This window comes from Planococcus citri, chromosome 4 (genome assembly GCF_950023065.1).
Source record: "Planococcus citri chromosome 4, ihPlaCitr1.1, whole genome shotgun sequence".
Taxonomy (NCBI): Eukaryota; Metazoa; Arthropoda; class Insecta; order Hemiptera; family Pseudococcidae; genus Planococcus; species Planococcus citri.
Window position 1 is genome coordinate 29654070 of NC_088680.1, and position 572784 is coordinate 30226853.

A 572784-nucleotide genomic window follows, 5' to 3' on the forward strand; every position below is an offset into this window, starting at 1 on the left:
CCATAAATGTTTTCACCAACTCTGATCAATCTTCTACAAATAATTACTCGGGTTGTTATTACTTTTAAAAGTATGTTTCGCGAAGGTTGAAAACTCGTAAAACAATGACCATTGCAAGGTTCAAACTTTAACATTCAGTTTCGAGGTTTCCATTCGTGCCAAAATGACACCCAGCATTATGAAAATAGGTTTAGCATTTCAAATAATAAAAATTGTCGAGCTGGCTGTAGCCTGAAAGGCGATGGATGAGAGTAGAGCTAAATTGGACTTCATATTCGTGTTCAGGGTATTCGACTCATATAGAACCGATACCAACATTATGAAAATAGCTCAATATTTAATATAGTAGAAATTGAGGTGGGGGCTAAGGCACTGGAGGGGTGTGGATGAGGGTAGCGTAAAATTGGACGTCATATTCGTGTTCGGGGCCGGGTTCGATCCATATAGAAACAATCCCAACATTACGAAAATAGCTCAACTTTTAATACTCGTATAGTAAAAATTGGGAAGGGGGCAGAGGCGCTGGAGGGGTGTGGATGAGGGTAGCATAAAATTGGACGTCATATTCGTGTTCAGGGGGTTCGATTCATTTGGAAACGACACCAATATTACGAAAATAGCTCAACTTTTGATATAGTAAAAATTGAGAAGGGGGCAGAGGCGCTGGAGGGGTGTGGATGAGGGTAGCATAAGATTGGGCGTCATATTCGTGTTCAGGGGGTTCGATTCATTTGGAAACGACACCAATATTACGAAAATAGCTCAACTTTTGATATAGTAAAAATTGAGAAGGGGGCAGAGGCGCTGGAGGGGTGTGGATGAGGGTAGCATAAGATTGGGCGTCATATTCGTGTTCGGGGGGTTCGATGCATATGGAAACGACACCTTGTTTACCAAAAACAATGATTTACACCAGAATCCATTTTTAACCCCCTCTGTTGGTTTTTTCAATTTTTGACCACGGCCCACCACAATTTTTTTTTTGAAAAAAATATATGTTTTGTAGGAGTCAAAAATACATTTAGAAATGCTATTCGCATTTTTGTGCCGAATCATGATCATTGCTAAAACGGGCAAACAAAACTAAAAAACCCCATTTTGAGGGGAAAATATGGGGGGAGGGGGTTGAAATTTTTTGTGGGGATGCCTCTTATGGATGTTTACAACATACCAAAAAATTAAAAAAATCGGTTCACATGGGGCTGAGAAAAAAATTTTTATTGTAATTTTAGAAAAGGGGGGGGGTTCTCAAAAACGGGGGGAGGGGTCTGGGGGTCTGAAACTTTCGTGACGGAAGGTGCTCAAGGGTACCAACCTTCCATGCAAATATCAACCCTGAAGCTCTCGGGGGCAAATTCACCATACTTATCCACCTATAGCCTTACTAAAAAATCTTGCTTTTCTACATAAAACTGCCAAAAATTGCGAGTGTCACTTTTTTTTTGCAAAAAATTGCCAATTTTCATTTTGTTGCTATAAATTACTGAAAATTGTCGCTTTTTCAAAAAATCTCAAGTTTTAATTTTTTTACATTAAAAGTTTCGCTTTTTGACCAAAAAATGGCGAAACAGCCACTTTTCTGAGAAAAATGTGAAAAAAGTATCATTTTTTTGCCATTACTTGCCAAAAAGTCATTTTTTCTCATTTAAATTTTGGCTTTTTTTGTGATTTTTTTCTACGCCAATTTTTTTTGCTCACGTCTCATAAGTTGTAACTTTTATAGCTACTGTTTTGAACCTTTTTGGATATTAAAGTTACTTTTTTTTAAAATGAATTGAGTACAAATGCTGGAAAAAAGAAAAAAAATTGAAAAGTTTTCAACACCATTTGACCCCAAACTCGATACTGCCCCCCCCCCCCCACAGGGAGGTTGAATTTCTTCATACCCATACTGCACTTTTTAAAATTTTTGGGTCTCGACTTCTTTGGAGGGTTCATTTTCATTGGGGGGAAGGGGGTGGTTATCCGATCAATTACCATCTGTGAAAGCCTAAAATTTTCAAAATTTTGGACTTCAGCCCTTTTCCCTCTGGTCCAATCTGAGGGCTTATTTTTCAATTTTCGAATTAAACTAATGATTTGAATTTTTTTTTGTTTTTTCTCCTTCACGGTTCAGCTTTTCCAATTTATTTTTGAGTTTTGATTCAACCCTTTGGCAAAAGCTCAGACTTTCAAAATTTTGAATTTTATTTCGCACTTTGGCTCAGATCGTGCTGGAAAAATTTAGAAATCGACTCCACTTAATATTCACACATTTTTCACCCAGAAGGTTTTTCATGTTATGCAAATTACTTCAAAAAAATGACCATAAACTCCACCTAGCTCGAAACAATCGTCGATACAATTTGGTTAAATCGTATCAATAATATTTCCCATAATAAGCGCATAGTTTGGACGGGTTTTCTGGCATTTGTTGAAATATATGCGTATAAATCGTCGTCGCGGTGGCGTTTAAATAGGTCACGGACCATGTAGTTTTTGTTTTGGTGTGCGCCCTGCAAAGCGAGAGAACAACACGAGGAGGAGGATACAAGAGAAGGGTAAAAAACTAATTACTCGTCGAATGGATAATGGCGAACGACGACGACGAGCTCGCAAAAAACCCCTGTTGATATTTTGTCAGCCAAATGGTGAATTTTTCGTCGAGAGAGAGTCGACTTTCTTCAATATTTCTTCGCGCCACGTTTCGTTTAGAAAAATTGAAAATATTTCCCGTCAAATGAGATGGTTTTTGTTTTTTAACGTCGGTCGGGTCGGGTCGGGTAGGGGTATATAGCGCTTGAGAAAGGTAATCAGGGTAAAGAGGGAGGTTTTTCTAGCTCTCTGGTATACGCGATTTACGTGCTGATGGTAGGAATTTGAAAAAGAGTATAATTTTTGAACTACTTTTTATTCACAATGGGAATAATACGCAAGATACAGGGATGGCTTTTTGCGCCCTTACATCAAAATTAAAACGTTGCTAGACGAAAATCTTTTCATGAAGTACGTGATACGCTTCGGGACAGATTAAAAAAAAATATTTCCTTTTTTTCTTTCTTTTTTTTTTTTTTTTAATACATCAGAAGCATCGCATCGAGGAGAAAAAAATGTCGTTGAACAGAACAGAACAGAGTAGAGCAGAGTAAACTACATAGAGAGAATACGATGTTGATGTAGTCGAAGCGCGGTCGTTAAACAATTCATGAAAAGCTGTCTTTTTCAACTTTTCAGCAATCATGTGCTTTTGTGTGTATTACAGAACAGCTGGACGAATTAATTTTGTTTTAATTTTACGCATCGTTAAGCTCACGGAACCTTGTATTGTTGTATTGCGAGGTGTAAATGTATCTGCTGAGATGAACGTGTACAATTTCACAACTCAGCTCGCGAATAATCGTATTTTGTAACGTTTTATAATACGTAATGTACCTTAGCCTAGAGTTTACGTGTAGAATCTACCTATAATACGAGTATATTGTGTAATATTACTTGTATTTTCTGATATTTTGCCTTATTTAATAGTTTGGTTTAGATGTGAAGTAGAATATTGTAAAATTATGTTCGAGAAAAGCTGGTTTATAATTTTGTATCCTCCATGATCATTCTTCATCCTGTGTTTGTTTCATTACTGGACGGAGAACTGATTCTGGCTGGTACAAATATGTTCCACTGTGGTCTCAAGAAGAATTTTCGGATTCTAGTTGAAATATGATGTGTTTTTTTGTGTGTTTTTAACTCGAATATGTTTCAGTGCTGAGAGGATCGGTTCGAAATTAATGTGGTGATTTTCAACTGCAGTGTGCATCCCCTAAAAATCAAGCAAAGTGTAAGTCATACAAATTTTTCAATTTTTTTCAAAATTTTGGCCCTTTCATGGAGCTTATAGGGAGCTCAAATCAAAAAAGTTAGCTTAAATTTGAAATTAGCATCTGTGAAAACCCAACAAACCATAGGTCACACGATTTTTCAATTTTTTTCAAATTTGGGATCTTATGGTAGGGGGTTAATCTTCAAGTTTTTCACTTTCTATTATAAAATTCTAAAAGTACGTACTTTGATTTCAACTCTTTTATTCAAAATTCGTCAACTTTTCAGAACTGTCCATTTAACGAATGGAAAATTATCAACTTTTTCTGAAAATTTTCATTTCTTTCGTCTTTTATAAAAGTTACGTTTGAAGAACAATTTTTAAAAATGAACATAGTTTTGAAGTTTGGTAATCTAAAAATTTTCCAAAATGGTAAGTCCTCGTTCTGCTTGGGTAAAAATATATTCTCTCTTTTTTTTCAGAAGTATAATTTTCAAAAAATTCGAACCCATTTTAATGTTTTTTTATTCTTCTTCAGAGTTGATTAAACACGTTGAAAAAGTAAGACGAAAATTCCATTATAAACGTTCGATGAAGTTTGAAAATTTGAAAAACGAAAAAGTGAAGCTATAAAGGTAATTTTTATACACCCATTCCTCCGAAATTTTTTTGGAATGTACAAAGACGTTGGGAAAGCGAAAAATTGGCACGTAAATTTTTAGCACCTTCCCTCTCCCTCTATCCCTCCATCAGAAAAAAAGAGTCGTCAAGTATTTGCAAAGCTCCTACTCGATTATTTTTCATGTAACCAACTGAACATAACTTTCGTCTAATTTTTTAAAATTTTGGTTGCTTGGATTATTTTTTGAAAAAAAAAAAATCAAAAATTTAATTTTTCTGAAATTTTGGCTTGACTTAATTTTTTGAAAAAAAAAGAAAGGAAAAAATTATAACAAATATCAACAAGTATAGTGTTATTCTGGAGTACATTTTTTTACTGTTTTTTAATTGACTACACTGCCTTTTCAACGTTTTCTCTCGCCTCGCTTTTTGCTTAAATCGTCAAGGTCTTGCTTTCTGTCAAAAAATACTAAAAACTTTCATTACCTATTTGGCAAAAAATTTCAAAAGTTTTGCTTTGTGTCAGTAATTGCCGAAAATTCTCATTTTATTGCCAAAAATCTGCAAAAAGTGCAAAAAACTTGTTTGCCAAAAATTTACAAAAATTCTCTCTTTATTGCGCCAAAAATGTTGTAAAGTTTCTCTTTTTGGCAAAAAATGCTAAAAAAAAACTCGCCCATTTGTTGAACTTGTCAGTATAGATTTCTGCCAAAAGCAACAAAAAGTTTCACCTAGGTATTGTCTAGAGTATCAGGAAGTGTCGTTTTCTCGTAAAACTGCAGAAGCTTAACACCCTCTGGCATACATTGCAAAAGTTACTTCTAAAAATTGTCAAAAAAAACTCATTTTTCGCCACGAAGCTGCGAAAGATTTACTTTTTCGACAAAAGGTGCAAAAAAACACGTTTTGTTTGCCAGTAATCAACAAAAAATTCTCTTTGTGGCTAACAATTGCTAGAAATTGGTACATACTCGTATTTTGCAAAAAGAGCACCTTTTGCTGGAGTAGTTTTCTGCCAAAAATAGCAAAAAGTTTGACTTTTTGTTAAAATTGCCAAAAATCTGTTTTTTTTTTTGGCTAAAATTGACGGTTCCTTGCGAAAAATTTTAAAAAGTTCAAATTTTTCCCAAAAGTTTTAGAAGGGTTGCTTTTTGCCAGAAATTCTCGAAATTTCCATAATTCTTTATTTTTGTACAATTTTGACCAACTCTTGATCGAGTTTATTTTATGATGACTAAATTTTAGTTGGAAATTGAGATATTTTTTTGGTACGTTTTTTTACGTCAAGTTTAATTGAAAGGTTCTGTTTTTTTGCCAATTTTCCTGCATTATAATGTTTTGCTCACGTTTTGTTTATTCAAAGTTACTTTTTTTTTTTAGAAGATGAATTGAGTCGAATCCTGTATTCGAAAAAAGTCTTGTCCAAGGTTTGCATCTTCGTTTTTAAATTCTATTAATAGACACCTTGAATAACCCGATAATTTCAAATTTCTACTTACTTCTTTGATTTCAGTTCCTTGAGCCTCATATCAAGTCCTCAGATTTCTTGCGTGATTTATTCCACTTCTTTTTGCAATGTGAGCCTCCAAATTTCATGAAGTTGAAAAAGATCTGGCGATAATTTAAACGTTGTTGTTGAAAACCTAACAAATCATGCATCTTATGAATTCAAATTTGAATTTTTTTTGACAGTTGATTTTTTGAATTTTTATATTGAACGCAACATAAGTTGAGGTGAAAGAATACTATTTTTAGGAATAAGCTACTATAATAAGTATGTTATGATGGACTATGTTTGTAAAAAAAGAAATAAAAAAATTAAATTTTGTGTAGATTTTTAATTTTTTTCTTTTTTTTTGTAAGTCGCTGGTCCAATTTTTTAACTAGGTACATGTTTCTGGCACACGTTGATTGTTCAGTTTTTTTCCATATTTTGAAATGCGATAGTAAATGGCAACACTGCGCGAAAAACTAATTTTATTTTCATTTTTGGATTGTTCATTTTCACTTTGGTGGAAAAAATAATATTAAATGAAGAGCAATTACCTACCGATAAGGATAGAAAACAAGTTTTTGACAGCAGGTTGGTATCCTTGATGTGAAGAAAATTGTGAATTTTAACTGGACTGGGTTTGTCAGTTTGAAATTGAAATATACCTTAAAAATGTATTTCATATTCAGTCGGTTACCAAAAAAATTTGGATAAAAATGAAACATGAAAAATTAAAAAAGAATGCAGATATAATACTATTTTTATCGTCTATATTCGAAGTTTCAATTTTCAGGTCCATTTATAAGCATTCAAAGGGTCCAAAATGTCAAAATTCACTTGGCCAGATCGTTATGAATGTTACTCAAGCAACGAAACTCCAATTCGACCTCACTGATCAAGTGATCACCAATCATCTCGAAAAAGCGATCACATTACTTGTGTTACTAAAGAAAGATAGAAAAAAAACGAGTACGAAATTTTTAGTTCTAATTAACGAATAATGAACTGGTTAATTCAATTAATTAAATTCAAAATTGAACTACCGAAATAAATAAATTCAAAAATAGGTTTTACGGATCTAAATACCTATCCTAATTCAATCCCATCACCTGTATTGTATCCACTGAAATAATAAATTACCGAAAATAATCTAGAGTACTGTTATCATGAAAAATATAGATTTTTGAAACAAAAGCACTCAAAGAATGGGTTATACGAGTTCAAAACCTATTTCAGGATACTTTACTGGACTCTATCCCTTCCATATCGTTGAAAATAATATTGATTAATAATTACGAATAATTAAAATGATCAACTTTATCATTATCAAATAAAATTAAATTCGAAAAACTACGAGTTTTAATTCTACATGGACGTTTAGCGCCATCTCACGAAATATTAACAAACCATCAATTGTTTCATTCCGAAATTTAATTTCACAAACGTGAGCTTAGCGTCATCTTCTGGTATATTGGTAAACTACCAACTCAGTCTAATATTTCGGAGTTGAAAGACCTGTTAAGATCTCATATTCTCCTAATAGAATAACCGGCTTTTCGGGCCAAATTGACGCTGTTTCAATCATTTTGACATATCGAATGAGTTGCGTATCTAGTCCGTGTTAAGGCGAACCAATGAACCATGGAGAAAATTTCCCAAAGAGATTCAAAGACCTGCTAATATTTCATATTCTCCTAATAACATAACGCATTCTCGGGACCATTTTGTTCGAGCCGGTATCGGTGATCTGTGTGATCTGGCTTCGTTGAACGTTCGCACATCTTCAAGACTTTACGTAAAAAAGCGCTAGGAAGATTTTACTAATTATAATTATTATTCGATTATTTTAAAAGTTGAGCCGAATAAAATACGAGGTAAAATCCCAGATTTAATTTAGGGAGGTTTTCGATGGCGCTGAATTCGTATCTGAGGTCATTCTTCGAGGAAAAGAGAGGAAAAATTTGAACATGAGCTTGAAATTCGTAAAATTAGGTATGTTTTGAACCTTCCAAACACGAATTAAATAAGCATTATTTCGTAAATTAAACCAAGAAAGGGCTGGAATCTTTGAATATATAATATTGCAACAACGAAAATAAAACAAACTGCAATAAGTCCAAAGAATTTATTCGCAAAAACAAATCTTTAAAACATGAGAAAAAGAGGGAAAAAACTGAAAAATAACAAAAACCGAATTTCCAAAACGGGTAAAAAATACTTGAAAAAAATGGTAAAATTAAAAAGACAAAAATCATACAAAAATCATAATAAAAATCAAACACCAAAAAGTTTTCAAAAATTAAAAATCGAATCATTGCTTTACATCATCAATTCGCATTGGAAAACTTATTTTTAGAAAAAAATCATCGATACATTTTTTTCAATGTAGCCCTAGACAAGTATGAAACTTTCTCCTGGGGCGAAAAAAGGGAAGATACTTACTGAAAATTATTAACATCTACAAATACATACATAAAATTTGTGCTCGACGTACCTATTTTCGTTTCCTTCTCAATTATACCTACTTAATCATAACCTATAATTAGTTTGAAATCTAGTAATTTGAAATTATAAAATAAAATAAAGTGACTAGAATAATTTGTACTTCGTACTCCAATAAAAACGAAAAATTTTTCTCAGTCATCTTAATGGAAGGAATGGAAAAAATACGTGTAACAAATACATATATAAATAATATGTATAGCGTACAACTATCATGTTTAAAATATTTTTAATAAGAGGGAAAAAGTGGAAGCTAATGTGGTAACCTAAAAATTATAGCAACTCGGCTTCCGTCGCCGTTTTCAATGACGCGGTTTTCTTTTCATATTTTCGTATTCAAGATCACGATTAATTGGCGAAAAACAAACGATGATAATCGTTCGCTCCGAAAGTTGCATTACACTTGGGGCATTTACGTTGTCTGGTTTCGTATCGTGTCCGTAGACATTCCCAGCAAAATACGTGGAAACATTTAGTCAACACGGCGTCTTTTCTGCGTACTTTGCACGATTGACAAGTCAGCATTTCCTTGTACTCGCGAACCTGTTCGACTAACACGACATCGGGTGTTTCGGGAGCTTCGTTTTTTCGAATTCTTTCTAATTTACGACGCAGTGAACTCAATTCTTCCTGTAAATTGAAAAAAATCTTGATAAGATGGACCGAAATCGTATCTACTAAAAAAAAAAAATAGGTTGAGGTACTAACGTGCAATCGATTGTGTTTGAATGTTTCAGCATCGCAAGCGCTCGATTTTTCTGAGATTTGTTGTCGCGATTCTTTGACCTCGTTCAAGTATTTTTCTAGCAAAAAGGAATAGTAAATTATGAAATTAGGGAATGCACCACTGGTTTGAATTTTATTATCGATGATTAGAAAAGTTACCTAGAGCAATTTTCATTTCGGAAGAACGTTGAGCGTATTCGAAAGCTTTTTTTCTATGCAAATCTAAAGCCTGTTGCCTTAAATTAATTTCTTTCTCGACGTTGTTGATGGCTGTTTGATAGACTAGTTCTTTTTCTTCTAGTTCTTTCATTACCGTCGTTACAGAATCCAACTGTTTTGAAGTTGCAGTAATCTGTGGAATATTTTCAGGATTTTATTTCAATTCTAATTACTTTCTAATTTAATTTCAAAATTAATTTTATTATCTATCCTATTTAATTTATGAGTGAATTCAATTTTAAATCAATTAAATATTACTTTATTTCAATTTTATAATCATTATTCATTGATTTAATTGTTAAATTATTGAGCTTTATCATTATTGTCTACTACATACTTTGTTTTTTTACTTAAAAATAATAAAATAATTTAATTCAAATTAATGAATTATTTTGATGTGATAGGTATTATTCAAGTGGGTACCTATCTTCTTCTTAAAAATCCATTCAATTTTCAGTTGATAATTTGGTAAGCAGAGCTCGTACTTACTCAATTTTTTTCAACAAAAAAGAGTAACTTTAATACCCAAAAAACCTTTAAAAAGTAGAAAAAAGTAACAAAATATTTTTTAATTCATAAAGAATTACAAGAAAAAACAAAGAACATTTTTACAAAATGAAGCAAAAATTGTAACTATTTCCTTCAAAACATGTTGGTAAAAATGCATAATTTTTTTTGACAGTTTTAGCCAAAGAAAAGGGGTTTCTGACAATTTCTGGCTAAAAAATAGACTTCTAATCAATTTTTTTTAAAAAGTGGAACTTTGAAATATTTTGCTAAAAAAAACAAACACTTTTGACAATGTTTTGCTAAAAAGCAAAAATTATTGCAAATTTTTGAAAAAAGGAAAATTTTGTAATTTTTATTATTATTTCATTTTTAGCAAAAAGAGAACTTTGAGGATTCAGCAAAAAACAGGATTTTAAAAATTATTGGCAAAAACTTGATACTTTTTGGCTATTTCTGGCAAAGAATCAAGACTTTTGGGTAATTTTTGAAAAAAAGTAAAAATCGTTGATAATTTTTGCTAAAAAGTAAAAGTTTTTATCAAAATGCAAACATTTTGACAATTTGAAGAAAAAAGGGGCTTCTTTGGGCAAGACTGGCCAAAAAAATGGAACTTTTTCGAAATTTTAACGAAAGTAGCCAGACTTAAATTTTGTAATAAAAAGTGAACCATTTGGCATTTTTTGGCAAAAAAACGAGACTTCGATAATTTAAAATAAATAAAACTTTTTGGAATAGGTATTTTCTAATTTTTAGCAAAAAGGAGGAAGGCAACAAAAAAATACTTTTAGGAAAATTCAAGGCAAAGAAGTGAAATTTTTGAGCAATTTTTGGTAAACAGCATAATTTTTTGAAATTTTTGGCGAAAAATGAGACTGTGACAATTTTAGCAAAAGATCGTCTTTTCAATAATTTTTTATTAATGAAAAAGCTAACCTATTAGTAATTTTTTTTTCAAGTGAGAATTTTTGGTAGATAATTGTTTTTGGGGAAAAAACAAAATTTTTTGGCAATTTTCGTAAAAATCGAGAATTGTTTCAATTTTTGGCAAAAAACAAGACTGAACATTTTTAGCAAAGAACATAAATTTTTGACAATTTTTGGCCAAAAGCAGAAGTTTTTAGCAATTTCTGGAAAAAAGCGAGGCTTTCAAACTGTGATCTTTTGCAATTTTTGAGTAAAAACGAAACTTGACAATTTTAGCAGAACTTTAGGTTTTTTGGTGATTTTTCGCGAAAAAGTGAGTTTTTTTCACTATTTTCAACAAAAAAGGCAAGTCTTCTTGGCAATTGTTGGAAAAAATGGATGTAAAGTCTCCTTTCTTAGGAAAGTTTTTAATCAAACAACTTTTTCGAATAATTTGAATTTTCAATTTTTTTGGGAGGGGGAGGGGGAGGTGATAGAATGGTGGAAAAGACCAGAAAAGTCAAAAGTATAATTGATGGATACAAAATCAAAAGTTGTTCAACATATCCAAAAAATCAGCCTATTGGAGCAATTTTTGAGGACAGCAGATTATTTCCTGTTCTTGGTCCTCTTGGACCTTGAAATACCTCGTGTCACACTCCACAACTTTTCTCAAAATTGACCCAGGAAGGTGAAATTTGGCATGTGCATTCGGAAGGTGCTTTAAATGTGCTCCTTGGGGGGGGGGCGGGTTGATAGTTTCAGAAAAGGGTAAAATCACCTAACTGATTGGACTAGAAGAGAGCCTTTACCTAATCAGCTTTAATCCTTTTTTTCAAGTCCAAATAATCTAATCGCATATGATAATGTATTCAACTCACCAGCGCTTGCAGGTTCTCTTTTTCGTCGCAGGTGATATCGTACAATAAAGTAGACTTCATACTTTCTGCGATCAGCTTGCTGTTGGCGTTGCCTTTTTCTCGAAGCTGTTGAATGAGACGTGAATTTTGCTCCTGCATGTCTTCGAATGCCTGATTAGTCACCTCCATTTCGCTGAGTAATGCTTCCTCTTCCTGTAACGCATCATCGACGTAATTTATTTCACGTTACAATTCGAATAAATAGGTAAGTTTAAAAGTACCTGTTTATGAACGTTGATTTGTCTCAAGAGCGAAAAATTCTGCTCCTCTAAATATTTAATTTTACGAAGGGCGTCTTCATCGGCTAATTTCTTTCTGTTTTCGCGTTTAATTTCCTATATTTAAATCATCATTATTAGTCAAGTACTTATTGAATGTGTTTGTTCTGCGTAACAAATAAAAGTAGGTATAAAATCAAGTAGGTAGGTACCAAAATTCGTTTCATTTGATTTTTAGCTTCATCAATATCCGATTTCAGTTTCTTTTCTGCTATTGCTAACTGATGTTTTTCTCGTTTATCTCGATTAACGCTTTTGTACATGTCGAGTAGCAACTTCAATTCCTTTTGCTCGGTTTCTGTTTTCCTAAAAAATAATTTTTTCGAAAAGTTTGTCAGTTTCAACTTTTGAATAGTTACAAGGTATTTCTAATTTTATAATCGAAAATTAGGAGTTTACTTCAATTGATTCTTCAAATCTTGAACATATTCGTCTTCGAATATTTTTTCATCTTCCAGTTCTTCCACTTCTAGCAATTCTTGTAATTCCTTAGATCTGTTCAGAACTTCTTTGCATTCTTGTAATGCATCGTGTTGACGTTTCTTCGATTTTGAGCACGTTTTCGAAGGTCCAGGTACAGGGGGCGGTGATTCCGGTGAACAGATTTCTGGTTCTTGTTTGATAGCTATGGCCACAATTGGCCTATCGTATAAACTCAATGAAGAATCCTACCAAAAAAAAAAAAAAAAATACACACACACATTCAGTGGCAGATTGGAACAATATCTTCGTATAAAATAATCAGATTTATCATCAGACCAATTTAAAATATTTCAAGGATCAAGTTCTCCAATTATTGTAGATGGGATAGGTAATGAACCTACCAGTAAATCATCGAAAGCAGAATCCAGTTTTTCATTTTTCACTTCAACGATAGCGTCATCTTTAACGGGGACATCTATGAAATCATCACTGACATCGAACCCGAAATCGGTTTCATCGAAATCCGAACTGTTACTGCCTTCGTTTTCCAACTTGTATTTGGAATCTGCGTAACTTTGCTTACTCAGCTAAAAACATAAAATTCTAATATCATTTGAAATTCGCCACGAAAAACACCTCATCAAACCTAGCATAGCTTACCAAATTCAATTCGGTACTCAGTTCTTTGTATTTTCGTTTATAACGCTGAGCTTCGTGCTTCAAATGTTTGGTATGTTTTTGCAGTCGTATTAATAAATGTCTCATTTCTTTATTTAAAGGACCAGTTTGCTCGTTGATGGTGGTATGAAATTCGAAATCATTTTTTAGTCGTTCGTATTGCTCACGTAAACCCGAGTTTTTCTGCTGTACTTGGAGAAGGTCGGTTTGTAGCTTTCTCAGGGTCATTAAATCTTCAGTCTAAAATGATTACGTAAATAATAAAAAAAAATTAGAATTGCTTCTGTGAAATTTACTTTTAAGCAGAACAAATAAAAAACAAAAAATAAAGTTCAATTTAAAAATCAAACCAGTATAATAATTAGAAGCCATAGAAGCACTTCATATATACCTCAGTCATTTCCATTTTATTGACAAAAGTAGCATTCAACGTTTGTATATGCGAATGATATTCTTCAATTTGATCCTTTACTAGAATTGTTTCATTATGCAGAACAGAAAATTGCGATTGCAAGCATTTGTATTCGGTAGTTTCTTCGATAACTTCGTCCGGTATATCATTCAACTGTAAAACGATGTAGAATGATTACCATTTCAGATCGTATACTGAACTCATTCAATGATTAAAAAATTCGTTACTTTTTTTTCTAGCTCTTCAATTGCATCCAGACTATTTTGATATTTGACTCGTAACCTTTCAAGTTCTTCTGCTCTATTATTTGTTATTTCTTTCTGCAATTCTAGTTCTTCTTCGAATTCTTCATTCTAAAAAAAAAAAGAATTACCAAGATTATAATTGAAACGAACGATTTCTTAAAAACTAAACAAAAAATCACAAGAACGTACTTTTTTACCACCCGAAACAGAAGAATCGCTCTTTGTTCGGTTTCGTTTTCGAACTTTCAATTTCTCGAGTGTTTCGGCAGCTTCGCTCAAATGACGTTCGATTTTAAATTTTTTACATTTCAGTTTTTCGTTTTCATATTCTTTGTCATCGACACGTGACTTCCATTCCTCGTATTCTTTCATTTTAATGCTTAAATCATCGTCGATTTTTTGTTCCTATTAAAAAAAATAATAATAAAAATTAGAATATGTTGCTAGATGCTTATTTCAAAAATGAAAATGAAAAATTATAATCACATTGGCTAAAATTTTCTGCTGATGGTTCTGAAAAGCGCTGATGATATTCTGCAGTCTAACATTATCGTGAGTAATTTCGACGCAAATATTCTTCAATTCTTTATCGCATACTGCTTCTTGTTCGTCTCGAAAAACCGAATCTTTATCTCTTCTAGCCTTTTGTTCGTTAACGTAAGCTCTAATTTCGTCATCGTCGCCGAAAAAAACCTGTTTGACGGGAGCCTTTGACTGATGTGCTACTTTATCTACGATTTCCGAAACAACGGCTTTGACTTCGGGACTGATGTTGGTTTTCTTATGGGCGATATCGTCGTTTAATTTACCATTGCAGACGATACCGGGATCGTGATTATGGGCTGAATTATCACTACGATTTGAAGCTCTTTCTTTGTATGATTCATGATTATGATAAGAATCACAGGTAACTTTATTGGAGCTAGTTGAATGCCTATTAGAAAAAGTTTTGGTAAATGAGGTAGTTTCTTTTTTACTCTCGGTAACTATATCCGAATCAGTTTGATCGATTTGTTTGGTTTCGCTGGACGATTCTAGTTTCATTCGTTTTCTATCGTGTTTATCCAAAGAGCCGGAGTCGTGGTTGTTCAATTTCGATGGCCTTTTATCGTGGTTATCGAAGTTGAGCTTGTGTTTGATTTTGGAATCGGTGTATTCGATATCGTTGGTTGGATCGATCGAGGTATCTGTTGAAATAGAATAGTTGTTAAAATAAGCCAATATACCTACAGTATGTCGTAGGTGTATCGTATTAATAAGGTAAAGGTGTCACTCTTATGTACCTTCTCCAGCTAGTAATTTCAACGACGAAAGTATCTTGTAATTTTTCGATAACATGTGATCGTAGGCTCGAATAATCTTGGCCATAGCTGAAGTAGATATCTGAACACTGTTCATGAGTTTTTCGTCAATCTGCGTTTCATCCCAACTTGTCATCTCGTTGATGAAATTCAAAGCAGTTTCGCTTTCAACTGAAACAATCCCATCGATTATTAAATCAAACTCGAAACTCGATCGCTACAAATAAATAAATTGTTTACTTTGATCAGTATCGTATTCATCATCTACATCTAACAATATAGCTCCAACATCGTCATTCAATTGATTCCAGTACGTATTAACTATATTCAAAACAGTCTCGTCTTGACTCTGTCGTTTTTCCAGCTGCTGGATACGTTGTTGTAATTCATTCTCGACTCTTTGATACTCTTCCATTTTCTAAACCAAAGTACAAATTAGAGGAATACACTCGAATGAAGATTGAGTTATGTTTACTCCGAAGATCAAGCACACTAACCATCTCGAGTTTTTTATTTTGAAATTGCAACACTTTGTTATCCATTTCATCGAGGGTTGATATCGGACCTATACGTATAGGCTCGAATATCACCTTTTTATAAACTTCGCCGTTCTCTTTACACTGATATTCCATTTTATCCATGTTGCTGATCTCACTACTAAACGTAGAATTCTCCATAGGTAAATTCAGCCTTTTTATTCGACAGATTTATCACAGATCGGTGTAACAATGTGTCTAAAAAGAAAACAAAAAAAACTTATCACGTTAGCTTGTCTGATTAAACACGCTGGAATAAACAAGTGAAATATATCGATTACCTCATCATGGTTTAGGTTCGTGTTTATTTCCATTACAAATGTCGTTAGTGAAATAACGCATTATTCTATTCGTACCGAATCACAGAACTAAAACATTTTTGCAAGCTTACTAAATAAATAAAAGTAAAACGTATACTCGTATCGTGAAATTTCTGCATTTAGGTATATCCACCATGTTTGAGATAAGAGAGACCACCGAACCTGGAGCATTTTTATTCGCGAAAAGATTAACTTGCGCACTTATCATTTTGAAAATCGAACAGGGTAGGTTTTCAAAAGGGTGAGAAATTACCGCTATTACGTAACGTACGAAATTACGGACTGAAAGCTACCGAAAGTTTGAACTTTACGTTTGGTTTTGCACTTTTTTGACCACCTGAACGAACCGGGAACCGTAGAAAACCTGTACCTAATCTATGTGCGAGTATTTATTATCATGTAAACAAATAAAACGTGTATAGATAACAAGGTGTCAATGAACCTTTATTCAGTGGGTTAAAAACCCGATGCGGCGATGTGTTTGTTTTGAAAAGAATTCTTCAATATTTATTTTTATTTTATAAATAGAAAGTTATAATTTTTTCTGGCTTCTGGAGAGTAAAAATGTATACTTTGAAATGTTCTACGTTGAATGAATTGAATTTGCATAATAAAGGAGGAACTGTAAACTTGAACCTTGAATACCTAATTACCTATAGATAGAGGCAGACGAAAAATCAGAAAAATGAGCCCCTTTTCCCTCGGCCCTCATAATAATTCAGTGTACCTATTTGATTTTTTTTCATCCATCAAAGTACCGTAGAAGCAGCTCTTCGAAAAACAGCACTGAATCGAATTTTGAAATGCCTCTAATAATTAAAAAAAACATCAAAATATATTTAACAAATCCATACTTTCTGGTCTGCATTCTTTTTTCAAAAATCAGATAAAATGACAAAATATTTACAACTTTTTTGTCTCCATCCTCAATCATACATTTTTCTGGATAGAAGATTTTATTTTATTAAAAACCTTTCACGTGATAAGAACTCGTTAAAATGATGTAAAAAGTGTCAAAAACGCATCAAAAATAATTGAAAATTACCACAAACTGTACAAAATTCAAGTGAAAGTTACCCAATTGCCAAAATGCATAATAGGTAAAAGTGTTGAAAATGTATCTAACTAAATTATGTAAAACCACTCAGAAAAGTTTCAAATCACTAAAAATTTCCCATCGGCCATCACTGATGAAATGAATAGATGTGTTTTTTACACGGATTTTGACAGATTGAAAGATTTTCGAGAATCTGGATTATAGACGTTTTTTTAAATCTCTTTTTTTCTAACATTTCTGAGAGTACCTACCTACTTTCACCAATCTTTGAACCCCCCCCCCCCCCCCAAGTCTCCTTTTCCTAAGTAAAATCCAAAATCCACTTTCAAAATCTGGTACCCTAGCAGATTCTTGAGGATTTATAAATTTGCCAAAATCCAGAATTCCAGATTCTCAAAAATCTGCCAAAATCCTTGTAAAAAGAACACATGTGAGAAAAATTGGGCAAAAATAAAAAGACTCACACATTTAGCGTGAGAAGACCGACTTTTCTCTGAATAAAAATATTTTATGAACGAATTGATTCGCTTTTTAAGACACTTTACAGAAATTGATCTGTTTACAATTGAATAGAATCATTTACGAACGATTGGCGATTGAACAAATTGATTGATTTCTCGGTGAATCATTCGCGAATGAGTTGATCAATAGTTACTGAATCATTCGCGAACGAATTGATTCGTTCAACTCGTACTGGTGACTCGTTCGCGAACGAATCGATTCGTATAAGTGACTCGTTCGCGAATGAATCGATTCATACAAGTGACTTGTTCGCGAACGAATCGATTCGTATAAGTGACTCGTTCGTGAACGAATCGATTCATTTACTCAATTTTTGATGAATCATTCGCGAACGAATTGATTTGTATGAGTGACTCGTTCGCGACCGAATCGATTCATTCACTCAATTTTTGATGAATCATTCGCGAACGAATAGATTCGTATAGTGACTCGTTCGCGAACGAATCCATTCATTAAATTTCATTTACTCAATTTTTGATGAATCATTCGCGGACGAATTGATTCGTATAATAAGTGACTCGTTCGCGAACGAATCGATTCATTCACTCAATTTTTGGTGAATCATTCACGAACGAATTGAATTATTTTTTGTGAATTATTCGCGAACGAATTGATTCATAAATTATGAATCATTGATTCATTGGCGAACGAATCGATTCATATGAATAATTTTTGGTAAATCATTCACGAACGAATTTATCAGTTGTTAGTAAATCATTCGCGAACGAATATTGTTGATGAATTATTCGCGAATGACTCGATTCATTGAATTATTTTTCGTGGATCATTCACGAACGAATCGATTCATTCACTCAATTTTTGGCGAATCATTCACGAACGAATTGATTCATTAATAATGAATCATTGGCGAACGACTCGATTTATTCAATTTATTTTCGGTGAATTGTTCACGAACGAAACGAATTGACGAACCTATTAATCAATTGTCAATGAGTCAATCATTCGTGAACGAATTGACGAACAAAATTAATCAATTGTTAATAAATCATTCGCGAACGAATCGAATTATTCGATTAATTTTTGGTAAATTATACACGAACGAATTGAAATGAGCGTATCGTGATCCCAGACCCTCAAAACGCAAAGAAAAGTCACTCCCCGGCCCAACTCTCACTATCGCAACAAATACAGTGGGTACTTTACTTTTTTAAAGAAAAGTCGGTAAAATGTATGAAAAAAGGTCGAAAATCTTTCAAAATACGGTACCTAGTCTACCTACCTGTAAAACTGATGAAAGCAACTCACTGAAAATTGCCGAAAAAAAGTGATGATATTAACTTTTATATTCAATAACATTTTTGCAAAAAAATTCACGAAAAAATGTTGAAAATGCGTTAAAATCGATGTAATAAAAAGTTTAAAAAGCATTATAATCACTAAAAGTTACCAAAAATTAATAAAACTAAATTTCACTGAAATATGCCAAAATTTTTCGTGTACCTACTTCTACTTCTGACCATTAATTTCCATTAAATTTTGTCATGCATTTGCCAACTCTATTTTCAGTGATTTTCAATGGATTTTTTTTGTGTTTTTACATAATTTCAATACATTCTAAACATTTTTTACGTAGGTATTTTTGGCAAATGGGCTTGAAACTTCATAGTTTTTTAAAAATTTATTAAGAGCTTTATTTTTTATCTATTTTTTTTTACAACATTAGGTATATTGTTTTTAAAATTCTGTCCATTGCAGTAGTTCTAACTCTAGAAAAAAGGAGCAGAACAAATCTTGAGGTTTCAAGCTCAAATTAGACGATTTCAGGCAAGTCACATAATTCACATTATAAATTAGTACCTGAGGTATCAACGTTTAAAAAGTGGGCTTCTCACATAAAAAATTAGAGAATTCAATTTCCTAAATATTTCACAGTACTTGCTCAGGCTAATCAGAATTATTTCCAAAAATGTAAGATTGTAATATGGTTAATGTGAACTGGAATAAAGTAATACGAGTACTTGAAAATGTAATACCTATAAGTAAAATAACATTGAATTAAATCATGACTCATGAGTTCTGTTTCTACAGCTTCTCATCTAATTATTACATTGCAAAGTACTTTAGAAGTATTAATTTAAAATGAAAAACAAATATTGTCGTTGGGGTCGTTTAACCTTTTATTATCATAAATTTTGTTCATTCCTAGAAAATAAATACGAATAACTATTTGTGTGGTTTGGTCATTTACTTCATTATACCCTATTTGTTTATTTAAGGACAATTGGAGATGACTTTTTTTCAATATTGTGAAATAACAACCATTTATTCGACCAAGAACTTGAAGCTGGTATCATATGTTCGTAACTAGTGTAATAACCACGTTATACGCATTCGTATTACAATAGTGATAAAGCTGTTTCGAAACGAACGCGTTTTTTCCCTCAAAGAATGGTCCATACTGAAATTATTTATTCCTATAACGGTATAAGAAGTGGGTCAAACTTTTCAACGATGAAATTTTCTACTCTAAAAAACTTTTCTAATATTTGTTTAAATAGAAATAAGACGATATTAAAATTCTTTTTGAGAACATCACCGTATAGTAAAAGTTGGCCGATAAGTATTTTAATAATAATTTAATTGTCAATAAAAAAGAAGCCAACTCGACGAATATAATTGAAACTACAACCCTCTCGCCTTGCTTTCACTTCCCAGTTCCCTTCTACATTTTTATCGACTTAATTTTCACACGACCGAATCCAGACCAAAATTCCAAGTTGGTACAACTTGAAATTCCAACGTTAGCTTTCAACAAGTTATTCGTCTGCCTTTAAAGATATAGAATATGCAATTGTCACGTCGTCGGTGTAGCACTGCCAACATCATTTTACTCGTAGGCATTTTCATTATCGATTTTTTCGTTCACAGTTCATTGGCAAATTGATTGAGAGTTTGAACACGAGTATTTAAAATTGACCAGTATAGCGTTTGGTAATTGCAGACCGATATACGTGCATTTTATCGCTGACCTTGAAATTACTAAAACATGGAATGAAAATAGCAATTACATATGTAGAAGTTGGAGCCATAGGTAGGTAGTAGGTACCAGCATGAAGAGTCTTTCTACAATTATAACCCTTTTATCTTATACTCGTATTCATAACGCGGCTTGTTCCCATTTTTACGACACCTCCGGTCGTACTTTTGTTTACCTGATTAAACATTAAACGTTTTCTAAAAATAACGCATAACACGTACAATGCGCTTTAAAATGGTAACACTGGGTGCGGGTGTTTTCCTCACCTAACTTTAGAAAGAGGTACACATAGACCGTTATCTGAGCTGAAGGGTTTATTGGCCCCTTCGCACCGAAAACTATAAGTTAACTAAAGCTGCGTAGTGAGTAACGTTTATTCCTCAGAATTGCTTTTCAATTTATCAATCAAGACACACCTTTTATTCTTTTCAAACTGCTCTACGGTAAGTATAACTCGTTTTATGGCTTTACCTACCAAAAAAAAAAAAAGAATAACCAAAAATTTAATCAGCTGATGTCGCAAAATTCGCCGGTTCGATAGAATTTTTCTATTTTAAATTTACTTTTCTCTTTTTCGATTTAATTTAATTTAATTTAATTTATTCGCTTTCGAGTAACGCTTTAAATTAAATCGATATCACTTCGCGAAATGTTACGCGTTCGTTGAAAAAAAAATTTGGGGCGTATTACACATTCTACCATCTACCATATGGTAATTATTTAATCGTTCAACTGGTTAAAATCGTAGATTTTGTAATAAAAATCCCACAAGTTGTAATGTTGAACGTTTTAGTTCTAGAATTAGAACCAGCTGCGATAATTTTATTGATGAAATTTTTTTGAAAATTAATTTTTTTTCGTCTTTCTTTTTTTTTTAGAGTGTTTCTATTCTGGCAGCTGGAATTTTTTAATAGCGATATTGAAAAATCGAATGTTACCAGAATATACATCGGAACATGTCGATAAGTACAATGTTATTTTAATACATTAGACTTAACGTACATGTTTCTATGTAAATTCTGTTTTTCCATTATTTTTCTCATCAGCTGCTATCAACAGTTATTTCAAGAAGTTCCCTGTTAACGTTTAATTTCGCTTCTTTTATTATCTTTCTTTTGTTCAGAATGAAAAAAATATCGGCCTATGAATTCGAAAAAAATTTAGGCTTTAATTTTTTTATTTTATTTTTTCAGTTTCCATTCACAAAATGTGTTAATAAGTAGGCTATTATGTTTATGCTGTAAATCTAATTAAGTAATTTATTTTTAATTATAATTTTTATATATTTAAAAAAAAATCGATGAAACTTATACAAGCAACATTCACTGTACAAGAAATCTATTATACTATTTCAATTTCCTAAAAACTGGGCTAAAAAAAATAAATATAGGCATGGTTTACGTAAGATAGGTCGATGAAAAAATTCACCCAAGTTTTAATTTACAAGAAAATTCGCGATTGATTGAAAAGGCGAAAAAAATCGAAGAAAAAACATTCCGCAAGGGATACCGCGTCGAATATAGCTGAAAAAGGGTGTTGAGAAATTCCTTAGCGAAACAATATCCGCATAAATAATTGTCAAAAGCCTGTCAAACCGTTGGCGAAATAAAAACAATTTAGAAAATGTTAGAAAATTTACATTTGGGTGGAGCTGAATTCCGGGTCAAGAGGACGGCATGTGGAAATACCAAGGCTATAATATTTAATTTATTTACTTTACTTAGTGAATGAAAAGTGCGGTGGTGAAAATAGGGGTTTTACTAGAATGAAATGATGGAAAACTGACACTATCGGTGAGATAAAGACAGACGGGCAACGAGAGGATAACTTATTCCCGGTACCTGATTCTGGGTTAGTAACGACGAGCTCCACCTTAATATTGATTTCTTGTTTTCGTGTTGCTTTTATAAAAACCAACAGAGAAAAATAATCTGGTTTTTTGTACATTTTTTTTTGGTGATTAGATATTATACATTGAAAGATAAGTGTTAATAGATATTAATTTTTCTAACCAGTGCTACCAATTGTTAAAGTTTTTTCGATTTATGAACTTTCTTTGAACTTGGGGTAATCTTGACTTGACATTTTGTTGTATAACGTTTTGCATGTACCATTTTGTAAGGCGCGACTTGTTACGAAAACGGACATTTCGGTGGACCGTTTTCGCTCTTTATTCGATATATATTGCAATAAAAACTCAATAACGGTTGTTTTATTCATTTCTTTTTTTCCTTTTTTTTTCTTTTTTACTTTTTAATATGTTTAAGATTTTTTTTCATTTTAATTTAATTAAGTGCAAGCATTTTAGAGCTATTGCCTAATATCACACACAGTAATTTATTAGTTTTATGTTGGAACTTTGTAGTTGAACTTATCGTATGGTATATTAAGATCGCTTCTAAGGTAATAAATTTATTGAAATTTTATTATTATCCATTCGTAAATGCATATTGCAACGGCGCATGAGCAAAGCTTTATAGTTTGTAATGATATAAATTTTTACAACTATATTGTTTTTCTCACGTGCATCGTTGTGAAAGAATCCGCTTAACAGGCTTCGCGTCGACCACTCAAGTAATTTGCTTTTATTCATCATTTCGCCGGGTAGAACATAGAGAGTAATAATAAAAAGAATGAAACGCTAAATTAGATCAATTAATGATTATTTATGGTAACATTTTAAATAATTTTAATGGTTAAAAATAAAATAAAAATAATAATACTATTTAGTTTAGCTTTATTAGAATGTAATTTTTATAATTAAATTATTTAAAAAAATATAAATTAAACATTTTTTAAAGAATGCTTAAATAAGACAATATTGCCTTAATTATATCGCTTTTTAATTTAATTACCGCTTATTTGAAAGCTGGATTAAGTATCTTTGAAAAAATATAGTTTGCCCTATACTTATACCTATACGTATAGTTTTTTTTTCTCGAAATAAATACCTACTTCACTTTTCATTTTGTTTTATAAATTAATTTTAATATACCAACATTCCGCAGTCGTTTAATTCAACTACCCCCATATTAAAATTCTCGTGAGAATACAAAGCAAATGAGACGTTAAAAGTTGTACAATTTAGAAAAAGGGGATGAATTTCACACATAAAACTTTACGACTTTATAAAATGAACAAGTTGATAAGGTAAAATTCATTAAAAATGATGTTTGAATGGAGATACGAAGAGCCATAAAATCTGTATTTTAATAAAAGCATCGCGTCATTTTTTCACGCGAAAATATTGTCTATGTAACCCTTTTCCATTACATAAACCACCAACCCTTGTACCGTTCGATAAAGGCCTACGCTTGAATATCTTGTAATAAAATTATTCGCATAAAAAGATTTACCCGACGTTGAAAAACCTGTGCCAATCATGTATTTATACGACATGTCAGAGGGACCCCGATTTTTTACATTTTGCAAAATATGCTGATGAAATTTTTTTTATCCTGTACTTTTTTTCTGTTACGAGATGACTTCTTTATACATACCTACCTAGTCGATAATATTGTAAAATGTTGTACTAGATTCGATAATACGTATGAGTAGGCCTAGGTATATAAGTTCCACATTTTTAAGCTGGGTTTCAATAGGCCTAACATCGCCGATTTGAGGTCGAGAAACTGTAATGGCTGAGGTAAGTTATTATTTTATTTCAATTTTTATACATTTCACTTCCATCATCGATTGCAGAGCAATTGTTGTGTTTTACACATGTAAGTTTTCAACACGAAAAATATCTATGACTACACCCATCAAATGCACGCATATAGTACAAACAAAATACAAAATCCAAGCGTACAATTTTTCATGATTTACATTCTCACACACGATCATTTTTTTTTTGCCATTAATCATGGTGAGATACCTAAATGAAATTCAAATGCTACATGAACATTAATTAAACATAGTACGATCAACAATGATATGCCTATGGACTTTATTCATTCTGAATTCTATTTTTCTCACTAGGCATTTCTCCAGACAATTTAACACACCCTTATCTCAGAAATCTAAATCATTGAATAGAAAGAAACATATTGTAAAAATGTGGGTCATGCTGTGTTCTTGTTTTCGGACAATAATTTCAAATTCAATTCATATTTCAAAAAAATAGATTACTTTATATTTTTCATCTTTCGTAAATTTTTACCATATGGTAGAGTAGAGTAGGGTAGAGGTGATGAGATCAAAAGTTGAAAATAAAAATACATAGGCTGTTCATTATTTTTTTAAGATTTCGTAAATCACTTCAATTTAGAACCCAGAAGTTCAGAATCAAACCTAATTAGACATCAGTGTTCCCTTGCTGACTTGAGAGTTGACTTTCTAATTTTCAGGGTTTTCAAGTTTTCATTTTTCAACTGTTCATCGTTAATTCGTTATCGTTATCGATTATTTTTTCGCTTACTGGCTTACTATTTCTATTTGATTGTCTTAATATTGTATTTCTATTTTATATTTCATTTTCTTTTAATTCTTTTCTATTTAAAGTCCAGAATTATTTTTGATGATGAATTGAAATTTAAAATTAAATTAAAATTAAATTTTGAAAATGAACCAAGGTTTGATAATTAAGGTTGTTGTATCCTAGAATTATAATTGTACAAAATCGTTCGATATGAAAGCCAAAAACGAATGAACATTCCTTGCTACTTTCTATGTTAACCTTGGATTAAATTTTTATTGATAAGATTTGAAAAAAATTTAATGAATATCAAGTAATTTTACGCCTGTAGCCTTCACAATCAATTGACGTGTCTTTATTTAAAAAATGATAGTAATTTGAACAGAACGAAATATGAATTCTTCGTATTGCCTGTCACTCTCAGACAACCCTCTGAGGTTCGAACCTTTGAGGAAAATGACTTCTGTATTCTACGACTACGAATCCAAAGAAGTAAGCATTCTAAAATTCACTTTTTTTCTCTCGAACCCTACGTGTATTTTAATATAATATTTTGCCATAGATTTTTACAATTATCCATTCCGACGAAGTTATGCAAATTATTGTTGAAAACACTACCACTAGAAAGAAGACCATATATTACGTGAAACACATAAGACGTGTGATATCTTTGAAATTTTCCCCTGATCAAAAAATCTTAGCCATTCAACACGATAGTACTTCAGTAGTAAGGAACATTGCTTGCTTATTCGTTTACGTATCATTTCAAAGCACCGTAATTCTATTTCGATTCCGTTGCAGGATTTTATTACTTTTCATAATGGCACACAAGCGTCGTCGTTTACACAGTCTTCCAAAATCAACAATACAGAGATATTGGGATTTATATGGGTCAATGGATCTGAAGTTTTATTCGTTACCAAATTAAGCTTAGAATTATATCAGGTAAACGATTGCAAATTTACAATGTTAATAAATTATTCAAAAAACTTATGTATATGATTCGATTTCAGGTTGAATTCGGGAAAAGAACGTTGAAGTATTTAAAATGCGTCAACATGAATATCCTGTGGTTTTTATACCATCCTAAGACGAATTTAATCCTTTTAAGTATCGGTAGTACTAATTTACAACCATTTTATGTAACCGATGGAAATTTCAACAAGTTACCTAAGCTAGAAAGTGAGTTTATTATTCGTTTTTGACTTTTATGTGCAAATAGGATGTTCAACTATTGATTTTTTTTTTTTGTTTGAAACTTTCAGTCGAATACTCGCCGTTTCAAAAGCAAATTAAACCGAGTACGATTCATCAGAAAGATGTGATTTTGACTTCGTGTTATAGTCATACTCGTGTAATGATTTTTCAACATTCTCAAGGAGGATCGTTTCCTGGAACTGATATTGTTATTTATACGATCAGCAAGTATGTTTGAAAAATATAATATCGAATCTGTAAGAATGATAATTTTGAAACTTGAAATTATTTTCTTCTTTAGAACAGCGCCTCCGAAAAAAACGCACGTTTTAAAACTGAATTTATGTGGACGGTTTGCTGTGAACATAGTTGACGATTTAATCGTAGTTCATCATCAAGTTTCCAAAGTAATTTTCGTTTTAATTTTTCCATTCTGCGTATTCTCATTACTAATCGTGTGTTTATTGCAGACTTCGTTTTTATTCGACATTGGTTTATCAATCAGAGAAGAAGATTCGGTTTCTACATTAAAGCCTATCATCGAAGCCATGTCCATTGAACCACCTACTGATATCGAATCCGAATTGTGTATCCTTTTGTTTCGTGTTTAATCAAAGTAATCCGCGTAGTATTAGAATTTGATCTTTAAATATGACTATATTTCTCTTGACTAATGTTTAGATTCTTCTCACTGGGTGACTTTTCAACCGAATATTATAATAGATGTAGGAATAGGTGCATTTTGGTGAGTATCTGAAATAATTTAAAATGTGAAATTCAATATTTTATCTAACGTTGATTGTTTAAATAGGTATTTGAACCTAAACTTGTCAACGTTTTTAAATCTAATGAAAGATAAATGCATACTGACGGATTTTCTCCTGCAAAGAACTTCTGGAAAAGAATACCTCATCAAAGTAATATATTTCCTTTTTTTATAAAAATTCAATCTCTTCGATTTTTTCACTAATCAGTGTTTTTTACAACAGATGTTGAATGACGTAATGATAAACGAAAACAGAAATCTAGAGGAAATAGCCACGCTATTCAATCGCCTGAACCTCGTTTATAAAGATAAATTAGAGCTAGAATTCCAAAGTCAAGTCGGTTTGCCCGTTTCATCTTCAGTTACCGTACAAATTTATAAGCCTTTGAAAACAGTCAAAATTGTGCTGAATCAATTGGACATGTACTCTAATGTATTTTCCAGATTCGCTGATTACGCTTATAAATCCACTCCAAGTAATTATTTGGTCAACGTAAACAAACCATACTCAAATAATAACCAATCTAATGTTGAAATTTCATCTTTTTTTTTTACAGAGAATCGTAAAATATTTATATGGATACTGCTCGAATATATAAGATCGTTGACAGATCATAACGTTTCGGTTCAACATTGCATTAACGAATTACTTATCAATACTCTGGTGCTGAATAAATGCTTTAATGAGCTTCATCAAATACTACAATATCATGTTATTTCGGATTCAAAGCCCTTAGTAAGTTTTCGTTATTATTTTCCAATGTTCAAAATCTTTTTTGTATTTCAATTTGATGTTTTTACAGGCGTGTTTATTACTCTCGTTGGAAAACGTTTATCCTCCAGCTCATCAATTAGCATTAGATATGTTGCATCGAATGGCCAACGCTACCGAAGAAATAACCGAAGTTTTACTTTCCAAACAACAAGTGATTTCAGCCTTGAGGTAGTTTAAATTTCTTTTCATCGATAAACTCAAAATACATGTAGGAATAAAATTAAGCATATTTTACGTTTAGGTATAGTGACACTTACGGTACCGAAAGCGAAATTTCATTTAGAAAATACCTCGATGTCGCTCATTCTGTAGACGATCCGGATGTATTTTATTCGATATTCGTCGAGCTAGAAAATCGCGATAAAACAAGAACGAAAAATGTATGCCAATTATCGAGCGGTAGGTGTGCGTTGATTTATTGTTATAATACATATACGCACCAGTCGACATTTAATAATGATCGGTTATTTTTCATAGGAGGCCATTGCGACGTTTACGTTAAAGCTTTCCAAGACCGTTATCGAAAAAATGCCATTAATACGGAAAATTAATAACGAAAGGACGCTTTTTACCATATAAGCTTTCGTTTCCAATTTATAACATAAATTACTAGACTATTAAATTCAAATATTATGCATAGAACATTGTATCCAATTTGACTGAATTATTTTATAATTTCTCAATTTCATATGTCATATTTTTTTTTCATTTATTATAAATAAAATCTTTCATACTTGTTTGTGATACATAAACCTATATATTGTTTTATCAATTACGAAACAACGTAGAAAATCTATTCGTTTGTTAATCAATGACCTTATAACACCGTTAAAAAGTTATAATTTGTAATTGTTGACCTTGTAACCCGCGATTCACCCGTGTAATGCCCTGATTAGCCATCCTGTGCTGCGTTTATTTTATTTACTATGCTCATCCATCAATTTAAATACCTAAGATCCTACTCCAGTTACCGGATAAGCCTAGCAACTCGTAAAAATTAGCGAAAAAAAAATCCAAGAATCCTCTGTATCCGTTTCGAAGTTATACGTTGTCGAATGAAAACCAAGATATGAAAGAATTATGTAAATAGTATCAAACTTTTCACAAAGAATTATGTCGACGAATCATACGTGACTTAGTTTAAACGGCGAATCTCTTAATTGATACAAAACATTGTAAGGGACTACTATTTATTATTTCAATGGAATTTAATACGAAGGCGGTAATGGACTGAAATTGATTCAACACCATGATAAATCCGGTTCGCCAACCTTTTAGTATAGTTTTTACAAAAAATATCTACTACTAGTGAAGTTTGAAGCATTTTTTTTCCATTTTTTCAAAATGCATTATATTACTTGGATCGATTTCGTGGCTTTTTTCGGTATGCTAATTGTGTCGGCAGTTATCGGAGTTTATTTCGCGTATTTCGCTGCTGAAAAACAAAATACTGTGGGTCAGTACTTGATGGGTGGAAAAACCATGGGTGTGTTTCCTATATCGATGTCTTTAATTGCCAGGTAATTTACGAAGATTTTTAATTACTTTTGGATGATTGGTCTATGAACGAGTATCTTTATAATTAATCTAGTTTTATATCTGGGATTTCTATACTTGGATTTCCTGCTGAAATGTACGTGTATGGAACCCAATTTTCGTTAGCTGCGTTTTCTTGGGCTGCTGCCTGTATTCCTTTGTCAATTATTTATCTTCCAGTGTACTTCAAATTGCAAATTACTTCTTCATACGATGTACGTGTGATAAGTTTTTATCTAGAATGGAAGTTATGTTTTGGAAAAATAACTTTATGAGCATTTACCTATTTTATTCGTTTGGGTTTGTTTTTAGTATTTACACAAACGATTTGGATATTCTGTCAAATTTTTGGGAGCTGTGTTGTTTATCATAAAACAGGTAATTTTAATTGACAAAGGGTAATCATTCTAAATCTGAAAAAAAATCAATCGGAGTATTTTTGCAGATGCTATACATTCCTATTGTGATTTATGTACCAGCTCTAGCTTTTAATCAAGGTAGGTAAGCATTTGTAATACATATGTACATTTTGGAAATTAAATATCTACTTCAAATCATGCATGAATTCGAATACTTACAATGCTAATGCTCTTGCTCAAAACCTTCTCAAAACCTAATCAACTTAGGTACTTTTTCATTTTTTTTTTTTTTTTTTTTTTTTGTTAGTCACTGGAATGAATTTACATTTGGTTACGCCGATAGTTTGTGCAATTTGTATTTTTTATACGTGTGTGGTACGTATGAAGAAAACTTAGATTTCATATTGTAATTTGCATCACACATCATCATATTTTTTCTCAATCAAGACGAATGATTTCAGGGTGGAATAAAAGCAGTTGTATGGACGGATACATTTCAAATTCTCATAATGATGTTAGGATTAATTGTGGTTCTATTGATCGGTATCAACAATTTACCTAGTACTGAGATAATTTTTGAAAGAGCTGCTGAAACTGGTAGATTAGAGTTTTTCAAGTAAGAATATTGCAAATTGAGAAACCTCATCGGTATCATTATTCTAGTTTCAGTAACAGCGTTATTTACTAAATATACCTGCCTGTACCTACTTGTATGATTATACAGCATGAGTCTAGATCTTCGCACAAGGGTGACTTTTTGGAATACACTGATAGGCGATTTCTTCCTTATCACTGCCGGATGCTCGGTAAATCAAGCTATCGTGCAAAGATGTCTGTGTTTGCCAAACATACGTCAAGCTAGATTGTAAGATATTGTGTCAACTCATACTATACCTAGCTGTGTAAGTATAAAAATGTCAAATAATGAATCTGAAAAAAATTTGTTGCACAGAGCTCTGAAAATATTTGCCTTAGGACAAATGGTGATCGTAACACTGTGTTGTTTCACTGGACTCGTCATTTTCGCAACTTTCTATCGCTGCGACCCACTAATCACGAAAGTAAGCCTAATTATTAGTAATATCTGTTAGAATACGATCATTTTTCGTAGATGTTTTTTTATGTTTAGGGTATACAGAAGGCTGATCAGCTACTTCCCTTATACGTGTCGAAAATTGCTCCTGGGAAAATCCCTGGTCTCGCTGGTATATTTTTATCTGGGGTATTCAGCGCTTCTTTAAGGTATAAAGCAGATACTTACCTATACCTACCTACCTATATTTTTAGATCATGATTTTCTGACTTAAGCACTGATAAATTTTGTTTTATTTCGACAGTACGATGTCAACTGGTTTAAACTCGATGACCGGGGTCATATACGAAGACATGATAAAAGTATTTTATAAAAAAGAATTATCCGAAGCTGAAGCTAGTAACTTAATGAAAGTCATTGTGATATTACTTGGACTGATATGTGTGATTTTAGTGTTCGTAATTGAACAACTGGGCACATTAATTGAAGTAATAAATTCGCGATGGTAATTTTTTTGCATCAATGTTCTACAGTGTTGATTGTGAATTAATATTTTACATTCGCAGATTGCAACTAGTTTAGGTGGTGTTACCAGCGGAGCTTTATTGGGTATATTTACCCTGGGAATGTTTCTTCCATGGGTCAATGAGAAAGTAAATCAAATCTTCAATTTTGCTTATCCATAATGGCTCAATTCTTTACTGTTTCTAATGTTTTTTTTTTTTTTTTGTGATGTTCACAGGGTGTATTATGTGGTGGAATTAGTAGCTTGTTAATCATGGCTTGGATAACAATCAATAATCAAATTCAAATCAACTTAGGTAATATCGTTCATCCTAAAAAACCTGTATCTATTGTAGGCTGTAATCAAGACGAGCTGAGTGATCCTTCGATTGAAATCACGGTGAAGTAGGTATGAAACTTTCCCTTAGAATCAAATAAATGCGAAATGTCACTATGAATTTTCTTTCCTATACCTGCAGTGAAGTAAAATCCGAAGCTATGTATTTGTACGCGATATCGTACTTTTGGTTCACGTTTTTGGGTGCTATTATTACTGGGATTGTTGGCGTGGCAGCCAGTTACTTTTTTGGATTCAATAATCCAAAATGTATCGATAAAGATTTACTGACGCCGATCGTTCATCGTTTTTTGCCACAGACTGAGAAAGTGGTAAAGTTCTGAAAAAATTTCTATTGCATTTTTTTTTTTTTTTTTTAAATGGGAAAATATTATTTACAGGAAATGTCTGAGATTGAGGCAAAAGGCTATACTCCGAAGAGCGATCCGGACTGTATTCAAATCAATCATACGTCGTAATGACTGAGAGGAAGAAAAAATGGAAATTTTTCCAATAACAGCACTTGCACAATCACTCGACAAATTACTTGCCATTGTTAAGATTATTCAGGAGACGGAAATTACCTATTACAATTTTTCTTTTCTGGAAATAAATGTTTTATACAAAATAATTCTCGCATAATGGAATCAAATATTTACCATTTTATATGAATACAGATCTGCAGATTTAAATCAAACACAGTAATTTGATTTAAAGGGTATCAAACTTATATACGACTCTATTTCTAAAAATATATTGGCTTCAGACACGAGCTCTGTAAATCTAATTCGTAATTTGATTAAAGCGGTGGATTGTCGAATAAAAATCAATATTAAATGCCAGACGAACCATCATTTTTGCTTAAATTCTAAAAATAACGAAATAGAGGTAGGTAGGTATTTTGTAGTGATGCCATTTTATACACCGTAGGTCGATAAGTTGACTGAATATTGAGACTATGAAAAATTATGAAATTTTTTCATCAACATTTTTCCATGGAAGGGGGTGACAGGTGACATGTGAATTTTTTCCAGAATTCGATGAATACCTTTACCTACCCAAGTATAACATACATTTTTTCCAAAGTCTGCATGAAAAGTGGGAAAACTTTACTCATCACCCTCCACTTCTGTTTTTTTTTTTTTTTTTTTTTTTTACTAATCTACCTATCTGAATGGGCATAGATAAATAAATTTGGGGATGAGCGAACGTATATTCTTGACTCTTGATGAGAAATTCTTCATAGATGATTGGGAGAAGAATTTTAAAAAAGGAAAAGTTGTGAAAATAAATAGGCTAGGTAAGATTTTATTGTTTTCTTTTAAGTGTTGACACTGGAAATGAGGCTTTCCTTCAATTTCAAATTGCAGTGCTCCTTCTCTCAAATTCTTACATATACAATACCTACCTATTATTAATAATAATTTTTTCGATTTCAACATTACATGGGGGAAGGTCCAGCTTCAAAATTCAAACAAGAGAAATGGAAACTTAGGTAAATATAGTCCTATCAACCCCAATGAAAATTGAGAAATTGCTCGTGTCTCAAATAGCCTATAGCATCCAGTGCATTTATGTATATGTTTGATTTATCTACTGAATTTTTTGATATTTTTTTAATGGGAATTAATTAGAGAAACTTTCTATTGAAACCTAACTATCAGCGAAATGAAAGAATTCAGCACACGTCCTCGTTTTATTTTTCTACCGCATTATGTGCATATTCGTCAATGTCTGTCTTTTTCGCTGCCTTTTTTCCCTGTTGGCTGTTTTTCCCTCTCTCATTGCATCAATATCTACTTACAATTAGATGGAAGTCTTCTGGAGCTGTTTTAACGACGTCTGCGCAAATTGTGTAAGGCAAGGGTTAAAATTTTTCATATTTTCTTCTCAGCCTCAGCGTTCATTGGTAATAAAAGTTCCACTTTTTCGTTCTTTGCTCCATCCTAACCACCCTATACTTACATGAAATAATAGGTCAAGTGTAGGTATAAACCGCGAAGTTAGAAATGCATAGGAGCACATAGGAGATGTAATGTCTACGAGCATGAGGAAATGGAATAAAACTCTATAAACGAATGAAACGAACTGACTGAAGTGGATGCTACTTCAAGTTTCGAAATGAGTAGTTTCTATTTTTAGTTTTAAACGTCTTTCACAGGTACTGAGGTACCTGCTTTGCTAATGCCAGGCCATTAATCAAGGTGGATTTTTTCAGAATCTGTAGAAAATATATGACCGACAGCAGCAATGCTGAGAGAGCGAAAAACTAAAATACAGCAAAACATCTACTAGTCGAGATGTCGAGACAGACAGAGACAGAGACGCTGAGTAATCGATTTCAACATTCAATTAAGAACCGACTAGGAGCGCTAGCATCAAAAACTTCCCCTTTTTTCTCGACGAAAACCTACGAAAACTGTACCACCAAACGAAGCAAAAAATTCGAAACACCCTGTGAAAACCGTAAAAGCTCTTGATACTAGCGCTTTCCGCGTTTCCGGAATTTCCCTGGAAAGCTCGCGAGCTGATAAGATCATGAAAAAATAATTTTTAAAGTTCAATCAATACGAAAGGTTACACGGTTCTGTAATAATACTCAATTAACGTAATTTATGATCTCATGACTGCTGAAAATTTCTACCCAGACCCACTTACATTTTACATCATGAGCTAGTTGTTAAGTGCTTCTTTTGTTTCTGCGTTATACTCGAGCCGAATCTAACTAAGGAACAAGTCTTATACTTTTCGACTTCCATATGAATGAAATATGTCATACGATGAAACCATATTGCTGCTGTGCGGAAATTTCAATCCGATTGGTAACATGCATCTCAGGATGTTCGGTGAGTTTTGCTAACATACGTTTTAGATATTTTTAATTTAATTATATTAACGCATATGGTTTTTCATTTAGAAATTGCTCGTGACCATCTTATCGATTTGGGCTACTCTATCTATAAAGGCGTAGTGGTGCCTTTTGACGAAGATATCGATGGACAGAATTTGGTGTCGATGGATCATCGTTTGGCTATGATTAAATACGCTTTGAATTCGTCGGATTGGATTCAGCTGTCGACGAAACAATGCAGGAAATTGAATACGAGTTTTCTTATTGATATTCTACAGCATCACCAAGTAAATTTATCATTTTTAAGTAACTGGGGACTAGCAAGTGTGTTCATTTGAGAGTTCTGATACATATTTGTATTGATTTCAGACCAGTTTCGATTTCATTTATAAAAACAGCAGCTTAGATAGCGATGAATGTAAGACGATCGAAGACTTTACCTCGAAAAAATGTCGTATTATGGTTAAACTACTTTGTGGCGCTGATTTCATGATGTTTTTGAGAGATAGCGAAGAAAAGGAAGAGGTGAGTGACTCGTTTGTTAAATTTTCGATTTCCAACGTATTTTGAAAAAATTATCTCTACATTCTTCATCATTTCAGGTCCAAAAAATCCTGATCAACTACGGCGTCGTTGTTATTTCTCGCGAAGGATACGATATCGATAGTATCGTTTATGAAAATGACTTATTCTGGACGCATCGAGTACGTTAATTGTATTTTAAATTAATATCTCTATCAAATTCAACTTAATTCAATGGTGTAATTTTGACAGAAAAACATTATGATAATAAAGGATCAAATAGAGAATCAAATAACTTGTAGCAAAATCCGAAAAGCCATTTCAAGAGGTCGTAGTATCAAGTACTTGGTTAACGATGCTGTAGAAAGATACATATGCTTACATAACTTATACATTATTCCAGACTGGTACGTATACCTATTTCATGCATTACATTTTAAAACACCATTTTATACCTATACCGTTATTGAGAGTAAATTTTTATATTTCTTCGCTGACCGTTGGATTAACGCAGTGAGTATAAAAACATAAACACGATTAAAACCGTCGATAGCTCATCTTACGAAGTGCTCGACTCGTTCCAAGAGTTCACTTGGCATTCCCAGTCAAAATGTTCGAGCGCAGATACGCTTACCAATACGACAGCAAAGAAATCCAAATTATCTCTCAAAAGTAAAACAAACCGGTGCAAAAAAGAACCACATTTTAAAAACGTAGATAAATCGAAACTAATCGAGATACCATTAACCGAAGACGGAGTCATTCAGATTATCGCCGATAGAGAAACAAATCTATAGTATTGAATATTTACATTCAGAACATATCACATTCTTTTTGAAAAAATATGCTTCCTCAAATGCACAGCGTCTCTGTTAGCTCTTCCAGTGATTATTTTTTTTGTTAAATTGCTTCCAATTTTCACACAAAAATAATATCTTAGGTGATTCGTACGTAGATATGTTCACCTTAGACAATAATTCGCTGCACAATGAAATTGTATCGTTATCGTAGTTCTTTTCTGTCAGACAAGGTTGTGACTAATATGTTCTTTTGCACAATGAGTCTTATCGTCTTTATTTAAAAAGCACATGTACTTGAAATTGATAATAATACACGTAAGTTCATTAATAATACTCGTGGCATTGATGAGAGTGGTTCTTTTCTGAATTTTTGAATTTGATTACACGGATTAGGTCGAGTTTCGACGTTTACGAATGTTTCTGAAGGGGATGTATACCTAAAGTCTTAAATTTTCTATTTTATAAACAACTGTGATCTAAACCATTCTCATTGTTAATGATTCATTTTACGTCATTATACGATAGTTAATTTTTTTGTTATCGTGTTGTTACTCATTTTACTTTTTAGTTCGATTCAAAATGTGATAGCGTCTTTTTAGTTGTTTCTTTTTAATAAATACGCTTATGTAATTGTTCGTAAAGTTGTTGATTTTGAACTGCGTGCTTTAGTCGGAGTATTTTCATATTTCTGCGAGCATTTCTGATGCTGGCAGGTTGATCGAGAATTCGAGAGGTGATTTTTAACATGTTTTTGAGAAAAATTACATCGATTTGAGTTCTGAAGATTTGAAAATATTGTATGGGGTTCTTGAACATCTTTCAAGTAAACTACTCGAATTGGCCGATTTGGAATGGAATGAAAAGTTGAATTTTCGAATGAACACGTCGAAAAACAATCGTGAACAAAATTTAAGGCTGCTCGTGTTGATTTTTGATGAATTTTAAAATTTCTATTTTGGCTAAAATTGATGAATACTTTTATGTTTTCCCAGTAGCAGAATAAAAAATTACGTCCAGATCTTGTGGTGCCCCTCAAATTGGATTTCGTCATTTCCTGTCCTTCCAGCGTCGTCTTCTGCTGTATAGATTTGTCAAATAATACATCTAACAAGGGAGCCTCTTGAGGTGTCACACTCCGATTTGAACGGGACCGCGATTTTTGGGAAGAGGATAGTCTGAAATCCCCAAAACCAAATTTTCAGCTGCCCAAGTTCATTTCTCGATTTTTGGCTAATTTTTGAAAATTCAAAATTGACTGTTTTTGGCGATTTATGCTTTTTTTTCAAAAGTACGAACTTGATCAGTAAAAATGGTCAAAATAAGTCTCAAAACTAATATTAATTACCCAAATCCAGATTTTACCATTTCCAGCCATTCTGGAGCCTCCAGTGCGATTTTTCAATTTCTCCAGAATTTTGAATTTGATCCAGAAGGCGTGAATATGAAGTTGGGCAGCTAAAAATCGAGTTGAGTATTATACTCTACCTGTTCAACGAGTTTAATTTCCAGCCATTCTGGAGCCTCCAGTGCGATTTTTCAATTTCTCCAGAGTTTTGAATTTGCTCCAGAAGGCGTGAATATGCAGTTGGGCAGCTAAAAGTCGAGTTGTCTATTATACTCGACCTGTTTAACGAGTTTATCTACATTTGATCCGATTTCGGAAGTGACACCACAAGAGTGGTTTTTTGACCAGCTTTTTTCAAAATTAAAAATCCAAAAAATCAAAAGATAACCGTTTGTGAGGACATTTTTTGAAATTTGTGCGAATCGCTGTACTTCTTTAAGAACTAACCCCCGGAGCGCAAACTCTACCATTTCCAGCCGTTTTGGAGCGAGATTGACACCTCAAAAAACCACTCTTGAGGTATCACTCTCAAAATCGGCTCAAACGTGGATAAACTCGTTAAACAGCTAGGTTAAGTGTAATATACAACTCGATCTTTAGCTGCCTAACTTTATATTCACGCCTTCTGGAGCAAATTCAAAATTCTGGAGAAATTGAAAATCACGCTAGAACTAGAAGCTCCACAATGGCTGGAAATTGTAAAATTTTGATTGGGGGGGGGGGGCTTTAGTTACGGACAAAATACAGCGATTCGCGTGGATTTCAAAAATTTCCACACAAACGGGAAACTTTTGATTTTTTATTTTGAAAAAAGCTGGTCAAAAAACCACTTTTGAGGTGTCACTCCCAAAATCGGTTCAAACGTGGATAAACTCGTTAAACAGGTCTAGTGTAATATACAACTCGATTTTTAGCTACCCAACATCATATTCACGCCTTCTGGAGAAATTGAAAATCGCGCTGGAAGCTCCAGAATGGCTGGAAATTGTGAATTTTTGATTTAGGGGGTTAGTTATGGACAAAATACAGCGATTCGCGCAAATTTCAAAAATTTCCTCACAAAAGGGAAACTTGATTTTTTGGATTTTTAATTTTGAAAAACGCTGGTCAGAAAACCAGTTTTGAGATGTCACTCCCAAAATCGGCTCAAATGTGGATAAACTCATTAAACAGGTCGAGTATAATACACAACTCGATTTTTAGCTGTCCAACTTCATATTCACGTCTTCTGAAGCAAATTCAAAATTCTGGAGAAATTGAAAAATCGCGTTGGAGGCTCCAGAATGGCTGGAAATGGTAAAATCTGGATCTGGGTAATTAATATTAGTTTTGGGACTTATTTTGACCATTTTTACTGATCAAGTTCGTACTTTTTTAAAAAAAAAGCATGAATCGCCAAAAACAGCTAGTCAATTTTGAATTTTCAAAAATTCGCCAAAAATCAAAATATGAACTTGGGCAGCTGAAAATTTGGTTTTGGGGGTTTTAAACTGTGCTCTTTCCAAAAATCGCGGTCCCGTTCAAATCGGAGTGTTACACCTCAAGAGGTTCCCTTCTAAGACTGGAAATTGATTTGAGCAGCTGTGGTTCGTCTGAGCGAATAGTCGGCGAGTTCGAGTATAGGTTATCTTGACCATTTTTTTGAATTGAAAAAAAAAGAACCAAATGAGCCTAGAATTTCCTTAAAAAGGGTTAAAGGAACGACGAATAAGAAGACCTCCCCTCCTTGGTTCCAGTTGAAAATGCTGCGTTTTCATTCGTTCATTTTGAAAAAAAAAATTTGCTGACGTTGAGGTCGAGACTTGAAAAAAATTTGATTACTGTGCTGAATTTATTCAAGATGTTATGTAATTTAGTCATCATATGAGGCCGAGAATCCTCTCAAGGTTCGCGAAACAACCAAACAGCAACACGTTCCTTATTTGGCACCCATACGGAATTCAATCGCTTCGAAACCGTTACATAACGAGCTAGAGAATCCGATCCTATTCTAATTTCACATCATCGTAACATCATAGCCATGCAAATAGAAAACTTATAGACTAAAAAATCACACCATACCGCGAGCTCCGCATCCACTCCTCAAGAATCGGCAAGATTTTCCTCTTCAAAAGGAACTTTCTCACGTCTCACAGACCACAAACTGTCAAGTCAAAATGGGCATTGTACATAAAAGCATATAAAAGTAATGACCGCACAAAAAGCAAAGCCCAACTTCATCAGTCACACTTTGCAATGTTCACCTCGAGTCGACTCGATGTAACCAACAGCGACAACCGGTTCTTTGATTCTGTTATGTGTGTACCTCTCTTGCCACCTTCCTCTCGCCTCTTGGTCATTCCATTGTTCGTGCTATGTTACCTGGTCGGCTCGACGGCGTTCGTTACTCTCACAGGTTAAACACAGGTAAGATCGAGTGGGAGGAAATGTACAACTAGCGACGGCGACGTCATTAAACACAACTGGAAGAACCATCAAGGCTACGCCTCGCTAAAACGCCTCTGTTTTCGAGTATTTTTTATTGCATTTTGTCAATTACGTCAGTTTTTATGCATCTTTAGTCGGTAAAGAGCCAAGTATCGTGACGTTATGTGTAGCTTTTGCTAGAAATGTAGATTGAAAGTTGCCGCGATCATAAGGTAGAGTTTTGGACTTTGGTGTTCACCACTGTGATAAGAGAAACTTTATGCGAAATGGTGTTGTTTTAATTAACTTTAAGTAAATGTTTGCGTTTTTCTCTTTTTTGTTTCAGTACAAAATGTGGGTGTTCAAAGTGATTGCTTGTGTAACGGTAAGATAACTTTGCATTTTCAGTTACCTACCTAAGTACTATTTTATTGCAAAAGTGGGTGATTGAGGTGATTGGATGAAGATGGATTCTGATGAGGTTGGAGATTTCATCAAGATGACTCAGACTTCAGTTCCCAGAAGTTGAGGTCATTACTAGTAATTTAGTAACTTGTGCTCAAATTGAAGTGACCATCGTCGGATGTGAACATTTCCTATCTCATGGACCATTATACTGTTAAGATAACGATACACTCGAGGGAGATCTTCAAAAATAAGTAGGGCAGCTACATAAAATAAGCAGAAATGACTCTTTTCATGTAATTTGATGGACATATCGTCGATAAAATAGCAAAAGTGAACTCTCATATGTGCGAAAAATTGCACTAAATTTGTTTCAATAGCAAACTGAGATCCTAACTACCTAGCTCATGCGGTTCGCCATTTAGTTTGCATTATTTCTGCGCCAAGATGTTTGGTTATCTCCTACTGTGTCATCAGAGGTGTCCATTTTACCGATTCACTTTTCACCATTCACTATTCTTTTCATCGCTTCGTCTTAGGTTTTAAATATTATATGTGTATTTGATAAAAATATCACTCGCCTGGTATCTGGAATACCTTAAATTTGGGTATTTATCTATGATTTTCTGGTACCTATGGTATTTAGGTGAAGTTCGTGATATACTTTCTACTCGTCTTAATTTTGTTCAGGTGGACGATGAGACTGATAAGAGTTGGATATAAATATCGATTAATTATAGAATTCATCTTTGGTTGAATTTGAATTCGAGTATTTTTATTATTTTTATAGATTTTGGGACTCAATTCCATCCAAGGAAACCAGATCCCGGATAATTTTATTGAAGATGATGGTGAGTTTTTTTATTTTTTTTTTACCTCGTATGTATGTATTTTGAATATTTGCTGACATCGTCTGAAGCGTGGGGGTTATCCAAGTTCAGTTTTATTCGAATAATTCTTGAAAGTTAAAGCTCTAAGCCTCTAAAAAAAAGTTAAAGAATCCAAAAAATTGAGATTCTGAGTATAAAAGCAAAAAGATATGTAGCCTGTCTAATTAGTAAGAATATACTCGATATTCCTCTTCGTTGTTTTAACAAAAAGTCGTTCATTGATGAAAAATGATCGATTGTTGATTTTTTATGTTATATTCATACTGAAATCCCACGTTTTTTATGTACCTACTCGGAATGAATAATTAAAATCATAATTTCTTCCATTTTAGAACATAAAATCCGAATGAATTACTTTTTTAAAATCCGATTCAAGTTTTGAAAAATATCACATACCTAAATTTTCAGATGCTGCAAAGTTTGCATTTGAACAAATCGGAAAAATCTTGAATCTGTTTTCAAACTTGTAACATTATTTACCTACTGAAAAGAAATCAAGTTTTTTGCTTAAGTAAGAAAGCTGTGAAAAATTCTGTTTTATAAATCATCTTACGAAATTGAAAAAAAAAAAAAAACGTTGTGCTTATCGAAAGGAAGTGTTAAGAGAGAGGGGAGGGGGTGAAAACCATGAAATTTTGTGCTCAAGGTCTTACAGACACTTTCAAAAGATCCAACAAAAGTCCTGTATTTTGAAACGAAGATCTGGTACTGGTTAATTCGTACTACGATGTGTGGTTTTTGCATTTGTTTTTTTTCGAATTTTGACAATCAGTGATGACCAAATGAGTTCAAATGTACATGTTGTATAAATTTTCAGATTATCAGTCTTTGGAAATTTAGATCAGTTCCTTGCAAAATTCGAAAAATTTCAGTTTTGATGATTTAAAATATTTTTATTGATATTGTAGCCAATTTGTAGGTCAAAAAAGTTGGAAAAAGAAGACAAAGAGGAAATTAGTACTAAAAATTTGACCATAAAATGTCCAAGATGGTGGCTAATGGTATAAAAATTAAATTTTTCGAGATTATCCTCCCCCCCCCACCACTTTAAGGATGGTAGGATTGTAAACTTGAGATGAGTTCTGAAAATTATTTTTTTTTACCATCACAAAAGACTGCAGAAAAATTGACTTTGAACTGATTCACCTATCTCACCCTGATTGAGCCTTTTGTGTATTGTGAGCCTTGAAATAATTCAATCACGTATTTTCAAAATCTCAAGTAATGTTTTTGTTTGTTTTTTTTTTTTTGATTCGTCAAGACTATGATCACTTTTCGAAGGACTGAAGGGGAGCCTTTCAACATTTTAAACTCACAAGGAAACCTCCTGAGGTGTCACACTCCGATTTGAACGAGACCGCGATTTTTGGAAAGAGCATAGTCTAAAACCCTCAAAACCAAATTTTCAGCTGCCCAAGTTCATTTTTCGATTTTTGGCGAATTTTTGAAAATTCTAAATTGACTGTTTTTGGCGATTTATGCTTTTTTTTAAAAGTACGTACTTGATCAGTACAAATGGTCAAAATAAGTCCCAAAACTCATATTAATTACCCAAATCCAAGTTTTACCATTTCCAGCCATTCTGGAGCCTCCAGCATGATTTTTCAATTTCTCCAGAATTTTGAATTTGCTCCAGAAGGCGTGAATATGAAGTTGGGCAGCTAAAAATCGAGTTGTGTATTATACTCGACCTGTTTAACGAGTTAATCCACATTTGAGCCGATTTTGAGAGTGACACCTCAAAAGTGGCTTTTTGATCGACCAGCTTTTTTCAAAATTGAAAAATCCAAAAAATCAAAAGTTTCCAGTTTGGGTGGAAATTTTCGAAATTCACGCGAATCGCTGTATTTTCTCCAAAACTAACCCCCATAATCCAAATTTCACAATTTCCAGCCATTCTAGAGCCTCCAGCACGACTTTTCAATGTCTCCAGAATTTTGAATTTGCTCCAGAAGGTGTGAATATGCAGTTGGGCAGCTAAAAATCGAGTTGTGTATTGAACTCGACCTGTTTAACGAGTTTATCTACATCTGAGCGGATTTTGGGAGTTACACTTCAAGAGTGGTTTTTTGACCAGCTTTTTTCAAAATTAAACTAGACAGCTAAGCAAAGCTTAGCTGCAAAGTGTGCGTAGCTAGCTGCCTTTTCTACAGCTATAACCGTTATTACATCTAGGTAGTGCATAAGTGAATCAACCATGTCACAGTGATGAGAATTTTTGAAACTCTCACTGCTTCAAAATAATAATTGTTTTTCAGTGTTTTCATATTTTCCAAATTACAATAGGTATTTCAGAATAATTTATAAGCTTGTATTGCTTCTAAATTAAGAAATTTCTAGTTGTTTTTCATAGTTTGCATTGTTTTAAAATTTACAAAATTTCAAATCGATTTCCCGAATTCCCCATCGCTACAATTTCATAAAGTTTTCAATAAATTTTCAGAATTTTGCATTGCTGCTGAGTTAGGAAATTTGCAATCAATTTTTAGAATTCACATTGCCTCTAAATAGTCAAATTTTGAATAATTTTTCAGAATTCTTATTGTCTTTAAATTAAAAAATTTCAAATTCAATTTTCAAGTTCATATTGTTCACAAATTGTAAAACGTTTACTCAATTTTTGGAATTTACATTGCCTCCAATTTTTCAGAATTCTCATCTTGTTCATAAATATTACAATACTTATTTTATATAATTTTCAAGTTCACATTATCTGCAACTTACAGAACTTTTAATCAATTTTTGGAATTCTCAGCGTCTCTAAATACAAATTTTCATACTATTTTTTTTAGAATTTCCATTGTCTTCAAATTTATAAATTTTCAAACCAATTTTCAGAACTTGCTTTTTATTCTAAATTAAGAATTAAATCTTATAAAATATGTTAAGAATTTGAATTGCCTCTAAATTACACAAAAAAAAATATGGGTAATTTTTACAAAAAAATTTAACTAAATACTGGTATTTAGCACAATTAAGTACCAGATCCCATTTAATAATTTTTACTGTAATCATTTAGTAAAAATTATCATGTTAATAAATTTTGCTATAGGTACCTACCAATAGTAAAAATCATTTTGTTTTAATAATTTTTACTAAATCATGATAATAAAAATTTCATGTTTCAATTGTACAAAAATTAGTTTAATTACTCATTTTGAAGTAATTTTTAAATTATAAGTAAAAAGTTAAAAATTATTCATGTCAAGGTAATTCTTTTAAGAATTAAATCTTATAAAATATGTTAAGAATTTGAATTGCCTCTAAATTACACAAAAAAAATATGGGTAATTTTTACAAAAAAATTTAACTAAATACTAGTATTTAGCACAATTAAGTACCAGATCCCATTTAATAATTTTTACTGTAATCATTTAGTAAAAATTATCATTTTAATAAATTTTGCTATAGGTACCTACCAATAGTAAAAATCATTTTGTTTTAATAATTTTTACTAAATCATGATAATAAAAATTTCATGTTTCAATTGTACAAAAATTAGTTTAATTACTCATTTTGAAGTAATTTTTAAATTATAAGTAAAAAGTTAAAAATTATTCATGTCAAGGTAATTCTTTTAAGAATTAAATCTTATAAAATATGTTAAGAATTTGAATTGCCTCTAAATTACACAAAAAAAATATGGGTAATTTTTACAAAAAAATTTAACTAAATACTGGTATTTAGCACAATTAAGTACCAGATCCCATTTAATAATTTTTACTGTAATCATTTAGTAAAAATTATCATTTTAATAAATTTTGCTATAGGTACCTACCAATAGTAAAAATCATTTTGTTTTAATAATTTTTACTAAATCATGATAATAAAAATTTCATGTTTCAATTGTACAAAAATTAGTTTAATTACTCATTTTGAAGTAATTTTTAAATTATAAGTAAAAAGTTAAAAATTATTCACGTCAAGGTAATTCTTACTATACTTATGGCTATAGGTAGATAGAAAATTAATGAAATGAATTTTTAGTTAGCAAATGATATCATAATTCATAACTCAATTTCAGCATTATTTTTGCCCCATTATCATGTACTACGTAGGTAGTAAACTCCAAAGCATTTACCTATCCGATTTTCCTATGAAAAATCTGTCACCTACCTACTTACCTCACGGGGATTCGAACGTGGGTCCCTAAATTTCCTATTCCTACCTACATGCCCTATCCACTCAGCCACCACATCACTACGAAGGTTTCGGCATTAAAATAATATATTTGTTTGGTAAACACCCCACCAAGCCTCTCCCACTTGAAATACACAGCTGGCAGACTGGGGGTGTAACAGGGTACAATGCAACGCAGCTGTTTATAAAATGATGAAAGGATAAGGCTGGGGGTATAGCAGGGTACAATGAGCGGCAGGTGGTTTACAAGTCCCCTTTCTCCTTTTTTAGGATTTAATGCATTAAAATAATGAACTAAAATTGCAATTACTCAGCAATTACCCATCCGAATTGAATGAAAATTAATCTATTCCCTCCGCCTTAATGATTCTCAAATGGTGTCCAATAGGTACAAAAAACGGTTGGATAGCTTAAGAGAACATTCAGTTCCAATAAAATTTCATTTCTCAAAGCGAAACCAATAGTGTGCTACGCACACTAAAAATCCAAAAAATCAAAAGATAACCGTTTGTGAGGAAATTTTTGAAATTTGTGCGAATCGCTGTATTTTTTCAAGAACTAACCCCCGGAACGCAAATTCTACCATTTCCAGCCGTTTTGGAGCGAGAGTGACACCTCAAAAAACTACTCTTGAGGTGTCACTCTCAAAATCGGCTCAAATGTGGATAAACTCGTTAAACAGGTCAAGTATAATATACAACTCAATTTTCAGCTGCCCAACTTCATATTCACGCCTTCTGGAGCAAATTCAAAATTCTGGAGAAATTAAAAAATCGCATTGGAGGCTCCAGAATGGCTAGAAATTGTGAAATTTGGATTTGGGTTATTGATATTAGTTTTGGGACTTATTTTCACCATTTTTACTGATCAAGTACTCGTAAATCGCCAAAAACAGTCCATTTTGAATTTTCAAAAATTCGCCAAAAATCAAAAAATGAACTTTGGCAGCTGAAAATTTGGTTTTGGGGGTTTTAGACTATGCTCTTTCTAAAAATCGCGGTCCCGTTCGAATCGGAGTGTGATACCTCAAGAGATTCCCTTGTCAGATTCGATTCTAAAAATTGAGAAAAAATCGAGAAACAAAATATGTATCATAAATGAACAATTATCTGAAATTTTGACGTGCAAATTCGCCTCTATACGAGTATATTATAGTATGAGGATTAGTCTAAAAATTTTGGCCGGTTGTTTGTTTTTTGTTTTTTTTTACAAAATTTGGATTTGGGTAAAATGCAAAAATATGACTCACCTGATTAGTAGACAGGCTCGGAGTCAAAATTGAGATCTGAATATTGTAAAATTTCAAACATCTCTCTGGATATTGAATGTTGTAGATATTTAAATTGAACAGTTAAATTGTAGGATTATAGTTATACCAGACAGACCCAATTAAGTAGGTACCTATTTATTTTAGAAAATTTGTTTATCGTTTTTCCTCCTTTCTTTCTTGATGATTTTGACGGATATTAAAATTATTTTAAATCTTATGTTCGTTGAAAGTAAAATTCAATTTTTGCAAATGATTCGAAATTAAAAACTACAAACAAACCTAAGTACGAGTAATTAGTAAAAATATTTTAAAAATTTATTCTCTTGGTACAAAAATTATGACTAAAAAAGGCAGTAAAATGAAGAATGAAATTCAAGCATCTTGTTGCGAAGTTGAAGGAACGATCATTTTTTTCATGCCTTCGCAGAATTTTTCATAGTTCTGCAAATTATTAAAAATAATTATTATTGAATAAATCAGACCATGATTAATTTTAGCAATAATTTTGGGAATTGGGAATTTAAAGTGAGATTGAAAATTATTACTTACCGGTGATGACAATTTCATTATTTCTTTAAGAGCATCGATTACTTCTCCGTTTAATGAACCAGTTTCGATCTTTTTCACGATCATCTCTGATAAATCTTCATCAACGTATCTGTCAGCTATGCTCATTAATTCTAAAGAACGAAACAAAGAGCAGGAAAAATATAATTTCAAATACTGAAGCGAATTATAATTCATCGCAAAAGATGAAATGTTTACTTACCGAAAACATTTTCAGAGGTTATATCAATTTCTCCAGTGTATAGATATAATAGAAAATTCCTGTAGGTTTCATAACTGTAATCGTCCACTTTCAGTACGCTTTGAAATCAAAAATGTGCATTTGTGTCAAGTATTATCACACGAGGCAATACAGATAGGTATTTAAATCTTACTTATTGTCGTTTTCTTTCCATTGATTGGTGAACATTGCTTGAAAATATTTAGATCTCGCTTTGAGAATGATTTTATGGACATAGATATTCTGATTTCTAACGTTTATTATTAGATCGCTATCGTCCTGAAAATCAAAATCAAAAGTTTTATAATATTTTATTTTCACGCCTTTTTTTTTTTTTTTTTTTTTTGTAAAACTATGATATTGAGAATTTGAAGTGTGCTCACTTTTTCGTCAAAAATTGATTCTAACGCGCCAGTTTTAAGAGATCTGTTTTGCTCTGCCGGTTTAAAAGTAATAAAACCTAGTGACAGGTTTGGATCAGAAAGATTTGTGAAAACTTCTTGGAATGAGCGAAACGATGTTACACAAGGCTGTGAAAAAGTTCCACCTGCATAGGAAAAAAAAGAAAAAATGAATTAAAAAGGTACTTGCTATTTACGAAAGAATAGCCTGAAATGTGTTCATTGGTCTTTCAGACAAACAATGATTTTAAGTCTTGATTTTTAGGCTTAATAATCGTTCGTATACATAGGTAATTAATTAAGAGGCGAAATCCAAGAAATTATATAGGTAAATGTACATCTTATGCCTACCTTTATATCCTCCCCAAACGTATATTTTAGACCTTCTACTCAATGCTGCGGATAAAATACTTTGTGAATCAGCTGCTATGTCGATAATTCTGCGAACAGTTTTTACACATTTTAGCAAATTTATTACCCTCTTGTATTACCTATATTATTATTAGCCCATTTAAACGAATTTTAATGCATATACCTTAAGTGTTCTTACTTTTCATTAATAATTGAAACTTTAATCGGTTCCCTGGGACTGTATGTTGAATCTTGGCCACCTAATTGTCCATTTTGATTACATCCCCAAGCGTGTACAACTCCTTCATTATCTAGCGCTACTAAATGATGTTTCCCGCAAGCTATTTTCTTGATCTTATTTTTGAAAGGGAGTTTCACCCAAACACCAGTTTGAACCCAACCACTGACACCACCAGGATTTTTATCGCGATTGACTTCTTCAAACTGATATCTAAGATTGCTACTGTCAAGACGAATTTCTGCCAATGTGCCCGATCCAAATACCTGTTGAACAAAATCAACACCTTGTTGAACATAAACCATAGATATAAGGTAGCCTACCTACGTTGATAACTACAGGGTGCACTAAAATATTGAGTGCTCCATAGAAAGTTTTTTTTTTAAATTAAAAATATAGGTTGGCAATATGAAATAGATACGTATGATGATTAGTGGAATGTTATCACATCATCGTCCAACAACCAAATACCAATCTTGTGCTATCATTATTATCATTCATTGTGACCAGCCGAAACGTTTAGCAAAAATCCATTTTGGGGGTACTCGACATTTCTGCGCACCCTGTACCTATCTTAAGCATGTACCTCGCCTTTTGAAGTTAAATAGAAAGACGCATGCATACTGCACGCTATCCCAACTGCGTTTGTTGCCATGAGTGTAGGACTAGTATACTGATATTTTGCACATTTGCCCCAAGAGTATATCTGAAAATGATTTTGAAGATTGGTATTCAAATAAATATGTATACCTACTTACTAAAGTGTAGGTAGTGTGACGCTAAAGCTCGAATGGACTAACCTTTTGATCTTTACACAGTACTGTTACATGCTGAGATCCACAGGCAACGTCGATCACCCTTTTATCCGCAAATGGAGGGATCATGGTCGGTACACCTATTTTTTTGCTATGGCCGAATCCTAACCTACAATCATTATTTTCACCCCAGCTGAACATTTCGCCTTTTTCTGTCAAAGCTAAGACGAAATTTTCACCGAAAACGAATTCTGTGAACATAATGTAAGACACGTTGTAATTCATGAAAAAATCCCAACTTTTAGAAATTTCACTAGTGTATCTTGATTCTAGTCTATTTATAATTTTTTTAGACCTTTCTTTTCTTTTTCAAAATTAACATCTTAAAAAAATCATTCAAATTCCAAAATTTTAAAATTCACATTCTTTTTTTTAGTTTTTTTTCTTTGAATTTTTGAAAAACTGGAAAATCTAAACATTTTTTAGAAGTTTTTGAATGGGTATAATTAGAATATCGCTATCAATGAATGTTGGGGGAGGAGGGGGGGGGGTAAAAATAAGATCTTCTTCAGTTTTTTGAAAATCGTTCTCATTTGCTGGAATGAATTTTGCTCTTTTCAAGACACAACTGTCGAATATCTCAAGGTCATTGCAATTTGTAACTCCGCCCAAACTATGAATTTTTCAAAATATGGCCTGGGATCTAGGTTATCTCTACATACCCGCTCCTTTTCAGCCCCCCCCCCCCAATGTATCGCAACATACGTTTTCAAAGCAGCGATAAGCAAATTACGTTGGTATACAAATGTTATTCGAATTTCTTACTTTTTATCTTCTTCTCGTCCAGTTGATTTAGTCGTCTTGGTTCGAAAATATTCGCGTACATTTCAGAATCCGGCAGTGGACCTAATCCATAAACTTCATACGACTTCGTAATGATTAGCATTTTTGGACCTTTTAAAAATATTATCAAACTTGATTATGGAAAGTTGACTTGATTAATTCGTGGAGAAAAAAGGTACCAATATTTTACCTGAAAAACACATCATTTTGATATCGTCGACGAAGTTTTCCGCCAATAAACCAATATGTGGTAAGTGAACTGGGCATTGGTCTAGTCTTCCGTAGGAAGGCGAATCTAATTCAAACATGGAAATGTAGCGAATAGGTATACATATAAATTCGATCATTTTAGTGTTTCAACATCAACATTTTTATTTATGTACTAACGAACGTTCTTGATTAAAAACATGTGTTACAAAATGAGTTCTCCCATCTGAGAAATTAGTAGGTAGGTACTTGTGTACATAATACGTTTACGTACCTATGTATGTACCTAATGTCTTTCTGAAATGGGAAATAATACTCAAGTTGATAAATAAAATATTCCATCAATACTACTTACCTTCATAACAACCGCAACACAAATATTTGAAACACCCGGACATTTCTTAAATTGAAACATAAAACTGAATGACTTGCTTACAAATTATGATGAAGATAACTATAATTCAACCGGATTCTGACCAAACCTTCATCCATTACACGTTTGTGTTTCACTGCATTGAATCAAATACAGTCGTACTGTTCGAGACTTCGAGTGTTCGAGTTCGAGGTTCGAGTGGTCTGTGCGTCTGTGGTTGTGGCAGTGGGAAAGAGAAGCATTAGGTTAGGTTATGCCAGAATTTAAACTGACGCATGCGTATGAACATAAGTCTGCTAGAAACAGCCTCCTCAGAGAACTCTTCACTAAAAATGTTGAATTACTACGTGGGCTATTTATAAACAGACAGTAACACACGAGTGAAAAAATTATCACCGTTAGGCGTTAAGCCAATTTCCTGGCAGATATTGGAACGATTTTTTGACCAAAAATTCAACAAATTGAAAATTTTCTGTTTTGTGGGGAAAATTTTAAAATTTGAACAAATGACTTTATTTTGTCTAAAATCAACGCCTCGTAACCGAATTTTACAAATTTCAGCCATCCTTAACTTCTTTAGTCTCTAATGCAATTTTTAATTTCTCTAGAACTTCAAAATTTTTCCATAAGTCTCGGAAAGTTAATTTGAATAGCTAAAAATCGAGTTGAGGCTTATTCTCGACGTATTTAACCAGTTTATCCAAATTTGAACCAATTTCCAGGCGGACACTTCGAGTGTGTGTGTGTTTTTTTAGAGTAGGTTTTCTATTTTTTTTTTTTTTTTGATGAATATGCTGCTTAAAAACACTTTTGAAGAGTCCGCCTGGAAATTGACTCAAATATGGATTAGCTCGTTAAACAGGTTGAGAAAAGGTCTCAACTCGATTTTCAGCTGCCCTTATTATTTTTGAACTTTCTGGAAAAATCTAAATTCGCACTGGAGGCTCCAGAATGGCTCAAAACGAAAAAATTCGGTTATCCAGAATTAATATTAGTTTCAAGACTACTTTTCATCATATTTTTTACTGAAAACATACATTAAAAAAAAAATGTAAGTAAATCGCTGAAATTGGTCAATTTTGGATTTTCAAAAATTCTCCCAAAAATCGAAAAATTAATTAGGGTAGCTAAAATTTTGATTGTGGAATTTCAGGCCATGCTCTTTCCAAAAATCGCAGTACTGTTCAAATTGGAGACAAACACTTTAAAGGGTTTCCTTGTAAGTGAAGGTCGAGTTGGTCTACAACAGGTACCTATCTACTCTCGCGTTCAAACAGGGATGAAAAGCCTTAAAATTAAACTTCAGCTTTTGGCTTTTAGCTTGAAATTTCAAAATTAAAACTTTTGGCTTTAGCTTTTGGCTATCTCGATTTATACGGCTTGCTTTAGCCAAACGTTCGGTTCCAATGGTCCCTTATATTTTCAGTTTTACAGCTTTATATATTTCATTAAGCTTTTAGCTTTAAACTTTTGGCTTAAAGCTTTTGACTTTAAACTTTTAGCTGATACACCATCAATTTACAAAAAAAGGGGATTAAAAATGAGATCAGGTACATCGATTTCATAATTAGTGATAGTAGAGAACATTCATTGCTAGAATTATTTTCTTTTTTTTTCATTTCATTAAATCGCATTAAAATAAAATTGAATGAAATTTTCATTTTTTTGTTTCTTCTGAATTTAGAGAATTCAATTCGGCAAAAAAGCCTTTGAAAAAGCCAAAAAAAAAAAAAAATGAAACTTGGCTAGCTTTTAGCTAGGAAAAAATTAAACTTGGAAACTTTTAGCTTTTGGCTTAGTGCAAAAATCTGCTCGTCTTTAAGCTTTCGGCTAGCTTTGCATCCCTTCGTTCAAAATATTTGGTTTTTGCCTCATTTTTGCGTATAAAGACATTCGGCCCATTGAAAATAAACTACCTACTTGAAATTTGGCAAGATATCATTTTCTTCCTTATCTGGATTCATTTTGTCATGCGCTGTTATCTTAATTTTATATTGTAATTATTCCGCTGATAAAGGAATAATTATAACATACATTGTAGCATTGGTAGCTTATCTGAATCTGAAGATTGCAAGGGCACAGGGTGTCTCATCATTTTTGTAAATTTTGCCAAGAAGGTCAAGTTGGTAACGTCTAACTGAAAATTAAACTATAGAGTGATTAGATTAGTAAATATCTTGAAAACTGAATATTTGTTTCACAATTTCATGAATTTTAATTTTCTTCTATACTTAATATAGTCTAAACTATTGATGATTTTGAAGATTTTTTTCTCAATTTTTAATTGCTTCATGGCTCAGATTTTTTTCAAATTCATTTTTCATTTAAAAAGTGAGAAAATTATTGTGTACATACTTAATTGAAACCACGTATTCTACTCGACATCAATTGGAGAAAAAAATGTGTAGGTATACTTACATGATGGTCCCTAACCTCTGTTTTACCAACTTGGGCGCCATTTTAGGGGGGGGGGGGCAGTTGAAAAAAGTGGCCATTTTGGCTTACGAGATGAAAATTTCTTATTGGGAAGTGGTGTAAATTGTGAAGTGAGGTCCAGTTTTAAAAATTTTGGAAATTAAAAAAATGTTGAGATAAACACAGGTTAATGAAATTTTTCTCTGGAATTTTTTTCATTTAAAAATGTTTGTTTGGCATAAAAAATGAAAATTTCCTCAAGAAATCTGATTTTTCTCAACCAAATGTATTCATTTTAGCAACTCAGCAAATTTTACGACTTTTTTTTAAAATGCTGAATAAATTGTAGGTATTTTTGGAAACTGGGGCGATGAAAATGAAAAAAATATTTTTTGTAGCCCACTATAATTTTGTAAAAATCAAGAATATTACAAATTCTCAGTTTCTCGATATTTTAACGTAGTTGCCTACTTAATTTGCTAATTTAAGTGTACTACTTTTATTGTTCAGCTTATTTTATTGTCTTTTTAAATAGAACGAATCTTTGTTGTTCAAAAACATACATATCTACACATTCCTAGGTATAAGTACACTTATGTACATCACTTTACAATATTTATGCAAGTCAAAATCCTAATTCTAAAAAGTCTTATCAATCGATTCAATGGTTATCTTGATCGTCACTTTCTTCTTCTAGTGCTTCAAAAGTTACACATTCATATGTCATGTTCGGATCAGAAAAATTGGTGAAAGCTTCATTGAAAGAAGTAAACGATGTCAAATAAGGCTTCGAAAAGTATCCTCCTAAAATGTGGAAGAAAAATCAGTCTTGTAGTCATTTAGTTATTTTTGATCATTTTTCATCTTTATCCCATGCAGTTTGTTGGTATAGCATTAAAAAACGTCGATTTTGTGCTCGATGATGTAATTATCATAGCAGATCGACATATTTTTATATTTTTTCAAACATAGTTGCTTTATGGGTAAAGATAAGTAAGTTAAGTATGTATTTTTTAAACAGATTACCTGGGTAAGCTCCCCATACGTATAATTTCGAACTTTGAGTTATAGCTGCAGATAAATCACTTTGAGAATTGGCTGCTATATCAATGATTCTGTGCAAAAAAAAGGTCCACAATTATATTTTACTCAACAGCATTATAATTGATGGGAAGTGATCAAACAAAACGTACTTTTCAGAAATCCCTGAAAATTTAACTGGAGTCGGTTGATTTGTCGGTATACAAAATCCTAATTGCCCTTTCCCATTATCTCCCCAAACAAATACGTAACCATCGTTATTCAGAGCCATGATGTGATGTTTTCCTCCGACAATTTTTTTAATATTACTTAAGTTATCAATTTGTGTCCAAATCGTAACAGGAGCATTAGTGTAGCCATTCCCAAGGGAGTAAGTTGGAGAATGATACGTCTTACTGCAAACGTATCCCATTCCATATACCTGTGTTCATCAAATTTAGAATCAGTGTTATAGGTTAATAGCCGAATACCTACATTTCTATTTTATTTGGAAAAAAGATAAGGTTCACCTCGCCCTTTGTGGTCACATAAAAAACTCCTTCATCGGTGCTAGTTATTGCTATCGTGTTCGGTTCAGAGTATCCTGGATGTACTGATATACCTTTACCCCAAAAATAAATCTGAAAATATAATTTTAAAATATCCTACCCAAAAATAATTTTTAAAGTTGATAGGTATAAAAGATTAACCTGATTATCACTGCATCGTGCTATTGCATGAGTCGATCCGCAAGCTACATCGATAACTTTTTTCGACGCAAGTGTAGAAATTACAATCGGTGTACTTATCTCGTTAATATAACCTACTCCTAATTGACCTTTTTCATTTTCACCCCAACTGAATACTGTTCCTTTCGAGGTTAAAACAATGACAAAATTTTTTCCAAAAAGTATTTCTGAAAATGAAAATAATATGTATGTGTTAGGTACAAAATGAACTAAACCGTCTATACTATTTAGAATGTAAATTGAAAATGTATTTATCGTAGCCTACTTTTTATTTTTATGCCATTCAATTGTGGAATTTGTCTTAGTTGTAAATCATCGGGATATGTTTCAGAATCCGGGAGTGGACCTAATCCATAAACTTCATCTGATTTCGTTATGATTATCATTTTTGGACCTTTGAAATACAAAAAACTTGTCGTAAAATCTGTGTTAATAGTGTGAATTAATGTTTACGAAAATCAATCTTACCTGAGAAGAACAGCCTTTTGATTTCTTTGATAAAATTTTTCTCAATTAAACTAAAAAATGGTACGCGAATGGAAGTGGAAATGGACTCCATTTTTTTGTTCTTTCGGTACTTTAATTAATTAATACTTTTCTACTCGTAGAACTATTCTCTATTATGAGATATTTTTCGACACTGTAGCTACGTGAACGTCTTTGAATAGTTCATGTTGAAAAAACACTGTTGAGAAAGTACATACTCGTATTCAACCACCTTCACATTAGAACGGTTTGATTTAGAGTACGATATATCGACGACGACGTAGGTACTCGTAATTTTCCATTTAAATTGGTAATTGGTTGTGAAATGAGTAAGCTCACTTGTGCATATTGATAGGAGATAATTATCAAAATTAACATACTACCGAATCGGTAATATTCCGTAATTATTATTTAATGAGAAAATTTTTCTTAAAATAGGTATAAACTTACGTTTTATCAGAGAGTTCGCGTATAAAAAATTATGTAGCTAGGCAATTTTAACCTAATGAGAGTTCTATTTTGCAGACTAGACATTTGATGTGATAAAAGGACGGTTTTAGTCGTCTACATTTAAAATTGCTCATTGTATTCGCGATTGGATATAGCCTAGTGGTTTAGTTAAGCAGCGGAGAGGTTTGGCCGAGTGACGATATTTTGACTGGAAAATGGTAAATATTCAGGAGTGCAATGTACATATTTTGTTCAATGAGAAAAATTAACTAGGTTGGTATTGAAAAAAAAATATATTGCTCTGGTCCTATTTACCTAAAGGTACTTGAAAAACTCTTGACCTTGAGTATCTTTAATGTGAATGAAGATCTTCGAAACTCTCGAAATAAAGTAAACAAAATTACTTTTGTATTGATATTATTGGAGCAATTTTCGAATAAATTTTTCAACATTGAACATTGACTTTTTGCTATCGGAATTTGGAAAAAATATTTCGAATCGAAAATATTTGAAAAAGTTTCTTTTTGTGTGCTTTGATATTATTCAACTCTTTTTTCTATTTCCAGTTCTTTTTTCCTCAATTTGAAAATTGCTTCTTGTTCAATTTACGTACTCAATATTATAGTTCATTTTTTTTTTTAAATTTGCCTTAAAATCTGAATTAATTTCCAAAATTATATTATAAAACTGAAAAGTTGCTCTTTTTGTGATTTTAGTTGACCAAAATGTGGAAATTTTGATCAAGAAAAGTTGTCATTCTATCAAGATTAGAAATAGATTTGTTCACAATTTCTTAATTTTCCACAATTTTTCTGGGACAGTTACGTCCAACGTTTTGTTTTTTTGAGTACAAAATTGGAATTTGATTTTGGTGAATTTTTGAAAATTCGAAATAAAATTCCCCCCCCCTCGGAATTATGATTTTTAATAAAATATGTGTAATTTATTCAGTAAAAATGAGGATAATTGGTTCTGAAACTATAATACGAACTTCTACGAAAAGAATTTCAATATTTCCAGTCATTCTGGAGCCACCAGCGTGATTTTTTGATTTCTCTAAAATTATAAAATTTTCCTAGAAAACGTGGAAACCAATTGGCCGTTTTGAAAATTGTATCCTCTTTCGGCCCAAATGCAAGGCGGGCATCTCGTATATTGTTTTTTTTATCCAACGTTGTAAATTAAAGGAGCCACGTGCTTCGCAAAACTCAAAATTTTTGAAAAAAATTATCAAAAACAAGAAAATGTTTGAATCATATTTTAAATGATGCCCATTGCCCATGGACGAACAAAAAATGTCATCATGACAAATCGTTCATTTTCAAAATTAAATAAGCAAACGTGATTCACAATTTTCAAATTTTGGGGAGGGGGGGTGTTTATAATTACTTACTAGATTATTACATCTTATGTGAGACGGTTTATATTGAGTTTGCGAGGTTGTATTTTTTAATTAAAGCGATTAATTTTTCTATTTTAGAGGGGTTGTCTGGAATGAACGGAGAGTTTTCATCTGTTTGAAGAGTTCATCGGTTTAAAACCAGAGTTTGTGACAGACACTATTTAAATCGGTGGTAGTTTTCAAACCCAAGTGAAAAACCAGTGGTAGTGACAGACACTGTTTGAAACCAGTGTTTGTGACAGACACTGTTTAAAACCAGTGTTTGCGACAGACACTGTTTAAATCAGTGGTAGTGTTCAAACCCAAGTAAAAACTGGTGGTAGAGACTCACACCATTTAAATCAGTGGGTTTGTGTTAAAACGCAAGTAAAAAACCAGTGGTAGTGACAGACACCATTCAAATCAGTGGTAGTGTCCAAAACCAAGTAAAAACCAGTGGTAAAGACTCACACCATTTAAACCAGTGGTTGTGTGTTCGAACTGTAGTAAAAATGACCAGTGGTAGTGACAGGCACCATTTAAATCAGTTGTAGTTTTCAAACCCAAGTGAAAAACCAGTGGTAGTGACAGACACCATTCAAATCAGTGGTAGTGTCCAAAACCAAGTAAAAACCAGTGGTAAAGACTCACACCATTTAAACCAGTGGGTGTGTGTTCGAACTGTAGTAAAAATGACCAGTGGTAGTGACAGGCACCATTTAAATCAGTGGTAGTTTTCAAACCCAAGTGAAAAACCAGTGGTAGTGACAGACACTGTTTAAAATCTGTGTTTGTGACTGACACTTTTCAAAACTATAGTGTTTGTGACAGACACTGTTTAAAACCAGTGTTTGTGACAGACACCCTTTTAAACCAGTGTTTGAGACAGACACTGCTAAAACCAGTGTATGTGACAGACACTGTTTAAAACCAGTGTTTGTGACTCAAATTTTGAAATTGTGTTTGTGCCTTCAATTTTGAAAAATATAGACAAATTTGTCATATCAACATTTTTTGTTCGCCCATTTGAGCACTATGGGTTAATGAAGTCAATTCAATGATGCAAATATTTTCTTACTATTTGTGAATTGAAGAAGTTACACCATTTTTGGGCAAAAATTTATCAATATTTTGAAAAATTCGCCGAAAATGAACAGATGTTTAGATCATTTAAGTGACTTTACCAACTCATAGTATTTGAGTGGACGAACAAAAAAAGTCTTTATGACAAATTATCCATCTTCAAAATTCAAGGTGCAAATACAATTTGCAAATTCAAAATTTTCAAAATCTAGGACACAACAAATTTGGAAATTTTGAATCAAGTTTGTCCCTTCAATTTTGAAGATGAGTAATTATTTGTCATGATAACATTTTTTTGTTCGTCCACTCGAGTATGCACTATGCAGGTACATACTGGGTTATGGGCGTCGTTTGAATGTTTCAAATATTTTCTTATTTTTGATGATTTTTCTCAGAATTAATAAATTTTGAATTTTGCGAAGCACGTGACTCCTTCAATTCACAAAATAGGCAACCAGTCATAATAACGTTTTTTGATAAATCTCCTCGAGTAGGTAGAGGTACTAATCTACAGTTGTATTTGCATTTTGCACGAATGACTGTATCTTGTCTAAATAAAACGAACTTCTCGAATACGAATTTCACAATTTCGAGCTATCTGGATCTTTCAGTGCGATTTTCGATTCCTTCTGAATTTCAAAATGTCTAGAAGGCGTGGAAGTCAATTTCTGCAGCCAAAAATTGAGTTGTGGTTTTTTCTCGACCTATTTAACGAGTTTATCCACATTTAGTCCGACTTCCAGGTTTTTTACCAAAATGATTTTTAATGATGAATTGATGACTGAAGAAGGTTGATCAAAAAAACGCACTCGAGTTGATCATTTGTGGATGAAGTTTTAACCTTTTGAACAACTCGAGAATAAGTTGAGCAAAAATTCGATTTTTTGTTTTTTTAGCTGCCTAAATTAATTTCTGCTACTTCTGAAGAAATTTTTAAATTCTGTAAAAATCGAAAATCGTTCTGGAGACTCCAGAATGACGAGAAGTGGTGAAATTCGCTTCGATAAAAGATTACAAATTGTAATCATTTTTACTGGATTAATTGTATAATACCTTCAATAAAAATGCATAAATCGCCGAAAATGGTCAATTTTAATTTTTCAAAAATTCGTTAATATGTACTTTGTAGACGTTTCAACATGATTTATTCATTTATTTATGTGTACCACAATATGGTCTTCTTGTTTCGTTCATCTTATTCAGTATTACTTTTACATAGAATGGAATGAATCTCAGTTCAAAAAACATACTCGTACATCTGCATCAGATTACAATTCCAGCCAAAATCCTCGTAAATCTGGTACCTATCTGATCAATCGATTCAAAAGTTATCTTAACCATCCATTATGTCTTGTCTCACTGTTCAAAAGTTATACAATCATGGGTCATGTTTGGATCAGAGAAATTGGCGAAAGCTTCATTGAAAGAAGTGAACGATGTCAAATAGGGCTTCGAGAAGTGTCCTCCTAAAATGTGGAAGAGAAATGAGTTTCGTATAGTCATTTAGTCATTTTTGGTCATTTTTCATCTTCATCCCGTGTAGCATGTGCGACCGTAAAATGGGGGAAATTTTTACCAAATTTAGTGGAGACTGGAGACCTTTATTTTGAATTGAAAATTGCACAAAAAAATTTTTAGCTCTGGAGATGCCTCTTGAGGGTAGATATGGACTCTAAAAAAGGCAGCATTTTCGAAAATATCGTAGTTTTTTCGCTCCAGCCTTGCGCCTTGCCGAGCCTGTTTTGATGGAAAATGCCCCAGTTCTAAAACATAGTATTTGAGATTCTGCTTCGATCGAGGCCATAATTGAAATCAAAATCCAAGCCATTTTGTTGAAAATTTGCAAATCGCTTATTTTAGGGTTAATACTTACGTGTTTTAAAATTTAAAAAAAAACCAGAATATTTCGCAATAATGATGCCAGAATATTGAAAGATATAATTTCTGAAATTGGGAAAATATTTTGGAACGCATTAGTGCCAATTTTTTTGGTCATTATTGCTAATTTCAGAAATGGAGAAAAATACCCAAAAACATGAAATTTTTTTGGTTTTGTGAAAATTGGCAACAGCGACTATAAAATTGGGACTACTGTGTTCTAAAACATTTCACTAGTTTCAGAAATGATGCCCTAGCTTTCGCAAAATATTCTCACCCTAAAATAAGAAGCGATTTGCAAATTTTCAACCTCGTCCATTTTCCCTAAAAGAGGTTGGGTAGGGGAAAGAGCGAAAAAACCACGTTTTTTTGAAAATGCTTCTTCTTTGATGGACTGATACATTTTTTATGAGTAACATTCAACTCAAAATAAGGATTTCTACTGAATTTGGTCGAAATCACCCGCCATTTTTTTCACGTCTCCCCCCCCCCTAATACTGAGTCCTACAATGAATATGCAATGTAATTTCCAACTTCATTACCTGGGTAAGCTCCCCATACGTATAATTTCGAACTTTGAGTCATGGCTGCAGATAAATCACTTTGAGAATTGGCTGCAATATCAATAATCCTGTGCAAAAAAAAGTCTGCAATTAAATTTCATTCAACTGCATTAGGTAGTCTACTTATTAAAAGGAAGAACTTTTATAGCTGCATACTTTTCAGAAATACTCGAGAATTCGATCGGAGTCGCGTTGTTTTTCGGAATTTTCACACCTAATTGCCCTTTCTGATTATCTCCCCAAATAAATGCAACGCCGTCGTTATTTAAAGCTATGATGTGATGTTTTCCTCCGGCAATTTTTTTAATATTACTCAGATCAGAAATTTTTGTCCAAATAGTAACTGGAGCATTGGTGTAGCCGTTTCCAATGGAGTAAGTTGGAGAATGAATCGTCCTGGTGCAAACGTATCCCATTCCATATACCTGTGTTTATCAAATTAAGAATCAGTAGGTTATTAGCCAAATCCATTTTTGTTTTATTCGAATGAAATAAAATGATTTACCTCGCCCTTTGTAGTCACATAGAAAACTCCCTCAGCGGTGCTAGTAATCGCTATAGCGTTTGTTTCTCTGTATCCTGGTTTAGCTGATATGCCTTTACCCCAAAAATAAATCTATAGAAAGACAAATTTGTTGGTGTGAATGATTTAAAAATATCTAAGCTTTTGGAAATTTAATTGGCACAAAAAGGTTACCTGATTATCACTGCATCGTACTACTGCATGGGTCGATCCGCAAGCTACATCGATAACTTTTTTCGACTCGAGTGTAGAAATTATAACCGGTGTAGGTGTACTTATCTGGTCGTAATTACCTACTCCTAATTGATAACTTTCATTTTCACCCCAACTGAACACTTTGCCTTCTGAGGTTAAAATAACAATGAAATTATTTCCAAATACTATTTCTGAAATTCAAGTAAAATAAACCACCTAAGCAAACATTTAAAACCGAGCTTGAAAATTGAAAATACATATTTGCAAAATGATGCAATATTATCGCACTTTTTACTTTTTTTCCATCCAGTTGATGAATTCGTCTTGGTTCTAAATTATCAGAGTGTATTTCAGAACATGGTAGTGGACCTAATCCAAAAACTTCATCTGATCTGGTTACCATTAACATTTTTGTACCTTTTAATAATACAAATTGCTGATAGAATCTGTACCTATTAGAGTATTGAATCAATGTTTACAAAAGTTTATCTTACCTGAGAAGGCCACCATTTTTATTTTTTTGATGAAACTTTCCTCGAGTAAACTAAAAAACGGTATACCGGTGGAAATGGAGATGGAATCCATTTTTTTTCTTTCAGTGAGTACTTCAATCAGGTACCTACCTATTTAATTCTTATGGATATTCTTTGTTTTGAGATATTTTTCGACTCCACGGCTACATAAACGCCCCCGAATTGTTCATGTTGAAAAAACTTCATAAAAAGCACTGTTGAGAAATGTTTCGATATGTAGGTATAATGAATTCAATCACGTTCACACTACAACTGTTGGATTTAGAGTGTTGACTGTTGATGTACATATTTTTCATTTACATTGGTAATGGGCTGTGAAATGGGTGAGCTTGCTTTTGCATATCGATAAGAGATAATTATCAGAATTTACATAGTATTACGAATAGATGAAGATTTTGTGATCATTATGAAATAAGAAAAATTTTTTTGAAATGAGTGTAAACCTTACGTTATCAAAGTTCGAGTATAAAAAATATAGCTGGGTAATTTTAATCTGATAAAGAGTTCCATTTTATAGACTAGAAATTTTTTTTGATCTTAGTCACAGCTTAGATGCATTTAAATTTGCTCGTTGTATAGGTATTTCATGGTTGGTGATTGATTTTTATTTTACAGATATTCAATACGATATCGAACCTCCTCAAGATATCAGAGTCCAGTGTAACAGCAATGAAATACTAGTGCATGTTGATACCGTACATAATGTATTCAGTGGCATGATATACCCGATGGGATTGTCCAAGAACTCCTCATGTATGGCAGAATTCAGTCATAACTATGGCCCTGTTAAATATCGCCTACCTTTAAGATCATGTAATACGATGAGTACTCAATTGGTAAGTTGATATGTACCTATTTGTATTTTACATGTTGAAATAATTACCGGTGTATATTGTATTAGAAAATTGAAGCATTATTTTTAATTCAACTTTTTTCATTGGACAGTAAATCAAAAAACAGGAATAATAATCCTTCCTATAAAAATATCAGAAAAATTATTTTCGATTTTCGATTTTCACAGTCCCTCCAATTTGGAGTAAAAATTAACTGTTGTAGAATTATTCAAAACTGGCCTTGTGACCTTTCAAAATGGGTTAAAATTTTACAAGAGATTCAAAATATATTTCGACAAAAATATTTTTTGAAAATTTTTTATGAATCTTTTGTCCAAAATTGGGCCATGACTTCTGAGATTTTCAAAAAAATCTCATGCGATCTATCAAAATGGAACTCTTATAAAGAGAAAGTCTAGTGTATTGTAATCTATCAACGGCGAGCTGCGCTGCGATGAGCCAATTTTAGGCTCAAAAATTCTTCAAAACTCCTCAAAAAAACATTTTTGCCAAAACATTTGCATTTTTTACGAAATTTTAACCCATTTGGATAGATTGCATCATGCATGACATGTTTTCAAAAATCTCCAAAATCATGACTCAATTTTGAGGTTAAAATTTTTCAAAACTACTTCAGAACGTTTGTGTCGAAATATTCGAATTTTTCGAAAAATTTTAATACATTTTGATAGATTGGATTACATTTTTTCAGAAGCTCCAAAAATCATGACCAGCTCATAGTTTTGTAAAAAATGCTCAAAGAAATATCTTCGTCAGAATATTTTGAGCTTTTCAGAAACTTTTAATCCATTTTGACAGGTCACATGATATTTGTTTTTAAATACCAAGCTCAAAAAAGTTTTTGTTGAATTTTTCGCAACATTTTAAACCATTTTGACAGATCACATGACATTTTTTACAAAAACTCCAAAACAGTGAATCAATTTTTGGCGCTAATTTCTTCAAAACTGCTCAAAAAACATTTTCGTCCGGATATTTGATTTTTTTTGGAAAATTTTAACCCATTTTGATGGATCACATGACATATTTTCAAAAATCCCAAAAACCGTCAAAGAAGTTTTTGGGCCCAAAATTGTGCTAAAAAAATTCTCCGAAATTTAGACCTATTTTGAAAGGTCACATGGCACCTTTTTCAAAAGTTCCAAAAATCAGAACTCAATTTTGTGCTCAAAATTCTCCAAAAGTGCTCAAAAAACATTTTTGAAAAATATTTGAATTTCTCGCGAAATTTTGATTCATTTTGATGGGTCACATGACATCTTTTCAAAAACTCCAAAAACCAACACAATGTTTTGGTCTCAAAATTGTGCTAAAAAAAATTCCAATTTAAATTTGAAACCATTTTGATAGGTCGCATGGCATTTGTTTCAGAAGTACCAAAAATCAAAACTAAATTTTGAGCTCAAATTCATTCTCCAAAAATGTTCAAAAAACATTTTTGAGGAAATATTTGAATTTCTTGCCAAATTTTAACCTATTTTGAAAGATGCTTCTCTGCTCATTTAGTGTATTAGGATCGAAATATTTCCAAATTTATTCCACGCATGGGCAATATACCTAGCTTATAAGTACATAAATATTTTTTTACAGGAAAATGGTGCCATAGAATACTACAACACAATTGTTGTCCAGCCACATCGAAAATTAGTCACAAATAAAGGACGAGGTTTCCACGTAAGATGTCGTTATCAACCGAAAGAGAACCTCTCATCATCGCCCTCCTCCGAAAAGTGAGTTATTCAAAATCTATTTTCGTACATATTGACTCATTGGACCTCTTCCATGAGATTAAAATACAAAATAAAAATAATTCATTTTCAGCACAACGGAAACATCAGCATCGATTTTCGCTGCCAAAATGCCCATCGTGACGATGAAAATCTACTACGGCGAATCTTCTAACGTCGAGGTGGCTGAAAATGTCAAAATCGGTGACCCGTTGAATTTGGTGATCAACATCAACGATTCAAACAACGTTTACGGTTTGTACGTTACTGATTGTTTGGTCCAAGATGGTCTAGGCTGGAGCGAGCAACGTTTAGTTGACGGAGATGGGTGAGTTGTGCTTAGTCAGCGTTATTTTCAATTTTCTTTTTTCAATTTTTATTTGAGGCAATCGTCACAATTGTTCGTTTTCTTTGCAGATGCCCCATGGATCAAGAAATTATGGGACCATTCAAATACAACGATCAATTAACCAAAGCTGTGGTTCGTTTCCAAGCTCATAAATTCCCATATACTGCTTCGGTGTACTACCAGTGCAGTGTACATTTATGTATGCATGAGAATGAAGGTTGCAAGCATGTGGTGAGTGTAGTTATAATTTCTGTTTCATTAAACGCTGTCCGTTCAAAATTCTAACTGTACTGTCGTATTTCCAGCCTCCAACTTGCAATAGCGATAAGAAACGTAGAAGTCGTAGAGACGATAGGCAAAAACATAACCCAGAAGATGGTAGCGAAGCCATGATCGAAGTATACAGCGGATTATACGTAAACGAAGCCAACGATGTGAACAAACCCGAACAAATGGATCAAGTTATGGAAAAGGTACCTATCAATCTATAACTTGAAATATTCCTTCAGCTTTTTATTTACTAATTAGCTTAAATTTTCAAACTCATTTTTTAATATCATTGTGTACTTTTTCCCTTCCAGGCTTTAGACGATCCTTACAACATCTGCGTATCTCAACGTAGCTTCGCCGTTGGAATCGCCATCGCTGGTTTGGTTCTAATGTTATTAACAATCATCGCAGTTATGATTATACTAACGAAAAAGAGGAGCCCAAGGAAAGATATCTCAACCACCGGAAGCTCTATTTACAGCGGACCTTATACCAACACTGCCTTTGTTCCAGAATCTCGCTAAATGATGTGTTTTTTCAAAACCACTCTTAACTCAAATGCATTTGTGATGATACTTTCCAAAGAAAGTTCAACGAAATTTACATATCTCTCGGTGTGTTGTTAATTCTAATTTATTGAAATAAGATTCGATTTTTTTTTGTTTTGTATAATTTTTAACTTTGGTGGAGTCCTATTGTCCATTTTTGTTTTTTTAACAATTGTGATTTATTTTTTAATTTTGTTATGTTTGTGGTGTAAGGTCAATATATGATCGTTGTTGGGTATCCAACATTAAAAAATTAACGCACGAGCATAATAACTTTAAAAAAGTGTAATAAATTTTTTTATATGTAATTGGTTTGTTAATTTCGATCGATGATTCTTTTTTTGGTATGATTTATGAAATAGCAAATTTACGCATTTGTTTGATTTTTATCTTCATAAATTAAATTTTGGTTTCCTGGGTCTCCTCCCTTTCCTAATCGCTTTCAAGTTATACTTGGGCCTTCTATTGCCCGGTCTTTGGACATGATCGTCAATCCCAGCCAAGAATTCAAGATCGTGAACTATTGTCTTGATTTTAGGTAGGTATGGAAATTTTGCAACAAATCAGTAAAATATGCAAACGTATGACATCAGCGTAGGGTGCCAATTGCATGCAGCTCCATATCTCATCTTGACAAATTTTCAGTAAATTAATTCACGTCCTCTTTTTTTTTATGATGACTTACTTATACACAAAATACTTATTCTATGAAATACACCGGCACCAGACAGGCACTCGTATCTTCAGTCAGAAAATGTGCCACCAAATTTTTTGGCGAGATAAAATTTTCAAAATGTCGAATGATGGGCACATTTTGTATCTTTCGATGAGTATACATGCAAAATTAATTGGGAAACTTGTTCGAACACTAGCAACACTGTGTGTTAATCAAAACACTTTTCGCTTCGTGCGACGTTTTTTTTTTTTTTTTAGTTATGCCGATGACAAGAGATCTACTCGTACTCATTCACCATTCTTCTTTCGCTCGAAATCATCAGGTGCTGTAAAATCTGTTATCAATATTCCAAGAAATTCGAAGCTCGTCGCGTCGTCGTCACCTACAGCCTACACCAACAATTCACGTTTGCCAAAATATTTATCACGAATTTATAATAACTTACGTCAGCTGTCTGCTATACCTACATACAAATTACAAATTCTGATCTGAACATTTCATTCTTATTTCATGTCTTATGGCGTGGAACTATCAAAAAAGTTATCATTTTTTTTGTTTTTCTTGTTTCTCATATTCTTCACATCTTCACCATCAACAGGTTCCGACTATTTTGAAAGATCAGGTTCGGGTTGTTCGGGCCTTTTCGGCTTCCGTATAGCCTATAGGAGGTTGCGTCAGCGAGGTGTGAGGGCAAAGGGGCAGTACAAGAGTTCTTCCGAGTTCCGACTTCCGAAATTAAGTTCTCTTTCTTTCTCATGTCATGTCATTCTCATTGTATTGTATTCGTTCAACTTAACTAACGTGTTCGGATAATCAATCACAATCAGCTTAGGGTGAAAACGTGGTTTATGTTCGCGTTGCGTTTGATGAAATTAATTGCAGATTCGTAGTGTCATCCTTAACCTTGTCTGTGAGAATTTACAGTAGGTAAAGTAATAATTCGTTTCGCTTTCAGTTTCAAGTTTTAAATTTTAATTCAATCCGTATATACCTATAGTCGTAGTCTCGTGGTCAAGTGAAGTGTTGTTGACGCTAGCATTCACAATGGGCAGCGAATGTTGTGAAGTAGTAGGCGTAATGGAGTCACATGGCAGTGATTTTACTGTCGCCGAGGGTGAAATCTGCGTACTGAACTTACCAACGGCGCAATCTATCACAGATAGGCCTACGTCTGATTCAACGTTATACGATGTATTTAAAAATATGGTTCAAGATGCTGAGAACTTGGTTGTATTGCTTACTTTCTGGAAACCTGAAGAAAGCGAGGAGATTCGAGCCGTCGCTCTGCAGTTTCCAATTCTATTCCGGTTCAAATCCAGAAGTGCAAGTTTATGTTTGGAGAAATACGTACCGGACAAATATCCGCGTTGTTTCAAGTCGGTTTTTAATTACGTAAGTATCTACTTACTTGAACTTATAGTCTTACATATATCATGAAAACGTGTGAGTAATATTTTCAGCACTGGTATACCTACGATCGTCAATTGGATTTCGTCTCATATCGGATGTTTCAGGATTGATCGTGGTAGCTAAGCATTCTCGAATACGGGAATACATCTACAGGGTGCCCGGAATTATCGCGAACCCCAAAGAAAGTTTTTTATTAAAAATATAGGTTGGCAACGTGAAATAAATACAATATATGATTGGTGGAATGTTAACATCTCAGTCTAACAATCAATCATGTGCTATCATTATTATCATACTCTTATCATTCACTGTGACCAACGAAATATTTAGCGGAAAACTTTGTTAGAATATCACGATATTTCTGGGCACTCTGTACTTTCTGATTACCTATAATATCTAGTACAGGGTGCCCAGAAATATCGAGTACCTCTAAAAAAGTTTTTTACTAAAATAGGTACTTCGGTTGGTCACAGCGAATGATGGGGTACTCGATATTTCTGGGCACCCTGTACATAGGCATGTGTTTAGGTAATAGGTATCTTCATTCGAATCATTCCTCATGTGTTAATTCTTTTCGTGTACCTACTTTTAGTTGCAAATACGTTCCAAGTTGACAGTGGTCAACGAGTACACTCTGATGAATACGATGGCGGAACTGCATGGAGTTACTCTAGCTACTTTATGGAATAAATCCGAAGATGATATTCGTGCCTTACAAGTACCAGAGTCTCGAGCGTTTTTACAGTCAAATAATCGACGTGACTCGGAATCCGATGAACCTTTTCGAATGTTAGAAGAAGATTTCAAAGAAAAATTGAGCCAAATAGAGGACGAGAAAGTTCAAATCGAATTACCATTATTGAAGCGGAAAAGCATTATGCTTGGTGAAATGAAATACCACGAATATGGCATGAAATATCACGAATTCGCCATGAATATTCTTTCTACGACAATTTCGAAGTAATCGCTGTTTTTTCCCTTAAAACTGCATGTTCTTGTTAAATACTTTTAATATGATGTGCAATTAAATAAGTATAGTTTAACAAATATTATATACTTACCTAGGTATTATTTTGAAATATGGAGTCAAATAGTTGGATCATTTTTCAATTTTTACACCGTCGTTGTTCACAGGCATCCGGAACCAGATTTGAGTCCACAAAAAAACGAAGAAATAGTTGACCAATCGAAGAATTTAAAAATTGTACTTAAAAACAATTCTCCAGACTTAGTTTCCAAAACTGAAAAAACTACATGCAAACGGAAAGTCAATAAAGTTTTGAAAGAGCAGTCGGATTTGGATTTGAAAGTAAAAGAGGAACGTAAGTGAAATGGTATTTTATTTGTTATTTAGGTACCTAATTACTTACGACTAATCTAGTTGACGGGTAGTTGGTGAGGAGTGAGGATTAACAAAAACTCAGAATTCCTTGAAGTATACGGGTAGATATCATGTACCTATCTACTTACCTAACAAGGGAAGCCCCCTCATGAGAATCTCCAATTTGAATGAAACTTGGACTGTTGGAAAGAGGACCTCAAAAAACACCCATCCCCCAATTTTCAGCTGCTCAAGTTGATTTTTCGATTTTTGGCGAATTTTTGAAGTTTTGTGTACGCAGGAAAAGCTGTTCAACTCACAAAATGGGAAAAACTACAAATATCTATCTCTCCCGCGTATCAACTTCTTGAGCTCAAATTTGGGCGAAAGGTAGTATTTTAGATACCAGATACCTGATCGACTCATACTACCATTGGCCTTCCGGTCAGAAAACAGAATTTTTTTACTTTTTTTCTCATATTTTCGGTGAATTCGAAAAATGACCGTTTCTCACCACCACATGAATTTGAGCAGCTAAAATTTTGGCCGAAGGGTTTACGCTTGATACCTAATCGATTAATACTACCGTCGGCCGGATCTGGAATTTACATCAGAATAAAGCATATTTTTTGTCCATCTGGTTTTTTATGCCGAGGTCAACAATTCTGTTTTCTGACCGGAAGGCCGGATCCGGCCAATGGTAGCATGGGTCGATTTGGTATCTAGCACAGATCGTTTGACCAAAATTTGAGCCCTGGAAGTGCATTAGATGAGCTGCTCTAACAGGTTTTTCAATTTTTCCAATGACTGCAGGCATAAAAAACCAGAATATGGTTTTTGATGTAAATTCCAGATCCGGCCGACGGTAGTATTAATCGATTAGGTATCAAGCATTAACCCTTCGGCCAAAATTTTAGCTGCTCAAATTCATGTGGTGGGGAGAAACGGTCATTTTTCGAATTCACCGAAAATATGAGAAAAAAAGTAAAAAAATTCTGTTTTCTGACCGGAAGGCCGGATCCGGCCAATGGTAGTATGAGTCGATCAGGTATCTGGTATCTAAAAGACTACCTTTGGCCCAAATTTGAGCTCCGGAGGTTGATACGCGGGAGAGATGGATATTTGTAGTTTTTCCCATTTTGTGAGTTGAACAGCTTTTCCTGTGTACACAAAACTTCAAAAATTCGCCAAAAATCGAAAAATCAACTTGAGCAGCTGAAAATTGGGGGATGGGTGTTTTTTGAGGTCCTCTTTCCAACAGTCCAAGTTTCATTCAAATCGGAGATTCTCATGTGGGGGGCTTCCCTTGTAAGCACGATTATTCGCATTTGATTCGATATTTTTCATCCGTATCTCGTTTGATACAAATATGTACAAATAATACGTTCCGATATCGATGCTGGTGTACGATAAACGTGTTAAGAGATTTATCTTTTATCATTTCAGTCACAACTTTAATATCGGTGAACCCATTTCAGTGGAAATGCACAAAAGAGTCTGATATCCTGCGGCCTCCAATTTTCAGTACCGATCGACCCCTTAAAGATCGGTATAATTTATTGACGAAACAATATGCGAGCGCGAACATCACAGAGATTGATTATCAGGGTAGAACTTTCAAAATCGAAATCGATAGTCGTTTTGCAGTTTGGAATTGTCGGAGAGAACCAAAACCAAAGCAACTGATGGAACCGTATGATAAAGTAACGTTAAAAAGTAAGGTTTAGATGTCTACCTACATATAAGTCATAAACAAACATTGATGACGTTATACCTAGCTAGGTATTGATATTTTGTATTATTTCAGAATACTTGCAAGATCCGAATTCTAATACGCCTCCACTATTGCCTCACAGCGGTATATTTTTAGTTCCTTTCTTTTATGGTCTATTTTTGGGCTACGCATGTAGAAGGCCATGTTGCGGTAAAGTATGGAGAGCGCGATCAAAACGTGACCAGTCAGTATAATTTCGATGATTTTATTCAAAATATGATATCTTGTGATTGACATTATTATATTTTTTGTAGGCATGAAAGAGGAAAAGATGATGCGAATAGAACAGATTGTCATTTTAGTTATTCCAGAGTTGTGCACGACTGGGACAGATTGGAAAGAAAATTAACTTCGGCTCCGCTGGTTGATACCAAACATGTTCCTAAATTCTTCGAGTTCGAAAAACTCTTTCAAAAGGTCATTTTCGAGTCAGATGATGACAGCGGTGGACCTCGCAATAAAATTGCGAAGAGAAAACCTATCAAGCGTTCTTCTTTTATTTTGTGACGTATCCTTGTTTAAGTTTGTGATTTGTGTTGTCTTCTTTTTTCCTTGGCTTTGTTCAACTGCCGTACCCTGTGTTCCGGTGTATATTTTTAAATTATTATAGATATAGTTAGTTTTTTAAATTGAAAATGTACATTGATATTTTCTTCAAACAAAATGTTTTTTAAAAAATTTTTTTAGGTACTTAACCTATAAATCCATAACGTTAAGTAGATTGCTTTGCAGTCGTTCATTACTCGGCTGTTTCTTATTTCGTGCATTTGTACCTATTTGTAATTGTATACTTGCTTTTGTGAAATAATATTTCGGTAGTTTTATGATTCTATTGTATTGGTGTTGATGTTTGAACAGAAATTCTATCTGAGCGAAATCAGAACGAATGACCCGATTTTATTTCTGGTTTCATTTTATAGGATAGAGAAGTCAATATGGTGTTATAGAGTTGCATACTTCGTTCGCCGTAAATACGCGTAACGTTTACTTTGTTCAACTCACAACTCTGAATAAATCTGTCAGCGAGGTTTTTAAGGAATAAGATACCCACGAGATTCGAATTTAACGATAAAATTGAATTTTCTACGGAAAAGCTCAACTTTTCATAATGAGTGCGACAACTAAAAACTACATTGTGAAATTTCTATTTCAGATTACCTACCTCAATAAAATCGAAAGTAAGTAACAGAAAATTCCATCATTATACATCGTATATTTTTTCACAATTTCAACATCACTAAAAAGTATGATTATTGGAAATTCATCGATTATTTGTAGTTGACCAATAGCGTTTTAAAACTGATATTTGTTAAAAATAGGTATGGGGTGCCTCATTCATCGAAGAAAAATAATAAATTTCTGGAAACATAATCTTCAAAATGTGGAATGATAGGCACATTTATGTTTGTATCTTTTGATGAGTGAATGCAAATTGGGATGCTTATTTGAAAATTAACAACTTTGTACGTTAATTAAAACTAATCAAAACAATTTCGCTTCATGCGACTTTTTTTTTTTTTTTAACTACGCCGATGAGAATAGCCCTTGAGAGCTGACATCACTGAGGAAACCTCCGGCTCAAACCCGGAGGTTTCCTCAGCGATGTCAGCATAAAATTGAGTCATCGCTTAAGGGATACATAAAGTTATTCATTCTCAATTCTTTTTTCGTTCGAGATCATCAGGTATAGTCCGGCATATGACAATAGGAGTAATTGCACCCCCCCCCCCCCGCCGATCCTCCGGGACAACTTTTTTCTTAAAGGGGACATCCTAAGGAACATTTTAAAGCAAAGTTGCCAAAAAAAAGTTGGCTTTACTTATAAAATGGCGGCCATTTTGATTGACAGGTCAGCCGAAATCGCAGATTTTGCGTTTTAACATAGGACTTGCACGAACTTTTTCAAACTTTTCAAAGGTAGATCGAAAGATCATGCAAAAATTTATCACCTGTCAAAATTTCAAGTGCTAAAGTGCGTTTTTCGATTTTTGGTGAATTTTTGAAAATCGAATTTAGGCCAAAAATGAGGGAAAAAATCAAAATTTTACCAAATTGACCGAGAAAGCTGAAATTTGGGATATACCCTATTTTCGACATGCCAAATCGATTGGAAACGGTTTCGACCCGTTTTGAGCAGTTCTGGAGCCTCCAGCAGATTTTTGAAACTCGAAATTCCCACAAAATTCCATCAGATTGGAGTTGTAAAGCTAAAATTTATTCTAAAAACTAATTTCATTACGCTACGAAGTACTGCAGTTGAATTTCAAGTCGTTTTGGAGCCTCCAGCGACTTTTTGAATTTCCTGAAACCTCCAGCAGATTTTTGAAACTTTAAATTTTCACAAAATTTCATCAAATGGAGATGGAAAGCTGAAATTTACTCTACACTCCAATTTTAACTCCTTCTGAAGACGACTTCAGGTAAGTTCAAGTAATTGTAGGGCCTCCAGCGACTTTTTTTGAAAATTAGTGGAGCCTCCAGCAGATTTTTGAAACTTTAAATTTTCACAAAATTTCATCAAATGGAGATGGAAAGTTGATAATTTCAATACGCTACGAAGTTGACTGCTGGTAAATTTCAAGTCGTTTTGGAGCCTCCAGCAACTTTTTGAAAGGTTGTATGACGTTTTGTTGAAATATTGAAATTTCCTAAAAGTAGCTGCAAGCTTCAAAACCATTTGAAACCACCATGCAGTCTGCCAGTCTGCGAAGTAAATTTCAGCTTGCCAACTCCATTTGATAAATTGATGTTGGGGAAATTTCAAGTTTCGAAAATCTACTGGAGGCTCCAGTAATTTTCAAAAAAGTCGCTGGAGGCTCTAAAATGACTTGAACCCACCTGAAGTCGTCTTCAGAGGGTGTTAAAATTGAAGTGTAGAGTAAATTTCAGATTTCCATCTCCATTTGATGAAATTTTGTGAAAATTTAAAGTTTCAAAAATCTGCTGGAGGCTTCAGGAATTTTCAAAAAGTCGCTGGAGGATCCAAAACGACTTGAAATTCACCTGCAGTACTTCGTAGCGTATTGAAATTAGTTTTTAGAATAAATTTTAGCTTTACAACTCCAATTTGATGGAATTTTGTGGGAATTTCGAGTTTCAAAAATCTGCTGGAAGCTCCAGAACTGCTCAAAACGGGTTGAAACCATTTCCAATCGATTTGGCATGTCGAAAATAGGGTATATCCCAAATTTCAGCTTTCTCGGCCAATTTGGTAAAATTTTGATTTTTCCCCTCATTTTTGGCCTAAATTCGATTTTCAAAAATTCACCAAAAATCGAAAAACGCACTTCAGCACTTGAAATTTTGACAGGTGATAAATTTTTGCATGATCTTCTATCTACCTTTGAAAAGTTTGAAAAAGTTCGTGCAAGTCCTATGTTAAAACGCAAAATCTGCGATTTCGGCTGACCTGTCAATCAAAATGGCCGCCATTTTGTAAGTAAGGCCAACTTTTTTTTTGGCAACTTTGCTTTAAAATGTTCCTTAGGATGTCCCCTTTAAGAAAAAAGATGTCCCGGAGGATCGGCGGGGGGGGTGCAATTACTCCTATTGTCATATGCCGGACTAGTAGGTTGGTAAGTAAAATCTGTTATCGATATTCCAAGAAATACGATAACACATTAGCCGCCAGCTCGTCGCGTCGTCGCCAAGGCCAACAATAATTCGTACACTGCCGAAAAAAACGAGCTTAACCTGCGCCAGCTGCTTCTGGAGATCTGTACAGTGTACATTTTATTCAATTTCATGCTATGGAACTAACTGTAAAAATTGAATTCGAAACAATGTAAAATGTTTGATGACTCATGTTAAGATAGGCAAGTACCTACTTACAGTACAGCTATCGTAATCGATCTACTACACATCAGTTTCACCAATTTCTTCCCCCATTTCACTCTAATTCGTGAAGTTTTCATATTTCTGGGTTCTTCTGGAGTTTACATATCACTACCGGGTGCCCAGAAATATCGAACACCCCTAAAAAAGTTTTCTACCAAATACTTTGGTTGGTCACAGTGAATGATAATAATGATAGCACATGATTGGTTGTTGGACTGGAGAGATAACATTCCACCAATCATATGCATCTATTTCACCTCACGTTGCCAACCAATATTTTTAATGAAAAACTTTTTTAGGGGTGCTCGATATTTCTGGGCACCCTGTAGTTACCACTTTTGAGTTTTGATGAAGACCGAAACCGTTTGCGCATTGTGCCTTACAAAGTATACGCCTATAAGTAACATAGGTATGGCTTATTAGCTTATCTATTGTATCTCATCGCAATCAGCATCAGCTATCAACGTTTCAAACGTTTCGATTGTTCCGACCGATAGTCGGGTTGTTCCAGTCCCAGTCATTTCGGCTTCGAATTAGGAGGGGGTTAGGAGGTCAGTTAGGTGCGTGGACAGAAGAGGAGATCTTGTTTTGTTTAACGTCAGTCGTCAATCGTAATACGTCAACGTGTTCGCAATTCGGATTTCGGATGATCATCTGAGGGTGAAAACGTGATTTATGTTTGCGTTGCATTTTGTTGATTAAATCGATTGCAGTTTCTTGGTGTCATCCTTAACCTTGCCTGTGAGAATTTACAAGTAGTACCTAATTTGTTTCTCTTTCAAGTTTTATTCCAATCCGTATCTAGTCGTGGTTTTGTGGTCAAGTGAAGTGTCGTTTTCGCCAGCATCCATAATGGGCAGCGAATGTTGTGAAGTAGTAGGCGTAATGGAGTCACATGGCAGTGATTTTACTGTCGCCGAGGGCGAAATCTGCGTGTTGAACTTACCAACGGCGCAATCTATCACAGATAGGCCTACATCTGATTCAACGTTATACGATGTATTTAAAAATATGGTTCAAGATGCTGAGAACTTGGTTGTATTACTTACGTTCTGGAAACCTGAAGAAAGCGAAGAGATTCGAGCCGTTGCTCTGCAGTTTCCAATTCTATTCCGGTTCAAATCCAGGAGCGCAAATTTATGTTTGGAAAAATATGTACCGGACAAATATCCACGTTGTTTCAAATCGGTTTTTAATTACGTAAGTACATATCTTCTTACTTGAACTTATCATGAAAAGGTGTAAATTATATTTTCAGCACTGGACTGGTATACACCTACGATCGTCAACTGAATTTCGTCTCATCGGACGTTTCAGGGTTGATCGTGGTAGCTACGCATTCTCCAATACATCTACTGTGTACTTTCTGATTACCGATTACCTATAATAGTAGGCACATGCTTATAGGTATCTTCATTCGAATCATTCCTCGTATGTTGATTCTTTTTGTGTACTTTCAGTTGCAAATACGTTCCAAGTTGACAGTGGTCAACGAGTATACTCTGATGAATGCGATGGCGGAACTGCATGGAGTTACTCTTGCCACTTTATGGAATAAATCCGAAGATGATATTCGTGCCTTACAAGTACCAGAGTCTCGAGCGTTTTTACAGTCAAATAATCGACGTGACTCGGAATCCGATGAACCTTTTCGAATATTAGAAGAAGATTTTAAAGAAAAGTTGAGCCAAATAGAGGACGAGAAAGTTCAAATCGAATTACCATTATTGAAGCGGAAAAGCATTATGCTGGGCGAAATGAAATATCACGAATATGGCATGAAATATCACGAATTCGCCAAGAACATTCTTTCTACGACAATTTCGAAGTAATCGTTGTTTTTTCCCCTAAAACTTCGCCTGTTACTTTTAATATCATGTTCAGTTAGGTAAATAGTTTAATAAATATAGGTATTATTTTGAAATATGGAGTCAACTGTCAAATAGATCATTTTTTAATTATTTCACCGTCATTGTTCACAGGCATCCGGAACCAGATTTGAGTCCACAAAAAATCGAAGAAATAGTTGACCAATCGAAGCATTTGAAAATTGTACTCTCAAAAAATTCTCTAGATCTTGTTTCTAAAACTAAAAATACAACTCGTAGTCGTACAAGCAAAAATTCTCCAGATCTTGTTTCTAAAACTGAAAATAGTACCACTCGTAGTCGTACAAGCAAAGGGCAATTCAAGAAAGGTTTGCGAGAGCGGTCGGATTTGGATTTGAAAATAAAAGAAGAACGTAAGTGAAATGGTATTTTATTTGTTAGGTACTTAATTACACCTAATCTAGTTGAAGCACTGGGTAGCAGCTACCAATTACCTGCCAACTCATGTTCGAGTATACCGACCTACCTAAACACACTAGTAATCAACATCGTATTTGGTTTGATTTGATTAAATTCGATATGAATATGATATTTTGCATCCACATCTAGTTAGTCTGATGCAAATATGTAATAAAAGTATCGTTCTGAAGTGGTGTGAAGTACGACAAACGTGTTGGTATTGGTATTGCAAATTAAGAGATTTGTCTTTTATCATTTCAGTCACAACTTTAATATCTGTGAATCCATTTGTTTGGAAAAACACTAACGAGATCCTTCGGCCTCCAATTTTCTGTACTAATCGACCTCTTGGAGAGAGGTATAATTTATTGACGAAACAATACGGAAGTGGAACCATAACGAACATAAATTATCAAAATAAAACTTACAAAATCGAAATCGATAGTCGTTTTGTAGTTTGGAATTGTCGGAGAGAACCAAAACCAAAGCAACTGATGGAACCGTATGATAAAGCATCATTAAAAAGTAAGATTTAGAATTTAGATAGGTACCTACCAAAGTCATAAACAAACATTAATGATGGTGTTGTACCTATTGATATTTTGTATTATTTCAGAATACTTGCAAAATCCGGATTCTAGTACGCCTCCTTCATTACGCCACAACGGTGCGTTTTTAATTCCTTTCTTTTATGGTCTGTTTCTGAGTTACGTATGTAGAAGGCCATGTTGCGGTAAAGTATGGAGATCGCGATCAACACGTGACCTGTCAGTATACTTTGGATGATTTTATTCGAATTATGATATCCTGTGATTGATATTATTATTTGTATTATTTTATGTAGGCATGAAAGAGGAAAAGGTGATACAGATTGTCATTTTAGTTACGCTGGTGTTCTCGATGACTGGGATAAATTAGAGAAAAAATCATCTTCGGCTCCGATGGTTGAGAACAGACATTTTCCTAAATTCTACGACTTCGAAACATCTTTTGAAAAAATCATTTTCAATTCAGACGATGACAGTGACGAAGCTCCTAGAAAAATTGCGAAGAAAAAACCTATCAACCGCTCTTAGTATTTTAATGGCACCCTTGCTTAAGTATGTGATTGTGTTCCGGTGCATTTTTTAAGTATAAGATATCGTTTTTAAAAATTTTATTTTCAATTGAAAAAAATATGTAAAATGATATTTTCTTGATTCGAAAATTTTTAAAACTAAATACTTCATCTTAATTGCGTTGCCCGTTCGGCTGTCTCTTAATTTAGTGCATTTGTATACTTACTTTTGTGAAATAATATTTCGATAGTTTTATAATACATATATTGTACCTATTGGTTTTGATGTTTAAACAGAAATTCTATCTGAACGAAATCAGATCGAAAGACCTGATTTCACTTCTGGTTCCAGTTTATAGAATGGATTTGAAGGGAATCTGTCCGAATCTGATGATGTTAATAGAGTTGCATACTTAGTTCGCCGTAAGTAGGTACGCGTAATGTTTACTTGTTCAAATCTGTCGTCGAGGTTTTTAAGGAAATAGGAGTAAGATACCTACGAAATTCAAATTTAATAATAAAATTTAAAAAACTTTCAAAACAGAATTTTCTACGTAAAAGCTCAACTTTTCATGATAAGTGCGACAACTAAAAACTATTACCTTGTAAAATTTCTATTTTGGATTACCTCAATGAAATCAAAAGTAACAAAAAATTCCATCATTACACAGTATATTTTTTCACGATTTCAACATCACTAAAAAGTATCTCATCATTACCTATAATCTGGTAATTTTCATGCCCTTTACCAGCAATCACTAAGATATCGTTTAGTTGTAAATTATTCACACCGTGTTTAATAGCTTCTTCTCTGTTACCTATTTCAATATAATTCCCTCCGTCAATACCACTTATAATCTCTTGTCTGATCAACGCAGGATCTTCGAGACGAGGATTATCATCGGTAACAATGACGCTATCAGCCAGTTTCCCAGCAATTTTGCCCATTTGATTTCGTTTTATTCTATCACGATTACCTCCACAGCCAAAAATCACTACTAATTTTGCACCCTGTAGTTTTATGCTATTCAATTCTTTCAGAACTTTTTCAAGAGCATCGGGAGTATGCGCATAATCGACGAAAATATTACCACCAGTGCTTTCTACTCGTTCCATTCTACCTTTAACTGACTCAATCTTTGGCAAAACGCTGATAATTTTGTCAAAGGTGAAACTCGTATTATTGGTGTAATGAACACTGGAAGCAGCAATCAATAAATTGATAGCTTGGAAGCTTCCAATAATCGAGGTATTGAAGGTATAATTTGAAGATCCAAACTCGAAGAAGATATTTTGCTCGTGCAAAGAACTAGTAATTTTAGTAATCTTCAAATTTCCTTCTCCGTTATCTTTTTCGCCAACCGTCATAAATCTGACATTATGCTTATTTAAGCACGCTCGGATAAATTCTATTTCTTTAATACCAGAACTTAAAATCGCAATACCATCAACTAACAGATGATGAGTAAATAACTTCACCTTGGCTTGTAAATAATTCTCGCTGTTCAGATGATAGTCTAAATGATCCTGGCTAAAGCTAGTGAAACACGCCACGTCCACTTTAATTTCTCCAAGTCTTCCTTGATCAAGACCATGGCTGGAAGCCTCAAAAGCCAAGTATTCAACACCCGCTTCGGTTAAATTATAAGCAATTTTTCTGAAACTCAAATAATCAAGTGTTGTAAATTGTAGTTCATCTTTATTAGATATTTCTGGCGCATCTTTCATTGTCGAGTTATCGCATTCAAAAACTTGTACACCTATTGTGCCAATGGATGCTGATTTTTTTCCCAATGATGAATAAAGTTGAGCTATGTAGGATACCACTGAAGTTTTTCCATTAGTACCAGTAACGGCGATTAAGATCCTTGGTTTTTTAGGATAGAAAATTTCTATAGCTTTGTATAAAGCTTTTTGAACATTTTTCACGAAAATTATTTTATCTGGATCGATTTTGATGCTTTTTTCATCGTCGGTGATGACTACAACTGCGCCTTTGTTTAGAGCATCGATAATGTAATCATTTCCATCTGTATTTAGTCCTTTGAGTGCGAAAAACGCATCGCCATGATTGACCATTTTAGAATTGATTGATAAACTTTTAACATGATGCTTTTGAAATAAAATTGATGTGATTTCTTCAACGCGAGTATTTTGAATAGTAGGGGTGTCTGTTTTATTGATGGCAGGACTTGCAGTGGTCGTTCCTGAAGTGAATGCATTCCCAAGAGTTGTCTCATAAGCATGGATGCAAAATGTTGCATGTTGAAAAGTTGATAAAACGTGGTAGAAAATGAATAATTTATTTACTTTGGGATTAACTGCAACATACAAAATTTTAAATCATGTAATAGGTGATTAGAGCTTTAACCCTTCATCGAATCCAAACAAGCCACATATCATATCAACGTTTTTAATCGTAGGTAATCAATATTCTCCTTTTGAGAACGTAGGTATTAAATTAAATTAAATTATTATATTATGCAACAATGAAGTTTCCGAATTTAGGAAATTTCCAGTGAAAATTATATCAATATTTTAAATTTAATTCACAGTAAGACGCTAAGTACATGTATAACTAGGCAAGTGCTGGTGACAGCGAATAAATTGTTACAAAAATGATAGAATTTCAACTTGTTCTCGTACAAATTGAACCGAAAGCAGATTGATGCGTAAAATATTTGATTACTCACTCGACTTCATTATTCAGAAATTACGACTTCCTACAAACATTCGTGTCTTTTTTTTAAATCAATGCTTGTTTATAGCATTCGAAATGTGAGTAAATGAATACCCTACACCAAAGCATAGAAAAAACGTACGCGAAATTCATAGTTCGATACCAAGATATGTTTCATCATTACTGATGGATAAAGTAATAAATTGAAGTCGAAGTGATAAGAATAAATAGAAATCTTTGAATCGATAAATTTATACATAAGTCTATAGTGAAGATGGTGATCGATTCAGATAAAAAAAAATAAATTTGCCTGTCTTTCCCTTCATGTTTTTCGGTATGCAATTTATTCTACTTCTGCGAAAATATGTTTGCTGAAACAAAAAATACGGAATTAACTTCCACGATTAAAGACGAAGGAAAATAAAATACTTAATGTTGAAAAATTCCAAAGTTGGGAATCTACCTATGATTCGAAATATGTACATACTTATTTTGAACACAAATTTGAAAAATTTTCTAACTCTGGTTCCAAATGTTTTTAAACGTTATCGGAAATTCTTTTTTGAAAAAATAATTTTTTCTTACCTACTGACCAGAAAATTTTCGGGTTAGTTGATTTTATTATCTGGAATTGCCACATGAAGACATCAGATTACAGGTAGACAGATGTACGTCGTATCGTAGTTCGTCAGATTCAATCATTCAAAACTATAGTTACGTAATAAAAAGTCAAGAGGTATAAGTTGAAACTTTTATTAATTTTTTTTTTCCTATTTGATTTTCAGACAAAATTATGTCATGACTGATAAATAAAACGTGAGTGATAATGAGCATAAAATAACATTTATAAGTACGAGACGACTTATGATCTCTTTAATTTATCATTCTACGATAATTTTTTTTCTTCTCCTATCACGTTTACATTTTTCTATATAAAATTAAACACGGTAATATAAATTTAACAGAATTATCAACAATTATAAATTTTCTCTCCTTGTCTCAAACACGAAGCTAAAATTAGAAAATAACATCGAGTAGGTACATCACACATGTGAGATAGAACATAATACATGAAAAAAATACCAATAAGTTGATTTTTGAAAAATAACGTTGCAATGTACCCTGAGCTAGTAGGTACATGCTTCTACCTCGTCATCTTCGAATTTAATTATTTCTAGGCTATAGAATTCTTCTTATACTGCTTAAAAACCGAGTCCCCCAAAAAAATCATAACGATGAGCTTACATAATTAAATACAAGTAGAAAGGTACAAGACGAGGTAATAACTTCAGAAGTTCAGAACAAGCTTGAAATTCCGGTAGCTGTTTCGAATTATTTCAGGTGGTCGAATTTTTCAAATTTCGAATCCGAGTGGACTTTCATTGGCGAAATGATGGCTGGATTTTTGAACGTGATGGTACGTTCGTGTTTGATTATTTTCTTATCGGTGCTGTCGTTTTTCGCTTGGGTTACTCTCCAGTAGACGGTTTTGATGGCTCTTTTGCCATTCACCATACGACTCGTTGATCCTATAAGCATTTTGGCTACTTCCTGAAATAAAATGAATAAAAGCAATAATGAGTTTAATTTTTTTGGAATTATCAAGGTTGTGTTTATTTTTTAATATTTTTTTGACAAAATAATTTGAGGAACTTTAATATTTTTGAGGTACAAAAATAATTAAAGTGGACAATTTAACTTGAGTAGGTACCTATCTTTTTGTGTATTCAGGTTTCTACCTACCAAATATTTTTCGTCAAGTTCAAAAAATAGGTAAATTGAATTTGAAAAAAAAAACTTTAATTGAATGAAATGTGAGGATTGCTGATTTTTGTAGAACGTAACTGTAGGGTAATACAGTTTTCTTCGAAAATAAATCCAGACTAATTCAAATTTTTTTCAAAATGATTTTTTAATTTCGAAGCTGAAATGAGCTGCACATTCAAGCTTATAACACAGAATTCAAAAGTAATCGATTACAATCAGAACGAGGGGTAATGTCAAATGTCAATTTTTTTTCAAACACACGATTATGATAAGGTACCTATCTAGGTGAAATTATTTTCAAAAATAATACCCACCTCAATGTACAAAAAATGCAAAATTTCAAAAAAAAAATAAAAAGGAATTAAGGCATCTAATTTGAAAAATACATGTGCGAAAAGTCGTATTTCTGTCCAAGAGTAGGTCTAAATTTACAAAATCCACTAGTAAATAAAGGACAGTCGTAGAAAATGCACTTTTTTCAGGATTATGATCAAGTAAGTAGGTACATATTTTGAAAAAATCGTTTGAATTGAAAAAAAAAAAAAAAAAATAGATAATCACCAAAATTCTATAGTAAGTACTAAAAACATGCTATATAAATATAAAAATAAAAACGAAAAAAAAGTTCAACTAACCTTTTACAAATATTTATATCGAGGAAGAACTCCAAAAGTATAAAATCGCTTTTCAAAAATTTAAATTTAAAACAGTATTAACACGATCATCACCAAAACAGTAGTAATAAGTCTGCCTAGGACAAATTTTTATTTATGTTGAATTTTTATCTTCCTTTTACACACCTCCCGTTGACGATATTTGTTCACACCATTCCATCATCGTTCGCCATTTTGTTATCTATATCAAAGTTCAGCTTTTAATTCGAAGATATTATTTACGGTGTCGTTGATAATAATTCATGAAATTTTTTCGTGTAAACTTGAGTTGCGTATGTAATCGTCAGCATATCGATATCTCATACGTTTTTAATCCGTATATAAGTTAACTAGGTACACTGTGTTCATAAACTTCGCAATGTGTAGGTTCAGGTAGGTACCTATAATTTATCTGTACAATTTGATGTTTTCATATCAAAGTTCAGGAACATTATTCAGTTCATCTTCGCTTCGTATGCGTAAATAAACACCTTCATTTTAAATATAGGTACGAGTAGGTAGGTATTTTCATTTTCAGACTGGCTCGTACACGGTCATCTCATCGCATTGTCATTTAATCTATGAATCACATTGCAAATTTTTCTTTTTCAAACACCCTGTACCACTAGAACAAAATCCAAGCGATTAGACTGAATCATCCATTACGACAATGATTTCCATCACATGAACGAAAAGCCTCGCTAATACTTTGCACTCTCATAAGGCGTAAAATTTGCGATTATACAACATTTTTTGAAATTTTTACAAAATAATGAGCATCGCGAAACAAAACCATACGTAAGACTTACGTCAGTTGGAGGTATTTTCGATAATTAAACAGACTAATATTTGTTTTAGGTGGTAAACAGGGTTATTAACAATGTTTTGGTTTTATTCCATTGAAGTAAATGGTAGGGTTAGGTGCGTCTTATGTTCACTTGCTTATCAGTTTCAATGTCACCGCTGCGTCTGTCAAATTTGACGTAGAAAAATCTGTTCTAATTCCATTTTTTATTGCAATTTTTTTTTCGAAACGTAGTTCGGATAGTGTGTCTGATGGTTATGTAATTGTAAGTAGGTACATATTAGGTATGAAAAATCCACTTAAGTTCTGAAAATCTTTCATGCTCAGGCTACAAGGGAAACTTTTAAATTGATGCTTTCCAATTTGAACGAAACCGAATTGGATTGAAATAACATACCCTAAAAGGCTTATAATCAAAAATTCCAATGGCTAAATTCATTTTTGAGCCATTGGAAAAATTGTTGAAAAATTTTAAAAATTGCAATATGCTGTTTCTACTTTTCATTCTAGAGCCTCCAGCAAGTGTTTAAGTCTTTCAGAATTTCCAAGTAGGTCTGTTGGAAGCTTCAAAATGTTATAAAAGCGTTTTTTTGGTTTTCAAGTCAGGCAATTATATAGACAGAGACACATCACTGCATCATCAGTTCAATTTGGAATTTCCTGAAACTGGTAGGTAGGTAGGTCTAGGTAGGTACCCATGGTTTTAGAATTAGAGAGGGAAAGGAGATCGAAATGAAGTACTTGTTCGTGCTGGTTCATTTTGTTTGTGAAAAACATTTATGAAAGTCAAAAAATTATCACGAATGACGAATACAGCTTTCTTAAACTTTTTGAGTTTTTAAAATTCGCTAAAAATCCATGAGTGAACTTGAAATGCTCATTAGATCTAGTCTAGCTTGGTTTAGTTTGAATAGAAGAGTGTCTGTTGGAAAGAGGAGGGCAAAGTGCCTATATATCAAATATTGATCTGCTTAATTAATCGATTTTTTTCACGACTGTTGACTGGGTCAGGAATTAATTTTCCCAAGAAATGTAAAATGATTAATGAAAAACTTTCAAATGTCTTTTTTTTAATCCCTTAGAAAAAAATGTAGGTAAGTATTTTTTTTGGAAAAACTTGCTGAAAAGTCCTGTTTTCCAGCAATAGCAAAATTAAACAATAGGTACTGTACTTGAAAATTTCAAAAAAAGTTTTATTTTCTTTCAGTTAGGTATCCTAAAAATGCATTTTTTGGCCATTACTTTCTAAAATTGATTTTTTTTTTTGGTTAATCTTTCTCAGAAACCCTTTTTGTAGAGAAATTGTCTAAAATATACTTTTTTTGGAAAAACTTTCCAAGAACACAGGTTTTGATCCAAAATTAGCAAATTACACAAAAAGTCAACGTTTCATTTTTTTGTTCAAAATTTGCAAAAAATTAAACAGTTTTGTTTTATAGTTGCAATATGTTTTTTCAAGTTGGAGAACAGATCAGAAATACGATGATTTGATCCCAAACATAACAAAAATTGAAAAATCTGTTTTCTAGGATAACTTTTTGAAATTTAAAAATCCTTACTGTTCTGATTTTTGTCAAACTTGCAATAAAACTTTTTAGTTTTTTTTTAGGATGAATTTCTAAAAATCGTTTTTCTGGAAAAACTTTTTATCGTTGCCAAACATGTAAAAGTCCCTTTTTTTTAGTTTTTTTAGGACTAACTTTCGAAAAGTCCTGTTCTTACTTCTTACTACTTTGCCAATTCCAAACGTGAAAGAAACACTGAAACAGAAAGTCCTCTTGTGACAAAAACTGCGAACATTTTTTTTTGAAGTGTCGTAATTGTATTGTAAGAAAAGTTTTGTTTTGTCTCCATCCAAAATTTAAAATGTTATGGTTTTTACTTTTTTCGGTTTTCCCCCTAAAAGTCAAAATTTAAAAAAACTTCGATGTTTAGTTAGGTACCTACTACCTACCTACAGGGTGGACAGAAATATCGGGTACCCCTAAAAAAGTTTTCTGCTAAATACTTCGGTTGGTCACAGTGAATGATAATAATGGTAGCACATGATTGGTTGTTAGACTGGAGAGATAACATTTCACCAATCATATGCATCTATTTCACGTTGCCAACCTATATTTTTAATGAAAAACTTTCTTAGGGGTACCCGATATTTCTGTCCACCCTGTATAGTTAGTTTTTGTAATTTGTTCATTTTGGAGTTATCGAGTTGATTATGATGTTGGAAAGTGGAAACTGGGAATAAATTAAAATTCGTTCTTGTTGTCGTTTAAAAAATGACTCTAGATTATAAAAATTTTTAAAAATCTCGAAAATCAAATCTTAAAATCCTAGAGAAAAATTCAAAATCAAAATCTTGCAAAAAATGCGAAAAAATGAAAAAATCTTAAAAAGTATAACGACTCTAGCGAACAAATTTATAACCAACTTGCCGGTCATTTTTTCCAGCGTTCCGATTGGTGATTGTTATCAGTGTATTTTTTTATCAATCTCATGGAAATTTTGAAAAAAATGATGAAATCCTGAAAATTCATGAAAATATAAGAATTTCATCTCCTAGTTGTAGTGATTTTGAAAAGCATACAAAAATTATTACAATTGCATTTCCAAAATGTTACTGTTTAGATCAAATTTAAAATTTCTTCATAATTCCAATAACTTTAGATATTTATTGCAGCCCTCCAATGTGAACTCAAAATGTGGTTGTTTTTCCAAAGTAAGTTCTTATATTGTTACACTTTCATAAATCTCATAACCATGACGAATTTATTCGAATTTTCTGTATTTTGTTTCAGTTCCACAGTTTGAAAGCACCAAGAGGAAATTCGGCTAGTTTCTCGTCGCTCTTGAAATTACCTAACACGGTAAGCACATGATTCGAAATGATAATATTTCAGTAATGAATTCTAATTCAAGATTCTTTCGCAGAAAAATCTGATCAATTTCAAAAGGAATCTCTCTTCGGGTGAAAAATTTACCATAGCGAGAAGTCAAAAGCAAGTTGGATACTGGTTACTAACATGCAGTGGAATGGTGTTCGGAGCTGTGGCATTAGGTACATAGAAACCGAATTATTCTCCATTCGTGTTTTTCAACGTGTTAATTTCAATTTTATGTTGAAACAGGAGGTATCACTCGACTGACAGAATCTGGATTATCCATGGTTACTTGGAAGTTATTTGGAGAAACTCCTCCGTTTTCTGAAACACAGTGGGAAGAAGAATTTGCAAAATATAAACAGTATCCCGAATTCCAAATGTGAGCTTTACTCGATTGTTTCTTTCTATTGTTTTTTTGTTTTACTATTGATCTAATGTGATTCGATTTACAGTAAAAATAAAGAAATGACGTTAGCGGAATTCAAATGGATTTGGTGGATGGAGTATATTCATAGGATGTGGGGTCGTTGTATCGGAGCTGTATATTTCGTTCCTGCTGTGATATTTCTAGCTCAAAAGAAACTCGATAGTCGTCTCAAGAAACGAGTAGCTTTTATGGGTGTTTTATTATTATGCCAAGTAATGTGACATGATTCGTTTTTCAGCTTGTTTGTATTACCCTTTCTTATGTGGTGATATTTTGCGCAGGGCTTAATGGGATGGTATATGGTGAAATCGGGATTAGAAGATCGTTTCGATGGACCTAACGATGTGCCTCGAGTTTCACAATATAGATTAGCTGCGCATTTAACTTTAGCTTTCGTATTGTACGCTTCTATGTTGCGGTCAGCTTTAGAACAGCTATCACCGGCATTACACTGGCCTGTAATGAATAATATTCGATCTTTTAAAATATTAGCTCATTCTTGTAAAGGACTGGTGTATTTTACTGCCATATCTGGTATGTTTTCCATATAAAACTTACGTTCAAGTAGGACTCTGTAATTTGTAACAATTTTATTACGTTTTTAGGAGCCTTTGTAGCTGGTTTAGATGCTGGTTTGATTTATAACTCATTTCCAAAAATGGCCGATCGATGGATTCCGTCTGATATTCTGGCGTTGACTCCTGCCTTTAAGAACTTCACCGAAAATCCGACTACAGTTCAGTTTGATCATCGAGTATTGGTAATTATCTCTAGTGTTACTTTTTCGATCACTGAGAATGAAAAAAGTCGTGAAACTTATTCGTTTGCTTTTAAATCAATCACTCTATGAATGAATCATTCTTCATTCGAGCAAAATATAGACCACAAGTAAACAGCATCCTTGACATTGAACATGATTACGGTTAATTTTACGCTTTGATTCTATGCCATAATCACGTTCGTCGAGGTCTTTAGCTTTAGCTTCGACTCAATAGTCAAAACACGTGTTTTTATTTTCTAGGGTACAACCACCTTATGTCTAACGACTGCTCTATGGTTATGGTCATTCAGATTCAAACTTCCTCCTGGAGCCAAAGTAGCTGCAAATGCTTTTGGCATTATGGCCTACGCTCAGGTTTGTTTCGTAATTAAATGAATATCACAGATTCGAAATGATCACTCATCTTATTAATCTGCGATTTGTTTACAGGTTGCTATGGGTATAACGACCTTACTCACGTATGTTCCTGTTTATTTGGCCGCTATGCATCAAAGCGGATCATTAATTTTACTTAGCTTGGCTACCTGGTTAACTCACGAAATCAAATACATCAAGAAAATCGCCAAATAAATGTTTCCTCAACAAATGAAGCAAGCGCTTATTGTGAAAAGATGATAAAAACGAACATTAGAAATAAATATAATATGATGTTATAGTCTTAAAGATAATAACAACTTTCATTTTGTACCGCAGTTTTCTAAGATAGACAAAAAAAAAAGAAGATAAATAAACAACAAAGTAAAGGAAAAAAGTATAACAATAATGAGAAAACTGAAAAAATAAAAGAAAACAAATATATACGTTAGAACGATATCGAAATATTTGACTTGACATATACATACATATACACGTTGTTTGATTCACTTATATTGTTCGGAATTTATAATCACTTGTATTACATATCCTGGTAATACTTTGATCTCATCTATGTGAACTTTATCCCCAAGTAATTTACCGCCGAAAAACCATCTTTGCGTGCACGGATCAATGCCTTCTTTAATCTGAAATTTATTCAAAATGTTAAAAACATGGTACGAAGTTGGTTTATTTGCGTTAGAAGTACCGACTTGTAATTTTTTCTTAGCAACTGCAATGGTATCTGTAGTTAACAATGTCAATTTGACATCATGACTATTATGAGACAGTCTTATCTTGAGTGGAATTTCTTTACCTTCAACGGCTGATTCTGAAACGTAATAAACGTTATCAAGGTGATATATATTTTTTTGTTACAGAATGCGAAAGCCACAAATCAAAGTGCAATACCGATTAATTCAGACGGGGAATCTCTTCCACTACCTTCTTTAACAATATTCAAAGGATATGAAAGACAATACACAGGCACTTGATATCGGGTTCCCAATTCATCGTAACATTCGGTCAAAAAACCTGTCAGAAAATGAAGCAAATTTTGATCATTCTAAATTATCGATATTCAACGTCTCTCAGTTTAGACTACTTACCATTAGGTACCGAAATACCAGCACCATCGAGAATCGCTTGAGCTAACTGGTAATCGGCGACTTCGAGGGCGACGGAAGCGGCTCGTAAAGCATCCCAGATTTCTTTACGGCCTTCAAAAGCGGGAGCTGTATCCCAAAATTCATCACGTTTACTACGTAACTGGCCTTCAGTTAATGGCACATCGGATTTCCAACGAATAACCTCGTGACACAGAGGGTGATTTTTTCGAGCAGAAGCTGCAACACACGAACACGATGCATATTTAATTACGCAGTTGTCGAAATTGCGACGTAGTTTTTTTATTTATTTTTATCAAGATACAGCCACTCACCGGAATTTGGTCGAGATCCATTTTCAGTGGAATTCGCGTTTTCCGCGCTTTCTCGTCGATTAGAACCTAGGCATCCTCCCATTCTGAATCGCAGATTCCTGCGACATCGCAGAACGTCGTGCGGAATTCAATGAGTACTATTACTGCTTCGAAGTGTATACGTACTCGAGTCCGGGGTTACATTATTCGATACGATGAATTTTAACACAAAAATCAGTCAATTTGCACGAAATTCATATCACTAGAATATTGATTTGAAGTATAAAACACAGGTACATTGAACTTCGGTATGCGGTAAACAGTGTTGTGGAACTTGGTAAGCAATTTTTAGAGGCGCTGTGAGGGAAGGAACGAGTAACGAGAGGCAATTTATGGGAGTAAATTTATGAAATAAGAAGAAATTTGTCCAAGGAAAACGTAGGGAGGCGAAGAGCGATAGACTACTTCAAATAGAATTCATAATCAACGACTTACAGAGAAATTATCGTAAGTTGGTAAACATATCAAAATTTTAATCAATTTATTGTTCATTTTTTATAAACAATAGAAAATAGATCGGACATTGATAAAGAAGGTGGTGAAAATGGGAAGGAAATTAAACGTTTGATGAAGTCGAGCACAGCATTGGAAACGTAATTAGATCGTAATTAATTAATGAAATATCAAATTAAAAATTTTTATATCATTTTTATCACGAAAAAATTGAAAATAAAAAAAAATTTTGGACTTCATTTTCACTGTCTGACTGTTATTTTTGGTCTGTGAAAATTGATCGCGTTTGCCTATCTTTTTACCTATTTACATCCGATGGGTGAAAAATTTGTTTTTAAAGATGTTTTGTGAGAAAAGGTGAAATTTTTTACGTAATTTTATTACAAAATTTCCATTTTAAAGCTTTGAAATGGTCATAAATTTCTTTTGTTCAGTTTAATACGCTCAAATTTGAATGTAAGCTCATGTGAAATTCGGTTCATTAACCACCATTGTTTACTTTGAAGTTTGAACACGCCTTGATCAGAAGAATGTTGCGCGTGCGCGAATCAATCCATTTTTCGATGCAATTTTTTATTTCAAGGAGAAGGAGAAAACAATTTATGGATGTGAGAATAATAAAATGCGCATTTACTTATTTATTTATTAACTTATTGTGAGTTTTTTTAATTAGAATGTGGACTAGTGCTTTCGTAAATTGCTGCAATGAATATACGGTAGTTGATAATTTGCTGTTACAGTGTTGTTTCATCTTGCTGTAGAACTCAGTTTTTTGATCGTGGTTTGCTGTATTTACATTCGTACACATGGCGAAGCGACGGATTGATATAATTGACCCGTATATTACGAAGAAACAGTAAGATTCATTAGTTTTTATCGTTTCCCTTCTATCTATGTCACTGATACAGTCATTCATAGATATATTAACGCGATTTTCTGTTTCACAGGAGTAAATCTTTTGAACTCGGAGAAGCCAGTGGGTAAGTGTTTATTTTCTGTTTGTGAGTCATTCGATTTAATAATCAAATCATTTTCTGATAAAATTTTGTTATGTAGGTCGAGTAGATTTCAAAAACCTTCGCTCTCCGTCCAGACAAATCCGTTTACTGGTCTACCTTATACACCGAGGTGAGTGAATTTGTAATGATATGTGTTATGTTTACTGTACTTCGATATTTTTTTTTCAATGTCTGACGATATTTTCATAGATACTATGAATTCCTTAAGAAACGATTGTCATTGCCAGTTTTCGAATACCGTGAAGAGTTTATGAGATTGCTCGCTCAAAACCAAGTTATCGTATTGGTCGGTGAAACTGGTTCTGGTAAAACAACTCAAATACCACAATGGTAAGTTACCGAAATTGAATACACTCTGGTTGAGAATTTCACTAACAGAATCGTTCTAGGTGCGTGGAATTCTCTCGATCTATGGGCAAAAAATCGGTAGCATGTACACAACCGAGAAGAGTAGCTGCTATGTCGGTAGCTCAACGTGTATCCGAAGAAATGGACGTGTGTTTGGGTCAAGAAGTCGGTTATTGTATCAGATTTGAAGATTGCTCATCAGCCAAGACTTGTTTAAAGTATGTTTCTTTCCTTTTTTTTTTTGGTAATAATTCAGTTGATGTTTCTGTGGTGTAACGTGGATTATTGATTTTAGGTACATGACTGATGGTATGTTACTTCGTGAAGGCATGTCAGATCCTATGCTCGAAAACTATCAAGTTATATTACTCGACGAAGCTCACGAAAGAACTTTGGCTACCGATATACTTATGGGTGTTTTGAAAGAGATTATTAAACAAAGAGCTGATTTGAAATTGGTTATTATGTCTGCTACTTTGGATGCTGGTAAATTTCAAGTACGTTGATGGATTCTTCATTACCCCTGTGTAGCAATTGTTTTGTTTATTTTTCGTATATTAATCGAGATTATTTTTCTGTAGCAATATTTTGATAACGCTCCTCTTATGAACGTACCCGGACGAACCCATCCTGTAGAAATCTTCTACACACCCGAACCAGAACGTGATTATTTAGAAGCTGCGATCAGAACAGTAATACAAATCCATATGTGCGAAGAAGTTGCCGGTGATGTGTTGCTTTTCTTAACTGGACAAGAAGTAATGCTCAGTTCACCCCTTCCTAAGAACAGTGTTTATTTTTTCAAGGTACTAACTCTCCTATTGTTTTGTACAGGAAATTGAAGAAGCTTGTAAACGAATAAAACGCGAAATTGATAATCTTGGGCCGGATGTCGGTGATTTAAAATGTATCCCGTTGTATTCGACATTGCCACCGAATCTACAACAACGTATTTTTGAGCCAGCACCTCCGAATAAATCGAACGGTGCTATTGGAAGGAAAGTGGTAGTATCAACCAATATCGCCGAAACATCTCTAACCATCGATGGTGTCGTGTTTGTAATTGATCCAGGATTCGCTAAACAAAAAGTAAGGTTTCATAATCATTTTTTGGCACTGCTACGATATACCTCTGTGTAACGAGTCGTTTCTCTCAACAGGTGTATAATCCCAGAATTCGAGTAGAGTCTTTGCTCGTGTCACCGATTAGTAAAGCTTCTGCGCAACAAAGAGCCGGTCGTGCTGGACGTACCAGGCCAGGAAAATGTTTCAGATTGTATACGGAAAAAGCGTACAAAAACGAGATGCAAGATAACACGTATCCTGAAATTTTAAGATCGAATTTGGGATCAGTGGTGCTTCAATTGAAAAAACTCGGAATCGACGACCTGGTTCATTTTGATTTCATGGATCCTCCTGGTAAATTGTTTGCTCTTCGATGTGTGTGTCTTGATTTCACGAGCTTCAATTTAATCATTTTATTTTTTTATCACAGCTCCAGAAACTTTGATGAGAGCTTTGGAATTACTGAATTATCTCGCAGCCTTGGACGACGATGGTAACTTGACCGATTTAGGATCAGTTATGGCAGAATTTCCGCTAGATCCACAGCTGGCTAAAATGTTGATTGCATCTTGCACCTTGAATTGTTCCAACGAAATATTATCCATCACAGCCATGTTGTCAGGTAATGCTCGTGATTAGAAGTTTTACTTCGAGTAAAAACAATCAGAAAAATTATCCCTATCGCGTCATATTTCCCCTTTGAGATTATCAGAATCTTGCTACTATTTAAAATTTTCGCTTCCAATTTCGATATCGTTAGTATTTTTTAATTTAAATATTAACCATATAGTAGCAAGATTCTAATTTAGTGTTAGGTGATGTAGGTTTGTTGGTAGCGGTTTATTAAAAGTGGACGGATGGCTGGGATCTGCTCCCGTCCTTTCCCCCACTCTTATTTAGTTCCACAGTGTTTCGTCAGACCCAATGAAGCGAAAAAACCAGCCGATGATGCTAAAATGAGATTCGCTCATATCGACGGTGATCATCTGACGTTGCTGAATGTGTATCACGCTTTCAAACAGAGTAAGTGTACAGTTCATATTTTTATGCTGTATTATGGGGTATTAAGGTGTGATGTTTTTGCTGAGAATTTCTATAGTTGATCAAATTATCACCAGGTAATCATTTTACAGAATCTCGGTGTCCAGGCCACTGAGTTCATAATGATCGAGATCTCTTATTGATCTGAGACTTTTCTAAGTTTGTGTAATTTGAAATTTATCGAAGACGATTCTAATATGCTGGATTGTTTACTTTAGATGCCGAAGACCCTCAATGGTGTTACGATAATTTCATTAATTATCGGTCTCTCAAATCGGGAGATAACGTTAGACAACAGTTATCACGTATTATGGATCGGTTCAAGTTACGAAGAACGTCGACCGATTTCACATCCAAAGATTACTACGTCAACATTAGGAAAGCTTTGGTGACCGGATTCTTCATGCAGGTAATGTGTCTTTTGAAAAAATATTAGTGCAAATTTTGAGATAGGGTTATTTTATGTAATTTTTTTGGGTCTACAGGTCGCACATTTAGAACGTGCTGGACACTATTTGACCATCAAAGATAATCAAGTTGTACAGCTGCATCCATCCACCTGTTTGGATCATAAGCCCGAATGGGTTATTTATAACGAATTCGTATTAACGACCAAAAACTACATTAGAACTGTGACCGATGTCAAACGTAAGCACATCTTTTTCTTTCATCATCGATAATCTAAATAGATTGAATTTTTGCTTAATATGAATTTTTTTCTACCATGTTGCAGCTGAATGGCTATTAAAACAAGCTCCTCAGTACTACGATCTCGATAATTTCCCAACTTGCGAAGCAAAAAAACAGCTGGACCAGATTCGAGACCGAATGGAATCGAGACAGTATCAAGAGAAATTTTAAATAGCGTTATCCATCGTCGATGTATTGTTTGTATTCGTGTTTAGGTTATTATTTATTGTTTATGGAATCGAAAAAGGTCCTTGGAGTAGGACCTTGGACGTAAAAGACCCTTCTTGTTCACGACGCGAGTTCAGTAGGAACACTGTTCAGTTACATGAGAGAAATTCAAAGTATTTTTGGTGTTTCAAGCGAGATTTTCCATTTTGTATTTTTTATTTTTCTGAACGAAGCTTCACGAGTCACCACACGTGGTTTTTCTTGTTTTTATGTCACGCCCAGCACTTAATTTTTTCAACTCTTTATTCCGATCGTAGAAATGAAATTTTCTGTGTTCGTGTGACGAGGATTTTCGGTGTATTACTTCATGAAATATTTTATCGGTTTAATGATTCGTTTATGTTCCTACTTGGCGCGTTGTTTTCATGGTTTCAGTTAAAGAATAGGTATAATAAGGATGTAATTGTGTAATTTTCATTTTGTACACATTGATTTAATAGTAAGAAATGCTTTAATATAATGTTTCCATATTTAAATGCGTACCGAGTGTTTTCTGTATCGTTTTGTCGAGTGAAATTGTTACACCGTATTATGGTGTTTCATTTCTCTTTTCATTACATTTCGTAGGTTTTAATTTTTCGAAAAACGAACTGACTGATACGACCTTTCTTCAAAATAATTTATTCTGGTAATTGATAAGTTTTCTTGAGACACAAAAGGCATAAAAATCATTCAAAATAAATACGACCACTAAAAAACTCGAATATGTATGTTCCAGCATTACGTAACATAAAACCATCCAACATTTGTACACATTTTACGTAATCCTTAGAATAAAAAATCCTGGAATATTAACTAGGTAGGGAACGTTCCTCAAGTTGCCAACGTAAATTTTCACTTCGACACTCCAACCAAGGCAGGTCGTATCACTCTCTCGTGCAATTTGTATCCGGTTTTTGAGACTACCACAACGGTTCCGGCTGGTTTACCTTCGACTTCCTATAAAGCAGAAGAAATAAAAAATAAATAAATGATGGAGACATTTTTTAAAAAAAATAAGATCATCGTACTTGTTCGAATAGGGCTTCGTGGTAATTAGGATTGAATTTTTCATCGAGTGGGTTGACCACTTCTAGACCATGTCGAGTGAAAACCTAATAAAATCGAGAATGATTAGATAAGGGAAGAATTGTTCTAGAGATTACAGTTAATGAACTGCTACTTACACTTTTCAAAATCGTTTCTGTCATCGTTAGTCCTTCGTAGAGGTTCTTTAAATGCGGATTATTATCGGTTACTTCTTCCTTAGGTACACATTCGGTGGCTTTATTTAAAACATCGGCTACCTACGGATTCCATCGACACAGATTAGATTAGATAAACGAATGAAGCCAGAGCTGGATTTTTTCAACGAGGAGAAATAAGAAGATTTACGTTTCTAGGGAGATAATCCGCTACATTATCTCCCGCTCGCTAATCGCTCGGTGGATAAACTAGCGATTTTCTCCCTTAAAAACGTAAAATATATTATGGAACAAGGGAAATAATGTGATCTTCAACCATTTTGAGTTACTTCCCTCGCTTCGCTCGGGAAATAAACCTCAAAATTTGTTGAAAATCACATTATCTCCCTAGTTGCATAATCTACTATTATTTACCTCTAGTAAATCTTTACAGAAACCTTGGATACCGAATAATTTAGCTTCCTCGACTTGTTTCTGGAATCGTTTACGAATATTTTCATTCTCGGCTAAAGCCCGTCGGTATTTATCCTGCGAAATGATCACACCCTCAGTTAACAGATACTCATCAATGTAACGAGATACATTCAATACTTACATTGATTTCATCACGATTCTGTTGCATTTCTTGTAAAGCTTTGAGCAAGTCGTCGACTTCTTTTTTAGCAGGACTATCGGATTCTGCAGCTTGTGCCGATGAATCGTTCTGTGATTCTGCTTGTGCTTCTTTACGACGAGTCAACGAACTCCATATACTTCGGAAACTCGAATAAGTAGGATACCTGGAAAAATTTTGGTCGATAAGAGAGTAATTTCGAGAAGTGATGAAAATGAAATAAGTACCTGGTTATCGAAGTGGTTTTTACGTTCAGTACACTGTTATCCACCAGAAGAATGCGGCCAGCTCGTAGGATTAATGGTAACGAAGACATCTTAATGTGAAAAAATCATATAAATTTAACGCACTGAGGAATATAATTAAATGAAATGAAACACTCGAAACTGTAAAGTGTAGATTGTAATTTTTACTCAACCTTGCAACATCCGAAATTGAACATTATTTTTTTTACTGTACGAATTTTGTTGATTTGCAAGAAGAAATTTTTGAGCAGCGTTGGTTTGAAAAAGTAAGAATCAGTGTGGCCTGACGTAAGATGAAAAATTTTCAACAAAAGTCATCAAAACTCAAGCAACTCAAAAGTCAAAACTCAAAACTTCAAAAGTCAAAAATACAAAATATTCAAAATGGAAAGTCAGACTTAGTCAGACCGAAGGTCAAGACTGTCAAGAGTCAAGAGGTCAACTCAAAAGTCAAAACCAAAACTTCAAAAAGCACTTGGAATCAGCCAATCAGAAACGAGTTCAAAGCAGATTTTCAAAAGAATCGGGAATCTGGATTTTATTTTGGAAGTGTTTACTGTTTTTTAAAATCTCTTTTTTAGTTTTTTTCATTTTTTCAACACTTTTGAGATAAGATAATGAGATAACATTCACCAATTTTTCAAAACCGCAAGCCTTCTTTTTCGAAGTAAAATCCAAAATCCAATTCTCTAAAATCTGCCAAAATCCGCGTTAAATAAAAGAACACATCTTCGGAATTCTGATGTTGCAAGTTGCAACTTACAACTTGCAAGTTGCAAAAGGTTGGGTTGAGTAAAATTACAATTTTACAGTTTCGATTTCGATGGTTTCATTCTTTCATTTCATTTTAATTATTAATTATTAACTCAAAATATTCAAAATGAAAAGTCAGAAGGTCAAGAGGTCAACTCAAAACCAAAACTTCAAAAAGCACTTGAGAATCAGCCAATCAGAAACGAGTTCAAAACATCAAAACTTCAAACTTCAAAATGTTCAAATCTCAAAATAAATTTTAAAAATTCCAACAGAAAAAAAAAGTTCAATAATTTCGGAATTCGGATGTTGCAACTCGCAAAGCTGCAAAAGGTTGGTTGGGTTGAGTAAAATTACAGTTTTATTTTACAGTTTCGATTTCGATGGTTTCATTTCATTTTAATTATTTATTATTTATTCATTCACACTTCGAACAGATCCCTTAGGATTATTTAAAAGTGCATAAAGAGATAACTTGAGATGAGACTGAAATACAAATTGAAATTACAAAATAGTTTGTTGAATCCCCGTTTTGCCTAATGCCTTTTTACGTTCGGTTCGAACACAATTTATTCGAATGTGTCAGAGAAGTTGCCTACTTTCAAGTTTCAACGCATAAAAATTACTCGAAATGTTGGGGTTTTTCATTTCAATAAAAATTTCATTTTGATTTTTAAAGGTTATTTATTTTATTATCGATTTAAATTGACTCAATTCGAGATTGCTGTTGGTGAGTTTGATATTATGAATCAACTATGTTCACTTTCCTCCCACTCAAATTACATTTTCAGCAATTCGTACGTATTTCAACTTTCAAGTTAAAATTTGGTAAGTTAGCATCCCTGACTGAAATAAATTGAGATGAATTGTAAATTTTGTAATCATCATCGATTGAAATTGATTCAGTTTGAGATTACTGCTGGTAAATTTGATATTTATTTAAGTTCGCCCCTACTTCTTTCTCCTCTCTCAAACACTTCGAATATTGAGATATTGACACGTATGTAGAAGAAACATTGATTAAGGAATATAATTTTGATGTTGAGCTTTAAATTTTTTTTTTCTTCTTTTGAAAAGAATTAGTTTTTAACGATAAAATTTATTTAATTCGAGATTGCTCCAGGTGAATTTCATGTTCAAGAGTTTCAAAAACATACACTTTGGTATGTCGCCAGTCGCATGACATTTGAGTTTATTTTTGAATTTTGTTGCTCCCCCCCTCCTCAACCCATCGAATGCCATATTTAATGGCGAAATCGTCATTTATAATGCGAAATTATTGTTGTTTTTTTTTGTTATTTAAGGACTATGAGTAGTTTTCGAGGGGAAAATGAACTACGTATACCTACCAACCTACCTACACACTACACATGAATCACATGATTTAAACTGTAGAATTGATCAATTTTGACTCGTGGTGTACTTTTTGATGATTTTTTGAATTTTTTTTGTTCGAATAAAATATTATTGTGTTAATTTCGGTACTTACCTTTACTCATTAAGAAGTTTCCAGTTCAGTGAAAGTATCGGTGAGCTTGATCTGCATCAGTGATTCATTTTTCACTAATTACGTTGGAAATACTTACTTTTTGGAAATTAATGAAATAAAATGTATGAATAATTTTAGGTATCAGAAATTAAATGCTTACATTGTCAGCATATGCCCAGACTTTTTTTTTTTTTTTTTTTTTTTTTTGAAGAAAAATCCCAAACAAACAGGTAGGTAAGTAAGTATACATACCTATTTTATTCTCACAACACGTTCACTTTCAAATTTTCAATTCACTCAACAAAATTCATTCCGCCGAATAAAATTAACTCAAGGATTAAGATTCAAAAACAAATTCTCATCGCAATATTATTATTCGAATAATGGTCACAGCACACTGGTTATTTACTCTATTTCATAACTTTTCTGCGAACTGCATCTTATTCTCTTATGGAAGTATAAATTTGATCCAGGTACCGATAAAACACAATCAATTGCTCTTCATGCAATGAATACAAATAGACTTAATCTACCATCTTTATACGCGTTATGACTCGTCTAAGCTTTCATTTATAAAAACCAATATCTCCATCGAACAGTAACAGTACCTACCTAGATTTGCTAAATACGTAATGGAGCCAATAAACATTAAACCATGTAGGGTTCATCCGACTCGCGAGGACGCAGGAATAAAATTTCAATCTGTTAAAATTACGTAATGTTTACCTTCGAAGAAAGTAAGTGAAAGTTCAAAAGCGGTAGAATATCCTCGTACCTTGACAGAGTTTATATAATGAATTTGGTCGCGTGTACAGCTCGTTGGTGTATTCTTTGGTTTTAAATTAGTTGGGCTGGATGCCAGGCGGTTCGATGAATCAATAGGACATTGTGTGATGCCATTTGCTTCCATATATAAGAACGAATAAGTATCATATGAGATGGTTATTAGTCTACGAGTACGTAACTGTAACAATTGACCGATCAAATTAATACCTATCTACTTCGATATGTTTCGCGTTACTTCTTTCATCGTTGTAAGTATTTTAAAATTCGGACTTTCATAATTCGTACGATAAAATATTTTTCTAATTTTTATTTCTCGTAAATTTACAGCTGTGTTTGTTATTTTCACTATGCCACTGTGTGCATCAACCTTACCAACAACTGGGCCCTCAAAGATACGAAATAGAAGAAGATCCAGCCAAACAATCCGTACCAGCTTCCTATCATAGAACTATACTAGCTCCTAAACAAGCTTACGACCAGAATCAACTCAACCAATACTACCAATTACAGCAATTAAACCAACTAAATCAACTCCAACAACAACAAGCAGCTGCTGCAGCTGGTAATCCGCAGAATCATCAGTATCTGGCATCTTTGCAACAATTCTACGCTGCTTCGAAACAACCTCAGAATGCTTATTCGGCTGCTCCGGCTGCTCAGTCTCAATACGTTCCTCAGCAAGCTGCTCAACAGCAAGGGTATCCTCAGCCTTTAGGAGTGCTCTATTCGGCCGCATCTGATGTGTCGCAGTTTCAATTTAGCGGTAATGGTGTTAATTATTCTTTCTAATGTGATCTACACTCGACTAATATTAACTAATTAATTAATTGATTTTTTATACTTTTTTATAATTAAACGATATTTTTTTAAATGGTTTTTTTTTTTCGTATTCCGACTTACTTTTTAAATTCAGTTTAAATATTCGATCGTATAAAAACAAATTAAAAACAGAATTGCTTCAGTGATTTTGAAAATTCGATGCAAACTACCTACCTAACTGCAATAAAAAAATACCACTCTTTTTGTTCAAGTAAGAAAATTAATTTTATACGAGTACTTTTTTATTCCTCAAAAAAATCGTTCATTTTTTTTAATATAAAAAAAATTAGCCATTTTTTGCTGAAATAAATTGCATAGCGCAAATTGTCTTTACGTGTCACTAAAACGAAATACGTCAATTTTGCCGGACGTTTCCTTCAGTAGAAAGTAATTTTGCACCCAAGAAAAGAAATTTGTCAAGAATAAGGTTATTATTTTTTTACAACCTTTTCACTTCGTATTTCAATATTACATTCGCCTGCGAAAACCTACTAGGTAGTTGTAAAACTTGATGCATTTTTATCCATAAAAAATCTACTTTTATCGTATTTTCTTCCCCTATTCGTTGCATCGTATTGTGAAAACTTGGCTCGACTTCGATACGTTACCTTTGCAGGAAGAAAAAATGTTATTTATTAAATGTTTATAATGTGCAATTTGTCGAAAACTCACTAGACGCTTATTATATAGTTACTCGATATTGAATACGGATTTTATCGTTTTGAATTGTTGAAGACGAATAGGTACCTATTTAAAAAATGAATCGAAATTCCAATTCTACGAATTAAAGTTTTAATTTATGATAGAGGTGCTCAAAGGCAACACTGAGAATTCTAAATCGGTAATTTGGAACATGGGGCCTTCTTCTGATGACTCAAGAACAACAAAAAAAAATCAATAACATCAACAAGCAAAAAATTATTTATTTTAATTATACGATCACACATAACTGCAGAGACGCATTCGAGATTTCAGAATAAGGAGGGAGGAGGAGATGGTGTTCAAAAATTTCAAATAGGTTGGGTAAGTAGATTGCACCAAATTTGTTAAGAAATGGATAAAAAAATTAAACAGAAGAGTATGTAAGTAAATTTATTTGTACGTACTTCCAACTTCTGAATATATTATATCTAAAGCTGATACCCACCCCCACCCCCACTCCAACCCCATCCCCCTTCATTTTGTACCATTAGAAAATAATCTTGTGTCATTTTTCAATCGTTTAGAGATGGTTTCGAGTCGCTCTGAAGCTTTTGTAGTAAAATTTCCAATTTCTTGGTTCTGAAAAAATCTCATTAAAAAGAGCTCAGAAAATACAAATTTGGCATCATGTTGAATAAATAAATCAAAATTTACTCGAATTTGAGACAAAACACGAATGAAATTTTCATCCCCAAAAAAATCTTATCGCAATTTCGACGCATTCCGAAGCCATCAGCAGATTTTGAAATACATATCAGGATTTCGAAAAATTAATAAAGATAGCACAAAAATTACATTTTGAACCATTTTTCATTTCAAAAAAAAAAAAAAAAAAAAAAAAAAATAGACAGAGAAAAGTTGACTTTCGAGATACGAGTAGATTGATCGCAATTTCAACTCCTTTGCTCATTTAGCAGATTTGCAGATTTTTCTAATTTTTAAACAATCTTCCAATACACAAAATAAAATGGTAAAATTTCATCACATTGAGGCGAAAACCGAAATTTTGACCTACAAAATCCATTTGTCGTAATTTCAAGCCATTTTACAATTTTAAAGATTTTTCGGATTTTCCAATTTTTTCAAAATTTTATAAAAGGGCCCGAAAAAAATCATAATTTCTTGCTTCGTTTCCCATGCAAAAAATAATATGATGAAATTTAAACAAATTAGGACCAATAAACTGAAATTTTTTCATCTGAAATCTACTGATCGCAATTTTGAAGCATTTTGGGTTCCTCAGCAGGTTTCTTAGGCATCATAATTGTCAAAATTTGATCAAATTGTAGTGGAAAACTGAAATTCTGTCTTCTAAGATCGATTCGATGGTCTCTATTATGAGACATTCTGGAGCTTGCAGTGAATTTTTGTAATTCTCAAGTTTCAAAATATTTTATGATAAAAGAAGCTTCGAAATTCAAAATTGCTTCAATTGCCAGAAAAAAAGTTGATAAAAATCACTTTCGGTATAAGGCCTCTAAAATCAATTAATCGCAATTGCGAACTATTCCGAAGCTTGAGGCAGATTTTTGGAAATTCCAGTTTTCGATAATTTAATAAAAATGACATAAAATAATAATTCAAATTGAACCCATTTTTCATTTAAAAAAAAATTAATATTATAAGCCAAAATGAAGAAAGTAATGAAATTTTGAACAACGAAATCAATTATAAAAAAAATACTAAAAATATCAACATTTGACCGATGCCCACGAGAGAGAAATTTGAACGGATCCGAGATAAAAAAATTGAAATATTTACCTCCAAAATTGATTGGTCGCAATTTTGAGACATTCTGGGGCCTGCAGCAGATTTTTGAGTTCACAAATTTTCAATAAAAAATCTTCAAAATTTGTTTCATTTCATTTAAAAAAATTTAAAAAAGTTGAAAAATTCAAATTCGACTTCATTTTTTATACAAACTCAAAATTTCATTAAATTTAGGAATAAAACTGAAATTTCGAACTCCAAAATCGATTATTCACACTTTCGAATAATTTTGAAACGTTGATCAGATTTTGGGATTTTCTGGTTTCCAAAGAATCCCATAAAAATGACCAAGAAATTCAAAATTTGGTTCGTTTCCCACACCGGTTTTCCAAAAAAAAAATCTCGTAGAAAGGACCTAAACGTTTAGATTCATTTTGTACGAAACGTTAAAAAATCAATCAAAGTGAGCTAAAAAAACCAAAATTTTGCCCCCAAAAATCACTTCGATTTTTAAATTATTCAGTTTTCATAAAATCCTATCAAAAATGCTCAAAATTAATCCAAGTTCCATAAAGTAATTTGAAATTAGATCACATCACATTAGAAACTGAAACGTTGACTTTAAAAAATTATTTTCCTTCGTTTCGAACCGTTTTGAAGACTCACAAAAAATTTGTCAATTTTCATGTTCCCAAAAAATCATAAAAAAAGGCTTCAAACTTCTTTGACTCATTTCTCAGTTGTCTCTGCTGAATTTAAATTCTCAGGTATTTAAATTCAATACATAAACTGAGACAGAAAATTGAACCTTCACAATCGATTAGTAGCTTTTGGATTTTCTGTACTTTCAAAAATTTAATACAAATGAGTCAAAAATTCAGATTCCACTCATTTAATATAAATGAATCCAAATTTCATCAAATTATCTAAAATATAGGTAAAATTAGTACATCTGTGAATTTTCTAATTTCTAAAGAAAGACTTCAAAAATTCCAATCTAGCACATTTACTACAAAACAATTCAAGTTTTTAATTTTAATGTCGTTAGTATTTACGGATTTGACCCCATAAAGATTTATTTCAAAAAATACACTTCAACTCTATCGAATTTCGAAGATCAAAAATGACTAATGAACCAAATTTCAACTTCAAATTTCCAAAAATTCTCTAGAAATAAATCGAAAAATGAAATCCAACACATTACAAAGGTCGCAGATGCTGGTTGTTGAACATTCAACCGCTTCCATTCAGAGAGGGGGGGAGAAAAGGGTATGCAAAATTATTATATTGTTCATTTTTCAAATTAACTCAAAAAAAAAGCACAAATTTAGCAATACGTAAAGGTTCAAAGAGAGAGGGGCAACATTTGTCCGTACTTCTCGAACACGTCGCTGCGCAACTGGATATTTTATCACAATTACAAACACTTTTGATAATTCCATCGATCACACCAAAAAACCAGAACTCTTCGTAACGAATAAGTACAATTATTAGTACAAATATCAAATACGTATGATAAAATGCTCGTTATACAAACATTAGCAAGCACACTTAAAAAGACCATAATTTCAATATTATACAAATTCCCATTCAGAATGGTACTAAAAAAAAGTGTATAAACACAAAAAAAAATTACATCAAAAGGTAAAAGCTGTAGTAAGTAGGTAATAACATCGAATAATAAAAATACAAAAGTGGGTATTGGCATTTAGGTAGTACGAGTAGTATTTTGTGCTCGAGATATCTCAGAAACTGAATTTCGACAAAATAAGACCATCCATCCATTTCGACTATTCTCGCGATGAGAGATTGAATAGCGTCGAAATTAATAATCAGCTCTCTCAGGGAACCTTTATTCAGTTAGTAATTTATAATGACGATATTTTAGAGATATTTTTTTTTTGTTTTTTGTTTTTCGAAAGAGACCTTTTGTTACGTACACCAACACCTTTAGGATAATTTCGATAAAAAAAAAAAACATTTCTAATTTGTAATTCCTATGGCTCTCTAATTAGCGCAGTCGAATCGATAATCCGTACTCTTTCGAAAGGGGTTTCGAATACACCGAGCGTATAATTATTGTAACCTTGCCACGGCTCATTAAAAATTGACACTTTGGCGCGTAAAAAAATTACAAACCTCGATGATGACGGCGATATCCACGTGAAAAAACCGAGACCAAGACGAGAATACTGAAACACGACGAGATGGACATACATAAATTAATACGTAAATCAACGATTCAATCGCAGAATTCACTCTCTCGATTTACTTACCTTTCTATTTCAATTTCGAGTTTTCAAATATGGTCGATCTCGATCAGACTGTGCACCGACTTCGGTAGATAAAGTAGTCGCGCTCGGATGCGAAATGTAAGCAACGTTCGCGAAATTCTCCTCCAATTCGAAACTCCTGTCGTACACGCTGCTTCGTCTTTTGCACAGGTTTAAATAACTCTTCAAAATATTTTTATCTTCGCTGAAAAAAACAAAAAAACAAAAGGGGTTAATTTGATTTCCAGTATTAAATACGTAGGTAGAGGTACGTTCGAAATGAACATTTTAATCATCGTAAGTATGTATTTGTACGACTATACGATCCCAAATAAGGGCGTTTCTCTCTTTGGCAACTTTCCACAACGCGATAATTTAATTCGAGGGTATAACTAGAAAAAAAAATCGGAAACCATATTAAAAACTTTTAAAAAATGAAATTACTTTTTACTTCCTTCTGGTTATTATTTTTTTCTTTGTTTTCATAAAAAAAAGAATCACTGCTCAGTGCTCATTCGTGCATAAAGCGTTCGTAAAAAAAAATTGTAGAAATCAGTTTTTTAAATGAAAAGTTTTCCAGTTTTTTTCCTTATGAATATTTTGATTGAGAACAATTCGTAATCGAGGGGAAAGAAAGGAGTCTGGCAGAATAATTTTTAGAACGTAATGAAAAAAATTAAAAGATAATGCAAAAAAACACCACCGAGAAAAAAATTGCAGGTATATTGATCTAAATTTTCAATTTTGGAGGAACTTTTAAAAATTCATAGTCGACTCATTTTACGAGAAAAAAAATCAAAATTTGATTTCCGATGATGAAAGTATAAATTTGGTCAAATCACAACATTTTCACGAACATTAAAAAAAAATGTTCATCATATTTTTAATCAATTTTTCACGTTGCACTTTTTCCAAATTTCCACTACTTTCCCATCAGAGTGGTAAAAAATCACAACTTTTTCACTACTTCACTACCGACTTTCAAAATCATCACCTATTGGACAACGTGTTGAAGCAGGACAAAATCAGGGCTTCTGATAAAAGGACAGTTTTTCAAATGTTTCAATTTGATGGAAGGGAAGGGAGGGTCTAAATTAATTCAAGTTGTAATTCTTCCCAATCAATCCATTTTCAAAGAGAACTGGAAAAAATTGGGGGAAAAATTCAATAAAGAATAATTGAAAAATTACAAAATTGGATTTCAAAAATGGAAAACTGGAAAAAAGCAAGACTTCTATGAAAATTTTGGTTAAAAAACGAGACTTTTTTCAGTCAATTTCTGCAAAAAAGGGATTTTTTGATAACTTTGGCAAAACTACCTATAGGAATTCTTTTTAGTATATTTGACAAAAAATAGGACTTTTTGATAATTTTTGCGAAAAACTGGACTTCTCTATGAATTTTGTTGAAAGCATGACTTTTTTCTGACAATTTTTGACAGAAACAGGACCATCTTGACAATTTTAGCAAGAAATAGAACTTGAAAATTTGAACGAAAACAGAAACTTTTTGACAATGGAGGCACAAAATTTGAACGAAAACAAAAACTTTTTGACAATGGAGGCACAAATCAAAATTTTTCTGGATAACTTTGACAGTAAAAAGACTATTCTTTGACAATATCTGACAAAAAACAGGATTTTGGAATTTTTTAAAAATTTTTGGCAAAAAGAACAGGATTTAAAATTTTGAAAAAAAATGACATTTCTGACAAATTTTGGTAATAAAATAAAACCTTTTTGGCAATCTTGGCAAAAAAAAGATTTTCTTGATCATTTTTCTAGAAAAAAGCAAATCTGGTTTGACAATTTTGCTAAAAAACGAAGACGAGACCTTGACAATTTTACGTAGAAAAAACAAAACCTCTTGAAAATTCAGGTAAAAAGCTAGATATTTCGGCAATTTTGACAAAAATAGGACTTTTTTAAGAATAAAGACACAAAACGAAACTTTTTTTTGACAACTTTGGCAAATTTTTGAGAGCAGAAATTTATAGGACTTTTATTGAAATTTTTGACCAAAAAAACAGATTGGCAAAAATGTGACTTCTGACAATTTTAGGTAAAAAACAGAACCTTTTTGGTAATATTGGCAAAAAAATGATTTTCTTGATAATTTTGCTTAAAAAAAAGCAGGACTGTTTGACAATTTCAGCAAACTAGCAGGACTTTTTGAAAATTTAAGTAAAAATCTGGACATTTTGGCAATCAATTTTTGACAAAAATAGGACTTTTCTGAAAATAAAGACACAAAACGAAACGTTTTTGGATAACTTTGGCAAAAAAAAAGTATATTTTTTGGCAATAGAAATTTATAGGACTTTTATTGAAATTTTTTACAAAAAGAACAGGATTGGCAAAAATGTGACTTCTGACAATTTTGTCTAAAAAACAAACTTTTTGGCAATTTCGGTAAAAAAAAAGGATTTTTAAATAGCAATTATTGACAAAAAACAGGATGTTGCGAAAGGTTTTGTTACAAATATGATACTTTGAAAATTTTAGCAAAAATGCAAGACTTTTTGACAAAAAAATTAGTTTTTTTTTGACAATTAAGTATCTTGGCAAAAACAAGAAAATTTTTGGCAATCTTTGAAAAAGAAACAATACTTTTTAATGACTTTTTTGACAGTTTCGACGACAAAAAAAACAGAGCTTCAGCCATTTTGGCATAAAACATCACCCTTTTTTTTGACAATTTTGGTAAAAACTAAGATTTTTGACGATTGCAGCAAAAGTTGGACTTTTTAAAAACTTTGCTTAAAAACAAGACTTTTTTTTGACAATTTTGGTAAAAAAAATTAGGACTTTGAGGATAAATTGGCAGAAGCAGGACATCTTTGACAATAAATAGAACCTTTTTTTCTCATAATTTTGGCATAAAACTGGGAATTTTTGGCAATTCTGTTAAAGAAACAGGTCTTTTAAAAAAAAATTGGCATAGGCAGAATTTTTTGAAAATTTTGACAGAAAACAAGACTTTTTTTGACAACTTTGACAAAAAACTGCACCTATTTTTTTAGACTTTATTTATTGCGTTTTTCAAATTTTTCATTTTTCCAAAAAAAAAATCAAAATTGTGTTTTTCCACTCATCAAAGGTCACTGAGTTTGGATCCATTGTCATGTTTTTTTTTGAGCTGATCTCTTCATCACTGATAAATAACAATTTCTTTCTGAAAAATTTAAGATGGTCTCGAATTGGTCATAAAACGACACAAAAACGTGTCTATTCGAGTCGATTTTGAGCTAAAAAATGAGCCATTTCTCTGAGAAAAATTAATACTTATCTTTGGTAAAAATTTGATCCACGACAATAAATTCCCCAATATAAATTTAAATCAAAATTTTCTACTCAAAAAATGAGGAGATGGAGACTATTTTTCCCATGTGTTTTTACGATTTTTCCAATTTCAAAACAAAAAAACAACAATAACAACAACAACAACAATGGGGATTTCAAATTAATTTGAGGTCGCTGAATTTGAATCCGGCATTTGTTTTCAACTTTTGTTATTTCGTCATCAAAAGAAGACTACTTTTCTTTTTAAAATCTGATCACCTCATAAAACAGCAAGCTGATGACGTATCTTTGCAAAAAAAAATGGCTCAAAGTTCTGCTAAAACATGGTCTATTTTCAGATGAATGCAGCGCCAGAGTTCGTCAGCCGAAAAATTCCCATAACCAAAATTTCAAATCGACTTGCAGCCGAAAGTTTTTCCTCATGAAAGATGAGAACAGTACCCACTTTTTTTACCCTTTGTATTTCTGCATTTTCAAAAAATTCGTGATAAGTTCACGAACGATTCACCTCAATAAGACTCAACACTGATTCGCTCAAATAGAGTGCATTCGTTTACAAAATATTCAATGCACAATAAATAAAATCTCATAAGATCACCATTTTTTAAAAAATCATCAAAAACTCTTTCTGTAGGTATCTACCAGAAAAAAATTTCAATCTAAATTCAACGAAATCGATTCACTGAAATGAAATAAATAGCTTCCAAACGCACAGGTACATATTTTCATCAACATTCGATACACTTTAAATATTTACCAATTCGTTTATCTAAATCGTCCTTCAAAACATGCCTTTTGCAGCAACAGAAAGCTTATAAACGTCGCAATACCTCGCCAAATTATCAACACTTTGAAAACGTCGCGTCGCTTCGTAGTATAATCAAATAAACAGCCAAGTTGTTACCTTTTCGCCCCATCCCTATATTTACAAGTAGTGTTTTGTAAGATAAAAAGCACAATTTCAAAGAAGCCTATAAAACGCCCACAATAACAAAGTCTGATTTATTGCTCATCCTTTCGGTATTTATTTACTTGTTTGCCTTTTTTTTTCGCTCGGTTTTGTTTCAGTGTTTTCAATAAGTTATGCTCGAGCTCGAACTCGGCGCGAATCACTGGCTTCGTTCACGAGCTAGGTATGGATTGGGTAGGCGTAGTAGGTAATAGTTTGCTCAAATTACTCGTGTTTTTTTCACCTGAATTATCCGCTAAATATAGAATCGATTCGAGGTAAAAATTCTCCACTATTATAGCACGAGCCTTTTTCAAATTGGAAAAAATCTACCTACCTATCGAATTTGCATTTCGCAATTTTTTCCTCTCTCGTACACTCGAAAACAGAGCAGAAACCACTCGAACCGTAAACAAATTTTGATTAAATTGCGGACCCCTTACGAGAGGCATCTGCGAACCTTTTTTTTTTTTTTTACTCTGGTCGCAATTGAAAGCGTGTGTAGGTAATTTTTTAACGTTGACTTTATTTTTATTAATTTCGCGACGCGACGCCGACACTCTTTCGGTATTATAGTCGCACCTCTTTTTGCATTGTATTCGCGTATATTATTAATACACTCGTGCACCGTGGCGTGTACACAAAGAAAAACAACACTTACTCGTTCATAATCATGGAGAAAACCAACAATGGAGTAATAATGGTTGAAAGGAACGCGATCCAGCAAAAGATTACGAACAGTTTATCCAGTTGCGAGGCCATGTCGTACGTCTCGTACAAGTTCGGATATATCGTCTTGCTGCAAAAACATTTCACGCGTTAATAACACGCCCTTTTTATTACCGTATTATACTCTTTACTCTTTAGGAACTATAGATACCTAGTACAGTAAGTAGACGAATAAAATGAAGATTTTTTTTTACAATTTAACGATCTTCTTACATGACGAAGTCGTCTAATGAAATTCCCCTCGTCGCACCTGGACTCGTCGAGTGCATTATTCGAGTCAATCGAGGGATATTTGTCAACAGTTGCCCACGCTTGGAATGGCCCTTTTGTATTTCATTCTGAAGGTAAAAAGACGTTGGGGGGGGGGGGGGGTCCAGTGAATTTTCTTCCATAATGCTCAAAACAGAAAAAAAATATTCATTAAATTTTTCCCCCCTTCTTCATCCCAAATTGAGCAACAAAAAAAAATATTTTGAAAGCCAAATTTCATTTTTAAAATTTTTCCCTCAAAATAAAAATTTAAAATTTATACCCATTTCCCGTGAAAAAATCTTGAATCGAAACCCCCAAAAGGAACATCTGGGGCACCCTCAGGGTGTAAGTGCCAAATTTCAGCCTCCTAAGTCAATTTGGTGGGATAGGAGGCGTGATAAAATTTTCCAAGGTCAAAAAACACAAAAAAACTGATTTTCTCCTCTACAAATAGCTCTAGAAAGCTGATTTTTGGATATGTTATATTATGTAAAACTTTTGATTTCCTATCGATTGGTGCCTAGTTTGACTTTGTTTGACCTTTTTTTACCCCCTTCACCGTCTCCTAATAATATTGACATCAGTGAATTTTGAGATCAAATAAAAAATATAGGTATACACCTGCAAAATCAATTAAAATGGGCTTCTGGGATCCCAAAAGGGTTTTTTGCGAGTAGTTCCAACCCCCAGAATCATGATAGACCGTATAGGTCTTATTTTATCTTTGTTTCAAGAAAAATCAGGCAAATTACAGCTCGTGTTCCGCGGTACAATAATCACAGGTGCAAGATGGAAAACTCAATTTAGAATACTAGGGTGAGCTGTTTTTCATTTATTTTTTTTTTGGAAAGAACTAAACAAAAGATCATGGTCAAAAGACCACAAAAATGCGTACTTACCTAGATAGAAATCTCAAACTTTTGAACAAAAAAAAATTTGGAAATTATTATTTTTTTGAAATAAGGTTTAGACATTAACCTGTAAATTCGAAATTGTCTTGTTGAGGTCATTGGCCATAATTATTTACAAAGGCTCCATCAAATTCCAAAAAAATTAAAAAACGACCGACCCGACCCTAGCATCCATGTAGGTACGTTATTTTCAACCTTCCAAATCGATTGGTTATATGACTTTGAGTTATTTTGGAATTTTTGGAATTTCTCAAGAAATCTGACCGAGATGAGTGAGATCAACTATTCTGGCGATTATATTGTTGAATCAGTAAACATGTAGAGAGTAAATTAAAATCAATTTTTGACCAACCCTTTCAAAAAATGGGAGTAAACGATTGTTCTCATATTGGGAGAGGCAGTGTTGCGGAGCGGAATGAATTTCGTTCCGGGTTCAGGGTTCCGCTCCAGCATGAAAAATAATTCTGTTCCGGTTTCTTATATCGTTCCGCTCCGCTCAAAAATATCGTTCCGTTCCGAGTTAGCGTTCCATTCCGCTCCGACTTTTTTTTTTTGTTTTAGAGGAGGTTGCATTCAAAGTACATCAGAATTTTCATGTCCGGAGCAAAAATTGAAGTTGAAATACCCAAAATTTTGAAAAAATGGTTGAATTTAGAGTGTTTTAACAAAATTTAAAGTCCATTTCACATAAAAGTAGCACCAAAAACACCCAATGAAATTTGGAAGGTTTTACTCGGTGTTTTGACTGTTCTGAATTTGAATTTTGATGAACTGAAAATGGTCTATTTCATGTCATTTACCATGTTTTGTTCTAATTTTCTGGTTCATTGAGGTAAAATTTCAGCAAAAACACGTGTTCTTACACTACAATCTTGCAAAACATTCATTAAACGTCAAAAAATTTTGTGAGGTTGGAGCGTTAAAAACCCATATTTTTGTTCCGGTTCAGTTCCCGTTTCGCTCCTGTAAATTTTTTGTAAGTTGGTCCGGGTTCCATTCCGCTTTGCAGAAATTCTCCAAAAAGTAAGGGGTTCAGCGTTCCGGTTCGGTTCGGTTCCGCTCCGCAACACTGGGGAGAGGAGGAATCAGAAATTGAGTAAAAAAAAAACAACAAGTTAACATTCAAACTAAGCACCTTCAAATTATTCAGGTTGTCTAACAAAATTTCAAAAACCCAAATGCATGACTTTGCATGACATTTTCTCCTGACAGAACATGCATACCAAAGTGAAGCTGCCCACAAGAAAAGGAGAAGTGGAATACCATATATGCGAAGAAAAGAAGGAAAGTACTGTGTTAACAATCAAGAAACTGAGGAGGTCCGCGAATTGTATGGAGTTGATACACGTCTGGCTCAAATAGGTTTCATCCACAGAGGAGGCGCCACAAATTGAAATGTGGGAGCTGAGGAATATGAAACCCACAAAGCAGTGAGGAAGATCTCATACCAGTAGACTTGATTAAACTTAAACATGTAACACCAGAGTATGAAAAGGTGCTGTTGAAGATAATCAGGCTTGGACCCACCCACCAAGTTACCAAGAAAATCTCAGTGGGCCGAGATGTATTTGGGCTAATGAGGTAAGAACTGGGCCGCTTAAAAAATTTGTGAATGAATTTTTATACTCAAGTGTCCTGCACTTTGAAAAATGGGAGAAAAAAATTTGGTTGATCGAGGAGCCCAAAATCAAGGGCGCTAAAATGGGATATGTTGGTGGACCACGTGTTTTTGGGTCCGGCCCTGAAGATAATAAATGAAATATATGATGAAGGTACGCTGCCTAAGGACTTCAAAGCTGTAAATTTTGTACCAATACCAAAAAAGAACAACTGGCAAAAATGCTCCGAATATAGAACCATCGCATTAATGAGCCACACATTGAAGCTACAACTACTCTTCATCATAAATGCCAGAATTGAAAAGTAGATAGATGAAAATCTAAGTGAAACGCAATATGGCTTTGTAGAGAAGAAAGGGACGAGAGACGATTTGAGCTTATATTGATATTTTTGATATATCGAAATGATCTTACATCGATGTACATTGAAATTCAAAAGTGATGTTTTTTTAGAGGGAAAATCTGGGGAAATTGGGCATGTTTTACAGATGAAACAAGGTAATTTGTAAAATACTAGCAAAGCTGCATTTTTCTAGCTGTTTTCATGAGGCAGGTACAATTTTTCTACAACGCAGTCGGGTTTTTGTAAAATTGAGTCCAAATTTTGTTGTTCAAAAACCCGGGTTTTCAACAAATTTTTGCAATTTTGATGTGCATTGATGATTGAAATGTTACATCGATGCACATCATTATCTTCTTGAATCGATGTACATTGATGTATATTGATAACTTTGCACCACTACCAAAGAGCACTGAATGTAAATAGGGAAATCATTGCCTGTTTCGTCGATTATGAGAAAGCATTTTTGATAGTGTCAACCATGAAAAGATTGTCAAGTTTCCATCACAATAAAAAACCATGATATTGCTTCCAAGCTAAGTTATTTTCATCATTTTCTGTTTCAGAATTCAAAATTAAATTTGAAACAGCTAAAATGAAAAAATTGATATAAGGTTATTCAAATTATGTTTCATGATTTTTATGACTTTTTGTTTTTTTTTTCTTAAATCTTATGGCAAATAGGTACCTGACTTTTGCATGGCTTGTTAAACACCCTGTGATTAGTAACAATCAATATACATGTACCTACATATCACTTCAATTCAAAAGAATAACTTGTATTTCGATCAAAATTGTTTTAAATTTTTTCGAATTTTCAAAAGTCCACAAAAATGAACTTTAGTAAGTCACACCTAAATTCCGATTACTCCTTTTTCGATCTAGTACGATTTCCTGTCAATCAGAGAGTTCCAGTTCAAAAGGTTTCTCAGCCTTGTGAGCATAAATCTACATTCAGATAATTCACAATTTTTTCAAAATTTTCTTTTCACAATCAGCTCTAAAACTTGAAAAAACACTCGTAGAATAATTTCTCCAGTTGTTGTATGTACCTTAAAGGTAAGTTTGAAACGACGAATTTGAATTTCTCAGTTCCTGTAGCAGCAACATCAATTTTTTCACACAAACCATTCTCACAAGAGACTCTCATCATCAATAATGGCTTTCTACTTTCTAGTCTTTCGTACTGATAAAAGTGACCTGTGAAGAGGAAGGGGGCGGGAAAAAGACAAGATTATACGTTTCCATCGTAACAAAGACGTAGAATATTTTGCATATTCCGACACCACATCGTGTCTCGTAGCGCAGTTAACACGGTTCGGCTTTTTAGGCGACTATTTAGGCAATTTATTCGACTTATATGCGACTACATGTACTATATAAGGCGCGAGCTTATGCAATTTAACACACGCGAGTGTTTATTATGTAAATTAAAGACGCCTTTATCCGCGTAAAAATCATTTTCCTTTTTGACAGACGCCGGCAAGTTCATTACCAGAGCGACAAATTAACTCTTCGTCAAAAACCTAGCAAAGCGGCAACCACGTAGGTATTTATTTCAATTTAGCGCATCGGCTTAGACGATTTCCTCGTACACTGCTGAACCACACCGTACGAAACCGTATACCTTGGATGGGTTAATTTAGACAAGCCAGATTATCCTCTTGACTGACATTTCAGAAAACGATAACATACACGTGAGCCTTAATCTCGAACGCTGGGCTTTAATTAATTAAACCTTTCCTAACTCGGTGCAACTTGAATTTAGACAGCACTTACGCCTTTTTTCTCTCTCCCTGTCCCTGTCTACCCTTTTTCGTCATTCTTCTGCACAACATTCTGTTTGAATGATGAGGAAAGAACACAAGGATTCTACCGAATCGAATCGAATGCTCTCAAAAATACATTACCATACTAACTCAAATAATAGAAGGTATAGACCTCGTTCGGCAAATATCATTCAATCCGTCATGCGAAATTTTAATAATAAATCAGCGCAGCAGCGCGGCGTCAAAATTCAATGTATATTTTCTCACCTATTCATTAGTCTTATCTAAGCGTAGAAATCTCTACATCTTACGGTAAAATTTCAATATTCTTCGTCTCATCGTACCTTCCGCCATTACGCGCTGAAAAACACCTAAAGGAAATTGAAGATAAATTCCATCGCAACACTGCCATCGAAAGGAAACCCGTTTCCAAATGCTAAAAGAACCGAAACAATTCGAATAAGAAGAACAAAGATTCCTCCACCGTGCTTTTACGCGCCTTCGCCTCGATCGAACGCAGTAGCTTACAAAGCGACGTCTAACTAAAATGATATATGATTCGTATTTCTCGTTTCCCTTCCACCCTCCTCTTCATCGTTGAATGAAAAGCTTTCCCATAGCACGGGCGAACATTGTGGCGTGCTTTTATCCTCGCTTTCTAATTTTATTATACGTTCAACTTTTTTTTTATTGCCTTCGTGGCGAAAGTTGCCTCGCTTGACGCGATCTTTTCGCCAGTCGCAGCCACAGTCGAGTCACCCGCTTATTATTTATTTTCACCTTAGAACCGGCTAAAAACTATTTCGATTTATCGATGTGTGCTGCGACATCCTTTGGATGTGGCTTACTAAACTTTTTCTCTTTCTGAACGCTCTATGCAATCCGCAAAGCTGCCTAGGTCCCGAGTTGGAAATTTTTTCAAAATTCAATTCGAAGCGGTTAGGAAAAAATCGACCTTTATTGTGCTTCTAAGTTTTACCAGCAGCGTGAAAAATAACGAGAGAGTTTTCCAAAAACACATCGAGTATACGGTGTGTTCTTTTAATAATACCGCAGAGACCGATATATTGCATAATTGAATGTCTGATTTTCTTCTAAATTGTGTTTTTCATAGACTACAGATAAACGAATAAGCTGCAGATTGGTTTGAAACGAGCTCAAACCTACTGATAAGATCAATATCAACGTTGAAAAATGATTTTAAAAGTTTTTAAATGCTCATCTTCTCTGCGTTACCGCTTCTTTCCTCGTAGAAAAATTTGCGTGAAAATTCAATAGGTACTTACAAAATGTATGAAATCGAGTTAGCGTCTCACGTACGTATCTACGTACGTTTGGAGAAAAAGAGGCTATAATCTACAGTGTGTTTCATCAAGAATATTCCACCCTCAAACAGTTGATGAAGAAATCAACAGAATATCCTCATGACCCTAGAAATTTTTCAAAGGCCCTGAGGACATTCTGGTGATTTTTCCATCATAAATTCACCTTGAAAAATACAAAAAATCCACTTGGTGACATCTGGAGAATCTGTCACCAGAACTCAAGAACTCATCAGAATTCACACAGAAGTCGACAGACATTTAAAAAAAATTCCTCGGGCCATGAGGACATTCTAGTGGTTTTTCCATCTTTGATTCGTCTTGAAAAAGACAAAAGATCCACTTGGTGACTTCTGGTGAATCTGTTACCAGAACTCACCAGAATTCACCAAGGAGTCTCAGGAAATTCAAAAAAAATTTCCAGGGCCCTGAGGACATTCTGATGAGTTTTCAATCATAAATTCACTTTGAAAAAGACAAATAATCCACTTGTTGACTTCCAGTGAATCGGTCACCAGAATGCACCAATGAGTCGCCAGACATTCAAAAAATCTTTTTAGGGCCCTGAGGACATTCTGTTGAGTTTTCCATCATAAAATCACCTTGAAAAAGACAAAACATCCACTTGGTGACTCCTAGTGAATCTGTTACCAGAACTCACCACAATTCACCAAGGTGCCCCCAGACATTCAAAAAAATTTCTAGGGCCCTGAGGACAATCTGGTGAGTTTTCCATTATGAATTCACCTTGAAAAAGGCAAAACATCCACTTGGTGACTTCTGGTGAATCTGTCACCAGAACTCACCACAATTCACCATGAAGCCTCCAGACATTCAAAAACATTAATTCTAGGGCCCTGAGGACAATCTGGTGTGTTTTCCATTATAAATTCACCTTGAAAAAACACCAAAAACCCACTTGGTGACTTCTGGTGAATCTGTTACCAAATTTCACCAAGGAGGTACCTGACTTTCGAAAAAATTTCCCAAAGCCCTGAGGACACTCTGGTGATTTGTTCACCAACAATTCGCCATAAAAATGACCAGAAATCCACTTGGCAACTTCTGGTGAAACTGTCACCAGAACTCACCAGAATTCACCAAGGAGTCGCCAGGCATTCAAAAAAAATTCTGGGACCATGAGGACATTCTGACGATTTTTCCACTATAAATTCATCTTGAAAAAGACAAAAAATCCACTTGGTGACTTCTGGTGAATTTGTCACCAGAACTCACCAGAATTCACCAAAGAGTCTCCGGACATTCAAAAAATCTTTTTAGGGCCCTGAGGCGTTCTGGTGAGTTTTCCATCATAAAATCATCTTGAAAAAGACAAAACATCCACTTGCTGACTTCTGGTGAATCTGTCACCAGAACTCACCAGAATGCACCAAGGATTCGCCAGACACTCCAAAAAAAATTCTAGGACCCTGAGGACATTCTGGTGGGTTTTCCATCATAAAATCACCTTGAAAAAGACAAAACATCCACTTGGTGACTTCTGGTGAATCTGTCACCAGAACTCACCACAATTCACCATGGAGCCTCCAGACATTCAAAAACATTTCTAGGGCCCTGAGGACAATCTGGCGTGTTTTCCATTATAAATTCACCTTGAAAAACACCAAAAACCCACTTGGTGACTTCTGGTGAATCTGTTACCAGATTACACCAGGGAGGTACCTGACTTTCGAAAAAATTTCCCAAAGCCCTGAGGACACTCTGGTGATTTGTTCACCAACAATTCGCAATAAAAATGACCAGAAATCCACTTGGCGACTTCTGGTGAAACTGTCACCAGAACTCATCAGAATTCACCGAGGAGTCGCCAGGCATTCAAAAAAAATTCTGGGATCATGAGGACATTCTGATGATTTTTCCACCATAAATTCATCTTGAAAAAGACAAAAAATCCACTTGGTGACTTCTGGTGAATCTGACACCAGAGCGCACCAGAATTCACCAAAGAGTCTCCGGAGAATAAAACAATTTCTAGGGCCCTGAGGACGTTCTGGTGAGTTTTCAATCATAAATTCACATTGAAAAAGACAGAAAATCCACTTGGTGACTTCTGGTAAATTGGTCACCAGAACTCACCAGAATTCATCAAGGAGTCACCAGACATTCAAAAAAGAATTCTAGGGCCTTGAGAGGACCATCTGGTGAGTTTTCCATCATAAATTCACCTTGAAAAAGACAAAACATCCACTTGGTGACTTCTGGTGAATCTGTCACCAGAACTCACCACAATTCACCAGGGAGCCTCCAGACATTCATAAAAATTTCTAGGGCCCTGAGGACATTCTGGTGATTTTTCAATCATAAATTCACCTTGAAAAAGACAAAAAATCCACTTGGTGACTTCTGGTAAATCGGTCACCAGAACTCACCAGGGAGGTACCTGACTTTCGAAAAAAATTCCCAAAGCCCTGAGGACATTCTGGTGATCTGTTCACCAACAATTCGCCATAGAAATGGCCAGAAATCCACTTGGCGACTTCTGGCGAAACTGTCACCAGAATTCATCAAGGAGTCGCCAGACATTCAAAAAAAATTCTGGGATCATGAGGACATTCTGATGATTTTTCCACCATAAATTCATCTTGAAAAAGACAAAAAATCCACTTGGTGACTTCTGGTGAATCTGACACCAGAGCGCACCAGAATTCACCAAAGAGTCTCCGGAGAATAAAACAATTTCTAGGGCCCTGAGGACGTTCTGGTGAGTTTTCAATCATAAATTCACCTTGAAATAGACAAAAAATCCACTTGGTGACTTCTGGTAAATCGGTCACCAGAACTCACCAGAATTCATCAAGGAGTCACCAGACATTCAAAAAAAAAATTATAGGGCCTTGAGAGGACAATCTGGTGAGTTTTCCATCATAAATTCACCTTGAAAAAGACAAAACATCCACTTGTTGACTTCTGATGAATCTGTCACCAGAACTCACCACAATTAACCAGGGAGCCTCCAGACATTCAAAAAAATTTCTAGAGCCCTGAGGACATTCTGGTGAGTTTTCAATCATAAATTCACCTTGAAAAAGACAAAAAATCCACTTGGTGACTTCTGGTAAATCGGTCACCAGAACTCCCCAGGGAGGTACCTGACTTTCAAAAAAATTTCCCAAAGCCCTGAGGACATTCTGGTGATTTGTTCACCAACAATTTGCCATAAAAATGACCAAAAATCCACTCGGTGACTTCTGGTGAAACTGTCACCAGAATTCACCCAGGAGTCGCCAGACATTCAAGAAAAATTTCCAGGACCCTGAGGACAGTCTGGTGATTATTTTATCATGAAGTCACCTAAATAAAATGTCGAAAACTCACTGGGTGACTTTCGGTGAATCTTTCTCTAAGAAGTCACCAGGATTCACCAATGTAAGTACCAAACATTCAAAAAAATTGTCAAATGCCGTGAGAATATTCTGGTGGTTTTTTCACCAACAATTCGATTAAAATGACTGCACTGCAATCATATCAAAATTTTGTTTCAAAAATCCATTTTGGCTCTTTTTCATACGAGGTCACACTTACAACAATGACTGGGACCTCCTCTCAAAAATTTTTGTTTTTCTGAATAAATTAATGTTAACACGCCCTTTGATTTTAAAAAAAAATTATGTAATTTCCCCTCATTTGTCTCTTTCACTCCTACAAGCTTTTTAAAATTGACCATACAAAATCAATGAGGCATTGTAAGTTTTTGAACGAATCTTCAAAGACCAACTTCCTCAAGTCACCCTTGAGATTCACTCATAGCATCGATGGTCTTTTTTTTTAATTATCCCGGATTATTTTTTAGAGAACAAAAAAAAATCTAATAAAACAAACAAGTTGCATCCGAGCTTTAATACGATGAACCCAGACATCGACATTTGCCCACGATACCGTCGAGTAAAATAAAATTAATTCAAATGCCAAAGCGTTTTGTTGCTTAAAACGTGTTAAAATTTTAATGTATTTTCAACAATAGGATCTCCAGCAGAGCTCATGAATTGGTAAAAAGGATATTTACGGCGATATATAGGTACGTAGGCAAGCAAACTGTACCATTGCAACCTCCCTTTTTTCATTACTCCGCTACCTATTACTATGTACTGTAGTTCCAGCATAAGCTTTTTTATTGGTTCGAAAACTTGGTTAAAAATCAATTTGAATTTATCGACGAGGATGATATTTACGATACTCGGGTCTTCAGTACATAGTTCTCAACTGCGACTGTCCGTTTGTAGAAATTATGTTTGCCTTTCGTCGGGTCTCGAATTCCAATTCTACAGCAAAAGAGTTGAAACATAAATTGAACCTAATGAGCCGTATTGCCATACAAAAGCTCCTTAGTTGTTATTTATGTGAGGGAAAACTTCTCCCGTTTTTTTTTCTCTGTCTCGCTTTCCCTCGCAGACTTGATGCGAGATTCGAGTAAACGAATTCATATAGTACCGCAGGCTACATCTTACATCGCCCATCGGTGATAAAGGATTTTGTGCGAGGATGTCCAATTGCGCGAGTCGTTATTCGCGAAATTAAATTTCTTAGCGCGTTTTTATTGTGACATTATGAGCGACGAGACGACCAATTTGTATTTTCACGCGTGCTGTAAACGTGTAATTTCCTGCTTATATTTGGTTTTGCTTGCGCGAAAATGTTTACAACGTTTTGAGAACGTTTGCGTGTCAAGATGAAGAGTTACTAGATATTTTGGAATTTGATTCGATTATTTCTTTTTAAATAAGACGTGTAATATGTAATAATGAATTGGCGAAAGATTATGAGTTTTTTCCAGGAGAAGGGAACTGAGAAAATCCGGAATTGTTTGATAAGTTTGAAATTCATAAAGTGAATCAAAATTAATGTGAAATGAAAATTTTTCATACAGGGCTACGTCTTTCTAAAACTATTCAAATTTTTTTTTTAAAAATCGATTTTTTTTCCATTTGGTCTAATTCTTGGAATTTTTAATTTCATTTTTGGTTTTCGGTACTATTGTCAGTTTTAGTTTAGGTTTTATATTCTTTTTCAGAGTTTCAAATTTTACTTTCATTTTTTTGATTTTTTTCAAGTTTTTGTTAAAATTTCAATTTTTGCCAAAAAAGTTCAACTACAAAATATTTGGCAACTTTTGGTAATTTTAGACCAAAAATTGAGAATTTTTGCGATTTCTGGCAATGAATACGAGACTTTTGACAATTTCAACAAAAGAAAAGATGATTTTTTTTTTTAGCAATTTCTGGCGAAAAAATGACCCACGAGCCCTTCATGGCTAATCTCTACTATCTTGTTGGTTTTACAGCCCTCAGAAGGAGAAGGGAGAGGCCATTCATTCACAATAGTTAAGAAATAAATAAGAATAAATACAGATCATGAAATCAACAATGAAGTACGTTTACCTGCTTAAAATATATTTGAAAGTTTCAAACATACCTGAATATATTCAATGGACCAAAACAAGCGGTAAATGAGCCCACCATCGACCATAAAAACATTTGCACTCGTTTCTCCTCTTCTTTAGGATCTATTTCGAATTGATCAGCAATACTGCTATCTTCCGTTCGCATCTGGCCACTGCATGGTCTATTGATCAAATTTTGATTCGATAAAATACCTCTGCACACAGAACAAAAATTACAAACAACGATTAACTTCGTTCGAAAAATTTAATGCACGTTTCAGAAGCTACGAAACTATTCCATTAGTTGGAGAATATTTTATAAGTCAAGCTATTACAAGGAACTATTTTGATGAAATTGACTGCGAATACGGTGTTTTAGGTATCGTAAGCTCTAACAGCCTATGAACATTAATTCCAGATAATCCCTAATAATTCCTTATCTGCTTTCTACCTCACCTTTTTGACCTGTTTATGTACACGGTTGAACAATTCAACCCTTATGAAGTAAATGAACAGTCATCAGAAGGACTTTAGACTCAGGCTCTAAGGAGATAATCTCTTACTAACTTCTCGTGTTCTTGAAAATACGAGGGTACTTCGGTCAAATTGCCAAAAAAAACTGCACTTTTTCGAATAAAATTTCTCATATCGTGAAAACCATCTGGTTTCCCCTTTCGTCAACGCACTGCAAATTCACTCAGAATGCGCTGGTTGCAATATTTATGTCGTTTATTTCATCGAATAGCAACCCTTGTTGATAGATTAGTGAAATATGTGAGGGTAAAATCGTATTTTTTCATCCAAACGTAACGCAGCTTTTCCAATGAAGCCATTCCAGTATCGAATAAAAGACCCCCATAATCAACAGGTGAACATCGATGAATCATCTACGAGTAGGTACTACACAGTTCGATGTTATTTACAAATAAATTGAAATTTAGTTCCGCGTTTCTTACAATATTACAGACGCATTAAATCGAACAAAAAGGGTTTCTCGTGTTTCCGTTTCCGTATTTTGTACCCTTTTTACACCGCTATTCATCTAATTTACTAATGTCTTTTGTCAACATTGCTACCTGAAAATGCCAATTAGAATAAAAATTCGTACGACTTTTTCTCGGAAATTATCGCGTCTGAATTTCGGTATTTTTCGTCTACATTTCTTTTTCAACTGCTCGAAACCGTTGACCTTACTTTTTATAGGCTTATTTTGCCTTTATATATAATTTCACACATTCGGTTATCTTCCTTCTTATGTATAGGCTCACTCCAGTAATCGTTTCTATTTCTATGCTTATCTCAGCAAAACTGCGACGAAAAATAGTGCCTAAGCTTTCGAATAAATTACTCAACGAGTCAGCACGAGTGTTTTTTTCTTATTTTTTTTACTTTAATTCATCATTAGGTATCTTCAAAGTGGAATAAAATACGTCGTAGGTTGTCTCTCCTTTGTCACATATTAATTCCAAGAATATTTCAAATTCGAAGTACAAACGCCACAAACGGTTTTTAAATTTATTCACACTGGAATTTCACCGGCTAAAAAAATTCCTGAGAAAAAAACAAACGACTGAGAAAACGTTGTAAATCACCAAGCACAAACGTCGACTTTAGATAAAAGAACGCATTGTTTTTGAATATTTTAAAGCTTATAAAAAAAACTTGTAAGCTTATGTTATGAAAAAAAAAATGTCTGCAAATATTAAAAAAATTTCATAATGGTTCATTTTGCGAAATATTTTCAAGATTCGATATAACTTTTGAGAGCATTGCTTTGAAAACACGAGTATACTTTGAGGCGGGTTGAATGAAAGGTTTACAAAACGAATAAGTAACTTTCTTTGAAACAGTATTGTGATACGTCTTTTAATAAATACTGAAGCTAAGAAATGAGAATGACACAGTAGAAATTTAAAGAGAGATGTTTCTAGCTACGTTTAGAAGCGTATTTTTTTCAAATAGGTACCTCTACCTATCTATAAGACAATAATGAATCTCTTTTACTTATTGATATTTTCTTATACCTGTAATGAAAGTTTTGCATATGAAATCGTTCGAAAGTTTCGATATGATTCGACTTCAACCCTCCTCTCACCATGAAAACTTCGCCAATTGAAGGACAAAATATTACTAAATTTTTCTACCTAGTATCTCTAGCCCGATTCCTCCTTTCAACCTAAGAAAAAAAATCTAAAAATTAGAGAAAGTAATCTAGGCAATTCAGCCTCCTCTTCTGACTTCCAAGGGGTCGAAAATTATTTACGATCAACATTTCTGATTTTTTCCTCGCAGATCACAATATCAAATTATATACTTTTCTTTCAGAAATACACTCCCAGCTTTGGTACAAATATAAAAAATCGAAAAAAAGTTTAGAAATTAGTGATTTTTTTAGATTTGGGATTCAACCCACTGTACTTAGCCTCAATCTGATTTACACTTTCTCAAATTCTATAAGTTTTTGATTTCAAAAATAAAAAACTAAATTTATTGAAAGAAGAGCCTGTTGACCTATTCAGGTGTATTTTGAGACCTCTTTGGGGTAAATCTCATCAAGGTTTCTTCTTCAAGTTGATATGTACTTTTATCTCAAAAAACCGTGCTCAGAGCAAAAATCAAGCTCTCCCCTTCTTCGCAACGACTTGACTCGCAATAAAATTTGTAAATCAGAGTTTTTTCATTGTATTTTTTAATGAACAGAAATTGTGAAAATTTTCTAAAGAATTTCTAAAGTACAAATATAACACTTTCACAGCAATTCATCATTTATCTTGAGCGTTTCAATTTTTAAATTATTCAGGAAATTGATCCTAAGGCAAATATAACTCTTTACCTTTTCTGTCTCCAAGGCCCTGATCAAATCACGAGATTCAGAATAAGCCCAGAAATTTTTGAAGTTTTCAGAATAAGGATTTCCATCCCTCCTGATTTATCTACAAATTCGAGAATAAACCACAACTAGTTTTTCACTCACCCAAATTTATTTCCACACCTTCTGGAGAAATTAAAATTTTTTGAAGAAATCTAAAATCACATTGGAGGCTACAGAGTGCCTCGAAAATAATGATAAAATTTGCACCAGGAGAAGAAGGGGGTCACTTTTAAACAAATTAGCCTTTCGTAGGAATAACGTTTAAAAATTTTCCTTACGAAAAAAAAATTTCCTGCGCCTTCTAGAGAAATTGAAAATTGCACTGGAGGCTACAGAACGACCGAAAATGACGAAATTCGGTTTAGAGGAGTGGATATCATTTTTAGAATCAATTTTCATATTTTTATTGAGTAAATACGAGATGCATTTTTTCTTTTTTTAAAGTATAAATCACCAAAAATGGACAATATTTTAAAAATTCTCTAAAAATCGAAAAATCAATCTTAGCGCGATCGTTCCAAAAATCGTGGAACAGTTCAAATCGGAGCGGACGCCTCGAGAGGTTCATTTGTAAGACTTCACGAATACTTTGTCTTTTCCAGACACAGACAATCACTTTTTTCAAATGTTCAATGGGTTTCTTTTCATTAGTAACCAAAATAATTTTTTTGGAACAGAATTTCAAAAAAATTATACAAAAAATTTGAAAACTGACCTCAAAACATTGGGAAAAATGAATTGGTACTCAAAATTTTTTTTAGTCAACCTCATTAAGAAGAAATTTAAAGACCGCATTTCAGTTTTAGATTTCTGGCGAATTTCTGAAAATCTTAATCAGGTTTATTCCCCCCTCCCCCTCCCATCCCCTCCACTAAAATCGATGCAATTAAAGTTGAAAGCTAAAATATTACTCTAGAGCCTTTAACGGATCTTTAAATTTCATAGTTTTAAAAAAGCCCCGCATGAAAAGACCCTCAACAAAATTTACTGATCTATGAATTGAGCACCTGATTCATTGAGATACATGTTTCGAAATTATTGTTTATGTCTGTTCAAATCAAATCTTCGTTTGAAAATCGTAGGTATTTTTCAAAATTCCAAAATCAAAAATACGTTGGGTAGCTGAAAATCAGTTCCAATTGATTCTTGGAGGGGAAGGAGGAGGGGGTAAAAAAGGGTAGAAATCAACATCCAGCTATCAATTCAATTGATTCGGGGAGGGGGAAAAGGAGGGCTCAAAACAGGGTAAAAATCAACTTCCAACTTTCTACTTCAATTTGGTCAAATTTTGAGTATTTTCGAGAACAAATCACCAAATTTGAATTTTCAAGACCTTGCCATATATTGACATTTTTTCTGAAGATCCATTTTCAGAGGCTCCTCGATTTTTTGCCGGATCCAAAAATAGGTAAAAGTTTTCGAAGCGTGATCATTCATAATATCGCTGCAGTCAAACTCTAAAAAAAATCCATTTTACAGTTTATTTTAAGCACAGTGCGATAAAGATGAAAAATATTAAATGACATTTTTATAGGTCAATTTTTGTTGTTCCCCTCCCATCAAATATCAAATCACACTGGGCAATTAACTCTTGACAAAATGTTCCTCGATTCTCAGCAAAATATAATATACTGGAGGACGGAGGTGATCAATTTCTCGCCACTTTTCACAAGAACGGGTCCCTAAAAACACCTGCATAATTACTCATCCCGGAAAGTGGGCCCCAAATTGCATTTTGAACCTCTGGACTCCGAATTTGGAACTGAACGGTTCCTCTGACCCGAAAACAGGCAGATTCAAATCCAAATCAAAGCTAACATCAAGACTGAAAATAAAATTAAAATACTTCATTTTTGTAAAAAAAAATCAATTTCTATCCCATAGTAAAATCTTATTCGTATCATTTATTTAGTTTCCCTAAAATTGACGCCAATTTCGACATTAGATGAAAGACGCTACTTCAAAATAGGTACCGATAAAAATAACGTTATCAAGGTCAGGGTCACATGGTCGCACCGATATTAACACCAAGCTAGTAAAATACTACACTTTTATCTCGTGCTACTGGAACTCCATTAAAATGAAGAAATCGATATAACCTTGAAATTTATTAAAACCTTTAGTGTCAGCAAAGTAATCCAAAAGGATATTACACCTATGTTTAGAAGCATTTTTCACGTCAATACAACGTGTTCAAACAATAACCGAGCTTTTATCTAAAAACAGCAGGCCACGTCTCCGTTGTTATATATTTTGGCACCCGAACGCGTACACCAAAAAAGAGAATACCTAGTTACCTACCTAGTACATAGAAGAGCAGCAAGGGTTGAAAAAAGACAAAAAAAATTCGATCCCATATCAAATATCATTAAATCAGTCAGGGGTGTCGCAAACCACACCGTGTTGGTTACAATGGAACGAAATGTTATCTAATTTGTCGCATTTTTTATTAGCAACGTCATCTCGTTTATTTATTTACCTTTACTTCGCACCAAAAATCGCAAGCTAGCGTTTTGTACGGTAGTATATGACGTTCTACTAGACACCTCCTCCTCTACCTACCTATCCTCTAACACAGCACCACCATCGTCAACAATGAACTGACGAAAATAAAATCATTTATCACGATGAAAAAACACAACAAAAGTTTCTCGTTTGAAAAACGACCCCGCGTCGATTTTTTCGCACTTTACAAATAAAAAAGTAAATTAAAAATTGCGCGGCAACTTGCTAGACACGGTTTAATGATGCGATTAATGTCTACGTTTAATACCGCGCGCGCTTTCCTCCCCCCTTTCCTGCCCTCTCTACCAGTAGGAATTCAAGGCGCGAAAAAATTCAACGTTTATGAGATGGCAGCTTTTTCAAAGCTTTTGCGAACTTGAAACGACGATGGGAAAACAGAGCAGGAGAGGGGTTTTCGAGACACTAGAATTTTTTTTTTTTTTTTCGTATTTGTATAGTTTGTCTGTATATGGAATGCTTATTGGTTACGTGATTCGAAGCTTATTGTGCAGTGTTCCGAAGGGATCGAGAATCTCGAAAGTTCATCGTTCATTTTCACATACGCATAAGTTACATTTTATTGTCATAATAAAACGCCTACGATACAAATACGCGAAAAGAAATATGATCAAAATTTCATCGACGACGTTAATTTGTATTTTCTGCGAGAGAACGAATATTTGCTATAAGTTCTCTTGGGATTGCCATTCGTATAGTTCTACATACGCAATAAGATGGATCTGTGAAGGTGGAAAGTACCTACGAGGTATAGGTATAGGAACGACTTTCATTTCTATTGAACATTGACCCGAGTGTAGTTGGCGCGTATCAATAAATTATCGATAAGAAAACGAAATATTTATGATGAATAATTTCGTGGTTAACGAGAGTAAATTGACCGTTAAATTGGAATATTTATCAACAAACAACACGTTAAATACTTAGTCATCAATGTTCGACATGAATCATCGTGACTTTTAAAAATAATACAATTACGAATTTTTAACCATTCTTTGAGCATTAAAAAGAAATAGGATAAGACTTTAAATATGTACTTGGGTACGTATCTATTTATTCAGATGAATTGCACAAAAATTTTTGTTGGAAAATTTTGATAAATTCAGTGGAGACCTTCATTTCGAGCTGAAAGTCACTCAGAAAAACTTTTAGTTCCGGAGATGCCACTGAAGGAAAGATATGATATGGGTCCTCAAAGAGGAGGCATTTTCAGAAAAATCGTGGTGTTTTTCGCTCGAGCTCCTACTCAACTTGTATTGGAAAGAAAGGCCAAGTTTCAAAAGATAGCAGTTGAGATGCTGCGTTGACCCAGGCCGTTCCCATCAAAATCCAAGACCTCTTTTAAAGTTCTAAGTATGTAGTGATCGAAAATTTTCAAAACACTCATTTTTGGGCCAACTTGAGTTTTGAAAACGAAATATTTCACACCAATTAAGCCAAAACATTAAAAAACAACATCTCTGAAACCGGAGTACCTAATATTTTGGAACGCAGTGGTGCTAAATGTTTGGTCAAAATCGGAAATCTGAAAAATCCAAAAAAATTGATAATATTTTGGCAATTTCGCTCGTTTTTAAAAAAAAATCGAAATTACCAAAAATTGGCACAACTGCGTTCCAAAATATTATTTCCTCGGTTTCAAAAATGATATTTTTCGAAGTAGAAAGTCTCTAAAATGAGTGATTGAAGGTATGCTAATTAAAGGAAACATTATACGATGAAAAGTAGTTCCAATCCATTAAGGTTACTACCGTTTGCAACTCTAGAAAAAATCTCAAATAAAAAACATCTTGTTCTGTTAACGACTTACGAGTACTAACATAGGTATTTAGATAAGATTTTACAGTATTAATCACGTACCTATGCCAATTTGAAGATAAAGTCAAGGCGCAAACTTACTTCGATTCATTACAAATAAATTTTCAATGGTCACGATACCATCATAAAAAACCTGATAATAATTTGATTCATTTTTAAACAAGACGATGATTGACCACGTAAGAGAAAGCAGTATCGCATTTTTAAAATTCAGTCGCTTTTTTCGTTACGACTGAGATGTTACATTTTTTTTTGAACCGTTCTGTGCATTTATTTGAAACGTTTCAAAATCATATTTAGATCTAGTTAGTAGTTATCAGTGATATCATACTAGCAAAAAAGCAATGAAGCTTTCCAAAATTATAATATCGTTTGCTTTCGTGGTGGCGGTGAACATGGAAGTTCATCCAAATACCAGAAGTCTTCGCAGTGTTTTAGCACAGCTGAAAACCATACGAGGTGTTTCAGGCCATTCTGGAGGCTCTCATGGTAATTCAGGCGGATCTCAAGGAGGTTCGGGACATTCTGGTGGATCAGGGCACTCTGGAAGCTCTCATGGTAATTCCGGCGGATCTCAAGGAGGTTCGGGACATTCTGGTGGACCAGGTCACTCTGGAAGCTCTCATGGTAATTCAGACGGATCTCAAGGAGGTTCTGGACACTCTGGTGGATCGGGACATTCCGAAGTCTCGCATGGTAATTCAGGCAGTCAAGGAGGTTTGGGACATTCAACTGGAAATTCGCAACATTCTAGTACACAAAACCAAGGTTCACACAGCGGTTCAGCAAAGTCAGGAAACGCTCATAATATCGGAAGCAGTTCTCAAAAGTAAAAACCTACCGTACTAATCCTCACTTTATTTATAATTTATGTACATATCATAAAATGAGATAATTTTTAATAGTTCAAACAATAATGATCAAAAAACTTCATCACATACAAAAAACTCACAGTCACAAGGAAATATCAACGTGAATGCGGAAGTTAGCAAAGTATCTGATGCTAAAAGTCAAAATACAATCGGAATCAGCGGCTCTCTAAGGTGAGTTCGTAGTACAGTAAAGTAAGCGAAATCAACTTCTGAGAGATATTGCATTGATAATTTTCAGCAGATAGACGAATAAAATAAATAACTTTCTCTGAAATATTATTAATTTAGAAGTAAAGATGGAACTGCTCAAATCAGTGGCACAGCAAAACAAGATGACAAGAAGTCATCGATCAATGTGGATGCTTCAAAACAAATCTCCTTTAATGAACATGCCAATGTCAACATCAACGGAGGTATCAAAAAAGAATCAAGCAGTAAAACCCAAAATCACATTGGTGTCGACGGCTCTATAAAGTAAGCAAAATGTAGTCAGATTTCAAATATCAGGGCTCCTACTCAATATTTTGAGAATTCCTGGCAAAAGTAAATGTGACACAGCTTCTTTTGACAATTTTTGGCGAAAAAAGATACGTTTTCGTAATCCTATTACCTAAAAAAGCAAAATTTTCAGTACCTACCTAATTTTTTGAAAAGTGATGATGTTTTTCAATTTTTGGCAAAAATCAAGACTTTTTGCAACTTTTTAGTAAACGAGTTATTTTTTCAGAAAATGTTTGTTAAAAGCACCACTTCGATAATTTTAGCAAAGAGGCAAGGCTTTTTGACAATAATTTCTGATAACAAAAAAAGACTTTTGGGAAAATATGTTTGGAAGAAAAGATAAATACGTATTTGGAATTTATTGCAAACAAGCGAAAATTTTTAGAAATTTTTGGCAAGAAAGAACACTTTTTGGAATTTTTTTTTACAAAGCCAGTACCCCCACCACAATAAATCATTTGTCTACATGAACAAAAAATTTATGAAAAGTTTTGACTATTATATAAAAAAAAATAACATTATTGCAATATTAATTTAGAAGCAAAGATGGAACTGGAAAAATCAGTGGGGCAGCGAAACAAGAAGATGGAAAATCATCGATCAATGCGGATGCTTCAAAGCAAGTTTCCATCGGTAAAAATACCAATATCAATATCAATGGAGGAGTTAGTAAGGAATCCAGCGGCAAAACTCAGGATCATTTCAGCGTTGAAGGAACCATACAGTACGAACATACAATATTTCCATTACACTATCTTTATTTAAACCGCATTTAAAAAATCCATATCAAACTTTTTGACGAATCCTTAAAAATTATTAAACAGTAAAACAAGTAAAAGGGCTCATTCCAAACTACGCATTTCAGATCTAAAGACAAAACAGGTCAAATCAGTGGTAAAGTCGTACAAACCAATGATGGAAATTCTTTCAACGTTAAAGCTGAAAAAAACATTGTAAATGGCGAACGAGGTAGTTTGCATTTCAATGCTGAAGCTAGTCGACAACCTGGAGGCAAAATTCAAGAAACCGTGGGGATAGATGGGACTTTGAAGTAAGCTTTCACAAATTAAATTTATTACTCGTACACGTAAAATGGTAAAATAATCATAAAACATTCCGTAGTTCCAAAGATGGCACTGGAAAATTGAGTGCTGGAGTAAGCCATGAAGCAGGAAAAAATGCATGGCACGTTGAAGCATCAAAAAATCTGTACAGTGATAACAGTATCACCGTCGATGCTAAAGCTGGAGTTAAACAAACAGAAGGTGGAAAACCCGAAGGATATGCTGAGTTTGAAATACGAGGATAGAAATTCCGTTAAGCAATTTTGAAAATAGCAATTTTTCATAAATTGTGTCTAAACATTTGTACAAAACAAAATTTTAACGAGTCATTGTTCCTATGACGAAATAATACCTATCTATTGTACCTACCTAATTGAAAAATAATAACTAATAGATATCAATAATTTTTATTTCTCGTTTTTATTTTTTTTTCAACCTCCAAATCAGTGAATTAATCTCAGAACTTCACGAGTCTCATTTTTCGTCAAATTAAATGGCGTAATGTTCCGCAGAGATCGTCATTTATTGTTAAACGAACGAAACATGAGAACAGAAGAGAAAAAGAAAAAAATACGTAAGTACAAAACAGACGTAATAGGCCTACTTCACGGACGATTTTCACTCTTTTGAGGTATAGACACAAGCAAAATACGCAGATACACAGAAAGGTATTATTAATCAATTTTCATCAATATACTTTTTCCCCTTACGAATTAAAATAGTCAAAATCTTATCTATACAATGTTTAGCCCCAAATGTGCCGCTAAAGGGAAGATATGGATCTTCAAAGAGGGAGCATGTTTTAAAAAATCGTGTTTTTTCGCTCGACCTCCTACTCAACTTGTTTCCGAAAAAATGGCCAAGTTCCAAAAGATAGCATCAGAGATTCTACTTTGACCCATCAAAATGCAAAGATCTCTTTGAGAGTTCTACATGACTGGTTGAAAATTATCAAAGCGCTCATCATTTTTGGGCAAACTCGTGTTTAGAAAATTTTTCATCTCAAAAGATAACATTTCTGAAACTGGGGCAATAGGTATTTTGAAACACAGTAGTGCCAATTTTTTGGTCAAAGTTGCGAATTTAAAAATTTGATAAGATTTTGGCTATTTCGCAGATTTTGCTTTCCTTTTTTTTTAAAAATTATAATAATGATTAAAAACGAAGACCACTGCGTAACAAAATTTTTCCTCCGTTTCAGAAATGATATTTTTTGAAAAAGAAAGTCTCCAAAATGAAGTACTAAATTTTCAGCTGTTTTAAATCTATCTCCAAACTTACTACAGGATAAATCCAAAAATGATGAAAATAAACCGAATTCTGAGGCTTTAAATTTTATTTAGAAAATGACAAAGCACCATAAGTTTTAAGAAATTCAAAACCAAGAAGGGCAGAGAGTGAAAATTTGTCAATAGAAGCCTTCAGTCGAAAATAATTTCTCTCTGCGAAAAAAGAGGAGACGACGAGAGTTGAAAAATGAAGGTATGCTGATTGAAGAAAACATTATACGAGGGAAAACCTGTTTCAATCCATCACTACCTAGTACCTACCTACTATTTTGTAATTTTATAAATGACGTATGCTAATGAAAGAAAACATCACGGAGAAAATTTGCTTCGATTCATTACTAATCAATGTTCATTGTTCAATTGCGAAAAACCCGATGATTTGATTCATTTTTAAATAAAAAGATAATCGATCGTATAAAAGAAGCGGTTATCACAATTTTAAAATTCAGTCGCGTTTTTCGATACGATTGAGATCGTGAATTTTTTTCTGAAACATTCTGTGTATTTATTTGAAGAGTTTCAAAAACATATTCAGACCTACGTAGTTAGTAGTTTACCAGTGATATCGTACGAATAAAAAAGCAATGAAGCTTTTCAAAATTATAATATCGCTTGCTTTTGTGGTGGTGGTGAACACGGAAGTTCATCCAAAAACTAAAAGTATTCGGAGTGTTTCAGCACAGCTGAAAACCATACGAGGTGTTTCAGCAGTACATTCAAGTGGATCCCACAGTGGAGGATTTGGAGGTTCTCGTGGAAGCTCCGCGCATTCAGGAAGTTCTCATGGTGGATCAGGACATTCTGGAAGCTCTCATGGTAATTCAGGCGGATCTCGAGGAGGTTCTGGACACTCGGGTGGATCCGGTCATTCTGGAGGCTCTCATGGTAATTCAGGCGGTTCTCGAGGAGGTTCTGGACATTCTGGTGGATCAGGTCACTCTGGACACTCTGGTGGATCAGGCCATTCTGGAAGCTCTCATGGTCATTCAGGCGGATCTCGAGGAGGTTCGGGGCACTCTGGTGGATTAGGACATTCTGGGGGCTCTCATGGTCATTCAGGCGGATCTCGAGGAGGTTTGGGACACTCCGGTGGATCAGAACATTCTGGAGGCTCTCATGGTCATTCAGGCGGATCTCGAGGAGGTTCGGGGCACTCTGGTGGATTAGGACATTCTGGGGGCTCTCATGGTCATTCAGGCGGATCTCGAGGAGGTTTGGGGCACTCTGGTGGATTGGGACATTCCGGAGGCTCTCATGGAGGTTTGGGACATTCAAATGGAAATTCGCAACATTCCAGTACACAAAACCAAGGTTCGCACAGTGGTTCAGCAAAGTCAGGAAATGCTCATAATACCGGAAGCAGTTCTCAAAAGTAAAAACCTACATTACTAACCCTCACTCTATTTATAATATACCTACATATCATAAAATGAGATAATTTTTAATAGTTCAAACAATGATCAAAAAACTTCATCACATGGAAATGTCAACGTGAATGCAGGAATTAGCAAAGCATCTGGCGCTAAAAGTCAAAATTCACTCGGAATCAGCGGTTCTCTCAGGTGAGTTCGTAGTACTTGCTCGCATAAATTTTTTTTTTCTTACTCGTTTCAAACAATTAAATTTCAAACGAAATGAATCACTAAAATATAATGAAAGATAATAACTAACATTCTTCCAATTTCTTCAGTTCAAAAGATAATACCGCACATATAAGTGGAAAAGCGAATACAGTGAATGGAAAATCATCCGGGAGCATCGAAGGATCAAAGGTAATTCACAATGATGGGCAGAGCAAAGCAAGTGTTTTTGGAGGTGCTAGCAAAGCGTCTGGTAGTAAAACTCACAATCATATAGGCATTGAAGGATCTTTCAAGTAGGTTTCATTACATATCGCAAATATGGTAGTTTTATTTATTTTTGTATGTTTTCATTGACTATGTTGAACTCATATTTACAGAAGCAAAGATGGAAGTGGAAAAATTAGCGGTACAGCGAAACAAGAAGGAAGAAAATCATCGATCAATGCGGAAGCTTCGAAACACATTTCTGTTAATCAACATACCAATATCAATATCAACGGAGGAATTAGTAAGGAATCTAGTAGCAAAACTCAACATCATTTTGGAGTCGAAGGAACAGTAAAGTAAGCGAAATCAACTTCTGAGAGTGTAATATTATTGCACTGATAACTTTCAGCAGAAGTGAATAACTTTCTTTATAATATTATTAATTTAGAAGTAAAGATGGAACTGGTCAAATCAGTGGCACAGCAAAACAAGATGGCAGGAAGTCATCGATCAATGTGGACGGCTCAAAACAAATCTCTGTTAATGAACATGCCAATATCAACATCAACGGAGGTATCAACAAAGAATCAAGCAGTAAAACTCAAAATCACATTGGTGTCGAAGGTTCTATAAAGTAAGCAAAACGTAGTCAGATTTCAAATATCGGGGCTCGTACTCAATTATTCCCCCCTCCCCCCCAAAATAGGCACTGTTACATTTATCGGAGCGAGAACAAAATTTGAAAATTAACTTTATTTATAAAAAATACAAAAGAGAAAAAATTGTTTTTTTTTTGGAAATTCCTGGCAAAAACAAACGTGGCACAGCTTCTTTTGACAATTTTTGACGAAAAAAGATATGTACGTTTTATAAATTCTTTGACAACAACAATTTTTGGCAAGATTTTTAGTACCTACCTAATTTTTTGAAAAGCGACGACGTTTTTAAATTTTTGGCAAAAAGCAAGACGTTTTTCAACTTTTTAGTAAACAAGTTATTTTTTCAGAAAATGTTTGTTAAAAGCACCACTTCGATACTTTTAGCAAAGAGGCAAGGTTTTTTGACAATTTCTGACAACAAAAAAAAGGCTTTTGGGAAATGTTTGGAAGAAAAGAGAGATACGTACTTGAAATTTACTACAAACAAGCAACATTTTTTTAGAAATTTTTGGTAAGAAAGAAAACTTTCTGGAAATTTTTTTACAACGCCAGTACGCCTCCCTCCCTCCTCCCAATAAATCATTCGTCTACATGAACTTAAAATTCATTAAAAGTGCTGACTTATTGATGTAAAAATAACATAACGTATTGCAATGTTAATTTAGAAGCAAGGATGGAACTGGAAAAATCAGTGGGGCAGCGAAACAAGAAGGTAGAAAATCATCGATCAATGCGGATGCTTCAAAGCAAGTTTCCATCGGTAAAAATACCAATATCAATATCAATGGAGGAGTTAGCAAGGAATCCAGCGGCAAAACTCAGCATCATGTCGGTGTTGAAGGAACCATACAGTACGAACATACAATATTTTGATTAGACTATCTTTATTTAAACCCCATTTAAAAAATCAATATCAAATTTTTTGACGAATCGCAATCGTTAAAAATCATAAAACACTAAAACAAGTAAAAGACTCATTCCAAACTTCGCATTTCAGATCTAAAGACAAAACAGGTCAAATCAGTGGTAAAGTCGAACGAACTAATGACGGAAATTCTTTCAACGTTAAAGCTGAAAAAAGTCTTGTAAATGGCGAACGAGGTAGTTTGAGTGTCAATGCTGAAGCTAGTCGACAACCTGGAGGCAAAACTCAAACAAACGTGGGAATAGAAGGAACTTTGAAGTAAGCTTTCGCACACGAAATTTATTACTCGTACAAGTAACTAAATGGTAAAATAATCATAAAAAATTCCTTAGTTCCAAAGATGGCACTGGAAAATTGAGTGCTGGAGTAAGCAGTGAAGCAGGAAAAGGTGCATGGCACGTTGAAGGATCGAAAAATCTGTACAGCGATAACAGTATCACCGTCGATGCTAAAGCTGGAGTTAAACAAACAGCAGGTGGAAAACCCGAAGGATACGGTGGTATTGAAATAGGAAAGAAATTCCGTTAAGCAATTTTGAAAATAGAAATTATTCATAAATTGTGTCTAAACATGTACAAAAACAAAATTTTAATGAGTCATTGTTCCTATGACGAAATAATACCTATCTATTGTACCTACCTAATTGAAAAATAATAACGAATATAATTATACGTATCAATAATTTTTATTCCTCGTTTTTATTTTTTTTTCAACCTCCAAATCAGTGAATTAATCTCACAAGGGAACCTCTTGAGGTGTCACACTCTAATTTGAACGGGACCGCGATTTTTGGAAAGAGCATAGTCTAAAACTCCCAAATCCAAATTTTCAGCTGCCTAAGTTCATTTTTCGATTTTTGGCGAATTTTTGAAAATTCAAAATTGACTGTTTCTGGCGATTTCTGCTTTTTTTTTTTAAAAGTACGTACTTGATCAATAAAAATGGCCAAAATAAGTCCCAAAACTAATATTAATTATTCAAATAGAAGAAGTCTCTTTTCTTATTAATTACCCAAATCCAGATTTCACCATTTCCAGCCATTCTGGAGCCTCCAGCGCGATTTTTTCAATTTCTCCAGAATTTTGAATTTGCTGCAGAAGACTTGAATATACAGTTGGGCAGCTAATAATCGAGTTGTGTATTATACTCGACCTGTTTAACGAGTTAATCTACATTTGAGCCGATTTTGGGAGTGACACCTCAAAAGTGGTTTTTCGACCAGCTTCATTCAAAATTAAAAAATCAAAAAAATCAAAAGATAACCATTTGTAAGGAAATTTTTGAAATTTGCACGAATCGCTGTATTTCTTCAAGAACTAACCCCCGGAGCGCAAATTCTACCATTTTCAGGCGTTTTAGAGCGAGAGTGAGACCTCAAAAAACCACTCCTGAGGTGTCACTCTCAAAATCGGCTCAAATGTAGATAAACTCGTTAAACAGGTCGAGTGTAATATACAACTCGATTTTTAGCTGCCCAACTTCATATTCGCGCCTTCTGGAGCAAATTCAAAATTCTGGAGAAATTGAAAAATCGCGCTGGAGGCTCCAGAATGACTGGAAATGGTGAAATTTGGATTTGGGTAATTAATATTAGTTTTGGGACTTATTTTGTACTTTTTAAAAAAAAGCATAAATCGCCAAAAACAGTCAATTTTGAATTTTCAAAAATTCGCCAAAAATCGAAAAATGAACTTGGGCAGCTGAAAATTTGGATTTGGGGGTTTTAGGCTATGCTCTTTCCAAAAATCGCGATCCCATTAAAATTAAAGTGTGACACCTCAAAAGGTTCCTTGTCAGAACTTCACGAGTCTCATTTTTCATCTTATTTATGGAAATTATAACGACCGAATGCTCCGCAGAGATCGTCATTTGTTACCTATTAAACGAACGAAACATGAGAGAAGGAGAGAAAAAGAAAAAAATACGTACAAAACAGACGTATAAGCCTACTTCACGGACGATTTTCACTCTATCAAGGTACTAGACACAAGGAAAATACACAAATATACAGAGAAAGGCATTATTAATCAATTTTCATCAATATACTCCCCCCCTCACGAATTAAAATATAGTCGAAATCTTATCTACGTGCGGAACAAAACGGACACGTAGATACACTGTGTAAGTAAACTGGTTGTTTATGTTTTGTATACACTTTAACTTCACTGATAAGGAAAATTATTACGTAAATTCCGCTACACATCTTAATAAGCATCGCAAATCAATAACGGGTCAATTCGAACGCGCAGAATCCGATTTTAAACAAATTCATACGTTATATTTTGTGCGTGAAAATTAAGTACACTTGTGTTTCCATACATATAGATAAGTATAGCTCTGATATATCGACATTTATTCGTATTATTATAAACAAAGTTTCCGACAGTAAGTAACGTGGTAACGTAAATACCGAAATAATGAAGTTCTTACAGCTTTTATTATTGTTTTCTTTCGTGATGGCGATAACTGTGGGGGTTGATTCGAGAATTCGAGGTATTAAGAGTGGAGGTGGCGGTGCGATCCGTGTAGGTGGATCTCGCACTGGAAGCTCCTCAAGATCAGGATCGTCTGGAACCTCTGTTGGAACAGGAAACTCAAGGAGTACTTCGGGAAATTCGGGTTCAGATGCTGTACAGATACAGTCAAATACAGGGAACCACGGTTCAACTTCTGATGTGCATACACAGACCAATGGAGGTAACCGAGTAGGTTCAACTTCAAACGTACAGACACAAACCAATGTTGGGAGCAAAGGTTCAACTGCAGATGTACAGACACAGACCAATGTAGGGAGCAAAGTTTCAACTGCAGATGCACAGACACAAACCAATATAGGCAAACAAGGAGGTCTCGACACTGTTGTACAAAATTCGGGTAGCACCAATCAGCAAATCGGCGGCGGTAGTTTATCCAAGTAAGAGTATTGATTTATTACCTATTCAGTGCAAAAACGAATTAAAACTCGCGCAAAATTCAACTACGTATTAGATTCACAATCAGAAGTTTTTTTTTCGTAATGTGATTGATTAGGTAATGGATATGTACAATTGCACCAAATTATTTAAAAAAAAAAAAATTATAATACTCGTAGACGAATTTTTGAAATCCAAAGCTGTATGTGTATCCAAATTTTGAAGAAAAAAATTAATGAATAGTGATCAAGAAAAAATAACGATTTTGATATTTTAACGAAATACAGTAATGAAACAAATCTCAATTTTTCGGATAGATATGACGTAGTGATGCTTACTTACTCGTATTAAAAAAATATTCTCCCTGATTTAGGTACTTATTATACATTTATGATTTATTTTCTCACCGTACCTAAATTTAAATTTGTTCATCAAATGAATTTTATGTTTCCATTATTTTAGCACCAACACCAATACTGGATTTGGACTTGGCCAAACTGGTGGCTTAACATCAGGACAACAAACTGGACTGGGAGTTGCTGGATTAGGTTACATGAATACGCATGGACATAGCAATTATAATAATAGAAACAGAATCGATCAGAAAAAATCCAACGGTACTGACACCAGCAACAGCACCAGTACTAGTACCAGTACCAGCACAACAGCAAAACCTAAATGAGTTACCAATGTTAAATTTAATTAGTAAATTAATAATTTTTCAAAATTTATTTAAATTTTATAGGATAAGCTGTTTCATTTGTAATGAACCAATAGATAGATTATTAAAAAAATTCGAGAAATCGTCAATTTGTCACAAGTGGATTTCATAAAGTTTTTTGGGGTCAGAAAATGTTGCTAAATTTCAATACAATTATGCAGTAAAATATGAGAACTAGGTACCTACAAGAATATAATTTTTTGATACTAGTTTGCACAATGGGACGTGTGTCGTGTAGTTTTTTATTTCTTTTTTCTGGAAAGGTTGGGAGGGAGGGAGGGGGGAGGGGGGTGATGTCAAAAACTCATATATGAAAGAAAAATTGTTGGTATTTCATATTTTATTTTGACTCGAAATGTCATACGTCTGCTGAGGTTTTAAATTTTAAAATGTTCAATGAAAATCGAAAGAAATATATTTTTTTTTTTTTGGAGAAACATCGATCGTTTATTTGGTCAAAGTAAAAATGAAAGTTCTAGAGAATTTTTCGGTTTTTAAGGGGTTTTGCATCATTTTACATAGAAAACACCTAAAACAGAATGATGATTTTTTTTTTTTAATTCACTTTCAAATAGGAATTTGTACGATGTTTATAGTAAATTTTAAAATTTGAAACATCATCAGACAAATGAGAGTTTGATCCTTTGAATAAGAGATTACATTCCGTACTTACTTTTTTGACATCGCCCACAACTTTTTTTCGAGTAGGTTAGGTTCCCTCCAACTTTTTGAAAAAAGTCGATCATTCGCTATATTGCAACAATAGGAGGAATCAGTGTGGATTTAGCATTTTCGTGCTCCTAAGCAGAATAAAAATTGCCAATCCTCCCCCCCTCCTCTTCGTCATTTAAAAAATTGGTTCACGTGTTTTTTGCTTTTGTTTTTGCTTTCATTTTCATTTTAGAATGTACCTCAAGAACTTTTAAAACAATATTAATTATTAGTTTTTTTCAAACTTTTTTTTACATTTTTGAAAAAAAGTTTTTTAAAAATAAATTTTATAGAAGATGGGTATTCTTATTCGACAAGATCATCAAGAGCGATTTTCACCGTCACGTTTCCATTTTTGAATTCTAATGGATGTTAAATTTTGAAGAAATAGTTTGGATAACATTTTCAAGGATCTGAACACAATTTTTAATCATTTTTTTGCAAATATTTGGTTCCCAAAAAAATTGTGGTTGCGATGAAGCCTTTCATTTTTACGATCAGGCAAATGAACAGGTAATTTCAAAAGTTGACCCTATCGAAATTCAGAAGCAAAGGCGGTTTGAACCATTCTGTTTGAGTGAGGAGGAGGAGGAGGAGGAGGAGGAGGAGGAGGAACTGTCCGGAACCAAAATACTAGATGAAACTTTAAAAAATACCGAATAATTTCAAAATCTTGAAAATGGTGGTTTAATACAAAAAAATTATAAGTTCACAATCAAGTAGATACCAGATATTATTGATTTGGTGCAGTTACTAGAATTTCTCAAGCTCAATTTTCCTCACCATTAAAAATCTTCGACAATTTTATAACATTAGAACTTGAATCAGCACAAAAGAGCAAAAGCAGCGGGAAATTTATACTTGAATTTTATATTTTTCCAACAGCTGATATTTTTGAAAGTTTGAATCACACAATAAAATCATGCAAAAAACATTTTTTTTAGTCCGAGCGAAGCGAAGGCGAAAACTTTTGAAAAGTCGTCATCAAACGTGTTTTTATACACAGAGGCAACTATTCAAATTTTATTTTTTTTTCTCATGCAAAAATGAACTTTTTTTTTTTGTTGAAAATCAAGCTTAAAAATTGCCATCTCATAAAATTTGCCACTAGGTGGAGGAGGAGGGGGGAGTTAGAACCCTCATTTTCTCAACTTGGAGGAGGAAGAAAAAAAACAACAATTAATTAACGAAATTTCAATCTACTTCAGTAAGTTGAAAAAAGTGGTCGTTAGTGTATTTTAATTTGAATGATTTAAATTTTTTTCTGGACAGTAGTGGATTCCCACAACATTTAAACCAATACTGCAAAATATTTTCAAAATTAGGGTTCACTGAACTCGTAACAAAACACAGAATTACACACGTTGATGGGTTTTTCTGCTCCGCCACCCCTTCCAATGGTAAATTTTTGAGTCACGACGTAATCAGAAAAAAAACACTGCTAAGAATGCTCAAAAATTACGTGTGAAAGTTTTTCATACTTAATGAATCGAGATTACATTTTATGAGAGAGGCTAGTTTTATAAATTGAAATTAAGCAGATAAATAAATGCAAAAATTCATTAAATAGTCACAAAAATTAATTCAATGGAGAAGGATGAATTCAAAATAATAAATAAACAAAAAACAGAAACGCAAAATCTTCATTACCGAAATAGAAACCGGAAGTAAAAGAACGAGGTCAACACGATGGGACGTAAGTATATCTTTTATTTTGTCATTTTCAATCCTTATATTTACATTTTCATCTCGTATCTTCGCATTACACCTACTCTCATTTATTGGGCAATCAAGTGTGACACCAATTTCGATAAATTTTTACAAACCGCCCACAACATAAAACAGAACCGGCGCGGCGATCATCTCAATACCCCCAACACACAACCAGAATTCTCTAAAATTCTCCAAATATTTTTTGTAAATTTCAAACATTCCATTTCGAAGCACTTAATCGACCTCGAGTACGTACGTAATTGTTTATAGGTAGACATACGAAAAACTCGAACAAATCGTCTTCATTTCCTCCCTCATTAAGCTCTTCATTTTGAAGCACGTTCGTGGGAGGAAGGAGGAAGATGATTATTATCTTATAAAATTGAAACCCCCATCGCGATGAATTGCTTTTTCGCACCTTAACGTTTATAAATTAATCGTAAACAGTATTGAAACAGCGTTTAAATTTTATTGAACGGATAATTTATAGCAAAGGTGGTTGTAAAACGGTGCCACAACAGAAAGCAATTTCTTAAATTACTTCCGGCCCATGAACCCCCTCTCTTCTCGTAATCCCCGCCGCTAATTTCGCTTATGAAATTTACGACGTCTTGTACACTTATCAAAATAATATATCGATTTCGAGTATTAAAAAAAAAACTACGCATATAATATACTACATATTTTTTATGTTTTCTCCAACACCCAAACATAAACACAACACGAGACTCGTTCAAAGGGGGAAAACTGTATTTCTTAATAAATCAACCAAAAACACGGATTTTAAACGTCAATCTAAACCGCTAATTACCCTAATCAAAAATTTAATCGCCGTGAAATTTCAATCATAATGTTGACACGGAAGGACAACGAAAAAAATACTCGAGGGTTAACTCGCGTGCTTTTCTTACCATTTCGACTCCCAAAGTTTGGTACTTCTTTGCGTAATAATTATTAATTATTTAATTTTGTTTTAAATTTTAATCCGAGATTAGTTACGGTATTACGAAATACGAGCGTCGTCGTCTTTGCCAAGATAATTTACCATGTATTTCGCAAAATAATAAATTTTTAAAACGCTTTTATTTTTTAATACGTTTCTAACTTACTTTCTTGGGTGACTGACTACCGGAGGCAGGAAGTGCCGGGTTTAAATTAAACAACCAAATTATTCTATACCGCTGCGGAATTCGCGACTAAATCGAAAACTTATTAATTCCTTTTTCTGTACAGTAACTTTCGAGCATTATAATTAAATTTTTTACCAACGTTTCCCTACCTACTTTTTTTTGCCATTGTGTATTTTTCGCTGCTAATTTTAATGTCACCGTTGCGAAAAAAAAGATTGGAATCGAAAAAATTCCAAGTTGGGGAAAGAACACGTGTTGTTGAAATTGAGTGGATTTTTCCATTTCCAAAATTAATCGAAGAATTGAAATATTAATCTGAATACATCGTGATTGATGGAAAGATATGTGCTTCGACGCGACTGTTTGCACGTCTGAAAAAATTTCCACTTAGTTTTATTAATTTTTTTTACAATTTTTAGGAACATTTTTTAAGCTTAAAATTGTTGAAGGTTTGTTGAAGCTACCCAAATACATATAAAAATTTGCTATTTTGATCAAACTGTCATTTAACTCCATAAACAATCATCCAGAATGAGTTTTTACACGTGTTTACTGCAAAAGTTTGGTAAATACGGTAAATTACAATTACAGAGAACATTGAAAAATAATTCGACATTACTTTCAAGTAAAATTACGGTAATTTACCCGTATTTACCATTACGAACGGTATTTGGGGGGCAGGATTACGGTAAATACCGTAAATTACAACCAATTGCGTAAATTTGGAGCAAAATGTTAAAAAAAAATTAGAATCTTGAAAAATGATTTTACATTATTTTCAAGTAAAATTACAGTAATTTTCCTGTATTAACGGTCACACGAGACACTGGGGGCAGCATTACGGTTAATACTGTAAATTACAAAGAAACGTGTAAATTTGGAGCAAAATGATTTTCAAAAATTAGAATCTTGAAAAATAATTTCACATTATTTTCAAGTAAAATTACGGTAATTTACCGTACCATCACGAGCTGTATTTGGGGGCAGCATTACAGTAAATACCGTAAATCAGAAGAAATTGTGTAAATTTGGAGCAAAATGTTTTTCAAAAACTAGAATCTTGAAAAATGATTCGGATTGATTCCACATTATTTTCAAGTAAAATTACGGTAATTTACCGGTATTTACCATCACGAGCTGTATTTGGAGGCAGCATTACAGTAAATACCGTAAATTACAACAAATTGTGTAAATTTGGAGCAAAACGTTTTTCAAAAATTAGAATCTTGAAAAATGATTCCACAATATTTTCAAGCGAAATTACAGTAATTTACCCGTATTTACCATTACACTAGATATTGAGGGCATCCTTATGGTAAATACCGTAAATTACAACAAATTGTGTAAATTGGAGCAAAAATGTTTTTCTTTTTCAAAAATCAAAACCTTGCAAAAGTGCAAAATGATTCGACCTTATTTTTTTCAAGTAAAATTACGGTAATTTACCATTACTTACCATCACACAATTTGGGGGTCAACATTACGGTAAATACCGTAAACTAAAACAAATTGTTTAAATTTGGAGCAAAATGTATTTCAAAAATAATAACCTTGAAAAGCGATTCAACGTTATTCGGCGTTAACATCTCGTGGCGGCGCCACCATCGACTTGCTGAAAGGGGGACTTTTTGCAGAGAATCACATTCATTCGCATCTCGACAAGTCGTGTGTGCGCGTGTGTAAGCGTGCGTGAGTATGGAAATGTCCCCCTTTCAGCATGATAACATGTGTTTCATGCATTTCACCGCCTGAGTGCAACACATGTTCGTTGACTCCGAATTTTAAAGTACCTAAAATTACAGTAATTTACCCGTATTTACCGTCACACGAGGTATTTTGGGTCAATCCTGTGGTAAGTATCGTAAATCACGACAAATTGAGTGACTAAATGGGTGGAATAACTTCTCAAAAATTGGGTGCCCGAAAAATAATTCAATATTTTTCTAGAAGAAATTACGGTAATTTACCCATAATTACCGCTGTGCGAGGTATTTTCAGGTAAAATTAACATAAATGTTGTATGTATATTATCCACGATAAACTAACAAAAGGGATATTTCAACCAGCAGCATTTTTTTTTTGAAATGAATAAAGCGAAAGTTTTTTTGTCGTCTTTATGATGAATATTTTTTACAAATATTTGGGGCAAGACTGCAAAACAATCAAAATTTCACAAAAATGATCTAAAAGGTTGACATTATCAGTATGTACTCTATTTTAGAACCCTCCAAATCGATTTAAAGCGGTTTCGAACCATTTTGAGCAGTTCTGAGGCCTTCAGCAGGGTTTTGAAAGCTGAAATTTCCACAAAATTTTACCCAATGCAGTTGAAAAGCCAAAATTTATGTACTTTCTACCTTAATTTCACCAGACCGAGTCGACTGGAGGTGATTTCAAGTCGTCAAGGAGCCTCCAGCCAACTTTTGAAAATTCGAGTTTTTGAAAAAACACCCGTTCAGTGATTACAAAGGTACCATTTTTCCAAAATGGAAATTTTTTGAAAATATAGAACTTCTATATTAAGGTTGAAGGCTCCAGAATGGCTAGAAACCTCCAATCGACTCAGCATGCTGAAATTGGGGTTTGAAGTAAAGTTAAGATTTTCAATTTCATTGGGTACCTAAAATTTTGTGGATCTTCCAGAAAATTTGCTGGAAACTCAGAACTACTCAAAGGTAGGGTACATAACAAATCCTAGCTTTCTACATCAATTGAGTGAAATTTCGATTTTTTTGACATTTTTGGCTGAAAATTTTTCTATAATTCACCAAAATTCAGCATTCAAAATTTTCTGGGTGATAATGTAAATTTGCACCATCTTTCAATATTTATCTCTTTGTTTGATTCCACAAAGTAAATAGGTATAAAAAAATATTAAAATCAAAACTCTTCGACTCACCTATTGAATTTATGAATACTGTAATATCTCCTGAACGTCGCCCTTAGCCTTATTTCATTTCCTTCGACGACGATAGGCTGATCTTGTTCCTCCAGCTTTTGATATATTTGGTAAAAGATAAACACAATTACAGCCAAAGGAATAGCGAACCTGGAACAAAAAATCAGATTACCATTTAAGAAAACTTTCAAACGTTCGTTCACGAAATCTCGATAATACATATTTAAATTAGATTCTCAAACGCGAACGCTGAATAAGCATCGACTTCGCAAGACTATGCTTTTCATCGACGCGCCAATGTCGAGAAAAAGGGAAAACTTCAATACATACTTTTAATTTATTATATCTTTTAATACGAAATTTTGCGGTTTCACTCGATATAGTCTCCCTTATACTTTTTTAACATCTCTAAAGGAAAAGTTTGAAAATTAAGTTAAAATAATACAGGAAAGTAGCCAAAGATCGGTTCTTTCGCTTTCAAGGTTGCCAATCAGCACGAAAAGGGTAATTGATAAAGTTACCAAGGATAAAGGATCGATGTCGTTTTGACATTTCAACCCGTTAAAGTAGGGGTATTTCCATCTATAGACCGATAACGTGATAGATGACGACGATATTTCGATAAGTTTTTTTCCCCTTTTTCATGCTTTCTCAAGTGTTTGTCGTCGAGTTACACTTCCTTCAAAAATTTTACGCCGCGATACGTGTATTTGTATTTTTAGCATTATTTTTCCCTGTTCTATATTTTCTTTTTGTAACGCTTTTCTTTCCTCTTTCTGTGTGTTAAATTCAGACGGCGACGATATTTTTCCATTTTTGACATTTATTAAAAAAATTTATCGCATCGTTTATTTCGGTTTGGGATATTGTCAAAACAAAAAGAAAAATTCTGCTTACTGGGGTCAATTTTTCATTTCTATGGCAGCTTCCTATAGCGTGCGATAACGCGTATGGTTTGTTGGTTACATTGGAAAATATTTTCGATATCATTAGATATCGTTTTAGAAAGTATTGTTGATCGTGTGTACTTATAAACGCACCATTAATCAATTTTTTTCCTTTGCGAGAAAGTAAAGCAAGCCGCGTTCAAATGTTACCCTTCAAGCATTGAAAAAAAAATTGGAATTATGTAAAATATCGTATTAATAAGCGTAATTGACACCTCGAAAGTTCAACAGTCTCTGAAAAAAAAATGTACAAATTCCCCCTCTCAAATATAAAGCTCATCAGATAAGCATAGTAGATTTTGATGCATTTCACTGTCACTATAATATATTTTCGAGGATCGTTTACAAATTTTTTTTTTCACTCTGACCCTGAAAACCGAGGGTATTATTTTCATACAGAGCCTTCGGAAATCCTTGGCTAGAAAAAAATAAACAACTCGAAAGTTGGTTCTGTTTTCGTTCGTTAATGAAATTCGCCCAAGAAATATTTTAATTTAGAGGTAAACTAAACGTATAATGTCGTTTCAGCAGTATTACGTCGTGTCCTAAAAAATTCAAACAAACGAAAAAAAACCACCCCAGAAATGTGGCAGCCGGCATAACATTGAAAGTTGGAAAATTCCCACCGACCGTACAAAACTTTCACAACGCATCGCGTAATTTGACAATAAAAAATTCATTGCTGCGAGAGAAAAGTCATTTGTCCCTTTATAGCCGAAATATTTTTGCAAACCGTTTCGCAGCCGACAAAGTTGAGATTTTCTACGGTCTACTGCCGCTATATTTTATTACAATATTAAAACACTCGACATATTTTCGTGTTAAAATTCAACCATTCATGTAATCCTTATCGCCAAATGTTGCCGTGACGGGAAACTAGTAAACCTGTAATTTTACCTATGCTAAATTTACCCCTCCTCTCATTTCCCTAACCGTGGCCTTTCCTATAGTACTTATTTTACTTTATATTTTCTGGTTTAATGTATTGCTCGTTTTGTTTTGTTCTCAGCCATTTTCGTTTGTAATTGTAATTATATTGTCAAACGTTATTATGATTTTTCTTTCAACATTTTTTTTATTGCTGTCGAAAAATTTTTTCATGATTAGTCAAAATTTCTCTTTTAAACGATGGTAATTAATAATAAATGTCGAAAAAAAATCCGAGTGGGAAAGTTCCCCCGTTAGCGGAAGGAAAACGAGAAGGGGGAGGGGGTGAAATTATTGGATAAATGTAGCATATTGTCGTGCAGAACTGTAGATGTAAAGATTGCACGAGTAGCAGAAATCGAGATTTTTCCCACTAATAACTGTAATTAGAGTTTTTTTTATTTGAAATAAAATTTTTAAACATCAGTTCAAATTATGTATGCACATATTTTTTTCAGCAATTGAGAAAAAATCACTTGATAAAAATTTTTCAACTTAAATTTGATGCCTCAAAATACTTATCAAAGCAGCATAGGTATAAATTCATCATTGCAATTATTTTTCAAAACAAGATTACAAAAATTCTAGGGGTGGCGGGAGCAAGAATAAATAGTAATTTTGGGCCCAAACGGTCGACTAGGATGAGAAAAAATGATGATGAAAAGTTCGGATTCTTCATCCCTCCCCCCACAACTATTTTGCGAGTGGAGGCCAAAATGTGATTTTTATGGCAAATTTTTCCATTTTTCGCCAAATTGTGATGAAAAACTCGTGTTTTTGGAATATGTTTCCAGCAGCGAGGGGAACCTATGAAACTTTTTTCAATTTTTTTAAATGATCTTTCACTGACTTATTGTATTTTAAAATATGCAAGTGGTAATTTGGAGTAAAGTTTTAGAACTGTAATCACCATCTTTTCATAGAATATGCTTCAAATATCCTAAATTATCTCATCAAAATTTTGAATGATTCTGAATTTTATTCAGTTATTTTTAACGTTGCATCAAGTTTTGATCGTTTTATTTTTTTATGTGATTCTAACAACTTTTTACGATGTTTTGAGCAAGTTCCAAAGTTTTGCGAAATTGACATAAATTCTATCAATTTTTGGTATTATTTTGAAGTAATTTATTTAAGCCAATTTTACAGTTTTAATGATAAGTTGAGAGATTTTTTTCACAATTTCATTTGACTTCAATAATATTAGATGAATTTTTCCAAATTTTGATACATTTTTTTAAAATCAAGTATTTTAGCGATTCTTTGCTCAATTTTCACAAAGTCTCATCAATTTTCAGACAATTATAACTATTTTTACGACACTTTAACTTACGCAATTTTGATAACTTTGCCCGGCCAACTATGCGAATTTTTAATCAATTTTCGGTCATTCTGAACTTCTGGAAGGTCAATTTAACAATTTTTATTATACCTACTCTCAGCATTTTTGACAAATTAAAATTCAATTTTGAGAATATTTAATCAAATTTTGGTAATTTTCAATAATCAGACAAGGTTCATGAAAAATCTCACACAAACATGAAAACTTTTGATCGTTTTTTAATACATACGAGAATTACGAGTATTCCATCAATTTTTGGTCTATGAGTGATTTTAAGCAAATTTTTCAATTTTATTTCTTGCTTTTTATTAAACGTCGATTGAAATAAGTAGGTATAAATAAGTACCGAATTTTGAAGGAATTTTACCAACTTCCCCTCCCTAGTTTGCTCCAGGCATCTGATGTTAAAAACATTCAATTCCAACAATTCCATCTAAATGAAATGGGTTTTAACGAGGTCAGGGAGAAAGGGAGAAAGCCTGAAAAATTGAGATGGGGAGGGGGTTCCATTGATGATACAGAAACGTTTTTTCGTCAGTTTTTTAAAAATATTTTTCAACGCAAATTAAAAATCTCCATTTTCATTGAAAAAAAACGTATATAGGTAGAAATAACTACATTTTATTACAATTTTCCGCAATTTTTGACTCTTAGGACAATAAATTACAAAAACCGAATCGCAGAGATTCTACATTCAAAGAAAAGCTTTTTCTGGTGGACTAATTTTACAAAAATGGATAGCTCTTTGCTTTATCTGAGTTCTGTAAGTTTGAAAATTTCCAATAACGAAAAAACCACGAAAATCAGACCTGAAAATTATAAAATATCAGAACATCCTTTAGGAAATGTACGTAACTTTATGCAAAGAATGAAAATAATCCTTCATTTTTTCAAGAACGAATTTCCATTAAATACTTAGAACAACGTAATAAAATGGATAAAAACACAAGAAGGAGTGGAAAGGGGGTCAACAATTTTTCGAGAATTTTTTCTCATCAAATGAAAAGACATAATTTGAGCTCTTTAGAAAGAAAACCTAAATCAAGGCCAATTTCACCCCTTCAATCGACGAGTTTCATCTTTTTATCCCAGTTTTGTTTTGAAATCTGTCAAAGGCTGATTCGATTATCTTGACCAGCTACACCCTTTTGCACAAATAATAAAACCACACACAGCACACGAAATTAGAAGTAGACAATTTCAAGTTGACCCCATTTTTCCTGAATAAAATTTCAAGTCGTGTCTTATAAATGAAAAAAACCTCGTACACAAATTTCAATCAAACCTAAGAGCCTGAATGATGCAATCAAATTTTTCAAATTCCATCTGTCAGATTTTTTCCATGTGAATATTCCCTTTAGATTTCCCTTTTTATCAAACATTCGTGCACCCGCATGCATTTCAAATTAATGAAATTGTACTTAAAATTTGACTCGAAACATATTCACGTCGGATGTTTTTCAATTGAAACGAAGCGAGTGTTTTTTTTTATTTATTTTTTTTTATCAAAGTTACTTCAATAAAATCTAGCATGCATGGGTCGTCTCTATGTAATTATAGAATACACTCACACGTCATTTCCCTATTCATTTTAGCTGTTTTTTCACATCACTGGTCAATAAATTATGCAAAAAGTCACAAAATGAACTCCACATACGAAGCATCGTCTCCTGTATTACCTCGACACCAGTCATCGTCGTGTCACCTGCAGCTACAGGGCCACGGATAGTCGCCGGTTATCCAAGGAAAACATGGATGTCATTCCATGGCAAGGCAAAACATAAATGTAGCTATAACGTTGTTTAATTTTGTCACTCGAATCATATCCACGACATCAGCAACGTAATAAAGATTCGCCTTTTGCAAGATGAGTATTTTGATATCGTGAAATATTAATTTCGCTAACATCATCGGGTTTCGCTTGTAACACAAAATGTATACTTTTCGTCGCTCTCGTCGCGAAATACGATGAAGATACGAATGGAATTACATTTACGTTTGTAAAAATTAACAATACTCTGGTGACATGAATAACCCGACGATGCATGTACAATGTACATATGCAAACATAGTACTTACACATATTCGAATAAAATGAATTTTTAAAAGCGTACAGAGACTTTGATAAAAAAAAACAGCGAGTTTTAGGGTACCGAGCAAAAAAAGGCTTGGAGCTTTTTTTAATTTTTTGCACAGCTTATGGCACGTGTACATGAGCTGATGGAGGATTCGTATGCATAAACCACGGTTAAAAGGTGAAGTTTGTAGGTACAAGAGTTCAACTCGTGATTTATATGCTCGAATGTACATAATTATTTTGCATCTTATACGTATATACCAGAATGTAATGTTTGTATAGATTCGATGAATTCGCCTAATAAATTGCGGCTTGTTGTTAAATTACACCGAGAAGATCCCTTCTTTTTGCCATGAAATTCGTTTACAATTGCCTCGAGTCAGTTAATATTAATTTTAAAATTTTACCATATAACATGGAACTCAATAAATAGCAAAATTCGAGTCTACGTTGTTTGGATAATTTTTCCAAAGAATTTATTAAATTTTCGGAACGAGACAGTATAGACTCGTGTCGAAGGAGGAGAAGAGGCAGACCATGGGTTTGATGGGTTATCGTGGGACGTTTAGAAATTGATTTTATTTTTGACTCTAGGGATTGATAAGTATATTTTGCACGTTCAGTACATATCTTGACCGCAAACACGAACACCACTTTGTCAAATTAATGCGCCATGGGTTTTATACAAAGTTGAGGATGTTGTCTTACTACCACAATACGAAATAAGAATAATGCAAAAAAAGTACTCACATTCCAACAAAAATGCCTCTAGAATACTCCTTCATGGCTTTATCGATACCGAATACACAAATGCCAGCTCCAACAGCATGCGAAACGTTGACATGCTCCTGTAAATCAACACAAAAATCTAAGTATATATTATAAAAACACAAACGAACAAACAATACAGGTAGGCACTAGGTTCCTATTTATTCCGACATACTCGTGCGACAAATCGTCGCAAATCTGTAAAGTAAATAAGACCGCCAAATAATTCTTTTAAAAGGTTTCAAACGTTCGTCGTTTACATTTGTTAAATCTCTAAAAAGTTTATTTTTATAGCTGACGTGCCTTTTGTTTATCGTTCGATGTCTTCGACGCAACAAATGTAACGTAACATGACTTTGCAGAAAACTTCGCACGAGCTCAACTCGCGCGTACATAAATAAAACGACCATCTCGCGGATTGCGGTTTTAAATATGTGTATTCCCAATGGACGATAAAATACCGAATAAACTGTCTTCAAAAGGCCATAAATCTCGGCTACGATTTTTTACAACTTATTTTAAATGTCGTTAATTTTATTTAACGTTTGATTTATTTTTGGTACTTTATTTTTTAAAAGACTATATTGTCGAGACAGAGGTTATGATAGTTTGAGAAACAATTCGACATTTAGAATCTGCAACTGCGTCGAATGACCAGAAATTAATAATGATAATACTTTGAAGGAGGGAGGGTTGAGTTTACTTTCAGCCCTTTGAGATTCGATTCTCTAATAATTCCGGAAGTAAATCCGAAAAGTTCCATAAAATGAACCACAATCAGAATGGAATTAAAATGTCAAAATTCAAAAAATTAACACTGTGTTCAATTTTTTTTTTTTTTTTTTTTTTTTTTTTGAACAATCCTCATTTTACTAAAAAAAAGTGACCAAAAGCGACCAAAACTTGTTCTTCTTACAGGAAAACAGCAATAAAAAAGCTATGAATTTCTCAGCCTTTTTTCGTTTCAGTTTTTCAGCTTTCTGCCACCTCCCTTCCCCGAGTTGGCTCTTCCTTTCCAAGAAAAATTGACTGCATTTTTATTGCTCCAGTGTAACGATTGTGTAACAGTAGGGTTAGACGGGACTGCTAGAAGAATGGATTATGATAATTTTCTCCTAAGGTGGTTTTCTGAGAAATATTCCTTTGAGAAGGAACATTTTCCAAATAAATATTACCTGGCTAGCTCTAGAATGAGTCCCTCGGTGGCGTAGTAGGTAGAGCCGCGGACCTCCGTTCACGAGGTACCCGGTTCAAACCCAGCTACAGAGGCAAGCTTGTGCGTGTAATTAAAAATCTTTCGTGCAATTATCAACATTACACGCCAAGTACCGGGGGACTACCAGTTTAGCCGAGCTAACAGATAATGCACGCCATCTGTTAGCAGAATCAAAAAGCTGAAACTGGTTCGAGCGTCTATAGAGGTCAACACTGAGGAGCTCAGGGTCTCTAAACTACCCGGCTAGCTCCAAGGTGCTTGTGTAGATGTCACTAGAAAGCAACGGGAAACTACTAGTGGAAGCTCGAAACAACGTCGATTCCCCAGAATAATCGCAGTGGCAATAGGCATTCGCTTCGCCCTGTTAGGGTACCACAAAAATGCGATTTCCAATGTCCTGTAAAGGACAAGGAACCACGACGACGACGAGCTCTAGAATAGGCAATCCTTTCTACCTCAATGTACATAGTGAGAAGTTACTATACTATAAATAAAGAAAGCCTTCTTGTACCAATTACTTATGGTTTTTATTTACAGATGTTAGTGTAAAACAAGTAATTGAGCATAGTATACCAACTAATTACAAGTAAACTTATAATTAATCTGTGTGTGAGATAGGTACACAATACAAACTACCTATCTTCTGACTCTATGAGTAGGTGATTTAAAATACACACAGGTAGAACCTGGCAACTTATGATAAAGCAATTGTAAACAAAAGAATATGATGAAGTTGTATTCTTTCCATTTTGAATGCTGAGGTGATTAACACATCATCACCTAGCACTCGGAAGATTAGATTAATAATCAAAAGCAGGGTAGACAACACTAGTGTGAATACAGCATACTCGACAATGGTATACTTCGTAACATAAAAATAAGGAAAGTATTCAGATGACATTTATGATGTCATCCCCATACTTCCTTGATGGCACTATGTAAGGGCGAACACAACCCCGGTAGAAGAATTAAACAATAATTTACCTTAGATGATGAAACATAATTTTACTGTACAAGTTGCCTGCCTCTCCCTGACGACTCCAATACTAGTCGCATCGGCAGGTATGATTAGTAGCTCCATTTTTGTAGGGTTATCCACTCAATTGTCCAGATTATCAATCAGAGATGGGCCAATTAAGTACCGCGATTTTACGAGGAAATTAACGAAGTATTGTGTTATAGAAACAAATCAAAGATACCACTTTGAGTTGGGTACATCATCTAGATCTTGTAAAAAACGCAAATGGCCTAACTCAAAATCTCAACAACATTGCAAGTTGTTTGGAGTTATAAGGGTACATCTCAAAAAACTCCACCTTTTTTGAGCAAATTTTGTACATACAAAGTGTTAACAAATAGTTTTGATTGTTTTGAATGTTTGTCAGTTAGAAATAGTCACAAGGAGTGCATTTTTTATTGGTTTGTACCAAATGGAATTTTTTTTAAATTGATCACTTTTCAGAAAAATGAATTTGCACAAATCATGAAATTTTAGTTTTTTGAGAAAAACTCAAAAACTAAACACTCTAGAAAAAAACTAAAGACATTATGTCGATTGGAAATTTAATTCTCTACAACTTTGTTGCCAAGAAATGTTTTTTGGACGCTTCCTTTCGCCTCCACTTTCACATCAACTTTAATGAAAGGTTATAACTCAAAATGTTTTCCAAACATTGAAATATTTCCTCTTTAAGATTTTATTTTTCAAAGTGTTCTTATGCTAAATGAAGGTAGGATACCAGATCTTTAAAATGAGGTTAGGTTACATCACTCTCCTGTAAAATTTCACTTTTTTGAGATGTGACCTTATTACTCTCGAGGTGCGATATCTGCTCATCACAATTGCGTGAAATTTTTGAAACTGTTTATTGTAAATTAGCTTCCATTTTGTACATATAAAATTTTCAATTTTTTTCAAAAAAAAGTAACCAAAATAATTACAAGACGCAAGAGCAAAGCGTAAAAAAATCACTAGCAAAAATTATACCTTTTCTAAATTTTTATCGCTAAAGTGAGATTTGGCAATTCTTGACATAAAAAAGAGATTTTTTGGCAATTTCAGGAGGAAAAGCAAGCTTTACACAATTTTAATAAAAGGCAGATTTTTTTCAAAAATTTTTTTAGCAAAAAAACGAGACTTTCGAGCAATTTTTGAAAAAAAAGAGAATACATATTGAAATTTTGTAAAAAAACGCAACAATTTTCAGCGATTTTTGGCAAAAAAGTAAAACATTTTGCAATTTTTAGCAAAAAAGTGATTTTTTTGGCAATTTTAAGCATTTTTCGTAAAAAAATTGAGATTTGTCAATTTCTGAACAAAAGTAAGACTTTTTGAAAATACTGGAAAAATAGGTAAGTAGTGATACATTCTCGCAATTTTTGCCCAAGAAGGTCACACTTTTCTTTTGCACTTTTTAGGTACCTAAATAACTAAGTAAATTTTTTTTTCGGAAAATGTTGGTAAAAAGGGAGATTTGGACGATTAATTTATCACAAAAAAACAAAACTTTTTGGGCTATTTTTGGCTACAAAGAAGACTTTTGGGCAATTTTTGTAACAAATGAGAGACTTTTGGCATTTTTTCAACAAAAGCGACAATTTTTAGTAATATTTAGCAGGAAACCACACATTTTGGTAATTTTGACAGAAGTCAAGACTTTTTGCTATTTTTGCGCAAAAACTAGAATATTAGACTATTTTAGCCAAATTACATTATGTTTTAATTTTTATGTTTTAAATGATTTCTTTGAGAGTGGAAACCAAAAGATGACCTGAGCCAAAAAAATTTCAAATTTTTTTTTCGAAACGAATGAAAAATGTATAAATTTTTAAATCTTTGGGCTCTCGTCAGAGCAGCTTGGCTTCGGCTTAAAAATTTGAAATTTTTTAACGACCAGTTAGAGTCATTTGATCATGATTTTTTTCTACGCTCCATCTAATTTTGAAAAAAAAAAAATCAAAAAACGATCATTCCTACTTATAGTTTCTTTAAGTAGGTATAGTTCCAAAAAGAAAATTTGTCAACTTTTCAGCGTTTTTTTCTCAAATTTTTTTTAGTGTCGTTTTTCAAAATGTGAAATTTTTAATTTAAAAATGTACCTACTTAATAACATTTAAAAATTAATTTCGTCCATAAGAAAATGAGTAAACTTTTGAGATGACGTCCCTAAAAAATACTGGTGGAGGTTTTAAGAAAGTTTGTTTCAGAGTCTGGCATTTTATTAAATATGTATTTTGAACATTCGCGATTAAAATCATGAAAATACAGTTTCAAATCGAATAACTGGTCTCAAAAACTAAAAAGCACAAGAATTTTTGAAAAAATAAACGAAAAACCAACGAATCCATGGATTGAAAAATTTTCCACTCTTGGAAAGTCAAAAAACACCTTTTGAATGCGTGATTCGTGAAAATTGAAAAAAATTATTTTTCACAAACGTTATTCTCGCTTGCTCTCATTTTATATTTTTGGCTCGGTTATTTCGAATTTGGCTGATATACATTTAAAACAATTTCAGATCATTTTCACAAGATGGGAAGACAGGTTTCATAAAAATTTACTTACTTTTACCAAAAAAAAATTTAGATTTTTTTCTTTTTGAAATACATCGTACCTAGATGCTTCGAAAACGATTCAGTAATAGGCAGGTGTCTGAATATTTATTTCAATCGAGCTTACTTCTCCCTCTTCCCTCCTTTTCTAACACGAGCAATCGATTTCTTGTACATATAATAGGCGTTTCCAATGAAATTACATTACAACAATTACATATTATTGCTTCGAAATTTGACTCAAACAGACTTTAAAGGTACGAGGACCAAAAGGCAATTAAATCTCATCTCTCAAGTGTTTGGCTCGAGCACAATAGCTGCAAAAAAATATTAATCTACGACAGAAAATTCGACTAAAAAAAAGTGATATTAAACGAGGTGATTTAAATTTTAAAAAATCGTCGTCGTTAGAAAAGAAAAAGATAATACGGCGAAATTACCGCTTAGCTTTTCCCCTCTTTTTGCAAGGGCATCTCTTTTGAAAGGACGTCGCGTCCTTTCCAATTTGGTACATTTATCAAGGTAGGTAATTTTTATTGGAAAACGAGCTATATAGAAATTACAGTCTTTTTCTGGTCGGTGTTGATCCATTAATTAAAATATTACGTCTCATCATTACTCGGGGTGTTTAGTAGCTCGGTTTTAAGGATGTGTTTTCATTGTAATCGCCTACGTAACCGTAGCACCAAGATTACACGAAAAACGGCTTAGCGTTTACAGAACAAGAGTACCTCTACCTCTAGCCAAGCCAAGGCAGGCGAAGTGGTAGAGAAAGAGAGGCGAATCGTCAATCGTAAAAGTACTACGAAAAAGTAAACAATGCTGCGAGAAGAAGCGAAATTATATACCCATCGTGTTTAATTTATACGCTGCGAGTAAATTCTACGTTTTATTAGCGTTTATGCAAACAATGTATACCGACGAGCGTAATACCTTAATATACTCGGCATTAAAGGGGATGAAATTAATCATGTTATTATTTTTTTTCTCCTTTTGCATTTACGCCCGGTCGATGTGACGCGGCGATACACGGTACCAGGCCTGGTAATCTGGCCTTATGTGAAGGGTATTGATAGGTTTTTGAACGGATGCCAGCCCAGGTATTGACATTAGTTAGCTGAACCGAGCCGATTAATATGTATGCGATGTTTATTTGGTCGACTTGAAAAATGCCTATACCTATACGTGGTAAAGGTAAATGCGTTTGACGTGTACGCCTCTTAATTATTAAAACCTCGACCACATTTACATGGGGGCTCGATTTCGCTAAAAAGAACGACAGCGTGCTTTTCAACGCTTCGTGGGTCATCAACGGATACTTTATAGGCTATGTGGTTTGCTGATTATACGTAAATTAGACCCCGTGTGGTTGCCTAATTTACCTCGATGTAAAGTAATCTAACCGGAATGTTTTAAAATAACTTCTCCATGCGGTGTGTTTGGGTTGATACTGAACCCCGTTATCGAATTGCAGGGTATGCAATACTTTGATACGTGAATTTTGTCTCGAGGAATGTTTCAGTGTAAAATTCGTTGCATGTTTTGAGCTTGCTTTGAACTGTGATTTGGGTGCACGTGTTTCAAATCAGGCTAAAATGGAATTACGTTGCCTTTCAAATTTGAAAATAATCATTATGTGCCAAATCGCAGTAGGTAATGACTGAATAGATTGTATTTTTAAAAAGACCTCAAAAAATACCACCAGCAAAAATTTCAAGTGTCGAAATTCACTTTTCGATTTTTGGAGAATTTTTAAAAATTCAAATTCGGCCCATTTCACACGAAAAAAAATCAAAATTTGATCAAATAAGCCTTAAACGCTGAAATTTGGTTTGCATCCTATTTTTGATCTCTCGAGTCGATTGATGATGGTTTCGAACCGTTCTGGAGCCTCCAGTGGATCTTTGGATTAATCAGTTTTCGTAGAAACGCTGTAAGTAGTGTGAAAATTAATTTCAATACAAACAAACTAGAATTTGCCATCTTGTGACATTTTCGATCAATATTCACGAGTATTTCTAAAAACCATTTGCGTTAGTTCAAATAAAAAATCTTTTTCACTAAAAATTTTTTTGGATTTGAACCGGCACCAAAAGAACTTGAAAATATGTGCCTAAATTAATCAAAAGAGTCATAAAGAAAGTAAATCATATGTGCCTAAATTAATCAAAAGAGTCATAAAGAAAGTAAATCCAAGATTATAGGTGTTAAATTCCATTTTCAGCCTATTTACATGGTTTTTTTCGAAAACTGAAAAATCCGAGAAACTGCTGGAGGCTCCATAATGGTTCGAAAACCATCACCAATCGACTCGAGAGGTCAAAAATTAGATTCAAACCAATCAAGTTTCTTATCTCTCGAGTCGATTGACGACAGTTTCGAAATGTTCTGGAACCTCCAGTGGATCTTTGGATTATTTAATTTTCGTAGAAACGATGTCAGTGGTGTGAAAATCAATTTCAATACAAACAAACCAGAATTTGCCATCTTGAGGCCCTTTTGATCAATATTCACGCATATTTCTAAAAACCATTTGCGTTAGTTCAAATAAAAAATCTTTTTCACTAAAAATTTTTTTGGATTTGAACCGGCACCAAAAGAACTTGAAAATATGTGCTTAAATTGATCAAAAGGGTCATAAAGAAAGTAAATCCAAGCTTATGGAAGTTGAATTTCATTTTCAGCCTATTTACATGTTTTTTTTTCGAAAACTGGAAAATCCGAAAAACTGCTGGAGGCTCCACAATGGTTCGAGAGGTCAAAAATGAGATACAAACCAATCAAGTTTCCTGTATCAAATACGTAGAATGTAATAATTTTGAAAAAAGCACATAAAGTATCAAATGCAAAATTAGCAACTACCGTAATTCATCATAAAATGACTGCAAAAAATGACAAAATTCGGTAAAAATTTTACAAAAATTGCTAAAAAATTTGTTAAAATGGCAAAAAATACCTGAAAAGATGAAAAAATTAATCAAAAATATTATCAACATAGAAAAAATCTCGTAAATATTACAAAGAATGTAGGTACCTAATAAAATTAGTAAGATCAGCACAAAGAGCACTGAAAATTATCAAAGAATTGATGAAATTTCCGCAAAATAGATACAATATTTGACAAAAATCGAAAAAAATGTCATTCAACTTCATTGAAACGCCATAAAAACAATTTAAAACGCTCAAAAATCGATAAAATATTCAGTAAAATGAGCAAAAAACAGCAAATCTACATTCAAGCTAAGATTTTCCATTTAGCAAACACTATAAGTCATAATTTGAAGCAACTCCAACATGCGCTATATATTTGACTAAACTTTAAAATTGTTAAATATTTTTTGGCCATTTTTATTCTAGAGGGAAGAAGAGGTAAGTAGTTAGTGGCACGTTTACTTTACGTCTATTTAATGCAGCCTTTACCGAAGTGAATAATAATAATAATAATAATAAGTACCTATGTATTATTTATCATTCGTAAATTTGTAAAACAGAAAACGTTTCTTCTGAAAGAAATGAGCAGAAGAGGGGTTGAAAAAACTGAATATTTTTAAAAAACATTTTTCAGTCATGTCTTTATATCCAGCCCATGGAGCTTTAAAAAGCAAAATAAAAGTATTTTCATTTTTCACGCATATTTTCGCAAAGTTTTGACGTTTTACTCAATGTTAAGTTTTTTTGTGTGAAAAATCTACTTAATCCAGTTTAGGTAATAATATTTATTTTTGTTGCCAAACTTGACGCAAAATCAGAGTATTTCAAGTGAAAAGAAATTTTCTTCTTTATTCCTAACTTGAGCTGAGAATGAGCAAGGAGACACAGAAAATACGAACATAAATATAGGATTGAAAAAATGTCCACAAAAACCATACCAATTCGATAACTGCGAACAAGAAATTCGGTCAAAATGAAATAATATCTCCAAAAGCTATACATTCCTTTGACCTTTTTTTTTTTTTTTTTGCAGGAGAATAAAAAATGAGAGTTTAATTATAGTAATTAAATCGTAAAATGAGTTCGAACGGCCAGTTAAAATTGGCCCAATACGTATTCATATGGTTTACAAAGCTCTTTCGTAATTAATCCGAGAACGTCTCTGTTCGAGAGAAAAAGTCTAAATGAGGTCGATTTTTTCTCCTCTTTTGCCAATTTTAATTAAAACGTCAAAGATAAGTCATTTCAAAACGAGAAATTTCTCAAACGTCTCGGAAACATTTTCGAATCACTATAGAATAATATGACATTGAAAGCGTCGAAAGAACGCGAGATGTATTAAAATTCATTGAAAATTTTAATAACTCGAAAATTATAATTTAAATATCCTTCCTGGTTACCCTGCGGGGCTCACTTTGCTTTTCAAAAGACTTTCTCGAGTCGTGGGCGAATTTAATCCAATTCTAATATCCATACATAGTAAGTAGTTCCTTATCATTTTTTAGGCAAGAAATTAGGTTAGATATTCTTTTCAGAAAACGGGACGGTTCGATAAATCAAGCGCGAATTCGACAAAAGTTACCTATCTCATAACATCGAACAGGAAAACTAACACGATAATATAGGAGAAAAGATGCTAAAAATAAAATAAAATAATCATCTCATTGTATCGGTTTCCATCTTATATACACGTGGAAAATTCATCGGAATGTTCCATTTAGATGAGAAAAATCCCCCTACCAGTTTACTCAATTTCCATAAAAATTAACAACTTATTCCCAACGATGAAAAAAAACTTCGAGCTTCCGCGTTTCTCGCCTCATCCTGCTCAACTTAATTGAAAACCAGGCGAGTTAATTTCAAGCTAAAAAAAATATTCTCCACTTATTATAAAAAGGCAACTTTTCGACATACTTGGCGAAGGCGTAAATTACCATTTTTCCTTCACTCCCAAAGGCACTTAAAGCTTACTTACCTCTAAACTAACGTACGTTGTGTAAATGGGATACGGTAGAGCGATACAAATAGCCGTCAGCCAAGCTCCGGTGCTGAAGATGAACCCTGGTAATCGAGCTTTTGCTGGGTTTCGTACGAATAGGTACCTATCGAAGGCAATCATCAAAAACGTCAGTATGGTTACATGCGCTGGAACATCCTGCGAACAGAAAAAAAACACACCAATAAATTACCATAATATTAATTAATTCGGGTTTCGTGTACTTTTTTTTCCTAGTCTGTTTCAGTCGTAAATGTACATAGGTACAGCTAGGTGAAGAAAAAAAACGCAAGCTCGCGAGTTTTTACGCCGATAAATCCCGCAAATAACAGCTTGAAAAATATTCTACCTGCCGAAATAAGCTGCGTATAAAGCGAGAAAAAAAGTAGTTTAGGATGCTTTATTATTAGATTACCGCGACAAGACACATTACTGAAATGGATCTCGGTGAAATTGTTATCTTCACTTGCGCCAACGTTTTTCATTACCCACAGCAAGGGGTTCGTAAACGTACCTAGAAATTCTTCGCCCTTCGGTTTCTTTTTCTCATAAACCATAAAAGCATTCCTTCTATACGAGTATGCACATAATAATGTACGTCTATAGAGGAGGAAATATAAAGAAATAGTTTACGCAACGATAGCGCACTTTAGATAAACGAGTATGTCTATGTGTATAACGTGTGTTTGCATGAAAACTGCGGAATTTTCTTTAACATGTCGAATAAGTTGCCTAACCAGGCTCCCCTTTCTTTCTTTAACAATGTGTTCAAATAAGGAAACAAAATAGGCATGTTGTACCACACGAGTGTTGTTGAGATACCAAATCGTAACATAAAGGTATACGATTAGAAGTCAACCTGAATTAAACGAATACTTCCGCTTATCACCTCATCCCACCCATTTATACGTAGTTGCACAAGGTATTTTCGAGTATGTTTGCAATAATTTTGAAACATCGTTCAGTTGAATTTCGAAATTTGAAAGGAATTCCAATTTCCAGTATTTCTCGAAAATGGGAAATAGTCACATAAAAAAAAAATGAAAGAAAAATTGGCTAGGCAATTCTCTTTAAGTTTTAATGAGAAAAATGAACAAAATCGTCTTACGAGTCAGAATCAGTCAAATTTACTGAAATGATGCGTTAAGGTTTAGTTTCGAGGTAGATTTAAAGGGAAAGGGGTTTCAAGAGGGGATTGGACTAGAACTGAAATTCATGCTTTTAGAAGGGGAGGAGGTGAAATATTATGGAAAAAATCAAGAAGAATTTGTTGATGGAAAATCCGGTGTCCATTGTTCAACATTCTAAAAAATCAGAGTTACTGGGTAGATTTTTTCCTTTCGCCATTTTCAATATTTTTGTTTTGAAATTTTAAATCAAGTCGAGAGATATTCAGCTGAAATACTCTGAAATAGTAGTTTTGTTTAGGTTGGATACCACAAAAGCTCATCAAAATTTAATTTTAAGATTCTCATTCATTTTTGCGTCTTCAATTTCAAAAATGTGTAGAAAAAATCAAATTTTCCCGAAGATTTTACTTGGTGAACTCTGGTGACTTCTAGTGAAAGATCCACCAGAAGTCACCAAGTCAGTTTTCGACTTTTTTCAGGTGAATTTACTGCTAGATGACTCCTGGTGACTGCTTGGTGACAGATTCACCAGAAGTCACCAACTGAGTTTTTGACTTTTTTTCAGCTGAATTTATGGTGAAAAAATCACCAGAATGCCCTAATGAGACTAGAATTAGTTTTAGAATATCTGGTGACTCATTGGTGAATCCTGGTGACTTCTGGTGATAGATTCACCAGAGATCACCAAGTGAGTTTTCAACTTTTTTTTCAGCTGAATTTATGCTGAAAAAATTGACTCAAGGTAATGCCCTCATGACCCTAGAATTAGTTTTCGAATATCTGGTAACTCCTGGTGACTTCTGGTGACAGACTCACCAGAAGTCACCAAGTGAGTTCTCGACTATTTTAAAGGTGACTTTATGATGAAAAATCATCACAATATCCTCCTGACCAGAATAAGTTGTTTTCAAAGATCTGGCGACTCCTTGGTGAATCTAGGTGACTTCTGGTGACCGACTTACCAGAAGTCACCGAGTGAGTTTTCGACTTTTTTTCTGCTGAATTTATGGTGAAAAAATCACCAGAATGCCATAATGACCCTACATATAGTTTTTGAATACCCGGTGACTCCTTAATGAATCCTGGTGACAGACTCACCAGAAGTCACCAAGTGAGTTTTTGACTTTTTTAAAGGTGACTTTATGATGAAAAAATCACCACAATATCATCCTCCTGACCCAAGAAGTTGTTTTCAAAGATCTGGTGATGCATTGGTGAATTCTGGTGACTTCTGGTGAACGAAGTGAGTTTTAGACTTTTTTTCAGCTGAATTTATGGCGAAAAAAAGCACCTTGAGAACCGGGACAATGACCGCAATAGGACAAGGAGGTACTGGTACACAAACGAATTTGTTAGAAAGCCAAACAAGCACACAGACAATCTTGAAACGTCAGACAAACCGTTAATGACCTTAAATTTTTCAATTTTTGATGCAATTCACCAATTTTTTACACAACTTTTGATAAATTTCTTGGTAGTTTTGAATTTTTTCTGTCTTTCAACTGTTTTCTCGAATTCTTTACTCAATTTTTGAATTATTTTATACATTTTATTTACATTTTTCACCCATTTTGACATGATACGTATTCAATGATTTTTTAAAATAATTTTGGTAGGTACATACATTCCATTTTAATAAAAAGTATTTCATCGAATTTTACATGTAAATTTTCAACAATTTATATGCATATTTCAGCAATTTAAAGCTCAAAAAAGTTTTTTTCTCATGAAAATTGACTAAAATCTATAAAAATTGCAGTGAGTATGTACTTATGTAGGTACTTAGGGGTAGGTACCTGAATTTTTTACTAATGTTATTATAGTAACTATACTGTTTCATGATTTTTTTTTCAATCTTGATGAAAAAAAAAATTCCAAATTGTTTTAAGAGTGATTTTTCGAAATTCAAACACTCGCAACTCAACTAATCAAGATATAAAAGTGAAAATTTCGCCATCAGAAAGATAAAACTTTTTTTTTTAAGGAAACATCAACAATAATGACACGTGAAGACATTTTTTTTGAAATTTTCAAGAAAAATGATTAGAATAAGTAATCAATTTTTGAACTCTTTTTCAGATTTTTCGACCTATACAGTCCTTCCGGATCAAATAGAATGATCGAGCACATGGAAAAATTCTAGACAAAATGAGCAATTAAAGACAGCAAATCGCAAATTTCCACCCACAATCGTTCTTAAACGATGCAAAGTAAAATTTACCTTGTGAAATCGACAACAAAAAATTTTCTCACGAGCCTTACTCAGCTCCTTGAAATACCAGGCTAGGCACATTATGCATACTTGTATTTTGGATAAGTAGCCTATGGTACTGGTGAAAGGGGGATTATTCTAGCGGGACACCCTGTATAAGTAAGTATCTACATACACTGTATCATTCTTTCATTCAATTTACACAAAACAATGTTACACGTAATTTTCAAGATTTTAAAAGTTTTCAATAATTATGAGGCAAAATAATTAAAATTGCTATTTTTATCGCTTCATTTTTAAAAATAATTCAAGGATGGCGATGGCGACGTGACTGATCATTATCAAATTAGGTACTTCTCAATTTTAACCAATTTATGCGTATTATTCCCTCCCCCTCCCCATCATTTCAATCTCTTATTATACCCACTCACTAACCACTTACTTCCACACAATGTATCCCACGCGTAGGTATACCATACTCGATAAACGACTCGAAAATCGAAACATCAAGAGAAAAAAACGATAGGTAGTTAGATACACAAATATCAACAAACACTCTTCACATTAGGTAGTATGGAAAATAGTAGTTACTAAAGCCAACAGTTCGTTCGCACGAACGCCTACAACGTTTAAAATTCACCCAACATAATTTTTCTGATAACAGAGGAGGGAATTCCTCCGCAGCAGTCTACTTAGCACGCCATATAACAGCGTATTTCAAGAAAAAGTCGGCGTAGGTCTATATAAGCATAGGTATACCTTTTGGGCGACGCGACGGTGGCATTTGCAAAAAGGTAAATATTGTTTTCTTCGTGATTCGACGAACAATGTTGCTTTTAGCTGGCGGATGTTGAACATATATCATAAAAGTATACCGTGTACAAGAGTGTATATTATCGTTAATGACCTAGAGCACGTTCCCGAGCTTACAAATCATTGGCACGGTGCATTTAGAGAGAAAAACAGCAAAAAACACCATCCCAAGTTCTGAAAATAAGCTCATAGTTTCCTCCTCCTCCTCCTCCTCCTCGTCTCGCAACCGAAGTCTAGATTACCACTGGTATTATTGGGGTAACTATTTTCTTCGGCTAGAATATTATGGTAGATTAGATACATATCTGATACGAGCAATGTGTATAGAGCTTCGCATGTACTACAAATACACGAGGTAAATTTACGACACGATGTGTTGTTTTTATTTCAACAGCATTTGCAAAGGTATCATCTCATCGTAAACATTTACTATATTTTGTATTCATAAGACCTTTACCATATACGTTTCTGTATCCTGGCTTATACGTTAGTTAACAACTCCAGGGAAATCTTCGACTCATATTCGTGGTTCCTTATCAGTGTACATAATATAAGGTTCAACTTTCGACTTAATATAACTTCTTCTTTATAGGTATCATATTGGTAAAACTTCACTTCTTCCGTAGCATATTGAATTTTTCTACGTGTAATTTTACGCTTCAACTAATCTAAAATAAGCCTACACAAATACGAGTCTATTCATGTGTCAAGGGATGTTAACAACTTTTAATCCTTTTCGTATTTACAATATGTGTAGGTATGAAATTTGCATACAAAAATGTTCAAATATTGTATGCTTACTTCAAGTTTGACAAAACTTATTCATAAGTGTGATTGGAATAACTAGCAATAGATCTTCGAGACCAAATTGTAAGCTTGAATTACAATACTTATTACTAAGCAAGGTAGAATGCGAACTTACACAACAGGGAAATGTATGTAGTACGAAGATGAAAATATAACGAAGTACCTACTTAAGTGTACGGTTATAGTGAAGCAGAGCCGCGCAGAGCCAAGCAAAGTCACCAAGCTAGAAACACCGAAAAAAGGTGGAAGGACGAGCCTAGCAGAGCCGTCGAGCCGCGCTGTAAAGAATAGCGATTGCCATTCTTGAAAGCGTGGCTATGCGTTGGTGAAAGGTCTCGTCAACCTTTTTATCCATGTTTCAACGTTAGTGACTTTGCTTGGCTCGGCGCGGCTCTGCTTCACTATAACCGTACACTAGTTAAGAATTAAGCAATGAAGGAAAGGAATTCTCGTACACACATAGTAAAACATAATTTTTCTGCATGAAAAACGTGTTTTCCCAAAAATTAAACCGATTTCTAGAATTTTCACCTGAACGAGCGCTGAAGTAATTGTTTCACCTTCACAGCATCATCGATAGCAAACATATGTGCTTTTCACAAACTTAATTACGATTCGCAAGCTCTTCAAAAAAATATATCCGTAACAATAATTCGTTAACGAGAAACAAACGTGGTACGTAGTACGTACATATGTAACCAACAGTGACAGCCATTATGTTGTACTTTGAGTAATTATGATAACACGGGATCTATACAATTGATCTAGGTATGTACTCGTAGTTAGTGGAACAGTTGTAAAAGTGAAATCAGCAAAGATGCCATCATACTTGTATTTGATATTTTTCATCATAAGGTGTTTCTTTTTCGTATTTTGCAAACCCGATGATTTAGCAATAACGCTCCAACAATTCACAGACTGGAAATGGTAAATTTTTCAATTGTTTTTAAACACAAAGAATTTCAATCCGGCTCGTAGATGGCTTTCCTCAATGCTCACAAAACTTTTCGCTTTTAATTGAAAATTGTTCAATTTTTTCTTTCTAAGCTCAAGAATATGCGGAAGTCCTGAAACATACGACAGGTATCACCTTTTTGTGAAGGATCTGTGTGTCAAACTCGCCAAGCAATATTCATATTCCACCAAAGATTTGGAAATAAGCCAAAACAGCGGATGCAATAACTTCGTACCAGTACAATTAGGTATTGCATTTTCCGTGCAACTTGTAGGATTGTGTCATCTGGCTTCTGGATTTACTAAATGTATAACTAGGGGACAAGGAGATAAAATCATTGTTTACGACTACCTTAATGGGAAATGTTACCCAAAAAGAATCACAACAGAAAGTTCTCTGAATAATTATACAAAATTCTCGGTCGGTAATTTGTTAAGTTCAATTTTACAACTGTTTAGTTGCGGAGTAATAAGAGTTTGATGGCCTGGCAAACTGATTATCATCATTCATCACTTTCTTGTTACCTAGCGAGAGTAGGAAAAGGGAAAAAAGAATTCGTGAAATAAAAAATGATTTAAGATTTTTGTATGAATTTTCTTGTTTCTAAGAGCTATTGATATTCTTTGAAAAAAGCAGTGTAGATGTCCACTATGACTTGTAGTTCTTCAATTATTTTGTCCAGAATTTGACGGATATTGGCAAATAACGGCCAACTGATCTCTACAATAAGAAAAAGTTCAAATTTTCATGTCTATGTATACTCCCTCCACACCCGAAAAAACTCAGAATTTAATAAATCTGAACATTTTTCAAAGTGTAACATTGTTTTGAAATTTTTTTCCCCATGTGCTTAGTACTTGCAGGAGAAAATGAAATTGACCTAAAAATTAGGAATTTTCTCTTTAAGAACAGCCCTAAATTGACCTACAAATTTGAAATTTTCCCTTTAAGAACAGCCCTATAATAATTATAGTTACATATTCCGTATTCAAGCCAAGTTTGACGACAGGTTCAAGTAGTGATCTTTACCCAAAGGATAAACTTCAAAAATGTTTATGTGAAAAATTGGAATAAGAAATTGTAATTATGCATTCGAAAAAAGAAAAATGAATTTTCAGTCATCATTCAGGAAATTTAAGATTCCTCAAAACGAGTAAGTATGTGGATTTCCAAAATCAAAATTAAAGATACAAACGGAAACGCAAAGCCATTAATTATTTGCAATAAAATGCCACCACTTGAAAATTTTTAAAATTTTTTTCAGCTCAATCGTTCTATAGATCTGAAAAAGACGAATTTAATGCTTCAAAACAAAGAATTTAATTTCTTTTTTTGACAACATTGACAGCTCACAAGAAAAAATTGTTGCATCAGGAAAAATTTGGAATAAAACATGGTAAAGTGTCGCGAGGAATTTTCGATTTTGAAAAAAAACTTCATTTTGAAATTTTTGAAACTTTGATTGAAGTAGAAAATCTTTATACTAATGACACGTAGAATACAGTGAGTGTGTTGAAAATGCAAAAAAATAAAAAAATAAAAAAAATACCGCTCATTTTTTTACTTACCCCAACATGGGGTAAATGCAAAAGTCGTTTTCCAAATTTTCAAATTGCAATTTTCTCCACGATTTGTGGACCAAACTCTACCAAAATTTTACCATTGATAGAGAACCCCCTGAAGTATAAGTGGTACAAATTTTAGCTTCATCCGTGCAATAGTCTCCTCACAGCGCCCTCTCAAAATGTCACTAATCAAAAAGTGCTTTGCAATTACCCCACTCTACCTTAGATCAAATTGAAATTTTTCATCATTTTTATAATTTATTTTTGGAATTTGGTTTTGAAAACTTGGTAATTCCTCAGTATTTCTCTTGAAATTAGATGCTCACATTTCATTTTCTTCTTATAATTCCAAAACGAATCAACATGGCTTTTTGTTTTCATCTGCACCTTAGATATGTAAAAATTTGTTTTTAATATCGACGTAATTATTTTGAGGAAATTGAGGGAATTCGCAATTTCCAACGTGACTTTTTTCTGGAGCTTTAAAAAGATAAAATCAAAATTAATTCAAGATACACGATACTCAAAAATATGTACTTACATAACCACGTAAGTTTGTAAAAACACCAAATTTGCTGAAGCAATGAATGAAATATGACTGAATGTTTTTTCGTTTGGTGTTTTTTGACCTCGAATAACCTTGAGTTATTCTCCCCACCCTCCTCAAACCTAAAATGATCATGGGAGATCGAATTTGGCGTTGAATGAGAGTTTCGACAACAGACTACAGTGAACGTTTTTCTGTCCTTGTCTAGTTGCAAATAAAGACAATAAGTTGGATTTTCATTTTTCACAATCTCTTTCTATTTTGTGTCATAGTTGGAGCTGACAGTGAGCGTTATGGAATGTCTCTGGATGTTTAGACTCTTCAAGTATATCCTGGGGACTTCCCATTTCTGAAAAAAAAAATGTCGACCTTTTTCAGTAGTTCTAAATTCTTTTGTTTCATTTTTAAACCGAACTTTAACTCATCAAAAGAGCCGACTTTTAATAAGTATGCAGATTTGGAAAGCAGTTGATAAGAGTCTTCAGTTTAGTGATTTCAATTCCCCACCCCCTCCCTCCTCTCAACACAATACTGAATACTTGGAAAACATTCTTAAGGGAGGGGCATCTGTTTCTTTTCAACCGTTTCATGAAAAGTTGAAAGGTGACGACTGACGAGTTCATAGAGAACACAGATGACAGAAGTGAAACACGATGGTGTTTCAGTATAAAAGAGAAGAAAAAACGAACTTAGCGAATGACTTGTTTGGCTGCTCGCGATGTCGCTGTCGTAATTAACTTTCCAACGATTCAAAAGTAGGTATTAAAGAAGGTCTCTTTGCACGTCGTGAGCGAAAGAAAGTATAAAAAGTATAATGTATAGTTGGCTGCTACTAAAAAGTCGGGGTAACTTTTGGCTAAGCGTTAAAGCTGCGTATTTTTCAACTTCGAAGCAGATGCAAATAATGTTTCGCTGTTAGATGTGATAACTCAGATAAAAATGAAAATTTTTCAATATGTACGACCGTTCGCGCTCGCTTTGCCCGAGCTCTGTGATTTTCGCATCCTTTGTACGCACCTCCGCTCGTATCGCTCTAATAACCCTTTTCAAAACTGTATACTGACAGCGTGAAAAGCTATACGAGTATCTGCGATGGCTTTTCGTGTTCATTTCACTGATTTGCGAGATGCGATACTCGTCACAGAGCTATTCGATAGGAAATCTTTGATAACGTGTTTATTACCATGTGAACAACTTACGGCTGGTTTAACTTTCACACGGAGTTATGCTCGCTCAAACTCTCTCCATAAATTTTTACTAATCCCTGCAGACTTGCTCTAGTATTTGTCCCGCACTTAATTCGCGGCTAATTCAACCAACCAGACGAGATCGTAAATTTTCTAAACAATGCTTTTACATAAACCCGTTTTGCCCAGACATACTAAATCAACCGGCGGCAGTGGTTTGAAATTTGTAGCTTTTTAGAGGCCCGCTCGCTTCTGACTCGCGCTGCGTCATTATTAATTCGCGTTTTCCTGTTCTCTAATTCGCGTTATCACATCGTCGTTGGCATTTGCGTGTAGATTTTTTTTTCATGTCGAATGTCGATGGTTTGACTGCGTTGTCAATACCTTAACTTTAAAGCACAGTAAAATGTGTAATGGCGGGTTCTTATCGTCGTTTCATCAAAATGCTTCCAAGGTGCGTGATTTTCAGCCATACGTGACGTGAAAATTGATAAGGTGACGATATCCCGTGTGAAATGTGTAATGGTTGTATCGAGAATACTCATTCTCAAATTAACAATTTTTCCGCTGCGAGAGCTTCTCGAAGGCGATGATGTTGTAAAAAAGCACGTGACACGAAGCTTTCAAGTAGTTTTTTTTTTGCAGCTGAAAAGATATGGCTCGGGGTTTGAGGTACGATATCAAACGGGACAGGAGACAGAGGGTGTTAGGTATAGCGCGTTCAAGTACCTCGTTAAAATGAGTAAAGACGCTGTTACAGAGTACTCTCGAATCATCTTTATGAGTCATTGAGAGAAAAAATACGATGAAATTCCACAAGTAAATAGATTGCTTATGCTTACTGACAGGAGAATCACTCGAAATTACACGCATTAGATTTCAACGAATCCAAGCTGAAATGTCCGAAAGCCCTAATAACCAAAATATTGAATGCTAAATTTCATTTGAATTTCTGCTGGATTTTCGAGATTTCAAAAATTTTAAAAAGCAGAACGGAAGACCTGAATTTTTTCATAAAATATTTGCCTATCCAAACGAAATGAACCGGTGCGAAATTACGAATCTATATTTCAACCCCACCTCCAACTAGGAATAAATATTTTTGAACTAACTTGGGGCTTCTACAAAGTTTTAATTTTCTTTAAATTTCCAAAAATGAGTTTCAGCTCCTGTAATATTGAAGAGAACTAACTGATGATTATCTCGATCGTTTTGCAGTTTTTCAAAAAAATTATTTCTTCTGAGTTTTCTCGGTTTTCCTAGCCAATTTTCAAGATGTTTCGAGTTTCACCAACCAACATACAACATTGAGAAAAGGAGCGGGGGGAGGGGTCAACATTTTCACTCCCATCTGCGGCAAACATCAGATAATCCAGAACAAATTTTAATAAATCGTTTCATTTTCATTTTAAGAATTTTTTCAAAGGTGCCATACAAAATTTCAAAATTTCAAAACAAGATTTTTGCAGCAAGATAGTTTTCATACACGTCTCGAATTTATTTTTCATGGGAGGAGAGAGAAGAGATTTTTCACTTTTTCAATGTTTTCAGGCATTTTTTTTCGAGAAAATATCAAAAATACCTTCACCATTTCACTTCTCTGTTTTTGGCTTGCTCCATATGAACCCTAGAAGGGAAGGAAGGCCTCTTCATACGCATTGGCGATTTTTTTGCAATACAGTGCAACTTCGACGGCGGCTCATATCTTAAGACTGATTGAACTCAAAATTGAACTTTCCCCTTGAAATCTCAACTTTTCATGATGAATACGACAGCTGAAGGATGTCTTTTAGAAATTGAAAAAATTAGACTATATTCAAGACATTTCACCTCCTTCTTTCAGCAAACTAATTTTTAAAGTGCGATTTTAACACCTCCGGGGTAAGAAGTTGATTGAGGGTTCAAAATGTTTTAGCTGTAATTTTGAAAACTTTACGTCAAATGACATCATCGATTGTTAGATACCAACTCGAAGAAGCTATAAGTTCGAATATTCACTCAAGTTTTTCGATCCGACCCCTCTGAACTTTCCACCAGTGCCCCAAACATGGTGAAAATACAAAAATTTAAAATCCATCTCGATGACCTATCAAAAGGATTTTTTTGCAGGGAGTGATTTTTGAAAGCAGCGAAAATTCGCCTGATTTTCCAAATTTTTCGACTAAAAAATTACAATACCTAGATAATATGTAGTTTGATGATAATGGGGACATTTGAGACACACTGTGAGTTGAAAGAGAAGGGAAATGATTAGATTTGAAATGTTCTATTAAAATTCAAAAATCAGTTCTTCATTTCGATGGTGTTGTGGAAGAAGGGCCAAACTGCATTTTTCAAGATTTTTTTTCGCTCAGGGGAACAGTGCTATAACAGCCAGAGTTGGGCAGATAAAAAGGGTCAAATTGTTTCAGAGCCAAGCTGTATCATTCAGTTTAGCTGTGAGACAGTTTGGCCCTTTTACCTTTCCATCTCCGGTTGTTAGAGCAGTGTTTCTCCGAGAGAAAAAAATCTTAAAAAATTCAGTTTGGCCCTTCTTCCACAACACCATCGATTTATTTCCATGTATTATTATATTTTGTAACTGTATAAGTTTTTATAACCCCAAAAAGATTGTACATAATTGAGAGGCGTTTCGCGATATGAGCCCTTGTGGTGATTCGATGTTTTTTTAATTTTTTATTGGCGATTCCGGCTTACTTTTTCACGAGAAATCGAATGGTGCAATCAGATTTTGCCTATCTCATCAACTTCTCGTTTTGAAAATTATTTGAACATGAATACTCAAAAACTCACATTTTTGGAAAAGTTTTTGATCTAAAAAAAAACAAAAAAAATGTCGATAAAAAATTTATTTTATTGTAGTTACCTATGTAAAATTTCATGGCGAATCCGAATTTCTCGGTATTTTTTTGCAGGGTAGTCTGTAACGTTGTGTAAATTCGGCTGTTCACCACAAGGTCCCTTTTCTAAATCACGGATATCAGGCGATAATGAACGAATTTCGTCAAAATTTCCAATCCAACCTATGCACAAGACAACACTGCACCCGAAAATCAAAAAAAAAAAAAAAAAAAAAAAAAAAAATAGAAAAAATCGAAGCGATTCGATGTTTTTTCTCTCCTGAAAAAATCGAAATATCACCACAAGGGACATTATCGCAAAACCCCTCTTATATGACGTCTCAAAATTCCCAAAAACAATAATGAAAAAATTTGGGAACATTTGAAGCCTTTTTTCCAAGTTCATTCCAAATTCTCTTATGCCCCACATCAAAATTTCTATTTCAATTAATCAAATATTCTGAATAATGCGGATTTTTGTACTTTTAAAAAATGTTGTGGCCTATAACCTCCTCTTACAAAGAGTCTCTTGAAGATGAAATTATTTCTCGATGTCAACCTTACAAAAAATTTCAAATTTTAGGTTAAAAAAATCTCATTTTTCGTCAAAGTAAACCGACTTAGCAACTGGGAAAAATGCCATTTTGAAAAAATTTTCCCGGGGACGGGTATATTGAGATCACGTGAAGAAAAACAGATGTGAAAATATTTAATAAATTCACCATTTTCAATTTCCCAGTTTCTCAGGGACTGGGGCACTCTGCATAGTTAATGAGTTGAGCCAAAAAATTGCCCAATTTCTTTTCTAAAAAACATCACATCTTTTTCTCAATCACCTTATGCGATGAAAAATTTCAAAAACCGCACCAGACCATCTTTCAATGCGAAAAATCGCTCATAGAACTACGTTGTATGTATTACGTACTACGAATCGAAATGATGCGAAAACATTTCCGATAATGATGCCAATTCGTAAACATATGAGACGTTTCAACATTGATACCTTAAGGCTTGCACGTTTTCGGTTGAATTATCACAAACACCCTTCGAAATGTATTTTTAATGGCGTAATTCGCCGACATTCTAGCCAAACACCGAAGAAAAAAAATATGATGTATCGGTTTTCGAAATTGTATCCTCGCGATGCAACCATACGTGAAATATATAGAGCTAGAGCATTTTAAAGAAAAAAGAATACCTAATTTCATTTCTACATTTATATAAACAAATTGAAGCATTTCACGTTCGAATAAAAATCACATAAATTGTATCGAAAAAAAAACTTCGGTTAAAAATCGTTTGGGATGAACTTACGAAATTCGTGATGAATTGAAAACGAAATAACTGTCGAAGTCAACAAATACCTAGGTGTACCTACGATACGTGGTAGAAAAAACTATACCTGACTAAATTATGGATATTTTTTTTCGCAATTCGAGAAAATACCTTTCGCTAGAAAATTGTGCTTAGAAAAACTTCTATTTGAGTTTCGATGTTTATCGAAATAAATCGCAGGTTTTGATAAATTAGCTCCGTATTTTTTGGGTGTAGGACGTGGTTTTTTTTCTACGTTTTTATATAAAGACTACGATCAATCTGCAGAAAAAAATAGAAATAAAAAGGGAAAAAGAAAAGACCTGGTTGTAGGTATGTACAAAGTATTTTACATCGTTATATGTGGCGTGAAAGTTCGGTCGTCTTAAATATATTATGCGGTGTGTTCGAAAATGTTCATTTTAGGGGCCAATTAGGCAACATTGTTATTGCGTGTGTGACTGCGGCTCAAGTATAACCATACCATGGCAACTTTTAAGAACCGATTTGTAAGTTACGTCGTGGTTTCTTCACAGTTTGTTTATTCCTATTGTAGCGGTTATTGTAGCGGTATTTCTTCCTTTTTTTTTTTTTTTTTTTTTTTTTTTTTTTTAGTAAATTATATTAAACTACAAAATAAATGGTCTCGGGGGCGTTACAAAGTCAAAATGTAGCTGGAAAAATGAATTAGAAAAATCCAGTCTTAATTGAACCAGATCCATTATTTTTGTTCTAATTTAATTTATCCAATTTATCAGTTTAATATTTTTTTCAGTCAAGTAAACGCCTCGACTTTTGTTAATTAATTTTATTACTTAATGGATTCCGTAAAACGAAACAAGAAACAGTGGGTGACATTTGAATTCGATTCAATTCAACTTTTCACAAGGAGAAGAATGAATGGTGTGAGCATAAGTATCATTTACCATAATTTTCAACTTCCTCCAATATCTTAAATCATTCAAAAAACATACCAGCAGGTCTTAAACGAAATTTCTAAATTAGAGAGCTAGGTGAGAGGGGATGATTCAAAAATTGATAAAATCAATCTACTCACAAAAGTTTCGAATGCTTATAGGTACGCAGATTTCCTTAAAAACTTGTTACGCCAAAACTACATTTACAAGTCAATAAGAAAAGCAGTAGTTTCTCTAACAAAAACACAAAGTACCGCTCAAAATACCATAATATACTCTAATTCGTACAGTTCATTTCTCGCTTAATCCTCTTAACAACTTCTTATTTTATAAAAGACCGAGAAAAATAGGTACGCCAAAATTCAATTTCGACATCAAGCAGATTATCAACCTTGAAAAAAGCCAAAAATACATCATTTCTCAACCCACTATTTAAGCAACCAACAAAGTGATAAAAATTGTGCGAAAATTCCGCCGAACATGAGGTTTAAGCTTCAAATAGTCGTAGGTGTATCTATCTATCTATCTATGTTTAAAAATAGGTGTTTTCTTCTTTTGCAGAAGAAAAATTCCACAAATCAAAAACGTCGTAAATTAATAGATGAGGTAAAAGCAATTAAGTTCAAAGAGTAAATATCTCCCAGTAATGATTTGATTAAAAACTGAGAATCTCATCGTCACGAGTTGAGAACTGAGAAGATTATACAATTAGAAAAACTCCTATTTTTATTGCTACACCTAATCGTTTCGGTCTAATTATATTTTCGAACTAGGGGTTCCAGTTCTAAAAGGATCAAATTGCCAAATAATTGGAAAAGGCTTATATCTATTCGATTGTTTCCTCAATATTGAATCATTTGAACTTCATCATCTTTTTAGATGCTTTGATAACCGGAAATACGACTCGATCAGTTCATCTTGCCAGCTATAGCTTACATCAAAGAATTCCTCCATCGATTACGTAGGTACCTCACCCAAATCCTCATCGTAAACGTTACTTGAATCAAGACTATAGAGCTTTTGTTTGCATTTAACACACTCTTCAAACATGGTAACTTTTATCCCTCATCAAATAAACGATATCGATGAATATTTCAACGCGATCGATTGCCACAAATTTACATATTATTCATCGGTTCGGGATTAATTTCACATTAAAAGGACGAAACCGAAATATCAACAGGATTATGAAAGCATTCCTGTTATATTTTTACTCGCAGGTATGCTTGCTCACCTGCTCGCGGTGATGGAAAAAAATTCCTTTGATGAAATTCCTATCCACGCTTATAGCATTAAAAATCTCAGCTTTATAAATTACCGGTAATAAAAATAGCATTACTTATTAACGTGGGAAACTCGAAGAACTTTCTTCAACAGGATGATAATAAATGCGTATTCGCGTGTTTCGTCGAATACTCGGGTAATTTATGGTTTCAGTATTGGCATATATCTTTATTTATCACAAAATTCCGCATTTTATTGCAAGTCGAAACGAACAAACGTATTTGAAATTAGATAGGGTTCTTTGGGTAGGTAAGGTAGGTAAGTACATTAGAACCTTTCACATTATAAAGGTGCATATTTATAGCAATGAAACTTTAAACGATGATACTCAGTCGTAATCTGTACAAAATATGAGGGAAATTCGAATTACATATTGCATTTTTTCAAAAATCGAGTGCACAACTGACACCTTGTTCTACGATCTTCTATGTCAAGAAAATGCACTTCACACCTATGGAATTTAGGAATATTCTCTTTATTAAATGGAATCATGTGGATTGGAAATATTCAACTTATCAAGTTGCATGATTCTTATAAAGGGTACCCCCGGATAAGATAGGCAAAATGCCCTTAACCTCGGATTTCGATGAAACTCACAGGGTATGTTAAGTACCCCCAAATAATAATTTTGGGCCCATAACCCGCTTCCCACCCCACCCCCCTCAGGCAGGGGGCCCAAAAAACGCGTTTTTCAGGGGAAAAATTCTACATCAGCGAGTAATTGAGATAAATTTATTCTGTAAACGAATATAGTTAGAGGATACATGGGGGTACCTCCCTGAATTTTTTCAGAATTTTTCATCGCATGGGGGGAGAAGGAGGGACAAAAGAAAACTTTAAATCGACATTACTCCGAAACGAAAAAACATACCAAAACGATTTTTTCGTCAAATATGTATTTTTAGGTCTACTTTCTATAGAAATCATCACCCGGCCATTTGGAGTGGTGGGTCAAGCTCAAAAGTTCAAAAAACTCTCAAAAAACCACGTTTTTTACGTTTTTCTCCAAAAATATGGACAAATGGCCGAAATCGAAGGGAACCAAGTTGTTCAGCGTGAAATTTTACCTCAGAATTGTGTAATTGAAAATTCATTTATACCGCGTGATCGTAAAACTACACGCGCAGAAGTATTTGTGCTTACCTATATCAAGATAGCTAAAAGGGTATTACTGGGTAAAATAGATGAAATGCCCCTGTCCTCAGATTACTGAAACTTTGATGAAACATCATTGGGTACCTTTAAAAAAAATGTTGGAGCCAAACAAATTCCCCCACCCCACCTCCCTTGCTCACATTACCGAAAAAACGTTTTTTTGGGGGAGGGATCATGCTTCAACGAGTTTTGAAAAAAATCTGTATTCACTCAAAATATGTACTTGAAGAAGATATGATTCTAGCAACCTAAAATTTTTTCAAAAATTGTTGGCTCCCCAGGGGGAAGATATTGACAAAAGATTTGAAACTGCCGTATCTTCAAACCTAATTCAAGCACATGAATTTTTTTTTCAAAAATATATCAGCATGAGTACTATAATTGGTATTTTTTTTTCAAATTTTCCCTCCAGGTGGGCCATCTTCAAAAACTCAAAATACACTCAAAATTGTGTTTTTTAGATCACGGCACCATCAGAAAAAAGCGATCTGTATTTTTGCATTCTGGCCTCCAAAAACAATAGAAAACCAACTAACATCTTGAAACTCCAATTTTGGGGCCATAGGCACCCCCTCTCACAAATTTTGGGGCGAAAGTAGATTGACAATAATTATGGGTATCGTTATCATATGAATCGAACTCGCTGAACACGAATATGAAGCTTGATTTGCAGTTGGATCCTCCTAACCGTCACATTGTGAAGAGGGGTTGCCCAAAAATTAGATTTTTTGTGAAAAATGCTTCATTATAGCGCAATTAACGCCATGTAACTTCTTAATCAAGATTTTCTTGAATTACAAGTATTTTTCAAGTACATAGTATATAACTCAAAACTATCAGAAAGGTTTCTTTTTGGTGTCGACCATTAAATTTTCATGTGAGTTACCTACCAAGTACATTGAAAACACAATAAGTATACCTACCTAGTAGATTGGGTGGATCGCGAAATAATAATGGGGAAAAAACTGAATTTTTATCAATTACAGCAAAAACCGTAATTTTGAGTTGAAAGTTGTACAGAAAAATTCTAGCTCTAGAAGTGCCCCTAAATGGAAAACATGGGCCCTCAAAGTTGGGGGTATTTTCGAAAAAAAACCATATTGTGTAGCCCCTGTACCCAATTTGTTTTGAGAAAAATGACGACCCAGCCCCAAATGAAATTATTTGAGATTCTGCGTCCATGCTATTATTTTTATGTTTTTGCCAATTTCGAAAAATTACCCACAAGTTAAGAATTTTTTACAATTTTTCTCGATTTTTTGGCGTCACTGCGTTCCAAAATATTTCCTCAGTTTCAAAAATATATCTTTCAAGCGAAACTTTTGCGAAGAAAATATTTTCAGAACACCAAATACTAATACCCCCCCCAAAAAAAAACGATTTGCAAATTTTTAATCGCTCAGTAGGACTCTAAAAGGTGGACTGGTGGACTTGGATTTTTACGGCAATAGCATAGATCGACGCAGAATCTCGAATATGTACGTACTTTCATTATACTGTCTCCTCCATATATTTTGAGTGAATTCAAAACATTTTTTTTTTCAAAACTCGTTGCAGCATGATCCCTCCCCCCAAAAAACGTTTTTTCGCTATGTGAGCAAGGTAGGTGGGGTGGGGGGGGGGATTTTTTGGCTCCGACATTTTTTTAAATGGTACCCAATAATGTTTCTTTAAAATTTCAGAAATCCGAGGACAGGGGCATTTCATCAATTTTACCCAGTAATACCCTTTTAGCTATCTTGATATAAGCACAAATACTTCTGAGAGGGGGTGCCTATGGCCCCAAAATTGGAGTTTCAAGATGTTAGTTGGTTTTCTATTGTTTTTGGAGGCCAGAATGCAAAAATACAGATCGCTTTTTTCTGATGGTGCCGTGATCTAAAAAACACAATTTTGAGTGTATTTTGAGTTTTTGAAGATGGCCCACCTGGAGGGAAAATTTGAAAAAAAAATACCAATTATAGTACTCATGCTGATATATTTTTGAAAAAAAAATTCATGTGCTTGAATTAGGTTTGAAGATACGGCAGTTTCAAATCTTTTGTCAATATCTTCCCCCTGGGGAGCCAACAATTTTTGAAAAAATTTTAGGTTGCTAGAATCATATCTTCTTCAAGTACATATTTTGAGTGAATACAGATTTTTTTCAAAACTCGTTGAAGCATGATCCCTCCCCCAAAAAAACGTTTTTTCGGTAATGTGAGCAAGGGAGGTGGGGTGGGGGAATTTGTTTGGCTCCAACATTTTTTTTAAAGGTACCCAATGATGTTTCATCAAAGTTTCAGTAATCTGAGGACAGGGGCATTTCATCTATTTTACCCAGTAATACCCTTTTAGCTATCTTGATATAGGTAAGCACAAATACTTCTGCGCGTGTAGTTTTACGATCACGCGGTATAAATGAATTTTCAATTACACAATTCTGAGGTAAAATTTCACGCTGAACAACTTGGTTCCCTTCGATTTCGGCCATTTGTCCATATTTTTGGAGAAAAACGTAAAAAACGTGGTTTTTTGAGAGTTTTTTGAACTTTTGAGCTTGACCCACCACTCCAAATGGCCGGGTGATGATTTCTATAGAAAGTAGACCTAAAAATACATATTTGACGAAAAAATCGTTTTGGTATGTTTTTTCGTTTCGGAGTAATGTCGATTTAAAGTTTTCTTTTGTCCCTCCTTCTCCCCCCATGCGATGAAAAATTCTGAAAAAATTCAGGGAGGTACCCCCATGTATCCTCTAACTATATTCGTTTACAGAATAAATTTATCTCAATTACTCGCTGATGTAGAATTTTTCCCCTGAAAAACGCGTTTTTTGGGCCCCCTGCCTGAGGGGGGTGGGGTGGGAAGCGGGTTATGGGCCCAAAATTATTTTTTGGGGGTACTAAACATACCCTGTGAGTTTCATCGAAATCCGAGGTTAAGGGCATTTTGCCTATCTTATCCGGGGGTAGCCTTTGGCGACTTTTTTTGTCGCACGCCGGATGCGTCACATGAGTCATTCGGTCGTTCCTTTTCCAATGTTTACATTTACATATTCGCATCTTCATCTTGGCAATTTTGCACTTGTATTATTTTTCAATTAATTTCAACTTCGAGCATCGAAATAATAAATCGGCACATTACATTTCGTTGTACTCATAAATTTGAATACCATGCAGTCATGCACATGGTGAAAAAGTTACATAAATATTACATTACATACTTACGCAATTTAATTTCATTTTTGATTTTATATCATTTTTAATTTAATTCATTTCCAACGGCATGAGGAATGATAAATCCAAAATCGAAGTACAGTGGACCAAATGCCTTCTACCCTTATCGCCGATTTTATTCCATCTGTTTCTCTTTCCCTGTTCTACTTCTATCTGAATGAAATGGCTATATCATCTCTTTTAAGAATATAAGGATCTCGTCTCAAACTTAATTGCAGGTAAAGTAAAACGTAAAAGTATGTATACTTTGCAGAAAGTGGCATGTGTTGTGTAGTTGTGGTGGTGTGTGTCAATACTTAATCGATTAAATTTCAAACTCGTACCTACGTAGTCATATGAGAAAGAGAAACTGAGAAAAAGAATACCAATTTTCTCAACACTAGGTACATTCGTTTTATCAATTTCACGTTGGGGCGTAATACTTTTTAAAAATAATGTAGTTCAATTCAATGTTCAAACAGTTTAAGCTTTGCAATTTGCATCTAACATAATATTGTTTCTATTTCGACTTTGATTGATGTTTCGGACATATGTACTTGAAACTTGAAATTGAGATCAGGGTATGAGTCCGAACTTCATCGAAATCTCAAAGGTGTGATGGTAATAATTCTGCACGAATTAATAATATAGCAATCCTTGAGTTGAATTTATTATTTTCATGCTTAAAATATGATTTTCGTTGTAAAAAAGGAAACTCAAAATTGGTCAAATTAGGTCAAAACTTTTGTGTGTATATGATACAGAATACAGATGCGTGATAGCGTGATAAGATATTTAAAAACCAAATGAGTCTATTTTGCCATGGTTTACATCTCGGTGTGACGCATCCGGCGTGCGACTAAAAAAGTCGCATAAATTTGATGCTCACTGAAAAATTGTTCTATTAGCTTTTGTCCAACAAACATGCATGCAATGGATCCTTGAACGATTTTCTCTCTATATTAAAAAATCAAAACCCGTCAAACAACTTCTGGACGAGAGCGAACGACTCGGAAGTCGTAGATGTGTTAGTAAGGCGTTTACAAGACGTTTACAAGACGCTGTATGTTTGTGGTAGTGAGAGTCGAAATACACCGAAAATGTCCGAGTGGTGGAATTGCAACGTGACGTGTATTAACATAGTACTGTGTTTGTAGTGGTGAGCCTTACATTCAAAGCGCCTTCCTAAAAAGTCTCCGAAAAATACGTGAAAATCTGTTCGTAAATGTAGAGGCGACATCGTTCCTGTGTTTTGTTAACGTTACCTGCTGACAAACTCACCCTCAGACAAGTTCTTTCTATTCATTCCATACCACAGATCTTACCAAAAAAAAAAAATGTCTTTTCAGGAGAGGTCGTAGGCCTTACACAACATCGTAAAGACTTCGAGGAATTAGTCATTTGAAATAAAACCATTTCACCGAAAATACTTCACAATAATACCAGACACATAATGTCAACATAAAAGTAATTAATACTGCCTGTATGCCTACACCTTTTAAAAATATTAAAAATTGAGGGGGGCTTAGGGCTCCGGAGGGGCTGTGTGAGTGTAAAACAAAATCTGACGTCATATTCGTCCCCAGCGGTACCGAATCATAAGAAAACGACACCCTACTCATTGATATTTATATTTGCCAACATTCCCATTTCACCCCCCCCCCCCACTAAGACACATTTTTCCAACTTTTCAGCACGCCGCACCATTGAAAAAATGTCGAAAAAAGTACATGACGTTTGGGGGTCAAAATTACATCCAAAAAACGCGTTTCTAAAACTGTACCTCGCAATCTTGATTCTTGATATGCATAAAAAATGAAAAAAACGCCATCTTGAGGGTTAAATAATGAGGGGAGGGGGTTGAAAATTTTTGTGGGAAAACCTTATAAAGATATACATAACGTACTAAAAAATTTTCAAAATCTGTTGAAATGGGGCTGAGAAACGTGTTATTTTAAAAAAATACAATTTAAACGAAATTTTGAGTGAGAACATAGGTGTTTGAGGTAAGGAAAATAATCTACGTAAAATTCTCTACGAGATGGAGTAGCTTAAAAAGTTATCCATGCGATAGAAAAAAAGTTATAAAAACTAAAATTTGTAAAACTCTTGGAAAAAATTGTTTTTCGTATTTAAAATATGTACATATCTACCTACAAATTTACTCGAAATGTTGAATAAGGACATACGTGTTTGGGGTATGGAAGACGATCAAGGTTAACTTCTGTATAAGATAGAGTAAGTTAGAAAGTTATCAGCGCAATAGAAAACAAGATTTTAAAGCTCAAGTACCAAAAAATATGAAATATCAATTTTTTCCAGAAGTTTTCTTCTATCACGCAGATAGGAATGGTTGACGGGCCATGAGGGGGGTTTGGGGGGCGGAGCCCCCCAAGCGAAGTTCCGAGGGCGCAGCCCGAGGAACGAGTCGGGGGTTGGGCCGCAAAGTGGCCAGGGGGCGGAGCCCCCTAGTATTCATTAAAATAGTAGGTAACTGCGCAAAAACGAACAAGAGCACTTCCAAGTATAGCCCATTCATTTTAAGAAAGCTCTTTTGTTCACTGAAAGAGTATGCATCCAGAGCATCTAGATTTCGAAACGAAATTGTGAGCTTTAGGGCAGGCCTAGGTGAATCTTAAGTCTGGAGTGGCAAATTAAAATTTATTGCAGAAATAAGTGATTTTGAGTTTTTTTCAATCCAGGATTTTCAACTGTTGATAACAACGCCTTGATCCCGGTAGGATTTACTTTCTTTGGTCCAAATACACGCACTGCCATCAACGAACTTTTTCACAATTTTCAAAAATTTTCAAAATATCGATTAATCAACCTCAGCAACTCAAAATTTGGTTTTTAGGTGTCAGTGATGACTAATAAGTTTTTTTCGAGGAGGAAATTTTAGCTCAATCAGAGTAAATGAGTTATAAAGATTCTGTTGAATGAAAAAAGTCAAATTGAAGCACATTTCAAAAAACTGAGTGCACAACTGACACATTCGTTCTGGAACCTTCTATGATCTATCTATGACCAATGAAGGTGTGAAAATACACTTCTTGGAGTCATACAAGGGTTTGAAGGAGTGGAAATTTCATGTCGAATAATGGGATAAGTTACTAAGCACTTAAATTTGAATCACAATTTTGTCTGTCAAATTCAAAGGGATGTGATTGTGGAGAAGGAGAATGAAATTTTGACGTGAAATCGATAAGTATACTCATACTAATTGAAATTCCACTCAGCTGGGATAAACCAAAAATTGTCAGATAACCAAAATTTGAAAATTGGGGAGCCAAGCCTCTTTTGAAACCCCCTTGCTATTGGACCACATATTCAACAATTTTTCAATATTATTTCCATTTTTGAGTTTATCGTCGCATTGTTGGATTCTCTTCAAATATGGTATCAAATTGTAAGAAATTAAATAAAAAATAATTCAGGTTGAGGCAATACTTTTAAATATCACAATTTTCATGAAATTGGCGAAAAACTGAAATTGCGGACATGTTTGACTTCTCAACTGAAGGGGTAAAATAAGGGCTAGGGGTGTAAACATCTGTGTGCTCGTTCGAATGATTTTTACACGTTTCTAAACATATTTTACGAAGAAAAACGCAATGTGGAAATTTTTTCTTTTATCAAACCGTTATTTTCCTAACCCACAACCGTAGTATTAAATTTAAGGTTTAGATGCCTAAAATTTATAGAAGTGGACTTCTGGGGCCACAAAATGGATTTTGCGTGCAGTCAGTCCCACCATAGAAAAAACCAATTTGGTTTTATTTCAAAAGAAATCGGGCTCAAAATGAACTTTTCTGCAATAAAACTTTAATTGATTCGAAATGAAAGTACTGTTATATTCCCTAGTAAAAAAATGACTAAAAATGTGGAAATTTAGAAATTTGGGTTTATTGTACAATGTAAAAATTTATAAAATTGTTGAATTTTAAAAATAATAGAAATAAAAAATTATCACATTATAAAAGAAAGTAAAAAATATGTACCAAGAAAATTCAAATAAAATACCAATTAAAATAAATAAAAAAATCTATATACTAAAATTAAGTCGGTTTTTTTGTCACAGCGAGATCTCGGCAACGGCTGAACCGATTTTGATGAACGACCTCTCGATAGAAAGGGGTTAAAGTGTAGATGTGCAGGTTTATGTCGAAAGTTCAAAAAGTTGCACTGAAAGCTCAAAAAAGCTCAAAAATTGATTAAACCATATTCGGTGGGTACACAAAAGTACCTACATTGTACCTTGAAAGATTTCCCCGAAAAAACAGTTTTTGACCAAAAAAAATTTCAAAAGTTGATGGTAAAAGCTCAGCAAAAGCTCAAAACTCGATAAAAAGCTCAAAATTGATCATGCTATGTTTGATGGGTACACAGCAGTACCTACATTGTACCTTGAAAGATTTCCCTGAAAAAACAGTTTTTGACCAAAAAAAATTTCAAAAGTTGATGGTAAAAGCTCAGCAAAAGCTCGAAACTCGATAAAAAGCTCAAAATTGATCATGCTATGTTTGATGGGTACACAGAAGTTTCTACATTGTACCTTGAAAAATTTCCCCGAAAAAACAATTTTTGACTGAAAAAACTTTCAAAAGTTGATGGTAAAAGCTCAGAAAAAGCTCAAAACTTGATAAAAAGCTCAAAATTGATTATGCTATGTTTGATGGGTACACGAAAGTACCTACATTGTACCGTGAAAGATCTCCTCAAAAAAACAATTTTTGACCGAAAAAAACTTTCAAAAGTTTAAGGTAAAAGCTCAGCAAAAGCTCAAAACTTAGAAATATGAACATGCTATGTTTGATGGGTACACAGAAGTACCTACACTGTACCTTGAAAGATTTCCCCGAAAAAACAATTTTTGACTGAAAAAAACTTTCAAAAGTTGATGCTAAAAGCTCAGCAAAAGCTCAAAACTCGATAAAAAGCTCAAAATTGATCATGCTATGTTTGATGGATACACAGAAGTACCTACATTGTACCTTGAAAAATTTCTCCGAAAAAACAATTTTTGACTGAAAAAAACTTTCAAAAGTTGATCGAAAAAGCTCAAAACTTGATAAAAAATTGATTATGCTATGTTTGATGGGTACACGAAAGTACCTACATCGTACCGTGAAAGATCTCCTCAAAAAAAACAATTTTTGACCGAAAAAAAACTTTCAAAAGTTTAAGGTAAAAGCTCAGCAAAAGCTCAAAACTTAAAAATATGCAGTATTGACCATACTTGGCTGATTTGACATATGCAATGAAGTACGTAGGTATATTGTACCTTGAAAGAGCTTCACAAAAAGACAATTCTTGGTGAAACAAAGTTTGGGAAAGTTTCTGGCCAAAGCTAATCAAAAGCTCGAAAGTTCATAAAATTGAGTTGGTTTTTTTTCTGAAATTTGGCCAATTTTTTTACTTGCTGAATGCTGCGTTGTGAATGGCCTAAGGCTTCAAAGTGTATAAATGTGCAGGTTTATGTTGAAAGTTCAAAAAGTTGCTCCCTAAGCTCAAAAAAGTTCAATAATCTATAATGCAATATTGAGTGGATAGACAAAAGTACCTATATTGTACCTTGAAAAATCCCCGCGGAAAAACAGTTTTTTGGCAGAAAAACAACTTTTAAAAGTTATCAGCAAAAGCTAAGCGAAAGCTCAAAACTTTGTGACATGCGATATTTTGATCTATATTTAGCTTACTCTACATAATACAAAGAAGTATATATATTGTACCTTAGAAGAGCTTCATAAAAAGACGAACATGAAGAAAAAAAGCTTACCTACAAAAGTTCCCTGCCGAAGCTGAGTGAAAGCTCGAAAGTCCCGGTCGTGTTGTATTTGATCTAATTCGATGCAAAAATGTACAGATTGTACCTTGGAAGATCTCCGTGAAAAAACAACATCTAACCAAAAAAACTTTCAAACATTTTTGAAAAAAATATTTTGGTGATTGCACCTCTGAAGTAAGTTATACCCAAATGGTGTTGAAGAAGTAAAAATGCACATTTTACTTTCGAAAAAATCAAAGAATCTAGCATCCATGCAAGTTTGATAAAATTCAATAGAGAACCACCAAAGATAGAAATTCTTGAAAGAAACGTCAATTTCACTCCTTTTAAAGGCATAAAGGGTGATCCGGCGATCTTAAAATTTTAATTGCGGGAGTTTTGGGTCTCAAGGACAAACTTCCATTTGAAAAATGCAAAGGACAGTAATATTATTTTTCAAAAACTTTGAAAATTTTTGCCCTTGCTTCGCGTAAGTCAATTTGCTTTTACTTATCTAACACAATTTGGGCATTTTTCAAAATTCAATTGACATCAAGAAAAATTAAATATTATTTTGATTGAGGAAACAAGCATATCCTTTCCTCGAGAGACGGGAGCTAAGAGCTTCAAAAAAAGTTCAGTGGGAGCCCCTAAACGTGAATGAACAATGGTCATTCGTAGATATTTCTTAAATTCTTTTCTCACGTAAGATGCGCATTTTCACTTCTTTAACTCCATTAGAGTAACGTGAGAGATGCAATCACTAAAATATTTTTTTTTCAGAAATTTTTATCCATGCGCCTTTTTCACGGGTTTTCTCGCCAAAAGCCAAAAATTTCGGACAAATCCCCCTCCCTGAAGGTTCTTATGAAAGATGTCAATTGGCACCATCAACTTGAATTTGAACCAAATTCGTCAATTTTTTCCACGTTTTACATTACTTTTTTTAAAAATTGAATCGTGCTATTTTGGGAACCTCCGCCCCCCCTACCTGAAAGTGGTCATCCTGGGGAATTAAACCTGATATGCAGGCTGTTATTGGAAGTCCAAAAAGTTTGGCCAAAAGTTCTAAAAGCTCCAAAAACCATTTCAGCCAATCACAACGCAGCATTCAGCAAAGTTTTTTTGATTCTACGAGATATCACTACAAGTACTCAACCGATTTTCATTAAAGACCTCACAATGCAAAGCATGTGAAGTGTAATTATATGCAGGCTATTAATGAAAGTTTGAAAAGTTTGGACAAAAACTCAAAAAGCTTAAGAAGCAATTTTGGCCAATTACAACGCAGCATTTGGCAAGTAGACCATCAGCGTTGGTGGCCGAAGGGTTAAGGCGACGAACGGATTATTGATCTCGAGTTCAATTCCTAATTTTACCAGCTCAAAAAGCTTCATTATTATTACTTTTATTCATTTTTTATTTCTCAACAACATTTTGGATCTCTTACATTTCTCATATATTTTCAACATTTATATTTCACGCTCTAGGAGAACCGCGCAGTCTGCGCGGTTAAACGGGTTTTCTAGTAAGTAAATATAACTAAAAACTTACAGTTTTGGATAATTTGCCTCGTTGCTCCAAATTTATGAATTAAATAAAAGAAACACGAACTCGGAAATGTAAATTAAATAAAAAATAATAACAAATTAGATATTTAAATTGAGTAAAAAAATAGAGATAAAATGTGAAATTGAAATACTTCGCAAAAATTCAATGTAGACTTTTAAAAAATTATATAATTAAATAAATTCGCGATCTACTGACGGAAAGAGTACTTGAAATTATTAAAAACACACGAAAATTTGGAATTGAACTCTTGAAAAATTAAAAATGAGCTGTGCTTGAACAAAAATTAGTTAACACTTGAAAATCCGAAAATGAACTGATTTTTAAGTCTCTCCTTTGCCTGTATTTATATTAAATTGGACAATACAAGCAAGAGGGAGACTTTGGGCACCTGGATGAGGCCTATGTTATTTTGTGGTCATTTTCAATAGCCAATTAATAAGTTCCAATAGCTATTGAAAATGTACCTATCACAAGACAACAGTTTTTTAACAGAAATTTGTAAAAAGAGGGTTTGTTGACTTTTACAACCAAGGTAATAAAATCACTTGACATGATTTTTAAAGGGAGGAAAACAGTGCTGCCTATTGGTATCGGCACGTGAACAATTACGTTGATCAAAAAGTCGTAAAATTTATAACAAGAGATCTATTTGTTATATTTTTTACCAATTGTCCATTTTTGCAGATGTTTGTGGTTGCATAAAGTAAGATTTTATGGCTAATGGAAAAATCAAAGGAAACCTGAATTAAAGTCGTAAAAGTCATCCGAATTTTAAGCAAAGCTTTATATAATCAATTTTTGATTATTGGGTAAACAATATAGGCTCATCCGGGGGTTTGGGGCAGGACGGTGTTCATATACCAAGGGTGATTTGGTTCCTACCTATTTCATAATATTTCGTCATGTTTCGAAATATTATGAAATACCCTTATTTTAAAACTAGAGATTTGTAGGTATATTACAGTACACTAATAAGCTTAGTAGCGGGTTCTTAAAAAATTGAGTGCACAACTGACACATTGTTCTACAACCGTCTATGCCAAAAAAATGCTCTTTAGAGCGATGGAACGTTGACGGTTGAACTGCCTATTCCTTTATACTGAACGATATTTCACTTGTACCTTGCACTCCTTGCAAAATCTTTATCAAGAAAAACCAAATCGTTTTACCTATTTCTAAAAAAGTGAGTGCACAACTGACACATCGTTCCACAACTTTCAACCAAAGTTCGTTAACACTGCATTTAATTATATGAGAAATCCATACTTAATTGGGTAACTTTGAAGGAGTATTCTGGCACTATTACCTTGTAATTACTCCTTTTAAGTGGTTTCATTTGGTTTGTGCTCCTTCTTCCGTCATGGAATTAATCAAAACGTAGCTACGCTCTGCACCGAGTGAAATGAATTGTAAATTTACACCTAATAGGTACTTTAAGTACCTTGATTACATACCCAGTATCTACTCAAGTTCAAAGTAATTTTAGATTGCTATTGATCTGTTTCCATATCAGAAGTATTCAACCTCATATACTCACAAGTCTCACATGCATACCTTTTCCTTAACGGTTTGCAACCAGGAGATAAATTATACACAAAAAAGGAAGATAAAACATATTCCCTTTGAGCTGAATATGATAACCATAATATGTGTAAGTTTTTAAATTCAAACAATCATCCACACATCACCAAGTAGGTACCTAAATACCTACCTACGTTTAATTGACGATAAAGATGCGAGTCATAGGTAAATACAAATATGATACTCCTCTTCAAAGCTACCACTATAAGCTTAAGTGTTATTTAAAAGGGTTCGGTGCACATTGAATTTTAATTACTTCACAACCAACAGTTCAAAAATTCATTTACTTTACAAGCAATTAACTTTCTACACCGGAGGAGCAGCTTTTTACAGCGATTTGCTTTCGTTTGAGAATGCCAAACGTTTTCATGGGCAATAAACACGAGCGTTTAGGGTTTACTACATATCAAGTACCTCACCAACAACTGTTTTATCTGGTATAGCTTTGTAGGTCTAATTTTTATCTGGTGAATAATCAAAATTGCAGAACGCTGCCTTGTTAGTTCCTACAGAGAACTACAAGTTTTTTTCCATAAGTCAATAAAAATGAACTAATTTTTTTTGCGGACTATGTAGGGTAATTTGTCTGTAAATGGATAAGTAATCCAAAAATCTACCGATAGTTTAGACTGATGGAAAAATCGAGGAATATGGAATGTCCAAATGAGCTATCCAAGCAATACGAGTTTAGCAAAAATAGAACATGGCTGCACAGGCTACATCTGCTACAAAGGTAGGCAACCATTTCAACGCGAAATTTTAGTATTTTAAATAGCAAAAGAAATGTAACTTCACTTTCACAGAAAACTCTCACCAATATAAAACAATTTTTCAACAAACAATTAAGTTAGCCAAGTTTTAAAAAGTTCAATTGTCAAGTCTGTACGGGATAACCTGACAACGTGACAGTACGCTCAGGCACAACCATGTCCAAAGCTTAGACGCGCAACTAGTGACATCTGTTTGGAAACAGGAAATGATATAATAGCATCACGTCCGCCTTTCATTGCAAACAACACGAATTGTCCCAATTACGATTTAAAAAGCTGGTTTGATTATGAGAAAAGCTTAAACACTCCAGAAACAGCTTCACTTGAAACATTGTCATTTTGATTTGAAATCGTGTACAAGAGCTAGACAATGTTACTGTTAGGTACCAAGTCCGAAATTGTACAATTCGGGGTTGGTACAGCCAATTTTGTACCATCTCCGAAGTGTCCGGACCAAGCGTGAATATTACTTTTTCATCGGACTTGGTTTGTACAATGCCCGGAGGGTCCGGACAAAGTGTTCGACCTGGTACAATTTGTGTTGTGCAAAGTCCGAAATATAGTTTTATAATGAATGAATTCGAATTTTACATCCCTTTATTCCATAAATATTGAACCAAATTAAAGGAAATTTAAAGATGACTCTAAAATACACACCACCAGCAGAATTTTCAGGTGCTGAAATTCATTTGTTGATTTTTGGGGAAATTTTTAAAGATTCAAATATTGCTATGCTCACTTCTCAAAAAAAAATAAATAAAAAGATCGAATTGAGGTAGGTAGGTAGGTAGGTACTTACTAACTAAAATGCTGAAATTTGGTTTTTACTCTCTATTTTCAATTTCTCTAGTCGTGAAATTCTCGTGCCTTACTCATTTGAAAACTATGCACTAATACTTAGATTCCAAATTCATTTTTTTATGGATTTTTCAAAGTCAAAATTTTAACAAATTGTCGTGAAAGACTGAAATTTGGTTTGTACCATATTATCAATTTTCTGAGTTAATAGCAGATTTCTCCAGTAATTTTTTAAAAAGTTGAAAAAATTTTGGATTTGAACTAATACTAATACAAAATGGTTTTGAAAAAATTTATCAAAAAGGTCATAAAGATCGATGGCTAATCCAGGTTTATGCTAAATTTTAATTTTGCTCTAAATACTTATATACTATTTGGAAATATAAAAAAAATCGCAAAAATCGAGATGAAAACGCTTCAAAATTTACTGCCTCCGAAAATTTGCAGCCCTACGCAGCTGCCTAAGTTGCCTGTGCATAAATACCGCCCAAAAAAATCAAAACCACCACCAAACGACTCGAGAAGTTGAAAATAGAGAGTAAAAACCAAATTTCAGCATTTTAGTTAGTAAGTACCTCAATTTGATCTTTTTATTTTTTTTTTTTTTTGAGAAGTGAGCACAGCAATATTTGAATCTTTAAAAATTTCCCCAAAAATCAACAAATGAATTTCAGCACCTGAAAATTCTGCTGGTGGTGTGTATTTTAGAGTCATCTTTAAATTTCCTTTAATTTGGTTCAATATTTATGGAATAAAGGGATGTAAAATTCGAATTCATTCATTATAAAACTATATTTCGGACTTTGCACAACACAAATTGTACCAGGTCGAACACTTTGTCCGGACCCTCCGGGCATTGTACAAACCAAGTCCGATGAAAAAGTAATATTCACGCTTGGTCCGGACACTTCGGAGATGGTACAAAATTGGCTGTACCAACCCCGAATTGTACAATTTCGGACTTGGTACCTAACATTACGACTACTCAAGGATACGACCAACTAATGGAATGAAAGAAATAAAATGTTATTTGTCCGAGAATTTCCGAGGTGCAAATCAATACAGCACATTTTGGAAAACGATACACGGACTATACCTTGCGCCAGTTTGTATACAACTATCGTTTTTTTTCCTATCTCTTTGTCGTTTCCCACTCTGTTATGTAGGTACTACAAACCATCACGTAAAAATAAAAGGTATTCAATTGAGTGGAAAATTGTTTTTTCCCTTTTTTGTTCCGACGTCGAATATGGAAGGAAGAAGGAAACCTGAGAAAACTGTACGAATTGATAGTATTGCCTAGAGGCATTCTATACCAAAGAAAGGGTAAACATTGCGAAACGCGTATTAATTTTTTAATATTAATTCAAAGAGCTTTTTACTACCACAATATTACGACTGTTTATTTTGTAAATGAAGTGGAATTGCTTGTCAACGAGTGAACTTTCAAGTGAGGTTTATTTACATTCGGCAAGTTATTTTCTGCCTTTGTGTGAAAAAATGTGAATTTTTACGTTATTTTTTCAACTTGCTCGGGTACCTATTGATTCTCAATATATGAGTTTTTTCCAATCGTGTATCGAAAATTTTATTCTCTTTCAATATCTAGGTAGGTAGATGTATAGTCGCGTTCTCCGGGTAATTTATTGTTAGGAGACGACGAGCATTATTGTTTCATATATAGTCAAAGGAAGGTACTGAAATTAATATTCGATACGGGTATATTTCATCGTTTAATTTGGTTTTGAAATTTCAACCTTACGAAATTAATGAAACTCCAGATTATATTCGTTTACAAAATTAAAAAATTATTATTTGGCTGCAAAATGAGAATTGATGATTGAATTTCATGCTATAGTTTGATATGATGTACTTTAGTTGTGCATTTATGGAGCAGCTTTGAAAGCAATATAAAGTGAAACGATACGGAGTTTTTAGCCTGATAACGATACCTTAATACGATATTTAATCGGGTTTTCAATAAAACGATCTTTTGTAGTCTTACTATTATACGTATTATCTACGTAGGTATTTGTAAGAAAGCAAATATTTGTATTTATTTGTTCTTAACAAAACAAAAAGAAACTCAATTTCTTCCTACGCGAATGTGGAAATTTCCCAAGCTCATTATTTTTATATTTATTTACATTTCACTGGATTTTATCAGATGGATGACTGGAGCAATCATCTTATATTGCCTCATCGCATTCCTTGAGCACATGTGTGCATTGAAGAAGGCCTAAAATACTTACAGCTATGTATTTTTTCACTCAAAACACAGTATTTTACCTCTTTTTCCTATCATGAGTAGCACCCAAATTGCTTCTAGCTCATCTGACGAAGATTAGCCCCTCCTTATTTCTCGATCTTTGGCGAATTTTTGAAAATTCAAACTGGGTCTATTAAACACCAATTTTCAAACCGGATAAAGCTGAATCGAGAAAGCAAGTAAAAATTTATCACCACCCACAATTTCAAATGCTCAAGTGCATTTTTTTTTGGCAAATTCTAGAAAATGAACTGGGGGCTAAGAAAGCAAAAAAATTCAAAATGTTACCAAATTAACTTGAAAAGCTGAATTTTGAATCAATTGGAAACGCTTTCAAACTGTTTTGAGAAATTCTCGCGTTTTCAGCAAAAATTTTACCAAATGAAGTAAAAAATCTAAAATTCACTTCAGGGCCCAATTCATCCACTCTGGAGCTTCCAGTCATATTTTAAAGATACCACATGTTCAGAAAATGTGGAAATTAATTTGAGCACTGACAAACACGTTCAGAGCATATTTTGTGACCCATTTGACCGATTGCATTCCAATTTTCCAAAATCAGTTTACTTACTGTCAGTTTGTAACCGCATATTTCTCCAGCGATTTAATGATATTGAAACTCTGACAAAATATACAGTTTTGAATTGACGGAAACTGATTTTGGAAAATTGGTAAGAGATCGGCCAAAAGGGTAGGTACCTACTTTGCACTGAACATGTTTGCGGACATCTTTTTTAGAAACTGGAATTTCAAAAAGTTGCTGAAGACTCCAGAATGGCTTGAAACCTCCATCCATTCAACTAAGAATGTTGAAATGAAAAGTATGTATGAAGTATTAATTTCAGTTCATTGGATAGAATTTTGAGGAATTTTCAATTTTCTAAAACCTCCTGGAGGCTCCAGAACTGCTCAGATCGATTTGAAACTGTTTCTAATTGATTTGGGGTATCCAAAATAGGGCATTATTTAAAATTTGAGATTTTTCGGTCAATTAGATGAAATTTTGTTTTTTTCGTATTATTTTGGTTCTTACCAAAAATCGAAAAATGCACTTGAATTTTTTCGAATTTTGAAGGAGTTAGAGTCTTAATGGGCTAAATGGACTTGAATGAACGCGTCGAATATTTCAAATTTCCGATGCTTAAAAGATGTTACGATCCACGACTTTGAAATTTGAAAAAATAAGGATCGTTTTTGATACTTTTTGGCATTTTGATTTTTTTTTTAAATGTTTAAAATGAGTATAAACATCACATTCCAGACCTCAAACAAAAAAAAAAAAAAAAATAGATATAAAAGGCAAAAACTATTTCCGGAAATTTTATTCAGTGGTTTCCAAAATATAGTGTATAGTGTACGAGTAACCCAGAAACGGAAAAATTGTCAACTAATACACTTTTTTTTTGAAGTTTGCAGCCACATTGAATTTTTTTATGGGCTGGAAAGTGGTTTTAATTAATTTTCAACACAAAATACCTACACCTCAAAAATTTTGAAACCTCACTCGAGACTGCCAATACTATTCTAATGGTAGGTACACATTTACTTGAGGAAATTAAGGCACTTTTATACTTTTCGTGAATTTATTTTCAAAACAACTAATTTACTGATGAATTTTTAAACCCTTCGTCCAATTCCTTTTCTAAAAGTAATTAACAAAACAAACGAGAAGACAATACCACAAACACGCCATCAGTGCCACCACCATCGGCTTCGTCGCCTGGTTATTCATCAACATTACAATCCGTATAATAACACTAAATAACACCCTGCATATTACACTCGAACTGGTAACTTTTTTAGATGAATAATACGAGAATTTTGTTTTCGAATCATTCTTACGCATTTGCAACGAAATTAATCCTTTTGTAGGGATTTTATCTGGTTTCCATTTTCACAGACGGGTGATTAACGCGATAACAAAATATCTCGTTGTTGTTTCGCTTTCAATGACTGTGGTGCAGATTTTCAGCGGTGTAATAAAATAAACGATGAAAAATGTAGCGAATTTTTCAAAATACCCATAAAGAAATGTACTCTATCAAAAGAGATTTTTATTAATTTCGTCATAGAATACTAAAAGTGGAGTACGTAGAGTACGAGTATCTCAACAACCTTATTAATTTTTTTCTTTTGGAAAAAAAAATGAAGAAAAAAAGAAGCTATTTTTGAAACGAAATTAATAAAATGTTGATTTTTAATTTCGAAATGTTTCACAATTTAAATATTGTAACGACGTAATAATTAGGACGAAACAAGGCTGTTAGCTTGAAGCGAACTCGGAGTTTTTCAATACTAGGTACATATTAAGTTACTCGTATTTCATCGTAATAGGTATGAGTAAGTTATGTACATACATAGGTGGGTAGCACATAGATACTCGTATACATTCACCAGAGAAAAGCTACATAACGAAATAATGATTGGAAAACACAGATAAGTGGCTTACGTCGAACACGTGTCTGAGGCTGAATTTCAAAAAAGCCAACCGGGGAAAAATGAACCGTGTTATTTGGACTCTTCTCATTCTGATAGATTGCAAATCTTACTTTCATCGTAATATATACCTCCAAGTAGGCCATTAGCCGGACGTTGGCTTAGGTATAGTACATCAATGAAACGAAAATCTGCCCGAATTTTCGTTCGGTAATTCCTTTTGTATTAAATACTAATTATAGTTTAAACAGTTTACCTTCCCTTTCGGCAAAACACATTTCGAATGATCGGAATTTAAAACCTATTGTTTTCCATTTAGTTGTCTCCCTTTCCAAAATTTCACAACATCGAGCGTCGAGCCTATACACATTGGTCTACACACTTCAAAGCAAATAAGTTTTAATGTGGCCTCGGTTATTCATCGTACAACTTATCAACTTTGTTTAGAACACCTAAAGCTACGCCGAATCTAGCCCCTCGATTATCTTTAGACCACCTAAAAGGCTCGAGAAAAAACCTGAAAAATATACCAAAATATAATAAACCACGTACTCAACTTTCCTCGCTCTTGGAAAACAAGCAGCATACAACGAAGTTACCTACCTACAATTTCAGCCTACAAATATACAAAGGTGCAAAATGATAGGAGAATTTACATACTACGTAATCCATTGCCTATATTATACGCAGACTATACACAGCACACCTCACACATCTTACCAACAACAACATATTAACACGACAGAAAATTCATTATAAGCGATTTTGCCATTCCCAAAGCGACGACCGAGATGTTCCCATTCCCAGTTCTTCAGCTTCGGTTTAATAATAAAATGTCACATTGCGCTTATCTTAACCACATAATCTTCTCAAATGTCAAGAATGTTATAATCTGATCGCGCTTACTTATCTTATCACGTGAGAATTTCAATTTATACTCGTTTCTTCGCGTGCCTACCTAGTACCTACACCTACTCTCTAAATTTGAAACAGTCAATTTCACTGCTTAGCAGTCACGACATTTTGCCTTTTTAAAGCAGTAGTTTTGTTTTACTGCAAAACAGTGAAAAATTACTGAATTGGTCAGTAAAAAATCATTTTGACTGACCAATTCAGTAATTTTTCACTGTTTTGCAGTGATAAAATAATATAATTACACGTATGAAAGGTAGAACGAATAAAGCAAGTTGGTATAAAATAAGTACTTACCCCAGCTCACCTACACAGTACCGAATAGTTCCTTACACACGACGAATATAATAAGTTAACAAAGATTACACGAATACGTGAAGAATTCGATATATTTGAGTTTAATCACACAGAAATACACGTCAATAATCGATAATTATTCATAAAATGCACCACGAACTCGTGCGAAATAGGGAAAATAATGTACAAATTTGGAGGGATCACTTAAATACACTAATTAATTCTACGAAATAACTTTTAACTTGGACCCAGAGGACACAGAGACTAAAAGGCACATTAACTTGGCGATTCGCGGACAACCGTTGATGAACTGCGAATTGGTCCAGTCGCAAAAGATGCTGCTAAACCTCTTTCGCGACTGTACCAATCAGTGTTACCCGAAATAGAAGGGTTAAATACTCTAATATTACGAGTTTCCGGACATAGGCATAAGTCTCAGTCTAACATATGCCCCAGCATGAGTTTACTTAGCGGTCGGTGAACCAGCTGAGCAAATCACGGTAGAACAAAGGCTCGACTATGCCTTACCGGTAACTCGTCCATAGTGGACAGCCAATTGTCCGCTACGGACCTATCAGCTGCCCCCCCATGGTTTCTCGGGTGAGAACAAAAGGAGCAGAGTAAACTCAATAAAATTTCAATCCCACGAGCGTGGTAGGTATCCAGGTAGTCGAAACTGCGAACCACTGGATCACCAAACGACGGACGAGGTTCAATGAACCCAGTATGAATGTAGTTCAAAAACCTTTCTATCTACCAGCTAAAACAAATCCAAACATACGACGAATACTGAACTGGTACCTTTTTTGATTTCAGCAAATACCTCCCAACGGATCGAAAAATGACCAAAACGCAAGTTCTTGAAGATTTCTACGATATGTAGTCAGAATGAAGAATCGCCAAGAAAAATCGTGCACGAAAGGTAATAAATTCGTCAAACTATTGTATTTTATGATAGCGGTGAAAATATTATCAGCACATTATTCTATTTCATCTTATAATCGTATATTTGAAATTAATTCAATGTTCTATTTCTTTGTTATGTTCTAGATACGTATATAGCTGATAACTGGAAGAATATTTGCATCGAGTTCGTGGTTTAATTATATGTCACTATAGTTAAGTAATATTACTTAAAGCTGGTTGTGAACTGTTAAAATTCAATAAATATTAGTCTATCTTGAACTGTCTTTTTTATTTTAGGTATGGCACAAATTCATTTATCATGATGGATTACATACGGTTTACACAAAATTATTGTCGAGTACATTTAACAAAAAATTCAAAAACTACATAACAGAGAAAAATCAGTTCACACATAACATAATGCGTAACGTATATACAAGGTATCGAATAGTTGGTCATTAAGACCAAAGAAGCGTAACAACTAACGTACAAAATTCGTAATTAAATGATAAAAACATGCCAAAATCGTTCGACACCCCAAAAAAAAAAAAATTTTGATTATGGAGATAAGCGAGTAAGTACTCTTATAACGATAAAGATAATCTATAATTCGTACTGAATAATTCGAGAAAGCTCTGTAGAATACTAAAAAAAAAAAAAAAAAAATATGGAAAAGAAAAAATTCAGTCTTAACAATTAGGAACGCTTAATTAAGAGTAGTTTAATGAGTATCTCGATATAAAAATATGAAATCGGTACAATTATTTAACATAATTTGAGATCTTCGAAATACATTAATATTTTACTCAAATAAACAACATGTAACCGTATTTTTCCAATTCTAGGTGGTATATCGCGAGTAACGAACATTAGAATAATTTAATTTACGAATTTTTATCTTTAGCTAAATGAGCAGAATTGGAAAAGTAATTACTCACAGCGTTACTCCATAACGGTATCGTCGTCATTACGGTTGTCATCGCTATGCATACTCGCGTCGGAATTGAGTAATTCTTCTTCGGTGCGCGATGGCTGGCGAATGATCTCGTTATCGGGGATGCTGTGGTCCGTAGGGATTGGCGATGTCGATGATATTTGCTCAGGGACCGATGCAACGTTAGATGTTGACGCAGTGTCGGTCGGCAGTGGCGATACCATTGCGACGGGGACGTATTTGGACAATGGTACGGTGCCAGCTGATGATTTCCGTTTAGGTTTCGTTGGAGTTGGTGGCTTTTCTTCCTTAGCTTTTTCGGTTTTTTCGGTTGGCGTATCACTATCAGATTGTTGCGGATCGATAATCACAGGTGAATTGCATGGTGCTTTCCCACCGGAATTCTCGGTATCGTATACTGCGAAGTCGGATGAGTCGGAGTGTTCTGACCTGGAGTCATAATCACCGGACGCGTTATTATCAAATACCGCATCTGGCGAGTCGAGAGATTGGTCGCGCGCGTATATGAATTGATGACACATCCATTTAGCGAATTTAGAATAGTCTTGGCGGTCGTGGTAGGGTCCATTTTCATCGCATTTGGTTTGTTCCGGTAGAAATTTGTATGGTTCGATTATAAAATACTTTCCGCCGAACACCTGCTGCCAGTTTACCCTGATCGTCGAGTCAATTTCCGCGTACTGCACATCGGTTTGATTTTCATAGCGCATAGATTTTACTGCGTAAAGTTCGGTTACTCCTTTTTTCTTTAGAATTTGAATCAGTTGTGAAAATTTGTCTTGGTACACCGATGCTGGCATTCCCATAAAACCGTCGAAAGTACCAATAGCAATCATGACGCGACGGGGTAGGTTGAAAAAACCGTTTAGAGTTTTTACGAGATCGACGATTGAAAGTTCGCGTCCGTATAATCCCTCGTGCAGGTATGGCCGAATTTTACGGTGTTCCAGGATAAAATCCATAAGTCCATATATGAATCCGTCTCCAATAAGCAAGACGTCTTTGGCGGCAATCGCGGTTCTGATTACGTCTTGGGAAACGAACGTACCGAGCGTGGTGAAGTATTTTGCATATGCGTTCAACGGGTAGAATGGTTTTAGTACCGAAGACGTAATCCCGAACTTTTTAAAGAATCGTTTGTGATTCTTGCCTTGGTTTTCAATGGTTGATTTTTTCGCGTAAAAAACCTTCTTCGGGTATTCAATATCGGGTTTTTGAATAGGCGTTGCGTTTTCCGGTGGCGATGATTTGCGAGCCGGTGGTGTTGGTCGCGCCGGTGTCGAGTTTTTTGCGTGGTTCGTAGCATTACGTTGATTGGATACCTGCGTATGAATAGGTGTTTTTCCGGTACTGACTGGGCGGCCATCGTTATGGTAGGTTTTTCTCTGATAGTCGTTCGGTGATTGCTTTTGCGTGGCGTATTGACTCGCATCTCGACCGGTATTCTGTTTTTTTGGCGTCGATGTTTGGCTGCGCGATGGCGATCGAGAACAGTGATTGGACGATGACGCTGGGTGCGATTGTTTCAATCGATCCTGAGCCGAATAGCGTTCGGATGACTGTAAGGCGCGCGTGGTTTCGTTGTTGAGTAACCGATCGATTGTCGCGTCGCGCGACTGGAGTAACCCAACGTAGCCTTGCACCTTGCGTTCGTATTCCAACGTCGATGCTTCGTATTTCGCGAGCTGGTTTCTCGCCGTTTGAAGATCAGCGCGTAGCTCCTGAGCGGATAGACCATCGTCGTAGGGTAAGGTTGCGGTTAGTAAATGCAACGCATTCACCTGGTGTTCGGATACTTGTCTGTGACACGAATCATTAGGACAGTGAATAAACTTGCCTTTCTGGTCGACATAGTTGGATTTGCGAAACAGCGAGTCGATGCAAAAGCGGTGGAATAGATGATAGCACCATGTCGTGACTACTTTCTTTTCTCGGTGTTCGGCCGTCGGTGTTTGCTTAAATAACGGGGTGTAGCACACGTTACACAATGGCAGCACGATGTCGTCGATGATGTTGAGTACGTCGTGGCGATCCATAGTACACGATAATGATGACCGAATTATTCGAAAATTCAACGCGAATCGCACTGAAGGTTTTACACAGATACCGCGATGTTAAATGGTCGTTGATAAAACGAAAAAATTTGCCCGTTAGACCGGTATCGCGGGTTGTATTGGAATCGAATTCGGTGTAACGCTCGACACTTTTTGCACACGCACAATAGTTTGAATTTTGGACGTAAATAATCACTCATTTATTTTTATTCGAACGAGAAAAAATACACGCCGGATTGTTACAATCTTTGCAACGAAATTGGATATTAATACGCGCACAACACATTTACACGAAGTTTTTCTCGATGAGATCTTTCAATATAGAAATGATTACTCGCATCAACTCGCAAACATAACACAGTATTTCTGTAACTTCTGGATTCATAATAATAAAATACTCGAACGCACAATATTGATAACAGAGAACGTATCGAAAGCTAAGAAGAACAACTAATGATGGCCGAAGCGAAAACTCGGTGGTGAGTTGAGTTAGATTTAGTCAAAATTGCCCCACTCCTACGTCTGTGGGTTCTTTGTTTCTTATCAGTTAGCCTGTCTGTATGCTGAAAAAATTTCGTAGAAAAAAGACACGGCTGGCACGTTATGTGCATAAAATTAAGCGACAAGTTTGCTGGTTGCTTTGAAATCTGACGCTGAGTGACTGTTTTATTGCTCTTTTAGAATTCTTTTATTTTACTCGTAGCGAGTTTTAGTCCCTTTGGACAAAGGTGGTTGGTCTTTTTTCATCGTTAAAAACGTATCCTTGAATTTCTTTTTGTTTCTCAGGCATATTTTAACTGCCTTTGAAACGATCTGCGACGTAGAAGTGTCGTATTTTACGATTCGTAAACTAGTCTCAGCTTGTTTTAATCACCGAAACGATATTTTTATTTTTTGTTCAATTTTGAAACCGTTTCGGTTTTTGTCCAGCTCGTAAAAATATCCCTTTAAGGGTCCTTTTCCAAGGTGACGAATAAAATCGAGCGCGCAACTGATTTACAGATGGTGGTGCGCTGGATTTTTGTCAAAAGAATCGATAATTATACGACCATCTTTTGAAAAGACACTTGCATGTGTACGATTTTCTATTTGAAGTTGAAAATGTCGAAAAAAGATACCCGTCCATATGCGGATGAATTATGTATGAGTACTAAATGTACTTGAAAACTGTAGGGGGTGTCGATTTGAAATCGATTCAAATGAGAATTTGGTGGTAAATTTATTGAACAGCATGTATGTCTAGTAAGATGACTGATGATTTGGTCAAATACATTGCAGGTGTCGATGTAGTTACTATGGGTTCGACGTGGAGATGTCGAAATATCACGAGATATGAAAAAAAAAAAAAAATATTTTGCTTACCTGGCTGATTTTTAGCTGTACGGTAATCTTTGTTTGATGCGTCTATACTGGCCTGGTGCTGAATTTTTCTTCATTTACTTATTTAATTGTTTACCAATAACTTTTCCTATTTTCTAGTCGTTTTTATTTGTTTTTATTATTTTAGGTTTACCTGACTCGATTTTGAGTATGTTGATTTTTATTGTTTTTACTTTAGTTACCATTTCTAGTCGAAAATTTTTAGGATTACTTACCGTTTTTGTTTTATTTTTACCTATCTCACTTGTATTCTTGCCTACCTAGTACTTACCAATCTAGGTAGGTCAAGTTTTAGTACTTACCCGTCTACCTAGTACTTACCATTCTAGGTAGGTAGGGTTTCTATTGTTTACCTACTTACTTGTAGAAGATTTTATTGTATACCGTTTATGGTAAATAAAGTACACGAGACATGTTTAAGCATAGAAGAACGGTTTATTCTATATTATGTTATATAATACGAAAGTATAATTAGATTACATCGCTAGAGGAAATGCAAATTTATGTGTTTCTGGTTACCGAACTTTGTTTTTTAGATGTCTTCGTCGAAATCCATGGGGTCCAGGAACGCGGTAGGGTTCGTAGCGAAATCCGCTGGGTTTAGATTAAAATTATGCAATAGTGCATCAATTTCGTTAGGTAGAAACATGCCGCTGATCCAGGAGTTATTAAAATGGCGTACCATTTAAACGGCGTTGTTCAACATCGTAATGATCATGGATTTCGAGTGTGAGACGGCGTTGCGGTGGAGCCATACTAAGAATGGTACGGGCTTCGAGGCCGAAATAGCGGCGGCAAAAGGCATCGAATTCCATAATACGAAATGATCGATATTGGATGGTTCCAAGTGCATTACATTGAATTCGGATGACGGGTCCGGTGTATTTTGTCGTCGTAACATCGGTGACGATGAAGAGCAGGTCGATGTGGTTATGGCTCAAATATACAGGACGATCCATTATTTAAATTTGTATTACCGGTACGGCAACTTGGAAAAAACACGTCAAAATTTACCAATCAGACTCCGCTTTACGCTACTTCGGAAATTACGCGGACGACACTTCAAATTTTGATCGAACTACTAGTCACAATTACATGGATGTTGTTTTGCTGGAGCCGTATGTATAATTTCGATGCGAAAATTAAAACGTTGGTTGTATATGAAATACCAAATATTTAATCAAGAAATCTCGTTGATGAGATTATGTGAAAAAATACCACGAGTCGAGGAAGAGCGACTATTTGTAGTGGATTATTCGAATTGTACGGTTCGAACTGTTCTTCGAATTGTCGTATTCAAAATTCGAAACTAAACGCACGAAGTGAAAATCGAACGAAATTTTGGAGTAACTCGGTTGTGAGTATTTACCGCATTACCTTTTATGGTAAAAAGACGTAAGCCGAAAAGTCGAACCAAATTGCAAACCGAGATGGATTAATCGTGGTAGCTGTGAGAAAAAAGGGAGATCGCGGTTGTGCGTAGTAATACGTACGATATTTGTATGTATAAAACAAACCAGGAAAGAGATAAATTTTTTCAAATTGATCTTAAGCGAGGTTCAGTATTACGAAGTGTAAAATTTTGCAGCAATGACTGATTAGTCTTTTTAAATACCGTTTTCAGTATCAATGTAATACGATCGTGTATTTCGCTGTTCGGTATCGATGTGTTATTCGTTACAAAGGTTGGGTATCTATGTGTGAAACTAAGTACGATAGTAACCTTACGCAACGTATATTGGCCATATAGAAATACAATAGTATATAACAAGTACATAATTAGTCACAAATTATATTATATCCACAGGGTACTTAAATATTAAATAACGAAAGAAAATGGTAATAAACCGTTACAAACGATAAGTATTCATACTCAAGGATTCACGATATATCACGAATAACGAAAAAGAAACAAAATTTAATTATGGAAAAAATAGCAGTTAGGATAACTAAATCACAGAAATAATGTTACAAACATTTGCTCGATGCGAGCCAAATTTGCATAGGAGTACGTACTCCGTACAAACCGTCGAGGTTTTTAGTAATTAATTTTATTTACGTCGCACGTTGGAAATCTTGTGGTCGATAACCAAACCTCTCCAGCGTATCGTTGATAGTTGAATTGCGAACCAAAATTTGATATGCTTGTTTATCGATGTGAAGTACCATTAATCGGTGTTTATTCCAATATAAGTCGTGGAGCTCGACACGAAATGCTGTTTTAGGAGAGTAGGTAAGGTCTGTAATTGGGTCTAATTGTAAGAACGCGCTTACCCAGGATTCATACTCAAAGCGTGAGAATGTGCGTCGACGTACACGACGGTGATGCGTCAGTTGGACTTTCACAGCATCCTCGTAGCCGTCTACGTCCTTACCTGGACCATTAAATCGAAATGAAAGAGTCGTATGCCCAAGACGAAGGTATGGTGGGCGTTGGTTATAGTTGCGAGGTACTCTAAAATCAGGATCCATAATCTCCGGAACACAGAACGCGTAATTTTGCGATTTGCAGATATTTTCGCACCGGAACGGCGATAACACGCAAAAGCAGGGCGAAACACGCGCAAATCACCGGTAATACGCACTATCTAGTCCTTTATGGGTATTTTAACGAGAAAAGAATGACATACGATGCGTAGAGTTCGACGGTTGTAGGTGGTATGAATATTTGGCGAAAGAGACTTAGTCTGATACCTGAAAAATACCGTCCGTTATCGCATGATTCTGATAGGTTGATAGTACGTGTATCTCTTGATTGTACTCGCACTCGTTCAATGAGTTTGTCGTTATTCTTCTCCATTATTTGTGTGTATTTTAGGATTTTATTCTTATCTCGGCGATGCTGATAGATACGAGTGCGTTGTGATGAATGATACGTAGGTAGGTACCTATTTTCGGTAAATTTGTAGGTAGGTTCGTTTTTCTATATTTCTTTCATTTGTCTTGTACTACATATTAATGTGTTGATGTACGTATTTACACGCTGCCATTAATTGGACTCATCGTACTTAAGTACTCGCTTCGAGAAATTTTTGTTCAAATAATGAAAGAAATGGTAGATTGATAACATGATATTATATTCAATAGAATAGGAACACATAAAAAATTAGAAATATATCAAAAAGTTACACAAAATGAAATTAATTATAATATCAGGAAACAGAAAAAAAAAAAAAAAAAAAAATGGGTTGGTAACAAGGGAAGTAACTAGATAGGTCTATTGTTATGTATTTTTCGGGTTTGAATTTTTATTACGAATCGTATTTGTATTCGGTGTGAAGTATATGAACAGAGTTGTAGAAATTTTTACGGTAGCATAATAATAAAAATGGAGTAGAAAATTGATTAATTATTGGCTATCTTAATTTGAGCAAAAACTTATAGCTAAATTCACGAACGAATAATTGGCCGGTAAATGGCATACTTAGAGTTTATACTTATTTCGATAGAAACATTGAAAAGTTTTGAGGATTAATACTAATCGTAACGTATTTACATGAAAGTTATATTAAAGCTTAGTCGATAGTATCTACGAGTCTGGAATTCGGAAATGAGTCACGATTCGTCATTTCAATTTCTCCATTGCAGGGTCGTAGGGTCGAAATCAAAGGCTAATAAAGTTTCATTGAAGATTGCCATTTGAATAGGTACTTGAAAACTATTACCGTCAAAATGGAGTACCGTCAATTGATGCTGGTTCGTAATTACCGGATGTATTTCGATGCGTAGGGTTTTCTTCGGCGAGTACGTGAAGTCTTTTATTGGGTTTAATCGTAAAAATAATCGCACCCAGTTGTTAAAATCGCCTCGTGTATAGTTGATTGTTTTGGTTCGATGTTGAAAAAGTAACTGGACTTTTACCGAATCCATATTTCCTTCTTTATCTTTACAAACTCCTTGTAGTTTAAAGGTGATCGTTTGGTGACCAAGCTGCAAGTATGGTGGACGTTGATTAAAGCGGCGAGGTACGAGTAATAGCTGGTTCATTATGTCGGTTGTTTGTCCAATAAATTATCACTTTTTTATAATTCGAAACGAATAATTGTCACCGTATCGGTGTATATTCTCGTAATGTACGAATAATTACATTAAATGTCACTAAAAAGTTTTGGATAGTTGAACGCACCGCACCTTAACCCTTTTCGGGTACTCACTTGTTAAATTGGACTGTTCACTACGATATCATAGGATGTTATGAATTCGCAATCGAGTGTCGATCATCTTCGGGTGCAAAGAAAGGAGAATATAAAAAACAACAACAAAAAAAAATGACAACACAGCCAGTGCTGTTTATCGGACGTTGGCGATTGGTTGAGCTCGGGTATGAGCAGCGTTGCTAAATTCCTGGAAACGGATGATCGAGAGAGTTTTTGTCTCGTATGTGAGTGTGTGTGTGTAAGTGAGGGTGTATGTAAATAAACCGCTGTTTTCACTGTCGATGGCATGTTTTCTTCTTCGTAGCCCATCGAATCAGTTTTTGTAATTTATTCTTTTTTCCGAGTTTAGGTGTTGCAGTGATTGAAGTATTACTTGTCGTAATTATTCTCTGGGATTGAGTGTTCTCCTCATTACCAGTATTTGATTCAGTAATTACACTCGAGTTTTCATTTTGTTGATGAATGGATGTTTTAGCAGTGTCACTGACGTCATCGTTATCATATTCGGTACTAATATCGCTATCCTTACCATAATAATTTCGATAAAAAACTGCTTCGAAATCACGACCGTGAATTGAATTTACTTCAATGGCCTTCTGTTTTGATGCTGGGCTTTGCCCCATACGTAACAAAGTCGCCGCTAGGCGTTCAGAACGTCTGGTTTTCTTTGCATTTTGCTCGTCTCGAGCTATCGACGAAGTGGAGGGTATAGGGTTTTTGACTTCCTTTGGAATGGTAGGGTTTTCAGCATCCTTGGGTTTCTTCTTCTTTTTCTTCTCCTTATCCCGCGTCAGGTCAATGATTTCGGGTGTTTGCTCGGGTAAATTTGGTGAGCTGTCTAGTTTGGTTTTTTGTTGTAAAATTTTATCACGTTTTTGTGCACGAAAAATTTTACGTTGTTCGCGAGCAATTTCTTGCAATTTAACGAGTACTGATCTGGCAGCTGCTTTGGTATTCTCATCCTGTATGTTAGAACGCGGTACGCGTATTTTCTGAATTTTTTCTACCGTTTGGAGTTCGTCTTCGTCAGACGTAATCTCGTTATCTTCGATGAGGTGTGTGTTTAAAAATTCAGAAATTTTTTCTTTGAATGAGCGTTTATCGAGCCATGAACGTAGGCAGGGGTCATTCTCCAATTCAGCAAGTTCAGCCTTCTTTAAAAATAAAGTCAACTGTCGAACATTTGCTATTCTGTTCGTTTGAGAATTATCAGTTGGCTCGATTAAGTACGAATTTGTACCAGTACGTTTCAAAATTTTGAACGGTCCAATACGTTTCTGATATAATTTGGCCGCGGTCATTTTATCTGAACTAGATAATTTATGATTTGTCAGCAAAACCATGTCACCTTCTTTCAACGTATCGGGATCTTTGTGTTCTTTATTGAATTTGTACTCTTCTTCAATGCGTTTCAATCTACGCCGCTCTCGAATATACGTTTCAATTATTTGTCGATCCGACATTTTTTCAACTTGGAATTTAGCTAATTCTAGTGTGTACACGGCCTTTTTGGCCAAATGGTCGGCGATTATATTCGTATATTCGTACTTGCGGGCGTATACGTGATGGAATTCAACATTGTCGAATGCTTTTCTTAATTCCAAAATTCGTTCGAATAACGTACGATGATGGACGGGTTTTTTACGCGCATTGAGCCATTTATTCTTTAGCCAGTTATGTACAGTATGATTTAATGCCTTAATTACGTAATTAGAGTCGGAGAAAATTTTCACTTTCTTGACGTCGTTAAATTTGAGAATTTCCAGCGCCTGGATTATTGCTGTCAATTCTGCAAAATTATTCGGTAATTGGAATTCGTCGGTAGGTATTATCCTATCTGATAAGTTTCGTATAGAATCTGGCGCGAAGCATATGCCAATACCTGCAATAGCGTCTGAGTCTCCGTTCTTGGAGCAAGCACCATCAGCAGTTACGCGCGCGTAATTATCCATGTCCAGAATTAAATCCTTGTTAGGGTCTAACTTTTCGGAAAAGCTGTTGGCGAGTGTGACAGATGGAGCTTTGACCTTATTCAAATTTTCACGTAATTCGAGCAATTTAAATTGAAAATCAAATTTCTTTCTTCGGTGAGGCATCCCTGTGTTAATATCGTCTCGCCTGCCCCATGCCTCGTTGGGGGTAAAGCCGAAGGAGGTAGGGGTATTATTAATTTCGATCTGAATTTGTTGAATAAAATATTGCCATCCCGTATGAGGTTGATGAGGGTTGTGAATTTTATTCAATTTCACACGTAATTTGTCACCAATTACTCGCATAGTTCGCTCTACCGAAGAGGATTGCGGGTTATATGCGTTAGTATGTGCGACTTTTATATCGTTATGTTCGAGTAATTTATACCATGATTCGCTGATGAATTGCGAACCATTATCGGTAATTACCTTTTTGACGTTTATATCGCTACGTTCGATGTCAGCCAACACCGTTTTCATAGCATTACAAACGTCCATTTGTCGAATATGGTGCATCGTCTGCAACCATACACGCCCAGTAAAAATGTCTTTTACTACGAGTAGGTATTTTGGGTATCCTGTGATGGCGGGAATAGGGCCATAAATGTCAACTGACAAAACGTCGCCTATCGCATAGGCTTCAATTTGTCCATATTCTAACACTTTATGGTTCGTGTAATTTTTGTTAACCTTACACACGATACATGTGTTGCAGATTTCTCTAATGTAGTGCATCGAATTAGGGTGGTAATACATCCTACGAAACACCATTTCTAGCTTAGCCGCTCCTAGGTGGCCATATGCGTGATGCAAATAGTCGACCGTATCGTAAAAGAGCGAATCAGGTAGGTATGGTACGAAAGAGCCATTTTCTAAACGCTTCATTAGCATAGGTTTTTTAATAGGTTTCATCGCTACAATGTCTTCACCATCCATTTCCATTGGTTCAGCTCGTTCTTCGAATACTTGTGTATCGTGTATTGCGAATTTCTTCGCACGGCGCATTTTTATTTCAATTTCCTTTTTCTCATCGTCGTTATAATGAGTAGTTAGGATTTTAAAAAGTGCTGCGCACATATCATCGCCGTGTTGGTATTTAGGAATGTCGTTGAGCTTGCTATATAGTAACGAAATATTTTCTTCAACGAAATAAACTTCATAAGGTGGAATTTCGGTGGAAAAATTTTTAATTTCGAGCTCTTTAGCTTTTACATCGTATAAACGTTTATTTGATTTATCCATCGACCATTCGAGATCGAAACAATTAAGCCAAGTTATCCAACTCGCAGCTTTGCGATGAGATTGAGCCATATCGCGATATTTATTAACAATTGCCATTAAATTCTTACGTACGTGTATTTTTCGACCAATAACCCACATCTGAACTTTTTTCAAAACTTGAACGAGAGCCATTATTTCGCGATCGAACAACGTAAATTTCTTTTGATGTGGCTCGAATAAAATGGATATAAATAAACAGATTTGTTTTTCCTTTGTATCTTTATCTTTGTAGAATAGTACCGCATTCATGGCATCTTCGGATACACTCGTGTCGAGGTATAGGTCGCCTTCTTGTGGTGGTGGTTTTAATTTGAATTCTTTGCAGTATTCTGCTTTTAATAATTCAAAAGCTTTCGCCTGTTCGGCTCCCCAAGTGACCTTATCGGAGTTACCTTTGGTAAGGTCGTAGATGGGTCGTAGAATCTGCATATAATTCGGTATGAAATTTCGATAAAGACCAGTTAGGCCAACTAAGGTAAGTATTTCCTTAACCGTTTTAAGTTCGAACTTTCCTTTCTTCGTGTGTTTTTGAACAAATTCCAAAAACTTCGTTATTTTCTCGTTTTGCTTCGCGACTTCGTCTTTTGAAATTACAAAGCCAAGGTGCTCGGCGTATTCGCGAAAAAATTGAGTTTTATTCGGATTTAACTTAAGTCCAGCTTTTCGAATTGCTTCAAAAACTTTCTTTAATCGATCCAAAGTTTCTCGGAATGTAGCGCCCGAGACCTTCACGTCGTCGACGAATTTCGTGACTCCTTTCATATCAGGTAGTACCTGATTAATCATATGCACGAATTCGCCACTCGATATTTTCAGACCGTAGGGCAACCTGCAAAATTCGTAGACTTGCCCACATACCTGAAAAGCGGTAAATTCCCGCGATGCTTCGTCTAAAACGAGCTGCCAAAAACCGGCAGTAAAATCCAAAGTACAAAAAAGTTCATCGCCCTTATTCTCGAAAATTATCCACTCGACAGGATTTGGTTCGGTAAGTACTTGTTGAAGTTTTTTATTGAGTTCGTCGGCATCTAGGCACAAACGTATATCGCCATTTTTCTTTATTACCGGTGCCATGGTATTTATATATTTAGATCTAGACGGTCGTATAATCCCTTCGCGTAACATTTTAGCTATCGTTCGTCGTAAAGCCTCCATGATTTTTTGCGATGGGCGGAATTTCTCTCCTCGCCATGGTCCCAGTTTGGGATCGACGTCGAACTTAAAATTTACCTTTTCACCGATATAGCGTCCAGGGGAATTGCTGAATATGTCGCAATATTCTTCGACCTCTTTGAACGCATTTTCAGCCGTTTCGGCTGTAATTCGACCTTTAATTACCAAATTATTTAGATCATTTTTCATGTTCTTTTTGTACAATTCTTGCGCTAAAATTTGTTCATTCGCGAACTCTTGGTCAAAGTACCCAGTTTGTCGATGTAAATGATGAATCATTTCGTGTCGATAATTAGGGTCTTCTTCGATATGATAGACAGACAAAGCATCCCTATATTCGTCTTCACGTAGGTAGGGTATTTTAAACGGTACCCCGTTGCGAGGTTTGCAGTTAGCATAATCGTGCCCCTTTTCGAGCTTAGGTTCAATACCTAAGTATCGCATCGATACTCTACCTAATATACACGATTTAGCAGGTGTATCTAGTATGAAGAATGGCGCGTAGATTAAGTGTGTACCTATACGCATACATATCTCGACGATATGAGTCATTGTTTTGACTATAGAATTATCTGCCATTTTTAGCATCACTGGTCGTCGTAATTGTATGTATTTAATCCATTGTGGATGCTGGCGTGTGATGTATTCGACTACTGGTTTCGAGATGACATTAGGTAGAGCACCGCTATCTAATTGAATAGCGAGTGGTTGTAACCCTATCATTACGGGTATTACGCATATTGGGTCTACGGTGGAATGATCGATAAATTGATCTTTTGTCATCGGTTGCATTTGAGCTTCATTCGTAGGTGGATCTTTCTTTGTGTGCGCGTAGTCAATCGAGTCTACGTAATTTACACCTAAAACTTTAGGCCCAGGTATCGTAGTTGGTTCCGTGGAGTTTGTTGTCTCCTCGTCAGATTCATCATCTGACATCGTTACGTCACCATTAGTACCTTTTATGTGTACACGTTTTTTAATTTGAATATTTTCCATATTTACCGGTTTTGATAATTGACCAGATTTTGCCGGTGGATCGTAGATTATTTTCACAAACAGTGAACTGCCGTCAGGGGAAACCATACGACGCGTATATTCACCTGTTACTTGATCACATTCGATTTTTTGCGATAAAATCTGGACCAATTTACGCATCATTAAGTTGCTGATAGGCATTTTCTCGTCCATCGGGTTTTCATGTAGTTTTAGATTCGTAGCAAATAGTTTCTTCAGCGGTCCTTTACTTTCTTCTCGATATAATGGTTTGTTAGCATTTTGATTATCGAGCGTGATTTTTTCATACTTATTAAGCGCTGAAGTCATCATTTCTAGTAGGTAAGAATAGGCCGACATTTCCGGGTAATACCTATCAAATTCTTTCGAGTAATAGAATTTGTCGAGGCGAGGTATTATGTTGTTTTGATCGTCGACCGCAGGTCGGGTGAAAACTACACCTGTGTCAGATGTAACGACTTCTTGCTTTAAGAATTCGTATGCTGGCTGGCGCCAAAATGTGATACGTTTGTCATCGAGTAGTCGAATAAACATATCGCGGTATGCAATGTACCTATTCAAGCTTACAGGCTTGTCGGTACGTTTACGTGGTTTTACTAAAGGCATTAGTAAAAAGATGTGGTCGACTTTTTTCGTGTCGAGTAAGAGATTAATGATGTTATTGATTTGGCGTGCGACGACCGCGTATGGTTTTTTAGAAAAATTTAGCTCCATCTGACCCATTGATAATACCACTTTTGTTCCTGGGTATATTCGAGTAGGTTCTATACGTTTGTATAGTTCTTCTAAACTTAATTGATCGCGCAGATGTTCGTCCATTACCACTTTGTGTGAAATCGATCCTCGTTTAAGGTAATGAACTAAACTGTCTCCAAGCCAGGTATATTCGTCGAATATCGCACTGGGGGGTGAGACATTACTTAAGGAACTAAATACCAGGTATGGAAATACGCCATCTTTGGATATAGAAAAAAATTTTAAGGACTCAATTTATTAATAATACCGCCAATTTACATTATTTTTTTACTTCATATTCATTTTAATCCACAAAATAAACATTTTCCCACCATTTTTTTGATTTCATTTCTTTATATGACTGAAATGAAAAAATCACATCACCGTCAAAACTACGAAATCTATATCCAAAGATGGCGTATTTCCATACCTGGTATTTAGTTCCTTAACATTACTAGGTGACTCCCCCGCAGTCCCTAGCTTCGTTGGTTTCCCGCGGGCGTAGCGGCGGGTGGCGGGGTATTCGTAGAATTATTCGCCGCGTTCAATGTGTTTGTTTGACTCGTTGATGGTTGGGTGGTGGACGCGGTAGCGGGGGGATTGTTTACATGCGAATCCACGTGTGTTGCGGTAGGTTGGGGAAATTGTAACGTAGCGTATTGAACTTGTAACGCATCATTTTGTTCTTGTGTTGATTCAGGTAATTCACTTATCGTAGCCGGTTGGCTATTTTGCTTCGTCGCTAATTGTTGGTAATAGTTATATAGGTATTGACAGTATTCGTCGTAATATGGGCTGGTTGCATCGATGTTTAGATTATTATCTTCGTAGTATTGACCCGATGTTGGTACCTGAAAATTTTGAACGAACTGAGTCGACCCGTCAGGGCCCATCGTTACAAATTGTGCAGGCATGATTGCCGGCGGTGGGGGTGGCAATGCTATGACTGCTAGAGGGGTAGATACGTTTTGCGTATTATTATTATTGTTGTTATTGTTAGCCGCGTAATTATTCCGATTAGGGTGGTTCTGAAATCGAAAATTTGGCTGCAATCGTGCGTTTTGCGGGAATCTAGGTCTCTGTCCCTGTTGCTGATTTCCATTGTTTCCTTGGACGGATTGTCCTATAGCTTGGGGGGTTGGAAACATCGGTGGTTGTTGTCCAGGGGGTGGCATTAGCATTGGTAATAATGGTCTTGTATGAACCAAGTTCGGTTGCATCCAGCGTGGTACTGGTCCTTGCATGAATATGTGTCGTTGCATTTGCCATTCTGGAAATGGTTTGGGTTTCGCTTGCATCGGTACGATACGTACACGTCGATGTTTCGCGAAATCGACTTTAATGCCAGCCAATTCACGTAGTTTTGCAATGAATTGCTCCAACGTTTGGTTTTGATCTTGTACCATCATTTGATAGGCGGGTGGTAGTTTTACCGAAATTGCGCGAATGATGTATTGCGTGCCACGACGATCAGTGTGGCTCAATGCAATTGTGAACCGAATTAGTTGACCGATTAAATCTTGTAGACTTGTCGCACAGTCGTAATTATTACACGCCATTTCAAGTCTATCTTGAGCCCGTTCGTTCCAATAAAATTGGAGGAAACTCTTCTTCGTATTTTCATACGAATCATTTGGGCAGAGAGTAGTCATCCACGCTTCGCGGTCATACGTAGTTACTACCGTTGTAAATACGTGTGCTTTATGCGCATCGGGCGCATTAGTTGCATCAGTGAAATGCTCAAAACGTTGTATGAAATCGTGAGGAAATAAACGGTTTTGTTCCGAGAATATGATATTCGATGCTTTGAGCAACATAACATCGATCTTATTCGGCTGACGACTACCTCCTGGCGCATTCGGTGCGTTGTTGACTCTTTGTTCGAGTGTATTGACCTTTTGCGCGAGGTGTTCAGTGGTTTGCGTTTCTTCCGCGAGTACTTGCATGTGCTCAGCTAATTGGCCACGAATACCACTTACATCAGTTTCTAGTGTATCGATGTCTCTTTCATGATCATCCGTTTTTCTTCTCAGTGATCGAAACCGATTTTCGTTTCGGGTGGCATGTTCATCTTGCCGTGCCTTTATTATTCGAATTTCATCATCGTTCGATTCAGATCTACGCTGAGCTTTTCCTGCGATTTGTAATGCATTAACTGCCATGTTATTGGCTTGTTGTGCTGATGCGTCGATGTCATTGATTTTATCCTTCATCACTTCTTGATTTTTTAGGGTTTTCCTAAAATGGCCATCGATGTACCGCCAGGTATATTTTAATCGTTCGGTAATATGGTCGACTTCTACCTCGCCGGGTGGCATTGTGGGAGGGTCCATTAACTCTTCCTCACTCACAGGTAGATCGCTTCCATCGTCGGTGAACGGATCGTCCAATTCGTGAAGCGTACTTAAGTTTATTATCGAGGGTGCGGCAGTTACCTTTTTCTGGTTTTTGGTTTGCGGCTTCGAGCTACTAGGCGGTGGTCGTTGCAAATCCTTTTCATTTAGGCTACGCCGCGGCTGATTTCTCAAACGATCTTTTAGGGTCGACATGTCGTTAAATTCCAAAGATTTTACTTGACAAACGATTTTACGACTTTTTTAATTGCTCTAAACGAGCTACTGTAAGAAAAAATAAAGGGTTTGAATGGAATGTGCCGGCAAACTCCACTCGGTTCGCGAATGCGCGTTTTTACGACTTGTTCAAGGGCAAGTCTACCTCGTAGCAACCGCGAAGGGTTGGCAATCAAGCGTGACGAGGTGAATTGAGTTCAGACGAGCGGTTTCCCGCGCTTTTTCAAACTCGACGATTCGCGCCTTAAAATACACAAAATTTACGCGAATTTCCGGGATTTGCCCTGAAATACACGTAGATAACAAATGCAACGTATTATAAAAAGCGCTTCGCGGATATAAGTTTAAAAATTAAACACTTTAACAGGCGCAAATTCCGTGATGGAAAGCACTTGAACTTTTTGCATGCAAGAAAAAATTCTCGTCAGGCGCCAATGATAAAATAATATAATTACACGTATGAAAGGTAGAACGAATAAAGCAAGTTGGTATAAAATAAGTACTTACCCCAGCTCACCTACACAGTACCGAATAGTTCCTTACACACGACGAATATAATAAGTTAACAAAGATTACACGAATACGTGAAGAATTCGATATATTTGAGTTTAATCACACAGAAATACACGTCAATAATCGATAATTATTCATAAAATGCACCACGAACTCGTGCGAAATAGGGAAAATAATGTACAAATTTGGAGGGATCACTTAAATACACTAATTAATTCTACGAAATAACTTTTAACTTGGACCCAGAGGACACAGAGACTAAAAGGCACATTAACTTGGCGATTCGCGGACAACCGTTGATGAACTGCGAATTGGTCCAGTCGCAAAAGATGCTGCTAAACCTCTTTCGCGACTGTACCAATCAGTGTTACCCGAAATAGAAGGGTTAAATACTCTAATATTACGAGTTTCCGGACATAGGCATAAGTCTCAGTCTAACAGCAGTAAAAAAAAACTACTGCTTTAAAAAGGCAAAATGTCGTGACTGCTAAGCAGTGAAATTGACTGTTTCAAATTTAGAGAGTACCATCTTCACGCGTGAAATATCATCCACATCCATATCCATTCATCGAAATTGAATTATAACATACTAAATACGAATACAAGCACAATCGCGTCTGTTTAAGTACGTTTTAGTAAAATTAAGTTTAAGCTTACATGATTCCATTTCAATTGTGTATGAAAAAAATTGTATTTAATCGATTTAGTCTTTCGTATTCCAAGACGACATATCGATTTACAAACACACATGTTTGATACGTATTATTTTCAAGTACGATAACGTTTTTAATTTCGAATACAAGGTTTAACCCTTTTAAAATCAAACCTTTTTTTTTTTATCGGCGGCAAAAAATACCTGCTGGTGGTATTTTTTGCGGTAACCTAGAAGCAATTTTCCGAATATTTGATAGAAATCTTTCTGGATTTCATGAAAATTACAATACTTATTTGTGGAGAAAAACGGTTCCGCAACAAAAATTCTGCGTAGAAAAATTTTCCACCACCAATGTACTAAACGATATTTCTATTGTTCAGAAAATGAATATTTGTGTAGTCGAAAAATCGGAGAAAAATCTAAAGGTAATTTTCGTGGAAGAGGAGGAAAGGTTTACTCGAACATACCTACATAAGTGAATTATGTAGATTAGATTTCGAAAGTATCACATTTTCACCCAAAAGTGGCAATTTTCAATGAATAGTAAAATAATAGGTAGAGGAGAAGGTACAAATATGGACCCCCTCTAGCTTTTTGGCTTTAAAGGGTAGAAAAAAATCATCAATTTTTTTTTTCGAATATACCATTTGAAAGGCCAAAGACTCCAGTATATTGTGTAAAATTTTTTTTTTTTGTTGAAAACTCACGGAGAAATTTGAAATTTAGAAAAGTGACATAAAATGGTACAAATATGGACTCGGGTACAAATATGGACCCCCTCAAAAAATGAATAAAAACTTCAGAAAATTGAAGAAAAATTTATTTGAAGATGTTTTTCGATGCTTTGGACTTGTCTTCTTTATTAATAACACTTTTCTCGATATTCTAAAAACCATTGAATCAAAATTAGATGAAAAAAAATTTAGGGGTCCATATTTATACCCATGCAAAAAATTGGCCAAGTTTATGAAAAATGAAAAATCATGGTTCCATTTTCAACATTTTGGACTTGTCTTCTTTGCTAATAACACTTTTCTCTACATTCTAAAAAATATTGAATCAAAATTAGGTAAAAAAATTTAGGGGTCCATATTTATACCCATGAAAAAAATCGGCGCAGTTTAAGAAAAATGAAAAAAATTTTGAAAATCAGTTAATGTAAAGACAAATATGAAAGTATATTTTGAAAGTACACATTGTAAGCTACTTACTTCACTAATAATTTTTTTTCCAAACTTTATTTGAAGTTGATGAATTACCGAATGAAAAACTTGTAAAATTTTCCATTGTGAAGAAAATAATGCGCAAACAAAAACAATTGCTGATGAGAGACACCCAAATTTGCATGGATCCAAAATAAGTACTTGGATCATCCATACTACACTACTAGTATATTTTTTAGTACCCAGAATGACCGTAGTGCTAGTGGATGTACACTAAACCATGGGGGGTCCATATTTGTACCTGGGTCCATAATTGTACCTTCTCCTCTATCAATTCCTAAATTTTCAAAACTCAGTTCTCAACAAAGCGCAAAAAAATAATTTTGCACCCCCCCCCCCCCTTACATAAAATTGACTTCAGGAAAAATTATCAAACTACGAGTTTTCTGATCAGTTTTTTTTTTAGAAAAATCAAAATGAAAAATTTCACCGAATTTTGCAAGTCTAATTCCAGTGCTTTTGATACCTGATCATTTTTCATACTTATCATTTATCAAGCTTTCCAGGACATTAGTTCCTTGATCAGATTGCCTCTCCCCCCTCAGCCAAAATTAAAAACGTACGGATTTTTGGAGAGTTGAAAATTCCAAATTTAAAAATAAAAAAAATCGGATAAAATCGTAAATTGCTTAAAGATACAAAATGTATAAGTAGCTCTCGTAGCAAAAGCTGGACCTCTTGCCAATTTCTGGAAAAATAGCAATAGAGTGACTTGGGCAACTTTTGAATTTTGTGAGACTTTTTGAATTTTTGCTGAAAGCTTTGTGAAACTTCTTCAGAATTTTTAGTAAGAAAGTGAGATCCTTTTGCAAACTTTGCAAATAAAAAATTGAGAGCTTTAGGTAATTTTGAGTAAAAAAAAGCACGACTTCAATAATTTAGCAGAAAAAGAGAAGAAAAAGAAGAGGAGAAAGAAGAAAAACTATTTGAGAAAAAACTTGGAAATTCCAACAGTTTTTGAAAAATGCAAGATTTTGACAATTTTATGGCAAAAGGTAGAGCTTTTGAGAAAAAGTGAGATCTTCTGACAATTTTAATGGAAACTTTTTGGTAAAAACGTTTTCGGCAATTTGAGCAAAAAGTAAAACTTTGACAATTTTAGAAAAAGGCAGAGCTTTTTAGAAATTTTTGGGAAAAAAGCGAAGCTTTCAACCAATTTTTTCAAAAAAAGTTCTTTTTTCAGGGTGTTTAACAAAATTTCAAAACGAAAAAGTAGGACTTGAGTAGGACTTTTAGCAGAACTTTCAGCATGCCATTTTTGGAGCACTTATGGAATTTTTTAAGGGGGGGAAGGGGTCAAAATTTACATTCAAGTTTTAAGCCAAATTTTTGTAAAAAAATGTTTGCTTTTCTGATGATTTCAAACACCTTATGATTTTATTTAAACAAGTAGACGCCAAAAATACAACGTTTCACTCCAATTTTTTGTTTTATTCTCTCCTTATCACTTTTTAAAAAGGGCAAAAGCTCTCAAAAATGTGTAATTCAAAATCTAAAAAAGTCGACAAATGAGCCTTTTTCTACAAAATTTGTTCAGAATTCCAGAAAAGGGGAAAAATTGAATATTTGAAAAAATCTTATCGAAAAAAAAGTAGGACTTTTGGATAAAATTGTTAAAAAGTAGGATTTCAGTAGGACTATTAAAAGGACTTTTGAGAAAAAGTATGACTTAAGAAGGACTAATAGGACCAGTAGGACCTGTTAGACACCTTGTTTTTGGAGCTTTTTGCAAGAAAAGCGGAAATGTTGAACAGTTTTTGGCAAAAAACGTGACTTTTTGGCAGTTTTGACAAAATGCGAGATTTTTTGATACTTATTTTTTGCAAAAAACAACTCCTTTGTCAATAATTTTAGCCAAAGGTAGGACATTTTAGTATTTTTCAACAAAAAGTGAGGCTTATTGAAAATTTTTGGTCAAAAGCAGGTGTTTATGGCAATTATTGTCAAAAAGGTCATTTCTGACAAAAAAAGTGAGAGTTGAGGGCCAATTTTAGCAAAAAAAGGGACTTAAACATATTTTCCTTTTTTTTTCTCTCAAAAAAAGAAAAAAAATAGGCCATGATTTGGAAAAAATTAATTTTTGAAAATTAAAAAATGTGTAGCTTTAGAGGTCAAAATTTTGAAAAAGTAGGTAGGTAGAGGTACTTATTTAGTAACTTGGTTAAGACTTGAAAAGTACTTAGGTAGCCAAGTATAAGTTTAAAAATTGGGCTGTGGAAAAAATATTTTTTCAAGAAAAATAAAATCGAAAAATTGCTACAATTTTCAAGAATATACGGTAATTTACCGTAATTATCAAAAAATATACGGTAATTTACCGTAATTAACGAAGCATATACGGTAATTCACCGCAATTACCGAAGAATACACGGTAATGTACCGTATTCACCCAAGAATATACGGTAATTACCAGTATTTTCCAGGTATATCACCGTAATGACCGGTAAATAACCACTAATACCCCGCAAAATACAGTAAATTACTGAAATTACTCATTACTACTCTTCAAATGCTCCATAAAATCTGGAAAAACTACAAAACCGCATACCTACCTCAGTCAAATTTGAAAACCCCTCCGTAATTAAATGTAAATTAGCTCGAAATTCCTGAAGGGGTTTTTTCAACGACTATTTCCTCTCTGCGAGATGATAAACTACCACGAGTAATTTCTCGTTTCTTCGCCACACCGCCGTTGCAAATTCACGAGGTCATAAATTCGGCGGTAAATCTTTAGGTAAATTACGACGATAACTCGTACCATATTATAACAAATTCCCCGCGGAATCGAGGTAAATTTTCGGCGAAAAAATGTGTCTATATATAGACCAGTAGGTACCGGCACCGGTACGCCTTCGAGGAAAATCTGAATAACCCAAAGGTCGAACCACACCATCAACCAATGTGGGAAAAATTTCCATTAAAAAAAATTACTCCCCGAATGGAAATACGACCGGCGCGAAAATTTGGCTGTCTTCCAATCTAGTGAAAATTCTACGTGAAGCGTATGGTACATGCTGGTGATGGTGGTGGTGGTGAAACGTGCATTATCATAAAAAAAGGTACATTTGCTGCGGTACGATTTATTTAACAGTACTTCCTGAGTTGTGTGTTGGTGCTGGTGGTCTGTTTCGTGGCATTTTGCGTGTATGTACTCGTATACTTTGAATCAATACGCAGCTACAACACGAGAATACTATTTACCATAAATTATAAATCGCACTTTGAGTAAATTTACAAGGGCGTGATTGCATTATATCTTCTTCTTTCTCTTACTTCTTCTTTTTTTTTTTTTTTGGAAAAAATCTCATCCTAACGAATTTTCTATAAGGTCGTTTTTCAAACTCGTGAAAAAGAATACTCGTGTACCATTTAAGGGAAAAAGGACAATTTTGATACGGTCTAAAGCGCATTCAGCAGTAGGCCGAGTTACTTTGCCACGTACAATAGAATAACAAGAGGAAAATGTGTAGAATTCCTCGTAGTCGTATGATTAATGTATTCGAGAAAATGTACAACCTTCCCTTCTAATTCACTCTACTAGTTACGGAGCGGAGTTGCTTTTCAAAAGTGTGCAATCAAAGCACACGCAGACGGTATAGCCATTTGCATGTAATTACTCGCGTTCCATAGCGAAAAATTTTAATTAACGAGATCTTTAAGCCAGACTGTTATGTAAATACTCCCTCTCAACTCGGATGCATCCGATACCACAGAAGTTTTTTCTCTACTTAATTGATAAAATTTGCATTTTTTTTCTGGGGTTATAATCGTTTAAAATTTGGTAAAAATTTTCCACGACCTTGAACTAAATTCGTGTAAAAATTCAAGAGGATGTAGTGAGTAAAAAAAGACCGCTAAGCTGTTAATATATTATCTATCTCCGCGTCTCTGGAGTATTGCAACGAGATAATGCGCCAGCGCCCAGCGCACCGCCACCGGCTCTGAATTACAAATGTTATCAAATTTACATAATTTCACTATTTTTAACATTTCTCGTGTAAAACTGATTAATTGACTACGTGCCACGTTAAACGTTAATTAGACGCGAATTGCATCAGTTCGCACGAACCAACCCCCGAGTTCGCATTTGATTATTTATAGCCACGAATGCTCCAAATATACTACCCACCCACCTGAAAAGTGTTGTAATTTTATGGCGAGGTAATAAAACGAATAAAAATTCAGGAAAGAGATCGTCGTTCGCTGATGGCTGATTTATAGGTAGAATATCTACGCAGAATTATTAGGTAAATCACCGCGATATTAAATGGTGTTAGACGTGTTCGAAATTAGATGATGATAAATTATTGCACGGGGACTTGGACGAGAGAGAAATAAGTTTACAGCACCTTTGGTCGTAGAATGAGGAAAAAATACATGTCGTTCCAAATTCTGGAACAAGTATTCATTGGAATACGTCAAGCAAGAGCATAGTTTTCTCTTATCAAAGTTATCTTAAATTTTATCCAAAGCAGAGAGTTAAAAATGACTCAAATCATAAAAATTCCTTTCAAACTTCATTTCAAAAAAAGGTTGAAAATAATTAGGTAGACGATGACATCTTGAAAAGTTCAAGTCTTAGACTTAGTTCTAAAGTAGAGCCTACTTCAATAAACTGAAGAAATTTCCAGTTTTTGATCATCAATTTTGCATGGATTGCTCTCGCTGGGTAAGTTGGGGAATCATTGTCATTCTCCTCGATATTTGAAGCCGGTGTTTTGAATTGCTTTGAAGGAGGATCCAAAAATATTTTTTGAAAATTTTGAAAGCTTCAAGTTGAACTTTTTTTGAAACAAAAGCTCAATTTTCAAATGTGAGCAAAGTCTGGGAATCCAACTTGAAGATTTGGGGAAAATTCAATGCGTAGCTACACCTTTCATGAGTTTTGATCAGGAATCGAACTCAATTTTCTCCAAAAAAAAGTAGCTTCAAATACTTAGTTACCAAACCAGCTGGAAAAAGTAACCAAAAAAGTGACAAAACGTGTTTAAAACATTTAGATGCAGAGAAAAAATCACGCCCCCCCCCTCCAAAAAAACAACACAGAACATTATAAATTAAAATGTTTTGGTTTTTAATTTTGAAAGTTCAACTTTTCGATAAAAAAGCAAGACTTTTTGGCAATTATTGAAAACTAAATGAAAATTCATGCAGCTTCTGGCAAAAAAACCTGTTTTTTGGCAAGAAGCGAGACTGACAGTTTCAACACAAAACCAAGGGATTTTTTGATAATTTCTGGCGAAGAAGCAAGACTTTTTGGATAAATAATGTTTGAAAACACTTTCTGAATTTTTTTTTGCAGAACAACGACAATTTTTGACAAAAAATAAGACATTGACAATTTCAGTCAAAAACACGACTTTTTTGGGGGAATTATTGGTAAAAAAAAAGTGATACTTTTTGAAAATTTTTGACAAAAAAGTGATACTTTTTGGCGATTTTCAGCGAAAAAAAGCGAAACTTTTAGATAATTATTGGTAAAAACATAAAGATCTTTAGCAAATTTTTTAAAACCGAGAATTTAAGGTCAATAATGAAAAGTTTGGCAATTTCAACAAAAATCAGAGATTTTTTTGAAATTGTTAGCAAAGAAATGTATTTTTTTACCATCATTTTTGAAAAAGCGAAAATTTTTGACAATTTTTGGCGAAAAGCAACACTGACAATTTTAGCAAAGAGCAATAAATTGGCAAAAAATAATATTTTTTTGCAATTTTTGTCGAAAAAGTGAGACTTTTTCAATTTCTTGATTAAAAAGGGTGAATTTTTGACACCTTTTAACTAGTAAAACAACGAAACTTTTGGGTAATTTTTAGAAAAAAATCAAGAATTGAGAATTTTTTATGATAAATCAACAATTTTTTAAGAGGCACGCTCCCTCCCTCAATTTTGGTCAAATTGTTGAAAATTCACAAGATCAAATATAATTTCAAATTTATTCTTATTTTTCTGGTACAAGCTATCGCGCCCTACAATGCTTCAAATAAACTTCAAAAAATGAAAAATTCAAATGACCCGTGGTTTGTTGATTTTTCACAGGTACGGATTTCGAATTTCTGTACTGAATTTTCTAATACTATCCACGCAGGCCTCACAATTCAGTCTTTAAATTTAAAAAGAATTGAACAATTTGAGTAATCTACGGTTTGTTGAATTTGTTAAAGACACCGATCTAGAGTTTGAACTTGATTTTTTGATAGGAGCTCCCTTGGCTCTACAATGGGTCCCTTTAAATCCAAAAATATAAAAAGAGTTATTGGGATTTTCAAGGAGCTTATCTTGAATTTTACCTCTGTTTTTTGAAAGGAGCCTTCTAAGCTCCACAATAAGCCCTCAAATTTCGAAAAAAACAAAAATTAAAAATTCGTGTGACCGGTGATCTTTTTGGTTTTTAAAGATGCTGATTTATAATATTCTAGATTACTTTTCAGATACGAAGTCCCTGACATTCACAATAAGTCTTTAAAACTTGAAAAAATTAAACATCTATGTAATCTGCATAAATGGTTTTCTTGGTTTTTAAGGTGCTGATTTGGAACTTCGGGTTACTTTTCAGATGAGAACCTCCCAAGTCCCACAATTAGCTATCAAAATTCATGAAATTTACAAATCCTCACGACCTACGAAAATTTTCTAGATACGCGCCCCAAACACTCCATCAAATAAGCCTTTTTAATTTCAAAAGAAAAAAAAATCAAAATCCTTGAGACCTACTGTAGGTTTTCAGAAATGTTAATGTTAAATTTCAACTCAGGGACTTTCAGCCCAAAAAACGCATCCTGGTCAAAATAATCTTTCCTTCAGAAATTTCAAATTCAACTCCTCATTTGGTTATTAAAATTTAATTTCCGGACTTGAAATGTCCATCTCTTGATTCGATTTCTCAATTTTTTTCAACATCTAGCTCTTAGTTAATTTTAAAGGCGGCAGTTCAACTAAGAAGACACCATCATATTTCAAAAATAAATATTAAAAGGAAACATTCAAAATGAAGTGAATGAGATTATGATCAAACCTGAAACCACTGCTGTTTACCAAGTTTATTCAACAATGATTAATTAGTTAGGTACGTGTTTTTCTTTCGATTGACTCTTCAGTTTATCCAAAAAACAAACTAATTTTCACCCACTGCCAAGACTAAAATTACCATAAATCACGATTAATTATTATCGACAAACAAACGAATATAAATTCACCCTTTATAGCTTTTTCGAAACAGAATATTATTATTTTTTCAATTTCCACTGCTAAAAATAGTCTCGAGGTGTTTTCCCATATCAATCAATTCGCTAAAATAGGCACATATCTCTTATGCTAAGAAACGTTGATTAAAACTTCATTTTCATAAGTAAATGCTTTCTATTCAACTGTCAACTTTTGTAACACCTTTAACGAAACCGCGTGACAATTACGAGCTTTCATATAATAAGATAAATACATATCATTTACCTCAAATCGAGCCAAGATACTCTAGAAATTTAAAACTTTTCACGTCGCTAAAAAGCATACCTATTTTAACCCAGTTCGTTGAAAACTGACATTTTCAAACAGCCTATAAAAAAATAACGAAAATAAAAAACTCCATTTCTTTACACAAACAAGATTTAATTGGTACAGCAATGCGGCAAAACAAAAGCCAGGTAAAGAAGAGTGAGCAACAGCGTCGAAAAAAAAACGTCAAAATTGTCATTATTTTGGAACGTTTTGACATATATAGGAAGAGCTGTTTCATTAAAAATTTATATCATTTGGAATTCATTCACACGAAGGGGAAAAAATATTCAGGTTTGTTTGAAAATGGAGAAAATTTTCAATACCAGAATATCGTTATACGTTACGTCTCGAAACTCGAGTAATTTGAACTCGCAGTAGATGTATAAAATTTCACATTATAATAAGTAATAACTCACTCTTGAGCAAAATTTCCCTCTTTCGTTTTTATTTTTATCAGGAAAAAATTTTTTTACGCGTTGTGATTTATACTCGTGCTATACGAATTTTCGTTCTTGATTCGACGATCTCTCTCCTCTACACACGAAAGGAGTTTAATATATTCGCGAATGAAATATTCGATGCAATTTATTTTTACAATAAGTATTTTCCTTATATGGGTATCTCTCGAGTTCAACAGTAGTGGTTTAATTTCGTAAGGCTGGCTTTATTTTTCAACAAAATTGTGCCCATTTTACGTCTTATAATAGTCGATATAGTGGACACGTTTATCGTTCAAATTGAACGTCTTATCGTAATTATACACCGAGCAGGGCAAATTCTTAATCCTTAATTCGATATCTCGGCATTCGCGGCGAACAAATTTGCCGCGGTGATGTTTCAAACTATACGAAGGGTAATTTTGGTAAATAGCTCGAGTATCGAAGCAAGAAGTTTTCTACAGATGGCTCGACTTGCGGTTTCATTCGACTGAAACAAGTTTTATTTGTAGCTTTATACGTTGGCAAGTGGTTTTCTCGGTTTATCATACCATTTTGTCCGTCCTCTAAGGTTTTCCAAAATCCTACCGAATAATAAAATTCAATTTCGACAACGAGACTTGGTACGATGGCTAAAAGAAAAATGCGCTTTTAAAAAGATACATAAAAAAGTACTATAAACCAAACGTCAATAAAGGGTAATAAAAATAGAAAAGCCTTTATCAATTTTTGCCTGAAAAAAAAACTAACATTTCGTCAAAGTTTAAATCTCAACATTTGCCCCTCTTTCTCATACTATGTATATTTTCACCGTTGATATAAATTTCCAAAGGATTTTTTCTTCTCCTTTGCGAAATAAAAAGGAGGAAACTCGCATTTACATTCTTATACTCTTGTATACTAATGTCTCGAAGAATTTAAACTTTTTATAGCGCATATTTCAAAGTTAAATTTAAAACACGATTCTCGCATGGTTGAATATTTTCACATTTTAAAAAATGACGTGTTAGCAGTGAAAAAATTTTATACTTTAAATATATTAACTCGGCTGTGAGAACTTTTGGGGCAAAAAATTTAATAAAAAGAGTCGTTTTACCGGCCATATTTTATTCATTGTGAGAATAGCTGGTATATGATGAAAATATGCCAAACTTCCGGATAAAATGAATTTTAAATTTGCTAAAAATTAAATATAGCTCGTCGTTCAAATTGTCGCGAGATTTTACCAGCTTTTCATGGAATAAAACACGATGAGATTTTCGCAAGAAGGGAAAAAGTGGCACGAATGGATGAACTAGGACGATTATGATTGTTTACCTACATTCAACTCGTAGGCTTTCCAATGCACCGAATATGTTCAACACAATAGAATAAAATTGACTTGATTTGAAAACGGTCTCATAGGTGATCACTGATCAGTGATCAACTACGGAACCTGTCGGCCTCTCAATCATCAACTAAAGCCATTTTTCTAGTTTTACTACATCATGGAAACTCACACGGGTGTCCCATAAAAAAAAGGAGCGACCTGGTCAAAAATTGTGACTCTAACAAAGATTTAAATCTAAAATCGTCTAAAAATTGTGTAGATAGATGGAAAAATCATTAGATGACTTTATTCCAAGAAAGGTTGTTTTATGTTGCATTTCAACTCTCAACTTAAAATTCCAAAAAATGCAGCTGCTCAACTGCACATTTCGAGATTTTGAGGTCATTTTATAAAATAATTCAGGCCCTCAAATAACCCTTTTTCACTCATGTTGAAAAATGAGCTTTATTTATTTATTTAACAGAAAAATTGTTATAATAATCTTTAAAAAATTTATGTAAAAAAAATTTTAAAAATTGAAATCCATATCACAGAAAAGTTCTTGAATTTTGAAAAAAACACAGAGATTTGATCTTTTAGTCATTTTTAACGTTTTTTGCAAAAATTCACTTCGTAGTACAAGTTCATACCCCAACAAAATCACCCCCTCGAATACTCGTATCTCCAAACTCAAACTCAGTCCATAACTTGAGAAAAAAATTACAATCAAAACGCAATCAACACCACCAATACGAATATTTTTTTTAGTCCAAATCGTACAAAATCCATCACTGTCATCGGCTTATAGTGAATAATTTTTCAACGCTTTGTAAATAATTCCAACTTTTTAATCTATTGTAAACTTTTCTATAAATCCATGTCGCGCTATTTTCAAATAATTCGCCATCTTGACAACGAGCGACAAAACTTCGGCGTAGATTACATGAAACGGGCCAAGTGGTGCACTTGAGAAGAAAATTTCTCAAAAACTTTCATTGTAGCGCGTTTTTAAGCGAACAATTTTCTATACTCATTTTTATAAAGTTGAAAGTCTTTCGACGAATGAATTTTTAATTAGATCGTCTAATTTAGAGGGAGAAAAAAACTCAACTATTGAGCGTTTATACCGAACTCAGCTTGTTTGTATAGCCTTTTTCGCGAGAAACTTTTCAATACGCTTTTATCTTGCGTAATGTTAAATATATTAAAATTTTAATCTAATAACTGCGGAAAGTAAATTTTGTCAAAGCGAATCGTTTCAAAATTACTTATTGATTTTCAACTTCATCGACACAATAGATCTAGAGAAGTTTATTCTTTATACAATGCGTTTAAAAATTTGCCAATCGAGAATTGAAATTTCTTTATCAGTGAGTTTTTGTTATTTTCGAACTAAGTTTCAATATCTATCTGATTCTGAACACGATGAAGTGATGTTCAAAACTACCTACCTAACAAGTAACTGGAGTATATGAGTTGACCCGGAAATAGATCTCAAACTCGACAAATGTATCCTTATAAATGTACAAAGAATTATGGACCAAACATGAAGTAGATATCGATATCATTAGGAGAATTATTTTAAAAAATTAGTCCCAAGAGACAATCTTTAGAGAAAAATAAAAACTGCGAACGAAGCAATGAAAGACAAAATCCGCTTATCAGCTACGACGAACAGTAAAATGAAAATGCTTGAAAATTTTTATAGGCATACCTATCTATCTGAGTATTTAGTCTAAATTTTAACCTGAAAATATTATGTAGGTATTTATTGGATTGACGTCTGAGAAAATCTCAATTTTGCCAGCAGAGCACGACATGCACTTTTCTCAAAGTCGAATATTTTTATTCAACTACTTATTTTATTAATTAAGATTCAAGTAATTAATTCAAATTTCAAACATTTGATAGCAACGATAATTAACATTTCACAATTCCATACTGAGACACTGATGATGAAACAATGTCCATTCAAAAAGATCAAAGTTTGTAGTAGGCTAATCAGAAAATTTAAAAAAATAATTATATTTTTGGTTCAACGTTTTGAGTATTGTTAATAGGCAACACTGCTCAACGAGTGAAACCTTAGAACATATAGTATTAACATAGAAGGCTCATTCGCTATCCCACTGTACAGGATCTTGTTGCGGAACATTTCCTCGCGAATGTGGTGGAAAAGTCCAATCATCACCGTGGTTTTTTTGTGTTTAAATAGAATTTACTCGAAATTTTGATCGAGGACATAGATATTTGAGGTGAGAAAAATAATCTACGTTAAATTCTGTACAAGGTGATGTAGGTTTGAAAGTTGTCCGAGTGATAGAAAAAAAGTTATGAAAGCTCAAAGTTGTAAAACCCTTGGAAAAGAATTGTTTTTTTCATGTTTAAATGCAATTTACTCAAAATTTTGATCGAGGACGTAGGTTTTTGAAGTAGGGAAAATGATCTACGTTAATTTATCTACAAGATGGAGTTTATTTGAAAATCATCGGCCTCATAGAAAAAAAGTTACGAGAGCTTAAAGTTGTAAAAAAAAATACGAAAAAACAGTTTCTTCAGTAGTTTTACGACTTTAAGCTCTCGTAACTTTTTTTCTATGGGGCCGATGATTTTCAAAAAAACTCCATCTTGTAGATAAATTAACGTAGATCATTTTCCCTACCTCAAAAACCTACGTCCTCGATCAAAATTTTGAGTAAATTGTATTTAACTACAAAAAAAAACACGAAAAAACGGTTTTTTAAAATAGTTTTACAACTTTGAGCTTTCGTAACTTTTTTTCTATAGCGCGGATAACATTCAAACCTACTTCATCTTGTAGAGAATTTAACGTAGATTATTTTTCTTACCTCAAACACCTATGTCCTAGATCAAAATTTCGAGTAATTTTCATAAAAACAATTAAAGTCGATGCATCAGGGACAACCATGTGGATATCAATAGCTGAAGCGGGGTAGTGAAACTCTTCGTCAGACTTTTCTCCCACATTAATGTTCCTCGACTTATATCATCACAATGAGCCTTCTATGTTAATACTATATGTTCTAAGGAGTGAAACACGTCTTGTTTGAAGATGCAGTTGTATCGGAGAGGTCATGCAAGACAGTTATGTGTGGTCGCGTTGAGCTTCAAAATATACTTAGTTTCATTTTGAAAAAATTATAAAAAGTTGTGACAAAGTAGGAATAATGCAATACTTAGTTAAATTCTAAGGAGAATAATTTGCAGCAACGTTATCAAAAAAATTGGAGAAACAATTATTGTAAAAATACTTCAAGATTTTGTGATAAGATGGAAGGTAGTGAAAAAAATTAGGACCACACTTGTCTTCATGGCATTCATGCCAACGCTCAGGGAAATGGAGGTGACCTCACTGACCCGATTCAGAAAACCTCTTCAGCTTCCTTCACAGATGATTAAATGACTTCTTCGAAATGAAATTAGAGGGTCTCAGAGACATCTACTGTGGAAAAAGTAGGAGTCACCCATCACCGGGAGATGGAGATTGAGAAACAAAAATAGTTGGGTAGGCATCATTGAAATAACTCGAGGAGTCAAGGTTCAATTTCACTTCTCATTTCCACAACGCAGGGAAACTTTGGCTTTCACTTCAGCTCCTCAGAACCAACAGAACTGACTATGACTTGAAATTAGGTAAATAAATATAAGGATAAGAATCCCCCCTCTCTCCGTTTTCCAACGAGCTACAATTTATTTTTGTAGCTTCATTGGAAACCAATCGCTTAGGTAGGTACATTATTATTCAAATTTTCTGTAAAATTCACAGAAGGGTAGGGCATACTTGTAGAGGTGGCATGGCAGTGAATTTTAATGGGCCAAGTGAAAGGGGGAGGGGGTTTCAATTCATGAATCAAGAATCCTAAAAAATCTTTTCTTGGTAAAATCACTAATAACTGACTTACTCATTAACAAGTTTTCTTGCTTATATGGCAACAATTTGTACTCACCTGTAACAAACAAAAAATCAGCCGATTAGTGGATTGAAAATTAATACTTATCATGAAACACATTATTTAAAGTTTACTCAAAACATATGTCAAAAAGATGTCTGCTAGTTCAATTTGGATGAGTTCTGAGTACGGTTCAAGATGTTTAAAGTTCGACAATATGAAAATACTCAATAATTTAGGTCTATTTGATTGGTATTGAGCTGAGCAAAAAAGTTCAACGACGAAGAGGACATTATGCTTCAAAAATTGTTGAAAGAAGTCAAATGAGGGAATCATTACAACATGTTGCGTTGTTGGCATCCAATTGATTAAAAATTATAGTCACTTGTTTTTATTTTTTTTTAATTTTTGGTGAATTTTTGAAAATGGTCAAAATGGCCAATTAGCTGATTTTTCAGCCAATTAAAATTTTTTAAACAAATCCCTCAAAAATAAGGTCTTTTAGGAACAAACTTTATTCGATTATTTTGGTACATACTAAATTGTTTCAAAAACTTTGTTGCAATAAAAAAATTGAAAAATTTGTAATTTTTTTCGCAATCAATACTGGGTGTGGGGGGGGGGGTAGTAGTTCAAACTTCATGCAAACAACAGATTTGGATAAAAAAAAAGTAAGACAAACAAGTTGCCTATCTTGAAATTTGAAGGGGCAAATTCCTTTTTCAAAATCAAAGAGCCAAAATCCAATTTTGACCATGGGGGTCGGCACTCGGCAGTGTACTTTAAAAAATGAACAAAATTACCTATTATGACTTTTTACTCAACTTGCAAATTAAAGAGTCTACAAAATATGATTTTCAATTTCAAAAAATCGCGATGAAAAAAATGAATGCTAAAATGAAAACCATGTCAAAAAACAAACAAATTTTATTACGATCATTTTTTTTCACACTCCCAAATTTAAACAATTTTTGGTATTCTTGCTAAAAATTTCGTGAAAGTTAACAATTTTTGAGTTCCAAATATCTAAAATGGGCATCCCAAGGAATATTTTAAAGCAAACTTTAGCCGAAATCGCAGATTTTGTTTTTCAACATAGCACTCCCACGAAATTTTTTGAACTGGACAAAGCTCGATCGAAAGAGCATACAAAACTTCATCAGCTAAAATTTCAAGCGCTAAAAGTGCATTTTCCGATTTTTAGTAAATTTAAAAAAAATCAAGTTCAGACCAACAATTATTTTAAAAAAATCAAAATTTCATCAAAGTGACCCAGAAATTTGAAATTTGAGAAATACCCCATTGTTGACTAGCCGAATCGATTGGAAACAGTTTTTAACTGTTTTAAGTAGTTCTGTGGCTTCCAGCAGATTTTTGAAACTCGAAATTTCCACAACATTTTTTCAAATGAAGTTTGGAAAACCAAAATTCACGCTGTACTCTAACATAAACACGCTGTGCTAGTGGGTTCAAGTCATTTTGAAGCCCCCAGCGACTTTTTAAAAAATTCTTGGAGCCTCCAGTGAATTTTTGAAGCTTGAGATTTCTACAAAATATCATCAAATGTAGTTGGAAAGCGGAAATTCATTTTGCAAAAGTCGACTGCAGGTGGATTTCAAGTCGTTTTGGAGCCTCCAACGACTTTTTGGAAATTACTGGAGCCTCCAGCAGATTTTAAATGCTCGAAATTTTTGAAAATTTTACCAAACAGAGTTGGAAATCCGAAATTTATTCTCGAAAATAGGGTATGCCTCAAATTTCAGCTTTCAAGGCCTAATTTGATTTTCAAAAATTCACTAAAAATCGGAAAATGCACTTTAGCACTTGGGATTTTGGCTGGTGATAAATTTTTGTATATGCTCATTGCTCTCTCGATCTAGCTTCGACCAGTTCAAAAAGGTTAAAGAAAGTAAAATCTGCGATTTCGGCTAACCTATCAATTAAAATGGCCGCCATTTTGTTAGTAAGGCCAAAATTTGGTTGGCGAGCTTGCTTTAAAATAAGTTGTTCCAGAGGATCAGCAGGTGGGTGTAACATTCCTGTTGTCATATGCCGGACTATTAGTTTCCTCAAAAAATAAATTTTATACCATGAAAAATTTGAAATTTTTATTGATCTTTAGTAAATTAAAATCGAGTTCACTCCAAATAACCACTTTATAACCATACTCCTTCTCAATAACGAAATAAGCAAATCCTCGAATCAAACCAAAAATGTCAATTACCGAATAATCACTCAGTCGTTTAATAAATCACTAGACGACCAAAGTCGACTATCTAATATCTCGCACATCCCACAGAATATTACATTTCCAGGTGATTGATACCCCATAGTCATAATTTATAGCGGCAATAAAAACAATCGGTGACAGTTTGTCGGATAATTTCACAGCCTAACACACGCACTATTAATTCAACTACATGTCTGCCGGGGCTTTGCTTTTAAGTAAATTCGCCTACAGCACCGTATTAACCCTAAATTGACCCCAGTGTCGTGGAACAATTGAAAAATCGCCGTTTCTACGAATAATGGTGTACCCGGTTTACATAGCATAGCAATTCAAAAACAAATTCAATTATCCAGACATCCATTACAAATGTTATTTCACTTCATTCAATCCTTTTCAACACCAAAATATTCCATTTTCACGGTACGTGATCATCATACAAATGCGAAAGAATCCTTTGGTGAACCGATATACGTGTCCACGTTCTATCCTTTTTTATCTACTTTTTAAAGAACTCGTTCGAGTCCACATACCTATACGAATTCATCTCGAAACCGAACTCATTAATTAGGTACCTACCTATATTAACCAAGTTGGAGAAAAAAATTGAAATAAAATAGCATTTTCATTGAAATCGCACTTCGAGAAAGGCGAATTTTTTTAATAACAATGATTTATTACCCGAGACGAAAGACGAAACCCCAGTATATAAAAGTTGTACTACGTGTTCAGGTGAAAAATGAACGTGTTTACCAGCGAATTAATTTCAACCGTGTAACAAATCTGAATTAGAATTTTGTATTGCCCACCTCAAACATCCCTAAGCAATACTACGACCGCTGGGGAAAAAAGTTCACTTGCTGGGAATCCTTTTATCAGTTTTAATTACGCAATAAGAAACCTACGGTTTGAATTTTTCGCGAGCCTGCTAAAAAAAAAAAAAAAATAACGCGAAAAACCCCCGTTAACGAAACGGACGGATGGTGTAAACCTTACGTAGCTGTGGTTTTAAGTTTGTAAAAATTCTTTCCAAACCACTGGTCCATATTTTCGAGCCGATAAAAAAATCCACGTAACGAGCATACCCTACCGACCAACACCGGGAAGTATATTCTGTTCCAAAAATTCCATCCATTCTTTTCCAAAGCATTATATAATTAACAAGCTTTTTTGCGAGATAATTTACGAAGGTAACGCGACAAATTCCCCGCCATTTGAGCTTATCGTCTTCGAACAGAATTCAACGGAAACGATAATAGATACCATTCTACGATAGGTTACTCTTAGCAGACCTAAATAAACACAGTTTGTTTGGAAAAATACTCGTACAGATGAGTAGATAGTAGCTAGATACACAGTTCGATTTACTAATTCTCTTGATACCTCATTGCTCGACGACGAATTTCCAAACCAAATACTCGTACTACTTTTACGATACGATACGAAACTCGTTTATACCCCAGCATAAGTAGTACGATAAATTTTCAATGATTACGAAAAAAAAGAACATTTTTACACCAAAATACCAACACCGGTGCGGTTTTCCGTCAAAAGGTCTCTTTGAAAAACCTCTCCAGGGTCATTCCCTTCTGTATCCATTGATGGAATGTTTTAATTTATCCTTTCGAAATCGACGCGTTCGTCGTTAATAGAATTTTTAATTGATGTTGACCCCCCCGATACGAGATAACATCGTGCTAATTAAAAGCTTTTATATACGTTTCGAGTTCAATTAAGAACATCTTTTACCTATTTCGATGCGAATGTTAACAACATCATTTTGAAGAAGTTGAAATGGTGTGAAAGGGGAGGGAACTATAAGCACCTTTATCTAAGGCATCGTTAGTAGAAGATACAAGCGTGATAAGATTTTTTCAAAAGTTATTTGAAGAAATAAAATGAAAGCTGGAAATAGTCTTGATTGATAAAGTTCATTAATGACGTCAGAAAATTACTTTTTAAAATTCGTGATTAAAATCTTATAGAAAACTCAAATTCCTCTTTTTCAGAAGAAAATCAACAGCCAGATTTTGCACGAAAACAAGTTTGAAATATACCAGGTAAAAATTTGAAAAAAAAATGAGCAAATGGATACTAGGAGAGTGAATCTAAAAGTTTACAATTCAGCAACTCCAATCAGTGAGAATAATTGAACTCAGCTCCTTCGAAAACCCAACGAATACGGTATCAAACGTCATTTTCGAAGGGGGTATTTTATACACATTATATTCACTATGTTTGATGATACTAGACTGGGGAAGAGGAGGGAGGGGGGGGTCAAAGATGTCGGATTGGAAAAATGAGCCAATATTCGAACTCATCGCTTTCATATCAGCAACAATCGATATGCCACTTCATTTCAGCGATTTTCATTAACCAAAAATCAAAATTGAGAGGACTTGTGCCAGTTGTGCCCTTCGATTATTCACACCTTATCAGGTGTCGCAGGCGTCGAATCTGAAAAATAATCCAATATTGGTATTTAGCACTCCCAAAACCCTAACAAACCATACCTATGTCACATGGTTTTTAAAAAATAAATTGTTTGGGGGGAGGGGGCGCTGGAGAGGTTGAATAAAAAAAAGTAGATATTCATGTTCATTCTGCAATTCAGCAGTTTTAATTGTCGTTTCATTTTTTTAATTTGGTTTAATTTTTGGCATTTCAGTTTCAATTTCATCATTTTTCAGTTGTTTTCCAAAAACGATATGTCACACAAATATTTGACATTTTCTTACATTTTGTGTAAAATTTTGGGGCTCCCAATACCCATCCCCTTTCCTCGTCCAGCGAATCCCATCATAAAAATATATGCTTCCTGGATTTTTTAAAAATGTAGTTTTGTTTGGGAAACTTTAGGAAATTAAGCTTTCAAAAAAGCTACCAACAATGAACTTTTAAAATTTGTGGCCAATATTTTTTAGACTACTTTCAATTATCTTCAAAACACCTCAAACCTATTGGAGGACCCCAAACCTGAAACAAGGCTGATTTGCGATGGAATTACCGTAAAAAAAAAAATGACACAAAATCGATCCAGATTTCATTTTTGGCAGGAGTTGCAATTTTTGAGATCGGTTCCATGGTTCCCAAAATCATGCCCAAAATACGAAACTAATTTATCGAAATATTAAAAACATCATCATACAGAGAAAATGCTTTAAACACATGAAAAAGCAATTTTTCACGTTTTTTTTCTCAATTTTTTTTTTAGCCCAGGCGTAAAAAGAAAAAAGATCGAATATGAATCAAATTTGGAACTAGAATTTGAAAAAAAGGCTTCTCACTGTCAGTTTTTAAAATGAACATCATCTTGAACAAGAGAAATTACTCAGCGAAAAATCAACTCATAAAAATACTAGATTAGGTAAGTACCTAATATTAAAATACGAACATACGTAATTACTGATAATGATAATTATAATTGAGTAATTGACGTATTTAAGTAGGTAGGCAATTAGTTTTGTAATGCCCAAGTAATCACAACATTTGAAGCTCTCTTTCGGTAATCATAATGTTGAAGTAATGATAAACAATCCTCAGACAACATAAGTACATATAATAAATGATCAATAAATCGAAATGAAAAGCAATTAACGAAAAAAAAAAAACACCTAATGATATGTAAATTCAATTTCATCAACACTCATTCAATATCGAAATACTAATTCAAACTTGAAAATTTATTTGAAAAAGTTATCGCTTTCACAATACCGTTGCCTCAGTTACCTATTCTGTCAGAAAAATTTTAGGTTTGATCACTCGAACGAAAATCACATTCATTTCTTAGAAAATATCCTACGACATAAAATTCATCCCCTTTCCATTTCCTAAAGAATCACCCGACCACGTAACTTTGGTCAACGAACAGGTGATTATTACTAACTTTCCGAACAAATTTACGTCATTCTTACCTGCAGCATGGGTAAAAAATAGCATAAGAATTCGCCCAAGAACCAATTCTCGTATAGTAACGACATCAACGAGTATGGAATCACAATCAAACATTTCACAATATCGGTAACGGCCAAATTCAAAAAATACACGCTCGTAGCGTCTTTATGAAACTTATTTTTGATAATGAAATAAATCTCTAGTAAATTCAAAGGCGTGCCTATGAAAATAAGCAACCCGAAAATGAATATTATAAGGCAATAATCATCCTCCAAAGCTTCCCTAATGCTCGGACTATTCAATTCAAGAGATTCGTTCGAATTGCCTTGTACCACATTGGCCGCTGACTCGAACCATTTAGGTTGCTTGGTGGTTAAATTCGGGTTCAACATGTTTAAAAAAGGTTCGTCGATGAGAACAAAATTTGGGGATTTTTTTTTACTTGAATTTGGCACGTTTTAACATTATAAAAATTCTACGTAGCGAAATGCAAAGTGATGATGGATTTCAAAACGATCGACATTTACGTAAAAAACTAGCGCAGAAGACGCGGAAAAGCACGACGTTTAGAGCATTTGAAGTTACTGTTGACTGGACAATGATAAAACCACGTTGAATCACCTGGTTACGGTTCGAGGGAAACCATCGCGCCTGTGTATTTCGTTCGTATGCAACGAACGTTACTAAGCACACTTGCGTGTGTTTTGAGAGACTCGATTGGAAATCCCACGTGCGATTTTTTGTCACATGTTGGTTCTGGTTCTGGAAAACTTGTAGATTTTGAAGTATAAATGAGAGATTTTGTCATCTATCGAGTGATCAATTCAATTTGCTACTTATCTGTCATAATTTTATTTTATTTTTGGAATCAGCATCGTACCCTGCGTTATCTTTAATCGCATGTCTAAAAAATGAACAAATCAAAATTAAATATCACGCTTGAAAGAATGGAATGTTCGAGCTACGCAGGAGAAAAATAAGATAATTACAATTTTAGCCACAAATAACCGCCAATTTTGATCGGAAATGTTTTTTAATTGGTGAAAGACGCTGTATCCCAAGGTGTTATCAATAAACCTTGATAATAAAATGATGTTTTCTTTAATCGCGAATTTACACACATTTTAGTGTTTTTATTCATTTAGTATCAAAACTACGTTCGGTTTACCTACATCTTCATATACACAAGCGCGATGCTTCACCAAGGAAAATTTGGTATTTGAGAACAATTCCTGTGAGCTACTCGATCAACCCGAAAGATACTTATCAAATGATTGAGATTTGGAATTTCATCAATTACTGACGGTGAGTGTAATATTTAAAAATTTCTAACTCTATTTTAAATTCACTACTATGACCACCCAACTAATTATTCGCGAAGGTTCAAAATGCCTGCCGATTCAAATTTATTTACCTACCATGTTGATGACTTGATTTAGCGATCGGAGTCGTTGAATCCAGAATTATTTCTCGACGAAACTGGGAGAACTACAATTCGTCTTCTTTTTGAATTGATCTAACAACAAAACATCGTGAATACGGAAATCTGCATTAGGTGTCTACAAATTCGAACGTGTGAACATTCAGATAGTATCGAACATTTTCAACTTACGGTTTCCATATTCGATGAGTTCTTTTTGTCGGAACTCGTTGTAGTTCGTTAAAACTTCTCCAAGGCATTTTAAAGGTGTACTAGGAATCTCAAAATACTGTAGATCTGCAAGGAAACTCACATCCATCGGAAAATCACACAATAAGATGGTTCTCGCTTCTTGGTTCTTAGTCATGAATGGGACTGTTCGCATCCAGTTTGAAAGCTGGATAACAGCAATTCTGAGACAAGTCTGAATAAGAGAAAAAAGTCGTAAGAAAGAAGTAATTTATTCAAATGTAATGTTTAACTTACAATCCGAAGTGTGAAAATTCTGCCGTCGGCTGTGGGATGTTGGTGGTCCTTTAAGGTGGTCCATGAAGCTCTGATCTTCGAGTTCAGCTTTCAACTGTTCAAATATTGAAGGGAATTACATTGCAGGTAGATTTTTTGAAAACAGAGGTGCCGGTGAAATTCATGATTTAGTTTAATAGTTTAAGTACTAATAAAGCTTAGCAGATGCAGAATAATTTCCTATTCCTATTTGGCTATTGTGAACTTTCCAAGTTTCCACGTGCTTTTGTTATTGTTTGTTTTTTCTGAATTTGATTCATTCAATCAACAATCAACAATCAACATCAACATGTTGATTTTGGAAAAAAATCTCCAAATAAAACAAAAAACTTGCTTTTTGGTCACACTGATCTCATGCTTCTCTAAAACGCCGCTAGTTTCGCTACAATGCGCATGAATTTTTCCAGGTTTTTCTTTCACGGCCGGAAAAATCATCAAGGACGCACATAATCACGCAGACTGCGGCGCCCTCCGCTTCCGCCCACCATCCATTCCCGGCAAAACAAACGAAGTACTGATAAGAATTTTGAATCGAGTCGAGTTGACAGCTCAAAATGATTAAATTAATCGTATACATGTACGTAATACGTGTTTAAACACTTGAAAATTAATGATGGTGCGAAGCTATTAAGCTATCATCACCTCGTATGTTCCGCATTTACTATTATCCTGCTCGTGTTGAATGTAGTTGTCTGTTGCTCAAGCTATTTGCTTCCGCCAATCCTCTATCTAACTCGTCTACGCTGCAGAAAAGTCAATCTGCGATGCCTACTCAGAAAAAAGTGATCGTAATTGGAGCTGGAGCTGCTGGAATTGCGGCAGCTACTCGTCTGATTGAAAATGGAATCAAAGATGTGCTAATAATAGAGGCCGAAGACCGAATCGGTGGTAGGATTTATACGTTGGATATTCCCGGAGGTAATACTCGAATTATATTCTATGTATCATGAATTCATCAACAGTATTTTTCTAACCATGTCGAAATTATGTCCACTGTAGACGAAGGTGTACTCGAAATTGGCGCTCAGTGGATACATGGAGAAAAAAACAACGTTGTTTTTGAATTAGCATCCAAGAAAAAGTTGATTGGTAGATTTGACCAAGTGTTTGAAAACATGTTATTCGTTCAGTCCTCTTCGCAAGTTATTGATCCAGAGGTGCATAACAAAATGACGAAATTGTTCTACAGTATTAAAACGAACCCCGATGAAAATGTACTCGAGTACAAAACGTCTGGAAATTATTATTTAACAAAGTTGGTAAATTATCTTTTTACGTTATCTATTCACAATTTTAAAATTTGAAGTACACTCTATACTGATATTTTTATGCAGAATAAACGAGTCCCTTCAGCATGGCAATTATTCAATCAGCGAAGATCTGAAATCGCAATTTATCGAATGGTTTCACCAACAAATCAATTCGGTAGATGCTAGTGATACATGGTTTCAATCATCTGCCTCAACTATGATTGAATACTGGGAGTGTGAAGGCTTTCCGTCGATTGCATGGACTCCTAATGGATATCGCCAGCTATTTACTGCTCTATCGGTAAATATACTTATTAATTACCATAAATTGTAGTGCGTGATAATAATTGATTAGATGATAAATGTTTTCATATTAGGAAAAGGCTGATTCTATACTGGGAAAAAACTTTCTCGAAAATTACATTAAGAAAAATACGGAGGTTGTTAAGATAACCCCAGATGGCAAAGGTGTTCGTATAAAATGCGATAACAACGAAGAATATGTAGCTGATCATGTTATAGTTACTGTATCTCTCGGAGTACTTAAGGCTAATTATAAAAAACTGTTCCCTGAAAACCTATTACCCGATAAGCAGCAAAAAGCGATACAAGTACGTGATAATTATTTTTTCGTTAACGAGTAAGGTGTAAGATTCATTAGTTCTTAAATTCGTTGTTGTGTTACAGCATTTGCTGTTCGGTAACGTGGCTAAATTGTACCTGAAATTTCCACATAGATGGTGGCCTGAAAATATAACCGATATTTCTTTACTTTGGAACGAGACAGATAAATCGGATTATGAAAGACGGGTATGTAAATAATATCATTTATTCTTATTATTTTAAAGTACCTACTCATTGTCGTCATTTTATGTGATTTTACGAGTATCTCAAGTGATGTTAATTTAAATTATGAATATGGTTTAGGGTTTGAAATGGGTCACCGACGTATTTGCGTTTATGGTATCCTATAATCATAATTCAACGTTATGCGGATGGATTAGTGGACAATCAGCTCGCGATATGGAAGCTATAGACGAAAATTTTGTTAAAAATGAGCTCATGCAAGTGTTGAGAAAGTTTTTAGGAAATAAGTACACCATTCCTGAACCCGATTGGTTCTACAGGTATATAAGAAAAATTGCTGTCGATTACGTTCGTTCCTAATTTACCGAATATTTTTTTAAAATCGTGAATCTTTATGTTTTTAGATCAACATGGAAATCGAATTCCCATTTTAATGGCACTTACAGTTTGAGAGGACCAATTACGGATTCAATGAATGTGTCTGCTGCCGATTTAAGTGTTCCAGTTGTCAATAAAGACAATGTTCCTGTAAGAATTGACTTTATTTTAAATTAAGCTGTGCTTCTTGAACAATTCCATTAATAATTGAGATTTACAAAATTACATAATCCACAAAAATTATAGTGAAAAAGTTTCAAGATTTTCTCGATGTTTAAAATATGTTTTGGATTTTATTTAGGAAAATATGAAGCTAAAAATTTCAAGTTTCATGAATGTTGAATTAATCTAAATATTCATTCATGTTCAATTTTGATATTTTTTCGATTTGTGGTTTCATTTTTTGTCGTTGTTTTATTTCGGAACTACATATTATCAAAAAAAAAAAAATTGTTAGTTAGATTTTTATGACACAATTTCTTGCGATCATAAAGTTGATGAATACTTAATTTTGCACGGAATAGATATATTTTTTTGTGCAAAGTTTACAACCTCTTACTCTCTTTGGACGGTATTTTATCTTCATAAGACCACTGAATATCTATTTTTTATTTTATTTCATTTTTTTGAAGAAATAGCTAAGATGAAAAGATGGAAAGTTTGGTGATTTCTCCGAATAAGAAGGAATATTATATTTGACAAAATTTGATTTTGTTCTTCAATTTTGTAAATTTTTGGTTGTTTATTATTTTCAAAATTTCATTTTAGTAATTGTAAGATATGACAAGAGTAAATCTTCAACATTGCATATGTCATAAAAAATTAATACCTACGCAAACGTAAAATTTAAAAACGTTTAAAAAAATAATCGCATCTTCGAATTTTTTTTGATTTTTTCCACAGGTGATATTATTCGCTGGAGAAGCTACTCATCCTCATTACTACTCAACTGTCCACGGAGCCGTTGAAACCGGCTGGAGAGAAGCTGATCGTATCATATCATTGAAGAAAGCAGTCAATTAGGTGGGTGTTTCATTTATTGACGTAATTATTGTGTTATTTAAGATGTAATACTTTAAATTCTACGCATTCCAAAGATCAAAGTTACCAAAATTGTGAATTCAATGAGCAAAATACGGTTGAATCCGAATCAGTCGCCATTTTAGTAACTCGAATGATACGTAAGTACAGAGTTTTTGTCGGAAATTGTAGAGTGAACTTATCCTTCATTGCGTGTTTTAACTTCCTTCTTTTATTATTATTATTTTTTCATTTCGAAATACTTATTCATGGAGATATTTTCTTTGTTTTAAATTTTGAATTTGTTGAAGTGAAATTCTTGTAATAAAAGTTTGAAATTGACGTATCTATAATCTAATCGCAACAATGCGAACTATCAACTCATGGAAAATATTTTATTTTTCGTTCTGGCTGCGAAATTTACCCCAAATTTACCTTTAGAATGTACAACGTGCCAAAGCATACTTGAAAAATATTTCTCAAATTAGATGGCACTGTAAACAATAAAAAGTTTCCCTAGGAGATCGAAAATTTTGCCCAGCATGATGAATGTGCCACGCCACAATTGATTTGAAAAACAACAAAAAAAAACAACTCTAAAATATGACGTATGCCTAATTCGTATCGAACTGAAATATTTTAAAATTATATTTCATGTAAGTAGTACATAGAAAATGAAATCTACGTGATTCCATCAAATAACTGAGTCATGAGACTGACTTCCTACGTCGTGAATAATTTTCTACTCGTAATAAGATTGCGATTTTTATTATTATTAAGTGCAATGTATCATCATTCCATGATGAGATACTGTGGTTAGATGCTTGTTGAAATAAAAGTAAGCAAATGCGATCATCTGATATTGCTAATTAGTTTCGTCAAATAGGTACTGGCCAACTTCGTAGATAACGTTCGCCATGTATATGTATATTTAGGTGTTTACCGGGGATTACTTGCGTGCTCTCTCTAGTTTTCCAATTTCATTTTTGTGTGGAAAGAGAGGGTAGTAAAAATTATGATAGGTTGCTATATTTCTTTTATCGTTTAAGAAATAATTCGTTGAAATGAACATACTGAATTACCGGTGCGTACATCGATCTGCACAATTGTTCGTTAGATAAACAAGAGTTCTGTTTTATTTCCTCCGGAGTGATTCGAGTGAATTATCCAAAATTGTGATAAAGATGAAATGGCAATGACTGAAGAGTGTGACATTCAATTTGTGTGATCTTCACAAATTATTTTAATATTATTCGAATACCTAAGAGGATTCATTCAATTGATTACCTATTTCATCAATCGACAATAGAACGACCCGTCAATTAGGTTTTTTAATCATAAAACATGAGTGGCCTTACCTATCAGTTTAAAAATTAGAAACGTACCTATTTTTAAAAGGATATTTCATTTATGTTTCTGTGTGAACTGAGAAATATGAAAATGTACCATCGTATCTGCGCTTTTACTTACTTAAATAATGCCATAATGTTTCATCAGAATCAGAATAACCTTGAAATTTTCCATTTGGAATGCATTTTTGGTTTAGATCGCAATGTTTTCATAGGATTGTGTGATTTTGTGCGGAAATTTAAAAAAAACAAAAAACAAAAAATTTCTTACTCACTTTTCTCAGCCCCATATGAATTATTTTCCAAAATTTTTAATATGTCGTATATATCTGTAGGAGGTATCCCCATAAAAATTTTCAACCCCCTCCCCTCATATTTACCTCTCAAAATTGTGTAAAAATGTGTCTTAGGAAGAGTTCGGTGTAAAATGGAAATTTTTGGGAAAATAACTGAGTATTAATGAGTAGGGTGTCGTTTTCTTATGATTAGATATCGCTGAGCACGAATATGACGTCAGATTTTTTAATACACTCATCTAGCCCTCTCCAGAGCACTTGACCCCCTCAATTTTTACTATTGGTAAAAAGCATAGAATAAGTTGAAAAACGCTAAAATGTCGATGCATTTGCTTGGGACATCCCTCATAGACCCGGCCATTTGGGGCCTCTTATTAGTGGGAATGACACCACATGACTAGCGACCTTGCATGCCTTCAAACACAAATAGTTCATGTATTGTAGGGACTAATTTTCAAATTCTTTTTCATCGACTACTGGGAGGACGTGGACAATTCTTCAGTTTTCACATAAACGATAACCACACATGTGATTACTTTCACAAAGGCATATTTTTGAACATGTTTCGCACTTGTATGCAACATAAGAAACACAAAATTTATGCTCTTTGAAGCATATCCATTACAATTATCACAATGAATTGGGTTTTCACTGGCAAGGTATTGTGCCTTACCTATGTATAGAGGACACGGTTCTTTCTTTTTATTTTTACAGTTATGCTTACCTATTCTTATTTCGGTAAGGCTTATTGCAATAATTATTTCACAAATATGACTGTCCATGAAATCCTATCATAGGTATAACTACTTCAAAATAAATTACCTTGTTTGTATAAGAAAATTTCTATCTTTTTTAGCTTCTTTGCCTGCATAAATAACAGTACCTATTGAAATTCTCATTACAGACAATTTTAATCTGAATATCTAATTCGTCTACATTACTTATATAATTTAAGGTGAATCCTTCATCATTACAATCATTAAGCTGTAAGCATAATTTCTGGACCAATTCACCTTGAATATTTCTGTTGGAGAATGTCTTTTACTTACCTCTATTTGAATATTTCTGTTGGAGAATGTCTTTTACTTACCTCTATTTAATCTGAATAAGTAGATATCTAATTCTTCAACATTACCTACTTATATGTATAATTTAAGGTGAATCCTTCATCATTACAATCACCAAGCTATAAGCGTAATTTCTGGGCAAATTAACCTTGAATATTTCTGTTGGAGAATATCTTTTACTTACCTCGCTGAAGATTTACAACTGCCACCAGAGAGAATAATTCTGCGCCACACCATTTGTAATTTTTCAAAATTTCAAAACATGAATGATAATTAGCCTTGTTTACGGAAGTTAAGTAAGAAATGTAGTACCAGGATGGACAGCAATCAATCTGTTTTGAATGCATAATGAACTTTTTTCTAATCAATAATTAATTTAATTAAAAAATAAAATAAATACAACATGATCCCTTCAAGTTCAAACATTCAAACGCACAGTATTGATAATAATAATAGGTGATATGTTTCACTACCTCTCAAGACAAGTATTGAAATTCTCATTACAGACAATTTTAATCTGAATATCTAATTCTTCTACATTACTTATATACTTAATTTAAGGTGAATCCTTCATCATTACAATCACTAAGCTGTAAGCATAATTTCTGGGCCAATTCACCTTGAATAATTCTGTTGGAGAATATCTTTTACTTACCTCTATTTTGATATGTAGCTTTTATGAGTTCCTCCACAACTACTACAGTTTCTCGAATTTCAGTTATTGTTTCCTTGTCTGAAACACACAAAAAAAAAAAAAATTAAAAAGTATTTGTATCTATACTTGGGTAATTTTTGAATTTGGATAATTCAATTTGCCAAAAATATTGCAGAAGATGGAAAAATTGGCATATTTGAATTACTAGTGACTTGTGGTTGGAGAGCACCGTGTAACGTGACAGAGACGAGTAGGTAATCCGTACTCGTAATAAGCAAAGAGACACTCAGTGTTGTGTAAGTAGGTTCGAATGCATTTATTACACAGCCAATAAAAATTATTAAGTACACAGTATACAAACTATACAAAATATAATTACAACAAATAATACACCCAAAAATAATCTTTATTCGAATAAGTTCTTTCTTCTCTGTGGTTTAGTAAACTCGTGCCTATTATTTCAACTTCTTCAAAAAGACTAAATGAGACTGAAGTCTACGCTTTGATGTTTCATCATCATGACATTCATGACCGTAGTGAGGATAATATTCTGAGGATTAGTATTCACAGTGTGTTGTAGACTGATGACGTTATGGTTTAAGACATAGTATCTATTGTTGCATCTGTAATAGGAATCACCAGAATGTGTTATATTAATTTTATCAAGAAATTCATTGTTTTTTTATCTAAATAACTTTGCATTGTCTCATTGGCTAACTTGAATCTGATTCCTATTTCTTTAAACTTGACAAGTCTCTTTTTTTGTTTGCCTTTTTCTATCACTATCAGGAATGAACATTGTTTGGAAAATTATTCATTTTCAAAACGGTATGGGATGGAGGTTTACATGATGGATGTATTTCTTTTCGGGCCCCTGCTGATCTTTGTATTTCTATATTTTCTCATTGTCATCGAGATAATTAAATAAAAAAATCACGCGCATTGATAAATTTGGATATCTGAGTTTCGTTTGCGTTCCTTAGTGAATGAAAATGTCGTAGAAAAAGTACCCCCTCAAGGGCCGCCTTTTTCATTTATCCGCAGCTTTTTCAGCTGTTGGTGAAGAATGGTGCGCGCGCTTATATTCGCCTCAACATGTGTTCGGCATTGAATTCGAGCATCTAGCGTCGTTAGATTGACTTGGTTATGGGAAAGTCTCAAGTTAGGACGCGATCGTTGTAGTTTGTCTTGTGTTATGCGTGCGTATGCGGCGGCGACGACGACGAATTATTTTACGTAACATTATGTAAAGAAAAAAAAAATTGCGAACACGGAGAACGATTAAATTTTTTTAAATTAAATACTTACAAATTTTTCACCCTCGAAAATTTTTTTCCCCCAAGTTGATTATTTTTGAGAATAATTTACCTAATATTTTAAAAAATGAACGATATAACGACCACGTCGACGTCGGCGGATCCGGATGCCGACACCGCGGCCAAGAATTGGTATAAAATCGTGGTCGACTATGCCGAAGGCAATCATAACAATACGATGGATATCACGAAGCCTCATTTACGCAGTACATTCGCTAATTCGTTCGAATTCGTTATATTCATGTATTTGATCATCAGCGTATTCGGAGTCGGGGCGAATTTCGCCGAAATTTATTTCATACTTAAGTATAAATTGTACAGAGATACGACCTACGTGTATTTGATCAATTTATCCATCGCTGATATCATCAAGTGCTTGTTTGTACTACCATTTTCGGTGACTACCTTACTCTTGGAGAATTGGCTATTCGGAGGATTTCTCTGCTATTTTTTACCCATGTTGCAGGTAAGGGTGCAAACAAATTTTTATCGTGTGCTATAGTAAGGTGTGGGGTATTGAATTATGCGGATTTTTGTTGGTGAATTAGGTATGGTTATTATGGTTGATGTTGTATTTTTTCATTTTTAAAAAAATATTAGTAGTGGCTTACCTAAACCATAATCATTTCGTGTCACTTATTGTCACATCTTTTTCTTGCGTATTTTGGTTGTGATTTTTAGACCACGATAAAAAAAATTCACAACATTATAATATTACTTAAAACTGCCATACAAGACAATTCACGACAAAGCTATAAACGTTTAAAAAATATTAAAATTAGGTATGCAAAAAAAAAAGAACAAAGTACAACGGAAAAAATTATTGTTTATAGGAGTACCTAATGCTTTTGTAGACTTTGATAGTCGACTTCTTTTCCTCTTTTTAACTCAGAGACGAAGCGAAGAGGGGCTGGAGAGCAGTTTACCCTCATCCCCCCCCCCGGTTCTGTGAAATTTGGGAAAACTTGGAAAATTGTGAGAAATTCAAGAAAGTTGGGAAAATACAAAAATTCCATAAATATTTTAGTTCCTCAAAATTCTTATTTTTTTCCAAAGCTTTTGCCCTCGCTTCACTTGGGCCAATTTGGTTCTTTTCTACTGAGTTACGATTTCACTAAACATTTTTTCGAAGGAAACCCTCGTGTGATTTTTTTCCCCAAATTTTTCCAAAATATGACTGTAAAGTCGGTGAACTAAGTAACCATAATCAAACTGATAATGTTCTGTCGTGTATGAAATTATTTCGGCGTGAATACTGCTCATCGCGTTACTAAATCGTAGTCGTTCAAAATGCTTGTCGTGCAAAAAATATTCCTCCTTACATTTTCCACCGCCCAGATCGATTTAAAGCGGTTTCCATTCGTTTGCAGAAATTCCATCACCTCCAGAGAATTAAAAAAAAATAGAATTGCTGAAAAATTCTACTTGAATCATCAGAAAACCGATTTAAAAAAAATTATAAGTGATTGATCGTTGCGAATTATTGATCTCCAATAGGTATGCATGGTTTGCCTGTATTTAAGATTGTAGAGCGAAATATGTTAGAGATGCTTTAGAGCACTAACTTGAAAACACCTCTAATTGATGAGCAAAGTTTCAAATGTGATGCATACCTACCAAATTCCAGCTTTCTATGTAGCTTGATTCGAATGAAATTTTACGACAATTGAAATGTAATCTCCAAAGATCTGCTCAAGATTTCAGAATTGTTCGGAATGACTCGCAACCACTTTCGATCAATTTAGAAGACTGAAATAAGGCACGTACAGGTCTTTAAGCTGTCTAGTTCAAATGGATGAAATTTTACTTAGCTTTGTTTAGAGCTAAAATCTTTCTGTTAAACCTGTTAGTACGGATATGTACCTCTCTTGTGCCCTATTTTGATTGAAGGGCCTATCAAATGAAAAACATCGAAATCATGCTGAAAATTTAGGGAAAAAAATTGAATTTAAGTACTAAGCTACGACCATATTTCACATTAAAAAACACATTACAAGTAAGCTAAAAAGTTGAAAAAAAATATCCCGCCTCACTCATGAGATTTGTAACTGAACATGTGGGATTGAAAATCGCTATGCATCTAAGTATTTTAAGAAATTCGTTTGTACGAGTAGGTATGAGACTTGAGACGAGGTACTCGTCTCGTACCTACCTTGATCGTATCTTATGAACTCAAAGTGGTGTCGTCGATTTTTTCCAACACCAAGTTGAAAAAGTTACAACTTTATGATTCAAACAGGACAGATAAACAGATAAAAACGAAATACACGAGTAACTTTTTCAGCACGGGTTGCTTTTTTATAATTTAAAAATTGGCTGGTTATACATTTATATATTTTGGATACCAAGCCAGTGCTGGTGCTGAAGCTGGGTGAATCGTAGTTGGATTACTTACCGTGGGCCATGAAATTCTCATTAATACTATGTTGTAGCTTCCTAGCTTCGGCCTGTGGTCTGTTTTGGTTTTTTTTGACACGAATAAAGCATTAAAAATTAATTCAAATCAACAAAAAGTTATAAAAATTCTGCAAAATTTTACGAAAGTCGAGTAAATTGAAATTTCCTCTAAAATCAAGTAAAAGCATTAAAAACATTCTAAATCACGAAAAACTGACGAAATTTCAGTAAAATTTGAGTTGAAATTTGTTTCGAAAAATCTTTTAATAACCACAAAAATTAAACCAAAAAACGAATATTATACAAAATGAAATCGTTACTAAAACCTAAGTGAGCAAAAATTTGTCAAAATCGAGCGCCAAAAAACTAAAATGAAAATAATTTCAATCGCGACTAGTTTCGAACTGATCCATTATAATATCGGGAGAAATCCCAAGCTTCTCTTCAGAAAAGTGACCTCAGGCGCCCTCTGATCTGGTTTTAGGGTGCTATCAACCTTTTGGGGGCACCATAAGAAATACTTAAGAAAAACACATTGAATCAGGGATGTCTAGCCAATGGGATTGGCTAAAGCTAACGGCTAAAGCTAAAAAAATTTAGTGCTTTGGCTAAGCTAACGGCTATTGGCTAATGTCTCTTCATTGGCTGGCTATTGGCTGGCTATTAGCTGGCTAATTTTATGATTTTTTAAAAATCGAGTGACCCCTCTAAATACTCCTCTAAATGAGCACATTCCCATTATAGATATTATTTATAGTTTTAGGAAATGATTATTATTTCACAAACGTGAATCACAATTATTCGCATTCACTCATTATTTGATTATATTCATAAACTGATTTTTCACTAATTTTCTGGAACACAACGATCATTGAAAAAAATTCAGAAAAAAAAACCGGAACCGCCAATGTCAAACTACTTTTTTGGTCTTTTGCTTTTGATTTTATTACGAATTTTAAAATTTTAATTTTTTTTACCCACAGGAAACCCATTTCCTCACCTAATTATTTTCAATTTTAGCCAATCATTTTTAGCCAAAATCAATTGGCTAAAGCTGGCTAATGGCTAAATTTTTTCTTGATTGGCTGGCTAATGGCTAATGGCTAAACGTCAAAAATTCAATAAGCTAACGGCTAATGGCTAATGGCTATTGGCTAGCTAGACATCCCTGCATTGAATGCATTCAAAAATACTGAAATACTTTTATGATACCCTGACCATATGTAGTTATAAAATTAAGATGACAGATTTTTTATACCTACTTTCAATTGCTACAGCTTGTTCTTTCTCTTCGACAAAAATCTATTTATGATATAAATTATGAACATCCAAAGAAATAAGTCAAACTGAAGAACATTTTCGGGGTATTTTTGGACTAAAAACCAGGTTCAGGTTTAGATATTTTCCGCTGCAGACGAACGTTTTTTATCGACCTTACCGGTGATTTTTAATTTTTAATAAGTCACATTTTTCCTTTTAAAATTTTTGGAAGCTTCAATATTTTTTTTTTTTTTTTAGAAATTTCAAACCACAAAAAGAAAGCAAACAAGCCTGAGCGAAGCGAGGGCTAAAGCTTTTGAAAATTTGTACCTACTCTTATTTCGAGGGTAAAACACAATTTTTTATGCGAGAAGTTTGTTTTTTTTGCTTTAATTTTTTAGAATTTGACTGATTTTTTTAGAATGTTTAAATCACAAACAGAAAGTAAACCAGCCCGTGCGAAACGAAGGCAAAAGCTTTAAAAAATTTGTAATTCAAGTTCCAAAAAAGTGAGCAAATCTATTAGCAGATTTTTCGAGTGTAAATCTTGCAACTTTAATTGGTTTGAGACAAAATTCTAAAATGCAAATCAATTAAAGAATCACTTTTACTTAGACAAATTCATGCATTATTATTAAAATGTTATAAAAATTATCACAAAAAGTGATACCTATGTACTTTATTCAATTTACAATGGCAACGAACGCCAAAAATGAATTTTTCATTAGTTATCTATAAATGTGAAAATTCTCAAACTATATTACAATTTGTAGTTTAGTTACCAACCAAGATTGAAAATGTTCATTTTTATTCAAAAAAATCATACTTAAATACTTCTGTAAATTTTCAATTCATCGGAAAATCACTATTTTTTCAACTTGTCGAAGCTCATTTTCCCCAACCCATTGTTCAAATTTTCAGCATTGGGGGCATGCTGCTCTCTTGCCCCTTGCTCGCTACGGCTCTGAAATTACCTCCTCTTCTTCCCAGTCAAAAAACTTTTCCATTGACAATTCGCTCCTTTGACCGACTTGAATTGAAAATCTCCGATGAATTAATTGGTTTTATTGGAATAAAGAAATAAGATGATCGAATTAAAAAAAAATTACTTACAAACGAATAAAAACCGAAAAATGAATTTGCATCCGAAAATTGGATGGAAGTTATATGTACATACTTAGTTAAATTCTCTAGTACCTAGCTTTTTTCTATTGGGTAACTTTAACTTTTTTTACACATTTACTTACCTGCCAGAGCGTTAAAAATTGAAATTTTCCAATAGGCGGAACCGACTGATTAAAAAAATCTGTCGCACATGTTTCCAGTTTTGATGTAATCATATACCTACGAGTATGTATAATTGAAAATATGCCGCTGCCTTCTCCTAATTCTCCCATAAACTCGCGATAAAATAATTGAATCATAATTCTCCGAACCAATTAGCTATGAATATTTCTCCAATAAAAATGAAAATACTTGTACGTTATGATTTTCAATGAATTTTGAAAGTTTGACGTTACGTAAGACTGATAAAAACATTCAAAAAGTCATTCAAGTGTACATTTACCTGTCAGTACGTTAAAAATATTGAAATTCTCCTACAGGTGGAGCTGACTGATGAAAAAGATCTGTCATATTTCCAGTTTTGATGTACCTACTACCTATGTATTTGAAAATATTCCACTACCTACTTCCTTCTAATTCTCCATTAAAAACAAAAATTTGATGAGTCTTTAAGTTTGTGTTGTTTGAAATTTCTCCAATAAAAATGAAAATATACATTATGATTTTCTATGAATTTTGGAATTTTGACGTTACGTAAGACTTATAAATTAATTCTAACTTACTTAGTCTTCTCAGACTCAACATTTGCCAAACCACGATTCGAGGGAAATTACACCCTTTACCCTCTTCTTCATGAGTAAAACAACATCAGGTATTTTTGAGTGAGAACAGTCACTGAGTAGTAAATATTTCCTATTCTTCAACATCGGTCGAAGAAGTGAAAAGGAAAATCATCTGGTCTGAGCGATGTGAGGGCGAAACGCGAAACCACGGTTTTTGCTGATTCTTTGATTTTTCCAAATGTTTAAAAATTACCTGATTTTTGAAAAATAACATGAAAAATTGAAAATTACGGCCTGTACTGGGGCCGTCAGAGGTCTTCAATTCCTAGGGCCGGTTATCCAAAAAACAGGCCAGACAGTATGAAAAACCGCTGGGTGGCAAGCCTGTTACTTACCAAGTTGTGCTTGACCTGTAGAGTATAGGCAATTGCCCACATGAAAATAATTATGACAGATATAAACATTTTAACTTGTTTCCTTTTTTTCATCGCATCGCGCAAATTTAGGAATTTTGTATGGTAATTTTGTACAATGTGTCAAAGTGCAAAATGTGCGCCTAAAGTATTATTTAAACCTTACAAATATATATACCTATTGAAGGAAAGTATGAAAGTAATCATTAAGATTAAAAATCACTTACAACAGTTACAACGATACAAAAAATTATAACAATTAAGTAATGTTGTTTTTATGTGGAAAGTGGAATACATACCTATCAGTAAATTTACTCACTCTTAATTCGTGTACAAACAACCTGTGGTCATTTAATCGACCATAATGATTAATTCTATCAAATTTTCATGTGAAAGAAGTTGAACTTCGTGGTTGAATCATTTTTTTAAAAAGTCAAGTTATTGCAACTGTTTCCTCAAAATTACATACGTACTCAATCTTTCACATCGAAAACAGTGCAAATCAACAAAGACAGACTGGTTTCTGATTGTTTTTGAAAAATGGCCGGGTGGCAAGCCTGTTTTTTTTTTTTACCAAAGTTGGGCTTGACCTGCAGATTAGACGATGGTCCACAATATGAAGATAATTATAGCAGATAAAAGCATTTTGACTTGTTTTTTTTTAAACGCGCAAATTGAGGAATTTTGTATGGTAATTTTATACAATGTGTCCAAGTGCGAAACGTGCTCCTAAAATTATTATTTAAACCTCATATTATAACTTATTGAAAGGTAGTAATCATTAAGATTATAAATTACTTACATGAACTTCGTTTAAAAGAAGACAGACTGATTTCCAGCACTTTTTCATCATGTCTCTCCAATGTCAATGTTTACTTACTTCTTTTACCAACATTTAGATAGAAAGTTCTGCATTTCTAATCAAATTTCGTCCTAATAAGGAAATTCCCTTTCGTTACTCCGCGAACACATTTTGATAGGTACGAATCAAATACCCACGATTCTTCAATGTGACTCAGAATGTCTACCACATTTTGTGAATTCTCTCGACTACGAGGATCCAAGATCCTACATTTTAAAATGAAGGAATAACTACGTTGTTTCGCAAGTAAAAAATTGTAAATTATAAGCATAGTGGAAACAAATTAGACATGATAATGCAAAAAATAATAGAATACTATAGTACTACGCCGAAAGTACGTATAAGTATACGTTATTGCTTGTGCTAAAAGCATGTGAGATTATTGTGTTCCTTTTCTAATTGAGGGTTTTCGTTTATAAAATCAGAATACCTATCTTAGAATCACTTCGTATGACCCTCTCCATCTCAGCAAAGAAAACTTCCACCGAAATTTAGCTTTGCAGTCTGAAATTGAGGTAGGTGTAAAATTCTGAAAAATATTTCAGAAGTTCACATTTGTTCGAAATCGTTTTGTTTCATAAGTAGCGTTAAACCTCTGAAAAAAGATGACCAAAACTTACAGTTTTTTTTTTTTTTCATTTTCAATGTTTCCATGACTATTTTTTAAATTAGACATTAAGGTAACCTTTAAAAAATGTTGAAATTTATACATTCAAGCATCCAGAACCACAACACAATAGGCTGGAATTCAGCGCAACTATATACTTGATATAGCAGTCTAGGCTACTTGGATAAGGTTAAAAAAATAATTGAGGTATTTGAAAATCCAAGTACATACATTATTATTCGATAAACTTCAGGGCACTAAACATAGAGTCAAAGCTGTCGAAAGTTCTAACCCAACTTCGAATACGTTTTTTCTAACCGATTTCGCCTTCGGAATAGAAACGTAGGTACGCGAAAACGAAATATAAATGGGTATATTTTTATTTCGAGATTTTTTTCCCAAGGTTTATAGATAGGTATACGCGAACAAAATACACGTAGGTATATTTTTTTCGATTTTATTTTTTTTGGGAGCAGGTTAGAAAACAGGCGAGAAAAAAAGAAAATTCAGCCACGTAGGTAAAATGTATGGATGCTGAGAGAAAACTTGAAGCGTGTAAAAGAGAAGATTTTTTAATGTTCTACTCGGGGGGATGTTTGTGTTTTATTTCGAATTTGATTGCCTTTATACGTATGTATTATCGGTGTATTGGGTATGGAAATAAGGATATTTTTTTTCTACGGTCTGTGGTCGAATTTGAATGAATTGAGGATTACAGTTCGAGGTTTATTTTTATTCGTTTGTTGGCTATTATCGAGGAAAAAACTTTTGGCGAGGCGACTTTAAACTGTACTTATGGCTAGTGGTCGAGTTTACACTAAATAAGATGAAATTCCATGATATTGTGGTATATTGAGCCTGCCTGTGAAGTAGGTACAAGATGAATGGTGCCCAGTTCACCGTTTATTATCTTGAATAAAATAGGTGAATGTGAGTGGTATGGTATATAGTTTAATGAAACTTGTTGCGCAAATGCGCATGGCTGGTTTATTAGTAGGTTTTTTTCAAAGCTGCAAAAACTAATAGTGAGGTTTATGAAAATTTGCATATGTAGAAGTCTACTTACTTTGAATTTCAGGGTCTAGACATTTTTTTGAACGGTCTTCAACAGTAGCGTAACTTGACTCCCCTTCTGGGAGGGGTTTTGAAATCATAGATACAAGATATCATCAGAGGCGGATCGAAGTCATGCTATTTTGAGGGGGGGGGGGGGTTGTATCATGCCATTTTGCTGACAAAAAATTGTGATTTTTCCGGCTGAATACCAGTGTAGATTTTTGAACATGAAAAATTGAAATTTGAATTTTCTGAAAACTTCAAAAAAAAATGATTAATCTATTAAAAAGAAGGTAAAATTACTGCTTGAGCGACATTTTTTGAAAAAATTGGTTTAAAAAACGAAAAAACGACCAATTTTGCATGGTTTTGAACAATTAATGGCTCTGTTCAGAAAAAATAAGCACTTTTCAAATGGGTTGGGTACTTTGAGTATTTCAGGAATTTCCCTTTTAATCAAGGAATTCGTTTTTTTTATCTCAACATTTTTAAAATTCAATCACAGATTTACTTATAATTCAAAAAGTAAAACATCAATTCTAATTTAAGAATTCGATTTTTCCAATCTCAACTTTTTGAAAATTTTATCAGTTGTTTCTTGAAATCTGAAGTGGGAATGATGAGAACCAAATTGGCCCGAGCGAAGCGAGGGCAAAAGCTTTTGAAAATTTGTAGTATCAAGAAGCAAAACAGTAGTAATTTTGATGTGAAAGGTCAGTTTGAGAAATAGAAATCAAACAACTTATAAAATAAATAATCACCCTTTTATGATCGATCTTTTGATTGCATATTGAAGCTGAAGTGTTCTACTTTCTGAATGTTGCATTTGAAAAACTCATCTTTTTCCAATCCCCTTTTCACATAGTTACAGAGTTTTGGACTACTATTTCCTAGAGTGCGACGTACAGTTGTTTTTTCAAATCCCTATAATTACTTAATTTAATATCTGTGCTAACTTTCTATGAGTAAAAAAGAATAATATACCTTTATTTTTTAATACATATGGTTAGCATTGAAAAAAATAATCGCAAAACCACTCAAAAAATGAAACATTCTTTATACCTACAAATTCACAATTTCACATAGAAGATTATTTTCAAGTTTTCTGCCTGGAAAGGGGGTAATTTGATTGGCAAGCATATAATAAATTTAGGGAAACCAGACGAGTATCTCTTATCTTATCCTGAAATAAATGCCTCGTAATGATTTTCTTAGACATGTTTTCGTCGTATTAACCTATAGGTTATCTGCTAATTAACTAAGTTGACAAAGCGTATTTCATGTTTTACAACGTGTGAAAAGTGTCATTTGTTGCCAACATGTGCACATAGGTATGCGGGATGAAAATAATTTCAATGAGAAGGTTCTTTGCATGTTGTTACACTTTCGTACCAAAATAATTATAAAAGTGATATTACCGTGACGATGTTTTGTAGTAGGAGTGATCTAAGCACTTGATATGATCGTAGTTGTAGTTTAGGGGGGTTTCGGGGATGATCATTTTGTGCATTTTGTTCAGGCTAAGAGGATGCACAAAGGTTCTGTTCGCATCTTGAAACGATTTCAAAAGTATATACATATATCATTCACTTGGTTCAACTATTACGGTTTCTTAAATTACTTTGTTTTAAAATAATGTATAAGGTGTTTTTTAATTTCAATTAAAATTATAAAAAAAAACAATACTAAGTAAGTAATGAACGTATTGCATAGTGAAAATTAAACGGTTACTATAATTTTTCAAGTGATCGTAATTTTAGAGAGAGGATTTACCTACCTTGATTGAAGTAAGGAAAACTTGGGGAAAAAGTAATACCTAGGTATCTTTCCAACTATACCTAAAATACTGGGTTACTGTTTCTTTGAATTATGCTGCCACAGTTGTTTTTCCCTACCTTGTATCTGTTACTTTAGAACTCAGTTCTACTTGATCCGAAATTCATTGTAAATTACTTACTTTTTTATATTTATGATTTTAATTACTTTTATCTATATACGTTAATTTTGCATTGAATGCTTACCTTCAAGAGTCAAAGATATTACTTAATTCACGTTCAGAAATACTACGATTACCTATTATAGTGCAGGAGATCCGGCATGTTACCGGGAAAAAATTGTTACAAAAGGTTTTTTTGGCTCAATGTATTATATAAGGTGTCCTAAAAAACATATCCAAAATCCGCTGAAATCCGCGCAGGCGTTCACCCCTTTTTTGAAGCTTTTGGGGACGCCCCACCCCCCTAAAATGAGTTGTGGTAAAAATTGCAAACGAGGTGTCAAAAAGCATTAGAATTTCACGCTGATCACGAATATCACATTTATTTTTCCATATTTTGACTTTTAGTTCAAGTTTAGAGGCTCAAAAGTTTAAAAAATGTCATTTTTTGAAATTTGGCCCAAAATTTACCGATTTTAACGGAGTTTTAGGAACAAAACGGCTTTAAATGGTCAATTTGAACGGGAAAATGTTTTATAGAAGGAGGTGGGAGAAGATAAAAGGATACTTGTGTCATATTCAAGGTCAATTGATTATCCAGAGCCATAAATCAAGTGTCAGAAATCGGATAAAATGCGACATTTACTCTGTTTTTTTTTTGCTCTAGCCAATTAGCATCACAACCCGCTCTAATTGTCAAAAAAAATCCAATTTAGATTTATTGCAAAATTGACCCCACCATCCCCACCTCTGTGTATGCAATTGAAGAAGAAAAGGATTCAAAGGTACTGCTGTTGTGACTGGGAAAATATTGGACAAATTTGTTTATTTTTATGGAACTAGAAATTTTTCAACCTAGCCTTAATGAAACAATTTTTGATGACTTTGAATTGTAAAAGGGATGGCTTAGTATATTTTTCAATGAAATTTTATAACGAGAAAATCGAGAATTTTTTTGAAAATTAGATAAAAATATTTATTCATCTTTCCCGGTTTCCGTTTGTTTAAACGTTTAAACCTACGAATGATAAGAAATGGAAACCAAATTCGAAATAGGCCTACATCAAAATTATTGAACAAGGAATCGTTATACAGGCTATCAATTGAGAATCTTCAAAAAAAAGTTTTGTTTCCTTTTTTTTAACACAGACGATCATAATAAGATTACCTACTTCAAAAATTGGGATTCACTATTCGCCAACAACACTCCCAATAATAATAGGCTCATCAATTTTCTGACAACATCACTAAACTCCGGTTTGGGTAATTATTACAAAGCAATTAAATGTGCATAGGTAAACAATTTTGTGGAAAAGGTGGCAACAGGAAGTGAAGAGATGATTCATAACTACATAATTAGATTTTAAAATCCTATTATAGTTAGGCGCATGGTCAAATTGGTGGATGCTGCAATTCACTTTCTATCACATGAAGTATGGATAAGTACACAGGTACCTAAAAAGTTTGATTTAAACGGAAGGAGTGGTAATGGCGACTCTTAATTTCATTATATTTTCATATTTTTTTAACAGTAAGGCACTTCATTTTGTGTGATTTTACCATCAATACTTACAGTGATGCATAATTATCCAATGTCTTTTATTGCAGAAATGTGGAAAATTTCATGGTTTTTAGGTTAAATTTTTATTTATGCATTTTTTTTACATAATTTGCATTTTTAAATAAGTACCTAGCCACCTAAAAACCTACTATTATTAGTAAGTAAGGGTGAGACTGGATTCAAATTTGCGAAATTGTATCACATTTGTTGCGATTTTACTGAATGTCTTAATTGTAAAAATTTCTGCCTGAACTATTTTTTGTGTAAGTACCGCTATTTCCATAGTATTGCCCAACAGGACTATAAGAGCAGGTTTTGACCACTTTGAGTATTTGCTCGAGGTTTATGGTGTTCGGAGCATACACAGAGGTGGGGATGGCGGGGTCAATTTTGCAATAAATCTAAATTGGAATTTTTTTGACAATTGGAGCGGGTTGTGATGCTAATTGGCTAGAGCAAAAAAAAACCAGAGTAAATGTCGCATTTTATCCGATTTCTGACACTTGATTTATGGCTCTGGATAATCAATTGACCTTGAATATGACACAAGTATCCTTTTATCTTCTCCCACCTCCTTCTATAAAACATTTTCCCGTTCAAATTGACCATTTAAAGCCGTTTTGTTCCTAAAACTCCGTTAAAATCGGTAAATTTTGGGCCAAATTTCAAAAAATGACATTTTTTAAACTTTTGGGCCTCTAAACTCGAACTAAAAGTCAAAATATGGAAAAATAAATGTGATATTCGTGTTCAGCGTGAAATTCTAATGCTTTTTGACACCTCGTTTGCAATTTTTACCACAACTCATTTTAGGGGGGTGGGGCATCCCCAAAAGCTTCAAAAAAGGGGTGAACGCCTGCGCGGATTTCAGCGGATTTTGGATATGTTTTTTAGGACACCTTATATAATACATTGAGCCAAAAAAACCTTTTGTAACAATTTTTTCCCGGTTCGGCTAATTTTTGGCTTAAATCTCCTGCACTATTAGACAAAAAATCAATCCCATGTTGCAGTTTACAAAAAGAAGAAAATAAAATAAATAAATCAACAAAGCGAAGTGATGAAGTGAAAATCAATTCTTTTTGATGGTTTGGGATGAGGAGGTTCTACAAAAAATTATGGACTGACTCCACTCCTGCAGAAATTTTAACATTCGTCGCGCTGAGGGGTTCCAATTTTGGATAATTATTCAAAAATTTGCCAATTATAAAAAAATTAACTTACCTATTTGGTTATGCGGATTTCTATGCTTCTTCCTGAGAATCCTCTATGCTTCCATTCAAAATCGCCAGTCTGTTCTATTCAGTGGCAGATACATACATCTCAACCTCATAAGATTTCGTGGAATCCTGATCACATTCAGTCGCGACCTTCATTTTTAGTAGAAAATCACTAGAAAAGACATGATGATACTAAGAATACAAAAACTTTTTTCCAAGTTTTCAAAATTTAACTTGACACAGCAGATAAGTTGTCGCGCAGATCAGCACTGAAAAATTTTCGAACAGACCCCCGACGCAAAAACATGACCATATCAAAAAATGAGAAGGTATTTACGAAAAAAATCACTCAACCTCCTACCCGACCAGTTTTGAGGGAAACAGTCCTTGTGCAGGAGATTTGAAACAAAAATTAGCCAAACCGGGAAAAAATTGTAACAAAAAGTTTTTTTTTTGCTCCATGCTCCATGTTTTAAAGAAGGTGTCCTAAAAAACATATCTAAAATCCACTGAAATCCGCTCATGCCTTCACCCCTTTTTTGAATGAAGATACATTTATACCTACTTATGTGACATTTTTTTTGTACCTACTTTTTAAATTGTCGCAAGAAATTATTTTACAGGAAATTGTCGTTTAAGAGCTCTTAATACACTATAATTTTTGCTTTTGGCCTAGAAATGGTCACTTTGAAATGATTTTTCGTAAAAACATGTGTGGGTAGGTTCATATGCGCAAACAAATTTTAACCTGCCCAGTACCATTATAAGTCCAAAGAGCATTTGTATTAAATTAAATTTTAACATTTTTAAACCCAATTTAAAAAAAAATAGGTCGGTTTACTACTTAGGTACTTGATTAGGGGCAGCCAAATTCAATTTTTAAACAATTAAGTAACATAGGTAGCCTACATTTTTAAGGAAAATATCACCGTTGAAGAAATCTGTGTGTAATTCTCCATTTTAATGTAACTATGAGGCGTACTCATTAATGGAACATACCACTTACTTACTCATAAAAATTCTGGGATAGCCAAATTCAATTTTTAAACAATTAAGTACATAACATAGGTAGCCTACATTTTTAAGGAAAATATCACCGTTGAAGAAATCTGTGTGTAATTCTCCATTTTAATGTAACTATGAGGCGTACTCATTAATGGAACATACCACTTACTTACTCATAAAAATTCTGGGATACCTAATTTAGATTTTTGGGAAATTTATACTGATTGAAAAAAAAAAATTCGAATATATTCATGACAGAATCTCGATAATTCTATTGCAGAAGAGTATAAAGGAGATATGATACAAATCATGAAATGAATTGAAAATTCCCGGATGTATGTACTTCATTAAATTATTAAACCCAAGTAAAAACATTAAAAATGATCCAAATTATCAAAAAATTAAAGATTGTTCAGTAAATTCGGTAGAAATTGCATAAAACCTTTCAAAATGCAGTTAGAATAATTTATAAAAATGATAAAAGCTTAAAAATTGATGAAAATTACCAAGCAGTTATGAAATTAATGCCAGTTATAAGAAAATTTAGTGGTTGCCAACAGAAACAGATGTGACTGCCGTAGCTGCCACATCTAGGCCAGAAGGCCACCCTCGTGGAAAAATATGAGATTTTTGTTTAGTAACTATGTAGGTAGTTCTTTTGAGCAGAGAAATGTACCTAAGTTACTCATATCATATTATGTAGGTACCTACGTATCTAATAAAAAAACAGTGTCTTTATTAAGTTACTATTTTTAGGATTACCTACTGTTTATTTGATCCTGAAATCAGGGCTTGAAGTTTGATTCTGTGAGAGTTAATTAAGGTAGGTTGTTACAGCCTGATTATCGGGGAATACAATTCCGTATTACCTAATTATTTTTTTTAAAAATTGTTTTCACCAGGAGACAGTTTTATTATGATTGTATGGTACTCGGTCATATCTTTCTATCCATGGTACATACTCTGGACATCTTGGGCCTGCAAAGTCTTCAAGCTGTTCCCAATTTATAATATAATTGTTCTTTTCTTCAGAGATATTCAAATTTTGAACTTGACTTGTATATAAATGTAGAAGCATGTAACCTAATGACTCTTCGTAAGAGTTCATGTGTATTTTTGATCATTAAAGACATGTAAGCTTAAGTAAGTATATCCAGCTTCTTTCTAAAAAGTGATCAATTTTTGAAAATTGTGTTCAATTTGCAAGCCCTTTGTGTATTCTACCACATCAACTTTTCTTCTTTACCTACGTTGCGAGGACAGAATTTGTAAAAAAAAAAAAAATACTTACTTCAGGAGTGGTATATCTTTCTCTTTTCCCACGTTATGACTTGTATTTCCACTACAGGATCCCGCAAAAAACTTTTTGTACGAATTAGTCCGAATATAAATCCTAAAATGACTGGACTACAAAATTATCAGTAAAATGAAACACTATCTATAAAACTAAACCTTAACAGAAAAATGGGCCGTTTTGTGAAAATAAGTTGATATTCGAACTTACTTTAGCACTCCAAAAAAGTACACATGGAGAGGGGAGGAGATTCACTTTTCATAAGAGTTCATCTGTATTTTTGATGATTAAACACATAATTTTATATGTATCCTGCTTCTTTTCAACGGTGATCAATTTTTGAAAATATTGATCAATTTGCAAGCTCTTTATTATGTATTCTATTCGATCATATGAACTTTTCTTCTAAGTGTAGGTACATTGCAAGGACAGATTTTGTAAAAAAAAAAAAAAAAAAATACTTACGTGAAGGAGGTCAACATTTTCAATAACACTGCCAGCGAAAGCGTTTCGGATTTTAATATCTGATGCGAATCCCAACTCGATGATTGTATCTTGAGGAGTTGTTTTCGATTTGGTAAATGTTACATAGGATCGTGCACCCGGTAATGATCGTATTCCAATGTGTAACAAAATATCTGTTGAATTTTTCACTCTCTTGTCGAGTTCCAAGAAATTTGGTGAATATGCAGTCGCGTTCTTTACGTCATTGCAGGATTTCGTTGCCTCACATTTATCAACTGTGAAAAAATAATATGTACTTAGACAATTTACTCACATTCGAGTATTTTCACCTACTCAATTTTGAATTTCTACTTCACACAAGTTTGTTTTAAGCAACTTTGAGATAAAAAACCCATCTCAATTTCAAAAATCTCGTAACATCTCGCTCAAAATTGATAAATTTTGGATTTTTCAATTTTTTTTTGCTCTATTTTTAGTCAACTGTTTGAATCGAAAAATGTGTAATGAACTAATGATAAAAGTTGTTCAGCGTGTTGAGCACTACTGGGACATGGACGTTTGAGGGGGGGGGGGGGGCGGTCTCCAAAAAGGCGATCAATTTGCGAACTCTTCATGTATTTTATCACATTAACTTTTCTTCTTCACCTGCGTTGTGAGGACAGAATTTATATTAAAAAAAAAAAAAAATACTTACGTGAGGACTCGGCCATATCTTGTATCTTTAAGTGATTTATGTTTAATTCGATGTCTTGGGGGCCTGCAAAGTCTTCACGCTGTTCGCAATTTATGATATAATTGTTTTTTTCGTCAGTGATCTTTAAATTTTGAATTTGACTCGTATATATATTGTATATAGAAGCATATTATCTAATGACTCTTTATAACATTTCATCTGTATATTTATGATGATTAAACACATAATTATATCTAGCTTCTTTTCAAAGAGGTGAATAATGTTTCAAAATGTGACCATGCAATTAGCAAGCTGTTTGTGTATCCTATCAGATCAACTTTTCTTCTTTACATATCGTACGTTGCAAGGACAGAATTTGTTAAAAAAAAAAAACTTACGTGAGCACTCGGCCATATCTTGTACCTTTCAACATACTTCGGTATCTATAGATGTGTTGGGGGCCTGCAAAGTCTTCAGGTTGTTCCTAATTTATAACGTATGTACTTGCTTTTTTTTTCCAGTATCTTTAAATTTTGAACTTGACTCGTATTCCACCACAGGGATCCCGCAAAAAACCTATTATAGGAATAATTAATCCGAATAAAAATCCTAAAATGACTGGACTACGAAATTGTTAGTAAAATGAAACACTGTCTATAAAACTAAACCTGTACAGAAAAATGGATCGGATCGTGAAAATAAGTTGATATTCAAACTCAGCACTCCAAAAAAGTACACGGGGTGAGAGGAGGAAATTCAGAATGACCCGTATGTAGAAGCATATTACCTAATGACTCTTTGTAAGAGTTCATCTGTATTTTTGATAATTAAACACATTATATTATATCCAGCTTCTTTCCAAAGAGGAGATCAATACAAATTGAAAATTGTGATCGATTTGCAAGCCCTTTATGAATTCTATCACATCAAATTTTATTTTTTACGTACCTACATTGCAAGGGCAGAATTTGTAAAAAAAAAAAAAAAAAATACTTACGTGAGAAAGGTCAACATTTTAGTGTTACTGAATGTTTTTCTGAGAGTATATACATCTTTATTTTTGATAATTAAACACATATTAATATTATATCCTGCTTCTTTCCAAAGAGGTGATCAATTTTTGAAAATTTTGATCAATTTGCAAGCTCTTTATGTATTTTATTCCATCACATTAACTTTTCTTCTTTACCTACGTTGCGGGGACAGCATTTGTAAAAAAAAAATATGTACTTACGTGAAGAAAGTTAACATTTGTATTTGTTCACAAATGCTATTGTTTGAATGTTCTCCTCGGATTGGAGCAATTCAAGTTTTTCAGGATAGCCGACATTGGATGATCACAAACTTCCTACCAATAAACCGCAGTAATATTGATACAAAAATCGGTGTTTTTTCAGCTTTTTTTTTTGAGTTTTCATCCTCTCACATTAGAATTGGATATTTTAAATATTTTTTTCTAAAGGCCGCATATTTTTTCTACATTTCAACAGCAGGAATAGATTGGTAGTGTAACTCTGTAGGACGTGAGAATTTTTTGAAAATGTTGTGAAAAGATGTTGTATAGGTAACGTGAAATATTTACGATTTTTTCAAAAATGGCACTACTTTGATCACCTCTGGCTCTACCTCTTAAAGGGCTAGTGGGCTCAAAATTCTTCTGGATTGAGTTCCACTCAAAGTAAAAGTCCTCGCAATTCCTTTTTTCCCCAAATAATTCAGGATAATATGTTTTCTTCCATTTCGCCCTAACATAGGTACATTTATGTATAATTTTATTGAATGTATCCGTAACTGTACCAGCAGTACCTACCAGGATTTGATTTATGGAGTCTATATAGAAGAGTGTATTTTCTGAATATTCTCACATCTTCTGGCGAAACATGCTAGAATACTTACTCAACATTTAGCGTATTTTGCTATTTCATTAACGTAGTTGATTTCACCTAGTGCGTTGATGAAAAAAACGCCGCAAAGTGTGTCGAGCTCTTAAGTAAGTATGTAGAACTACTTAATATGATTCCATAAGAATTTTTTTTCAAGTTGCCATATCGTTGCGGGATGGCTATCAAGTTTGGCAAAAGTGAGTTTTGATTCCAAGGTGGGGTAATTTGACTTTCTTTTGCAAATATATCGAAAAATACGCTTCCTAGAAGAAAACTAACGACATTACGTCGATTGCAAATTTAATTCTCTACAATTTTCCTCGACCCCATTTTTCTGTAGAGTGTTTTGTTCCGCCTTCAGAGAGCTTGAAAAGTTTTGAGCGCTCAATATTTCCAATTTTTTACCTCCTCGGTTGCATAACTTCCAAATTCAAAACGACCATTTTCGCTATTTTCGCTAGATATCAGAAAATGCTTCCAGAGGTTGCAATTGAATTTTTTTGGCTTTGTAGACTGTTATCACTAACCATGCGACCTTGAAAATACAAGTTTTTTTATAGCTTGGAGTCAAAACTCACTTTTGCCACTGTCAAAAGTTAGTTTTGATTCCAAGGGCATTTTTTAACACGACATTGTGAAGACCTAGGGCCGGATTCGGAAAAATTGATTCTGTAGGGTGATAGGGAAACTGAAGATGTATTCGAATCCGCAAAAAAACGCATATCGATTTTTGGTGTCAAAAGTGAGTTTTGAGTCCAAGCTCCTCAATTTCTGGCCAACCCTTTGGTTTTACCGGGATTTTATTTATATGGAGTCTATAGAAAACAGCGTATTTTCTGAATATTCTTACATCTTCGGGCGAAACATGCTAGAATACTTACTTAACATAACATTTAGCGTATTTTGCTACTTCACTTTTGCCATAGTTCAGATTTTGTACGCGGGGGCCCTCCAGAGTCCCTCTAAAAAATAAATAAACGAGTTATTACCACAAAACAAAAGGAAACCAATTTATCACTTTAAGCCTACTCATGTGGTGTGACCTTTTTTATTTCAAGTCGCCCATGTTGTAAGAGTACATACCTACTGAATTTCTTCCAAGTTTTTTTAAAATTAAGATAAAATATTAATCTTAAAATTAGGTATACTTACGTAAGTAAGTATTTACTATATATACTGCCTATGTATAAATTTTGAAGATTAAAAGTCTGACATACTTACCTACGAAGAATTGAAGAATCATCAATTTGATTTGTCTCAGTTTAAGAATCGATTTTAAAATGTATCTTCAAATTTACTGATTAAAGATAAAAGACAACTTACTTACGTTAGGTACCTACTTATTTTTAATTTTATTTTATTCGTAAAATAATGCATCTTACTTCATTAATTGTCATCTCGGACCACTTGTTTCTTTGGGAGGTAATTTTGGACGAAATTTATTCATTCCTGGCGCAGAACCCGCTTGCATCTCTTATCGATATTTATCATCATTGAGCTTTGGTCACAGACGCGGACTGAATTGGTTGGAGACCCCGGCCCCGGTGGATGCACCGAATGAAGCCCTCAAAATTTTACCCTCCCCCCCCCGAATATTTCTTCTTCTGCTTTTTTATTCTGTTCGGATACCCGAATGCGAGTTGTACATAATGTGTGTATCTACATGAAAACCTTAAAAATTTAGTAGCTTACAATGCAAACTTGTCTTAACGCTGCATTTTGAAAAGTTACAAATAACAGAACTATTGATTTATTCTGCAAGTGATTTGTTCATGAACGAAACAGAACAGTACAGTCGTTTTGTTCTCCACCTCTAGCTCTGCTTTTACCTCCATGCACATACACTCCTGTATTTTGCTCATTGAATTGCCTATTAAAATAACAAGAAAATTGTTCATCGTCATCCAAGAAATTTTTGAACCATCATAAATATGTACTCGTAGGTTGCCCATTTTCAATAGGTAGACATAGGTATATGTTGTAGGTATGGTAATGTACTATCTACTAGAATAATTTAAGATGTATAATTTACTCTCAGAATGAAACGTGTATTTTCACTTTTGGATACCCATTGTACAAAATTGCAAAAGAATCGACTTGAAAAAGTCAACGTACAATTAAAGTTCAATTTTGTTGACGAACGTGGAAGAAACAGCTCAATCAAAGACGTATTCATTATCATTAATTTTTGCGTATAATATTACTCTATTCAGCCACCTTTTGAAAGGAGTACGTACAAAATAGACCACATACCGTGCGACGACCCCGTATCATTAAATAAAGTACACCTACCTCCGCTACTTGTTGAATATTTATACTCATATAGGTTGCGCCTGAGGAGGTACATGGAGCAAAAGCTACATGCACGTGAATGTATCCGCATTCAACAAGCCGATATTGTAAAGGCTATTCTTTCCACTTCGAACTTGAATAAAAGCATCGTTAAGTATTACGTGTCCGAAACCTTGAAAGTGTAATTTCCTTTCGTATTGATTTCCATGTAACCAACGAAAAACGGATAAAAAATGCTCGCTTTAATCAAAAACTGTGACGTAAAATATTTGAAAAAAACGAACATCGCATAAATGATGAGCGTGTGTTGTTATTTTTGGATGGTGTTTTTTTTGGAGAGTCCTGTTTGCAAGATTTTTTCAGGGAGTGCTTAATTCGATGCAGATTTTTTTCGTAGATACATGATTATTTCGTGTCTTTCTAATTGATCAGTTAGGTACATATGTACTTGGCTTTGATTTGCCCTCCTTTTAAATTCTCTAATGTAGTATAATATCAAATATGCATTCAAGTACCTACTTACATACTTACCTATTTAGATATTTTGCATAATCGAATCTATGTTTAAAGACTGACATTATGTAATTGCAGCTCCATTTATTAGTAGGTAGCCCTAAATTATCCATAGAAGTCTAAAAATATTATTGATATAGATCTATTCGTAAGTTTGTAAAATTTTCTCCATAATATAATTTTTGTGAAATATCTTTTCGCAGAGCTCTTTTATAATTCACAGGTACTTTTTAAAACTTGGATATTAGAAGGCAAGATTCTCTCAAAAACTATACCTACTCAATTCGAAATTCGAATCTCAGATTAATGCTAAATTCTAATCAAAGAGTAGATCCAAAATTTTGGAAAAATCAGATCTTATTCACAAACATCATGAAAAAATCTATTTGTAAAAATTTGGATTAGCTGCAATAAATACGTAGCTCACAAATCTACTTTTTTTATGGAGACCAAAATACTGCATGCTCAATACTCAAACGTGGCTCATCCTACCCAAAAGTTACGAAATATTACTTTTTTATCCAAAAATGATTCCTACATATTATGAGAACCCCTAGCTCAGAATCCTGTACAGCTGAGAAAAGCTTTTTTTTTTTGGTAATCTCCTACTCAAAGTAAACTTGGAATATTTTTTCCCAATTTTCAAAATTTAGCTACAATTAAGGGTCGTTTTTGAAAGTCCTTTCCTAAGAAAATTTCAGCTGTCTTGATTCTTTATTAGCATCTATCAACGCGTTTTAAGGGAATTTTTCGACATATACGAATAACAGAGAATAAATGTATTTTTGAGCCCAAATTTTTTCAACAAAAATCTAAAATCTCAAAACACTTGGCTGAGCAGCTACAGTTTAAAAATATTTTTTATAGAACATATTCTAATTACCAACGCATTTTGAGGTGATAATTTCGACATGAGTGTGAAAAAAAAATATTTTTGGGCCCAAATTTTCGACTTTTCAAATGGTTTTTGAAAAATTAATTTTTCATAAAATTCTATAGTTTTTTTACATGCTAAAATTGAACTTCTAAACGTGGTTGTAACTCAAAAATTACCCGAAATAAGGTCTTTAAAATGATGAAATACATAAGTAGTTGATGTTTAATAATTTATTCATCAATTTATGCAATTTTTGAACTTTTTCGGAATAGAGTCTTTGGTTTTTAATTTTTTTGAACTGCTTAAATTGAGAGATTCCTTTGTCATTACTCATTAGGTACATATAACGATTCTCAATTTTTGAAAAAAAGATGTTCTGAATCTTTTGAAACCCTTAAAATAAACATTTCAGCGGCCGAAATAGATTTTTCGATTTTTAGTGAATTTTAGAAAGTACCTACTTACAAAACTGACCGTTTTCGAGGATTCGTGCTTTGTACCTATTTAATTCAGTAAAAAAAAAAAAATAATGATGAAAATCAGTTCTGAAACTAATATATTAACTCTCCCGAAGCAAAATTCACCATCTCGGACTATGTAGTTGTTGTTCCTTTGTGAGGTAATTTTGGGCGAAATGTATTCATTCCTGGCGCAGAACCCGCTTACCTCTCGTGTCGAAATTGATCATTATAGAGCTTCAGTTACAGGCTCGGACTGGATTGATTGGAGGCTCCTGACGGATGCACTGAATGAAACTCTCAATGTTTAACCCCCCCCCCCCCGGAATCGTTCTCCTCCTGATTTTTTTCATTATGCAAGTATTCAATTTCGCGAAAATAAGACAAGAGAAAACTGCAGTTTTTTGGGGAGGGGGAGGGGGTGGTGACTGAAAATTTTCCGACGGGTATGAGAAAAAATTACGATTTTGCCGAATAAAATGACGAGTTTCTAAGGAAAAATAAAAGGAGAAATGACATTGTTGCCAGTTGATTAAGTTCATAAAAATTTTTATTTTCATTTTTGAATTTATGGATGCTTCAAACAGAAATTTTTTAGGTTAAAGATACGAATTGGCTCAAACGAAGCGAGGGCAAAACATTTAAAATATTCGGGTTTTGTGAGATACAAAATAATGCTTTGAGAATTTGTTTATTTCTTTTGATCCAAAATTTTAGAATTTGAATGACAAGTTTTTAAAAAATTTTATCTTAAAAATGAAAATCAAACAGACCAGAGGGAAGCAGGGGCCGAAAGCTTGTTTCGAGAAGCAAAGAAAAAATGTTTTTTCAAGTGAAAAGTGCGTTTTTTGGCTTAAACATTTAAAAAAATTTGAATGATATATTTTTAAAAATAAATTCAATTTGAAAAAAAACACAGGAGCCCAAACGAAGCGAGGACAAAAGCTTTCAAAAATTCATATTGTGAGAGCTAAAAAATAATGTTTTTTTTTGAAATGATGAGTTTATTTTTTTTCACTTCACAATTTTGGAACTTGAATATTAGATGATTAAAAACTTCAATTTTGAAATAGGTAATAGAAAAGCACAGGCTCGAGCAAAGCAAGGGAAATTTTGAGCGATCGAAAATGGCGCTAGAGGCTTCAGAATAGTAGGTACTGTACACATATTTTTTCAAAAGCATAAATTGCCGAAAATAATCACTTTTAAGTTTTTGAAAAAATCGCCAAAAATCGAAAAATTATTCAAGATGGTCAGAATTTTGGTTATAAAGGTTTCAAATCATGCTTTTTTCATTAAATCGCGATCCTATTCAAATCGAAGATGGACATCTCCAGTGGTTTCCTCGTGAATAAAGGATTTTTTGTAATCGATAATTGAAATTGAAAGTGACTAATATGCTCCTTCAGTAAGCTAAATTTTGGCTCGATTGGAGTTTACGAATTGTAAAGGTTCCCATGTGAGATCTATTCATCAAATTTCCCAAACAATTTCAAAAAAGAACAAGATTAAGGTTTGCAAAGTAAGTATATGCGTGGACGAATAGGAAAACTTTGAAAAGCTCTTCGTAATTCTTCTCGAATCACCTAAGAAACTTGTTCACTTCTTATCGATGCAAGATTCTAGGCACATATTTTTGGGTTGAACAAAAGAAAAAGGTGCTTTTATTGAGGCACATTTAAAGTAGATGCCTCTTTCTTGGAATAATTTCATTTGACTATGTAGCGTTATTTCTAAATGAACGACACGCCGAAAGAGTGGAATAAGTTACATAGGTTGGTACACGTGCCTTCCAAGAGATCACTGTACGCCTTAATGGACAATAATATAGGCAACGATTCGAGCACCGTGTGAAATAATCTATACCTATACGTGTAGTTATAAAGGCGAAATGGCGTTTTATAACACTGTCGAATGTTAAAAAATTCTCCATATTCGCGTGTAGGAGATCTATACTTATACGTGTTTATATTTGGAACTGCAGAGTTGACTCGAGTTGACAAATATATACAGTACATGAAGTTTGACAATGAATGAAGGGAGACGTTCGCAGACCAGTATCGTGATACGCGTGTAAAATGAGTTGCCTACTGCTGGGTACGTAGGTAGTGGTGGTGTTTACAAAAGGCGAAAATTTCACTGTCTTAGAATACGCGATATGGTCGTTTGAGAGTTGCTAGTTGGATTCCAAGAGGAGAACTTTTTTTTCCTGCTATATTGCGACGAGACTGGCTTCTAGAATTGGTCGTTTTGCTTTGGTCCGATTATATTGAGCGTACCATTACGTGTCGCTATAACTGTAACTGGCGACCATCGCCGCAGGCTTGGCTAGGTCCCTTGTGTAAACACTTAAGACTTGGCAAACGATAACGAAGCCCGGTAAAGTGGTACTTGAAGCTTTATCTGCGCTTCCTAACGTAAACTTTATGCATTCTTTGTCGGTCGAGTTTTTCCCTACAAGTCCAATTTACTCCGACAATACCATAAGGACGAATAGTATGGAAAAATTTTCTTCTTTATTCAAATACCTACTTATTCGGTTTTGCGGTGCGAACACAACTATTCTCGCGAGATTTCGTATTGCTCCAGATGAGATCGTTGACCCGGACGTATTTTCAGCTGGGTGATGTTCGATTTGAGAGAAAAAATTTCGTATTATGGATGACGATGATCGGAATGGGTTCCCAGTCTTTATTCCCTTTCCTGCCTCGAATGAGTTTTTTTTCGCTCCATGAGACGATTATTTTTAATAGGATTGGTGTATGGTGTATGATTGTGGGTTGTATACGAGACGATTGCTAGTAATGGTTGGGTATTATGTGTCCATTTCGCATAGGTAAGGATTTACGGCGACGTTACACGGGTTTCAAATGACCATCGCCTCCTGTGTTGGTGGTATTTTTTTTTGTTTTGTTTTCGGGCAACCATACCGACTATAACACGTGTGTGTGTATGAAAGTCTCCAAAGTATGAACGTAATACCTGATACGTTATATACGTAGTTACGTATAAAAAAGTAATTAATTTTGTTTTCGTTTTAAATGAATTTTTTTCCTGTTTCATTATACTGTAAGAAGGGAATAGCCGGAGGTTGCGTTGCTCCGCCCTGTGTGCTCGCAATAAGCCAGCGAAGATTAATTAAAGCGGGTTAATTTTTCATGAACTTTCATTTGTGACATTTACCAAGCCGAGAGGATTTGTTAGGTTTAGAAATTGATTAAAAATAATCCAACCTGTGTGTTTGCTTTGTTTAAAAAAATTACCCTTCTGTTTGCCAATTATCATCATCGTAAAAAAAATTGCATTCCACTTTTTTCTTTATTGCTTTCCTCGTCAAATTATCGTATTAAATTGTAATCTTACCGCGGTACCTTAACTCACGAATCATCGCAATTCGCATCGACTTATCAAAGTCGACTTTCAATTAAAAATAGTCTTAAAGTTGGCCTCATCGTACACCAATTGCTGCTTGTGATACATCCCGCCGGGAATTATGTTCTTTATCTCGTAATTCATTCTCCTCGACAACAAAGTCAAATGCCAGAAAAGGCCTGCCTGTTAGGTAGTTGTTTTTGTCGATTGTAAATTTACATATTTACATTTTATTTCATCGCCTGCGACTCGCATCTTGTTTATTTTTTTTACGTTGTTGAGAAATGCGTCGTTTTTAGCCGGATTTTCCGGCTCGTATTTCGCGAAGTCTGTTGAAAAAATAAACAAGATTATTCCAATGTACATATATTGAGGTCTGGGAAATGAGTAGAGAGTATTTACAAATTCTAATTTCCTTTCTTAAAATACAATTTTTGCCATTTTTTTTTCATTTGTATACACGTTAAATTTTTCAACTTACGTTAGTGAGAATTTTGGTATTCAAGTTTCTGCAAGGAAAAGATCATTCGCTTTGGTGATTATTTTCCTCATTCAGGAGTTATCCCAACTGACAAAAAATGTTTTGAACGAGACAAAGCTATCAAAAAAGCGTATGAAAATACATCACCAGCCAAAATTTTTAGTTCTCAGTACCTACATTTTTTGGTTTTTGATAAAGGGTATTCCCAAGTAAAGTAGGCGGAATGGCCCTGATCCCAGATTTGGAAAATTATAATGGATTATTGTTGGGTATCTCCAAAAAAAATTTTTGAGCGGAATTTCCACCCCTCAAGTCACCTCCTCCTTGGACAGTATAGCCAAAAAAACGCGTTATTTGCGGGATAAACTCGATATCCATGAATAGTGGTGACAAAATGCTGGTACCACAGGGAATGTGTGGGGGAAGCATGGGCCCTTCAACACGGTTATTTTCAAAAAAATTTATCATAGTGGTAGGGGTAAAATTGATAAAAGAAAACTTTGAAACACCACATCTCCGGATTGAAGGGTTGGGCATAAAAAGTGTTTTCTCCAAAATGCGTCTTTTTACAAGTACTTTCTTCCTGCTAATCCATGAAATTGAAGTTTTTGCTGCAAAAGGTCCAAAAAGCACTGCTTTTGGCCATAATTGTCGAAAAATACATTTTTTTCTGACGTTATCAAAAAGTCCTCATATTTTTTGTAAAAATGAACAAAAACCTTGTTTTTGGCTAAAATTTCAAAAATTCCTATTTTTGCCAAAATTATCAAAAAATTTTGACGTTTTGTAAAAATTTCCAAAAAAGTGCTGTTTTTTGCCAAAATGTTCAAAAAAACTAATCGCCAGAATAATTTTCAAAAAAGTCTCATTTTTGCCAACAAAATTGTGCAAAAGTTTCTTTTTTGAAAAAATTATTAAAAAATCCTAAAACTTTTGTCAAAATTACCAAAACATTGATTTTCAAACAATTTGTCCCTCCTGATGGGTCAATTTTGGTTGAAAATTTTTTTCCTCTTGCTGTTAAGCCAAATTTGGATTAGGTAAGTCAACTTTTTTATGGTTTGTAATTTCCATTGAAAAATATAAATTGTATGATTTATCATTCGGCTATTTCTGGAATCACTTTTTTTCATACACTTTCATGAGACACTGACCTGATTTTTCTAGAATCACATAAATCACTTACCTCTTGTTTTTTGGGACAATAATCTGATTTTAAACCAATCCATACTTAATCTAGAAACAATTTCTGATGACTTTTTAATAGGTAGTGTAGCGGCTCTCTGTAACCCCATATGCTTTGTCAAAATTCACTCGCCTCACCTGACAAATCAACCAACAATCTCAATGCAAATATCAACAATTCAACTGTCAGTCTCCAGTAGTTCACAATTCGCAATCTGGTCAGACATTCTCATAGACACAACCTCAATCATCCTGAATCAGAATTTTTTCTTCAGAATCAACAAATTTCAAAATCAGTCATCAACTATAACCAATTCAAAATCGACTCACTCTGTCTCATTGTTTTTCAAAATCGCGGATCCTCTGCTGGAGGGGGAGTTATGTAGCGGCTCTCTGTAAGAAATATGCAGCCGCTCATTCTAGTTACCAGAAATGTTTGTTATTATTTTCGGTAGTTATTTATTGGTATTAGAGACGCAGGCATTAACGTGTAATGTATACATTGTAGTGCACTTGACATCTATTACACATTAAGCTCTGAGCACAAGAACAGCAGAGGCAACAGAAATGCACGCAATCTGTTGCTGGTATCAAAAAGCTGTAACTGGTTTGAGCAACTATAGGTAGTGATGATTATGAAACTCAGGGTTGTAAAAAACCAGCTAGTGATATATGAGCTACTTTGTAGATAGCGTAGAAAGCAACGGGAAACTACTACGTGAAAGCTCAAAACAACGTCGATTCCCTAGAATAATCACAGTGGCATAGGCATTCGCCTCACCCTGTTAGGGTACCACAAAAATGCGATTTCCAATGCCTTGTAAAGGATAAGGAACGGCGACGACGAAATATATTTATGTTAGGACTCAACGACCCATCAGCTCTTCTCATTTCCAAGTATGTACCATTAAGGTACAGGTAGGAATACAATTTTGGGATTTTTTTCAAAGTTTTTGAATTTTGGTAAGATTTGTTGAACATGTGTGTATGGTAAGTAAGTAAGGTATGTATTTTTTGGATTTGAAAAAGATTTTGTTAAAATTTTTGAAAATTGAAATTGAAAAATGTTTTTTTTGGCAGTTACTGATTTTGAGTTAGTCATCGTAGTCGCACTCCTTTAGAGGAGATAGTGTGTGTTTCCATCTATATTAGCCAGTTACTGATTTTGAGTTGGTCATCGTAGTCGTACTCCTTTACAGGAGATAGCGTGTATGTCCATCTATATCAGCCAGTTTCTAGTGTACTGTATCTGATAGTTTCTTTCAGGGTCTTACAGAGAGAGTTGACCAGCGAGTTTGTTATTAACAGCTTCAATTGTTTCCTCCCTCTCATTGTTCTTCCTCGGATTTTCCTCTGTACCTCTAGCATGGAAATACCTACTATTTTCTCATATTTTATGAGCTAAAAACCAACTTTCTGTTCTTTTTCTGTCCAGTTTCTACCATTTCCTGTCCATCAGGTCTCGCTTATTCCTAATACATCTATTTGTAATCTTCTTAGATTCCAGGTTGCAACGCTGAAGTTGTTCTACCTTGTTTTGACTCCTCATATTCTTCACACCCTATCTTGGCGGATAATAAGGATCAGCCTGGCAGAGACTTAGGGCCATTGCTAAATTGATGGTCATATAATTCTAGGGAAATGTAATGGTGGTGGTTTTCCATTGCCTTCCGCCATGGTTTTCTGTTTGGGTTTACTCCCTTGGCCGAATTTGCCAGTTTTTAGGTGCTGGTATTCACCTTCTCACTCTGAAGAACGAGTGAGTTGTTGGTGTTCTTCAGCTCTTATGCAATCGTGTTTGTAATCCATAAATTTATGTAGAGGCTTGGCCTTTGGCTGGTCTTTCCTCCCTGTCATTCAACCAACTGGAGAATTCGGCTGTTGCCATGTTCATTGATTCCAAGTCCATCCAACAGCAACATGTTACCAGTTACCACCCCGCACAACGTCGATGTGCAGAATACCCCTGGTGTTGTCTTCAGGGACTGGCTGCTCTTGGGGATTCGAGCTACTACCTAGAGACTACCTCTAGTGACAACAACCAGTGCCCTTGTGGGGCTATGAGTTGGACTTCTAAACAATTTTTGGGGTGATTTGCCCATTCTTGGTAACTTCTTGTAAGTTTGACTTGCAATGTTTTCATTTTGAAGGATTTTTTCACCAAGCATTGTGGAAACGTGTTTAAATTGAAAAGAATATAAGAATTGTAACTGAATTGCTCTTTCCTCAATTTGAATTTTTTTGGTATTTTTGTTCACAGGACTCACGATCATTGATTTTAGCGTATTGATCCGTCATAATCTTCCAAATCTGGGAACAGGGCGATTTCGCCTATTTTATCTGGGACCCTTTTTCAAAATTAGCAAAAAGTCAGAAAAAAGTGAAAAATCAAAATGTTACAAAATTAACCTGGGACATTAAAATTTGGTAAGGTATGTGCCCTATTTTTGATACCCCAAATCGATTGGCGGAAACGATTTCGAAACGTTTTGAGCACTTTAAGAGCCTCCAGCTTTTACAATTAGTTGTTTTGGCCATGCCTGAAATCACTTGTAGGAGGGAAGTATAACAGAGATAAAATCAAAAAAATAGGCGAATATAAAATTTTTTAAATACCTATTAGAAAAATCAAAAAAAGATTTACATTTACATGGGTACTTACTACATTTAATGTGGGCGAGAAGGAAAGAGAAAATGTGATATCGTATAATGAATCCTATAACGGAAATTAAAATTTTTAATGACGCCTAAGAATATTTATAATAAACCTTCACTCTTCATTTCGGTTTCTTACACATTTTTAATAGCTTTACCATTGTTTTTATTTTTCGATAAAATTTTTAAGACAATTTTTCACGTAGCTGGCAACTGACATTTCACGATTTAGAATAAAAAATTCACTACTAAAAAGCGTTCATTGTTTGGTGAAAAAATTCGAAAACAATCGAACAACGAAAACAACCTTTACGGATATTCTTTCATGTCAACTGGAAGGCCATTAAAACAACACAACAATAACAACAAACCATCTCTAAGCCTAATTCCATTTAAACGAAAACTGTGCAACTCTATTAAGGTGCATAAATCATGAAATCAGCAACAAATCCTCCGGCTAGCCATTATACAATTTCTCTTCGGCCTTTTACACGGCGGGCTTAATTAATCCATCATGTACGAGTGGTCATTAAGTCCTAAAACTTATTCGCCGAAAGTTGATTTATATGATAATCGTGTTCGAGTACCTACCTAGAAGTACGATAAGAAGGGGTTGGGAGGAGAGAGGTACTCAGAAGAGGACTTAGGAACATATGATTAATGTCAGTGTCAATCCGAGCTCGCTTGAAAGTTTATGGCGAAGTTACGTTAAGGACAGCACATGTGTTGGAAACACGTTTCCATATCTGTCTTCATTGGTAATACAAAACAATATCATAAATAATGCATGGAACGGTTTTTATCGTGGATTTCCATGTCAACATGTATCCTTTCGGCAGGATAACCTTTACGTTTATGAAATTCCACCTATCCTTACCTACAAATATATGCTACCGTGGAGCAAACTAGCGGCATTACGTCTTAATACCTACATATACATATACAGGGTACTAGGGAAAAATCCGACTTGTAAAGGCGAATACTTTGATTAATTATAGGACGAGAAAGTGATTTCCGCAAAATGGCGATTTTAAATTAAAACTTTTGTTTCTTTATTTCTTTGCTCGTTTAACTCGAAGAAGTTAATGTGGCGAGTAGAATACGATTCGTGGGTGTCCTAGAAAAATCGTTCAACTATGAGACATATCGGTATAGTGGAAAAGTTTCACAAAAAATACCATCTATCTGTGGACATACGATTTGGTTTAAATATATATCTAAACCGTCGTCAATTAAGTGGAAAAATCGTTTAATTTTCGAGGTCGTCGTGTTGAGAGTTGAAACTAACGATACAGAAAAAAAAATACGACTAAAAGATTGCTACGAATTCGGGGCGACGAAATTAAAGGCTTTTTTTCGCGAGACACGACGCGCAGATCGTCATTAAAATCTGAAAAATAACGTTGACTCGTGTCACCAGTAATTCGAAAACGACAAATTTTTCTGCCAAGAGGACGAAAGATGATGTTGAGAAGTACCTACGCGATGACGGTTGCATAATTAAGATCCGCAATAAAAAATAGGCTGGTGTCGAAGTTGAAAGCTGGATTTTATTTATGAACATTGACATTCTATAGATTATAAGGAGGCGAATCGCGAATCTATTGCTTTATGATCAACTAAACATAAATCAATAACCAAGGCTATGAAAATTTGGCCCTCTCCGGCCTCTCCCTCTCTTATGAATCAAGGATGTATTCATTAAATCTTCGTATCAAAAATTCCTCCAAAAATGAATGGTGAAGTTGATCGAGTTCAGGCCTACCAAGTGCAAATAAAAAAAGTTCTGCAACATTCGAAATACCTACTAATAAAAAATTTCGGATAAAAAAACACATTTGAGGTGCCCTCCTCCTTCGAAAAACTCGTTAACCTGTTTGAGAATGACACACAGCTTGATTTTTAGTGGTTCAACTTAATTTCTGCACCGTCTGGAGAAATAAGAAAATTTCGTAGGAATCTAAAATCGCACTGGAGACTCCAGATCAATTTACAATGTTTAAAGCATTTATCTGATTTTATAATATTTGATCTGACTTTTGAGAATTTGAAAAAAAATTGTGCTCAATTCTAGACATTATGCTAGACCTTTTAAAACTAGAAAGAAATAACTAATGTTTGAAATTTTTGCATGTGTATATGTACATCATATTAAGGTAAGCTTTTAAATATCAAATCTGACTTTGTAAAAACTTGAAACAAAATTACCAAATTGATGAGAGGCTCGACTGGTGGATACAGACGACCTTGAAAAGCCAGACAGACATGTGATGGCCTTAAGAAGGCAGAAAAAGACAACTTCAAGAGGCTAGACAGGTGACATTAAGAGGCCGAATAGACGACCTTGGGAAGACAGGCAGACTTGCTAATGTCCTTAAGAGGCCAGACAGACACGCAGACATTCTTGTGGGTACATGCTGCCTGTGTGGCCTCTCAAGGTCATTGACCCTCATGTATGAATTTTAAAGGTCATCTGCCCGGCTATCTGACCTCTAAAAGTCACTGACCCATCCGCTTGGCTTCTCAAGGTCATCGTCCGCATGTCTGACCTCTTGAGGTCATTGAGCCACCCATCTGACTTTTCAAGGTCGCATGTCTGTTGGTCTATCTATCTGTCTGTCTGTCTGTCTGTCTGTCTGTCTGTCTGTCTGTCTGTCTGTCTGTATGACCTTGAAACCTCAGAAAGGCTGACAGTAAATCTTGGGAAGCCATGCAGACGGGTCAATGACCTTAAGAGTCCAGCTATCGCGATAGACGGCCTTGGAACGACATATGTGTGGGTCATTGACCTCGTGAAGGTCAGTCAGACAGACATGAAACCTCGGAAGGACAGAAATAAGGGTCACTGACCTTTAGAAACCAGCCAGACAACCGTCAGAAAACAGACAAGTGGGTCAATGACCTTGAGAGACCAGCTAGATAACAGTGGGAAGAGCATACGGACGGGTCAATGACCTTTAGATGTCAGACAGCCGGGTTGACGACCTTGGAAATCCAGACAGTCGGGTCAAAATGACCTTAAGGGGTCACGCAGACAGACACCCGTGATTCTCTGGACTAGTAGGTCTGAAAAGATATAATTAAAAGTTGAATTAGAAAGACCTAATAGCTTAGATGTATTCCCAATCTTCGTCCAATAAGGTATCTTTACGTAATGTATTCAGTTCTTATGAGACTCCTGACTACCTTATTGTACTCTATCTTTCATCACAAGTTAATTCTTTACCACAAATACGAATAATAAGTTATCTCACGAAATAAACGATTGGACAGATCAATACTACATGATTTATTAGCATATCACGGTAACAACGATTTAGTTCTTTGTAAGATAATACACATTTATACGCGAATTCGCAAACAATTAACAAATTAACAATATTAACCGATACAACTCGATGTTTGACAGTGTTAAAACGTTCCTAGGTAAAAACATACTAGACCGAGCCAACTGAGAACAACCTTCACTACACTTAGTACCCCCTACCTATCATAGGTACCTATTCTACCTCCCTTCTCTAGGTCTAGTGGTGTACTTTGTTACTTTCTAGGTATGTTACGTGGATTATTACAAGGAATAATCGTGAGGATTATTCCCTGCAATAAAGGCCATATCTACTATGACAGGTCGGTGACCTTGATCAGTTTTCAAGAGCATACTTACCTGATTTTACAATATTTTGTTTGGCTTTTGAGAACTTGCAAAAAATACTGATGAATTTTGTTTGCACATAATGAATAATTTTTGAAATTTCTTACCTACTTATATTAGTTATAGGTACCTACTCTTATTACAAAGAAGTACCTAGACAATTTATTGGATTGAATTGCTAAAAGCACGCTAAACTCTCAAAAATGACTTTCTGTCAAAAGAAAAAGTTGTAAATCAAATGTTTTCTTCAGAGAATTTTCAAATGTGAATTTCATCTTCAGCCCGTTCGATGCTAATAGGCATAGCTCAGTCTTGATCAATAGTAAATATTGTCAGATAAATAAATCGTTGGTACCACACTGCTTTCAACCACTTCAATGATCCAACTTTTGGACAATATATCAATTTTTTTTCAGTTTTTGGTGAAACTTTTCGCGCTTGTTTTAGATGATAAAACATCTGTCGAGCAAGCTCTTTCCAATGGTATATATTTCGTCGGTATTCATCCGCTCAGTCCCCCCCCCCCCAATTAAAAAAATGAGACTTTTTATCTTAGGTAACAGAAAGAATAGATAAATATAGAGGACGTGAGCTAAAAATCACCTGCAGACATTTTTCAATTTGCGTTGCAAATTTTTGAAAAATTGTTTCAAGTTTAAGGGTGAATACGATATTAGGTCGGACTTTTCATCTTATTATCATTTCAAAATTTAGGTACAACTTTTATGCAACTTTTTATCCAAACTTTGGAAGAAAAAAGCGAAAAACAATCGCATTTCAACACTCAATTCCAATAAAACTCATTTAAAAAGTAAATTTCCACTTTAAAACTACACACTCGTCGTTAAACGTCTCTCAACGACAATTGAAAAACAAAAATTAAAATTTCCATTGAAAATTAAATTATCGCAACAACACTCTATCTAAAAAGTCGCGATTCAGTTCTCGAAACAAAACTATGGTTACGTCGTAAAAGTTGAGCAAAAATAATGACAAATGGATTTGTTAATTTTGTCAGCAGCTTTCGACGTACCTATACCATAATTTTCGAAAGGCGGTGAAAAAAAAGTTAACTTTTCACTTACAATTTGATAAGTTTAAACAAATGGTAAATTTGGAAATATGTCATTGAATTCGCGCCCGAAAAACGAATGAGTTTGAAACCCGTGTTGGTAAACTTTGTACGTTTTATAGTATGTGTAGGTAGGTATATAGAAAATATCTGCTCGTATAACGGATATGGTATGAAAACAATTACAAAATCGCGTATATAGGTCTACGACCTTTCATATATAGTATACGCCATGAATGCTGTCAAATAAACCGTTACGCAGGGTTGATTTTGATTCGATGTTTGGAAATTCGCTCGTAGGAAATTACAGATCTCATATCCTCTTTTCAACAGTTTGGCGGCGGGCTTTTTATATTAAAATGATACGTGATTTCACCTTCATTATAAAGTTATTGTTGTTTGGTAGGTATATGAAAAGACCCGAGAGCAGGAGGAGCATAGAAGGGATACTCGCTTCTCACTTTCGCCATATGAGAATTTATTTTCCCGAGACGTTCCATCAATGCAATAGTATGGGTTTTCCAGCCCCAGCGGAAGCGCACCATCGTATTATATTTTTACAAGTTTTATATGTACAACGCACCTAGATATACGCGAACGTGGAATGAATTATTGGCTCGATGAACGTATTGTGTATGCCATAACTCTATGAAGTACATATATAGGACGTATCGAGCCAACACAGTTTAAACTTACATTTTTTCCATCTAGTCAGCCACCATAGCCAGTTTTTTTAAATTAAGATGAAAAACATGCTGTATGAATAATAAAATACCTTTAAAAATACCTTCAAAAATCAGCCTAGGTACCTACCTTAAGTAAAGTTTGCGAGAAAATAAAAAGAATTTAGTTCCTAAGCTTCTTTTATAATTGGAATTTTTGACGGAATTACTTTCCAGATATGAACAACAATCCTATTAAGAACTAACTACGTTATATACGACGTACCACACAATTTTACTCGGGTACCTAATATAGAACGAATATAACGATGGAAAGGAGGGGGATGGGAGACAGTTAAAAATAACCAAACATAGATATAAAGCGTACCTACTCTAGACCCGGACGAAAATGTCGTCGTGTTATGGGATTTTATTCGGCAATATGAACGGTAAGAGTACTTTTCAAGATACGGTTTAAACATTGATCATTTACTTGACGAAGCTTACATTTTTTCGAATAAGTTTTCGACTTTCCGGTTTCGAATGAATAAGGAACGATGTTTCCATTTGATATCATTCGTCGACTCGTCGTTGAAAAAAATACGAGATTTTTATGATACACTTTTTATTTTATTAGTATTAACGACAGTCTGCGAGAATCCATAAGTCGATTTTAAATGGCACTTTTGTTCCTCTTTATTATTTTTTTACAAGTCTTTATAGTCTGGTGGGATGGCGTCATAAAAAGCTAAAAAGATGCTTGCTATACCTATTCGTAGTACTACGAACGGTATTAACTCGAGATATTAATTTTTCTCAAAAAATGTAAGTAAGTATTCAAGTTGAGCTTATTTTACTCAAATTGGTTGATATTTTTTTTGTTCACAGTAGGTACCTATTAAACGAATAAAAACAGGTTAGGATAAATCAATGAAAATGGAGGGGGAGGGGGAGAGGGTGAATGGTGGTAATAAGTAAATTTGGAGCTGGAATGCATTTGAAGAATTTAGGTACCTATTCATAGTTTTTTTTTATAAAATTTTTTTGCTCTCAGACTCCGTATTTTATAAAAAATACATGGAGGGGGAAGTTAATCCATTGTATAATATATTATTTATTTGGGGTAGTTTCTGGAAAAAGACGTCAGTTGAAAAGAAAATTATAAGTTTTCAGATGGTTTTACTGCATATTTTACGTAGGCTACCTTCGAAATTAGAAGTGCCATTGCCACTGGTAATTTTTTCCACATTTTTTTCATTGAAGATCTCTTACCCTTCTTCTTTTTTATTGAAGTTTTCAAAATATAAAATCGAACTTTTTCACAAATAGCTCAACTTTTAAAAAAATCAAAAAGCTCTTGAGATTCCATTTGAAATTCAAAAGCAGTGAATCATATGTTCAATATTGGTCGAAAGGGTGGGGAAGGGTGAGGGGATCATAAAATGTACAATTTTGACAAAAATTATAATTGAAGGAAATTCCCTTACAATGATAAGTTGTTTGATTGAATTTTCTTTAGCCTGAGCCCTCTCTTCCTTTCCTCTGCAGGTACCCAAGTTTATGAAAAAACAAGTCAGATAATTTTATGCATAGTTTTTATCTACAATTGAAGGTGCTGAGAATTCAAAAAATTTAATTATTATATTTTTTGGATTCTCAGCAAACAACTTTCAATTTGTCAGAAAAATTATACATTTTTTCCAACATTTTTTTCAGGTCAACTTCAGGTACCTGTAGAGGAAAGGGAGAAGGATTAGGCCAAAGAAAAACATATTCAACAACTCGATTTTGAAATTGTTAAAGCTTTGAAAGACTGTGGCAAAAAGAGAGGAGGATATTGTGAAAATGGGGTTGAAAAATGATTAAAACATAGGTACCTATCTAAAATCGTAAAAATTGTATTCAAAATCTATAATCAATCATTAAGCATTGTTCGATAAAGCCAAACTAAATTGACAAAAATGCCAATTTTTAGGATATTTTCTGGACTTTGGCTGAATTTATTTTTGAGAATGAAGTACCTAATCAAAAAATTAAAAAAGGCTCGTTGAGTGAAACCAAAGTTAAAATTCATTGAAATATTATCAAACTGCAAAAGAGATGGAAATTTTCATTTTCAAACCTCTTAAATCCGTGTGTGGGATTGAGGAGGAAACCAAATTCAAAATTTAGCAAAATTATTCAGCGGAGGAAAGAAATTTACAATAATTTTTAATTGTCTGAGATTGTTTATAATGTTGCAAGGTAACTAAAACAATGAAAATACACTCCACAAAATGTTTTTTTTGACCTACTCGTATAATTGAAATTTTAAATTTTTTATGCTCATAATAAGTATGTTTATCACAACTCAATTCCTCAACTGATATTAATGATGACCGAACCCGAATCAAATGGTAATGTATGCTGTAGAAATTTCCTACCCAAAGCTAAACACTCAGTAGATATTTTTTATTTTATACCGTCTTTCATATACCTACTTACTTATAGCTTATTGATGCGTAACTTCTACGTCGCGCTATTGGCAACCCTTGACCATATTTTCTCCTCTTATATAGCCATTTTTGATTCCGACTACTCGTGAATTTGAATTTTCCCGAATTTTTAACGTATTACGCATCAAAAAAGCTTAACCCACAGTCTTCCATCAATGCCTTTTTTTTCCTTCGCCGAATACGGCGGCGGGTCTCTTTATAAAAATTCGAGCACTCTCTCGAGTGGAAATTTCTTTTCACCGTAGCTACGAGCGAGGTTTAAAACACCATTCAATGAAATGCTTACCCCAAGTCGTCGAAAATTTTTGACAAAAACGTCACACACCTTTGTCAAGTTGAAACTAAATGATATTTAACTAGTTGCGAGGTGTTTTTAAAACGCTTGTTGTTTTTCCATTAAGGAGGGCAAACTCTCTATCGACTTCTGGATTTATCACACAGCAGCACCCCCAGCACCGGAACGTTTAAACCGATGAAAGGAAATTTATTTTTCGTCGCGTAAAAAGCACAACCGTGTCGTACATCATACTAAATAAATTTGTTGATTTTCCGTCTGCTGCGAGGGAATTTTATTTAAACGTAGGTATTTTAAATAACGCTTTGCGGTGTGTTTTCAGGATGTACCGACGCACGTGACAATTTTATCAATGCTGATGATCGCTTTCGATAGATACAGCTTTCTGAAAAATCCTACCAGAACTCGATTACCAGGATTTATTTTCAGTACGGGGACTTGGCTGACAGCTATTTGCGTCGTGCTGCCGTATCCGATATATACGACGTATATTGATTTAGGAGTAAGTACTTGCAAAGAGTATTAATTTTACAGCATTTTATCCTACCAGATATTGTATCCTTTAGAAGTGTCTTAGGTTTATTAAGGCTGAGATCGATGTGTGTGAGAAAACTTTCGATGAAATTGTACGCCGCCGTTTAAACAATGTTCCGAACCTAGAGCCTTTTTTACCGGACAAATCTATCGAGAAATAGGATTTGTGAAGTTTTTTTCTAGAGTAGAAAGGCTGTACGTATAGAGTTTAGAAAAATTGATTGAAGCTATATTTTTTACTTCTAGTACTTGGTAAACGATACTTTAGAAATCAAATTTTTCTGGAATTTTTGAGTCCCACAAAAATTCAAAAACTTTAAATGTTTCAAAATACGAGTAGATAAGAATTTTGCTAGACGTTCAAAAAGATATCTGGACAAAAATAATTTTTGAGCAGTTTTGAAGAATTTTTGGCCCAAATTCGTGATATTATTTTCGAAATGTTTGAAAAATTACTCGTATCATGCGATTCATCTAAACGCGTTTCAAATTTTTCAAGAATTTCAAACGTATTAAACGAAAATGTTTTTTGAGTATTTGAAGTGTATTGAATCCGAAAATGGGTTCATTGCTTTTAGAATTCTTGAAGAAGATACCATACAAGTCATCAAAAAGATTGAAAATTTCGGAAAAAAATCAAACATTCCCACAAAAACTTAATTTGAGCGCTTTTGAGGAATTTAGAGCAAAAATGAGGTCATGATTTTTAGTATTTTCAGAAAAAAGTATCATGGAACAATAACAAAAGGATTAAAATTTTGGCAGAAAATTAAAAATTTCTTTCTAACCTTTTTTTGACCACTTCCAAAGAATCCTAAGCTCAAAATTGATCCATGATTTTTGTGATTTTTAAAAAAGTGTTAGGTACCCAATTTTTTCCCAAAAAATGAAATTTTTGAAGAATTGTGAGCGAATTAATGAGGTCATATATTTTTGTCATCATCATCATCATCATCATTTAAATTTGACCCGGTGAGCTGTTCAGCCCATCTGGGAAACTGTAGAAGAATTGCTCGCCGATGTGTCATCAGGTTTTTTCTTCGGTCTTCCTCTGCTCCTTCTGCCAGTTGTAGTGTATTCTTTGACTTTTCAAAGGCACTGTTTGTAAGGCATTCTACAAATATCAACGTGTTTTTGCTATTTCCTTCTGTAATCCTACACCCGTTGAATGATTGGCTCTGCTCCTAACTTGTTCAGGATGTCTTCATTCCTTTTCCTGTCACGTCTCGTATATCCTGCCGTGGCTCATATGAATCTCATTTCCTCTGCTGTTACTCTGCTTTTTATATCTTTTCTCATTGTCCTGTCCATGTTTCACATCTATAGAGCAGCATTGGTCTTGCCCGCATTAGGTTCTTATTAGAGTTTCACTCTGCCTTTTCTCAGAGGAATGGCTTGGTTCATCGCCCCGCATACTTACTCTCAGGAATTTGTTGATCTTAAGTTTTGTGTCGACATATCCATCGTAAGATAGTTTGCACCCGAGATACTTGAATCTTCTGAATTGTTCTACTGGTAGTCCGTTTACAACAATTTTACTGTGTATTGGCTCTTTCCCCTCAAAGACCATTACCTTTGTTTTTGACGATGATATTTTCATTCCATATTTATCTGCTACTTTCTGAAGGTTGTACATAGCTCTCTGCAAGTCATCTTCTTAGTCAGCAAAGACCACCTGATCATAAGTGAATAGCAGGGTATTGACATGCGTGTCATTGATGTCTAGCCCTGTTGACTTGATTTTCAGCCATTGTCGTTGAAGTAGATGTTGAACAGGCTACACAACATTTCCCCATTGGGGGAAAATCTACCCATAGCTGGTTTATTCACATATTCTGAATATATGCATGAAAAAGCACTGTTCAAAAGGTGAATTGGTGCAGAGGTGCACCAAAAAAATCTGCTAACAAATACGCTACATAAATATTTTGTAGCGTATTTTTCTCGCATAAGGCCACAGCGCTTTCAGATTACATGGTGTGTTTCTTTGCGCTGCCTGGAACAAATCAACTACAAAATACACCACTAACCTGTATTTTGGCGTATTCTTTCGCGTTTTTTGAATAACACGCATAAATGCGGTATTTTATGCGAATGTCTTAGCATAGTGTAGAAATATTTGCACGCTTACCATTACATGTCTTGGTGGTTAGGTAAGTAGAAAAGTCACTCTCCATCTCAGAGACCTGGGTTTGATTCCTGGCAGAGCCAAAATAATTTTCATGAATATTGGACATTGGCAGAATTATCACGTAAAAAAATACGCGCGCTGATTAATGAGCAGAAAAGTACGAGGGTGGTTCAAATATAACCTGGAAGTTTCCCACAGACATGTGAGAAATTGAGTTTGGAAAAAGTTGCTGTACTGGATGATAGACTGGAGTGTTATGAAACGTAAAGAACCGCTGGAACCGCAAAATCTCACTTTTTAGTGTATTTTTAGCCATGTGCAAAAATGACGATCTAATTTTCGATGCGCAACGCATCATTTTTGGTTTTTTGGTCAAAAATCACGTAAAATCCGCGGAAAGTTATTGAAAATTACGCAAATAGATCGTGGATGAGTGCCTTTATGAGAACCAAGCGTATGAATGGTGTTCCATTTTTGAAAATAGCGGAAAAGTGACGATGAAGGGAGCGCCAATTGAAGCAATGGTCAGGGCATCAGCTGGGAAGGTGGTGTATACAGTGTGTTGGGACATAAGGGGGTAATCTCATGTGATTTTCTGCCTTAAAAACCAACTATGAACTCACTGTAACATAGTAGCCTCCTAAGAAGCACAATAAAATCCTCACACACTGATCAAAACGACGAGAAATCACGATTCTTTGTGTGAAATTGCTGCAAAACAGTGCCAGGGCGCATACAGCTCGGCTTATGACTAAAAAATTGAACGAATTGGGATGAGAAACACCAGAACACCTTTTATAGTCTAGATTCAACACCTTGTTGATAATTATTAAATTGGACCATCGATAGAGGCACTGAGTAAACATTACTTCAAAGGTAATAATTGAGAAAAATCATTTTTGCGCAAATGGCCACTTGAAACGCCGCGAACTTTTTGCAAAAAAAATTACAAAGCTCCCAAAGAGGTGGCAAATGCGCAACACACCATATGAGAGAGACTACCAAGAATAACTGTACAAAATTGTAGCTCTGTATGTGGATAGCAAAATTTTTTATGAAAAAATTCCGGGTTATATTTGTACTACCCTCATAAGTATTGGCGGAAAGTGTTGCAATTCCTACCGCGTTTTTGTTGCGTATCATTGGCAGATTTTCACCCAATGGGGTGAGCATCCCCGTCTTACTCCTCTTCCTATTTTCTTTGCTTCAGACATGTTTCCTGAACTTACTCATTACATTATTCATGTATATTTCTTCAATTAAGCGTACTATTTGTTCATTCCCTTCCATTTTCCTCAGGATTTCAAACAACTTCTTCCTACAGGCTTGATCGTACACCTTCCCCAGACCTACAAAGCACATGTGGGTTTCTAGGTTATACTCTCATCTCTTCTCCATCAGCAGCTTTGTTGCTTATACTCCATCTATGCACGATCTTCCCTTTTAAAATCCATTTTGGCATTCCAATATTATTAGTGTCACACAACCGAACCAAATCACTTAAAATGTTAGCAGAAAATTCAAAATTTTTAATTAAGTAAATAATTTTTTGAGCAAGTTTGAAAAATTTTGAGCCCAAACAAGGGCTATGAACGATTTTTGGAATTTTTGAAATAGTTCCATACAACCTAACTATTAAAAAGATCTATCAACTTCAGGGGAAAACATTTTCAAAAATACATATATATACTTATGTATATATCAGGTTTGTAACTTGATAGTTGGCAAATTTGTTCTCCAATAAACTCCAAGATTATATGTAGGTACGAGTCTGTGATAACTAAAATGGACTTGCGGAAAGGGGAGAAAAGATTTACAATATAATACATTAACCAAGTCACATTTTCTCGTAGCAATTTATTTCTAAAAAATTTGGGTCAAAAAGGAAACTCCTATTCAACTTTTTATTTAATCCTAATTCCTGGCGTGATTTTTTAATGATATTCCAAGAGCATTTGCAACCATAACTCGAAATATGAATAATTTCTTCGCAAAGTATCGACGAGTTGACTAATTATTCATAAGCGACGGTTAGAAAAGAAGGTATTGTAATGAGTTACTAGTAAAAGTTATAAATTTCCAGACCCAGATTTCGTCGGGATCATAATTAGGCGTCGAAAAGTTCGCATTAACTGATTAGCCAACCAAGCTAGCTGCGAATAACTTATCATTAGTTGATTTGCTCAAATGATGGTTTCTAAGTAGATTCAACTAAATTAAAGACGACGACGTTGTCGTCGGTCGTCATCGTAAATATTTTTACAAAGGGAGGGAAAAAACGAACAATATTCGAACTATGGCTAAAATTAATCCAAAACTTCGATACCTATTATGGGAAAATATACTGTAGGGAATAAGAACAACTGGGCGATTTGTAAAACACGCCAGTATAGGTATGTTATGCTTGGAACATCTCTCATTCATCTTGTTTGTTTTCTTTTACCGAAGAGTTTCTTTTGAATCGAGATATTTTTTAACGTCATCCCACATAATTATATTTTGAATTGATAGAGGGTATATTCTCATTCGCCGCTTTGTCATAATATTTATATTGGTTGTGTGAGGGTTGCTTGATGGAATAGGGTACACTGAATGGCTTTCCGAGAAAAAACTACATGATTTTAATAATTTCAAAAAACTACGCAATCTTGGAAAATTTACAATTCTTTCGCATCAAGGTTGAATTTTCAGAATAATTTTCTACGTCTTTTTCACAATACCTACCTACCTAGACATTTTGCACGGGGCGAAAAATCGTCAAAAATATGGCAATCTAATTGAAACGCTTTTAGTTGAAAAACGATAAAACGTGTCTCGTTAATTCTTTATTTTGCAATAACTAGAACATTATACGTAGCGAGATCAACTATTCGTGAGATAAATTTCATTATAAAGCAGTCTCCTTGTGGAAAGATTCTTCGGTATTTTTTCATTTTTCCAACGCTTATAGTCTTTAAATCAAAGGAATATCTATTATATTCTTGTCCCTTTGTAAGCGCGATGTAAGTACTCGTACATATCATTTATACATACAAACGATATTTTGTGCATATATTGCGAAGGAGTTTAGCATTCCTAAGTGTTAAATTCATTCGAAGTTACCCATTCGAGTATTTTATTGCATATGACTAAACGAGAAAGACAGACAGATGTAAAGGGAGGAATTGCGCCATTTTCCGTCGCTTAGGTGAGGGAAAATTGTTCTCCTTCTACCTTTCGCTTAGTTCTCTTACGTAACCACGCTATCTAGCGGTTTAGTTCGCGTCAGTGAAGTGTTTCACGTTATCCGATCACAACTTCAGTCAACCACGGACTCACTAAGCGAGAGCTTAGTTTCCATTCAATAGATAGGTCGAGATGCGGAGCCCTATCAGTACGTTCGACGTATGGAGCACGTACTTTCCACCTAATTATTACTGGGATATGGAATATCTTTTACGTAATGGACTATTGGATCGGATCGTGGTTACTCAAGAGATGAACTGCAGCATCTTTAAATTCTCTTCTTAGAGTCATTTATGTCAGACCTGCCCTATCCGGCATAAATGCCCTTCTTCCCTGGGTGGTGTTTTAACACACATTTGCGACTACTTGTACTCGCTTCCTTTATTCAAATCGTAATTCTATTTACGTAATATAATCAGACTATGTACAATACAGTGCTTAATTAACAATAAAGCTAATGTAACGTTATAGTCGACCGAGTATTCATTATATTCATATTTCTCTATATGCATTATTTTATATTTCATATCATTTCCGAAGAGTAGGTATACGAGGCGGTAAATCGCCAGTGCCTACCTGTGCTTGGCACTAGGTATAGGTCTAATTAGGTCGTAAGGGTGAAGTTAGACCATGTAAGACATTAGCACCGCAGGTGCAAATAAAAGATCAATACAGTCTTTACATTTGGCGCCCAACGTGGGGCGCGAGTACCATAAATGCCATAAAATTTCCATAGAAATCACGAAGACCCAAGGACCAAATACCATCAACCAAGGTCAACTTCAACACCCATACCTACTTTTCACATGTGTGTGTTTAGTTCATAAGATGTTATTAATAAGATTCTTGGACCATAAATCACCATAAAGAAGTCATTTACGTAAGGATTTGATCCAGCAGTCAATGGATAGAAATATGGTACCATTTATGGTTCGCATTTATTTCATGTGTATTTTTACGTAATGGAAAATGAACCAATTATTTCATCAGTTCGAGAAGATTTCATGTTTCGAGAAGATAGGAATGCGAGTTCATTACCTATTTATCAAACGGTGATATGGAGTAATATTGCACGAATATTTTCGACCTATAAATAGATGGGGAATTTGACGTTACATTATCTCAATGTGTTCAACAACGCGAAGTAGGTACTTACCTACGAGTCGGCGATTACATTCGAGCATTCAGCATTGTTACAACGGAATTACGTTCAAACATGTTACCATGATAACGGAGGAACGTGATTTTTGCTGAATTTAATACAATAGAAATTGTGTTCAAGTTTTTATGGGAAAATACCAACTCTACAGGCATCGTACTTTGGCCTAGAATCCCCACCAACGAGATTACTTATCTCTCACTTTCGACAGAGCTCCGAGTATACGATTCGATATCCGTATCATTATGTTTATTTCTCTCGTATGAAGAAGTTTTCAATATCGTTTCACTTTGCGTAACTTAGCGTTTGCTTTTGTTATACTTCCAAACTTACGTTTTTCGTTAGTTTTGTTACAGATACATTGTGTCTCTTGCGTAATTAATTGCGTTCCAGTTCAATTCCAGTTCCAGTCAAACGGTTCAATAATTGAAATGGATTCCAACCAATCTAATAACGTGGGAAATGTCAACGGACAATCCAATGGTCAAAACCAAGGTAACGTTCCAGTCAATCCAAACCAGTCTGGATACTATGTTCAACCTCAAGTTTTCAATCCAAACGTGACTCAGTGGCCTCATCCTCAATACTTTGCGAGTTCCACTCAGATTATGCCTCCGAATGGTCAACCTCCGATACCATATGGAACCCCTGGATTCTACTTTCCAAATCAATCTATGGTTTATGGTCCACCTCAACCAATCCAATACATGGCTCCTCCTCAAGGTAATTCTCAGTCGGTCCAACCAGCTCGAGGCACTGTTCAATCTAATCCTCCAAGCCAAACTCCGAGTCAAGCCAATAATTCGATTCACCCAAATAGCAACCAAACTGGCAATACTACTGTGATTCCGAACCCAGTTGTTTCTCAACCTGGTACCTCAACTCAAAATATACAAACGAGTTCGAGTACTCAGGGGCAGAATACAAGTACCGACCAAGCCAATCAACCTCAACCAACCACTCAACGTATAGTGGATGGTCAGGGCCATCGCTTTCATCCTAAATCACATAAATTTACAAAGTATCGAGAAGATCTGAAAGCAGTCAATCAAACTAAAGATCTTCCAGTTACGAAAGCTTGTGCGAGGTTTGTATCAGCTCGAGGGTATAAAATAGGAAAAAACGTTTCTAAAGTTCTAAACTTACGTAATAATGAAGAACAATCTCGTACCAGTCGTGCACATAATAGTTTACTAGAAGAGTTACACGAATCTATGAATAGACGCCCACAGAGTCAACCTCCTCAATACCAACCTCCTCAGCAGCAACACACTGCTACACCACCTAATATTTCCGATCATGAGGAAAGAGAAGAAAGTGCTTTTACACTTGAGCAAACTCTGCAGTGGTGTGATTTTGACAATAGGGCTGCGTGTGAAAACATAGGCAAGGATGTCTCCAACAAAAATTTATCAATAGCCGCTATTCTAGATCCTCCTAGGAGAGAAGGCCAGGCAGTACGTCGAGTTTATAATTTTGATGCTCTCGATCATTCAATGGGATTTGATGGCGTTGAAATAACGGTTCAGACTCCAACCGAGAATACTGAGCTACAAGATCATATCAAATGGTCACTAGAATGCAACGATGATCGTATCAAATCTACTGAGGATATGCAATTACGGATACGTTCTCTTGAAAAGGAATTGTCAGACACTAGAGAGGATATTAAAGATGTATATAAGAGACTATCTACCCAAATCGAAAGAGGATTTCTATACTTTCGCGAAGCCATGATCAAAGATACCCGTACAATAAAGAATTTATTTCACGAATCATATAAACAAACACAACACATTAACCATGTAGCATTAAGTGGTATGAGATTGGGCCTTGCTGCTACGGACGAGATGGCAGAAATCAGACCTATGTGCGAAGATTTGTTGGATGCTGCAGCTGACACTTATGAGGTCCTACAACCCATGATTAGACGTTTCAATGAGATTAGTCCAGTCCCATTATTTACATCAAATGGTATACCTAATCCACCGCCAACTACTCCACAACCTCAAATTACCAATCCCACGATTCCAGCAATTATGTACCCACAACCGCCACCAGTATACAATAATACAATTCCATCAAACGCTACAACATCTAACGTTACGTCAAATGTTATACCAACTGCTACGAATGTATCAACCCCTAATAACGTTAACACCGTCAACAATGTGGTTGATTTAACTCAAGATCAAACTCCACCAGGTATTGAAATTCTTAAGGAAAGTGGAAGGTTAGCTCAGACCAAGGAAGTTATGGAAAGTATGATTAATAATTCGGGATTAATTTATAAAAAATCGAATGGAGAAGAACAAATTGTGGAATTCCAACTTGGAACAAATCATCTCATGAAGACACCTGATGCTAATCCCAGGCAACGGCAATTAAGTTATGACTTAGACATTGCAGAGAAAAATAATTACAAATTGAAATCAAAGAATATTTTCGACAACAGACACAGGTTGACCAACACCAACTTATTTGAAGTAATTTCCTTTGTCCTCAAATTTGAACAACAAATGTGTAATAAAGGTGCATCCAACTCTCAATATATTGAATTTTTCAACGAACTCTTAATCAGTGAGGCTGCCATCAACTGGAAAGATTCACTCAAAAGATCATTTGCTTTTTATTATAATCATCGTACGTCATTCATTTTAACTATGTGGAATCAACAACAACACGAATGTGCAAAAGCACACTTCCGTACAATCAATTTAGCTACCGATTCAACTAAGAGCTGGGCTCTAGATTTCTTGAAATGGTACACTATCCTGGGAGATACTAATATGACCGATGACGACCTTATTTCCACCTTACACTCAGTTGTACCTAACAATATGCAACATCATTTCGGTCTTGAAATTACATGTAATAGAGTGGCATTTGAAAAACGCATCCGAGATCTAACTATTCGACAGTTACCTACATCGTTAAGACAACCCAATTCGTTACTATACCAATCTACCCCAATTCTGCCTGTTAAGAAAAACAAGAAATTCAATAAATTCGGCAAAGGTTTACAATCCAACTCCAAACCTAATCAGAACACCACTGGGGCATCCAATCAGCCAGCGGCAGGAAATTCTGGTGCTCAACCGTTTCGAACACAAGTTAATCACACGGAAATCTCCCAGTCGTCATCCTCTCAAACACAAAATGACGGAGACGATTTTCAACAACACAATGATGAAAGTTCAAAAAACGGGGAAGACTCCGACTCCTCCGACGCAGAGGAGGGGACGGGGAACAACGATCAAGAATAAATCATACATTACGTAAGAAAAAAGAATTCCCATTTTCAGAATACGAGTTTTTCGGGGATTCTTTAGCTCAAAAATTGTCTGAAATAGCCGAATGCGATGTTACGTCTTCTTCAATTTTACGTAATGACATTGCACTTCGCGATTTACTACATCAAATCAAGAACAACAAATATAATAAAAAACACGCTATTATTTCATTTGGTCAACGCGAATTAAATAGCAAATTCGTGGATTTCAGTCAATTTGCTAAACTCTCAGATCAATTAATGGCTACTCTCATCGATAAGAAATTCCAAGATATTATTGTTCTATTTCCATTAGTTTTACCACCAAAGAACAATTTGCATCATGTACAAACCACACGATGGCATGCATTTCAGAAGTTATTTTCTGCTTTATCAAAGTTACGTAATGTACGGGTCATTTTCGAAACTTCATTAATTTTCACATCAGTTAATCCAGATCCTTACATTGATGGCAATTATATCGTTGATGAAGATATGCATGGTAACGTAAAGCCTGATATCACGAAATTCTTCAAAAACAATGCCGGTATATTCTATCCAATACAGCAACTGAACGAGAAATTGAAAGAAGTTTTCACAGATGTAGCTTCTGATTCCAGTCTGGTGATTACTCGTCCCAAATCCACGAATACCTCTGAAAAAGGCAGAACCATATACAATGAGTTATTTGAAGCCAATAGACTTAAGGAATACGATTATTCAAAACCTAATAATTACGATCCAACGTTTGATTTACCAGTAAACGCTTTCACTATTGATTTCCGGCCACCTATACCTGAACCCGAGTATGAATTCGATTACATCACAAACGCGACACGGGAACAATTAGCAATTTGGTACCATACATATAAAGCAGCACATCTTAACGCAAAACGCATCCATAACAAGATCATAAACACTGATGAAGATAATATCGAAAAATTAGTCGACATTGACGATCTGGAAATTGGTATCTACGATAACTCCGACGGTTTCTTCAAACACGTACCATCTTCTAACGTAATTGACCACAAATACAAGCACGACGGGAAGCGTTTCATTAAATCGAAAGATCTTGAAGATAACAAACGAGTACCAGCTTCTGAAACATTAATCGTAACGAAGGAATCAAGAGTTTTAAGTGATTATGACCTGTATCTTAAGTGTAAAAATATCAATATCAACGACTTTGAATTACCTTACACTAAACTGGTTCAAGGAGTAGCAGGTTGTGGCAAAACGACATACATATTGAGCAAAATACTCCACGATGGATCTGACTTAGTACTATTTCCAACTAAAGAAGCTGCTATTGATTTCCGTAACCGATTAGCTAAGAAATGGGGACTATCAATAGATGATGTCGAACTTTTACGTAATTATCGAACTATTGACTCGTATTTAATGCATGGGAATGATTATCAATACAAACGTATCTTCATAGATGAAGCTTTATTAGTTCATTACGGTGCAGTTTTATTCGCTATGATGAAATCACGAGCTAAACGCGCGGTGTTGATAGGAGATGATCGTCAAATTAAATACATTAACCGTTCACCTTTGAGGAAAACACAGTACCAATTAATACCCGATCAATTAATTGATGAAAAAGAACATCTATCAACATCTTACCGATGTACACTTACTACAGCTAAATTACTCACCGATTTATACGATGGCGGCATGTATTCAACATCTGTGGTTCATTCTGAGATGGAAATCTTCGACTATTACTCAGTAGACACTATTCCACGGGTCTCTGGGGCACAATATCTTGTTTTTACGCAACACCAAAAATCTATATTGGAAAATAGAAAGTTCAAAGTCAATACGATACACGAGTATCAAGGTAAACAAAATGATCACGTTATTATCGTACGCCTCAATAAACAACGCAATCCCGTTTATGAAAGTTTATCCCACGTAATAGTAGCCCTAAGCAGACATCGTAAAAAATTGGATTATCATACCGTTGATTCTAAAGATCTGTTATCATCATTCATTCAACGAACGAGTAACTTTACAATTCACGACTATCGCAGCGTTAGAAAAGGTGATGGAGAAATTTCATGGAAAAATCATAATGAATACACGTTAGATTACCGCAATTCGAACATCAATTATATTCTAAATATTACCCAAAAAGGTGCTCAACATGATCAATCCGTGTTATCCCAACTGGACCGAACTGAAGTAGAGATCAAAACAACAGTAGTCAGTGTAGGCATTGGGAAAGGTATTTATCCCGCACAGCTCGACACTGGGGCAACCCCTAACGTAATATCTGAAGAAACGGCTAAGTATTTGATGGAAAATCACTCCGAAGATATGGATTACATTCCATTATCTGAACCAGTGAGTTGTGTATTAGCTAATGAACAAATCGTAGAAACTGCTCATTACGCATTGGTACCAACCATACGATTTGGCAAACACACCTTGAAAATTCCCTTTTACGTGATGAAAAATTGTAATCAAGTATTCTTAATTGGAATGCAAACGATGATTCAACTCGGGATTGATCCTAGAATACACGAAGGAGTAGCTTACTGCCAGCCTACACCAAAACATGATATTGATTCAATACCTTTTCTAAAACCAGAAGAATACGTTACAAAATTGAAATTAAATCATGTATCAATCCAACAGTCTTATCTTCCAGATACTTACATGCTATTGAATCGAGCCAATACGTTACGAAAATATTACAAACTGCCTGAGGGTGTTACTGATACAGGTCCAGAAATTTATCTCAATCGATTACGAGCTGACTTAGATGAAGCCGTATCTGAGAACCGAATCACTCTTCAACAAGCGGATCATGCGTACAATATTTTAGCTCCATTTAAAGACATTTTCAGCAAATTTCCAGGTCGTTTCAAAGGAAAAAAGGAAAAATTGGAATTTAACATACCCGAAAAAGAAATCATCTATAAATGTGGGAAATACAATCCCTCGAAAAAGATGATGGAAGCTGTTAAACGGGAGATTCAAATTATGCTAGCAATTGACGTAATAGAACCTTCCAACTCGAGATATATCAACCCTATCGTGATCAATATCAAAAAGAACGGTGAAATGAGGATTTGTTTGAATCCGGTGGATCTTAACCCAATTTTAAATGAAAATTACAACGAAGCAGGTCTTTTGGATCGTATTATAACGGAATACGCGGAAGCCAAATTTTTCAGCACATTAGATTTTGTTGCTGGATTTTGGCAAATAGTACTTGAGGAACATTTTCGTAAATACTGCGCATTCCAAATCGATGGTAGAGTATATCAATTCATAAGACTCCCGTACGGCCTAAAAATATCTTCTGCATTGTTCGTAAATCTCGTTAATGATATCATTCCAGACAGAAAGGGTATAACCAAGTACGTCGACGATATCTTACTTCGTGCAGATACCTTCGAGGAGATGTTGGAATTAATGGTTGAAGTCTTTGAAATATTACGTAAGAATGGACTCAAACTAAATGCCACCAAATCCAGATTTTTCAGAAGAACAACGGATCATCTAGGATTTGATTTGGAACCAGGCATTATCAAGAAACAATCGAAGAAAATATTGAAATTTTTAGAGTATGTCGAAAAACATACAAACAAAAAGACCGGTAAATTTGAGTTGAAAAATGCCAACGAAGTACTAGAACTAATTGGATTAACAGGACTCTACAGGCGTTTCATTCCTTGCTATCAGCAAATCTTACGTAATCTTTACAAACTAACCGAAAAAGGGGAAGTATTCGTCTGGGGACCTGATCAAGAAGAAGCTTTTGAAAAATTGAGAGCAGAATACATCAAGGACTTTGTTTTAATTTCACCTCGAAAAGGATACGATTTATACCTAGACACTTACACGTCATCTGATGTGATGAATGCAGTATTATACCAAACTGTAGAAGGTCAAGACGAGATCGTTATGTTTACAAGCTTCAGCTTTAAGGAACACCAAAAATCGTATACGTTAATCGAACGTGAGATGTATAATTTAACAAAAACAATTCGCAAACTCCAACTGTGGCTACATGGAAGAACAATCCATGTAAGAAGTGACTTAAAATCAATCGTAGCCAATTTTGAAGTAATGGCCGAAATACACCGAAAAGCGGCCATTTGGATTACACAACTGAACTGTTACAATTTGATTTACGACTTACGTAAGAAACATAAACGCTGGTTTGGAATTCAAGCTCCTGAAATTACGTTAAATTACTGCAACTTTGCCAATTTAGTATCCATCGAACAAAATGTTGGAGATAAAATCAGAGAACGTCTCATATCAAGCTTACGTAAAATTGATCAATTCCAAAAGAAGGACAAAACTTGCAAAGGAATAACGTATCGATTAAAAGTCCCTGATGAGAGATTAAACCAACGTGATTTAGAAGCTAAGAAAAGATTAGCTATGCGATTCTCAATACATACTCAAAACGGCAAAGAAATCTTGATGTTCAATAACAAAGATGAAACAGTAGTTCCAGTTCTCCCTGATGAACTTTTCACTGATACAATGACACATCTACACGAAGTATTTGGGCATGTAGGTGCGAATAAACTGGACACTCTATTCCGACGAATGTACTATTCTGCGAACTCAAAACATTACGTACGTTACCTTACTAGTGCATGTTTATACTGTAAAGCAAATAAGAATTACGGTATGAAGAAACCAATTGAATTTGCTTACGTTAACGCATATCGACTAGCAGACGTCTTATCAGTTGATTTATTAGGTCCTATTGCCAACGAGTCAGATGAACCAAAATACGTATTCGTAGCCAAGGATGTTTTCTCTGGAAAAATATGGTTACGGTTACTAATTAGTATTAAACAAAAAGCAGTAGCCGATACGATGGAAGAAGTTATTAAAGAAATCATTACGTTAGGACATAAAATACGAAAAGTAAACACTGATAATGCAGTACAGTTCAAGAACAATATCTGGAAGAAGTTACTCAAACGTTATCGTATTCAAAATGGAAAATCAACTCCATACAATCCTCAATCGAATATTGTAGAAAGAACGATGAGATTAATTGGAGAACATCTTCGAGTAAAAATCAACCTTGATAGTGATGGAGCTTACACTCACCATGGTTGGCATCAGCATATCAAAACCATCGAAAATGAAATTAATCATCGTCCAAATGAAGTTGAAATAATCCCAGATGAATTGTGGCAATTACCAGGATTTGAAACCGGCCTACCTGTAAATTATGTACCTATCAATGCCAAATTTGAATTAAAAGCTACCAGACGTAAAATTAAAGAAAAGATTTTACCTTCGGTAACCAGTGCTGAGCTTATGGAAACACCATTAGATATGCTAAATGATGTATACACTGCCAGCGATGGATATGTGTGGATTTTTGTAGATGGAGCCTGCGCTGATAACGGAAGCGAAGACGCAGTAGCCGGCATCGGAATCTGCTGGCATCCAGAAGGTACTAAAAACGTATCTGAAAGAATCAATCACGAAAAATACATCAACACGAATAACTTAGCCGAATTAATAGCACTGAAAACTGCTATGGAAATAATGTTACGTAATAAAGTCACCAAATTATTGATATTTTCGGATTCGCAATACCTTACTACTGCAATCAACACAGAATACAATAAATGGAAAGCTAATCAATGGAAAAATTCGTCAAACAAACCTGTGTATCATAAAGAATTATTTGAAGAAATCGTAGCATTAAAGATACAATTTGAACATTTCCAACTCCATCACACGTATGCAAGACAGACCGACTACGGAAATTGCATAGCTGATCAGTTGGCTCGTAAAGCTGTATATACAGATGATTTTGACGATTCAAGGATTGATGAGATGACAGATCATCAAGCACTAATCAATCTAAACGCAGAAAAACGTAAATTAAAACGACAACAAGAAGAACAAAAGTTCAATGATAAACGAGGAGATTTACGATTACACCAACCTGGTGAACTTGTAATGATCACGAATCACAAGCAATCTTCATCGGATAAAGGAACAACTGAAAAGTTATACACGAAACGTTCCGGTCCATACCTTATAGTCGTACGAGCTGGAAAGAATTGTTATGAATTAGTGCATATCAAATTTAGTGAAGATAAAAAACTGATAAGCGTTAGACAAATTATATCATACCTGACATTACACCAACAGGAAATGCTGCGTAAAGAGCCTAAACTCTGTTCGAAGTTCAATAACAGAACGCTGGAGCAAAAAATGCTGGAATTCACGAACCAAAAGGAATTACTAGAGGAATTTGTTGCTAAATCTTCAACCAAACAAGCCAAAGATAACAACGATGAATTCAAAATGATAAAACGAAGCTTACGTAATAATCTGTCGACTGACAAGCAATCTGAATTTGACTCAATCCTGAAAGAAGTTGTCAAAAACGACACAGAACGAAACTTGATCAAGTCCACTGCTAACCAAAGATACAACCTACGAAAACGGAATAAAAAACTAAATTATGATGAGAGTATTGCGCATGTTTCAACCAAACAATACAGAAAGCGGTTTCTAGCTATCAATTATCTCGTTGTGAAAATCCTCTCTGACACTCAACGTACTAATTTCATCAAGTTATATTCGTCTGTGCGAAAACCTGAGTGAATTTTTCAAGATTGATTTTGTTTTGGTGTTCACTTACGTAACGTGTTGAATTTCGTTTGCGTAAAATTCTTCCAGTTTCCAGTTCGTTATTATTTGCGTAAATTGTTCCAGCAATATCAAGGTAACGTAATCTCATATATAATTATCACCGTTACAATTACGTTATGGAAGTTTGACCGCATGTATAAATCCACAGATGGCTGACAACTCGACGAATGATTATTCCATCTCGCTTCCAACATGTGGCATTTGTAAGTTTGCCCTCCTGCCAACTCAAGCACTCGTGAGGACTTCATCATGTTCTCATGTGCTTCATGAACGTTGCCGTAAGGAAATAATCTATGACTTCGGACCTGAATTCCGCATTCCTACGCCTTGTATGGTGCCTATGTGCACTGGGCAGTTGGATGATCGAACCATCTATCCAGTGACTTTTACGGTGCAACGGTTTCCTCTATTGATCAACGAATCGGAATACCTAGAAAGGATGATAGATCTCGAGCGACAGCTGTCTGAACTACATGTTGAGCATACAAACATCCGCAGAGAGAGAAGTCAACTAATGATAGAGCTTCACGAAGCTAATCATCGAAACTTACTTACTGAACGTAGAGAAGCTAATACGATTAACGAATTGCGACTACAGATTGAGCAATTATCAATAGAAGCACCAAGAACACAACGTAACGAAAACAGACCCTGTGACAATCGTAACGTGCTTGCCGAATGCCATCATTTCTTACCAAGAACTTTACGTAATGTAATGGAAGTAATCCGGGAACTAGATTTACATATCTGTACAAAAATACCTCAGACGTTATTGGATTCCAACTCATTCGAACGAGATCACGATTACGCTTACGTTACGAGATACTTAGCAAATTCGCCATCTGGCAGCACTACGACTTACTTCCTAAACGGCGTCATGTGTATGGGCGATGGCCTAGTACACGACTTAGTGGATTTAGCGATTACCAATAATCAAGAAAGAAGAAAAAGATGGAGGACTAACTCATTATCCAGAGCCGGAATCACAAGAAAAACATTAATCGAAAACATCGACAAATATTTGATCAGAATACCGCGATCGATTCTAATTTCTTTCGGTGAAGCGCAGATCGACGATGCGGCAAGAAAGCATGAAACTTACGACGACATCAAGGCGATAATAAAACATCTTATCTACCGCGGCGTTAATCAAATATTCCTAGCACCTATACCGAACAGAAGAGTTGGATCAATTAATCACCGTGCAAGAAATTGCTACAGGGCATTTCTACAAAATCAAGCAGATGGTGCTATCGTACACTACCTACGAGGGCTAGAAGAAATCATTGACGAGCAAGTTCCAGATTACGTTATCGGTTCCCAATCTCTAGTATTGTCACCAGAGACACATCTACAGATAGCTTTATTCTTAATCGAACGATTTGTCGTACACGCAGACTAAAGAAATCTCCCATCACTTTTACGTAATAAATTTAGTTCAATAATCGATCTAGAAATAGAAATATCATTATTCTTTACGTTATAATTACCAACTGTTTACTCTACGTTTTATTTACTTTGTAAAATGGATGATAAGAAGACACCGGAAAACTATCAATTCACATTACGTAAGATAAACCTGTAATAAGAAGAAATATATCAATTTTAGTTATTAGTTATAATCTATATCAAGAAGAAGAATAAAATTATCATTTTCCTTACCTGTGTCGAATTATTCTGATAACATACGTGTTCAACTTATAACCTGAGTAAAGATGACAAAAGTCGAATATCATACTCAAATTAAGGAGAAGTAAATTTTAATTCATCACTGCAAATTTCAACAATCACTCGTAAAACAAAAATTGCAACATACAAAAATATTCAAAGTAGTTATCAGCTGAGAAACCATTTTCCAAAACACATGAAAGGCAGTGGTGGGGATCTTTTCCGTAAACCAATCAGAAATGTCTTCTAACACATTTCAAAAGTAAACAACTAGTTGAATGTGTTTTGTCCGAATTTGAGTAATTGCTGTTTCACCAAAGTAAATTAAAAAATTATTAAAACACTGTGTTAAACCATAGCTGGAGTGTTCTAACCGGTAACATCGTTTATAGTGGCGATTTTAATATCGTGTCGAAATGAACAGAGACAAAGAAATGGATCGAGAAGGTAAGCTTCAACAATCACTAAGATACCAAAACAAATGATCAATAAACCAACATTAAACACGTGAAAATGTTCAACAGACGTAAAGCCGAAAGTATACCGCGAATTAATGTCAGCAGCCGAACCAATTCAAAACCTAATGACCGAATATGGTAGAAGAAATATCGAACTAGAAAAATCAATCGCAATGAAGAATGATAAAATCGCGACATTGGAAAAAGACCTAACCCGAATGGAAAAACGATTCCACCTAAACGATCAAGAGCTACGTAGTACAGAAAAAGGTTACAAGATTTTAGCAGACGATTTCCGAAAAGAAAAAATATTCCAAGAGAATTACCGTCAACAATTGGAGAAGAAGCTAAAAGACAGAGACGAACGATTACGTTACGAAGAAGGGGAGAAAATCAAACTCGAAAAGCGAATTGCATACCTAGAATCAAAGTTGAAAGAAACCGAACGCGAATGTAATCAATTAAGACAAAAATTCAACGATGAGTATACAGAATCACGTAATACAAATCGAGAGAAGTACTCACAAAAAATCACGTCATCGTCGAAACAGCATCATAAATCCAGTAGGAAAAGAAAGATACATAGCGACGAAGAATCGAGCCGTGAAAACCATAAACGCAAAGGCGAAGAAAGTCGAGAAAAGCCACGATTACGTTATATTAACTACAACCCGGTGATGTATTACGAAGGAATACTTTTCCATGGCAGTAAAGTGAAGACGCAGATGCCCATTGAAATCGATGTATTTTCTTTGATGAAGGACTGCAAAAAGCGAGGTTTCCAGTTTGATCAGTCACTATTACGTAATGAGGTAGAAGATTTCCATTTTGAGTGTCAATGGGACTATGTATCTACGTATCTTCACAAAGGTCCAAAAGGAAATATCATACGTTTATTTTACATCAACAATTACCTCACAATTGGCGACAGTTTTTTGTATGCCACAGTACGTCAAGGTTTACACAAGAACAAAGTTATGCAATCAATTTACGTCGGAAGCGAACTAGGAGGAGGAACTTTGTCTCCAGGACAAATTAAAAGACAATTAGCAGAAAACTTACGTTATATTACAAGCAAGGTGATGATATCATTCGGCCTACACGACATCGACACTGAAATTTACCAAAATGCATTGAATAACACTCGACAAACATTGGACCTAATTATCAAAATGGGAGCGAAAGAAATCATTGCATTCCCGCCAATCGAACCATTTCAAGATGAAGAAATGCAGAAAAAAATTACGTGGTTCAAAGACTGGTGGAGAAATATTGGAAAAGAATATCCAGATGTAAAAATTGAATATCTTGAAATAGTAGAAGAACTTAACATCAAATATCCAAGACCGACTTTCATAGACTCTCGCCGAAACGTGTTTATTATGCCGCAGGCGTATTTCGAAGCTGTAAAATACCTCGCACCAAAGATTCATATGTAACTAACGTAATAAAAAGGGTCGAAGTTTACTATACGATGAATATATCCAAATGATTCGTTAAACCAAAATTCAACATACGACCTGTTAGGTTATCTTTGTACCAATGGGAGAATCAAATTTTACGTTACAAAAAATCACTTCATCAAGAAAAATCATTACTCGAAGAAATTCGGATATTCTACTTACAGAAGTCGATTGTAAAATAAATATTTTTTAGCCGAAGAAGAGGCATTTCATGTAATGTTTGCTACATATGATTTAGTTGTAAGAATTTGTTACCACATTTGTTCATTTCTTGTCAAACCGAAGATGTATTATTGTCATTACGTTAGAATTAATTTTGTTTGTGAATCATTTAGCCATTTATTTACCAAACATAAAATAATCAAAAAGATCAACAAAATTCAAATTATTTCATCGGCACCACACCCACCAAACATAGGCAAATGAGATACTCGCCACAACATCACCTCTCTAGATGAAATAGATAATAAACAAAACATTGAAACACATTGTGTAATCAACCGTAAATAAAATAAGTAAGACATAATGTGCTTTGTGATGGTATTTAATTAATTCAACGTGAAATTTTAATGATATCTGACAACAATAACAAAGAAGAACGACAGAAGTGTGACCGAAGAAAAAGCTGATAATCCAAGAATTTAATTCGATACGAATACGACAAAATTTTCCAATCTACGGAATAAGGTAACTCAATTTAATACGACAATACATATGATAAACCAATCAAGTATTTACAACAATATATATATTTGTTGATTAGAATGGCGAGCAAAATGATAGACGATTCGTTAGACCTAACCGAATATGAAGCGAGCGTCAAAATGCCGATATGTGCAATATGCTTACTACTGATACTGGACGATGAATACTCAAAAGGCATAGCAGTCCTCGATCGGTGTCGACACATTGCACATCAACGATGCGTTAACCTGATGACCTGTGTAATCATCAGCTGTGAGGAAAAAGAAAATCCAGGGAGATGCCAGATCCCTAAATGCAAAGAAATCTTCGAAGTGGAGAAAACTCGTGCAATTAGGATAGCAACCGACGATATGGCAAGCGTCATTGCTCGATATGTAAAATACAATCGTAACCTGAAACTCCAACTTAATGAATTAGAACAAACAGTTGAGGACCTACAGCAGACGATTAACACCCAAGGCAATGATTTAGACCAGAGAGATTTTCGGATACAAAACATGGAAGAAGATTTAGAAGGATTTAGAAAGCTTTTGTTCGATAAGGAAATGAAACGAGTTTACGAAGAAATGAAAAAAGAAGACGGAGTCAAGCTAGGAGATGAGTTGAAATTCGAAGAAGATCAATTCGGACACAATCCTCACCTACGAGACGTGATGAAAACCGAAATTATGACTACAACGTTGGAAAACCCTCAACCATCAGCGTCAGGATTAAATAACGTAACGCAATCAACTTCGGAACGCTTGCATCAGCCTATTTTGCACCCAAATAACGTAATAACAATTGAAAACGACATCGAACCCATCTATATCGAACCATATCAACATTGGAAAAACCTAAAGAACAACAACAATTTTTATTACGTAACGTTCAAAGATCCGATTGAAATAAGACCGATGGTAATGCACAACAGAAAAACCTACGACATACCGATCGAATATAACATCAACGAATTACGAAGAGAATGCTTCAAGAAAGGATTTTATTTCAACAGTGACGTAACAACACGATATTCTGAGCGATTTACCGATAAAATTCAAACCGATTTTATCACCCAATATACGTACAAACACCCTCGCGGATATAACGTTAAATGCTATTTCATGGGAAACTATATGATGGTCGGCGACGGGGCACTCTGTGCCATGGCTTGGGAAGGCCTATACGAAAACAAGCCTCTACGCACAACTATGATGAATTCGTTATTACTGACAGGCACGCTATCCCCGAAGAAACTAAAAAACCATCTCATACATGCTATTAGACAACTGCCTCCCATGTTAGCAGTCTCCATCGGAAACCACGACGTCAGAAAAGAAATTTATCGTAACGTAATAAAAAACACGAAGCAACTACTACACCTAATGATCAGCAAAGGTGCCAAGAGGATTCTACTGATACCCATGATCTATTCCTATGCGGCCATGGAGAAATATGCGCTAAAAGCAGAGCAGTTTAATAAATGGTTAAAGGAAGAGGCGGTGAAGATAAAAGGCGCAGATCTTATTTATATGGAGCAGTTCGAAGAATTATACCAGAAGCACCCGATTCCATATTTTATAGATCGTCAAGAAAATATCTTCCCAACATACACGGCGAACTATGAAATGGTTTCTTTGATAGCAACAGATATACACGATGAAAGCGAAATATTCCTGACTCAAGTACCCGAACAACCTGATACGATAACAGAAGAAAGATACAGAGAATACGAAGAACGCATCGGTATCGAGACATTACGTAATGCATAATTAACGTAATAAAGTATATCCAAAACGAGAATATATTGTGTAAACCCATACGATAATGTGTTCATAATCGACGTATCAAATAACGTAACAGCTAAGCATTTCTAGCAGTTGTGAAGAATGTACTACCAATATAGTAATGATCAAAATAACGTAACGCATCTAATAACTCCAGCAGTCGTGGAAGTTTTAACGATGTTCCTTACTAATGTCCTAAGTATATATCGAATAATTTTTTTTATTTTTACTCGTTACCTATTTCATAAGGAATAAAATAAATTCTATCACCGTAAGAGCAGATTTCATTTATTAAAAAAGAGCAATCTCATCCGTTAGTACAAGTCAAGCAACACACAGAGAACAGGTACAAAGTATTCGAGTAAAAATACAGTCGTTAAACAAGAAATAACGTGAAAAACAAAATCACAGGTAATGGTTTTACATTCGACATTTAAAGCAGGAAATCATATCTCATTGCGTAAAGATATAACATTGTGGTAAGATTAAAAAACTTAACGTTGTCAAGAAGTGTTAAAAACAATTACATTGAAAATTATCCAACCAGATAGCAGTTACACGTAAGTACAAAATAATACACAAGCATAATACGTATAGAGTACAATGGATTACAATATAAAACGTCCAACAGATTCTCTGACACATGCGGCAAATCGTCGTGCTTGGCCAAAGAAAAACCTTCATCTTACGTAATCCGAATTCGATTATTTCCAAGCGTATCCAGTTCCGTTTAATCCTGGGCTCCAGATTTCATTTTCGTAACGTAATTCATGGAAGAAAAGCCGTATTCTGAACCAACTAGGAAGAAAATGGAAGCAATACGAGTAAACATCATTACTTGTTCAAGCTGCAACAAATCACTTGGGCAAGGCCCAGACCAAGACCGGACAAATACGAAATTAAAGCTAACTTTGTGTAGACATATCTATCACGAAAAATGTCTAACCAATCTATATATGGCTTACGCACCCGGGACTGAAAAATGCGTATTCTCTAACTGCAATACATCACTGATTCTTGCATCTGACGTCGAGATACAAGCAAATAACATCCAAATTACGACCGTAAAAGATGATTCAACGTCACCGGCGACTTTAGTAGAACAACTATGGAAGTTACGCAAAGAGAACCAAGAGCTGAAAATAGAAAATAACGATTATATGAACGAAGTCGCTAAATTAAACTCTGACGTAGAACATCTAAATGATCGAGTAAAAGCATCAGTAGAAAAAATCATATACCTGAAAAAATGTGAACCAATCGATAACGTAACACCGGAACACAAGTATGACAATCCGATCGATGAATTTATACAACCTTTAAGCGATGAAGAACAGAACCCGGCAGAATCAACATCTAACGAAAAAGAAATCGATGAATCGCAATTCGAACCGAAATACGAAGACACATCGGACGAGGATACGAATTGGAAACACGAACACCTACAAAAAGAAAAAACAGGTGAATTCAAAATCCCGCTGGTTAAATCAACTATTACGAAAACAGCAACATTACCTGCTAAATCTTCACCGAAGAAATCACCACCGAAAAAACTATCATCGCCAACCAAAACCAGCAAAACTATGATTCAAATACGCCGCAAGTCTCCTGAAAGAAAACCGATTAATACAAGAAATCTAAAAGTAATACTTAAGCCATCAGGTTCACGATATGTACCAAGAACGCCTTTACGTAATACTCACCGACGAAATGCTATCAATCGATATAGAACGAAATATGAACAGAATAAGTTCGAGTCCATTATAGATAACAACCAAACTCGTAGCCCTCTCAAGCCAGGACATTTTGGAGCGATTCGTGACGTAAAAAATTACCGAAATCGACTAACAATCTCGACCTATGACAAAAAAGAACAAGTAGTTCATTTACCGGTAACCAGAAAGATTTTTCAAGAAGAAATCAGAAGAATGACACTAAAAACATCCATACCTGATGAATTCGGTTCGACGTGTAGAAAGTTTCGATATAACCTATACACAACCGGAGCTACACTTACGTTACGAAATAAAGGAACGGAGACTATTTTCTTTTTGCAGCAGTACTGGATGCTGGGCGATGGCCTGGTACATCAAATGGTCCATTTTGCGATAGCCGGTGATCAAGCTTATACTGAAAAATTGGAATACAACGATTACGTGAATGGTTTTATATCAACAACAGACTTAAATAGATCAATCTCAAAAAACGTAACAAAATTACCTAAAAAGGTGCTGATATCGATAGGTCATAAAGATCTCCACGAAAACACTAACGAAGAAAAATTGAGAGACGATTTTAATGCGCTGATTAAGACGTTGAGTACTTCGGGCGTAAAGAAAATCTATGTCATACCACCTATAAAACACACGGTACATAGTGATAAGACGAAGAAATTCAGAAACTGGCTAGAAGCTATCAGCATTTCGAAGAAAGATACACATAATACAAACTATATAAAACAACTTGAAAGCATACTAGACCGAACGTTACCGGAAAAGATAGCCGATAAATGTCCTTTTCTCGATCACCGCATCATTCTGGAGGCTGTTTTGGGTTTGCTGCCTCTTCTTGCTGAGTAAACATCTGTAGACACGAAATCACGTTACAAAGTATCGAAAATCAAGAACCTTATCAATCTTACGCAATTTATACTTCCCGGAATGAAACAGACATCGCAACATGAACTACAGCTCATCCCATGGAATCTGAAACAATAAATAAATGCATGTTAGTCATAGAATAGAATAACGTAATAATGTACAAAGTTTATACATACTGTAATAGTCAATAATCTTCATCACTAATGTATGCCCATTAAGCAATTTTTGATTTTCGTTCGATACTTTGATTCATAAGATGTAACGCGACTTTTCTTTATTTTACACAGACACAGCTACTGTTTAGATATTATTTCACTTTATTCTACGTTTATAATTTTTCCAGAAGTTGGATAATTTTCTTTTCTCTCTTTTCTTTATATTTTTTTTTGTACCATCTGTTCATAAGAAGATGCTTATATTATTTTACTTTTTTATTCTTTTATACAGCAACATGTAAACACCCGGGGCAAAGGATAGGGCACATAGGTCATTCTCCCTTTTTAGTTGTTAGAGTGGTTACATATTCCTATAAGTAATCACTCGGGGCAATGTAAAGGGAGGAATTGCGCCATTTTCCGTCGCTTAGGTGAGGGAAAATTGTTCTCCTTCTACCTTTCGCTTAGTTCTCTTACGTAACCACGCTATCTAGCGGTTTAGTTCGCGTCAGTGAAGTGTTTCACGTTATCCGATCACAACTTCAGTCAACCACGGACTCACTAAGCGAGAGCTTAGTTTCCATTCAATAGATAGGTCGAGGTGCGGAGCCCTATCAGTACGTTCGACGTATGGAGCACGTACTTTCCACCTAATTATTACTGGGATATGGAATATCTTTTACGTAATGGACTATTGGATCGGATCGTGGTTACTCAAGAGATGAACTGCAGCATCTTTAAATTCTCTTCTTAGAGTCATTTATGTCAGACCTGCCCTATCCGGCATAAATGCCCTTCTTCCCTGGGTGGTGTTTTAACACACATTTGCGACTACTTGTACTCGCTTCCTTTATTCAAATCGTAATTCTATTTACGTAATATAATCAGACTATGTACAATACAGTGCTTAATTAACAATAAAGCTAATGTAACGTTATAGTTGACCGAGTATTCATTATATTCATATTTCTCTATATGCATTATTTTATATTTCATATCATTTCCGAAGAGTAGGTATACGAGGCGGTAAATCGCCAGTGCCTACCTGTGCTTGGCACTAGGTATAGGTCTAATTAGGTCGTAAGGGTGAAGTTAGACCATGTAAGACATTAGCACCGCAGGTGCAAATAAAAGATCAATACAGTCTTTACACAGAGAATTGCTAATTGAACGTCGGATTCGAAATTTATTGGGCTGGAAAATTCTCTTGAAGGTTGACTTGTTACGAGTCATTTTGTAGGAATTTTGATCCCAAATTTAGATTCGATGTCCTTTGAAACTTGTACTTAGTAGCCCAATCAAAATCCACCGCCTACTTTGATATATCGCACGTACCTACTAATGTATTTTGAATGTTGATTCTGCATGTGGTCGTTCAAATTGAATGTACCTACACAAGTAGGTCATTACAATTCGCTAATCTTTGGGTTCCAATGTAGGTGCACTTTCATTAATACTGAAGGTGCATTCCAAACCTACACTTTTTACCCCGGAAAAATGAATACTTAAAGCATCCAAAAATATCTTACCAGGCTAAATTTTTTTTTTTGATTTTTAAATATTTTTTGAAAATTCAAATTTGGCTAATTTTTTACAAAAATCAAAACTTGATCAAATTAAGAAAAAAGGCTAATAATTTGATTCGGTTTCTATTTTTTCCCTGCTCAATATTGAAAAAAATCATTATAAACAGAACCAAAATTAAGTTCAGTAGCTCGACTTATTTTATGAATTTGAATTTACCAATTGCCGACAAAACTTCATCCTTCTTGACACATTTTATTCAGATTATTTTGGGAGAAAAGTAAAAAAAAACAACATTCGTAAACGCATTTGCATACCAAGAGCTGATAAAGTATGACTTATCTCCATTTTTGACTTCCAAAATGGATTGGTGATTATTTGAGCTATCCTGGAGCTTCCGGTGGATTTTTGAATTTTTCCAGCTCTCATAGGAAAGGAGATTTATTATCATTAAGGAGTTGATTAAATAACAATAAGAAAGAATTTTGAAAATTTGTGCTCAAATTGATCTGAAAAGTCACAAAACACAAAAATACATCAGAATAACTTGAAATTGCAAAAAAAAAAACCTAAACATAAAAGAAAAGATCCAAGTACCTATGTAATAAAAAAGAAGCCAAAAAACACAAAAACCGAAACAAGGAGTCTAAAACGAAAGAAAATGTCAAAATTTCAATTTTTGGCCCTTTTTGCCTTTATAAAGAAATGAAGACATGTGCTTAAAACAGTATAATAGTGATCTCCAGAACAGTATCAAGTGTCAAAAAGTCATGGGGCCAATATCCCATAGGGTATATTTTGGGCTTCAAATTTTCGAAAAATTGTCCAAAAATGGTCGAAAAATGTGATTGGGCAGCTACAACGTTGAGAATCATCTTTTGTCACAAGTAAGTCTTCTAGGGCTTAGGTGTGATTTTGAGTAGGTATATGCACATCCAAAAAGAGTATTTTTAGGGCCAAGAGGTTCAGAAAAAAATACTTACCTAAAAATCGTCGAAAAATGTGATTAGGCTGCTACATACAACTTTGAGAATCAGATTTTCTGGTCACAAGTCGAGTTTCTCGTAGTTTTGTTTGCGCATTCGAAAGGGAATTTTTGGGTCCAAAATTTTCAAAAAATTGCCCTTTTTTTCAAATATTTTATTATATTATCTGGCTTGCGCCAATACATATAAGCTTGCAACGAATTAATCACAGTAATTTTTTATAAATAATTTCACGTGTCGAAAATATGTTGCCTTTTAAGGCGACGGGTGTTTTCTGCCACGTCGAGTAGGACAATGGCCTCTGTATTGGGGTGCTTATGCAGCCGTCTGGAGTATGCCTCGGTTTTCCTCTCAATGACTCTGACCACAGGGTCCGGGTGTAGGTCTCTACGGAGATCTTCGTTGGTGATGTACCATGGGGCACTTGCAATTTCACGCATAATTCTGTTTTGGAACCTTTCAATTATCAGTCTGTTGGACTTCTTAGTAGTACCCCAGATTTCGCATCCATAAGACCACATAGGTAGGAACGTAGATGTGTAGATGAGTTTCTTGTTAGCCAGGCTCACTGGGGAGCGCCTACCAATAAGCCACTGGAAGTTCTTAAGAAGTAGGTTTAGTTGGGTTCTCTTTTTCTTGACCTGCTCCTGCCAGTTTAGTTTGGAGTCAAGATGTAGTCCAAGGTACCTCGCACAAGAGGCGAGAGGAACTGGGTTTCCTTCAATAGTTGTAGGACAGTAGCTATGCTTACGCAGAGCAAAATCCACTCTGACAGACTTGACTTCGTTCAGCTTGATTTTCCAGTTACGAGCCCACTTGGCAAATGCCATCCACCTTGGCCTGAAGTTTGGCAACAGCCAAGTTGTAATCTTTATCTGTTTCAACCACACAGGAGTCATCAGCAAATAAGTACATAGGTACTTTCCAGGGAAGTCTCTGGTGAATAGTAGGAATAAAATAGGCCCCAGGATGCTACCCTGAGGAACACCAGCTGCTATACAGATTGCCCTAAAAGTGGTGGAAAAATATAATTGGTAAGCTAAAACTTTGGAAATCATATTTTCTAGTCATAAGCCAAGTTTCCTGTAGATTTGGCATGATTTCGAGTCTGAGCATCCAAAAGGGTATTTTTTTAAGGCCAAAAACTTTAGAAAATTGCCCAAAATGGAGTAATTTTATCAATGAGAATCATCATGTCTAGTTACAAGTCTTGTTTCCTGAATTTTGGTTCGGATTTCGAGTTTGTGTATCCAGATGCGTATTTTTTAAGGCTCAAAATTTTAATAAAATTGGCCCAAAATGGTCGAAAAATGTGATTAGGGTGCTACATAACTTTAAGAATCGTTTGGACTGAAACTCAACTTGTAATTAGAAAGGACGATTCCCAAAATCGTAGCTGCCCATATTGCATTATTCGACCATTTTCGGACAATTTTCCGAATAGGTACATATTCAGAGCTCAAAAAAACCTATGGGCGTCTCATGACTTTTTCATGCTTGATATATGTACATACTTACATCCTGGAAATGATTATTTTAGTGTCTTAGGCGCATTTTTCATATTTTTTTAATTAGAATTGGACAAAAATCAAATTTTTGAGACATTTGGATCCCTGTGGGACTCATATTTTTGTGATTGGGCATCCCTTGTAAATAAAACTTGGCTAGCTGGTTACAACAAAACTTGGTAAAATGTAATGAATATTGCAAAAAAAAAATTATCTAAAAATGTTGAAAATGGCACAAAAACATTTTTAAAAGCATCCAAAACACACGATTTAAAATTATCAAAAACTAGTAAAATTTCAATAAAATTAGGAAAAAATGGAATAATTGCGTAAAATGTTGAATGTTGTTGAAACGTTGTGACATTATATAAAGAAATATTATTATCGTCACATTGTGAGAACTGCATGTTATTGACTTTTTTGGAATTTCATGGAAGTCTTCTTGAATTTTTGACCAATCGCTCTTTAAAAAAATCATACATTTATTTATTTATTTATTTAATATATAAAATGAAAAATAGACGAATTTAATGAATTTAGTGGATAGGTATCATAATTTTATCAAAACGCCCTGAATAAATTTCCTATTCAACATCATTCAGAACATCTAAACCGCTTAAATCGTCAAAGCTCAAAAGTTACCAAAAAAAAAAAAAACATGTTTTAACCCAATTTTTACCACTTCATTAAATAATAAGCCTATAGGTAGTTGTAGTATCATTTTACAATTAATCCATCATCCATCAATACACTTGCGTCGCTCAAACGAGTATAATATGAATATTATATTTACGTAGGTACATAATATATTGGATACAAATACCTACGTTTACGATACACGCTCAAAATGATACATCAACGCGGGAGCAATTTCGTATAAATACTTCATTCAAGGAACATCGATACCGAGTAAATATAGCATTGAACGTTGATGAAAGTGTAGGCTAGATATATTGCCATTGCCGTTCCGTATACCTACCTACCTACCTACTCGTAAGAAATATTGCGATGTTACACCTTTGGTATGGACGAGGATTGGTCGGAAACAGCTCGTGGATGAAATTAAATTTCATTAATTAAAAATCAAGATACTCGTCAAAAGATAACAACGAAAATGGAGGCAGATCTCAGCGAGATGGAGATATATATAGCGAGGTATTTTTTCATCAAGTCTTTTTCTCATGCGAATGGGCGCATCTTACAATACACTACTTATAAAGGTAAACGGTCTGTACCTAAACCTATACATTTTTCGCCTACTCGAGTCTAGGAACCCTAAGAACGAGAAGCTTGAACGATTTCACGTGCTTAATAATTCCGGTAACGTTTTCCACTAAGTACACACTCGGCTCAAAATAGCCGAAATTTTCGCGCCAACGATGTTATTAACTTATTAATTTAAAAAAAGATAACAATACCAAGGTATACTATAGATTTCGAATGAACAGGTCAAATATTATGATACTCGAGCAAGAGTAATTACTTACAAAATACGACGATATTTCCATCTTTCGATAGACTTCTCGACAGATAGTAAACAACAATAAAGTATAAAATCTATCTAAAAATTTACAAAATGGGTTATAATTATAACGAAAGTGGGAGTAACACGAAACACATTGAGGTGGAAAGATGGAAAGCTTTTCGCTAAGAAAAATGAACAACGATAATGTACAACTCGAAGACAATTATTATTGAAAAAGGAAAAGCTGAGAAGAGATTTTCAGCAGTGGAAATATCGACATGGTGAATTTTCATCTTCATCGACGAAGGCGAACGGGTCTGGGGAGCTATCTTATTAGCGGAGCCAATTCGTTTCAAGGATAGTTGGCTAACAATTTTGCACCATTACAAGCAGAGCTGTTTATGTGAGGCCCGTTATGAAATCGAATCATTTATTTCGTCCTGGTAGATAATAAGGAATGTGTGCAGTGGCCATTTTCGACGCAGAATTCGCGACCGATTTTTTTTCTATCTACAAGGTGCCTCTTCGCAGTCCTCCTTTTCTTTTTCCTCCAGCGTTCGAACAGATACGACGAGTAGAGCAGTATTGAAAAATATGTACGTATTTGTACTTTGAAAGTATAAACATCCGCGAGGGTTTCACTGAACGTAATTTTTTCAAACATTCGAAACAATAATATAATTTTCAATAAACCAACGGATTTTTTCTACTGGTCGAGGTCGGGTTGTTTTTCCCCAGGCACCGATGTGACATTTGGTCGACGTATTACAATCAACGACCATGTCATCTAATATCATAGTTATGTCAACGTTTATCAATATCCGCCATTTGTGGAATTTTCTACACAGGTTTTCGTAGGATTGGCCATTCAGGCAGCATACCGAACATCGTCGTGACATAATTTGAAGCAAAAACTCGCTCTTTTAACGTACAGTAATTGAAAATAATAATAATGGAATTCGACGATCGTTGTCTATATTACGTTAATATATTCGTCCGAAATTCCATTTAATTAAATTTCGAACCGATAAATCGGCGACGTAGTGAGCAATTTGATGTAGAAAATATCCACAATAATGCTGACCCTGGACGGGGTTGTTTTTTTAATTTCATTCTAAATTTTCCCAACGATAATAAAAACCTGAGGTCGAACGAGTTGAAAAATATCCAGATTGGTTTGTTTACGTGTTTGCCAAAGGCCATCCAGATAGGAAAAAAATATACCTACTATGGAAACAAACACGTAGATAATGAAATATTTCCGCGTTTATACAACAATAAACACCTTCTCACATGAGCTTACCTATATGCGAGGAAGATACCTATATATTTTTAATGTTATTGCTTTTAATCGCGAGTAATTCGATAATAGGGAAAAATTTAATTTTAAAACCTACATAGAATGTAACAGGTGTCGTGAGAGAAAATATGTTCAATATTTATACCTAAACAAACCGAGCTGCTTATCAATTCGCCAAATAGGTATAGAACGCGAATAAATTGCGTATTTTAAATTTCAAAAGAGCAGCTTACTCGTATACCTATAGGTACCTGCCTACGTTCTTCGATAATTTAATTTACCTGCTTTTTATTTAGCCTATTCACTAGAGGATCAGCTCGTACGTATATCTTACACAGAAACTTGTCTCGTTAATAAATTGAATTTTTAAAACGTGCTGTTTGGGATTATAAAACGACGATGGCTCGGGCTCGTGCTTTGAAAAATTTCTCTCCTTTCGCGTAACAGAATATTCCAATAGTTTACGATCATCCCTTGTGGCCTGCGGCTGCGGCTGAACCGTTTCAAAAAGTCAACCTCTAAGTTGAAGTGCACTTTGAGCGATTTTAATGCAATTTTTACTTCAAAAAAGTTATGTAAATTTGCCATTGAGACGAATGTAGTAAACAGTTGAAAAACGTCGTTAAGTATCCTGTTTTCGATTTTTTTTTTATTTGGTAGAAATCGGAAAGGGATAAGTATTATGTGACGTATCATCAGATACGAGATTACCAATAAGGCATCGGTATAGTTGAAAAATAACAATATCCGTGGAATCGCCAGTTACAAAAGTATACGTCGTTTTTACTTCATTCATACGTAAATACCTTTTTCCAAGCAAAGGATAAGGGTCATTGATAAGTATGAGTTAAGGGAAAAAAAGGGTCTTTATTTTGATTTTTATATTGAAAATATATTACGTTTTGACATCCTACACGATAGTATAGGTACCTATGTATTTGGTTTCGGTGATTTCATTTCAAGGAAACAGACGAACGTATTATTGAAGTTGGAAGTTTTCCACGGAAAGATATTGAACATATGTCATTATGTTTGAGCTTTACGTGAAACACGTGTACATTTTTAGGTATCCAATAAGATGTACTTATTCCTATGATAGTTTCATTAAGTCAAAATTGATGCATCATAAAAGAAAATTTTCACTTCGTTTTTGGAAGAATTTGTTTGCAAAAAAAAGTTGAAAAAATTTCGAATGAATTATTTTTTTTCGCGAATTTGTTAATAAATTAATATAATTTAATTTTTGGTGTGCTTTAGCAATTTTAACCATCTTTCTTGTATTCTTGAATTGAATGCCTCTTTCATGCAATTTTAGCACGTTTAGTACCTACTACCTAGATATGTTTTTTAGGGCGTTTTCTTGCATTTTAAATGTTTTTCTTGTAGTTATAGTCTTTTTTGTTGTATTTTTTTTGTGGTTTAGGCCCTTTGATGATGTTTCAAGGCTACTTTCTCTTTTTTGTGTTTGTACATTTGGACTGCTCTCTTATATTTTCAGGTTCCTTTCTCTTTTTTAATTTTAGCACAATCTTTAAAATTTCTAGGACCATTTTCCTGTTTTTTACAGTCTTCAGCTTTTTGTTTGCTTTCTTTTTCTTGTGTTTTGGGCCTATTTTACAGTTTTAGGTTTTTTTTTGGGATTATAAGTTTTTTTTTACAGGATTCCTATTTTTTCATTTTAGCATCATCATTGTATTTTCAAAGTTGCTTTTCTTGGTTTTTACAACCCCCACCCTCCCAACTTGACTGCATGATGAGTATATGAAAAAACATTATGAAAAAAATGACTAAGTTTAATAAAGATGAAAAAATATATTATAAAAGAAAAACTTATAAAAACAGAAAAAAAAACATTAGAAAAAATTGAAAATAAAAATGTAGAGACAGATTGTGCTGTATTTTCGGTCGCGTAAGCAATAGAAATTTGTTCTGCCAATAGTCAACATGCCAAATAGCTCTGTAATACAACCTCTAGCGGATTAATTCTCTTAGAACTTTGTGTTGAAAGAGAAATGCTAGAGAAACCAGTCATTTGGTGACTCCCAATGATCTAACATTGGTACAATGGCGTTATGGAAATGAGATAGGCTTGTACTTATCTCATATTTACGTAAATCTTGTTATCCAAACGAGTCAAGTAAGTCCAGTCGTATTTCGAAATAATAAGTGGTGAAGTAATGATCAAGTGATCTATTTCAAAGTAGATTGTGTTCCTGTTATGCTGATTGAGTTGACCAGATGGACTCGGGTCCAGGAGTTATTACATAAAACGACTGTTGATCCTTATTTAAAATCTCTTTTGAAAGAGTAACGTAGATGGACCTTCCCACATCTGTTTATTGTTCCCATTCCCCGTGGTGATGTGCTTTAGCACTCCTTAAGGCATTTAGAATGCTATCTCTCAACTTTCGTAATACTATACAGGCCAGTATAATAACCCGAGCTAAAATTTTGCCTCACTGAGGCACCTTTTTTTGCCTATATTTGCGATTTGAGACGTTTTTTCGCCCTATATGAGACTAATGACAAAAATATGCAAATTAGCTCGCAGGTATCTGATTTTTTTAAGTACCTTACGCGAGTGTTAGATGGCGCTCTATTGACAATGAAGAACGCATAGCTATAAAGTCCTACTATTTGTCTTTACAGTGTGATAGGAACTCGAAAAAAATTAATTTTGATGGGAAAAAATTGAGTGTTTAGTTTGAGATAAAATAAAAATAACCCCAGAAATGGAAACGTCAGATTTTTATTGCACTTTATAATTTCATCAGGCTTATTCCCCTGACAAATAGTAAAATTTAAAATGACCATTTTCTGACATTCTGACTAAAAAAAAATTCCAACGAATTAAATGACGCAAATTTCAAAGCTCCGTCATTTTTTGAGGATTTTGTGCAATTTTAATTTTTAAGTAGAATTTCACCCAGTCACCCATTTTTTACACTTTTTTGGGGCTAAATTTTGGAAAACATTGTTTTCGAATTGAAAAACTCCTGAAAATTTGATTGCCACAAACACCAAATTGTTCATCTTTTCTTTTCCTCTTATTAGGTATTTGTGTGGGTATCTGCTTAGGTACCTATGCAATTATGTATTTTTTTTTGTTTTTTTAAATGTGAAGCACTTTTAGAAAAAAATGTACTAGGTATTCAGTTTTCATAGATTACAAAATACACCTATTACTTTATTAGGTACTTTGTGACGAAAAAATAATGTTTGGTGTTTGCAATGTTAGTAGGTACCTTACCTATGAATAGCAGTATATTTTCGCTAGAAATGTTTCATAAATAGGTACTTGACTAGTTTATTTTTCAAAAAAATATTCCACCCTCATTAACATATCACAATGCCAGTCAAACACATCTCAAAAAATTAGAAAAATTAATTGCTACAGATACATATGTTTGGGAGGATAAATTATTCTAAATTGATGAAAAAAAATTATCTCCCTAAACAAGGCTCGATTGCCATTTATGCTTTGTATAATAGCTATCTCTAAACCTGCACTAGTGGTGTACTCCTGTAAATGTAGTTGACTTTCATCCCTTGCCTATGAGAATCAATGAAGTGGGGAGGAGGATACCACCAGCATCCAAACTAACCATTTGAGAGACAGTCACCTGGATATCTATACCCTACCCTAGACATTCATCTTTGTGTTCATTCAATTATTTGTAGTTCTGTTTCTGTCACAAAAGAATCTTTTCTTTTGTTACGCTAGGTACATGTTCCAGCTATGCATTTGCTATCTGCTTTGCATTTACCCCCTGCCGTGCATAAGGCATACTCTTTAGTTTTGTCAATAGATGGCGCTAAAGTTTCACGCTAATTTGCACACAGTTTTTTGCCTCAACGAGGTGATTTTTTTATCTCAAATGAAATATATAGGCAGCCTCAGTGAGGCAAAACGATGTCAGCTCGGGAAGCTTGAGTAAGTTATTACTCTGTACTTGATTTATGAACAATAAAGGATGCAAAGTATAACTGAAGACTTTTCTTATTTCATAAGGTAAATGTCTGTGTTGTATATTACGTGAAATACAATCAGTGTCTGAAAAGTAGGTAACGAGGGGGTAAGTTTCCAGGTACCCGCGAAGCTCATAGAAGCTAGGTACTGCTAGACCTCAAGTAGGTAGCTAGCATCTGTGACGAGTTCGTCGTTGTACCATCATCAGGCATAAAGCAAGAATAATACAAGTAAAAATGCGAAGTACATACGAGAACAAATAGATAGAAAATTACGTCGAATTACAAGTTGAGCTTAGGATTTAGGGGGGGGGGCAGTTGGTTGCGTATGTAGGCAGAGAAGCTGCGTAGTATGTTGCAATGGATGTTGGTCGGAGCTTTTACTACTTCATTGAGGACAATGTAGTTGCTTTCTATGTGTTTGAATATTTCAAACTCCTCCAGAGGGTCTAGCCTTTTACCTTTCTTTTCAACATGGAGGACTTTGAAATTAAAGTCAGATGAGTGGTTGTTGGTTAGTAGATGGTCCGCAAATGTAGATACTCCAGGTTTTTTATTTTTCCATGCGCTAAGATGTTCTTTAATGCGTATTTTGAAAGCTCTGCCAGTTTGTCCAATGTAGAGAGCTTTACAAGTATTGCATTCGAGTCTGTAAACTCCACTTTTCTGATCGTTGTATTTTATCTTTGTTGTTACATAGTAAATTAGAAATAGTATTATTAGATTTAAAGGCAAATTTTACAGGTTTATCTAATTCTAGGTGTTTGAGCTTTTTATTTAAGGAGTTAGTGCAGCTTCTCTGCCTACATACGCAACCAACCGCCCCCTCCCCTAAATCCTAAGCTCAACTTGTAATTCGACGTAATTTTCTATCTATTTGTTCTCGTATGTACTTCGTATTTTTACTTGTATTATTCTTGCTTTATGCCTGATGATGGTACGATGACATACTGAAACGGCTGTTGCATGTTTTATAATGTGTAATACAGTGTTTTGTGTACAAGTTATTTTTCTTCTATTTATTTGATAGTTTGCTTTAAAACTGAAGAAATGACCACTACCTGCGTAGCACTGACGAGATCTTCAGTGGCCTTCACAAAAGTATTGACATGATTTTACATGATTGTTGATTGAAAAAAGTTGAAACATTATCCACAAAGGGGTTGATCTAACTAAGTTTAAGATAATTGATAAAAAATTGACACTATTTTCAAAAACTATGATGAAAATGCTGATGGTCGTCATTGCTGACTACATTTGTATCTACAGTCATGTGCAAGATTTTGATATATTGTGGATACCTTTGTAGACCCATGATCGATATCGAAATTCAGGTCGTCTTGTCAATCCGAAGTTGATGTCGACTATAAGATCGACAAAAGCATCTACAAAATTTTGATCTTGTATAGTTACTTTTGTTGATCTAATAATTGCCATCAACTTTGGTGGCATCGGCAAGACAACCTGAATTTCGATATTGATTATAGGGTCTATGTACAAAAGTATCAACAAAATGTTGTCATCAAGTAGATACTTATGTAGATCTTGTAATCGACATCAACCATCTGGTTAATATTGGTAAGGAAGTTGATATTGATTACAAGATCTATAAAATATTTTTAGAAATTTCGAGGTATTGCCGACTCATTTGTCGATGTCTAAGTCGACAATACAATAAGAGAATTTTTTCAAGTCCAGATAAGAGTGTGGGAGTGCCACCTGCCTGAGGGAGGACCAGGAAGTTAAGAGAACAAAAATCCATGGTGCCACCTTATAATGTATGTATATGCAGGAATTACATAATTAATTGGCAATAGATGTAAGATTTACCTGTGCTCAGGGTAGAACTCAGCCTAGGTCAGTATGTCCGTGATGCTTTTGAATTACAAATTTCTGCATAAAGGTGTCTACAAGGATTTGCGATAAAAAGTGGCATATTTTTATAGGAAAGGAAAGGAAAGGAAGGGAATGGCGGGGGATGGAGTAAGCAACAGAACAATAGTGGTACCCCAAAGCTACCCAACAGAATAAAAAATTGAGAAAAACCAAAAGGCCCGAGTCCAAATTCGACAAAATAATAATACTAAACAAAATTCTCCGCATCCATATCAACTCCACGCGTTACAGCAAAATTGATGCAGTGTAGGCATGCAATATCAACGCCTACGGTCTCGCACTAAATCGGAATTTATAACTCGAAAACGACGGGTTTTTGCTAAAATATCTATACCAATAGGTATGTATGTAGTAGTATGTACATTGTACAATTCACCTTCTCTATATTCTCATCTGTAAAAAAAATAAAACGCGATTTTTTTTCTGGTCGAAAGAAGGGGGAAATTTCGTTAAATCGACGTCTGCGAAGTTTCGATAATCATAAAACAGAGCTCGGTGTACTATAAACGCTCGATTAACTCGCGAAATAAAAATAACGCTCCATAAATACATTATTTGTGATTCCGAAACTAAACTCTACACCAAAAGAACGCAAAGAAGTAAAAAACAAAACAAACAAAAAACACAATGCTAAACAAAAACGTAAAAAGTAATTTCTTATTACAGGGGGCCTGCAACTGTATTATATCGTCGAGTAATTTATATACGAGGTGAACTAAACTTGCCATTTTTAATGCTTCTTTGCTTCTTCTTCTTTTGGTGAAATGCAGAAAGATCTCGTATCATATTAAAATTTAGAAAAGTACCCGAGTAAAACGTTCGCGAAAGGAAAAAAAATCTTAAAACAACGACTTGGCGAATGTAGTAAGAATATAAGCAACTTGGGCGTCAAAAAAAGAAGTATCTTTACCTAGCTACAATTTTTTATTAGTAACGTAAAAACGACTTTATTATCGCAGCAGGTGGCGTGTATTTAGGGAGTTTTTATACGTTTAAACTACCTTAACAGTGGTGCTAAACTGTACGAGATGTTGGGCTGCATGATGACACCGGTGATGAGGTGAGGAGGGAGGTGTCAGTCTAAAAATGAAAATCAAATTTTATGTACTCGCATTTCCATTAATTTTATTATTATTAAAGCCCCCTAACAGCATATACATCTTTTCTTTTACACGAGCTGGAGGTATTTTCCGATTATCGACGAGAGAGAAGGGTTTTTCCTCTCTCTGGGGAAAATGAACGCAATTCGTTACGTCTAAGAATTGGCGTGTTAATCGAAGAATATAAGCTTTATAAAATGACACATCGTCGACTCGTCGAACGAACGTATATAGCAGGAAGATTTTTCGCAGCTTTGTTAATTACGTTATTTTTACGATAGGATGTCGGAGATGTTTGCACTCTAACGGGCACGTTATGTTTGTTATTTCAGGTCCATTTGAACACGGACGGTACCGGATTGTGTTTGTTCAATTTGGAGCAAGATATTAAAGAATATTGCAGAGCTATTTCAGTCTCGCTGTGAGTATTTAATTTATTCATTACGAGGACAATGACTCCATCGATGGGTGACATTATTATAAACTATACAATAAGGAAACAAGACGACCCGACGCGACGAGTGGGTAGTTGGGAATTTCGAGTATATATGTATAGGTGCTCTGGTATGTGTCACTGTTCCTATCCGTGTATATGAAATAGCTTACGAGAAACGACTTCCCAGAAGATAGATTGCCCGAATTAGCCATTTTAAAGGTTAATAATTAAGATTTCGATTACGTCGGTGTCAGCTCTCGAGTATTGGTATTTTTCAAATAAACCAACGCTTCATTAACGTTGAGAAATTCCACGATGAGAGAATTCCCCAGCGTATGTAGAATGTTTCTGCTAGAAAAGATGGGTATTAAAGTTCGATATCGAGATTCTCCATCAGTTCTGTGCAGTACACGAGTATAACGAGAAGTAACTGTACCCCTAATGCGGCTTAAGTTTATCGTGTTTTGAGTATTACGTTAGTCCATATTTTTTTTACTCGGTCTAATGTAGATAATAAAGTCTACATGTTTCGACATACGTAAAGATTGATCGATTGTATTTGTATAAATGGTACATTGCAGCAGCTGAAGAAAATTCCGAATATATCGATTTGTTCGAACTAATCTTTCAAGATAAAAATTGAAATTCGATTCGATTGAGCGAAAAATTCAGAAAATTCTGTACTGATCGATGTTCGAGAAAAATATATTGGGCAATTGGAGAAAATGTGTGGGAGAGAGGGAGCCAGATAGGGTTGGATTGAAAAAATTAAGCATATTTGTCATTAGCACATGCTATTATTGGTGCATCAATTTTGTCCTTTCTTTTGAAGTACCAATTAATTCGAATGAAGGGGGCACTGGGGGGATGATTTGGGTCGGATCTAAAAAATACGATCATATTCGTGTTCGGCATCTTTTAAAACATAGTACCTATTCGATGTATCCATGACTTCGATGTATTTTTTTCATCTTGCCCCAAAATTGGGGGAAGGTACTCAGTTTTATTGAAAATACCCATTTTGAAAATGTGACATTATGAATAATAGAAAACAGCGATAATTTTGGAACAAAATCGTATCTTTTAGACCGATAACAATACAGCAGTGTTTTGCCTTCAAATACACACGTAAACCGTATTATTTCAAAGATGTTAATAAAATTGCATAACCAGTTTGCCGTAAATACGTGAATTGATCCGCAACTTGAATTCAAGGGTACAGATTTCGTTCCTTTTTGTATCATGAATTCTGTTTGATAGTTTAGTGAAATTATCATCGTCATTCCGCTGCCCCCAACTTTTCAAGAGTGGTGGTGGGAAGGGAATGGCTTGTGTGTTTTTTTTTACAAATTTTGAGATTTTTTACGAAGTTAATAAATTTTGAAGGCTCATTTATTTCATTCAGTCTCGAGATTTTTGAACTTGGATCACCTCTTTTTGGCGAGGGAAGGGGGTTCAATGACGATAAATACAAAATTAAAATTCAGTAATCAAAATTTGAAAAGTTTGAATTTAAATTTTCAAGATGAAAGCTCAATTTTCATGGTGGACGGATACAAACCTTGAAAGCTGCCGCTTAACATTTTTTAAAAATTATTATGTCAAGTTTTCTGATGAAAAAAAGGTTTATAATGGAGCTTCACACTCCTCGAGAGGAATAATATCCCCCCCCCCCCAAATTTGATCAAAATTCGAAAAAAGACAGAAAATGAAGTAGCATATTATAGAGTTATCAACATTGAAGGCACTAAGTTCGAATATTACATACCTGGCTCATTTTTTAAATTCAGTCTCTCTGAACTCCTCATCAATGTCCTTTGCAAATATGGTCAAATTTTTAAAGTGCTGAGATCAAATTATTTGCACGATTTTCACGCACGATCCCTCAAAGTCTCTTTAGCTCTGAATTTTTTGTGAGGAATTTGAAGAAAATGCTATAATTCAAAATCACCGAATTTGAATAAATATCACTGTTCATCTATCGGATTCGACTTCTCAGGATTCTTCTAAGTATGTAGCGTCACTTTTCGAGAAAAAACTTTACTCATTCCCTTAAACAAGGCTGATTCTCATTTATGAACACTCCCCCTCCTCCCCCCTGAGAAAAAATAAAAAAATGAGGTTTTTTGAAGAAATTTCAATTTTAGTCTCAAGTACCTAACCTTCTTTTCAAAATAAAACCTCGATCCTTTGATTTCCCAAACAATAATTATCACTTTTCCATGTTATCTATCTGGTGGAGCTCCATAGAAGAAAAACCAATAGGTATTGTTTGAAGGGCTAAGGGTTTTTTTTTGAAAAAGGGATTATTTAGAAGTATTCTGACTAGAAATGAACAATCTTCAAAACATTTTGGAAGATTTTTATTTGTGATATTTTTTTTATTCATTTCCAGTTTTTGTGACCCGGGGGGAGAGGAATTTACCGTAGAAATGGAAAATTGAAAAAAAATGACCAACCTTGATTAGTTTTATTTTCTTTGATTTTTGCCAGATTTGGAGGGTTCCATAAAAGCAGACAATAATAGCTTGAAGACTCGAGGAGGCTTTCTCTTGAAGAGGGAATTGCTCGGATAAATTTTGATACAGAAATGTAAAATTTTTAGAATAACTGAATTTTTTTATTTTATAACTAGTAAAGGAGAGGTTTTCCGAACACGACTTAATTTTTATCTGGAATGGTAAAATTTGCTTCCTTGCAGCTTCTTCAAAAAAATTGTATCAAATCGTATGAAACGCTATTGTAACCCCTCTCAATATGAGCATGATTCTCTCAAAAGGCAAAGCCATATCTTGATGGAGTCCAAATTTATCTAGGGGGGCCTAAAATAGCCAATCTTATGTACTTTTCATGAGGTAAGGTTATTTTGATGAAATCACGTTTGAAAATAGCTAAAATCCACTGTTGGAGACTCTGAAATTATTGCGATCCCTCTTTCTTCTCTCACCAATCGACTCGGAAAATTAAAAACAGAGCATCAACTAGCTGATCAAATTTTGATTTATTTTTCTCAGAAAACAGGTCAAATTTTAAATTTTAAAAATGTTAGCAAAAATCTAAAATGAATGAAATTTAACTCCTGACATTTTTTTCTAGAGAGGTGTATTTTTAAATGTTTTTTCTAATTTTACTTAAGCCAGTCCTAATTTTTTCTAGTACGATTTTTTTGCAGATAAACGTATCAACCCCTTCCACTTTCCTTCCCACTCTTTCCATTTGAAAAACTTCACTTAAAAATTACCAAAAAGTAAAATTTTTGAATTCAAAATGAGCCAAATTGGTATTTAAATTGAAATGTTGCTCTCGATGACGATTGCTTATTTTGGAATGCTGTGTTGATTTTTTTTCAGTCCAAATGAAAAACTTATCTGTTGTTTTTGAAATGCTTAATTTGTTGGCTTGAGTTTATGAGAATTTTTTCAACATTTTGCCCTCGACTAAAAGGCGATTGAAGATTAATGTCTACCTACTGTAAATTTTGAATATATTTTCTTCGTCAAAAAATACCTATATGGCAGGTAGGCTTAAACACGATGTAAATGCGAAAATCTCATTTTCCTTTATCCCGCTCACTTCAGTCTCAAATATCATAGAGATTGTTTCACGAAACCCATCATTAATTTTCGTCGAAAAAATAATCCATATTTTTTCGTAATAATTCTTTTTTTAAGCAGAGAAAAAAATCCAATAAGTCGTCGGATAAAATACGAGTATAGGTAGGTACGGAATACGGATACGATTGACGTGTTCTAAAAACTCAGTTAAACCCACATACTCGTACAATAAGTTACCTAGTTCTACTACACTCTTTCGAAATACCCTGTACCCATATGTAAGTGAACATGTACAATATATTGTAGCATAACGAAAACAGTACATGTGGTACATATATTCGGGTTGAAATCGTATTAACGTATCAATACGTCGAATTGTATCAGATGCAAATGCAGCACATACTCGTAACAATACACCATATTCGTATATCCAGCATATACACACACCTTACGTGTTATACACGTGCGATACTCGTACACTCAAAGACGAAGAAAAATGACTGCCTGAGAAAATTGTACAGTTTAAAGGATGAAATAAGTAGGAAAATAGGCGTTTCGGAAAATCGCTGAAATAAAGAGTTTTTCCTTCGTTAATCAATCTTTTTTGTGAAACGAGTTTGGTTTTTGAATGTATCGTCATCTTATAACACACTTGAAGAAAAAAGAAACCCGAAAACGACGCTATTACCGAGCAACTTGGGTGTTTAAGTAATTTGAGGGTTTGTATTTTAGCTACTGTACAATATTTCGTTCGCGGAGCCTTCTTCTTTTCAAAGCTTTTTTGTAAATAAACTTTGAAAGCGAGACGAGATATAGTATTTTAACACGTTTCTTTTTTTCCAGCCGCCCAAAAAAGATCTCTGTTTGAGTGGATTTTTTTGTCGAATGCAAATAAACGTTCCCTGTTTTGGGATGATGAGAACAGAGTGTTGACAAAAGGGAATTCCAAAGGATAATTTTATGTAATGCGTTTAACGACGATTTTTTCCCTTCCCTTTTGGGACTATATACAGAGAACTATTATGCTATACGATATACGAATATGTTTGTTTGTTGAGAGATACGACGTATATATGTACTTATATTCAATTTATATCCATTCTTTTTTCATTCAAGATGTAAGTACATGACCATTTCGAATTCCAACTCGTATTTCTTGACATGTGTTGATGCAATTTCAAGCAAAAAAATCTACTCCCCCAAAAAACTTGCTCAGGTTGAAAAAAAATGCGAAGGCGAACATTTCAAATGCAATTCGTACAATTTTACAAGATGACCTAGTTGTGCAATGTGCATTTCTCCAACTTATGTACGCGAATGATGAAGTATTGATAAAGTTATTTTCGAAATTAGTTTCATTCTCGGACCACTCTTACCTACCCACGAACTTGCCTCTCGTATTCGAAACAAGAACCATATTTCAGCTGGTCTTTTCCTTTGCACTTTAATACGTACAAACGATTAAAATTCTTTGTTTATTCGAGGTGTTAATTCACAGCGTAGTTTGCAATTAAACGTTGAATAAATACGAGTCATTAATTGGTGAAAAGTGACGTTAATTCGAGCTCCCCTAAGTTTTCAGCCGTATTTACGCGTACACACGTTGTAAATAAGAAGCTGGCAAAGTGTGCCGTCAGTCGAGCCATTCATTACGGTTTATGTATATTTGAAGTTTTGTAAAGTTGTTAACCATTTGGTCGGATTTCGGATTAATTTCAACGTATATATGTTTGCAAATATATATCAAAAGCCACCTACTTATGTACCTATCCTTAAATATACCAGAAATAAATCCTAATTGAATGACGAATTCGCTCAGAACGTCGAAAAAAAAACACTCATCGCATCATTGGCTAAATACATTCGGTTCGTTTTATATGTAGGGTATTAGGTACCTACCTATATATAAGGTGATCATTCGCTCTCACGAATAGGTAAATTCTGCAGACGGGGTTGTTTTCAAGTGTATATTTACTTATAGAGTAAAATGGCAAAGAACGTAGGCGAGGCTGCGTCATTCGTGATGAGGATATACGCGGAAATTATTTTTACTCGAGTTTGCCACTGAGCTGACGCGATTTTCTAACGTAATTTTATTCTTACTTTTTGTAGGTAGGTATTTGCAGTCTACTTGTAGTAGGTTTTAAGTACCTTTCTTTTAAACAAAAAGAAAAAACGTAACGCGACTGAGAACTTTAAATTGTCGTTTAAAACTTCGTTGTAAATACTCCTCAGCAAGTTAGATAGATACTATGGCAGGTACTATGGTACTGGTGTAAAAAGTTTGTTCAACAAAGAGCAGCACTCATTCCTTTTGTAATTATTTGTTTGCTTAAGTCTTTTCTAAAGTACACCCGAAGGTGAGACTGAGAAATGCTGACGACGATGGTATGATGATTATAATGTTGTTTGTTTTGTTTTGCTTTTTTTTGGTGCAGATTTTTGGTACCAGTGATAGCTATTTCGTATTTGTATACTCAGATGGCTCAGATTATCGAGGAAAGATCGGATGAGACTATTATTGTTCATGGATTCGAGATTCATTTGAAAGGATCGCTCAGAAGATATTATTCCAGACGGTTTTCTGGGTAAGTGGACTATTTAAGTCAATTGTGCATGTATTATTAAATCATAAAACTGGTGGAGAAGAAAAGTGTTTTGGATGAGGGAGCTTTGAGCAAGCTTCTGGGTATATGAATTTCGGGATTGAGTGGGTCATAGATAAGTATACCAAATCTATAATGAAAACTTCAACCTTCGAGGTGATTGAATTGTAAAATTCAGAGTTTGAGTTTTGCAAACTTTTAAAGCTGTCTAAACCGAAATTTCCACTCTAATTTTGCCACTCCCTCCTCCACTTCCCCGCTCCTCTAAAAAGTGGAAAATTTTATATCGTTATATTGACGTTATTAAATTACAAAAGTATACCTATATTCGCAAATTCAATGAGTTAGGTGATTTATTGATGATAATTCAAAAATAAATTTTGAAAATGAATTTTTTTCATCACTTAAAAAATTTAGAAAAGAAATTACTGCAGAAAAACGAGAATTTCATATTACTTTATGTACTTTTGTAATTTCGAATTGTAATGAAACAGTTTTCCGCGATCCCTACCATAATTTTTTCTCTATTTGATTCGGTTTGAAAACACTCAAAGAAGCGTTTTAATTACTGTAGGCGATTCTCCAAAAAATTGTGAAATTTCAGTATTTTGTTAAAAGTCTCAAAATGATACCTACAAACACATTTTAAAAAACACTCATACATTAAAATCACTGAAATTTACCAAAAAATGATGAAATTTTAGTACCAACAAAAACTTTTGAAGAAATGTCACAAACAACTGATTTTCATCTTTCAATAGACAGCCGACAGGCGAGTAGATTCGCGTAAACTTTGAATTATTTACAGTTCCAATCTCAATAATTTTTTTCCAGAGGATTTTCAAAATCACTATACAAAAATTTCTATCCTTCAAAAACTATTGAAAAAAATAGGTACATTATGATAATATGCGGCAAGCAAAACAAAGCCTTAACATTTTTGAAAAGTTACAAATTTTCAGCAAATTTTCTGTTTGCAATAAACTTTTTGGAATTTTCAAGGATTGAACAACTAAGTAAATGAACCTCAAAATCGTGTTTTTCACTCGTAGAAACCTAGATTTTAGCACCACACCCGATCTCTCTAACATTTCCTCACAGTTTGGAATTATAAGACCACCCCCCCTCTGGATTTCCTGAGGACTGGATAACTAAATTAACATCGAAATCGTAATTTTCATCGCAAAATACCAAGATTTCGATACCATACTCGACTTCCATCCCATTTCTGCCGAATCTCAGTCAGGTACCCCCCCCCCTTAAATTTGGCAAAAGTACATGAAAACCTGTGAAAACAATGCCAATAAGACATTCCGGAAAATATTAAAATCACAATAAATCACAGTAATGGAAGACTGAAACTGGTTAAAAGTTGAAACTAAAATTGAGAAACGCAAAACTGATTTTTGATAGCTCATTTTTCCTCTAAATTTCCAAAATATTATGAATTTGATGAGGAAAAAAGTGGAACTAAAACAGAAACTGAAAAAAACGAAACTGAACTGAAAATGAAACTATATAAATGCAAAAGTTTTGCCATTATTGATAAATCACCAAGAAATTATAAAAATTTAGTCAAAGTTTATCAAAAAAGCATGAAAAAGTGCTAAAAACGTTATAAAATGTCATATAAATACTCAAAAAAGTATTAAAATTACAGAAAATTGCCACGAAATAAAATTTGTATTTTTTATAAAAATACGTAAGTAGGTACTAGAGCTGAAAACGGATACGCTACCCGCTAACTGGTATCTGGTTAAAATACCGGCTAAACTCGCTAGTGGTTGTATCGGGTTGATTCGGGTATAGATAGTAGCGTATAGCGAGCACAACCCAAATGTTTTCGCACTCGGTCTGCGCACACACCCCAAAATTTGATAATGTGTAAGTGGGAGGGAGGAGTTACGCTTCGACACCTGTTGTTCGTATGTGTGATTGACGTTTGACATGATTGATGACAATGATGATGTTATGCCGGTACACTGGCTACACATTCAATACGCTACTAGTTATATCGTGAACCGGTGCAACATTTTTTCAACTAGCTACCCGCTACTAGCAAGAAGCGAGAATTTACGATACAGGTACAGTAGTCACCCACTGTCAGCGAGTACCATTTTCAGCTCTAGTAAGTACCTACATGAAGATGTGTAAAAAGTGTAAAAAATGACGTAAAAAGCTATTAAAGTGTTAAAATTACCAAAAAAATGTAAAATTTTGGTGAAATTTGCCATAAATACACTAAGAATGTGTCAAAAACTTTGTAAAATGATCTATTACAATTCTTCATTTTAATTTTTATTCATCATTCCATTCACAATCCATTTCAATTTTTATTTACCCAAAATTCTACTCGTTTTTCAAATTAGGTAATGGGATATTTGTATTATTTTTCATTCAACATTTTTTATTTAGGCACCAGAGCTGAAAACGGTACTCGTTGACAGCGGGTAACTACTGTACCCATACTGTCAATTCCCGCTTCTCGCTATAGCTTGTAGCTAGCTGAAAAAAGTTCACACCGGTTCACATTATAACTTGTAGCGTTTTGAATGCGTAGCTGGTGTACCGGCGTGATGTCATCATTGTCATCAATCACTGTCAAACGTCAATCACATGTATGAATGACAGGTGTCAAAGCATAACTCCTCCCACTTACGCATTATCAAGTTTTGAGGTGTGTGCGCAGACTAAGTGCAAAAACAATCGGGTTGTGTTTGCTATACGCTACTATCTGTACCAGAATCAACTCGATATGAGCCACCAGCGGGTTTACCCAGTATTTTCACCAGATACCAGTTAGCGGGTAGCGTAACCATTTTCAGCTCTGTTAGGTACCTACTATAGCTGAAAATGGAACTTGCTAAGTTGCTAACATCGGGTAACTACTGTACCCGTACTGTAAATTCCCACTGCTCGCAAGTAGCTGGTAGCAAGTTGAAAAAATGTCACACCAGTTCACATTGTAGCTGGTAGCATGTTGTATGCATAGCGGGTGTACTGGCATGACGTCATCATTGTCATCAATCACTGTCAAACGTCAATCACACATACAAATGAAAGGTATCAAAGCGTAACTCCTCCCACTAAACGCATTATCAAGTTTTGGGATGTTTGCGCAGACTAAGTGCAAAAACGATCGGGTTGTGCTCACTATACGCTACTATCTGTACCCGAATCAACTCGATACCAGCTACTAGCGGGTTAGACCAGTATTTTAACCAGATACCGATAAGCGGGTAGCGTAACCATTTTCAGTTCTGGTACCTACCTAATTTAATTTAAAATTTTTTATAATGTTGAATTAATTGCTTTCATTTTGTGTTACCTAATATATTTTTTATTCAGGAATTTAATTTAATTTATTTTACTTTTGAGTTTTAATCAAAGTGGCAAATTTCAAGCAAAAAACATTCCCATGATTTAAAACTTTCCTTGACAAAATATCTTCTTTACTTTTACTTCTTTAGAAAAAAAAAAAATGATTGTGTTTTGTTGTTAAAGCTTTTTTCACACTTCAAAATTTGAAACGTCAAAACTTCACGAAGGATTGAACCAAAATTGCTCGATGTTGTCCCACCTTCAGCTACTTATATTCAACAGTTGATTGGAAAACCCTCAAAAAATATATTTATCTTTTCAAAAAATCAGAACCAAGATTTTTTTGAAAATTCCCCCCGATTGGCACATTTCTGGTGATATCTGACTACTCATTTCTGCATTCAGAAATTGCCGTTTTGTCAGTCAGATTTTTGCAGTCTGATTACAATCAACCAATCAGAAACAAGTATTTTTTTGATATTCCAAGATGGCGCTGACTCGTCAGAAGACTGAGTGGAGATCTGAGTGTAGATCTGACACTCAGAACCACAGTCAAATATTGCCGTTTTGGCAGTTAGAAAAATACATTCTGACTGATATTTGGTCATATCCCTATTCAGATGCACTGTCTAAAAAAAGGCCTGTTCATAAAAAGTTATATTTTATTGCCATTTTTTTGCAATTTTCTGCTCTTAGGATATCAAAATTCGAAAAAACCAAGCACCTACGCAGGGAGATTTTACATTTAAAAAAGAGTTACTTATTTGATATTTTTGCTCTTTGCTTTACACTAAGCTGGTGAAAAAACCCGGAAAATGTGAACTAAACATGTGCCAAAGAACAAAAATTTGGAATGGGATAGAAGATTTAAAATTTATGAGGAATTTTTTCTCATCAACGGGCATCATCCAAGTCCGCATTAGAAAGAAAATCAAGGTGGGCCGATTTCACGCTTTATTTGAACTAGACCATTTTATGACAATTTTAATAAACATAGCAGATTCTCGCTCTTCTAACCAGATATATGTACCTATCTGTATGTGATTCGATAATTACCTATGTATATATTCTGGATTTGGATTTCCCAAGTTGACTTGTGAAACAGAATAATTTACGAACAGTGACGAGACATATGTATTACCTATGCATAATTATTAAGCCTCGTGATTCATCTTGCACGCATCTTTTATTAGATAACCTAAAATATTTACTGGAAGAACTTCCTTAAATATGCAAATGAATCGAAAGTCACGAGCCCACGATTTTACTCGAACTTTGTGGTAAAATAAGTAAGTATATTTCCAGTGGACTACTTTTGACTTCAGTTGCACAATTTTTTTTTCGCGTATCCGGTCAACATGAGTTATATTCCTTTCTTCATCCAGAATTCCAGGAACGCAACTGCTCCTTCGTCTATTGTGTCCTCTAGTTGTACAATGAGCGAGCTCAACTGAAATTACTCGTACAAACGAATCTTTTCATTAATTAATCCGCAACATATAAATGTAGTTTAACCCCCCCCCCCATTCACATTAGGTAAAGTAGGTAAGTACCTACTTACTTCCATTAACGACACATCTGATGATACTACGAAGCCAATAATAATAATTCATCCTTTTGACAAAAAGTTATCTACGTAATACGGGGAAAAAACACATATGAGATAAACATCTCATCATCTACTTACTCTCTCAGACAAATAACTTGATAAATTTGTCGCGAAGTTGGAAGTTCGTCTTCAATTCTAGATACGCCATACTATTGCTGAAGGAAAAATAACAAGATATAAAACCAAGCACAGAGCACTAATTCTTTCTATTCTTTCAATACGATTTCACGTAAATTTCCGATAGATAAATTGGTAAATTTCGTTATTTCTAGTACGTAATATAGTTCTCTGTATGAAACAAACAAAAAGCTGCGAAGATATAGTAACGTATTTCGATAAATTCAATATTACTTCGTATCTTCGTGTTTTGTTTTTTCAAAATCTGAAATCGTTAAGTAGTAATTTGCGATGAAATTAGGTAAACTTTTCTCCCACATGGTGCGAGGATACAAGTCTCCGACGCCATTTGCGTACATTAAATAAAGCGAGAAACACACTAGTAGGTACATACATACAATTAAGTTGAGATAAATTGCAGAAGCCTTTGGCGGATTCAAAATTGAATTATAATGGCTAAAAGTGCGAGTAAGAGTGAAGTATGTAGTACATAAGCCCTTTACCACCGGTAGGTAGGTATACAAATAAGTAGGTACATCGAATCCAGTCAGAAATTTCATAACTACATGATGACAATGTTTTGTGTGGTCGTATGGAATCCAGATACGCGAGGTTAGGAGGGTTGCAAGTAATTTTACACCGATAGACATGCGACCTTTTTAGGGGCGGATACGAAGACCTTATTAATTTCATAAAAACACCTCGACCGACTCACGTAAACAAATTTTTCACGCGGAAGTGCGTATAAATATACGTGTCACGAGACGACAAAAATATCGCCAACACGTACCTAAGGTTTCCATACTCGTACCGAGTAGATAACGAGACACATAAGTAGATACTCGTATTCCAACATACGAGTTGAAAGCTTCGAGGGCGTCAGGGTCATAGCAGGGTGAGAACCCCACGTTTTTGTTATTTTTATACATTAGCGCGAAGGGGGGGGGGTTGAAAATGTAGAAAAAATTCATGCCTCGGAAATTTCACTACATAAGCGAAGTGAAATCTTTATATGTACGTTTATGGAAAAATTACTCAGCCGCTTTGATTTCGTTTTTTACCCCCTAAAACAAAATTTAACGAGTTAGAATTTGCCTAAAAGAAAAAAGTTAGTTGAAAAATAATTGAAATTTTTGTCAAAGCAAATACGGGTCATCCATACCTACCTACTAAAAAGTTACACCAGTGGAATATTTCAACGTGGCTTTCTTCTCGTCGCTGTTCTCTATACTTTTTCGTCATTTTTGGTGAAAAATATCAAAGCTTGTTAAACTTCGGCCCGACCCGCATTTTTCAAAAAATTCGTCCTCCGTTCGATTGTCCTGCGTACCTACTTGTATTTTTTTCCTCTTACAAAAGGCAATGGAGAAAAAAGACTTTAATATTCCTTTTTCACGCTTCACTCGTTGTTCGACTCGCATTAAAAAAAAAAAAAACATTCTTCGAATATTTTCGTCTCCCTGAATTGATACATCAATGTCGCGCGTATCCTTGCGAGAAAATTTCATTCAGATTTGTATGTAGATGGGTTTGATCCTTTTTTTTTTCTATTTAAAATAAGGGGCCTCGAGGGATGACTCGGGATCATTGTATAATTTTGAGTTGCTCAGTTGTGAAATCAAGGTCAAATCGAACGAAATATACTTGCAAGGGAATGTCTCGAGGTGCCCGCATCCGATTTGAACGCGAACGCGATTTTGGAAGAGAGCAGGGTCTGTAACCCTTATAATCCGAAACTTCAGCTGCTGAGTATTGATTTTTCGATTTTTGGCAAATTTTTGAAAATTCAAAATTGATTCTACGAGTATGTTGTTACTGTTGTTATTTCCTTAAATGTAGGTAAAGGTATCTATGGGTAAATATGTACTTTTTTTAGTAAGAATTGTAGGAATTAGTCATCTTGAAAATAATTTCAACTCTCCCAAATTGAATTTCACAATTTCTGGCCTTTCGCTTCAAGGGCAATTTTGAATGCCTCCAGAATTTAAAAATTTCTCTAGGGGGCGTTGAGATCAATTTCAGCAGCGCTAGACTGTTTTGTTTTTGTTTTTTTTAAGCCCTTGAATTCACCTTTCACAATTCCGAGCAATTCTGGAGCATCCAGCGCGATTTTAAATTTCTCGAGAAAGTCAGGGAATTGATTTTGACTGGTAAAAATCGACTTGTAGCTTATTCTCTACCCCCATTTAACGAGTTAATGTACCTACATTTGGGCCAATTTCCAGACGAAAATCTGGAATTATTTTTTTGACCATCCATTTACATATTATTAAAAATATGTTGGCTAAAAAAGTTCTCAAGATAATTAGGTATCCCAAAATGTGGATTAACTCGTTGAATAGGTATTTAGGGAAAGCATTCGATTTTTAGGTGCCACATGGATTTCCTTCTGGAAAAATTTTGAAATTCTGAAGAAATCGAAAATCAAGCAGGAGGCTCCAAAATGGTTCTAAATTTTGAAATTCAGATTCAAGTGTCAATTTTAGACAAGATATGGTCCTTTGTACAAATTTTGACCCCACGAACCAAAAAATTTTGTTTTTTATTTGAGGTTTTTCATGATACATACCTAAGTGAATATCCTTGTCAGGAAAAGCACTCGAGGCGTTCGCTCAGAAATTAGTTCAAATGTGAATAAACTCTTCAAAAAAGTCCAAAATTAACTACAATCTTATAACTCGATTTTCAGCTGCCCAAATTTATTTCCATGCCTTCTGGAGAAATTTGAAATCACGCTGGAGGCTTCATGATGTCTTAGAACGGCGAAATTCCAATAAGAGGAGGGTTGGTTGTAGACAAAGATGCAGTCATTTGTGCAAATTTCAAAAAATTTCCCTCGAACAGAAAATTTTTATAAATTTTTTCCTTAAATTCTGTTTTTTTTTTTTTACTTTCTCGAAATATTAGCCAGTAAATCAGCTCAAATGTGAATAACCCCTTTAAACAGGCCAAGAATAAGTCACAACTGGATTTTAAGCTTTTCATATTAATTTTTACGCCTTCTGGAAAAATTTTGAAGTTCTAGAGAAATTGAAAATCTAACCAAAAGCTTCAAAATGACTCAAAATTGTAAACGGAAAATCCGGGGGGGGTGGTTTCAGACAAGATACAGACATTCATGCAAATTTTAAAAATTCCCCTGCAAACAGAAAATTTTTTGATTTTTTGAATTTTTTCTTTATACCTAATAATTCTAGTTAAAAACCGCACTGGAAGTGCTCACCTGGAAGTTGGTTCAAATTTGGATATTAGATGAACCCTATAAGCAGGTCTGAAAGTGAGCCACAACTCGATTTTTAGCCTCCCAAATTAATTTTCACACTTTCTGAAGAAGTTTTACAATTTTGAAGAAATCTGAAATCGCACCAGAGGCAACAGAATGATCCAACATTGTGAAATTTGCACTCGAGAGGTTGATTTCAGATTTTTTTAAATACCTACATACTTGGGAAATTTTAAAATTTTTTTAAATTTTGAACATGGAAGTTTTTTGCGCCAAGCCAAAGGTCTTTCCAGAACTTGTGTAACGCTAATCTGTTTCTCGTGACGCTGACTTTTGAAAACGTAAAAAAATTCAGTTGACTTTCTGACGTCGTGTTAGACTTTTAAGAACTCGGAAAAAATTTCCCATGAATTCCTGACATAATGTCAGACTTTCAGATACTTGAAAAAATGACAAAATAACATTTTAATATGTACCTTATTATATCTGGCTTTTGAAAAAAAATTTGAAAAAAATTTGAATAATGTTCAATGTTTGGACTTGGAGTAATTTAGACTGGCTTTCAAAAACTTGGAAAAAATCACAATGAATAATTCTCAACATCAATAAGTCAGACTTCTGACATTATTTTTTTAAGTGACGTTTTCAATACATATTTTAATATTTCATAAGGTTTTTAAAAACTTGAAAAAAAATTGAATTATTTTCGTTGTTCAGACTCAGAGTATCGGTCTGACTCTGACTTTCAACAGCTTTGAAAAATTCCAATGAATTCTTGATTATGTAAGACTTTTAAAAACGTGGAAAAACTTATTATTTTATATTTGCCCATGTTCAATTTATGATAAACTCAAAAATCACTTTGACCTTTTGTTAGACTTTCTCTTTTTATTATTTTGGTATTCTAAACATTGTGTTGACTTTAGCAAAAAACCTATCCATGATTCAAAACTTTCCTTGAAGAGAAGGCCTTTATGTACACTCATTTTTTTCTTGAATTCTGGTGTAAAAAAACCGCACTCGAGATATCCTCCTGGAAATTGGCTTAAAATGTGGATACGCCCTCAAAAAAGATCAATAATAATCCACAACTAGACTTTTAGCTGCCCAGAATTGGTTTCCACACCTTATGGAAAAATTTTAAAATTTTGGAGAAATTCAACATCACGCTGGAGGCTTTAAAATGGTCAGAAATGCGGAAACTCGGTTTTGAGAGGTTGATATTGCTTTCATGACGAATTTCCATCATTTTTACTAAATGAGTTTACATTTTTTGTTTCAGTTTAAAAGCATAAATCCTCAAGAATAGTCAATTTTGAATTTTTCGAAATTCGCCAAAAATCGAAAAATCAATTTGCAAAGCTGAAATTTTGGTTTTGGGGGTTTCAGACCATCTCTAATTAGTAATTACAGTATCGTTCGACTCGAAGGAGAACGCCTCAAGAGGTTCATTCGTTGTCAGTTGAGTTGAAAGACATCTTTCTTCATTCAGGTTTTTTATTCGGAAAAATCAGCTTCTGTGAGAAAATATCTGCATTCCCATTCATAAAAGTACCAAAAAATAAATTTTTCAAGCATAATATTACTGATTTTTTGGTTTAATCAAATCCATCCCATCCCTCAAAACAGTCACTGAAACATGAATGAAACTTAGTCAGCTCTAAATTTCACCACTGAGCTATGAAAAATGAGTTGTCTCACTACTCAAATCACTCCTAAGTCTAAACGAGCATCTCTTCTTATACGTTCTACTTCAACATCTTAACATTGACCCAATTTTTCAACCAGCTATCCTAATAATCATGTCATAATGAAGACAATTACTCCATTAACACAGAATGTACTTACCAAAACACTCGGAACGAATGTCTGGAATTTCTCATCTTACATTGTGCGAAAAACACCGACGACGAGTTATTTATTCGACAGGTGGTTTTTTTGAATAGGTACAACCACCAGCAAACGAGAAACGAGCAAACCAGCTTAATTGAGCTCGTAAATGAAGTTGGTACTTGGTACTCCAGTAAACAGCCTCTTCATTCTTTAGAGGGTCGCTCGACTCGACGCGTATTTAAAAACACGTTAATAATTCCTAACGGGTACCACATTAGTTTATGTACCTACAACAGTCTAACCGATGTTAAATAAATTGCATACTCGCAACGCCGCCACCGCTGTAAATACCATATGGAAAATTTATTTTCAAATCAATACGCGAACGCGTTTCAAACTTGGTTTCGATGAGTCGTCGTATTCGTTTTCCATTATATTACCCATGTTTTTCCATATAGCATATAACTGAATTAGCATATTTCTTTTCGAGGCCCTTTTTTTCCTCCTTTTTCACAATACTGCTTCTTTTTCGCCTTATTTGTACACAGAAAACATATTTAAAATGTATACGGTAATTTGAATAAATTTCTGTTTCTCTTGGTACATGTTTTTTTAATGTAAACTTTCTTTTGTATCTTTTTCCTACGTTGTAGTTTATGGTAAACATTCGAGAAAAAGACAGACGAACAAAATTATTTTAGTAAATGACGTTTTGGGTTATATTGTTATTATTTCTCTTGATTTTTTTTTTCAGTCGTTTAATTATATTTGAATTACTCGAGTTATTTATAGAGAAAAACACAGTGCGTTGGAATAAAAGGACTAGAAAGGCGATGGGTGGCGTGATGTTGAAATTCTGAAAATGGTGAACTTGAATTAATTAAAGAATGTGCCGAGTGTTTGAATGAAAAATTCAAGGCTATGAAGCGAAATTTTCAATTAGGTACCACTATTGATGTGGTTTTCTTTGTAACGTTCAAATAATTTTAAAGAGATTATTCATACCTAACTAACGTTTTGAGATGGTTATGTGTATTATTTCATTCTTTTTTCGTCTCTAAAATTGATTTTTAAGATTTGAAAATAACGCCCATTTTTTTGCTTTTGAGTTGATAAAAAAATGTCAGTTTGCAAGTTTGTATTTTAAAAAAAAATGTAACCCTATGTGTCCCAAAACTGGGAAGGGGAGGCTTATTTTTGGTTTTGAAAGCAAACGGTTATGAGAACAAAAATTAGTTTTTTTGAAAACCATAATTTTGACGTTGCACTTTGTGAAATTTCATTTTTCAGTCCATATCTTTTTTCGATCATTTCTTGGTAATTCAATTGACAGTGATTTTAATGGTTTTTATAGAACATATTATTATTTTGTTTTAAATGACACAAAATTTGAGTTAGTTTCCTATTTTGAAAAATTTAATAAGTGAACTATTTTTACTGATAGGTATATTTTTCAAACAGGAAGCGAATTAAAAAATTAATTACCTAGGTATCCAATTACCCTACTTAAATTACGTTAAGTTACATAAAACTGATTAAGGAAAACATTAAATTTATGATATCGAATGATTATCGACAAAGGTCACATCGATTGATCAAGAATTGATTAATTTACGAATAAATTACTGAAGTTCACTCGTACAATATTTTACCTTTTCATGTCCTAAAACACGAGAAAACTCAAACACAAACCCTAAGATCTTCTACTCGTAATACGAATAATTCCACAAAAAACACTTGATTTATTATGACCACAAAAATCATCATTTTTCAACAACCCGTCCAAATTGATTCAAAATACCATCCCTGTTATCTTCAAAACTAACATAATACTTTTTCCCAATGGTTGGAACTTTGTCTAAATGTAAAGGAGGCAATTCATTACTCGTTAAATTACTAAGAACACCCAACCTTTCACCTATTTCCTTCGTAACAGGACACACATAAGTTATCCCTGTCTTGGGATCTTCATTCTTGATCTTATCCCATCCGTTTAATTCACTTTCTGGCGTACAAAGTCTTTGGAAATTCGCCGGGTTCAGATTGTTATGTACAATTACAGCAGCTGTGAACCATTCAGGGTGACCCAAATAGTCGAAATCTTTCGGTAGACGGTACTGGACGATACGATAGATTATTTCAGGAATCGCCATCGTACGAGTTTGTTCGGTATTCGTTAAGTGAATTTCTTGACCATCGTTGGCGCCATTCTCGTAGTTGTATTTCATGATTTCGGATACGCCAAAAATCATATTCACTTCGTGTTTCGATCGATATCTTTCTTGTCTGAAATGCTGTGGAATTGAAAATAAGTTCGTTAGAGTCGAATTATATTTTTGAGTAGGTAGGTGCCTACTTTATAATTAAATAAGGGATAAATTTGTGGTTTGAAAATTTCTCACTTTAACTACGGAGTGAATGTATCGATCAACTTTTTTCAATTGTTCATTCAGAATGCTTCTCCAAACTGGTACGATGTTGATCGCTGCACAACTGGCAAGTTTGGCTGAACTTGTGTGAAAATGCCATAATGGTATAATTTGCCATTTATCCAAGCAACCGTATGATTGTCCACATGTCATTTCACTGTCACTTACGGGCAAAGAACGTAATGACGGAATATCTTTCAAGACTTCTGCTTGGTTTTGCTGAAATAAAAATTCAGTACTGATTTTAACGATCATTTTGGCATTTTTTTGGCTTTAAAAATTGAAAGACTAACAATAAATTATTAAAATAATTCTAAAAAATATTGAAATTGATTTTTCAGTTTTAAAAATTCTTGACGAATAAAAAAATTTGATGAAAAAATAGTCTGTCTTCAAAATTGAGGTACCTAGCTGAAAATTTTGAGAATTTTCTCAAAATCATTCTTAATGATTTTTTGTTTAAATTTCATGCTCGACGCACTTTGGAAATATTTTTTATGATCCTATTCTGCTGGTGTCACCAAAAAGACCATTGATTTAACCACAGTACTCACTTCGGAGAATATTGATTCGATTTCCTCATCCACTAGGTAATCTTTACACTCCCCTGTTGGATGATCATGTTTTCGCATATAATTATACTGATCTCTGTTAAAAGGGATCCATTTTTTGTCATGTCCAGTGAAGTTAATCGATAATACTGTGATCCAATAAAAAACCTAAATGGGAATATGGGTTATTTGGTTGGAAAAATGTAAGGCACTTCATTCTTTTTCATCACAATATTGATGGTAAAAATTTAACAAATACCAATACTGAAGGGTCATTGTAAAAACAAAATTTTGTATTATCTGCTTCTTGATATTTGGCTGCCAATGAATTATCCTTAGGTTTGCTGCTGATCGTGTAATTTTTTTGGTCTACCTGTAAGTAAAGAAGGGGGCAGACTAGAGAGGATCACGCTGAAATTTGAGAAACAGTTGCCCCTCAGAATCTGATAATTCGAATAAATTCAAACTCGAGGTACTTACTGGTTTTAAAGAGTTATAAAAATCACATTCCAATCTAATTTTTCCACTTTTGTAATAAAGCTGAAAAAAGTAACACCATAATGAGTTTCTCGATTGGGATTTTGCTTAATTTTCCCCCTCCCTCTTGACCTACCTACCTCGTAACCTATCAAATATGTATTATTCTTAGCATCATAAACAACTGCTGGTTGAAATGGATTTTCACAAACGTCTTTTTCAACACGTGATGGTGTTTTACCAGCTCCAGGAAAAGCTCTTCCAAAAACACTGTTTCCACTGAGGGAAATTTTTTCATTGAATTGCTTCTCTTTTTCTGTGAAGGGTGCGCATGCGGTCAAGCCACATTGTGTGAATTCGGTGCTGTCGAGTTGGCCGCCTATTACGTTGAAAATTAGAGCTAGGTAATACAAAAAAAAAAAAAAAAAAAACATGGAAAATGATCATCAGTATGGTTAGAAAGTTGAAACATTTCATTGTGAAGAGAAGTTCTCAAAAATCTCAAAAATATTACCTTTTTCTGATCTTGCTTCAGTTATGAATTGAAAGCACAAAGGTGCTAAAATTAATAGATACATTATGAAATTTGATTTGATTTTAATGACACATATCTATATTTTTTTTTAAATTTAAAATTGATCTACAATATTCCAGGAAATATACATAAAATTGTGAAACATTATGAACTCTCTAATCTACTAAGTTGAAATAAGTTACTCGTGTTCATCTTAACATCACATAAAATGCTTGATAATCGATAAGATCATCGCATTTGGCCAATAATCAGTGATAACTTAGGTACCAAATTACATTAAAATTAATACATATTACTCTCAATAAATTGAATTTGTAATTGAAATTTAGGTACACACATAAGGGAAGTATCACAACTGGCACAACAATTTTTGAATCGGACAAAAGAGAATCGAAAAAGCACTCTAAAAAAACATACGATCCGCCAAAATTTCAGATCCTGAAATTCATTTTTAAATTTGAGCCAAAATTAGAGAATACCCAAAATACGAACTAATTGGCTTGGAAAGCTGAAATTTGGTTGGTGGCCTATTTTCAACATGCCAATTTGATTGGTGACAGTTTCAAACCGCACTGGAGCCTCCAGCGGATTTTGGTTTTTTTATTTTATAAATCTTCAAAAATAATCACCGGAGAAAATTTTGGATTTAAACGTTCCCAAAAAGATCTTGAAAATATGAACCTAAATCGCTCAAATGGGCCATAAAGATAGTACCTTCGAGTTAACGATGTTGAATAATTTCAGTTTCACCCTTTTTATGGCGTTTTTTCGAAAACTGAATAGACTGAAAATCTGCTGGAAGCTCCAGAACGGTTCGAAACTGTCACCAATCGACTCGGCAGAGTGAAAATAGAGTCAAACCAAATTTTAGCTCTTTTTGTTCATGGGTTCGCAAATTACAATTTTTTTTTGTTTTTTTTTTTTAATACCTACCTAATCACTGGAGAAAATTTTGCATTTGAACCAGCACGAAACGATTTTGATAATACGTGCTGAAATCGATCGAAATGATCGCAAATACGAATGCATTCGAGTTTATAAATGTTGAATTTCATTTTCACCCAATTTGTAGCGTTTTTTCAAAAACTGGGGAAACCGAAAATCCGCTGGAGGCTCTAGAACGATTCGAAACAGTCACCAATGGACTTGGCATGTCGAAAATACGATACAAACCAAAGTTCAGCTTTCTAGATCAATTTGCTGACATTTTGACTTTTTCTAATTTTGGAGCAAATCTAAATTTTCTAAAAATTTGGCAAAAATGTAAAAATGAATTTCTCAGCATCTAAAATTTTGAAGTCCTTTTTGATTCCTTTTTGTCCATTCCAAAAATTGGTGTGCCCGTTGGGATGCTTTCTCTCGTTAGTTATAAGTAGCAAACCGACAAATTTGATTACGTGTATTATAGTTACACCTGTTATCTGCTTCAATGAGAACTATTTTCTTACATTTCGAAAGATTTTAACAGATATTTATCCAGTAGATCTTCAAACCCGCCAACAAAAAAAAACGTTTCAAGGCCACTGAAGCATTATTCATATGCGGAGAGGACACTTCGATATTTATCCAGTAGATCCTTAAAATCAAGAGAATAACGTTTCACGGCCACTGGAGCATTATCCACATGTAGAGGAGATATTTTATCGTTCGTTAGATTTTTGCGAATCCCTAATCTTTCACCAAGCTCCTTTGTTAGAGGACACACATAAGTTACTCCAGTTCTAGCATCTTCATTCGTGATCTTATCCCAACCACTTAATTCATTTTCTTTACCACAAAGCCTTTGGAAATGTCCAGAGTTGAGATTATTATGTATTATTACAGTAGCCGCCGTCGTGTGCCATTCAAGTTTATCTAGATCACTCGAGTAATCACTTGCTACTACTCCTAATGGAAAACGAACCCGGATAATTCGATAGATTACTTCTGGAATCGCCATCATTCGAGTTCGTTCGGTGTTCGATAAATAAATTTCTCGCGGTTCATCAGAACTGTTTTCGTAGCTCGATTTCATAATATCGAAAACGCCAAAAATCAATTCTACCTCATATTCGTGGTATATCGATGGATGCCCGCCACCTCTACAAAATGTAGATGCAACGAATTTAATAAATCGATCAACTTTTTTCAATTGCTTATTCGCAATGCTTTTCCAAACCGGTATGATGTTCATTGCAACGCAACTTGCAATTTTGCTTGAATTTGAATGGAAATGCCATGATGGCATTATTTGGTATTTTTCCAAGCAACCGAATGGCTGTCCGCAAGATATTTCTGTGCTATTTCCAGGTAAGGAAAGTAATGATGGAATATCCTTCAAGTTTTCTGCTTGATTTTGCTGAAAGATAGACATCATATTTTGTGAGTGGAGGATAAAGTACATAATTAAGTATACAGGGCAAAAGTACCTAGAATTTGAAAAAAAATTGGGTTCGTTTCTAAAAAGCGGATGAAATTTCAGTATTGATTTTTTTGCATGCTCTTTTGATCTGGCTTTTTCTGATTCAAAAAATTTTGTGCGAGTCAAGTTACTTTACAATACTTTGGAAATGAATCCTTCTGAAAGTTCTGCTTTTTTCATATTTTCTCATGCTGTTTTGCTTCTTTGATACCGTGTAGGTGTAGGTACCTATGGATAGGTATTTCATTTTTTGACTACGGTCAAAAACTTGAAAACCCAGGAAAAAATGTGTTTAGTTTTTGAAAAATTTAATTTCTATCACTCCCCTACTTTGAATTGATATTTTGAAGCACTTTCAGATTGTTTCGATTAGTTCCGGACTCCAAAGTTTCAAGCAAATTTTGAAAAAATGACTAGCGCTTACAAAATTACAGGAATTAAACCAGAAAAAATAACGTATTGGATTGTATCACACTTGCAATTTGGAGAAAAACACTGCATAAGTGAATGTACCTATCTACAACGTACCTATCATGTGGCATTATCATTACCGAACCCCTGGACTGATTATCTTACCTACCTTATAATTATGTAGGTACCTTGTTTGCTGGTACCCAAATCATTATGTCCCATGCAATGCAACGTTATGTGTATTACTCACCTCAGAAAAGATGAATTCCAATTCCTTATCCCATGAACCGTAATCGTTACATTCACCTTTTGTATCATCAACCCGCTGGTACCTTAAATGAATCCATTTTTTGTCATATGCAGGTGTATGAATCGATAATACTGGTGCCCAACAAAATACCAATTCTGAATGATCATCATAAAAACGAAATTTTGTGTGCCTTCTATCACTGTATCTGGCTGCGATAGAATAATCTTCGGGTTTTTTGCTGAGTGTGTAATTTTTAGGATTTACCTGTGAATAAGTATTGAGTACATTAGACATTATTTTTATCAAGTAATTAAAATACGTATTTGTGAATTGATCGCAGAAATCGGTAATTTTTTCAAATATTTTATTATTAAATTATGTTTCTTCTAATTTTATTAGAGACGAATAAAGTGAGTTGAAATTAATCGCATGTAAAAGCAAATAAATGCGTAGCAACTTTCATAAATGTTTCAAAAATCAAATCAGTGTTTCAAAAGCTCAGGGTCACATAGAAATGAGAAAAAAATTAGCGATTGACATGCTAAAAATTGATCCCAATTAAAATATGTTTTCCGATTTATTCAATCCTTGAAAAAGAATCATTTACATACCTTCTTATTAGGTATGCCTACATTTAGAGGTACATACATACCGATTGCAAAGCTCCATAAATATTGGAATTAAAAGAGCAGATTTTGAGATTCCCGCCAGTTCTGTCATAAACCTGAAAACAGCCTGCATTATTGGGATCCTTCTTCGATAATTTTATGCTATCTTGTTACCTCCCCTACCTCGTAACCAATCAAATATTCATCATTCATGGAATCATAAACTACTGCTGGTTGATACGGATTTTCACAGAGATCTTTCATAGCAGTTCCATTAAATAATGCTGCTTTAACTTCGGATGAAGGTCTTGAAAAAATGCCATTTCCACTGAAAGAATTTTTTTCATTAAATTGCTTCTCTTTTTCGGTGAAAGCTGCGCAAGCGAACAAACGGTGAGACGAGCTATCCCTCAATTTATCTTCAGAGACATCCAGCACGTTATGTTCCACTTTGAACACTAGAGCTACAATGATTAAAATGATCATTATAAGGACCAACCTATTTAAAACGTGTAAATGTGAATAAAAGCTCTGAAAAAGTTTACCTTTCTCTGTGCTTGCTCCAATTATGAATTGAAAGCATAAGCATACTAAGAGTGTACTCATTTTAAAATCTATTTGACTGAATTTTGAGAGTGTTGTCGAAGAATTTGAATAAACTGACAGCATTGATGAGTATTTAAAATTGTGAAAACATTTAAGAACTAATCCATCAAGCTTAAATAAGTTGATCATGATCAGTATTTTTTGATTACTCGGGTAGATATCAGAACTTCCTTTGATATGTTGAAATTGTAATTTACGTACGGTTAGCGATGTATATGTACTACATCAAGCTAATTGAATGGGTACAAATTGAACAGGTAGTCATGAAAAACATCAGAAATGAACAAGTTTTACATTAAAAAGTCACAAATTATTATCTACATATTATGTAGGTACAAAGAACAAAATTTTGAAAAAACTATGCAGCAAAGATTGCATAAAATATATTTTACTTTCGAGGAAGTTACTGGCACAAAAGTTTTTGAACTAGATAACAAAGAGGTTGAAAAATCTGGTAAAAACACAGTACATGGTACATTTTCCGATTTTTTATGAATTCTTGAAGCTCAAAGGGCTCAAATTTCACACACAAAAAAGTAATACTTCACCAAATTGGCCTTTGATAGGTACAGAAAACAGAAGTTTGGGAAGATAACCTATTAACGATCCCTTCTTCCCGAATCGAGTGGAAATGGTTTCGAGTTTCGAACTATGGAAAGCAGTTTTGGAACCACTCCCACACGTTAACCTTCGGTGATGTTTAATCGCCCTGAAGGTGAAGAGGCTAAAACGAATCCATAATTTTGGTATTTTAGGTCAGTACTTATTAGGCTCCCTCTCGAGCGTTTTAGGTGGTTACCTAGAAATTTTAGGAGTACTAATTCAAAAGTAAATTTTTGACCAATTCGTAAATTTCAGAAATCAGATGAAAAAATTAATTAGAAATATGCTGAAATTATTACAGCTGTAAAGTCCCATTTTCATGTTTGGATGCATAAAGTCGATGTTAATCGATTACGTAGGTACTCTAATTACATCTGTTATCTACTTCAATGAAACCCATTTTATCACATTTCGAATTTAAACTTTTTCGATAATGTACACACCAAATCTTCAAACTCAACAGAAAAACGTTTCACGACCACTGGAGCATTATCCAAATGTAGAGGAGATATTGTATCGTTCGTTAGGGCTTTGGAAATCCCTAATCTTTCACCAAGCTCCTTTGTTAGAGGACACACATAAGTTACTCCAGTTCTAGCATCTTCATTCTTGATCAGATCCCAACCACTTAATTCATTTTCTCTACTACAAAGCCTTTGGAAATGTCCAGAGTTGAGAGTGTTGTGTACTATGACAACAGCCGCCGCCGTGTACCATTCAGGTTCTTCTATTAAACTCTCATATCCGCCTTCTACTCCAAATGGAAAACGGACCTGGATAATACGATAGATTATTTCAGGAATCGCGATCATTCGAGTTCGTTCGGTGTTCGTTACATAAATTTCTCGAGGTTCATCAGAACTGATTTCGTATCTCGATTTTATGATATCAGAAACGCCAAAAATGAATTTTACTTCGTATTTGTAGTATGTCGATGGATACCTGCCATCTTCTTGAAATGTGGATGCAACGAATTTAATAAATTGATCAACTTTTTTCAATTGTTTATTCGCAATGCTTTTCCAAATCGGTACGATGTTCATTGCAACGCAACTTGCAATTTTTCCTGAATTTGTAGGGAAATACCATAGTGGTATTATTTGGAATTTTTCCAAGCAACCGAATGCCTGTCCGCAAGATATTTTTGAGCTATTTCCAGACAAAGAAAGCAATGATGGAATATTCTTCAAGTTTTCTGCTTGATTTTGCTGAAAGAAAAACTTAATTCAATTTTTACATGAAAATAATTACCATCCTCTGAGTAGAGGATAAAATGCACACTGGACAAAAGTAGGACAATGGATGATCCTTGAAAAAAAAGTGAGATTTCTTGCATGAAATTACCAATTTTTGGAATTTTTCAGCCCTTTGATTCTTAGTGAAATTTTAGCTACTGATCATCGTGTCCCCAAACAACGCTATTTTATTACTCACCTCAGAAAAGATGAATTCCAATTCCTCGTCCAATGAACCATAATCGTCACATTCACCTTTCAATTCTACTTCATGAATTGGCTGATAGTTTAAAAGAACCCATTTTTTGTCATGTGCAGGTGTATGAATCGATAATACTGATTTCCAACAAAAAATCTGAAATGTAAGAACGTATGAGATCTGTATTCATTTCAACCGTTTCTAATTTCTAATCGATAGCTGTTGCATAAGTGTAGGTTGTAGGTACATAATAAGTAGGTAAGTATTTAGATATAGCCTACTTACGAATTCTGAATGATCATCGTAAAACCGAAATTTTATAATGTGAGAACGCCTTTTCTAATCTTTAATCGAAGATACACCTACCAATTCTGAATTATCATCGTAAAAACGAAATTTTGTGTGTTTTCCTTCAGTGTATCTGGATGCGATAGAAAAATCTTCAGGTTTTTTGCTGAGTGTGTAATTCTTAGGATTTACCTGTGAATAAGTAAGTGGTGAGTACAAATATCAATATCTACTTGTATTATTTATTTTCTTATTATTATTTATGTTCCCTCTGATTATATTGGGGAAGAATAAAGTGTGTTAAAAGCAATAGTATGTGAAGCCAAATGAATGCACAGTATAACTTTTAATAAATGTTCCAAAAATGAAATCATTAATTAAAAGCTTAGGATCACGTAGAAATAAGGAGGGAAAATGAATCAGCGATTGTGATAAAAAATGATCCTAATTAAAAGATGTTTTTCGATTTCTTCACTCGCTGAAAAATAAATATCATAACCTTCCTATTAGATCTACATTTCAAAGAGGTACATACCGATTTAAAAGCTCCATAAATATTGGAATTAAAAGAGCATATTCTGAGATTCTCGCCAGTTCTGTCATAAACCTGAAAGCAGCCTGCATTATTGGGATACTCCTTTGATAGTTTTATCCTGTCTTTGTTACCTCACCTACCTCGTAACCAATCAAATATTCATCATTCATGGAATCATAAACTACGGCTGGTTGATACCGATTTTCACAGAGATCTTTTATAGAAGTTCCACTAAAGAATGCTGCTTCAACTTCGGATGAAGGTCTTGAAAAAATTCCATTTCCACTGATGGAATTTTTTTCATTAAATTGCTTTTCTTTTTCGGTGAAAGCTGCGCAAGCGAAGAAACGGTAAGAGGGATCTCCAAATTGTTTTTCGGATATATCCAGCTCACCGTTATGATACAAACTGAACACTAGAGCTACAATGATTAAAATTATCATTATAATGGCCATACCTATTTAAAACGTGTCATTGCGAATAAATGCTTTAAAAAGTTTACCTTTCTCTGTGCTTATTGCTTCAATTATGAATCGAAAGCATAAACATACTAAAAGTAAACGCATTTCTTAAAAAAAACTTATTTTACTGAATTTTGAAATTTTATTCGGAGAATGAAAACATTAAACAACTGATCCATAAGCTTGAAACAGTCGATCATGATCAATATTTTTTGATTATTTAGGTAGATAATGATATCAGAACTTCTTTTGATAAGTCGAAATTAGAATTTTTGTAGGACGGTTAGCGATGAATGTATATATACACATATCTAGACTAGACTAAGCAATAAATTATTGGTTCAATGAGGATTGCTTATTAAGTAGATAAATTAGCTGATTTCACATGAACATGATTAACTTCTTGAACCTTGACCAATTAGTTCTTCAACGTTTTCTCAATTTTACATATTAGGTATCCGACAATATTATTGCCAGTTTATTTGAAATCAGAAAAAAAATCTGAAAATTCAGCCAGACAGGTTTTAAAATGCTAATACTTTTAGTATGTTTATGCTTTCAATTCATAATTAAAGCAAGCACAGAGAAAGGTAAACTTTTTTAAAGCTTTTATTCGCAGCAATGATACGTTTTAAATAGGTGTGTGGCCCTTATAATGATAATTTTAATCATTGTAGCTCTGGTGTTCGATGTGGGTCGTAACGATGAGGTGGATTTATCCGAAGGACGATTTAGGGATTGGTATAACCGTTTGTTCGCTTGCGCAGCTTTCACCGAAAAAGAGAAGCAATTCAATGAAAAAAATTCCATCAGTGGAAATGGCATTTTTTCAAGACCTTCATCCGAAGTAACAGCAGCATTATCAAATGGAACTGCTGTAAAAGATCTATGTGAAAATCCGTATCAACCAGCAATAGTTTATAATTCCAAGAATAATGAATATTTGATTGGTTACGAGGTAGGTGAGGTAACAAAGATAGGTTAAAATTATCAAAAAAGGATACCAATAATGTAAGCTGTTTTCAGTTTTATGACAGAACTGGCAGCGCGTATCTCAAAATCTGCGACTATAATTCCACGATTTATGGAGCTTTGCAATCGGTATGTACCTTTTTAAATGTAGGAATAATAGGAAGGTAAGTATGTACATACCTAGGTAAATATTTTTCAAGGATTGAAGAAATCGAAAAACATCTTTTAATGGGGATCAATTTTTAGTATGTCAATCGCTAAGTTTTTTCTCATTTCTATGTGATAAGCTTTTGAAATACAGATTTGATTTTTGAAAAATTCATGAAAGTTGCTGCACATTCATTTGCCTTTTCATGCGATTACTTTCAACTCTCTTTACTCGTCTCCAATAAAATTGGAAGAAAAATCCTAATAATAATACCTACTTGGAAAAAAATACCGATTTCTGCAATCAATTCACAAATACGTATTTTAATTATTTGATTATATCAATTCAATGTGTTTATCTGTGTCTAATGTACAAGTACTCAACACCTACTCACAGGTAAATCCTAAAAATTACACACTTGGAGAAAAACCTGAAGATTATTCTATTGCAGCCAGATACAGTGAAGGGAGACGCACAAAATTTCGTTTTTACGATGATCAGTCAGAATTGGTAGGTACATACCTATTACCTATATCTACAGGGTGCCCAGAAATATCGAGTACCCCTAAGAAAGTTTTTCATTAAAAATATAGGTTGGCAACGTGAAATAGATGCATATGATTGGTGGAATGTTATCTCTCCAGTCTAACAACCAATCAGGTGCTATCATTATTATCATTCACTGTGACCAACCAAAGTATTTTAGTAGAAAACTTTTTTGGGGGTACTCGATATTTCTGGGCACCCTGTAGATACCTACCTATTATGTATCCACACTTATGCAACAGCTATCAATTAGAGATTAGAAAGGGTTGAAATGAATATATGTACCTACATTAACTCGAATAGGCACGTTCTCACATTTTAGACTTTTTGTTGGGCATCAGTATTATCGATTCATACTCCTGCGAATGACAAAAAATGGATTCATTTCATGTCCAGGTGGATTCCTAAATCAAAAATGAATGGCGAATGTAAAGATCACGGCTTATTGGATAAAGAATTGGAATTCATCTTTTCCGAGGTAAGATTTACATAACATTGTAAGGACATGATGATTTGGGATGCAAGCAAACTAGTATTTGACTGAAAGTTTAATGGATCTCAGTTTGTTGGTATGTCACTCGATCACGAAATTTTTTTGAAAATAAAAATTCTAAGCGGAAAGAATAAGTAAGCATGAAATTTTAGAGATAAAATAATCAACAAAGTGTCAAAAAAGCAGGACGGCATGAAAAATTTTAAAAAAATAGAACTTTCCGAAGGATTCTTTTCCAAATATGTATTTCAACTTTTGAAAAAAGGAGAAGAGAGTGAAAATTCCCTTACTAGCAAGGCACTCGTATCTTGAATATCATGAAAATTTTTGAACCAGACAAAGCTAGATCGAAAGAGGATGCAAGAAAAATCAGCAGCTTAAATTTCATAGTCTGAAGTGCGTTTTTAGAATTTTGGTAAATTTTTAAAAATCAAATTTGAGTCAAAAAATGCGTAAAATTCTCAATTTATTGTAGTACGAAAGCTAATTTTTTTCAAGGATCATCCATCGTCGTACTTTTGTCCTGTACATATTATGCATTTTATCTTCCACTCACAAGGTGGTGACTTGCTATTTTTACGTAAAAATGGAACATTATTTTTTTTCAGCAAAATCAAGCAGAGATTTTGAAGGATATTCCATCATTACTTTCTTTACCTGGAAATAACACAGAAATATCTTGCGGACAAGCATTCGGTTGCTTGGAGAAATACCAAATAAAACCATTATGGTATTTCCATACAAATTCAGGCAAAATTGCCAGTTGCGTTGCAATGAACATCGTACCGGTTTGGAAAAGCATTGCGAATAAACAATTGAAAAAAGTTGATCAATTTATTGAAGAAGTTGCATGCAAATTTCATTGTGGACCCGGGTTTCAATCAATAAACTACCGTATCGAAGTAGAATTTATTTTTGGTGTTTCCGATATTATGAAATCAAGCTACGAAAACAGTTCCGACGAGCCTAGAGAAATTTATTTATCGAACACCGAACGAACTCGAATGATGGCGATTCCAGAAGTAATCTATCGTATTATCCAGATCGGTTTTCCATTAGGAATACAATCAGGTGAATACGCGGACCAAATAAATGATCCTGAATGGTACACAGCGGCGGCTGCTGTTATAGTACACAACAATCTCAACTCTGGACATTTCCAAAGGCTGTGTAGTAGAGAAAATGAATTAAGTGGTTGGGATCAGATCAAGAATGAAGATGCTAGAACTGGTATAACCTATGTGTGCCCTTTAACAAAGGAGCTTGGTGAAAGATTAGGAATTTCTAAAAACCTAACGAACGATGAATTACCTCCTATACATTTGAATAATGCTCCAGTGGCTTTGAGACGTTATGTTCTTGGGTTTAAAGATCTTCGGCCGGACGAACGATCTGATAACAATTAATTTTTTTAATTGAAAATGTGAAAAAATTGTTTTTCATTGAATTAGGTAATTAGTTGTTATTAGGTTCGTAATCAATTAGGTAACATCAATTTTTTGCATCATATGTAACATTTCTTTTGTGTCAGTACCTGGCTCATAAGTAAATCTTTTATGCAATCGTCGTGCATAGTTTGTTCGAAATTTTTTTCTTTGTAGGTATGTACATAAAAATTTGTGACTTCTTGAAGTGAATCTGTTGCCATATTACTTCCACCAAGTATTTAATTATGTTAATTTTAAAAGTTTTTTATATGTACCTACCTAAACCTATCTATTTAATTTGTATACCTACATTTATTCAATTGGTTAGATGTATATTATGTATAGGTATTTATTATTAGAATTGCCTTTGATCAAACGAAAATTTATTCCATACTAACAAGGAAACTTCACGAGTGTGCAGTTACCGATTTGACCTAATTTTTTTTCAAAAGTAAGAGGATCCGTAAAAGAGTCTACCACAAAATTAAATTTCTGGCTGCTCAATCGCAAAACTAAGGGTCCCACAAGGATCTGAAGGTTTGAAAATTCTGATTTTTGGTCAATTTTGCTAGTAAAAAAACAAAAAACAAGAGAAAAATGGGTGCAAAGTCTCTTTTTTGAGGAAAGTTTCAAATCATGGAAATGCTTTTTGCTTTGGAACTTTTTTATGAAATGTCATTGAAAGGCCACAAATATCTGAAAAATTGTCAAAAATTGCGATTGGACAGTTACAACTTTGGATGTTGTCTTTTCTAGTCAAAAGTCGAGTTTCAGACGATTTCAAAAGTTGTAGCAGCCCTTCGCATTTTTCGACCTATTTTAAATATTTTAGACCCCTCCCTCTTTTCCTCCCTCCCAATATAAATACCCTTTTAGATACACACATTAAAAATTGCGCTCAAACTCTAGGGAAGTCAACTTCCGACTAGAAAACACAATTTTTAAAGTTGTAGGGGTTGCGATTTTGAAAAATCAGCTCTTCCCCTCCCCAAACATGTTTGAAAAAACCTCCAAGACACAATATTCGGCACTATGTGCCAAATTTTGGTCACTCCTTCAATTCCAATTTTTCTGAAATGTATGAAAAGTAGGCAGTAAATAAGACCTAAAAGTGTGCAAAGGCGGAACCTGCAACCTGAAAAACTTGATCAACTGTGAGCACTTAAACTTTGGAAAAAAAATGCCAAATCTTGATCTACCAACGCGACGTGTCTCTGGCCTTTGTCGCAGTAAAGGCACGTTAATGGAAAAAAGTAAAAAAGTAAGTAAGATTTGGCACGTGCGAAAATTGACTAACATTTGGCACTAAAATTTTTCTGTGAATTTTTACATTTTTATTTTTTAAACACAGTTAGGTACCTGCTTACTTTTTCTTTTCAGCAGGTTGAGAAACTAGACATGAAAAATCATAAATGCAAACTGATTGGAACAGTCCTAAAATCATGGTTTCAAAATGAAAAAAATTTGATGCCGAATGTTGGTTACTCAACAAATCAAAAAATTTATTTGTGAAAAATTTTCCCACGTTTCTACTCATTAGAATCAATTTATGTGCCATAACATTCCAGTAAGTTAAATTTTTTGCACCGGATTTCATTTGCTTTCACAGTTAGTTTGCATTAACAAAAAAATCCAATTTTGTCAAAACATGAAGAAAATCTTTTCTGTACTACGTTAGCATCATATTAAACCAAAAATATACCTATCTAAAATGATCATACGATTACTTCCCATACTGATTTTTCAAAAGTCTTCCCTTTTTCACGTACAAAATTTTCATGCTTTTTTGAACCACAATTTTCAATTAGGTACTGATAAAAAGCACTCAGGACACTTTATTTCATCAACTAGAACCAGGTGGTTTAAATTGAAGATTAAGGTGTGCTCTACAAGTTAAGATAGGTAGCAGCAGTACCAAACAGACGATTATAGGTGTGACGTAGCAGCGTGAAGAAAAAGTGACCACGATTTAGTATCCTGATCAAGATTCAGCACTTTCCCTTAATTTCATCGGAAATGTTGGGAATTTTTCGACATTCAGTCTCTTTCTTTTTCCTATGTGCTTCTTTTAATGTTCTGTAAACATAGTTTATTTCATCAAGTTGATTAGCTTTTATAACAACACAAACTGAGAACATCGTGCTATTTGCCTAATATGCATATTCCCGAGTTCATCCACCTTGTGAGCAATCTATCGAAGCGTATAGCTTCTGAGTAAATTCTCCAACGGTTCAAATTTTCTTTCAACGAGCTCATTTTATAAATGAGAAAGTTTCACGACGTATGTATAGAGTGGACGAGCACATAGAGTATTCCCAATCCCATATCGATACTACATCACCTCGTGTGTATAGCTCACCACTGCGTATTCTCCAACTTGTGCGCCATTTGTCGTCCCTTCCTAATGTTCGAGTCATCCGTATCTTCTATTTTCAGAAAATACTACGTTGTACGATGAGAGTCTTTTACACACATGTTTATTTAAAATTTAAGGTACACAAATACATGTATATCTCTGCGTACATGTGTACCTACTACCTACCTATATGTACCATATCGATGATGTTGACTACGTATAAAACATGGAGAGGATATGTATAAGTATGCAAAGCGTTGAAGATGCTGTAAATATTTCATACTCTGCGACTCATCTGTTTCATTGATTAAATACATAATTAGTGTATAAAATACGACGCATAAGTACTGCTCGTTTGGTATATAATTAATAATTATGATAAAGAGAATACTACTATAAGGAGAACTGGTATAGGTATAGGCACCTAAGTGTAAGACAGAGCAAGATAGAGCTATAGATGATGTGCTATTTGTGTATATACGCGTCGATGATGGTGCGTACACATAAAGCTGTAAAAGTTTTCCGAAGCTTCGCTGATTTATGTAAACGTTTACCTAGCTTGCTTTTGTTTTGAGCTAAATTTTCTTCTTGAAAACAGCAGCAACTGGAAAAGTTTCACGTTTAAATAAGTGCAAATTACACAGTATCAACATATAAGATTAATTCGACGCGTCGTATTAACCCCCTAAAGTCTTACAATTAAGCCGAAATTCCCAGCTTTTATCTTCGATTTTATGCTCTATGAGTTCGCGCGCGGAGGGAATCGGTTTAATAATTAATCATCTCTTTAGTCTTTCGCGTTAATGGAGACGAGTAGAAAAAAAGTCGAGTTACTTTTCAGTTTGAAAATTTTAACAGGGTAGTTTTCCATAGTGTTAAAAAGTTGTGTGGTCGCGTCGACGAACACGGATTCTAATTTTTTGTGGTTTTCTTTTTTTCTGTTTACAGCGATCGCAGAAAAGCTAATGGCAGCGGCGGGAACAATTTTTTAGATAACTACGACACCGATCCCAAAGAGGAAGAGAAACGTATACAGAAGTTCTTGATTGCTATTTTCGTAACATTTGCATTTTGTTTCGGCTGTTTTATGATATTAAGGTAAGCTCCCAAAAGGTACTACAATCGTTATCATATACTTTGAATTATGGACGAGTATAATAGCAAAGTGAACTTATAACGAAAAAATAAACACGTTACATTTTATGCTACGTTGGTACGAGTATACCCAGCTCTACGTACATATTTTTCGGAGTGGGATTTCTTTTTGGTAAAATATATAGAAAAAATATTGCCCTTGTAACGATCGATCTGTGATTACACAAGAAGAAGAGGTGGAGGAAAAAATATGCGGATAATTTTTACAGCTTCTGAAACGTCTTAAGAATGAGTAATTAGTTTACCCACGTTCAGATTATACAGCTTGTTCCATTCTTGAACGTAATCCCTTCAAGGATAACGTAGCAACCTAAATTACTCGCATGTTGATTGCTTTGCATAATCTTCACATCGTATCGTAGGAATTGAAATATGAGATATGAAACGTGATTCAGATACATATACTTACTCTTCGTTTGGTTTGAAAAAATAGGCTATTGGATTCATTCCACATTCTGGTCTGATTGTGCGAGATGTCGAGAGTGAATGGATGCGATTGAAGGGAAGAGTGTAGCTAAAAAGCACGATGAAAATAAAAGTGGTTCCTCTAGATGGAAAATTAATTGGGGTTCCTTTGACTTCAAAATTCAAGTAGGTATATAGTCTCAAAAACAGAAAACTCGTACAAAAGTTGAAATGTATTGATGGGTTTTTGACCTTTCAGAAATTTTCATGCTAAAACAAGGACTGAAAAAAAATACCCATCGTCAATGATTCGATTAGAAATGTTTTCTAGCCGTTCTGAAACCTCAAGCTACTTTTTGAAGTAAACTAAAAAAAATGCCTCATAAATTCCGCCCAACTGAACTTAAGCACTTGAGAACCCGATTAATGATGTGACCTAATTGATCAATTTACACACTCTTTTTTCAAAATCGATTTCGGTAATGCCTCCTTTTTGAGGACTCATATGTCTTCTTCAAGGGCTCCTTCAGAACTAAAAAAATTTCTGAGTGAATTTGGTCAAAGTGCATACTCTGACATTTTTGCTCGCGATCCACCCTAATGTTTATACCTGGATTTTGGAATTTATCTAAAAATGTTAATTTTTGTATTTTCTCTGATTGAATATAATTTTGAGTTTTTTTCTTATAGGGAGAGAGAGAGGAGGAGAGGACAAAATGGAAATAAAATTTTTCCTGACGTGAAAAACTTGACAAATATAGGCACCTATTTCTCGGAACCAATATTTTGAAAAAATCTATGCAAAGGTTTTGGTAATGCCAACCATTTATAGAATTTTATTCCTAGTTTTGATCTACTATAGAATAAATCGGCAGCAGTTTCAAACGGTTCTGGAGCCTTCAGATAATTTATGAATTCTCTGATATATAAAGAAAACCAATTTAGACTTCAGTCAGAAAATTTTAAAGGTAAAATACGTTTCTGTTGATTTAAAATTAAAATTTTCTCCTACATTTATTTTTTGTGAAGGTGGGAGAGGGAATAGGATCTAAAAACATATTGATGAACGAATACAGAACAGATAAAAATCATCTTCAGTCGATTTGAGATGTCAAAATCCAAATTTCAAAGTTATAATGGGTGCTGAATTTAATTTTTAGCTCTTTTTATGGCATTGTTCCCCAAACTGAAATTTCCAGAAATTTGTTGAAGACTCAAAATATGGTATAATTGACACCAATTGATTCAGGAAATCGAAAACATGATGTATGTATAAGCTACATTTAAGCTTCTCTACCTTAATTTTATGAAAACCTGATTTTTCTTGAGAAATAGACCAAATTTAGATTTTTGAAAATTCATCAAAGATTGAAATTTATGTCTAAAATTAGGCTTTTTAAATCAAAAAATAAATAAAAATAAAGAGAAAAGCATAATATACATATTATTACTTGAGGTCCTAGGTATCAATATTTAGTCAGAATTTTAAAAGAAATTCTCAAAAAAAATAAATACCTATCTACTAAATTTATTAAATCACGGAATGAATAATACATCTATTTGCATTTCAAAAAGAGAAAAATCGTTTTCTTATATTTTTTTTTGCTTGGTAATTTTCATGCAGCTTTTTATTCAAATTCAGTCTTTTTTTCAAGGTTTTAAATACTTACAGGCACTTAAATAATTTTTTCCTTTTTTTTAAACACAGGAAGTACATAAAACGATATTTTGCTCTTTCTCGCGGATCGCTCGAGTAGGTACTCAAATACGCGTTTTTCTTTCTCGATTTTATAAAAAAAAAAATTCAAACTCGTGGAAAATATGACTCTCGATTCGCATTCGTTCGGGTCACAAACCTCACAATTATAGAGATTATTTCTTATTCTTTCATAAAAAGTTAGTTTTTCATTTTTTTTTTTCAAACTATGTTTTGAATTTTTCTTAATTTGAACAAGAGATTTTATAATGGCTTTTGAAAAACTAAAATAAAAATCCAAATGTCCTTTATCATTTTTTTTTTCATTTTTTTAATCCGGCCACTTCAAGATGAACGTTTCATTCGCCTATTTTTTCGTGATTTAATTAAATCAACGATGAAAAAGAAGACTAATACAAAGTCACGATCAAAGTTATAGCCCTACTCGAAAAATTCTCTGAACACCCACAATACCTATTGAGTGAGTTACTATGGCACTACTAAAACCCAGGAACTTTCAAATTTTACAATTTTTACAAGTAAACTGACTTAGTTTGAGTTTGGTACTTTATCATCGAATCAAAGGCAAAGAACTACAACAACGATCAAAACTCCTGTGAAAGTTTGAAATTTAATTTTAATGAATTTTCCTACAGCTCTACTTCTCTGTTCTGTGTAAATTTTCCTACACTAATTATTCAGTAAGGTTTACCGAAGAAAAAAATGTAAAAAACCTCGAAATTAGGCCAAATTTCGACCCTCTTATTCACGCTACTCTGGCTACATAATTTTAAAATTTACTTAACGTTTCGATTAAAGATGAATGAAGAAGAAAAAAACTCTAGTTAAAAATAAACTTATTTAATTACACTAAAAATTCACTCCCTAGATCGAATCTCATTAATACTTCATTAGCATCATGGTTGTCGAGTGTTTTTTTTTTCTCCCTTTCTCGTGTTTGATACTTGCGGTGAGATAGTAATATCGCTAATAATATTGTTTACCACTGTTGGGAATTTATTCCCCTTTAAGGGTCGGATTTGCGGAGCAATGAATAGCGACATAATTTAAAAGCCCGTTGATACCGGGAAATGTTCCGGAAAAAAATTAAAACAAAGGGAAAACGATGAAGAAGAAAAAAAACAACACGAGACTAAAGAACTAGAGCTCGAGCTGGATTTATGGAAGATTTGCAGCAACACGAGTCAACGTTTTATCATTTCGAAACAAAATTACACTATGCAACAGCCACAGTCACAGCAGCCAACGAACGAGAGAGTAAATTAATATTCCGAGCAGATGTTTAAAAATTAAATAAAGCTCGACGTGGATTCTCTCGTCTTAGACTCCGCAGGGCAGTGTCTTTAGGCTGCCTTGCCGGTTATTTTTTGCAATTTGTTCGACTACAGTAGATACGGTACTCGAAACAATTACCCGAATTTTTTAAAAGAAAAGCGCTTAATTAGCGTGCAGTAAGTAGGGAAAAAATTCAACGTGGAAAAGGTTTTTGCTCTGTGGCTGTGCGTCTTATTTCGACTATAAAATTTTCAACGAAGAGATGGAGTGAGTAAATTCCAACGAAATGTAATACAATCTCAAGCAGCCATTATCACGTTGTACATACCTTGGAAATTGCCGTATTATTACGACCTAGCTAACTTCGGAGTAATTGCATTTTTCACTTAGGCTTCAGCAGCGCGTACTTACCTACTAGCTTTTTAGCTCGAAGAAAATGAATCGTGTTTCTTAAGTATTTCGTTTCGTTTTTACTCCAGATCTTTTTTTTTTTCATGAACCTCGAGCAAAACAGTGTTACGTAGTAGACCGCGACGCAAAAGCCGGATTTTCGTTTCTTAAGAACAATTTGAGTGAGATTTTGCCTTCACCTAACTGTCTTTATTAAAAATGCATAATGCATATGATCAATTGTTTATACAAAAAAATCATAAAATTTGAAATTGCAAAATAAATTTTGTCAATGTATCTATTGGTAACTGATATTTTTTTTAATTTCACAATGGGCTCTCACGCCTTTTCTTCAAATGCAAATCTTTAGGGAACAAATTGAGTCACTTTTTTTGAAACATTTGTACAGCAATTGATCTGTTTACAATCGAATCGAATCATTCACAACCGATTGGCGATTGAGCAAATTGTTTGATTTCTAGGTGAATCACTCGCGAACGAATTGATTAATAGTTGGTGAATCATTCGCGAACGCATTGAATGATTTTTGGCGAATCATTCGCGAACGAATTGAATAATAGTTGGTGAATCATTCGTGAATGGATTGAATAATAGTTGGTGAATCATTCGCGAACGAATTGAATAATTTTTGGTGAATCATTCGCGAACGAATTGAATAATAGTTGACGAATCATTCGCGAACGAATTGAATACTTTTTGGTGAATCATTCGCGAACGAATTGATTCGTATAAGTGACCCATTCGCGAACGAATCGATTCATGTACTTGTTTTTTGATGAATCATTCACGAACGAATTGATTGATTCATACAAGTGACTCGTTCGCAAACGAATCGATTCATTTACTTTACGTACTCCTGATTTTTGGTGAATCATTCGTGAACGAATTGAATAATAGTTGGTGAATCATTCGCGAACGAATTGAATAATTTTTGATGAATCATTCGTGAACGAATTGAATAATAGTTGGTGAATCATTCGCGAACGAATTGATTTGTATAAGTGACCCGTTCGCGAACGAATCGTTTCATTTACTTGATTTTTTGGTGAATCATTCGTGAACAAATTGAATAATTTTTGGTGAATCATTCGCGATTGAATCAATTTATTTACTTTACATCTTGATTTTTGGTAAATCATTCGTGAACGAATTGAATAATTTTTGGTAAATCATTCGCGATCAAATCAATTCACTTACTTTACATTTTGATTTTTGATGAATCATTCGTGAACGAATTGAATAATAGTTGGTGAATCATTCGCAAAAGAATTGATTCGTATAAGTGACTCGTTCGCAACGATCGAATCGATTCATTTACTTGATTTTTGGTGAATCGTGAATCATTCACAAACAAATTCAATAATTGTTGGTGAATCATTCGCCAACAAATTAATTCTAACTTTGGGTGAATTTCGCCAAAGGTGAGAGTGCCGATTTTGCTATCTTACTCTCGAAGTCTCTTTCTGAAAATTAAAAGCAAGACAAAGAGAGAAAATCAATGAAAAATTTTATGAAAAAACAGAACTTTTTCCAAAATTGGTAATACATTAATAGATATTTTTTTTAAAAATGGGCATGAAATCTACAAATCTTCAAATCTTTTGAAAATTTGTATTTTGAGAGAACTAAATACGATGTTTTTTATGCAAAAAGTTGAATAATTTTTTCTGCTTTCAAAATTTCAGAATTTGAAAGATTTTAGAGGTCCAAGTGAGGGCGAAAGCTCTTGAAAATTTGTATTTCGAGAGGCATAAAAACGATATTTTTTATGCGAGAAGTTCATCTTTTTACTACAAAACTTTAAAAGTTAAACGATATTTTTTTTAGAAATTTTAATTTTGAAAAAGAAAAGAATGCTTTTGAAAATTTGTGTTTTGAGAAGTGAAAAAAGAGTTTTTTTTTCATCACAATAGGCCTTTTTTTTACTGGACCTTCTAAAAAACGTGAGCCTGGGACAAACTTCCCCTCTTGCCTCATCCCATCACAATAACGGTCCTGCAAGTGGTCGATGAAATCGAAATCAACGTTCTAAAAAACCTACAGTTTGGTGCTCATTGCTTTTTTCAACATTTTCACAATTTTAAATAATTTATGAAATACAAACTGAATCAACATGTTTGAATTTGATTTATTCAAAAAGAAATCCGAAGTACCTATTGTTTTTGACTTAAGATTAAAATGCAGAAAATTGTTTGAGAAAATATACTTGAAAGAAAATTTATGACTTCATTACACAGCAGGAATTTTAGTCGAAACCTGAAAGTCGATATTTGCTCCTAAAAATATTTTTTATATGTTATGAATGTGTGATTTTTAATCAAAGTTGTTGGTAAGTTATCCTTCTAAAAATCCTATAGTTCAGTATAAGGTATCTCATTGAAGCTGGATGGCCTTAAAAGTGCTCCTTATTATTCGAAAAATTCAGTTAGTATAATATATTTAGGCTTAAAAAAAAGCCGCATGATTCTAGTGATGTGACGAGCCATACAACTTTTCAAAATTTACACCTCACGATTGAATTGAATTTCCAAAAGTCATCCTTGTCCTATATCTTTAGGTTGTAGCTATTTTCACATTTAAATTGAAAAAAAAAACGACACGAAAATGAAACAAAAAAAATCATTATTTTGAAAGCTTCGCCAATCCGCGACTACTCATCGAGACAGATTTATCTCATTTGAATCGATTTTCCTAACCTTTCTCGATTACTTTTTAACATTCCATTCCTTCAATAATAAAAAGATGAGCATAGTTTTGTATCTCGTCAAACTGCTCGAATCGTTAATTAAGATATCATTGGCTACACTTGGAGCCGGTCAGGTTCGACCTTCTAGCTAATTTATTCGCTTCGTAGCCCCCTTTGTATAGATAGAGAGCAGATATTGTCCGTCTAACATAGCTTGAGCTGAATTGTGTCATTTGCATAAGCCGAATTCCAACAAATTTTTCATGAATTTTTCCAAATTTTTTTGATTCCCAAAATTTTTTAGAGAGTAAAAATTATTGGCTATGTTTATTTTGCATGTTTATTTATGGCCGATTGGCTGGAAAAAGATTTATTGAAATAAATCAAGATAAACGCTAATCAATTTGGGAAACCCTTCTGTTATTCCTTTTTGGCTTCCATAAAATGCAACTGACACAATTCAGTTCAAGCTATGTTGGACGGACAATAGTAAGTATACCTTTATTTACCAGACTAATAACCCTTTGACGTGTTCTAACAGCACCTTGGATATGAAAAATAGGCAAAATTCGCTCGTGACTTTTATTGTTACGCGCTCGTGAAGAGACATCGTTTCGATGAAATTGCCATTAGCTTCAGTTACGATATAATTTGTAATTTCGCCGTCTCCTTCGTGTGTAGGTATAAGTATAGGTAATAAAAAATTAGTCGAAATTAACGCACAATTTGAGGAACAGTAGGTAAATTTTAGAAGCTCGTGTGACAAATAATATGTACCTAGCAGAATATATGACATTAAATTCCGTGAAATGATGATTTATTCGGTAAATTTTAACCACGTGTTGGGGATTTTCCATCGAATCAATTCTCGTTTATGTTTATATAAAATGAGAGAAATGAAAGTGAAAGAAATAATACCTCTTATAAGGACGAGAAGTTTTATATACCCATATAAGCTGAGGGTATTGGTTTCGAATAAATACATTCCGCGTACAATTTTGATTGGTTATTTCGAGTGAATTTAGTCAATCTATTTGAAAACGAATTGTAATAATGAAAATTTCACTCGAAATGGTGATTTTTTCTCATTTTCGTCAAATCCGCTAGGTATATAATTTACCTACTATTTAGATTCGAGCTGCAACCATCTCGCCATAAACATACGAGCGAAAATTGATTTTCTCGCATTTTTTATCGTATTTATAGAATTGCTTCCCGAGATTTCCACTCGAGGTAGAGGCGGAAAAAAAGCTAAGCTGGGTAAAGAGCAGAAAGATTTTAAAATACGAGCTCGAACACGATAACGTATACGTCTCAGAAAAGAAAAAAAAACACTTACATCCGGAGTTGGTGTAACAAAGTTTTTGAAAAAGACACGATCTCGAAGTATAAAATTCATTTTATCTGTCTCTTGTCTTAATTTCCAAAGGATAAGAAAAACATGGCATTCGTCTTTGTAAAGTAGGTGGCTGTTTTATCTGCCCTGAGACGAAATTGCGTCTCGCGAAACAGATTCCAAAACGGGGAAATTTTTTTCAAGTTGCAAAAATTTTGCTAATACGAGTTACGAATTTTCAATTTTTTTTCAAACTTGTTCTGCTGGTGGAAAAAATTTCTCGTGTTTTCGCATATTCAACTGTATAGCTGTTTTGTTTGGTACAAGAGATACAATTGTGACGCAGATACCTTTTACCTCTACACCTCGTATCTTTTTAATCGTCTTGGGAATCGAGTAATTTTTACGATTAATGTTGTATGCGTGGAAACGCGCACAGCGCCATGGTAATCAAATTTGTAAAACGTTGGATATAGGTATATTATACTTACGTATTTCGTACGTATTGTGTAAACAAGTGACGAGTTTTAATGAAATTTGTCAATTTTACGAGTAACTTTTATGAGTATTTTAATTCGAGTGGGTTTTTTGTCATTTGTATTAGAGCAGATGCGTTTGTCGAGCTTTTAATATTTTTTTTTCAGCCTCGATACGATCGCGTTGGAGGGATATTCTCATTAAAGGGATTCGATTACGAGACTGATTTTTTTTGCCAAATCGAGAACGAGATTAAAATTCTCTTTGCTGTTTTTTTTCTCCATTTAATTTTCGATGAGTTGGTTCGGATATCGAAAGTATATTTTTCGTTCTCGTGGATCAAGTTTTGAGGGGAAAAGAGATGGTCTGCGGTAATGAACCGAGCAGAGAGACTCTCTCAAACTGCAGGTTCTTTAAGAAATACTTTAATTTTTTTCAGTTAATTGATTTTAGAGCATCAAAGACTATAGAGAATTTTGATAACTCGTTTGTGGTCGAATGGAAGTCAACATTATCATTTTTCGAAATCGATAGGTATCTATTTTGGCGCTTGCACAGAATTTTCAAAATTGTTTCAATTAGGTAGTTAACCTTTGAAATGACTTATATTTTTGACGATTTTTTTGGAAGAGATAACACTTAAATTGTAATAAAATAACTTTTTTATGGATTAATTACGTATTTATTAAATGTAGATGGATAATAATAAATTGATTAAGTTACGAAAATTTTGTTTGAATTTTATTTACATAAGATTAGATATATTATAACCGCCCTCGTGCGAAGATCAAAAAGTGTCCATTTTTGGTAAATTCTTGTTTTTGTTAATTTTTGAAAAAGTTGTCAAAAAGTGTCAATTTTTGGAAAATGTGCAAAAAGGTGTCAACTTTTGGCAAAACAGTCAAAGTGTCCTTTTCTGATATTGTTGAAGGGGCTAATTTTTGCCAAAATTGTCGAATAGTCTGATTCTCGCCAAGATTGCTCAAAAAATCATGTTTTTGTTAAAATTTATCAAAAAGTTCTCGTTTTTGTCAATTTTTAAAAAAGTTGTCGAAAAGTGTCAATTCTTGAAAAAGTGGTCAAAAAGGTCTTATATAGTTTTTGGCAAAATAGTCAAAAAGGGTCTTTTTCTAGTAAAATTGTAAAAAGGGGCTAATTTTTGCCAAAATTGTCAAATAGTCCAATTCTCGCCAAGATTGCTCGAAAAATCCAGTTTTTGTTAAAATTATTAATAAATTTGTAACAGTGATAGTGGGAAAGACTGCTAGAAGAAGTAATTATTATTATTTTCTCCTAAGGTGGTTTTCTGAGAAATATTCCATGGAAATGAAACATTTTCCATATAAATACCTGGCTAGCTCTAGAATAGGCAATCCTTTCTACTTCAATGTACACAGTGAGAAGTTACTATACTATAAATAAAGAAAGCCTTCTCGTACCAATTACTTATGGTTTTTATTTACAGATGTTAGTGTAAAACAAGTAATTGAGCATATTATACCAACTAATTACAAATAAATTTATAATTAATCTGTTCGTGAGATAGGTACTGATACATAAATTTACCTATCTTCTAACTCTTTCGAGTAGGTGACTTAAAATACACATGGGTATAGCCCAAGACATTTACAAAAATGCGAGTATAATAGGAAAGAATACGATGTAGTTGTATCCTTTCTATATCAAATGCTGAGGTGATTGACACATCATCACCTAGCATTCGTTATAATGGGTTAATATAAAATGCAAGGTAAGCAATGCACAAGTGCAAGATTCGTGACATATAAAATAGCAAGCACTCAGATGACATTTATGACGTCATCTCAATAATTACTAAAAGGGCACTATGTAAGGACGAACGCAACCCCGGTAAAAGAATTAAACAGTTACCTTAGATAAGTAAGTACACATTGTCAATGTACATGTTACCTGCCTCTCCTGTGCTGACCCCAAATATTAGTCGCATCGGCAGGACGCGTCAAAGACCAATTTTTGTAGAGACAAAGGCTCAAGTGTCCGGAGTAACTTGGCCAGTGACTAAGAAAGTACCGCGAACTTACTCAGGATTTAACGAAGTAAGCGTTATAGAAAGAAATCAAAAGAACTATCCATAGATAGGTATATCGCGAATCGCAAGCTGTATAAGCCTTGTACACATTTACCGAGAATGACATTGATCCGGAGAGCTCGAGTATCGCAGATCAAGTGATTTTTCTAGCATCACGATCCCAGCAGCGAGGCTCGGATCGCGAGTACATTAGTAGCTTATGGCTCCTCCCATCGGATTTATTACCATAAGCCACACTCATGAAAGAATTACACGAATAACTACATAGGCGAGCAGGGCATATCCGCTCATCACAAATTCTCATTTTTGTCAATTTTTTAAAAAGTTGTCAGAAAGTGTCAATTTTTGAAAAAATTGTCAGAAAGGTGTCAATTTTTTGCAAAACAGTCAAAAAGTGTCCATTTTTGGTAAAATTCTCAAAAGGGGCTAATTTTTGCCAAAATTGTCGATTAGTCCAATTCTCACCAAGATTGCTCAAAAAATCCTGTTTTTGTTAAAATTGTCAAAAAATCTCATTTTGTCAATTTTTTAAAAAACTGTTAAAAAGTTGTAATAGGTAAATAAGGATAGAATGCTATTGAGATTGTTTTGAAGATTAGTCTGAGGGGTGGTTAAGTTTAGAATATATTCACAAAGAATAGACGTATCGTTCCCTTTGGTTCTCCTGGATAGCTTACAGGATTCTCCCTGATTCAACTCTACATTAAAGTAGTCTCACCTATTTGAACTACCAATAGTATATATTTGACAATATTCACAACTGATATACTAGTTAGAGTATCTATTTAATTGTATCAATGAAATAAGAACTCAAAACTACTATATCTACACTCGTATATTTCCAGTAAATTTACAAATATACACCTTATAACAACACACAGATTAGTTAGATGAAGTAAAACTAACTATACATACGAGTATATCCTAAATTAATAGAGACTATACACATACCACAACAATCCCTATTGACAAAATTATGCATAAAAACAGGCGTGTAGATGCGTAATACGTGAAAGTCCAAAAAAACGCATGCAATTCAGCTAATTCAGCCTGCAAATAGCATGCGTAAAAGTAAGCGAATAGCATGTGTAAAAGTAATGTTACAGCATGTAAAATAACAGGAAAATTGAAAAAAATTTCTGCCCTGGGTGGGAATCGAACCTGGGACCTATGGTTTCCGACTTTCCGCGTTACCTAACCCACTCGACCACTTCGCCGCTTGCGAAGTGAAGAGTTATTTCCACATAAATGCTTCTGCGTTGTGAACTTAATAAATTTAAAAATTTTTCTCAAGTCCAAAAAGTGCAAACATTTATGGGGAAATAACTCCACTCTTTGCAAGCAGCGAAGTGGCCGAGTGGGTTAGGCAACGCGGATAAATTAATACTGCGGGTCCCGGGTTCGATTCCCTCCCAGGGTAAAAAATTTTTTACAATTTTTATTTCACTTGACATGCTATAACATTGCTTTTATGCATGATAATCGCAGGCAGAATCGCATGCTTTTTTTGAAAAAAGTCCAAATTCACGCATGCTTGTGCTATGCATAAAAGCATGCGTTTTAGCATGCTATCGCATAATTTTTGTCAATAGGGATGATGAGAAGGAATCCGTGTTCGCGGTAGACCTTTCAAAATAGTAACATAATATCACAACAATTTAGGGGCTTGACATGAAAAACATATATCTCAACAATTAATAGAATCACATATCACAACATGATACACACAAAGGGCTGAAATATTGAGCAGGTACCCAAGATTACCATCTTTGGTCACCTATAGTAGGAGGACATACCTACATAAGCATAACAGAACGAATTTTCCTTTGTATTTCTTAGTTCGGTGCATGCAGCCTCAAACTGTTCCAGTCACTTTGGGGTTTGGCTTAAATCAGATTTAACACATAGACCAAGGACGTGAATAATACAGTCACGATCATAATATCACATACTGGCATGGATGCTACCTCCAAAGTGTCATTTTTTGAAAAAATGTCAAAAAGGTGTCAGTTTTTGGAAAAGTTGTCAAAAATGTGGAAATTTCTGGCAAAACAGTTCAAAAGTGTCCATTTTTGGCCAAATTTTCAAAAAGTGTCCTCTTCTGGTAAAATTGTTAAAAGGGACTAATTTTTGCCAAAATTGCTCAAAAAATCCTGTTTTTGTTAAAATTATCAAAAAATTCTCGTTTTTTTTCAATTAAAAGTTGTCAAAAAGTGTCAATTTTTGAAAAAATGGTCAAAAAGGTGTCAATTTTTGGAAAAGCTGTCAAGAAGGGTCAATTTTGGGCAAAACAGTCAAAAAGTGGCCATTTTTAGTACAATTGTTTAAAAGTGTCCATTTTTAGTCAAAATATTCAAAAAGTGTTCATTTTTGGTAAACTTGTTACAAGGGGCTAATTTCTGCCATAATTGTCAAATACCTAGTCCAATTCTTGCCGAGAAAAAATCCTGTTTTTGCTAAATTTATCAAAATAAAATTCTTGTTTTTGTCAATTTTTGAAAAAATTGTCAAAGAGTATCAATTTTTGAAAAAGTTGTCAACCATTTTTGCCAAAACTTTCAAAAAGTGGCCATTTCTGAAAAAATTGTTAAATATTCCTGTTCTTGCCAAGATTGCTCAAAAAATCTTGTTTTTGCTAAAATTATCAGAAAATTTTCGTTTTTTTATCAAAATTATCAGAGTGTCAATTTTTGGCGAGTTGACGAAAAATTGTAATATTTTTTCATCAAAATTCTCCGGGAGTATTTTTTGATAAAATTGTCAAATGGTCGTAATTTTTGCCGAATTTGTTTTTTTTGGGGGGGGGGGGTGTTTGTAATTAGGTACTTGATTATTACACCCGTCGTGTGAGATTTAAATCGAGTTGTTAAGGTCAAGTTTTTTAATTAGGTCTAAGAATTTTTTGATTTCGGAAGGGTCGTCTGGTATGATCATTTCATCTATTTGTAGTACTTTTTTTGCCAAACTCATTTTTTCGCAGTTTTTTGCGTAGACACTAGACCTTCAAAGTGAATATTGTCAAAAAAAATTAAATTTTGAGCAACGTACGTCATTCTATCCAAAAGTTTTTATGAGCGCTTTCAAAGAATTTCGAGTTCAAAACTTGAGTCAATTTTCTGAATAGTCATGAAAAAGTGCCATGCGATCCATCGAAATGGATCTCACAAAATCCAATGTTATAAATTATAATCTAAGGTATTTTTAACCTTGAAAGTTTCAAACGTCAGGAACTTAGTAAGAAAAACGTACCTGGTCATTGATCTTCTTGTTAGGCCAACATACAAATTTTTTCCAGTAAGGTGCACCGGGGCAAGTCAGAATGATTTTTCGCAATTTCAACTTTGACCAGCTGTTACTCCCCTTCTAATGAACCAATATGGATCAAATTTATTATGTGGGTTCCCATAAGGGTTCTTGACCTATGGTTAAAATTTGAGCGCGATTGACACAGTAGCTTTCGCTCAGTGGAATAAAATATAAACTGTCCTGACTTACCCCAATTGGGGGAAGTCAGAACAGGTTAAGGTTAAACTTTGCGGAGACGTAGATCACAAACCGAGCGTCCTAGAAAAATTGCATAGAAACAAAATTGTAGAGAATTTAATTCTCTTTGAGATCACTCTCATCAGATTTTCACTAGGACGCACGGTTCGTCCGCTATATGCGAAAAACTAAGAAATAGAAAGTCTGTATTTTAGACCAAATTCAAAATAAGTTCAAAACAACAACAAAATACAATTGAACCAAAGACATCTAAAATGAAACTGAATCTCAAAAATTTTTATGCTGTGATGAAGTAGGGGTAGTACCCTCAAGTCACCTTTAGTGGCACTTCGCCAGATATAAACCTCTTGGCGCTAGAGCAAGTTTTCTAACTTACCCCGAATTCCAACTTCCCCCGGTGCACCTTATGTCTCCATTTTTATTTTTTTTTTTAATTCATTTTAACTAAGTACTAAAATAAAACATCAAGTTTTCACTCTGAAATTTTCAAAATCAACCAAACACACTATAGGTATTTAAATAGGTAGGTACTTAAAAAACTTGATCTCCTTTTCATTTTGAAAATTAAAACACTAAAACACAAAAAAAAATTCGCATTACAATTTAGGCCACTTCTTGCTTCTCAATTAAATTCTGCTCTTTTCTAAACCCATTTTCTCTTCACAAATCCGCGTAAATCGTTCTTCGTTCCAGTGTACGTCGCAAAATGGGCGTTACACTGTTTTACGATCTGTATAGAAATTAGTCGTCTAAACGCGTACACATGCGAAAATCCCCTACCAAAAAAAAAATAATTAAAAAGATAAATAAACTAAAATAAATATTAAAGCCGCGAACGTCCGTAAACGTGAGTCAAGATGAGCCGCTTTTTTCTCCCTTCGGTCTTTTTAAAGGCTTATCCGACTCCCAAGTACCCTTTTTTTTCCACAACCATTACACACGTTGAAACGGCGAAAATAAAAAGCTCATGGTGAAAATTAGCATGATTTTTGGATCATTAATGAAAATTGTTGGGCTGGCATTTTTCTCGTTAAGAAAAGCCAATTTAATACAATAGCGTGGTTTCCAATTGTACTATACGGATTCGTTTTTTTCTCTCCACTCCCCTTCTTCTCCTCCTTTCTCCATCTTCCACCCTTCTGCTTCTTATTCCTATTTTATATACTCTTCTCTTTTTCCTGACAATTCGAAGTAACGTGAAATTTCCAGGAATATAAGGTAGAATTTTCTCGTCTCGAAAGGGGTTCTTTTTTTTTAACCATAACAGTAGGGTTGGAGGCAGTGGAAATCGAAAAGTTTGAATTTACGAATTTAGTTTTTAAAGCGGATTAACAACGTTTTCTCGATTATGTTGGCTTCTGCCGGCTTTTTCAGGCAGTGTGCGATAAAAGCATGGAATTTTACTGGTTAATTTTTCGAGATTTTCATACGAGAAAAATCATCTGTTGGAAATTTTTTGGAGAATACGTATCCAGCAGATTTAAACTGCAAACAATGGCGAATATGAGAACATTTCGAGTAGGTATTTTGAAAAACGAATAAAATACATTTTAAAAGGACGTATTCGAAGCACACTCGTCTTTCGTACAAATAAAACATCCTAATCGCGTACGTTTTTCGCCATATTCGTGGGTATTAATTTTTGAGAATGATTTATAGTCGTACGAAGTACACAAATGTTAATGCAACACGTTTAAAATCAAACGGATGTTTAATATTTCATTAGAAACTACGTCAATCAAAGGGTTGAAAAAAAAGGGAAACGAAAAATATAAAAAAAAACGAGCCCTCGTACGAGGAATTTTTTCGTTTACAAGTTCCAGTTCCATACACGTTCTGCGTACCATTCTTTTTTTTCTCTCTCTCTGTTTTCCTGTAGTTCGTTTTAAATCTAATTTATACTTAAGAAAACGAGTAAAAAAGTTTAGTTGACAGGTACGTGCTTGGCTATGGCGGCGAAATCGTGTTATAGAGATTTTTGAAAAATTAAATTTCCACAGTTGCACGAGTGCGAGTATACGATGTGTTTTTTTTTCATTCCACCTTATATACGGAGGTGCTCTCCCCTTTAACTTACTAATGGAAATGACCTTTTTAGATGGGAGATTTTGGTCAAAGATTAATCGAAATTCGAACCGTTGTCAAATACGAAAAGATGAAAAATTCTACCCTACGTGGTATAACCATTTTCCCTGCCCTATACGATGTGTGTCTGTGTTTTTTTTCACTCTCTGCTCTCGCAACCTGTGTATTTATTTTTGTTTGCTTTTTTTCCAGATTCGTACATTTAACAAATGATGAAAATTATAGCAATACGCACCATTGGGATGTGATGTACGCGGTCATGATGTGGTTTGCCTATGTTCCGTCATTAATAACGCCTTTGTTAGTACTGGCAATGATCATAAGAAGGTAAGATACCTATTTACTGATATAATGAGCTTTTATGTGTAGCGTTGTGTGACGTTGCTAAAAGTATGACGGGTCTGTACCTTGTGTAAAGGCTCATTATTTCAACGCTAATATGCGGTATTTTAATGAGCTCAGGGTTCTGGCAGAAAAGCAGACGTAAACGTGTCTCGCTGTCTATATTTAGGTAGGTATGTATGAGAATATACTGGAGAAGCAGGTCCTGGGTTCTGGGAAGGTATTAGTGTAAAGATTCGAGTGAAAATAATGTGTTAGGTACAGCAAAATGTTATCTTACTACGCTGTAAGAATCCTGCGACAGGAAGGGTTAAAGAGACGAAGAGAAGGTGAGTAATTTATATACGAAATTTTGGAAGGCGTTATTCTTAGGCCGTTAGATAAGAGTGTAGCTGGGTTTTTTTTCGATTGCTTGGGTTAGTAGGTACCTACTAGGTACTGTACCTATAACTAAAACGTGCATTTTCCATGGTATTTTTCCTTGTTTAGTACGTAAAAATAATTTATGTACAGGTGACAGGAGATCTTACCCAAATGCGAGAGATGTAGAGCCTTGTTTTGAAGATCGTGTCAAAATATTAATTTACGATGTGTTTCTTCTACGTGTAAAGAAGGTTCAATTTGTTTAAATTAATATTGGGGAAATTTTTCTCGAAATAGATTTCGAGATGGAAAATATCTTTTCGTTGGTAATTTTAATTATATTATCGAGATGGATTTTTAATTTATTGAATAGGCTATGACAATAATAGTGGGGGGGGGAGTGAACCAGGAAAATTTCGAAATAATGACCTTGGGTTTTTAGAAAAGTTTCCAGGGATTTAATTTGGAAAGAAGGGGATGAACTTCTATCTTCGATAACGAAACCAACGTGATACTTATATTTTTGAGATTAAATTTTCAGTTTATTCGAGAATTATGAAAATTATGGAAGCAGAATATGTGCTTAAAATTGTTTTCAGACTCGCGTATGATGTCTGATGAGGATGAGACAGATATTAAAACGTACCTACATGAGGAATATACGAGGTTACTATCAATGCTCATTTCGGAGCATGTCAAACAAAAAACTTTCTATACCAATCCATGTTATCTTTGGGGGGGGGGAAGTCTAGCGTTCTAACAATATTTTCAACTTGAGGTCGATGTATTGAAATGAAATTACCCACGTTTAAATTTGAAAGTTGACTAAGTAGGTACTTGTAGAATGAATCTTACAGAACAGAAAAACTTCACGAACAAGGTTATACCTACTTATATTTTTTTCATTTCTGACACGCAAGCGAATTTTTCAGGTTCCAGATCGTCTCAAAAATGATCGCAATCAATTTGGGAACTCAATTTTAGTATTCAAACCACAGTTCGGTTTTTTATCTCTTGGTTTACCATTTTTATGAAAACCTTGTCAGTAAATCGGCTAGATATCTATTTCAGCCATTTTAAAAAATTCGCTAAAACTCGAAAAATCAACTTCGGCAGCTGAAAATTAGTTCTGAGGTGTTGGTGACATAAACTTCCAGTAAGCCAAATCTCAGCTAAATTGGAGGTGACGAGTTGACGAGGTTTCCCTGTAAAAATTGAGATGAAATTGACCAACAATTGCTTAAAAAATCATTTAAAGTGCCTATCTCAAAATTTGCTAAAAAAAAAATGTTGCAAAAATCAAAGATATACGTTGTCTAATGAAGAGAACGAGGAGCAAAAAAAAATGATTCATGAACGTGATTCATGGCACTTGATTTATGAATCATGAATCACAGCTGAAGAAATGATTCGAATCTCGGTCACGAAACACGTCCAAGAAAACAATTCAAATTACGAACCAAATCACGATATTTTTTATTAGAAATCTGAATCTTGATTGAATCATTTCTACCTCTGCATTGAATTAGACTTTTAGATAACAAATCTGACTTAAGAAATCGGAGGAAAAAATTTACCAAATGAACTGCCAAAATCATGTCAAACCTTCAGAATGACTTCCTGATATGTATTTTGTTTGATCTTTATTTTGGAAATCTAAGCATTGAGTTTACTTGAGCAAAAAAAAAATGAAATTTTGCGTTTCCTTAGAGACGGAAGTCTTTTAACCCCCTTCCACTAATGATTTTTCGTGAAAAAGTACTGGTAATAATTTTCAGTAAATAAATGATAATTTTCTGGTAAATTACTGGTAATAATTTTTAATAAATAACTGGTAATTTTCTAGTAAGTAAATTACTGGTAATTTTTCGGTTAATTATTGGTAGTTTTTGGTAAATTACAGGTGAATTTACTGGTGAATTTTTGGTAAATTTTTGGTACCTAAATTACGTGTTTTTTTTTAGCAAATTACAAGAAATCTTTGGTAAATCAAATATGTATGACAAATTGTTGGTAATTTTTGAAAAATTGTTGGCTTTTTTTTTGTAAATTGTTGATGATGTTGGGTAAATTACCTACTGAAAAACTTGGGTTTTAATAAGCTTGTGGTAATTTTTGATAAATCACTGGAAATTTCAATCTTTGGTAAATTTTTTTGTAATTTACTGGTAACTTTGGGTACCTAACTTAATTGGCTTGTAATTGTTGGTAAATTACTGGAAATTTTTAGTAATTTACTGCTGACTTTGATATTCACGTATTTTTTTGGCAAATTGCTGGCATAACCAATCAATAAAAAGATAGGTAATAAGTATGAGTAATACACCAGTTTCTGATATGGACTACTGCATATAACTTCTGCTCCTGGAAGTCCTGGATATTGTCTTTTTGATGCACGAACAGAATGAATATTCAAAATTCTGACTAAGAAGCTCCCTCCCATCCCCTCCCCACACACACAATGTTGATCCAAAATTGATTTTAATGAATATATTTTAAAATGTAGTTGCAAATTTTCTTTTGCTTTTTTGCTTAAGTATATTCTTTTATTTTTAATGAATTTTTACATTTAAGAAAACCAGCTTATTTTTCAAAAGAAATTATTTTTCCACTTCATTTTCAACCATGAAGTTAGCCCATTTCAACTATGTTTATGGTACCTAAAATGACCAGTGGCTAATCTTAATTTATCTGCTAGAATTTTGCAATAATTCACCAAAAATGACCAGTAATTCATCAGAAATTTTTAGTACTTCACTAGAAATATCACGTAATTCACTAAAATTATAGTTGCTGAAAATACTTACAAAAAATGAGCAATCAATTTCCAAGAATTACCTATAGTTTATCAAGAACTCCCACTAATTCATCGAAAATTAACAGTAAATTACTAAAAATTACCACCATAAAATACAAATTAGTTTTCATGCTAACCTATTATTTTGATATGCTCACCTATTTAATAAAGCTTATCTGCCTCTTAGCTAGTAGTTCATTTAATCGAATGGTTTTTTTTTGTGAATATCTAAAAAGAAAAGTGTCTAGGTGCTCCTTTTTTTCACAACTTCCCTCCACTCCTTCTTGGAATTTGACCAAATTCACAAAGTTGACTGGTTGATCCATGACCTACTATGAAAATTTCAGTTGAATTTTTTGGAGTGAAAAAATATTATTTGTTGAAGAAATCTGCCTTTAAAATGAAAGGAACCATGTCACTAAAAGTTGAGCGTTCATTATGGAAATTAGTAAGTAGGTACCTACTCTAAAAACCATCAAGCATAATGAAAACACATTTTTGATTCTTAAAATTCTACCTCTTAAAATATTCTACCCCTTAAAATTTGCAAGGTAAGTGGGTAATCTTCCTCTCTAATAAATGATGGTCAGTGTAGTCAAGCAGGTGGTCTCAATCGATGATCGTCAATTCAAGATCTGACCATTTCCACAATATTTGCTAATCTTCTCAGTACCTACCTAACGTACAATTATAATTTTCATTGTTTCAGCGAGGACATCTCTGATCTGAGAAACTATATCAGAATGAAACGCAAAGACACTTACAGACAAAACATCGACGACGAAGACAGTCAAATGGTCAGCGTCACTTACATGTCTAGACCAAGTGCCACCACAATTTCCACCGATTTCGGACAACACCACGAGAAAAGCAGCTCGTCGTGAAGAAATCAGTCGGAATAGCACATGTAGCTGGATTGTTTGGTGATTGGCGTGATAATTTATACGAAAATACTCATCGATGACAATAATTATTTTTTAAATCCGTCGAACGCCAGGGCTTCACGGAAGGATTAAGTATTTTGAGTTGACGATGCTGAGTATATGAGAGTGTAAGAAAGTATAGGCAAGGGTTGCATCCTCTTGAAGGATACACCTTGTACTTTGGTAAATGGTAAAATATTCGGGTATTTGAGCCCCTAATCCCGAATATTTTAAAACGAGTCGTGTTTAAAATTAATCTATCGTTAAATTTATATTATTTGTCAATCGCATGTCAGAGGCAGTGTTGCCATATTTCATCGTATAGAATTTCGAAAATAATTAATTCGTCTTATATATATTTTTTTTACATCTTATAAACATTTGGAAATCGTGTTTATTTATTTATTTTTTTTCCTATCGTATTATAAACCTTTACTACGTATTTGTAAACAAACCCAAAAAAAAAGAAACATACCATCGAATTTGAAACATCGACAACATTGCTACCTCGTGGAAACCTTATAAATAAACATATTATTCTAGCCAAGTCAAGCTTTACATTATCAAAAAATCAGTTCCATTTTGCCAGACATAAGACCCCCTGTGATCTTCTTCGCCCTTTATCGTCATTCGCCTGTTGCAGGAAATTATTCCTAACGTTGCGTTCATCTTCATACGCATCAAGATTTTTCTCATTTCGATATTAAACGCGACGGTTTCATTTTTGCTGTCGGCGTCACCCTTATCTGTATGAGCCGAGGATTTTGCAACCAAGCCCTGAGATGCTTTTAAAATATGACACGTATAATTCGCGTACCAGGTGTACTTACACGTTTTCATATAAATCTAAACCGAGCACACTGTCGTGTATTATATCTAGTCTATTCGGTTGTTATTTAGGCAGGCAGGTAGTCAGCCATCCCCTTCCGCCTCTGCCGAGTTTTCTATTGCTTTGCTATTCAGTCAAATTGTTTGATTTATTAACCGTATTGACGGAGCACATAGAAACGCATCCTACGCTTTAATTACGCTAACGTTTTCTATGCGTTTCTGAAACAATTCCATTTCAGTTCACAAACGAACCTACAAATACCTGCATTACCTATATAGCTAGACCTGCTACAAAGAAATTGTTTCATTGGTGTTGGTAAGTGTTCTTTTTTGTGTTTAGAGCTACCTACCTAACGCTGTTTGTATTTGAGAAATTCCGAATATTCTCGTGGTACGTTTTGATTCGATTCCAGCCTCAGGTATGTCTATATTTTCTTTGTACTAATATCTTTCACGCGAGCAATTTGAACTTTTGCTAACCTCTTGTATCTATTTTTGACGCTAATTTCAATTATCTTTCATCTCGATTTCCTATAAGATACTTCCTCGAAACATCGTTTACTCTTATCTGAAAATACTTACGTCACTATAGGGTATTTCTAAATTCAATTCGTCTCGTTCAATTAAATACCTACGATTTGGAATTTGGAAATTATTTTTAAGATGATTGGTGTTATTATTAACTTGGTACATGTTAATTTTTTTTCTTTTTTTTTAAATTTATTTTACTTCATGTGTCTAAATTTTTTTTATTTGTCATTTCCTCTGATATTTTTAAGCAACATTGTGTATATTATTTGAAGAACATTTGCGCGAATAAATTATTCATTTTATGGTGTTTTTTATAAATTGGACGAGAGACAGTGTGAAGTTCGAAATTCTTCGATGAGTTGCCATTGACTTTTTTTGAAAAAAAAAAAAAAAAAATGCTGAAAAAAGTGGGAAATGTGAAATTGCGACAAAAAAGTCATAGGGGGTCTGACTCAGTATAAGCATGACGATTTGGCCATTGACTAAAATTTTGATTTTTAATATGCCATTTCTGGATTAATTTTATGTACCAAATGATTTAATTTATCAATTTTTGTGCTCGTAAGTATGGCTTCCTGCATTCGCACTCTGGGTAGTGAGATCTCCCACAGGGTGTGTGTTTTTTTTTTTTTTTAAAGAGTTTTATGTTATCTCAGGCTGTTTTCAACTGATTGACTTTGAAGCATGTTTGATGATAGCAGTGAAACCACCTTGATATATATTTTTTTTAATGGACTTCAACAATGATTTGGTAATAATAGATGAACCTAAACTAATGGAGTCCAACAATATTGAAAATGATCTTTTTATTTTGAAATGCTAACAAAGTTCTGAAAAGGATCTGGATTCTGGAAAAAGAGTCTTGAAGTATACATTTTTACTAGGTAGGTACTAAAGTTCTTTTCAGAACTTTTTGAGTGGCAGCTGCTAAACATGAATGTATGTTTCACTTTTTCAGTCAACTTTGATGAAATCCACCTGGGTCAAAATAGCACGTCTTGAAACCGCAATAACAGAAATCTTGGCGCCAAATTCATCTAAAGGGTTTCAGAAAAGTTTTAAAAATTCAAAGAAGTAGTGACCATGAAGAATTTCAAATTTTGGGTTACTCGAACGTAAAAGTTCCTTCAAATTAATGTAATTTTTCAAAGGGTTCTAATAGTAGATAATATTGAAGTTATTGTAAAATTAACGTCAAAATCACTGAAATTTACAATAAAATTGATGGGAAAAAATGACAAAATTGAACAAAATTTTGTAATATTCCAAAAAATGCCTTAAATTTAAAAAAAAATATTGCAAATTATGAAAAATTGATCAGAAATTTTATCAACATTGCATGAAATTGTGTAAAAATTACACATACAAAATCTTCTAAAAAATGTAAAATTTCCAAGTACAAAAATCACTGAAAAGTAGGTACTTAGGTGAATTACTAGAAAAATCTATGCGATTTCACTGAAATCTAACAAAAGTTCACAAAAACTTGGAAAGCATTAATTATTGTAAATTCCATTAAATTTGTCACAGAAACAATTGAAATGCTTAAAAATCGATAAGATAATTAATTCAACTGAAAAAGTAACGAAACCATCAAAGAATTACAGCGAAAATTACCAAAATATTAATGAAACTTTGATAGAATTTAACAGACAGAAGTTTACAAAAACCCCCAAAAAATCAAGTTAATTAAATTGCATGTCATTTAATTCAAAAACGGACCTAAAAAACCACTTTATGGGTCATAATTTTCTATGTAGCTAACGTTGTTTTAAAATATTTCGAAAACAAACATAAATATTTGAAAAACCACCTCAAGTGTAATTATTTTTCATCTAGCTAACATTGTTTTTCAAAAACCAAGTATCCAAATGAACTAAAAGAAAAACCACCTTATGAAATATGATTCCCCAAATAGCTAACGCTGTTTTCAGAAAATACTCCAAATTAGCACATTAATTTGAAAACCCACCTCATGGGCCATGATTCTCCCTCTAGGTAACATTGTTTTTCAAAAACCAACCCAAATAAACACAGAAAAACACCCACTTTACAAGTTATGATTCTCCATCTAGTTGACAGTGTTTTTCAGACAATGCCTCAAATAAAAGTGCAAGTCCAGCCAACACTATTTTTTATGATCACATTTTGCAAGATATCATTTAAGGTGGATGATAAATTTGATCAATTTTTCAAATTTTCAAACAATTTTCATGTCATTTGAGTTTTTTTTTTCATAAATTTCCTTGTAATTGTTGCAACATTCCATTTGGTAGGTTGTTCAGAAAAAAAATTTATTTTCATTCTCGATGCTTCATCAGCCACCCTCATCCCCATTCTGCAAAATGAGAGTCCTGGAGGAAAGGTTAAAAATAACAAAATAATAAACAGAGTTTTGAACTGAAAAACCTTAAATTGGTAAGAACTGACTTTACAGCAATTTTACGAAATTTTGTTAAAAATTCGAAAGCTGTGAAATGAAGGGATATTTGAATGTTATGTTATAGCGCACTCAAAAACTTTAACCAAGTATGATTCACTTGTTATTTTAAACTTTTTGGTAAGTATTTCAATCATGTTTAACGAATTAACGACTCTGGTGAGGAAGAGGGAGAGTTTAGAGGGATCGAAATGAAAGAATAAGCTAAATAGTCAAATTTAGTCATTAGGGCTTTAATTGTTAACAAATCAATATGCTACGTCGCGCGTCGCTTTGATTTTTTTTTTTGAATTTTGATCGGAGGGGGGAGGGAGTGTTTTCCTTCAAGGGATGTTGGGATCGCATTTTCATAATTAGCTTGTCACGACGAAAATAAAAATGTTTTTCTGTAATTCTTCAGATACTTTTTAAATGACAGCTTTCAATCAAAAGTTGAGCTTTTAATAATTAATTTTCAAATCATTGATACCCATTGTATAAGTTGAGGTACTCTAAACGAAAATTCTAGCACAACATCGAAGAGAACATTTTAAAAAATCTTATTGAAATCAAAGCACCCTTCCTTGTTTACATTCGGAGACAATCTACGCGCAAAGATGTTAATAAAATTGCATACTCAGTTTGCCGTAAATATCTAATTCACTGTAAAAGCAGTAAAAGCACTCATATTTACGGCAAACTGGGTATGCAATTCTTTCGACATCCAAGTGATTTTCTTGCTGATCTTTATTTTAACTTTTCAACAAACTAAATTTTCAAAGTGGAATTTCAGTGCCCTGAGAAGACGATATAAAAACCTCCAATGTTGATTTAAATTCAAAATAATTTCAATTACCATCTCTTTGAAGTCTCAGTGTTCAAATGACATCAAAATCACACCAAAATTCAATTTTTCTGGAATACTAAAATTTTTGCACATTATTCCAAACGCTTATATAAACATTTAAACATTCAAAATACAAACAAAACACTCGTATCTCGACCTATATCCTTGTCAACCGTCATTACCATTAAAATCTATTACCATCCGCATTTAGTTGGTCATTATATGAATTACCAAAGTATCGATTTACATAAAATGTCTACCATTAGATACTCGCGTCTATCTTTGGCAAACATTTTAAACAAAACTCATTTAAAACTTTGTGGGAGGAAGCAATATATGATGGGAATACGCGGCGATAAAAATTTACCAACATATGCGACTCGAAACTCGTAAAAAATGATTGATCGTAACACATCGTATATGTATACCTAAAACCTGTAAAGTATCTTCGGCAGAAAATCGTTACTTTCATTAAGTCGCTAGGTAAACAGGCGTTAAGGGTAACATTTTTCAAAAAAAGTGTTTATTTGTTCGATGTATAGTAAGTGTAGTATGTACATATATATAGTATTAAGAATGCTACGCGTGTGAAGCTGGGTCCTGCGTCACTATTGCCTCTACGAGTATTTCGACTGCCGATGCTGATTGCTATAGTATAGCAAGCCAAAATACACTTACACGTATGTATGTATAAATTCACCAGCTCGTGAGCTAGCTAGGTTTATATTTATATGCTAAAAAAATATTATAATTTGACATTTTGCGGCGAAAATTTCATCAGCTGGTATTGATTAGCGTAGGTTTGCAAAACGAAACTGTGTTCAACGACCTCGAATTGATTTGAATTGACAGTCATATTAAGTTGTATAGTTTCCTTTATCGGTACTAAAAGGCGCGAGGTGAAAATTTCAGCGCATTTTTTTCCTTCGCTTTTGACATTTGTTGATATGATGATGATGTGGAAAAAGTTTCCGAGATTTTTTTTCCTTCAAAAATTTGGGTATTGGATCACGTTTGTGATCGATTCGTAAACGTACGCAATTGTCGAAGAGGTTGCATACGTGGTAAATATACCTATCTAGGGTGTTTTTTTTTGTGGGGGTGGTTTTTAAGATTGACAACAAAATTTCGTATGGTTGTGAAAAGGTTGCTATGTGTTTTGATGAATTATTCATATTATATAAAGGTGGTGAGAAAATGATATAGTTGCGTATAATATCACGTGTAAAAGTAGCTAAACTAGAAAAATGACCATTTGTAGGTGACCGTTTAAATTGTGCTGGAATAAAACGTAGGTAAGGACCTACTTGAAAGCTAGATATTGAGCCCTATTTAATGGAAAATTGCAACCACGTGAAGTTACATGTAAACAACAATATGAGCTTCAGAATGTTATCTGGTTGCTAATAAAACATGAAAAAAAATTGCCAAATTTTTCCCAAACAAAAATTGCTTTTATCCAGCATTTCAGGAGCTACAGAACATTAAAAATTTTCAGACCTTATGTCTTTGATTTTGAACCATTTTTTGCGCTCCAAACCAAGAAACACTGAAAAATGAATAAAATGAGAGATTTTGTGAAATTTCGAAAACTCTTCCCCCTTTACTTAAGTACTGTATGTTTCCTGCTCTTTTTAGCCTGATTTAAATTACATCCCAATTGACACAAAAAATTTTGAACCGGACAGAGAGGAATCAATAGAAGATCATAAAATATACCACCAGGCAAAATTTCAAATGCTGAAATTGATTTGTACATTTTTGGAGAATTTTTGAAAATTCAAAGGGGCAAAATTAAAAATAGACTAATAAAAATTTCAGCATTCTCAGCAAAGTGACCTAGAAACCTGAAATTTGGAACAGACAAAAATTCATCATCTGTCACGGTTTCGAATGCCAAAGTGCCTTTTTCGCTTTTTGGTGATTTTTCAAAAATTAAATTTTGGCCAAAAATGTGGGAAAAATCAAAATTCTACCAAATTGACCTACATAGAAAGCTGAAATTTGGGATATACCCTATTTTAGACCTGCCAAATCGATTGGAAACTGTTTCAAACTGTTTTGAGCAGTTTTGGAGCCTTCAGCAGATTTTTGAAACTCGAAATTCCTACAAAATTTCATCATAAATGGGGATGGAAAGCCAAAATTTACTCTGCACTCCAATTTTAACACCCTCTGAAGACGACTTCAGGTGGGTTCAAGTCATTTTGGAGCCTCTAGCGAATTTTTGAAAATAACTGGAGTCTCCGCCAGATTTTTGAAACTTGAAATTTTCACAACATGTTATCAAATCGAGTTTAGCAAGCCGAGATTCACTTTGCAAATTAATTTCAATACAATATGAATTCGACTGCATGGTGGTTTTGAAGCTTCCAGCTACTTTTTGGAAATTTTAATTTTCCTAAAAATACCATAAAACCTTTCAAAAAGTCGCTGGGGGCTCCAAAATGACTTGAACCCACCTGAAGTCGTCTTTAGAGGGTGTTAAAATTGGAGTGCAGAGTACATTTCGGCTTTCCATCCCAATTTTTGATGAAATTTGGAAATTTCAAGTTTCAAAAATTTACTGGAGGCTTCAATAATTTTCGAAAAGTCGATGGAGGCTCCAAAACTACATGAAATCCACCTGCAGTCGACTTCGTAGCGTATTGAAATTTGTTTGCAGGACGAATTTTAGGCTTTTCAACTCCATTTGATGAAATTTTGTGGGAATTTCGATTTTTAAAAATCTGCTGGAGGCTCCAGAACTGCTCAAAACTGTTTGAAACAGTTTCCAATCTATTTGGAAGGTCAAAAATAGGGTATATCCCAAATTTCAGCTTTCTAGGTCAATTTGGTAAAATTTTGATTTTTCCCCTCATTTTTGGCCAAAAGATTTTCGAAAATTCACCAAAAATCGAAAAAATCACTTTAGCGCTTGAAATTGTGACAGATGATGAATGTTTGCCTGTTCTTTCGATCTACCTTTGTAAGATGTAAAAAATTTCGTGCAAGTCCTATGTTGAAAGGCAAAATCTGAGATTTTGGCTGGTCTGTTAATCAAAATGGCCGCCATTTTGTAAGTAGGGCTCCTTTTTTTTATGACAAGGGCTAGAAATGTTCCTTAGGACTCCCCCTTTAAGAAAAAAGTTGTCCCGGAGGATCAGTGGGGGGAGGTGCAGAAGATCCTTATGTGGGCCCCCTGACTATATAGGTGGTAATATGTAGGTATCTACCTAATATAAATTCAATACATGATTATGAGCAGTTAATATTTTAATTAGATTATTGTTTATTTTCAATCAAGAATACTGATACCACAAATTGTTTTTTTTAAGTTTCTTCCAAGTTTTTCACTTTGATTTGCAAATCCACCAATCTATCTTTATCAACATTAATACCTATGGATTTTGCTCGTCTCACATCAGTCCTTTCAAGAACTTGTTGGACAGATTGTTCGAGAGCCTCGATCGAAAAATTTCTTTTCTGATCCCTCAAGTGGACAACGACCGACGATTCAGCAAATTCATAAATCATAACAGGCTCTTGCAAATGATCTGCCGAGTACTCAAAAAATTCACCACACACCCCAAGAATTTTCGCAGCTAAATTTATAATCGAAAGAAACGTATACTCTTGAGTGAAATTCCCACTGCCTGACTTTTTCACTTTGGCGAACTGCTTCGTCAAAACTGTTTGAAATTTTCTCTCCAAACGCTGACTGGATTCCGTTGTGCTGTTCAAAATCATGTAAAAACATTGACCAATTTCAGTCAAGTTAATTCCACTTTGGTTAAAGTAGGTGATCAGGTTGCTTTCAAAAACCTCTTTGATTTCAGGACTTGGTACCGCTAGAATATTTTTATCATCGGTGTAAGTAAGGTATCCTTGCTCCAAGCAATAATTTATCAATATTTCCGTGAAAGGGAACTCTTCTGTGTCGAAATGACTCTCGATTCCCATGATTAAAAATTCAAAAGTCACCGGATCGTTTACATCAGGTAAAACCACTCGAATCGTTTTGTTGAAAGAGAGCTGAGAAAATATTTCGAGAAATTCGTAAGAATTGAGGAATTTGTACACGAACATGGCTTGATTGCCGAGCTGCCAATAGGGTATGATTTGAGATGTATCGGTCCTCTCTTTGACACCAAAATGTCTCATTATGGAGTATGAGTTGTAAATAGGTATACGATTCTCTTTAGTCGAATAAGGTTTGTAATAATTTCTAACTCTCGTTTTCTCACTATCGTTGTACTTGTACCAATCAAACAATTCGTTCAAATTGGACTCGGAAAATCCGCTAAATAAATTAAAGTAATGATCCTCCAAAAATGGGTAGGTATCAACTCGACTCATATTTTTAACAGATGAGCTAAACATAACATTGCTTACTCCGGTTATCAGGATCTTGTATATGTACGAATTTTCAGGCTGAGTAATCTGCATTAACACGTCTGTTATTAATTCGTATAGGACTCTCATTTCTTCGCTGAGGTTTTCCGATGACGCCAAAGCTTCTTGTAAAGGTTTATCTAATTCGTCGATTAATATTATAACTCGGCTACGGTTGTAATATTTATACAACATGGAAGCCAAAAAATCTATACTAGCTATGATATCCATTCTGGTTAATCTCCTTTTATTGGACATTTCGATGAACTCGATCTCGTGTTCTCTGAATCTTAAATTCTTATTCGTGATATGCATGCAATATATTCTCAACCATTTGAAATCGTCGTAAAGTGATCCTACGATTCGATTCATATAAAATAGCACATTTTCTTGAACATTATTCATGAAAATATTTTCAAAAGGGTGAGAGAAATTTATATAGATTACAGGATACCTGGCTAAATGCTCGAAAGTCCAGTTCTGTTGACCGATTTTCAAATCCTTGAAAATCCAGTAGGCTTCGGTGTCAGTCCAATTGAATTGGTAATGCATAGAATCCGTTTCGATTTCGCAGAATTTTTGAATCATTCGCAATATCATCGTTTTGCCGAAATTATGAGGAGCGGTAAAATAAGCGACGCGATTAGAGGGGGGATTAAAGTTCAAGAATTTTTCCACTAAGTCACTCCTGTCCAAAAAATCCTTTCGAGTGATGAAGGTTTCATTGTAAGGATTAAATACACAGGAGGAGGTTTCAATCAGCGTTAGGATAATAGTACAATATGCGATTGAGTTCATTTTTTAACGATGTATTGCGTGTATTAGTAGGATATGATTTATGAAATGATGGCATTATTTTCTTCCTTTTTCTGAACTCGAATTAAAGGTGACTCACTTCGGGTGATATGATGTGTAAGAAAAATGCAGAAGGCTTCATTTTCAACTTATAACGAAACTTTAGAATTCAACGACTTTTCAACTCTTTAATTATATGCAGGAAGCTTATAGATGATAAAACCCAATCACGACAGCTTTTAATTAAATACCTAATCGATTTATTATCAATAAACAAATATTGAGAATTTTCTACGCATCGTGTTTAGTCCTATACGTATGAGTTTATGTTGAACTCGTCTCTTCTTCGATATTGTAGATGGGTTAGAATTTAATTAAATTAAAAATAATGAATAAATCACCACAGCTGAATTCACACTTGTAAACAAAAACAAGCTATGACATTAAATTATTCCATCTTGAAAAGAAAAATATTTTGAAAACATCGTAATAATAAGAAATCAGTAAGTACATACAATGAGTACGAAATTTGTTTGTTTTTTATAAAATTTTGCCCTCAGCTCTTCTTTTGGGTCTCCCAGACATCGAGAATGAGCGGCTATAACTGAAGTAAAAATCTAATTTATCCAAAAGGTTTCCATTTCTGCGTCTGAATGTCTGTAAAAATTCTCTTTGAAGGAAAAATATTCTCAGGTCTTTCAAACTATGTTGGCAAGCGCGGCTCAAAAATGGGTGTAGTAAAGTCTCCTGTGCAAGGAAAGTTTTGAATCATGGATTTATTTTTTGCTTCAAACTTGATAATAAATAATGTGGATGGTCATTCTTTAAAGTTTAACATAATTTTAGCGCTTTGTTCGATTTTTTCAAGTTCTTAAAAGTCAAAGAGTCAGACTTACGATACGTGAAAGACTACTTCAATGTGGATCAAAATATCAGAAATTGATCATTTTTTCAAATTTTTCAAAAACCTTAGGTACATGATTGTCAAAAATTTAACGCAATATTTTCCAAGTTTTTGAAAGCCAGACAAAGTACTTTATTTTCTTTTAGATTTTCAAACCTCTGACAGTCTGAAAAATCTACGAAATGGATTGGCCTGTCCATCTGGCCTCTCAAGGTCGTCTGCCAGTCAGGCTCAGTAATGGAAAATTGAAGCTGAAACTGAAACTGAAACTGGTTGAAAACTTGAACTGAAATCGAGAAACTGAAACTAAAACTGAAATGAGAAAACCTGAAACTGAAAACTGAAAACTTGAACTAAAAAATGCAAAACTGAAGCTAAAAACTGAAAACTTGAACTAGGTACCTAAATAATTATTTTACTGTTGCCAAATGCCAAGTAGCAAATTAGTGTATGAAAATTGTACCGGTAGGGGATGCGCCCGCAGCTTCCACCTAGAGGGAAGTTGTGTTCCTGTCGGAGTGGCAGCACTGCTTACGAGTAGTGCACTCTGTCGAAGTAGTTCGAGACGCGCCACTCCGAGCTTTGAGCTTTGAAAGCTCGTTAGGTATATTTTCACTGGTGCTAGCGTAAGGTAGCAAGTTCAGAGCTTCCGCTTGTAGTCGATACTACAAGTGTATTTTATTTAATAATGTGTAGTGTATTTTATTATAAATCTTCGCGTGTGTTATACCAGAGAAGTGAATAAAATATTACGAACATTTAGCGGTCTTATGATCATTTATGAGGTGTCTCAACATCACTGCAATTTGATATCTTTCGCAAGGATATCGGGCAAGTTTAGGTTCCCTGGGCTTACTATATGCACGCTGGTCTTGGCGGCGTCTCCCTCAAAGCAAAGACGTCCCAAACCACTACATATTTGGCGCCCAAGCGTGGTTCTCTAACCCAGGGCTTTTCAAAATTGCATTTATTGCAATATTTAGGCGCAAGCAGAGACGTTTTAGTCGAAAACGAGGCACACCGCGTGTTCTCAGGCCTAGCCTACAATTGCGCTCGTAAGACGCAAATTGCAATTTATTGCATTGGAAACTAGTTTTCCATTTGAGGTTTCACCTCACAGAGACGATTCGAAGAAATCGCGAATTTTTTTTATCGTTTATTCGGAAAAATTTCGGTCCAATTTGGTCAACGAGGCGACCAACCAGTCAACCAGGCGACTGCAACAATCAACCAACGGTCAACTTGGCGACCGCAACGTTCATCAGAACAGGTACGTGAGTTTTTATTCTCGAAAAAATCGCGAAAAAGTGTCGAAAATCGCGTAATAAATAGAGCTTTCATACCAAGTTCGACAAGCTTTGGTTTGGAAAAACCGAGCACAGTTGAACAAGCTTGACACGAAAGCTCAAGGTCAAGCGCCGAACGTTGTAAAAGCTTGTACCACGTACCTGAAACAGAGAAGTTACAAAGTTCGATAATGGCTACGAATAATTTAGAATATTTATCGGATGAATTTCTTGAATTATTACCTGAACGGATGCGAACGGCTATCGTACAAATGATAACAGACATAATCGCGATAGATCATCTTCAAGAGAATCACGATCAAACAGAGATGATAGAAACAACGATCGAGATTATCGAAATGATCGAGATAGCAGAGATTACCGAAACAACGATCGAGATAACAGAGATAATAGAAACAGTGATCGAGGCAGCCGTGATCGACGAGACAGCAGAAATGATCGAGATAACAGAGATGATCGAAATAGCGACCGAAGCAGTGATTATAACAACAACAATCGTAACAGCTTCGACGGCAGCAGTAATAGCAGTAACTATAATCGCGATAACAGAGATGATCGACGAAATGATCGACGCGATGATCGAGCGAATGATCGACACGGAAACGACGATGATCAAGAAGTGCAGATTGATCCTAGATGGATTCAGGCTGAAAATGAGCAACAAAACAACCCCCCAGAACGCAGATTAAATTATAGAATCAAGTTTGGAAATTCAAATTTCAACATAAGACCAGACAGATTACGTGAATTTGGGGTAAGATATTCGGAAGATAATAAGTACCAAGTTTACAACTTTTTGCACCGATTTGAAAGACGTATGCAGCCATACCAAGTATCCCAAAGTCAGTACTGCGATGCCCTAATGGTCCTAATTGATGATAAGCTGATTCATATGGCACCTTGGAAAGATTTGCAAGAAAATAATACTGATTATTATCAATTGAGAAAAGATTTCATCGATTGTGCTTGGGGTCCTCAGAGACAAAATGAGGCTAGAAATCACTTCAGAAATATGCCAGTGTGCAAAACATCTTCGACCACACAATGTTCAGAATTGATGATATGGCTAAAAGTACTCAAAACAACGAATTCACCATTCGAGGATATCATTATGATGATATACTACAAAATGACACCCAGTCTCAGACCTCGTTTCACTGAGATTGAGTTGCAAGATATCAACATTTTTGAGAAAAGACTGAATGGAATGACTCGCGTTGAAGAGTTTGCTCAGAGACCACCCGAACCAGAAAGGCCTGCTACTCAGACTCGAAATGTGCAACAAAGATCAGAGAATCGTCGATCCAGTTTTGGCGGCACTGATAGGCGTTCCAATTCACAAACAGTGCGGAATAATACCAATGAAAACAAAGGCGAGCGCACAACTGACAAGTATAAAAAGCCTAGCTACGATAAAAACAAAAGTCAGCCCAAATCAGAGACTACCAAAACCTACCAAAAAGACAGAAAGGATGAGTCTAAGTATAAAAAACCGAAGGAAAAGACACATGGCGTTAATCAAATAAACAAGGAAGAAACACCATCAGAGAATGAAAGCTCAGAGGAGCAACAATCCCCCCCTACCTCACCTGAGGGATCGATTGATTCAGCAGGATTGCCGTCGGGAAACGAGTAGCTGACGCGTGCAAATTAGCACAAGTGGAGCAATTCCATGAGCTACCACAAGAAGAGTTTGAACTCATTGGAGATTCACTCGCTGTATTTTTAGCAAATATAATACCACGACGAAGGCCTGAAATCACTCAGCCTTATCTCAAAGAACAGATCAACATCAGCGATCTGAAAACAGCCATCAGAGCAGCCACCTTTACGAAGAAAAAAGCCATTCTATCACTGGCTCAATATGAACTGAACTACTCAGACATGGCTTCGAGTGTTGTGAAAAATTATGCAAAGCAAATTGTGGAGAATTTAAAGCAGAAAGGATTTGAGAAAATTGTTTTGCTGTTTCCACTGGTAAAGCCAAAAACTTCTGCAAGTAATCCAGTATCAATGGACAAGTACTTTGCATACAGAAGAGCGCTAGAGTCACTGGAAGATGATGTTGTGTCATTTTGGTGGTCTCCTGCTGCCTTATTTTTGGACTTGAAAAGAGACTCACAAGATCAGTCTAAACGTCAATTTCGAGTTGATAAAGACTACAACATGATGCCAGTGATGCATAAATTCCATTTAAGCAGAAAAAATGGTAGATATTATCCAGGATTTGCACGCAAAACAGAGTTATTCCAAGAGATGGATAAAATGTACAATTATGATTGGCATCAGAAGAAATCTCCTGAGAATGATACTGAGCAACATGGCACTCAGACTGAAGAGAGTAGAGAAGTTATAACTGAGGAAGATGGCTTGCAATATGAAGTAGTAAAGAAGAAAACCCTGATCGAAAAGAAAAACTCAGACATTCCTAAAAACATCGAAAAGGAAGTCGCTGATGCTGTAAAGAAAATAGAGAAGTTAAAAAAGTTCATGAAACCTCAAGCGCTCCAAAAGCTACTCAACAAGATAGGAATCCCCTCCCCCCATGAGGAGGAACGAAACTTATCAGAGACGTTACAAACACCTGTTAAATCCGCTGGGGCATCAGAGAAGTTAAAAATAACAGTCAATCACGTGACTGGGGCAACGCCTAAGCCCCCCAACACAACATGTATACCTCAAAATTCAACACATGTGCCTCAAGACACAACTCAGAGTGCACAACCGACAGCAGGAACTTCAACGAATTCAATCCAGCAACCTCTTACACCTAAACCACCACTACGCAGAGAGGAAATTGAGGCTCGAGTTAGAGAGCAAATCCTCAGAGAAAAAGATAAATTTGACACGTGTGTAGTGCCACTTACGATGGATGGCACCACCTACCCAGCGCAGCTCGATACCGGGGCAACCCCTAATGTAATATCAGAAGAAACTGCGAACATCCTGCTCAGAGATCACTATGACAGCGTTCAGTATATCATGCTGAAAAAACCTATTGTGTGCTGTTTGGCTGACGATTCAAAGGTAGAGACATACAGATATGTGATTGTGCCAAAACTCAAATTTGGAGAATGCGAGCTCAAAATTCCATTTTACATTATGAAAGGGTGTAACCAGACTTTTATAATTGGTACCAAAACCATGAAGGTACTTGGAATTAAGACTGATGTGGAAAATAAAAGAGCCACATGCTGCCCTCCAGGCCAAGAGAAGATTGAAACACTCAACTTTATGACTGAGGAGGAGTACAAAAAGAAGATTACACTCAGACGAATCAGAGTAAAGAAAAAGAGCGTTGAGCAAATTGATCACATAGCCAAAAGAGCAAACACAGCTGATAAGTACCAGGAAATGGAGCCTGAAGATATGGACGATGGTCCAGAAATATTTTTGGAAACACTGAGATCGGATTTGGAGCAAGCTGTAAATGAAGAAACCATTACGAAGAAACAGGCTAAAAAAGCTTTTGATATACTTAAAGAGTTTGCCTGTGTGTTCAGCAAATATCCTGGAAAATGGACAGGACCGCCGATGAAATTGAGATTCAAGGATCCCAAGAATATCAAAAGATTCCATGGTCCGAAGTATACTCCATCTAATAAACAGATGCCACTTGTGAGAGAAGCTCTCAGAGTGATGATAGCCAAAAAGATAGTTGAACCTTCGACCTCACCTTACATCAATGCGCTGGTAGCAAACATCAAGAAAAATGGCGAGGTGAGATTATGCTTGAATCCTATGGAACTAAACCCTATACTCGAAAATGACTACAATGAAGCTCCATTGCTTGATAGAATTATAACAACAGATGGACGTGCCAAAATGTACTGTTGCCTCGATTTTGTGGCAGGATTTTGGCAGATGGTACTACATGAAGCATATAGGAAGTATTGTGCTTTCATAGTAGATGGAGAAGTCCACCAGTTTATAAGGGTGCCATATGGATTAAAAGTGTCGTCTGCATTATTTGTGAAAATGATAAATACCATTATGAAAACAAAAAAAGGCAGAACGAAGTACGTAGACGATGTGCTACTCAAGGCGATGACTTTCGAAGAGATGATGGAATTACTAGTTGATACACTGAAAATAATCAGAGATAATGGACTTAGGCTCAATCCAAGAAAATCAAAGTTTTTCAAGAAGAGCATCAACCATCTTGGTTTTCAACTCCAGCCTGGGGCAATTTTGAAGCAGAATAAAAAGCTTCAAAAGCTTGATGAATTCAAAAAGAAGCACACCAACAAGAAAGGCGAATTCAAACTCAAGAATGAAAAAGAAGTTATGGCATTTTTGGGAATTGTTGGATTCTACAAGCGCTTCATCGCAGATTATCAGCAGCTAGCAGTGCCACTTTATGAAGTGACTCGAAAAGAAAATTTCAAGTGGGGTGAAGAGCAGCAAAATGCATTAGAGATGTTGGAAACTGAGTATCGTAAAGAATTCAAATTAGCCACTCCAATTGATGGTGCAGATTTCTACTTAGAAACGAGTTTCACTCAAGATGCCATGAATGCGGTGGCATACCAGAAAGACGAAGATGGCGTAGATCACGTTGTGCTGTTTGTGAGCAATACATTTAAAGAGCACCAAAAGAAGTACACAGTAATAGAGAAAGAGATGTACTCGCTCGCGAATGCATTAAAAAAACTCGAAATGTGGCTTCATGGATATACTGTGCATGTCAGAAAAGACATAATGTCAGTTGTGCACCGATTTAACACATTGGCTCAAATACATCGCAAAGCAGCGGCGTGGATAACGCATTTTAACTGCCACGACCTTGTTTATGACCTGCCAAAAAGAGTTGGAAAATGGTGGGATAGACAAGCACCTGAATTGACCTTATACAGCACGAATTGGACTCATATGGTGCCACTTGGCGTTGTTTACAAAGATTTGGTTAAAGAGCAGTTGATTGATTGTCTCAAGAGGCTGGACTTGTACCAAAACAGAGATGAAAATTGGTCAAAAGTCATTCGGAGACTCCAAGCAGACGAGATTGACATGACTTCTAAGCAGAGAAAAGCGAAAAAACAGCTCGAGAAAAAATATGTCATTTTGGAAGAAGAAGAAGGTGTAAAAATACTGCATCGAATCAGAGAAGATGGATCAAGAGTGCCATGCATGCCTGATGAGTTGTATAAAGATACCATAATGTACCTACATGAAGAGTACGGTCATGTGGGAGCTGCCAAAATTGACTCGATATTTCGACGCATGTATTATTCGCCAAACGTGCCAAAATCTGCCAAATTGGCCACAAGCGAATGCCTCGATTGCAAGCACAATAAGAACTTTGGGCAGAAAAAGAAGCTAGAGTATGCTCAAATTGAGTCTTATGGCATAGCAGATGTCTTGTCAGCTGATTTAATTGGCCAAATCGCCAACAAAGCCAAGGACCCAAAATACATGCTAGTAGTAAAATGTGTATTTACTGCCAAAGTGTGGCTCAAAACCCTGATTGTGGCAACCAAAGAAGAGGTCTCAAAAGCGATGAAAGAGATACTCGAAGAGATAAAGAAACTGGGGCACAAGGTGCGCAAAGTAATCACTGATAATGGCACTCAGTTTGTGAGTGATACCTGGAATGATTTGCTCAAATCCTATGGTGTAAAAATAGGCCACACCACCAAGTACAATCCACAATCGAGCTTAGTGGAAAGAACAATGAGAATAATTGGCGACAGGCTGAGAGTAAAAATCAACCAATCAGCTGAGGACTTCGATTATACTCATCATGGATGGCACAAATATGCCAAACAGGTGGAAAATGAAATAAATAATACACCTACAGAGTTCGGAGTGAAGCCAAATGAAGTTTGGGGAATTCCTGATAACTTGGCTCAAGATTTGCCAGTGCCTAATACTGGAATAAATGCCAAATTCGAATTGAGTAAATTACGAGAAGAGCAACGTGCCAATAATGTTCCATCAATAACATCAGAAGAAGCTCTAAAACTCAAAATGGACCCAAAAAAGCTCATTGTTGACAAGAAAGGATTTATCTGGGTAGCTGTAGACGGAGCCTGTTCCCAAAATGGTACAGATGAAGCAATAGCGGGTATCGGAATCAGTTGGACACCTAGTGGAGACTTCAATGTTTCGGAAAGAGTTGTGCACCCAGAATATAAAAATTCGAATAATTTGGCAGAAATCATTGCACTGATAAAAGCGATGGAAATTGCCCTAAATAACCAGATAGAGAAGCTCAAAGTATTTTCGGATTCCAACTACTTGGTCACTGCAGTAAATCACAATTCAAAGAGATGGGTAGAAAATAACTGGAAAAATACCAACAAAAAACCAGTTCATCACAAAGCAGCATTCCAGCAGGTCATTGAACTCTCTAAAAAATTCAAGGAGTTCGAATTGAGACATGTAAGGGCGAGAAAACACGATCATAATAATTTCGTAGCTGATAAATTGGCCAGAAAGGCTGTATATACCCAAGAAGTGGTTGATGAGAATATTGAAAATATGACCCAGCAGCAGGCTTTAGTGAATTTCATTCGCGAAAAAAGAATGCAGCAGAGAATAAATAATGAGGTCGCTTTCAATAAATTACATGGGCCCCCTACCATTTTTGAAAATGGTGAATTGGTCATGTTAACTTCTCATCGTCTGTCATCATATGAAAAAGGACTTTCAAAAAAGCTATTTCAAAAACGCTATGGTCCATATACAGTCGAACAGCATGTAGGTAGCAATTGTTACATGGTCAAAAATGTAGCTGATCCTACTGACGAGCAGATTGTTAACACTCGCCAAATGACGTCATACCTCAATAAAAACCAGTTGGAAGAGCTCAAAAATGACCTAAAGCAGAGATCAAAATTCGACAACAGAGATTTGGTGGAAAAAATCAGAGATTTTTCGAAGAAAAAAACCACAAATCAGAGTGCTGGAATGGAAGAAGAAAATACTGATGAGGAGGAGGTCGATGACCCCAGAGATCCGGAATATTTACCAAGAGGTTCGCGAAAACAGCCTGAAAAAACCCTGGAAAAAATTCGCCAAAATTGCGAAGCAGAGAGACCTAAAAGAGATGTTACAAAACACGATGCAGAGTTCCGCCAGATAAAAAAGAGATTACGAAAAAAGCTTCCCCCCCTCCTAGAGAAAAAGCTCGAAGATTGTCTCAAACAAACGTTTCCGGACGAAGAGGAGTACAAAGAGAAGAGGGAAGCGGCGCGGGAGAGATATGAAACGCGTTCGAGAACGAAGCAGGTACCTACCAACGTTGAAAGCTCGAACTTGCGAGATAAAAATGCACCGGATGGCCTTGACAATCCTCGTAACAAAAAGAAGCGAAAAAAGACCTTGAATTTCATCTACCTAGAGATGTTAGAATGGGATGAACGTGCATACTTCGTGCAAGCTTTCAAAGCATATGATAAGAATAGGCTAAAACAGGCTGAAAAGTGCAACAGAGATAACGAATAAAGTATGCCGTTATCCAAAAGCACGGCGATGAAAATTACCGTTATCGTAAGTTTAAGTTATTTTTAGTAATTTAACAATAGAAAGTTTCATTTGGGAAAAACCTCACTTGATGTAATCGTAAGTTGTGCTTTCATAATAATTAGAATTAGGCAAAATTTTTCAAGTTTTTACACAGAGGCGTAATATTAGATAGTGTGTACTATATTAGGTTACAAGAGGGGCGTGGTAACCGGTTCCCACCACTTTCGAGTTGATAAAAGCTCACAAACGTCAGAGCTCTCAAACTTTTCATCGTCATTATCTTTGAGAATGTGGCCGGTTGAAGTTCGATTGCGATTTTGGCTGGTGTTCGCTGAATATGTTCGCGAGGTGGCAAGACAGACGCGGTTATTACGAGAGTTTACTACAGTGGTTCCAGTGGAACGCTCATTCTCTGTGCTTGATTTCCAGTCAGATTTCCGGCATCTTAATTGGAGTTTAATTCCAAATAGAGAAGTTCAAAACGACGCATCCAGTTTCCAGTGGAGCACCGAATCCGAGTCAGATCAAGATTGGAACGAGGCTGAGAGCGAATTTAGCAGCGAGTGCGAGGCACGCAGGGATTTCTATCCGAGCTCCAGCGAGTCAGAGACGTGGCACTCCATAAACTGGGATTCAGACGACACATACATAACCGACTCGTGGTACGAGCCAAAAGAGAAGTGCCAAAAAGGGACTACTGAAGCTGAAGAGGGAGATTGGCCTCCGACAGCCATTTTTTGGTATTAGATGGCCGAAATCTACAGAACGAGGATAAGATTTGATCAGAGAAGTTACAAATTCACAATTCAAGTAACACCTCGTCTCCGGCTCTTGAATTTGGCTCGAAGATACAATTCCAACGCCACTCGATAACCAGAATGGAAATCAACCACGCATTCGGTAAATATGGCGTGGGGTGCAAGTCGGTTATGTGTCCTTCATGTCACCCTTTAAAAGAGAAGGAAAGAGAAACCACATACTACCTCCTCCATGTATGCACCCACATTGGAAAACTCGAATTTAAAAATTTAACCTCCATACCAACGATGCTAGATATCCACTCGACACCAAAGGAAGAACTGGAGGAAGGAGAGATACCGGATTTTGAGGAGGAAAAGATCAAAAGAGAAGGGCCAGCCCCGATGAATTTGAAAATCAGCTCAGTGAAATCCCTGACAAAGGAAACGAAGTCAGAGACGATGAAAAAGGGGCCAAACGTAGCTCCATGGCTCAAATTTAGTAGTTCGAGTTCAAAATCAATCGACACAGAGAGGTTTGAAATATTTCCTGATACCAGTGTGCTGAAAGAAGAGACTCAAACAATCGAAACATATGAGCAAAGAGTAAGAGAGGTGATAAAATTCAAGTCAGAAAACACAGTCACGATCAGAAAAACGTGTGTGGACTTGACATGGTCGTCAAGTGATGAAAAAAGGACAGAGACCAAAATTCAAAGATGCTCGAAGAGAAAGACTGCGGCAAAGGCGAGACAGAGAATCAAGAAACAACTCAGTAAGGAGAATAAGGACGACAAGGATCGAGAGGATACTGAAGTCATCATCGCAGGAATATTCGATCCTAGAAAAAACCCGAATGCCAGAAAAGTCAAGATAAATAGAAGATTCGATATAGATTACGTCCCTTGATATTGCGGTAATTGTTCCTAGAAATAGAAGTTTTATATTTTTTTTTTTTATCGTAAGTTTTTGCCTCTGTGTAAGTTTTTGTTTTTGTTTATTTGGTTAAAATATAGCTTCATAAAGCATTGTATAATTTGTGACTAATTTATTTTTGGTTAGTTGACCTAGTTATAAGGATCGTAGTTGTAAATATGTGTAAAATTTTTTTTTCCCAAGAGAAGTTGAAAAATCGCGTGAGCATGTGTTGGGGAATTTTGAACGAGTAATTTTTCACAAAAAATAGAGATGTTCAAAATCCAGGTTCGATCACAGGTTGAGAAAGGCGCAAGAAGGTTTTCAATTGCGAAAAAATGAGAGAAAATCGCAATTTTTGAACTTGGAAAATTTGCAACCGGCCAGCTGTCAGTGTACATAGACAAACGTTCCCAGCTGTGTGTGGGGATAGCGACGAGCGGCTAGCTGTCCGTGACGATAACACGGAATCAACGCAACACAACACGAGAGAAAACGAACGCGACACGATCTAAAGCTAACAAGATCATTTGGTACGCGAAAATAGAGATGAAAAAACGGGGTACTTACTGCAGCAGAGATGATAAAAAAGGATTCCGGTTCCAGCTCCGAAAACTTCCAATTTGGAAAAATGTCAGCTGGCTGATAACAGAGAGGTTGAAAAATATCGCCAACATGTTAGAGAAAATAAAATGAATCGTAACCAAGATTTAACGTACCTGTAATTTCTCTGATGCTTTTCCGGTCATCGGAGTATTTTTCCGGCATCTCTGATCAATTGGAATTACCAATGAACTTTGGATCGTTTGCCCTTGGTGAAAACAGTCATCTCCGTCCGGTTCCGGTGAATTTATTTCGACGCCGATTGAATCCGGGAAAGTTGCTGCTGGAAAAGAAGAGTATCATCATTAGCTTAACATCTACAAATACGATATGGAACGCGTAATTAATTAAAAAGTACCTGTTAATTGCTCCAGAAGAAGAGTTCATTGACCTCGTGTTGGTAAACAAGCTGTTGGCACGAGTGGCGCAAAATTTTGGCCTCATGTCGAACCAGTTGACACACACCTCAACGTTTTTTTTTATTATTTGTACACATTTTTCTGCTGTTTATGTAAATATTTCGTGTTTGTGAATTTTGTAGCACCTTAGCGACTAAGTTTTGACCTGTTTTAGTACTTAGATGACAAATTGTTTGCACCTAAGGTAATTTTAAGTCGCTAGTGCCGTGAAAGTTCAGCAGAGATGTTTCAAAATTGGAAATTTGACTTAGCGGAAGTCATGGATGGATGCCGAAGAACCTAGCTATTCAACATCTTGGAAGCTGCGGGTTCATAGAAGCGGGGCAGAGGGGCCCTACCGTCCGTTGTCCGATTGGCCAATTTTTGGCTTCAATGTACCAGCATCTCCGATGTCCACGCTGTTTCAATGGAAGCGGGGCATATGTACCGGTAGGGGATGCGCCCGCAGCTTCCACCTAGAGGGAAGTTGTGTTCCTGTCGGAGTGGCAGCACTGCTTACGAGTAGTGCACTCTGTCGAAGTAGTTCGAGACGCGCCACTCCGAGCTTTGAGCTTTGAAAGCTCGTTAGGTATATTTTCACTGGTGCTAGCGTAAGGTAGCAAGTTCAGAGCTTCCGCTTGTAGTCGATACTACAAGTGTATTTTATTTAATAATGTGTAGTGTATTTTATTATAAATCTTCGCGTGTGTTATACCAGAGAAGTGAATAAAATATTACGAACATTTAGCGGTCTTATGATCATTTATGAGGTGTCTCAACATCACTGCAATTTGATATCTTTCGCAAGGATATCGGGCAAGTTTAGGTTCCCTGGGCTTACTATATGCACGCTGGTCTTGGCGGCGTCTCCCTCAAAGCAAAGACGTCCCAAACCACTACAAAATTCATGAAAGAAACTTGGACTGAAATAATTATTTTACTGTTGCCAAGTAGCAAATTTGTGTATGAAAATCCATGAAAGAAAAGAAAAATTCATCATTTTTCATTTCTTTTTAAACCTTAAGAAATGAAAACTGAAACTGAAATGGAAAACTGAAAACTTGACCTGAAAAAAAGCAAAACTGAAAACTGGAACTAAAAATATGAACTGAAAAAAGCAAAACTGAAACTAAGAACTGAAAACTTGAACTGAAATGTAAAAGTTTTGCCATCACTCAGGCCTCCTGCGGGCATTGACCTGCCTGTCTGGCCTCTCAAGGCCATCCGGCTTCATGAGGTTATTGACATGTCTGTCTGACTTAGATATGAAGGCCATCTGTCTGCTTGTCTCATGTCTGGCTTCCTGAAGTCATTAACTTGCCTGTCAAACCTCTTGAGGTCATTGATCTATCCGACAGGCCTCTTGCGGTCATTGGCTGCCTGTCTGGTTTCTCAAGATTGTCTGTCGGCTTGTCTGGCCTCCTGAGATCATTGACCCACCAGCCTTGCCTCTCAATTGGTCGTCTGTACGCCTTCATGAGGTTATTGACACCTCTGTCTGACATAGATATGAAGGTCATCTGTCTGCTTGTCTCATGTCTGGTTTCCCGAAGTCATTAACCAGCCTGTCAAGCCTCTTGAGGTCATTAACCTATCCGACAGGCTTCTTGAGGTCATTGACCTGTCTGTCTGGTTTCTCAAGGTTGTCTGTCGGCTTGTCTGGCCTCCTAAGATCATTGACCCACCATCCTTGCTTCTCAAGTTCGTCAGTGTATTTGCATGTTGGGCTTCTTGAGGTCATTGACCTGTTTGTCTAACTTCCAAAGGTTATCTATCTGCCAGTCTGGCTTCCTGAGGTCATTGACCTGTCTGACTGACTTATCAAGGTTGTATGTCATCTTGTCCGGCCTCCTCAGGTCATTGACCCGTCTGTCTGGCCTCTCAAGGTCGTCTGTCCGGCTTCAGGCAGTTATTGACATGTCTGTCTGACTTAGATATGAAGTTCATCCGTCTGCTTGTCTCATGTCTGGCTTCCTGAAGTCATTAACCTTCCTGGTAACCCACTTAAGGTCATTGACCTATCCGACAGGCATCTAAGGGTCATTGACTCATCCGATAGGCTTCTTTAGGTCACTGACCTGTCTGACTGACTTGTCAAGGTTGTCTGTCAACTTCTCTAGTCTACTCAGGTCATTGACCCGTCTGTCTGGCATCTCAAGGTCGTCTTCCTGCCTGTCAGCCAGGCTTCTTGAGGTCATTGACCTGTTTGTCCAACTTCCAAAGGTTATCTATCTGCCTGTCTAGCTTCCTGAGGGCATTGACCCGTCTGTCTGGCCTCTCAAAGTCGTCTGTACGGCTTCATATTATTGACAGATATGAAGGTCATCTGTCTGCTTGTCTCTTATCTAGCTTCCTAAAGTCATTAACCTGCCTCGTAAGCCTCTTGAAGTCATTGACCTATCCGACAGGCACCTAGGGGTCATTGACCCATCCGGTAGGCTTTTCGAGGTCATTGACCCGCCATTTTTGCTGCTCAAGGTCTTTGATTTGTGCGAATGTTAGGCTTCTTGAGGTCATTGACCTGTCTGATTGACTTATCAATGTCGTCTGTCGGCTTGGCAGGCTTCCTCAGGTCATTGACCCGTCTGTCTGGCCTCTCAAGGCCGTCTTCCTGCCTGCCAGGGAGGGTTCTTGAAGTCATTGACCTGCCTGTCCGGCTTCTGAAGGTCGTCTGTATTTCTGTCGGGTCTCTTAAGGTTATTGGCCCGTTCTCGTCGAGTGTATTTTCTTGACCAATGGGTCTTTTTTAATTATTTGCATTTTTCGATTATGAGGCAGCATCTTTCACCAAGTACCCACCCAGACATGATGAAACAAAACATAAGTACCCTAGTTTAACTTATTGAACAGGTCAGAAAAAGTCTCACAGCCCGATTTTTAGCTGACTGAAAAAATGTTCATTGCGTCATTCCAGCAAATTTTTATAAATTTTCCAAGAACGGGAAATTTTTAATATCTTTTTTCTTTTTCATTAAAAATATTACCTATCTGTTCTGCTCAAACAAGAATACCTTCTCGAGGTATCCACCTTGAAATTCACTCAAATGTGAATAGACTCTTTAACTCAGATTGAGCACAAGCCACAGCTCTATTTTCAGCAACTCAAATCAATTTTCTTGCACGCCTTCTGCAGGAATTCAAAAATTTATCGAAAATCACACTGGAGGCTCTCGAATGGCCTAAAATAGGGAAATTCAATATTTTACTAAATACCTACGTGAAACATTTTTTTAAAAAATGAATCACTAATTATCAATTTTGAATTTTCAAAAATTCGAAAAATCAATTTAGGTAGTTGAAATTTTGGTTACGTAGGTTGCAGACGCTCTTTCCGAAAATGGCGCGGGCGGTCCCTCTCTATAGTCTGTTCCACGTAAGAAGACCAACGCTCTAACTGAAAAGTTTCTATTTTGTTGCCAAATAATTCTGGCTTTTATTGAAAACTTAAGGTGCTTCACCACTTGCGAATAAATGTAAAACAGATTTTTAAATCATTTTTTATTTTTAAAGCCATTAGATGAATTGGGAAGTGTAGTAGAAAGGAAAAAAATGAAGTAATATGCAAGATTATAAAAGGTTTTTGCCTAAATGAATGTAAATAGATCAAAAAATTGTTTCAAATTTTCGTCTCGAGTATTGATGCACCCTAAGTTGACAAATAAATATGAAATTATTTGGCTACAAAACAGAAACTTTTCAGTTAGAGCGTTGGTCTTCTTACGTGGAACAGACTATAATTGAAGGTGGACACCTTAAGTGGTTTCCAAGTTGTTTTTCCATATAGGTATGTATTGAGGAATTTGTGACAGAAAATGAGATTTGAATTTTTGAACATTCGACAAAAACATCTTAAAAAGTGAACTTTTTTTCAAAAAATAGATTAACAAGACCCTAGTAAATTTTATGCTCTACAATTTTGATTCCATATTTCATTTTTTATCTAAATCATACGGTTTTTCCAATAACGGAGTTTTATTCCCGAAAATGATGAAAAATTTGTTGTACTGGTAGATTAATTAACAAAATAGATGAATATCCAACACAAACACTTGCTCGATAAAATCACACACAATAACAACGCCCCTTCAAGAGATAATCTTTCAGCTTTCAACATTACATAACCATACGACATCGACATAATCATCGACACAAGCGTTGGAATTTTCCTCTCATCTCATCTAAAACATGTAGATAAAAACGACACAATAATCGTCTCATTGACAGACGACATCATACAAGCAACAACACATCAGTAACAATCAACCTCACCTTAGCTTCGTACATCAATGTCACCAACCACTTGTTGCTTCATTAAGCATTATTTCCTTTCATAGGGCGTTTGGTAACCACATCCGCAATCTGTTGACAAAGTCAATACTCATTTAACGACGAGGACTTTCCATTTTTATTACGTTTTCACTCTTTATACGCAATTCTCAATTCAACACATCTCCGTATCCTCAATCCCAGTAATCCTCTCGAGTCTCGACTTTGCAACATCTCCGAAGAAAAAATGTATTTCTATATTTTCTACGTCGCGTCGTAATAATATGGCACAAGCCAGCATCAGTGTACTGTATGACGCCCACTACACCAAAATATACAATAAATAAAAATATGTACCAAACATATTGAAAGTATATTTCACAGTACAAACACGATGTACATAAAAATAGTCTCTCGATAGTATACAAAATAATGCACGTAAAAAAAAAATACACTATACATACGACGGAGGGCACAAATACACCGTAAAAGGAATAAATAAAACTAAAAGATAACGTTTTAAAAATCACTCGAGTAAAAAAAAATTAAAATACACTTTACTATACAAAATTGTGATAAAAAAAAAACAAAATTATCTACCACTCTCTGGGAGCAAATTAAAATTACGTATCTGTGTAAAATAAACAACAACAATATGGGCATTTTTTGGTAGGTAAAATTAAGTACCAACGATTAAGCACCCTACAAAAATAAATAGGGGAAAAAACAGTACAATATCTTACATTAAGGAAAAAAACACACACGAATAAAAAATAAAACAAACAAACAAATCCGTATACGATATGGCAGTGTTGACTTTTTAACCCCCCTCCCCCAACTTTTTTTTTCTTCTTCTACGAGACCTGAACCTACCCTTTGACTTTTTTTTACACCTTTTCGTCGACGGAGGAAACGATTTCTTATGTATTATTCATGTATAAAAACGGTTGAGAATATTTAATACGTGATATAAGGTTGGTTTTTCGAATCCAAATTACATCATCATTCGAAAAATGAACATTCATCCGGATAAATTTGTTAGTAAAGTGTCAAACGAACTTGACACGTTTTTGCGAAAACGCTCGAAAACCAGAATAGAGTTGCAGATTGCGATATTTTTCATCAAACGATATCCCACCACAGCCTGCTAAAGAAAGTTGTTCGGTTCGAGGCTTTTCGTTTTCGTTTTCTTTTTTTTTTCTAATGTGATTTGAAAGCTTTTCACGGGCGTTAATAGTTCGTATTTTATCCGAAATCTCTTCCTTCGTCGCGATTCACCGCGTCAAACGCGTATTAGAAATTACGCCGCTGTTTACGTTACGTACGCTTTTCTCGCAAAACCATCAAAGTATATTACAATCACGAAATTACGTATACGTAATAACGTTTCTGATACAATGACGAAAACAATTTCCACGCATATATGGAAATTCTATTCTAAATGGTATACTAAGAACATCCCCCGCATTTCAAACACGCAAAATATAAGTCTATATAAAATGCAACGTTAAATTACGCGAGATCAAAAAAAAAAGATACACACACCTACCATTATTTAAACAAAAAAAAAAAAAGCGAATTCGTCGTTGGAAAATAATAATTACTTATACGATTCGTCGAAAATTACAAAAAAAAAAAATAGGTACATCGAATTTATAATAGTAGGTCTAGGTATGTGTACCGAGCGCATTCACAATCATTTTAGCAAGCGTAAAAATTGCAAAGTACAAAAGGAACGATTAATCAACAATAAGTTACCGTATTTATATCAAATGTATACCGAGGAACTACATAGAACCTTAAAACTAACAATCAAGAGAGGAGCAAAAGGAACAAAGATGCAGGGAAAGCTTTCATTACCCCTCAAAGAGTTTTGGTGTGAAATTTGTCGAACATTATGAGTATTATGACTATTTTAGAATTGCAAAACGATGGAGGGTCATCTAAGAAGAGTTTTCTAGATTTGTAGGTGATTGATTTGACGGATAAAATTTTGATATTTCGTGCTTCTATTGTTTTTCTTTTTTTTCAGAAATTTTTTGGAAAACAAAGTCCTCAAAAACGTATTTTTTCTAAAAAAAAAAAAAAAAAAACAAGAATTTAAATTGCCTTAATACATATGTAAGGTAAAAAAATCCCTTAATTTTCTGAACTTCTACTATTTGAAAAATGACAAATAAAGATTGAAAGTCCGCAGACTTTTTCATTGTAAAACAAAAAAAAAATGCAAACGATGTTCTAATGTTGACGAAACCTTATTTTGAAATTCAAATTCCACTTTCAACTTTCCGCAGTATGATTATAAAAAATCTGAAAAACAATCAAATTGTACGAAACAAAAATTGAAAATTTTGTGCATTTAGTCAAAGTTATTTCATTGAAGTGGAAAAATTTTAATTTTTTGTAATAAATTATAGGAGAAGAATGGAACAGATCTCGTCTAAAATAGCAGAATATGATTACAGAAAATTAAGAAATTTGTCGGTTTGGTTTAAAGCTAGATTTTCAAGTTTCTTTTCTGAATAAAATGATGAAAATTTTTCGAATTTTCAATTTGGAAAACTACTGATAGAGTTGGAATATGATTCAACCCAACAATGTCTTCAAAACTGATCATTTTGAAAAACGTGAACGGCTGAGAGTAAAAAGGGATAATGAGGGGCATAATTTAAAAAATAAATAGATGATTAACTCACACATTACATTACATTTTCATAAATTTTTCAACTTTTTTCAAGACTGTAGGAGGTTAAAAGAAGCATGAAGAGTAGCAAAAGACACGCCCCGCGTCAAATTCAACTCATTGCTATTTTAATTTGACCACAATTCGAGACACTGGAAGAAAGGGGGAGTCAGAAGGGTCGGATCGAAAAAATGAATCGATAATCAAACTCAGCGCCTTCAAATCACTAACAATCGATATGCCACTTGACTCGAGTTTTTTTTTTCAATTTTGGTCAAAATTGAGGGTGGGAGGGTCAATTTTGCAAAACGAGAATTTTAAAAATCTTCACGATAATTTTTTAAATTTTCAACTTATTACTTTCAACTTTTCTGTTCAACGAGAGAAGTCGACTAACAAATTACAATATTAGTTGAGCTCTCATTCCACGAGTAAAAGTAAAATTTCGAGCTTAGAATTGCTGTAAGTTTTCAGATACGAGTTTTTAAATTTTAGCACATTCGCGAGAAATCGAAAATGGGTGAAGATAAGAAAATCACCAGTATCCTTTCCTCAAGTAACTGGCGAGTTATGATAAAAAATTATGGTGGTTATTTTAATGGACAATCAAACAAAAGTTGGAAAAAAAATCGAATGAAATCAGATTTTTGGTTTAAATTGGGATGGAAAGGGGGAGAGGGGAATTTTTTCGTTGGCATAGGTAAGTAAAATTTCTTGTATATTTTGATGGAACTTCAAAAAACGATTTTTTGAGACTCTTCTGTCCCTTTTTTTCCATAAGAAGGAGGTTTCAGCAGATTTCAATTTTTTGGAACATGGCAATTTGCAACTAAGATCTGTGCCTGGAATATGATTATTAATTATATGCATTGAAATATATTTTATTAGGCTGTTCTCAGGTCCCAAAAGGTCCAAAGAGATGAAAACCCGGTTTTTAAAAATTGAAAGAATTGAGAAATTATTTCAAAAAATTTTAGAAAATCATACAATTGGGCACGTAGAAATTTGATATTATTACTTAGAACGTAAAAAAATGAAGTCAATATTTTTTCGTATTAAAAAATAGCAAATACAAAAAATACAAAAAAAAACTCAAAAAAGTGAAATTTCTGTAAAAAAAAAATGAAAAATGGAAATAAGTAAATTTTTAAGCATTAAAAAAATACAAAAAAAAAGGAGAAAAATGAAACGATCCCGATCATGGCAATACTTCGTTAAAATATCAAAGATTTGGCATTTTTATACATTTCTGACACTTCGAAAAAAAAAAAAAGAGTAAAATTATAATATTCAATCTAGTGGTATTTTGTACAAATATCAAAAAATTGGAATGTCATTTTTTCCTTGCTGGTAAGAAAAATTTGTCCAATATTTAAAAATGGTTTAGAAAACTACCAGCAATTTGGGGTAAGAGATCAAGGTTTAATATCGACAATTTTATTTGACGCCCTCCTACCACACAATTCCCTTTGTTCCTCTCCCGCTAACAAAATACAGAAAAAAGTACGTACAAGGTACAACAAAATTACACAAAAATAACGATTTTTCTCAACGTTTACAGCACTTAAATCCATTATAAAAATACAATCTTTAAATATTACTCGATATTTTAAGAGTTATAACGAGAAAAAAAAGAACGCCCTATAGCGAAATATACGTACGAGTGAAGTGATCACATTTTCGAAGTAATCCTGCAGTCACCGGGTGAGAATTTCTCGAGCATTTATACTATATCTGGATAGTGTGTGGTTCGTATTATACAACAACTGAAAAAAAAACACACAAATAAAATAAAATAATTTTCATTTGACCTGATTTTTTGCTGTTTCTTATTTTTACAGTAAGTAATTACATTCGGAATTTTTTATGGAAGAAACTAAAACATTCTCATTCAAGAAGTACCTAAATATAGAAAGTGGATCATTTTGTAATAAGAAACGATCAAAACTTCGTAAATCTCGTACGTTTTAATCATGAAAATCACCCTCTCTCTTCTCATCCTCTAAAAAGATCAAGGTTTAGATGTTTGAATTTTGAAATTTTGAGATTTTTCAACCAAATGAAAATTTTAAATACACTCAAAAAAACAATAATCTTGAAGCTTTTTGAAAATACCGACGTAAGAATAATTGTGCAAATACTGAGTCAATTCCGCAGATACTTACGGTTCTAGTTTATCGGCTTCCGGCCCAAAATGATCGACAAAGAAATGAAAGCATAACAACAAATTCACGCAGATAATTTCCAACCTACCACTACCATATCGTTGAAACGACAAAAAATAAGTACCTAATAACAACCTAGAAATAAATCAAAAGCAATGAAAGCTGAGAGATGTACAACATAAATGATTTTATTTGAACGAACTCTTCAGTTTTGACTGTTTATGTTTCATGTTCTTATAAGCTAACATCGCTTTCTGTCGTTCAACTTCTATTTGCCTTTGATCAGATACAGATAGATTCTTTCTCTTATCGGTTGAAGGCGTTCGTGCTTCTTTTTTATAGTCGGTGTTTTTCAGCAAAGACTTCAATAATAAATCATCTTTTCTTCCAGGCTACGAAAAATATACACGAATTAGTCTACCTGTACATTACAAAATTTTACGATGCGTACATAAAACACTCACTCGATTTTCAAATCCGGTCTTGGTTACTTTTCTAGGACGTACTGAAATTTGTGGAGGTCTATGAGCAACTTCACCAAATTTAATTTCTTCTTTACAAACATCCTTCAAATCTTCTTCGGTATCGAAGGTAACTTTTTCTTTCTGCTGCTACTTTTTTAATTTTCGTTTATCCTTTAATTTCTGATATTTTAAGCGTTTCTTCTTCTTCAAACCTTGTAATTTTTCTTTTCTAATATTCGCTTTGGAAGATGAAATATCTGAAGTTGATTTAGGAGTAGGAGTAGGAGTAACATTCGACGATTCTTTTTTACTACTTTTTACACTTGATTGTTGCTTTTCAGAATTCTTTAGATTCGTTTCCTTTTTATTTTTATTTTTCTTAGTGCCAGCATTTTCAGCTGCAGCCAACTGCTTTAGTTTCATGAATTCTTTCATGCTGTGTGGTACGTCTTGGTGATCCGGATCCGAAGGAGGAGCATTGTTTTTATTGGCCGATCTACGAATAAAATTAAAATAGTTACTTTGTTCTATATCGATATACGACAATGAGTGAATAGTGAATGGAATGGATAGAAGAGTACTCACTTGGAGATCACCGGATTTTTCTTTTTGTAGGGTTTTCCATCCCACTTCATTTTCGAGATCCTTCAAGGTGGGTTGTTGGAATATGAACTATGTGATTCTAACCTAACTGTAAAAACTGACGGATATATCACCTGAATATCTAAAAGTATTCAAATAGTTCCATTCCATTAGAAATTTTGAAAAATTTATTTTCGAAAACTTCGAAAACTGATAAAAATAAAACACGTGTTGTTTTGATTTTCAGAAACAATGTTACCAATCTTATGAAATAAATTTCACTTGAACTTTAAATTACGATGAAAATCAATTTTTTTCATTTGTACGAAGATTTATTCTTCATAATCTTGTTTTCAAATAGCATATAATTTTCAAATTGATATTTAAATTTGAAATAAAAGAACAAAATACAATTTTTACAGATATTAAATTTGTAACGGAACTAGTGAATTTAGATTCATGTAAAAGTGCAACCATGTTTCTTCGTAAAAAATTTGATAAGGAAGAAAAAGTTTTTAAAAAATTTTTCATATTTCATCATTGAAGTTAATGTGCAGTAAGATCTGTCTTCTATCTTACAAATTAGAATTTCTTGTGTAAAATGGCGTTAAACAGAGTTCGTTCGTTACTCAGAATATCTCCAGCGGTACTTCGCCCATTATGCGGTCTACAGAGCAAAATTATTCCTCCAAATTTTGTATCACGATTCAGGAACTATTCCACAGCTTCGGAACCCAACGTATTACCTTTGAAAGCTGACGTGAAAATGAAAATAGAATTCACCTGTAAAGTATGTAATACTCGAAATAAAAAGCATTTCTCCAAAACAGCCTATACACATGGAGTAGTTATAATTCGATGCGATGGGTGTAGCAATAATCACTTGATAGCAGACAACTTGAAATGGTTTGGTGACAAGAGTAGAAATATTGAAGATATTTTAGCCGAAAGAGGACTACAAGTGTCAAAAGACGTTACCGATTTCACGAATGACAACATTACACAAGAAGATGTGAATAATGAACCACACTCTTGCACGGATCAAAAATAAGTATGTACCTGTACATATACATAAGTGACATAAACTCGAGACACTCTTGAATTGTAATATTTTGCAAATATTTTGTTCCTAATAAGTTTTTATATTTGTTGATTTATGTTACCGATAAGTAATAATGTGTATCTATAATTACTTACGTACACAGAATTGTGTTAGGTATAATTCATTTTGAATTGCTACGTGTGAGAAGATTTTCTGACTTTTTAGTTGATGTATATTTTTTTCCTTGTTCTACAGGATGATGAGACAATTTCGATGATCGAATATATTTCATTTCAGTAGAAGTTGTGTGCTTTTTTTTCGTATTATTTTTTAAGAATTATGAATTTTTGGAAGTATTGGCCCTGAATTTTTGAATTCGTCATGTGAAATTGGAGACAAAGTAGTGTGTGAGTAGCTAGGTACACTTAAGATCATAAGCATACAAAGGAAAAAAAAAAGAAATTGTATTTGATAAATTTTTATAAAAATAATCGACTTAAAAATTATAATAAATATTAAATTCTCACATAAATACATATTAAAAATCAAACTTGTAAAGAAGTAGGTATCTATCACAATTCACAATGCAACTTATATATTTATATCATCATGGTTTATTAGTAGCCTGTGGCTCAGTTAACTTACAAAATTATCTCGCTTGTTTCATGATCATTCTAATACTTTAAAATGAGTTATTCAATGTAAAATTATACGACAACAATAAGGAACAAAAAAAAAAAAAAAAACAGTGGAACAATCACTTGATTTTTAGAGTCTAATAAAATCAGGGTTGATTTTGTCTATAGTACCAATAATTAGATAGGTATATAATTTTTCAATTGGTGAATGATTTTTTGATCAGTAATTTCACATCATGCTTCATGAAAGGCACGTTCTTCCGTACCTATTTTCTAACGATAAATCACGAATTATTTTTACTGTTTTCATGCCAAATTAACAACCTACTTATTTTAAATTAAACCTATTTGCTAAATAAATTGAAAACGAGACCAAAATATTAATCCGAACACGAACTGGAGGAAGTTTCCGTAATCGTAGAAGCAGATAGAGATTCACTGATTGATTCCTCAGATACAGCCGCTGCAGTTTCCACCTCTGGAATACCTTTCTTAATATTTTTTGTTCTCACTTTGGTCTCGGGAATAAAATAATACACATATATTACAGTAACAGCACTGAATATACTGTACAGAAGAAAATTGAAATGATTACCTATATGTTTAATTATACCTAAATAAATAGAAGTAGTCAAAAACTCCATCGATCCGTTGGCCATAATACAAACACATCCTCCACTAGCTTTCAAATGTATAGGGAATAATTCACCACGTATTATGTAAATGGCCGGATAAACGGCCGAATAAACCCCCATTTGAATGATACCGGTAGTAAGTATAATGTACGTATCAATATACGATCATCCTCAAGTTATCGTATAATCAGATAATATAATTTAATTAATTATTTATCACGGTTACATTATGTTATCTTCGTATTACGAAGAAAGTAGGCTACCTATACCAATAACGTCAAACGAAAATTTATTTTCAGAACTTACAGTAGCGTGCAAATTACACTATTTTTCAAAATATCGCTAACAATTTTGAAAAAAAAATTATTATGGGTTGAGGTGTGCCTAATTTAAATAATTATGGTGAACATTTTTTTCGTTTTTGTAGATATCGGAGGAAAATAAAAAATTGGGAATTACTTTCTCACCTGCGATAACATCTTTGTGGGGTGGGAGATGAAAAATTCCAACTTTGAAATAAACATGAGAAAATAAAAATTATAATAATAATAAAAATTAAAAAACGTACATTTTATTTCATAGGTACACAGAATATAAACATAACACACACATCAACAAATAAAAAGAAAAATAAATTCACTAAATTAAAAATTATTTCAAAATACTGTCATACACTAGTAAGTATAAAAAAAATTAATTTCAATACAGGAAGTACACATTTCACCCAAACGAAAAAACATCAACAAGTAATGAAAAATGAACGAACGTTTTTTTCTTCAATTTGAAAAAAAATTAAAAAATTGACTCAATTACGAACATTTTTTAAAAATGATATCACAACGAAACGAAGTACGAGTATTAATTTAATTAGCTTTGACCACAGCCACATTATGATGAAACTCTCCAGTATTATGATGATGAGTTTCATTATTATCTGTCCAAGCTTCTTTACCCATAGTCAAGTACGCGACGAGAGGAAATTTAATATTACAATAGACGGAAAATCTCAACATCCAGTTTAAAAACGGTCTAAAAATAACAGCAACCCACCAAACAGATAATACAACGTTATGAATGTAAAGTAATAAAGCCAACATGCACTTAGAGTAAATGCCATCGACTTCTTTCGCTTCTAAATTCATGTTTCGTCGGCATACTTCCATAAATGAGTTTACTGTTAAAGAAGGTACCACGGGCTTCAAACCGTTTAATAAAGCTGCGCACATTTCGTTGAAATTTTCGCAAGGTTTTTCTAAATATGGTTTGAAAACTTCGTTAGTGAGTCTGTTGCATACTTCCACGACCTGGTTAACGCTTCCGTTACAAATGTTGAACCTGAAGTTGAGAAAAAAAAAGGTTTTATTAAAATTAAATACATTGAATCCATCCAGAAAATACAAATTTAGGTATTTTAGGAAAAAATAGTCGAGCTTTACCTATCTTCGATACCCATACAATATCCAATGGTTCGCCAAACGTGAATAAAACCTTCAAATTCTTCGTCAGTACCAACGAATCCCAAAGTTTTACCCTTACTGATGGCAACTCCAATGAAACCAAATTGAGTGAGAGCCATATCACGTTGACTTATGAAACCGACTCCATTACTCGTAGCTTTCTTACTGGCAGCGCAATGTTTTCCACGAACTGTTATCAGAGCTTTTCTGGAGCTGTAAAATGAAACAAAAATTTAATAGAGAAGATCAATTGATTGAAATAGTGGAAAAAATTCGAAATATCAGGCATAAGTGAGTAAGTGGAATTAATTCACTGCCTTCCAGTTCTTGAAAAGGCCATTTAAATTGCATACATAGATGTTGGTATGTTTGCTGATCAACAACTTTGAAGGAGTAAAGCGGTTCAATATCAAAAATTTACCTATTATTTCATTTTGACTCCCTTAATTAGTCTCCTATCAAAGAAAATGTTTCTCAAAAGCTGGAGCTGATGAGAAAGTTTTTTTTTGTAAGTACGTTTTGCATAATGTACAAATATTTTAGAGGAAAACTTTTTGCAATAATATTTTTATAAAAGTGAGTGAACTCCCAGGAACTAGAGGTAGGAAAAAATGCCACTCCAATTGAATTTCATTGTTTAAGCGTTTAAAATAAAAATAGCTTGGTTATTAAAAAGTTAATTTTTGCAAAAAATTGAGAAAAAAAATTAAAATTTTGTACGTTGTAAGAAATAGAAGGAACTTCGTTTAATTTATCGAGCTTTCCTCAACAAAACTTGAACTACCTTATTCTATTTAAAGGAACTAAATAAAATTTGGGCATCACGCTGAGTGAAAACTGAAAAGTATTAGCTTATGAGCTTAAACGAAATGTGTTTCAGAATTTTGATGATCTATTGAAAGCATACATTCTAATTTCAGAACAACTACCTACCTACAATATTCTTTTTACAAAAAACAGGCTGCATCAAATTTTTTTTTAAATTTTAATTAAATGAACTTTTAAAATTTTGATTGTGAACGCTTAGTGAACGCATATTTTTTCCATAATGAAAGAAATATTACCTATCAGCAATAATCTTCTTTACCGACCAAATAAAAAAAATACAGACGTTATATTTTAGTTCAAAAACGCAAACGCAGTTCCAAAAAAAAAAAAAAAAAATGCAACCAAAAATGCAACTTTGAAAGTAGGTGAAGTTAGCATCATTCCATCAAGTGTGAAACTATCTCACTTAAAAGGCAATAGCAATAATACAATATTCAAGAAGTTGTATCTCAAGTAATGTTCAAATACCATAAACAGGTATAATGGAAATTAAAACTTGAAACTATTATTGGTAGGTACATCAACTTACTCGGAATTAATTTCAGTCAAGTCACTGGAATACCACTCTAGAACATTGGCAATCGTATCTATATAACGTCGAAATGCTCTAGCTGGCGTATTTGATTTTCCTGTTAGGATAAGAACTTTCAAAACAGTGGGTACACTGAGGACGACAATTAGACCACATAATTTTGTGACGAACATTGCATAGTAGTTTTTGAAAAAGAACTGTTGACCTCTGTATAAAAAAAATTGAATTAAAAATAAATTCCAGACAAATAAATTTTTTTATTTTTTTGAATTATGCAACTATTGTAATATATTTTGTGAATTATTAGAATGTAGGAGTATACCTAATGTAGTTTCCAATTAGTGAAACTTACTTTTTGAATTTCTCTGCGTCGAACCAAACAGGTACATTGAGTGGTTCTGAATTGACAGGAACATGACCGGCTTCATCTGATAATCGTTGGAGGAATTCAGTAGACTCGTTTTCATTTTCTACGCCGACGACCACTGAAATTATACGAATTCGGTATTAGGTAAATATTATGCTTACAAAAATGGTAAGTATTCGAAGTATTCGAAGTAAAAAGTGCATTGATAGGTAGATAAATTACATTGAAATCACACTTATTGAAATAATAAATCACAAATTTGTTAATTGCTGAACATATGAACCAATATTAAAATTTCACACTCTTTGATTATTTCTCAGTGAGTTTTTTTTCAATTTATTGTAAGTAGGTATTCAATAAATTAATATCCCATAAATCATTTTTACAAGTACTAAGGTAGGTATTCTAATCATTTTAATCACGTATTGAGTGTCCAGATAGGAGAAGTTTAGCTGCAATATTTAAATATGGGGTCGATCAGTAAAAATTAAAGAAAAAAATAGGTACTCAATGGCATGGAAATTTTTAAAAAATGAAAAAATTTTAATTATTGTAATGGTGAATAATTACGTACCTACTTCAGAAACTGAAAGAAATTTTAGAAATTCAATTTTTCATTAAAATTAAAAATAATTAGGTAATATTTTAAACTTTTAATAATTTTTTTCATCATTTTTGAATTTTCCAACAATAAAATTTCACACACCAAAAAAATGCACACGTAAGTGAAATAGGATGTCAATGAACTATTACATAAAACACATCACATAAATACCTATCTTTCCGCAAAATAGGTAAATACCTCTTAATCAGCATAATCCACACCATAATAACAATAACACAAACACAACCTACCTAAATCGATTTCGCGAAAATTTCCATTCTCATCGGTTTTATAATTTTCATCATTTTTTCCGCACATTTTTACTACAATTTCACGTCATTTTTTCTCTCTTAAAAATATAACAACACTCGAGCCACGCGAACTAACCGACATACTCGTATTTTACACTGCATCGACGCAAACTCTCTCCAAGACGGTGAAATTTATTTACATTCTTCTCACTGCCAGCGAGATAAGGAATAAAATCAACTACGTGTATAATTATTGTCCCCACACATAAGTACGATGTTCGAAAGAAGGGCTTTATGGCGAGAATATGGCATGATGTTCGACTACTCGTTGCCTGCTGTTTATTGACTCTTAGTTCGCCGACGCGTCGGTGTATTGTACTTTTACTCAATCGCATCTGCGCTCTGAGATCCTGCACCATGTGATAAGAATATCGCGTGCGATTTTCTCATAGCTACCGAATAAACCGATGCAGCTGGTTAAATAGGAGATCTTAATATGATCGTTAATTCAAAATGTGGAGTTTTCTTAATTTGGTATTTTAGATTTAGATTCTTAAGTTTTGAAAAAAGATAATAAAATATGGTTTAAAAAAATGGTACGACAAGACACATTAGTCAGTCAGATCTAACGGTGTTCGTGACTCAAAATTTTTGACTAACACATTTCTGAACTTGATTTCATTTTGTGGGTAGGTAGAAAAAAAAAGAAAATAGGTGCATAACAATGGTAGGTACAACATGTTGATATCGGGTCAAGGACACACAGACGGCAGATTCAAGACAATTACATTTTCTTTCCATTTTTTTGCACTCAAATGAACTGCAATAATGTCAAATTACCGTTTGCCTCCTATGTTGAAAAATTTTAATGACAGATTTTTGCCAATAAAAACCTCGAGAGTGGATACTATGTACATCAAGGACTTTTTTCTTTTTGTTATTAGAGTAGCGGCGATTGTATCTCATAAGATGAATTTAGGTACTTAATCGAATTTCATGCGGAAAACTCCCACTCAAGTTACAGTATCTATCTTATCAACAAAAAAAAAAAAAAAAAAGAATGTGGCGAAACGTATGAATATTAAATAACCATCTTCTCAATAGAAACAATAAATTGCTTCAAAAAAGTAGACACGAGGCGATGTTGCCAACCACCAAGGTAATCTTTACATGTACTGCAAGGTGTATTAGGTATGTATTTGATTTCATTTTCTCAAAATGATTAATTTTTTCCCTTCAGTTATTTATTTTTTCCTCGTAATTTACTGAAAACAGCTTCAACACGCGATTCAAATTGACTTTAGTCTTTTTGGGTCCTTTTTGGTATACTCTCCCTCCTATCCAATTCAATCGTCAAGAGATCAAAACACTTCCTCGTGGACATCTTCTTTTCTCCAAGCTCTCACATGAAATTCTTCAGGTTTGTGTCAAGCTGTTTGAGGAAAACAAATTTGTGTAAATCCCTAAACTATGTTTTTTTATTCATTCATTTTTTTTTAGGTAAAAAGTTGCATATTCTGATCATTAAAGCTTTGAAAATTTGATATTTTTTTTATGAAATACCATAGAATATTTTTGAAATGTTGGTTTCAAAAAAATTATTAAAATAGCCTGATTGAATAAGTTTTCGAAAGATAACCTTCAACAGGAAGGAGGGGTGAGGTAGAGGTATCACCAAGGTATTATCGGGATCACTATTCAAAAAGTTTGAACGCTCATTTTGCAAAGAAAACATCTTACATCTCAAGATTTTTTTAAATAAACCCTCACTCACCTAGGTATCAGTTTTTGATTATTTTTCAATGGGAAATAAAATGGAACTTGGACTTTTACAGTTTTGTCAACTTTCATCAAAATAAAATGTATAACCATCCAACTAATCTCTATTTTTAAATTTTGCCTATAGGTATGTGGCTACGTGCCACTCGAATTATTTTTTTATGGGAAATTTAGATCAAATTAATCATTAATAATGTTTTTTTTTTGTTGAAAAAACTCATAAATTGATAAAATATTTCAAAATATATGAATCCCAAAAACATACCATTTGATGTATCACACGACTTTTCATGATTTTTAAAAATTTGGCCCCTTTTTTGGGACACATAGAGACATTGTGGAGTGGGACCCAAAAAATAAGTTCATATTTGTGCTTGGCGACCTCAAAAACATTCCATTTGATATATCACTCGACTTTTTGATGATTTTTTGAAATTTTGGCCTCCTTGTTGGGGCACAGAGGGACATTGGGGGGGGAGGGTGCGACCCTAAAAGTAAGTTCATATTCGTACTTGGCGACCTCGACAACATACCATTTGATATACCACTCGATTTTTCACGATTTTTCAAAATTTTGGCCCCTTTTTGGGGCACATAGAGACATTGTGGAGTGGGACCCAAAAAATAAGTTCACATTTGATATATCACTCGACTTTTTGATGATTTTTTTGACATATTGGCCCCCCTTGTTGGGGCACAGAGGGACATTGAGGGGGGGTACGACCCAAAAAATAAGTTCATATTCGTACTTGGCGACCTCGAAAACATACCATTCGATATATCACTCGATTTTTCACAATTTTTCAAAATTTTGGCCCTTTTTTTGGGGCACAGAGGGGCTTTGAGGAGTTGGACCCAAAAAATAAGCTATTATTCGTATTTATTAGCGACCTCGAAAACATACTATTCGATATACCGCATGTCCAGATTCGTTCTTCAAATATATGATTCAGTTGTGCGTTACTTGAAAAATGAAGCATCCTCCCCCCCCCACCAACCCCCCGAGGAGGATTGAAGACCAATCAATGGAGGTGTAATTAATAGTTGAGTGAGTAGACTTTGTAAAAAAAAGCGAAAACGAATGATATAAAGTTGGTAACTTTTGATCAATTTATTAGACTGACTTTTTTTGAAACACTTACTCTTTTCACCCCTATTTTTAGACACCCCTCTTGAAGGATGGGTATCGAGCGAAATATCAAATTGTCGAGAATTTGAAGGGGAACATTTTTAGTCGTGGTAGTTTCTCTCGTAAACCTAATATTTTCGGAGTAAATTGCAAAAAACGTGAATCGGAACCGACTTTAGCCCCTTAAAAAAATTAGCTCCAGGGCTAGCAGGGTCAGTTTTTCATCTGAACACATTCCCAAAGAAAAAATTTATGTGCCAATTTTTTCCTTTTTAAAACCGCTATTTGTCCGCTCTATCATGGGCTTATTATTTACGATTGATAGAATTGTAAGATATTTTATTCAAATATCGAAAAATCAAAGCATTTTTCCATTTTTTTTTTTTTTTTTTTTTTTTTAATGAAAAAAATGAAAAATGTGACCAAGATGCAAAATAAAGGCACGTTAATGGAAAAAAGTAAAGTAGGTAAATAAAAAATCAAACGATAAACCTCGTGGGAATTATTTTCAAAAGTTTTCCAAGTCCAAGAAAAAGAATACAGAGGTAGAAGCAAGGATAAAAAATTATGCATTAATTCAAAGTTAACATGCATAAAAATCTGTCCATAAAAATGAATGTTAAAATCACCATTTCTGTACGAAATTGAAAAAAAAACTGTACCAATAGATAGGAAATTCCATTTTCTTAAATTTTCCAAACCCCTTTATTTCCAAAAAAAAATTGGGAAAAAATGAATTAAGGTATCCTAAATTTTTCTACGGCTGTATTCTTGTTTTTAGACTTGAGAAATTTTTACTCAAAAAAAAATAAAACTCAGGCAAGTTCTAAACAAACGTCTCGTGTAGAAATGCTATTCCAAGTCTTCATCTGCTAGAAGGTGACAAGATTGAAATGATAAACCCTAAAATTATTTTGTTACTTTTACGAATAGAGGAGTGGAGTGGGAAGAGTTGGGAAAAATTTGTAAAATCGACTTGAACTAAAAATCTTCAAATCTTCAAATTTTTTGAATTCTGACCATAAACAATAGATACTGAATCATAAAAAATTAACCATTTTGAAGAAGATGGACCAAATGTGATAAAAACTCGAGAATAAAAATTCATCCAGCAGGAAATATTAGATAGGTAGATTGAGATACCTACTTTCTACAAATTAAATACATTAAACAATACAAACACCGGATAGCCTAGTTGACTATAGAGGCCTCATATGGCACTGCCAGTTGTTGTAGATCTATAGATAGGCTAAATTAGCTAAATTGACACTACTGTGCGACTAATTTACTCCTTGATATTCGTTTTCTTTTTTTAAAAAGATGTTATTTTATCAACAACTGCGACTTTGGTTCGCTTATCTAGGTAAGATATTCAATGATAGAAGAACCTGTTATACAAGATGTGGTTATTCGTCTGACAATTGGGTATAATTTTGGCAATTGGCACCCATCTAATTATCAATAATAGCTGTATATTGTCGTTAGAGTTGCAGAGAAAGCAGTCGTTTGCAGGTTTACACGGTTATAGTGGCTGTATTTCTTTCTTTCTTTCTTTTTCTCCTTTTTTTTCTAATAAAGGAACATAGGTACCTTCTACCTACCTATCTATGGTGAAAATTTTACACTTTTTCTACTATAGAATTTTACAGCATGAAAAAACCAAATCGACTATATAACCTACTGTAACCATGAATAATTCACCTATTATCATAATTACCTCCTACTTTTACACAGCTGCGAAGAAAAGTACCTAATACTGCGGATACAATGCACGGTGCATTTCCTCAGTACCTACTTACCTAAGTGAATTGAAAAGAAGCGTTAAAATTGGCGAAATTTACATCTAAATGCAGTCTGATTCGTATTCAGGCTAATGAATGCAATTTATACACAAATCAGTTTCAGTTGCTCTCATTCTTGGTCAGTTGCCATCGAGAGTAACTTTTAAATACTGGAGTACCTACCTAGTACCTATTTATATAAATCTTAACCCACCAATACATCGACGATAGGTAATCGGTCAGTTACAAACTGGCTTTAGCAGTGTCAACGGTCATCCATCGTGTTTGAGTATGACCGTCGTAAATCCACATAAAGAGCTATAAACTTCACCTTAAACTGACCACAAATAAATTTTACACAAGGTAGATGGTCACCATCCGCCATAAACGTATCTCCGAGCCGGAGAAATTGCGCAAGTGTACCGGTTATGAGAGAATTCCAATTACGTAACAGTCATCCTAAGCCCATTTTACCATACCTACCTACCTACAAGATGCTAACAAAATGCGTTCGTTGGTACCTTTTCATTCCGAAGAGGAGTAGTTTACCTTGTACATAAATGCATTGCATTCGTTTGGTTATAGTATGTACCTCTACCTAGTATATTAGAACGCAAAATTTAAAAAGAAGTAACGCTTTAGGTCTAGTAACGTCTCGTTTAATGCTCGAGTAATATTATTTTTCGTTGATGGTGGAATTGGTGGATGATTTTTACTTTATCATCGATAAATTACGCTTTGCTAGCATATACATACTGTAAAGATGACGATTAGACTTTACTGTTTCAATTAATGATGGCTTGTCTTTGATATGTGTTTGCATAGTTGTGGTAAAGTGTGACCTTAACACGTGTTAATGCAGGCTTAGCATTATTACCAACTTGAGAAGAAAAACAATTTCAAGATGTCACGATTTTTCATCGTCACAACAAACTCATATAATGAATGTAGCGAAATAATTCCGATTTTTTTCTTGATGCCCAACTAGGTATAGTTGGTCAAGTTTTCCAAAAAATATAGGTACCTACAGGTAGTTAATAGGCATTTGCACAAAAAATTACCAAGATAATTAATTGAGTGAACAAGCTTTTAAGATCAGATGTATTGTAGTATAGGTAGGTACTTCTATACCTGTGTAAAATGCATCTGGCATGAAACATGTGAGGAGAGTCAGAACGAGATAAAGAACAATATGTACCTATATCAAACAATGATAACAAAAAAACATCATCTGGTTTTTTAGTGAACAGAAATCACAAATTTTTCAACTGACTCATCTAAAAATTCCCACATAGCCCTAGGATAGGGCAAAAGCCTCCCATTGCCTGCACCATTCTTTTCTATCTTGAGTGATCCTTTGGGAGTGGTGAATGTGATAGTAATCTCCTAAGGTTATCCGTCCACCTAGCTTTCTGTTTGCTTTGTCAGCTTGTTCCTGTATTGAACCAGAAAGTGACCTTCTGTGGCTTTTGTGTCCATTTGTTATACCTTAATCTAGCCACATGACCCCTAATCCTCATTTTTTAGATTTTATTGATTTGACTGCATTCTCATTATTTTTTAATTTCGTTTTACTTAATTGTTTTGATTTTAATCCGATCTTCTTTCTTTGAATTCAACCTGTATCTTTTCATTAAATTTGAGTAGGTTACCTGCTTCTTATTTTTTGTTTTATTTTTTTTTTGATAATGTCTACGTTTCAGAACCCAAGTGAGAGTTAGAAGATGCTGAAGATGTGTTAAAAATTTCACTTTTCATTTTAACTGAAAAAGAGGTCTCTTGGGCCAACTTGGGGTAAGTACAATCTACGCTACAACTGCCAGTCCCAGGAGTAGAGAAGACAAACCTTAAGAGAGGTTTAGAACGTCCACATCGCAGAGGCCAGAAACTCATTTTTGGCAGGCTGGAAGCTGAGGATGAGGCTAAGACCAAACCTAACACCTTGGCATGTGCCCAGCCCAGTGTCAAAGCTGCAACCTGAATGGGTTACAACATCAAGCTGTCTCAGGAAGTAGGGGAGAAGAGAAAACTATTGGAAAATATACCTGAAGCAGCAACAGAAAGAGCTGCGAAGCTTACAATGAGTTGCGAACCCCGATACTCAAGAGTCATAAAAATACTGCTAGTGCTAGGCACGAATCCTGTACAAAACAAAAGTGAGAATTCTGCGCTATAACCAAACTTCGGGAAAGTCAGCTTGATGGCACAGAGGGCAGCCCCCTCATCAAGCTATATACTTCTTTGGGCTAGAAACCCATAGAAGCGAAAAAACAATTTCTTGAGAAAACAAAAATAAGAAGAAACTGGCTGGAAAATCAGGGAACCCTGTTAGGTAGCAGGCAAAAAAGCCCATGCTATGATATACATTGGCAAGCAATTCTTCTTCAGTTTCCCAGACAGGCTGAACAGCGCACCGGGTCAAAGTTCAATGATGATGGCTGAAAAAAAAAACCTTTGAAAATGAATTTTAATGTCCAGAATTTGTCCTAAGCCAGAGTTATTCATCTCTCAATTTCTTCTTATTTGATAATTTTTGGATAAAATTTTTTGTCCTAGGTAAATTACATTTTCTGTGGTTTCAATTTTTTCTTCATTAAAATAGTGTTAGGTACCTATGTCTTATGTCATAGCTTTCACCAGCATTGTTGAGAAATTTGTTTTTGTTAAGTTTATTTGTCAAGCCTGCCTTTTTTAGTCCCTATCCATTTAATTCTCCTATCCTTATTTCAAGCTCCTTTTGTGTCCCTGCTATCAGTGTTTTGCTTGCATCGTCCAAAGACTGAAAGGTGATGACTTAAATAAAGCTTAGCTTTTCACTTTTAGCTTATGATAAAAAATATAAAACTATTGGCTGGTTTGGGCTTTCAAATTTATAAAGCTTAGCTTTGTTTTAGCTTCCAAAAATTTTGAAAATATGGGCGGTCTCTGACTTTGAATTTTTGATTTTTATATTTTTTTCAATAGATTTTCAACAATTTGATATACTTATGTAAGTATGTGATATTCAACATTTTGAAATCAAATGATGATAATTTCAATACATTGTAGCCAAATTCAAAATTTTGAACACCAAAACTGAAAACTTGACAAAATACATAAAATAGGGACCAAAAAAAAGCATCCGATATCTTTCGATTAACTGACCAAAAAAAGTCAGATAATGTTTTGTTATCCGGCTAATACTGAATTTTTGATCACATCGATGTCATACTTGAGGAATTTTCACAATTTTCATAAATTTTTGCTACTTTTTATTGGAAAATTGTTGATTTTTAGTCATTTCCAATGATTTAAATGTTTTTTTTACATCATTTAAATGCAATTTTTAAATCTTTTTATAACAAATATTTTTGACTACTTTTAATTATCAATTATTGATTTTTGGCCATTTTCAGCGATTTTAATGATTCTTTAGTTCTTTGAGTGATTTTCCATCATTTAACACTTTTTTAAAATGCACCCCCCCCCCACTCTTACCAAAAATTTCACTGTTTGGATATTTTCAGTACCTAATTTTACTTCATTCTAAAATTTTTACACCTTTTCAATGCATTTCTGGCCAATTTTACTGAGATTTCACCACTTGTTTGGTAATTTTCAATGCTTTTAATTCTCATTAGAATGTTTTTACATACCTAATTTTACCATGTTTTTACGCATCTTTGAAACTCTTTTCATATCACGACTTTTTAAATTTCAGTGAAAAATCAAAAAAATTAATTATCCTACTTTTTCGCGCATCCAACCCTCACCGCCCCAATATAGACATCGGATCATCGGGAGTCATACTGTAAGCACATTAAAATACAGTAAAAAAGCCACCAGAACTTCAAGAAATCTGGAAAAATAAAGCTTTCGACTGGCTTTGGTTTTCAAAATAAAGCTTAGCTCTCTTTCTTTTAGCTTCCAAAAATCTTGAAAATTATTGGCTTTTTAGGATGTTTAGCTTTTCGCTTTCAGCTACTTCCAGTCTCTGGCATCAGTCTGCGAACCTAAAGTTACTCGAGTAGATTAATCATTAACCCCCGTTTTTCTTAATCCAGATCACTTTGAAAACCTCCTCCAAGCTGCTGTTGAACATGAGGGATGACAATGGGTCTCCCTGTCGATCTATTTAATAAATATGTAAGTGGGAGAGTCCCTGCGTCTCTGCAAAGCCAACAGCAGAAATTTTGTGTTTTAATAAATCAAGAGCTGTAGTGGAATCTATGATGAAGGTTATTAGGCGGAGTTCTATGTATTTGGTATTCATTACTTGTTTCTATTAATTGGTTCAAGACATTGAGCAAAAACCAGTCTGTTCTCTTGGTTGGGACAAAAAAAGTCTAATTCTGCTTTCTAGAATTTTTGAAAAGATTTTAGAAAATATTTTGAACTTAAAGAAATAGGTCATCTGTACTCTGTAATTATTAATTTTGTTCCTTGTAATCTGATCAGCCTTCTTTTTTTTCTTTTTTTTCAACATTTTCCCTCCAACTTTGAAGCATTTGTTTGTAATTTTATGGAGGTCAGGAGACTAGGTATTTTTCAAGTTTTTTATAGCCCACACACTCTACTTCCCAAGACAAAAATTAAGACTCCAAAGACTCTATTCTTGAGGGATTTAAACAATTTGTGTCTTATATACGTAATTTGGAATGGAATTGAGTTGCATGTTCATTAATTTTATTTCTATCGTAGATTCTTTTGTCCTTTTACAAGAAGCGCTAGCGTTTACCTATACTGTTCAAAAGTTACTAAAGTTTTGATACCAATTTCACAGTTAATGATAAATCTACATCGAGGAAATATGATGCACGTACTCGTACTTACGCATTTACTGAAAATTTTAGGTAGGTACCTACCCAAAAAAACTGCCTTCAGCCGCTTCTCCCTGCATACTTATAACATCTAAAGACTAAAACCAAACAAGTAATAAGGTGTGTTGTATAGGTATTCCTTACCTTTACCTATCGAAAATTCCAGCACCCAGTTATTCTATCTACATGTAGATAAGATAAGTATTAGAAATTTTCACCCACATACGAGTATAAAGTACACTACATACACCTACACTTGTTGCATATCTTTAATAAAGCCTCATTCATAGCAAAATCGGCAAACCAAGTAACTTTCGATTTAATGAACCAATTAATAATTCGCATCACATCCTAAATTAACACTTCAATTAATGCGACTCATTTCGTGCCCGGCCACGAATTCACGGAAGCGTACCAAACAGCACGTGTTTTCCAGTAGTACTTACAATAATAAAACAATTAATTATGACATTTCGAATAAAAGCCAGAATACATATGTATGTATCATAAAACCATCACATCATCTTCTATATACAAATAGGTATACGAATTCGTCAGTCCTACAGCTACTACTGTATACAACACACAGTCGAATTATAAAACATTGAAAATAGGTATGTACATACTTTTGAAATGATCTCGTACACGATGTACTCACTCAACAAAAGCACGAAAACTTTTTTAAAAAATCACATTCTAAACGTTATTACTTATTTTTTTCTCGATATTTTATTACAAGTACGTGATGTATTAGCATGTTCGGCTTAACTAAATGTTAGATGGCTAGAACTAGACACGAGGATCGGTGACTTCATGGACAACTGATTTCATATAATTAGAGTATGGACTCTTCACCGAGCCCCGCAAATACCTAGAATAGTCGTAGATACAACCGAGATTCTATGCGCAACTATACCCATAACCAGTTCTTCCATCCAGCAAACTGGTTTACTTTATGAACAAAAAATCAAAATATTCGAATATTTGCAGGTGCTCATCGTGGATCAAATTGTCATAAATGATGGTTCTTATTTTCTCTCTATGTCTCTTTATTATGTTGGTACTTTTACAACAAACGTCAACACAATTTCGTCGAAGATGGGAAATGAAATAAAATTGGCATCGTGTACGGTAACAGAACTACGTGACATGAGTTCGGTTTTATGGTCATTTCGAATATCAAATAGATCCGTTTGTATCATTTTTATTTTTATTGTTTATGTATACAGGTAGGTATGTGCGAAGGTTTTTGATCTACGGTGTTAAGAGATGAAAGAAAATTTAAATTTTTTTGGAAATTTAAAAAACGATGAGGTAATTAATGAAATTAATTAGGTATTAATACTTGGTAAGGGACGTAGGTTGATGAGTGGACAGAATAGGTATTTAAAGTGCTTCAAGAATATTAAATGCAAATAAAATTGATCACAATTTTACATTGCGAGTAATAGGTAGGTACTTCTGCCTTTTTTCTCGAAGAATTGATGAAAAAATAACTTGAATAAATTTTATCCCCATAATTCAATCCATCCATACATTTTGAAAATTCTAACAAAATTGAATCGAAAATAATTGATTTACATTTTTTCTTTTAGAATATTTCTAGTCCCTTCAATTTTAAAGTTAGGCAAAAATTCATAATGACAATGTTTGTTCTCAATGTTTTTTCAAAGCTCGGTTGCCCATCAAATTTCAGAGATAGGCAACTTCTCCATCTAACATATTTTTTTTTACTTGTATCCGATTGGCGATTATCGTTATATCCAAATCCGAAGTTTGTACTACCACTTCTCAAACACACTGCATTGCAAATCTTGTTTCATGAAAAAAAAAAAAAAAAAAATATTTGTCACCATATTCCTTCTCTGATCGATAATTTGTTTCGTATTTGTAAAATAATAACTGAATGAATCAAAATCAAAGAAGAAATGAACTGCAAACCTGCATAAAAAATCTGTCTGTAATGCTGTATCCAAAAATTAAATTATTGAAAAGAAATATAATAGAATGGAAAGTGTTTGAATTATGAAGCGTCATGTGAGAAAACTGAAAAAATTAACATACTTACCTAACACTTCATTCAAATTTCAAACTTCAACCTGCTTCTTCGATTAGTAACTTCATCATTACCATTTAAGCAAGAAACTATCTACGTTGTTCTTCAAGAAGTCAAAAATTAAATTTAAAAAATAAAACCTTTAATTTGAACGCTGTGTCTATTTTAATACTACCTATTTGCCAACATATTAATTTTAATGCAAGAAATTATTCTTTTGCTCCAGATAATTCAATTTTTTCAATTTTCTTTTTAATTTTATAGAAACATCCTGTTTCAAACTTTTCCATGGCCATTGTTAGTAACTTTCTAGATTACTTATCCTTAGAGTTGGTTCAAGTATTTCTATTTTTTTTATTTTATTTATTTAGTCTTCACTTTCTTATAATTTAAACTCGACTTGATTAATTTTTTGTTCATCTTTATACCTATTTAGATCAAACACTCGTAAACTTTTAAAGCCAATTTTCCGGTTCACAAACTTACCAAAAATTGCATGAAAGTGTTGAAAAACGTGTTAAAATGATGGGAAAACACTAGAACTGAAATAGCTAAAAATTACCCAAAAATGACGAAACTTTAGCAAAATTTGGAAAAGAAAGTTTAAAATGGTGATTTGAAAGTGTTAGAATCCATTCATGAAAGCTGATACGTCACTAAAAATTGCCAAAAAGTAATATAATTTCTGGAAAATTTGATAAAATTCTACAAAAATGCACAAAAAAGCATTTAAAATCAGGTGTACTAAAAATTATTAAAACATTCTGAAATTTCAGATTTACCAAAAATACACGATAAAGGTTAAAAAACATTTTGAAATAATTTAAACTCATCCATAAAAGCGTTAAAGACATTGAAAATTACCAAAAAAAATATACAATTTCGACGAAATTTGCTGAAAATCCATAAAAAAGTACTGGAAACGTGTTACCTAAAAATGATATAAAAATATTCGTATAAAAAAATTATGATAAACAAATTTTGGGCTCTATTTCATTTTGACAGAAAGAACAAAGAACATATAGTCAAGAGAAAAAATTATAAATGTAAATAAACAGCGAAAATAAAATGAAAATTAACAGCAATAGAAAATAAAAATAAATCACAAATCACCATTGACAAATATTAAATATTCGCAAAAAAAAAAAAAAAGAAAATAAGAAAGAAAATACAACCATGAGTTACAAAACGTATAAAAATTGCTTGGCGGATACATTATTAAGTTATTGTTTTCGAAACTCAATGAAAAAAAATGAAATAATTAATTATGGTTGAATTTGAATATATTATCGTCATCGCCGAAGGTAATGACACTTTAGGACTAGAATCCTGCAAAAAAAATTAATTAGTTTTTTCCACAGGCTATTTTTCAGAAAAAAAAAATTAATAAATAAATTAAAAATAATAATTTACCGGATCATCATTCACAACGCATCGATTAATTCTTGGAAATCAGTAACATACCAATCAGCTCTAGCTTTAACTTCTTCTCTAACCACATTACCTCCGAACCCTTGACGAAAGTAAATAAAACCCGAATTAATCGATTACGAATATTTTCGTATACACAATACTTCAAAAAAAATTATAAAAACCAAAGCAAATAATTCACCGATAAATGCATCAGCAGGTGGACAAGCTTCGGCATCGGTTATACCGTCACCGATCATGATCACCTTATTATAACTATGTTTCTTCTTAAGCTGTTCGATAACTTGAGCTTTTCCTCCGCTCTTCGACGTAGGTTCACTTTCATCAAATCCGGCATAATCTCCTGTCATAAAAAACAGCACACCATAACGTTAAATCACGTAATTGAGATTTTAACATTGAAATTAAACTATTTATCAGCATCGTTATCGATTACCATTGAAAAAAAACTTGAGTTTGTTCGCATAAATATTCTGTAACGGTACATTTAATTCAATGGCTATCGGCCCGATTACGCCACGAAAACCACCAGATACCAAATATACTGGTATGCTTTTATGGTGTAGTTTGTCAATCAATTCTCTACAATTGTTAACTAAGTATGAGTGTTATAACCATTAGCAAAGCGTATAGAAAGTTGACGCCTACTTACTTGACATTTTTTGTCAGTTGAACTGGGTGTAATTTGATGAAATCTCGCATTTGAGTTATCGTTGGTGAGATTATACTTAATCTTCGGGATAACGATTCGCTGAATTCGACTTGGCCCGACATGGCTGATTTGGTTCTGAAAAAGAAGGTAGATTTGAACGAATGACGTGATTTCTTCTAAATAGAGAAGTATACCTAGAAGTAATCCACTTACAAAGCTTTAATTTCGTCCGATTTACCGCAAAATGTAGCCAATTCGTCGATAGCTTCGTTTTGAATGACAGTAGAGTCCACATCGAAACACACAGCATCAGCGTTCTTCCAAATGGTTAGAATATCTTCTTTCATTTTCAAAATCAGCGATACAAATAAGACGATATTACAGATGAAATTTAATTCGTTATAGGGAGCTGTAAAAGCAAAATTTTATTAAAATTTTAACATAATTATGAAAGGAAGAGAAGAAAAGTCGACTTACTTCGAGTGAAGATGAATTCGCAAGTTCGTAGAATGAAAACACAAACACCTAACACATCTTCGATCCAATGGAACCGTACGAACGACTGGGAATGAGGAGTGTTAAATTATTAATATTCAAAAACCTTACGCAACCGACTGACCGTAAACAAAGCTGACATCAAGAATTCAACGTAATTTATGACATGAGCAAAGCTGTACGAGGCTACGACACAATCTTGGAATTCAAACTGAAGAGCCAGAATCAACTGACCTACAAGTGTGCGATTAATTACTACGAAGAGTGATAAAGAAGCTATAAATTTTTATCGTAATTCATGATAGAAAGTCACGAATGATTAACTTTGATTATTAATTCGCTAATTACCAATTTACTACGCTATTTTACAAGTGCCATCAATCAGCTGATCGATAGTTTGTTGACTTCCCCTTCCTAAGCTATTTGTTCGTCTTGACTGCTACTTTGCTGATTGCAGGAAGATTTTTCCTGTTTGATTTGATTCTATAATTTTCATTTAAATTTCATTTCGTAACAACAAATTAGCAAAATATTTTCAAAATTTTCAATTTTTTATCAAAATTTCTTATCAAAATGTGAACATTATCAAAATAACGAGTTCCTCGATTTACTGGATCGCGCCAATTTGGTGGTTTCCAATTTTTCCCTGAACAAAATTTCAGGTTTTCATCTATCCAGTTTTTTGTTATAAGTCGTTGCGTTGGTGATTTTTTTCAAAAAATAAATTCACGTGAGGATAATTGGATTGGTCTTTGTTGAGATATGAGATTTCGTAATACTTGTTAATTTTTGATCAAGTAGTAGGATTAAATTTTTTATTAATAACAAAATGGAAGAAAACGTTGTGAAACCGATGATTGCAATCGAAGCAGAATCTCAGAAGGTTTGATATCATCATACGTTTACTTCTTCTCCATAAAAGTAGAGCATTCTGTATCGATATTTATCTTCGCAGATGCAAGAACTAAACAGCATAGAAGGATTAACAGTCTGCGATCAAGATGTAGTCGAAAGAGAAGTCCTTCGTCAGATGAACGAAGCCTGTCAAGATGAAGAAGTCGAAGAAGGAGAGTTATCAGAAGATGAGCAGAAAGAACCATCGAAAAATGAAACCATCCCAATGATGTTTGTAAACGACACGGTTAATGAGACAGAAGCCGAACGAAAAGTCAGACTAGGAGAAATGACACCTTTCGGAAGTATCCTTCAGTCGGATTCAAATGCTGCTAGGTACTTTCCATCTTCTGAGTTAATTAAATCAGCCTTTTCATCACTAAATTTCTTATCTTTTTTTCAAGTAGCTCGTTGGAAAAAAATTCATCCGTAATGAGATACTTGAAACAGCAAGAAGAATTGCAAAAGAAATTCAAAAACGAGAAAAAAACACACGTTAAGCAGACGCATCAAAAACAAGTGCTTCCGTCACCGAAAAAACGTCGAAAAAAAATCAAACTCGGGACTGAAACTGTTGAAGAATGTTCTGCTAAAAGTGGACCTCTTCTGAGTGAAAGAATGACTATAGATTTCGAAGAGGCTTCCGGCAGTGAATATTGTCCTTCTGATGAAGATATCAGTTCTTCCGAAAATGGTACTAATAATAAAAAATATGTAATTTTCGATCTTAGAAGTATTTTATGGTACTAATAATGTTTCTCAATTGCGCAGAAAATGAGTCGTCGAAAAAAGAAACTAAAGAAAACCGTCAAGGAAAGAAACGAAAAAAGGCTTTCCATATTTCCGGTGATGATATGAGCGATGAATCCGATACAGCAGTTGGTTCTACTCGCAAACAAATCACACACAAAGGTGTCTCCATCGACTATCGTTTCACTTAAATTTTCCACTGCATAAAACACACATTTAACCGAATTTAACGTTTCAGTTACAAAAGAGTTAGACGACGGAGACGAAATAGAATACCAAAATCGGCTGAAAGCGTACGAAAAATCATTCGATACCACAGAAATGCTGTATTACGAATTCGATAACAGCTATTTCAAAATACCTCTTCAAACATGGTCTAAATTATACAAGTAAGTTGATAAAATTGCAAAATCTCCACAGTGTAAAATTTATTCGACTTACACGTGTTTTGAAAATATCCCAGCTATCAGAAAGTAGGTGTTCAATGGTTGTGGGAGTTGAATCAACACGAAGTTGGTGGAATTCTTGGCGATGAGATGGGTCTTGGGAAGACCATCCAGGTTATTTCGTTCCTATCGGGAATATTTTACAGCAAGTTGAAAAATAAGCATTTACCTTATCGCGGATTGGGTCCATCTTTAATTGTTTGTCCTGCTACTCTAATGCATCAATGGGTTAAAGAATTCCACCAGTGGTTGCCCCCTGTAAGAATCGCTATTTTACACGCTTCGGGCACTTATTCAGGTAGGGTGAATTTGTAATTTCATTGCTAAAAAATTATTCCAATCTACAATTTGGTATTTTTTTCTCAATTCAGGTGACAAAAAAAAATTAATAAGAGAGCTGTTTAAATCACGCGGTATAATCGTCACATCTTACGTCAGTATGGTCCAATACAGCGAAGAAATACTACGATATGACTGGCATTATGTGATTTTAGACGAAGGACATAAGATTCGCAATCCCGATGCCAAAGTATGTATTTTCAAATTTCATTCAAGTTGGAAACAATTTAGTCAAAGACTGACCTTTTTTCTCATGTGTAGATCACACTGACGGTGAAACAATTGAAAACACCTCATCGTTTGATTCTTTCCGGATCTCCTTTGCAAAATAATCTCGAAGAATTATGGTCTCTATTCGACTTCATCTATCCGGGAAAATTAGGTTCTTTACCGATGTTTCAATCGCAATTTTCTGTTCCTATAACTCACGGTGGTTATGCCAATGCTTCCGAAGTTGAAGTAAGTCTCGATCAATTCACTCTTTACCCAATGTTAGATCAATTTTTAAAAATAATTTTGGTATATTTTCCAGGTAACGATTGCTTATAAATGTGCTACCGTTTTGAAAGAACTCATATCTCCTTATTTATTAAGACGAGCCAAATTGGATGTAAAATCGCATATAGATCTTCCAGAAAAAAATGAACAAGTGTTATTTTGTCAGTTGACCGAAGAACAAAGGAGCTTGTATAGATCGTATTTGGATTCTGGCGAAATTCATAGAATATTAGAAGGCCAAGCTAAGATATTTGTAGGCTTGATAAATTTACGAAAAATCTGTAATCATCCCGATTTGTACAGCGGTGGTCCGAAATTACTCGTTGGCGTAAGTTTGGATTAATTTGCTCTTCTTCGATGGTGAAAAAAGAAAGAATTAAATTTTTGATAATTTTTCAGCAATCGGAAGATCATTTACCAGAAGAAGAACGTTATGGATACTGGAGAAAGTCTGGGAAAATGATAGTTTTGGAAACGTTGTTGAAAATTTGGCATAAACAGGGTCATAAAGTTTTACTTTTTTCACAGAGTAAAAAAGTTGGTATAAAATTTTCAAAATATTTTCAATCACTTTTTTCAACTTTTGATAATTTTTTTTTTATTTGAACAGATGCTGGATATTTTGGAATTATTTTTGATATCGCTCAATTACTCGTTCTTGAAAATGGATGGTTCTACGAGTATTGCTTCTCGACAGCCGTTAATTACGAAATTTAATACCGTAAGCAGCGTTGAATTGGTCAATATTCCAAATAATGGTCACGAACGTGTATAATTTTGTTTAAAATTCCATTTCCAGGACCCTAATTACTTCGTAATGCTGCTGACTACTAAAGTTGGCGGATTAGGGGTTAATCTAACGGGAGCCAATCGTATTATAATTTTTGATCCTGATTGGAATCCGGCCACTGATACTCAAGCTCGCGAAAGAGCTTGGAGAATAGGTCAGAAACAAGACGTAACCATTTATCGATTCATCACCGTTGGAACTATCGAAGAAAAGGTATCTTCGATTTTGCATATCATTCGTTTTTTTTTTTCATTTTGGAGCTGAAAATTGTGTTTTTTTCATTATTTAGATTTACCATAGGCAAATTTTCAAGCAATTTTTAACCAATAAGGTGTTAAAAGATCCTAAACAGAGGAGATTTTTCAAATCCAACGATTTATTCGAACTCTTCACGTTGAAAGAATCGAACCAAGAAGGCTCTACAGAAACTGGCGCTATTTTTGCTGGAACTGGATCTGAAGTATGTTGGAAAATCAAAATACTCCTAAACAGAAATCAGTACTTCTCACTAACTGTAATTTTTATTCCCAAACAGATTAATCTGAATAATTTAAATTTCAAGAAGAAAAAACCCAAAAAGAAGTCTCTTCCCGAAATACATTTTTCTAAAAGCAAGATTGAAAAAATGAAACTAATCGCTCAACGTTTAAGCCAAAAATTAGTTCAGCAAACTTCCACTTCTAAGCCAACAGATGCTAATGCTACTACCGATGAAACCGAATCTGCTCCTCAACCTTCTACTTCAACTTCGCAACAAATTGAAACCTCGAAAAGTGAAAACAGTGCCGAAAAAGTACCTGAATCAGATCTAAATATCGTTAAAAGCAATTCAAGCGATGAAAGCCATTCAAAAGTGGAAAAATTGGACGAATCGAAGAAGAAGAAAAAGAGTAAACGTAAGAAACACTTGTTTGAAGGAGAATACGTACCTTATCTTGTTAAATCGAAAGCTGCCAAGCAAAAAGAAGATGAAACTGAAGTTAAAGCGGAAAACGACGAATACGTATTGAAAAAATTATTCACGAAATCTGGTAATTTATCTTTGCTCATTTGATTTTATTATCAAGAAAAAAAATAGAAACATTTTGTTAATTGACGTATTATTTTCCAGGCATTTGTTCTGCTCTTCAACACGACACAATTATGGAAGGAGGTCCAGCGGATTTCGCTTTAGTTGAAAAAGAAGCCGAGAAAATAGCTCAAGAAGCCATCAACGAATTGAAGAAGAGCCAAGAAACGTGTTTTCCAGCTCGAACTGGAATACCGAACTGGACTGGTAAACATGGAAAGTACGTTTGCAAAGTTCTACCTCATATCGTTTACCATTTTATACCGCTTTCGAACATCATCATCAATTTTGATTATTGTCACGTTGAATTTTCAGGAAACAATCCACCACCAAGATGCTTTCGTCGACCGATATTTTGGATAAAATCAAGAAAAGAAACGGTACCGTTGCACCTGCTAAATCTGAAACTCAAGTTTTACTCGATTTAAAAAATTACCTATCGAGTATGGGTGGTACAGCGAGCACCGATGCTCTGATACAGAATTTCCAGCCTCTGTTGCCTATCAGTATGACACCTTTGTTTAAAAGTTTACTCAACAAAGTGTGTACGTTTTACAGAGCTCCGGATGGTAAAGGATATTGGAGTTTGAAACCGGAGTTTCAATGAGTTCTTCCAAGGTGTTGCTTTTCCATTTCCTGTGATCGTATTCTTTTTTGTGAATGCATTTTTTTATATGGAATTTTTTGTATTTTTGCCTAGTCATTTGTTGAAATTCAACTAAGACACTTGTTCGTTCAATTTCAATTTTTCGTATACTTATATTTGCAAATGTGAATTCCACGTTGAAATTTCGTTCTTAATATTAAGATTTGTTTATTGTTAGAGGGCTGTTGTGTTTTTTAATTTAAAAGATATCTCTATTTTTACCTCAAATAATGTGATTTTTGTTTTATTTATATCATTTTGTATCGATTTTGTATTCGTTAGGTTCTAGGTTGCAATAAAATCGTTTCGTAGAATTTTATGGCTTTAATTCTTATGTTAAAATATTTCAGTGATGAAAGAACGTCCACAGAGATTGACGAAGTATTCGTTTTACTATTTATTTACTCGTAAGTAAAGGAAGACAAGATGAAATCAAAACTGAGAAAGTTTTCAAAAGAAAAGTGAATTCTATTTTTTCAGGAGAATCGAATCTCACTAGAAGCAGATTCTAATCTAACTGATTCTTGAACCAATTTTTTTTGTCAAGTTTTTCTGTTGTTCTTTTTGGATCGGTTTCTTGAGGTGTTCGTTTTTGTGAACAAAAAATTTTTCAACTCAAAACCGATTTGATAACAAAAAAAAATCTAGAAGCAAGAAGCGATTTGGAGAAGTGGCTGTGAGTAAGCCTTCTGTTCATCTTCATAATTCCAACATCTGATCAAGTGATAAAATACTTCTCTGTTACCAAAACGAAAGAAAGAATTCGCCTAAACCAATAAACATACGATAAATCGTTTTCAAAAATGTACAATGAGCAATTTAACTTACCTATCTACCAAAAAAAATAAGAACACAAAATTGCCAGAATAAATCTTTAAAACATTGAAACTCCACCAAACCAAATACAGAGTGTCTGGACAAGTTGCCTATCTTTAAAATTGAAGGGGCTAAAAATTGTATTTTAAATGAAAAAAATGAGAAAAACGTACTTTTGACCATGGCCATGAGAAGAGCGTAAAATTAACAAATTGTCATTATGCATTTTTGCCCAACTTTGAAATTAAAGGGGCTGAAAATATTTTTACAAAGTTGAAAAAATACGATTAAAATGAAAAAATTGATCGGGGAAGGAGGAGTTGAAAAATGAAAATAAGTATTTTGAAATGTTGTGATTTTTTTTTTGAAAGGTAGTGACAAAGTAACGAAAATGTGGTGATTTTACATCAACAAATTCCTATAGACACCCGGAGATAGGTAGGTAGTAGGTAGGTATTATGTACAGGGTGCCCAGAAATATCGAGCACCCCTAAGAAAGTTTTCTACTAAAATACTTTGGTTGGTCACAGTATATTTTTAATGAAAAACTTTCTTTGGGGTGCTCGATATTTCTGGGCACCATGTAGTTAGTTTATTTAGGGAGAAGTAGGAAGTAGTACGATGATGCATGTAAAGTTCACCTTCAAGAAAAAATTAAAAATTCCTGCAAAATACTGCTATGCAACTCTAAACACAAAAATGCACATAATGCTTCGAGAGTAGGTAATTTGGACGATTCTGAATTCTGAAAAGCTGTTCCTTCAACAATAAAGGTGTTCATATTACATTTCAGTTCAGCCTGATTTGTATGTATTTTTTCAAAGATTAAAGACATATCAGAGGGGACTTTGTCACAGAATCTGGGCCCATAGCATCATGGCAAATCCTGGTCTTTAAAATTTCAAAATTCTACCACAATTTTTGGACATCATTCCGTAACCAGGACAACTAGGGTTGTACAAAAACGTGTTTTTAGAAAAATACAAAACAAAAGATTTTTTTAATGTTTTTTTTTTTCTGTTTTAAAACAGTTTTTTTCTCTTGTTTAAAACTATGTAATACGTATTTAAAACGTGTTTTAAATACAAATTCATTTGTTTTGGATTCAGTTTTTTAAATATCTGTTATCCAGTCATCAATTTTCAAGGTGTGAGTGTGACGTCATAAAATTGCTATACCTAAGTCTCAAGAAATATTGAAAAATTGAAATATTTGAAATCAAAACACAAAATTAGTCTTAAAAAAAGTACAGAAAGAAAATTAAAAATCTAAAAGCACTTGTTTTTCTACGAGAAACTGAAAAAAACTGTGTTTTTTTAAAGAAAATTAAAGTAGAAAAAAACACGTTTAAAACACTGTTCTGTTTTTTTATATTTTGTTTTAAGCATGTATGACCCTGTCCGCCACTCCTTCAACTCCCTCCCTCCGTTTCCGTTTCAAATTTCAACTGTTCAAAAAAAGGAAATGACAGTTTTCTCTGCGTAGATCTTTGCCCTTTTGGACATTTTTTTCTCAATTTTGTCATTTTCTTTCATCCCTTTGAAAAGAGTTCAGCTTCTCACCATCTCACCCCTTCCTCCTTCCCCCTTCCCAGCGATCTTATCGTTCGATGAATCCAAAAACAGCTGAAAAAGTCTCAAAATTACTATTACAATAAATATTTCAAATTACCATAGAATGAGCTCTTCAAATTCATCGATAGTTAACGATGAAAAGGAGTGTTTTTGTGTAATTTCCCATACTTACTTGTTCAAAGACTGCTCTTCGAAGAATCTGGAATCCTTCTTTCGAGTTTTCACAACAAGAAGCATGTTCAGCTTCAACCTCCGACCATATTGCTTGAAATAAGTCAATTCTTCACGCGACACCAGTGTTGTTATAAGCATTAAGTACACGTCGTTGAAATAAATTCTCCAAAAATAGATATGAACCTTTATTGTTTTTGATTTACCGTATAAACAATAAATAAAAATAAAAAGGAGATCTCGTTATTTTAGTTTTTCATTATTTTTATAATCAAGAAGGAGGAAAAAACAATTACTTAAAAGCATGAAAACATTAGTTTAAAATAATGCGCGTAGTAAAAAAAAAAAAACATTAATATTTAAAAATTCCTAATTTACACTCGCGTTCTACAAATTTGAAAACGAAAAAATTCTACAAGTTGGCTTACAATAATAATAGGAAAAAAAGGCCAAAAATAGATATTAATATCAGTATATCCAGAAACTACATTGCGTATGGCATTTGTATCAACATTATCACAGTACATTAATAAAATGATAAATGCAAATATTTATAGTATAACTTAATAATTTTTGTACTTGGAAAATACCGTTTAATGTTTACACTAACTAGTACAGCCCATTTATAGCGAATATGCGCCGCGATCTAAATTATGTATTATAATACGTATTACGTACAAATGTACTTTTTTCCATCCAAAAACAAAACAAAAATTTACTTAGCGCTACGTAAAAAGGTAAAAATTCCGCCATTTTAAAAATTACCTGGTATAAAATACTTGTATCGTAATTTGGTCCTAAAGGTACAAGGTTTAATAATTATGCTTTTCGATACCTACTACACGTCTATAAATGATGACCGATCAAAAGAGAAAAAAACGCCATTGCGGCGAAATAGGTAAAAAAAATTCACCAATTTTCGGTCGCCTTTTTCGACTAGAGCGTAAAATATTGTCGACGATCTTCGTTCGTACAATAAAGATGATAATATCGAGGTTCGCGATTATTCTCAATTGTAATGATTAAGTACAAGAAAAATATCATCGTCGAGTACCTTACCTATATTATATTAAAATATCCGCCAGGGCAGAGTTACCAATACACAATAAAAATATAAAATTCGTTCGACCGAATGATTTTCGAACTATCAAACTTTTTTACGAGGAGGAAAAAAAATAGAAAAAGTATGAACGCGATGATATTAATGTTGAAATACCAACGCTACCGTTTCTCTATCAACGGGAGGAATTATTAAAAATATGGTAACAATGCCCAGAATAAAGTATATAAAATTAAAATTACATTTTTCAATCGGATATTACTCGTTGAATTTTCGATGAAAACTGACAACTTACACGAAGCATTGTGGCATTTCGAATCTATCTATTCGAACATTTTAAATAGTAACTTAATTCGAACGAAGCTCGCGTTATAAATACGATCATTACTCGCGTATGATTGCTTCGTTTCATGGTATTAATTATGTGATTGATTGTTTCGATTTATATAGAGATACGACCGTAAAAAATTTCCCAACTTTATTCATTTAATAATTTGGCAACGTTGTATTTCATTTTTTCAGATTTTTCAGGTCAAATTTCTAACGTTGTCTTGAGGCAGTTGCATCATTTTGACTCAAAAAATTTATTTTTTTCACAAGGGTTCAAACTACAAAAACTTACAATTTTTAAACATTCTTCAGAAATTAAATTTGGTCAAAATTATCGAGCACGAATTCAAAATCTGCACTTAGAAATAGCCCATTATTTCTTTAAAAAAAATCATGTACCCTCTCAAAATCGTTTTCAACAAAAATCTACCATTTCTTTTGAAATTTGGTTGGCAATACTGCAGAAAAAACGCTCCTGACGCTCAGAATTTTTTTTACGAATTAATTCATTTGCATTCGATCTAAAGACTATAGATAAATAATCAGGAACAATCATGAAAAATTCCGAGAATCGCAGATTAATTTCAGCAACATTTTAATTAAAACGAAAAAGAATTGAAAGATGGAATTTTTTCAAATATTGTACACAACGTTGCCAAATCATCGATAATGGGTAAATAATAAAATAAATTAAATCCTTCAATTTTCGTTGAATAAAACGAAAGGTTCAAACAGCAAATTGCAATAACCACGAAGGTGTGCTTTCCCTAAAGTTGTTACCCCGAGTAAGAAAATCATGCCGAGAAATTTTCAGCTCATTCGCTGAAAAATAAGTGGTGCTGGTGCCCCTCCCCAATTTTACAAAATATGAAAAAATCGAGGTATCAGACAGCATCTTTAAATTTGTCAACTTTCAAGTTCCAACACATCAGTCTAACCAGCGAATTAGAGAGAGCTGCGAAGCCCCCTCCCTCCTTCAAAATATATAAAAAATCCGAAAAAATTGAGATTTTTACTTTTTTAAATTTCTAATACTTAAATTTGGTCCACTTTTATTAGAAATAGGGTTAAATACTTTTGACCTCTCTGCATGATGAAAGTAGAACTTGTTCCCTTCCTCAGAGAATGAAAAAACAAGGATTTTTTTTCAACTTTGGAAGTCCCTATTTAGATGACCAACATTGTTGGGGAGGGGGACTGAGGAAAGGGGTTTCTGGTGAAAAGAATTATCCAGAAGTATTCTGCGCAGAGATGAAAAAAAGTGTCATATAATCTGTACTTACAGACATCAATTTTCAATCTTTTTCGATATTTTTCATCTTTGGGGAATTCATACTAGAAGGAGATCAACATCATTTGAAGGGCTGAAGGGGGTTTTTTCTTGAAAATGTGAAGTCTAAAAGTACTCCGCCCAAAAATGAAACATTTTCGAAAAATTTCTATAGATATTAGTTTCTCATTTTTTTAAAATTGATTTTTTCTACTTTGAGGGGCTTTAGAGGGAACCAACATCATTTGGAAGACCGGAGGAGGGGGTTTCTTGAAAAAATGCTTATTTAGAAAAATGCTGACCATAAAAGAAAAATTTTCAAAAAATGTCTACAGACATTACTTTTTTCAAATTTGGGGAGGGGGGCTTCATACAAGAAAGCCAACATCATTTGGGAGACCGGAGGAGGGGGTTTCTTGAAAAAATGCTCATTTAGAAAAATTCTGCCCATAAACGAAAAATTTTCAAAAAATTTCTACAGACATTATTTTTCCCAAATTGGGGGGGCGGGGGGGAGGCTTCATACAAGAAAGCCAACATCCTTTGGGGGTCCAACAAAGGTTTTTTCTTGAAAAAAGGGCTGTATAGAACAATTCTAAAGTGGAAATGAGATATTTTCATTTTCAAAGAATTTCCCCTGATTTTGATTTATTTTAATTTTTTTAACTTTGAGGGGCTCTTTTCTAGGAGGCCAATATGGTTTGAAGGGCCGAGGAAAGTTTTTTTTTATGGAAAGAGGATTATTTAGAAAAATTCTGACGCAGAAACAAAGAATTTTCATAAATTGAATGTTTTTTACATTTTTTTTTCAACTTAAGGGGGCTACCAACACCACTTTTTTTGGCAGATAGGGGAAAAATAAAAAATCGAGAATCATTTTTTTACTCGAGCTAACAACTTTGCGAGGAAAGGGGGTGGGAGGTGGAAAATTTCAATTTTGCAAAATAAGATGTACCCTAATAACTACATTAACTTTTTCATCCAAAAAAAAAAAAAAAAATTGTAACTAATAAAACATGGGACCGTGCTTATTGTTATACCAATACTGATCATTTTTTGATATCATATTTTGGTAACAACATAATAATCGTATGAATATACGCGTATTAAATACACACTATACAAAGACAGAGAAAGAGCGAAACAAAAGATGGGATTGGGAAGGAAGAATAGAATTAAAAATATCAAGCGTCGATTATCGTAAAAATACCATGATTGAGAGTAATTAAAAATACATTTTTGATTTTAAAACGCCGATTTGAAACAAAAAAAAGGTACATAAATACAGAAGAAGGAGAGACAGAGACAGAGAGAAATAAAAACAGAGGAGAAAATAAAAATATCGAATTAAATTTACACAACTACTTTTCAACAACTGGACAAACGAGGGAGGGAAGAGGGGAAAGAAGGCCGACAAAAGCTGGTAAAAATGTACAGGTATTTACACACATCGCTGAGATAGACAAATAATAAAATATCGATCGATTATATCGAAATGTACCTAATACGATAGAAAACACAAACGAAATGCAACTTGTATACGAAAGATCTCTTAGCTATAAAGACTTCGATCTGTTCGCCTCCGTACTTATAGATTAGCGCTATTCCAGCACCATACGTAACATTGGAGACGAGTTGCTCTGCGGTCTGCGATCCGTGCGACGACTCTTGCTCTTGAGAGGTAATAAGAGTTTTAAAAAAATTATAATTCGCGCAAGGATTTATCGCAAATACCGAATACGCCTCGCAGACCACCACCTGTCTGGCGGCTGGCGCGAATAAGTGTGCAGAATGTAACGTCTGCAGCACGTTGAAAAAACCTTGACGACAGGAAGACGTGTCTCATTGGTTAATGTTCGCCATCCATTATGTATCTCGTTCCTTTTTAACTTTATTGAAATCTTCTCCTAGTATAGTGGCGATTTCTCCTTGCATGAACGCCCACGGTACGTTGCTATTAGCCAGAGGGCATTTTTCGCCGCTCGGACAATAAACCTGGAATAGACAAAAAAAAACATCACATTCAGTATAAATAAAATAACGCAGGTACGCGAGTGCGCGTTCGGCTCGGCTCATTTAGACCGGAGAGAAGATGGAGATGGAGAAAAAAAATCATATAAATTACCTCCGAACCCGCTCCTTGACGTTTGATACTTTCTCTCGAGCATGGGAAACAGAACTTATGAAGAGGTACAGAAGGACACTGAACGAAATGTGTGTCTTCGAGTCGTTCTTGGCAAAGGGTACATTTGAGAGTGGTAGCGGTAGCCGGAGCGGCGGCGGCGGGCGGAGTTTGATTACTGTTCGACTCCGGACCAGAACCGTTGCCTATACTGGGGTCTGGAACGCCGTTTGCTACACCTTCGCTGGAGCTGACCGTCGTTGAACTAACGTGTCTGCTTCCGGATGACCTTCGGCCGCTGGAAGAACCTATAATACAAACAAAAGGTTATATACTGCGAGTTCTTTTCTTTCAATACCACATACCGATGTAGCTCGGTTTGGTTGTCTTGTCTCAAGTCTCGAGTCAGAGTCGAGACAACACAAATATTTCCGATTGTACAGAACAAAAAAAAATCGACCGTCTTGTTTCCCGATTTTTCCCAAACGTGACTGATAAAAGTAATCTTCGTGTTACTAAAATTCGACTAGGTTACCGGGAAAATATACAAAAATATATTTCCCCGATTAACGCAGTAACGCGATTAAGCACGAATTACTCGCCAAATAATTACCTAGACCTTGAAAATTTTCAACATGAACGTCGTGTACGAGGGAGTCAAGTAGACAAAGAAGGAAAAAAAAAAAAGAAAACCCAGTCCCAGTCGTACCAGCGTTTAAACGTTAACGCGACGACGACGATACACACGATGATGACGCAACCATAAACGCACCGCACGTTTTAAAAATAAACCCATCGATAATGCAAATTCGTCATCGAACGAGCGAGAAGCGGTCGTTGTTGGACTTGTACTTGTAGTACTTGTATTTTGAACGAGCGACGGCGACGACGCGCTGGTTGCAAAATCTGCTAACAACAACCTTAAGCATCTAGTATATTATGTTGGTCAGTTACCTGAAGAATTAGGAGAGTGCAGAGAGCCTCGAGATGCCGAACGAGGTATTGCAGAGCTGGGAGGGCTTCCACCGGTACTCCTGGGCGAGCCGGGCGGTATATTATCGGCGACAGATATCAAAGCAGCCATTGGACTCTGACTACTGCCTCCTTGAGGAATTTGCTGCGTAGTTTCTTGAGGCGAACTGGTTCTTGCGCCGCCGAGAGGAGAGCTTGAACCCGTACCATTCGCGAGTGGTTGACCGGGATAACCTACACAAATCCACATAAAAAAAAAATTCTTTACTCTTGCATGCGTTCTCTTATATGTATTATTCGCTATAGTACACGAATGTTCCATAAAATAACGATATATCGTGCATCTCTAGTAGATTCCATTGGCTCTATTATAGGTACCAGAAGTTAGCGTGAACTGAGCTTCTTTAAAGAATAAACTTAATTTTTTACCGGCTTATTTTCACCAATGCCTGCAATTTCAGCTACCTCGGGTTGAAATGCAAAATTTATATTTTTTCAACAATGAAATCTATCTGATTTTGCTTTTTGAATGATTGGTTGATCAAGCTACTGGCAGTCCTATCTATCGCTGCAATTCCATTTTTTACAGAATTTGGTAAGTTTTACCATTCCTTCGTACTCCCAATTTCCAATTGACCACTATACATGTCATCGACCAAATTTTTTCCTACAGTAAATGATGAGAATACACTACAGAACAGAGCAAGAATCAATTCAATTTACATTTTATAATTAAGATGTCTGATAAATTTTGAAATCCTCTGCAGTAATTTTATGATTCAAAAAAAAAATAAATAAATAAATAAAATTCAACATTTGATACAAGGCTGACCAACCATCTTAGTTGATGTTCTGTACCTGATATGCCTTTCCACTCCCTTTTTTCTATCCAAAAAGTAATGGAAAACCTGATCTAACCTATTCATCAAAACACTGACAATTTTGTTCATTTGAATTTTTTCTGAACAATTCAATAAAGATATGTGTAAATAATTTTATTCATAAAATTTACTATTGCACTTGATTCTGAATTTGCCAAAATCCAGGTTTTGAGAATCTGCCAAAATCTACAGGTTTCTGTTGAAACAGCAGTGAAAATTGGCCCATCTAACCACTTTCTAGTTGTAGAGAAGGATGGGCTAGCTGACAAGGTAAATTTATTTTTTAGATATTGAGGTTCAATTGCCTCATCATTCCTCATCCTTTTTGCCCAAAATTTTACAATATAGGAGAAAATCCAATTTCATTCAGGAGGACTGACTTTACTAAGGCAACCTCTAGTGACTCACTTCACCCTCATGTGAACATAGTAACTTTGTCCACGTGTTGTACTTGAAGGGACCCATAAGTCAACTATTGGTTTATCTGACCAGAGCTCAATCTGGACATTGGGGGGACAAGGGTACATAAATTCTCTAAAATACTCCTCGACCATGGTATTGGTATTATACTTTTCAAGTCAAACGAATAAGGTCTCTAATAAAATAGCCAACCTGAGAAATTGAAAGCGCTATGAGCAATTGAAATTTCAAAGGTGTCTCGAAATGTCTATAAATTATTGCTCATAATTCCTTCAATTTCAAAGCAGGGTGCTAAACAAAATTTTCAAAATGCAAAAGCAGGACTCCAGCAGGATATTTTTTACAAAGTTCACAAAATTCTCAGAGGAGGGGGATCAAAAGTCATTTCAATTTTTCATTTTTCAAATGTTTTAGAAAATTTCAATAATTTTTGGGCAAAAAACTTTTCCAGTTTCAATTTTTTGTCAACAAATTTTCAAATTTTTGAGGAATCCGGATTGAAAAAGAATACTCAAAAGAAACTAGCGTTGCGTTCCAAATTTTCCGGGGGGAGGGGGAATGGGGGGGGGGATGAATCGGGTACAAAAATGTCAAATAAAACCCCAAAAAAGGAGAATAATTTTCGACTGACACAACCTTTAATTATATAGTACTTCATTTCGTTGCTTTTCTTTTTTTTTCTTCAAAATTTTGAAAAATAAAGAAATGAATTAATAAAAAATGTTGAAATTTGATTGAAAAAAAAACGAGCAGGACATTTTGGTGAAAAGCACAAACAGGACTGTCAAGACACCCTGCAAAGTAGTCAATTTCACAAAATAATATTTTTTGCTCGTTTTAAGAAATCATACAAAAATTCACCTTTAAAATTGCCAAAATTTCAACTTTGCAAATTTTGTGGAAATTTCTTGACGATTTTTTTTTGTTGAAAATATTGCTTGGAATTTTAACTCAATCAGTTTCAGAGACAGACGTATAATCTATGATCAAACGTGTCAGAACATTCAAATAATGAAAAATTTGGCACTCTCCCCTTTAAGTTTCAGATTAGGCACAATATTTGGCGAATGTTACATTGTTACCCTCCAGAAGGCAGTGCAAAGGCAAAGTTTTGTGTTGATTTGTGATCATCACTGCAGGGCTGAACATTCATTTCCTTCAATGATGTCAGCATTTTGTATGCACTCATTTCCTAGGACTGAATTTGGTGGTTTCCTCAATGCAAATACATACATGTTGCGTCAGCGTAGGGCTGAATGTCGACTCTCTTGTGATATAACGAAACCTATTCGGAGGGGGGGGGGGGTATTCAACCCCATGTACTGAACTTTACCATATACCAAAGCAAGAGATGGTAGTTTAATGCAGAATTAGTTGAACAACACCAAGTACAACTTACATTAGGGTCCCTTTTACCAATTGATTTCTTTTGTGGCCTGATTGCTTATACTAGCGAGCTACTGCCAGTCTGATAGATTGACCTCGCAGACCTCTGGGCCCAACCTAACCTAACCTAACCTAACCTAACCAAATCTAACCACCAACAAAACGACTATTTTCATTTTTTCATACTCTTTTCTTCAAATAACTCGATATTTTTAGACAAGATTCAGAATAGCAGAAATGCATGCCAATACCAAACTTCAAATGAATGTCCCTTTTTTTCAGATTTTACAAAAAAAATTCATCTCGTGTTTTTTTCCTATCTATCAGGACGTGAAAATTTAACCGAACCAAGCATCTACAAGATTAGTCGAAGAAAATGATCACAGATGGTGACAACAATCGATTTATTGTGACTGTCAACTTCTCTCTCGAGTGCAAACTCGCATTTGAATTTGAAATGGTAGCAGAGCTAGAACCAAAATTGACTCACGATTCTTGTACATATTTTATGGAACATGAGAAACATTAATTTTTACACATGATAAATGTCTGGTTTCCTCACGAAAACCACACACATAATACATATATTACTAGTAGGAGTACTTTATCGATATATGCGAATTTAATTCCCATTTGATATGATAATCAAGCTAAATTGGTTATCGCCGTTTCGACGTGGTGTGTTAATGTTTGTGTACTTATTTGTACACGCATTTCGCATGCATTGAAAAAAAAAACAGTACATAAGTATAATAGCATTCAGTTTCCCATTTTTATAATTTTCTTGTAATAACTTGTTCACTTACAAATTTTCAAAGTATCTTGATAAATTTTGTACGCGGGTGTTTTGTAGGTAGTATGTAAACGCGTGTGAATATCTTGACTAGATTTTGGAATACAGTACATGGCGAGCACGGGGTAAACTATCCTATAAAAATTATACGCTAGAATATTCTTGCTTGTTGTCAAACAATAAGTACAAAATAATAATTGAGTAAAGGTATCAAAATATCAAAAAAAAAAAACATGAAAATAATAAAATTATGAGAAATTAGAGATCTTTGGTGCAGCGGTAACGTCAGAGAAAAATTCCGCCTGCATTTTTTTAAAGATGCGTTCACCTGAAGGAAAAAAACGCCGCCAAGCCGTCAAAAATGTAATATGCATGCATTTCACCATGCACAACAACATTCAGAATAGTAGTGTTGGTAATTACTAGGACGAAGGGCGACTCGGCGGAGGAAGAGAGGAAATCACGAGTGTAAAAACCCGACTACAGTGACTACACTCGCGCCGGTCGTAGTAACCGCGGCGACGACGGCGACGAGCTACCGAGTGACGTCACCGCACTACGTGTACATATCCGATGGTGCGGCAACGTCGCATAGTACATGTGTGTTGGTGGTAAGGTGTGGTACGAGGTGGGGGCGGGCGGTCACGCATTTAAGCATTCCTTACATACATTTCAGCAACGCTAAATTTTTCTCCACTCTGATTGGCTCTCGCGTTCATGCACGATCTCACCCGACACCCGCCGAACTCCTTATCATCATTGCCATTTTTGAACTTACAAAAATTTTCAAGCTCACATCGAAACTGCAGCATTGTAAACCCTTCGGATTATCGCAAATTACATCGGAAATAGACAATGCAGAAATGGAGCCCATTATATTTCAGCCACAAAATTAAAACTGATGATTTACCGCCCAATAGTGTTATCGTTTCCAATGTTGTTGCTGTATGCGAAATTCGATGCGCGATAAAGGAATATATTTTATTTGTTGATTTTGGTCACTTTGGTGATTATTTAGTTTATGTTGTAAATCTGAGTCATTATTTTATGAAATTTCGTACCTAAGTGAATGAAGTTACTGTTTACTGTAATGAGAGCAAAACCAAAAGCTACCAAAAGCATTATAACTATAAAATATTTCATTTTGTTGATTAATCTAAGCTAAGCCACTAAGGCATATGTATTCGATAATTTTTTTTGTTTTTGTACCTTTTGCATAATAAAATATGGTCATTTAGATCGTAAATTGTCTGTGTATTGAAAGCATGATACAGGTTCGCATGAAACTTAAAAAATTTTCCAAGTTCAAAAATGATAACGATGATAAGAGTTCGGTGGGTGGGATCGTGCGAGAACGCGAGAGCCAATCGGAGTGGAGAAAAATTTAGCGTTGCTGAAATGTATGTAAGGAATGCTTAAATGCGGCGGGCACGACGATACACGCTATCGTATCTATTCAAGGTGGCAACGTTTCTTGTGACGTAGTTGTATACGCAGTCGGCATTCATTGGAGGGATCGCGACCGTACAACGTAGTGGTAGTAGTAGTAGTAATAGTAGTAGTAGTACACTACGTATACAACAAGCGAAAATACAACTTTTTTTTTAACGGGTACAAGTGAAGGAGAAGAGGAGCAGGGACGGGTTTCATGAGACGAGGTGCGGTGAAGCGCGGTAAACGTTACATACAAACATAACCAGACTGCATTCCACCGATTCCACTCCTCTTATCAACATACACAATAAAGAAAGAAAAACTGGAATAAAAAAAACACCAGTACGGAAGGAGAGACGAAGAAGGAGTACAGCACAGACTGTGACGTCACGCAGTAAGAAACCGGAATCCGAATCGATGGCGCGATTTTAAATTAGACGTTATTAACGATACACTACACGCATTTAGACATTTTTAGACAATTAGTGCACGTAGCATTGTGTATGCGGCGCGCCGTTTAATGAATTATTTAATAAAGTTCGCGGCGTCGCGTCGCGTACCGGCGTCCATTACCTATTCACGAGGTGGCCAGCGTGCGAGGAATGAAAATCGATGAAAAATTGCAAATTCCTCGGGTGTTTCAACGTTAGAGCGAACGTTTTCGCGGTCTTAGGATTTTAAAAATACGAGTACTTGGGTGTTTTCGTCTAGTGTGATATGATATGGTACGACTAATGAGTGATAGGGTAAGATATTCAGGGGCGGACTGGCTTATGATGTTACCTGGTGATCGTCAGGGGCCCCAAGACACCAAGGGGCTTCCAGGGCTCCTTATAAAATTTTGGCAAGTTTTTGCCCTTGCTTTGCTCGGGCATATTTGCTTGTTTTTTGTTTACAAACTTAAATTTTCAATTACATAGGTACCTATTAGACATTCAAATTTAAAAAAATTGTAGAATCAAATAAATGAATTTTGAAATTTTACTAAGAAGGTTGAAACTTGCAAAAGGCATTTCAGTGACACCTTCCATTGTACTGCGAAAACTTGGATGGCCCAGGTCACTTTGAAGGAGCTACAGGTTGTCCTAAAAGTCATGTAACACATATAAAATTGGCCTTTTTTAATCCTGAAGAGGGGTCAAATAGGGTCGGACGGTCGCAACCTGAAAAAGGCACTTCAGACTCATCCTCTCATTGTACTGTAAAAATTTGGACACTTTAGGTCAATTTGGAGGGGCTGCAGGCTTTCCTAAAAGTCAAAAAAAACATAAAATAGACCAAAAATCCACTTTTTGATTCTGGAAAGGGGTCAAATAAGGGGTGGAAGGTTGAAAGCTGAAAAATGCACTTTAGGCCCATCCTCCCATTGTACTGTAAAAATTTGGACACTCTAGGTCAATTTGGAAGGGCTGCAGCTGCTTTCCTAAAAGTCGAAAAACATGTAAAATAGTCCAAAAATCCACATTTTTTGATCCTGGAAAAGGGTCAAGTGGGGGTGGAAGGTTGCAATCTAAAAAAGGCACTTCAGGCCCATCCTCTCATTGTACTGTAAAAATTTGGACTCTCTAGGGTCAATTTGGAAGGGCTGCAGCTGCTTTCCTAAAAGTCGAAAAACACGTAAAATAGTCCAAAAATCCACTTTTTTGATCCTGGAAAGAAATCAAATGGAGTTGGAAGGCTTACACCAGCAAAAAGCACTCAAGTGACACCCTCCCATTGTAAGATGAAAATTTAGGCCCCCTGGATCAATTTTAGGGGTAGGGGGATCAATATATGGGTAGAATAAGATTTTTTCCACCTTAATTCCACCTCAAATGAGATGGGGATGACCTAGGAAGCTGAAATTTGGATATGTTGATCACAGGGCTGGTAGTGACTAATGGTTTGATTTTGGACCATTTTCATTCATTGGGAGCCAAAATATGCTTCTCTGAAAAAATGACCTTTTTGTAATTTTCAATTTTGGCCCTCCCCACTCGAAGGGTCAAATATGATTTTTGAGAAACTCATATTCCTCAAGTTTGACTTTATTTGATCAATTGGAACGGGTTGCAAGGCATGAAATGTTGGGCTGAAACGTACAAATTTATACATCTGTTGGGCCCACTGCAGTAGCCATCATTTTTTACAAAAATTTGGCTAAAAATTCCATAATTGAAACTTCCATAAATTCAAAAGGGAAAATAACAAGTTTTTAATAAGTCTGAATGAATGTGAGCATTAAGTATAATTGGTAAAATTGTCATTTCATCTCCTATTTCATTTTATTCGGCAAAATTGGTATTTTTTTCTCATGCCAATCAGCGAATTTTCAGTCACCCTTTTCCCTCCCCCTCCTGGAAAACCTTTAGTTTTGTTCCTATCAGTTTGACTTATGTTTTAAGAAATTGATTTGAAAAAAAAACGGAATCAATAGTACAACTAGCATTCGAGTATCCAAACCTAAAAAACAATAGAAGGACGATTTTGAAGGGGAGGGTATAAAATTTTGATTTTTGATGGTGCCATTCGGTGGATCCGCCAGAAGCCCGGAACCGACCCGACCTTAACCCGACCCAGTCCTTGCCTGGATATTCATATTGGCGCGAAAACACACAAGATTTTGAGTCGACTACATACGTTTAAAAGGGCTTCATCCTATGTATGCGGAAAGAGGCTGGTGGGCAGAATGCGTAAAACGAAATTTCAGCCGAAGCTTACGCAGGTAGGTGTTTGATACGAGTACCTACTATCGATTGTACTGTACGCGTCAGAAAGTGGATCGATGTTGAACGACCTTTTGGGAAAAAACATCGGCAGTAGTAGTCCGATGCATCGGTGTTATATATTTTTTAATTGGATGCACTTTCTAAACGAGTTCTCCTCATAAATCGATTGCTGTACCACTGTGTCACGCTACAGCATTTGAACCGGATCTTTAAAAATACGTCACGCCATTTATAATACTCTACCAAGACGATTATTATTTTTTACAGTCTATAAATTAGGTAATAATGGGATTTTTAGCTCAATTTCTTCCCCATGCTGTTTATGGTTCTAACGTCGATCGTTTCAAATACCGCGAATGGTAATTCGCAATCGTAACAATAAAAAAGTAAATGGGAGACTTTACGACGAGGTAGCTGGTGTTTTATTTTATATAGCATGTGAAGTGGTTTTCAATATCAGGGCTGTTGAAACTACATATGACTTCACTATGGTTCAGTTCAGGTTGTGGTTAAATGTTTCTTGGGTGTTGAGAATTTGGATTCGAGTGTGTAGTGTTAGCAAAAATCGTGAAAAGTTCGTCACTTTGAGGGGTTCACTTCACACTTCAGTTCAGCATCAGCCTTCGGTATCATCACAAATAGTTGGATGTAGATCGAGCTTTGTGATGAGTTTAGGTCACATCAAGGGATTTTTGTTTTTGAAATATGTATTAATGGTTCTGAAAGATAGCGAATCATGAAGCCATCGAGTAACAAAATGATGATGAAAAGAGGTGGACAAATACGATGCAAAATAACTCAAACCGATGAGCAGTAAGGATCAGAAAACAGCCAGTCAAATGGAAGACCGAAGATGAACCACTTTCATCAATCAAGTTTGGAAGTTTCAGATTTCACAGCTCAAGAAGATCGTGATGATTTCTTACTGAGTGATTCTGGACATTAGATTAGAATTATTCTTTTTGAACGAATCTATGATTCTATCACGTAGAAATCAGGATCAAAGATTGAAATTCAACATAAATGACCAACAAAAGCTTATAAATTCTTCGGATTCGTTGCAATTTCTAATCAAGTAGGTTCTGTACTTTGAAATGGATCCATTTGAAAGCTTCCATCAGCATTGATCGATGATCAGAAAGGATTTCTGTTTTTGAAATAATGTATCTGAAGATAGCGAATCATAAAGCCATCGAGTAACAAACTGATGATGAAAAGAGGTAGACAAATACGATGCAAAATAACTCAAACCGATGAGCAGTGCGGATCAGAAAACAGCCAATCAAATGGAAGACCGAAGATGAACCAGCCTTATCAATCAGTTTGGAAGTTTCAGATCTCTTAGCTCAATAAGATCGTAATGATTACTTACAGAATGATTCAGGATATTAGATTAGAATTATTCTCTTTGAACGAGTCTATGATTCTGTCACGTAGGAATCAGGATCGACGATTGAAATCCAACATGAATGACCAACGAAGGTTTATAAATTCTTCGAATTCATTGCAATTTCTAATCAAATAGGTTCTGTACTTTGAAATGGATCCTTTTGAAAGCTATTAATTGACTGAATAGATTGTTCAAGAACACGAAGACCCATACTGAAGGATTTGGGTATTTCCATCAGCATTGATCGATGATCAGAGTAACCTTGTTCCAAGTTTCGGTTCTCACCAAACATCTGACAAGTTCAGTTCAAGTTTCAACAGCCCAAAATATCTTCAAAACATTCGAAAAAATCTTAGAATGTCCAACAAAACGTTGAAAAAAGCGAAAAATTGACGAGTCAAGTATCCCTCCCCCCTCCCCAACGTGTTTGAAAAATAATGTTCTGCTTTTCCATTCATTTTGAAATTTTGTTAGACATCTCGGTTCGGTCAGTCTCTTTGCTTCGCTCATAGTGCTAATTACTTAGTATAACAAACGAATAAAACGTACCATTATTTTTAAACGTAGCCGCAGTATCGAACGACGACGTACGTAGAGGATGTTTAGCTTCGGTTTTGAAAGGAGGCCTTTCAGGTGTAAACGGTACAGCGATGCTGACAGCGGGCAACGAATCTCCACGATTCAACGGAGGTCTAGAGGTATTATTGGTATTGGAATGTTGAGCCTGATTTTGCGACTCTTCGACTGCCAGCATCCTTTTGGTAGCCGGTGCATCTCCGTTATTGTGCGAATGATGTTGAGGATGATGATTATCTTCTTCTTCGATCGGTGCAGCTAAGCTACGTTTGAGGCCGAGTGATTGCTGCGTCTGGGGCGTCGTACGAACATTATGATTCTGAGGTACGTGATGAGGAACTACGGAGGCAGCGGTTAAATGCGCGTTACTCGGTAATCTTACCGATGCTCTTTGTATACCGGAAATCATCTCGTGTTCGGTTTCCGACTGAGCTTGTAAATTACGCGATAATTGATTCTGAGACGTTCTAGTTTGAGGTTGTTGTTGTTGTTGCTGCTGTTGTTGCGTTGCTGCGGAATAATCGCTCAATAGCTGATTAGTACGGGAATGATGCAGAGTGGCGTAGCTAGCGTGCATGGTGGAGCCCGGCGGCGGTGGTCCTGGCTGCTGGCTTTGCCTGTTGGACACGTGGGCAGTCGGCGGAAGTCCTACGACTTCCAAGCTTTCGTTTTTTATGAAAGTCACGCCGTTTTGATGCGAACTGTCGTGAGAGACGGAGGACCGATGCATCGCCGATGATTTCGAGACAGAGGTGTGATGATGCGCCGCAGCCGACGTACCGTTATTCGACGAATTCACCGAGGCGCTACGACTCTCTTGGAATCCGTGGGCTCGTTTCATCTGTCTGGCCGTATCTAGTACGATTTCGATACGATCGGCTCCTTCGTAATTGACACATCCGCGGCACACCGGTTCCGAAAAATCGTGTATCATTGCCCAAGGCATACGAGGCAAATCACACAGATAACAATGTTGTCTTTTAGCCACTTGCATCGTAGACATGTTGACTATATACTATACTAACTAGGTATCGAATTAGTATAAATTAATTTTTACTTTACGTACGAGGAATTAAAATTACTATACGAAATTATACGATCGCGATCGAAGAATTAATTAATTAGATTAACGGGTGTTTTTCACGTATCCGCGCAATTCATCGCCCTGTATCGAATATATAATAATTTAATATCGCGTGCATTACACCATACTTGTAGTCATTGATAACGATAAGGCTACTAACAAAACGGAACCGAAACTTTTTTAATAAACTTGTACGACACTACAACGAACACCGAAGCTAAAACTTGCACTTTACTGACAGCTGAATTGAATGCTGAATCCCGGCTACAAATGTGACCAGCGTTCATCTCCCACCACCCGGTATAGTTTCCTGCGCAAGAATGCTCCAGACCGGTGTAATGCGCGCATCCGTGTTTCTACCAGTCACGATGCTCAGTTTTTAGTCATTACGTTTGCATTTTACGATAACTCTGTTTTCTCTGAGCGTATACAAGGTGGTTGAAAAAACACCTGTCTGCTGTTTGTGTCGTCACCTAATTCATTGTCTACAGTGAGTCAACGAGACGCTATTTTGATTATCTGGATTAATCTGGATTGCTAGTCTGACATCTGACTGTTCGGATTTGGGAAAGTGCGGGGATCTCGACCTAGTAATGGTGTAATAATAATTAAACCACCGATGTTTTTTGCGAAAATCTTGTTAAAATGATGAGAATTATTGTTCTATCGAAGAATTATTTTCAAAACTCCTCGGATAAGTTGAAGAAAATTGGTAGTTGAATTGAATTCTATCACAATTCCTGACTTCTGTAAGTTCTTTTTCGTTGCCTTTAGCCCAGTCAAAGTACGATTTGAACCGGACATAATTGGGATTAAAGGTTTTTTTTTGCGAATATTGTCTAGGATGGTGTGGTGAACAACATACTAACAGCCCCCGCCCCTACCTCTAGAGCTAAATCCTCCCACAGTGGATCAAAGCCTCCCAAAATCAGTTTTTTGTCAAAAAATTCTGAAATGTCAACTTTTGAGTAAAATGAGCACTGATTATTCAATCTCCTCTCAAATACCTATCAAATGAGCTATCAAACAACTCCCTAGCCCCAAGGGGGGTGCTGCTACGACCCCTCAAAGGGCTCAAAGTGATGTGATTACTGATTTCAAATTTCAATAAGTTTACATTTCATGACTTTGGGACTTGGAACTTGTTCTAATCGATCAAATAAAGTCAAACTTGGGGAATGAGATTCTTTTGGGACCTAAAGTCGAATCCTAGTGTGGGGAGGGTCAAATTCGAAAATTACAGAAAGGTCATTTTTTTGGAGTGGCATAATATGGTCCCAAATGAATGAAAATGGTCCAAAATCATATCATTGGTCAGTACTCCCGTTGTGATCAACATATCCGAATTTCAGCTTCCTAGGTCATCCCCATCCCATTTAAGGCGGAATTAAGGTGGAAACCCCCTCATTTTACCCCTATTTTCGGGTTTTACTCCTGAAAAGAAGTGGGGATGACCTAGGAAGCTGAAATTTGGATATGTTGATCACAATGGGAGTACATGTCTGGGTTCACCCGTTTTTCCCGCTATTTGACTGGGCTATTTGGGGAATCCGGGATTTTGAAAAAATTCTTCGTCAAGGCACATTAATTCACATCATTTTAGTGAGGATTTTTCCAAAAAAAAAAAAAAAACTGTAGTTAAATAATGAAAATATAAAAATTACACCAATCATGATAGTCACCATTTCCATTCCTATTGTTATTCATTGAGACCAAATTGGATTTCCAACACAAAAAAAAATGTTTTGGAGCTCTGATATTTCTCAACTCATTGTGTGAATGTATCAAACTGCTGCTCAAACTTCAAATAAAAGTCATCCAAGGTAATAGGAGCGTTTAAGAGCCACTTCTAATCTCTATCTCTATCCACAAACGACTTGATCAGTTGATCAGAAAACTAATAATTGCTCTCAAGCTGTTCCACGTGAATATGAAGATATCAAATTGTTCACAACCTACTGAGGTGCCCAAAAGTCAGTTTACACCATCAAAAATCACATATAATTCAAGAATTAAGCCTCCTAAAGAAAAACTAATGGCATTGATCTGATAGGAAATTTTATCCTCTACAATTTTCTGCTCGGATATTTTTCTCTAGGATCCACTGTTCGCCGGGAAAATCAACTTTTATGTCAAAAAACGTGAATTAAAAAAAAAAAATGAAAAAAATTGGGGAAAAAAATTTAAAATTAATTCAGCAGTCAAGTTCGGCTATTTTTAACATGATTCCCATAATTCGATGAAATATAAATGATCTTTTCAAAAAAAAAACACGTATTTTTTTAAATATAAAAACGCCAGACCTCGATGGGGGGGGGGGTGCTACCAAAATCAAATTTTGTAAAAATGAAAAATAAATCGAGTGATATGTCAAAATGTAGGTTTTTTGGGTCGAGAAACACGAATCTGAGGTCCTTTTTTCCCTTAGACCCCTCGGGGGCCAGGTGCTACCATTCTTGAGATATTTCGTCTCAAACGCGGCTACATTTCAACTAAATTAACGCGAAGTAATTGTAAGTGAATAAGGCATAAATTCTTTTATTCAACTCGCTTCAAAACTGCGATTGCGTGAAAATGGAAAATGTGTGTTTGAGTGTGTAGAATTTGGCTGTGGTTAGTTACTTTGCGACTAGGCGCGATTTTTCTAGTTATGTTATAAAATAACCGACGATATCGGGTCGAATGATTGAAAAACTGACAAATAAAACCCCCCAACCAAAAAAATCTAGATTTTGATACACTATTCGAATTTTTGTGATTTTTTCAAAATTTTACTTCAGTATAGCACCTTTTTATAGGGGCTGAGTGAAAAAAGGACTTTAGATTCGTGTTTCTCGACCCATAAAACATACATTTTGACATATCACTCGATCTTTTTTTATTTTTACAAAATTTGATTTCGGTAGCACCTCCCCAAAGGCCCTCAAGAGTACTGAGGAAAAAAAGTACCTCAGATTCGTGTTTACTGTTTCTCGACCCAAAAAAAAAAACTATATTTTAACATATCACTCGATTTTTTTTCATTTTTACAAAATTTGATTTTGGTAGCACCTCCTCAATGACCCCGAGGGGTCTGAGGGAAAAAAGGACCTCAGATTCGAGTTTCTCGATCCAAAAAACCTGTAGATTGACACATCACTAAGTAGATTTTTTTCATTTTTACAAAATTGAATTTTGGTAGCACCTCCTCAATGGGTTTTAGGGGGAAAAGGAGCTCGGATTCGTGTTTCTCGACCCAAAAAACCTACATTTTGACCTTATCACTCGATTTATTTTCATTTTTTCAAAATTTGATTTTGGTAGCACCCCCCCCCCCCCAGGGTCTGACGTTTTTATTTTTTTAAAAATTGACGTGTTTTTTTTGAAAATATTATTTATATTTCATCAAATTATGGGAATCATGTTAAAAATAGCTGAACTTAACTGCTGAATTAATTTTAAATTTTATCCCCAATTTTTTTCATTTTTTTCTTTTTTAATTCACTTTTTTTGACATAAAAGTTGATTTTCCCGGCGAACGGTGGATCCTAGAGAAAAATCACCAGAGAAAAAATTGCAGAGGATAAAATTTCCCATCAGATCAATACCATTAGTTTTTCTTTAGGAGGCTTAGTTCAAGAGAATTATAGGTATGTGATTTTTGATGGTTTAACTGACTTTTTTGGGCACCCCAGTAGTAAATGGAAATGAAGAGAACGTCACTTCTATAGCAAAATGTTTTGCTATGCTGACTGCTGAGGTAACAAATCGATTTCTGATTTTCAAGCTCAACAATATGACACAATTTTGAACTTGATCTTGATCTTACAATAAATTCTTATTGAGGTCATGGCACTTCCCCTACAAATTCAGTATTAATTCTGACAAAACACTAAAAAATTTGGCAATTGTACCAAAATACGCGGATAAGGCATTTTCACTCGTCTTCCTTTTTCTCCCCAGACCCCTTCTAGGTATATGGATGTAGGTATTTACACAATTTTCTCAAGATGACTTTAGTACGGTAGTGAATTTCAACCGTACTTCGAGTACAGAGTCTGTTTTCCATATTATATTAAAATCTGAGCTTATTTGGTCAGTCTTTACTCCCTAATTCTAAATATTAATTACTCCCTTAGATCACACAGATGGCTAAATTTCACCCACTCACAAACAAAATTCCATGAAGAACCGTAGGCCCTCCAAAAACAAAATAGGCGATTGCCATTAAAGAATTAAACAATAAACTGAGTGAAAATGGAAAATACTTGACTTCTGCAGAATAAAAAATGTAGGACTAATTTGACACCCATTTCAAATTTTCATTGTTCACAGGACTAGGTACTTACATTAATTTTATCTAGTTTATTTATTTTAATAAACAATTTTTATTTAATACATTTGTATTTTTAATTGAATTGAATATATAATTACCCTAGTACAATTTTTTGTTTTAGGATTTTGAAATTTTTTACATGATTAATTTCTTTATTATAGTAGAATTAAATCGTATTCCTTTTGATTTTTTGGAAAGTGAATCAGAATTAATTTCTGGAATTTTAGGAATTTTGCCAATTACGATTTCACACCGTTTCTCTTCAATCTTCAGTTCAATCAAAATCATGTGTTTTGAATTTCTGTATTTCGATTCTTTCACATACAGGTATACTTTACCTATGCGAGAATGATACGTACCTACTTCGCTACAACAAACACGCGAACAACAACAATCAAATTATGCAGCAATTTCCTGATAATCTAGACAATGGGACGAATAACAATTATCGTATTACGCTACGACAACATTATCATTTCATTACCAATTCAATCACCCACAGTCCCACACAACACTAAACTTGGCACTTGACATATCATTGTTGTAGGTAGAGGAGAGGTACAGTATACACGAGCGTGATGACGTCACAGAGTGAGGCAAAAGATCGCATAATTTATATGTACCTGAGTGCATCTCAAATCTCAAATGCTATGCATAGCTTGCATACAAACTCGAATTCGACAAAAAATTAATATCTATTTATTTTTAAAGAAATGAAACGATAAAATTGACAAAAACTCAAGATTTATTGATGAGAAAATAAAATTTGTTTCGTATAAGAACACTTCAAACCCAATTTTCTCCTATTTCCGTGCTTCTTTTACAAGCAAAGTGAATTCAGATTTTGAGATACCTATTCAGGGATAAGTGATATGATCGTCTAATAATTTTCTCCATTAGAATAACTCATACCTACTCTTGGAATAATTCGTTGAATTCCAAAAAAAAATTACCCAATTATGTAAGTGAAACGTTATTTGAGATATCTTTTTTCAATCGTACAAAATCGATTAATAGCCCTTTGAGATTTTCTGCAGAAACAAACTGCAGATTTGCAGATTATTGTAGTTTCCATATCTAAAAAAAAAAAAAAAAAGATTGAAATAATATATAGGTGTTTACTTATATGGAGTTGAAGGGGCAGAAATAAAATAATTGTTTTCTAATTCGCCACTAAACATTCTGAAAAAAAAGCGAAACTCATCGGCGATGAATAATTTCATTTTGAACCCATTTTGAGGAAGTTTCTCCAAAACTAGAAAAATCCTAGAAATCTTTGGAGGCTCCAGAACCACTGAAAACCACGACAAATCAATTACTACTATGTAGGTCACAAATGGGGAATCGAATAAATTTCCGTTTTCTATCTCAGCTTAAATCAATTTTTTTCTTTTTTTAAAAAAATGGAAAATTGAGGAAAATTGACCTTTGAATTTTTTTTAATTTATTAAAAATCGAAAATATATGAAAAACTGAGCTTTTGCTAGTAAAATTTATTTGTTGACGTATTTCCGGATGCTTTTTCTACTTTTCGTTATTCTTTGTCAGTCAAAATACGTTTTCCTTGAGAGAGAAATTTTTCAGCAATTTTTTCCCATTCTGCAATATTTTTGAATTTTAATAATTTTTAATTTTCACTGACTCATTGTCAGAGGAGTTCAATTTTCTAAAATTCGAGCATAACTTTGTAATTTTATCAATTTTTGACATATTGTTAATGTTTTTCAGTAGCGTAACTTGACACCCTTTCTGGGGGGGGGGGGGTGTCCCTCTCGTATTTACGCGAGTGATGTTTTCCAATTATTGTTGACAGTTTCACAATTTCAGGAATTGGTATCGTCGTCGCCATGAAAAATAACCGAATCTTATTCAAAATCTTCGAAAAGGCTAAAATTTCAGCATCGAAATTTTTCTCATAAAAAATGATTTTTTCTCCATATTATTACCTACCTACCTAATTCAAAAAGCAAATAATATTTTATACCGGTCCAATTTTTGAAACATTTTTTGATTTGCAAAATCTTCGGCGAAAGAAAACTAGGTAGGTAAACATTTTTACGATATTTGTTATTAGTACGATGTCGCTTCCCAGTCCCCCCTCCCCCAACCAAAAAAATCAATTTGGTTTCATGCCTGTCAATGAATAAAATTTTTTAGTTTGTTGAGAGAAGGGGGCATAGGATGAGTTGATTTTTTAAAGCCAGAAAATGGTACAAAAAACGAAAAAAAAACACAAATTGTGTATTTTAAATTAGGTGTGAGGTACAAACCTCAAATGTATTCAACTCAATTTTTTTGTTCGATTTTTTTCTCAAGAAATCTTCTCAATTTTTGAAATTATTGCACGTTTTTGAATAGTCCCTTTCTATTGTATGTTTACTTTTGCCTTGTACTCACTTTTTTGTTTTTTTTCTTTCAATTATTGGAATTGCTTCAGACCATAACCATAATTTTCAAACATCTTTTCAAATGCACGTAGCACGTACTTATAAGAACATAAATATTATTAATGAAAAATTCCCGTTAGGCCGATATCATTATGTTTTACCTCACTCTGACGTCACAATCCAAGAAACATGTTTATACGGTTCGGAAACATTGCGGTAAATCACAATTCACAGCTGCCCTGTCTAAGGTTTGTGCGCCATCTTGTATACACGATGCGTTAGTTAATGAACGTGGCAGTCCGGGGTGAGGAAATTCCTCGTCGTCGAAAGAGGAACGATATTTTCTGGTTTGGTACGACGTATTCGGCATGTAATGTAAACGTAAAAGAAGGGTATCTTTTGTTGAGGCGCGAGGAGGAAGAAGTAAGGTCTGTAGAGCAGGCCATCTCTGACGTCATAACTACGCTACGTTCGCGACCTCAGCGTGTGCTGTTGAACCGCGTTGCCGTTGCCGCTTCTTTGGCATGGGCTGGGGCATGATAATATGGAGAACAAATACGACTGTACCATTAAATAATTCGCCGTTTCTGTTGGTTTTGATAGCGGTGGCGGCGGTCTTCTGCCTCTCTTTTCCTTTTAACCAAATCCACGCAACATGTGCCAGTCTCTCTCTCTCTTTCTCTCTCTGTCAACATATCATTGCCCCTCTTTGTCCATTGTATTAAATTGTCTGTTCCGGTTATTAATACTGTCACCAATGTTGCACGTACTATTTCTACCAACTACCAACGTCCTTGTTCTAGGTGATTTGCTAAATTAATCCAAAATCCAATATACAATTACAAACTTAGGTACCTTAAAGGCATTAGCTTTTTATACCTTTACAGGTGTATCTACATATTCAGCACAATAGCATAGCTGGTAGGTAGTTCAGTACCTAATACCTTACTCAACATTTTATCGTATTCGCCTATTATATTATGCTCGTTCGATTTCCCATTTATCCTCACTCGTCAGCTTTTTCTATTCACTGTTCTCTACATGTCGAGTCATCATAAAACCAACGTCTAGTTCGAAGAATCCACTCGAAGCCAATTCCAACAATTCCAATTCCATCAACTGTACGAGTAGAATAAATCGTGCTTCGGATTGAATTAAAAAAGATTACCTACATTCGTATCCTTGACCGTAGACTCGAATTAAAGTTTAAAAAACTTCACGAGACTGGAAAACCAAGAGATACGTCTACCTCGACGATAACCTCGTCTACCTATCTCGGTTGGCGTCCTACGTAGCATAGATTTAATGATAACGAAACTCCTACATCATCATACCCACCGGTTGATAAGCTTTTATCTATTCATCTATCGATCAAGATTTCCTGTACGTGTACGAGTTTAATTCGGTCAATTAAGTATTTATCGTTGAAAAACACGTACCTAATTATTTTTACCGATGGTATACTAGGTCATTTGGGTATTATCAACATTATTCGTGTTTTCGTCTAATGTGCTTTATTTATTTCTTTTTGTGAACTTACCAAGTCTATACTTTTACGACTCGACTTTCAGCAATTTCTTCTTTTTTTTCTACGCATTTAGAGTTTACAAGTATTTTCTGACTGATAGCAAAAAAAAATATGTGGGAAGCCAGGAAGTTTTTTTTCTGCGCAATAGAGGTACATATTTTTGCAAAACGTACTTCACAAATTAGGGGGGCTAGGGGGAGGTGACGATAACAGGAGGTAGGTGATAAATTTAGTTGTAACTAGGCAGTAGGTAATGTAGGTATTATCAGGCTATACATTCGTATGTAATGTATTTTTGCACTCTACGTACAATTTTTATGCATTTTTATTTTTGATGAAAGAGGGCACTGTTGACCCGAATGTGACCGGAAACCTATAGATTTTCGAAATTAGTTTGATAAGACCATTTCAACCCCACTCCCCTCCCGGCCCTCCCTCCCTGAGATTTCAGTACTGAAAAGTTAAATCTAACAAGGGAACCTCTTGAGGTGTCACACTCCGATTTGAACGGGACCACGATTTTTGGAAAGAGCATAGTCTAAACCCCCCCCCCCCAAACCAAATTTTCAGCTGCTCAAGTTCATTTTTCGATTTTTGGCGAATTTTTGAAAATTCAAAATTGACTATTTTTGGCGGTTTATGCTTTTTTTTAAAGTACGTACTTGATCAGTAAAAATGGTCAAAATTAGTCCCAAAACTAATATTAATTACCCAAATCCAAATATCACAATTTCCAGCCATTCTGGAGCCTCCAGCGCGATTTTTCAATTTCTCCAGAATTTTGAATTTGCTCCAGAAGGCGTGAATATGAAGTTGGTCAGCTAAAAATCGAGTTGTAGGTATATTACACTCGACCTGTTTAACGAGTTTATCCACATTTGAACCGATTTTGAGAGTGACACCTCAAAAGTGGCGTTTTGACCAGCTTTTTTCAAAATTAAAAAATCAAAAAAAATCAAAAGTTTTCCGTTTGGGTGGAAATTTTTGAAATTCACGCGAATCGCTGTATTTTGTCCAAAACTAACCCCCCAAATCCAAATTTCACAATTTCCAGCCATTCTGGAGCCTCCAGCGCGATTTTCAATTTCTCCAGAATTTTGAATTTGCTCCAGAAGGCGTGAATATGCAGTTGGGAAACTTAAAATCGAGTTGTGTATCATACTCGACCTGTTTAACGAGTTTATCTACATTTGAGCCAATTTTGAGAGTGACACGTCAAAAGTGGTTTTTTGACCAGCTTTTTTCAAAATTAAATATCCAAAAAATCAAAAGATACTTAACCGTTTGTGAGGGAATTTTTGAAACTTTTGCGAATTGCTGTATTTCTTCAAGAACTAACCCCCGGAGCGCAAATTCTACCATTTCCAGCCGTTTTGGAGCGAGAGTGACACCTCAAAAAACCACTCTTGCATGAGGTGTCACTCTCAATATTGGCTCAAATGTAGATAAACTCGTTGAACAGGTCGAGTGTAATGTACAACTCGATTTTTAGCTGCCCAACTTCATATTCACGCCTTCTGGAGCAAATTCAAAATTCTGGAGAAATTGAAAATCGCGCTGGAGGCTCCAGAATGGCTGGAAATTGTGAACTTTGGGTTTCGGTAATTAATATCAGTTTTGGGACTTATTTTTACCATTTTTACTGATCAAGTACGTACTTTTTAAAAAAAACATAAATCGCCAAAAACAGTCAATTTTGAATTTTCAAAAATTCGCCAAAAATCTAAAAATGGACTTGGGCAGCTGAAAATTTGGTTTTGTGGGTTTTAGACCATGCTCTTTCCAAAAATCGCGGTCCCGTTCAAATCGGAGTGTGACACTTCAAGGGGTTTCCTTGTAAGATATAGATTCGACTCATCAAAATGCTTTTAAATTTCGCGCTGAACTTGATTTAATTTTGACCCCCCCCCCCAACTTCGGTGAAGTTTTTCACTCAAACTAAATTCAAGTTAGACTGCTAAAAAAAACTTTGCAAACGATGCTGATTATAAAATGATTCTTATAATCGGTATTGCAGGTACAAAGAACTTTATTTAAATATTAATTTTGAAATGGGAATATGTATTTGCACGACTGAAAATCCACGTCCAAATAACATTTTGACCTCCCAAAACAAATTACTACCCGGAAAAATAAATAGGTACGCGTATGAATTTGAATTTGAAAAAAAATTGTAAAAATAAACATATAAATATGAATGGGAAATTATTCAGTTTTTGAAAAAACCTCTTTTTCAAGTTGAATTTGAATGAAGTTTTGCATTTTTAAAAAAATCGATCTCCTGCAGAAATCGCTAAAAATTGGGAAATAGTTGCAGTTTTTTTCAGTTGCTAAAATTGTAAAAACATTTTCAGTTTCTGTTTTTTTGGCAAAATTTTTAAAAATTGTCAAAAAGTTTCTTTTTTCTAGAATTACCAAATAAATTTTCCCTTTTAACAAAACAGCCAAAAATCTTGCTTTTTCCCAAAAATTGCCACAAGTTTTCTATTTTTTAAAAAATTTTCCTTTCATATTTTTTGTCGAATTCAAAAAAAAAATACCCCAAATCGTAAAAAAAGGATTGAAAGTTCTACTATTTTTTTTTTGTTTTTTTAAAAATAAAATTGTGGATTATTGGTTGCTTTTTTGGTCAAAACCACCAAAAAGATCTTGTTTTTCATCGAAACTATCAAAAAATCTCGTTTTTTTACCAAAATAACAGCTGTCAAAAAATCCATACTTTTCGTTGAAACTGCCCTAAGTGAGTTTCAAAACTCTATAAATCACGTCTATAAGAAGTAACCTTCAACTACTCAATCATTTTTTGTTTCAGGTTAGTCAAATTTTGTTTACCACACGATCAGAAAATGGATAGAAAATAAGCAAGTAGGTACCTCAGTTTTAAATTTCGATTTTTTGTTGGATTGGTGTCTACCGCCCGAAAAAAGTACAAATTTCCGAAAAAAAATACGAAATTTGAAAATTGGGTTTAAAAAGTACGAAAAACCCACCAAAATCCAACAAAATTTACGAAATTGTACGAAATTTTGTAAGAAATTGAAATTACTTTTTTTTTGTATATGTATCTTAAAATGAGATTGTAATTAGAGAAAAATTTTCAAAAAATTGTTTATCCTCACAAATTATAAATTTTCAAGTCGAGCTTTACAAAAATGTTGCACCCTCACACGTTCTATTCTTTGGATTTAATTTTCAAAAATCAAAAACCAAAAAAAGAAAATGAAAAAAAAAAACCAAAAAAATTTGTGACAAACTTTTTTTTGTTGAGAAGTTGAAAAAAATTCATTGGGGGGGGGGTCGAATTGATTCTATTCAAAATAATGATATACGAATAAAAGTACGAAATTTTGTTTTTCTGATTTAGTATAGACATCATTATAAATGATTTAGATTGTTCAGTAAAGGGTAGAAGTAGGTACCCAAATATACCTTAAATACGATAGGTATTAGGTACCTACTAAAATACATTTCTATTTTTTTTTTTTTTTTTCAAAAAAAGAAGAAAATAGGTACCTAGGTAGCGTAGGTAATCCGTTTTGTATATTATCGTTTGCAACTGTACGAAGAAATTCTTCGGCTCGTCGCTCAATATGCGGTAGAGGAACTCGACGTATTTTTGAAAATTACTCGGGTATATAGTTTCAAAAAGAGCATCGTGTTTGCGCAGAATACCTCGAACCTCGATGAGTCGGCGGTCGATTGCGTTTTACCATATTGATTATAGTTGCGCTTTACATTTTGGGGTTGCTTCACCAGGAGTTTGTTATCGAGGGTGGAAAAGCGCACGTATACATACATAAGAAAAGACCAATTGACGAATATTTCACGCTTGCCAGGCATCAGGCACTTAGTAATGAAAAAAGACAACTCGCGAATTTATTTTTAAGGCGGCAAAATTGACGTCGAAGAGACTCCAAAGGTTAAGCTTTGAGGGCATAATATACGATTGACGTAGTCTCTGCCTGCCTCTGCTCCTGATGTAGGTAGCTTCTAGCGTGTATTGTGTGTTCTTCTTCTACGGAGATGTACCAGGACAAGGGTGCAAGTGGAGAGGATATTCGTGTACTGGTAGGTACCTGTGAAGTGTGAGTTCAACCTAATCGATACACAATTTGGCCAATTTGTAGTTTGTAAACGACCGAGTGTTTTTTTACGAATAATTTAATTTACAATAAATTGAATTTGTAAAGGATGGGCGCAGGGTCTCAGTTCTGCGTGGTGGTGTTGTCGTGCTCGAAGGTGCGATAGTATACGGAGGACGGTCGATTGGGAATTTTCCATCAGTTTTTCTAGCTCAAATACAATACGTGTACCTATTCTAGGTTTACGTATTGATTTTATAAGAGAACTGGTAGCTGTATTTGATGCGACAATATCATCTAGAAAAATTGACCCTTGTTGGCCTTGTTGAAGATTTATAGGGATGTAGGTACCAAATTTATACCTGGTGGAGAATTTTTTTTCGTTTTTTCCGCTCCCACCTCCTAAAGTTGTATCACGCCATGAAATTTTATGCTCCCTCGGTGAAAAATAAGTGGTGCCAATGAACCCCCCCCCACAAATTTTACAAAATATGAAAAAATTGAAGAATCAGACAAAAATTAAAAAATTGTGAACTTTCTAGCTCCACCTCAGTAAAGCCCCTACTTAAGTAAAATCAACTTATATGTATACCAATTTTAGCCCCCTATCTCCACCCAGGACTAATCAGTTGGTTGGAAGGGGAGAGCTCTTATTATATATATCTATACTTGTGAAAAAATTTTCGTTAACGTCCTAAAATTGTCAAGTTTCATGAGAAAAATTTCTCCAACCATGTTAGTAAAAATACGTATGTGCCAGGAAGCCCCCTCCCCCCAGGGTTCTCAAAATATACAAGCAATCCGAAAAATAGACATTTTTAGGTTTTTTTCACCTTCTACCTTCTAATCTTTAGATTTTGACGTGATGAAAAAGTAGAACTTGTCCCCCTCCTCGAAAATGAAAAAAAATATTTTCAGTTTTTTTTTCTTCTAAATTTTAAACCTTGCTAAGTTTTATTCATCGTTTGGAGGACCAAATGGGGGATTTCTTGAAAATGTGGTTATCTAAAAGTACTCTGCCCAGAAATGAAACATTTCCAAAAAATGTGTAAGCACAGATGTCAATTTCTCATTTTTTTTGTTGGTTGTTTTCGACTTTGAGGCACTTTCTAGGGAACCAACATAATTTGAGAGACCTGGGGAAAGTTTTTCTTGAAAAAGTGCTAAATTTTCAAAAAATTTCTACAGACATCAATTTTCTATATTTTTTTATTTTTCTCAAAATGGGGGGGGGGAGCTTCATGTAAGAGAGCCAGCATCATTTGGGGGGCCAACAAAGGTTTTTTCTTGAAAAAAAGGTTATGTAGAACAATTTTAATTTGGAATGAGATATTTTCGAAAAATTTCCTCTGATTTTGATTTTTTGTTCTCATTTTTTTGATGATTTCAACTTTGAGGAGCTCCTTATTAAAGAGCTATTATGGTTTGAAGGGCCGAGGAAAGTTTTTCATTGAAAAGGGGGCTATTTAAAAAAATTCTGACGCAGAAACAAAAATTTTTCATTAATTGAACCTTTTTCATTCTTTTGATTTTTTTTTAAACTTGGAGGGATACCGGCCCCTTTTTTGCTGACAGGGAAAAAATAAAAAATAGGGAATTATTTTCTCATTCGAGGTGATAATTTTTAAATAAGTTCTTATTTAAATTTCACCCATTCACTCATTTAAAAAAATTAATCGAACGAAGACGGAAAGTTGAAATTCGGTTTGGGTCCTGTTTTCAGTCTATTGGATCGATTGGTAGTGATTTCGAGCCACTCTAAAAGGTAAAGGTCGAACCGACTTTAGATTTTTCAGTTTTGGAAAAATTGTCATAAAAAAAAACGAAATTAAATTCACTTTCTATAAATTCTCCTATGCCCCTATCCCCCTCCCCCTCCCCCTCCAGTTCCCAGAAATTGATTTTTGAAGGTGCTCGTGGAGACTACAACTACAAGATATTTACTCTTTAGAAAACTGTTCACATATCTACCAATGCTACAAAAAATCTACATAATTTGGTACCTGTTTTAAATTACCTATCAATAAAAGATAGTAGACTAAATAATTCAGGTTTTTTTGGGAGTTTCTTTTAGAATTTTAAAAGCTCAAACCTACGTAGTTCAATTTTATAGTCCTTCTGCAGTCAAGTTCTGAGCTCATTGAGTGGAAACCAAGATTAGACTCGAGGGCAAAATTCGATTGTAAAAATGTTCGAAATAACAAAATAGTCTACTTCAATTTCAATCTACTTTCATGTTTCGTATCAAATTAAACTCAATCATTTTTACGTTGGTAATGGTATTAATGTTTGAAGAGATAAAAGGCAATACCTAAATTGAAGAGGGTTAATGATGTTCATTTTTTTGATAAATTGATACCCACATTTTTTGACCCAATTAAAAAGTCTAATAATGTCCTAGTTAACTTACTTGATTTTTATTTATTTATTTATTTTTGAAACCATTTAATTTATGGTAAAAATGCTAACCTTATACCGGAGAAAATAGAAAATGTTTATGAAAATGCAAAGAAAATTATCACAAGGTCCTTTTTGATCTCACAAAACTTCAAAGACCATATCACGCTGAATTTTGAAAACTTGGAAAAAAAATCAGTCGACTTTTTGACATGAAGTTACACCTTCAAAAACTTGCAAGTAAATCAAGGGCTTTTAGATATAAAGTCTGATTTTTAAAAACGACCGAATAACAATTTCTGACACTTCAATATATTACGTTAAACTTTCAAAAAGTTGAAAAAAAATTATAGATTTTCTGACATATAATGTTGGACTTTTAAAAACTTGGAAGAAAATTTATCGATTTCAACTTTCAAGTTATTAAATATGACTTACATTATAAGAACTAACGTCAACTTCTGATATTTCAAAAATCTGTCAGAATTTCAAAACTTTTGGAAAAAATCATCACGATTAATTTTAAAATTATATACCGGACTTTTGAAAACTTGGGAAAAATTACCCATTTTTGAGATTTGAATCAGTCAGACTTCTAAAAACAATTTAGAAAAGAAAAAGGCATATTCATGATTTAAAACTTTCTGGTAGGATTTTGAAAAATTATACGAAGAAAGGTATTCTGCAATAAAATAGTTGGTTTTTCTATTTCTCAAATTGTAAACACGAATCCTCGAATTTATGATTGTCAAATTTTTTTTAGTAAAAAACTAAAAATTATGTAGGTGGGCCTACATAGTGGATAGGTATCGATTTTTTTCCAATCTAAAGCATTAAAAGCATTCGATAGGATTATCTTCTGAAAAGAGACATAGGAAGATGATGTGGAGTGAAGATGAACGCTGCCAATTACCCAACTTCAAACTTGAGTGAGCGTGTCTCTAATAATGCTCCCCATCCCCCCAAAAAAACACTTATTACACGTGTTTCTTTCCTTTTTTTTGTTCTGATAAAATGAACTGCCCTTCTTTGCACGTTAAATATTTAAGCTAATGCAATAAAAATTTTAAACGTTATCTTCGCTTTCGTAATATGTACCTAAGGTATTTATTCGAAGCACTCGAATAAAAAATAAAGAAACACTGTACGTATTCACCTAGGCGAGGCTACACCTCTCGTGTTTCAAAGCGTCTACCTATTTATCTCAAGTGTTATATTTTTTTCGAAAATCAATTTTTATCAATCGACAGCGTGTACATAAAAAAACATCGAAAACGATGAGCGATTCACGCATTCTGCACAAGTTTTCATCATATTATCACAATTGCAAAACACTCACAAGATATCAACTCTATCAAAGTACATTCGAGTCTGCTGATAGGGAACTCTCGTGACGTAAAATTATATCTTTGAACTGTCAATTTTTTGGTCTAACTGTACTTAGTGTTGTATGTATAGCATATGCTGGCACTGGTCTCGAATAAAATACAAATTCGTTATTACTTCTGCGTTTTTATAAGCCAGCTATGTTTATTCTCGTAGTACGATAAAGGTACCTAATCTAAATCGAAGATAAAAAATCACGTGTTTGACGAGAAAATCGATCATTTTTTAATATTTTGATAACGTGAATAAGAGAATACCTATACGAGATAAACGAATATTTCGAGTGTTTGTTTTACTTATATTATATTCTTTATTTTATCATCGTCATATGTGTCGAAATTATTTTATAAATAGTCTGACACGACGATGATAATGCATCGCATTTCATCGCATATGGGCGAATTTTTCTCATGTTCATGGGTTTACTTACATTTACCTACCTACCTACAACTTACAATGTTTCGTAATGATTTTTTTTTCTTTTAAATTCAATTGTGAATGCGATTATTCGCAGAAACGAATTATTTGTACGAAGAATTATTCTTGTTTGTAAAAACGTTTGGTCATCAATACGACAATATGCTCTGTTTATTTAGAATTTCTGGAAAAAACTAGTTCTTCAATTAACTCTATTATACTTACATTGAATTTACTTGAAATGAAATTTGGTCTCGTGAAGAAATATCGAAATTGTCGTACGTTTCTTGTTAAATTTTATAATTTTATCAAATATTGCCTATTCTGCGATTTACTTGTAGGTAGGTATTTTGTATCGTTTGTTTGGTCATCTTTCAACATTTTTGTCAACGTATTGACTTTTATGATTTTATATCCATAAAATACATGAAAAGAAACGCCAGAAGAAAAATATTGGCTTCATAGGAGTCCACGAAAGAGGAAGGGAGGGCTATTTGCCTCAAAATTTTTGGAAACAGTAAAGATTTGCACGCTTAACTGAGGATTTTAATCAAATTTTGGATATTAGAGTATTTGAAACATATTGAGAGAGGAATTTGAATGCACCAAAATTTTGAAAATAGTACATAACATTATCTTTCTTTCATTTTTGAACATTTTTAGGACAATTTTAATGACCTCATTAAAGTCTATGAAAGGTTCAAAATGAGCATCATGAAATTAAAATTATTCTCCAAGATTCAAAATGCAAAAAAATGTCTGCGATTTTGAAAATTTTGAAATCATTTAAAACCTGCGATTCAAATCATATTTTATATTTTCGAATCGCATCAAAATAATTCGTGAATTTTTCAAAATTCAAATCAAGGCAATTCCTGCTCTCAACCTACTCAATATTCTTCATGCCCAAAATACGATCAGTGCGTGATTTACTTATTTCAATTCGAACGCCGAAAAGATTTTTGAATTGGGTGAATTTTTGCACTTTTAAAATTCTGTCTTTTTTTTGTTTAGTTTTTTTTTTGATCCTTTTGGTTTTTTTCTCAGTTTTTTGTTCAGTTTTTTTCCTTCTTTATAGATCAACAGTTTTTAATGTTTTTTTTTTTTTTTTTTGGTATTAAAAAGTAAGTAGTTTGAACAAACGAGAAATTTAAAAAAGAAGAATTGTCTTAATCCCGGTGATTTCTCCTACATATAATTGGATTTTAGCTGTTGGAGAGACCTAAACTGTAAAATAAAATTATAAAATAAAATAATAACGTAAGCATGAATTTGAATACATATTGTGGTTTGAATTGTAAAGTTCTTTCAGGACTTCCTTTTTTCCCCCTTTTCGATGATCCACCACAAATAGGAGATCCTCTCCTTCCTCGACGCAGCTTCGTATCATTATTTCTTATTTCAAATAATGAGACCCCATATTTTGCTGGAAAAAAATTCATGACAATCATAAGAGGCGGTATAGTTGAAAATCGAAAAAATTCAGGTCACGCTAATGAAGGTATCATGGCGTTTCCAATTTCGTAAATAATTTCAAAAGCTTATGAATTAAAAAAAAAAAAATTAACTCGAACAAAATGACCCATTTTGCTCGACTCAGCGATCGCTTAAAACACCTTATCATCGCGACGATCACGAAATCGACAAATTTTCAGCTCGTTAGTGGTATATTTGGAGTTTTTCTCAAGGTCATCGATGTACGTATACGTAAGTACGTTACGCGTATTTTTCCATATAACGGAAATGCTGATCAGTTAACGATAATGATGGTTTGTCATGTGAGAGAAATGATTCTACCATCCGGAACAGAAATTAATATTGTTGCCTATTTCGATGGAAAAAGCCATATCGACGAACAAAATAACAAAGTCACCTACACGTATGACGTAAGCCATAGATATTGGCGTTAGCGTTGGTATTTACAGGTACAACACAATAGACATCGAGTCTTTCAGAAAGATACCCTTCGCAAATTGATAAATTAAAACTGTACAATTTTTTCGTTTATAAAACATCTCAAGATACATCTGCGATCGTGAATGGAAAATGTGTAAGTAGTTAGGTACCCGGCCCTTCTTCACCTCTCTCGCGCAACAACCTATAAGATCACTGACCGCTTACGTTTGTCTTGCTATAACAGCAGCAATCGTAGATTTCGTCAGGGTTATTCACATTTCACGTTGAAAAAATTCAACTGTAGATACAGTCTCTGTCTGCGAGGAGGATCCGTTATATTATTGCAAACATCAACATCGATAATTTCCAAAACGACAAAAAAATGGATGTGCATTTTCTTCAATGAAAGAGAGTCCAAAAATACATCACCACGCTCCATTTTAGGTGTTGAATTTTCTAGACTGTTTGGAAAAAAATTATTGAAACATTTTATTTTGTTTTTATCAAATTTTAATTTTTCCAAGAAAATTTTCGCGATGTTAAATTGTTAAAAAATTTATCAAAAATTAAAAAATAAAATTCAACGGCTGAAGTTTGTTTTGAAAAGTGAAGGTGTACTTTGTACGCACTTTCGACTTTTTTTCCTCAGGTTTTTTTAATGAAGGGGGGAGGGAGGGAGGTCGCGAGGTCGGATCAAAAATAGTTCACACAGGGAAGAAAATACTCAGATAATATGGCCCTATTCTCTCTCGTTTTTATCGAATTTCAATTTCTTCGTGAAAATTTGAGTGACGTTTAATTCTTGAAAAATAATATGAGCTGGTTCAAAAAAACAAAAATCGTTCATAATGATTGAGAATGCATAAAAAAGAGTCACTCAGAACACGAACAATCAACGTCGCCGATCTTGTTCATTTTTTCATCATAGCCTAGTAACTCATGCGTATTTTTTAAAAAAATTCGAGCCACCTTCAGAATTCATCACAGATGATCCAAGAATTTTGCATAAATAAATTAAGCAAAAAATCAAAATAATGGTTAGTTATTTTATCTGAGAAAATCTCATTTTTGGTCACATTTAAAGTCCACAATCTACTTTTAAAGGCTCAATTTTGGCATAAGTAGTGGTGGTATGGGCCTAATTTTTAAAAAGTTCTCATAATCCGGAATTGTACATTGAACAACAGAAATTCTAGAAAAATACAAAAAAATTAAATTTTGATAAAAATTCTCAACGCTACCAAAAAAACCTTCATTTTTAAATTCGTCGTAATAAACTGTCCCTTTCTTATCAAATTTACTACCTAAAACGAAAAATTGTTTTTTTTTTCAACTGTCATCATTCTGATGTTCACGCGTCAAAAAAACTGTATCGTATTCACGCATTAAATAAAAAAAGTTTATTCTAAAGAATATTCTTAATCACATTATACTACTGCATAATATGCTTAAAAATCTACATACACAAATAAATAAGCGATTCTAATCGCCCTTATGGACAATAATATAAAACATGATAAAAAATATTACTCGATAACACAAATTATCCTTTCAAATGAGGCGTTTTTCGATCTCTGACCATTCCAGAATATAGTAAATTTCATCAAACTCCCATCATCGATAATTTTCAAGGGAAATAAATTATTTTTTACGCGCCTCGAATTCCCCTCCTCCTCTCAAAGAAAAATAGAAACAAAACATAATGGAACGTGGGTAAGTTAATAAAAAAAAAAAAGGTGAATATTGGAATATTCCTCATAAAAGAGGAGACATATCAAGCGATCAGCTCTTGTACAAACGTGATACAATAAAAATAAAAATATACCATTTGGGTACTCTTCCTTATATTTGATAAAACGAAGAAAGACGAGTTGAAGATGAATTAAAGATAACCACGTGCGTAGTTAAAAGAAATCCACGATATTTAAAAATGTATCTTACAAAGAAAAAAAAAAAATCGGGAGAGAATTTCCTACAAATCTGAAATAAATAACATAATAGATATGACTTTGTGTATCCGATGCTTCGTTTGCAGCACCTAAAACGCGCCAAGTAATTGACACATTTTCGATTTCTCAACTTTTTTTAGAACGTAAAAAAAAATCCCTTACAAAATACATTTAATGCGAAAATTAACCGGTAGTTCAGGAACTATCAACGTTCGTGTCAGTCTTTTGTCTCTTAGCTTGACACTCGCCTTCTTCTGTCGAGTCAGCGCATCTTTTCAAACGTGTCGATGAATCACTCTGTTCTTCTGTCTCAGGTACAGGTACAGCTTCAGAGCTACGGAACGAAATTTAAATTAAACGAAACTCGCGCGAAATAAATACATAAAATATGAAAGTTCAATCGAGAACTAACACTTGTTGGCTAGGAACAGCTTCGTTATTTTCATCGATTTTTTTGTTTTGAGAACTGTCAACTGACTGTGGGAGCTCAGCTGGAGTGGAGTCGACTTCGTTAGTCTCAGAGACATTAGCTTTTTTTGTATCAGCTTCGACGCTTTCAGAAACATCAGCTTCGTTCGAATCGATAACCATGTTTTCAGAAGCTGGCGTTTCTTTAGATTCAGTCGTTTGTTTTGAGTCGTCTTGGACATTGGTTTCATCGTTATCACCTTCTTGTCGAACTTTTACAATTATACACGTCATATTATCACACCCGGTACCATCGCACATTTTGCATGGCGCTAAACAGGCATCGAAGAGCTGAAAGAAAATGTTCGCGATTAAAATCCAACGAATAGAGCATACGAGAAAGAGTAAGTTGCTGAGGTTGTTACCTCTTCGCATATACTGGATAATTTTTGATTAGATTGGATTCTCGGTTTGATGAAATCAACTACTTCTTGACTGGTCATCGAGTTCCAAATACCGTCACAGGCTAAAACAATAAATTCAACATCTGGTTCCAATTTGCAAGTGCGAATGTCCGGTAAAGCGATGATCATTTGTTCTTTGTTGGTTAATGTGGTATTTCTTTTGTAACTGTGATCACCTAGATGTAAACGAATAAGTATTAAAATCGAGGTGTATTTTCTAAGAGGGTAAATGAAAATTGAAATTACCTAAGGCTCTTGATAAATTCAGTCCTCCGTTGACTCTACCATCATCGGTTACTTTTCCACCGGCTTTCTCTATACGTGCTCTTTCCGGTTCGTCTTCAGGTTTGTGATCTTCGGACATATCAACGGCTTTGCCATCTTTACAAATTACACAACGAGAATCTCCGGCATTGGCAACGTACAGAGTGTCATTTTTAATCAAGGCGACTACCGCTGTGCATCCGCTTTCAGCTCCAGGCTAGATTAGGGGGGAAAATACCAAAGGTTAGTACAAAATATAACAACGTTATAAGTAAGAATTATAGGTAGTTTACATTGGCAGAACCATCGCTGAATAAATCGATAGTATCTTCTTCGTCACTTTCATCTTCCTCAGTTTCCTCTTCATCTTCTGCTTCTTCTTCATCGTCTTCCTCTTCTTCGCCTTCTTCGTCAATTTCAATCGGTAAGTGAGATTGATCAGATTCTTCATCATCATCGTCATCGTCGTCGTCGTCATCTACTATAGCGTCAGCCTGCATAGCAACCTGACACAATCGTCTTTTCAGCTTGGTAAATAAACTCTCCTTGTATTCAAAATCGTCATCATCGTCGGAATCACTTTCGGCACTGAAAAATCGTACGATAAATTATAAAACTGAACTAGGGGGAAAACCGGTCGGTCGAATTAAAACCAAGCTTACCCATCATCAACTTCGAAAGTTTCGTCTTCGGAATCATCCTCATCAGCTTCGTCTATTTCTTCCTTGGTGATAAAATTTTTCACCACGTCGCTATCGTCTAGATCGGTCAAAGCAAGTTTTTTCTTTTTAGAGGGCGTACTGCAGGAAGGCGCTTCATCAGATTCGGATGGTGATTCTTTCGTAGGAGTTTCCTTTGTTGAGGTTCCTACTTCATCGGTTATGTCACCGTTAACGTTAGCTGAGCCGTTGACCAACGATTCGTTGGGACCGTTGGTTGACGATTCGTCTTTAGAACTTTTGGACGATTCGTCCTTGGAACTTTTCGATGATTCTGAAATTTCTGCGAATACACGATAATATTAGGATCGAAATCGAAAGACAATTTTATAGGTTAAAATAGTTACAAGTACCTTCAGATTGTTCTTTCAAAGTAGCTTTCGAACTAGTTTGCTCAGGTTCACCGTTCACCGAGGATTCTGCAAAATACATCACGTTGATTAGAAAATCGTAAAAAAAAGCTTCACTCTGATCATTGTTTATACTCTCACCAGCTTCAGCATCTCCACTGCCGTTAACTTCAACTTTACTGGTTCGACTGAGAGAAGTACTAGACGAGCATTCGTTCGACGAGCTGGGTCCAGGTTGATTAAAACTAGAACTGCATTCTCCAGCATAGCTACTACTAGAACTGCAGTCTCCGCTACTGCCGGCACCATCTCGACGACCTCTCAAGTAAGGTGATGCTGGTTTCATGCCTCGTTCGCCGGCGATTAATTTACCAACATTGGGAATACGATAGGAAGCCATTACTTCTTCCAACGGTCGACTGGCGTCACGTCGTAATGAATCAGGATTTTCGATTTCCGGATCAACGTCACCGTATTCGTAATCTGCGTCGTCGTCGTCATCGTCATCATCATTCTTCCCAGAATGAGAACATTGAGCATTGGCTTCTGAGAACAACAGGGTGCCAGTACTGGATTCTTCTCGTTCTGAAATGAATACAAATCGATTACAATATCGAACTAGAGTAAAGAGGAAAAATCGTTTGAAAAATTACCATCGCTGTCGTTCTCCTTGTCACTCTGAATTATCTCGTTCAGTCGAGCTATAGCTGTTTTCGACGTAAGGGTATCGTCGAATTCTAAAAACGCCGAGATTAATGCTTTCTCATAATCGCCACTCTTGTACTCGTCGTTTTCCTTTATGAACCCTGGTAGCTTTTCCGATGTGTATATGGCCACTTCTGCGCCACCGTGTCCGTCGTACACGCCGAACAGAGATGTTTCTTCATCGAAATCTAATATACAATTGTGAGAATCCTGCAAAATAATCGTAAAATAAGCATTTGTCAAGTTACCGCCGTTTTCAACAGAAAGGTGATAATGATGCACACAACAACGAACACAGACTGAATGAAGGTAACGTGTAACGTACTTCTTGCTTAAGACGCCAGCCCTGCATCGAACTCGCACCGTACATAATTTTCTTATTCTGCCGATCTTCCGATTCCTTGTCTTTCTTCGGACGTGATAAATAATAACCCATCGTGAATATTTAGAAACACTGCTTGACGTAAATCGAAGTGCACCGGTAACTTGATCAATAAAATAGCAAGCTTGACGAAAACTCTAACTACACTACAACAATCTTTACATTATACAATAACCGTGGAACATTATAATTTACAAAAATTTTCACCAACGATTTTTAAAAAAGCGTTTGAACCTTGGGAGAGAGAACAGAGAACGTGCTCACACTTCGCCATGCAAAATTTTGAAAAATACATCGAATTCACATTATCAATGGCGCAAGGTCGGAGGTGAGTCGAGTCCTTTGAAAATGGCGGGTAAAAAAATGCTCGATGTATTATTTCAATTTTTTTCAATTATTCGATAAAATTGGGGAATTTTAATGTGAATATTTGTTGAATGGCGTTATTATAGTATTATTTAATGAGTTAAATTTCTATTTAAAAGTGTATTCTTCTCTATAATGGTGAAATGAAAGAAATATTCCCTATTATTGTGGTAATTACGATGTATTTACCAAACTTGAAATAATTGAAGAACGACCTCCTAGTTTGAGATGTTGTTTTTGAATTTTGATTTTTTTTAAAACTGATAATAATTAAAAAATTGAAATGATAAGAGTTTCGGCGTGTGATTGCCGTTTAGAAATTAAAATATTCTAAATAATTACTTCTGAAATCTTTTTCGAACTATTACGTTGCTAAATGAAAATGGTGCTTTAATCGTAGACCAACTCGTTATCGTTGCTGTGATTGAAAAACTTCGCGATGATCGTCTTAAAAAGTCCTTCACTCCGTCGCCTCAACAACTTACGGAATCATACGAATTTTCATTCGAAACGATGCAGTAGCTCAGCAACCAAGCTATACGAACCTGCCGACGAAGATACCATCAGGACAGCTGCCCTTAAACCGTTGAAAAAAGAACCTCCCAGACCTCCGTTTGTAAAAACTTTATTCTCCGGTCGAGTCGACACTAATCTGCTCGCTTATCCGGAAGTTCTCGGCGAACGACGTCTAAAACTACTAGATGCTAATACAGAAATACTCAAGCGTATGGTATCCGAACACGTAAATCCCAAAGAATCCGATACTATTTGCGACATTCCTGAAAAAACAATCGAACTAATCCGTAATTTGAAACTATTCGGTATGTCAGCTCCAGCAAAATACGGCGGGTTGGAATTAACTCATACAGAACGTGCCAGAATGTACGAAGTTCTCTCAGAAGATCCATCTCTAGCTGCTATGATATTCAGTCAAGAAGTATTGGGTCATAAGTTGATCAATCAGTACGGAAACGATCATCAGAAGGAAAAGTATCTTAGGAAACTCGCTTCAGGAAAATCATTCGTTGCTTACTGCGCAAACGAACAAGAATCTGGTGCAGACGTAGCTTCTATGAGCACTTACGCAGTTAGATCTAGCGACGGATTTATAATTAATGGTTCCAAAGTTTGGGTCATGAATGCTGATAAAGCAGACGTCTTTATTGTGTTTGCCCGGATAAAAGAAGGAAATCAGTCGCTTAATAGATATTATTCTGAAGAAAATGAAAAAGAAGGCGATTTCGACGTCGATGATATCGGCGTATTTTTGGTAGATAAACAAACGCCCGGAATTACCGTCGGTGAACGAAAAGATACTTTGGGAGTTCGAGGTCTACACATGTGCGATGTTGAATTCAAAAATGTGGTAGCGAAGCAGACAGATATATTGGGCGATGTTAAACAAGGTTACGATATTGCCAGACAATTCATCGTAGAAGATCGTTATCTAATCGGTGTCCTGGGTTTAAACATATTACGCAAAATGCAGAAAGAAATGACCGAGTATTCCATACGACGAAAAGTCTTCGGCGATAATTTGTGTAATTACGGTTTAACACAAATGAAACTCGCCCGCAGTTCTATGAATATTTACGTTATCGAAAGCTTGATATATTTCACCACCGGATTATTAGACACGTACGAAGAAGCCGATTGCGAATTAGAAAACGCTATAACTAAAGTGATGTGTAGCGAATTAGCCTGGCAAACGATTACAGACGGTATGAACCTGCTTGGCGGTCAAGCTTACATTAGAAATCAGCCGTCCGAAAGATATTTCAGAGATATGAAGATCTTGTCGATGTTTGATGTTAGCGACGAAGTTCTCAAAATGTACATAGCCTTGTGTGGGCTGAAGTACATTTGTAACGATATCAACGATGACGTAGTCCGTGCTCGCAACCCATACTATCATCCTAAAGAGATGCTTAAGAAATTCTATAGTACCTTTAGAGTAGAGTCAAAAAATCCCAAGCTATATCTGAAACTTTACGAATACTTACATCCTGCCTTATGTTTCATTAGCGAAATAATAGAAGCGTGCATTTTACGATTTGAATTCGGCTTAGCAAGGGCTTTATACAGAGACGGTACGTTAATAGTGAATGATCAGTTTCAACTATGTCGAGTGGCTGATGGTGCCATGCTAATTTATGCCATGATTGCCTGCATCAGTAGAGCTTCGAGATCGATTTGTATAGGATCCAATAATGCTGATGAGGAAGTTGTCATCGTCGAAGCTTTTGTTAAAGAATGTAAACCCAAAATAGAAGAAATTGTTGAAGCTCTCACTCATGGAGATACTTATGTTACTGATGCTTTTCATAAAAAAATAGGTGAAAAAACAGTCAAATATAAAGGCTACTACGCCGAAGATCCGTTGAAACTTAATTATTAAGTTGTATAGTTATTGTAAAATAAATTCGTTTTTCAACGTTTTCTTTGCTTTTTACTGATCAAAATAATCAACGAAATGAAAAGTAAAAAATATGTTATCGAATAATCAGATGTGTAAAAATACCAGTATTTTATTTTTTGGTATAATACGGGGAGGTAATTTATTTTCAAAAATATTGTGTTTAGGTATTTAGCAATGATGAAATGGTGAGGATAAATTTCATTTCAACCACTTGTAAGTTGCAAGAACTTTGAAAAATATTTACAATACGAAAAATAAGTATTTTTTGGTCTAAAATTTGTTCGTTTTTATTCGGTTGTTCCTTCACAACAAAATAAAATCATAAAAAATTGATAAGAATTAAGAAATAAAACTCTGAAATGGAAAGATGGAACGATAAATGAAATGATAAAAAATAAAAATGAAATTTTATTGTAATAAAATTGAAGTTTTTTTCTCACTTTTTGTTTTCATTTCGTGAATCGTAAATCACGTAGATGTATAGATGATATTCGTATTATTCGTGATCAAATTTTCAACGGATATTTTTATTTTAGGCACTTGTTTTTCATTTAGTGTGCATAATGCCATACGGCTCGTATTTTTAGAGTAAAGCTTAGCTTTCTGGCATTCTGTTTGATTTTACCTGAAGGAGCATCCTTTTTGAATTTGAAATGTTTGTAAGTCTTCGAAGTGGGTCTACTCATAATTATTAAGTATGTAGGTACCTACAAATTAATCACTGCACTACCACATGTATAAAAATCATACTTTTCAATCGGTATTAAATTAAGAAATAAACACACTCCCAAGTTGAAATTTCGAAGTGGGTAAAACATTTTTGATTATCAATGTTGTGATTTTTCTAAAATTTCAACAAAAATTTTAAAATCTTTTTCTTCTCAAAATTTTTTCTACAAGCTTTGTTTTTAAGAATCATAACGCAACATTCAAAGTTTTTCTATCTCTCCTCTCTATAAGTAGGTATAACCTATCTAGGTAAAAATAGATGAACCCTTACTGAAATTTATTCATTTTTCGATGAATTTTTGATGATTTTATTCCTCTGAAAATAGGTGTAGGTGAAAAATTATACTCGTATTCCTCCAAAACAGTTTAATATGTAATATTTATGATAATTTTCACACAAGTGGTCTTCCCAAGTTAATCACAAAATCAAATCAATTGAATCAATCGAGATAAATCGCAATGAAGATTTTGAATTTGAAAAACCACGTAGTTACTGAGGAAACCTTCCAGTTTTTTTGAACCTCAAGACTTCCTCAGTAAATCTTTTAAACCTGTTACTGATTGTAATCCTCAGGATGTCAAGACTCCATCCACATCATCTAATAAATCTAAATCTCATCCCTTTAAAACCGCTTACATGTCGTCGAGATCATCGAACGACGATAGTTTCTCAAAATGCCTACCATCTGGACCGCAATATTAGTTCACTTGTTCGAAATATTTTCAGTATTGATTCTCATAAATACCCAAAGCTCAGTGTAAGGTGAGCTGTCGGAAGCGCCGAAACTGGCAGCACCGAAACAAAAATCATGGAGCTCGGGAGCCAGTGAGCAAACCTACAGATTCTCCTCCGGTGGAAGCCCTTCTGACTCACTGGAAGTTTCTGTTCTCTCGTCTAATCTGGCTTACTCGCCTGTATGTTCTCACTCATCAGGAATCAGGAAACGACTTGGGTATTGGTATTTGCGTTTGCAAAAATTATCGAAAATTAAACGAATTATTTTATTATTTTATTTTAAAAAATGAAACGTCAAATATTTATTAAAATTGTTAAATTGTACAATTTGAGAGACTTTTTATATGCTCATTGTAGTGAATAATGTTAGGTACCTACTTAAATACATTATGATATTGTCGTACAATTTGTGATTATGTGATTTCAATTTTATAAATTACTTTATTATTTGTCGTCGTTATTTTATTATTTTTTATTTAGGTAAGTTATTATTGTAGTTGTAATCCTATCCTAATCGTAGGTATTTATCGCACCGAATAAATAGTTTCATCTTTGGATTATTTTTTTTAGTTGAGCCTTGAGCCCATAAATTTTCAATTTTGAATTACCTAATTTTATTTTTTTGCAAAAAAATTAAAATAGTTACCAACGCTCATTAGTACTTTTATTCGACAGCTGCAGCGTTGGCAACGGATACAGTGTTTTCAAAAAACTTATCATAAATGCAAAAGTCTCTGTCAAAATTTGTGTAATTTTTGAAAAAAATTAAATAAAAATACATAACTTGATGAAATTGAAATTATTCTAATTTTAATGTAATAATTGCAAATGTGGCGTTTTTATAATAATGCTAGAATTTTTTCATCGTCTTTTATCTTCTATTTATGTAGTGCGAAAGGAAAATTTTGCGTTGGTGAATTGCCACGCCTGTCGCCGGGCAGGCGCATGTGAAACTGGGAAACTGGTGAAAATCCAGTTTCATTCAGTTGCTTTTTCTCTTTTTCGGTGTGTTTGTCGAGCTTTCTTTCGCGTTGTTAAAGAATTTCCTTTGTCTACCATATGTCTACTGTCGCTGGTAAGTTTTTAAGGTATTTCAATTAATAGAATAAGCATTATATAATTATACATTGAAGTTGAAGCCCCATTTCCGTCAATCTCGTAAAAAATTCAAATCAAAGATGGCTAAATTACTGCGTAAGTGCTAGTGCTAGGTATTGTGTTTGGCCGCCATGCTGACGCCACCGAAAGTTGCGTCTTTGTCCTTTCTTGACCTGAGGAAATATTATTCAAATTAAGAAGTATAGCATGGTGTCGAATAATTTTCAGACACAGGTTCTTTATACACTCGAAAACACCGATTCTGACTCATTGTATTTGGTGAAACTATTCAATTTTTCGCGTTTTCTTTGGTGCCTATTTTGGGTTTTGCGATCGAATGTAATCATAAATTAAATCGGTGCCTCGAAAGACCCTCCTGTATCCTAAGTTTCAACTTTTTATTGTGAGAAACTCGGCTTGCCCGGCTAGATAGTTCGTCTGCATCCCCTGTGCTCCCCCCCCCTTCGTTGGTAACTGTGTATATTATTATAAGGTTCGTGAATTGATTGAGTATTTGCCAGTTGCTTCTAGCAAAGTACATCAAGTTCGAATACCCCCTCTCACCTTCTTGTTGCTCAACTATTTGATTGTACGTAGGTAGGTGACAGTGTACCTACACCATACTCTGGTAAAACTTGAATTAATCGGCGTAAGAGATCGCCAAATTATTGACGAATGTCAAGAACCTATTTGGGAGGGCGACAATATAACTGTTGAAATCTGACGTGAAATCATGCACTCTGTAACTAAACGTGCATTGTACGTACATGCTACAGTTCAGATAATAATACTGAGTTGAGCAGGTTTCGAGCCAGAGGTCTTATCTTGAAGCAGATAAGATAACAGAACAGGACGTAGTTCATTGTATGTCTATGTGCATTAGTAGATAACGTAGCATTTCTCCGTAATGATTGTGTTCCTTCTTTCAGCTAACAGCCGTTGGTCCTGGTCTGGTCTTGCATTTCGACTTTACCATGCTCTTTGTGTCGCGTTGTAGTGTCGTGAGTTATTCATATGCTTCGCACTTCGCAAGTATCGTTCGTAGTTCGTGCATCTTGTATTTTTTTGTACGCTATTCGAGTAAAACGTAATTTTATTGTTACTTATATCACTTATATCAAATACCTACTTGTGTATTGCGCGAATATTAATTTTTTTTCGAAGTTTCGGTCGGTGAATTTGTTCGCGTTGTTCGCGTTGTTCGATGTCGTAACGTAAGTCCTCGTGCCGAAGAAAGTATTGATTGCGATATGATCCTGGTGATTTTCCGCTGATCGGTGAGTGTTTCTTCGTTTCTTATGATTGTTATAGGTTATAATGTAGGTTGTTTGTGTAATGAATGGTAGTTAAGACGATATTCAGAATTATTTTTCAGACGTATGATTTTTTCGTTCATCAAATCATTCATCAGATTACCTCTTAGCTAAAGGTTCCGCTTATTTAATAATGACCAATGATTGTCGTTTTTCGCGGAAAATAATTCCAGAATGTTTCGCTTCTCCTGTAATTGTCATAAAATCTTTCTTTTTGCTAAAATTGTCAAAGTCTTGCTTTTGGCAAAAAAATTGACAAAAATCTTGCGTTCGTTCTAGCAAAATACCTAGCTATAAAACACAATTTTTCAAAAATCGATTCTTTGTTGAAACAATTCACCAGAATTCCAATTTTTTCGCCGGAAATTACCTAAAAGCCTTTCCATTGCTGTAAAATCATCAAAATCTTGCACTTTGCCCAACAATTGAGGCCACTAGAATCAAAAGTGTACTTCTCCATTTTTGAACTTTTTGAGAAAAACGCAAAAAACGTCCCTAGCATTCATCTTAACATAAAATACCGAGGTAATACGTCTTAATATTTTCGTACCAACATGCTGATAGCGACTCGCATGTTTGTTTTACCCTACACGTTGCCATACGAGTTCCTGAGCAGCTTCAAGTTTGGAGAAGTGCAGTTTTGTCTCCAACCTTACACTTAATATATCTTTGTAGCGCATTTCATCAAATTTTTTTTAGCAATACAGTGCTAAACGTTCAGGAAATCTTGTAAAGTTTAAGAAATTGAAATAATACTGCATTTTTAGACCATTCATTTGGAAATTGAAATAATTTTCCTTTTTTTTCAAAGTAAAAAAAAATAATTTTTATTAATAAAAATGAAAGGTGTTTTTTGCGGGAAGGGTCCTCACTTGATGAATTTATTCAATTTCAAGTCTAATTTCAAGGCATAACACTAGTCCTTCATTCAATTTCCGCCAGGTTGGTTTCAAAACTGCACTTCTCCATTAAAAAAGTGCAGTTTTGATTCCAACACCTAACTTTACACGCTGTTTTACCATACTTCCTGGCACAAAATTCAAATTTTGACATTTTCATTGGATGCGACACATGTTGTAGTATACCAAACCATACTTAACTCATTTTCGAAAAAAAGTGGAGAAGTACACTTTTGATTCTAGTGGCCTCAATTCTCAAAAATAAGGCTAAATGTAGAATTTTTTGGAGAAAATTTCAAAAAACCTCACATTATTTCAAAACTTGTCCACGTCTTGCTTTTTTGACAGAACTCTAATTCTGCTTATTTCTGAAGTTGTCATACTTTTGCGCTCTTGTTTTTTTTTTACAAAAAATTTCATTTTTCAGTCAAGTTGCCAAAAAATTTGTTCTACCCATGAAACGTCCAAATGTTTTGTTTTTTTGCCGGGAATTCCTGCTTTTTGTCAAGTTAGGTATTAGGTATTTAATTGCAAAAGTTCTATCTTCGTTGCTGAAAATTGCCAAAAAGTTTCGATTTTCTTCCAAAGAATTGCAAGATCAGTTCAGGTTTTTGAAATGAAAAACTGCAGTGTTTTTTTCAAATCATTTTCTCTACGTTAAAATTTTGTCTCTTTTGTGTGACTTTTCTGGTCACTTTTCCTAGCTTTTTTGCAACTAATGTTTTTTTTTAAAAATTCGAGTATGAGTCTTGAAAATTTTTTGAACTTCGAAATTGAAATACAGTGCGATCTATACTCGTATTACTTCTTTTTCCTATACACAAAGAAACGTTTCAAATCTTTCAGACAGGTAACTCATTATCTCTTCTGCCAAAGATTTCACAACAATTGATGTTCTCTGAGAATCGGTGATCAAGTTTTAAATGGAAACTTTGAGCCAAAATATTGTAAGGAAATCGCTGATGAGAATGACCAATGGCAGATAATCGTAATAATGAAGATGGTCTGGTGGAATAGCCTTTTTCAGCTCCTGTAAAAATGTTTATACTTTGATTGCTTAATCGGCATTTTAATTGAAAAAAGCGGAAGAAATTCGTCGAAAAATTGTAAAGAGCATGCAATCGTATTTTGACTTGGTAATTCTACACATATGTATAATCGGCTGCAGCAACTAGGGATAATGAATGAGTTCCACAAGAAGCATGCATAGATAAGACAATATTATTCTTTAGCATCCGATTCGTCAGGGGGTTCAAGTGTGTGCAAATCGGCAAGTTCATCATCGTCGAGGTCCTGTTTTTCCTCGTTATTCGCCCTTACAACATCAATTTCGGTATTATCATTTTTGATACCCAACAGTCTAAACGCCTTTAAGAAATTTGAACCATTGTCAGTGCTAACAGTTCCAATTACCTGATCAGTTTCTATATTATACATCGAGCAAATCAAAGTTGAATTTTCAACTACATATTTTATCCCAGCTTTGTGTACTGTGTAAGTGTGTATGTGTACCCTTGAACCGGTTGCAAGCCGATGCAATGATGCATATTTTTCTCTGTAGATCAGATAAGTCTTCGTTGAGAAAATGAGCGGCGACACCAAGAAAACTTCTAGTCTTGCTGGGCCCACGATTTTTTCAGTCTTTACGTGTAAACCTTCTCGTCACCAGGAGACAGGTATTTATACTCATGAAAAAAACATAAAGACAAATCGAACGTTATATAATAATTCAACTAAAAGTAATCAGTGTTAATGATTCGTCAACACTATATAGCTGTTTTGAATATAATTCCAAATAAAAATACTTACTCTAGGTCGCATATAACTTTGAACTGTATCGATCATTGCAGTTATATTACATATTTGCGAAGTTTTCCTTATCTAATGTAAGGTAGTACTCAAAAGCGGTCTTTTGAAGACCTGTTAGCCGGTCGAAATACCGATGCATTTTCGAGAGCGGAAAAACGTCGTAATATTTATATCGCGGCTAACATAAGTAGGATACCTAGCTTCAGCATTTATTTGATGTATCAGCTAATATTAAGCGCCACTGTTTGTATAATTATAATACACCGTACACCTATATTAGAAATACATATTTGCCTCATTGGCAATTAAACGACTCGGCGACATGTGTACCTAACGGTACCACAAAGGGGACATTGGCAACTTTTTTAGCGAGCGATTTGTTCATTTTTTCACGTAATTGGTTTACACGGTTGGTGATCGTAGTTCTACGATGTAGTTTTGTTTCATAAACATAGTCTAAAATCCCGGTTCATCGGCCATACTAAACGTATGTAGACCATCGATAATGAACATGAAAGCTCTTTTATTCGTTGCTGAATCTCTGCGAACTTTTCCAGGTGCTCTGCCTGATGTGCTTTTCACAAAATTATTGCTTCGTACGAGTTGCGCTCTTTATTTTTCTTATTTATTATATTCAACAATTATTTATTCTTTTGGATGATTTTTCTGGAATCATACTCTCTAAATTTGAAACAGTGAGATTTCACTGCTTAGCAGTCACGACATTTTGCCTTTTTAAAAGCAGTTGGTTTTCACTGTTTTGCAGTAAAAAAGTACTGTTTTTAAAAAAGCAACCTGTCCTGACTGCGAAGCAGTGAAATTTCACTGTTACAAAATTAGAGAGTAAATTTTTCATTTTTAATTGAAGATTTCGATCACGAATTCAAATACTTGAGAGGTGTCATATTGGCCTGGTTTGTATACGTGATATTATACAAATTATTGGCTAGTAAACTTGAGAGTCAGCTTTGTAAACAATACACTTGTCTTGTTTACAAAGTTGACATCGTCATTATGTATTTTAACTCCGGACTTGAAAGGCATAATCGCGTCAAATAAGATTCAATTCTAATTCTTTGGTTAATTCTAATCGGGTTAAAACGACAATTCTTCTTAAAAGATTGTCGTATTTATTCTCTTATTTTATAATAAGTTTCTATTGATTTTATAATCATAATAAACAATTTTCTACCGTTTTGTGACCAATTGTTTATCAGTTCGCGACTTATTTCATTACGATGACGTTTTCTTATTATATCTGAGTGAGCTGTTTACGGTGAAACGATACTTCTTCATAGAGAGGGATTTTAATCCATCTACCATCCGAGTAATTAGTATCACGTAGACCTCAGGTACATTACAAGATTAACTATATCATTTTGGCGCCCAACGATTAGTACTTTTCGTTTTCGCAACATCTGTTACGAAATTTAGAAAAAAACTCATCTGAAGAATATTTTTTGATTACAATTGTAATCGAAAATATTGTATCCGAAATTTTCCAAACAGTGCAACTACTTTCTGAGATACCTTTTTCGATTACTTGTAATCGAAGAAATCTCATAACAACCGTTTCGCGGAAAAATTTCAAGGACTTTTGAGTGCTATCTCAAAGGTCATTCAACCCTTGGGTCTAGTTGCAACCGCCACTACCCCACCTCCACCCGAACGAAGAATAGATTACTGGACGCGGTTGTTTATTTATTCGTTATCTACTGGAGAAATTCTCAATTACGTAAGTAAATTTCAACTTAATTTAAATTTTTTTTTTTTTCTCGCTCGATTTTTTCCGTTCGTATTTACAATCGCGATCATGAATAGTGAAACGCCTTTTACTCCAATTGCGAACGCTAACGTTATACCCAGTGTAAACCCTGAAAACCTGGCAAATGAACAGGGAGATTTTCAGGATTATTATGGCAATTATCCAAACCAAAATAAGGAAAATCAAGATCCTATGTGCATAGATCATATCCACACGTCTGGTCCGGTTACTAGATCGAAATCAGGCATCGTAAAAAGCAATAGAAAATACGACGATTTAGTCTTTATTCCTACGAGTAAAAAATCGTCTCGTAAAGCTGCTTTTAAACCCAGCTTGATCCCAACCAGTGTTGTAAATATCTCTAATTCATCTTCACTCGATAACATCCGTGAAGAAGCAGTTATTTCACCAGCAAATGCTGATGATACGAATAATGCAATTCCAGTTATACCGCAAGTTGAGTCGGCGCATATGCACCGACCAATTTTTAATATGGATAATACAACTACTTTCATACCACAGACTGAATCGGTACAGCTGTACCGACCACCTTTCGACATCCAGAAATACGACAACGTCTTGGAACCTAATACACACAACGCATTTTTGGAAACATGGAGCTGGTCTGAAGAATTGAAAAAACAAATCACTTTGAATCAGCGATCAACCGATCTACGTATTGACAACGTAGAAACTTCAACAAATGCACGTATCGACGAAGTAAAACTGGTGGCTGAAAGAGCTTATGAAGATGCGCAAATCCAATTACGAAACAATTCTGTCTTTATGAAAAACATCGACGAGTGGCACGGTGACGTGAATCAAATGATAAGCGAACAGTGTACCATTCTATCAAATAAAACAGCAGAAATCAAAGAAGTTAAAGATCATCAAATCATTACGGACACCAATGTCGAAAATATCAAGACTGCTTTGTCGGCTGATATTGTCCATCTGGACAATAAATATGACGATAAGGTGCAACGCATAAACCAAAACAGTGAACGAATGTGTACTGATCTAAATTACGTAAAGACTGCTGTACAGAATATGGCCAGAAACCCACCGCAGATTGTACAGGGAGCCGCACCTGCTGCTCCCAAAGGTAAGTCGGTGGGAATCGATGCACTAACAGTAAAATCTGCTGGAATATTTTTCGACGATTCCAAGAAATTCTTCCCGCACGCTTTTGTGAAATCATTCAACAGACACTTTGACAAGACTGGAGCTCTTGATTTCCATAAAATGTCAGCATTCAAGGGAGTGATTCTAACAAGCGACCGTGATTATTTCTTGGAGAAAGCGGAACCAAAAGAAACGTTTGAACAATTGATCGACGTATTCTACTCGTATTATTGGGACCGTGCCAAACAAATCCAAGCTTGGGAATACTGCAGGAACGGTTTCGACAAATGCGAAAGCGAAATAATCCTAGCTACGAGAATCACAAAATGGGCAAATAGCCTGAAACATCTGGATATAATTAAAGAAACAGAGGTCATCAAAACTCTATCTACCAAGGCACCAGAAATTCATCGAGTAAAATTACAGAAATGTAAAACTGTAGATGAATTTATTACTAAGGTAAACGATAAATTGGTAGATGAGACCAACACAAGCATTGAAAAAACGGTGACGATCACCAATACTCCGAATCTGACCAGGGATTTAAGTGGAAGTTATCAAGGTTTCAATCCGTTGCAATTGCAACAGATTACCAAAGCGTTAAACCAACAGCAGACGATCGGAAATATATTCAACAAAAACAAAGGAATGCCTTTCAACAAGAATAATTTTCCGCCCAAAAACAACGATAAGCCACCACCTAAGCAAGAAACAAAATCAATTCCGAAAATTCCTGAAGAGCCTCATGTACCTCCTAAACCAAAACCACTTCCGTTCCGAGTGGATCAAAAGGGGCACATACTCTTGAATAAGTTCGGAAAGACACCGGTTACTGCATCGGTAAACCTGATAGATGCAAATGATCCGGAATTACAGGCATCTATGTATAGCTGCTTCTTATTGAACCAACAAGCTAGCGACACAGACGTGGACGCTATGGATATAAATGAGTTATCCAACATGATGTTAAACTTAGGTATTGACCCTACTCCTACCATGGAACAAATAAGAACTGCGGCTGCAGGTGAAGACGGATTGTTTGATCAGTTAAACTTAAACAACTAGGGGCCCGCGGGGCAGCCTCTAGTAATCACGACGCCCCAATGCGTAGGATATTCAAGGACCACACCGCGATTGGTGATGGAATAGTCCACTTCCTCAAACGAGGTGAGTTGGGCAGTAACAATAGTCTTCCTAGTTATTTGAGAGATCAAGTGAGCCTCTCAGATATTTTCGATGCACTTAAAGACGAAAAATTCGAACCAAAAGGCAAGTATATTCTTTCCGCCGGTCAGCTCGAATTAAACTATTCTAAAAAACCATACGAAATCGTCGAAAAAGAACTGAGGAAGATTATAAACCTGCTACTCGAAAAATTCCAAGCCGAATACGTCATTTTGCTATTTCCAATCGTAAAACCTCGCCAAAAAGGCGACAAAGAGGTAACGCTTGCACGATATATCGAATATCGTAAAATTTTCCTAAGAATGACAGAAGATGCACGTGTATTCTTCTGGAGGGAACCTGCAATGGGATATCTCCATACGGAGATATGTCAGAAACAGGAAGGTGGTCAATATATTCGTCCGAAGACAGGTGCTGACAAGAACATTCTACCTAACATCGAACGGTTTAAATTTATCCACCGGGTAAAACGTTATTATCCATTGATCACTACATATGTAGCGCTTCATTATCTAATGGAGAGGAAATTGGATCAACACGAGTTGATCATATACAGGAGTAAACATTGGACAAATAATCGTGGTATACTCGGCGGAGGAATACGAAATGTAATCGCTCCAGCACGTTTGATTTTGGACGATAACACAAATAGAAATATCCAAACCGACGCATTGGAGGTTGAAGAAATGGTAAACAAACCAACTATACTACCATTACCAACCAATACATTAAATTTCGAGTTAGAAACAGAAACCGCACCGCAAAATAACGTTCAAGAAGAAACAAATGTTTCTTCTGATACGAGCATTCACGCGGAAACGAAGACTCAACCTACATTAATGGTCCCTGACATGATTCAGCAAGGAATATTCAGAAGACCTCATACGACTATGCCTACCAGATCGACAAGATTCTCAAAACCAGCTGTGGAACGAAGCCATTTGACTTTGAACCAAATGCTGGGAGTGAAAAGAAATCGTGTACGCTACGAAGACTCATCAGATGATGATGATGACTTTGATCATGAAGCAAAAGAACTTCAGGCTATCGATTCCATTGATAACACCATTATCGACAACGACCACGTTGCTCCAGATTCGAAAGCTGGCATTATCGATTTGAACACGATAGATCCTACATGTGTAGTTTCTACCTTAATCAATACACGTAATTATGCGCTACAGCTGGACTCTGGGGCACTTCCTAACGTTATATCAAAAGAAGTGTTGAAAGATATTATATACAATGCACCTGGATGGTGGAGGTTTTTACATATGAAAAGACCTGTGCTGTTGAAAATGGCAGACAACAACATTGTAAAGACACATCAAAATATGGTGGAAATAAAAATGTTTTTCGGCACCGAGAAGATAAAAGTGCCATTCTATCTAATAGAATCACCAGGAAGAACATTTATTATGGGTCGAGCCACAATGGATGATCTACGTGTTGTATTGGACATACATGAGAAGTTCGCAGAGTGCAAGCCTATGCACTGTCGTAAGTTTAAGATAAATTTCATGTCACGTGACCAGTTCCAGGATGCCCTGTCAGTTTTCTCCGTGCGAGAATATTATACGGCGTTTATTCATGAAATGGTTCATAACATGAAAAAACATACGAAGTACGCGAAACTCGATTTTGTATCAATCAACGAACAAGAACAAGCGAAGAAGCTATATTTAGAAAACCTAAAAAGCGATCTTGAAGCAGCAGTGTCATCTGGCTCTGTCACTCAAGAAGAAGCTACCCAAGGTCTTCAAGAACTGGAAGAATTCGGAGATATTTTCAGTTTAGATCCTGGAAGATATCGAGGCCAAAGGGTAAAATTCAGGTTCAAACCGGGTGATGAACACCTGAAACCGTGGCGAGGGGAAAAATTCCGTCCCTCAAAGAAAATTGAACCAGCTCTTCGTACGGCAATTCGCAAGATGTTGGCAAAGGGTATCATACGTCCGTCTCATTCCTCATATATCAATACAGTAGTACCAGTCATCAAAAAGAATGGAGACATTCGTCTCTGTCTTGACGCTGACGAACTAAACAAGTTTTTAATGAGTGTACTAACCGAACCAAATCCTATTAAGGAGGTCATCTTCGATAACGCTGGCGATAAATTTTTTTGTACCCTGGATTTTACTGCAGGATTTTGGCAACTGGTGCTTGAAGAAGCTTCCTGCAAGTTCACAGCGTTCCAGATCTGCGGCCAAGTGTACGAATTTACCAGATTGCCATATGGCTTAAAAATATCGTCTGGTGAATTCGTACATATGATCAACCAGGTGATCGAGAATGAAGAAGGTATATCAAAGTTTGTCGACGACATAAAAGTGTCGGGAACAACTTTCCGAGAAACCCTCAACAGATTGAAAAAGGTTTTTACAAAGATCAGAGAAAACGGTTTGAAGTTAAATCCAACCAAAACCCAATTCTTCAGAGAAAAAACAGACCATTTGGGCTTTGTTATTTCAAAAGAGGGAATTGGTAAACAGGTTGATAAAATGAAGAAACTTAATGACTTCGAAAAGAAACATACCAAAAAGGGCGTGTTTAAAATCAGTAAGAAAAACGATGCACTCGCACTCGTTGGACATACTGGTTTATATTCAGACTTCATTCCAAGATACTCTCAGATCGTTAACCCTATCTATCTTCTAACCAAAGATTCAGATCCAGTTGAATGGAAGGAGGAGCAAGCAGCTGCTTTCGAATTGCTAAAAGCCGAATATAAAAAGGATTTCAAGTTACAACAACCGCCACGTGACGGTGATTTGTACCTAGACACAGATATCACAACAGATGCTATGAACGGTGTGTTATTTTACATGGATAACAACGAAAAAAAGATAATAATGTTCGTGTCAGCTGCATTCAAAGAGCACCAGAAGAAATTCACTATGTTCGACAAGGAAATTATGTGTCTTGTGAAGAGCGTCCTAAAGTTACAACGATGGGTATATGGAAGGCAAATCCATGTGAGAACCAATCTATACCCGATCGTACAAAAATTTAAAGACCTCGCACAGACACACCGTAAAGCAGCAGGCTGGATAACCACCTTAAATTGCTTTGATCTGAAATATGACATGAGCTTTTCGAACAAAACATTATACACTGTAGCTGCTCCCGAGCTAGTCGTCAGACATTTCAAGACAGAAGTGCTTCCGTTTGTAGTAAACTTTCTAGAAGAAAATATTTCACAACTCATGTACAAGTTGCGCAACTTGGCACATGCACAAGCTGTCGATTTAAAATGTGAGATAATAAGAGACATTCTAGAAGAAAAAGTTCCGGCGAATAACAAAAAGCAACTTGATATCCAAAACAAGAAGAAGTTGAAATACATCCTCAAGAAAAACGAGTGTGATAAGACAATACTATATCGCATCTTGGATGATGGGGCACATGTCCCATACCTCCCTGATGATCTTTTCTATGATACAGTAACTTATTTACACAACGAGTACGGGCATGTTGGTGCGGCGAAACTAGACATGATATTTAAGCGAATCTACTATCATCCTGGATCCCTAGGTTATATTCGTGAAATTTGCGGCACATGTGTGGTCTGCAAAGTAAATAAGAACTACGTCCAACATAAACAACTCGAATACGCTCAAATCGAATCGTACGCAGTGGGCGAAGTTTTGTCAGCCGATTTATATGGACCCTTACCAGCGTACAAAAACGATCCGAAGTACATATTAGTCGTAAAGGATGTATTCACTAACAAAACATGGTTACGATCATTGACTTGTATAAAGAAGAAACTAGTTTGCCTTCAAATGAAGGATATCCTAGCCGACATAAAAAAATACAATGTCAATATCAAGAAAGTCATCACGGACAACGGATCTCAATTTATTTCTGATTCGTGGTACAATCTAATTGAGTCACACAATATAAGGGCAGCGCACACATGTGCGTACAACCCTCAATCGTCCTCGGTTGAACGTACCATGAGGTGTATTGGAGACAAATTAAGAGTCAAGTTAAATAAATTTCATGATCCATTCAGACCGCACACTGGATGGTACAACTTGGTGAAAGAGATCCAAAATGAGTTAAACAACACCCCCACTACATTCGGTTTTAAACCTAATGAAGCCTGGGGCATCCAGGACACAATTAGCTCGAAACTTCCACACACTCCTCAAATATTTAACTTTTCAAATGAATTGATTAAATTAAGAGAGAAAGTGGAAAAGAGCGTAGCTCCGTCAATCACCTATCACGAGTGTATGAAACATAAACTAGACCCGGAAAAAGATCTAGTAATCGATGAGGGGTACGCACGCGTTACGGCAGACGGCGCATGTTCCAAAAATGGCGATGCAAATGCAATCGCCGGATTTGGAATATGTTTTGCTCCTGATTCTCTACTAAATGTATCCCAAAGAATAGTTGAGGGCAACGGTTTCAGTCTATCTAACAACTTGGCCGAGCTACTAGCCATACGCGTTGCAATGAGAGTACTAATCAACAATGGTATCAAGAAAGCAAGAATATTATCTGATTCGAACTATGCAATCAAAGCACTTAACAACACGGTTTCGAGTTGGAAAACGAACAACTGGAAAAACTCCAGGAACAAACCGGTTCACCATGCTTCGTTATTCCAAAACATCCTAGAACTCAAAAAACAATTCGAATCGATTGAATTTGTACATGTTTATGCCAGACGGCATGAATACACAAATATCATCGCAGACTCTCTTGCGAAAAAAGCGGTCTACACCATTGAGCAGACAAAGTTAAAAATTGATACTCTCAGCCAACGTCAAATCATAGAAGCATACATTCGCGAAAGACGACACTTGAAGAAAATTGAAGAGGAGTACCTTTTCAATAAGTCACATCTAGATCCGACAATACTGGTTCCTGGTGATTTAGTCTTAATGACTAATCATAAACTCTCGAGCTCTGAGAAAAAGACTGCGAAGAAACTTTACGAAAAACGTACTGGTCCATTTAAAGTGGTACTTAAAAAAGGTAACAACTGCTATCTTTTAAAACCCACTGACCAAGAAGATGGACCTACCCGTATAGCGAATATTCGACAGCTCACGTTATTTATCACAAAAAAGGGGCTCGAGAAAATGACTTCCGATGCGTGCCTAAAGTCCAGCTTGGATCCCAGAACGATCGAAGAACAAATCAGGGATTTTCTGCACAAATATGAGGAAGAGGGCGAGGATTTGAGTGAAGGAGAGGAAGAGGTCACTGACCCACCTTTAAGACGACCTACTGGCGATATCGAAGACGTAGATATGAGGAATGCTTCCGAAACGCTTTTTAGAAACTTGGTAAATAAAGCTAGGGATGAACGTGCAATTGCACGTGAGAAACAAAAAGAAAGCGAAAAGAGGACGATAATGGATCCAAGAGTTCCAGATGGAAAAACCATTACAAACCCTACTCCATCCACATCATCTGGGGCAGATGCTGCGGACGTACAAGATTCTCTAAATCGTGAAAATCAACAAAAGAAAAAAAGGGACAACCCACCTACTCCTCCCACAGACCCCACATCTGACTCTGAAGTGCCAGTAAAGAGAACCAGAGGCAGACCGAAGAAAAAGAAGAAACCTACTTCCGAAATCGAACCTACCTCGGATTCTCAAGATGCTGGTAATAATAAAAACGTGATTCAAAGCAACACTGACGATTCAACAAGTACACAAGTGTCGAACGTTGATAATCAAGTTGCTACCACCGACGATGTAAGCACTTCCCCAGATCCAAATTTGCAAAATAAAGATGATACCACCTCGGTTACACCCGATAGTACTCAGCCAAAAATCAAGAAATCACGCATAGGTGCAAAATTTGGTAATAAAGACGAGGAGGAGAAGAAAGTTCCTACAAAACGTTCAGTTCGCATAGCAGAACGCATCAAACGTGTAGGAGAGCTGTTACCTAAACCCAAGCCCAAAAAGGTAAAAATGGTTTGCGCGATCGACTACGAAAGGAAACCCATAGAAAAACCCTATGACTATTTCTTCGAAATTGAACCAGATGACCGCCCGGACCCACCTGAAGAGCTAACAATAGAAGATGGGTTCGTATCTGTTTGCAATCACCGCAAACGAAGTCACGAAACCATCGAAGAAGATTGGGATGGATCATTTCAAAATGATTATTCAGAAATAAATTTGAATGAAAACAATATCAAATCCATACTAAATCAAATTAAAACCTACTTACATACTCATAATATTACGTAGACACTTGTCACGTAACATTGTATTGCATTCATCAATTTTTCAAACTCGTAAATAAAAATTCAATTGCGTTTTTATTTAAAAAGAAAAATTTGATTTCGTTACCTACCAAACTACCTATCTAATCTACGTGACGTCACGCTGAACGAAAGTATATCTGACGTCACAAGCTACTTTTCGTTATCACGCGCACTTGTTGTTGTTTTACCGGCGTATCGTTGATTCATCTGAAGAATTCTACTTTTCATTTTTAAAAAACTTTTCGATCACTGTACATCCAAAATTAAAACATCTCAACGTCGTAAAAACAGAATTTAGGAGCAGAATTGGTAAGCACTTTACTTATAAAGTTCTCAGAATCGAAATTTCATGTCACATTTGTAACATGAAAAATTCTATTTCTTTCAGAGTGATTACATCTGTCATCACTCAAAATCATGCGTCCAGATACACCTTCTCATTACGTACACTGTGTATACATAATGCTACACGACAGTATCCTAGAAACGAACGGTAAAGTAAGAAGAAAAGTAACAATCATCGCATCCCAGCGGCAAACTTTCCTCATGAGAATCACTCAGCTTCGAAAATTACGACGTGCGCTAGAATTACCGATAATCGAAATAGAGGATGGATACTTCAGAATCAAAGTTTCTTTCACCACAGAATTCATCGCAAACAATAATCATCGAATGCGGGAGATGAAAGTTACGCTAAATGAAAAAGCTCATCAGATTATTTTACGAAGGAATAATTTCAGGTATATAATGAGAAAGTTGAAAATAAATACTGATGAAAATTCATGAATCTTACGTTACCTCCCTAGAATTATATAATCAATCGTTAGCAGTTGTGACGATGATATTATATTAATTACAATCTTCGTTCCTAAATAAAAGTCTGAAACTTATAAATACTTAGATCAGACTGAATTTTGTTATATTTCAATTACTTATCATTAATGTTTTTTCGTTCCTGTGATTTTGTTTTGTTTTTATCAGTTATAAGTTGATGTTTTTCGTTATTTTGTTCCAAATAAAAAGACAATATTCTTGTTTCATTTGAAACAACACGTATTTCTTTTCGATAACATTTTAGCTTAAAAATATTCAACAGAGTAAAATTCAACGGTCAACGTCAGGAAGAAACTTAAGAATAATGGTAAATATCGATGACTAGAAGATAAAGCAACGATGAATGAACAGGAGTAGTTATGTTCATCTACGATCACATGTGAGTGAAATACACGGGATAAAAATGCACGTGAATGGTAACCATAGCAACGGTACTTGGATGCTGCGAAGTAACAGCCGTTCAAAGATGAAACTACAAGTTCGGTAAAGTAGATAAAATAGTCCGGTTTAAATTACTAAGGTAAAGATCACCATTTCATACATCTAAAATCCATTTCAAATGGACATTTTACTAAATTTCGTCGATCAAAATATAATATTACGTCTCAATTGAAACGCAATATATTATCAATCATATAGCTATCACCTTACAGCAATTTAGTAATAGTTTCAATTGAAACTCAAATTATTTTGAAGCAGTTATTTCATCGTACCGTTTATTGTCGCATATTTCATTCATTACAGACGATTATATTTTTTCGAATTAATGATAAATACTCGATCTAGCTCATTTAATATCTGCTTTAGAGGTGAGACATTCCATCGTGAAAATATGTTTCAATTGAAACACATCAAATCGATAGGGGCACGTTTTATCCTACTGGAGATTACAGCTAGCTACGTTCGAGTGATTAATTCGAACAAATATCTTGATAATCGTACCTGAAATGAACTAAAATAATCGAGACTTACACAGATGATTTATTAATTTTTTATATGTTATCAAAATTGTTTGTATTATTTCCCAAAGTATATTTTCTGATCAGCTATCGGACAACAAATTGCGAATATTTTACATATGTAAATATTCTCGAAATCTAATCAAAATTTTCTCACCGGATTCGTAAAACAATGATCGAATCTACGTATCTACATTTCCAGGAAAATACACGAAGCAAGGAATCAAATGAAATACCACCAGGGCTTCCCAAAATACTTTTCTGCTATCACAATTAGATCTCATTTGAATATCTAATTAGCAAAATTTCTCGAAAATGGTTTACGAACATGCAAAAGGCAAAGTATCGATCTAAAACTGCGAAATAAATTTTTACGACTTTAAATGACCCAAAAACATCGAAGATTCGGACAAATCGATCAAATATTACGAATCATTGAACCACCGAACAATCTTCTTATCAACAAATACTCGGCTGCCTTTTTATCCAACATAGCAGCCAATCACAACAGAGCTGCGAAAGCAACAAGCCTTTTCTCACAAGAACTCAGGCTCATTCGTTTTATTTCTCTCAGCCTGTACTTATGCTTACTAATTTGTGCTCGCATAATTTAGCCATTAACTATTTCGTTTATTACGATTGAAATCTTTATTTCGATGCGCGTTATGTTGTTATAATTTTTTCTATTTAATTCGTGATACGTTTTGAAATAATTTTCCTTTTCGCCGGTTACACATATAAGTGCGAATTAATTTCACATTTACGTCGCCATCTTTATATGAAAGCCTATTAGGCTCAGTATTCCGTAGATCAACTAGTATATTGGATTTTTCTGGTAAATAATAAATTTTTAATAACATGTATTCCTTCTATTTCAAAATTTCATTTTTATATGTGATATTTTCCTATTATATAATTTTTTTTCAAGTATTGAGGATTTGTATTCAACTCACCTGAGTTGAAACTCAAATCTCTCATCTCTCACGATAATTAGTCAAAATTTTGATTTTACTGTGTATCCTACATTTCACATTTTTGTACCTACTCCTAAACTAATCTCCTGTGTACTTATACAATTCGATTATATTTCCTTTTAAAGTTGTACATTGAATTTTATAACGCAAAATTGTAAACTTTATCGAAAATGTTTTCATTTGTTCGACTACCCTTTAGGTATTCCTACTCAGATCAATTTTACGCGAAAATGGCGAACATCCTCTTACCACCACCGATCAGAGTTCCAGAACCAGAGCTCGTATTTACATACATGGATGCGATATGTGAGAAATGTCATGCGTCAATGTTATACATAACACCGGAACCGTTACCAGAAGCGAATTTCGACACGGGTATAGTCAACGGAAACAAACCCATGATTATTGGATCGTGCGGACACGTATATCACGCTGCTTGCCTCTTGGACCGCTTCTGTGAAACTCGAAAATTCGACGACGAGAATGAAATATGGGGAAGATGTTCACTACCATCCTGCACGACTCCCTTTTTACTCGAAAACATTCGAACACTCGAACTATCGACAATCGTCAGGCGATTCGAGGAACCCGCGAATATGAGAGTAAGTAGGTTGGAGATGAATCAGCAACTGCAGACAGCGTTACGTACTACCGAAATCACCAAGAATCGAATCGAAACTCTTCATCAACAATTAATTCAGACGGAAGCAAACTGTAAGTGTAAAGTTGAAACAATGGATCAACAATTAAAGTGGTACAGGGAGCAATTTAGGATCACGAACGAGGAGTTACGGAGATACCGGCAATCTGGCAGAACTCCAGCCGACCTGTTAAGACTGGAAAACATCGATGTCGACACAACTGTATCAACTTCAATGGCCCAACCCGCAGCTACGTACTCATCATCGATTAATTCAGTGATTACAAATGTAACCACTACTCCATCGGTACAAACTCCTTCATTCGTCAACTTCTCATTCACAAACATTCCGACCACCAACACTGCATCATCATCGACTCCGATCTGTTCGACGTTATCAGTCAACCGGCCACCTGGTTTACGAGCATTAACCGTAGCACCACCGGCAAACCATTCGACGCAATTCCAACCGCAATCGACCGCCGAAATGAATCGATTCTGGAATCCGCAAGCTCCATCCGATCGTTTAAGATCATACTTTCGATCATCAAATGGTAATACGAAATTTCTATTTAACGCAAAACAACAAGTACGCAATCGCACACCGACACCACCAGCTCCGACACCAAACGAACCGAAGGTAGACGCAAGTGTAGCTGCGACAACTGTCGCAACTACCAACGTAACACCTTCAGTTTCGACAAATAAAACCACATCAACGACTAAAACGACATCGATCGCTACGTCAAAAACTGCGACTAAAACGACGATGTCGTCTACATCATCTCCGTCCACGTCAAAGAAGACTGTTGCGACATATAGTAAATCATCGGCGGCGAAATCGACTTCCACCACTACAACGTCGGTACACTCATCTCCGAAGATGTCACCTGCAACGGTAAAGAAACAAAATCTGAAAAGTACCAACGATACTAAGTTCGATAAACCTAAAGCGTCAAGTTCGCCAAAACCCGATCGATCGAGGTCTACAGTAAGTAACGAAAAATCAAAAGCATCGTCGTCCACGAAATCGAACTCGAATACATATGCTACAGCTACTAAAAACAGCGGTGATTTCAAACCAAAAAGCTCCAACAGCCGTAGTATAAATGAACACCGTACGCACTCAAGCCGCAACGAAAACTCGAAAGGCGATTACCGTTCCAGTTCTTCAAACCGCAACCGTTCCAGAGAAAAGACCTCAGCGGAATACCTTGAAGAAATCGATAGAATTTTCCAAAATCGTAAATCGAACTCACACGATCGCAGAGATTCATCAAAAGAAAATCGCGAATATCGAGATGACCGATCAAGAAATGAAAGACGCTCAACCGACCGCAGAAAGGCAGACGGTACATATGTGCCGAAAACCTCTTCTACGCCTAAAGAAACATACAGCAGGCAAGCAAACGATTATCGCCGCGATTCACCTTTGGACGGACAGTACCCGGAAAATCGCCACCCGGGGTATGATCAACGGCGGACTAACTATGACACGTATCAGTCAAGCTACGATAACCGTTATATTGCGAATCGATCAAGAATGACCAATGAACAATCTCGAAATTCTCAAGCGCCGTCAATTAGACAATCGACGCCTCAACGAACTTTAAACAGCACCGCGTCTTCAGGTACACCATCGCCGAATAAACAGGTCAGAGTTCGCGGTACTCACGCGAATGTTCAAAAATACCGAAATCGATATTTAATTCGTTTCGGTGCCGAATCAGTTGAATTGGCACCTTGGCATCCTAACAATTCTTACCCACTCCAATTCACAGCAATTGCTCGCGAAATTGGAGTGGAGAAATTCGCCGTAAGCATCGCAGCCCATAACATGCCAATCGTCGGAGACGGGCATGCCGTAGGTCTGACCCGATTTATTATTCGCAAAGAGACATATGCTGATGACATCGACACCGAAACATTACGATACAATATGTCGATCATTGATCTAATTACAATATTCGAGAAGTTCAAGAAAGCTCCAAAACGACTAATGGTTTCGATAGGAAACTTCGACGTATTTATGAGAATGCCAATTGACATTTTCAGAAAGCATTTTACTACTTTCCTGAACACGGTGATGTCATACGGTGCCGAAGAAATTTTATTCTTGCCTCTAATAAAATACCCAGAACAGGATGCTCATTTTTTCGATGAAATTACAGATGTAATTTCAGCCAATTGGGATGGTTTATCGAATGGTACGATGAAAGTAAAAGTAATTCCACCATTTCCGAAGAACACGCCCCAATTGGAGCGTGTAAGGGTGAGCGTGATGGGTCCCTTTTACGCCGAAGAGTACTACGAGCAACAAGCGCAATTCATCCGTGAAAACTACGTACCTGTACCCATAAATATGGCGAAGAAACACGGTCTAGTCCAACCGCCGTACGTAAATATTCCGCCGTCAACTGCCTCCCATTTTGGAATTCTACCCGTCGAAAATTCTGAAAGCTCCATCGACCAGAACCTACAAGCTAAAATAGATGCTCGCGTTGAAAGTTTGTTCTCAAATGAATCTACAACCACCGAAGCGAAGCCTGTCGAGGAGCAAAAACTGAGCTCTAGCCAACCTACACTTACTAATGAACCGATTTCGACGATCTCTACAAATGTAGAGTCCATGATAACTTCTCCGATCCAATCCGAACACGTGTCAGATGTGGAAATGGAAGAAAAAGCTTATTTCGAATCAGGTGATTTGAACATGGAAACCGAATACATAAATCCGCTAGATTTATCCGATGGCTCTCTACCTCATGATATTCACCGTGAAGGAGAGTTAGAACGAATGAAACTAATTAACGAAAACCAAAACGTAATCAATGCTGAGATTTCATCTGATACCTCTAGCAACAATGAAGAAAACCTTGAAAATTCGAGGAAACAATTTAACCACGATATGCGTAACCGGTTACATAAGTCTTATCTCGAACATTTGACCAGTACTCAACAAGATATTGAGAATACGCGTAAAATAATTACGAGAGTGACCGAATACACCGAAGCAGTTAATGCGAACTCGAACAAAGTTGCCCAAGCTATTGAGGAATTGCAAAACGCAAATTCATGTGACGCTCTCAATCTCACCTTAACCAACGCTTCGTCGAAAAATTCCTCAAGGAGTTCGTCAAAATCTCGTTCTGAACGCAACGCTGACGAAACATCTGTTTCGTCAAATCAAGACTTCAAGGCTCCCGATTCGGTTAATCCGAAAAAATCGGTTAAAAAATCGAAAAAGAGCAAAAAATCTCCAGTTCGGTCATCTCCGCGTCTATCCCATAAAAAGGAGAAACTCACGCTCGAAGAAGAAGCTCTCCAAATCGCTGCCAATCGCACCGCTCGATTACCTGGGTTTGCTGCACTGTCCGATACATCTGTCTCGGACGATCTAAACTTATTCTCAACAACGGTGGATCTAACAGCTCCAGCGACAGTTTCGTACGCATCAGCATCTACAGATGAAGAATCTTCTCTTACGGACGATAGAAATTTGTCGCTAAAAGCTATACAAGAAAGCTCAACGGTCCCAGACACTGACACAAACTCCATCTCACAACCGGAAGAGCTATCGTCGTCAGAAATTTTACAGCCGCCGATTATTCCGGCACCGACTGAAACTTTATCGCCAATAAAGGAAACCGTAACCGCAGAACAGGTATTAGAGGCAGTCAATTATATTCACAACGTGTTTAATACCTGTGCTAATCCATCTACTGCTGAAACTAACACTTCTCAATCCCAGCATGAAATTGGGGATTGGGAAAGCCAACTTGAACCAGGTGATCCTTCGTCATGGACCAATAATGAGAACGAAACATCTGTTTCGGACTCGGTTCTAATTGAACTGGGCCTAGTACCCAAAAGTCTCGAGACCTTTGACGACGACGACGACCTATAATTTCAATTGAAATTATTAAAACGCTTGCTTCGCATGTTATGTCCTTGCTTTGCATGTCAAATTTCCGTATCGTAAATGAGCAATCGCTCAATAACTCGAAAAATCGATTTTAATATTTATTTGTTCACAGGGTAAAAAGAAGAAATCCTTTTTTAAAGGCTGGTTAATGTAAAATAAACGTATATAGAAGCGGCTCGACTTGCGCCATCGCCGATACATAAAATTCGAATACACGTAACGACTACCATCACAACGCAAGCTGATGGGAAAGTAGCTGAAAATTACCATCGAAAACTCTACATCAACCATATCTTCTTACGCCTGGACAAAAATCTGTAAATATTACCAAGGGTTATTCCCAAAAAGTTGTAAATATTTTGAACTCATTTCATTGTTACGAAATGTTAAATTTTTTTTATATATAATTTTTTTTTCTCTCAACGAAATTTCTTAGAATTTTTTGTTTTTATTTTTCACGAAACATTTTCTACATCTCTATGTAAATAATCAAAACCATTTTGTTTTCATAACTATATAATTTTTTTTTCCTTTCGTGACTAGAATTAATATTCTTTATCAGTTTTTGACTACTCATATATACAATTTTTTTTTCTTTTCTATGTTTGATATTTTTGTTACGAGAAGTTTTTTACCCTTTTTACCTATTATTTTTCCTTCTCGCAAGACCATTTTTTTTTACTTTATATATTCTATACGATAATTTTCTTTCGTTTATCATAAACCAAATTGCTATCGCACTGGAAGATTCATTTTTTGATTTTTTTTTATTTCTTATTTAGAATAATAACTTATAATTTTTACGACGACAATTTCATATTGTAATTTCAAAAATTTTATCTCGTCGTCTATTCTATTTACCTATGATCCAGTGCCCTTATTTTTTATTTTATTTTCTCTTCTATGTCTTTTTTGACGCGATTATGTCTGTGTGGATACATTTGTCTCCACACATAGCCAATTTGTGTCAAAATTTTCCTTATTTAACAAGATGACTACAGATGCTAGCCAATATCGTCGACCACTTTTTCCATTTTTGGAGACTGGACCCCTCAGTGTCTGCTGTCACTCAGTCATCTTGCACGGTCATCAGGGTGATCCGATGCCGAGGTGTCGGTTTGCTTTTGGTGATTTGTGTGGGGTGATTGATGAGAGTGGATGCTGTGGATGTTCCAGAATCCTATCTTTAATACTTACTCTCTTGTCTCAATACGTATCCTTCTCATATGAGAAAGTGCGGGGGGCAGGAGAGGTAACGTGGTCCACGTATACAGCCAGTACAATATGGCGACTCTTGTGTTCTTCCGAGCTTTCTCCCATGCGAATTATTCGTATGGATTAAAGTTCAGAGGGGCATATGAGAGGTGTCATATTGGCCTGGTTTGTATACGTGATATTATACAAATTATTGGCTAGTAAACTTGAGAGTCAGCTTTGTAAACAATACACTTGTCTTGTTTACAAAGTTGACATCGTCATTATGTATTTTAACTCCGGACTTGAAAGGCATAATCGCGTCAAATAAGATTCAATTCTAATTCTTTGGTTAATTCTAATCGGGTTAAAACGACAATTCTTCTTAAAAGATTGTCGTATTTATTCTCTTATTTTATAATAAGTTTCTATTGATTTTATAATCATAATAAACAATTTTCTACCGTTTTGTGACCAATTGTTTATCAGTTCGCGACTTATTTCATTACGATGACGTTTTCTTATTATATCTGAGTGAGCTGTTTACGGTGAAACGATACTTCTTCATAGAGAGGGATTTTAATCCATCTACCATCCGAGTAATTAGTATCACGTAGACCTCAGGTACATTACAAGATTAACTATATCATACTAAATGAAAGAAACGTAGGTAATTAATAACAATACATACCAGATGTCTGTCAAAATTCGGATGGTTTTTAGGGGACTTTTTGAAAAATATATATCTGGAGGCTCCAGAACGGCTGGAAACTACCCCGGACTTTTTAAATTAGAGAAACAGAAAATCATCTTACCCCAGTTGGAGTCACTTCTCAATAGAATTTTGATAATGGCAATTACAGCGATCAAATGCGGTGCCCACACTCTTCAACTTGTCGTATAAACAGTCTTGCAACAAAGCAACATCTAACCACAGATACTATCAGATATTATAGATCTGCGTACCTACTGCAATGAGCTGAAGATTTTGATGTGAGAAGTCGATTTTTCTACTCTTTGAAAATTTATAATTCAAGAAATAAAAACTCATGGTTTTTGGAAAATATTTGTATTTTTCAAACTTGACACAAATTTTTCTCAACTATTTCCAAATTTCTCAACGTTTTTCTAATTTACCCAATTTATACCAAAAATTCTTCAACTTTTTGCCAACATTTTTCTGTCTAGGTTTTCATCGCCCCCCTCCACAAACCGCCGTTTTGCACTTTCAAATACTCGCTTGTAAGCTATCACAAGAAATATTCGAGTCAGATGTTTCATGGTCTGATTCAACGCCGCCGTTGTTACGTTTTTCCGCCACTCACTTCATTCTATACCTTAGATATATTCGCGTCATTTCTTCAATACTGAATTTTGAAATCAACGATCTTGAAAAAAAAGTTTATATAATTCAGCACAAGTGGAATGGGTTCTATGGATAGACGAATATTGTACTTGTTCAATGGATAAGGAAATGAAACGTTACTTTTTATAACTTTGCGCATCTACATAAATAATACGTAACAGAATAAATCTCCCCCCCCCCCCCAAGAATTGAAATTTACTACAAAGTGCTTGTTAAACACCGAACAATTATCGTCAGAGACTCGAGAGTCTTCATTAATTATAGAGATTTAAATGCTAAAAAAATTACCAATGACTTTTGCAATAATTTTTTAATAAATGAATAGAAAAAACGAGGCAAATATACCGTAGTTCGTTGAAGATACATGATTACACTAAAAAAATAGGCGAATAGAAGAAAATACAACTTCGCATTACAACTTTTTCAACGTTTTACTTCGTTTGGGTTTCTTTCTTTGAGGCTTCTTTGCCTGATCTGCTGCAGGTTTCTTTATTTTGAAGATGCTTCGTCTGTCTTGTTCCAAATTTCTTTTTTTGAAGCTTCTTCGCCTACTTAACGATGTATGCGTTGTTTTCGACTTCGTTTAACGTGTGGTAATGCCTCTCACAGTGGCCAATGTAAATTGGCCAAATCGTTTGGCGATACAAACACTTCATTGTAAGATTCTCTATCTAATAAGGAGTCTGCAATTAAGAATAAGTGTGAGTATAACCATACAAATTGCCAGGTACTTTTGTACTTTGATAATTTGTCAACAATTATCAATTTTTCACTTCATTAGTAATTTTACTTATTTTCAGTTTTGACTTCTTTGGTTTTTATTCCAAATTTTTCTTTCTTTCTTCAATTTCATCGAGCACACGTTTTCTTGGCCGCATTCGATTCATTTTCACACTCTGTATAGGATTCCTTTTCATACTCGGCATCAGCTCATTTTCTTCGGGCTCGGCATCAAATTTATTATCAGACTCGATCTCCGATTCATTTGTTGCAGTTACTTATTAGAAAGCAGATGAGCGTAGTTTACTTTTGTTTTGAGGACCTTTGAGTTCATTGGTCTCCAACACTGTTATGAAATCGTGAGCAGTCTGTGTTTATAATGACGACTAAAAAAAATAGGTTAGTGAAATACACGATTCATCACAAATTCGCCAGTAACTTTATTCGAATTCAAATTCAAATGAATTTACGTTTTATTTGAATGATTTCTAGATACGTCGTTGGCGAGAAATCTGGTAGCAGCAATGGAATCGCGAGAATAAAAAAAAAAAACTATTCAATAATCCGATCCATTTTTCCAAACTTTTACCTATGCTTACATCCGATTCTCAGAAACAAACTATCAGACAGTGCTGGTAAGACTCCAAATTTCTTAAAATTTGGAATAGAGCAAGTTTTCAGCTTGCAACCCCCAAAGGTTGGATTGTGGTGTTCAATAAATCCCAATCTATACCTCTGGTAGCAGGAATCTGTTTAATCAATCTGAGAATGTAATGTTCATTCTCCACCATTCGAACCAGCATATCGTAAAGTGGCATCCATGGCATCCATCTATGAGCAAAATGAAAAAAAAATTGTTGAAAAATTTATATACGTATTAAACTGGAAATCTAGTGATGGGCGAATATCTATTCGTGTACATAATTCGAATACTCGATGCGAAAATTACCCGATGATCTCCAAGTATCGAATACAAAAGTAGGCTATTCGGCGAATATTCGAATAATTTTCTATATTATTCGGCGATTCGAATCTCAGTAATATTACGAAGAGAATAAAATTTCATCTCAAAACCTGAAGTTGATTTTCCTACAAGCTTTCGCTCAGTTCTTCAGCCTGAAAGAACAAGTGAAACATACAGAGTGGCGCAAAAAGTTAGTATTTCGATTTTCACATTTCGAGAAGTTTTAGTTTTTAGTAAAAAAAAAAAATCAAAAACTAAGCATCCTAGAAAAAACTAATGACATTATGACGATGGGAAATTTATTAATTCTCTACAAATTTTTTCGACTTCATTTTTCTGTAGGATGCTCCGTTTTGCCTTCAGATCAATTTTTAATGAAGTCGAGAAAAATTGTAGAGAATTAAATTTACAATCATCATAATGTTATTTGTTTTGTTTAGGATGTTTGGTTTTTCATTTTTTCTTTACGAAAAAACTAAAACTTTTTGATATTTGAAAATCGGAATATCAACTTTTGGGCCACTCTGTATAACCGCATGTGCAAAAAATAAAAAACGTTTTCCTAAAAGCAGCCCTGGATGTAGGCATGGGCAGAGTGGGCGGTAGCCCAGGGCGGCAAAATTTTAGGGATGGCAAAGTTTCAATTTTTTCCACTACTTTTTAAATTTAAAATGTAAAATATTATGACGATTGATAAAAAAAATTAAGGTCGTCAGCTGGATAAAAAATACTTCTTGAATTGCTACCTTGCATATCTAAAATACCATATTAAAAAAAATGAATTCCATGATTCAATCAAGAAATTCTCCGAAGCAAAATTCAGAAAACGGTTGTTTAAATTATAAAAAATTTAAAATAATTTTGAATATTGATTTTATTATTTTATTTAATAGGTATTAAAAATGTTCTTAGATTTCTTAAAATTTTTAATAAAATTGAGTTTCGAACTGTTTGCTTCCAGATCTGTTGAAGAAAAAAATTATACCTCATAAATTAAAAGCAAAAAAACAGCAAGTTTTTCCATGAGGAAGAACATTAATTTTTTCGAGTTTAAAAGCAGACAATCAAAATTTAAGTGCTTTACCTTCAGTTGTTTGTTTTGAGAGAGATGAATTTGAATTTTTGAATGCTTCGTCTGGTGAAGGCTGAGATTTAGAACACCTCTCGGCACTTTCAACATTAGGATCTTGAGAAAGTAAATTTCCGTCAATTTCCATTTTAGTATGTTCAGAGGTCGAATCATCAGGAATTTCTGGAATTTTTCGAGGCATAAATAAGACAATTGAAAATTTGATGAAACGGTCACAATGATACGTGGGTAATATTTATATCTAACAAATACAAAAATATCAAATTTATTTCTTATAAAATTTAAATCAAATTCGCACCTTGTGATAATTGTTCTGAAGAAGACAAAACTGAACTTTCTAAGTTTCCAGCTGCTGATTGAGTTTGAGAATAGTTTCCCACACATTTTGGGTCAAAATCTCCAGAATCAAGTTTGTCGATTGTTTCCAATTCGATCTCTTCAGAAGTACACTGAGTAGGAATTTCTGTCGATTCATAGCAACAAATTTAAAATTATGCAATAGAATTTGAAATCTCAATTTGGAACAATGTGTACAGTTTTGAGTTTTACTTAATTACCTTTCTCTTTGATTTCCACCATTACCAAATTTGAGCTTGAAGCATCGCCTTCATCTTTGTGTGGACTCTTACAATTGGACGAACTCATGTCTTCATCACATGGATCAGAATCTACAAAATACCAAAACCGAATACCATTAATCAATTTTATAATCAATTTTATTCGTAAAACATCCTGAAATAAAATTTGTGAAAAGTAGCAAAAACAAAATTGCTTTCACGTAAGTCAAGTAAGTAGGTATAGGTACCTAATTCAATGGATAGGTTTCCTTTTATTCATTTATTGTGATCGCACGAAATTTTTTTATTAATACCTACCTACTTATTTAAAATGTTGAAAAACGAGAAAATGAATTATTTACTCAGTCGATTTTTTGCCCCCCAAATTTTCATAATTCAACTCGGGCGATATCCCTGTGGGCGCCCCTGAGAACATGAGTAGAATAAAACAAGATATCAGCGACAAGCGCCATCGAATAAAATTGCCTTTGCAACCGGATAAAAACATACACGTATAAAATAATTATACCTAAACGTAAGTGAAATTCGAAATAATCGATAAAAATAAAAGACACAATCGAGTGATTTTTGCACGAATGTGCAGTCAGTTCAGCTAACCATACTGAATGACTTTAGACGCTAATTAGACAGACAACGACAATCATGAGTCAGTCAAAATCGACTCGAGTAGATGCGCTAACTTCTGACCATTTAATGATTTGGTGAAAATATCGGCGATGTTCATTTTACCGTTTACTTTGACTAATGCCCCCTTTTTGCTTCGCAGTACCTCGCCGAAGAGCTTGAACAGTCCGTCGAAGCTGTTATGATGGCTACGGCGGAGTTGGTTCTCACGTAGGAAGCTTCAGTGACTGGACCAGAAAGTGAGAAATGGAAAGAAGCGGTTTTTGCTGAGCTTGAGAATCTTCGTCGAATGAATACCTACGAGGTTGTTGAGCGACCTGCAAATAAAAAAGTTTTAGGAGTTGAGTGGGTTTTCAGAAAAAACCAAGACGAAGTGTATAAAGCGAGGTTGGTTGTTTTGGGTTTTATGGAAAAGTTGATAGTTGATGACACTGATGTGTACACTGTAGTCGTTTCGGTTTCGCCGTTGTGATACCTATCACAGGAGCGGTTCTCTACGGTCAATTACCAACCGAGTTTATTGTTGCCTAAGGGTTTTGAATACGTTGGTCCGGTGAAAGATCCGGTTTGGGAGCTGTGGGGGTCGTTATACGGAGACGGACTAAGACTCACTATCAGTCCACTTACTGGGTATGAGGAGTTGAAGCGAGTGTTGTATAAGATTGGCTTGGTTGTTTCCGTTTATTGCGCTACTTTGTTCGTCAGCAAACTGATGCCCACCAGGTGCATTGTAGCTGTATACGTTGATGACCTTATGGTCACTGGCTTCGACAATGCGCTAATTGAAGAGGTTCTGGACCTGTCAAAAAGGAACTATTCTGTAAAAGATTTCGGCCCTGTGCAAAATTACCTTGGTGTAAGATTTACTCGTACCAATGATAGTCTTCTGCTCGATCAAAGCGAGTTATTGATACAGTCTCTTATGTTCGGACAGATGGTAGTACGCGTGTTGATATGAAATAGACAGAAAAAAGACAAAGACAGGCATAATTAATCGAAATGCAGTTGAAAGTTGACAGAGAAATTTCATTTTGATTCATTTACTAACGAATGAAATTACGCGGTTAGTTGATTAGAGCCAAATATTATTTAACGATCTATTATTGACGCGATTAATGAGAAAATTTTGATGGAAAATTAATAAAAATTACTTACTATACTTATCACAGTTATCACGGATTTACTGATCCGGAGATCAGTGAATCCAGCAGTTGCTCCAAATTTACAATTTGGGCGTTTGAAACAGGATTTTTTCCTGTAGAATTAGAGGAATACTTTTTTCTGGATTGCCTCATTAGTTCACTTAAGAAGTGCGGCAATTTTATAAATAGTCTCCGCTCACGGCTAAGCCATAAAAGTCGATTATTAGACGCTTCAGTATTATGTGTTGCCTACTGGCACCTACTGTTTTACCGTCTTATCATTATTACAGGGTTTAATGGTGATTACGGTAGCTTTGCACCTTTCATTCTTTTGATCTTGAGATTATAGTCTCCCCTCATCAATGTCGACACAATGATGACCAGAAGCATAGAACAGAACTTGAAGATAAATTTGCAAATTATACTCAACTTTCAAGTTCTGTTCTACACTTGTTTCTTTTTTATGATATACATGTACAATGAATTTTATGCCAAATATGGCATATTGCAATGTTCTCAAAATACAAAAATTCCTAAAGTTTTTATAAATTGTGAAACACATACATATGTGATACTAAAATTATTCACAAGATGGTACCATTTTTGTAAATTCCCATACTGTTTGGAAGAACTCTAGAAACTTGCGTTCTTAGTTGATTTACTACTTTTTTTACACCCAGAATTTTTATGAGGATGCTGCTTTGTTGCAAGGCTATTCCTACGGCAAGACAACAGATTATTGTTGTGCAACGCCGCAGGAGTAGGTACCATCTTCAACCTAATCAGGATTCAGGAAAAGAGTGTTGCCCTGTACATGATGAAACAATTACAATTTCAATTATATTATTTAAGAAAAATAATGGAAAACGTATTACAGTTATTAGAAAGTAGATGATCGTAGTATACCTTTGTTTTGAGGACCTATGGAGTACATTTATTCTGGTCTCCAGCAGTCAGATGTAAGAATAGGTAAAAGGTTGGAAAAATGGATCGGATTGTTGCATAGTTTTTTTTAATCTCGCGATTCCATTGCATGGTGGTACAATCAGCCACAGGTGGCGGCGTATGCATACTCAATTTGGTTATTGTCTACCTCAAGGGCCAGATGCTGCTGACATTGAGCACAAATGATGGTGAAGTACTCAGTCAGTAGTCATGCTGTATATTATTCGAATAAAAAAAATATATAGACAGAAAAAAGACAAAGACAGGCATAATTAATCGAAATGCAGTTGAAAGTTGACAGAGAAATTTCATTTTGATTTATTTACAAACGAATGAAATTACGCGGTTAATCGATTAATTAGAGACAAATATTATTCAATGATCTATTATAGACGCTATTGATTAGAAAATTTTGATGGGAAATTAATAAAAATTACTTACTGTGGTTTAATTGCTTCTTTAGTTTTCATTTTTTTGATCTTGGAGATTATAGTCTCCTGTCATCAATGTCGACGCAATGACGACCAGAAGACCCGGTATTACGAAACGTACTAGGCTTACTTCAATTTTTCCTTGTGGCTGCAAAGAACACAAAAAACAAATTTTAAGTATAAAATGCAAAAAATAGATAGAAAATTGGAAAATTAATAAAAATGATTTATGTACTTATCAGGGAGATCATCATGGATTCGCGGCTAGGGTCCGATGAACAGGTTGCCGGGCATCCATAAGTAAAATGCCACTATTAAAGAGTAATTCTGTGGTGTAGGTGCTTCTGCTCCGTGTTTAACTGATCCGGAGATCGGTGAATCCAGCAGTTGCTCCAAATTTACAATTTGGGCGTTTGAAACAGGGGTTTTCCCTGTAGAATTAGAGGATTACTTTTTTCTGGATCCAGTCTCTAGTTCACTTAGAAAGTGCGGCAATTTTTTAAATTGTCTCTGCTTATTGTTAAGTCATAAAAGTCGATTAATAGACTCGTTGGTATTATGTGTTGCCTACTGGCACCTCGCACCTCCTGTTTTACCCTATATCATTATTTGGGGGGGGGGGTTTAATGTTGAATACAGTGGCTTTGCATCTTTTATTCCTTTGATCTTGAGATCATAGTCTGTTTAAAACAAAACTAATGACATAATGACGATGGGAAATTTATTAATTCTCTACAAATTTTCTCGACTTCATTTTTCTGTAGGACGAATCACTTTCAGAAACGAATCAGAATGAATAAATAATTTTTTGAGAGTTTGAAAAATTCTAAACACCATAGAAAAATAGTAACAAACTAATCTAAAAATAGAATAAAATAAAATAGAAATAAAAAAGAAAAAATGAATCGAAATAAAAGCAGACTTGGTAATTTGAGATCTATTCGTTTATTTCGTTCAAAACATCATCAACTATAAAAAATTCATCTGCTTCATCCTCCTGTATAACTTTTCTCGCCTGTTTCTCTTCAAGATGTTCATTATCACGTTTTAAAGGGTAACTACTTTCGCGATATGGTTATAATTAGCTACAAGGAGATGGTATTTAGAAGATGATACAAGTAATTTAATCAATCGTATTCGTCGGGTGATCAGCTGGTACATATAAACGCTGGAATCGTACATCTGTTGTGAGTTGTGTTGAAACTCATAGGTAACGTAATTCCCGCTGGATTTGATCTCTGAAGGTATACCCAGCTCGATTTCCCAGGACGATTGGGAAAGACTGCACGCTGAACACCGCCGTCGTATACCCGGATATTGTTGCCTAATATGGTACACTGAAAACAATTTTTTCCTAGGCATTACTCTCCGTATTTTTAAAATTTCATATTTCACTCGTCACATGTTGAGAGCTCGCATTTACTTACCTCAATCTTCTGCTAGTTCCCAATCTGGGTACCATTCTACGAATGATACTGATTGATAAATTTGGCTCCTTATGGCGAACACTGCACTGGCCTTCACTTGCGGAAGAATATCTTCACACGCGGAGATGACAATGTTATGGGATCCTCTTGCAAAGTACTCAAGAAGTCGTGTCTGAATCATTCGAAAGGTTTTGTGTTCGGTTTTATTGGGAAGTCCACACTGAAAACAATTTTTTCCTAGGCGTCACTCTCCACATTTTTAAAATTTCATATTTCACTCGTCACATGTTGAGAGCTCGCATTTACTTACCTCTTCTGCTAGTTCCCAATCCGGGTACCATGCTACGAATGCGTCTGATTTATAAATTTGGCCCCTTCTTGGTTAAAAGTAGAACTAAACTCACATCTAAGGTACCAAAATTCTCGTGGTGCCTGTCTGTTTGATGCTTATATGGTAGTCTTTAATCCCAATGATTTTGTCTGCCCTGGATTCGAACTTGTCACAGGGATCATCGCACGGATTTACAGCTTGGGTCCGATGAACAGGTTTCCGGCATCCATAAGTAAAATGCCGCTGTTAACGAATACTCCGGTGGTGTAGATGCTTTTGCTCCGTGTTTCACTTTCCAGTTGCTCCAAATTTACAATTTGGGCTTTTGAAAGTGGATTTTTTCCTGTAGAATTAGAAAATTACTTACTTTTTTCTGGTTTGCCTAATTTTTTTAAATTACTTACTTTTTTGTGGATTGCCTAATTGTTGGTGTTATGTGTTGTCTACTGGCACCTACTGTTTTACCGTCTATCATTATTAGGGGGTTTAATGGTGAATACGGTGGCTTTGCATCTTTCATTCCTTTGTGTTAGCAACCATGTTCCTGCCTTCTGTCTTGGAGAATTCCAGAATCATTCATAAGGCCTAAACAATGAAACGACGTCAAAGTACGATACTGAATTTCTAAATACTCCGTCAGTAATGAATTCGCGAAACAATTAAAAGACGAACAATATTTAATTGAGTAATAAAAATATTATTCTCAATATAACAAAACTCAAAATAACGCCAAAATACATTCTACATGAAACACAAATAGAACATCATATCAAATTACAAATTAAAAGAATGTACGAGTATGCACCTCAATTCCATTCTCCTTGCTGAGAGATAACGAACACTTATTGCCAATCGTTTAACAGAAGAAAGATCAGCGTACTCATCAATCATGAGCTATAATTTTTGCTTTTCAAGTACATAATTATGTCGATTAGAAAGGTGAAACGATATTGTCGATATTCGGCGTTTCAAATCATATTACGTAGAGAATAAAATTACATCTCAAAACCTGAATTAAGTTGACTTTCCTACAAAGCTTTCGCGCTGTTCTTCAGCCTGAAAAAACATGTTGGCACAAAAGTTTGAATTTCAATTTTCACGTTTCAAACAGTTTTAATTTTTTGTAAGAAAAAAATCAAAAACTGAGCATCCTATAGAAAAAAAACTAAGACATAATGACGACGGGAAATTAATTAATTCTCTACAAATTTTCTCGACTTCATTTTTCTGTAGGACGCTCCGTTTTGCCTACAAATCGATTTTTTTTAAAATGAAATTTGAAAATTTTGCAAACTGAGTTTCATAAAAATCGATCTGGAGGCGAAACGATACGTCCTACAGAAAAATGAAGTTGTCCCGCAGTTTTCGTCACGTCTTTTTCAGATTGCGAATGGAACTCATTTAGATTGGGAAGGTTTAGCGATGGCATTTACAATTTCCAGTTAAGCCTGTATGCTTTTTTTCCTTTCAAGATTTGAATTTGATTCTTCTTAACTTCCACCACATACTCTATCAGACGATGTAATTGCTGATTGGTGAAATAACTACATACAATGTAGTCAACTTTTGCAATTTATTTACCCCAAGCAATACTATTTTTAAATTCTAAAGGTTTTTAGTTAATGAGCCCGAGCCTAAGCAAATCGAGTGTAAAAGATTTTGAAAATTTTACATTCAGGAGGTAAAAATGAATTGTTTTTGGTGAAAAGTTGCCAAAGCTGAGACACTGCTCATTTCTTTTCTGTGTAACTTTTCTCGCCTGTTTCTCTTCAAGACTTTCATTACATATCACGTTTCAAGGGACAGGTACATAGTTTTTGAGTTGAACTTCTGAAACATCCGGTTTGTTGGAACAAAATTCTCACAGCACAGAAAATATTTTACTGCGATTCTGACTCTGGTGATGCCGTTCTGCACTTTTCAACATTTCAACCAATCAGGTGCTAAGTAGATCACTTATGTATTCCATACAATTTACTCATAGTGTAAACCGTAACGAATACAAAACTGATAATTTGTTGAGATGAAAAAAATTTACCTGAAATCACTCTAACCTAAATGATGCACGTACTTCGTTCATGCATAGGTATTCTGGCTACGGGCAAATAGAATAATCTTTATAATTTTAAAATTCTATTTATATTTGACTGGAATCATTTCCAGTTCTTGACGATTCGATAAAAGCGCTCATCATTTTTTAAATCTTGTTTTTGTAACTTTGTATAGAGAACTGTTTTAGCGGAGACATCAATAAGTTTTATTTTTATTGATGAATTCACCAGCTTCAATAGTTTTTGATAGAATAACATAAATAATAGGCTAGAAAAAAAATAAGGATATACCTATTCAATAAATTCATAAATTTACCTCGTGAATTAGTTTTCGTTATTTTTCCTGTCTGTTTCAGAAAATTTCTCAGCTACCCTTATTCATATTTGCCATCGACCTCGAACAATTTAAAAACATCATGTTGAAAAAACTCGTATAATCACTTTTAGAAACGAATCAAAATGAACTAATGATTTTGTGAGAGTTTGAATAATTCTAAACACCATAGAAAAATGGTAACAAACTAATCTGAAAAATAAAAAATAAAATAAAATTGAAACAAAGAAGAAAAAATGAATCGAAATAAAAGCAGACTTGTAATTAGAGATCTATTCGTTTATTTCGTTCAAAACATCATCAACTAAAAAAAAATTCATCTGCTTCATCCTCCTGTATAACTTTTCTCGCCTGTTTCTCTTCAAGACTTTCGTTATCACGTTTTAAAGGGTACTTTCGCGATATCGTCATAATAAGCTACAAGAAGACGGTATTTAGAAGATGATACGAGTGATTCAATCAATCGAATATGGTTGCCTAATATGGTACACAAAAAACAAATTTTTCCTAGGCGTAACTCTCCATATTTTTAAAATTTCATAATATTTCACTCGTCACATGTTGAAAGCTCGCATTTACTTACCTCATTCATTCCTGGTTATAAGATCCTAAAATTCGCAGTGCCTTGCCTGTTTGATGTAATTGTACATTGGGTTATTGATTGTTCTCCTTATATAGTAGTCTGTAATCCCAATGATATTGTCTGCCCTGGATTCGAACTTATCACATGGATCATCGTCACGGATTTGCGGCATGGGGTCCGATGAACAGGTGCCGGGCATCCATAAGTAAAATGCCGCTATTAACGAATAATCCGGTGGTGTAGGTGCTTCTGCTCCGTGTTTTACAGTGAATCCAGCAGTTGCTCCAAATTTACTATTCGGGCATTTGAAACCAGATTTTTCCAGTTGAATTAGAAGAATACTTACTTTTTCTTTAATTCACTTAGAAAGTGCGGCAATTTACTCAAATGGTCTACCTTTACAGCTGGCAATTTTCTTAAATCGTACCAAAATTCGTGGTGCCTGTCTGTTTGATGTAATTGTACGTCTGGGTTATTGATTGATCTCCTTATATGGTAGTCTTTAATCCCAATGATTTTGTCTGCCCTGGATTCAAACTTATCACAGGGATCATCGTCTCTGATTTGCGGCTTGGGTCCGATGAACAGGTTTCCGGGCATCCATAAGTAAAATGCCGCCATTAACGAATAATCCGGTGGTGTAGGTGCTGCTGCTCCGTGTTTCACTTCACTGATCCGGAGATCAGTGAATCCAATAATTGCTCCAAATTAACAATTCGGGCGTTTGAAAGTGGATTTTTTCCTGTAGAATAATTAGAAGATTACCTTACTTTTTTCTAGATTGCCTTTTTGGCACAATTTGCGCTACATTATTTGTCGTCATCTCAGCTATCTAAATATCTTCACATTCGCCCTTCAAATCTTGAATATCTCATTTGTCGGCTACAGGTAGCAATCTATAGGCTGATTTGTAAGTACGTCTTTTCTATCTCTCCTTTATAAATATATCGTAAAAAAGGTTCAAAATTTCCTGGCTCATATCAGGAATGACTATTCAATTATATAACGACGAAGGATACTATTTATTTCTATAAGAAATGTTGAGGAATGTTCTCAAAATGCAGAAATTCCTAAAATGTTTTTATAAATTGTGAAATACATACATGTGTGATACTAAAATTATCTACAAGATGGTACCATTTTTGTAAATTCCCATACTCTTCAGAAGAACTCTAGAAACTTGCGTTCTTAGTTGTTTTACTACTTTTTTTACACCCAGAATTTTTCTGAGGATGTTGCTTTGTTGCAAGGCTGTTCCTACGGCAAGGCAACAGATGATTATTAGATGGTAATTTAATACTGAAAGTCACTCCAAAATATGTAGATAGGTAGTAAGTAATGTGAGAAAGTGAGATTAAGCTGGAAACTATAATAATACGGGGCAAATCTTTTTCAAGTACCATTGCTACTGAATTGTGAACACCGAACATCACGTTGGCTCCATCGGTATAGCAAACCCCATCATATTTTGCGTACCGTCAGGTGGGGTGGAATAGGACGATTTTCGAGGTTTTTTTAAATTTATTCCAAAACTAATTAAGTTATCAAGCTAATTTTTTTTCCCACGGAATTGTATGTCCTTTGGCTATAAGTAGACCCCCTCCAAAAAATTCTCGCCCCCTCCCCCATTTTTCATAACCGCTCAAAGTAGGCAAGGTCGAACCTTAGAAAATGGGGTGAGAATGGACACCCATAAGAATACATGTAAAATCGATTTAAAAAAACGCATTTATTGACGAATTAAACAACATTTGACATATTTACGAACGTGTGCCGACCCCTAATAACTTTCGCCGGTTCATCTAAGAGCTCCAGTATAGTTGAAAATGCGACCTCTTCGGGAGCTTTAGGCATTTCGAGCTCCAAGCGTTTTAGCGATTTCGATAAATTGTACGGATAGATCCCAGTTGCCATAAAACCAGCTCTCATGTTCGCTTGGCATCGTGCGCCGACGGAAACGGGAGTATTCTTAAGAAGAGTCGGAAAGGAGTCTTTGAACTGTGCCTTCTTATGTTCGTGATGAAACTCTTGTAGCACAGCCCTCCACGCTTCCTCGAGGGGATGAAAAACCGCCACATCTAGCGGCTGTAACAGATGTGTCGAATTTGGCGGCAGTAGAACAAAGTGAATATTATTCGTCTCGCATTTTTTGATAACACCGAATGATAGATGGCTGGCCAAATTATCGCCAATCATGATCTTTTTTCCGGGCAGTTTTTTTAGGTAGGGAAGCGCCAATTTATTGAACCAGTCGGCAAACGTAACCTCATCGAACCACCCAGACTTCGTACGATTAAATCGGCCGCCATGTACGCTGTTCAATATCCAGGTGGTCCATAGGCACTCACTTTTGTAGTTTTGTAGACAACGTATGGTGGCAGCATGTCTCCACTGACGGTGCCTGCCATAATGACCGATACGCCAACTTTTGAGTGCTCACGCATAAGGCTCGGATACTTCATTCCCCTACGCACCAAAACCTTGACTTTACCCGGATCATCTACAAAAGCAGACTCGTCGTAGTTCAAGATATTACTTGGTGGAACGTCTTTCAATACTTTCTCCAAGTGTAAGGGAAATTTTTTTATCGTTTCTGGGCACACTTCAGCACGAGCCATTTTCATATTCTCCGCCAATCGTTGTGAAAGATCATGATGTCTCCTCAAGAACAGTCGTCCCCAATCCGGTCCTGGTAAATTATTTTTAAAACGAGAACTTTTCGTATTCACAGCATTCAAATAAGATCTGACCAAATATCTGAAATACATACGTGTATACACACGTTAGTAAGTAAGTACGAGACCAATTTCATGTTGCGCAACGCCGCATGAGTACCATCTTCATGTCATTCTCCATGGAATACGTATAACATCGATGTCAAATAATTATAAATTAGAATAATATACGAGTATGTTCCTCAATGATTGTTAATAAGTATGTACTTCTTCAATTCCCTTCTCCCTGTTAAGATAAGGAACACTTATTGCCAATCGTTTAACAGAAGAAAGATCAGTCAACTCATCAATCATGAGCGATAATTTTTGCTTTTCAAGTACATAATGTTTATTAGAAAGGTGAAACGATATTGTCGATATTTTTATCAATGACATTGGTAATTATCGAAGCGCACTTTTATCGGTGACGTGACATGCGATTTTCCTTTGAACGGTTTTATATCGATGCCGATTACTTTTAACCACTTCAACAGTTCATCACAAGTGGAAAAAGGCAGATTTCTTTTTGAAATGAATAACGCAGCTTCACAGCCTGGTATTTTCATTTCAATTATACGAGCTCGTTGAGCAAAAACTGCCATGTTTTGTAAGGTAATTCGGCATCAATTCCTTTACTTTTAATACAATTTTAATTTTAGCCACGTTATCATGTTTTTAGAAACTTGAGGTCGTTTTAACGCAGTAATCCCATCACTGCCGCAGGAGAATACTTTGTTGAAACAATATTTAATACACTCGAATTTCGTAGTCCCTAAAACAGTATGCGAAGTATTCATATTGTAGTTGAATTACATGATCTACGAATATCGAATAGGTACAAAAGTAGGCTACTCGGCGAATATTCGACTGATTTTCCAAATTATTCGGCCGCCTTTGACGATCTTTAGGAATATCACGCGACGCATCTTGCAGCCACCTGAGGACGTATTGCAGGACATGAAAAATATACAAAAGTGAAATACTTTCTGGCCAGACCATTTTTGCTGCACCAATCTCAGCTGCACAATTAGCAGTCATGATAACATTTTGGAAAGTTCTGTTTAAAAAATGAACCGCCAAGACTTGCCAATAAATAATTTTGATACAGTGTAAACCCTGTTGAAAAAGGTTACATTCGAACGTACTAATCATATGAAATCAGCTGTGAGTGATAAAGATAAAGAACAAGCTCTCGCTTTCAAACCCAACAAAGATGGTAACAAACTAATCTAATGAAAAATGAATAGAAAATATACATATAATAATGACTTTTCTGAAACTTTGAGTCTCAACCACATTGACGGTGGCCGGCATAGGGCACCATAAAAAATGATAAACTAGTCTATATGAAAAACGAATTGAAATTAAAAAATTACTTTTTCGAGAGTTTGAATAATATTCTAAACGCCATAGAAAAAAGAATAACAAACTAATGTAAATAAAAAAAGTAAAGTAAAAACGAATTGAAATAAAAAAGAGAAAATGAATCGAAATAAAAGCAGACTTGTTAATTTGAGATCTAGTCGTTGATTTCGTTCAAAACATCATCAGCTAAAAAAAATCATCTGCTTCCTCCTCCTGTACGTATAACATTTCTCGCCTGTTTCTCTTCTTCAAGAATTTCATTATCACGTTTTAAAGAGTACGTATTTTTTGAGTTGAACGTCTGAAACATCCGGTTTGTTGGGACAAAATTTTCACAGCACAGGAAATGTTTTACTGTGATTCAGACTCTGATGATGCTGTTCACTTTTCAACATCTAAGTGGACATATGTACCTACATTTATTCCATACCATTTACTCATAACGTAAACCGTATAACGAATACAAAACTGATAATTTGTTGAGAAAAAGAAAATTTACCTGAAATCACTCTTAAGTTCGGATAGATCGTACTGCAGCTTCTACCTATAATCACCTAAACATCGTCAACGATGGTGAAATCGGAAAGCCCGAGCCGGTAACCTATACTTAACAAAATTTACAATTCAGTAATTCAAAATAAGGATTTCAATGGTTAATTAATTTTAGAAAACTGGTTCTTTGAATCGTTTACAACATACCGAGTCATTCATATTAACTATACACTTTCAAAGTAGGTATATTGTAGAAAAATTGCTATACTTATATAATTAAATGTATTTTATTTGCTGCACTGAATACCATTAATGCGGGGTATTTTTTGCCGCAAACACCCCGACAGCATAGTATATTAATGTTTGGCTACAGAAGTGATTGCGTGAATCTAATTGTTTTGCCAAAGTCTTACCAAAAAGCTCATTTTTTTAGTGGCGCAATTTTTGAAAGTCAAAAGCTTGGTCACTGGGAAAGAAATCTTTATGGAAAACTTTCACGCGGCGGCCATCACGATTTCTCTTCCATACAATTTTAAAAAACCAAACTGGCAATACAACTTTTTCAATATTATTTTATTCGAAATGAACCGCATTTACATTTTAACACACGCGAATGAAAGAAAAAGAAGAGTTATTTATTAATTCTAACAACTGTCCGCAGGGAAAGGAGCCATAAAGACTCAATATAAACACCCTGTTCACATGAAATAAGAAGCTATTTTGGACAAATGCGTGTCTAATCAGACCTTACTTTTCGATCAAGCCTAAGAGGTTTTTGATCTTCTCGTACAGAATCTGATTGGGTCGTGAGAAATGTCCAAATATGGCCATTATTAGCAAGATGATGTAGTTTTTTTGATCCAAGGAGAGGAAATTGGACCCGTTGTCGTTATGTAACTGACACCTGAATGATGCGCTCTCCTCCTCAAGTGTCTAGAATGGTTGTATGTACATATTTGTACCTTTGCTTTCTCCTATTACGATGGAAGATTTTAGACTGAATAGGTCTTCTCTAGAGATCGTTCCCTCCTGGTCTTGAATTTTCTTTATTGTGCGTTTCCTAGAAATTTTACCTATTTAGAGGAGATACGTTCAATAGAGATTAAGGTCTGAATAATGATAAAACCAAGCATGATACATTTTATACCAACTTACATACTCGGATGTTAGACATTCTGGTATTCTATGCAACCAAGTTCAGACGGAATGAGTCCAAAGTTTGAATTGCCCCCCATCGGCCCTCTTTTATATACCTGAACGATACAGCCTCTTCAAGTGGAAGATAAAACTAATTTTTGCCCACTTCCTGATGTCTAATACTATTTCCACTCCCACGAATGTAGAAGACTGCAAAATAGAATTATTTTAAAATCCAAAAAGGACCTGATATTATGAAAAAAATATGGTTTAACAAGCTACGATGTGTTTTATTTCTATTAATTTAATATCCTATTCATTACAAAATTAAACCCGGTGATTATTGAGCTACCACCCGCGTTAATTTATCTACCGGTCTTGAATCGTGACCAATCAATTTTAGATGGATGGGTTTACGAGTCAACAATTGATGGAAAAAAACTAACTCAAATATTATGGTATGTAGTTATATTAAGTATGTTTTTTACACGGATTCGGGATTATGCTTGCATGATCTGGATTATGGATTGTCAAAATCCTGTTTTGTTTTTTTTTTACAAATGTACAATCAGTTTTTGAAAATACGGTTGTTCTTTTTACCGGATTTTAAACAGATTAAATCCGGATCATTGAAAATCCATAATCTACTGGGGTAGTAGATTATGGGAATGGATTTTAGATTTTACTTTATCAGAATTGAATCAACAATCTGTTGAATAATTGAACACAGTTTCATTCAATTGTATATTGTGAACTAAAAACATAATCGTGATTAAAGAAGTAAAATTAGTAGGTATACATATCATCGATGTCTGGAGGAGTGGCTTAAGATTGCCAAGTGACCAATAATCATTCAGTAGATTTCAACACTCCTCCGCACTTGGTAATCAACCTGAGAAAAGAAATAAAATAAAATAATGTAGAAATCTATTTTGATAGACCAATGTTCTTTAATGTGAAAATTAATTTATCAGTAGGTAATGATTTTGTTAAAAAATCTGCCAGATTATCAGTGGTACTGATTTTATTAATGATAATAGTACCATCTTCTATTTCTTCTCTCACGAAAAAATATTTTGTCTTCATTTGACGAGTACCCTTATGATTCACCGGATTCTTGGCTACAGCAATGCAACTTGCATTGTCTTCATAAATTATGGTTGGCTTATCTGTTTTGATTTTCAAGAAATTCAAAAACTCACGTAACCATAATACATCGCGAGTAGCTTCACATAAGGCAAAATATTCTGCTATCATAGTACTCAATGCTACCTTTGGCTGCCTACGAGATGTCCATGCTATAGTATGTTGGTTAAAAGTTTTTATCAAGACTCCACTTGTAGAGTGAGCTTGTAGGTCATTAGTTGCGTAACTAGCATCAACATAGCATATAGCTGGAATATCAAAATTCACATTTTTTGTATAAACCAACTTGTGTTGTAAAGTTCCCTTTATATACCTGAGAACTCTTTTGAGTATATTCCATAGTTCTACACTAGGCTTTGACTGAAAACGACTGAGTAGGCTAATTGTATAACAAATGTCAGGCCTAGTACATAACATAGCATACATTAAACTGCCTATTAGACTTCGGCATAATTTTTCATATTTTAGATCAATCGGAGCATTTTCTAGCTTTATTACATCAACTTTAATTTCTAAAGGGGTTGAGATAGGATTACAATCGCTCATATTAAAACGTGATAAAACATTTTCCAAATAAGTGTGTTGATCTAGTGAAATATAATCATTTGTCCTTTGAATACTTATACCTAGATAATATTTCAATTCGCCTAAATCTGTCATTTGAAATTCTTGAAATAGAAGATTTTTTATGTTGGATAAATTTGCCATATTTTTACACATTATTATCAAGTCATCAACATACAAGAGAATGTATACATTCAATTCAATATTTCCTTTATCCAAAAAATACACACAATAATCAGATTTGCTACATACGAAACCAGTTCTTTTTAAAAATGAATCAAGACGTTTATACCATTGCCTTGAAGCCTGTTTTAAACCATAAATTGCTCTTTTCAATTTACATACCTTATTTGCAGGACATGAAATACCTTCAGGTACTTCCATAAAAATTTCTTCAGTTAGGTCACCATTTAAGAAGGCAGTTTTTACATCTAACTGAGTTAATAGTAAGCCATGAGCAATTGCTAAAGATATAAAAATTCGAAAGCTAATCATTTTAGCTACTGGTGCAAAAGTTTCGTAATAATCTCGCTCATATTCCTGACTATACCCTTTTGCCACTAATCTTGCCTTGAATTTATCAAGTTTATTATTTTCTCCGCGTTTAATTTTAAACACCCAACGATTTCCGATAATATTTCTATTTGGCGGCCTGTCTACTAAGACCCATGCTTTATTTTTCTGAAGAGAGGTTAGCTCTTCTCTTATCGCCGCATACCAATGATTTCTATCATTTCGAGACTGAATATCAGTGTAACATGAAGGTATATCATCAAACTCGGATCCGGTGATAAAAACATAATAACCATAGTCATATTTCAACCAATTCGGCTGTTTTTTAACTCTTGAACTAATTCTTCGAACTGGTGACTGTTCTTTTTCATTTGAAAGATTAATTTTATCGTTTGTAATCTTGATATTTTCAGCTTCGTCAACATTTTTGGGAATAGATTTACGATTTCTCAATAGCATATCGTTTCTAAAAATACATGACTCATTCTCGTTTGATGTGTGCTCTGTGTCATCGATTTTAATTTGCTCTTGATTAGATAAATTTTTGTAAGTTAAACGTTCATCAAAAATAACATCTCGGACAATAATAACACGTTTCGTTTCTAAATTATACAACCTATACCCATTATGAACATATCCTATCAGTACACATTTTTCAGACTGAGCTTTCAATTGAGGAGCAAATACCTTTTTTGCATAAACTACACATCCGAAAATTCTTAAAACAGATAAATCAGGTAGTTTATTCATCAACATTTCATAAGGCGTTTTATTTATTTTTAAAGCTCTTGTTGGACTTCTGTTTAATAGATAGGTAGCAGTTGATAAAGCACATCCCCAAAAACTTTGTGGCAAACCAGACTCAATTAATAAAGCTCTTGTTTTTTCAATTAAAGTGCGATTCATTCTCTCTGCTACTCCATTTAGAGCAGGAGTGTTTCTAATAGTGTAATGGAGTTCTGTACCTTTTGATTTGCAATATTCTTTAATTTCATTCGACACATATTCGCCACCATTATCACAATACAACATTTTAATTCCTTTTGCATTAGGTAACAGAAGTAAAATTTTGGCTTCAAATTGTTTGTAAAATTTGAAAACTTCAAATTTGTTTTTCAGTAGATAAATGAAAGTAAAATGAGTATATCCTTCTATGAATGTGACAAAATAACGTTCATTGTTTCTCGTTGGACTATAGGGACCCCAAACATCTGAGTGCACTATATCCAACGGACCTATTGATTTCTTTTTGGACTTAGCCAAAGATTTTCGACTGTGTTTACTAAACACACACGTTTCACATACGCAATTAGGATTTTGTATTTTTACATTAGCACCAGCTATCATATTATTATTGAATAATTTACATAAAAAAGGGTAAGACAAATGACCCATTCTTTTATGCCAAATTAATGAAATTTCATTGATGCTAGATAGGTTTACATTGCATATAATTTGAGAAGGAATTTGTTCAACTTTGAATTGTATTTTAAATAAAGGACTGTTTTCACTTTCACCAGATGCAATAATTTTATCATTTTTATACAAGAAGACTTCATTCTTGGTGAACATTACACTTATTCCTATTTCCTGGAGGCGTTTGATTGATAATAAATTTTGACGTGCCTCAGGAGCATAGAGTACTTGATTGAGTGTACCTTTTATACCATAATTGCTGACAATTGCCAATTTACCTATGTCAGTAGCTAATAATGAGCTTTTTGAGTCAGCTAAACTTAATCTTTTTGGGGGTTCAATGCAAGTAGCATTGCTCAAACAACTTTTATCATTTATTAAATGTACTGTGCTACCTGAATCTATTACAAATGTTATTGTACTTTTATCATTACCTGATATAGTTAATCCGACAAAACCAAACGAATCTTCTTCACCAGCCATATTCACTTGATTAGATGGATTGGTGGAATTTTTGGGAGATTTTTGATCTCTTGCTTTATAACGACAATCTTTCTCAAGGTGATTGAACCGATTACAATATGTGCAAAACATTGCATTGTTGGAATTGTTAGAATTTGGAGTATGAACTCTGTATTTCGCCTTGAAATTTTGACCACGGAACCCTTGACCACGAGATCCTTGACCACGAAATCCTTGACCACGGAATCCTTGACCACGAAATGCTGCACCATGAAATGATGTACCACGATTTCCTCTTCCTCTTTGATTTCCTCGTTTCTGACCACGATAGTATTGATAGTTTCCATGATTGAATTTGAAATTATCACCTTGACCTGATACAAACATGGCTGATGTTGATGCTGATGGATCCTCAGTTGTCTTCTCGTCCTTAACTTCAGTCAAAGTCAAGCTGTAGGTTCGTAAGTTGGCCTTGACTGTCTCAATTTGCAAGTCATCCTTCGAGGTCATTGCTATGGCAGTTACTGCTTGTTTGTAATTTATATTCATGGATCGAAGTAAAACACAGCATAAAAATTGTTCATCATTGATAGCCTGAGCACCACTACATCTCAGCTCATTGATTATGGAGTCAAACTTCGCAAAATGTAGCATAACATCTTCGTTTTCGGCCATTTTAAGTTGAAGTAATTTGTCAAAAAGGTGAAGTTGATTGGCAGGACTTTTATCCTCATATGCGTGTTTTAAAGCTGACCAGACCTCTTTGACAGTTTTCTTTTCGCGAATAATATTGAGAGCATAAGCAGATAAATGCCTATAAACTGCCTCCATTGCCTTAGCATCCTTCTGTTTCTTTTCTGCTATTTGTTTTGGAGTGGGTTGATGGCTTGACTCCTCTTCTTCTTCTAAGCAATCAGCACAATTCAAGGACCGCAAAAGACACATCATACGAATGCTCCAATCTGCATAATATTCCACCACATTACCAAGAGGTAAAAACGATAACGAAACTGAAGGATTCACGGACATTTTCGAATCTCAAAAAAAGTTTTCAATTATTGGCAGGAAAGAGACACAAAAATTATCGAACGATTGGAGAGAACAAGATACTTGATATTTCAAATAAAATTGATAAATATTTTCACAATTCGCGCGCGTGGATGAGTCTGGGCTCATAACCTGTTGAATAATTGAACACAGTTTCATTCAATTGTATATTGTGAACTAAAAACATAATCGTGATTAAAGAAGTAAAATTAGTAGGTATACATATCATCGATGTCTGGAGGAGTGGCTTAAGATTGCCAAGTGACCAATAATCATTCAGTAGATTTCAACACAATCCACCCAGAATTCAGATTATGGATTCTTATAAAATCCGTGTAAAAAAAACATACTTATTTAGAAATACTCGTAATAATTAAATCTGATTATGAAGAACTGGTAGTTTAAATTATATGTATCTCTATCTACGTGTAAAAATAAATGTACCAGTAACACGTGCAAGTACTCCTTGATGATTTGAAGGTGCATTAAACTGAAAAGACTGAGATTCAAGAAAATAACAAAATATTGCATTACCTACCTTTCATTTTAATTCACACATTCTGTTAGATCAGATACAACGTATCATGAAAAAGGTCAAAATATAGCATTATTAGCTTTAATTAGTGATCTCAATAAGCGAATTTATTATTATTATTGCTCTGTCGAGTGCAGATTTATTACTCTTTCTTTTTTTAAAAGGAAATTTATCCTCTTTTTTAAAGATATAAGGCTTTTGATGTATCGCGGGTTGCATATCGGTTTTCCTGAACTTTATCAGTTTGGTGGGCATTCTTATCAGTGAGTATCAAAATTTCATATTTTGAGCAATTTTCACAAGGTGTTTTTCAAATGTATAGCTTTTATTTAGTTTTTTCTTCAATTTTAAACACTGTTACACCAGGTAATGGAAAAAGATCCTCTCTTCGCCGAGTTTTAAAGAAATTGACAAAACGTCTTTGAACTTCGACAAAGAGCAGATCTTTTTCCATCACAGGATTTAACAGTGTTTAAAATTGAAGAAAAAACTATAAATAAAAGCTATACCTACATTTGAAAAACACCTTGTGAAAATTGCTCAAAATTTGAAATTTTGATACTCACTGATAAGAATGCTCACCAAACTGATAAAGTTCAGGCAAACCGATATGCAACCTACAATATACGTCAAAAGCCTTATTTTTTGTCTGTTGTTGATTATGTAACAGTATCGCTATTCCTCCGATTTGATTTATCTTCTCTGCTACTATCACCTTTATTTTCATCTCTGGTTTTACCATCGCATCGAGAAAAAGCCACTGGAAGATATTATGGCGTTATCGTTCTGGAAAAATCACCTTCTTTCATATCTCTGAATCAAAGACCTATTTGCTCTGAATCCTTGCGAGCAACTTGCTGGGGCTGGCAGATTAGGTCTCACAGTCAGTATTGGTGTCACCTACTTCTTCGAAGCGTATCTGTGGTTAGGGTCGAGTCTTCGACTTGTTATAGATCAAGCTTGACGATATGAAGATTTTCCGTCCTTGACCATGAAATCGTAACATGATGCACCAGGGTACATATAATCAGCTTATCCTAATTCATCTCGGCCTGAATGACGTGTTAATTTCTTGAATGATGAACGAGTGAGAGTTGTTTTTTTTTTTTTTGGTAATTTTTCGGTGAAACATCGAAATCATTTTTGGAAACATTCACTAGAGGCATATAACCGTTTTTGGGAGCACATGATAAAAATGTTCAATGTTCGTTACCTTCGTATCAATCTTCTTCACATTTTCATCGGTGGAGGATTTCCATTTTATAGATGAGCTCCGTTTTTCAACTTTTATTTCAACACAGAATCCATAAATCCTGGCAAATCTCCCTTCAAATGATTTCTAATTGATTGAAGTAAATGTGGCAGACATCGCAATAAAAACGTATCTATTGAGAAAAATTCTTACCTTCAACCTGCATCTTCATGTACCGTTCTGTTTCTGTTTCTTACGTGTCATTTGCTATCATGAAAAGAGTTTGAGGCTGCTAGAGCATCAATGTTTTGAATAATTCTGAATTCCAAACTACATAAAAAACATATCATGTAGATATTGTAGGTCTTTAACAGATGAGAAAATATTGTGAAAATTGGAAACGTCGACGTAATCTCTCTTTTTCCTCAAGTAGGTTTTGATGAAACTGAATCAGTAACAGGTAAAAATTTGTAGTGTTTAATGAATTTTTGGCGACCTAAAAATAAAAAAAATGATCGTTATGCTGCAAGATCGTAATTGAAATAGTTCACACGTTGGTTTATTTCTATCTAAATTCTTAGCTCTAGTTTTTTTTCTTCCCGCAGAGGATAATTCCAAAGTAAACGAGTGCCGCTAGGTCTGATTTTAAGAAGAAGGATACGAGAAGATGAAATCCAGCCTTGAACTTTTTTCAATAATATAGAATAAAAATAATGAAATAATAACTCAATATTTTCTGTCCATCTATTCTGATTTATTTTGACATTAATACGAGCAAATGTGCACGCTTGTTTCAAGCAGTATACGAGTCGATTTCTGCAGTTTTTAAATTATTCTTTTCTAGTTTCTTGCTCCTCATGCAGTGATGGAGATGATGGCGTCTTTCACTGTTTTCAAAATGAAAATTAATTACACGATCATTCGTTCGAAACACAGGTAGCCTATATTATGATCGATGCTTTTCTGAAACGATCTGATCTACAGTGTATTTTCATGAATGTGACTATTATTTATCACAATAATATGAAGAGTTATTACTATTCATGTGATAATTGCCTTCACCTTGTGTCACATAATGAACTTGATGTGGTAATGATGCACAAGCGTTGGATGCAGCTGTATTGCTGACATCGTCAACTTATGTTGTTGATAATATGATACGGTATTATCACCGCCTGACTGTGATCGTGTACAATGTGCCGATGATTGATGTGTTTCATCGCAATGATAAGTATTTCAAGTGTGTGATATTTTCACACGAGTAATCGTATGTATATTACGAGTAATTATTCATTTTTGATATCGTGAGAACGTTGTCGTCTTCGGCAACTGCCTGGAGAGTATTTCTTGAGTCTGTTAATTTGAAAATTAATGTCCTGCGTAATATTGAAACGATGCTTGTTGCTCATGTTGCAAATATTGCTCATTTTTCTCATTTCGCTGCCTATTCCATTTTTCTCTTCACTTAATTGAATTGCAATCGCTAAAAAATTATTGAAAAAATGAACTAAGTATGTATCATTTTGTTATAACAATGAACAAAGAAATAAAAGTTGGCAAAACGTAGATACACATTCTTGGAAAAATTTTAAAATCATGGTGGCATGATCTAGACTACGTTTTACTGTGAATTTTCTATTTTCAAACATCATTTGAAAATTATAGTGACCTCTTGCCGCTAGTTGTAAATTCGATTGGAGAAAAAACGAATGAAAAATATGTCAGCGTTGATCTGAAAAATATTAGAATTAAAAAAAAATATTTCATGAGTCACATTCGTCTCCACAAATTTGCAAATGAAAAACAGTTGGTACAAACTGAACTCTCTTTTGGCTCATTTGTTAAATAAAATATTGCAGGAAAAAAAAGTAAAGATGGTGTAAGCCACATTCTTTTCATACGGCAGGCTGTGAATTCATCTCGAGTATCTTTCGATGAGGGCAAAACATCTAATGAAAAAAAATTGTTGGAAAAAAAGGAAAAAATTGTCAAGATGGCAAAAGCCACATCTTTCAAGGCAAAAATGAAAATGAAAAATGAAGAAAAACGATTGATACAAAGTATAAAAGAAAAAAAATCGAAAAAAAAAAAGAAAAATGTAAAAGATGGCTGATGCCACATCATGTCTCGGCAAATTTAAATGTGAATAATGAATTGGGATGGTAGGTACAAATTACACTTTGTGTAAAGATGGCATACCTAAATGAGCGCATTTTTTGTTCAGCAAAGGCATATTATTTGAAGTCGTGTATCTTTTGCGGGAGGAAAAAAAATTTCAGTAATGGTTTGAAAAAAATGGCCAGTCACTTAATTTGAAAAAAAAATAGTAAAGATGGCAAATGCCACACTTTTTTTTGCATCTGATAAATTTCTCAACCGTTATGATTACATACTTACCTGATAAAAAAAAAAAAAATTGTAAAGATGGCAAATGCCACACTTTTTTTTGCATCTGATAGATTTCTCAACCGTCATGATTACATACCTGATATAATCAGACCTATGAGAGGAAAAATGAGAGAAAATACGTCGATTGTGATGTTTTTGATCCAACTCCGATAGCTTGTTGAAATTGAAAAGGGAAAAAAATGAAATGTGGTTTTCATGAACATACTGCATGAATAATATTCTCGAGAGGTTCTCTGAGTTTTTTACTTTTCGTGAATCAAAATTTAGAAAAATTGCGTTTGAAGTTAGGAAAGAAAAATGGAAAATTGATTCGAGTCACATTTTCTTAGTACCTGTCGGTTATGATTGCACAATGCACGTGGAAAGTAATTATTTTTGTACTTTATAGCTGCGTATTAAAATGCGATTTTCCTGCCTCATTTTGAAATCAACTCATTTTCTAATGTGCATTGAAACGATCTCTTATCGTCTTAACGTTTCAGTTCTTCATTTCAAAGATACAGTTTTACCTTATACCCTTTGTGAAGGTGTTTGAACCTCTCATGGTTATCGCATCACTGTTTTATTTGAAGGATATCTCGAATTGTGTTTACTTCAGAATTTTCTATTCTTCTTCGTACCTGAAATAGAAAGCTACTTATCAAAATAAAATTACAAACATTACGTGGATCTGCAGTGTTGTTTGTTACGATTTCGTTTATTTTCAAATTCAATTATTTATTTATTGCCTCATTACTCGTAAGTACTTTTACAAACTTACATTATATTATTATTTTAAAATGAATTTTGTTGCGATTATACATACTTGTTCTCGTATTTTGCGCTCTGTTGGGCGGATATAATTTGTAAGTTGGATCAATTCCGTAAAACTTCTTTGAGGCGCCGATATGTCCTGCATTTTGTATTATGCTGGCTTCAACCAGAGCTTTCTTAGGTATTCTCTGTTCATTTTCTTACAATTCAGTGTCCTCAATCCGTGATAAATCTTCCAACAAAATGTGTTTTCTCGATTGAGTAAGCTGCCTGCTACATACCTATACATATTTATATCAGCATGAGAACTACAATGCTCGTTTCACATGTGGTGTTTTCAAACATGATTTTGAAGATGTCGAACATCTGTTGACTAGTCGAAAGTGTTATGTGTTTATTTAAAGGAAAATTGCCACATTTGTCGAGAACAAAAGTGACATTCAACAATCGTTTAGATTTCCGTTTGTTGATGACCATTTCAATAGTTGAGAGAATTCTAGTTTTAACATGATTTACATATTTTTCAACAGCGATCAGAGTGTGTTTCCAGCCGTTTGAAATTTGTTTGTTTTTATGGAACGCGTTTAGTTGTGTCAGTTTAATGGGTGGGCTCATTTGTAACTAACGGAATAAAGCGATGAGTCGTTTTAATTTTTAAAAAAATATTGTTGTCACGCTGCCCCCGATGTTTCGATTGAAATTTCAGACATTTTGGACGAAAGGAGGCGTTTTTTGAAGGGTATCTTCTACATAATTACATACGCGAAATTGCAGAGAACTAAACAATTCATTAAACTTGCCGTTTATATTGTGCTTCACACTACATCATATAAGAACAATTTTACAAATTATGGAGATATATTTTTACTTACTTTATAATTCCAGACCCCGGAGGTGAATATTCAATCTCTGATTCTTGCACCTCGAAGGAAACCAGTTCCGAATTCGTTGACCTACGTATACCAAATAATTAATAACAATTTATAGACAATGTTTATGAATTGAACATGTTGTCGAAAAATGACTTACTCCACATTTCGCATTGATTTTTTCGCTTTCTATTCGCATTTGAATAGAACGCAAATTTAGAAGCATTTTTTGAAAGATTTTTCATGTGATTTTCGCATTCTATTCGGCTGCGAATCGAACGCAGTTTTCTCCTCCACGATTTTCGCCGGCGAATAGCGTTTGGCACATCATCCTCTGAGGTGATGCAGAAGTATTTTGGCTTGTTGATGCCGTCAGTACTGTCGCAGTGATTGGTGAATCCGTAGGTGTCCAACCTGTGAAAAATATCTGAGTAAAGAAGGGAGGTTTCCTCAGAATAAGGATGTTCTCAATTGTTTCTCCGAGCAGTTTACTTCGATTATACGAGTATGTACACATCAATAGAAAGTGCACATTGGAAAGTAATCTTTCAACTAATGTCTAGCTGTTTGGCATTGCGAAACCAATATTTGCCAATTCAAACAACTAGCTTCAAGAGGAAATCAGGATTTTCCTATTAAACATTATGAGTAGGTAGGTGTGTTTTTCACATCACACTGTCCAGACAATTAATGGTTTCATACTTTTACATATTATGAATTATACATACTTACAATTAATCATATTTTTGTGATTCTATAATATATATACTCTTCGTTATCTTGTACGTTCCTGTTTAGGATTTTCATTTGAGTTTCTAAGGACTCATTTTCTCTCTTCAATTCAATGCATATAAATTCATAACACCGAACATGAAAATGTTTGGAATTATTTAACATTGGCCACTGCCGCATCTTCCTTTTCCTGCTCTTCAATTTCTGACACCAATTCGTTGATTGTCCTTAATTTTCGCTAAGATTAGTATATTAATTCTGGAAGTGAACATGTTTGGCTTACTTAACACTTTCATCATCATCCGCATCACTGTTGTTGGTGTAATCATACAAGTGTAAAGTTAAGTCGTTGCAGATCTCTTAGCTGGAACCACAATGTTAAGAGGTATTTTCATTCTCTTCCTTCTTTAGGTGATCTTTGATGAACTGCACTTTCTGCACATACTTCCATACTTTATTACGTTTGGTTTTTGAGTATTGTATTGTTCTGACATTCTGAATCGAATTTTCAACTACAGATGAAGTCACACTTGCCAAGTTATACGCGTAGAATGCACTTTTGGCATTTTGGTCGCTAGATTTAGAGTATTCAAATTTGCATTTGAAATTCTACCTGCATCCATTGAAAAAATTATTCAAGCAGTCTGTGTGCTATATAATTCTTTTTGCAGGATTTATGAATTTAGTATCAATAGCACACTCTTGAAGCATCTGCCACTGTATGTACGCCATACCCTCTTCTTGAGAATTGGGATTCAAAAATACAATGCTACTTACCACTATCTCCTGTAAAGGAGTGCGACTACGACGATGACTTATTCTTCTTTACTGATGAGATGAGAATTTATAGAGGTCACCAGTTTTCCTGACCCATATTATTTTTCTGTCCGAATTTGCCCCAAAGACTGAAAGAAAGAAAGAACATATATTTCAAGATTTGAAAAAAAAATTGTAAAAAAGAAAGCATGATTATATATTACCTATTCAGACATGATTTGCTGAGTGATCGTAATCCAGGATTCTCTTCCACATCAGCAACAGTCATTCTATTCCCTCACGATCGTATAACTCCTTAACAAAGGCTTCCTTTTCTTTTAAAGTTGTCACAGTAGCTGGATAGTGGATATCCTGAAAATTTCTGCTTTATTTTCAAGAAAAGGTCTATATATTCCGAGAAAAGACCTTTATCTACGCCTTTTACATATTGGGAGGTTTCATAGCTCCACACTTCGTACACCTCTGTAAATAAATACCCTTTTTCTTAAATCAAAAAGAAAAATTTGAACTAAAAATAATATTAGTAGAAATATTAAAAAAATTAGGAATTGAATTTATTAAATTAATTAATAAAAAAAATTTAATAATGAAATAAATAAATTAAAAATAGTTTTATTAAGAAAAATTTAAAGTAAAAATAATATTAGTAAAATATAAAAAAAATTTAGGAATTAAATTTATTAAGGAAATTGATTAATAAAAAAAAATTTAATAATGAAATAAATAAATTAAAAATACCTAGTTTTATTTATAATGGGATTATTTTGATTAGTTCGAGAATTGTGTACGTGCCTACGAATTCACGTTCAGGATCTTGATGATAACATTCTATACAGCTCTCCATTTCTGCACAGACTCGGCATAAGGCAAAAACCAACTTCTTATTCGTCCGAATTGGTAAAACAGGTAAATATACAGATCCTTTGGCGGTAAAACACGACACTTCACAATCCCTGTTAGTCCTGTAAGATTGACTGGAATATCATTGCCAAGGAGAATCTTAGGTGTAAGATTGACTGGAATATCATTGCCAAGGAGAATCTTAGGATGGTTTACAGGGTACTTTCTGTGTTTGTTTACAAAGGGGTATAAACTAAAAAACATATCCTGTGTTGAAAAATTCACACCATTAAGAGATATGGACACAGGTACACATTATTCCCCCTCCCCCCCATCAAGAGATGTCCTGCTTTCAATTTATTTTATTTGTTTAAACAAAAAATTACTATGTCTATTGAACATATTTCCAACACCCGGCAGTAGTACATAGTTTTATTCATTATTGTTACCAGATGAAAATTTCTGAACACTTTTTCCAGAACACATCAAATATTAATCATGAATGTATTTGAATAAGTATATAAATCTTGTACCTACCAGGTGTAGGAAAATAGTCATTTTCTCGATGAAGACTTTTTCGAATTGAAAAATTTTTTCCATCATTCGAAAGAGGATGAAATCGTCTATCAGATGACATCAATTTCGTATAGATCGAATGTTTTACGGGAGTTTAGGACAAAGAATTCGGCAAATTTTGTCCCAAACTCCCATACTAACTACTACTACCTATTCAATGTAATTAAGATTTGGTTTAATTTGATTATTTACTGTCAATTCACCTTGAGCAATCTGGACCCATAAATCGTTCTTCAACTTTGTATTTTTGCATTGTTCGTGTCGTACAAGCATGGTCGATGTTCAACCATGTTGATGAGGATTTCTTCTTTTTTCTAAAAAAAAAAAGAGATGAATACTCGTAGTTGCACAATTCCGTCTTGATCGTTTTTTCCCACATCTCCACGGAGTTTTCTTCGTTTTCAATTGTGTTCTTTTCCAGAACAAGATAATGTGATCGTCACTCGTTAGTGAAAACTATGGATAGTTTGCCATCACTAATCCTCACGCATGATTTTTGAGAGGTGGCAGATGGCCTGGTTAGTACGTAAGTGGGGGATATGAATGTGATGGAACTAGTATACAATATACATGCACCAGAAAGCACTAACCTGCTTTATTTTCACATATAAATCGATCCTGTTCAGTGTTCATTCCATAATCTCTTGATACTATCCAAATTCTCGTCGGTGACTTCCTTATTTTGAGCTGGAATGTACAAAATAGAAAAAATTAATAACCCATAAGTACACCATTTCGAAACATATGGCAATAACAATAAAAACACATATCCGGGAAAATTCTGCTCACCAATGTCTTGGGATAGCTGTACTTTAGATGTAAGCTGGCTGATTCTTTCTTTGTTCGCCATAATTTAAAACCTCGATCATAAAATGAACAAAAATAAAATATAGGTATAACTCAATCAATCATAAAATGATAAAAATCTAGTACATATAAGTATAACAATGATGAAATAAAAAAAAATATATATGATGGAAAATCTTAAAATATAATTAAACAAATATCAATCTAAGGAAGTGTAAGAATCGAGATGAGATGATGTCATGGGAGTAGATTACACGTCTGTATGTTTTTAAAAAAATGATCTTAATCGCGTTTAGTCAAGTCAGGTTCATGGGTGGGCTCATTTGAAACTACATAATGGAATAAGGTGATAAGTCGTCTTTATTTTGAAAAAAAAAAAAACGCGAAAATTGTAGTCACGTTGCCCCGATGTTTCGATTTTTCTGTTATTTCATCTGATGCATTCGTGATCTTTCTGAATTCTGTGATCTGCAAACGCCTCTCTGACCAATTTTCAGACTTCACGTTTGTCAACTTGAATTCGAAGGCTTTCTCAAATACTTCAGTATTTTTTCGATAATCTGTATCCTACGCTTGTTAGTCGCTCTCTACTGACAATACTTGGTCATCTACAGACACTTGTAAAACGCTGTAGTTTCAAATGTACTCGATAGATAGCGATACTCGTTTATAACGTGGGGCTTTTGATATGAATGAATTTTTAGTTCCTACTGGAATTTACATCTGAAGTTACGTAATACGATTATGATGGAATGAAAATTCGTATTTTTTTCTCAACTAACGTAAAAATAAAAACTACCTTACCTGTATTAAAGAAATGAAAACCAACTTTACTGAGTAACAGTAACAATATTTATTTTGTTTTCATTTTTTTTGGGAGGGGGGTCGAGTGTAATTGCGTGATTATTACACCTTTACATAATTCGAATTACACAACATTATAAACATTCGAACGGATATCAATGGACTGCCCAATGTTACCTTTTCTCGTCTCTCTAATAGGATGAAACGAGTAATAAACAAAGGCTGGGATTGCAGGGGGTGTTGAGAAAGGCTCGTATCAATTATTGAGCTATAAATTACTCGTAACCTTCGACTGGGATCCAGTTAATCCAAAATTTCTAATCATTGTAAGACGTTGAACATGTTTTCCCGTTGTTTTCAAAACTCTGGAGAGGTAGAAAAAAGATGAGTGATGAGCTAATACAAAATGATGAGAACTTCGGACAGCGAAGTGGGAATGTTCGCAAATATCGAGGAGATCCACTGAGTGAATTCGAGAAGAAGAGAAAAGGCTAAGTTATTCGAGTGAATTAACACATGTGCGCCATTAAGATGGAATAATAAATCTGATACGGAAAATTGATGCGATTCACAGGCAGATACCGTTTCTGGTGTCACGTACTGACGTAATTTATATGGTAATGCGTTAACTATTCGCTTAATGGCCGTAAATAATTTCTCTGTTTAACATACGTCGACGACAGGTTCATTTTAACACGACCGACTCTCTCTCTATACTTTTACCCCGAGGCATGGGTGCCCTGCCCGTTGCCTCCACTGATACCGATTCACCCTTTTTGCCTCGTTGGTTAGATATAGGTGTTGTAAGTATATGGTATATTTTGTAGGGCTTACTTGACGGAAAGTGAGAAAGAGATGTCATCTCTTTGCGCCGTATGTACATTTGATTGTATGTACTAGTGTAGTAGGTGATCTCAATGTAGCCCTACAAATATCTCTATTCATGCAGTGTGTTAAGATTGGTAGCCTACATTTTCCATGACCCTATTGTCTGGTTTGGACGGTGATTCCTTGAAATATGCACTGAAAGATGTTATATTATAGCTGATGATTATGTGACGTGAATTTTGATAGCATTCGATATTTAGAAATCTCAGTAGGGTGGTTGGTATTTTCGGCGTATACCAGTGGTGAAAAATCCCTACATCTCTCGAAATAACAACTTTTTGAAAATATCAAAACTTATTCGAAAAAAAATTCACGTATGCTAACTATATGTAAGGGTTTGTCTTCAGTGGAACCCTGATCGCTGAAGAAACCTAAATTTGGAAATTCATCTTATTAGTCGCAACGGGTGGTCTGAAGAGGTAAACGATTTCATTCCAGGTTCTAGTTTTATGGGATCTAGCTGTTCCCTTCCCGGTGCCAGGTCCTCAACGAGTTTATAGAAATTTGCCATAGCACCAGTTATCGATCCATTATAGACTAAGTATTGTCATCGAAGGTCCTATCAGGGGCATCGTTGACAAAGGCACGAAATGTGTTTTTTTACAATTACTGAAAAATATCTTAAAGTAAGGGTTGATATGTACATTTTACAGATAGAATGAATGAAACCGGTGATGAAATTTTTCATCAACCAGAGAATAATTTCCATATTTTTCTAAATGAATAATAATTATATGTACTTACTTACTCACGTTTTAGTGATTCAATAATACTTTTGTTATTTTTAAATTTCGTATCGATTCATTTTCTCTCTTGCAATTCAGCTAATTCATTCTATGATGGACCTGCTCAACTTCAAAATTTCATCCATCAGTAATTTCATTATTTTATAATTTTGCTCTTACTTCTTGGTGGCTAATTTATACTGAAACTATAAATACGATCATGATTTAGTTTTATGAATTTTGTAACGGAGTATAAAATTCTAAATGGCAAATCTATTTTTAAAAATTTTTAAATCCCAAAATATTACAAATCAAATTTCCATTTATCCTGTTCCTCGTCACCTCTTCTTTGATTTTATCCCTTCTCTTTTTAAAATAATTAAAGATCATGATAAATATAACTGTCTAAAAAAATGATGTTCATCTGTTCAAATTCACAAGTTGAAGTAAATACTCTTTTTTCATGCAATAATTTTGAAAAATTTCGACTTTTCAACCTATAGATTCATTTTTGGAAAGGAAACACAACTGAGGGCAAGATAGATTGATAAGTAAAATGAAGAAGTGCGCTAGGAAAATTTCAAGTAACACGATGCGAATCGTCAGTAGGTATCTAATTTAAAGTTTTCGAATCACGCTGTCGTGATTGTGTAGCACATCGTAGGTAGGTATAATTGAATCAAAAATTTCGTCAACTTTCTATTTCAATTATGGAAAATGGAGCTAAAACTTCATCTTTCTCTGCCCCCTTTCATTCGCTATGTCGCTTTGGTGACGTTTGCCGCATACTATTGACGAAAGCGTGTCTCTATCTACATCGTATAGAGAGGTAGAAATTGCTGGGATCCTATTGGCTCGAGATGACTGGGTGGAGTAGAAGGGTTTAACAGCAAAATGTAATTTGAATGCATGTTACGCGCGTTTAAATACCGCAAAACCGAATACTCCCTCTATACTGTTGAAATTCAGCGAAGGTTGCTCGCTGCTTAGGAGTCGCGAGGCGCCTTTGTTCGCGTTACATGCAGTACAGTGTAAGGTGAAATTTAATTATACGATATGATTAGATTATCTAGCCAAAAGGTTCTTTCATTCGGTTCGATTTTCTACTGTCGAACGTGTGTCATTGTAGACAAGACGTTCGACCTGCGTACCTCTACCTACCTATAGTTCATAATAGGTCGATTGTACCTATAATGTGTACAGCTGCAGATGAGTCGACGTAGTGATGCAAGATCGACGATTTTTGAAAGTCAATACATACATGAATCACGAGTTACCATTCAGTTTCTTGTCGGTGAAGATCGTACTTAAATGGAAGATGCTCGAATGTTAACCCCATCTCACATCTGTTTCATGCGAGTCAAGTTCTATCACAAATTCATCCTTCATCGCCAAGCAAAGCAGGAAAAAACACTAAGAAATACTTTCACGATTTTCACCTAGCAAAAAAGAGAGAAAAAAATGGAACTTAGCTTCGAGTTGAAAATCGAAATTTTCGAATTACCTAAGATAATTTGATAACTTTAAAACTTCCCCTCTGCTGGTTAAATTTTCTTCTCACGTAGCAAAGATCGTCAAGTTTCGCGTATGCAATGTCATCTCGATTTCACTGTTTCCGAAATGTCTCACTGTAAGTGGGTTGGGTACCGGTTCAGCTGGAATTTTTGGTAAAATATACACGAATTCGAGTTGTCGACTTTTGGCAACTTGCGTATACGTTTACGTAGGTACCTACTCTCTTCTACAAGTTTCCCCTTTACTTTTTCGCATTCATCTCTTGATAGTTTGCTACGTGTCGAAGTACTTGCTCGTAATCGTAGGTACCTGCCTCTACGTTTTCCATCAAAAAAGTACACCGTAGCAAATAAATCAGCGTGCCAAACTTTTTTAATCGAATTTATGCGCGCGAATTGACGACTCTTGCGACTGTTACAACGTAGTAATGCTGGAATTTTCACGCTGTACTTTGTTGTCAGCTTTCATCTTCGGAATTATTATTTTTAGATGTAGCAAATGAGAGAAAATGGCAAGTTCGGTGTATTTTGCAGTTCACGGTAGTGTTGAAAAGTGATTTCAAAGACGGTGCAGCTTCTGTATCCCATTTGGTATCTTGAGGTACATCGAGCATAGTTTACATTGTTAGGCAGGCTTCTACCTATTCAGAATGTAGGTACATATTAGGGTGGATCGCGAAAAAAAAGATTGGAGAATTTCGACGAAATGAATAGAAAACTTAATTTTCTCTGGTTCCAGAAATTATATTTTTCAATGTTTATTTCTAATTTAGTGATAGTTCGTTTGTTGCTTTCTCAAAGGAGCTTATTGTGATAAGCATAAAATCGTTTTGGTTAAAGGTCAATTCAGAGTATCACGGCATCCGACTGAATGCGGGGGGGGGGGGGTAGAGAAATACGTACGTTCATTTCTCAACCATTAAAGTTATTCTGGCTGATTTGTTGAACCACTGACCAGAGTCTCAATCTTAGTAGAAACAAATAGTGTCTAAGGACTCACCGGAGGATCGTACCTACTTACACAAATGCATATAGTTGAATTAAAATTTATTTTAATTCAACTCGTCTGCTGTATAGAAGCTCGCACCGGAATGTCCACTTGTTTTCGAACGTGTAAAGCTTCATTTACTCGAAGGTGAGAGTGAATTTGATCACCATGTTATTGGTACAAACGGAGGTACGAAACGAATTCAGACGTATCTTGCTTTTAGCGGGCAGCACTGTGTAGATTGTACCCGAATTAACATTTACCGCAGGTCTCTTCAAAGATCTGTTCCAGGGGAGCTTTTCTGGATAAAATCTGATTCTTGATTGCGCAATACTTTCAAAAACATGTTTCCATTCACCACAATGCTGACATTCTTGTGATACATCTTATGATTTGTATACCAGAATCCTGAAGGGTGTACATAATGTTATTACTTGAAACGAATAGGTAATGATATCACTTGAAATAGAACACTACGGTGAAATAAAATGAACACGTACGCCGATCTACGAACGTAATAGGAATGAATTTATTCTCAGTACAAATAGATTATTACAAGGTACAAAGTACACGCGATACAATGTTGCCAATTCGAGAACAATCCCAACAAACACCCCCGCAAATTGGCAATTAAATTACAAGACAAAATTATAAAACAAAATGCAATTACAAATAGATCAAAATCTCATTAACAAAACAATGACAGAATGAGAATACTAGGGGTAGTTTACAAAATAATCGAGAATAAATTAATCATAGCATACAAAATAATCACAAATAAATACAAAAATATTCCAAATTAAACAAATAGGTAATCAAAACGAATGCAAATAATGGACAAAACATTTGAGATAAAGCAAAATGATTACAGGAATACGTAATTAAAACGATAAACTAGTATGCATGATACAAAATAGGTACAACGTTCGAGTCATAATTAGGTAAAATTACATGAGTAGGTAAAAATAGATCGGCATTATCAGAATTCTAGTTTCAGAAACCTCAAGAATTCAACAAAACGAGAACCTACTAAACTTTTTGTGAGACCATCTGCCTATTGGTCAACATAGTTGACATGAAATAACGAAATAAATCCAGCTTCAATAAACTGATTTACAAAATGGTATCTGACATCAAGATGTTTGATCCTACGGTTGTTTTTAAAATTCTTAACGACATGAATAGCACTTTGATTATCAATTCGAATAGGTATAGGAAATTCTAATCGAAAACGAATGTCCTTAAACAAATTAATCAACCAAATTACCTCGCTTACCAAAGCAGATAACGAGACATATTCCGCTTCAGTTGAAGAAAGCGTAACAATCGTTTGTTTTCTAGATGACCACAGCACTGGATTACCAAAAACTTTAATCAGATTGCCCGATATCGACTTCCTACCTACTTCATTAGCGAAGTCGGCGTCGCAAAACGCTTCAATAGGAGATAAGCTATCTAACCTGAATCGTAATCTCATCTTTGGTGAACTGAATTTTTCCAAGTACATACATATATTTTCCAAGGTCATACCTATGTCTTACAAATGTTTTTTGAAGCACAACTTCAGTCATTCTTGGAATTGTGTAATTTTTGCAATGTGCTAATCATTTGCTGGAGCATATTTAATTTGTAGTCAGAAATCACCCACAATGTAGATTGGTCGTATACTGTACCCCGAAATAGACGTTTTTGTACTTCAATGTAGGGATTCAGTGTACAAAAATAGTCGCCTGTAATGCAAAACTGTCTTTCTTGACTACATGGTACGATAGGAGTTGCCCATTCAGAGTTGTCGATTGGAGTCCAGATTTTTGCAGGAGACTTATTTTGGCTAATAGTTTTTTAAAGACAATAGGTGTTTCGGGACGTGATTTTCTTAAACATGTAATATCGATCATCTTTGAACATATCGGACTGGCCTTCAACTAAAAATAAAAATCTTTCCCAATTCAACCAAAATATTTAAAAATATTTTTGGCACATAAACAAGATTGCCCATCTACGTTGGTTACATAATAAATAATTCTTTTTTCAACTCAATTTTGAATGTTTTTTTATTTTTTAATGAAAAATGGTCATTACAATACATATATTCTCACGCTTTTACTTCGTAATTCGCCAAATAATGACTGATGTTAAAGTTAAAACTAACATCCTGGCTAATAAAACAACAAAAAAATAAGCAATACAAATTGAACTTTTTTATTAAACAAACACACAAAATTTTAATGAAAAAAATAATTTTTTATCAAATGATTACAAAAATTTTGACAGTCGGGTATTTAGGTTCTTCTCTTCGATGGCTGAGATGATGCGCTTGATCCGGATTTTCTTTTTCTACATCTCTTTTCTTCGTATTCCTTCGCTAATATTTTCACATCAAAATGTATTGGATCGTTCTTGTATGCTTTTTTCGTCATATGAGTTTCCAAACTCCTTCGAGTTGGAGCTGCAAATTTACAATCGACTTTTGGACAAGCGTAATACATTTCTGTAAACATGTAAAAAATTATTAAGATTAGCACGTACAAATACAATAAAATGAACAAAAATAAATTATGTACATACTCAGGCCGTATTCGTCGTTAGCAAAGAAAATTTGATTCTTGCTGTTCATCTTCTTGTTCGTTATAGGATGGAATTTGTAGTTTAGTATATCCGGTTTAGCGTGCTTTTCTTCGATGTTCCAAAGGGTTTTGCCTTTTTCGGGGAATTCCACGTTAAACGTTTTACCTTTCACTCTGAAAAATAATAACAATAATTAAATACAAGTTTCAAAAATGTTTAAGCTTGAGATACTCATTTTCATTAAGTGATACTAGTATCACACAATGAAACCAAGTTTAAAAAAAAAACTCACTTTAATTTCATCTTATGTGTAGTATGCTTTGCAGCGAACGCATCCCAAGCGTACCCTTCGGAGGTATCTGAAGTCAATAAAAACGGTGGTGTAACACTGGAACCATTAACTTCGTTCTCCCACCTAAAATCTAAAAAAAAAAAAAAGTCAGACACCAGTTTCAAATACTACTCTGTAATACTGTAATTGAGACAAACTTACCACTCTCCCAAACTAGACCAGTACGGACAATTTTATTTCGATAGGGTTGGTCCGCTGTGATCGCTGTTTTTTTTTAGCCGCCTCGTTTGTTGTTTCTTTGGAATCATGATCGTCTTTTTTTACAAAACCAATTTTCACTTCAGAGATTTCTCTGATTCCATTTTCCGCGACTTTTTGGATACGTTCGATTAACTCTTTTTCAATTTTCGATAATTTTTCTGACGGAGGGATAATTCTGTATAAAATAGAAATTAGGTATAATACAACATAAATTAGCTTTTTATAAACTAAAAATTTTGTTGATACTCACTTTTCCAAAAGATTTTGATATTGATCCACACATTTAAAGTGGCTTGAAGACTGATATTCGTAATAGTTTTTTAACATATTTTTCGCGACGAATTGCGATTGTTTCAACGGGGCTTCGATGAGTTCGACACATTTTTTTGATGCTAACTTTTTTTTTTCGTCCTCCGACAACACCAATCGATCTTCCAATTCAAAAACTCCATCCGGTCTGCGGAAAAAATATAATACAACAACACTAGTATCGTATACGAGTATCTAATTTGTACACAGACACCGGTTTTCACTTACTGCATTATCGTAGTATCAATGTCTCCATTCTGCGGCTCTTCTTCCACTTTTGGCACATAAACAAGATTGCCCATCTACGTTGGTTACATAATAAATAATTCTTTTTTCAACTCAATTTTGAATGTTTTTTTATTTTTTAATGAAAAATGGTCATTACAGTACATATATTCTCACGCTTTTACTTCGTAATTCGCCAAATAATGACTGATGTTAAAGTTAAAACTAACATCCTGGCTGCCGCCACCATGGAATGCGGGGTTTACGTTCTGATCCAATCCTGCAGTCAATTGAACTGAAAATAGGAATATGACAAAACTTATTACAATTATTAAGAAATTCACACCATTAAGAGATAATGATGTACATTGTACATAACATTCCCCCAATCAATCGATTTCCTGCTTTCCATTTATTTTTAAAAACAAAAAATTATTATCAGGTCTTTCTAATCACATTTTCTACACATTACTTAACATACATACATAAAATTTCATTTTTTTACTTTGTGTATCCTCAGAGTGTTGTTTAGATTTACAACCACTCCTGATCTTCGCGGGATCGCTTTTCATAGCAAGTTTCTCTCAAATTTTAGCCAAAGACATTGAAATAGGATTGATACATATTTAAATTGAACATTTATTTTATGCAGAAGTATTGTATACACGAGGTAAGAGAGCATCGTTGTTGCTCGTTCCACTACCTCATCATACATATAGCTGGCGGAGATTTTCCTCCAGCAATGGTCATTTTTCACCGGTAGATGTACCTTTTTTAACAGAGTGGGTGAGGAGAGTAGCAGACGTAGGCAAGGTGGATTTTTATTGAAAACATTATTTGGCCGACAAAGGTAAAGTACGTAGATTAAAGAAAGAATAGGTTAGTAGGACAGGACAGGACAGCGCCGAGTTGTACCTATATGATTGATGAATATTGTCATTGTAAAAGGAGTACTTTATATATTATGGAAGATGAGATAAATTCTTCTCTATCGATATACAAAGATATAAATCAAATTTAATGGGATTTGAGCGAATATATCCTGATCTCTCGAGGGATAACTTACATTCTTTTCGCAGTTTATTCTAGCGTCGGACCTTTTCTCTCGTTTTCTTTCTTCCTCAATCGTACGTAGAGCTCGTTTTTTTCTCTCTGTAAGGCTCGAATAGTGCAGGTTGGGAGAGATCTCCTTATATACGAAATAGCTCTCTAGCGAACTTTGAATATGTAAAATTGTTGTCAGCAGATACATTGTCGTTTATACGGATATAATTAGGGTGGAAAAGAAAATGGTGGTCCACACTCCACACGCCTCGCAGAGCACGACAATGGAAGCTGGGTAGAATGGTGTTTTTATAAAATATAACAATTTTTGCCAACGTAAACGAAATGATTTAATGGGTCGTTTTCGTCAGACCGTTTTCGGCTATAAATTTTGTAAAATGCAATCATCAATGATGGAAACGAGATAGTAATTTTTTTCATCAATATTTTCGGCGTATTTTACCGAGCTTTGCGATGTCGAAGGCTGGACATCGCTTTGCGTGTATCTAATCCTCTAAGATGACGTATATTTTACGATGTAATAAAATATACACAACTTGAGGATTGGCTGCTGCGTGTGGTAGAACAAAGGATTATTTCGAATGTAATCCGGTATTTACTTTTTTCAATCGAATTACCAATATCACCTTGCTATAGAGAGATTTGGTTAATGATGTAGCGAGGAAATCGCAAAATGTGGCGGAGACGCGAGAGTAACAATATTTAAAATTGTTGAAATTATGTTTCAGCTTGAATAAATATTACCTGAAAAAAACGATAAGTTGCGAATGTCCAAAATAGATAGCCCCTTGATGAAATCGCAATGTCGAACAAAATTCATAATTGAATTTTAAAAATTGATGAAGAAAATCTTCACGTCATCACCCTGGTAGAAAAATCCTATAAGAATTTAAAAAAAGAAAGTATAGTGGAGCACTAAGTATAATAATTCCGGACATATTCTTTAGTGCTGTATTGTATAGCACTATAAGAATGTGTCCGAAATTATTATAGTGTAGTTTCCTATAGTGTACACTATATAGAATACTTATAAGAATATGTTCAAAATTATTATAGTGCATGGCCTATAGTATTTGCATCAATGCAAATGCTCTAGGCTGTACACTATAATAATTCGGAAAGGAAAGAAACATTGAATAGGTATCTAGGTGAAATCTATATAATAAAGCTACAAGCAAAAAAGTTCAGCAGGCTCTCATTCAGTCCCAATTGTAGCTAGGAAGCTAATTTTTTTTTAATAGAAAGCTCTCAACGAGTACTTGATGCGAAAACTATAGCGAAGGCCCAATTTTGATTTTAAGGGCCTCAAATTTTGGAGAAAGGGGGCTAAAATCAACATAAAAAAATTTTGGAAATACACTTTCTTCCAAATTGTATTTTGAACCGAATTCCAAAATTTGAACCAATTTGGTACCATAGGGGGCGAGAAATGCTCCAAAAACCAATTTTTGGGTCCCCTCCTCTAAATTTATGAAAACTGGACCGATTTTGCTCATTTTATAATAAAAAAGGGTTGTACAAAATTCATTTCTTTTTTCTTCGTTTTTGAACGGCATTGTTCAGTTTCTCTGTAATTGCGCTGTTGAACATTTTTTTGAACAGGCCCAGCGGATCTTTGCATTCGAGGAAAGGTTGTTGCAAGGCGAAATCAGAAAAATAATACCTAATATAATTCATTAGACTTTCATGAAGGATGAAAATTTTACAAAAAGTTGAACTATACATTGATTTTTGAAACTTTCGCTGGATTCAACTGCGTCTTAGGTTGGCTGGTATCATGTAGTCCTATCGGACTATGATTGTTTTTCTTTCGCCTTACCAAAAGCAGCAGCTAACGCCATCGTGTCAAATAGTATGCTGCATTAGTTGTATTGTTGGACGTTTCAATATTTTTCTTGCATTATGTACAAATTTTCACAGAAGAATCGGGATCATGAGGAAGGTTGTTGAAAAATTTTCAAACCAATGATTTTTTTGCCAAAAGGATACGCCCTTTTTTCGGTTTCCTCCCAGGAATCGATCTTACAGTGTCGGAAGTCGAACTTGATTAGAAGCAGAGCAACGATCGAATCTATATTTTCAACACATCGTTTGTTTATTATTAATAAAGTAATTATTTAACTAGTGATTTATTCTAGATCCCCAATTTGAATTATATGTAGTTTACGGCACATTGGCCAAAACTAAGTCCGATAAATTCTTAAATGATTTACTTACTGTTTCGAGGACTTATGTTACAAAGTGTTAATGAACTAATCCGACAGTAATTATTGACAAATATTAAAATTGATTACTTCGATGAAAAAAAGAAACAATACCTACAAAGAACAATAACGTAACCATCATGACCTAACCAAAATATGCTCCTATTGGCTAGTTGATTGGTCCTCTGTAAATATAAAATACAGACGATCAATCACCTAGCCAGTAGTGAGTTAGAGAGACATTTATTGAAGCTTTATCTGTCTTTAAAAAGCTATTAATTAGTGTAAAGTAATTATCGTTTAATGTTATCATTTTGTGTTCAATTGCATTCTATCATTTTTGAATATTATATCAATCGTTTTTGAATTTTACCAAATCTTGTTTATTATCTTCGGAACTCTCGAAACACATACATTTCTATTTTCAAAGGACCTCTCAGCCCACTACACAAAGTTAATAACAATACATAATTTTATTCTCACCAGTACATTTTATGCCTGAAAACACAAATTGACGTCGCGTCCAGCACCCACGTACAGTATTAATTACGAGTACATACACGTCACAAAAAGGGCTCAAATTCTGGAACATAACCTTACCTCTGTAATTTCCAATTTTCATCAATGTAATGTACGGTTAATAAAATGAAAGTTTTTTGCGTACAGCTTTCCATCCACAAATCTGTTGTTGCAGAGCATTCGCCTAAAGAAACAAGAGCATGTTTTGATACTCCAGTTACAGTTACATAAGCAACAATCACTTTAATTGAAAACGTGTGATACTTTTCTTCTCTTAATAAAAATATAATGTGCTTCAGTCACTATGCTATACTTCTAGAAAATTTTGTAGTAAAGAAATTTTGGACAGGTGGTTGTACAGGGTACAGTACAGATGCAAATCTAGAGAGGAATCGTATCATCAAGTTTTACAAATCCCTGCTTTTCAAAAATTATCTCACGACGAGTCGCCAGTTATAAACATCTTGCAAAACTTGTGATCAGTCTAAAAAAAAATGTTTTTAGAGTATAGGTAAGAAGGGGGTGAGTAGAAAGACTTGAACTCATCTTGTTGAAAATGTCGTGAAAATTATGACGAAATCAGACATTATGTACACGTTTGACGTTCCACTGAAATACGTATTAATTCGCTTAATGTGTATTTTTTTCCTACGCTGGTTTACCAAGATTAATTTTTAATTATCGCTCAGATTATCAACGTTTGTGTAAAGCTCGCTCATCGTTACAGCACAGTGCGACGAATTAGCCCAACAATTCCTCTCGCGTATGATTTTTGCACCAGTACGTTTCGTCGTGTCGGATTGATCCCTTTTTATACGCTTCTTTCTCAGTCTGTTACCTTCCTTCATAGACCAAATGCTAGCCTTTTTCTCCGTCAGCCACGGTCGTATTTCACACGAAGTGCGGGGTAACGATAGTCAGCTTATATTGACGTCCAGCCGGCCGTCGGTATAATGTTTTTATAAAGACCTTGCTTTTTTGGAATGCTGGTTATATTTTCTCGTACTACGTAGTAGTTAACGACGACGTTTGCTTTTAATTAAATGTCAATGTAACAAGAGCAAGCTGCCCTGAGCTTTGGTGGCTCGACAGGGGTGTTAATTGCGGCTCGTTTCGCGTCCCAGAATGAACGTCGTTCGCGTCCTTGGTTTCGTTGCTGAGAAATACATACTAGCATTCGCAACATCCTTCTGAATCTTCTGTCTTGATTGTGGTAGTTCGTGGATTGTTGCGAAATTATATGTATGTTTTGATGAACTAATCACGTATGTATCTGTGAAATACATATGAGGCGCAAATTTCTAAAACGGCTTGAATCATTTTTTTTTTTCGAATCGCGTTTTTTGGCAACATCTGGTGGATGGTGAACTTAGGCATATTCCTATATCACAAAGTTCCATATTTACAGTCGAAAGCCCGATTTAAGAAGCCAAAAAAAAGGATAAAAGCTGTTTTGAAAAGTTTTTTTTAGTAGAAATTAAACTGAAATTTTACTCTAAATCCGACAGTAAAAATTTTCGCAGAAACACCCAATAGAAACACGTACCTTCGAAAAATCTTCGATGAAACTACGATATTTTTGCTCCGCATGCAACGTAGAATCAAATACTGGTACTGTATTTGCATCTTTGGTGTATAGTTTCTCCCACCTAAACGTTTCCTTCAAGCGGGCCTCTGAAATTGAGAACGTTCCAAAATTGCTTACCGATATCCATGAATTCTACATATGAAATCAATGAGAAAGTCGGAAGTCTCATTGATTCTATGTACGTCAGTACATTGAGCAAAGAAGAAATATAAACACTTACCATAAGAATGTCTTCTTCGAAACTAGACTTGAGATGCGTTTTCAAGTACCATGGTTGTCGAGCTTCTCCCTTACTACCCGATAAACGCGTATCCTTTTTACTTCACTGGAGCGGGAAGACAGGACGCAAATGAAGACATACACGTTGTCTTTTTTATGCACCAAGCCTTAATGGTCGGTGATGGGCACGTGTACTCGATGGTACAGTGTATGATAAATGAACAATCCTATGGCCGTTATTTAGATGATACAATGTATCGACGAGATTTTTTGGCGTCCGACCTACACAGAATCCTACAAGGAATGACAATCCTGCCGAAAAAACTATTTATCTCGATCGGCAACTTCGACGTAGTTTGCAATACTTCATACGACGATTTTACCAGAGAAATGAAGAAAATTGCAGATCTCCTAAAAGAGAGAAAAGTTGAAGAACTGTTTTTAGCACCGTTAGTGCAAACACCACAACAACAGAACCTAGCTTTCGACCAAATCGTACCAAAAAAAAAAAAAAAATATCACGCTGTATTCAGATCCCTTTCTTCAACATCGTATTACATATCGTGTTTTATTCTTTTGTTTTTCCATTGACTTTTCTATCTATGAAATCTATTACCCGTCTAAGCAAGTCGTACCCCATTAGATATGGTCTTATGGTCTACTACACAATTAATCATTATTTTTTAAAAGTCGCACGATTTCGCGATCTTAATATTCAAATACAGAGTAGCGCTAAAGTTGGCATTCCGATGTTCACATTTCGAAAAGTTTTAGTTTTTTTGTAAAAAAAAAAAATCAAAAACCAAGCATCCAAGAAAAAAACTAATGACGATATGACGACGATAGGAAATTTAATTCTCTACAATTTTTCTCGACTGCATTTTTCTGTAGAACGCTTTGTTTCGCCTCCGATCGTTTTTTTAAAAAAATGATCTTTAGAAAAATTTGCAAACTGAGTTTCATAAAAATCGATCTGGAGGCGGAACGAAGCATTCTACGGAAAAATGAGTTGTAAAAAAATTGTAGAGAATTAAATTTCCAATTATGATAATGTCATTTTTTTTAGGATGTTTAGTTTTTGGATTTTTTTCTTACAAGAAACTTGAAACCTTTTGAAATGTGAAAATCAGAATACTAACTTTTGCGCCACTCTGTACAAATACAAAAATCGAAGAAATGATTTGAAAATGATGACGCGCACAACTTGCAATCAATTTTACAAAAATTCAACGAAAAAGTATAACATGAGCAGAGTTTAATAGGACGCATATTAACATGTTTCCCATCTCGAACATTTATTATTCGTTTCAAATTAAATACACAAAAGAATTCGAAAACTGTTTTGGATGTGAATAGTGATCGAAATCGGAACCGGAAACATTAAAATTTAATCTTGTAGCGGTACTTCGAATCTTCCAAATGGTAGGGTGAAGCTTTTGTTTGCACGAAGCACACTCCAAAGCGGTTGATTTGGTGCCTACTAGAGTACACACTATACATTGCTGCTGAAATTTTCTAAATCACGTGACCTTCACTATGAAAAACAAAAAAGGTATGAGGGTTGAATTGAGCGAATACTATCAGCAATAGTATTTGTTGGGCTCATACTCGGTGAAGATACCACAAATGAGGTGTATACCAATACCTGGTAAACTGGGATACCTGATCTGGCGCTCAGATGAGGTTTAGGTTTAGCATATGCCGAAGTGCTATCTGGTGGAAACTTCAGATTACTTACTTCTATTTAAATAGAAGCCAGAAAAACGCAAACGACACAAAAATATGATTTACAAAACATTAGGTATAGGTACTCTCCTCGGTCCGATTCAACGATATGTATAAATAAAATAGACACCTAGAGTGGATTATTCATTCGTATTATTCGTGTAAAGAAAGTAATAAAGTTGTAACCATAGTATCTCGCGTCCGTTTTTTTTGAGTTGTCGAATGGTCGAATGGGTGATACCACAGGTATGTTGGTTTTCTTCTTGTCTTCCCAGTACATCTGTTTTTGAAGCCTTCGATGGCTTGTATGCTAAGTGTGCTGAAAAGAGCCTATCTTATGTTTCGAGTGTTTGGGAAGACGTAGCAAAAAACATTAAATAAAATGTCGAATCATCAACTCTAAATTATATCTGTATTATTTAGACTTTCTGTCTAAAGTGCATCAATCGATTATAATTGTATAGATATAGAATTAAAAAAAATATAAGGAAAAATACGATAGTTGTTAATTATCCTTCGAACTGTTTACTTTTTTGTCTATTATATTTAATATTCTCCTTAGCAAGTCATAACCCATTCCCATCCCAATGATGGGTACAACCGTGCGGGTCGGTATTTTCGCTCTGATGGTGGAGGGTTTACCTGAAGGAGTCGACGGGTATCGCAGGAATAGTCTCCACCATTCATTGTTCTATTGATTTTCTTGATTCGGCATCTGTTTGATTAGAAACAAAGAAAATTTGGGGAAACAGGGGGGCATTAGAATATTTCATCATAGTAAAAAAAAATAATAATAAAAAAAAGAAATACGTTTACATATATTTACATCAATACATCGAGCTTTATTCCTTCTTATTATCATTTATTTTCTTGTCGATGATGTTAAGGATTCGACAAGTTATGTCGTACCCTATCGCCATCCCTAGAATCATGGTTACTGAGCGAGTAGGTAGCTTGGTCGCCACAATTGAGGGTCGCTTTTTCGTGGCCGGATAACGAATAAAAAACTCCCATAATCCGGGCTTTCCTTCTTCTGTCAATCTAGCCTGTTCTAGTGTGATTGTTTTATTTTTCACAGCATCACATAATATGATGGTGTTAGAAATGTTGGTTTTATGGTCCCAATAAAACCTTTTTTAGTTCAAATTTCTTGGAATTTACAATGGGTAGGTAGACTATCTATTTTCGTAATTTTCAATTTTAAAGAAAAATTTTATTGCCTAAATAGTCTTAGTTTTTGTTAAAAAGGAATAAAGAAAATTAGGAATACAAGAGTCTTATTGCTTTTCAAAAAAAAAATTCAATTTTTTATAATTTTTTGAAAAAATTTCTTCTCGAAGCGAGTTTTTGTTCAAATTTTACCTTTTCAAATTTTATTCAGAAAGGAAACCCTGGTGAATTTGGATCATGTGGATTTGTTTACCTATTTGTATAATTTTCGTCAAAATAATCCAAATCTACTTTTCTGCGAGATTTTTTCATTCTTCAATTTTTCAAATTTTTAGACTATTAAAAAAAAAATGAAGGTTGGACTTTTTTTTGACGTTTTTGTAAATTAATTAGTTTTATTTAAACATCAAAGAATGTAAAAAGTGATTTTAAGTCCATCTTTTTGCAATATCAATTTTTGATGTAGGTAGGTATACGTACTTGGCCATTATTACGATGAAAATTTTGATTAAAATATGTACTAAAATTTTCCCCAATAAAACCTAAAACTATCCAAAAATCAAAACCCATGCAAAATTAATACTCAAATATAAAAAATTAAGCAAATAGGTAGGATACCTACTTAACCAAAATTATAAGTATTGCAAAAAGATGAACACTAAAATTAGAATTAAAGCACACACGAGACAAGAAAACGTTCACTTTCGCCTCCCATATAACTAGGTATTGTAAATTACCTTCGAATTACAAAACTACCTAATTATAATGAAAGTAACACAAATGAGATTATCATTACCACAAACCTCACTTTTGAGATTTGCTCGATTTTTTGTCATTCGTTATGGCTTCATAATCAAGAACTCTTTTCTTACAGTTCTTTTTCCTCCAACCTCGGATATCGAATCATCCGAGCTGTTGCTCAGATAATCCCCAATTAAATTATTCGCACACTGCATTTCGTCCAAGTCTGGAACAGTAAACAAAAATTTAATGAAATACACTTTTCCCCACTTCTTGATCAACATTCAAAAATTGGTCAATAACTGGTTCTAGTACAAAAAATATCGTACCTCATGGGGATAGTGAAAGATGATTTTTTCAATGCAAGTACTCAATAACAGCCCATTTATCACACCTCATTGGAAAAGCAAAGCATTTATTCTGCACATCAGATAAACGGAAAATATAGTAATGATTTCCATATTTTAATTATTCATTACCTCGCTCGTTTTAGAGGGTTTTTTTCTACTTAAATCATTCAGTCGAAATATATGCCATAGCTCATGAATTCCAGTCAAATAAAAAGAAGGTAACGTAATCGGGCTCGTCTTGAATATTGAAAATCGATATCACTTTATAATGTAGATTCAGTTTGCACAATACTACAACTTCAACATATCTCTTATTGTCTGTCGGATTACTTTTGCAGTAATTCCGCATTGATTCACGAAGAACTCTAATTGTGGAACCCGCTTTGTGAACCTAAAAAAAAAAATGTAATATGGTGTTAATCAATATGGAAGTTCGAATAATTCACAATACATTTCAATTGTTCACTTACCATAGTTCCTTCATGTAACGCATCCATAATGTACTATTCGTGTAGAAATTTTTATTCAGTAAATATAAAAATGATTTGAATTATTTGTTCAAGAAATGCACAAACATAAAATTCTGATATCAACCAGTTCGGAATGTATATTTCCATATACCAGGAGGCAATTTGCTTCTGGGATAATGATGACGGTGACGAGATGACTGATTCATTATTTTTTGACGCTCGTCTGGATTATTGACGTTGTAGAATCTTGTCCAGGTAATTTTAAATGATCAGATTTCTTGGGTATTTTTTTACGCTTAAATTTGTATGGTTTCTTTTCAATGGGACCATTCCTCGAATCATATGTAAATAATAAAATATGCCATTGAAATGATTTGAAAATGTAAATTGAGGACTGTATTTATAGACGTTACTTAGGGATCACTTGGGTCGTCTATGAATACGGCCCTAAGTCATACCATCGCAGATAACGTCGAGATTTTCTTACCTTCAGTGCTTTCTCAATCCAATACGGGGTTCACTCCAGTTCCAAACCTTGCCACCTTCTAACATTATTTGTGTTTTCAGAAGCGGCGAGTGGCTTTCTTTTCTTACCCTGTAATTATAGCGTTGTAGTTATAGTATGGAATTATATAATATTATGTGTACGTAGAAATCAAAATGAATACAGAAAATGAAAGAAAATTATGACAAAAAGTCATTATTTTGACATTTTCATCGTATTGTTTGGGAGTGAACGGAGTCACTTTGGCGGTTGATTTAGTGATCTTGGAGATACTATTAATCGAAATTTTCGGTTCCCTGGATTGCTGCTTAGCAATATGACGTTTCCAGACATCGGAGTGATTCGAGTCCGAGTTAAATTCACATACTCGTAAAACTGCATAAGTGGCAGTTCAACGATTACTTACTAATGTATATCACGTCCGTTTACACCTAATCACTTTTAACTTTTTTGAACGTCTTAGATTAGATTCTAGATTCTGATGCTAAAAACCAGCAAAAAGTGTGAGTATTTTTTTTTTCGTTATCGGTGAATGAAGTTGTTTAAATTTTGAAGCCTCAAATCATCTCAGAAAGATCACGTTCTCTAGTATGAAATAGGCTTCCAAAACCATTGTTATTTCATAACTGTCATCGTGCCTTGGTTCATCTTATTCATATAGTAATCGTCGTCTTCATATCTTGTATAACCAATCCAAAGTCGCCATAAAAACTATACATACGACTGTCTACTTAATTTTCTCCATACAAATTTAACAATAAAAGCAAAAACTTTTACGTCTTATTTTTATTGCCTTTCTCCCATCAGTACATAAAGCAAACTTTTACGTCTTGCTGACCTCTACATATGTAAGAGGATACGTGTTCAGCACTACTGTATATTTATTAATTATAGCTCTCTTTTATGCCCAATCCATTCATTAGGTGCCTTTTACTTCCTCTAGATAGCTATCTTTATTGGAAGACTTGATATTAGCAAGGGATGGATTGAAGAATAAGATGAGAGCTCGATTTGACAATTTGCGAGTTCCTCTGTAGGTTCGATTCATTTATCGCAGGTTGTGTGAATTCTTCTTCGTCTAGTATTCTGACTGACGTGAAATAAACATGAGCACTTTCAAAGCTCAAGGTCTTCATGAAAAATCCTATCTATCTTAGGAAGCCCTGTGTTTTTTTTTGTACGTACATTACCAATGCAGAAGAATGAAGAAGAGAGCCAGTAGAACGAGGTAAAAGAAAAACTTACCATTTAACGCCAACAATCGTTTTACAGGATGCGATGCGTCGTTCGAGTCGTGTTGTGTTGTTGCCCGGCGAACCCGGTGTTTAATTAAATTTTCGGTGACACATTTCATTGTTTAATTTCTTATTTCACCGTTCTTATTTTAAAAAAGGAAAAAAGAACGTCATCTTCGTGGAAAGTTATTTAAAAAGTCGAAATTACTTTTGAAAAGGCTGAAACTTTTTAAGTAATTTTGACCTCATTAAAAACTTGGTAAATTAAAAAGGGCGTTTGTATTTTGTTTCTTTTCATTTTGTTCGAGCATAACAATCGTGCGTTGTTAATATTTTTTTTATCCTTTTGCTTTCCTCGGATCTCCGCTCCAACCCTCCAGTGTGCCTCTATTGCTACCGCTAACCCTTCCGAGTCTGTTTTTTTGTATTGTCGCGCGACTCGTTTGCCACGACGACGCTGCTTATTGCAGCTTGATTAGTTGGAAATTATTTTTTAATGAACGGAGAAAGTTCAAAAGTTATTTCTAATTAGGAAAATATTTAAAAAAGATTTAAAACGAAAGCCAGAGAAAGACGGAAAGAGAGAGAAATTGTTGGCGAGAAGAAAAAAATACGAAACGAAACACCGACGGGATGTTTTTCCCCTCCTCTCGACCCCAAGGATACGATATCTCTGTGTTTCGTTTATGGGCTCGTGATTGTTTTTCTGGGGTACGTAATACGTATAATTTTCGTTATGCGAATGTTACCTTTTTCTCTCACCTTTTTTTGAATTTTTTTTTTTTTTTTTGGTGTTACAACGCTTTTTTCTCTTTTATATTCGTAGGTATATTTTAGGATAATGGCAGTAGATTACGTAGGAGGTGTCATGTGACACATCATTTCACCATCATTTTCCCCTGCTTTTCTTCCGGTACTATGTAATGTTTTGTATGATGTGTTGGTGTCGTAGGTAATTAAAAATCAAACATTTTTTTCATTTCTCATTGTTGCTTTGCCAAGTTCCTTTTCACCAGGCAGAGAAATGTTGGAATTTTGGGCGCATAACCAATGTTTCTAGAAAATGGTTTGTAAAATGTAGTAAAAATATTGATTGATATCCATGAGTGGAAATGAAAACTTACCTATATAAGAGCACTATCTATTATATAAAAAGCAGATCCAGCTTGTCTGATATCCTATTATTGTCCATTTTCATGTTAAAAAAAAAAAAAAATTGTGATGTGAAATAGAGATACCTATACCTACCTACATTGATTTCACATTGTTTACGCCATAATAATGTACATACACAGTAATTAGATGATTAATTAATAATAACAGAAGTATTTTCAACGAATGAACTAATCAAAATGAACGAGAATGTGCAGCGTAAGAACTTACTTGGTGCAAGTTGCCTGTCGTTTAACAAATCCTTGGAAAAATTCAATGGAAAAGTGTCAAAAATGAAGATTTTTAGCAGAAATGTAGAACCCATCCCGTTAAAAGGAGTTAAGGGTTCGGAGGAATCACTGGTTCATTTCAGAATCTCACCCAGGAGCCGATTCAACAGCTTTCCGTTGATAGAATACCTAAAACAGTTTACGAGATTAGATGACCATACCTGCTGAACCGACTGCAGTATACCTGGAGATGGATGAAGGCGAATATTATACTCGGCTGCTTCCGGTGTGTCTCTAGCCGGTTGGTTTATTACCCGGAGAGCATATCGTAGGTTGGCGAGTGTTATTTCGCCGGTGATTGGTAAATCACGAAGGAATGAGTTCAGCATCTGATTCATCTGCTAGTTCAAACTCGGGATTCAGCAAAACATTTCGAATACCGGTATAATCAACTATTCCGTTCCTTCTAATGTATTTTCTTCTTAATTAAGTATAGTAGCGCAAAAGTTAGTACTTATTCCGATTTTCAAATTTCAAAAAATTTTAGTTTTATGTAAAAAATCGAAAATTAGCATCCTAGAAAAAAACTACCTAATCACATTATGTCGATTGGGAATTTAATTCCCTACAATTTTCCTCGACTTCATTTTTCTGTAGAATGCTTCGTTTCCGCTTCCAGATCGATTTTTATGGAACTTGGTTTGCAAATTTTTGAAAACGAAGCATTCATACGGAAAAATGAAGTGAGGAAAATGGAGAGAATTACATTTCCAATCGACGTACTTGATGTCATTAGTTTTTTTCTAGAATGCTTAGTTTTTGATTTTTTTTTCTACAAAAAACTAAAACTTTTTGAAATTTGCAAATCGGAATACTTACTAACTTTTTGAATAATTCTTCTTGCATTAAAGATGTTTCATAAGGGAATAAGATATCATTGAGGAAAAATTTGAATTCTTCAAGGTCCACATGATCAAATTCGTTACATCTCTTGGTTTGAAAAGCAACAATTGCATATCTTGGTCTTGGTAAATAATTTGTTGTTTTAACTGTCTATGAATGATAGAGAAATTCTGAATTTATCAGATGCTAGAATTTGTGGCATATACCAAGAAATTTCCGGCAATGTAAATTTACTTAAGTTCCAGAGCATCAACATGTATGACTTGAACTGTATCCTTAGATTAGAACATGATAATATGAATCTTTTCTAAGCAAAGCATTGATGAGCGTAATTTTAATAAATTCACATCCAAATCCAAACAAATGAATTTCAGTATACTTAACCACTCAAGTTACATCGTCGTATACAACATTGTCATAAGTATTTTCAAAAGTGTACATACCCCAACGATCAATGATCAATTTTTTCTTCAAATTCCGTATACTTGTCAAGTATGTAAGTATGACTTGATACCTAATACTTGTTATAAAGTATTGACGGGCGAAGATGCCAGTGCATAACATATGATAGAAGCTTAAAATTTACTGTTTTACTAAGAGTTTGTGAGATTTTCGTCTGAACAAGTCTTTAATTTGATAATTTTTCTAATTGGAAAAAAAATTACAAAATTGAATACCTATTCTAAAGTACATAAGAACAAAAATTTTGTTCTGAACATTACTATTCTTTCACCCATGATGTTTTTTCAGTCAGACTCCGGATCTGAATCGGGAAAAATGGGTATAAAATTGCAGTCTATCAACATTCCAATTACCTCTATTTCTTCATTTTTTCCTGCCTCAGTGGTACAGGCAGTACAACGATTATTGCATAGCGCTTGTCTTTGTTTAAATATCAACTGCTCTGCTAATTTCCTGCACGAAACATTAATCTTTGCGAAACTAACGTACAGGTCATACTAGGTACTTTCTGCGCAATGATTTCCAAAACATCATGTGGTAACTCTGAAAAACCTACCTATGAAGAAAAACATAGCTTAGACAGGATAAAAAAAAATACTCACTAAAACATACTTACATAGAAAAATAGTAACTATAAATTCACATTATTCATGGCAGATATTTCGTTGTTCTATATCTCTTTCATGATGGGGATTTTGATCTAAAATATTAACAAACAAAATGAAAATGTTTCTTTCAATTAAAAATAGGAGATGAAACAAACAATAGAAACAAACCAACATACAACATGAACCTAAATACTTCCAATAATTATTAAAAAAATGAAAATAAAAAGTAAGCAAATACATATAAAAACGAAAAGAAATTTTTAAAAAATACACATTGTTTAGCAAAATTTCAAACCCAAAAAAACTCCTTGAATAAACATTTTTAAAATAAAAAATACCCTATAATACCCTTTTCCCCAATGAAAAGCTGACTAATACAAAAGAAAAAAACATGAAATTTTTATAAAATATAATGACGAGTTTTTGTTTCATTCTTTCACCTCTGCGCCAATGCTACGATTGCTTTTGCTTTTACTCATACTCGTAGGAGCAGCCGAACCCATGGAATATGGATTACCTCAGTGTTCGGCAAACGAATTAAAATATATTTGGAGAAAGTGGGATTCAGGAAGCACTACAAATTGAGGTAACAGATGGAATAGAAGGCGGAGGTAAAAAAATGCTATGAACATAATCAATCAGTGATATGTATTATTTATTTGACTGCCGGGATTTCTTTTGGCGTTCCTTTGAGAGTTTTCCAATTCACTGATGTGTTATTGAACAATGAATGTGGATCCGCTCTACTGGCAAAATTTTATGCAGACATCTTCCGGTAAGCCTCGGACGTAATTACTAAATATATTCATTTTTTATCCGGTGTTTCGTTGCTTCTGTGTGAATGTTTTGTCTGGAGCACGATCATACAAGTATGTGTATACTAGCTTGAAAAATTGAAATTTTTTCACACGATCAAGCAAAAATGAAAAGAAAACATTTCCCTACATCACCGTGAAAATCTCCTTTGGTTATCCAGTTACCCTAGGAATGGTTAAAATCAATGAAAGGTCAGGATGATGAATTATTTTTTGTGTTGTCGCGTGTTCTTGAAAAACTTCAGTTCGGAAATTACTTACTCTGATATCGTGGTATCCGCGCGATTTTCTGAATTTATCATGTTTTATTATGTCATACAAATCATCATTTTCAAAGTCACAAAATTCAATTAAAAACACTTCTTCGCATTACGTTTGCTTTCCTTTCTTTTTTTCATGAACAAATACTTATTTTGTTTTTACCGACCAAAATCATATATATAAAGCTACAAGAAAAAAAGTTCAGCGATTTTTCATTCCGCCCCTATTATAGCTAGAAATCTGATTTTTTTTTTAATAGAAAGCTCTTGACGAGTACATGATGCCAAAAATATAGAGAAGGGTCAATTTTGATTTTAGGACCTCCAATTTTGGGGGGGGAGGTGCTAAATTTGAGATATCAAAATTTCGAGAAAATTGTTTCTTTTAAATCTTATTTGAACCTCAAATCCAAAATTTGAACTTTTTTGGACTCATAGAAGGAAAGTTATGCCCCAAAAAGTGGATTTTGAAAATTTTTGGACCCCCCTCTCCCCCAATTTTTTTGGTAATTGAATTACAACTACAACATCTTTCATCATATGTTACTCGCACTTCCTAGCCCAGCTTTAAACTACTTTGGACCATTAGGGGGGGAGGTACAGCATAAAAACCAAAATTGGACAATCACAAGTTTCCATTATCCGATTTCAATTTTGAAAAAACGTATGGTTGTATTTTCACAACAGAAAATTTGTGTAAAAATTTCAAAAAGATTGATCTATAAATAGGCGCGCAAGAGAGAGTTATTTTTTTGAAAAATACGGGATTTTGGAAATGTTTTGGAACGTTTCAGTGCTGAGATTCCGGGTCGCGCAGCTGTGTTGTAGTATGTAGGTGTATGGACGAGGGTTGTTGCGGGAAGGGATGAGGTGTATGTTGGAAAGAAAGCGGTTTGGTGAGACTGTACTGTTGGTGGAGAGAAGAGAAAGGGGTTGCGACGTCTCCATACTGTAACCATGTCTTCTCACCTATTCATTTATCTCGAGTTAATTTTTTCTTTTTTTTCATCGTAAATTCTATACCTATTTTATGTCCTTTAATTATTACTTCATTGCATTTCAATCGAATAAACGGGCAACTTTTTGACAAAGATATCTATTAAATAAAGCGCCAGCCCAAAAAATACCCGAAAAATAAGCGAAAAATACGTGAAAAATCAAAAAAAATTATTTAGTCCGTTCTATGGCACCTAGAAAGCTAATTTTTTTTTAAATCGAAACCTTAACGTTTCTACAATAAGAAAAAAATTATCAGACCAACAAATTTTGATGTTAAAGGGCCCAAATTTCGAGTTGAAATGGGCTGTTTTTGCCGTTTTTTTGATTATTCTGCAATATATCGAAAACGAAAAAAAAAATGAAGGTGGTTAATGTCTCATTTTAAAGAGCATTAAATTTTGCACATTTCCCTCACTGACATTACCCCTCTAGGGTGCTTAGTTTTTGAGCTATTTTAAATTCAAATTTTGAATTTCAGTTATACAATTTTGAATTAAATTATCTCGAAAACTAAAAACGCTAGATGAGTAACGTAAACGAGGGAAATGTTCAAAATTCGATGCTCTTTGAAATGGTGTAACCTGTTATCAGATCAAAATCGATCATCTGCGTCAAATTTACTGTTTAGTTCAAAAATACACAAAGAATTACGATAAAATACGTGAAAATCAAAAAAAAATATCTAGCCCGTTCTATGGCACCTAGAAAGCTAATTTTTTTTTAATCGACGCCTCAACTTCTCTAGAATATGAAAAAAATTATCAGACCAACCAATTTTTAAGTTAAAGGGCTCAAATTTCGAGTTTAAATGGGTCTATTCAGCGTTTTGAATGAGATGCATGGATGTGTGGTGAGATGGGGTAGCAGGTATCTAAAATCCTGTTTGCAATAGTAGAGCGGTGACATCGAGTCAGTGTTTTGTCAACGTTACCCCGCACGAACTCACCCTTAAACCAGTTCATCCTATTCATTCCATAACTCAGGTATCACAAAACACACCAAACACAGAAAAAACGTCTTTTGTTGAGAGATTGTAGGTTTTACACAACAATAAACATCCTAAAGACTTCGAGGAATTAGTCATTTTAAAAGAAAAGTGCAAAACTGCAAATGATTACACATTTCAGAGAATTGTGAGGTGTTAACATCATCAAGTGAAGTTATCTATCAATCTATCTATCTACCTCATCTATGTACAATTGTACATATCTATCTCTATTAAATAAAGCGCCTCTCCCAAAAAATACTCAAAAAATACATGGAAAAATACCAGAAAAATACCTGAAAAAATGCAACCTAGAGAGCTATTTTTTTTTATTCGACACGTTAACATAATTAGGTATCTAGAATATAGAAAAAATATACAGCTCAAAAAATTTTAAAATTAAAGGACCGGTCCAAATCTTGAGTTTAAAAATGAGCTGTTCTTGCCATTTTTTCGATCATGCTCCAATGTATAGATTTACCAAAAACCAAAAAAGCAATAAAGGTGGGTAATATCTCTTTTTAGAGAGTATTAAATTTTCGAACAATTCTCGCACTTACATTAAGTTGCCCTCTAGGGTTCTTAGTCCTTGAGCTATTTTGAATCCAAATTTTGAATTTTGGTTACAAAATTTTGAAGTAAATTAATCTCAAAAACTATCAATGCTAAATGGGTTAAGCGAGGCAAATTTTCAAAGTTTCATACTCTTTGAATGAGGAAGTGTACAACAGAGGGGGGTTTGGGGGCGCAGCCCCCAAGAGCGAGTTCCGAGGGCGAAGCCCGAGGAACGAGTAACGGGGGTTGGGCCGCGAAGCGGCCAGGGGGCCGTAGGCCCCCTAGTATATCATACAGCTTACATGCTAGCAATAAAGAATCAAAAGTTTAGGATGTGAATAAAGTCTTTCTTCAATGAAGTATTTGTCCTTTTCTTCATACACAAAATAGGAGTGGGCATCTCATGTCTTGACATCTGTTAGCTTGTGCTAATTCATCTGATATTTCACTCAGTTCTCTGATGAAGTCTGTTCTATAACAGGATAAAGAGAAAAGTAAAATTTTCATGCTCAATATTCATGAGGATGAAACCTTACCTTGCCAGAATTCATAAGGGTTCGACTGAACATTGTGTAACAGGACATCCATAAACAATCATTGCAAGATTGTGTATCTCTGGCCACTCGGACTTCGTTTTCATTTTTTCTCAAGGAAGTGAATGCCAAAAATATTTGTGTATTATTGAAAGATATTAGTTGAGGAATACATAATTTCAGATGTTAATGTTATCGGCTAATGCCTCTAAAAACTGAATCTCTTCTCCGGCATCTTTGTACCTAGGGTACTGTAAGGTCACTGTTTGGATTCTTGTTTGCAAGGCGAACCACTTCGGTTTGGCAGTGTTCTTCACTCTTTTGCCCAAACTGAGTTCAGTGAGGCTGATCTCAATTGCTGCTTGCTCATTCCGCAGTTCATAGACAGCTGAGTACAGATCAGGATGGTGCTTCGCGACAACAACTCGGAATCGGTTGTGCGTTTAGCATTATGAAACCACCGCCTACTACCACCCTAAGCACCACAAAAAATTATTTTCCATAGCTATTCGTGTTCAGGAACCCGAGGTACCTACCTACCAAATAAACGGCCATAGGGAAAATGTCCATTCGGGGATCCGGATTTGGGAAAATGTACCAGAATCAAACGGAAAACCAGGTCGAAAAATCACATGTGAGACCACTTTTTCGAAAACCACATAGCTACCGGATGTTATTACTAGATTATATTCATTTCTTATCCGAAATGTCAGTACATATTAACCCAGGGCAGCAATGCTGCTTCGTTGCATCTGTATGCACGTTTTATCTGGAATACTTACTCAACAACGTGAAAAACTGAAAATCTCCTTTGGTTATCCAGTGTAGTCCTGTTGTGTCCGGACCACAAATGTCCACTTCCTTCATCATAGGAATTTCATCAGGATTATCGAGCACATTTTTTCACTTTATACTGTTAGAGCCTTAGCTTAAATTGAAATATAAATGAATCGTACTCATTTTTTTTTTTTTATTAATTATTTCAATAAAAATTTAGTAATACTGAACTTCATAATCTGTTGTTATCAGCCTCAAATTCGGTTGGCGAATTGAAGTAGGCAACAACTTATACAGCTTGTGACATCAACCTGCTCTGATCGAACAAATTTAAATCGATGTTTGCATGTGCTATCTACTAACTTCCGATACTCTACTTCAGTGCACTTTAAAAAAAAAATTCTCGATAAGAGGCTGACATTGATAACAAGGTTGGCCGGAGAGTTTCCACTTTTCTGATTTCATAGTGATTCTGCCCCTCATGAATAAGGATATGGTAGTTCAGGTTCTTCAGGTAGAGCATAATCAAAATAATCTTCTTTCTCCGTGTACATAGGCTAATTTTCTTTATCAGCTTCAGAATTAACTCAAGGTTTTCTTGTCGAGTTTTCATCTCTCACCGAACCAGGCATCTTACTGGGTCACTTTTATAGTGACTTAGTCACTTTTTTCACGAAAAGTCACTTTTGGTTACTTTTTTCATCAAAAAGTCACTATTGGTCACTTTTCTTCCAAAAAAGTCAC

The 572784-nt window shown here is 34.4% G+C and overlaps 32 protein-coding genes and 2 long non-coding RNA genes across 49 annotated transcripts; 19 read left to right on the forward strand and 15 right to left on the reverse strand.

The window, feature by feature from the left end:
• The first annotated feature begins 1327 nt into the window (after window positions 1-1327).
• LOC135842546 (uncharacterized) lies at window positions 1328-6243 on the forward strand. 2 transcript variants are annotated; one of them, XR_010558145.1, is made up of 4 exons: window positions 1328-3808; window positions 4329-4425; window positions 5792-5838; window positions 5925-6243. It is a non-coding gene; the product is annotated as an uncharacterized LOC135842546 (long non-coding RNA). The 2 variants fall into 2 exon arrangements; XR_010558144.1 differs by having other exon boundaries at window positions 4329-5838.
• A 1770-nt stretch (window positions 6244-8013) lies between these two features.
• On the reverse strand, window positions 8014-16252 carry LOC135842545 (E3 ubiquitin-protein ligase Bre1-like). Its single transcript, XM_065360052.1, has 17 exons — window positions 15838-16252; window positions 15518-15754; window positions 15261-15438; window positions 15003-15191; window positions 14206-14906; window positions 13909-14124; window positions 13702-13827; window positions 13454-13627; window positions 13045-13302; window positions 12786-12971; window positions 12361-12629; window positions 12114-12267; window positions 11905-12018; window positions 11645-11836; window positions 9291-9483; window positions 9114-9208; window positions 8014-9035 (listed from the first exon to the last, which is right to left on the reverse strand). Exons 2-17 carry the CDS (start codon window positions 15695-15697, stop codon window positions 8754-8756), a joined length of 3507 nt encoding a protein of 1168 aa, XP_065216124.1. The 5' UTR covers window positions 15698-15754; window positions 15838-16252; the 3' UTR covers window positions 8014-8753.
• Window positions 16253-21646: 5394 nt separating this feature from the next.
• On the forward strand, window positions 21647-28364 carry Bulli (regulator of MON1-CCZ1 complex protein bulli). The gene is made up of 14 exons (XM_065364973.1): window positions 21647-25362; window positions 25433-25597; window positions 25672-25815; window positions 25884-26052; window positions 26136-26295; window positions 26369-26474; window positions 26538-26655; window positions 26749-26812; window positions 26879-26984; window positions 27057-27309; window positions 27391-27569; window positions 27637-27776; window positions 27850-28007; window positions 28086-28364. Exons 1-14 carry the CDS (start codon window positions 25264-25266, stop codon window positions 28157-28159), a joined length of 1935 nt encoding a protein of 644 aa, XP_065221045.1. The 5' UTR covers window positions 21647-25263; the 3' UTR covers window positions 28160-28364.
• A 123-nt stretch (window positions 28365-28487) lies between these two features.
• LOC135846024 (sodium-coupled monocarboxylate transporter 1-like) lies at window positions 28488-32008 on the forward strand. Of its 2 annotated transcripts, XM_065364974.1 has the most exons (14): window positions 28488-29128; window positions 29200-29359; window positions 29457-29522; window positions 29590-29641; window positions 29811-29878; window positions 29965-30119; window positions 30228-30368; window positions 30456-30564; window positions 30633-30745; window positions 30841-31024; window positions 31103-31189; window positions 31279-31445; window positions 31520-31709; window positions 31779-32008. In XM_065364974.1, exons 1-14 carry the CDS (start codon window positions 28953-28955, stop codon window positions 31854-31856), a joined length of 1746 nt encoding a protein of 581 aa, XP_065221046.1. In that variant the 5' UTR covers window positions 28488-28952; the 3' UTR covers window positions 31857-32008. The 2 variants fall into 2 exon arrangements, with proteins under 2 accessions (XP_065221046.1, XP_065221047.1); XM_065364975.1 differs by lacking the exon at window positions 31779-32008 and having other exon boundaries at window positions 31279-31449; window positions 31520-31657.
• Window positions 32009-33668: 1660 nt separating this feature from the next.
• LOC135846025 (nicotinamide/nicotinic acid mononucleotide adenylyltransferase 1-like) lies at window positions 33669-36185 on the forward strand. Its single transcript, XM_065364976.1, has 6 exons — window positions 33669-34223; window positions 34295-34515; window positions 34598-34753; window positions 34831-34932; window positions 35003-35157; window positions 35265-36185. The coding sequence occupies exons 1-6, from the start codon at window positions 34148-34150 to the stop codon at window positions 35545-35547; spliced, it is 993 nt and encodes a 330-aa protein (XP_065221048.1). The 5' UTR covers window positions 33669-34147; the 3' UTR covers window positions 35548-36185.
• Window positions 36186-39339: 3154 nt separating this feature from the next.
• LOC135845575 (cuticlin-4-like) lies at window positions 39340-65293 on the forward strand. 2 transcript variants are annotated; one of them, XM_065364215.1, is made up of 9 exons: window positions 39340-39534; window positions 39648-39686; window positions 40497-40557; window positions 61853-62073; window positions 63682-63821; window positions 63913-64146; window positions 64236-64398; window positions 64473-64640; window positions 64749-65293. In XM_065364215.1, exons 2-9 carry the CDS (start codon window positions 39654-39656, stop codon window positions 64959-64961), a joined length of 1233 nt encoding a protein of 410 aa, XP_065220287.1. In that variant the 5' UTR covers window positions 39340-39534; window positions 39648-39653; the 3' UTR covers window positions 64962-65293. The 2 variants fall into 2 exon arrangements, with proteins under 2 accessions (XP_065220287.1, XP_065220286.1); XM_065364214.1 differs by having other exon boundaries at window positions 39340-39686.
• Window positions 46300-50194, reverse strand: LOC135845573 (RCC1 and BTB domain-containing protein 1-like). Its single transcript, XM_065364211.1, has 12 exons — window positions 49944-50194; window positions 49572-49676; window positions 49364-49492; window positions 48584-48789; window positions 48370-48489; window positions 47745-48049; window positions 47546-47634; window positions 47177-47340; window positions 46948-47072; window positions 46776-46873; window positions 46556-46686; window positions 46300-46447 (listed from the first exon to the last, which is right to left on the reverse strand). The coding sequence occupies exons 1-12, from the start codon at window positions 49984-49986 to the stop codon at window positions 46379-46381; spliced, it is 1584 nt and encodes a 527-aa protein (XP_065220283.1). The 5' UTR covers window positions 49987-50194; the 3' UTR covers window positions 46300-46378.
• Window positions 52874-61618, reverse strand: LOC135845576 (RCC1 and BTB domain-containing protein 2-like). Of its 4 annotated transcripts, none has more exons than XM_065364216.1 (7): window positions 61199-61475; window positions 60993-61121; window positions 60684-60895; window positions 53927-54037; window positions 53570-53838; window positions 53403-53491; window positions 52874-53180 (listed from the first exon to the last, which is right to left on the reverse strand). In XM_065364216.1, the coding sequence occupies exons 1-7, from the start codon at window positions 61287-61289 to the stop codon at window positions 53038-53040; spliced, it is 1044 nt and encodes a 347-aa protein (XP_065220288.1). In that variant the 5' UTR covers window positions 61290-61475; the 3' UTR covers window positions 52874-53037. The 4 variants fall into 4 exon arrangements, with proteins under 4 accessions (XP_065220288.1, XP_065220291.1, XP_065220289.1 ...); XM_065364219.1 differs by having other exon boundaries at window positions 60684-60853; window positions 61199-61474; XM_065364217.1 differs by lacking the exons at window positions 60684-60895; window positions 60993-61121; window positions 61199-61475 and adding exons at window positions 54107-54312; window positions 54411-54539; window positions 54614-54899.
• A 513-nt stretch (window positions 65294-65806) lies between the features above and the next one.
• LOC135845574 (uncharacterized) lies at window positions 65807-70996 on the forward strand. The gene is made up of 6 exons (XM_065364213.1): window positions 65807-67053; window positions 67664-68031; window positions 68206-68393; window positions 69839-70108; window positions 70200-70350; window positions 70421-70996. Exons 1-6 carry the CDS (start codon window positions 66706-66708, stop codon window positions 70671-70673), a joined length of 1578 nt encoding a protein of 525 aa, XP_065220285.1. The 5' UTR covers window positions 65807-66705; the 3' UTR covers window positions 70674-70996.
• A 3537-nt stretch (window positions 70997-74533) lies between these two features.
• Window positions 74534-77806, forward strand: LOC135843779 (uncharacterized). The gene is made up of 6 exons (XM_065361791.1): window positions 74534-75203; window positions 75464-75831; window positions 75986-76245; window positions 76553-76816; window positions 76908-77058; window positions 77136-77806. The coding sequence occupies exons 1-6, from the start codon at window positions 74856-74858 to the stop codon at window positions 77365-77367; spliced, it is 1623 nt and encodes a 540-aa protein (XP_065217863.1). The 5' UTR covers window positions 74534-74855; the 3' UTR covers window positions 77368-77806.
• Window positions 77807-78003: 197 nt separating this feature from the next.
• LOC135843778 (UDP-N-acetylmuramoyl-L-alanyl-D-glutamate--2,6-diaminopimelate ligase-like) lies at window positions 78004-81358 on the reverse strand. Its single transcript, XM_065361790.1, has 2 exons — window positions 80042-81358; window positions 78004-79669 (listed from the first exon to the last, which is right to left on the reverse strand). The coding sequence occupies exons 1-2, from the start codon at window positions 80049-80051 to the stop codon at window positions 78012-78014; spliced, it is 1668 nt and encodes a 555-aa protein (XP_065217862.1). The 5' UTR covers window positions 80052-81358; the 3' UTR covers window positions 78004-78011.
• Window positions 81359-81418: 60 nt separating this feature from the next.
• On the forward strand, window positions 81419-88153 carry LOC135845147 (heme A synthase COX15). Its single transcript, XM_065363611.1, has 11 exons — window positions 81419-81445; window positions 83872-83922; window positions 85931-85969; window positions 86049-86117; window positions 86182-86308; window positions 86379-86511; window positions 86585-86771; window positions 86841-87093; window positions 87165-87319; window positions 87581-87694; window positions 87770-88153. The coding sequence occupies exons 1-11, from the start codon at window positions 81419-81421 to the stop codon at window positions 87908-87910; spliced, it is 1296 nt and encodes a 431-aa protein (XP_065219683.1). The 3' UTR covers window positions 87911-88153.
• On the reverse strand, window positions 87964-89804 carry LOC135843781 (ubiquitin domain-containing protein 1). Its single transcript, XM_065361793.1, has 5 exons — window positions 89136-89804; window positions 88804-89040; window positions 88607-88729; window positions 88408-88526; window positions 87964-88341 (listed from the first exon to the last, which is right to left on the reverse strand). The coding sequence occupies exons 1-5, from the start codon at window positions 89215-89217 to the stop codon at window positions 88201-88203; spliced, it is 702 nt and encodes a 233-aa protein (XP_065217865.1). The 5' UTR covers window positions 89218-89804; the 3' UTR covers window positions 87964-88200.
• Window positions 89805-90133: 329 nt separating this feature from the next.
• Window positions 90134-94494, forward strand: Dhx15 (DEAH-box helicase 15). 2 transcript variants are annotated; one of them, XM_065361789.1, is made up of 15 exons: window positions 90134-90282; window positions 90368-90483; window positions 90575-90607; window positions 90684-90755; window positions 90836-90976; window positions 91036-91212; window positions 91290-91491; window positions 91576-91752; window positions 91829-92083; window positions 92155-92413; window positions 92490-92681; window positions 92960-93082; window positions 93319-93509; window positions 93586-93748; window positions 93834-94494. In XM_065361789.1, the coding sequence occupies exons 2-15, from the start codon at window positions 90434-90436 to the stop codon at window positions 93959-93961; spliced, it is 2163 nt and encodes a 720-aa protein (XP_065217861.1). In that variant the 5' UTR covers window positions 90134-90282; window positions 90368-90433; the 3' UTR covers window positions 93962-94494. The 2 variants fall into 2 exon arrangements, with proteins under 2 accessions (XP_065217861.1, XP_065217860.1); XM_065361788.1 differs by having other exon boundaries at window positions 90200-90483.
• Window positions 94495-94623: 129 nt separating this feature from the next.
• Roe1 (grpE protein homolog, mitochondrial Roe1) lies at window positions 94624-96271 on the reverse strand. The gene is made up of 6 exons (XM_065361794.1): window positions 96043-96271; window positions 95798-95981; window positions 95617-95730; window positions 95185-95304; window positions 95029-95112; window positions 94624-94957 (listed from the first exon to the last, which is right to left on the reverse strand). The coding sequence occupies exons 1-6, from the start codon at window positions 96129-96131 to the stop codon at window positions 94853-94855; spliced, it is 696 nt and encodes a 231-aa protein (XP_065217866.1). The 5' UTR covers window positions 96132-96271; the 3' UTR covers window positions 94624-94852.
• A 2876-nt stretch (window positions 96272-99147) lies between these two features.
• Window positions 99148-99959, forward strand: LOC135843783 (basic-leucine zipper transcription factor A-like). The gene is made up of 2 exons (XM_065361796.1): window positions 99148-99336; window positions 99416-99959. The coding sequence occupies exons 1-2, from the start codon at window positions 99310-99312 to the stop codon at window positions 99875-99877; spliced, it is 489 nt and encodes a 162-aa protein (XP_065217868.1). The 5' UTR covers window positions 99148-99309; the 3' UTR covers window positions 99878-99959.
• An 851-nt stretch (window positions 99960-100810) lies between these two features.
• On the reverse strand, window positions 100811-238109 carry LOC135843780 (neuropeptide Y receptor type 6-like). The gene is made up of 8 exons (XM_065361792.1): window positions 237542-238109; window positions 161318-161497; window positions 151626-151723; window positions 145583-145732; window positions 121216-121398; window positions 109505-109642; window positions 104596-104797; window positions 100811-104511 (listed from the first exon to the last, which is right to left on the reverse strand). Exons 1-7 carry the CDS (start codon window positions 237911-237913, stop codon window positions 104605-104607), a joined length of 1314 nt encoding a protein of 437 aa, XP_065217864.1. The 5' UTR covers window positions 237914-238109; the 3' UTR covers window positions 100811-104511; window positions 104596-104604.
• LOC135842801 (uncharacterized transmembrane protein DDB_G0289901-like) lies at window positions 128529-136184 on the forward strand. 6 transcript variants are annotated; one of them, XM_065360443.1, is made up of 9 exons: window positions 128529-128876; window positions 128910-129225; window positions 133571-133684; window positions 133813-133998; window positions 134083-134268; window positions 134361-134546; window positions 135237-135422; window positions 135569-135754; window positions 135829-136184. In XM_065360443.1, the coding sequence occupies exons 1-9, from the start codon at window positions 128741-128743 to the stop codon at window positions 136022-136024; spliced, it is 1692 nt and encodes a 563-aa protein (XP_065216515.1). In that variant the 5' UTR covers window positions 128529-128740; the 3' UTR covers window positions 136025-136184. The 6 variants fall into 6 exon arrangements, with proteins under 6 accessions (XP_065216515.1, XP_065216514.1, XP_065216516.1 ...); XM_065360441.1 differs by lacking the exons at window positions 128529-128876; window positions 128910-129225 and adding exons at window positions 132556-132899; window positions 132999-133494; XM_065360440.1 differs by lacking the exons at window positions 128529-128876; window positions 128910-129225 and adding exons at window positions 132556-132895; window positions 132926-133494.
• LOC135843589 (protein rtoA-like) lies at window positions 137732-139218 on the forward strand. Its single transcript, XM_065361522.1, has 2 exons — window positions 137732-138410; window positions 138871-139218. Exons 1-2 carry the CDS (start codon window positions 137914-137916, stop codon window positions 139088-139090), a joined length of 717 nt encoding a protein of 238 aa, XP_065217594.1. The 5' UTR covers window positions 137732-137913; the 3' UTR covers window positions 139091-139218.
• On the forward strand, window positions 167052-167837 carry LOC135843784 (uncharacterized). The gene is made up of 2 exons (XR_010558382.1): window positions 167052-167227; window positions 167348-167837. It is a non-coding gene; the product is annotated as an uncharacterized LOC135843784 (long non-coding RNA).
• Window positions 238110-238653: 544 nt separating the features above from the next.
• On the forward strand, window positions 238654-243263 carry LOC135844930 (possible lysine-specific histone demethylase 1-like). Its single transcript, XM_065363327.1, has 11 exons — window positions 238654-238826; window positions 239874-240043; window positions 240155-240384; window positions 240466-240721; window positions 240801-241017; window positions 241094-241327; window positions 241404-241526; window positions 241644-241843; window positions 241928-242051; window positions 242805-242924; window positions 242999-243263. The coding sequence occupies exons 2-10, from the start codon at window positions 240021-240023 to the stop codon at window positions 242922-242924; spliced, it is 1527 nt and encodes a 508-aa protein (XP_065219399.1). The 5' UTR covers window positions 238654-238826; window positions 239874-240020; the 3' UTR covers window positions 242999-243263.
• A 146-nt stretch (window positions 243264-243409) lies between these two features.
• LOC135844931 (neuropeptide Y receptor type 1-like) lies at window positions 243410-381808 on the forward strand. Its single transcript, XM_065363328.1, has 7 exons — window positions 243410-248070; window positions 286415-286594; window positions 325974-326062; window positions 332070-332219; window positions 360820-360969; window positions 377183-377317; window positions 381202-381808. Exons 1-7 carry the CDS (start codon window positions 247672-247674, stop codon window positions 381374-381376), a joined length of 1278 nt encoding a protein of 425 aa, XP_065219400.1. The 5' UTR covers window positions 243410-247671; the 3' UTR covers window positions 381377-381808.
• Window positions 343770-354344, reverse strand: LOC135842637 (uncharacterized). Of its 3 annotated transcripts, XM_065360186.1 has the most exons (11): window positions 350548-350693; window positions 350186-350466; window positions 350047-350118; window positions 349395-349658; window positions 346312-348670; window positions 345938-346197; window positions 345801-345860; window positions 345580-345693; window positions 345324-345488; window positions 344743-344988; window positions 343770-344634 (listed from the first exon to the last, which is right to left on the reverse strand). In XM_065360186.1, the coding sequence occupies exons 5-11, from the start codon at window positions 346373-346375 to the stop codon at window positions 344104-344106; spliced, it is 1440 nt and encodes a 479-aa protein (XP_065216258.1). In that variant the 5' UTR covers window positions 346376-348670; window positions 349395-349658; window positions 350047-350118; window positions 350186-350466; window positions 350548-350693; the 3' UTR covers window positions 343770-344103. The 3 variants fall into 3 exon arrangements, 2 of the variants coding, with proteins under 2 accessions (XP_065216258.1, XP_065216257.1); XR_010558163.1 differs by lacking the exons at window positions 343770-344634; window positions 344743-344988; window positions 345324-345488; ... (1 more) ...; window positions 345801-345860; window positions 345938-346197 and adding exons at window positions 352646-352801; window positions 353012-353125; window positions 353469-353540; window positions 353609-353889; window positions 353971-354344 and having other exon boundaries at window positions 347221-348670; window positions 350548-352419; XM_065360185.1 differs by lacking the exons at window positions 343770-344634; window positions 344743-344988; window positions 345324-345488; ... (1 more) ...; window positions 345801-345860; window positions 345938-346197 and having other exon boundaries at window positions 347221-348670; window positions 350548-350818.
• Window positions 354347-357651, forward strand: LOC135842638 (uncharacterized). The gene is made up of 6 exons (XM_065360187.1): window positions 354347-354519; window positions 354607-354887; window positions 354956-355030; window positions 355446-355559; window positions 355918-356073; window positions 356697-357651. Exons 1-6 carry the CDS (start codon window positions 354459-354461, stop codon window positions 357492-357494), a joined length of 1485 nt encoding a protein of 494 aa, XP_065216259.1. The 5' UTR covers window positions 354347-354458; the 3' UTR covers window positions 357495-357651.
• A 4736-nt stretch (window positions 381809-386544) lies between the features above and the next one.
• LOC135843738 (uncharacterized) lies at window positions 386545-391442 on the reverse strand. Its single transcript, XM_065361715.1, has one exon. The coding sequence runs from the start codon at window positions 391213-391215 to the stop codon at window positions 389356-389358; it is 1860 nt and encodes a 619-aa protein (XP_065217787.1). The 5' UTR covers window positions 391216-391442; the 3' UTR covers window positions 386545-389355.
• Window positions 391443-412832: 21390 nt separating this feature from the next.
• Window positions 412833-413911, reverse strand: LOC135843677 (uncharacterized). The gene is made up of 3 exons (XM_065361637.1): window positions 413710-413911; window positions 413125-413620; window positions 412833-413052 (listed from the first exon to the last, which is right to left on the reverse strand). Exons 1-2 carry the CDS (start codon window positions 413757-413759, stop codon window positions 413272-413274), a joined length of 399 nt encoding a protein of 132 aa, XP_065217709.1. The 5' UTR covers window positions 413760-413911; the 3' UTR covers window positions 412833-413052; window positions 413125-413271.
• A 2665-nt stretch (window positions 413912-416576) lies between these two features.
• Window positions 416577-430382, reverse strand: LOC135842389 (uncharacterized). 2 transcript variants are annotated; one of them, XM_065359830.1, is made up of 5 exons: window positions 430175-430382; window positions 419191-419323; window positions 418836-419045; window positions 417458-417691; window positions 416577-417356 (listed from the first exon to the last, which is right to left on the reverse strand). In XM_065359830.1, coding segments are annotated over exons 1-5 (1050 nt in total). In that variant the 5' UTR covers window positions 430176-430382; the 3' UTR covers window positions 416577-416884. The 2 variants fall into 2 exon arrangements, with proteins under 2 accessions (XP_065215902.1, XP_065215901.1); XM_065359829.1 differs by lacking the exon at window positions 430175-430382 and adding an exon at window positions 420061-420609.
• Window positions 430383-432569: 2187 nt separating this feature from the next.
• aay (phosphoserine phosphatase) lies at window positions 432570-434671 on the reverse strand. The gene is made up of 7 exons (XM_065359969.1): window positions 434165-434671; window positions 433901-434096; window positions 433688-433822; window positions 433472-433617; window positions 433217-433378; window positions 433018-433117; window positions 432570-432933 (listed from the first exon to the last, which is right to left on the reverse strand). The coding sequence occupies exons 2-6, from the start codon at window positions 434032-434034 to the stop codon at window positions 433029-433031; spliced, it is 666 nt and encodes a 221-aa protein (XP_065216041.1). The 5' UTR covers window positions 434035-434096; window positions 434165-434671; the 3' UTR covers window positions 432570-432933; window positions 433018-433028.
• A 184-nt stretch (window positions 434672-434855) lies between these two features.
• LOC135842491 (DNA excision repair protein ERCC-6-like) lies at window positions 434856-439928 on the forward strand. Its single transcript, XM_065359968.1, has 16 exons — window positions 434856-435065; window positions 435138-435412; window positions 435484-435770; window positions 435848-435988; window positions 436065-436215; window positions 436290-436570; window positions 436644-436801; window positions 436873-437070; window positions 437144-437437; window positions 437509-437646; window positions 437720-437830; window positions 437909-438112; window positions 438189-438359; window positions 438435-438930; window positions 439011-439188; window positions 439284-439928. Exons 1-16 carry the CDS (start codon window positions 435012-435014, stop codon window positions 439573-439575), a joined length of 3429 nt encoding a protein of 1142 aa, XP_065216040.1. The 5' UTR covers window positions 434856-435011; the 3' UTR covers window positions 439576-439928.
• A 2421-nt stretch (window positions 439929-442349) lies between these two features.
• On the reverse strand, window positions 442350-458884 carry LOC135845789 (interferon regulatory factor 2-binding protein-like A). The gene is made up of 4 exons (XM_065364615.1): window positions 457491-458884; window positions 447912-448163; window positions 446961-447265; window positions 442350-446830 (listed from the first exon to the last, which is right to left on the reverse strand). Exons 1-4 carry the CDS (start codon window positions 458518-458520, stop codon window positions 446702-446704), a joined length of 1716 nt encoding a protein of 571 aa, XP_065220687.1. The 5' UTR covers window positions 458521-458884; the 3' UTR covers window positions 442350-446701.
• Window positions 458885-478394: 19510 nt separating this feature from the next.
• On the reverse strand, window positions 478395-482540 carry LOC135842262 (probable protein phosphatase CG10417). The gene is made up of 10 exons (XM_065359631.1): window positions 482194-482540; window positions 481817-482078; window positions 481305-481748; window positions 481167-481232; window positions 480757-481096; window positions 480388-480682; window positions 480077-480311; window positions 479792-480006; window positions 479371-479717; window positions 478395-479292 (listed from the first exon to the last, which is right to left on the reverse strand). The coding sequence occupies exons 1-10, from the start codon at window positions 482302-482304 to the stop codon at window positions 479154-479156; spliced, it is 2454 nt and encodes an 817-aa protein (XP_065215703.1). The 5' UTR covers window positions 482305-482540; the 3' UTR covers window positions 478395-479153.
• A 333-nt stretch (window positions 482541-482873) lies between these two features.
• Window positions 482874-485054, forward strand: LOC135842263 (complex I assembly factor ACAD9, mitochondrial-like). The gene has a single exon (XM_065359632.1). The coding sequence runs from the start codon at window positions 483056-483058 to the stop codon at window positions 485012-485014; it is 1959 nt and encodes a 652-aa protein (XP_065215704.1). The 5' UTR covers window positions 482874-483055; the 3' UTR covers window positions 485015-485054.
• Window positions 485055-504935: 19881 nt separating this feature from the next.
• Window positions 504936-510024, forward strand: LOC135845148 (uncharacterized). Its single transcript, XM_065363612.1, has 2 exons — window positions 504936-509009; window positions 509383-510024. The coding sequence occupies exons 1-2, from the start codon at window positions 504936-504938 to the stop codon at window positions 509422-509424; spliced, it is 4116 nt and encodes a 1371-aa protein (XP_065219684.1). The 3' UTR covers window positions 509425-510024.
• Window positions 510025-529533: 19509 nt separating this feature from the next.
• Window positions 529534-533400, reverse strand: LOC135842277 (uncharacterized). The gene is made up of 2 exons (XM_065359654.1): window positions 532832-533400; window positions 529534-529650 (listed from the first exon to the last, which is right to left on the reverse strand). The coding sequence occupies exons 1-2, from the start codon at window positions 533367-533369 to the stop codon at window positions 529646-529648; spliced, it is 543 nt and encodes a 180-aa protein (XP_065215726.1). The 5' UTR covers window positions 533370-533400; the 3' UTR covers window positions 529534-529645.
• Between the last annotated feature and the right edge of the window lie 39384 nt (window positions 533401-572784).

Bases quoted from the DNA above. Each gene is read 5' to 3' on its own strand.
- LOC135842545 (XM_065360052.1), bottom strand. From the start codon at position 15,697: ATGGAGAATTCTACGTTTAGTAGTGAGATCAGCAACATGGATAAAATG. The intron at 13,628-13,701 runs GTAACGAATTTT...ATCGTTTTACAG, and splicing joins TTGAAGAGCTAGAAAAAAAA to TTGAATGATATACCGGACGA. The intron at 9,209-9,290 runs GTAACTTTTCTA...CCTTTTTGCTAG, and splicing joins CGAAATGAAAATTGCTCTAG to AAAAATACTTGAACGAGGTC.
- Bulli (XM_065364973.1), top strand. From the start codon at position 25,264: ATGAATTCTTCGTATTGCCTGTCACTCTCAGACAACCCTCTGAGGTTC. The intron at 26,813-26,878 runs GTGAGTATCTGA...TTGTTTAAATAG, and splicing joins GTAGGAATAGGTGCATTTTG to GTATTTGAACCTAAACTTGT. The intron at 27,777-27,849 runs GTAGTTTAAATT...TTTTACGTTTAG, and splicing joins CAAGTGATTTCAGCCTTGAG to GTATAGTGACACTTACGGTA.
- LOC135846024 (XM_065364974.1), top strand. From the start codon at position 28,953: ATGCATTATATTACTTGGATCGATTTCGTGGCTTTTTTCGGTATGCTA. The intron at 29,360-29,456 runs GTACGTGTGATA...GTTTGTTTTTAG, and splicing joins AAATTACTTCTTCATACGAT to TATTTACACAAACGATTTGG. The intron at 31,190-31,278 runs GTAAATCAAATC...TGATGTTCACAG, and splicing joins TTCCATGGGTCAATGAGAAA to GGTGTATTATGTGGTGGAAT.
- LOC135846025 (XM_065364976.1), top strand. From the start codon at position 34,148: ATGTCATACGATGAAACCATATTGCTGCTGTGCGGAAATTTCAATCCG. The intron at 34,516-34,597 runs GTAAATTTATCA...TATTGATTTCAG, and splicing joins ATATTCTACAGCATCACCAA to ACCAGTTTCGATTTCATTTA. The intron at 34,933-35,002 runs GTACGTTAATTG...TAATTTTGACAG, and splicing joins ACTTATTCTGGACGCATCGA to AAAAACATTATGATAATAAA.
- LOC135845575 (XM_065364214.1), top strand. From the start codon at position 39,618: ATGTTTGCGTTTTTCTCTTTTTTGTTTCAGTACAAAATGTGGGTGTTC. The intron at 39,687-40,496 runs GTAAGATAACTT...TTATTTTTATAG, and splicing joins AAGTGATTGCTTGTGTAACG to ATTTTGGGACTCAATTCCAT. The intron at 64,641-64,748 runs GTACCTATCAAT...TTTCCCTTCCAG, and splicing joins TGGATCAAGTTATGGAAAAG to GCTTTAGACGATCCTTACAA.
- LOC135845573 (XM_065364211.1), bottom strand. From the start codon at position 49,986: ATGTCCGGGTGTTTCAAATATTTGTGTTGCGGTTGTTATGAAG. The intron at 48,790-49,363 runs GTAAGAAATTCG...TTATGTTCACAG, and splicing joins GGACGAGAAGAAGATAAAAA to AATTCGTTTTCGGTGAAAAT. The intron at 46,687-46,775 runs GTAAGTAAACAT...TTCGTTCTTTAG, and splicing joins AACCTCTGAAAATGTTTTCG to AATTAATGAGCATAGCTGAC.
- LOC135845576 (XM_065364216.1), bottom strand. From the start codon at position 61,289: ATGGATTCCATCTCCATTTCCACCGGTATACCGTTTTTTAGTTTACTC. The intron at 53,492-53,569 runs GTACGTTTTGTT...TTTTTTGCACAG, and splicing joins TTTTCAGGGATTTCTGAAAA to AATCATTGATATAGCAGCCA. The intron at 53,181-53,402 runs GTAATCTGTTTA...TCCACATTTTAG, and splicing joins CGTATGGGGAGCTTACCCAG to GAGGATACTTTTCGAAGCCT.
- LOC135845574 (XM_065364213.1), top strand. From the start codon at position 66,706: ATGGGCAGCGAATGTTGTGAAGTAGTAGGCGTAATGGAGTCACATGGC. The intron at 70,109-70,199 runs GTAAGGTTTAGA...GTATTATTTCAG, and splicing joins TGATAAAGTAACGTTAAAAA to AATACTTGCAAGATCCGAAT. The intron at 70,351-70,420 runs GTCAGTATAATT...TATTTTTTGTAG, and splicing joins GCGCGATCAAAACGTGACCA to GCATGAAAGAGGAAAAGATG.
- LOC135843779 (XM_065361791.1), top strand. From the start codon at position 74,856: ATGGGCAGCGAATGTTGTGAAGTAGTAGGCGTAATGGAGTCACATGGC. The intron at 75,204-75,463 runs GTAAGTACATAT...GTGTACTTTCAG, and splicing joins TCAAATCGGTTTTTAATTAC to TTGCAAATACGTTCCAAGTT. The intron at 76,817-76,907 runs GTAAGATTTAGA...GTATTATTTCAG, and splicing joins TGATAAAGCATCATTAAAAA to AATACTTGCAAAATCCGGAT.
- LOC135845147 (XM_065363611.1), top strand. From the start codon at position 81,419: ATGATGGCTGGATTTTTGAACGTGATG. The intron at 86,118-86,181 runs GTAAGCACATGA...ATTCTTTCGCAG, and splicing joins TCTTGAAATTACCTAACACG to AAAAATCTGATCAATTTCAA. The intron at 86,772-86,840 runs GTAATGTGACAT...TATTTTGCGCAG, and splicing joins GTGTTTTATTATTATGCCAA to GGCTTAATGGGATGGTATAT.
- LOC135843781 (XM_065361793.1), bottom strand. From the start codon at position 89,217: ATGGGAGGATGCCTAGGTTCTAATCGACGAGAAAGCGCGGAAAACGCG. The intron at 89,041-89,135 runs GTGAGTGGCTGT...CGTGTGTTGCAG, and splicing joins TGGATCTCGACCAAATTCCG to CTTCTGCTCGAAAAAATCAC. The intron at 88,342-88,407 runs GTCGGTACTTCT...AATAAATTTCAG, and splicing joins TTGCTAAGAAAAAATTACAA to ATTAAAGAAGGCATTGATCC.
- Dhx15 (XM_065361789.1), top strand. From the start codon at position 90,434: ATGGCGAAGCGACGGATTGATATAATTGACCCGTATATTACGAAGAAA. The intron at 91,753-91,828 runs GTAATGCTCAGT...TGTTTTGTACAG, and splicing joins TTTTCTTAACTGGACAAGAA to GAAATTGAAGAAGCTTGTAA. The intron at 93,749-93,833 runs GTAAGCACATCT...ACCATGTTGCAG, and splicing joins AACTGTGACCGATGTCAAAC to CTGAATGGCTATTAAAACAA.
- Roe1 (XM_065361794.1), bottom strand. From the start codon at position 96,131: ATGTCTTCGTTACCATTAATCCTACGAGCTGGCCGCATTCTTCTGGTG. The intron at 95,982-96,042 runs GTACTTATTTCA...AAATTTTTCCAG, and splicing joins AAAACCACTTCGATAACCAG to GTATCCTACTTATTCGAGTT. The intron at 94,958-95,028 runs GTACGATGATCT...TCTGCTTTATAG, and splicing joins ACGAAGCCCTATTCGAACAA to GAAGTCGAAGGTAAACCAGC.
- LOC135843783 (XM_065361796.1), top strand. From the start codon at position 99,310: ATGTTTCGCGTTACTTCTTTCATCGTT. The intron at 99,337-99,415 runs GTAAGTATTTTA...GTAAATTTACAG, and splicing joins GCGTTACTTCTTTCATCGTT to CTGTGTTTGTTATTTTCACT.
- LOC135842801 (XM_065360439.1), top strand. From the start codon at position 132,707: ATGAAGCTTTTCAAAATTATAATATCGCTTGCTTTTGTGGTGGTGGTG. The intron at 133,999-134,082 runs GTAGGTTTCATT...TCATATTTACAG, and splicing joins GGCATTGAAGGATCTTTCAA to AAGCAAAGATGGAAGTGGAA. The intron at 135,423-135,568 runs GTACGAACATAC...TTCGCATTTCAG, and splicing joins GGTGTTGAAGGAACCATACA to ATCTAAAGACAAAACAGGTC.
- LOC135843589 (XM_065361522.1), top strand. From the start codon at position 137,914: ATGAAGTTCTTACAGCTTTTATTATTGTTTTCTTTCGTGATGGCGATA. The intron at 138,411-138,870 runs GTAAGAGTATTG...CCATTATTTTAG, and splicing joins GGCGGCGGTAGTTTATCCAA to CACCAACACCAATACTGGAT.
- LOC135843780 (XM_065361792.1), bottom strand. From the start codon at position 237,913: ATGTTGAACCCGAATTTAACCACCAAGCAACCTAAATGGTTCGAGTCA. The intron at 145,733-151,625 runs GTGAGTACTTTT...TTTTTGTTCCAG, and splicing joins AGAGGCATTTTTGTTGGAAT to GTTCGCTATTCCTTTGGCTG. The intron at 104,798-109,504 runs GTAAGTGTTGTT...TGTTTTTTTCAG, and splicing joins TTCTCCATGATTATGAACGA to CGAAGATAAAAATATTTTGA.
- LOC135844930 (XM_065363327.1), top strand. From the start codon at position 240,021: ATGATTAAATTAATCGTATACAT. The intron at 241,328-241,403 runs GTACGTGATAAT...GTTGTGTTACAG, and splicing joins AGCAGCAAAAAGCGATACAA to CATTTGCTGTTCGGTAACGT. The intron at 241,527-241,643 runs GTATGTAAATAA...AATATGGTTTAG, and splicing joins AATCGGATTATGAAAGACGG to GGTTTGAAATGGGTCACCGA.
- LOC135844931 (XM_065363328.1), top strand. From the start codon at position 247,672: ATGAACGATATAACGACCACGTCGACGTCGGCGGATCCGGATGCCGAC. The intron at 332,220-360,819 runs GTAAGTGGACTA...TTCTGTTTACAG, and splicing joins TATTCCAGACGGTTTTCTGG to CGATCGCAGAAAAGCTAATG. The intron at 377,318-381,201 runs GTAAGATACCTA...TCATTGTTTCAG, and splicing joins CTGGCAATGATCATAAGAAG to CGAGGACATCTCTGATCTGA.
- LOC135842637 (XM_065360185.1), bottom strand. From the start codon at position 350,737: ATGATCAACTTATTTAAGCTTGATGGATTAGTTCTTAAATGTTTTCAC. The intron at 350,119-350,185 runs GTAGGGGAGGTA...GGCTGTTTTCAG, and splicing joins AATATTTGATTGGTTACGAG to GTTTATGACAGAACTGGCGG. The intron at 348,671-349,394 runs GTGAGTAATACA...TCTATCTTTCAG, and splicing joins TGGAATTCATCTTTTCTGAG to CAAAATCAAGCAGAAAACTT.
- LOC135842638 (XM_065360187.1), top strand. From the start codon at position 354,459: ATGCTAATACTTTTAGTATGTTTATGCTTTCAATTCATAATTAAAGCA. The intron at 354,520-354,606 runs GTAAACTTTTTT...TAATCATTGTAG, and splicing joins TAAAGCAAGCACAGAGAAAG to CTCTGGTGTTCGATGTGGGT. The intron at 355,031-355,445 runs GTATGTACCTTT...ACCTACTCACAG, and splicing joins TTTATGGAGCTTTGCAATCG to GTAAATCCTAAAAATTACAC.
- LOC135843738 (XM_065361715.1), bottom strand. From the start codon at position 391,215: ATGAACTCAATCGCATATTGTACTATTATCCTAACGCTGATTGAAACC.
- LOC135843677 (XM_065361637.1), bottom strand. From the start codon at position 413,759: ATGAAGTGGGATGGAAAACCCTACAAAAAGAAAAATCCGGTGATCTCC. The intron at 413,621-413,709 runs GTGAGTACTCTT...TTTTATTCGTAG, and splicing joins AAAAATCCGGTGATCTCCAA to ATCGGCCAATAAAAACAATG.
- LOC135842389 (XM_065359829.1), bottom strand. From the start codon at position 420,127: ATGTGCGGAAAAAATGATGAAAATTATAAAACCGATGAGAATGGAAAT. The intron at 419,324-420,060 runs GTAGGTTGTGTT...GTATAATTTCAG, and splicing joins TTTTCGCGAAATCGATTTAG to TGGTCGTCGGCGTAGAAAAT. The intron at 417,692-418,835 runs GTAAGTTGATGT...TTCATTTTACAG, and splicing joins TTGACTGAAATTAATTCCGA to CTCCAGAAAAGCTCTGATAA.
- aay (XM_065359969.1), bottom strand. From the start codon at position 434,034: ATGAAAGAAGATATTCTAACCATTTGGAAGAACGCTGATGCTGTGTGT. The intron at 433,823-433,900 runs GTAAGTGGATTA...CTTCTTTTTCAG, and splicing joins TCGGACGAAATTAAAGCTTT to AACCAAATCAGCCATGTCGG. The intron at 433,379-433,471 runs GTAATCGATAAC...TTTTTATGACAG, and splicing joins ACTCAAGTTTTTTTTCAATG to GAGATTATGCCGGATTTGAT.
- LOC135842491 (XM_065359968.1), top strand. From the start codon at position 435,012: ATGGAAGAAAACGTTGTGAAACCGATGATTGCAATCGAAGCAGAATCT. The intron at 436,802-436,872 runs GTATGTATTTTC...TCTCATGTGTAG, and splicing joins TTCGCAATCCCGATGCCAAA to ATCACACTGACGGTGAAACA. The intron at 438,931-439,010 runs GTAATTTATCTT...ATTATTTTCCAG, and splicing joins AAAATTATTCACGAAATCTG to GCATTTGTTCTGCTCTTCAA.
- LOC135845789 (XM_065364615.1), bottom strand. From the start codon at position 458,520: ATGTCTACGATGCAAGTGGCTAAAAGACAACATTGTTATCTGTGTGAT. The intron at 447,266-447,911 runs GTAACTGACCAA...TTTGTATTATAG, and splicing joins GCACTCTCCTAATTCTTCAG to GTTCTTCCAGCGGCCGAAGG. The intron at 446,831-446,960 runs GTAATTTATATG...TGTCTATTCCAG, and splicing joins GTCAAGGAGCGGGTTCGGAG to GTTTATTGTCCGAGCGGCGA.
- LOC135842262 (XM_065359631.1), bottom strand. From the start codon at position 482,304: ATGGGTTATTATTTATCACGTCCGAAGAAAGACAAGGAATCGGAAGAT. The intron at 481,749-481,816 runs GTAATTTTTCAA...TATTCATTTCAG, and splicing joins CAAGGAGAACGACAGCGATG to AACGAGAAGAATCCAGTACT. The intron at 480,312-480,387 runs GTAAACTACCTA...CCCCTAATCTAG, and splicing joins TCAGCGATGGTTCTGCCAAT to CCTGGAGCTGAAAGCGGATG.
- LOC135842263 (XM_065359632.1), top strand. From the start codon at position 483,056: ATGATCGTCTTAAAAAGTCCTTCACTCCGTCGCCTCAACAACTTACGG.
- LOC135845148 (XM_065363612.1), top strand. From the start codon at position 504,936: ATGGCGAACATCCTCTTACCACCACCGATCAGAGTTCCAGAACCAGAG. The intron at 509,010-509,382 runs GTATTAGAGGCA...ATTTGTTCACAG, and splicing joins AAACCGTAACCGCAGAACAG to GGTAAAAAGAAGAAATCCTT.
- LOC135842277 (XM_065359654.1), bottom strand. From the start codon at position 533,369: ATGACCTCGAAGGATGACTTGCAAATTGAGACAGTCAAGGCCAACTTA.